Source organism: Antedon mediterranea, chromosome 2, assembly GCF_964355755.1.
Source record: "Antedon mediterranea chromosome 2, ecAntMedi1.1, whole genome shotgun sequence".
NCBI classification, from domain to species: Eukaryota; Metazoa; Echinodermata; class Crinoidea; order Comatulida; family Antedonidae; genus Antedon; species Antedon mediterranea.
In genome coordinates this window covers 18,967,255-19,518,531 of record NC_092671.1, presented here as the reverse complement: position 1 = coordinate 19,518,531, position 551,277 = coordinate 18,967,255, and the positions used below count along the sequence as shown (strand labels likewise).

Sequence of the window (551,277 nt, the reverse complement as noted above, 5' to 3'; positions counted from 1 at the left end):
AAGTTTTGTCGATTTTACGTGCGTAAATTTGGTTCTATTAGCAAAGACGTTCTAATAAATTTAGCGGATAGGCGTATATTTAATTTTTCTTTTTAAGGCTATGAACTCAATTTTTCAGGGTAATTTTGTTTTGAAATATCAATTGCGTAATCCTACTTTATTTTCTATATCAACAGGGAGGGTAAATATGACTAAAAATGGTTTTGTTAATCGTTTGCCTAAGTTATACCACTCACTGTTATAAAGTTGATGGATCTGTTGATATTTTTTTTTATTCACTACTATCAGTGTCCACTTCTTGCAAGCAACTACCTTCCTTCCTCTTTAAAGCGTCCATCTCGTAAGAGATAAATACTTATACAATATCTTTTAAACATTTAAACGTCAAAGATAATTATAGCGTGAAGACAAATACATAGTTAAACTTTTGACCATAACACAATAAAAGAAGAAAACATTTCTTTTTTTATTGTGTTGTAATTCAAAATTTAACTGTTTAGTTGTTATAGATTATCTTTTGTTCTAGTCTAAGAAACTATACGACGGCAAACGGTTTTATTTTCTTGCTGAGTACAAATTTATAATTATAGTAGACTAATGTTTCTGTCTTCTATGTATTTGTAATATTCCAATAGTATTCCAAAAAAATAAGTATCTAATAAAAATTCCATTTGCATTAAATCACTTGGTACCAGTTTACATGTTATTAGATGTTTATAATGTAAAATAGGTTGATAGATTTATGAGATAAGTATAAAAGTCCGATTAATATCATTTTATTATTAAAACTTTTTACAGACCTTGAAAATGGAATTCCTACAGATGCTGCCAGAACTAACTAATAACATTCGCTTAGAACGGAAAAGTGATAAAATAAGGACACATTCATTGTGTCGCTGACATTTACTGATCCAGTCACTATTGATGGCTACTGCATTTTATACATTCATTTAACTTACCTTCCTCGGCTCCATCATTCCCTGTCGGATTTATAGCCCTCCTCAAGCCTCTGCCATTCCTTTATATTTTTAGATTCTGAATCGCTACAGCATACGTTGGTCATTTTGGCTGTCTTTCTCATGCAGTTAACCAGTATATTTTTAAGAAAGTATACTTTTATGTTGTAGGTCAAAATTAAATTAGGCATTATGCATTGAGAATTTTGGCATTCTATTTTGTCAATGTAGTAAGATGAGACGTTTTAACAGACTGCGTGGTGCAATTGTTTGTGGTGCAACTCATTTTGAGAGAAAAAAACCAAGCTAGCATCAATCTTCCTTAAAGATACCATTATTACTCAATTAGTTATAATTAAATCATAATATTGTTGTTGGTATAATTGGTCCATGCTTTTAGAATTATGAAAAACATCCATGTTTTTATAAAGCCTACTAGCCTGGAGTGTAGTAGACAACTTTAATTTGTGTTGATTACTAGACAGTTTAGCTGCTCAAGTGAAGCAGCTTGACATGTCGTTATTTACTTGGTTGTCCCAACGCAAGCACATTAACCAGTTGTAACATAATAGGTATACTTCCAAAGGTTAGGGTTGATATAGGCCTATCTTCTTAAGTTGTCGTGACATTTATGTATTATATTATTATATATCTCCATATCTGGCTCCATCACATTAAAATGTCGTTTGAAGCTACTATCTACCAACAAAGTTTGTGATTGCCCTTAGAATTGACGCCCTTGATTCAGTTGGCTGTCAATGCAATTTCTGTCAATATATATATATTTCTTATTTCAAAAACAACATTTCAGAAATAATAAATCTTTACCCGTTAATTCATAATTCTGACAACAAAATTCAGTCTCTGTCGTACCATTAATTTTTGGAGGTTTGGGAAAAATCACCTGAAAGTAATGTGTCCCTGTGCAAATGTCATTAGTTGCTATAGAAACGGTAGCAAGGGACGCATTTGGGTTAGTGAATAATGTCTTTGCGCATGCTCTGTTTCAATGATGAGGCTGAGTTTTAGAGATTTCAATGTGAAAAATTACATTAATTATAAAGGCTGAGATCTATCAATCTTCTCAACATAGAATATAATTGGAAGATTTTCTATTTGTTGATGACGTGTTATTTTGAGAATATAATAATATAATAATAATAATGTGATGATATTAGCACATTTCTTGATAATTGTATTCTAAAATTGTATTCTTAAAAAATCGTTAAATATAAAGTAAGGATATAGCAATGTTAATAAAAATTAAATTTGAAACTGGTCAATATTCCTATTTTGAATTATTTCAAAAGTTAATACGGACACAAATTGTATATACAGTATACATAAAATGCAGGTCATGATCATCATGAGCAATATTATACTTATTTAAATATTATCTCATAAAATTGAATTCTTAAAAATTCATATGATATGATAATTCTACGATCCTTTTCGTCCTTCTTATATATACTGTATTTCTATCAAGTTGGTTCTTCGAAGCCAAGTATTTAGGCCTATAAATAAACGTTTATGTTTGCTTTTATCTAAAACATTAAACATATTGCTATCTATTCAACAAATAAGTACTATAACACGAATCACAATTCTTTCATTTAAATTTAATTACAAAACGATATGTTTTCTTTGTTACATACAATTAGCTATCCAATTTACTTGCTGTACACATTCATCAAAGATTTTATTTACAACTACAATATTGTTTAGAAAAATACTAGATTTACCGAAATTATTTACAAAGGTATGTAGACTCATTCTATTCACATATCCGATTAGAAACTGAATATAAAACACCAACTAATTATAAACATATTATGAACTGCTAAAATGTTCAATATTTATGATATTTGTAAAAGTTATTTATAACATCGTACAACATGTTTCCATTGAGAGTAAGCAGTATTACAACGTTAAATGGATTCATGGTGCATTTTAAACGCTAGAAAATGTATGTGAGTGAAAAAACTTGTTCCGGCTGTACATATCGCTTAGCATACTCATTCCTCCTTAATGAGAGTTTGCGGCAGGAGAAAGTCCATTATTCTTTAGCTTGATATACGCCACTATGTATACACAGGCTTAGTTTCCACGTAAAGCATAGCACATTGCTCTCGTGTGAACCTGACTTATTTAATTTAATAATGAATAAATATATTGACGTACCATCCATTGATTTCAATTTATTAAAACTGCCATTAATGGTACGTATTGTTTAATTCATAAATAAAATTCCAAAGAAATATTTATATGCTCATAATATTGAATTATTAGTTCAACGACAGCACCCGTAAAACATGCAATTAAAGTTGCCAAAAAAAGTTAATAATAGCGTAACACATTTTGAAATCCAACATTATGCTATAAAGTTGCAGAGTTCCCGCTCCACGTCAGTGCACGTGGATTCACTCCCACATAATGCACTGATATAATCTATTAATATTATATTTCTTACACAAAATTGAACTTCTGTACATATTTCACACTGTTTACGTTATAGGAAGACATTAGATGAAAGACTGACATGGAATCATAATGTTGGCATAGATTTTAGAAACGGAATTACAATTCTGAAAAAAATAATATGACAAACCATGTGACGTAGGCACAGGTGACATTGCCATTTGTTTCAATAGTAATAATTACCCTTAAACTTTCTTAAGAGTATGGTGGTCTACCACAAATACGTGTCGAGGATTCAACCACCCTTTGTTCAGATTTAGGGTACCTCTGGGTTTAAAATGTCTATCGTTTATTATAAAATATGAACCTTTGCAACAACATTGAGAGTAACTATACTTACTTTCCGAAAACGGTATAAAGCAGATCGAGCGTTGTGTAGCAAGTCATTAAAAAAGTGGTAGCCTACTATGAATATTGCCGTAATGTTGTAAAATATTAATTGTACTGATGAACTTTACAACGATTTACAACCGTTAACCGAGTAACTATTTGTAATATTATATGATTTTCCTATGTAAAATTTATTATTATTTCTATTTATTTACTTTTCCCTTCTGCAAAATGTTCATAAATAAAAGGCTTTTGGTGCATTTTTTACACTTATAATAATAATCATGTAGCACCGCTTTTTCACGATGCCCGTTCTGTTGGTTAATTGATGTTGCTGCAAAGGTTTATATTTTATAATAATCAAGACATTTTAAAGCGGAGTTACTCTTTAAGTTACTAAAGTTAACGATCGAAAATGTTTGTTGGCCAATTGTGTTGTCACCGACAGCCCCAGCTTTTTGTTAATTTATTTTCAATAATAAGGGTCTAGCGAAAAAGCAAAAGTAGTCAAACTGTCACCTTGTGATGTGCTTTATGGATAGTCGAGTAACAGTAAGTTTTTTTTCGTGATTCTCTTTGATTTCTTTAGTAACATTAGTAGCCTAAATCATACAGTATTTGGTATATTAGATTCCAATTTACGATAGGGGACTAGAGTTAAGTATAATTACACAGACTTACAATAATATGTACCGTTTACATTTAGACTATAAATCAACAATATTAATCAATATATTATTTTTAATTATTATTTAAGTGAGTACATTTAGGGCACATATGTACAGTACCTATCGTACCCTTCTTGGGGGTACTGGCGGAGGTGTTTTACGAGGAGATTTAACTTGGGTTATTTGTTGAATATTGTCATTTACAACAACGGCGGTCGGTTCATCAGGTAGCATAAATGGCGGTATATTAGTTATTTTAGGTATCGTTTCCACAAACGCATGTTCGCATATCCTATCTTCATTTTTGTCATTTTCCTCACATATAGCGCCCTCGTCCCTTGGTTTCAGCCTATCCTTTACCTCTTCAAGTCCTGTTAATTTAACAGGTTTGTACGTTTTTGTGACCACGAAATCAACTTTATCATTGTGGAAGTAAACACTATTACGATTTTCCGCATTTTGTTGCTCAACTGTAAAATAAAAAAACAAAAACATTAATTAAAAACAAGTAGTATCCATCATGCCGCATTCTTCTTCCATGCAAATCAGTATTCTCATAGCATCGACATAAACATTGTTTGCAGAGTAGAAACATGTACAATAAACCATTCGAAATTAGAGAAATAAATCCGTACCTATATTCACAATAGTCAAGAATTGGTTTACGGTTATTAATCAAATCGTCACACACCGCAATCACATCTGAATAATGTTAACATTTATATTCCAACTTTCTGATGATATTTTTTTTCATGATTATGTTCATAGTAATGTATAATCGTGTAGTTTAAAGTGATTGTCTAATTGATATACACATTCTGATGTGCCCATAGTTCTGTTTTGTTTCTTCCCCGGCAGCTCATTAATAAAAATAGAGAATAAGATGTTTTAAATTTGTCGAATCATAATGTGAATTGACGGAGCACAACGCAATTTATATTATTGTGTGTTCCTGACTGTACTTTCCTGTGCCATGCTTCATCGTGGTGTCACTCGCGACGGGAAATGAATGATTCATTTGTTAAAACTCTCCAACCAAAAAAAAAGAATATCCTCTTCTATAAGTACCATAAAAACAGTAGACATTTTCCAAAGATCGTAATCATCTCAAACAAACGCTGTTCTATCAACACACCTAATAAATTTGGATAGCAGATATAGTTTTATAAAATAACTTAATCCAAATTGTTAATAGTTCCGATACACGCCTCGTTGCATAGCAATATGGTATTGTAATTTTAAAAATTAAAGTATTTATTATCCGTCTTGTCGAATTAAATTTCCTGTTTTGGGCGAGCCGGATTAAAATCAAATACAGGCTGAATTTGTTCAATTTAGTCTTTGATTCTTTCGGTATGTGAAAATAAAGGTACGGTACTTATTGGGTTCATAAGGTATAGTTTAGAAAATCAGCTTCCTCAGTCCCGCCCTTTTTGGTTAATATATATGACGTCAAATTGAGAGTTTCACACACAAGAGAAAATTGAAGATCTCTATCAGAATATTATGTCCGGATGTTGAAGCAAGCCACATGCAATAGTACATAGTAGCACATTGTAGTAGTCAATCTCAGTATTTTGTTCACAAACATGCTGCTGGTATTCTATATACACGTACCACTCATTTCGTTGTATGTAGGCCCTTCAGAACTAGCTCCAGTAAACTGCCCATTGTATTTGTAAAACTCGGACCTGTCAACCATACCCATATTATCAGGTCTTTCCATCGTGCTGTGAAATTCAAGCAAGTGAAGAATACATAAAATATAACACTTTTTTCACTACATGCTTTGACAGAAGGTATATGCATATTAGAATTACGGATTGGCAATCACATTCCAGAAGTGGGAGGATCGACACTCAGGTAGACTAAACGTATCATAAAATACATTAAGGTAATCACATACATGAGTATTAAGTACCTAACGTAATTTTAGAAGTAACGTAACATGCAGTTCACAAACTACGTATAGAAAACACAGATGTATAAGCTATAGTATGTTTTTGTGTGCATACATTTTATTCAGTAAATAACTTTCTAATTAACCGAAAATGTCAACAAATATCGGGCACACGCTCTATACGTAAAATGATTGCAAACAACAACCCTCAGGGGATCTTCCATCCTAACAGCTTTCTAACTAGACAAAGTTAAAGTGGTATTTTTTTCAACAAATCTCTCATAGTGGCGGTGTTTGTTTTTAAACTGTTAAAAGCTTTTATGCAATTATATCTGTGACGTGAAAACACAATTGTTCGATTAGATTTCGTATGAACCTGAAACCTATCCACTGGTCGATGCATTGGACTATGAAACTATCAAATGTCTCTACATTTACCTTATATTATGCACCATGTGAGGTAATTTTCTGTACCGGTATGGTATTCTAAAATATTATATTATACCCTGACAAAAAAAACATTTTACATACTTAAAATTAACAGAATTTTAATCTCCCTGCTGAGTGAACTTGTATGCTTGTTTATTTTGTCTATTACTGTAGTGGCCGCCTGTTTTCAACGCTCTAAGTCAAAACGTATTACAAAATAAATAAGTTTTTTAAATTGCAAATGCTGCTTATTCTGAAACTCAGTTGATTCAAATCACATCACATAGCAATAATAAAATATCATAATGCAACCGGGAATGTGAAAGTAAAAACGATCAAGTGTGTATTACTACACTCTGAAATCCGTCATCTTCCGGAGTTTCACTATATTTAGTTTTGAGATTTCAAAACTTTAGTAACTTGTAAAAAGGTAAAATAAATAGTTATAAGATAACAGAGACCAGTGACCTATTTATGTTATTGCATTAGTTCCTTTAGAAAAAATATATTAAATGATATTATGCGGTACTGTTTCAAACATTCTTACATGAAATTACTTTTTAGAATACATATTATTGTATAATATAGTTTATGAACATTGTAACGTAGTAACCCTTAACCTTTGAATACGATAGCAACAATATCATGGTCTAGCAATAGTGATGGTGTTCAACAAGCGAACTACGTCCCTGTTTCCGGAGGCGGAACAATTAAACTAGACTTGGTTCAAATCCCGGTTGATTTAAATAAAACAAGATATTTTAGACTGAAAGCGCCATTATACAAACTTGCTTTTAGCTCAACGATACTGATATTATTATATCAGTATGTTTCCGAATATAATGCCTATGGCAGCACAACACTGTGGTATGTATTTCACAACATTTGACAACAGCTTTTATAATTGTAACATGATCATCATTCTGCCACACATTCATTGACATTCATCAATATCTCATCCATTTGCAATCATTCATATTGACATGTATCGCAGGCAATTACTTGTCATTTTCATTGTATATCAACATCCTCTTCATTGTCCTCCTCATACTTTTCCTTCTACACGTTTCCTTTCCTAGTATTCATCGTCTTTCAACTACTCATCATTCTCCTACTCATCCTCTTATACTCACCGCCTTCTTTTCATCTTCGTACTATTCATCCTCTTTCTCCTTCTCATCCTCATCCTACTCATTCCCCAACTCATCTTTCTACTCATTTTCTTTCTCATCCTCTTCATTCTATTCATTTTCATCCTCTCATCTTCCCCTTCTCCTCCTACTCATCCATCCATCCTCTTACTCATCCTCATCTTTCTCCTTCTCATCCTCTTACTCATCCTCTTCAATACCGGTTACACAAATATAATTAAAATGCGTTTAAAAATGCGTTTAAAAATGCTAATGATTGCAAATTGTTTATACATCCATATGACCCCTCCCAGCCGGCTAAGAGTTAACATTATCACCAATGATTATTCGAATCACCACGTATCCGATTTTCAACAAATTGTGGCAATATGAAATGGAGAAGGTGGATAAACCAAGACTCAGAGACACGGATGAGACGAAAAGGGATGTTCCTGAGATTACAAGAAGAACTCAAAGTTGAACTAGTGTCCAAGTGGGTAAGTATAAGGCTTAATTGAAAATACATGAATAAACTATGATGGAGCAGAAGCAATCAATGGTGAAGCCAAGAAGGCATATAATCCGTCAAAATTGCACGTATTAAGATAAAAAGGAAAACATAAAGCGAGTTAACAAACAACAGAAGAAAGTAGCGACAGTACAACAAGTGAAGGATGTGGAATGGATTACGCGATTGAAAAATAAAGGAAGAAAAGGTAAGGTAGCCATCTCGTTTGTATCACTACAAAATCTGGTCAGTCAGAATTTTACACGTAGAAGTCGAAAGCATGAGTTCAATATCTACCTTGATTATTTTCGTTTCAAAATTAAAAAACAAGTTTTTATTTTAAACGCTTTCTGTTGAAACCCTGACCTTTGAGACTCTCATTTATTTAAAGAGGGCATAGACATTAGTGTTGTGGATTGAAGAAATCCCTCCCGCATTTTTTAAGGGATTACCAAGCCAGATCTGAGAGACTCCAAATGGATATGGCATTAAAGTGTTGTGGATTTGACAGATCCAGACCATTATACTCGACCTAAGCCTTGTCTACACTATCAAACTATATATGACCAAAAAAATGTGATGTGCCCATATATGGACATGATGATGTCATATCACTACTATGTGTGGGCATATCACTACCATATTTGAACACATCACATATTTTTGTCAAACTAGTTTGATAGTGTAAATAGAGCTTAAGCTTCCATCGAAATTAACCGTCTTCTAGCGCGTGTCCCAAATTACATGGGTAAAAGAAGCCAGCAATTCTCCTAATACTAGTCCTATCCTCACCTGTAAGAGCCGTATGCACCGCATTTGAAGTTTTGTAAAACGAAGATTACAATAACAATGAAGATTAATGATACTACTGCAGCTCCTCCAATGATGACGTACATAAGAACAGGTGACGCTAGGACATGAGTACCCTTCCTATTAGCAGGTGACTCGGGTATTTCATTCGGAACATACCGAATCAACATTGGATCACGTGATGTACTGTCATTGTAGAAAGGAGTTGTATATAATGCCCATTCTGTAAAGAGGATAAAACATATTCAACATATAACTACATATTGCACTGAAATAACATTACATTTTAATACCAAACTATCTTATTGGCGAAACTAAATATGTAGGTGAGAATATGTACTGTATTGACATGGATTTGATATGGAGCGATATTGTTTTCACATAATTGAAGTAATGCGAAGTACTTGCTGCCGATCGATTCACACTTAAATGCTTCGATCCCCTTTTTCCGCACAGATGGCCCTCCTAGTGACAAGGTTACTTATGTGACAAATCCTGCCACAGGCCAAGATCATTTACGGTTATTTCTAGATGCGTGTAAATAAACCAGAATAATGAGATTATTTGTCATAGGAAAGCTGGTACACTCTTGTGTTTTTAAAAGCAGTATCGAATAATGACATTCCCCTGAGTTCACCCACTAATCGGATGTGTACGCGATGCGCATGCGTTGTAACTAATCAGACTTGGTCCCGATAGGAACTCAAAAGTTCATGCAACTGTATATTCCCAGACCTACGCTTAATATTATCCCTTCGTGCATAATCTACATTATTACAACATATATGTTGCAATGTTGTCATTTATCTTAATTTATTCTATACATAAATTGATTATTCGTGCTGTGATGTGAAATAAATAGTAATCTAATTAAAACATATGCGTGGATTAAAAAGCTAGGTTTGAAGATAATGTAATAACCGTTTACCGAAAGGGTCAGCCAAGTCCTACAATTTATTATCTATTTTAATCACACATAGGTTTAAATTATCTCGTAGACCCATCACAACAATTTAGTTTGCTTGTTTGATTCTAGTTGACGATACCAATATTTGACTCATACATCCATCCGGGATTAATCACGTAGGTAGTGACACGAGTTGTGAAGGAAATGGACCTAGAACTAAATTACTGAGGACTATACTCAAAACTGTTAACAAGCAAATTTCAACCCGTTCCACAAAAATGCATATACTTAATGTTTAATTATAGTGGAAATCAATACAATACTTAAACTAATAAACTTTCTTATTTCTCAGTCCCTAAAGTGTAACCCACAATTATTTAGAATTATCTTTTCAAAGATCTTTAAATTTGCAAAGATAAAATGATATACTGTCAACAGCAAACCTAGCATACTTAGATAACCCGTGTAGCTGGCTGGCAACACTAGCATACTTAGATAACCCGTGTAGCTGGCTGGCAACACTAGCATACTTAGATAACCCGTGTAGCTGGCTGGCAACACTAGCACACTTAGATAACCCATGTAGCTGGCTGGCAACACTAGCATACTTAGATAACCCGTGTAGCTGGCTGGCAGCACTAGCATACTTAGATAACCCGTGTAGCTGGCTGGCAACACTAGCATACTTAGATAACCCGTGTAGCTGGCTGGCAACACTAGCATACTTAGATAACCCGTGTAGCTGGCTGGCAGCACTAGCATACTTAGATAACCCGTGTAGCTGGCTGGCAGCACTAGCATACTTAGATAACCCGTGTAGCTGGCTGGCAACACTAGCATACTTAGATAACCCGTGTAGCTGGCTGGCAGCACTAGCATACTAAGATAACCCGTATAGTTGGCTGGCAACACTAGCATACTTAGACAAGAAGACAATTAATTGGTAATTTTTACTATTGTAGGCCTATACAATGTACTAATCCTGCCTACTCGTTGACTTCTAACTGTGACGACAAGCGTCAGTCATTGTCGTTGAATAATAATAAAATCTAATGAAGCGAAAAGACAAGAAATTGTATAAATTAAATTTCAATTCTGAATCCTAATATATTATTTTTTCATGATGAAAAGAAATACGTTAGGGATTGACTTAAATGATTATTACTTCGTAATTGCATGATAAGCAAACTAAATTAAGCTAAATGTAAAAGAAGTTTGATGAACCTATTGCTGTGTCTTGAGACGTGTTTTAGCATAATTTAGGAAAACAAATGTCTAATATAGGCATATTGGAGGACACATGCAAGTAGACCTACTGTTACAGATAAACACACGGGGCTGAGGGAACTTAATCGTAAACGTAATAAATTCCGAGGAATTTTTTGTTTGGTTTTTTAATTGAAATATATGAAACAAAAGAAATACCTGCGATTAAGTACAAGCACATTCAGATGTACAGCCTGTACATCTGAATGTACTTGTACTTAATCGCATCAAACACAAAGAATTACATTCGATGATAACCGATTTACTCGAATTAGTGAACATAATGATGATGTCTTAATCTTACAAATCAAAGATTAGCAACAGTATATAGGCCTACGTGTATCGATATAAATACATGCTTAAAAGTTGCAATATTTATTCCTCATTACTGTACTTTAAATATTATATTTAGCTAAAGCCACAAGGACGTATTTAATGCCATGTAATATTGCAACCTGCATAAACCATTCAATTTAATATAGTTTACTTCTAAAATTAAACGAGAGTTGTGATAGGACTACTCACCGATGCAAATACCAGTTACCGATTCACATACCAAATTCTCGGCACAATTACATATCATTTGACATCCAGCTCCATAAAACCCTGGCTCACATCGATGTAAACAACTATAAATTAAAATAAATTAAAGAAGATGGAATTAGATTACATCAACAGTATTGGAACCACCTCCTCATCTCATCGTTTCCATCCATTAAATTTTAATTTCAAGAACATTATTATTAAATAAATAATGGTAATATGACATGATATAATTCAATTAAAACATTATAAAACCATTATTTGTTTTCGAGGAAATACATTATAATGGTTTGTATGTACTTCCACATTTACAATCTGATTTGATGAATACACTTCTATGATAGATGTCCACAAGTATGATAAACTCACCTTGGGCCTTTATATCCTGATGGGCATTCACATATTCCACTAAAAGCATTGCATGTATATCCACTTGGACATTTGTCAGAACATTTTTGTAGACATCCGCTGCCGTAATAACCTGATGGACAAGTGACATTACAAAATCCTCCTTGCCAACCATTTGTACAAACACATCCCAATTGGGAACTACATGTTGCTCCATTGTGGCACTCACATCTATATTTACACTCCGATCCATATGTGCCACTCGAACACGGCCGCGTGCAACGACTGCCCCGCCATCCAGGGGCACAGACACATCCACGTACAGGGTCACAATCTGCGCCATTCTGACAATCACATTGTCTGCTACAATTTTCACCAAATGTGCCAAGTGGACATAATTTGGTACATTTTTCGCCAGTCCAACCAGACCGACACATACAGCCGTGAGTAGCATCACATGTCGCTCCATTCTGACATTCACAGAGCTTCGTACATCTGTCACCATACCAACCAATAGGACATGCATTTTCACAGTTATCACCAATAAATCCAGGTGCACAAACGCATCCATCAACATGATGGCAGACGCCGTTGCTGCTGCATGAACACCTCGAAGTACAATTATGTCCATAGTATCCAGATGGACATGTTCTAGAACACCGTTTGCCTCTCCACCCTGGTTCACATATACAACCAGTAATATGGTTACACACGCCTCCATTCTCGCACAAACAATTGAACTTGCAGTTATCTCCATACGTGCCATAGTCGCATGGCACTGTGCAATAGACTCCCTTCCATCCAGGCGTACACTTACACCCTACAGTGGGGTCACAAGTTGCATTATTTTGACAGTTACACTTGTCTGTGCACTGTGGACCCCATGTGCCAGAAGGACATGTTACCATACAAGCAGGTCCCTTCCAGCCTGATGCACACATACATTGGCCAGTGAATCTGTCACATGTGGCGTTATTCTGACATTTACATGACTGTTCACAATTAGTTCCGAATGTCTTAGATGGACAAGATATGTGACAACGTTCACCTGTCCAACCCTCTGTACAATCACAAGATCCATTTTCACTGTTGCATACACCGAGGTTTTCGCATCGGCAAATATGTTTGCAATTTAGGCCGTACGTAGCTGGAGGACATGTTTCAGAACACGTGTCTCCTATCCACCCCGGTGGACATATACATGTTCCATAGACTGGGTCACAGAGTGCTCCGTTCTCACAAGAACATGCGTTCCTACAATACGGTCCGTAAAATCCGGTAGGACATTTTGTTATACAAGAAGGCCCGGTCCATCCTGGAGAACACAAGCAGTTTCCATTGACATGGTCACATCTAGCTCCATGGCCACATGGTTGACATTTATAAGCACATGCCTGACCAAAATTTCCTTCTCGACAAGGCGTATCACATAGCCTACCAGTCCATCCAGGCTCGCAGATACATGACCCATCAATTGGGGAACACGTAAGACCTCGTGGGCATTGACAACGTTGATGGCATCCTGGACCATACAATCCTTGGATGCAAGTAAATCCGCAATGGTTGCCCATCCACCCAGCCTTACAAGTGCATTCACCAGTTATATGATGACACGAGGCGTTGTTTTTGCACAGGCATTTTGTTCTACATCCCTCACCAAATGTGTTATTCAAACAATGTTCATGACAATATTTTCCATCCCATCCGATAGTACACGTACAAGAGCCGTCGAATCTATTACACGTTGCTCCATTTTTACATTGGCATCTTAAAGCACAATCTGGACCATATTCTGTTCCAGTACAAGGGACACTACATGTGGTTCCTTTCCAACCAGCTGAACAGGAGCAGGCACCTGTTCCTGGATCACATTGGGCGTTATTTAGACAATTGCAAAAACGCGAACACTTGTTTCCATATCTTCCTTGAGGACACGTTCCGTTACAAGTTGGTCCGAGCCAGCCAGATTGACAAGTACAGGTTCCTGTCACATGATTACATTGACCCCCATTTTCACATTGACATGTTTCATTGCATCGTAAACCATAGAAACCTTTATCACATTCACGCGAGCAAATAGCACCTTGCCAACCGGGTTGGCACGTACAAGAACCATTAACATTATTACATTCGGCACCATTTCGACATGAACATACCTGATTGCAGCCTTGACCGTAATATCCAGTATTACATGGCCTATTACACATCGTACCTTGCCATCCCTCAGTACAAGTGCATTTCCCTGTAATGTGATGGCACCTTGCTCCATTGTTGCATCCACATTTCATTGCACAATGAAGTCCGAAAGTACCAGCGGGGCATTTTTCCTGACATCTGTCACCCGACCATCCTCGTAGACAAAGACAAGAACCTGATATGTGATCACAACTTGCACTATTTTCACATGGACACGTGCTGTTGCATCCCAGTCCATAAAAGCCTTCATCACAAGGTAATTCACAGTACTTGCCTTTCCATCCAGGTTTGCAGATACAGTTTCCCTTTATGTTGTCACATTTAGCGTTATTAGCGCAGTGACATTTCCTTCGACATCCAAGACCAAAAAATCCATCTGTGCAAGTTTCATTGCAAGCACGTCCTTGAAATCCGATTGGGCAGAAACATTTACCGGTAATATGGTCACATTGCCCGGACAATGGACAGTCACATCTTTTTCTACATCCTAACCCATACCATCCTCGATTACACATTCTTTCACAATTTTCACCGACCCATCCGGGTGTACAGAAACAAGTACCGTCCACATTGCTACAACCAGCCTCATTCTGGCATGCGCACGTTGAAGCGCAATCCTGTCCGTATTTAGACCAATCACACATCTTGTTACAACGTCTACCTTTCCAACCAGGTGCGCATGTGCAATCCCCTGTGAGCATATCGCATTTTCCACCATTTTGACACCTGCAAATTTGCAGACAATCTACACCCCATGTACCAGGTGAACAAGTCTCATGGCATGTTGTCCCTGTGTATCCAGCTGCACATTTACACGAGCCATCTACGTGGTTACACGTTGAATTAGCATGGCAACTACATTGACTTGTACATCCTACGCTGTAAAATCCGCTGGGGCAAGTACGTTCACATTTGTTACCAATGTACCCAGACGGACACGTACAGGTTCCGTCCACATGGTCGCACAATCCATTATTTTGACATCCACATCTGGAAAATGAATCATGTTTTTAAAAATTTAAAGAGTCAAGTTAAATTAAATAAACACGTGAATTAGTTTAGATGTAGAGGAAATATGAACTGCCAAACATAATAACAGTTTAAAAATTGAAGTTAGAAGGAAATTAAGTAGGCATAAAATATATACATTGTATTATGCATTACCTATTTTCGCATGAACAAATTAGATTACAGAAACAAACTTGTTATATCATTTTTATATTATATTATTATAAATAGATAATAATTTCATAGTTGGCTAAAATGGGAATCAAAGGTTACCTTTTCGTACACCCAACACCATAAAATCCAGGTGGACAAAGAAGTTCACAGTTACGTCCGTATACTCCAGGTGGACACTTACATTGTCCTGTACCCAGGTCACACGTTGCGCCGTTTTCGCACGTGCACTTTTGACTGCAATTTTCTCCATATGTGTTTGGTGCACATCTCTGATCACACGTTTCACCTGCCCAGCCAACCATACACTTACAAACACCCGTCACGTGATCACAAGTAGACCCTTGCAGGCAATGGCACTGCCCACCGCAATCTTCGCCCCATGTTCTAGGTGGACACGCTGGCAAATAAAGAAATATAATTAACATAACTTATTGAATAAATTAATTTCCCGAACGTATAATTTAAATTTCACAGTATTTTATTATTATAGAGTATTTACTAATTGAAAGTTGATGAGAGACACATAAGAAGTTATACTGGTTAGTTAAATTTATCCTTGTAAGCTATTATCATCTTTTTTTCTGCGCAATACACAAAAAGTCATGAATTCTAATGTTTTAATGAAATGTGATGAATGTTGTCATAATATACATCTATAGTTCCAACTCGCCGTCGTTCACTTGATTATAATATGTATGGCTTTATAAATATATACACAGTACTTCTGCGTGTCTTGGAAAATAGTTTTAGTTTCTCCTAACTTAAGCCCATTAAGTCATTGATTCAATGCACATACACAAGAGGACAATCAGTGTTCAATGTGATGATCGTGGTAAGGTCTTTCTTATGTAGGCCTGCTGCCTGGCGTGAGTCCGGCACCAGCGAAATCTTTGTGATGGGTAGGGCCGTACTAATTATTATCATTTTATATACAGGTAACTATGGTTCGTCAACGTTGGTCTCATCATGGACCTACTAATATTTTCGATCACAAATAGGCCTAACTGATATCTAAACAGTCTGTGTATCAATTACCGGATATGTTTCTGCAAATAAAGTGCACGTATTGTATTGTTCTATGGCGTATATCGTTTATTATACGTAATCCTAACTGGAAACAAACTTCTACTTCCACATCTACGTTAATCGACAGAAATAGTGATAGAATATTACAAAGAAATACAGTAGGCGTTTGCATACTGTATATGATATGAAAGTACTTTATTTCATTTAGATAACCTGAATGTCCTTGAAAGTGATCGATATAGCATAAACGGGTTTGGTCAAATAGATCAATTATTGTTATGTATAATATATAATTATGTATTTAATAATTGATAACGTTATATACCAAAACAAGCTCGAAACTTCCTTCGAATTCTTAAATCCAGTAAGTAAGTCCCAATAGACCGAATGACAAATAAATGACCATATGGTAAATAGAAATAGATAACTCAAAGCATTGGTAACGCACTGTTCATCATGTATTATTCTCACAATCATCTTGAGAATTTATCTGTATACGCGTTTAGAATTCTATTGATTTCTTAAAAGGATGGCATCTTTATTTGATCAATTTTTAATACATATACATAAAAGAGTGTTCAATTTTGGATACTAGTAACTATTGTGATTATACAGTGCACCAACCTTTTGCTATTCAAGGTCAATAAACACACTTCAACATCATCTTATTTTGTCTATATGTCGTTTCTTCATAGTAATATTATATTTCCATCAATACACACATTTGCATCTGATGTATCCTCGCATTATCCCTTTTTCATTATCATCATTATCAAATTATAATTAAAATTATATTATCACATCATGCATTATAATCACCTTCTCATTAATAAGTATAAGAATACTATCGAACGAATACCCGCAACAACAAACTAACAATTTACTTGAATTCCACCCGTATGAACTTAAGCTCAAAGTAAGAGTTTTATGTTCTATATATTTACATATGATTTGAAGTAAAAATAAAGTTATAAAAACTAATCTTAGTTTTACTTACGCCTTGTGCAATCGTTTCCTTGCTGTAACCAACCACCACAACAGACAAAACGTGTATGCTCAATACCACCGGCATCTACAAACCTACATTTAAAAAAAACAATATGATTAAACATATTAATGAGGCTTAGAATTTGGATAAAGAGGAGGGCCTCCCGTAGAATCCAGAAAAAAAAAGGCAATTTATAATTCTACATTTAGAATTTGTCTGTTTTTATAATAATCGATGCTATTGAGATCCCTTTTCAATATCTCTCAGACCGTATTCTTGCCTCCTATACGTTTTTGTGTTTATGAACCTCGACAATAATACATTACCATACAAGATATGATTTGAATTTGTAACTGCTATTAGATATTGCATATTTAAAACAAATGTGTTTAAATATTAGTTACACCTCTTTTTTTCTACAGTTTTTAAGCTGTTAAAAAATAAATTAAAACAGACAAATCAAGAAACGGTGAAGTGAAGACCGGACATGGGCTTAAGAAAAAAACATAATAATTTCTGTCGATGTTGATAAATTCGTTTACATTATCCAAATTCAAAAAATATATGGTAGAATATTGTAATTTTACTAATACTAAGTTACAATAGATCAAAGCAACATAGTAATCGAATTGTGTTTAAATATTTTAAATGGGTAACAATGACGACAAATTATTTACGTACAATAATTTTCTAATAGAGTAATCATTATTTTATGTTTTTCTATTTTGTAATAACAACATTCATATCGGTTAGCAAGGAAAACGGAGACAAGGTCTGGTGAACACGGTTGGGCTACAAGGTATTTCGTAGGTCCTAGGAAGACCAAGTCGGGTGAACACGGTTGGACGATAAGGTATGTTCGTAGGGTCCTAAAGAGACTAAGTCTGGTGAACACGGTTGGGCTACAAGGTATTTTGGTAGGGTCCTAAGGAGACAAAGTCTGGTGAACACGGTTGAGCTACAAGGTATTTTCGTAGATCCTAAGGAGACAAAGCCTGGTGAACATGGTTGGGCTACAAGGTATTTTCGTAGGGTCCTAAGGAGACAAAGTCTGGTGAACACGGTTGAGCTACAAGGTATTTTCGTAGATCCTAAGGAGACAAAGTCTGGTGAACAAGGTTGGGCTACAAGGTATTTTGGTTGGGTCCTAAGGAGACAAAGTCTGGTGAACACGGTTGAGCTACAAGGTATTTTCGTAGATCCTAAGGAGACAAAGTCTGGTGAACAAGGTTGGGCTACAAGGTATTTTGGTTGGGTCCTAAGGAGACAAAGTCTGGTGAACAAGGTTGGGCTACAAGGTATTTTGGTTGGGTCCTAGGGAGAGAAAGTCTGGTGAACACGGTTGGGCTAAAGGGTAATTTCGTAGGGTCCTAAAGAGACAAAGTCTGGTGAACACGGTTGGGCTGCAAGGTATTTTCGTAGGGTCCTAAGAAGACAAAGTTATTTTCAGCTACAGGTTGGACGTCATATGTTGGCAAAGACTTGAGGCGACAAGGTATGATAAGCACTGCAGTTTTGGCTGCAAAATTTATGTTGGAAAGGACAGAGTCAATTTCCGATGAACACAGCTAGTTGGACGGCCGCAGTAAGTCCTATGTTGGCAAGGCCTTAAGCCATACAGCGCCAATGCCTGGACACAGTTTGGGATGAAATGTATGTTTACACGGACTTAATGTACGTGAGAGTGTATGTGCATAGGTTAAGCAACAATATTTATGCTGGCAAAGGCCTATTTTATAAAAACAAATGAACATAGGTTGTTTGTCGGCAATGATTAGATTCATGTTGGTCTTAATTGTGACGATATCATTTTGAGGGGTCACGTTGATTATGTTGCTGAAAGGTGGTGGCAACACGTCGGATGACAACAAGTTGGTGACAACAAATGTTGGTTGGCTGTTTAAGCGGCAGAACACCGTTTAAAGGTCACTTAGTCAGCTGATAGTGTGGTCGAAAGACAACATTCGTTAGAAACAAGTCGGTTGATGACAACAAGTCTGTTGGCTGTGTCGAGTGATGGTGAAAATGCCATGATTCCAAAATGTCAAGGGTGAATTTTACTTGAATTTTTTAAGTAAAAAAAACTAAATTACGAAGGACCTGCTGTATGTTAGCGATGGTATGTTGGATGGCAATAAAGCCTACATTTATGACGAATTTTTAAAATGTTATAGGCCTAGAAGAGATAAGAGAAAACGAAATGGTATCAATTAAAATAACAAGTAAAATTAATACCAATATGTTTAATAAGATTTTAATACATAGAAGTGGGTCGACGCCTGATGGTTCGTGTTGCCCGTAAAATAATTCGTGCTACCGTCATAAAATAACCCGAATCAGAGCTTTGTCCTTTTTTGTTTTCCAGATTGTCTAGAAAAAATCCAATTTATTAGCTGTCACTCTACCTAAATGGGAACAACCTAAACTTGACTGCAATTTGATAACTACATTAGATGAAACAAATATTATTTTCTGCTGGTAAGGAAATAATGCATTGGAAATTGGTATTCTTTTAAAGAGAAGGTAAATAAAGTTGAACTTGTCTTCTGGTTACGTAGGTATTATTACAACCTACCTTTAAATTTATAGGCATAATATATTAAAAATTGGCAGTATTTCTGTGCAAATGTTATTTTAATTGTGCCAGTTACCTCAGCATGGTGTGACAATATAGGCCAAACAGTCACCTTAGTGTTTCTTTAGTATAGCCCAACATTGAACTGCACTTTAAAGTGACGTTTAAACTGATATTAAAATCAATTATAAAGAAGTTGATATGCTGTATACAGCGGTCTATCGTTAATGGCGTATTGTAATAATTCCAAAAAAACACTTTTGCTCAGGTTTATTTCTGTTGGAGTCTTCAATATTACTGTATTCTGAATAATCTTAACGCCCCCATTTCACTTTATTTTTATTTAAGTTAAGTTAAATATTGTATACACTATGATTCATTTGAAATTAAGTACGTGTGCCTTGATATAATTAGCGATTTAATTTGTACAACCCCGTAAAGAATTCATGTGGAAAGTCATTATAAATGTTAATGAACTATAAACTCTATTGATGAGTTGAATGAAGAGTGTGAATATAGTAACTGTTTCTCTCTCCTTGTTTACAGTTTATACTATCACACAAGCAACTTGCACCCAAAGGTATAATAATTAGTCGCTGACGACCACCACTTAGGAACAGGAATATTTAGGAACATAAACCAAGTAGTCATAAACTCAATAAAATCTATTGAGTCTTTTAAGTTTTACGAAAACAACTGTTCGTAAACCGAAGGTGCTGACCGGTCGTGGGCGACCCATGATGTTTTTTTGTACATCATTTGTGTTGAATGTTGTACATTTAAATGCATTTAAATAGTTAGCAAACTGACAAGCACTCGCTTCTTTTAGTATACTACTAAATATTGTAAATGTAATTGTCAATAAATGTGTACGTGATGTAAACCAATTGAATGCCACATTATGTAAGGTTTCCAACTACAATTAAACAACACAAAATAGTAAAATAAAATATCGATTACAATGATTGTCTACAGAGTGATACAATTTGCAACGGGGTTCATTGCAAAGGATATTAGAATAAATTAAATGAATGTTGATCAGTAGAAATTGTGAAAATATTAAAATCTGCCAAAAAATCTTTTTAATGTTGGAGAGTTAATAATGTTTAATTTACATATTTATTTATTTATTTGCATTTGGATTGTTTTGAACAATGGATAATTAAGCAGATATTAAGTCGTAATAAACAATCGAAAAATGTCCTTGACAATGAGTTTACTATTTAATATTAAATTAGTTATGTCTATTCTTAACTCCGGCAAATTACGTTTATATAAAGCATTGTTTTATTGTATAGGCCTATCATTATAATTAAAATGTATTAACTGATTTCACCCCCAGTTACAATATGTCTGCTTAAGTTGTTTAATATCATGAACTATTATAAAAACTGTTGGTCGTTGCTTTGTTAAATAGAGTCCTCATCGTAATCTTTCTCGCCTTCATCCTTCATCGGCGTCGTCGTTGTCACCATTTTGCCATGAGGTCTATTTTGTTGTCTCCACATCGGAGTGATTCTTCGCCATGGGTGTCGTGTCTTCGTACTTGGCGCCCGTATTTTTGTACGGGCGCCATGGTCCTTTTGTTGTCGCGATGGGAGCCGATTTTCTCGACGTTATTAAATCTCAACCTTACAGTTAGACCTACTTTCATTATAATTTTAATTTATAATAAAACCGTATTTATTCGAATAAACGACCCGGGGCGTTTATTGTTCAGGAGGAGTTTTAGAGGGACGTTTATTCGCGAGGGAGGCGTTTATCCAAACAAGGCGTTTAATTTTGTGGGTGTAATATGGTAGCATGTATAATCAAATAAATTCTCCCTAAATATGAAAAAATACAACACAATTATATCAAGAAGTGATAAAATATAGTAAAAATTTTATCAAAGTACTTGGTCAATTATAGATCATGGAAGTCAATGGATTCTACTACAAATATAAATGTGTTTTAATACAATACTGTGTGTGTGCATGTGGCGGGGCTTTAATTACGATATATAAATTAAAATATTGGAATTGGGCCGATTAACAACTTAACTACCAGTAGGGCCTAAGCGATAAATACTCGAGATTTTAGAGAAAAACCTAGACAACATTGGGTTACAGGGTCTTCCACAAAAGAATGTTAATTTATGTATTTTGAATTACTTAATAACAATTTCTTTAAAACCGTGTCATAAATTAAAAATTAAGGTTCTTTGCAGGCCCTAAGTTTTTGACAGTGGGACTAAATGAAGAAGACTGATATAAAATGTTTATGCATTATTTACAGAAAATTATGTAGGCTTATAATTTGAATGATTGAGTAATAATGTACCGCACTAATTTTTTTAGGCCAACAAACTGAACTTTCAACCAAGATGCTCCTTAGGCTCCTTAGACAGCAATATTATGGGAAGAAGATGAAGCGTTAAAACATTCACTGTCACTGAATTAAATAAATCGATAGACTTATGATGACTTCACCTGTCTAGTTTAGAATTCTGAATTTACTTATGCTAGAAAAAATGTCTCTCGGGTAATGATTCAGAACCCCGTTACGCGCTTGATCCCTAAAATGTGCATGCAATTCATAGAATATCTGATGGGTTCTCAACCGCGCCGCGCTCTTCGAATTCTCTATTTTCAACACTTTGCATTCGGAGGTAAAAATAGGGATTTTCTTCTGTAGACAATAACAGTCTTTTCGCAGTGATTGTATACTGTTACCTACGGGACAGCCGTATAATATAATTGTAAATTGCAATTCAAAGTGTCTATATCTTAGTTACTGTAGGCCTACTGATTTTAAACATTTGAACTAATACAATTAGTAAATATTAAATTAAATATCATTATGCGTTGCCTGCTGAATAAAGCTTTGTATCGTAAATAACACATCATGTGTATAGCCTACATTTTATTAGGGTCGGTTGTTGCCTTCTCAACCGACGATGCAAGTAATAGACCGACTTTGGTTCCCACCAATTCTCATTTATACATTATGCCTAGTCAATAATTAGTCTAAAATATTATCGTTGATCAACTAAAAGCACTATGTTCGATACGATAGATAATGAACCAAGCGCATTAAACCCCAGTTAAAATAGCATTTATTACTGTATTGAACTATTTACTGTTGCTGCTGAGTAGGTAATTATTGCTGATGTCGTCAACTTATAATGGTGAATGTCGTTACTGCTTATCATGGTTAAGCATTATGATTCTTTATAGCCAAGCGTTTTACCATAAAATAACTTATGATTGATCGATGTACCGTTTATATAGGCCTATGTCGCCTTTACATTATTGTCGGAACGTTGAACGTCTTTGGTATAGTTAACATAGACAAAGTAACATTCATTCCCGTTCAGTCAACAACGACTCAAATTCAAAATTAAAACAATAAATTAATTTTGACATATATGGTTATATATCAGCCAGCAACTCTACACTAAACACTCCGAATGTTCAGATATTATTATTATAGGCCTATATCAGTTTAATAAATGTAAGTGTCAATTTCTACGGTTTGTTCCTATGTTTTTACTATATTAGGTCTATGGTTCATTATTAACTAAATAAAAAATTGCATAATGCACTAATTAACTAAAAATTATTATCATTTAAGATATATTGTGCACCTGAAAAAATAAAGTTGTTTAGGCCTAAATGTTTTTGTTGAATATGCGATTTTAATTTTTTTTAAACATTTATTTACCTGAAGAAAAAAACCCCTGTAATTTAAGCAAAAGATTAACCATTTATGTTGTCTTTTTATAATTGAAAACATGTTTTTGTCTATGGAAGTGATTGACTTTTATTAAAACAGCGAAATGGCATGTTTTGTTATTAATCTTCATTGTTCATGTTTTTGGAGGACACCTAATTGTGGTTCGCACTGTCATACAATTTGAAATAGTTAACTTCCATAATAAATGGTCTTGTTCATAAGAGGCATAAACGCACCAACATTTAAAATGTAATGTAAAATGCAATGTCTACTTGAAATAATCCTACAAAGGAAAATTAAAATTATAAGACTATACAAATTCTAGCTGGAATGTCCCATATACTTTTATAGGAGTTGATACATAATATTATCAGAATAATGCTCTGTTAAAATAAGAATTACATTTCGTATTTCGTGTTACAAAATAAAGTAACGGCAACTTTAGCCTTTAGATCAAAGATGACGTAAGTTAATAATAGCTAATAATCATTGTACAAATAAACAAACTCCCTTGGGCATCATGTGCTGCAATAGAAGGTAAATTGTCTGGATTGAGTTTTATGATATTGTGAGTTATGATATTATAAGTAATATAGGAAACAGCTGTAAAATGGAACAATAAATATACAGGAAACTACAAAAGCACTTGTTCAAAATGCTCTACCAACTATAACAAGAAGAACGTGTCTAATGGGAGCGGCTGTTGCCATGGATACATTAACTCCCAATGGACCCCACGATTACCGTACATCCACAGATTGCTCCTGGGACTCAGATCCCTAATAATTTGTCTAACCATGATAAACATGGGATTTGATCTTAAAAAATGTAATATTCACCTATTTCAAATAAAATGATTCAATCAAACTACGATAACTAAAAAGAAACAAAATGTGCGCCTATATTCTTCTGAACCCTGTGAAGCGTTGCGCACATTCAACTCGTTCACTTCACATTACCGTATTCTTCGTAAACCGATCTAATTAAATTGCAATTCAATCCGGTATCATATTAATTTAAGTACACATATTACCAAACCAACTTAATAAAAAATAAGCTCTAGAATTGGGAATTTAATTCCAATCTAACAGATTGAAAATAGTTCAGTCTTTCAAACCAGGCAAAGGAGGCCAACAAATGCATTTAAATACTCATGTTTAGGCTACTTTGTTTTGTCTGACTAGGTTCTCGCGTGTAAAGCCTAACTTTGCATGGGATACCCTTTTCCACTATTATGTCGTAATATTGTATTGGAACATTTGAAAACGTGTGGAAATAAAAAATACTCGATTATCATTATATATTTATGGTGGTGAACATTTAGTCTCTCGATGAAATTCCGAAATATATGTTTGTTTTTTTGTATATGTTTTCCTATAGGTTTAGAGAAATGGACCGCTGTCACGCTCTGGAATTTTACCTCTTCCCACACAAATGCATTCGGAATTGAACCGTTTTATTTGGACGCGAGTCAAATGACCGAGCGATTAGGCAGTTAAGTTTACCATACCCAAATATAGCCAACAATTGACGTGGGTTCGAGGCTTACTAGATCTTAGTTTTGGTGGTGGAACAATTTTTCTCGAATAAGGACTAAACCGTAGGCCTAGTGTAACAGTTTACATTTTAAAGAACCAAGTTCGAGACTAATTATATAGGGTACCCCGGTAAACTGGTTCACAAAATAACCCCTGCGTTCTGATAGGACATAATTTACTATTATCCTTGGCAATGTGACGTGTCTACAGACATGAACAAAAATTAAATACAAATTTAAAAAAAAAACATTGAAAGAGCATCATTATTGTGGTACATCTTGATCAGAAACTTGAACATACTAAACAAGTTAGTTAAAATAATACACTGATTTTAAACAGCATCTAAAATATCATCCGCAAGATTTCTTCACAATTTCAAGATCATCACAAATCGTAACATTATAATAAACTCTGATTGACACCGTTACAAGTTGTTCAATTTACTGCACTAATCTTACGACTGATAGTATTTCAAGAATAATGTGTATTTGTTCTGGTGTCAACAGTTCGAAGAATTTGATTCATGTGAGGATTAACTTTTTAGATGATACAGAAAGATATCATAGTTTGCAGTTGATGGACACTTTAGAATAAAATACATTCTGCTTATGTCCATATGGATTTACGATTCTGTAAATTATATACCGTAATAAACTGTTCGTCAACTTTGCTAGATTAGGTCTTTACAAACTAGTAATGAGTTCTAATTTTATTTCTTGCATTATACTTAAAACTGTTGCATTGTTAATTATTATTTGAAAAAGAATGTCTTCTTATTGGAGATCTGCGGCGTAATACGCACATTAATACACATCATATCATTTTCTGTATGCTTTCATATTTTGTTTTTCAAAATAATCTCTTTAATTTTACTTTATCAAAAAAATATAAAAAATTAGAAAAAAATTATTTTAGATTTATTTTGTTCAAACTATTTCTTTAGTACCCTGGCTGCTGTACATGAACAAAACAATCTGTTGTCGGCAATGATGATATTAAGTAATAATTCATGGATGACAACTTTAGCTTTTAAGTCCCGTGTTGGATTAATAAAACAAACATAAATATGTCCATGATGGAAATGGAATGAGGATAAAATTGTAGATATGTTTCATAAACTTGTTGTTGATCGCTTATCATTTTAAAATTTCCTAGGGAATTAAGAAAAAGCTTGTTAGACAACATTAAATCTAGTTTTTAACAACACAAATGAAGCTCATAAATAAAACTGACAGTATCATCTCGCAGTACATCTGATACTAGATATCTGGCTACTACGCGAAGAACTAAAAATACACCTGTCTAATTATAAAAATTAAAATGAAGTAAGGCGGATCAAGTAAACTGTGATATATAAGCCGGGCTATATTCAAAATTACCATCAGATCTATTGTTTATTACACACAAAGCTAGTTTGCGAATAAACTGGTAACAGCAACAACATTTCATTAGAAACGGAAACGGTATAAACGTAACAAAGCTTCTCTTTAATAAAAACAGGTGTAAATTGATCAATGATATTAATAAATAACATAAAAAGTCTTTAATTTTATAATGTTGATGGTGAAGTTGATGACTTTTATCATAATGATTGGTGATTATTCTACGGTATAACTGTGATGATATCTTGTTGCTCTAAATGATGATGTTTATGATGATATACATGTGGATTGAGGAGGATGAAATGCTTATAATAATGTTGCTATGACGACGATTGTTTCTTTGAAGACTATTTTTAATGATGATAATTATGTAATGATATAATTATACTAATTATTCCTTATGACGATTGATGATTATTAACTGCAAATGCTGATGTTGTTGTTGATGGTAATGTTGCTTATAATGAAGGTGGTTGTGTCGTTAATGGTGATGATGATTATGATGGCAATTGTGTTGATAATTATGGTAATGATTATGATGATAATTTGTGTTGATAATGATGGAAATGATTATGATGGCACTTGTGTTGATAATGATTATTTTGTTCATACTGAATGTGTCGATGACACGATGATGACGATATGTAAAAGTGATGACGCATGTAGTTTTGTATTATTAATATGACAATTATCAGTTCATAAATAATGACTAATTTCAAACAACTTTACCTGAATTTGATTGTAAAACATTGTGATACATATCAGATAATTTTCTTGAAAAGGTCATTTTAAAAATGAAATAATTTAACATTTGATTTGTGACGTATAAAGCGTATTAGCGTCTGTAAATGTTGATACTGATAACAAAAGCTAAAGGCTCATAACTTGTCCCAAAAGTAGAACATCCAATTATTAACAATATTTATGTGGATATGTATCTAATTAGAATCTCAAACACACGTAAAATAACACTTTTCTAAGTAAGAAATAAATATACAGTTGGGAATAAAAATTTAATTGAATAAAGAAAACTTATTCTGAAATATCATGGGACATGAAGGGCCTGAAGTAATATCATTTTAACAATGCATGACTTGTTATTCTCGATACCAACCAATATTCTTCTCAGCTATGCATTGGTCTATGTTCACACCCTGAGTGCTTAAATATAATAACCTAAAATACTAACACTTATATCTTAACCTTACGCAAACGTATTGAATCAAATTGTTGATTAAACAATGTTAAAGAGTGGCTTCGAGTTCTATTCAAATAAATAAACATTTGAAACAACATTGATAATTAGCTCATCGAAAAAATAGAGTTGCTGCAAAGGTTTAGTCTAAATTTTATAATACGTAATAGAAATTGTTGCCGGAGGTACCCTTTAAATATTTAGAACTTTGACGATATTCTTGTCATTGGGTTAATAAGTCATTTAATTACAAATATTGTGCAACCTTGATATTTTGTGATTCAATTCAATTCAATTCAATTTCTTTATTGCTGCAAATGCCATCAAGGGATAATATCCGCTTAAACATACTACATCATACAAACATAATTATACATATTTACATTTAAAATTTAAACACATACAAATTATAGTCATACCTACACTATTTCACTGCTATAATAGTATACGTTCACAATCTTAGGCATAGGCCTATTATTTCTTTTTAGGCATAATTCTTTAAAATATCCCCAAATTGAACACGGTAAAAACAAATGACATTAACCAAAATCTACCTCAGATTTTAAAACGTTTCCCTAGTTTGACAGGTTGAAAAAAGTTCTTGAAATTGTAATTTAAATTACAAATCATTGACTAAACCCGAGTTAAGAGCTGGCAGGATATATTCTGCTCGTCATTCATTTCCTTGTTTTAGTCAGCCACTTATCGTCTGGGACACTAGCTGCATTTACAGGGATGAGATGGTGCATCGCGGATACATGGTCTACATGAATCATACAGCCTCCAGATATAACATTTAAACAAGAACATTTCAACTATTGTCTTCTTATCGGCAATAGTCTGCTTCGGGATAATATAGTTTTATGCAATTACATTACCCGTATAAAGCTATTAATAACGTGATCAAACGGAAACAATTGGAAAGCCGGCGCCGAAAATACAGAGTATTCAGGATTGTGACCTCTTAATAATTGTATAATTAATCTATACAACGAAGGGGAAGAAAGGGACAGTAAAAAATAATGAGCTCTTTAAATTCTTAAACTGAGGATAATCAAATGCTAAGGCTACAGCAGCGCTACAATCCCCATTTTGGGAATGTCAAAATATTCAGTAGAATTCCTTTTTGGGACACCCCTAATACAGGAGACACACATTTTGAGGGGAAATTTTCCATGGAAATGCTGGACAATATAATTATGTTTTAGGCCTAATTGGCACTAAGATACTAAGAGGACACTTTGTTTTGTTGGTCTCGAATGTATCCCCTTACTAGGTTTTCTACTGAACTATATGATACAAATACAATTTAACTTGTTTGTATTCATATTCGGTGCCAGGGTAGACTTATTTTGTTATATTGATGACTCGTTTAGTATTACGAATTCGCTACAGCTGGTTTGTGAGCAGACGTGAGGCAAGCACAGATCGCTCCATGCTTGCCTGCACACGAAGCGCCATAATCACAGCATTAATGTGACTAAACTAGTCAAATACGCCAAGTTTACTGTTAATGTCTATGTGGCTTCGTGCCTGGATTTTTCACGCGAAAACGTTTTATTATAATAGTAAATGACCATATTATTATTCAATTTGAGGTGGGTGGGGGGAGATTTGTTGGATGGAGGAACCTAAAAGGTTAATTATTAAATTCAAACCCAAAAATGTTTGTTATCAAATTCTTAATTCAAGATTTTCTTAAATTAGAGAAACGTCCACCCAAATGATATTGCTTTGATTTGTACAGTCATTGGATTATTCATTTGCATTAATCATAGGTCAACAGTCAGAACCCAGGTTAACTTCTGTGTAGGCCTGTAATAAGCTGCACAGTTGAGAATAACAAGTGAAATGTTAGTCTTTAGCAATAAGGTCACTAATTAGAATCATTGAAGATCATCCCACTGTTCACCACGTGGTCGAACTTTACTTACCTATTAAGGCCCATGGGGTCATATTTGGCCCGTCACATGACTTAGTCATGTGATTTTACTAGGCAATGCTTGCTAAGAATCAGAATAACCCTCCTAAATGATCAAGTTTCACAACAGTTATCATCTTTGACGTTAGGCCTAGAACTACAATTTTACAATAGTTAGAGTTACTGGTGTCACGTCAGAGTAGGCATACTATATATAGAACACGTACGGTATTCAGTCTACAGTTTCTAGATATACCCGCAGTGCCTGTCCCCGGCACATGGCGTTTGAGGGGAGCATCGTCATGTCAAAACTTATTTGATATGATCCTTCATATTTATCGTTCAGTCTGTTATGCTTTACATTTATTGCATACTTACATTATTGTCAGGTGACAATATTTGTGCCCCGGAACCCCAAAGTGTTCCTTAAAGGAAACTAGATCCAAGTACCTGATTTTGAATTGATAGTGTATTTCCATAGCTTATTGTAAAACATGGAAAAACAAACTGTAAACTAAGGAACGCTTAATTTAGGCTATTTCACATCGTTATGTCTAATATTAATAATATATTTAATAAGATTCTGGTTTATTTGTGGAAACTTACATTTTTCTACAGACGTTCCTTCCATTTGGGTTCAGACTCGGAAATTGAGCAAATACAGATGTATAAAATAATCCTAATAGAAGTCCAAAGTATAAGAATGTCATGTTGGCTAGAAGTCATTAAGTCCTGACATAGATAAAATACTGCAGTTGCTGAACCATTCGATCGACAGTTCCCTTACTTAGCAAAACTTGAAATTGCCAGAGCAATGCTCGTTTCTCGCGAGGCGGCGCTTTCCTGACAATCTTCTAAGCATGCGTAAAGTGTTTCTGTAGTTCAGTGATAGAGAAGAGGATATCCGCCCCATTATCGGAGTTATAGATTTATTTATAATGTATATCTATATCACTCTCGACTCTTTTAAAAATCGTCGGCTGTTTGATCAATTACACAACATAGAAGGCAAGAGTAAGATGCAAAGGTTTTGCATATCAAAGTCACCATTGACTATGTTGTAAACGTTGATATTATAATACGCCTACTTATAGTGTTTATAACATACGACGCATTTTAAAGTGTTGCATTATCGCATGCGCAGAAAGAAAAAAGAAATATATGTTGATTTGAAAATCATGGACGAGGACGACGACGATGGCGACAGCGATGTTGATATGATAACAGTGAAAATAACCTTTATCTCTCACGATACCGTCGTCCATATTTGTGGTATAACCTAGCTCCTATAATAACTAACATAAAGACCAAAAGCATTCAATAATAATAACAATACAGACATATATAAATGCACCAAATATAACCATTAAATGTGATTACTGAGAAATCTTCGTGCTACTGGCCAAATTACTGGCGCTAAAGTAAAATCAAAGTGAAAGTTTTTAATAACCGAAACCGATGTTTATGTGAACTGGATTCTACTCTGTCCGTTGGGAACTGGCCATCCAGGAAAGTTTAATCCATGGCAAACTAAAAGCTTTCAAGTTAAAAATTAGGATTATATAAACTAATACCTTCATATTTTGCGATTTATTTATGACTGATTCCGATTTAAACAATGAATTTATGTTTATGACCTGGTCGAAAATGTTATCTATATCTATAACATGATTCTTAAATTAAGTTAGTGGAACTTACTGACCTACTGACTCCGTATATTTAGGGTACGAAACATTGTTCTTTTCGTACTTAACACGTAGTATACACAGCACACATTGTTAATGTTAGCGAATAATTATATAAAAAGTTTATTTTATTCAATACAATAGAGGGCGCAGTTTAAAAAATCGGACATACGTCATATACCCGGCGGAGAGCTCGGAGTTAGTTCTTTGGTCGATCGAGAGCAGATACCTTGGTTACTTGCAAAACAACGGAAAAAAGGTGCACAGCAGACAGGTTGTTAGAACCTCCTCCTCTCTATAACCGTATAATTCAACGTGTTTCTAAAGATTAATACTATAATTATTTGCATCTATCAACCGATTCAATATGGTAAGATTGAATTTGTAAACATATTCAATAAAACAATTATTTTAAACATTACTCGATCCCGATTGTGAGGCAAACCTAGAGAGGCCAAGGTTAGCCTAGGCCTACTACTAGCTAGGCTTGGTCTACCTCTTTATTATACGTAGGCCTAGCCCTATTCTAATTAGGCTAGTTGAGCTAGACGCGCCTAGGCTAGTAGTAGTAGGGAAGGCAGGCCTTATTGATAAGTGTAATTAATAGGAATAGGCCTGATACTGATGATGATAGGCCTTTTAGGAGTAGGGCTAGGCTTAATAGGCTAGGCCCTAGAAGTTGGGCCTCTAGACTGTAGAGCTAGTGTTGTAGGCGACCACTACCACCATCCCATTCCAGTACTTTACTATAATTAGTATTATTTCTAAATAAACCTAGTCTAGTAGTACACCAAGGAGCTTTAGGCCTAGGCCTACTGTGTTTTTTTAATCCCTATTTGTATCTGTTCCCTAAATTAAGATTGTAATTTAATTGCTAACTACTCATTTCAAATTTATAGGCAATGATGCGACGAAATCTCACTCATGCACAACAGGAGAAAATGTTGGCAGATTCACGACGCAGGGAAGAGGACAGGGAAGACCACTTAAAAAGATTGACAAAAGAAAAGGTGTTGGAGGCAAATATGGAAAGTGAGGAAAGGGTGGAATCAAAGCGTTATATTCGTAGATTGCAACAAGAACACAAAGAACGTGAAATGGAAGATGCCATCATAAAAGTAAGATTAATACTTAACTGTTGATATTGAGTAGTTTTGTCATTTATTTTGTTTACTGATCAAACTTTTTTTTTTAAGACTACTAGAAAACTATTAGATAGTCTCTACTATAAGATCCTATTCCAGATGACATAATTGATAGAGAGACCAAAATATTGAGTAAAATATACTACCTTTCAACCCTTTGGTTATCAAACCTAGCTACAAACTTTGGTTTTATTCAAATTCAATATTCCAATTGTTTTTATTTTTTCTTTATTATGTATTTTAAATGTATAGTTGAATGGATGCTAAATGATTGAATAAATAAAATAAAGTATTTTCTGGTGTGAGAAAGTTTGTTGTAACAAAAAAGGTGGTACCGGTTTAAATTCTTTCAATAACTAAGCCAATTACAAATTTCTTTATCATGTTTTAGTCTCATGAAATGAAACAGTTACGAGAAAAACAGATGGAACAAGAAGAAAGACTTGCTATGGAACTTGAACGAGTGAAACTAGACCAATTACGTGATGCCAAGATGAGACAACAGATACGTGAGAATAGTAGAGAATTGAGAGAATTAGAAGCTAAACTTAGAGCAGGCTATATGAACCGTGAGAGGGCAGCACAACTGGCAGAAAAAGAAGCCATGAACTATGAAATAACTGTAAGATTTTGTTATGCATTACTATTGTTATTATTCAAAATGAAATGATGTTCATTGTTTATGGCCACCAAATGAAATTGACCACAGGATATTTATTTATTATACAACTTTAAAGAGCAACAACCATGCAGGTCTTCATGAAAAAAAATGATATTAAGGGTCCTCTTATTATTATGACTAAACGGTAATTTACCTCCGCCAAGGTTTGTTTGTTTGTTAGCAGGATTACTCAAAAAGTAATTACAAGATCTTTACCAAAATGAATATACAGATAGATATGTAGTCAAGGACCATTCCATTAAATTTTGGGACCATGGTCCCAATTCTAGACCTCTTTTTAGTATACTTTTCAGACCTGATAGTGTTAAAAGATATTTTTGCATTTTCTCTAGAACTACTTGTCCAAAAAACTTCATTTTTGTACAAGAGGCAATAGGTATAATTTGTGCTTTGTAATTTTAAAACATAATTTGATTTAATGTGCACGTTTTTTGATGCGAGTAGTTTAAAAAACCTATTTCTTTTCAAATTCACTCGTTTGATTTTCGCATGATGTTCTATTATTAGTCAACTGAAGCTAATTGAAAGGCTTGTTAACCATTACACCAAACTCGCATACACATGCTTGTAGTGAAATTAGCCTAAATCACAAACAGCATTAAGACACACACAAATATATATATATATTTTTTTTTTTCCCGGAGAAATCTTATGTAGGAGAATTTTACAGTAGGCAGATGTATGCACTCTCGGAGTGGCTTTCCAGTTGTTCCTGTACTTGGGCATAATTTTTGTTTCTAATTTTTCTTCTTTAACCCTTCACCATCTGTTTTTTTTATGCTCAGATTTGTAGTACTGTAGTATTGAAAAAATATGTAAAATAAACTCATTGCATATTTTCTTGTTCATCATTAATTTACTTACTTACTTACTTACAATGCTGTGCCTAAATCTTCAGAAATAACTTATTATATTTTTCAAGATTACATTTACTGGCTCTGCTGACAGTGACATAAGATATCATATAAAAATATAAAAAATAGAGAATATCAATATAAAATTCATAAAAAGGGGAAAAATTGCAACACACACGGGCAATACAACCATGCAAAGATTGTTACCAGTTATTGTAAAGGCCAAAGATTAAAATAGATTTCTTTGAATATTTCCTTTTGGGAGGTACTAAGATCTGGGCTCGTAACATATTTAGAATTAGTCAATTCACTTTTCTCAATTGACATTTATGATGTCATTGTCTTATAACTTGTAGTAAATTACGCAAAGGTGTTGACTGAGGTTGCATCCTGTAGTGTTACAGATACTTCAATTGTGCATTTAAGTATTTGTAAGTGACACTAATTAGCAAGGGTGTGACTAATTATTAAGATTAGGTGTTACTGTTATTAACGTCCCCTGTCAATTCAATACTCAGATGAGATTTTAGGACCGTCGAGCATATGCTAAAATAACTGAACTTATGTTAAAAAGCACATTTTATATTTTTATTTTAAAACAAATTTATACTGTAGTCTAAAATCTATTTGAATTTATAATTTTTTACAAATAACATAAATTGTCAGAAACTTTATTATTAAATATGTGTTATTTTATAATAATAATAATAAATGTGTTTTATATTAGTATTACCTGTATAAATAATATAACCTTTTAATTATAAGCAATAATAAATTGATAAATCTATTATTATTATTATTTGTTATTATACAGTGGTATGCGTTGTGAAAAAATAATGAACAATAATTATTGCACATCTAATTCAACTGAAAGCCTCCTAATTTTTAAGAAATAGAAAGATAATGATTTGGTTCTTATAGATTTATCTATTTTTACATACTTTCTGCATATATTTATATTAATATCCATTTATATCAGTTTTTTAACATCTTTTTATTTAGTAACTACCCTTGAAAGATGGGTGACTCACTGAATGATAATTAATAATTATTTTTTGACAATTTTTCTAGGCAAGGGATGCTGAAATTTCCAAGCTAATGAAAGAGGAATCGGCTCGAGCAGATGAAGAGGAACAAAAGAAGCTGAAAGAACGATGGCAGGAAAGTGTACAATACCAGCAAGAGTTGGAAAAACAACTGGAAGAGCAAGAACGTAAAAAACAAGAAAGTTATGAAGAGTTCTTGAAAGAAAAGTTAATGATTGATGAAATTGTTCGAAAGATTTATGAAGAAGATCAAAGGTAAACAAATTTGTATTAAATGATATTTCATCAAGTAAGAGTGCATCCAGGATTTTTAAAGTACACATTGTAATATGTTGAACCTCCTCTAAGGGGACATCCTTGGACTGGTAGGTGATTGCAGCTTATGAGAGGTTCAGGTGATAGAAGGCCAAGCATTTGATTACACTTTTGTTCTATAATTTGGAACGTGTTAAATACAATGGGCCTCTCACAGACTTTCTAAGGCATTTTTTAATTTTATTTATGAATTTCTCAATCTCTTTTTCTCAATGATAGAGAAAGGGAACTTTACCTTTCAAAACAACAAGCAACAAAAAGATATATCGATGAATTTAAGAAAGCTAGAGATTTGTGGATGGATAAAGAACGGGAACGCATGGAAGAGGAAAACCGTAGAATATTGGAATTTGCTAGTGCGCAGCGGAACAGAGAGGAAGAACGAATGGAGTTCAAACGAGAAAGAGAAGAAAAGAAAGCTGAAGTACAGAGTACTGTAAGTAAATCTTATGTGTTATTTGTATAAATATTAAGATCACCTAAAAAAAATTCCACCTGCCAGCCAGAGGATAGTTGTAAATGTCCTTTGTATGTGTTTGTAAATTGTTGTTGTTGAGAATATTAATAAAACTTAGCCATACAGAAATAAATAGATCTCACAAGTTTTGGTGATTTTAAAAAAACTTGAAACTTAACCTTTTATGTGTTTTATAGTAATATAAAAAATTCTGTAACACACTGTTGCCCATCTTCTTGTTTTGACAAAAAAAATGTGTTGTTAATTTTACAGCTTAGCCATAAAATTGCCAAAGAGAGGGAACAAGAAGAGGAAATGGAGAGGGTGCGAATGGAACTATATTTGGAAGAACAAGAAGAAGCGGAGAGACAAAAAGAAAAATCTGAAATGGAGAGAAGAGTACGTCAACGTCTGGAGTTGCAGACTAGTAATCGCCAACAGTTACATCTCAAGCAGCTTCATCAAGAGGCACAAAAACAAGAAGAGGAAGAGTTTAGAAAGCAGGTGAATATAATGTTGTGATTAGCACTGAGAAAGGCCTCAGTACTAATCACTACAAATTACCACTTCAGGATAAATTATTTATAGTACAGTGTACTTTTATGCATCAAGCTTGTTTTCTACATGGGGTCCAGACATTTAAGTCAACAACTACTAAATATTTAAGAAGATGGTTTAAACAAATAATTGTGACAATAACATAAAAGGAATTTGGAAACATTAATTAATTTAAAATTGAAACATTACAGTATAATATTAAAGGTGGTTCCTGCATTGAAAAAAAACCATATACAAAGCTAGGGTCAAATCAAACAGATCATCAGATCAGATTATAGGAATAAAAACAAAAATATATATTTAGAGTGTGTCCCCTCAATATGATGCATTGTTGTTGTATAGACCAATGTTGAATATTTTTTTATTATGGCCGATGTCTATCAAAGTTTAAAACACCTTGGTTGGTCCTATCATTGATAAATAGCTTCTCTCATCTAATGCCCACCTTGACTAGAAGAAAGGCAGAGGCAGATACTAGATGCAGGGCTGCTGTAAGAGTCAGCAGTGCTCACTTCAAATGCCTGATGGGATCCAGCTCAATTTATCCTGATGGCCTCCCATTGAATTTCCAACTAAGCCCTAATTGTTTAACATTGGTGATCAGACGAGAACCAGTGTTTCAACGTGGCAAGGTTAAATGATGTTGAGTTTCTTTTTGGCTTATTGTTTTTGTCTTGTTATCAGATGCTGGCTAAATTTGCAGAAGATGATCGCCTAGAACAAATGAATGCCCAGAAACGACGTATGAAACAGCTTGAACACAAACGTGCTGTTGAAAACCTTATTGAGGAGAGACGAGCACAATTTGCAGCTGACAAAGAGATGGAATTGATGGAACGAAGAGAAGAGGAAGAACGCGAGAACTTTCGTCAACAAATTATTGAGGAAGAAAGACAACGTCTACTCAAAAAACATGCTCAAAAACTGCTTGGGTATTTGCCAAAGGTTAATATACACATTTTAATATCTAGTAAATATCATATAAAGTAAGTTTGTGCTACTGGGAAATACAGTAATTTTAGGAGTAATGGATTCCTTCTACTGTACCTTGAGCTGTGCTGAATTGTACGCAGGTGTGAAGGAGCCCTCTTAAACGGTCTCTCATGTGGTACAGCTGACCGTTAACGTTCTTTCACCTGTCCAAAATAACAGGACTTGAAACTACTACTGTTCTACAGATGAATCTGCACCAATTCCATGGCTATATGTTGCGGCGCCCTTTTGTGATCATAAATAACACAAAATATAGCTTTTCGAATTACTGTACCACTATGAGTAGTCTGTAGAAGCAATATTTATACTACAGCCATTTTGGCTCCAGAATGTCTCAATTTCTTTTTTCAATGTTATTAACAATGTTTTTTTTTTTAATTTCAGGGTGTTATTCAAAACGAAAGAGATCTTGAACTTTTTGACGATGACTTTAAACGGCATTATAGTGAACGAAAGCAAGATATGTTTGATAATTATTAAAACAAATAGAAATCCTTAAGGCTTGTACAAAATTGTCTAATTTAAATAGCGAAACATAAAAAAAAGTTTAAATTAATATTATAGCTACAATTTATTTGTATATAGAAAATCAGTTGTGGCATGTAAAATCGTATGTGTGGTAAATAAAATGTTTACATTTCAAATATATGTATACCTAATGCTGTTTGTTGTAGAAACCTTTTTAAACAAAAACTTGGCCGATAGAAGCTTCTTTGCTAAATGATTTTATAAATGAAATGCGAGTATGTGTGCATTCAGATTATAGGTATATATTGTTTTCTTATATTTTTATAGAGCAGGCAGTGATAATATTTGGGTTTCAAAACATTCTATTTTCACTTATAATTTTCCCTTTTAATTCCCTTTTAAATTAATGTTTTGTTATAGATAAATGTACATTCCAGATTTACTATATTTTGTATAATTTCTTTTGTATCTTCTTGAGACATGAAATGGTCATTCATTAAAACTAATGTGGACGAATTTAGCAAACTCTGATGTTTAATACATGTTGGGGCGTTAACACCTGTGTTTTGTATGTATGCACTCTGATGTGTGGTAACTCTGAAGTTTCGCTCGTTGATGGGGGTATATATGAAGCTACAAAAAAAGTTTGACGCATCAATTGAATTTTGATATATCATTTGATGTTTCTTTATGTGAATAATAAAATAAAAACTAACACGTTTAAAAAATTTGCATTGGATTTATTATTACCAGTATAGAAATTTCACTTACTAGCTTGCCCACAAAGCAAATTGAAGAAACTACTGTCTTGGTATTGGGCACAAACAGGTGAGTTTTCATCTATATTACAATACTGTATACAATATAACAGATATATTTCAACCATTTGTGTAGGTTTGATATACTGCTCTTAAAACTCATTCAAACTTTATGTGACAAAAAAAAATGCCCATATTTGGGCATTTCACACTTTTTTTGTCAAACTAGTTTGATAGTGTAGACAGAGTTTTACAAGATCACACTTGTACATATAATTGCCAATATTGCATAGTTTGCAAAATCTTAGTGGCAAGCAATAGTGAAAAAATATTTTACAAATTTCCCTCTTGGATAACTACATCATGTTCAGTCCTAGAGGGTAGTTGTCTGGTAGTAGTTGTTCTAGGGAGGTAATCTAAAACCTGTACTGTTTGAATCCAAGAACCCTGTCTAGCATCTTTTTAAAGATGAAAAAAAAAAACAGTTAAAACAACTGTTCTTTTTTCTTAAAATGCTACAACATACAGCTTCGCCCCTTAAGTCCAACTGCCATATACCATTTAAAATTGTCTTCATTGACTTGCTTTCACTGGTTGTGGATATGACTTAATCGCTTTTCTGTAGTCCAACAAATCCTCTGTATGTTCTGGTACGTATGTTTCTCGTATTACTTTGAAGGCTTGTATTGTGGCGTAAGGAATGTTAGTAATTGGATCAAGATATTTGGCAGGTAGTCGTGTAACTGGACAAATCTGCTTGCCATGGCTTCGGCTCTTTTTCTTTGGAAAGTATTCATCAAATGTTTTTGAGTCACTAAACGTGATAAAGTTTCTCGAAAATTTCTTCTTTTCAGGTGGAACTTTTACACTGTAAACAAATATAAAATCATTATTTAAGTAATTTAGTGTTAATCAAGTGTATGTAAACATTTTTTATTCAAAATGACAAAACATAAAATAAAGCAATTAAGATACAGACAGGAGAAATGTTCGTTTCCCACAGAAATCTTTCCAAGGTCTTTCACCATCTCTTTAGAAGCTCTAGACATTTTTTTCAAACAAATAAATGAAATCAGTAGGGTGCAGAATTTATACAAAAAGTAGGATCAAAAAGCTGTGAATGCGGTCAAAGTAATAATTGTTTAAGAAGAGTGAGATGTATTTACTATTTTTTCAGAAGTATGCATGGTGTCATAGGCCAACACCCTTACATCAATTAGCTTCCTACTTCGGTAGAAACACTACTTTTTCCATAATTTACTGCAACCAAACCTTGATATAACTTCTTAGCTATTAATACATGAAGCATGCATATTGATTATTAATAAAAAAATAATAAATGTACAACTTACTTGTTATCATCCTTATCCACAACCACATCAGTAGAATTAGAATCTTTAATCTCCTCCACTAACGGCATTGACATTGAGCGGTATTTGATTGTGGGACCCTTGTAAACTTGTTTTGTAAACTTCTGTTTCTTTCTACTTGCTTCCAAAAGTTGGTATGCCTCTGAAATTGATAAATTGAAAGAATACATTACATGGAAAACAAAAGTGTTTTAGGAAAAAAACATGAATTCATTGATATAAATAAATATATGTTACTTTCAAGACGTTGAGCTTATCAGTTCAGCAGTTATTGGTTTTTATGCGCTAAACGACTTTAATTTATCATCAAGTTGACTCAAGCTTTACACAATTAAGGAGTGATAAAAGAAGATACAAGATGACTATAATATTATTCTCTAAACCTCTTAACTTTTTAACTTAATGATCTTCTATTAACCATACTGTAAACATGACATGCATTTTATATACCAATTCTCTACTAAATGTGTACTTACTGAGAGAAGCAATGTTTTCAATTTCTGTTTTCTTAGCTTCTTTAAGAAGTTCTTCCTGCGTTAATCGACGTACTTCTGGTGCATTCTTCTTTGACACTTGCTCTTTCATTTTTTTCGCTTTCTCTTCACGTTCTTTGATTCTAGATTTAAATTCTGTTACTCTTTGTATCGTAGATCTCCTTGATGATTTTCTCACTAAATATAAATGTTAAATAAAATGCTGATAATTTTAAGTATTACTTATCAATATGTAAGTCAAGAATACTCATGGCAAATTATATACAAATTTGTATTTCTACTTTCAATCTTCAAATATAACTTCTAAAATATTTTCATATTGAAATATATAATTATACTTTTTTACTCTTTTTTCTGGTGGAACTAGCTTTAAAGTCCTCTGGGCTTATTAAAGTTGTACATTTTGTAAACTCTCATTTTTTTGTTATGATGTATCTTATGAAAATTAAATTGAACTGATAAGCCAAATTACATTAAAAATCTTGAAACATCCCCAATCTCAACACCTATTCTATTTTTCTCAAACCCTGTTAGTATTCGACTATTCAGGGGTAGAAAAACCATTTTTCTACTATATGTAAAAAACTAAATACTCTATCTCGATGGATAGCAATACACGATGCTTTTTATGTTAAGTACCCAAGCTTTTCACAAACACAGGATGCACTTATCTTAAGAAAGACCATATGTTTTAAGAACTAAAATATACTTCACCCTTCTAGATTATAATCTATAGGAAGTTATTTTGGTCTCCATAGGTCGCATTCTTCCAATAAAATTTTAAGCTTTCCTTGACATAAAGTAAAGATTATCATAGCACGGAAATCCCATGTCTCTAGAGGGTGCTTTCTTAAATCAATTCACTCCCTTTTGAAGTTTCCCTCCTAATAAACAAGTACACCGCTTAAGACAGGAAGCAAACCAGTTTCTATACATCTTTATTAAAAATCTAATGTTACACATATGAATAAGCTTGGATAATGTGAACATGATTTGTTCAAAATCACAGCTTAAAAATGAAATGTCCCCAAAAAATGATGAATGAAAAGATTAATATTCAATTCAAAGTCATTCACTCCCAAAGAAAAAAAAACATTGGTCATATGTTTGCCCTACTCGGACATAATTTTGTACTTTATACTAAGTACATTGAAAACAAAAAAATAATGTAATGCAAGTTATTCTTGGGTAGAATCCGACCCCATGCCCTCCAGATCACTAGCTTTCTGTTCATGTACCTCTATAGACCATCAAGCTTGTGCTGATGGCTAGAACACTTTTCTTCCATTAGAGTATGGCAAACATCTGACTCAACTGCCTGACGCAAAGCTACTCCACAATAGTTAAAAATATTTTCCTAATAACCCATTGTTTTCCTTCCTGTTAAAATAAATTCAACATTAGGGGGGCAATATATCTGTAACTTTAGTATAAGGCAAATTTGTTAATTAACTGGTTGAACTTGTAAGTTTTTTTTATACATAAAGAAAAAAACAGAAACCACTACTAAAAACTTTTTAAAATGGTCAATTATAGAATTTGGCAAAATTCTTATATAAAAACAGTAGTTAAATCGTTACACCTGATATTATTATAGTGATTCCTTAGAAAATTTTATGTACCACACTTACAAGATGATGATAAACTTTGCTTGCTTGCATCCGTGTCTATTCTCTGGGAAGATTTCTTTTCAACAATTGTTTTCTCTTGATGAGGCTTACTACTGCTTTTTGGTTTTGATGGTTTTTTGACAGGTTCCTAAATAATGAATATTATTAATACATGTAATAAAATACAGTACGTGAAGCTTAAGTATAGTACACTTAAGTACAACAAATTCTCTTTGGCTTTTCTTAACTAATAAGCTTTTTGGTCTTTTATCTTTTACCTTATACAATTTAGTAACAACTCTTTCTTTTTAGTCATTTTTTATTACCTTGCAAACAATTCTTTTTTGGTACCTCATCTTTTATTACTCTATAAACTTTTTTTTTGTGGGTCTTTTATCTTTCCTTACCTTATAAGATTTAGTAACAACTCTTTTCTTCCTTGTTGGTCCTTCATCTTTTCTTACCTTATAAGATTTAGTAACAACTCTTTTTCTCCTTGTTGGTCCTTCATCTTTTCTTACCTTACCTTATAAGATTTAGTAACAACTCTTTTTTTCCTTGTTGGTCCTTTATCTTTCCTTACCTTATAGGATTTAGTAACAACTCTTTTTTTTTCTTGTTGGTCCTTCATCTTTTCTTACCTTATAAGATTTAGTAACAACTCTTTTTTTCCTTGTTGGTCCTTTATCTTTCCTTACCTTATAAGATTTAGTAACAACTCTTTTTTTCCTTGTTGGTCCTTCATCTTTTCTTACCTTATAAGATTTAGTAACAACTCTTTTTTTCCTTGTTGGTCCTTTATCTTTCCTTACCTTATAAGATTTAGTAACAACTCTTTTTTTTTTTTTTGGTCCTTTATCCTTTCTTACCTTATAAGATTTAGAAACAACTCTTTTCTTCCTTTTTGGTCCTTTATTTTTTCTTAGCTTATAAGTTTAGTAACAACACTTTTCTTCCTTTTTGGTCCTTTATCTTTTCTCACCTTATAAGTTTAGTAACAACACTTTTCTTCCTTTTTGGTCTTTTATCTTTTCTTACCTTATAAGCTTTAGTAACAACTCTCTTCTTTCTTTTTGGTCCTTCATCTTCATCATTTGATTCTGGTTCATCATCTTCCGATTCACTAATGTCACTATCACTTGATGATTCTTTACCACTTGCTTCACTTTCATATTCATTGTCATCAACTTCCTGTCAAGTACAAAATACCTATTGAGTAGACTTGCCACAAGTTTCAGACTAGTTATTGTCCCTTTTTATGTAGCGCCACCAGCTCATAGTTTTGACATGCCATGTTTGCCAAAATGAGAAATTTCTGTCTAGAACCTGTCTACTTATTGTGAATCTTCTCATTTTCAGGGGCGCACAATATTTTAATTTATTTAATATATATAATAATTTATTAATATTGATTTAAGAAAGACGGTAGGTGTGCCCAAGTGATAATGGTGTTCCCATGGCCCTCCTTGTACAGCGTTCACTTGTTTTTTCAAATTATGTTGCTTTGTGTGGGAAAATCTGAAATACTATAAAAATGCCTTAAATTCAATTTACATTAAATAAATCAATTATTTTACAAAAACTAAAGTGATAGAACTTTCAAATGTTAGGCATAGAAGTAAAAGCACAGTACAAGATCACCACTAATAAGCACAGTACAAGATCACAACTAATAAGCACAGTACAAGATCACCACTAATAAGCACAGTACAAGATCACCACTAATAAGCACAGTACAAGATCACCACTAATAAGCACAGTACAAGATCACCACTAATAAGCACAGTACAAGATCACCACTAATAAGCACAGTACAAGATCACCACTAATAAGCACAGTACAAGATCACCACTAATAAGCACAGTACAAGATCACCACTAATAAGCACAGTACAAGATCACCACTAATAAGCACAGTACAAGATCACCACTAATAAGCACAGTACAAGATCACCACTAATAAGCACAGTACAAGATCACCACTAATAAGCACAGTACAAGATCACCACTAATAAGCACAGTACAAGATCACCACTAATAAGCACAGTACAAGATCACCACTAATAAGCACAGTACAAGATCACCACTAATAAGCACAATACAAGATCACCACTAATAAGCACAGTACAAGATCACCACTAATAAGCACAGTACAAGATCACCACTAATAATATGAAATTCTACAAAAAGTCACTATGACTGAAAATTTGTTATATTAGTAATTTACCTCTGAAAATCCACCATATGTTGTTTTATAAAAGTCATCCTCATCCGCTTCTTCAGCTAACATACGATGAAGCCTGTTGCCAGCTGTAACACGCTTCTCTCGACCACCAACAAGGCTCATGTTGTCTACAAGAGCGTATAAAAATATAAGAGTTTAAGAATTAATTCTTAATGATCTCAATGTTTGGTGTGATTTCAATGACTCCGCTTAATACATACATTTTCGTCATTTAGATTTTAGGTGAAATTTACCTTGACCAAAAATTGAATCTAAAAAATTTATTTTGATCATGTTATTTTATAACGGAAAATGTTTGGTTTTTTTCTATGGAAGTGATTAACTTTATTAAAACTAACCAATTCAAAGTTTGATTTAAATAATTAATCTTCATTTTTCATGTTTTTGGGGGACAATACTTCTTTAATAGAGAGTGTACGTCTGACTGTCTTTTATTTATGCAACAAATTACGTAAAAGAAAAATTGATTACTAAATATTAATTTTACAGATAAAGATTCCTTTTAAATATCTAACAATATAATTAAATTACAGTGCTCACATCTTGGATTGCCTAAAATAAATATAAGGGAAAAAAAAAGAACTATCTAACAAATCTTTTGTTATAATGTCGTATCCCAGCTGGGTAGAACGAGTACTTGCAACGGTCCATCTGTGCATTCACCTCCCTTATCTTACCACTTCTAATGATTACGGAGCTGATAATGTCGCTATGGAGAGGGAGGATGATTGATGTGTTTGCTGTAGAAAGAGTCAAGCGTTTGCACAGACTAACCAATTACTTTCCCCGCTCTACCCAGCACCTTTTCAATTTGGTCTTTATCCCCTTTACTGATATTCCCTGTCCATTCCAACATAAAACAAGTTAGGGGGTAAATTTAATCATTCATTGTACAACTCGGGGATATCGACCTAAAGTCCGACATGTACAGTAGTAGTATACAATGAAATCAAAATTTGATTAGGCCCGGATCTATTTTTGTACTTATTACCTTCCCAGATTACACATACTGTACTGATATTTCATCTTTCACCAAACAGTTAAACCTAGCTAGGACGGAGTTTTTTTAGCCAAAATAGGTATAGGCCTAGCTAGGCCTAGTCAGTCAGGTCTTCATTCACATTTTCTTGACCGAATTTCCTTCTAGGCAAAAAATACTTACTGTAGTAGTAGGGCCTAGGGCAAGTTGAGCCGCCGGTAATTTCTATGAAACGCCCAGTGCGTCTTTTACGATATTTCGCGTAGTGATTAGAGCGGTGTCCTGTACATAATAATAATATAAGTTCATGGTCTTTATGTTTATTGTGTCATGAAAATAAATAATATATAATTACATACTACAATTTTGTTGGTTTGAACCGCCATAACACAGCAATAGAAGGTAGTCATATTTAATAATGTAATTGTTTTTTAATCTTTCAAGGTAAAAATGCTGTGCACTCCATAAAATGTTGTTCGCGTGGAGGCCTACCACGTAAAATCACGTTGTCTCCAGGACTAATAGAGTATTGGTATTCTTCGAATGAGGTTAAATAATTATTATTTTTATTTACTATCTTTTAACACCATATTTTATTGAATTTTACTATTTTAATACACAAAATATTTTCCTAAAAAACGCTGATTTTACGTAATTATTTTACCGAAAAATGGAGTAGGCCTTTAGGCCTAGTTCATACAACTGCCGCCTGAGGGGGGGGGGGGGCAACATGTTTACGTCATTATTGGCTAAAAACGATCATTTTCAGTGATGTTTTAGGCCTTATATTTTGGAATCTACAAGTCAGATTTTCATAAATTTCTTTAAATTGTAATATTTAATAATATATACGAAAAATCGTGATATAAACTTTTGAATTACATTGTTATCCCCACCAATAAAAATAGAACTTCTATTAAATAGAAACGAGCACCGGCGAAAGTTAGCATTTAGCATTTTATAGAAAATAATGTTTTTCTAGCGGCGGCTCAACTTGTCGGCGGCTCAACTTGGCCTAATCTGGGCCTAGGCCTACTACTAGCCTAGGCCTATATTCTAGCCCTAGAAGGCAATCCCTCTAGCTAATAATAAGGCCTACCTACCTAGGCTAGCTAGCTAGCCAAGCTAGGAAGTATACCACCGAAACAAACACTGTGAGACAACCCAGCACTGCTCTGTCTGCTGGCTACAAATTTCAACAAAACAACGGATCACCTCCTAGTCTACCTACCTAGGCCTAGCCTAGTTAAGTTAGGCCCTAGGCTAGTAGGCCTGGACTTCTAGGGCCTAGCCTATAGGCCTTGGCCTACCCTAGTAGGTAGGCTAGCTAGGCTAGGCCTAGTAGGCCTAGCTAGGCCTAGCCTATAGGCCTAGACATAAAACAACAAGCGAATCCAACAAGCCTAGCCGCAAGGCTAACATCATTTAACTATTGTAAATTTTCATTTTATTTAAATATACCTGTTTTGTTATATAAGCAACAACAAATGTTACATATGTAGCCTAGCCTTTATACAATAGCTTCCTAGGCCAAGTACACCGTGACTTTCTGAAAATACGGCGGCACACACAGCTTGCCAGCGCGCCAACCAACCAGCCAGCCATCAAACAGCTCAGAGAGAGAGAGAGGCTGGAGAGAGGAGAGGAGAGCATGCTTTACTTCTATGGCGTGCCAATTATGCATTTATTAACTTCTAAAATAAATTGTACTATGTAACTGAATTAATTTTTGTTTGTGAAAATGAATAACTTTATAATCATAGGCCCTATGCATATACTACCTACTATGAGGTATGGAAGGCAAGATACATCAGCACAGAAACAAAGATCAAAATATTCAACTCAAATGTCAAATCAGTACTGTTATATGGATCATGGAGGACTACTACAAATAATAAGGAAAATCCAAGTGTTCATCAATAAATGTCTGAGAAGGATTCTCAGAATATGGTGGCCAGAAAAAAATAAGAAATGAGGATCTCTGGGTTAGAACTGGACAAGAGCCAGTGGAAATTGAAATTAGCAGAAGGAAATGGAAATGGATTGGTCACACACTAAGGAAACCAAAACACAACATAACTAGGCATGCCCTAACATAGAATCCCCAAGGAAAACGAAAAAGAGGACGACCAAGGAACACATGGAGGAGGGAACTGGATCAGGAGGTAAAGGATGCTGGCTATAACTGGACAGAGGTGGAAGGAATTGCCCAGAACCGTGTCAGATGGAGACGTGTAGTTGATGGCCTATGCACTGCTAGGTGTAACAAGGCTTAAGTAAGTAAGTAAGTATGAGGTGGCATATTGAAGTTTTTTTTAATGAATCATGCTTAGGGGGGAATTTAATTTCAATACCTTACCTTAAACAGATGGATAGACGTTCTTTCGCATATACTCTCTCTGAATCTTGTATTTAGGCCTAAGTTTTTTAATGTCATCTTTAATCAAATCGACCAGATAACCGTATTGGTGAGGCGTCATTCAAAAAATAATTGAAGAACTCATCTTCATTGGTCGCCAAATTATGCTTTACCAACGTTTGAAACTGACCCATGAATTTCTTTCTCTCAGAACAACAGACCTCGTTAACCCATTTCTCTTTCCTTCTGGCTAAAATTACAGCGGAAAAAAATGATATCCAATCTTCCTCACTATCATCTGATGATGACCACCCAGAAACGGCTGCCATTTTAATGAAAATAACGTTTGACACCGTTGTCATGATGCGAGGTCACGGAATACGTGACGGAACGTTCGAATGTAATAATTCCGTGAACGTTTTTCACGGAACGGTAAACGGGCGCGTCATGTTGAAATGAACGGCGCCGTCCTCCATTCCGCGATACGGAACAGGTGGGAATGCCCCTTATATTGTAAAAATCTAGGTTGAGAGTGATTCCGCCAGGGCTCGAACTCGGGACCTTCTGCGTGTTAGGCAGATGGCCGGGCAGATGATAACCACTACACTATAGAATCTGATAACAACATAACAGAGATTATGCTTTACCTAATTGGAATTTTATATCGTCTTTCATTTTACTTGCCCAAAGAAGTCCTTCGCATGATTTATTGTTCACTTGTTTTACCTTTTATTTCTTACTGTAATATTGTCTGGGCAAAAAACTATGTCTCAAACCTCAACCACATTTTTATTCTCCAAAAGAAGCTATTTGCCTTATCTCTGGTGCATCACGCCTAGATCACACTAGTGAGCTTTTCTCTGACCTTAAATTATTAACTGTCCAAAACTAAACACCAATATCCTCCAACAATGCACCTTCGTCTATGAACATGTCAACTGTCTACTTCCAACTAAAACTTTCTTGAAGCTTTATAAAAAATAATAGTATTCATACCCATAAAACTAGATCCTCCTGTAACCTCCACCCGCCCCTTACCAAATTAACATTAATGCAACATAATATCCGTTATAGTCATGGCACCAAATTATTTAATGATCTTCCCGACGAAATTAAAATGGCACCTTCAAACAAAATATTTTCTTTTAAACTTAAACAAATTCTACTCCATAAATAACTTATAATAATTTATTACTATTTTATGGCTAACTCAAAAATGATATTTTGAATATTTAGGTTTACATTTATATTTGTACATAACCTAGACTCCTCCTAATGCAAAATTAAATGTGTTATTCTGAATCTTAAGGGTAATGTTAAAGAGATAATTAGGGTCAAGTTTTCTTCTCTTCTTCTATTTTTTTATTCTTCTTCATAGTTGAAGGCTACTGCTCCACTAAGGGTACCATTGTGAAATCGGCAGCCAACTACGGCTGGCACCAATACGTCTGTCCACGACAGTGTGTGTGTGTATGAATGAACTAGTACACCGGGGTAACACCCTACTCGTCTCGAAAGATGTACTAGGTTCTTTAACACCTATTTCTGTATACTACAAATAACATGAGAAAATGTAAATTTCAACCATTTATCTATAAACACTACACAGAAATTACATGATTGCCCACGATAATTTTAATGGAAACAACAAGAGCAACCATTCAACCAACCATGCCTACACCATGGTTGCTTTTGAACCGTTAACATCTGAGTTATAGCCTTTTTAAAAATATAAAAAATTGTCCATCTATGAAATTCCTGAAAACCCCCCTAAGAAAAATAAAAAATAATATCTCCTAAATTCAATAATTAATTTACGCCAATTTTTGTTTTATACATTGGTACAATAATAATGGCGTTTTTTTGCGAAAAAATAGTACACCTGTTACCATGGTAACTTTGGTGATGAAGGAAATAGGCCTACACTTGATTGGTGCCGGTCATATTTGGAAAATAGACCTCAACATGTATGTATCTTAAAGCTCTTTATTAAACTATCGGTACTACAATGATCTGTGCTTGGGCCGCAAAATTGTTTACAATTAATTATTTACATCCGATTCGTGATAATTAGTAAATATGATCTGTACTATATTTATGCTGATGATACTCAGCTTTATATTTCATTTAAGCCTACAAATGGCACACAGTAACATTTCTTTAAAATCGCTCCAAAATTGTATCTAGTATGAATTGCGTGTCTGAATGAAAAATAACTTTCTAAAATTAAACAATGAAAAAACAGAATATATACTTTTGGATCACATCAACAGTTGGAAAAACCAAATTGTATATTTACATTGGTGAAACAAAAATTGACCCGACAGATCATGTTGGAAATCTTGAGTTGAATAATGACGATGGTTTCTCATATCTCAAAAACTATTTCTGCGTCGTCTTTTAATTTGCGTAACATTTAGGCTAGAGGATTCGTAAATAATTGACTATGCAGCAGCTGAACAACTTGTTCATATCGCCTAGATATGAGTATCTCTTTGTTATACGGGCTACCACAAAAACAACTATTATTATATGCTTCAGCTGATTCAAAATACTGCGGCATGAGTTGTCATATCGATGTGTATTTTCGTTCTAGTTCTATTTGTCTCATGACCTACATTAAATCAAGGGGGCGAGCAGATGAGCTACAGTAGTACTATTCGTGATACGATACACAGGCTAGGCATAAGCAATATCTCCCAGCGATGCCCATCTCCTGTCTTTTTAGTCACATAATAATTACAATTAAATATTATTTCTTCTGAAAAATAGGTAGGTGTGTAAGTCTACTACATGTATTATATATTTCAAATACAATTAGAATGTACCGTAAGTTAGTCTAGGTGACTAGAATGAAATTATTGATATTGTTGTATCAATATTTTTTCAACAACCTTCCTTCTCCAAAGATCAATTTATTTAATATTGCTGTTCCAAATCACAATCAGAGAAAATAGACATAAATTTCAATTAACTATTCCTTTTGTGTGATTAACAAGTTCCTCTCATTTTATTCACGTTTCTGGTCCTTTATTATGAAATCATTTAGATTCTAGTATTGTCAACTCTTCATCTCTTTTTTCCTTTCGTAAACAATTTAAAACGTACCTTTTATCATTGTATATGAATTATTTTATTCTTAATGAATGATGTCATGACCAAGTTTATTATATCTATATAGTAGGCCTACTATCTCTATATATAAATCCAAAGGCAAAATACTGAAAATGCTGTGGGTATCAGTGACTGGATCTCAATGGCGATACAAAAAAAGCGAAAAGCTAAATCAAACAATAAAGTAAAACAGCCAGAAAAGTTAGCAGAGCTTTCGGGAAACACTAGCCCTTCATCCGTGCATGCAAGACTCCAAAAGGACTCAAAGTTCATGTCACATCTGGTATTCAATTCGCAGATGATGGCATGCGTCTCGTTGGAACGCTCTTCTTCACAAAAATGCCTGTCAACTCAATGAGATCCAAATTAGAAATTGCCGAAAAATCCTCAAAGAGTTTGACGTTGAAATTCACTCTAGAACCAAGAAGTTAAAAAGAGAATTTTTTGCATCCGAGTTTCAAAACAAACTCAGGATTATCGCCAATGATTGCCGTAAGCAATCAAAGGTAATGTCCCAAAGGGGACATCACACATTTGGTCTACCTGCAGACTTGGTCATTTCAACACAAATGATTCTACCTTCGGATGATTTCAGGGCTTATAGGAAACCCTACAGAAGGTTCTTTCGGACTTAGGCCTATAACGAGAATCGGAGCAACACCTCTGATTCAGTTGTTGAAATTAATTGTCGAGTTTCCGAAGGAGAGAAAAAACTTCTTTCCCGAGGACTTAAATTCTGCTCAAAACAAATGATAATGGTATCATCATTAAACATGCTTAAACCCGCTGATAAAGGTTCTACCACTGTCGCTATGGACATCACATTTTACGAAGAGGAGTCCTTAAGACAGCTAAACAACAGATCCCACCCGGAAATTGCAGATAAGGTGGAAAAACCTGTTTCTGTGATGGTAAAAAAACACTCATCGATCCTAAGATTGGACCTCATTTGACACAGGTTAATCCAGTTCCAGATAAATGTTACTTCTTACCTAAAATCCACAAAGCAGGTAATCCTTGTAGACCCATTATTTCGGGCAATGGTACTGCTTTAGAGAAAATGTATGTATATGTGGATGATTTACATAATGTGATGATCTCCCTTCATACATTCAGGACTCCACGGACTTTATCCGCAAAATTAACCAAATTCAAAATTTACCTAATAATTCTGTTCTGGCTACATTAGTTGTTTCATCGTTGTATACTAATATCCCTCACGAAGAAGGAGTCGACGCATGTATTTTAAATTACAAACAAATTATTTATGGGACAGTATGAGATCATCATCAACTTTTTTTCTGTATTATTCTTCTTTCTTTCCACCCTATTTTTGTCTGTCGCGTTTCTCTAAAACGTGTAAACATAAAATTTCGTAACTTTGTCAACATATCGAAATTTACGTGAAGTTGTGCACCTCTTATTTTTATAAGAGTTGCGCAACGTGACTTGCGCGCGAATCAATGCCAATGATCGATCATAGATTAAAAACCAAAAGTAATTTTGTATTGACACGTTAGAAATTGAATTAAACTTTCTGTAGATTAAAAATGGCAAGTTTCACACAAAGTTACACGCGCATGCGCATTTAAAATGTGCAAAAATAATTTTTAATAAATTTTCTACGCGAATCATAGCATTTTGCGCATATCAAAAATGCCCATGCTTGTGAACTTTTTTACGCGTACGGTCGTTCGGAGTATAAAAACATGTTTTTTTTACTTGAAAAGTATAGTAGGCCTAATAAAAAAAAAATTTAGACCATTTCCATCCATTTTTCATCATCATTTGCGCGCGATTTAGTTAAAAATTTACAAAATATTGTAAAAATCATGCCTATTTTTAATCTATTATAGCTCCTCGAGATCAACCGTGACCCGGATTCGATTGTAGATATGAATTCATGCAAAATTGTTACCTCTCGGATGTTATGACATCATCGTATGGCCACCCGAATATAAAATATATGATTTTGGCCTCATTATATTACTTTACAAAAACCTAATAAAGAAATTCAATTAAGTCAAGAAATAAAGTGTCAATAACTTGTTTACAAATCATCATTATTTAGATTAATAAAGAAACAAATAAAAAAAACATCAAATATAGGCTAACTATAACATTACACAAATTTACGTAAAATTCAAAACTTTGATAGGGAATATATTATGACGAGAAGAAGGTAGCAATTATATTCTATAAAAAATCGTTCAACTCTAGAAAAGAGAAATAATTAGGAGCTGATAAAAATAAGTCTGTTATTGATCATTTGACATCATCATATAAAAAAATGTCCAACTTCTTTTAAAGGCTAAACAGCCCACATTCTCATAGCTATAGTCGTCTTCTGCAGTAATACTACATCCATTGCAATAAATAGTTGAAAGTTCTTGTAATTCTGTTATGATATTTTTAATTTCTTTGCGCAGCATTTTGTAGTTCTATATTGTCATGTTTGAAGGTTTGCATGGCGAAATCAAATGTTGATATAAAGTTCTCACTCTTGAGGACGATCAAAGCATAATTGATCGAAACGTCGAGAAACTCAACAGTTCTTTTCAGAACTAATACGTGGTGTACTGCAAACTTTATTATCAACATTTTGTAGTTCATCATCAATTCCAGTTAGACCTAATTTGCTGTAAATAAAGCTGCAAGTTGTCTTCTTTCCTTACAGCAGTAGGCACATATTATTGAAATAGAATGCGTCTTTACTACACAAAACACCCAAAACAAGTCTTAATATATAGGCCTACATACATTAACACTTATTTAACTGTAGGAATTTCATTACAAAAGTTTACTTAGATTTGATAGACAAAAGTTGAAAACTAACAAGGGACACTGTTTTATAACAATTACGTTACTAACATTGTGAAAATTAGCAAACTGTTATAAATTTTCAACCAACTACATATTAGAACCTATAGCCTATGAAGAGTTTCCCGCAAAAATCGTTTTTAAATACTTTTTCAAGGTTTGGCTAAAAATGTTGTTTTAACCATAATTAGTAAGGTTATAGTAATTATGATAATAAGTATGAAAGTTTTTTTTGTGAAACTCTGACTGCTAAATTTTCAATTCTTCCAGTCAATATTTTTTTCATTTTGGTATATTTTTTGGGTTTCTTCCCCGCGAAACCTCCTATTAAGGGTCAAATTTCGTTTTTGGCTTATGTATCTCCTGAATAGTTGTAGGCCTACCCCTATGTAGGCGACATCCTAACGGGACAATTTATTGGGTTAGTGTCCCCTTATTAATTAGGGGTTCTATACTGTATTATTAAAAACCATTTTCTGCGTAGGCCTAGTAGGCCTAAGTATTAAAAGCTACAAAATTGTTAATTAAATCAATATCATTATTTTAAAAATTAAGGCTTATTTTACACACGCACATATTATTTTGTTTCATTTAAAGCTATTATTTGGACGCATCATTATCAACAAAGTTTGCCACTCTTTTAAAAGTGAAAAGAAGCTCTCAAATAAATTATATTAGATAGAGCATAAAAGACGCCGCCTATGCTACAAACTCGTCAAACTAGACTCTTCCACGCAGTCACGTTCGGATCAAATTGAAGGTATCCCAGCCATTTTGTCTCCCGTTATTCATTTCTGCATATCGACGACAACAACCAACTCGCTCTCTCTTCTCCGATCCCCCTGCGCCTCGTCGTCACACACTACGTCCACACACGGACGGGAAAGACTAAAAAAGAGAGGAACGTCTAGAAAATTAATAAGCACATTTGAACCGGACGTATAATTCATAGTATGTAATGTTGTAAAATCCCTAAAATAGCTAGTCTAGGCCTCCTAGGCCTAGAAGATGATTTGTTTGTATGGTTTTTTGAGAAAAAGAGAGACGTGGCCGGCCGCATATTGATTGTGTAGCTAGGCTACCTAGTAGGCCTACTAGCCTGGCTCTAGGAGTAGGCCTAGGCAGACCTACTCTACTTCTTGCCCGTCACTCTAGTAGTAGGCCTGCATTTTTTAACCGTACCCCTACTACTCTACCTAGGCTAGGCTAGGCTACTAACCTACAAACTAAAGACTATATAGGCCTAGCCTAGGCTAGGCCCTCTAGGCCTATAATAGGAGTCTGGTGGCTCTAGGCCTCCTAGCGGGTGTAGGTCAAGTCGGCCCTAAATCGTCTTGGCCAAAGTCAAGTCGGCCCCAAGCCAACTCGGCCCCAAGCCAACTCGGCCTCAAGTCAACTCGGCCTCACGTCAACTTGGCCAAAAACTAATTGGTCAACTCGAGGCTGACTTGACTTGGGGCCGACTTGACTTTGGCCGAGACTGTTTAGGGCCGACTTGGATCGAAATCCTCCTAGCTAGTACGTAGTACTACTACTTAGGCCTAGTACTACTACTACTACTAGCTTAGACCCTAGTATAAATAAGGCCACCCACTTTCCCTACCTTTTATGTAGGCCTGCTGTAGTCTATATAAAAGTATTATGGCATGCTGAGTTTTAATTTTTTTAAATTTACATTTCATGATTCATTGTTTTTTCAGAAACCAAAAAAGAATGAGTGGTCTGCAACCGTCAACAAAATTTGTGCTGAAAAGCACAACAAAAGTTTCACTAAATGACCGGTATGAAACTGGACATCTCGTACTTTAATACCAAAAACCTTTAAATTAAAGGTTCACTGTTAAATAGCATCAAATGTTGTAAGACCTCTGTTTGTCTGTTGTATGAAAGATGTAGACAGACTATAGATGTCTTGTGGTGGTGCCTTCAGTGATAATTCATGTAATTTATATACATGAGCAATAATTAGAACAGATTACATGGGCAAACATTGCCAAATATTGTCCCAGGAAAGTACACAAGTAAAAGCATCTTGCCTTAACCAGATTTGGCTCCTTGTATTTTATGCTAAGTGAGCTGTTGATGGTTAATGCTTTGATTTAAATTATGTAATTACTTTTTCTTTGGCCCTAATAATAAGGCTATAGTTTTGTGCAAAACACTTGTATACCTTTGCAAGGTTACACAGGTATTATTCACTTCTCATTGAAAATGTGTTTCAATTCTCTGGTTTCTTATCCATGAGATTAAATACAAAATAGAGGTTGCACAAAGTTACAGGCATGCATATTGATTATGTATAATATGCTAAAATTGTCCTGTATATAATGTTGGCACGAACACAATGTTTTCTGTTATACAAGTAAGCATGAAATTCTATAATTATTAGTACTGTATTTATTGAAATTTAAATTATATTTCAATAAATACAGTACTCTTGTTTTGGATATTGTTGAGAATTCCTTCTTATGGCTTTAAATGTTTACTTTTCATGAAATCATATATATGTATTTTAGAAATGATATTAATCAGATGAAACAACATTTTAATATGGTTTGTTTCATTTAATTGTATATGATGATTTACTGTACACTTAATGTCACTGTAAACCAGTGTTGAGCCACATTAAACAGATTTATTCATTGCTCATGTAAGTGACTGAAACTGTTTCTAAAATCAAGCTTCACAAAGATCATCAAGTCCAAGCCAAAGCAAACGCAGCAACAGAGGTTGAATACAATGCAACAGCAACGTCAATCAAGTCGAGCCAATCAGCGGCTAGCTCTTCAAATGGAAAACAGGCCAACAGTTAAAGCAGCATTAGGACTAACATCACAAGTAATTATTTCTAATTACTAGCATAGAAGGCATACTTCTGTGAAACAGCATTAAATTTGGTTATAGCGACATTTAAACAAAAGAGCATAAAAAAAGACCAAATTAGCATAAACTTCATAACTGAAACACAAGATTTCACATAATTGTATAAATTTTTCCTTCGTGAAATCAATGCCTTCTCATCTCATTGCCATCTCACCACATCACATTTTCACCTCATCTCATTTTCACCTCATCTCACTCATTTTATCTCATTGTCACTTTATATCATTGTCGTCTCATCGACATATCTCATTTTCACCTCATCTCACTCATTTGATCTCATTGTCACTTTATATCATTGTCGTCTCATCGACATATCTCATTTTCACCTCATCTCACTGTCACTTTATCTCATTGTCATCTCATCGACAGTGAGGTTTATTTTTGAATATCCCAAAATGTCTTAATTCATTCTAATTTCATGTTACCCGAAAACGATTAATGATTATTTTTATACAATTTTTATTTAGCAAAACCAGAAATCTATCCAACAGCGCCTTGGCCAACAAGGTATCCGTGGAAGGTTGGGTGTAAGGGGACGTGGTGGACGTGTGAGAGGTGGAGGTCGAGCAGCATTCCGGAACATACCTCAAGGAAATACCCCACGAGGTGGTGGTGGTCAAAGAATGGCAAGAGGTGGAATGCGTGGAGCCAGGGGTGGGCAGACCAGAGGTGGAATGGCCAGAGGTGGGCAGACCAGAGGTGGAATGGCCAGAGGTGGAATGGCCAGAGGTGGAATGGCCAGAGGTGGAATGACCAGAGGTGGAATGACCAGGGGTGGGATGACCAGAGGTGGAATGTCATGGTCACGTGGTGGGCGTGGTGCACGTAACAACAAATTATCTGGAGGAACAAGAGGTGCACGTGGAATGCGAGGACGTGGTTTTCAAAACAGACGCGGGATGCGTGGTGTTTTATCATCTCGTGCTCGGGGTAATTAGTCATTATTTATAATTGCTTCTACATTTTGACTTACCATGACCAAGTATAATCCCGCCGGAGAGCCTGCTAATGAAATTTGGCAATAATGAAGGAGTAGGATTATACGTGGATTACATTACTGTAGATTTGTTTTTTAATTCTGCCTAATTTAGTAGGTGGGATATAATCGATTATGTTGATGCCCTAAAAATTCTTAAATCATTGACCCCATTCTTTCTTTTGGGCCTCATTATTTTTTGGATATGCCTTTATTTTTTATATGATTAAATTATAATTTTAATATTTTATATTCAGGTGGTGGAATACGAGGAAAAGGCAAGAATATCAGAGGTAGAGGCAGAGGAGGAAAAATGCCTGGTAGAGGGCGCGGTCGTGGACAGAATCGTCAAGCAGTTGTGTCACGAGAAGATTTAGATAATCAACTAGATGCATACATGTCAAAAACCAAGGGAGCCTTAGATGCTGAAATAGATGCTTACATGGCAGAGGCTGGAAGTGACTAATAAAATTCTCACACTTTTTATAGTACAGTAATTTAAAACATTTTATAATTTAGTAAGCTGCAGCAGCATTTTTTAGGAAGTATGTTTGTAGTGTAAAAGATCAAAGTATTCTAATTTTTTTATTTTAATCTGTGTTCATTAGTTTCATTGTTTATTTTTAAATTATATTATCTATTTCAACACAATTGTTAGCATTGTAATTACGCCATCTTGCAATAATTCATAATAATAACAATTATATGTAATTTTTATTTATTATTTTATGTTCATATTACTTTCTATAATAGATTACAATTGTTTGTTAAACTGTTTAATTAATATTTTTCCAGTAATTATAGGCAAACAGGGATGTAACACTTTGTAATGTATAGTTTTAATTGTAAGTTACATTAAATGACATAGATTATTATTATTAAACCTGTTTTTATTGTGTATTGCATCAGGTCCATATTTAATTGAGGATTTTTTAACCATTTTTTCCTGTGCAATTACATAATCATATTTCAGTTGCATGGATATGAGGTACCCATTTCACAATACATAAACTGTGAAGAACATGTTTTATTCTTTAATACTGTATTTTGTATGTGTTTGCAGTTTTAATAAAATGGCCAACTATAAGAGTTTTGCTAGGACTTTAAAAAAAATTATCATCTGTGCCATAAACATTTTTTGCAAGTGATGAATAACATTAAATGCTGAACTTTTAAAGATACTTTTTTATTTGTATGTTGTTTTCTTAATTCAAAGAATTCCACATAATACAGTATACAAAGATTACAGAACAAGCTACATAGCACCACCTTCAGGTGTTTTGATTTTTTTTAATTTCACATATTTTTGATTTTGTACCTTTTACCATTACAGGGTATAGTCAATATTGACTATGCATTTTATGTACACCATACTTTGAATACTGTGTCCGGTGTGATGCAATTCAAATATGGGTAGAGGCAATCTCCAAATTCAGATTAGATAATACTGTAATTACTGTTTCCCCCTTTTTTGTTGAATATATTAATAGTTATTCACTTGAAAAATAGTCAAATTGATCAATCTTCATCGAATAAATACGATATTGTTACTCGTATATTCAATGATAAAATATTTTATTCATGGATAGGCCTATCTAAAAACCAATGAAGTTACCGTACCTGATAAAAAAAGACATAATAAACTGTTAAATTTAACCAAAAATCAATTGTCTGACAAAATTATTTGACTAAGGTTAAATTACATTTTTTTTTAATAATAGGGGTTTTTTTTTTATCCAATTTTTGGTCAAAGTAAATATTATGTGACCTTTAAAATGGCATATTCTGATTCATCACCAAAACAAATACAGTACAATTATTTTTAAGCGAACAATTATATAATTTATCTTTAAAATACAAAATGAGGATTCATCGTCTACGCGTTCTCAGAAATTCATTGTGTTCGATCGTATAGGCAAAGATAATGAAAATAGCTTTTGTTTTAACCAGACAATTTTAGAGCGCCTCATTAAAGAAATGGTCTGTCCTGTTAGTTGTTAATGTGCAATCAGAGCTTATTCTATCCGCCCATTGGCTAATGTGTTGTGTAAACAAAGCCTGATTGGCCGATAAACACACATGCGTTTTACATGTAGTCGCTTGGTCTAGCTGCCGTATTTTCAAGCTTGTTTTCCGCTTTGGCTTAAATTTCTGGGGTCAATTTAGTATTATTTCCTATCATTAATTTAAAACAGAAGTACAGGAAGTTGTTTATTGCTAGCATTTACACTAGTACACATTTGAAAATGTATTCCTTTCGGCAAGCGAATGACATTGAAGCGTGTTGATGGTGTTTTCCTGGTGGTGAGACAGTGTCTGGACGGTGTCTGTCCCCGTACCAAAACTCCAAAGAATTGCTTTTTTTCTGTTAGGCTAGCCTATAGTATCTAGGGCCTAGGCCTAGCGGGCGTACAACATACTAAATCTGTTGAAGTTTTGCAATACGCTATTGGTTGTGGTAAGTTTAGGAAGCTTGTTGTATCAACACCTATAATATAAATTCATAGGATAGGACCTAAGGCTAATTATTTCGGATTTTATTTTAGAGTATTTTAATTTTCGCCGTGGCTAAAGAGGATTAGTTTAGGCCAAGTTGAGCCAGCCGCCGCCAGAAAAACGTTATTTTCTATGGAACGCCAAATGTTAACTTTCGCCGGTGCTCGTTCTATTTATATTTTAGGGATATTAAACGATGTACATTCAACAGTTTATATATCATGGTTTTTACTGACTTGTAGATTCCAAAATATAAAATCACGTTTTTTAGTAAAATATTTTGTGTATTAACATTGCAAAATTCAATAAAAAAAATATGATAAGATTAGTAAATAAAAAATAATATTTATTTAACCTCATTCGAAGAATGTTAATACTCTATTAATTAATCCTGAGAGACAACGTGACTTTACGTGGTAGGCCTAGGCCTACACGCGAGAAAAATTATGAGATGAGTGCACTGAATTTTTTCCTCGAAAGATTAAAAACAATTAAATTATTAAATATTACTACTTTCCTTTGCTGTGTTGTTAATTGTAATGTGAAATTATATATTATTTATTTTCATGACACAATAAACCAAGACCATGAACTTATGTACTAGGACACCATCCTAATCACTACGCGAAATGTCGTAAAAGATGCATGCACTGGGCGTTTCATAGAAATCACCGGCGGCTCAACTTGTCGGCGGCCCAACCGGTCATATCCCACTAAAGATACGGTACCGTATCCTAACTTTCGTTTGCTAAAGGTACGGTAAAATTGCATTACGTCATAGTCAGCCAATGGGGTGCTGGTACCTGTGTGACGTCATCGTATAAGGACTTGAGATTTTTTTTCATATCGCGAAAACAGTGATCAACCGGCGGCTTAACATTTTCTTCATTCATCGCTATTATCCCCGTCGTGTGACAAAACTAAATGTAGCCTAGGCCTACGTCTGTTATTATTGATAGGCCAAAACATGCTGATTTTATTTCTAGAATACAGAAATTTACCGTTTCTATAACCATTCTATAAACTAAAGCCTCGGTATATGAGATTGTTTGCCAGGCTGGGGCCAGCTGCATGTGTACGCTGATTTCTGTGACTAAGAGTAAGACCTGGGGCTAGGCCTATTTTGTCTAAATCATAGTATTTGAGGGCCCCTTTATTGTCCGCATTTGCTTTTTGTTTATGGTCACCATCTGTAAACAAAGTTTATTAAAAAATTTAGGCCTAAATAGGCCATTTGGAATAAAAATAAAACCCTCATAGTAACTATAGGCCTATTGACGAATGAACTAATTTGGCTATCAACATATTTCTACTGTAAAATAAAAATAAGAAAACATGGTAACACTATGAACAGAGACGACGGCGATTTGGAACTCCCAAAATTGTACAACAACTTACTAAAGAGGAGACCCCAACAATCCCATTTGGGAAAACCTGAACGATCTATAGATGGCGCTATACCATATACCAGATCTAATGGTAACAAGTCCAAGTCACAGAGACTCACTCATGATTAAGCTGCGTCGTTGACCAGCGAAAGCTAGAGTAAAAAACTTAAGTTTACGAATTTTATTCGACTTTGGATCATCCAAAAGAAAATTTACTTAAAATACTATACAGTGATCCAGATGAACCTTTTTACTAATAATTTTTGACTGTTTTAATTTCCCAATGGAATGACAGTGCAGCCAAAAACAATTGATGAATTAATTTGACCAAATTAAATTCAATGCTATCGAGACACTTAGCAACTCAATAGTAACACTGACAGTAGTATAGCTAAGTAAAACAATATAATAATAAGAAAAAAAATTTTTTTTTTTTATTGTACAAGAATTATATTCATACCATGGGCATCCAGTTATCAAACTCCACTTTTTAAAATTATGATAAAATTATATTTCTGCTTGTCCTACCACAGTCATGTTTATTTACAATTATGTTCCAATTACAGGTACATTGTGAGAGAAATACTGTAGATGTCAATCCAAGGATTTAATCCAAGTTTAGAGATGTTGGCTCCTGCTCCAACAAGTGCTGATGCCTGCCTAAGTATTGTACACAGTCTAATCTGCCATAGGCAAGGAGGGGAACCAGAAAGTTTTGCTAAACGTGCTATTGAAAGTTTAGTTAAGAAATTGAAAGAAAAACGCGATGAACTTGACACTTTAATCACAGCTATAACAACTAATGGAGCTCACCCTAGTAAATGTGTAACTATTCAACGGACCTTAGATGGACGTTTACAGGTACCGTATATTTCGGTGTATAAGTCGCACTTTTGACACGCAAATTTGACCTCTAAATTAAGGGTGCGTCTTATACACCGAACATAAATGCCTCACCACACAGATTGTACATATTGGCCTATCATCACCTCGTTTGCTAGGCCTGAGTAGGCTAGGCCTAGCTACAGTATACTAACGTAACGGCAACCTGCTTCTGCCTAGTTTTCAAGGCATTTTAGCATGATGTTATACTAAATATGATAAAAAGATTTGTTCATTATGGAGCGGTTTTAGGCGCTCCGATAAATTTCATTTGTAAACGTTTACGTACGATCGATTGGAATAGTATTTATTTATAGTTATACGCACGATCGCCGACCGCCGTACCCCTAGCGCAAGCCCTTCTTGGGCGGCCACATGGTGTACGGTATTCAACTAGTATATTCTCCAGGTGATTATAGCATGGACCTAGCGTACACACTTCTCGGATACATAGATAGTAATCGAATACGATTGTCCGTGAAAACGTGCGCCCTCTCGAAATGATCGAGCGAGGCTAGCCCACACACGTACATCGTGTTACACACACGGTCATGCACTCGATGTTGTTGCGGGTGCAAAACTCATGAATAACAAGTTAGAAAGAACTTGTTGAGGCTGGGCACGGCCGAGCCTAGGTAAGAAAAAACCTAAATAAAGGACGCCGTTGTAGATATAACAAAATATATTATTACAATAATATTGATTACAATTTAAAAAAACATTGTTTTGATGGAATATAAGGTGCGTCTTATACACAGGTGCGACTTATACACCGAAATAAACGGTATTCAATTTAACTATATTTAGATAAACATTGATAATACAAATAGGAAAAAAAAAGTGTACAGATAGGGTAATGTACAGTATGCACTAGAGTGTGTATTATACGTATTTGGGACTGTGTGTTGTTGATGTTTAGTAGTTAGATTGTTTGTACTGTGAGTATGGGGGTTATTCACAGCTCTCGATGCAAACCCAAATACAGTTACACTTACAGTACTCAAATACAGTACAGTCTGTAAATAATAAGATTGCTACAGTCATATTTGTAGCACAATAACATAGGCAAGGAATAATTTCGCCAGTGTAGCATAGCAAAAAGCTATACAAAACAACCATTTTGCTACAAATTTCTAAAATTGTTTAGCAAAAAATAAAATACAAAACTATGTTTCTCGACTAAAAAAAATAAGTTTGATTAGCAATATTGCTAAACAAATTTTAAAATGAAATTTTCCCCTGATAGGCACAACACAAGTGAGTTGACCAATCAAAATTGACAGTTTGGATGGTCCATCATGCTGTGATTAGTCAGATTACTTGTGATGCGCTTATGTCCTTGTGTTGCAATTTGCATCCATGTAAACCGAAATAAACCTACGATTTAATGAAACTATTAAATTCTTTAAAATACAGTACCGTTTAAAATACAGATAATGAGACATTCTGGAAGGGTATTGCTAAACACCGCAAACCTCCAAAAAAACATAGCAAACCCCATCGAACTAACATAAAAAATGAAACGTTCGAGTAAGTACTCCGTTAACTTGTGCTTTTACAAAAACGAAATTTGTCATCTATATAAAAAATGATGTTTTACCCCAAAAATAAGTTGTTAACAGTAGAAATTTAATTTTTTTTTTACATTGATATACCCAGTGGGTTGTACACTACATGATTCAATCACTTTTATGTTGGTTCGGTGGGGTTTGCTATGTTTTTTTGGAGGTTTGCGGTGTTTAGCAATACCCATTCTGAAACACCATTCAGCATACAGGTACCATAACTGTAAATAAATTAATTGCTGATTAACATGGTCAATAAAAAATAAATTATTTTTAGGTTGCTGGAAGAAAAGGATTTCCCCATGTTATTTATGCGAGGATATGGCGCTGGCCTGATCTGCATAAGAATGAACTTAAACACCTCAAATTCTGTCAATATGCTTTTGATTTGAAGTGTGATAGTGTATGTGTTAATCCATATCATTATGAACGTATTGTTTCACCAGGAATAGGTAAGCAATTTAATGTATTGTTGGTACATTCTTTTTTAATTTCTTTGTTGAATACCTGTATGAGCAGTTATATTTTTATAAATGGGGAACTTTCGAATTTGCATGTTCGCTATGTCAACTGATACTATACCCTATGACGTCATTTTTAGGATATGCACATGGGGAATTTGACTTGCATGTGACATTTTGCCGTATGCTTTCTGGACAGAGTATGAGTGGACGTATGACATCATAGCACTGCAAAACTTTACCAAAATCATGGCGTAGAATGACCTTGTAATAATTTCCCAGGGGAAAATGTAGAAAAGAAAATCTTGTTTTGAAAGATTTTTTAGAGAGTATTGGGAGAGTCAATCATAAATGTGGCACATGCAAGGGAAAGCAGAAATAATTCGGAATTTTCAAAATTGAGATTTTTACAAATTTACTAAAACTACATAATCCAAGATTTAAAATGCTGAAAAAAATATCTTGATACCATGTCTATTTCCAGTCTAAAGTTTTGACTGTTACAATCAGTGTTTTGAGAAAAATGCTTTTAAATTTACGTACCAGGAAATGACAAATACAAAGAAATAAACAGGGCGTTTCAGTTTACGCCTTGGCAAAATGGTATTCTAATTGTTTAATTTCAATGAAACTTTGCACCTTCCTTAATTAACTATTGTTATATTATTATGCAAAATTTTCATTAAAATCAACCCACTTTCAATTTAAGCATAAAACATGATAGGTTTTATGAAAATCATACATAATTTACACCATCTTTTAACCGAACATACCACACAAAATGTTAACGTTTTAAAAAAATAGAAAAACACCAACGTAATGTAAATAAATACCGTACTGACGCGGGTATAAGCCCATACTCGGGTATAAGCCCATACTCGGGTATAAGCCCACCCCCGACTTTTGACTAATTTTCATGAAAAATGAGGCACTCGGGTATAAGCCCACCCATTAATTCGAAGATCTACAGTGTGTGTCGTAATACATTATTTTGTATTTGGCGACGTCCATACACCGAATACACCTACCTTTGATCATAACCAAGCTAGGCTAATATACGCTAGGCCATATGAGGCCTAGCGGTCCTGTTTTGTTTACACTCCATCGCGGTCGAAGATCGCTTCACACACGACGCTATAAGTCACCAAAACGGAAAACCACTATTTGGTATCGGCTGCCATAAACAAGCTTATTAAATTTCTTTGGTACATTTCTATTTAACGAACATTGTATACTTGCTTTTCTGCTTGATAAATTCTTGTTCAATTGATGTTTAAAATAAGATATTCTACGATAAATTACACGAACTAGCCTAGGCCTATAAGCTTAATTTTCCGACACTCTACACCTCGTGTATTTAGAGGCAACGTCGTACACGTGAGGGCGCTCACTCGCATGGTAGAATACAGTGTACATGTGCTGTTTTTGACGATCTGCATTTTTGGATCCTCGGGTATAACCCCCCAAACTTGACATGATTTCATGTTCAAGGGGGGTGGGCTTATACCCGCGTCAGTACGGTACTGTTTCAGCTATTATTTTCTGTAAATGTAATTTTTCAGCCTTTTATTGTTTTTGGCTGTCTCTACAAATCTACAAATGCGACTTATGTCCGATTTCCCTTGCATGTGCCACAAATGTTGTGAGAAAGACTTTTAATCACAGACCATTTACTGCATTAGTGAATGATTGTGTAAAATAAAAAAACAAATGTATATTGAAATTTGTTTAACCTGAAAAATAAATATTTTACTGTATTATTAATCCTGAAGTGTTTAGAAAATATTCACTAAATACTAATAGAAAAAATAGTGTACACCACAATTAGTTTTGTTTTTCTTTATAATATACTGTACTATATTGTAACACTCTAAACCCATGAAAGCCAACTATTATAGCTGGGAGATAATTCATAGAAACATTGGGTCATTTATTTATTTTTTTATTTGGGCTAATTTATAATATCATTGTTTACATTTTAGATTTATCAGGATTAACCCTTCAACAAACAGGTAAGCCACAAATTAATTATATTGTTATTTATATATTTTAGATTTATCAGGATTAACCCTTCATCCCCATTCCCACCATACAGGTAAGTTAAAATTATAATCATATAATACTGTGCACTTTATGATTCACTACCTTTTTTAAATATTTTTCCATACCATTATGTAATATAAAATTTGGATTGAGTTTACTTGTAGACTTCAATGTTAATTAAAAATATATGGTTGTTTGTATTGATTAATTTTTGGAAAATTGACTGACAATGACATATATGCACCTCAGTACTGTACTGTTTTGTATGTCCTTTTGATGGAGGATGGGTTTCGTGTAAGCATTGGTGTTGGTGTACTACATTTTTACAGTTCCTTTGAAGGCGTGTATTACTCTATTCATTCTTATCAATAACAAACCCTTATTGACCTTAACTCCTGTCCAGTATGTGTAGCCTTGCTGTCCAATCAATGTTCAAATGTCTTGACTTCAAACCTAAGTATGTTTTTGGAACAGTTCACTGTCAAATTCTGAATGGTATGAAAATGATTTTATTTTTTTGGTACAGCTATACAGTAAGAATATTTTTTATATACTGCAAAAATCTTAATTCTTTTAATACATCAGATGATCTGTTTCAGGAAGGTTAAAACAATTGCCACATAACAAATATTATATGGGCTTGTTTTTGGCTAGCTACTGTATACCTCTTATTGTAAGATTCTCTGGTCTTATTGATTGTTCAACTTCTTGTCTGTGTCATTAGGATGAATACATTTTTGTTATGCAAGGTCAGAGTTTCCAAATACTTTATTATTAAATAACTCTCATTCTATACTTATTTCTAAATTAGTTGAATGTTGCCCTCATTTAATATTAATACATTTACAAATGTTAAAGTTCATGGATGACCAGAGTATATTGATTTTCATTGATGATACTGTAGTATTTGTTTTATCAATCTGTGCTTCATAATACAGTAATTGTAATTTGTTTGACCTTGTTAACGTAAAAACTGTGCCACAGCAATTACTATACATTGTATTGAGCGGAAACAACATTATCATAAATGTAGGATGGTCAGTAGTGACCAGCAGATTGAATGGCTTCACATGCACTGAACCCAGCTGTTGCGATATCTAAATGATGGTAGTGGTGCAGTGTGTTGGACGTCGGACTACTTATTATGAGATCAGGAGTTCAAATCCATTGCTTGTGTCCTTTGGCAAGACATTTTGCTTACGTTTGCCTCTCTCCACCTACTGTAGGTGTACAAATGGGTACCTAGTAAGGTCAAAACACAACTGTGCTAAGGCTGCATTATGGGAGTATATTTCCATTCATATTTGATCCAAACATAACCAGGGTAATTATGTAAAGCGTTTAGAGGCTATGTGCATGAAGCGCTAAAGAATGACATCATTAGAAGCAAGTCCCCCCCCCCCCCCCCCCCATGTGGATGGATATGTGCAATAGTAACAATTCATATAAAAAACAAACAAAACATGATGAATTTAGTGAATTTAGACACAAATTTAACTATAAAATTGGATACAAGATGGTGGATTTTCAAATATATTTTAAAACCTTCTCATATACAATTCCATTCAATTTGATAACGTAATATCCCTAACCCCTGAGTTGTGATTAGGTTCAATGAAAAGTCTTTCAAAATAAACTTTAGGCTGCATGGATGACTTGAACTATATGCATTGTTTTGCTTGTATTTGTTATTATTTATTTTATTATATAAATATTATTTATCGATTCCTTTAAATAACTGATTGGTTTCCAAAACTCATGTTGTGAGACCCACAATAAAAAAAAATTTATATTATGTTAGGGATACTGTACTTAAGTATTAATACAGTAATCCTACAGTATACAGTAGTTCGTATGAATTAATTGTGAATCCCTTTTGTTTCTATCACAATGAATCAAAATGTACAAGGTCACATTGTGAAGATAACCACAAAGATTGGTTCATTTTCATTGGTTCGATTTTCTCCTCATTTAATATTAATTAACTTTAGTTGGTAGGTTTACAACATAATAAATGTATTAATTTGTTTTACTAATGTGTCAATTGAATTTAATAATTGAAGGCTAGACACCAAACTCTTTATTGTGCTGTAGTAAAAATATAGCGATATAGGTTCAAGTACGACATTAACATGTAGAACGGTCAGCAGCACATTAGCCAATCAGATCTGTAATTAAACAATGACATTGAATAATTACCGATCGTGTCTAGCGCTCTATAAAAGAATGTTGCAAAAGCCTGTTCTTCAGTCAGACCATGATAAGCCATTGATCGACAACTACAAATAGCACTAGCAAATTTATTTGACAATTTATTCAGAAGTCTTTTGAGTACAATTACAAAGAGAATAAAACAAGTAGATGAAGGAACACCAGTGTAAATAGAACTTTATCTGATCATATAATGCAAACTATAGCCACTAAAAGAAAAAATGTTATTGGTGCTGATGCTGCAAATCAGAATTTAAAATAATTCTATTATACAGTAGGGTCATTCCATACCAAATCACCCAAAAAAAATGACATTTTAAACCCTACTTTCTTCAAATTTGCTCAAATTTTGTTTTTGGGTTATTTTTAGCCAAAAAACCTGAAATTTTTAATTTGAGCGCCATACGACCAACGGTTCGCGCGCTACGCGCCGTCGTTTCTTTGCGATTTTCCGCAAAATCGACGCGGCGGGCTATACTTAAATGACCGTATCTCCGTAACGTGTGGACCGATTTTGTTGTGACAGGTATCTTTGGAAAGCTAATTGTTAAAGCTATCCAAATCTTCTATTTACTTTTGAGATATAACTATTTAAAAGATGTATAACTTATTCTATTCCATTTGACCTAGGATTTGACCTTGTGGGACAAATTCTTTTTAGATGAAATTTTGTGAAAATTATCTCCTACATGATATTTACATAATATAAAAAAATTGGAGATATATTATTTTTTGTTTGCTTTCTAGCTCATTTCAAAGTTGGCTTACTAACAATTCTGGTATTTCTATACAGTGTAGATGTATTGTCGACATTATATCACTACCAAATTTACCTCTTAATACTATGGGTGTCACTGTCAGATTATTTAAGACTATAACAATGCTTTAATTATATTTTCATGCTCCATACAAAATAATTATTACTTAGGTAAACATCTGTACACCATTTGACTACCCCATTTGGTTAGCCAAGGATGTACCATCAGTTTATGGCACTCTTTTCACACTTTCAAGCAAATTGAATCTTGAATTTTTTTTTTTTTTGATGATATAAACTTTGAAAACATTGATTGTTCTTTGCTGTTCATCATTATTTTACATTTTTGTTCATTGTATTTTGTTCACTTATTTCTTCACTCATAATTAGGCTATAATTACGTTATAAACGGCATGGACCGGGGTGACGATACGTGGGTTGGGGCAAGTAGGGTCCAGTCATTTCAAGTAAAAATACCACTTGCCCCGGTCCATGCCGTCTAGCTGCCATTTTATGCAATTTTAAAACATTACTACAATTTTAACATTAAAAAAAAAATGCAATATAACCGCATAAATTTATAGGGCTATAATTACATTATAAACGGCATGGACCGGGGTGACGATACATGGGTTGGGGCAAGTAGGGTCCAGTTATTGCATAAAAATACCACTTGCCCTGGTCCATGCCGTCTAGCTGCCATTTTATGCAATTTTAAAACGTTACTACAATTTAAATTTTTTTAATAAAAAATGCAATATAAATGCATGATATATAGGGCTATAATTACATTATAAACGGCATGGACCGGGGTGATGATACATGGGTTAGGGCAAGTAGGGTCCACTCATTTCTGAAAAATACCACCACTAATTATAGCCTTATAAATCATGTGGTTATATTGCATTTTTTACAAAAACGTAAAATTGTAGTAACGTTTTAAAATTGCATAAAATGGCAGCTAGATGACATGGACCAGGGCAAGTGGTATTTTTATGCAATAACTGGACCCTACTTGCCCCAACCCATGTATCGTCACCCCAGTCCATGCCGTTTTATAACGTAATTATAGCCCTATAAATTTATGCGGTTATATTGCATTTTTTATAAAAATGTTAAAATTGTAGTAATGTTTTAAAATTGCATAAAATGGCAGCTAGACGGCATGGACCGGGGCAAGTGGTATTTTTACTTGAAATGACTGGACCCTACTTGCCCCAACCCACGTATCGTCACCCCGGTCCATGCCGTTTATAACGTAATTATAGCCTAATTATGAGTGAAGAAATAAGTGAACAAAATACAATGAACAAAAATGTAAAATAATGATGAACAGCAAAGAACAATCAATGTTTTCAAAGTTTATATCATCAAACAAAAAAAATTCAAGATTCAATTTGCTTGAAAGTGTGAAAAGAGTGCCATAAACTGATGGTACATCCTTGGCTAACCTAATGGGGTAGTCAAATGGTGTACAGATGTTTACCTAAGTAATAATTATTTTGTATGGAGCATGAAAATATAATTAAAGCATTGTTATAGTCTTAAATAATCTGACAGTGACACCCATAGTATTAAGAGGTAAATTTGGTAGTGATATAATGTCGACAATACATCTACACTGTATAGAAATAACAGAATTGTTGAAGTAAGCCAACTTTGAAATGAGCTAGAAAGCAAACAAAAAATAATATATCTCCAATTTTTTTATATTATGTAAATATCATGTAGGAGATAATTTTCACAAAATTTCATCTAAAAAAAATTTGTCCCACAAGGTCAAATCCTAGGTCAAATGGAATAGAATAAGTTATACATCTTTTAAATAGTTCTATCTCAAAAGTAAATGGAAGATTTGGATAGCTTTAACAATTAGCTTTCCAAAGATACCCGTCACAACAAAATCGGTCCACACGTTATGGAGATAAGGTCATTTAAGTATAGCCTGCCGCGTCGATTTTGCGCAAAATCGCGAAGAAACGACGGCGCGTAGCGCGCGAACCGTTGGTCGTATGGCGCTCAAATTAAAAATTTCAGGTTTTTTAGCTAAATATAACCCAAAAACCAAATTTGAGCAAATTTGAAGAAAGTAGGGTTTAACCCATTGGGTGATTTGACATGGAATGACCCAGTAGTGTTTCTTGCAATATGACAGGACTTACAGTACTGTATGACAGCTGATAATACAATATAATGTAATGCAATATTCTATTTTATATAGTAATTAAAAATGCAATTTTACCAACTCAAATTTATACTTAATTTATATAATATATAATTCCTAACAAAACAAACAATTTATTTCTATTAAACAGTATACAGTAAATGTTACTGCTGTATTCAATTTATTGATTATATAATATTGAAAATCTTGTAAACAATAATAGAAATATTGAATGATGAATAAAATTGTGCTGAAAATGAAAGATAGTTCTTACTTTCTTATTTTGTGTGTACTGTATACGTATGATAGAGAGTTTATGAGAAGCAGTGTCTTATAGATCTATGTTTTTATCCAGAATTTCAAAACAGACAATTTGATAAAGAAATGGCCATCATATTGAAATAATGTTCTCGTACAGTAGTAGGACAGAATATTTTTCTGAAAGAAATGTTGTGAACATCTTGTATCAGAAGTATTGCTATGATGATATGGAACATCCTTCGAGGGAAGAGGAACAAACATACGTATTTTCATGAACTCTTTATCATTGTTACTGTATATGTTTCAAGACTAAGACTTAAGGTGGATGCTCCTCTCCTTTAGTTGCACCCTCTCTTTGGAACGAACTCCCTTCTTTTGAAAAACTTTCATCCACTTTTGACTTATTTAAGATTAATTTAAAAACTCATTTATTTCAGGATCTTTGATCATCGTTTTAGAATTGGCACTATGTAAATGTTTGATTAGTATTGTTAGCATCATAAACAATATATACTATATATCCACTATATTTTCTAAAATTGATCTCGTCCAAGCTTACCATCAGATACCAGTTGAACCTGCTGATGTTCATAAAACAGCAATTACTGCACCATTTGGACTTTTTGAATTTGTTAGGATGCCATTCTGCCTCTGCAATGCCGCACAAACTTTTCAACGTTTTATTGATCAGGTAACTCGTGGATTGGGTTTTTGCTATGCTTATATCGACGACCTGCTTGTTGCAAGTTCCAACGCCGAGGAACACAAAACTCATCTTCATCAACTATTCACACGTCTTAATGAGTATGGCGTTGTTCTCAACCCAGCCAAATGTCAATTTGGAGTTTTGTCACTTGAGTTTTCTGGACATCATGTTGATTCGCAAGATGTCTGACCACTTCAAGTAAAGGTCGAAGCGATACAAAACTTTCCACAACCAACTTCTTTACGCAAACTACGTGAATTTCTTGGACTTATTAACTTTTATAGGCAATTTATACCGCAGTGTGGCCAGATTTTACAACCTGTCACAGCTCTACTTTTTGGGGCAGGTAAGAAACAGGATCTGGTATGGACCGACACAGCTTTATTGGGATTCAATAATATAAAAGTCGCCCTCGCAAGTGCTACACTTCTCACCCATCCGCAGCCAGATGCACCTTTAAGTATCATGGTTGACGCTTCAGATGTGGCCATAGGGGGTATACTACAACAACGCATTGACAATTTGGCAACCTATTTCATTTTTCTCACAGAAGTTGAATCCAACGCAGACGCGATACAGCACATTTGGTCTAACTAAATTAAATAACAAAGTAATTGTCAATCTACTTGAAATTTATTTTTTTTTTTATCCTATTTTGGAATATTAGTGTGTCCGAAAAAGTAATATGTTCCCGTCGGATAAACATCCATGTTTGTCTGTGTTTATATTCATCAGGCAACTTCAACATTTACAGCTCACTATGCGCATTGAAGCTTACCATAAAATGTCCTAAAACTCATATTATTTTTTTTGAAAGAATAGGAGGAGCTTGAAATTCAGGATACTGTAGGTATACCGAATTAGTTGTGACTGAAAGTTTGTTGGGTCATTTTTCGAAAGCTAGAGTACAGTAGCTTGGTCAATGTATTCTTTTTTAAAATATTTTTTTTTAGAAGTTTAAAGTGCATAGAGATGTACAGTACACTACTTGCAGTTAATTGAATTTTTAACTCGTCAATTATAGGATAGATAAACTCTTAAATTTCTTGCCTAAAACTCTTTATATAAACTTGTCGGATATTTTAAAACATATTGCTGTTGGTTCAGTTTTCCCAATAATTTTCCTGTAATTACTAATAAATAAGATAATGTTAATTAACAGAAAATTAACTCTTAAGTTGCAATAAAAAAAATTGGAAAGTAAGAGAAAAAACTGCAGTATTATAAATAAATGTACATACAGTACTGCTTTTAAAAAGCATGTTAATATTACTACTACAAGGTTTTATTATTCACAGTAAAGTACTTGAATTGAACCTGTAAAGTAATTGCTTCATTATCATTGGTTGATATTGATCATCATTTAATATTAATGAACTGGACTTCAGTTCATGGTCTGCAACATAATTAATGTATTGATTTGTCTCAGCCTTTTCAACATTAGAACGGTCAGCGATACATTAACCAATAAGATGACCGTAATTAAACAGTGACATTGAACGCTAACCCGAACCTAGCTGCTGTGCTATAAAAGGACGTGAGAGAAACCTGTTCTTCAGTCAGTCTCTGATAAGCAATTGAGCAACAACTGCAAATAGCACTAGCAAATTTATTTGACATCATGTGCAGAGCAACTTCAGTTAGAATGCAGAAAGAACATTGTACATCAGTTTTAGATGGTAGATGTGAAAAACCTATTCCTTTGTGCAAAAAGCGCACAATGGTGGTTCCACCTTTGGTCATTTCACCTGCAGAGTCTTTGCAGACTTCTGAAAAGAAAGAAAACTTTAAAGAGATGGAAAAATTCAGCAGTCCATCTATGTGTACTCCAGTCAACAGGACTTTACCAATTTCTAAAATGATGAATGGATCAACAAACATGTTTCTGTTTGTGGAGACAGCAACTTCAAAATTTGAAGCATTTGACGAAGCAGACTTTTACGTAGATATTGATGGAGATGAACAACCAGAAAAAACTCCAGAACAAGAAGCTGCAGAAATTGCTGTTATGGAAGCTTTGAGCAGAATTGGAGATGATATCGACAGAAATTGTCATTTACAAGGAGAAAGTTTATTTGGAAGTCTTCTGAGTACAATTACAAAGAGAATAAAACAAGTAGATGAAGGAACACCAGTATAAATAGAACTTTATCTGATCAGATGCAGTGTTACGGAAAATCAGCAGCTTTAACAACTTTTTCTATTGGTGCTACAAAGAAGTCAACAACTCAAACTTTTACTGATGCTGCAAATAGTTAGGAATTTAAGATAAAAGAAAAACTTTAGAATAATAGAAGCTGAAAATGACATATGCAATTTGTATTTGCAAAGAAGCTAACTTTTACTGATGCTGCTAATAGTTGAGAAAGAACTTTAAAATCTTCAAATGTGCAATAATGAATCCAAAACTTTGAAATACTGGAAGCTGAAAAATTACATCTATGCAATATTTTATATCAAACAATTAAAATTTATATTTACCAACTCTTAATAAGAATGTTTAAATGTATGTTATTATTACTACATTATTTTTGATGAGAAATAAATAAAATTGATCTATATAAATATGAATTTGTTTTATTTATTTTAATTTACAGTATGGTTATTTTTGGTGTGCTTATAATGCATGTAGTGTTATTCTGATGACTAAAGTCTTACAATGAAGCAGTGAACAAGGATATAATAAAACATCAATTTACAAAAATATAGAATCATTTACACAAACCACATTGTGTATGGTCGATTGAGTGGAAACCCACTCAGGATAGATACTGATTGCACATGGGACAAGCTACTTGGTTTTTCTGCTTACTGTTACCAGTTCGTCTGTGTATATTTTTACTATACACTTTAATCTATGAAAACCAGTAAAAAATTCAAAACTTGCGCCTGTATTTTTAAACCGAAATTTAGTCGTAGTTCGAACTTTGACTTCAAAAGTATTTCATAAAAAAAATATTGTAGTTATATTTGATCATCATAAAAAATTAACAAGTTCTATTTTAAATTCAATAGCTCTTTCCAATTTAACTAGATGTATTGATTTTAGTGTAAATTGTATTCAACTAGACTTTGTCAACATTGAAGGCTAGACAGCAAACTACATTGTCTTCATAATTGATGTTAGGTTAAGTACGACATTAACATAGGACGGTCAGTTATTCATTAGCCAATAGGAAAGCTGTGATCAAGTGCATTAAAAGATCGGTCAGTGATAAATTAACCAATTGGATTTCTGCAATAAGTCATGGAATTTTAGCCCGTACCAAACTGTTATTCTATATAAAGAGTGTGTTAATAGTTAGTACTCATTGATTCGATCTTAGGATAGCAAAGATGTACTAATATGTAGTTTACAAAATCTACTGCATTTGATGAAACAATAATGGAATTAATACTGTTCGGTTGGATTGTTTTTAATTTTGTTTGAGTTTTCAACAAGTTTATATAGAAGTTTTCATATAGAATGTGATTTACAGAAAATTTGTGAACATTGCTCAATGAATGTTGGAATGGCGCTATATAAATCGAACGATTGATTGATTGATTGATTGATTGAACACTTTTGTTTCAATTACTAGCGTTACTTCAACATGCTGTGCCTAGACAGATTGCTTGTCTCAACATATCTATAAAATGTGACTTTCTTAAAATACAGTATGATGCCAGTGTTTAGAAATTCCAATAAGAAGAAAAGCAAACACTGCAGTAATTTTCATTTTGAGTGGGAAGCTATATTTAAAAGAATCATCAATTTATAAAATTTGTACAATGGACCAACGGTAAAATTGAGTACCTAGTTTGAAATTAAAAACAAAATGGATTTGATATAATTCAGCCAAAACATATAATGTTACTTTAAAGGTAATCACCTTTTTATTTAGTCTCAATACACATTAAAAGCATAGTAAAATCAAAAAATATTTTCAGTTTGTGTTTTTTAATTGAATTTACTTTTTGATTAAACTACTTTTATTCTTTTTTTCAAAAGTCTTTATGAACATTGAACTGCATGTAACCGGTTTTAAACAAAAACGTTTTGAGTCAAAAATTGCATTTGTTTAATGTTTTTAAATCGATTTTCAGTAGTAGTTTACAGTACCTCAAACATTTAAAAATGAAAAGAAATTTGTCTGCGGACATCAAAAGTGAAATTTGTTTTTTCTTCTTCATAATTTGAAAATGTCTGTTAAACTCCAGATAAAAGACTGCAAGTCTCAGCACAGTTGAGGAGTACAAAGTGCTCCATCCAATCTAGTATTACAATGAATGCACCATAGTCACATAAGAAATTGTTAAATTCTCATCATTTCTCTTATTAAATTGTTAACAAACTGTAAACATATTTTACTGAAGACAGTTGTTTTTTACCTCCGTCAAGGAAGTAAATGTTTAAATCGATCGTGTGTTTTTGTTTGTTAGCAGGTACAGTATACTCAAAACGTAATTACAAAATCTTTCCCAAAATGAAAATACAGATAGATATGCGGTCAAGGACCACTCCGTTACATTTTGGAGGCAATCTGGACCACGGTCCTAATTCTGGACCACATTTTAGAATTATTTTCAGACCTGCTAGTGTTAAAAGATAGGAGAATTTTTAAAAGCCGGTGAGCAAGTAAAGACTAAACTAAAATTGCATTTTCTCGAGAACTACTTGTCTAAAAAACTTTATTTTTGTTCAAGAGGCAAGAATTATAATTTGTGGTTGGTAATTTTAAAACACAATTAGATTTAATGTACACGTTTTTTGATGCGGGTAGTTTAAAAAAACTATTTCTTTTCAAATTCGTATGTTTTTCGCATTGCTGTTCTATTGTTATAGTCAGCTGAAGCTATTTTTAGTTGAAAGGCTGGTTACATAACCATCACACCAAACTTACATACACATGCTTGTAGTAAAATTAGTCGCACACAGCATTAAGACACACCATTTTTCCGGAGACTAAATCTTATGTAGAAGAATGTTACAGTAGGCGGAGGTATGCACTCTTGAAGTGGCTTAATTATATGATGTAAATTTAACACTTGGATTTTAATACACACAACATTGACTGTTTGATAAACTAGTAATCTTAGAAAGTAAACGTACAGTTTGTATGATTTCATTTCATTTTTATTTCAATATTACTACTATAATCACATACAGTGATTGCTTCATTTTCATTGGTTGATATTGATCATCATTTAATATTAATGAACTGGACTTCAGTTCATGGTCTACAACATAATTAATGTATTGATTTGTCTCGGCCTTTTCAACATTAGAACGGTCAGCGATACATTAACCAATAAGATGACCGTAATTAAACTGACATTGAACGCTAACCCGAACCTAGCTGCTGTGCTATAAAAGGACATGAGAGAAGCCTGTTCTTCAGTCAGTCTCTGATAAGCAATTGAGCAACAACTGCAAATAGGACTAGCAAATTTATTTGACATTATGTGCAGAGCAACTTCAGTTAGAATGCAGAAAGAACATTGTACATCAGTTTTAGATGGTAGATGTGAAGAACCTATTCTTTTGTGCAAGAAGCGCACAATGGTGGTTCCACCTTTGGTCATTTCACCTGCAGAGTCTTTGCAGACTTCTGAAAAGAAAGAAAGCTTTAAAGAGATGGAGAAATTCAGCAGTCCATCTATGTGTACTCCAGTCAACAGGACTTTACCAATTTCTAAAATGATGAATGGATCAACAAACATGTTTCTGTTTGTGGAGACAGCAACTTCAAAATTTGAAGCATTTGACGAAGCAGACTTTTACGTAGATATTGATGGAGATGAACAACCAGAAAAAACTCCAGAACAAGAAGCTGCAGAAATTGCTGTTATGGAAGCTTTGAGTAGAATTGGAGATGATATCGACAAAAATTGTCATTTACAAGGAGAAAGTTTATTTGGAAGTCTTCTGAGTACAATTACAAAGAGAATAAAACAAGTAGATGAAGGAACACCAGTATAAATAGAACTTTATCTGATCAGATGCAGTGTTACGGAAAATCAGCAGCTTTAACAACTTTTTCTATTGGTGCTACAAAGAAGTCAACAACTCAAACTTTTACTGATGCTGCAAATAGTTAGGAATTTAAGATAAAAGAAAAACTTTAGAAAAATAGAAGCTGAAAATGACATATGCAATTTGTATTTGCAAAGAAGCTAACTTTTACTGATGCTGCTAATAGTTGAGAAAGAACTTTAAAATCTTCAAATGTGCAATAATGAATCCAAAACTTTGAAATACTGGAAGCTGAAAAATTACATCTATGCAATATTTTATATCAAACAATTAAAATTTATATTTACCAACTCTTAATAAGAATGTTTAAATGTATGTTATTATTACTACATTATTTTTGATGAGAAATAAATACAATTGATCTATATAAATATGAATTTGTTTTATTTATTTTAATTTACACAGTATGGTTATTTTTGGTGTGCTTATAATGCATGTAGTGTTATTCTGATGACTAAAGTCTTACAATGAAGCAGTGAACAAGGATATAATAAAACATCAATTTACAAAAATATAGAATCATTTACACAAACCACATTGTGTATGGTTGATTGAGTGGAAACCCACTCAGGATAGATACTGATTGCACATGGGACAAGCTACTTGGTTTTTCTGCTTACTGTTACCAGTTCGTCTGTGTGTATTTTTACTATACACTTTAATCTATGAAAACCAGTAAAAAATTCAAAACTTGCGCCTGTATTTTTAAACCGAAATTTAGTCGTAGTTCGAACTTTGACTTCAAAAGTATTTCATAAAAAAAATATTGTAGTTATATTTGATCATCATAAAAAATTAACAAGTTCTATTTTAAATTCAATAGCTCTTTCCAATTTAACTAGATGTATTGATTTTAGTGTAAATTGTATCCAACTAGACTTTGTCAACATTGAAGGCTAGACCGCAAACTACATTGTCTTCATAATTGATGTTAGGTTAAGTACGACATTAACATAGGACGGTCAGTTATTCATTAGCCAATAGGAAAGCTGCAATCAAGTACATTAAAAGATCGGTCATTGATAGCCAATAGGATTTCTTCAATTAAATATTGCAGCCATGTCACTGATGTACATAGAGTCACTCATTCAATATACAGTAAGGATCGGGACGCTGTGTAATACTATACATTTGAATAATAGTTTAGGAATTATTTACTTACAATGTTCTGAGTGTTGTTCCTGAATGTTTAAGTTTTCAAAAGGTTCATCTAAGCTCTCGTATAAGATAGTGTTCACTAATAATTCACTTTTGCTATAGTTGATATTAGTATTTCCTTTGTGGAAACTGTCTGATTCAAATTTGAGGAATATGGAATATAGTAAATGAGCAACCAGAACATCTCCAAAATAAGAAGCTAATGATATCATATAACATGTAATTATTGAGCATTGAGTAGATTTAGAGATGATATTGACAGAAATTGATTTATTCAAAAGTCTTTTGAGTACAATTACAAAGGGACAATATCAACTGAAATTGTCACTTGAAAAAAGAATTTTTAGTCAAAGCAGATGATGGTCAACACCTGTCATTAGTGCTAACTGTACTTGAAAGTTCAATATAAAAAGACAAAAATGTAAAGTAATAATTACAAATGAAAAACAGACACTATGGTAACTGATAATTTTAGATTTTAAATGAGAGTTCAAGAACAAAAAATGTCTGTCTTTCTACAATTGCCATTGTTAACAAGAATATCTTTGTTTGTATTTACAGGTCCTCCAAGTCGTCTTGTAAAGGATGAATATCCCAATGAATGTGTTCAAGTGGAACATAACATATCACATCCACCCCATCAAGCTCCTAATGGAATGGGGATGCCAGGTTTAAGTCAAATGAGTCCTGGAATATTAGGTAACTTTCAGCGAATGATGGCACCACCTGTTAATCACCAACCTAGGGGTAAGTCTGAAGAAACACAAGTTAAAATATAATACAACTTTCACTTGGATATAATAATGTTTTCTACCATTTGTTATAAATATTCAAAGTAAGTGCCATAAATTAATTTTTATTACTTAATTATTTACCAAAACTAGCAGCCCTAGAATTTTAGCATGCCTTTTGTATAGGAAAGAATTGTTGCCTTTAAGTTTTAGAGAGATAACTGTTTAAAGTGAATATGGCACAATTGATGTGTAAATAGGTTTTATATCATAATAGGAAAAAAAGTTGTAATTTGGGGTTAAAATATTATTGGCAATCATCATGTCCTATGTTCTCATTTACGTTGTAGTGTAGGATGGTATGTCGTTTATATGAATTTCGTGTATATTTTTTGTTGAAAGCAAACTTTGACTTTATTTCATATCTTGATATTGATAATATAAGGAATGAAAAAAATATGTTGCCATTTTTTCTAAAGACATTTAATGGACCAAATTGAACAGGGCGTTTCAGTTTACGCCTTAGCAAAAGGGTATTCTAAGCCAACTAGGCTATTTGATACACCATCCACATAGCCAGTTGGCAAATTGGGAGTGGGCAAACTGGGAGTCGGCAAATTGGGAGTCGGCAAACTGGCTGGACTCTTGATTAAATGATTTGATTTACTGTATTCAATATCAGCTCATAACAATAACAACAGAATACATAAAAATACAAAGTGAAACAAAAAGCCAGGATTGTCAAAAGCAAACCCAATCACTGTTTAAAGACTTTCCTTTAACAGAAATAAAATATAATATTTAATGAATTTTAAAAAAAAAAAGAAGCAAAATTGAGCCGTCCGCACGTACAGTATGGTGTCCCGATCGTCTAAGTAGGCCTAAAATAGTTTACTCACCAAAAAAGCGGATTACTGCATCAAGAAAGTAGACCTAGTAGTAGAAAGACCTAGCCGATCCGGCCCAGTTGAGCTGCTAGTGTAGTAGACCCTATGCGAATTGATACTACCACCAGGCCTTTTACTATAGGCTACACTTGTTAAAATTAGCAATACTTATGTTTACAAATATTCCACCTCTCTCATTCGAGCTATATTATCTATACCATTCCGGTAGGTCAAGTAGACCTTCAATCAAATACTGTACATTGTTCATGTTGTGATTATAGACGGGGTATACTCGACCCGACCAGTTTGGTATTGTATACTTTATCTGCTTATCACGTGACGATGCCAGGCATGGGCAGCAGAGCGCATATGTATCGTCGTCTTTCTCCTCAGCAGGAATGTATAGTGTACGTTACGCTTCATTGATTTTGAAGGCTTTTCCTTAAGTCAGTGCGAAAATCAGCAAACGTAACTGAATCTCCAAATGATTTTACACAATTGTGATGAATTTTCTTAGAAAATTGACTTTATAAATTGGAAGACCGTTCTGCTTCACTGGACGCTTATATAAATTGAAACTTTTACCGTTCAAGAAACAAACGAATATATTTTATATCGTTTAAACTATTCATTTTAAACCTGGAACCACCCTTTAAGCTCTTAAAAAAAATGGCAACATATTTTTTTCATTATTTTACATCCTAAAGACACAAAATGAGCTGGAATTTTGCTTTTAACAAATAAATGACACGAAATTACATAGTGGCCTACATTTTATTGTCTGATGTCCCAATTGTTGGTTATCCGCACTTGGCGGATAACCCCTTGTTATTGTCAGGATCTTTTTTTTTTTTTTTATATTCTTCTTTCTTTCCACGAATTTTGTTCGCAGCGTATCTCTAATTCTAGCCAACATAAGATTCTATAACTTTGTCATAAGATTGACCTGTAGCTGTAGATGTGCAAGAAACTTTTTTTTTTCGAATTTCGAGTCACGCAGCGTAAGGTACGCGCGATTTTATGAATTTCAATGATTGATTTGGAATTAAAAACCAAAAGTAATTTTGTATTGAAACTTAATGGCTTTTGCGCTGCGGATAACCTAACTCGTCCGTAGTGACGAGTTCAAATCTAGTTTATCTTTGTTTTATTTGATAGTACCTGGACCAAGTCATATTGGTCCACAATCACTACCACCACCTTCAACACTCCATGGACATCCACCAGGTTATCATCCACCATCAACTGCCACAAGACCAGCAGAATCTCCTAGAATTGGTCAGTATTTTTAAAGTTGTTTTCTGGACCCAGGATTGGCATTTATCAGTATTTCCTTATATTTTGGCTAAAGCTGAACTATTTTAGCAAATAACTTAAGGTTATTTATCAAACCGTCTTAGCAGAAAATTGTCTTAGGTAAATTTTACTTTGCGCATGTGTAAAATTACGTGTGCGCATTAGCTTTTTTCTCTTAGCGATGGCGGGCACTATACAATTTTATATCCGCATTTTAACTCCCAACCAGAGAGGGTGCATTCTGGTTATAATGCGTTTATATTTATTTATTTTATCAATGACAGCAGCCCTTGGCAGGCGATACAGTTTTCTAAAAGTAACTGCTGGTTAGTCATATGGATCGTACAGTACCTATTCCGAAATATTAGTTTTGCTCGTCCAATTTCTAGCCCATCTTACTGAAGATCGATATCCTTATTTAGCTTCTGTGATACTGCGGAAAATGCACTAGTGTAGCCTTTGCAAATTTTGGATATTCTGGCCTAGCGCGCTCGTGTTGTCAAAAAAGAATTTGTCTGTTTCAGAAATGAGATAAGACAAAATTTTTAAACTTAAGGCAGGGTGTTGTTAGTCTTAGATTTAAGACAAAATTAAGCAAATATTTTTGCTTAGATATATTAATAAATCTGACTTAAGCAAAATCAAGGATTTAAGGCAAAGTTAAGACAATTTTTTTGTAAGTTTGATAAATCCGGTCCCTGGTCTATTGGCAAGTTTTATATTATCAATTCAATAAAAAAAAATGTTTATCCCATACAGGAAATCCATTTGGTAGACAAATATCTATAAAAAATGTTAAAATCATGTGAATCATTAAAGTATTTAAGTATTGACAATAATACATTGTTTTGCTTGAAATTTATAAATCCCATACCTCCAAAATTGGAAAAATTTAATATCAGGAGGTTTTATTTAAAAGTATGGCTAAACTATATGTAGTAGAAATTATAAATTTGTATGTCCTATCAGATATTTGTTTATCCGAAAAATCAGCAAAAATTGAATTTTAGCAGGAGAGCTGGCAATTGTATGAAATATCGGCAGACTCCTTTAGGATCTGAAATTAATATTTTTTTATTTGGCTTATTATTCAAGTATGATAAAGCATAGAAACTTTTTCAACTATTTAAAAAAAAAAAATCTTTTCAAATTTAGAATAGGATGTTCAACACAAAAAACGTGTTTTACTATATTATTTTAAAAATGTAAAGTAATATTAATTTTCTCTTTACCAGGCTCTACTGGACCGCTATCTAGGCCTCCAGGCCCTGTGTTACAGCAGACAAGCCCAAGACCCCCAGCACAAAGCCAGGCTCCAGGACAAGCATTCAGGGCCGAAGCTTCTCCATCACCACAGATCTTGCCACAGACTCCGACCCCTACCACTCAGCTGCAACAGAACTCACCACAGCATCCATCGCCTTCTACTACAGTAGTACCAACACCAGGTCCGGCTTCCCCAACTGGGAGCAATCCACAAACTCCTACTAATCGAAGTAAGCGTTTAAAAATTGTTATGTTGCTTAAATAATAATTATAATAATAATGCTATTTGAAGAATAATAATAAAGATATGGATATTGAAATTCTAATAATGTGTTTGTTATTGTCATTTCTTGTTCTAGGTAGAGGTAGTACAGCAGCCTGGAGGCCATCACCTAGTAGTACTGGTCCTTTTAATCAGAGTAACAATGGTCCAAATTCCAACACTCCTGGACCATATTGGAACCATGCCAACCAAATGCAGACAGATATGACATTAAATACACCCATCTCATCTCATCCAGGTAATTTAGTAAGCAGAGACTAAGTGATGATTTCATGGGAGGAATACATTTTATGAGATTTACCAGTTGTCGGGTTGTTCAGTTCAGTGTATGAAAGTACGGTTTAGTTATGAACAATTACTATGAAATATAGATTTAAATTTTACTGTATTAGAGTATAACTGTATATAATAATATGTTCATATCTAATTTTCAGGTCCTGAAAACTGGTGCTCAATTGCCTATTTTGAATTGGATACTCAAGTTGGAGAGATATTTAAAGTGCCATCAAATTGCTCAACCGTTACAATTGATGGTTATGTAGATCCTTCAGGACTAGAACGATTTTGTCTCGGACAGCTTTCGAATGTCCACAGAACAGAGGCCAGTGAAAGGGCTAGGTACGTACATATTATAAATCAGTTTGCATATATATTTGATTCATGAAAGGGATTTTTACTATGCGTGGTACGGTCACTGTCTGACAAATAAGATTGATTGCATGCCTAAGCTTAAAACAAAAATGACGAAACCACTAAGACTGTGTTTATACAAAAGCCTTCTCAGATGAAGATCAATCCGCTAAACTGAGACGTTTATACAGTGTAACTGCCATGTTGTGATTAGGAAGGTCAGTCACAACCAAACTTATGCCACTGTGCTCTAATTCATATATATACAGAGGGCAACTGAAGCTACCTAAAAAAGCTACTTTAAATTTAGCCGGTCCTTAAGTAGCCTTTTCAAGTAGCCTTTCCACATGGTTTTGTAATTACACGTTCTGTTTATACTACATACCAACTGATGAATGTGTTGATTTAGCATGTTGTATAAACAGGCCCTATAGTACAGCTATTAATTACTGCTTCGTTCCCACGCATAACCCTTCATAGCTTACGGTGCAACATTGTTTCTTGATTGCACGAAGTGTTGTCTCTTATGAAAGGGAATGTTTTTTATCGCCATACCACGCGATACCATGGAAAGGTATTGTTTTTTATCGCCATCCCACGCGATACCATGGGAAGGTATTGTTTTTTGGTCGTGATACTACGAGAGGCTTTGTTTTGCTGTGCCTACGATGGAAGATTATTATATACACCATTGTTACCAGCTATTAAAAGAGAACAATTCTAATATAAAAACCCACCTTGGATCGACAAATTCTACCCCTATAGTTAAGCCCGAGTAGACCCAGAGCCATTTCATCGTACAGGAGTTTCTCTAGAAAACTTGATTTTGAAAATCAGTATATTCCATGTTAAAATATCACAAAATAATACTACGATATTGCGTAAAAAGTAATTCTAAATATGGCCCTATACGAACGAATCAGCCAACACTGCTAAAAAAATAATACATTTGTTGAGTAAAATCCATTAACCCATGACCCACATTATTACAGAGTGCACCGACTGGGAGTGAAAAAAATATGTGGAACATCGGTGGTCGAGGCACTCATTCTCATGTGATAAAAACAATGCATATCAAACATGTTGATATTTGTATGGCAACGATACGAATTGGATGAAAAAAATGTTGGCCCTTTTCACTGAGGTTTACCGCCCGCAAGTTTGACGTAGGCCTAGTGGGAACATTTCTATTTTGTTAATAGTATGTTGTCATATTTAAAACATAGCGATACAATGTTTAATTTGATTAATTCACAATGTGGCTGTATAATTATTGCATTAAGGCAACATTCCAATTTCATAGGTTTCATTTACGGTAGGCTTACTACCTAGTAATATTACATAGCCTATGTAAATACGTGAACGTGATTGGTTGAAACTGCATCACATGACTACCGCAGCGAGGATCGTAAATCGTATATATCCTCGAGAACGATGATATTGACTGAGTAATTTTCGCGTAATTATCGTGTCCCCTGTCATTAAACATATAAATTCTTGAGTACGATCAGAGCTCGATTTAGTGCTAGCCCGGCGTAGAATGGCTAGTAAAAACAGCTCCGGGCTACCTAAAGTATCTTCCTTTAAGCCCGGATGGCTAATAGGTTGTGGGAACTCGAAATTGGGACGAAATGACCTCATAAAAATAACTCCAGCATAAAAGACATATGTCTTGGCAACATCAGCAAAAAAAACCACTCGCGCGCTGCTGCGGCCATAACAAGTGATGATGTAGGTGGAGCCTCTCATAATCAAGCAAATTTCCTGAATTATGATTGGCCATTTATGTTTTTGTCACCCAGGTTTTTGTGATGTAGGCGGAGCTTCATTATCAGGTCAAACATGTCACAAAAATATGACCATAAATAACGAACTGTGATTGGCCAAATGTAGTAGAATTTTGTCAATGTTAAAAATACTCGTCTTGTCAGGCCTGGTTGTCACAGATCAAAGCTAGGGATATTTTGTAGGGCCGGGTGGCTGGCTCTATCCCTGTAGGTAGGCCATGGAGGCCATATTTTATAATATGCGTAGGAGGCCTAGATAGAATCAAAAGCCATCGTTTGGCATCGTGATGGCTGCTCAGCAGCTAGGCCTAGCTAGATACTACCATTTTGGTAACAGTAGGCCAGGTGCTCCAATGCGATCTAGGCCTAGGCCCTAGGCTAGGTCTATCCTAGCTACCCTACTATAATAATAGGCTCTAGGCGGGTGTCACGAAACCTAAGACCACGAAAGCTAAGACCCCCTAAGACCTAAGATCACGAAAGCTAAGACCCAAGACCTAAGATTACAAATATTTATCTTTCGCACCTGCCTTGTATTTTAACTCCAAACATTTATTCTGAATACCACACCTTAGAATTGGCACTTTCATGAAAAAGAATCACATAAAAAGTAACAAATACATTTTTAAATTGATGATTTTACAGACGTTTTTCTCGCACACAAAATGACTAGCCTACAGTACAGTAGGCCTACCCCATGTTCAATGTTTTTGTTTCTATGGAACGTCAAAAGAGCAAACATTATATAGAGGGCTGAAAACTCTGTGGAGTCCATCTACAGTGTGGATGGAACAATGTAAAATTAAAATTGTAATGATAATAGTATAATCATGCAAGTACGAAGAAATAAATACTGGCAAATAAATTTTAATTTAAAAATCATGATAAGTTTTTTTGTTTCGTTTTCTTTCTGTTTTTATACTTGTACTATTATTGTTGCTCTTTTGGCGCTCCATAGAAACAAAAACATTGAGCATGGGGAGGTCGAGGAGTTACATTACAGTATACAAAGAAACACATCTGTAAAATCATCAATTTAAAGGATTTATTTATTTGTTGTTATGTGTTTCTCCTTCTGAAAGTACTTATAAGTCCTAATTTTAAAGCGTGGTGTTCAGGATAAAGTTAGTCAACAAATTTGGAGTCAAAATACAAGAAAGGCAGGTGCGTAAGAAAAACATCCTCTGAACCAACACAATGGAGTAAATATATACCAACAAACAACCTGTCAAGTTTGTTTGTTGTAAAGAAAAAATATACATTTACTCAACGGGCGAAAATAATGTGAGTTTATCTATGTTTTGCGGTAGTATTAAATTATATTTATGGTAATAAATTAAACCTACTGTGTTTAAAATTATGTATGGATAAACAAGTATTGTTTTTAAGCTGTAGTATATCTTAGTATTTGTAATCTTAGGTGTTGGGTCTTGGCTTTCGTGATCTTAGGTCTTAGGGGGTCTTAGCTTTCGTGGTCTTAGGTTTCGTGACACCCGGCTCTAGGCTAGGCCTAGCCTAAGGTAGACAGAATCTAATTAGTTTTCTTGGCTAAGTTGAAGCCCAACAACAAAAGACCTCAATAAATCGATTCTGTGAATATGGTGAGCATGAAATAGACTATGCGTCGCGACGCAAAGTTAATTTTTATAATGTGAACCGGGATGTGAACAATAAAGAAATACAATTTTGTGTAATTTTTCATGCAATAATAGTTTAATACAGTATGTCGAACGTTTAGATTAGTGCGCCCCCTATTGAACAAAATGGCGGCCCTGCTGCAGCTATCACGGTGCGATAATAAGAGTGGGCTAGTAAAATAATGTATGGGCTAGTGAAATCTACAGTGAACTAGCCCAGTGGGCTAGCAACATGAAAAAGATAAATCGAGCCCTGACGATGATATTGACTGTAATTTTCGTGTGGCAACACTCGTCGATAAATAAACAAAAGTCATCTACTGGATCTTGAACTCAAGATAAAATTGTCACTCCATCACAAGACAACACTTCATGCGCTGCGCCACGGAACTTACTTGAAGAAATTAATCAACTAAAACTATTTAAACTATGCATACATAGCGCCCTCATTTGTTATTAGTCCTCCCTAGATGTGATGAAAGACCGTTTGTGATTGGTTAATACTCACAGTAGTAACCGGTACGCGCGCGACGCACTGAACATCCAGTGATTCGGCTTGATCGAAGAAGACGAATTATTATTTATTCGGCCTACCTGATAATAACATTATTATTATTAATGTCGGCTTATTGATGGAATTTCTTCTGTTATTATTTAAACGACCTAGGCTAGTGAATATTTTATTCCCAAGGAATCATTAATTAGTAATTATCTGTATATTATTCTTCGAAAGGTAAGGTGTCTGGGCAGCTTGTTTACATACAATACAAAAAGGAAGCCTAGCCTAGCTACCCGACCCAGCAGATATTCTACTTCTTGTTGGCTATGTAATATAACAGATATCGCCTTTTATATCGGTAAAATATAAGATTAGACATCCCCTCGGAAATTATATTAAGTTCACAGGAATTATATATTTCCTTCAGCTGGCGCTTCGGGAAATATATATTCCCTCGAACATAATATCATTCTCTCGGGTATGTCAAATCTTATATTTACAGTAACCTCTAAGCAGTCAATATCTGTATACTACTGCATGCTAGATAGGTACTCTGGGCTAAATAACAATATCGGGCATAACTGCTGTGTTTTTCAATCATTGTTGCCCTTGATTCATAGATAACAATGTTGTTTATAACACATTACAATAGACGTGTGGCAAAACAATGCCCTCGTAGGATTGCGATAAAAAAAACAATGCAGTTGGTAGGATCGCAATCAAAAACAATACCTTGTAGCCACGAAGCTGGAATGTGGGTTTTGTTGCAGTAATTTTTAGCTGTAAGATTCCCATTTTACCACTTTCTGTTACCAGCTAGTTACAGAATATTGTAGTTGCAGCTAAATTATATTTGAATAAACTACACTTCATTGATCAGTTTTAATTATACACCATTTATTTTTGTATCTCATTAGGTTACACATTGGTAAGGGTGTTCAGCTAGATTTAAGAGGTGAGGGCGATGTTTGGGTACGCTGTTTAAGTGACCATGCAGTATTTGTTCAGAGTTACTATTTGGATCGAGAAGCTGGTCGAGCTCCTGGTGATGCTGTCCATAAAATTTACCCTAGTGCATATATTAAGGTAAAGTAACTTTAATAATATACCTTAATATATAAAAATAAAATATCTTTGTGTCATTAGTATACTTGGTAGCCAACCATACCTCATAAGTGACAGGTATGGAATGAACTAATAAAATAACATCTTGGATTTTTATTAGAAATTGATAGGGTATACATACAGTGTTTAAACTATTATAGCTTCCATCACATGATTTTGTTATTAGGTATAATACATAATGTTTAAAGGAAATCCAATCCAAATTACCATGTGCATTGTTGATCAATTAATAAAAATGTATTAAATCAACAAATTAACACACAAGTTATTAACCATGTGTTTACAGGTGTTTGATCTCCGTCAGTGTCATGCTCAAATCAGGCAGCAGGTGGCAACTGCTCAGGCAGCTGCTGCAGCCCAAGCTGCAGCTGTAGCTGGTCATGTACCAGGGCCACAGTCAGTAGGTGGAATTGCATCTGCAGTCAGTAAGTATACACAGTCAATATACACACATACACATTCTTGTGTATTTCCAAAAGTTCTTCTCTCTAATACCCTTTTCACATCTGTAAAATGTAACAAGTTGTAACCAAGTTTGCATAGTGTGAAGACAATTTTCCCTGTGAAATCTCTGAAGAAAAACACACCAACAAGAGGCCTGTGTTTTTGTTCCGAGATGTTCTGAGGTCTTACTGCTCAGACTTCACAACTATCTCAATAATTGTGTAATAATTGTAACCCGATATTTTGAGTCAATTCACACTAAATGAACAAAAATATATACTGATACGTATGTATGTATGTATAAATTTATAATGTCTACTTCTCCAGCTAGAGATAAGAGTATTAATATCAGTCATTAACATGTTGGCACTGCATTTTCCTCCTTTGGCATGGCTGACATACCCATGTTTATAGATGCCAATAAATGGTTAGATGCTTCCATAAAACCTCCCAATATTTCATTCAAGTTGTTACTGTGTTTTGCACTTCTTCAATCTACAGGGTATTCAGCTGCAGCAGGTATTGGTGTAGATGACCTTAGAAGACTTTGTATTCTTAGAATGAGCTTTGTAAAAGGCTGGGGACCAGACTATCCTAGGCAGAGTATTAAACAGACCCCGTGTTGGATTGAAATCCACCTACATCGAGCCCTTCAACTCCTGGATGAAGTATTGCATACAATGCCACTGATGGAGCCTAGGCCCATGGATTAATTATTTTATCTTTGTACATAGCTTTTTCTCTCAAACTAAATCATGGTTGAATTTGAAAAAAAGTATAATTATGATAATTGGCTTATACAACAACCCTCGGATTTGATCATATCGGAAGCTGCAATTTATCATGCAGCACCATTTTGATCTTTTTTATTATAAGTAATTAAAACTACATCAATTTTAACTTCATCAAATGTACACACACAATCAATTTTCAATTGTAAATTTTATGCTTGTCTTATGCGAGTAACAGTACTGTATGGATTCTGAAATAAACTTATTTTTGATAAGGTGATAATTTATTATTTTAAGTTTAGCTGTACTAAACCACAATAGTAGATTATTTTTTTCTACATGGAATGAAAACATTTCAATTTTTTTTATAGCACACCTGATTGTATTCTTGCAATTTTAATTTGTTAATTACGCATCTCGTGTCGTTTGGAATTAGCCCTACCTAACGTTAAATATAAAACATTGCTGTATGAAAAAGTAGATTTGTATGAAAGGCAATGTCATAATTATTATTTATATATAAGGCCATTGTTTTTAGAAGAAAGTAATGGTGTTAGTGTACATATAGGAAATTAACTAAGGTATAATGGACGTACAGAGTATATTGAGCCATAGAGATGTTATAGTCTCCATGTTTAGAGGCTTGAATAGGTCATATATGTAATCTCTATGGGTGAGCGCATAACTTGGTTCTAGTCAATTAATAGCGTTTATCAGGAAACAATGTTTCAAACAATTTTCATCAAGTAATTTAAATATTTCTGACAATATTTTGTCCACACAGCTCTGTCAACAATGCTTAGTATACAGTTTTTGGGGGTTTTTATGATTTAAACTTAAAATGTTTAAATTATGTTTGAGTTGTCAATTATTTTTAATAATTTAAAAAATGTGTACAGTAATGTAGGTCTTTTTTTAATTTGTTGAAATGTTTTTTAAAGATGTCTTGTATGTTATATATCCATTGTTATATTGAGGAATAACATGTGGCTTGCAGCCTAACTGAGCTGAATTCTGCACAGGTGTGGACGTACACGAATGTTCTTCTGCCTAAGTGTTCCTTTCATGTCGAATGCTGCCACCAAACGGCACTCATTCGTCTGCCTGGAATAATGTAGTTTTTTGCTAGCAATAGAAATTGTGATTTTTAATTTTAATAATATGTATTTGTTTTATGTATGTTTATTGTCAGTGTTGCATTATTATTTTAAAAGAGCCAAAGTTGTGCTCTGAAAAATAATTGTTGGTTGCTGGGACTGTAATTATTAAACAGTTTGAAACTTGAGCATCTCCCAAAAAAAAATATGAACCCATCATAATAACAATTATTTTGTTAATGCAGTTTTAATCAAACCTTCAATATTTTATTTTAATATTTGTTTTATTTGCTCCATTTTGTAATAAAAATGTCTGAGCATGATGATAAATCAATACCAATCAATACTTGTTAGTGTCTGGCAATTAGCTTGTTATTCATTTCACTCCTACATACATTTATTTGAAGCTTGCTGCTCCTTGTAAAATGGCATTGCTGTACCATAATTGAATGTACACTACATACACACATTCTTTCTGTACTTGTGGAAAGAGCTTATTTAGACCAGAGAAAACTACCAAGGACAATTGTATTTATTTCAAAAAATTTCATTAGAGAATGGTTAATGATGGATTTAGCATTTCTCAATTTTAATTATATTTCTAATATAGAAAACACAAAATAAAATATCTTTAAACCAGCTACTGACAGTATTTGACTAAGTTGCATAAATGACTATTTACAGTATACATTTATAATAATAATGAAGCTGGTTACATCAACATGGCAGTAATTCGACTGTGTATTGTCTATGTATGTATGCATGTCTCTGTATGCCTTTTTGTATTTTAACTATATATGCTTTTAATAAGAAAATATATGATTAAATAATAATCATGGAAATAGATCAACATTGTATTGTTTATTTCTTCTTGTATACTAAATATAATCACAGTGGAAATTCAAGACTAATATTATTACAAAATGTTGAAATTGGGAATTTTTTGGAAATCATTAGAGAGGTTTCGCAATCTTACGATAACGAAAACGGATACGTCACGCACACGTATTTGTTTTCGTAAGCCAGTAAAAATCTGTTTCGCATGGCAACGAAATATTGAGGGAGCCGTCCAAAATATGACTGCGGTAAATTTGAGCGAAGCGCAGGTACGTGTTGCTTAAGCTTGGTGCTTGGCTGCCTAGGCCTAGTGTAACATCAACGCGAGTGAGGACTTTAAAACTGCTATTTATCAAAATTGACCTGGCATTTTAGTAAATTACTTTAGTAAATTACTTTCAATAAATCTATAATTATATTATAATCATGAATCATTCATGATTCAAATGCAAAATAGATCAAAAACTATACTCGTTTTGTAGTTATGAATATGACTGGTGATATTCGTCAACACGAAAACGCATTACGAATATGAAATGGGGATCAGCTCAAAAGTTTCAGAATGTGTGACGTTTTCGTCAGGTTGCGAAACCTCCCTAATGTCAGATTAGTTTAATCAAACATCATGTGTCTGATAACATGTGAAAATAGCATATCTTTGCTATATAGACCAACCAAATAAACATGAGCGCTGTACATACAAACTGAGAAAAAAAAACCCAAATAAATAAAATACCCAAAAATATTTGATGATTCATTATTCTAACTGTCAATATTAAATAAACTGATTACACAATGAAATACAACATACAAAGGTATTGCAATTCATATGTTCATGCTTTCTTGAAGGCAGTGTTTCCGCAGTCAAAAACTAACCGATAAAGTTCCTGTGGAGGATAATTATCCGATAAATGCGGTATTTTTCAACAATTGACCTGAAGAAAAAATTGTTGCATTGTGATTGGGCACTTGGTTGTTCAGTGACTGATCATGCACAATTTATTTTACTTAAATTACCCGATTGGTTAAAAAATGAACCGGTAATTTTTGTTATGGCTGCGGAAACATGGCCAGAGTTCTAATTTTTAGTGAAATATATATCGCCAACAAAATTATCTTGTATTCAATATTGTATGTATTCCATTAATTCAGTTACCAAGTACAATTACTATAGTTATAAAGTGCGTGGTATTTTATATACTGTACGTTATCCCTATTCCATCAAAAAAATATACATACCTTAAGTACTGTAGGAACATTTCTTTATCAGATGTATTTAATGAAGACAGCTATATATTTAATATGACTATGCGAGATTGATTGATTGGAATTACTGTTACCGTACATTAAATCAAAGAGAAAGGATAATAACCAGCACATTATCGTACCTTTTATGTGTGCCTTTATACCATTGACATGCCTCTGTGTACAATCAATTCATTTCACATACAGCACTGTGCACCACATAAAATAATTAGCACTAGCTTCTGTAAGCTGAAAATTATATAATTTTGTTAATATAAGTAGCACCGTTTTTGGCCCAGAACCTAGTAAAATTTAGCTATGCAATTCTTTTATTGTTCACTGAATCATTCCTAATAATATGTAGACTAAGAGTTCTTTGTAATGTAACTTTAGTGTCATTGGCAAATATGTAACTAAAGTTTTAGTATGAAATTACAGCATATGATTTTTTTTAAACTATTTCAATAAAACATGAGCCATGAGCTGTGTAGTGTTGTTTCGTGGTAAACATATTACTACCACTTCTCAAGCATCAATGGATGCATTTATATCTTAATATGAGCACTACAAGTTGTTAACCTATCACACACTAGACAGCTACACCTAGCTGTGGGTGAAATTTAATATATAATGAGCTGTGCTGGGCCTTCCTTTGTAACATATATGTAAACATCTATGAGTTAATAAATTAAAATCTGCCTTAAAGTTAATAAAATTTAATTGCAGCATCATGTTCAATCTTGTATAGAGCACCATCAAAGGTGTCAAATGGCTGCTGTCATCCTCATATTTTCCAACAAGAACTTCATAACACATTCAATCTCTGCTTTACTGTCATCTAGTAAAATTTCTTAGCAGCAGCTTCTTGCTTGTTTCTGTTTTTAAAAAAAGGTTGATAATAGTGAAATATTAATACATGTTATACTTAATTAGTAATACATTATTAGTGTGTAGTACCAAGTGTAGCCTGATTTTGAACTGCTGCTGTAAGAATTCAACAGGACAGTCCGCTTTGTCCCCTTATTAGGAGTGAGTTCAATTGAATCAAATACAATTACAGTACATAATATTTTATTTTTAGAGTGTAGAGCTTTTTATTAATGGTAGTTTTAAATAATACAATTAAAAAAAATATCTTTACTTACTTATAAATAATAAAACCAATAAACATGGCACACTGTAGACAGATTAGTATAACAAAGTACATTGGAGTTAGACACGTAGGGAATTCTGGGATTGGCGGACAAGCAATCTGCCTTGGCTGTAAATCAAATTTATTAGAGAAAGTTACAAGAGAATATTTCCAAATGAAAGTAATTGTATATAATATATAAATATTTACCATTACAATATATTAATGATTTTTAATTTCAATAATTACTGATAAAACTAAGTGCATATTATTGTTCACAAAGGCCTATACCTAGTCTCCTAACTGGTATTCTGCTATAACAATTTAAATTTTTGGCCTCTAGGCCTCTTTTTGATGAACAGTTTTGTTTAGTTGAATTTGCATGCATGATTGAATTTTTCATAGCAACCTCTATTTTTAGTATTGAAAAATAGATATTTGTAATTGATGTCTTTTTTATTCTGTTTTTCAATTGATTGGGAAACCCATCGGTAGGCCTAACCCCATGTTATTGGAACAAAGGATAAGTCCAAATGAATTACCTACCCACCTATCTATCTATCTATCTATCATAATTCAATTCAATTTTTATTTCAGACAATTGTCCATATGGTATAATACATTACACACACAAAAAAGATGAAGGAGAGAGAACCAAAACCTTTATCTATTGGTATATAATGCCTCTCTCCATTTGTAGTACATGTTTACAGCATAAACCAATAATAATTGGATATTAATCAATTAATTATTAGAAATGAAATACAATAGCAACAAACATACCTCAGGTCTTTTAACTAAACTACTCAAATCAGCTTTAATATTACGAAGATTATCTTGTATTTCATGTGATATTAGACCGCCCTCTATACCTCCACCTGCACCTTGCTGTTGGCTTTTAGCATGGATGAAGTTTGCCTTCTGTTGTATATCTCCAACAGAAGCTCTAATGAAATAAACAACAAAGAAAATGGTTTTATCAAATGTAATATACCTTTGAAAACCAACGTCTGTTCTCATTGAACATTAAAACTAAAGAAAAAATTACAGATTGATTCATATTTAAACAAATATATCAGAAGAAATGATTCTTTAATGATTTATCTAATTGCATATGATATTAAAACTAACCTTATTTCAGTTACTGATCGTTGTAAATCTGAATGTACTTTTAACAAGTTATCTATTTCATGTCGTTTAATGCCATCTTGTGGTTGACCTACAGGCTGTCCTTGTTGGATAGAACCCATGTTAGTTATTGTTGAAATCGTCCTTTCTTGACGACCAGAAATTTCATCCAATTTCATTTGTAGAGATCTGCAGGATGTAAAATTTTATTGTAAAAAATAATTGTATCAGTCATAAACATATGGCTAAAATATAAATGATGATAATCATATACACTTTAGTAAAGGTATAGTTTTTGTTTTTCTTATAAAGGGGACACCTTCCGGACCCAACAAAGTTTCCTCTGTAGAGTATTGGTAATAGTTAACAAACTCTGTCTCTTTTTGTAAGTGTTAACAGAATTTATCAGCCCTAAAAATTCACTAAACCAGTGTTGGAGAAAAATCCTCAGCACTGTTTGAAAATTAAGGTATAAAAAAGTAACAAAAACCACAAAATAATAGTACAATAATGTTACAAAATAAACAAGGTATGTATAAAATAACTAACAAAGTATGTTATTTTTCCGGAGAGTATAAACACCTAGTTTGGGACATACCTACAGTATTCAGAGAAAACCCTATTAAAGAGATCTTTTCCTGTGACCAGTGAACCAATATACACTAAAGACACACACATAGACAGTTGTATCTGGAAGGTATACCCTTAATAGGGGTTCTACTGCCATCCATTTAAAATCAACAATATTAGATACAAAGTTAACTATTATAAAAAAATATCTATGCTAAAACAACAAGTGTGATATTCTATTTCATCATTAAATTTATGTATGCAATACTCACCCTAATACTCTAATAATATTACTTTGAGATTCATAGACTTGCCGAAGCTCACGTGAGGTCTGATCTTCATACTAAATTAATTAAAATAAAAGGTTTATTACTTCTTATGAATGTAATACAACCACACTGTTGGGTTTCTGTTAACTAAATTGCTTAAAGATGTATTGTCCCCCGAAAACATGAAAAATAAAGATTAATAAAATCAGACTTTAAACAGGCCATTTTGCAGTTTTAATTAAGTTACATATTTTGTAAAAAAAAAACAACAAAAATATTTATTTTACTTATAAAAAGACAAAAGAAACAGTTAATTTTAACCAAAAACCATTGTCTGACAGACAATTTAAGAATTTTTTTTTGCCTTGAATTACATTTTTTTACAGGTAAATATATATTTTTTTTCAATCCAGTTTTTTTTCCCATTAAAATGGCATATTCAACAAAACTTGAAATAATAAAATGTTTAGGGTGACAGTATATATTATGTAATTAACAATTTTTTAGAGTTAAATCATTATTTTTATTACTATTAATGCCTACACTCTCAAATTTTATATGACAACAAAATGTAATGTGCCCATATATGAAAATGATGACATCATGTCACTACCAGATTCGGGCACATCAAACAGACCTTTAAAGATAGAGTTATACTACAATAATACTAGTACTGATATTATTACAGAACTAGGATTTCTCCCGCCAAAGTCTTTTATTTTGTGTGTTTTATTCATTAATTTCCTGCATGTCTATGCTATATTAATTTAATTAATAGCATATTATACTTTTATCAAATTTAGACAAGAGAAAGTATTTATTTGGCCTTTTTTGAAATCATAATTTGTAACATATTATTTTTCATTTTGAAAATAAAACGATAAAGAAATGTTCTATATACATCTCTTACTTACCACCTCATCCATTTCTTGTGCTTTGTCTGGGTTCTTCTGTTTGTATCTAAAAAAATAATACATATTTGATTTAAGCTACCAGTGGTAATTGGTATTTAAGCTACCAGTGGTAATTGGTATTTAAGCTACCAGTGGTAATTGGTATTTAAGCTACCAGTGGTAATTGGTATTTAAGCTACCAGTGGTAATTGGTATTTAAGCTACCAGTGGTAATTGGTATTTAAGCTACCAGTGGTAATTGGTATTTAAGCTACCAGTGGTAATTGGTATTTAAGCTACCAGTGGTAATTGGTATTTTACATGAATAAAGCTCTCAATAAAAGGAGCTCAAAGATTATTCAAGAAGAATAGGATAGTATAGTTCTTTAAAATAAAATTATAATAAAAATAATTTTGGAAAGTAGGAATTTCAGAAAATCCAAAGCATTATTATGTTGGAGCATCTCTATGCTTGAAGCTCTTTATTTTGCGATAAACTTTCATATATTGTCATTCCTGAATCAATGAAATTAATATACATTTTATAAACTGAAAAATGATGCTTAAGTTTTTTAGCATGCTTAACTTCACAACTAAAAACAATTTTTATAGACTGCACCATTGTATACAAAAGCAAATGCTTATACTGTAGTACTTTACCAGATCAGATCCAATACAATGTTGAATTAAATCAATAACTTACTCTTCTCTTTGTTTTTCCAATTTTTTATAATACTGTTCATATTCTTCTTTAAATTTTTGTCGTTCTTCTTCAGTTATGTGGCCATCTCCTGTTTGTTCCTGATAAATTAAGTTCTCAAAAAATGAATAATCGTTTGATAGGTAAATTTTGCTTTACTCTCTCTACTGGACAATAGACACTTTGCGCATTTTTGCATTTCAACCCAAAAGCATAAATATTGATATTCTAGTGGCGGATCCAAGATTTTGACATAAGGGGTTGGGGGCCAGTATCTAACCATTTAAAAAAAATGAAGACTGGAACTTTCAAAATGCACCAGATAATGACAGATATTTTTATACTACATCAACACACATTCTTAAATTATTATTACTATCAATACATTCATGCCCATTGCCACAAGGACCAGACAGATTGTGTGTAACTTTCACAAACACCAAAATTGAATAGACATTTAAATAGATAAAACAGTAATAATACAGTTGGCATTCGGGTTGATGAAGTAAGGAATTTGACTGTTTCTTAGATGGGAGGTCCTGGATGGTAATTGTGATATTTTGTTACTATTACGAAGTAATTTCATATGGAGTTAATCTTTATTTGGAGCATTGATTGAATTTGTATTCATTTACTCACCTCTCCATCTGGGGGCACCAGGCTATGTGTTAAAAACTTCAATAAGTCATGATCATCTACAAACAAATATTAGAAAAGCATAGTAGGCCTAACCAATTATATTCACAAAAATATTATGATGATGATTATGCTATACTATAAACAGAACTGTTCATGTGTATATGTTTTTCTGTTTGTCCAATTTGAATTGGGCTTTTCAACCTTCTTTGTCATTTTTTGTGTTTTAAGTTTATACGTTTCAAATTTTATCAAGTTAAAATCTATTGCAATTCAGTTTTACTGTGAAGATAATTTTAATAAAGTATACCATTATGAATGAATGTTATAATACAATTCTATCTATCTGTAATATTGATATGTTGCTATTTCTTTGAAAACAACCGGAACTGAAAGCAGTAGAACTCAACTGAAAGCAACTAGTTACGCAAGAGCGCTTATGTCGACTTTCAGGCAACTGAACGGAGCCAGTGTGTGAGGAACTATGTCGACATGGATTGTAACTAATTGTGGTTACCTATACCAACACATGCGACTAAGATTTGTATTTTAAGTGGAAAGAATTGATCGCAATTGGTTGCAGTTGACATACTGCAGAAGTGGCTCGCTTCAAAGTTTTCATTTACATTTAATTACAGAGCAAATGTTCAATTCAACACAGTTGAGTTTTTTTGTCGAAAAACAACGATTTTAGATAATAAAATATACTGTATTAATGATGTTTCAATAAAGATAATAAGATGCAACAATAACAATGAAAACATATCAATAGTGCTTACCAGCTAGCCCACCAGTAGCAGCCGTCACTCCAAAGTATCCATTTTTTGGAAGCTCTATATTGCCAGCAGTAAAGCATGGCTCATAATCTGCATCTGAATTACTCATACCACTGTGGAAGGATACCTGTAGAAGGAATTAAGTCAATTAGGTAGACTATATTCTTTTTTTTATTATTATTATAATTAACCAAAATTATTTGAACTCTGAGATCAATATGTGCCCATTCAGGCTTAGATATTTACCCTACTGTAGGTAGGTAGGTTGGTTTTATATAGGTAAATAACTAAGTCTGAACAGGTCCTATACCAAAATAAGCAGGATTGTAGGAGTGAAGCTCCTTCTGTCTGCAAATAAACATGGATATCAATTTTATACGGAGGTCTTGTCTAGTGAAAATTGTGGGTGTGCTAGAAATTACACTCCACAACACATTCAGGGGTGCTATTTGTATCTTGGTGTTTGGAAGTTTTACCAAATTTAAGTGTGTTGTAAATTGCATTCCTCAATGTCGTTTTAGGAGTGTGTTAGGTGAGTGATCTCAACTCCCACACCTCAGAAGACAGGGTCTCCATCTGACTATATAAATTTACTAAAACTAGTCCAATGATAATTTAGTGTTTACCGTTAAAGATTTCTTATAGTATTCTATCTTCACCCGGACAGCGTATGGGCGATTCCTAAAATCACGAAGGCATCCGCCAATTTGTTGCGTTAAGCCGTCTGTGTTGTGATCATAGTTTTTTGTTCCATCATTGACAACAGCAAGGATGTATGGATTATTACGCTGGTTGTCATTATCGAATGAGTCAAAGAAAACTCCTAAGCCATTCCATTTATCAATATTTCCATAAACTGGGCCCTCGTTGCTCTTTTCTGTTGTGTACCAGATAGCCTAGAAGATTAAAACAAAATTCTTTTTAACCATTTTGAATTCATACAATCAGAAAATAAGATTAGTGACCTTCAAATAAGATTGTCAATTAGCATATTTATGTCACTGTTGAAAATCCATTCAAAGGACAAACAAACACATAAGATGTTTATTTTTTAAAGAAAACCTTATGAAAAAGTCTTTAAACCAAACAGGATTTGAATCTAGGAATGGTAGATGAGCATCTTAACCATTAAAGCCACTCTTGATAATAGTTAGTAATTGTACTTTATTCAGTTGACAACTAACAACGATGAAAACAAGCACTAACAGGTTGAATCTAAACTATAATAATTCATGTTTGACTGTTTTAACAGTGTTTTAATTAAAATTAGCAAATTGTACAACAACCTACCTTAATCTACCAGAAATCAGAAATATGCCACATAAAATTATAAATAAATATTATGAGTTTCACTTGAACATCCCTGTTACAAAATGGTATGACCTATAAACTATGGAATTAATTTCACACATCTATTTACCACCTTTGTTGTTCATCACTAATGTGGAACACTCAACACACAAGTGGGTAGTGAAATCAAAGCCCAACATACAAGATGAACGGCTTTTTACTCGGGGTACCCGAGTCTAGTACTTACTCATTTTCTCCTCCACCATCTGGACACTATTGAGTAAAAAGTGCGATTTTTAAAGTACTACTCCTCCCTTATTAGTTCTAGTATTGAGCTGGGATTTGGCATGAACATACTACAGGGACATGTCCTCAAAGCTATAGAGCCGGATTTTTAATTTTTTGTTAATTAATTTGTTTAATTAAGAATCCACAATGTGTGACACACACCACAGCGTTATGTAGTTATATGGTTATATGCGGCTTCTTGGCGTAGTGGTTATCACGTTTGCTCAATACGCAGAAGGTACCTGGTTCGAGCCCGGGCTAAACCTTTTTTTTTAAACTTTATGGTGAAAAGTACTGTATACGCAATATGATAATTATACACAGTATATCTTATTATTATTTTTTAAAATACTTATTTTGTGTAATCGGTAATTATCACTTTTACACATGTTTATTTTGCTTTGTGCTTATTACCATTTATTTGTAATTTAAATGGATTAAAAAACTTTCTGTAACCCACAATTTCAATGTAAGAGGTTTCGTAGTGTAGTGGTTGTCAAGTCTGCTTAACACGCAGAAGGTCCCGGTTCGAGCCCTGGCGAAACCTATTTTTCTTTAACTTTCTAACTGTATACGTCTGTATACAGCTTCTTTCGCTGTACCCCGAGTATTGCACATTCGTGCTTTTTCTATTAGTATTTAATCAGTAGCAGTTACAAATGAATAAGTAAATAAAATATAAGAAATTAAAATAGAGAAAATAATTTTTTTTAAAGAAATGCACAAATGATTATTTTTACTAGCATAGAGAATTATTTATTAAACATAATTTCTAAGACTTGCTTGTTATGTTAATTGATAATATTAAATTTTGGTACTTACTAGACCATCAGCACCGATCCGACCACGCCCTGTCACACGAAAAACCACTTCAACCTCCCAATGGTCATAAGGTGTCTTATATTTATTCCATATATATCCTATCGAAAAATTTACAAAACAAATATTTAACAAAAAAAAAGATACAATTCAGAAAAAAATAAAGGCATTATTAATTAAGAACGAACAACTGGAAATATCCCTTCTTTTTTTTTTTTAGTGTGTGTTAAACTGTTATAAATATAAGCATCTTGCATTAATTTAATTTATAATTTAAATCTCTAACCTTTGGACAATCAGCCTTGCTTGCATTTTATTAAATGGTTTTAATTTAAATACTCTGCTAGCAGTATCATAGATACAGATTATCTGAGATGAGATTGTAGTTTCTAGGCTACAATCATAATAAATTATAATAAATTCATTAAAATAAACATTTATTCCAAATTTGCATACAAAATTATGATGGGAATGCACAATATAGTTAAATTAAATAACTTTAAATTATAACTTTATAATTTCTTTATGAAATATACCTATAAGTGATTTCTATAGCAGATGGTTTTAATTTTAGTCAGCAATGTGGGTTTGTTTTGTTCGGACACAGATAATTTAAAACAATTGAGATAAACAACGAGATAACAAAAACATAATGGTTGAATTATTTCATTAATTATTCATATATCATTATCAATTGATTTTATCATTTATCTACTGAACAGTGTTGTTTCATTGTTTGTTCAATGGGAGAACGTTTAATCAGAAGACACCTGTTTGGTAAAACACAAAAGAACCCTGACAAATATTAAATCAAAAGAAGCAGAATATAATGAATAAAACTTTTTTTTTTTAAATACAGAATAGTCTCGCATTGACGTTATCAGGGAAACCTTCCGCAAGCAGACAGACAGTGACACCCACATCTTGAATGTACATCTTTTTTTAATACACATTTTCACATTTCACAGTAAATAATTTGTGTGATTTTAGGAACCTGTTCGATCCATACCTCTTTTACTTCTTAGTGATGGAGTAATACGCACTTGGTCTTCACTAGCTAATGCACCTATTACAAAATAAATTATCATATTATTAATATTTGGTTAGGCCTAACATAGATAGGCCTACCACATTAATCCAAAAATAGAACATTTACAATAAAACTCTGTATATCATAACAGATGTAAAAGCATCAATAACTAAACTGTGCATCACTCAATTTATTTATTGCTATTTTATTAATAGTTAAGAGGAAAATAAAAAATACAAATAGCCTAATAATAATCAAACCATCCATGGACCATATGTTGATGAAAGGAAATCAATATTATTATGAATTGAATTGAACTTACTTCCACCATACTCCCAAAACGGCACTGTACCATCTTCTTGAGAAAGATGTGGTCCTTTAAGACTGTACTTAAATTGGAATGTTTTGTGGGGTGCCTGTGCAAAACATGTGTAGATTACAGTTAATAAGGCTACAATGCCTAGGCCGGGTAATAACCTGTAGGAAGGCATCTCGTCCTTTGATTGAGAAAGACACGTCGATTATTTGATGATCCGATCGCTACACTACAGCTTGGCTGGCTGGCCTACCTACTAAACCGGCTAAAATCCTGCAATAAAATTAAATTAAATTCAAATATATAGCAAAATCGCCAAAGAAAATGAACAGGAAATTTAGGTGTACACTAATTAAATGGTTAAAACCTTTTGTTGGCAATATATTGAACAAAATTAAATTAGTCCAGCGTTTAAAATCCAGTCTCTCTGTCAGTGTGTTACTTGTTACGCTTCATTGGTTTTAAAAGGATCATTTTTCAGATTGTTTGTCGTGTGAACGAGAGAATCTTCTTAGTGCCAACTTGTCGTTAGCTTATTGGTCAGAACGCGCAGTATTGGTTTCTGTATTTTTTAAGAACATACTAAACCAACAACATATGTCGGGAAGTATTTCAGTAAAAAATAAGAGCGAACAGACGTTAATACCAACTATATTTGGCAACATATTAAGGCAACCATAAACATAGGCCTATACTAATTAATAACAGGACAATATCTTTTGTTGCAAATGCGCCATCCATAATTCAATTCACCATCGTATTTTAACTTCCAAATTGTTACCGCATTTTAAAACTTAAGTGCTTTGCAATATTGTGTGTGTACTTTGTGTGTGTTTTGTTTTAAATTGATTTATCTGTTTTTTATTGTACTACTGTAATATATTTGTCAAACTTTAAGATGAATTTATATTGCTATTATTATGATAATGGGCAAATAAAGCATTCAATCATTCAGATGACATTGCAGCAGTGCTAATAACAGATTCATAATTGATTTTTGATCAGTCATGAATCAAAAAATGGATAACTCTATGGTCAAAAAACATCATTAAAGATATTCTTCCTGATAAAAAATTTGTTTTTGTTGAATATGCATGTCATAAGCGACTCAAATTATTACCAATCTATTCAAGTACATGACTGTAGCCTTAATCAATTGCCAACATTTAGGAGAAACAAATCACTAAACTGTAATTAGCTTTAATGATAGAAGTATAATACACAAACGTCTTGACTTGGCTGCTTATATAACAATAAATCCATGCGATATTATCTGCGTAACAGAGACATGGCTGGACGAGCCTCCTTCCATCTTAAATTCTCAAATCTCAACCTAAGTGATTATAATATCTATAGAAAAGATTGTGATTTTCGTGGCGAAGGGAGTGTTCATGGCTATCAGGACAGAGTTTTCATCAAAACCTTACCATGTTGATGACAATCTGGAACTCCTTTGGATTTCTTTAAAAGTAGGACATCTAAATGTATTGATTGGTACATTATATAGGCCTCCACATGCTAAGAAAGATTGTTGGAATCGCTTCCATAATTCTATTTCTAATTTGCAACAGGAGTTCTATAAATTTGATTGCATACTGTTAACTGGAGATGTTAATGTCTACTGGTGCGATACATCTCATCCTGACTTCACTGCACTATCTGACATCACTGAACCTATGGACTTTACCCAACTGATTGATACAATTACACGACCTTCAAATGATCATCAATCTGGAACTATTATTGACTTCTTATTTACATGCTCGACGCCAGAAAAGATATCACCTAAAATTTCGGATAATCCAGTCGATAGTGATCACTATGCAATCGTTTTTCAAGTTTCTACAAGGTCTGTTCAACCAAAGTCGACGACACGAAGTTTCTTGCAACGCTCTAAAACTGATTTTGGTCATTTAAATAATTTGATCCATCTTAGAGAGATGCTAACAAGTCTCTAGAAAGATTCATGGACTTGCTCGATGCTGCTGTTAGAGACAGCATTCCTCGTATATCAAGAAAAGCACGCAAACATACAGACCCTTGGATTACACAAGATATAAAAAAAATTGATTAAAAAGAAAAGAATACTTTTCAAGAAAGCTAAGTTAACTAAATGCATTTCAGACTGGGAAATATATAAGAAATTGAGAAATCGTGTAAAAGGTCTTGTAAGAAAGAGTTATGGAACTTATTAATGGACAATTTTTTTTGCTCAGACAATAATCGTAAACGTTTTTGGGTATTTGTTAAATCCAAAAAATCGACCTGTGTAAACTCGCAAACATTTAATGTTAATAATGAGATCTTAGAAATTCCACATGATATTGCCAATGCTTTTAATTCTTACTTTTGCTCTGTTTCCTCCTAATCTCCTTCCGTTTACACCTCCTGCTTGCAATATCCAATCTCCATCCTTTCCTCCATTGGATAACATTTACTTTACTCCTAAAGATGTTGCTGATGCCCTCTCTACATTCTCGTTTACTTCACCTGGTCTTGATAACTTTTCACCTTGGATGGCTTCTTCAGGCTATTTCTCTGCCTATTTCTTATCCTCTGTATACTATTTTCTCACAATCTCTTAACTCTGGAACTCTTCCCCTCCAGTGGAAACACGCAGAAGTTGTTCCAATCTGGTGATGCATCCACTTTGTCAAACTATCGCCCAGTTCACCTTACTTCAATCATCTGCAAGTGTCTTGAGAAAATTGTAAAAAAGACCATCTCCTCACATTTATCAGAGTTTTTACTATTGTACCCAGAAACGGGATGGTTTTGTGAAAGGTAAATCTTGTGCTACTCTTTTAACTAATATTTCTCATAGCTGGTCCTCAATTCTTGACAAGCCACAACCTCCCATCATCGATGCTGTATTTTTGGACATGTCAAAGGCCTTTGATAAACTTCCTCATGAAACTCGCTTAACAATATAACATTTGCGGACCCTTATGGCATTGGATTTCATCCTTTTTAACCCACAGAACCCAAAGTGTTCGTTTTGCCGGTAATGTTTCCTTGAAAGGTTTAGTTTTAGGTCCTCTTTTATTCAACTTATTTGTCAATGATATCAACTCTACTCTGAACTCTACTTCTGTACTCTGCAGATGATCTTCTCATTTATAGACCCATTCATTCAGATACCGACTCTACAATTCTTAAATCTGATCTTCATTCCATTCACCAGTGGGCATCTGCAAATTCTATGTCATTTAACTTGTTAGGGGGTCAAGCTTAAAGTATCTTACTTAGTTGACCTCCTTTCACACTTCTATGTTTTTTTTTAAAGTACAAGTATCTCTATATATTCTTTTTAATTAGATTGATTACTTTACTGTTTATTACTATGATACCTGTTATCATTGTTTCACTTTACTTGTACTATTTTTGAAGTGTGAAAAATTGAATAAAAGAAAGAAAAGAAAGAAAAGAACTCAAAGAAGACAAAAGGGATGCATGTTACTCGGAAGAAAATTTACATTCCTCACACTTATTTCTATAATGGTCAACCTCTTCTTACTGTCTCCACACACAACAACTCTCGACAACAAATTATCCTGGAATAAACATATAAATAATGTTGTTTCTAAGGCAAACAGAATGTCTGGGCTTATTTTGAGTGTTGCTAATAATGCTTTAAAACCTGCTTTACTGTCTCTTTTTAAATCTTTAATTTTACCCATTCTTGACTATAATATGGACTTCCTGTTTGGTTGCATCAAACCAAGTCCCAGTCAATCCGCATAAAGCGCATCCAACGAAATTTTACAAGAAATGTCCCTTGAAAACCGTCGCAACAAAATCCGTTTTCACTTTATTTTTAAATGTCTTTATGGCTTTACTGACTGCTCTTCTGTCATCCAGAATCTCAGTATCAATCCTAGACATACTGAAGACCTCACTTTTAATCATCTCTTTTCTCGAACTCTGGCCCTTCGTAATTCTCCTATAAACCGCTTCCCAAGGTTTGGTTTCAGTTACCTTCTTCATTACGCCAATTAGCTGTTACTGAATCTTTTCTTCATCTTTTATCATCTATTGACTCTTTCCTTCATGATAATTATCTTTAATTCTTTTCTTTTTTATTTTTTTTGGGTATATTTAATTCAATTTTGTTGTATATCATATTTGTTCTTTTTTTTCTGTATACTCACAGCTTTATACTTTATTTGTTTATTAAATTATATATTTATTTTAGTTAAGATCATGGGACTGCTGACTCTTGTAGTTACATTAATCGTATTACTTTAGCAGTCCCTGACCAATTTCATCTTTGCACATTATATATTATGTTTTGTTGGTCAAATAAATAAATGAAATGACCCAAGCGTTCACAACAGAACCCGGAATTCACGTCCACCGAAAATTTGAAACTAATTAAGAGCAGCTCGGCCATTATTAGGCCTGCCTATATTCTTTGATTCGACAGCCAAATAAAGGTTCATATTCTCTGAAATAAATTGTTCGACTGCATCCCAAAATGGTGGTCTCAGGGAACTGCCCACAACAATCTAATCACCGTAAATTTGAGATTCAGTCGTAATTGAAATTTTCTGTAAGATATCTAGAATGACATTAAATAAAAACCAATTCTTTATGGAAACAGAATAGAAGACGTGGAAATAAATTGGGCGAAATGCCCAATACAATTTATAGAGATGTTCCATTACTAGAACTAGACAAGACTCTTTATTTAGGCCTAACATATTTTAGCATGGAACTAGGATCTGTCATTTTTTTGCACTCTAAATTAACATAATTGCTGCAAATATTTACTGGTGTTCCAAAATAATGTTTACAATGTTTCAAACCTTTATCAGAAATATATAAACTAAGAGGAAATCAAAAGAAAAATGCTAATCATGGTGAGAGAGACATTCAAATGACTGATTAATTAGGCCTATACTTTCTTCTTCAAAATGAAAGCGCATTTAAATGTGTGGCTGGTTAAAATTAATTCCAAAACAATGATGTAGATGTCTAATTTTATATGTTCTAGTATTATTGATTCAGATAGCATTCCACTCCACGTTCATGATCGACTAGAGGGTTTTTAGGGAGGCGTTTATTCGTGGAGGCGTTTATTTTAGATGGTAGTGTGTATCTGGTAACATGTATAATCAAATAAACACCCCTTAGATATGACAAAAATGCAACAAAACAAACAAGAACATAAACAAAGTTAGAGTTTACCGACCGACCGACCGACCGACCAAACGACCGACATAGTGACATGTAGAGTCGCATTGCACGCACGCGACTAAAAAGTGATAAAATACAATACAATTGTGTCAAAATGCTTGGTAAATTGTACATCATCATTGTCAATGAATTCTAAACTATAAGTTAAATTAAACAAAAATCGGTCTACAAACATTGGATTGCCAAGATACTGCGAATACTTTTAGAAAATAGGCCTATCGAACGCAATACTATCACACTACTAAAACAAACTGATTACAAATGAGTATTTTTGTTTATCAGTGGAAACGTATAAGCTCCTCCGTCTACACTATCAAACTTGTTTGACAAAAATGTGGGATGTGCCCCAATATGGTAGTGAAATGACATCATCATGTCCATATGGGCACATCACATTTTTTTTGTCACATACAGTTTGATAGTGTAGACAGAGCTATATAGGCTACAACAAATGATTACTACCAACATATGCCTACTCTCATGGTACCTCACTTCACACCACCGTTACTTCTCGCTTTCATTTACACACGACGTCCTCACGACGACGACGGCGAATACCCCACACACGTCGTGACGTCACACTTCGTCTTTCTTGTTGTGGGTGGTTTGAACCCCGGTGAGCGTGGTTGTTGTTCATGAACAGAGGATGTGCTGGAAAGTTGAGGTATTTAACACATTTTGTCGAATTCTAGGCAGCATTTTATAGTTATTAATTTACTTTAGTACCCAATTATCAATTTCTGTTAATTTCATTGTGAAGCTGTTTTTCTAGACACCAATTCTTTGTCTTGTCTTTTGTTGTTGTGTAGGCTAAACTATGATTGGTTATAAGCTATACAGACGGTACTACTGACGGCCGTACCGAGTATACAGTCAGACACCGAAAATTATATGGTCGATTCGTCCCGTTTATTTTGTATTATTATTAAAGTATCTGATATTAATTTCTAATATTAATCATTATTCTTACTTTCTTTTTCAAAGCAGCAATAATAGCAAAGCAGCCCATGAGACGTAAAACTTTTAGCCAAAAAATAATGAAAGCTCAACAGCACGCATAATATCTAAAAACATCCACTACTTTAAAGAAACTCAATATTAAATATGGCAAGTCCACTGTGGAAGGTAATGTGATGTCAATTATTTAATTAAAAATAGCCAAATTAGAAAAGTATACTATCTATGACTATTAGGTGTTATTAATGTAGAGGAAAAGACAATTGTTGTTACCTTTATTGCACAGAGTATAGAACTGTACTTACCACTGCCAACAGTGTCTTTCTACAAGATATAGTATTTCAAAGTACAGTATTTTTTTCCAATTAATAAACTTATAGCTGTTAGTGTTATGTTGTTTTTGTTTTATTTAGAAACAACCTTTATCAAATGCATATGGCAGTCGAAATCATTCTATGTCTGGACCACTTCAACGCTCAACCAGTTATCCATCACATAATGGGTTGGTAACCCTTTCTTTTAAAACATTACTGCTCTGTTATTTGTGGTTTTGAGATAATAAGATAAGATTTAAATAAGATTTATAAAGTGCACATATCCACAAAGTGCTCAAGGCGCTTTGATAGTACTTTATAAATTTCAAAAACTACTGTATGCCTCAGAAACAAGCAGTTATATTTGAATAACTGATAATTCAGTTTGATACTCATAAATTTGACACTTTAAAAAATTGTGAAACTTTCCGTATTTCAAATTACAGTACTTTTTAATAAAAAAGAAACATTGAATAATAATCCAATTCAATAAAAAGATACAATTAACATTCTGTAAATCTTCAATTGACAGGGTTCAAAGAGAGACAGGACAGGTGGAAAAGCTTCTGGTAAGTATGCATTCCTTTTGTTATTTATTTAATAATATTTGTATATTTGAGAGAAAGGTTTTTATGTACTGTATATTCATTTTTTAGACAGGTAGCCCTAATTTATTTATATAACTATTTATATTTCAATGTTTAGAGGCTGAACTTGATTAGTTTTAACTATTTTTTAGCCCTTCCCTTGATATAATAATTATTATTTGTATGTTACAATGTTTATAATTTATATTCATGGGTAAAATAAAATGAAAAAAAAAATGAATACAGTACATACGTTATATTTAAAATTAGTTCCATGTGCTACCTCTAATCCTGTAATCTGGGGCAAGACACTGTTACTGTACTCAGATTTTAATACCATGTTTGTTTGGATAAAATGATCTGACTGAAGCCACTATGTACGGTTACATAATACATTATTTTTTAATTCTATTATCTTTAGTCATCATATGGCTTCCTTCAATGTTGTGATCGAGATGGACGACTATTTTTCCATTATAGTGAATATTCGGACAATGTTGAAGAGTTAACATTAGGAGGTAGGTAGTAAATAAATTGTATGTGTCCGCAAAATGAATATATAAATGCTGGGATACCTTAAAACTTAAAAAATTGATGTAATTGACATATTTTACTATGGATCTCGTTGTATTTTGTTATTTAGATAATAACACAAACCACAATATACGAATACAACAATTGCATTATATCGATGGGAACTAGCTAAGTTGTATACATGTTTCTCTAGTACCCAACACAAACAACCCAACTAGAACAAGATATTCGCAGTAGTAATCTGATAATAAATCTGTTACAAATGATCTGGCATTATGCATTTACCAATTCACCATTCCCTCCTCGGTGGATTCCTAGCCAGGTGTCGACCAACAGGTCCTGGGATGCAAATCAATAGCTTCCTATTGGTTACAGTACTGTCAACAAATCACAACATCTGCAGTATGCTTGAAATATAATATATTCAAGATGATAATTTTGTTGCAGATGTTAAAATATTCAAAGCGATTTTTTTTTTTTTGTAGATGCTGTAGAATTTGAAACATCAGTTGACAGAAGAACAGGTAAACCTGTAGCTTGTAAAATTATTAAGCTAAAAAATGGCAGCATATCCACCGAGATACTGAGTGACGACAAAGTTACTGGATTCATTGTTAGTGAGGCTAAGATGTCAAAATCAAGAAATGTAAGTCAAACACCAATCCATCCAAATATTATACAATGAATGAATGTTTATGAGTACAAATAATTTCATGATGTGAAAATCGAATATTTCATATTTCACCAAACAAAATTATTTGTTCCATTGTACGAAAAAACACACAACTCTCTCAATTTATAGAGGAAGCACACTACAGGTTGATCAAACATGATTAGTTAACAAAAGCCTTGTGTCGCACATGTGGGATGTTGCAAACTGCGTAATCAAAATAATCGTGGAAAACGAAATTGCATTCTCGAGTTTAATATTGCACTCTTGATGACACAAGAGTTCAATAGAATATTTATATAATGTCAATCCAAACATCATCACAATCCTCCAATCAAATGACAATAATCTTATATTAAAAGCTTATAGATTATAGCTTTATAGATTATTAAAATACAAGTGAAGTACTTTCCTGTTTCCATAATTATTTAGTTAAAACTTATATTTTTTTCTATTTTTTCCTCATTAGGGTGGCCTTAACGGCGAAAGTGGTCAAGTTACCTATGAAATGAATGGAGTATGTATAATTTATTAACTTATAACTTATACCCAATTCACATGTACAGCACAATGCAACTAAATGTAACCAATTGTTACATGGATATCCTAAGATAAGGCCTACTTAGTATTTTGTGATAATTGTGATGGTTGATAACACCTTTTGTTGGCCTATAAGTAATCCAGTAAACCCCCAACAAAACAAATATTAATAGTTGTTCTACTATAGTCCATTTTGAAAATTATGGTATTTCTAGAATATATGGTGATTCGTGTAAATTGTTTGTGCTTAAAATAAACACCGGGAAATCTACTAACATTTAAGCGCATGTGTGTGAGGTTACAAACTTGTTCAGAGATTTTACATGAAAATGCTTTCACAGTTTGGTACCAATGTAACATTTTGTGTGAAACATGTGTGAATTGGGTCTATGCAATGCATTTGTGTCCAATAAGCTACTTAACTGAATAAGGGTTAAGAAACAACTGTACAAATATTTTTTCTATTTTTATCTTATATTTTTAGGAATGTTTTTTCTTGAATTATATGATTCATGATGTTCAAACTAAGGACACAAAGTTAAAGAAAGAAGATAAAGTTTTGTTTAACATTGCCACAGACAAAAGGTTTGTTTCAAGTAAAACCATATTTTTTGAAATTTAAAATGTTTAATTCACTATTGACTAGATTCAAGCTAGACTGAAGAAGTTGTTGGCAACTTACAGCTTATTAATAGTGCAATTAAGATGATCAGTGTTGATCTAGAACAGGTGGCCAGTATGCATTGTTTAGCATTTTCTACAATATTATCATTGCTATTAAGTGCTCTATGATAATATTTTTGTTGCCTTCACAATAAATTCATCTGCTTCTTAAAATTCTATTTTTTCAAACAATAATCACTAATATAATATCTGCCAAATATGTTACTTTTTCTCTTTAGAGATGGCAGTGTTCGTGCCCGTAACATGACTCTACTAGAATCCTTTGTTGCACCTCGTTACCAGGGCATTGTTTGTTCTATGAAAGAATCTTTTGGTTTTCTAGAGAGAGCAGATGTTGTTAAAGAAGTTAGTAGATACCTTATTGATTCTTATTTAAACCTTTGATTTTGTTTTTGTATATCTTATCAAGAGCCAATTGTATGAGTTTAGTTTCTATTTTGCACAGTGCAATCAATTTAACTAACATGAAAATTTCACTTTTTTCTTAGTAGCTAAAACTTTAATATTATGCAAAATAGGTTGCCTGTACATTAAAACAAAGGAAGCAAATTACTATGTAACTAATATTTTGCCCATAAAATCCTAATTTTGTTTAGGCAATGGCCACAACATTAACTAATTGATGTTGTATAGTATTGAATTTATTTAGAAAGTTTTAGGATTTTTAATATCCATAAAATGTATTCTTTATTATATTTATTGCGTTTCTCTCAGATTTTTTTCCATTATAGTGAATTTGAAGGAGATATAAATGAGCTAGTTCTAGGAGATGATGTTGATTATGATATTACAGTTCGAAATGTAAGTGGCATATATTAATTTCAGTTTTGATTGACATTTAATTGTTTGAAATATTAAACAGATATATTTGAATGCACAAAGTTGTTTATTTTTAGGATAAAGAAGTAGCCATCAATATTAAAAAGCTTCCACCTGGCACTGTAGTGTTTGAAGAAATTTCAGATGAATCTTATATTGGTAACATTTCAAAAGTTATACCACGATTCAGCAATCGACGTCAGACTGAACCATTTCCAGGAAAACTCATATTTGAAACTCCTGATGGAGGGTAAGAAGAATTTGTATTCATTAGCAAAGTTATACCTACATACTTCCTTTTTAAGGAATCGCATGTGTTGGCTTTTGAATAATGTATAGCCTTATAATCCAAAAGTAGTTTCAATAAACTTTTAATTTCTTTGTTAATGTTTCTTGGTTATTTCATTCCTCTGTCAAAGCTAAAACACTTTGTAAGTTAAATACTGTACTTATATTTACTACAGTAGTTTGTCTATAAATAAGAAGTAAGTATTTGTTAGTCTCTCCACAAAATGTATTGCAGTTAAGGTGGAATTGAGCCAATCACCAAAAGCAGGCTTTAGATTAGCCTCTTTAGTTTTGTAATGAGTGTATGAGTAAATAAAAAATGTAGACATTTTCAAGCCCACTTTCAATTTTCAATTTTTATATTATAGTTTTTTTAATTTTCAAAAGTTCAGTTAGTTATTCTGTAGATAGATGATTTTCTGAATTATCACTTTTACATTTTACTAGGAAAAGAGAGCTTTCTTATGGAGAGAAAGATGTATTTGGTAGTTACACATTGAATGAGGATGACACTGTAGAGTTTCAGATTGCCACAGATAAACGAGATCTACTACAGCGTGCAACTAGTATCAAACTGATGATTGACACTTTTGAAGCTGTCAAAGAAGAAAGAGAAATGGTTTGTTGTTTTGGGCAGTGTTGACGCAGCAAAAAATTTACCAATAAATATCTCACACATTCACACAGCCACTGTTACAACCAACCACTCATCATAACTGGGCCCTCTGGGAGACCAGTCTTTTGACTGAAGAGGTCACCCAGTATAAATAAAATAAATAAATCATTAATTTAGCATAAATTTCCCTAAAAGTTCTTCATCAATTAATTCATTCTTGATTTAGTCTTTTAAAATCACCTACTTAAAACACAAAAATTGCAAAATATGCCAGAAAAAGACAAGGAAGCAAAACTGCTGTAGCTCTCTAGCTGGATTTCCACCTTAACAGCCTGAACAAAAACTTAATTTGTATATGGTACATTTAAGATAAAGATAAACTAAAGAAAGGCTTATACTGGAAATAGAAAAGTGTTGTGCAATAAATGTAAAGTATTGTGATGTATTTTTCTTCAATTTATGATTGTTTCTCCAGGGTATAGTTGCAGCTATAAAAGAAGGCTTTGGATTCATCAAATGTGTCAACCGTGAACCAAGAATGTTCTTCCACTTCAGTGAACTACTTGAATCGGTAGTGTTTTTAGTTTGAAAATATTTTATGGTATACTATCTCTTAGATGCCCTTAGGCTGGCCTGTTGTGTTGTTTTTCTATGGGTTTCCAATTCTGAATTTGTTTTAATACTGTAGTATTTGGGATGTACTGAAAGAAATAATTTTGGAACCAATGGTGTAATACGTGGTCTGAATGCCTCTGGTTTACAGCCACTGAAAAGTCTACTGACTGAATATTTAACTTTATTGAGCAGATGTTAAATTTACGTTGTCATAACTTCGCTGAGGGTCTTTCCAAAATGAAATATGATATTATATCGAGATTCAACTTTTCTTTCTTTTTAGGGTGACCTTCATATATCTGATGAAGTAGAATTCACAGTTATTCCAGTAAGTTGAATATGCTTCACGTTTTATAGTTGGTAACTTACTATAGTATTGATATATTAAACAAATAATGTGACTGGCTCATATCACAGCATATAAGGGTCTGTTTCTAATTCAAATGAAAGCATAGTTTTAATACAATATTTTGAAAGAATTCTATTTTATTGGTTCCTCATAAACCATAATAGAGAACAGATCTTAAAAACATTTTTCAAAAACTTAAAAAATTAGCAGTCAATGTTTAAAGTATATTCATCTTGTTATATTATTTGTTAATGCTTTTAGGACCCAAATTCACCTAAGCGTCAGATTGCTGTACGTATCAAGCTTCTTCCAAAGGGATCTGTATGTTTTGAGATCATTCAACCGGAACGTGTACAAGGCACTGTAGAAAAAGTGCCAGCAAACTTGGTAAAGATATATTTTATTTCTGTTTAAATCGGTTTTAGATGTTTAACTATAGATACAGCTATAATTTGAACCATGTCCTTCAACCCTGTCAATATTTGAGAAATTATACAAGGGAAGATTCAGCCATGCAATTTAACCATTAGCATGATCCTTGCCTATTAGCCGGGGCTCACAGAAAATCCTCCTTCCCAGAGGAGGTTGGAGTCTGTGATCAAGGAACATCACTTGCCTTGCCTTTACTAGACATTGTGCTGTTCTTGATATTTAAACAAATTTATATCAACAAAGCTAGGTTTATCAATGTCATGACTTAGGCATTACAGTGCAAAAAAGGTTTGGATCAGTCTTATTGTATGGCTATTAATATTTAAAGTTATGTATTTTAAATTTACAGTGGGGTAAAAGTCCAGGTAAAAACTCAAAAGATAAAGAACTTGACCGTGGATTGATAAGTTACCAATTGAATGGCAAGAAACAAACCGTTAATTATCATGCTAAAGATACAGATATACGTACACCACCCAACATTGGTGATGAGGTATGTACAATTGTACAATTATAAATAAACACAAACACCAATTTTATTTTATGAGTTTACTGAAGAAAATATTTTATGAAGCTCAGCCTCTCCTCATTCCTGAATACAAGATGTAAACTTTAATTCACTGCTTCCATTAAAAAAAAAAATCTGTGCTCGAAACAGAGTAGAACAGGTTGTGCATTTAACCAGCCTCATATTGCACAATATTGTTTTTAAAAGGCGTCATAGGCAATAGAAGCAAAAAATAGAACTGAACAGCATTAAAAAACTAACCAACTAACTAACCAACCTGTGTTACAATACTGATTCATGTATTTTTTAATCATATGTTATTACATTTTAACTAATAAAATGTGTTTTTAGGTTGAGTTTAATCTTGCTGAGATCAAGAAAGACAACACACAAACAGCTGTAAACGTGGTTGTAATGAATCGTGCTGAGGAGACCATCAAGTATGGCTACTTGTCAGTGTTAAAAGATAGCTTTGGATTTATAGAAACAGAACAACATGATAGGGAGGTCTTCTTTAGATACAGGTAATATTTTGTTTAAAAAACAAATTTTACTCTTTAGATGTATAATAGAGTGGAGAAGTCGTATGTATAAGACCTGCAGGTAATTTTTTCTACAGTAATTTTTTTAGGGCTTCTTGCTATTTGTTTGAATGTATATGACTTCTGAAATAAACAAAGTTAATAATGCACTGTTAGGTCGATATAAGCCAAACCAAAGCACTACAATTTCTGTGATTTATTATTGAAATAATGTGATGAAAGAAAGCAAGCATACAAATATGCAATGTATTTTTCTTTCATTCACTGAAAGCAGATATAAAATTGTTATAATAAGGTCCCAATGGTACCAAAGTTGTTCCTAGTGTACCATATTTCCCACATATTATTTAAATATTAATAATATATTAATAATGATTATTTGACCCTTTATGTAATCTGGTTTTAGTTACAAAACTATTGCTATTAATGCTATCAAATTCAGGTCACTTTTTTCAAAAAGTTTCTTAATTTGTTATGGTTACTAGATTATTACAGTTGTTTATTATAATTTTCCTTGCTAGTGAGGTTTGTGGCGAAGTAAATGAATTTGAGCTAGGAGACGAAGTGTCATTTGTAGTTGTACGTCGTAGCAACCGTGTTCATGCCGAGAACATTAAGAAGCTTAACAAAGGTACTCTACCAGGAGAAATTGTGCGGACAGACGTAGAACTAGGTCAAGTAGTACGACCTCTACGCAATATTGATCCACAACAAGAAGAGTACGAAGGCCTGGTTCAGGTGATACACGAGGGTAGGTTCAGGTCTACTTTGTTTTACCATTTTTTCATTAAGGTTTATTTTGTTTTTGTAAACGGTTTTTGCAAACTGTTTTTTGGGTGAACCTTTTATAATTCTACTGTAACTTTAATTGAATGAATTTGTGAATGTCAGTTTTTGTTTAAATGTGTACCATGCATATCATTACCATATAATGTGCTAATATCTGATTTACACATACACAAATCTTAAAAAATATGTTGTAACAAATCGTTACCTTTGTACCTTTCCCTTTTCTGGGTTACATCGATGACAAATTTTGTAATATTTACAGACCTCTCAAGAGAAGATTACATAGATGTAGTTTTGTGTTTAGATTACATTGTGACAACGCTTAACTATGTAATTTAGTTTTAGTTATCCGTAATGCGCCTTAAAATTGGTTGATAAGGCGCAATATAAATTGTATGTATGTATGAGTGAAAGTATTTTAATTCTGTAAAATTATTGTAACAATTTGTTGGTGTAAGTCAATTCAGAATAATAATAATATAACACACTTCTACAAGGCCATGGTTAACTTAAATAGTACACAATTTGTTGGTGTAAGTCAATTCAGAATAATAATAATATAACACACTTCTACAAGGCCATGGTTAACTTAAATAGTACACAATTTGTTGGTGTAAGTCAATTCAGAATAATAATAATATAACACACTTCTACAAGGCCATGGTTAACTTAAATAGTACACAATTTGTTGGTGTAAGTCAATTCAGAATAATAATAATATAACACACTTCTACAAGGCCATGGTTAACTTAAATAGTACACAATTTGTTGGTGTAAGTCAATTCAGAATAATAATAATATAACACACTTCTACAAGGCCATGGTTAACTTAAATAGTACACAATTTGTTGGTGTAAGTCAATTCAGAATAATAATAATATAACACACTTCTACAAGGCCATGGTTAACTTAAAGATGTATTGTCCCCCAAAATCATGAAAAATAAAGATTTTTAAAATCGGACTTTGAATAGGCCATTTTGCAGTTTTAATGAAGTTGTTCACATCCATAAGAAAAAAAACGGGGGAAAAAAATTATTTCACCTATAAAAAGACAAAATAAACAGTTAAATTACTCAAAAACTCATTGTCTTCCAGACAATTTGACCATTTTTTGCTTTAAATTACATTTTTCTCAGGTAAATAAATTTTTTTCAGACCCAATTTTTTGTGAGAGTAAATAACTATTATGTGACATTAAAATAACATATTCAACAAAAAAATTTTAAAAAAATATTTTTTTAGGGGGACAATATATCTTTAAATAGTACACAATTTGTTGGTGTAAGTCAATTCAGAATAATAATAATATAACACACTTCTACAAGGCCATGGTTAACTTAAATAGTACACAATTTGTTTAAAAAAACAAAGAGAAAATATATATATACAGTATATATAAAACATTATGACGTTATCCAAATTCCTTCACTTGCACTGATGAGGCTAGTGTTGCCCGAAAGCTCTGCTAACTTTTCTGGCTGTTTTACTTTATCGTTTTGATTTAGCTTTTCGCTTTTTTTTTTGTATCTCCATTGAGATCCAGCCACTGATACCCACAGCATTGTCATTTTTTCAGTAATTTGCCTTTGGATTTATATATAAAACATTAATTAAAAAATAAAATTACACCAACAATTTGTGGCATAGACTAAAAATTAGGAACTCTGGTGAATGTAGACTAGGTATTACTACGTATGATTTAAACATTGAACCCTTTTTCTACTTTCTGTAGATGAGACCGAAGGAGATGTTTACCCATACTGCATCACTAGCCTGACAGACAAACATGAGTTTCTGCAAGCTGGTGATAAGATCCGATTCCAGATTGGTGTCTCAAAGACAGATGACAGAGAATGGGCTTGCAACATCACTGCGCTTAGGAAGTTTATTCGCAGTAAAGTGGACTCACTCAAAGGACAGGTGTGTATTTTGTTTTAAGTAATGACATGATTAATAGATATTGTTCTCGTTATCTATTCTCATATGCATATTCTTGCATCTTTGTATAAAAGAAATACTGACAATAAAAATCTGATATTTTTCTTCTCTATTTCACAAAACATGACTTACCCAGGTTAATGTAATAGTGCAGGACTAGATGATCTAGGACGCCTCATACTTATGTCCTGTGCCCCTTGAGTTGAAAAAATCTATTTCAATATGGTCAAGATAAATCCGAAATAAAATAAAGAAAAAACACTTTCTTGTCCTGTTAGACCTTATATTTGGTAAACATACAGATAAAACGATAACTTGACGTATAAGAATGAACACATACATAAATAGCAAATATTATTGTATAACAGAATAAAACTATAATAAATAGAATATAAAATAAATAATTTGAAATAAAGTGGACTTTTAGTGATTTGAAAAAGAAAATAAAGGAAATGACATTGTTTTTTTTTAAAGTACCATTTAGGTTGTTTCATAATTGGGGACCTGAGACCTGAGAAATAAGCAGAGCTGCATAATCAAATTTAAATTAGAAAAAATATAAATTTAAATTACAAGTATTGCTACATAAATATATTATGTGACATGTCAATATTTGAAAGGAAGCAAATGCATGCAGGATAACAAAGACAAGTTAAATGTACACAGGAACATAACAGAAAAACATTAAGATTATATAAAAAAAAACATCAGATTAATATGGAAGATAAATTTTACCCAAATCATGCAGCAAAATGATGAGACCATATAATATAATTTTCCTGTCCTAATACAAAAACTCTGTATAAACATTGATGTTACTTATATTATAACATTCAACATACTGTAACCCAGAATTTACATTGAATTAGTTTTAGTCATTTTGCTTGTCTTTTTCAGTATGGATTTATTGACTATGAGATGGAAGAAGGCAAGAAGTTGTTTTTCCACATGAGTGAGGTTCAGGATGGGATAGACCTACAAGTTGGAGATGAGGTTGAGTTTGTGATGATACGTAATCAACAGAATGGACGATATAGTGCTGTCAACGTTCGCAGACTAAGGTAAACACTTGCTTAAGTTCTGACACTGTATAAAGTTAAAATAGATTTTTTTAAATCTTAAAACCCTGTTGGAATAAACTGAGGTATATGTATATTTTTGTACTATATGTCGTAAGGTTGTTAAACAGGTTCTCCCAGTCCTTAAACTTGTACCCAACACAAGGATATAACCCTGTTGACACAATGCGATGGACCACCAAACTGTGACTTGTGATTGGTCAACTCGCTTGCATTGTACCTATGTTACATTGTGTCCGAGTGTGAACCAAGCTTAATTATCTTTGTATTATTATATTATTAGATACTTCAGGTGTACTGTGTTTAAATAATATGTATGTATTCAATACTTTATTTTTACTACATATTTTTGATTGTTCTTTTCAGTAGTCGCCAGAGACCTGAACATCTGGTGCATAAATTAAAAACAAACTTATCGCTGGAGGACAATGGCCCTCGATTTATTGTCACCAGGCAACCACGTGGCCCAGACGGTACTAAAGGTTTTGAGATGCAGCGCAATCTGTAGTTAACTGCGACCACTGCTTGTTATCCAGATAGTTAAGAACAACAACAAAAAATGATGATAATGTAACGCATGAATTAGAAGATATTCCTTTTGAAGTATATAAAAACAGCAATAAAAATTATTTGTTAAGTGTAAAGGGTGCTAGGTACTATAGAAGGGACAATGATGAATTTTAATGCAAACTTCCAATATTTTTAAAAATGTTCACTTGTCCAAAAAAAAATTATTTTAAAATATAAACAATTAGTAAGTATTTAAGTTTTCTTAAGTCTCCACTTCACATTATAGCTTCTTTCAAAGTATTTTATCCCTGTAGTCTAAACATTATCACAACACATGGTTTCCTCACATTTTAAACTTGCTTAATTCCAGATATATATTCAAATTCATGTTTTTTCCTAACAAAACATATATAATATTTCTAATTATCCATATAGCACAAACATTTGGGCACTTAATATTCAATAGTAGTTTTAAAAAATGTTTATGTTTGAATTTTGTATCTAAATATTGTAACAATCTTACTAAACTGTTTATATTTCAGTATCAATATTGTTTTGTTTTAATGTTACTGCTATCCTTATTACTGGATTGAACCCACTATAATCCCATGTTTGGTTATAACCCAATCTTTCTAATTTATGCTTGATTTTGGATGCCATGTGTTACAAACAAAGGTAGACTTTAGCTAAAGAATTTATTGTTAAACTCTGAAATGAGATTCCTTGACATCTATTAATTAGTAAAAGCCAAGTCTTTAGTACAATAGTATATAAAACAGATCAACTCAGGTACTGTAGCATACTATCATAATATGTTTTATATTATTTTTTATAACTTGTTTCATTTAATGTTACTAAAATAAGGACAACATAATTATGTCAAACGGAACACTAATATATATATATGTAATAATATATTGAGGTTGAAATTATCAGACCGTTAGGATAGAGTGCTCAATACCAAGGTAGAGCATAAATAAATAAATAAAATAACAGCAGAAAACTTGGTTACTTCATTGTTTTAATCACTACAAATTTGTTTCGTACGACCAGCATGTAGCTTGCATAATTCAGTACGAAACAAATTTGTGATTAAAACAATGAAGTAACCAAGTTTTCTGCTGTTATTTTATTTATTTATATAATAATATATATTTATTCTTATTTTGCCTAAAACTGTTTCGCAATCATAGTACATGATTTACAAGTGATCATTTTCACTGACAATAAATTTCAAAGGTGCAATTATTTTATGTTGGATTAAATTAGTCCTCTTTGTAGGCTGAATTATGCAAGCATTTCAATTGTCTAGTCCTTTAGATAAACTATTATTAAACTATATTATTTTTAACACAAATCATGTTTGTACTATAAATATGGTTAATTTGCATATGAACAAGAGTAACTTAATTAATTATTATTAATGTAAAAAAAATATATTCATGTCTACATTATGTTTTTTTATGTCTACTTGCATGTACCTAAAAGAAAGATAAGAAAAAGGAAGATAAATAAAGCAACAAGTCACATATTATATTTCGTATTTTGTTATTTTCCAACAGCTTACCGATTCTAGAAGCCACGGCCCTCTCCAAACTTCTACAGTGTTAAGAGATGGATAATTTGTCGCAATTTCTTGTACAGTGGCAGATCCAAATAAAATTCTTCCAGCTTTCTTCTTCCCTGACACTTGAGTGTAATACAAATTTGTTTAAAAAATAACTTTTTTCAGGAGAATTGAATATACAGTAATTTTTTATACAAAATGATGTAAAACTGTAGGCCTATACTGAGTACATAACAATTGACCGATCAATAATCATTACTGTTCTACGATTTATACTTGTTTAAATAAGTATATGATGTAATAAATAAATAATTTCACCATTATTGCTTCAACATATTCAATATAACATTCACTTGTATTAACTTTATTGATTAGTGCTACAAAAATATTCTTTTTATGCGATCATTATTTTGCCATAATTTTACCATTCAGTTTGGGTTTTCATTCCAACATGTCATTTTGTTACTTTTATAACAAATATTTCCTTAATGGAAGAAAGTAAACCACATATTTGTATATAGGGCCTAAGCGAAAATTATTTTATTGAATCATATACATAATAATATAATCTATCAAAATTGTTATAAAAGATGAAATGATGATAATGAAATTAAGTTCCTATACAATGTTAAATAATAAATTAAAAAACAGAAATATATACTGTAAATGTATTGATCTGAGTATATTGATCCAAATTTAAATGTGAAATACCAATTGAAATGGTGCTTAAATTACATTTATTATCTAACTCTCACCATGCTCTCCAGTAACATAAATGAAATCAACAATGGTATAGTTATTTTTCTAATTAAACTCATCGATATCTGATTTAAGTTGTAATCAGGGCGGATCCAGGGGTGCGCTTGTGGTGCACACTCCTCTTGACTGCTAACATAAAACGAATTGTTAATATCTATATTTTACAGATTATTAATATTATATGTGTTTGAAGTTCTGGATCTGCATAATGCTGCCGTTATAGATTCACAAGAGTAACTGTAGGCATATCTTTGACTAATCATCAGGTTATAGGTCAAAAATAAAAAAATTAATTGAGTATGTCCCATAGAGATAAATACAAAATAATATAAATGAAAATGTCTTTAAAAGGTTTAAAAAAAAAACCAAATTTTACAATCAAAGTTTTCAAGTCAAATTACCACATCTTTTGTTTGTGTGAAAAACTAAGATACTGAATTGCTCATCAAAGATACGTTCTTCCATTGTAGGTCATCCGTCGTCTATACTCCTAATTTTTATTTTATTCATAAAAAATCCTAGTTACCAAAACAAACATTTTGAAAAACTGACAATTGACGACAATCTCTGGTAAAACGAATCATGAATGAAGATTGCGTTGCAATAATAAACAAGAAATATTTCTTACAAAAAACGCTGCTCGCTTATTGAAAAATATTTTTTATTTCAAATGTTTTTGAATGTGTCATTTTATTGTCACATAATAGTTATTTTACCTGAAAAAAATGTAATTTAAAGCAACAAATACTTTAATTGTCTGTCAGACAATGGTTTTTGGGTTTCTTTTCTTTTTTTATACGTGAATAAATATTATTTTTTTGTTACAGAAGTGAATACTCGATTTCTGTCACTTATTATTGCTAAGGTCAAATCTGGGGGTCACTTCATCACCCTAGATATTTCTATTGTGAAGTATCCTATTACTAACACAAACTTTAATGGACTGTTTCGATAATAATTCAATGAATATCTGACAGTGAATATACCAGAAATGCTTAGGGATTTGTAATTTTAGCATGACATGTCCTAATAGACTCTTTCCCAGACGTTTTTTTGGGTCTACTGTAGCAGCTGGAATCAATAAATCATAGTGGAGTTTCCATTTTCACAAAACTGTCTGTCCTATATTATGGAACGCCGTTTACGCAACATTTCGATGATATGAATTTTATGACGCGATATGTGAATGAAATGCATCGATATGAATTGAATGGCGTGATATATGAATGAAATGTTTTGAATTGAATGCTTTGAATTGAATGTTTTGAATGAAATGTTTTGAATGAAATGTTTTGAATTGAATGTTTTGAATAAAATGTTTTGAATGAAATGTTTTGAATGAAATGTTTTGAATTAAATGTTTTGAATGAAATGTTTGAATTGAATTGAAAAGTCAAACTATTGGCGGCGTATGTCATTCCCGCTCGCGATTTTTTGTCAACCTCTTAATAGGCCTAAGCATGGGTACCCTCATCTCCTTTCAACGCTGTCATCAATATGAATCCTTTACAGAGAGACTCCCTAACAGACCTGAAACATTGGAATACATATTTCCGAACCCAGGTATGTTAGGATTCTCTGTAAAGGCAGCGTGGAAGAAAGGAGATGAGGGTACCCAGGCTTAGGCCTAAGAGGTTGAGAAAATAATCGCGAGCGAGAATGACATACGCCACCAATAGTTTGACTTTTCAATTCAATTCAAACATTTCATTCAAAACATTTCATTCAAAACATTTCATTCAAAACATTTCATTCAAAACATTTCATTCAAAACATTTCATTCAAAACATTTCATTCAAAATATTCAATTCAAAGCATTCAATTCAAAACATTTCATTCATATATCGCACCATTTAATTCATATCGATGCATTTCATTCACATATCGCGTCATAAAATTCATATCATCGAAATGTTGCGTAAACGGCGTTCCATAGTCCTTAGAACTATAACTGCTGCTTGCTTTAGCTTCTGATTGAGTAGTCCTAATGGGACGTAGCGGGCTAGAGCAGCAGCGTGAAAATGTGTTGTGATGTCAAACAATGGCTTAGGTGTCAGATATTAAAACGTCAACATTGTCGTGTAATGACATAAAATGGTAGTAATGTAATTGTACTATTTTCTTCCAATAAAAAAAAAATAATATCAGTAGGCCTACCAGTACAGAATGTAAATAAAGTACACTGTACTGCTGATAAAAATGTATTTATGCCAGTTTTGTTGCATAGCAACACACCAACAAATCGCGACATCTAAATCGTGACGTCATTATAGTAATTGATTGAGTAGGTTCTCACTTGTGTTGTGTTGGTATCCGTGGTGTGCTTACAGTCTGACGTTTTTTCATAACATAAAATGGAATGCAGTTTGCAATGTAAATTGAAGGTAGGTTATTTGATGGGATAAGGTACAGTAACTTTTAAAATTCGTGTATTTTAGTGAGACACATTGGTTTCTACCACTAAAAGTGACAAAGAACTCTACTAGGTAGGCCATATCGGATCGGTAGGCCTACAGTATTTTCCTACTCAGCAGCGTCTTGTCGTGACTAGAGAGTTCTATCGGTGAGCCTACCAGATATGAAGTATAGTAGGATTTATAGTAGTTTAGTATGTTTGATTTGGCCAAATTGTCAATTGTAAAATCATATATATACTATATTTTTACTACTAATTAATGTTATTCTTCATCAAGTAAAGCAAGTAATTGAAAAACGTGTCTTACGATTTGTTATTCATTCATGTACTTCTTTTATGCCAGGCAGGAAAATTACAGGTTCTAAGTTGTCAGCACCCCTCAAATCTTTGGTGCAGTATTGGTTAACATTCATTTTCCTCATCATATTTGGCCAATTACAAGATCAGTAATAATACTCCTTTTACACTAATGTGATTTTGATATTTTTCTTTTCTTCTACCTTACCAGAAAGCCTAAAAGTTAATATTGGTGTACCTCTACTCTGGCCGATTCTATTTAAAAAATAAAAAATCTAAACAACTATGAAAAAGTTATGCCAACCTAGCCATTTCTAAATGCATATGATATTAAATGTATGTACAAGGCAGAAATGCAGTCATTTTAATTTAAAAGAAAAAGAATTTTAATTAAAAACAATATTTGCCGCAATTTAGCAATTTTTTGTTTGTAGTAATGTAGTAGTAGTTTGCCGAAATTAATAAAATAAAATTAATAAAAAATAAATTAAATAATATTTACAGTAGGTCTAATAGCATTCAAAATTAAATAAATTGTGTGTAATTTGATTATATTATGTTTTGATAAGATATGTTCCAGTGCTTAAACCATAGTCAGTAAAGTTCCACATGGGCACTCGCAGTACTGTAGTATTAATGGTCCCAACTAGAGTTCATCTTTCAGTTTTTTGGCTAGTGTATATGGAAATTGCATCCAAGTTTAACAGTCGATAGAGTAAATAGATATTAGATGATAATTAAACTTAACCCCTACTGTAAATAATCAATCTAACAAAATAATATAATAATCATCGTCTCTGGTAGAATAGAATAGGAATATGATATATGTCAAATTAGCAATATACATCTGTATTGCAAATTCTATATTTTCACTCAAATTTCCACATTTATACTACAGGTTCAAGGACTTCTTGATCAGAGATATTAAACCAATGAATAGACCAGCATGCGTACGTAATGATAGAGCAAGAAAATTACACCGTCTCCTACCCATTCAACTCAAAAACCATAAGACCTCGTAAGCAGCTTGAGGTCACTGAGATGGCGCTTCCCAATCGAACTATAGACTCTGATGTTTCACAACAGCATAGAGACATTGTAGATAACAAATATCAAGAACTCCGACGCCCTCGGAAAATTTTCTTTTATCGTAATGGTGATCGGTATTTTAAAGGGAAACAATTATACATAACACCGCACAGGTACTTGTCGTTTGATGAACTACTAGTGGATCTCACAAAATCTGTTTCATTACCTTACGGTGTTCGTAAAGTTTATACGCAGGACGGTATGGCCATCACAGACATTGAGGACTTAAAGGACGGAGGAACGTACGTATGTGCCTCATTTGAACGCTTTAAGAAATTAAAGTATGGAAAGCACAATACTCCTGGATTTGCTGTACCAAGTAAGTTTTTTTTTCAGATTTTGTGACTATTATAATTATAATGAAGGCCTAATTTTACTCGCATTCACAACCACCATATAATTATAATACATTATGGATTAAGTTAAGTTAATTGCATTAAGCTCCAAAATATCCCAAATTGTTTGAGAGCTTTCGATTTGCGACTACCTTCTACAATTTGTATGCTTTGTTACAAAAATTACTTTAAAAAACACAATTTTCCTTTTTTTAATGAAACTATAGTACAACAAATATTTCACTGCTTCTTCTTTATTTTTTTGGTTATCTTTTTTATTTAGTGGATCATTTTTGTGTGTAAAGCGCTTAGAAACATTGTATTAGACTCTACAGTATATAAGACTAGACGCTACAGTATATAAGACTAGACTCTACAGTATATAAGACTAGACGCTACAGTATATAAGACTAGACTCTACAGTATATAAGATTAGATGCTACAGTATATAAGACTAGACTCTACAGTATATAAGACTAGACGCTACAGTATATAAGACTAGACTCTACAGTATATAAGACTAGACTCTACAGTATATAAGACTAGACGCTACAGTATATAAGACTAGACTCTACAGTATATAAGACTAGACTCTACAGTATATAAGACTAGACTCTACAGTATATAAGACTAGACTCTACAGTATATAAGACTAGACTACAGTATATAAGACTAGACGCTACAGTATATAAGACTAGACTCTACAGTATATAAGACTAGACTCTACAGTATATAAGACTAGACTCTACAGTATATAAGACTAGACTCTACAGTATATAAGACTAGACTACAGTATATAAGACTAGACGCTACAGTATATAAGACTAGACTCTACAGTATATAAGACTAGACTCTACAGTATATAAGACTAGACGCTACAGTATATAAGACTAGACTCTACAGTATATAAGACTAGACGCTACAGTATATAAGACTAGACTCTACAGTATATAAGACTAGACGCTACAGTATATAAGACTAGACTCTACAGTATATAAGACTAGACGCTACAGTATATAAGACTAGACTCTACAGTATATAAGACTAGACGCTACAGTATATAAGACTAGACTCTACAGTATATAAGACTAGACGCTACAGTATATAAGACTAGACTCTACAGTATATAAGACTAGACGCTACAGTATATAAGACTAGACTCTACAGTATATAAGACTAGACGCTACAGTATATAAGACTAGACTCTACAGTATATAAGACTAGACGCTACAGTATATAAGACTAGACTCTACAGTATATAAGACTAGACGCTACAGTATATAAGACTAGACTCTACAGTATATAAGACTAGACGCTACAGTATATAAGACTAGACTCTACAGTATATAAGACTAGACTCTACAGTATATAAGACTAGACTCTACAGTATATAAGACTAGACTCTACAGTATATAAGACTAGACGCTACAGTATATAAGACTAGACTCTACAGTATATAAGACTAGACTCTACAGTATATAAGACTAGACGCTACAGTATATAAGACTAGACTCTACAGTATATAAGACTAGACGCTACAGTATATAAGACTAGACTCTACAGTATAAGACTAGACTCTACAGTATATAAGACTAGACTCTACAGTATATAAGACTAGACTCTACAGTATATAAGACTAGACGCTACAGTATATAAGACTAGACTCTACAGTATATAAGACTAGACTCTACAGTATATAAGACTAGACTCTACAGTATATAAGACTAGACGCTACAGTATATAAGACTAGACGCTACAGTATATAAGACTAGACTCTACAGTATATAAGACTAGACTCTACAGTATATAAGACTAGACGCTACAGTATATAAGACTAGACTCTACAGTATATAAGACTAGACGCTACAGTATATAAGACTAGACTCTACAGTATATAAGACTAGACTCTACAGTATATAAGACTAGACTCTACAGTATATAAGACTAGACGCTACAGTATATAAGACTAGACGCTACAGTATATAAGACTAGACTCTACAGTATATAAGACTAGACGCTACAGTATATAAGACTACTATTATTATTATTATTATTATTATTTTAAATCACAGGACATTACCAACAAACAAATCATAATATTTGGAAATATTCTTACGGTAACTATTTTAATATTCATGGTGTCAGCTCCTGTGCTTTGTCATTGGCATTGCAGCTTAAATATTCAAATGGTGAAAATAATTTCTAGAATCATTAAAACCATGTTAAAAAGGTTTTCAAATAGACTATGTCTTAGTTATAAATTAAATTTTAAAAACCGGTAAATGCCAAAATTAATTAATTAATTATTATTAATTAATAACAATCAGGTCAGATTCCTCTTCTGCTCCCCACCCATTTCAAAATGATGGATCCACCACTGTATTAACTATTAGGTCGTGTTCGTACGGTGGTTAAAATAAGCGCTTAATTTCACCCATGCCTCGGGTTATAAATTGAGCGTTGTTCGTACTTGAAATATTTAACCGCTTAAATGCTTAATCGACGAATCACAAACCGGAAATTACGTTTTAAGGTCAGTTGTCTTTACAACCTACGACCCCATTTTCGCACGCTAGTTTCGTGTTGTATATTTTTTACTCGCGATCTTTCTTTACAATAACAATTACTTGCTACCTTTTACACTGCTTATCCTTGCGACAAACCTTATGCCTCTTAACGCCGATAATCCTGCCGAAATATGCCTTCTCCTGACGACCATTATTTTACTCATTGACGAAGAATTTGAGCCCAATGTTACACGATGGAAACACCACCGACCAGCGGCTCCCCAACCAGCTAGGCCTACTAAGCGGTCTACACCAACAAGGACAGCACCACCAGCTGACGATCGCTCTCGAAGCGTGTATGGAAGAGCTTCGTAGGAGAAATGACGGGCCTAGGCAGCGAACGTTTGTCAAAATTTGACACATTGCCTCTATCGGAGATTTATTATCCTCGAAGGCCGAGTATAATTGGATTATCGCTGAAATAACCTGCAAATTTGGTGAACATTTTACCTCGAATTTTTTGTAGCCTGAGGCAAAAGTTAATTGGATCACGCGAACGGAAATCGGGAATAAGCTGGTATTTTCAACCCCTACGAACAGGCCCTTAGAGTACAGTATCATGTTAATTTAAATGTCAAAGGGAGAGCACATAATTTCCCTTTCACTAGATCAAATCATGTTTTATAAACATTGGATTACTGTACAGTATCAAAATGCAGTTGTACTTGTTATGGTAAAATCTATTTGGCTTTCGGCTTTCTCCTTCAAGATTGGTTAAGGATTAGTTAATGACATCAATATGTCCTAATCAGATTATCAATTTGTGTTTGCTAATGGCAAATAATAAGTATGCTTTTATTTGCTTGCTGTTCCTTTATTTTATGTCCGCAAAATAATAATCTAGGCTTGTAGTCGTAATTGTTTCATAAGAAACCAGATAATTCCAGATAGAAGGCACGGAAGATATTGAGGAATCAACATTTTGATGTCACCGAAAGCATTTTTAAATGCTTTCGGTGACATCAAAATGTTGTAGTTATTATTTCCACAATGTGCTGCCTATCTCAGAATTAAGCGTATGTGTAGTCTGCCAAGAAGCAGCATTAGGTTGTATGATTCATCTGGTCATCCTTTAGAGCTTCTAATGTTTTTATTAATCATTGATGTTATAAATACTGTGTTGTACCCGTGTTGTCTCATATTTTATATTTTAACATATTCTTAGATTGGGATAGGGTTGGAAGGGTGGGGATATTGTTTACTTCTACATTACATTACAAGTCCACAACAGACAGTACAGTTTATTACTTAATTCAATGATAATTATGTCAAAGGTTGTTTGAGTTATCTTTAAACCCTTTGTGCACAAACCATGGTGGTTTGTTTTGGTTGCTTGGTGATTTTCTGGTAATGCTATAAAAAGGATATTCAAATATGAATACGACTTTAAATAATTCTCAATCAATCTCCGGCTTAAGTCATATTACAGAAAAGTTTAGTAATTTATGTCAATAAATGTTGATTACATTTTTTGTCAAGTGAAATGTATCAAAGTATTTATCCTGCCCAACATCATAGAATATTCGTTTGATTTCATTTGTCCTGACTTCAACTGTCCGTTACGCTAACCCTCTTTTTCTCTGTAAATTGGCCTCTGCTGTAGTCTATAAAGAAAATGACAAACATAGTGCAATCTTTTGTTTTACATCCTGAACAATAATATATTTGATAGTGAAAAATAAATGCATTATCAATGGTTTTAAATAAAAGCAACCAGTTTAAACTTTAAAGACACCATCGTTACGTTTTTTAGATCTATTTTAAGATCACAAACTATATTTAACCTAAAAATAATACTATATGGTCCTATTGCAATAACTTTCGTCTTTAAATGGTTAAAAATGTGAAAAATTAGTCGATTCTAATAATTATATGGGCCCGCTATAAATCCCAAAATGCATTGCTCGCGGATTGATATTTCTGTTTTTCTTCTGTATTTCGCCCACTTTTCGATTGATCGTGAGGCCAAAACAAATATAAGACTCCTAAATTTTCAGCGAAAATACCAGATTTTCCCCAATTCGTATCAACGGAGTCTGGCAAAAATAGAAAAACACAATTAATGCAGCAACTATACAATGTCAGGCTAGGTATATAGCTAGCGTACAATGTTCGTACGTTACCGATGTTTACCAGCTACGCCTACAAAACTAAGCCTAGCTAGGCTAGCCCTAAAGACCGTCCTTGAGAGGTCAGTCGCCGCGAGCTACCTACCGTATATTTCGGTGTATAAGTCGCACTTTTGACACGCAAATTTGACCTCTAAATTAAGGGTGCGTCTTATACACCGAACATAAATGCCTCACCACACAAATTGTACATAGGCCTAGGCTATCGTCACCTCGTTTGCTAGGCCTGAGTAGGCTAGGCCTAGCTACAGTAACTAACTAACGTAACGGCAACCTGCTTCTGCCTAGGCCTAGTTTTCAAGTCATTTTAGCATGATGTTATACTAAATATGATGAAAAGATTTGTTCATTATGGCGCTCCGATAAAATTTCATTTGTAAACGTTTACGTCGTACGATTGGAATAGTATTTATTTATACAGTAGTTATACGCACGATCGCCGTACCCCAAGCGCAAGCCCTTCTTTTGGTGGCACATGGTGTACGGTATTCGACTAGTATATTCTCCAGGTGATTATAATAGCATGGACCTAGCGTACACACTTCTCGGATACATAGATACTAATCGAATACGATTGTCCGTGAAAACGTGCGCCCTCTCGAAATGATCGAGCGAGGCTAGCCCACACACGTGCGTGTTACACACACGGTCATGCACTCGATGTTGCGGCGAAACTCATGAATAACAAGTTAGAAAGAACTTGTTGAGGCTGGGCGCGGCCGAGCCTAGGTAAGAAAAAACCTAAATAAAGGACGCCGTTGTAGATATAACAAAATATATAATTACAATAATATTGATTAAAATTTAAAAAAACATTGTTTTGATGAAATATAAGGTGCGTCTTATACATCGACGATATAAAAAATACCGATATTTTACTCTCAGTTGGGGGTGCGTCTTATACACAGGTGCGACTTATACACCGAAATATACGGTAGGTAGTGCATTGTTTCTCACTTTTTATCATAATTTACCATAAAACGTACATTTAAGACAAGGAATGACCTGGTTTAATGTTTTTAAAGTAATATATATGCATTATTTTTACAAAACGTCACAAATTGTAGTGAAGGTGTCTTTAATTATTTTCATACTTTTACAATATACAACAAAAATCAACCCTAATTTTTTGTTCACAATTCAGAATAAGATTTCTATATACTAACTACTGTACCTGTAGGCTATAAAGCATTTATTTTTTGAGTTTTGTAGTTAAGTTATGTTGCCGTGAAAAAGTATATCGTTTTATTTTTATATAGTATTGATTTTTCTGTACATATTTGAACATTAATATAAATTATAAACCTATTAAATTGTAATAATGATCTAAATAATGTAAATTTAAAGAAAAAGATTATCATTTCAACAAACGTTTTGCATTGTTTCTGGGCTTAAACATACAGTAGCCAGCTAGCAGCATTAGGTTAATTCATGATTAATCTGACAATCCTTATCTCAATTTATTGAGATTCCTATTTTGATTAATCAACTGTATTGACTCTTATGTTGTATACTGTATTCTAGATACAAATGAAGTTGTCCTTACTTAAATTATAATTTTAAGTTTATCTCTAATATTTGCAATTACACTAATCTTATTTTAAATACAAATACAATACAATACATTTGCAAAAATGAAACATTTATATGATTAGTTAATTGTGAAGTGGTTGAAGGCCAAATGTTGAAGGTTGTTTTCTCTCTCTTTTTCTCTCTTCCCTATTCTGGTTCATACTAGTGTATTGTAATAAATCCAGATTGGGAGAACTCTGTATAGCGCCATAATGCTCAATCCTACTCGGCCAGGTATACTGATCAACAATGCTAACATTTAGTAATTGTACATCTGTTTTTTAATAGCCAATAAACTTCTACGGTAGTATTCATTCGGTGCCAAGTTAGAATTACAGAGATACTGTAAATGATGTAATTTTGCAAATGGACTTGTGAAAAGGCAGGTGACCTTTGCAACAAATATTCCAATAATAGTTAACCGCAATGGTTAGTGGTATGTATGTGCGAACATAGCCTGTAGTGGCATGAGTTTATTCAAAGCCAGAAAAAATACTTGAGGCCAAGTTCTGCGAAGAACTTATGGTCATGGAACTCCTGCTCCGTTATTAAAATGAAGGAGGGTTGAAAAGTGTAGCATTTAAAACATCGCCACTTTCTGCATATAGGGCTATACAAATTCACCATTTTTCTGATAAAGGAAGAAGAACTATATATATATTAATACTTTGCTGTACAATAATGATTAGAATAAAGTGACATTTTATGATGTAATTGTAATTGAACTTCAATGTCTACTGTAGTAAAACTGGTAGATATTTAATCTGAGGTATACACTGTTAAATGAATGATAATAAACAACAGAATAGTGTCACCTAGTTTATTCAATTAGCAATTGAAATGCAGATAATTTGGTTTGCTATGGAAACCAAGGTTTTGCGCTAAACTGATATTGATTTTGTGATAGAGATAGTGAGTGAGTAGGCCTCTATATTTAGCATCTCATAATTCTATCAGTAAATATAATCAATTAAATTATTGATATTCATTTTGGAAGAAAGTTGAGTAAAAAAGTGAAAGTCGATCTTGGCATCATGGTTGGGAATTAATGTTACTTGAGACTATACGTAAATATATATGTAATCCCACAAGACACCTGAGAAATTTTTTTCCAATTCATGCAATTATACTTGGCATAGGCTTTTCTAGAAGTTTACTTGAAAAAGGAGGGTCTAAAAATGTTTTATGACATTTCCATCCCTTCCCCCTTTAAATAGCAAAAAGAGCTCATCAAAATATTTGACAGGTGGGTTGCCATATAGGCAGGTCCTCCCAGCATTCCCCCTGTTCAGACACGAAGTATTTGAGCCAAAGGCCCCATGCTGGGGCCTTTTCCGAAGCAAATTTTGTTAAATGATACCCTTAGATGGCCGCAAATGGTACTCTCGCACATACAATTCAAGATAAATGGCACCTCTATTTGGCATAACACTACAATGTAGCATGCTAGAAGTAAGCAAAATGATTTATATTACTTTTTCCACCGGTAAACGCATGTAACTAACTATAACATTTTTTGCCATATGTTAGATACGCATTTTCTGTGGATTGTTTGATCATTATTCACTTTTTGATTGCGTTGCGTTCGAGTTTGACGATGGGAACGTACGTCTAGGGGCCTGCTGTCCCTATATTTCGAAAATGTCAATGCAAATGTTAGGAATATGTAGTTCAGCACCTTATTGTTCACCGTTGCATGTTGATATTGGTTGCTTCACCTTGGAATCTTCATCTGGATCGGCCCCAGAAGTTATTCACCATTATTATAACTACCTACGAATTAAGAGACATTTACTATATAGCTTTAAAATAATGACAAAACTTTTCGGAACCATTCTCAAAAACAAATTAAGTAATTAACAACTAAACAAAATTCAAACCACCAAAGGGTGATACTTAAACAATTAGTAACAAAATTTGAAAAGCCTAAAAAGATAGGCTCCTCTTCTCATTAATTATTAAACAATTTTGCTTTTATTGAGTCATTTTGTTTGTTTCTCTTCTTCTTTTTTTTTTTGGTAAAACAATGATTTATGTATTGATTAAAATTGGTATATTGTCAACATAGCTTAAAAACTGTTCTGCATTAATCATGCACCCTATACAATCATAGGCTTAAAAGTATTCCTGATAATGCTATGTTTGATCAGTTAATGCTTATCTATATTTACAGTTGATTGTTGCTTGGAGACAATTAAAGAAGTTCAATAGAAAGACAGGTTTATTCTTTGATAGTGGTAGTAATGATATTATAATTGTTTATTTAATAAAACGATTTAGCTGATTTGGTATTACCTACCATTTAACATAAATTTGCTAAATAATAACTTTTTTTTCCCTGCAAATTTGAAATAGAAATAGTAGTATAATATTAAAACTATAAATAAAATTACTCATTAAGAAGTTGGTGTCATATTTTTTTTTTTTGGAGAGACACGCACTTTGGCAATAAGTGTTACCAAGAGGGCACATTGTAGGCCTACATGTTGGAGTGAATTACTTAGAATATTTTTGTTACTAGTTGTTTTGATTTTTTGTCTTAGTAACTAATTTTCAATGAGCATTAAACCTTCAATATGAATACTCAGAGATCAAACATTATGTTTTTGACATCAATTTCCTTGAAACTACTTAAAACAAAAAAGGAAAGGGATAATGATTGTTGTGTATATCTGTAGTTCTGTAAATGACATTGAGGTTGTCAGGTTGGACTTGGTGTTGGTGACCCTTGGTTATATGTCAATAGAGGTTTCTGAGGATACGGCTAGGTAAGGTGAAGAATGTACCAACATCTTTGTTCTGTTGACTCTATTGAATGTGTCTAACAAACTAAGCTGCTTACTCAGGTAGTAGAATTAAACCTTCTGGGTATCTCTCTTAATGGCATGTTCCATTGTGATAATGGTGATAAATAGGCCTAGCAATGCAACATTTAAAGAAAATGACAATCAAGTTGAAGGAAAGAATAGGAATAATGCAGCTTCATATTAAATTTTGGCTTTTAAATTTAAAAGAAAAGTGTTGAAAAATCCAGTTATTGTTGTTTTTAACATATATTATAAGCATAATTTATTTGTAAGTAATCACAAAAATCTTAAATGGAATAATCCGATTCTGATTGAACAAACAGGTAAAGTTTGGTCAATGATTGATAATATTAGTTGCGATGGTAACATTCAACGATCTAATGTAATAAGTTCATTAGTTTAGATAGCACTATAACAAATGGACACCATGTTCAATTAAAAGATACTTCAATATATTAGATTCTGCTTATTATTTTACAAGAAAAATGTCGCGAATGAGATCAGAGTACCAGCAAGCATACGGTTATCGCAAGCCAATCAAAGTTACTGGCTCTTATTTTAAGAAATATGTTTGGGGAAGGAAACGTAAGTCATTTCTTATTTAGGATTGGTTGCTATGCATTTTGTGTAATTCTCATATGTGTATGATATAGGCTAGTATTTCATTAGTTTTTGGTTGATTATTTATGAATTGTCATTTAGTCTATCATATTTTCTTTTCCTTTCAGAAGAAAACATTTTCAATAATCACCTTCACTAAAGTTTGTGCATATAAAGTGAAAATAATAGGTCAATTTAAACTTTAAACCACTGAATATTGATTTTTTTATAGGTTTTGGACAATTATTTTTTCCAAATATCTCTGTATGTTGAAGATTATATTATACTCCATAATGAGCCCTTTCATTAATTCCATCTTGTTGAAATTGAAAGAGGATGAAGATGAATGATATAAATTTATAGAGAAATGCAGACTGACTCAATAATTAGAAAGTTAAATTCTAGATGTACAGTATTTCATGAGGAAGAAAAATAGTTTAAAATGTGCACAAATATTCTCAACTTATTTTATAACTCGGTTGTTCGTGTGTTTGGCCATATACAGTGCCTTGTTATTTTTTTAAAAATGTTTTTAATCATTTTAATGAATATTTTAAAATTGGATTACAAAAGTATACTTTGACAGACTGTTGTGCATAGTTGAGCCTAATAACAAATATGAAATTAATAACAAAAATGCTATACAATCAGTGATTCTATTTCATGCCTAGCTGACTTTTCCTCTATAAGGGTAGAACAAAGTGTTATAACCAATACTGTACTGTAGTTCAAATAAATTGGCCACAGTCTTGCAAAATTGTTCCCCTTGTTTTGGTTATCCATGTAAGTGGGACTTTCATAGAATATCAACACCACCACTCTATAATTAAATAGATACAATGTATGAAGCTTTGAAAGCAAAATTAGTTGTCCAATGACATAAATGTTATTGTAATGAAAACTTTATTTATGTGTTAGATAGTTTTTCATAGTAATTTAGCATTAAAAATTGGAATATGTTTAAATTTCAGAGGTCCGGCCACAATATGAAAATCATTTGTACAACACATATCCACCAAATGGATCAAGCCAACATTTTGGAGCAGTTCGAGGAGGATTTGTTTACCCATCACATGGTAAATATGCTGCGGCATACGGAAAGAAAGGAGGAACATTTGGACAGGGACATTCTGGTCCAGGATCATTTCAGTATTCAGGAGGTCGACCAGGTGCTTCTGTAAAACCTTTTTCCAAACCGGGGGTCATACATTCCGACATGAGCCCGGTTAAACCACGGATTGTTAAAATAGTTAAAAATGGTGATCGACCACGAAAAACAGTATCACTTCTTTTAAACAAACGTAGTGTGCAATCTTTTGAGGACCTTGTTCTTGATATATCTGATGCACTTGGTCTTCCTAAGTATAAAAGCACTAAAATTAGAAAACTATATACTTTGAAAGGTCGGGAAATTCGAGGACTTGGGGATTTTTTTCGAGAAGAAGAAGTATTCATAGCTTCACCTTCTAAACAACCATTGAGTGATGAGGATATTGCTGACATTTACGAAGAATTGTATCCTAATAATCCATATGCACAAAAGCTTCCCAAAAAAGGATCGAAGGATCGAGAATCAAAAACAGACAGTGGGTTTGGAGAAGATGAAGAAAAAGCAGTGCGGGAGAAGGCATTGCGGAAAAGAGAAAATGCAAAAAAGGTTGATCAAGAGAGAGCAAAAGCAAAAAAAGAAGAACGATTAAAGGCTGCCAAATGGGAAAAACAGAGATTAGAAGAAGAGGAAGATGAGTTAAGAGATCATGCCATCCTTGGAAGAATTGATAACAATGATGAGTTGCAATGGTTATTGGAAGAAAATGAAAGGAAAAGACAACAAGAACTGGAAAGAGAAAAGGCAAACAGAGATAAAGAAGAAGAATTAGAAAGAAAAGAAAAACTTTTGAAAAAAATGGAGGAAGAATTACGAAAAAAATTAGAAGCAGATCAACAAAAGAAAGCAGCAGAATTATTAGCAGCCCTTGATGCAAGGGAAGCAGAAATAAAAGCAAAAGAAAAAGAACTCAAAGAAGCAGAAGAACGAAGAAATGTAGAACGTAAAAAACAAGAAAAAGAAGATGAAGAAAGGCGAAAAGCTGAAGAAAAAAGGAAGGAAGAAGAAAAGAAGAGAAAAGAAGAAGACAAAAAAAGAAAAGAAGAAGAAAGAAAGGAAGAAGAAAAAAAGAAAATGGAAGAAAATGAAAAACAAAGGGAAAAGAGAGAAGAAGAGGACAAACAAAAGAAAGAAGAAGAAAAGAAAAAGAGAGAGGAAGAAGAAAGGCAAAAAGAGGAAGAACAAAAAAGAGAAAAAGCAGAGATAAAGAGGAAAGAAGATGAAAAGAAGCAAGAGGAAAAAAATAAAGCAAAGCAAAAAGATCAGGATGGTAATGATAAAGACAAAAAGAAAGTTGGAAAGAATAACAAGAAAGGTAAAGACCCAAATAACAAGTATGCAACTGATCCAAGACCCATCACAAAACGTGATGACATTGAAAAGCGTTACAAGATTGGCAAGAAGATTGGTGATGGTAACTTTGCTGATGTTCATCTGGCTGAACTCATGAACACCGATCAAGAATTTGCAATGAAAATTGTTGACAAATCCAAATTAAAAGGGAAAGAACAAATGATAGAAAATGAGATTGGCATTATGAAAAATGTGAACCATCCAAATATTGTACGTTTGTTTGAGGAACATGAAACGAAGGAGAACATTTATTTAGTTATGGAGTATGTAAAAGGTGGAGATTTGTTTGATGCAATTACAGAAAGTGTAAAGTTTACTGAAGCAAATGCAGCTTTAATGATAAGTGATCTTTCTCAAGCTTTAGCCTACCTACATGATTTAAACATTGTACATCGAGATTTGAAGCCTGAAAATTTATTGGTAAGTTATTTTTGTTTATATTTCCAGTTTCTGCTTAATGATTTTTGTTTATTTTCTCTGGCAACATCAAAACAAATCATAATTTTATATACAATATTGAATTTATATATTGTTATCTTTATATCCTCATTTTAATATGAATCTAAATGCTATAGTTGCCATAATAATTTACATTATTATGAATTCGTGTCTTTACAAGGTTGGTTTTGCCTTCTTCTCTAATCTTGAATTTTCACTATTATATTCTTTTATCTAATTATCTATATCTTCTTTCAATTTTCTCTTTGGTTTCACATTGTAGATGACTAAATCTGTGGTAAGTCAAACACAAAAGCTTTTGCTTTAATACTAACCAACTACTAGTCATTGTCTAACATCTAAATTTCCCAGATCCAACATTAAATTTATAGAAATGAAAGAAATAGTTTTTTTTTTTTTTTCTCTTTTGTGGCGTTAACCACTATTTATTCATTTCATTTCATCAACAGATTAATACAATTATTTCTAATAATAATAATAATATTCATTGTTATTCTTACTTTTGTTTGGTTTGGTGTATTTATATATATATATATATATTTTTTTATTTTTATTTTATCAACGTTACTGTTCTTGGAATCAGAGCATTATTTCTTTTCTGTTATCCACCTTTTTTCATAATTTTCTAGTATTTTTTTTGTTCTATAATTCTCAACATCTAACATTGTGAACACTTAACTAATAAATGTACTGTAGGAGATACATTTACTAATGTTGTATAGTTATTTTCGGTAGTATTTTTGACATACAATTCATTTATACCCTATATACAGATTATATACATTATTTTAAAATACGAATAAAAAAACAAAAACAAAAATATTAAAAATGCTTTTCTGTGTCTAGTTTTATGTCTCATGGTTATATTTGTTTGCTTATCTTCTCGTGCGTTACTTATGTTGCGTTACGTTTCTTTTTTGTTTTCAATATTAATTTATACAATTTTTTTTTTTTTTATTTATATTTCATATAAGATAAAATGAAACTGCCTATGTGTATTATACAACATTATTATGTAATATATTTTAAATAATCAGATTCACATCAATATAAATTATAATAGGTGGTTAAGGTAAGATCTTTTGTTTTTTTCCGCCATAAAAGGACGAGACAATGATCCGGTCCATTTGTTTACATTTTTCAAAGTATGTGCCTTGTAAACGCTGAAGCATCCAATAGAGAACATGTGGTCTACATATTTGTTTCCTGTACCTAGTACAATGTTTCGATAATTTGCCTCGATCCCAAATTTGTGCATGGTGTAAACGTTAATATATTCCCATAAGGGTTTTACTTCAGTGCATTCATAAAAGAAATGGGCATCATCCTCTACTACGTTGCATTGTAGGCAAGTATCTGTGTTGCTTATTTTCCATTTTAACAGCCTTCTTTTGGTAGGTGTTATACAATGCAATAGTTTGATGTTCAACTGTTTAAGTTTATTATCTTTAATATCTTTAATTTTTCTTTTCCATGTTACAGACCAATCGTTCTCCATGTTAAAATATGTTTCCCATTTTGTTTTACTTTTGGATGGTTCTAGACATTTTTCCTTAATAAAGAAAGAACATATTTGTTTGCTACTCATATTCAAACATCGAACGTGTGTTGTTTTTGAGTGCTTTTGGTTTTTATCCCTTAAAAAGATTTTCTCTTTCCATTCTTTTGGAAATAGTTTGTTGTTATATAATACCCCTTTTACACTATCACCGTAACAGCGGTGTAACCCCGCAGTTGTTAATACACCGGGCCGTTAAACGCCGGTGTTGTGGTTTTTATTGACTGGTGTAAATGGGAAAATCCAACCACCCCGGTGTGCTCTCCCCGGGGTGAAACGAAGCTGAATGTACGGTGTCATTGACGTGAAAATGTAATATGTTGTCACAGAAATACAATATATTATGCAAACAAAATAGTTTTTTTTGCTTAAAATACACCCCTTTTTTGCTTAGAACAATAATTGTACGATATGTGCTGTTCGTTATTTTCTTTTAAAGGCACAAACACATTTGTGACTTTTCTTTTCTGCTGAAAATATTGAAATTGTTCGTGTGCATTCTACCTTACCAGAAAGCCTAAAATAATTTGATATTGGTGTAACTCTACCCTGGCCGATTCTATGTAGGCCTAATTATTGAAAAAGGTAAAATATATAATACTGAAGTCTCAATAGATGAAAATGATATCTTTTTTAGGAACTGAAAAAGTACCATATAATAATGTTCCTTCATTGATACATTGTTATGCTAATTAAAAAATACATTTTTATTTTAAATACTTACCATACCCTACCCTATTTGTACGCCAACCTAACAATTTAAGGCCTATTTAATGTACGTACAGTCTACAAGGCGGAAATGCAGTCATTTTAAAAAGAAAAATAATTGTTAGGCCCTAATTTTTAAAATAATAAATGATAATCTTAATAGCCACAAAGAAAATATAACACTGGACTACATTCAAAATTAAATAAATTGTTTGTAAATTCGGATTATTATGTTTTTATATGAGATTTTTCGATATGTTCCAGTGTTTAAACGTTTAAACCATAGTCAGTTAAGTTCCACGTGTGCGCTTGCAATAGTGATTTGATTGACAGCACCGGGGTGATAGATGTAGTGTAAATGGGCGCAACTCGAGTTCATCTCGCAGTTTTTTTGGCTAGTGTAAATGGAAATTGCCTCCCGAGTTCAACTCGTGTTCCTCTCTCCTCTCTCAGTCGGTAGTGTAAAAAGGGTATGAGATATCAGTTGATTTTAGAAAATAAGTAAATTAATGGATTGTCAAAAGCAATTTCTGTGGTTTTCGAATACTTGCTCTTGATTTCAAATAATGACAATTAAATTGATTGAATTTCATTAGTAGCCATTATTTAGCTACATAGCAGTAGGTCGTCATAGGTATTAATGAGGAAAGAAATGTAAAATCAGTCATTACAAAATGCATGTGTTAGTTATAAATAGTCTGCAAGTTAATTATCAATTCAACTTTCTCATTAGAATTTAAATATTCCTTTTCACACAACTATTGTAAAACCTCCCATTGTAAATTCCATACTAACTTTATTATTTACTGTAGTGTACCATTATACCATTATTTGTGTCTCAATCAACATGCTGTACTTTACATTGTATTAGTTAACCTTTAGTTTTTAGTTTGGCTGAACCAGTTAACTTTTTCAAACTTAGTATTTAGGTTGCCTGCTGCAGAACCCAGTTAACCTTTTAAAACATAATCCTGAGTTTTGCTGAACCAGTTAACTTTAAAGAACTTAGTCCTGGGATTGGCTGAGCCAGTTAACCTTTGTCAAACTATAGTATTGAGGTTGGCTGAATCATGAAGGAAATATATATTTCCTCCATGGCTAAACAAGTACACTTTTTAAAATTTAATCTCTTGAGTTATAGCCTTTTTTAAACTTATGTTAACTTCATTATTTTCTTTCTATTTTTCGTTAATTTATTATTAAATGTAAATTCTTTGATTGTAAAATTGTTTGGTCATTCATATATTGTCTCAAAAATAATATAAAATATGTTTTACTAATATTAACTAACAAATCTAGAAACATTTGTTTCGGTTTTAGGTTAGGGCCTAACATAGTAAAATCATTGTCTTGTTTATCTAGACCATTCTAATTGCTTATACAGTATGACAAACCTTTACCAACCTAGTTGAAAAACTAAAATGTATACTATGTGGAGGGTAAACTTACCGATAGGTCCAATATACACCATTTGCCCATTTACACTAAGTACGTCTTTAGGTACTTTGAGTTTGGGTGACCAGAGGTATATATATTAATTTGGTAAAAAGTAGTAAAAAAAATTTAAAATCTAATGCGTATATGTGCACAATCATCCTAAAAATTATAGAATGCTCTGTGTCATATTGTTTGAAATGTATGTTTATTTTGTGGTAAGTAGGATGAAAAATGTGATAATGAAAAATAAGATTTCACTAGATTCAAATTTTCATCATGAATTTCTTTATGCTTTTGTTGTCATAGGTAAGCAATGGTCCAGAAGGTGATATGGTTCTGAAGTTAGCCGACTTTGGTCTTGCGATGGAAGTTAAAGAACCAATACTTACTGTATGTGGAACACCAACATATGTTGCTCCAGAAATATTAGCAGAAACAGGTAAGAATTTGTTTTTGTTTGATAATATTTGTATTTTGTACCTTGTTTATTTTATTTATCTATCTCATAAGTCACATTTTTAACAACACACAGTTGGGTCTTTCTAATTAGCCAGCACATTTTAATGACATGAACTGTTTTCAATAAAGTGCTCTAAGTCTGGTATCATACAACTGCCCAACAAATGGAAAAAAAGTATTAAATTATACTCAATTAGTTTTTTCATAAATACTGATTGTTTCAGGCTATGGTCTTGAGGTAGATATGTGGGCAACTGGAGTAATCGCCTATATACTTCTATGTGGTTTCCCACCATTTAGAAGTCTGGATCGTGACCAGGAGGAACTGTTTGAAATCATTCAAGCTGGAGAGTTTGAGTACCTTTCTCCATATTGGGACAACATCTCAGTATGTAAGTATACCCAACAAAGCAAGATGTAGTGTCCTTGGAAAATATTGCCTAGTGGATTACTCCATATTATTATTATTAGAAAATTCACTCATGTATGCAATTTTAGTAGGTCCTACACATTGTAATACTCAATTAAAAATCACCAACCTTCCATAGATAGTCAGGCCATGGAGGGAACAAGCTTGGGCAACATGGGAATTTTATAGCTTCTCTCTTATAATTTACCTTTCTAAAATTGCATTTATGTCCAATAGAAAATGTAATATACATATAGTAGATACTACATGTCAAAGTCTGCATTAATCTTAAGACTGTTTCCATTAAACATTGAACCGTTTTATTTCTTGTACACAGCTGCCAAGGACCTTATTAACCATCTTTTAGTGGTGAACAGAAAGAAGCGGTATACAGCTAAACAAGTTCTTGAACATACATGGATTGTTAATGAAGGTCCAACAAGAAATCGACTCAATCTGCAACGTGAGATTACCATGAACCTTGAGAAGAACTTTGGTAAAGGCAAAAATCATCAGGTTGGCGTTGAGTCATAATGACTCACCCATTTATAATCAATTTTGTTGGGCACAAAAAAAAAGTTTTTGTACTTTTATAGTCACGACAAGAATTTTGTGTACGTCAAACAAGGACTGGCTTCCGGAATGTTATTGGTCATAAAACTGGGGAAAAAATATAAATTTTACATTGGCAGATTTGCTTGTTATCACATTATAAGATTTAATGCTCATTTTTAATGTTAATTTTTAATGTACAAGGGTATCTGTGCACATATATATTATCTATATGCACACAATTCTATGTTCATATAGTATCTGTATTCATGATGTATGGATATCATTACTATATGTACACATAGCACATTAAACGATCACTCTATACATATTTGTAGGGTGCTAAATTTGTTATTAATATATACTGTATAAATATATAGTTTTCACTTTGATTCAACTCAAGACTATTTTTAAGAAAGGGAATGTAAAATGGAGGGGAAAAAACATCTACATTGGATCAGTATTATTTTGCCTGTGTTTGTCTAAATTTGATGTGATATTTAATTTATTTTAAAATTCTAGCTGAATTGTATGATATTGATCATAAATTATATTAAAAGATGCAAATTCATTTTAAACTAAATAATATAAATATGAATACACTACTTTATTACAATAAATTTTATCAATTGTTGCCATGTTTCTATCACCATAGATACTTACAGTTTGGGCTTCCAGTAATTTGTTCATTTATCATTACATGTTAAAATACTTCCATCTCTACATAAACTAAGTACTATAGCAAGCATACATGATACATATTATTAATTAGTTGTAAACTGGTGAAACTAAACTTACAGCTGTCATGTACAGTAATATACTATAGATTACATAATCAATATTGGTTTAAGCATGGACCTACAAATTAGGTCTAATTTATAGGTCCATGGTTTAGTGCATAGGGACTATCAAGCTAGTTATGACAAAAAGTATGATGTGCCCAAATATGGTAGTAATATATGGACACACCACATTTTTTTGTCACATAAAGTTTGATAGTGAAGAAAGAGCTTTATTGATTCAAATAACATGGTAAATGCAGTCCTGGGTGATGGATACAAAGCAAAAAACCTTTTTAAAATAGAAATCGAAAAATGCACTATATAATTCAAGATACATATCTTGTAGTATTTGATTATTATTTGCCATTTTCATTTTGTGATAATGCAATTTGGAAGATCCATTGAGGAAACACACGAGGTTTGTTGCACATAATTATATTGTAAAAAACATTTTCCATTTTATATGACTTCTACTACTGCGACTATAATAATAACATTTTGAAGACATTATATGTTTGATATTATAAATTGAAAACACTAGCGGTTTCAACCCTTTATGGCTCTCAAAAATTGTATTGAGAAATGGATAATTTCAATTTACATTTTGTCCATTTATCTCAGAATTTAAAATTAATATACTAGATACAGTATTATGTATGTATCATTTATTGCACACAATTATATGGTAATTACTAGCGACTGAATTGTAAAGAAGCTTTGTTACAACAATCAGAAGGTTTCTGGTGATAAAGTACATGTACATTATACATCATTGCAATTTTTTTTTTATATAGTTGGGACCATGGAGGTATAAAATAGAAGGAGAGAGCTCGAATGTATTGTAGCGCGTTAACAGGATGTCGCCATGGTATTTTCAAAGCCAAAGCCTTGTGCCGACAGCGCGCTGCGCGGACTTTGTTACAACGTCAGCCGCCGCCTCTAGTCAGCCCTCTATCACAGAGGAGGTGAGATCCTAAAAAATACACAAACAAATGCATATACTTTTGGCATGCACAGTGCTATTGTTTGTGTTATAATTGTTGCGCAATCAAATGTTTGCTTCCCGCTTAAAAAATCTCTAAATATTGATACCAAACACGTTTACATATGACATTTTAAGCAAATTTGATCACGCTCCCATTATAGTTGTTATTGTAATTTACTTGCTGTTTATGCAATTATATGTATTTCGATAAAATATTAATAGACGTCGTCAGACAGCTGTAGTTTTGTGTGAAGAACACATGGTTATTACTTTACATTCTTACATTAGTCGTTGGGCTGCCGATGATTGCCGGCCAAAGATATTGATGAAATACATTAGGTATATTTTGCGGGTTTGTTGACAATGGATGGGGGAGGTATTCAATTATGAAACCGTGACTAGGTCTATAGTTTTAGGCTAGGGCCGGAGTAGTCCTTGCATAATTATTATAATCTAGACTAAAAATATAATCATTGCTGTAGCAGCCATTTTATTTCCTCTGCATGCAGAGTAAACAAGCATGTGACGTCACGTCGCCGATATCAGGAGGCATGCGCAGTGACTCGGAACGCGACCAGGAAGCGACAACGCGGAGAGTCACACTGCGCGTAACATTGTGTAACATGCTGAGGCGGCGAACTACGTAGTACAAAGGCTTGTCTTCCGAGCTCTCTCCTTCTATTTTATACCTCCATGGTTGGACAATAAATTACCAATTTTATTTGACAGGTAACCGTGTTCTAAAAATTAAATATATAAAAAATAAAAGATTTGAATACTGTAAATATTATGTATTTAATGTATATTGTATATACTGTATGTAGACATTTAGAAATTGTAGGAATCCTTTTCAATATAGAATATATGTATAGAATTATTTTTGCTCATTATTTATAATGTTTGCAATAAGTAATTGAGAGAGCTTAACAAAAACAAAACTGTTTTAATAGATATTTTATATTCTGTTTTATTTGAAAGTCAGTATACTTTGTAAAGAAACTTGAAGCTCAAAGGAAAACAATAAAATATGAACAAAATGATTGTTTTTAAGTGTATGTGAATTATTTGTTATTAGATCACTGTCATATAGTAATGAAATGGTTCCTATCTGTGGTCAAATTCCTTTTGATTAAGCTAAACACATCTACTACCTACCACATGTATTGATAAAAACGACGACAAATTAGCAAAGTTGAGGCCAACTGTTCCAGAGCCAGAGTATTCTAGAGGCGTAGTGCTAGCTGCACTTGCTTTGTATTAAATGTTTCTGATCCTCAAGCTTATATGGAAACTGATGAAATCCCGATTAAGCCCTCCATCGACCCACGGCAGCCAGTGGCTGCTAGATCAGCACACAAGGAGATAATCCCTTACTCTTCTACCCCGATGGGAGCCGGCTTGTTGTCCCCCGGGACATTTGCGCAAAAAAACGGGGGTAACCCAGCCTAATACCTAGTCCGATATATATTACTACACCATCACTCTCCATTGCTTAACTTCGGTGATCTGTTGAGGATCTGTGTTTCAACGCAGTATGGCAGTATTACTTTATATACTTTATTACATTAATGATGGAGAGATTCCGGGTGTTTATTCTTGCTTGTGGGAGGAGCGCCTTGCAAATCACAGAGTATATAATAATAATAATATTTATTGGTTACTCTCCTTTAAAACGGAGGAACACTCTCGTAACAAGAGGTTCGACCCATACAAAATGTTTACAAAATAAAATATAAATATGAAAGTTAATTAAATCAAGTGCTTCAGGTTATGTTTCACCTTTACTGTCAATATAATCGATTATCATTTAATATCAGGTATATAATACCAAGCCAATCAAACAACCAAACACAGTGCTTTCCTAGATCAAATGGAAATGTTTGGATGCTATACAATTATGCCCCGCCCCTACACGTTTGATTGATTTGCCATTGGTCAGTTGGCTTTCACAAAATGTCAGTAGAATCTACATGACTGCTAGTACCAAAACGGTACCGAACCTGTACGTTTTAGCCTTGATTTAATTAAAAGCCCTACCCACTTTCAACATAAATTGATAAATGCCAGAATTAAGGAGAATGTATGAAACATAACAATACAGTGAGTATACACATCATCATGGTTCTATGCATTTTAATGTCAACATTGTCAAAATGAACGGTACACAATAATTATTTCAATTCACACAAAAAAATGAAAAACTTATAACTCTTAAATTTGAAATATTGTGTCTATTTCGATCAAATCAATTAAATGAATTAGATGCCTATTAAAACGTCATGTTTGTTAAAAACCAATTTATAACCCGAGGCATGGGTGAAATTAAGCGCTTATTTTAACCACCGTACGAACACGATCTAATTACCAAAATACAATTAAATGGCAATAAAACCAATTCAACGTATGGTGTACATAGCCTAGATTTTGACGGCTTTGTATGAATTCGTTGAAGCCTAACCAACCACCACAGATCAAAGTCTGTGACGATAGCCTATCCTGGCAAGTGAAGCTTGCATCCTGTGTTTGATTGCCTTCATACTACCATATAAAACTAAAAGCAGCTGTTTGTTGCTGCCTTTGTGTCTCTGGTCTGTTGTATGTCAAACAGAAGATAACAATTACATTGTTTACAACCCACATTTTCAATGCTTCTTATCTGTAAAGATTGTTAAATTTTACCTTTGATTGATTTCACACCCTAGATATCAGGTCTCGTGATTATTAAACTCCATTCCTTTCACTATTTGCAACCACAGCAGCATGTATTTTACTGTATAAGGAAAGCTTCTTAGCAAAAATAATCAATAAGGTAAGTTTGAATATTTATACAATAGATATTTTGCAGTTTTCCTTACAAGTTAAAACAAATTACAGCAAACAGCACATTAACAACAAGTACTAGTCACTAAGAAATATTTCTTTACTCCATGGTTTTACCCATAGTATTACATTTGTATAAATGTTTTAGGAATTGAGATTCTGTAAATTTAGCAGTAACCTATTGTACAATAAAAGCGTTTAAATTTTGAGTGTAAAATGGGTTTAAATCCAATTCTAAGTCACAGCATATAGGTAAAAGATTCTGGCCAAGGAACATTTATTAAAACAGGTAACAAAATTAAATTAAATTTAACAATATCAAATAGACTAGCTAATCTCAACATGGAGTAATAATATTACTTAGCATGATTCTGAAGTTTATATTTGGTGGTAAAACTATTATTATTGGTAATGTATACCTAGTCCATCACATTGCACAGCTAATAAAAAAAATAACTTGTTGCAAATTACTATTTCAGGATGGCTAGCAATTATTTATTTGGAGGTATAGATGAGGAAGTACTAGAATGTTCTATCTGTAATAGAAGGCTAGAAAACCAAAAATCGCTTAGCTGCCATCATAGGTTCTGTCTAAAGTGTTTGGAGAAATGGATTGAAATCAACAATGGGAAGCTAAAATGCCATACTTGTCAAGAGTCATATTCCATTCAAGTTGAAGGGCTTCAACATCTTTCACCAAATACAATTCCTCCAATTAACCAACATGATAAGAAAGATGACGGTACTGCACCACTGTGTTCTTCTCATACTCAACCATTAGAGATGTATTGCACAAAATGTAAAGTACCAATATGCATAGAATGTACTGAAATTGAACATGCAGAAGGGGATGGGAAACATGAAATAATTGATATTTTAACAGCATTCAACAAGTTTAAGGAAGATTCAAAAGAAATAAAGAAATCTGCCAATGATTCAATAATAAGATTAGAAAATCATCTTAATGTCGCTAAGAAGAATGCTAACGAACTAGAAGAATGTAGAGAGGAAAGTCTCGCAGATATTGATAACCAAGTTCAACAAATGGTACAAGTCATCAAGAAAAAAGCTGATGAAATGAAGAAAAAAGTTGAAGAAATTTATGAAAATGAAAAGAAAGTTAATGATGAACAAATGAAAAAGTTAAAAAATATCAATTCTGAATTAAATACAAATGTTAGTATGATAAATCATTTATTCGAGAGTGAGCCAGCAATTGCTACGAAATCAAATGAGATAAACTGAAATCATACAGTAGTATGAAAATAAACTTTAAATTTATCTTTAAACATGAGAAACTAAAATGAGGATTGACAACATAGCATTCAGTGACTTGGGACAATCTTTTGGATTTTAGGCAGGTTAAACAATAAATAATATATACTGTATAGATATAAATATAAATAAAACAATGTTTTGCATTTTCATTAGCTGACAGTCTGATTGTTCTATTTTACTAATGTATGCTATTGGTAGCATAATCATTTTAATGTAACAAATATGCCTGCTTTATTGATTTTCTTGTATATATACTTGTATTTACAGATTCTCATACACTCAATCTTCAATCAACACATAGGCTATTGTATATTACTGTAATAAATTCACAACAAATATATATTGTAAAGTTTTTATTTGAAATACAAACTGTTGGTCTGATCTTAGAGCTAAAATGATTTCATATCACAATAGCAATCATTGTTAAAGTACAGTAAACTATTCTTAGTAATAAAATATCAATTATAATAAAATTAAAATTAAATATTTATTACTTTGTATATATATCTTATTTCAATATTATACATTATTATTAATTAAGATATTAAAATCCATATTATTGAGAAATAAATACAACATAATTTTCTTTTTCTCGCTACAGTATATCAGAAAAAATATCAGTGTTTCCCAAAGCAAGTTTTGGCAGCAAGATTTGCTTGATTAAATTGGTTCCAACTGGCATTAAAATGGTTTTATCAAAGAACTTATAACACCAGAATATCCTGTTTATCCAAAGCGCTTAACAAGGCATTCTGGGATAGAATGAGAGATCGGTGCGCCATTGTGAGCAATGGAGTAGTGTGCCTCAATATGTATATACTTTAAGAAATAATTAAATTTAAGAAAACAGTAGTTAGATCAGCCAGACCCCCCCCCCCCCCCACCCCCTACATTTTGCAAATTGTAATGCAAAGCAGCCCTTAATTTCACCATCTTTAGGCTCTGCCACCCCAGCCTCACCCATGTCTTGTCATTCACATGCTTACTTCGAATAAAACATTTTTCAAATATAAAAAAAGTTTAGGTAATCTGGGGCGGATTTAGACATTTTCGATCCCACACAAAAAGGACACTTCCCCCACCTGTGGCCTGTGGCGAAGCAAATTTTGTTAAAAAACACCCCTAGTTTTCCGGAAATGACACTAAATTGAGCGCGCAAAACAAAGCCGATTTTTTTTGCATTCAATTATGCAAACACCAGGGGAAGTCCCAGATGAAGATACTTCCGATATGGTCATCATTAATGCTATAATAAGGCCCAAAAAATTGTTTGCCTTCCATGCTGAAATCGTATCTTTCACTATTTTAAAATCGTTATACATGAAACAAAATAAAAAAAAGTCTACAGAACCAGTCCACCAAGTTTGGAATTTTGAAAAATAGAGTTGCTGATCTCCGGAAATTGGATTATACTTCAAATTATGAAACAAAATTCAAAGTCTCCAGGACCAGCCCTACCATGGTTGGGGCTGAGCGAAGAGATTTTTGAAAATAGAGCTGTTAATTAATAGGTCCCTGGAAAATACACAAACGGAGGACGATCTGGACCCTGTGGATCCCCCTATTGGATGCACCAGTGGCAATTGTAACTCAGAGTGGCTTTTATTATAATATCAGAAAATATTCAACTATAGAATAAATTATGAATTCAGCAAAGTGGGTCCAATACATAAGAAGAAAGGATTTGTTGAATAAATCAGCTTCTCAACTGTACAATAATTGTAAACTTTGCTAGACTCATTTCAAAGATTCCCAGATACTATGCAATTTCAACTATTTTTGATGTGCCAAATCCACCAAGGCATTTCATTGAAGCGAAAGCTTCCTACAATACATTGGACAGACCTGAAACCTCAGATAGAATGGTTGATAAGACAATAGTTATAAACTAGATGGTACGCTCGCTTCGCTCGCGTCCCATCTAGGTCGTGCCCACAGATGGTTCTCGAATACATAATAATTTCAGCGTTAAAAAACTGGCGATTTCAAATGTATACAGGACAATAATACTTGCAGGACAATAATACATGTCGTTTACGGGAACGAATAAATAGACACTGTGATTTATGTACTGAACTAAAATTAGCACCCTGGGAATTACTTCCGAAAGAGAAACTTGTCACAAAATGAGACCAATTGTTTAAGTCAAATTTAAACAAACTTAATTTGTGTTTTGTATGTAACATTAGGGTTGAGGGATGGGAAAGAGGATGGGTGCAAAGAGGAACAATTTTTAAATATATTCTTTATCCATGTAGTAACGAAATATTAATTGTTTTCATGTTTTACAAATAATATACCACTAAACACAGTAAAACATTGCGATGTAATACTTTGTTGAAACTATCACCGTCCTAGTCGATTGAAATAGTACAGTACATGTAACGATACATCACTACGACGTGTATAATATGTTTATATAATGTAAAACAATTTGTGAAAACCACCCTTATTCGTGGCAAATCATAAATTCAATTTAATCGTCAATAAATATTAAATTATCTAACTCAACTTAATTAGTAGGCCTAATGGTTTTCAATTGTTTCTTAGAGCCAATTCATACTTAAGTTGGTTCCTAACCCTACCCACCAAAGTTGTTCTGCGTTTAGGGCATGTGATGCACCGTAGGCCTATCCTCTACTGGCTTTACAACGCTACTCATGCCAGTGAGGGAAGGGTGATGATGTCACGTGGGTGGTTTAACTGCAATAATAAAGATTTGTACATAATTATACGGCGACTGAAAACGCTAGCTCATTATCCGTTAAAAAAAATCTATATCCAACCTCTGCAGCACAGATTGAAAAAAAAAATGGATCGAATTTCTGTTATGAGTATACAGTACTTGCCTTTACGACGCCTGAGGGAATAGACACTTGTGGAACAGAGATTGGAATGTTCCATTCATTTCAAATCAATACATTTGCATAAACGTATATTAAATCTATCAAAATAGTATTTTTTTAAGAAAATCGGCCTGTCTTCAACATTATGATACTGTACTCGAGCTGTTCAACCGGTTTTCAGCTATTAAAAACAATTATCGTAGGAGGAGATAGGAAAATGCGAAGCCTCCTCGCATTTTTGTGGCGGGTATTTTTCAAGATGGACATCCATTAGACAGTGTATACCACGATCGGAAAACACCCCTATTTGGGGCAAATCGTTGAACCTAAATTCGTTTTAATCGTCAATAACTAATTATCTAACTTAATTTAATTAGTACACAGGGTTACATCAGGTGGTTAAAATCAGTACCGAAAGTACGAACCAACTTTATATACCATCGAGTAAAAATTGTAAAACATGCTTATTGTTGTATAATGTCTACACAGGCCTAATAGACATTCTTATTGTCTACATTTATGGAAATGTAGGATATATTTTGTACTTGAAATATTTCCTGGCTATTCATTCAAGGCATACAAAGATTTACACGTGACGAAGTTGACATTTATAGAAAACATCAATAGAAAACGAGCGATATATAAAAACTGAAACAGAATTGCAAGGTATTACGGCTTAAAAACGTTAACATGTTTAATAACATTGACTATTTTATGCTTTTAAAGCCAAGATGTAAAAAATAAAGTCTAAAATTTCAGATGATTCAAGTGATCCAATTAACGGTATTCTACGTAAATGTAAGAATTCTATGAGGAGAAAGGCATTAGAATTATTTCTTTGCAATATGAATCGGAAAAAGGGATAAAAAAGGAAAGAAGATAAATTGTTAGCATTAGATTTACACTATCAAAGTGCGAAAGCATACGGTGTTTGTTTAGAAGAACATTCGCACTCGCTCATGAGAACACGTTGAGAAAGTGTTTAGGTCGAGTAGAAGTTCAGCCTGGATTGAATGAGATTGAGATGACATTTGAATCACTTAAAGAACGTTCAATTGCGTTTGATCAAAAGAAAAAAGTATGTGTTCTAATCCTAGATGAAATGAGACTGAAGGATGGATTAGTATACAATTCACATAAGGATGTAATGGAAGCAATGGAAGATTATGGTACCATTGGTATGGTTCAAGGAATGGCATCAAAATGGAAGCAACAACTAGGATAGTTTCTGGCATCAAGCTTCTAGTGAACGATTGCATTGTGAAGTCTTATTATAAAAGTAAGATGTTTACGTTATTTGGTGTCAATGAAGAGAAACCATATATTGTACAATTAATACTAGTACACATAAGATTTATTTCATGTTTGATTGACCTCATTTGCTAAAGATTGTTCAAAACAATTTGAAAAGGCACATATTCATTGATAATGGGCACGAGATAAAGTGGCAACACATTGCTGACTTCTATAGGCATGACTCAAAGTTGGCATTGAGAATGGCACCCAAGTTAACCGATAAACACATAGAACTACCACCGTTTACTCCAATGAGGGTATGTCTAGCTGCACAGGTATTAAGCCATAGTGTAGCATCGGGTATATTAACCTATGCGTCTTTAGGAAAATTAAATTCTGAGGCAGTTCATACTGCAGAATTTATAAATAAATTTGATAAGCTTTTTGATTCCTGTGATTCAAGGAATCTTAATGACAAGGTAATTTATAGAAGTCCATCGAATGGATAAAAAATCTTTCCGTAAAAGATGAATCTACAACAAATATTGATTGCCTAAAAGGATGGTTAACAATACAAGGGATGACCAAGTTATTTAATGACCTAAATAACCACTTTAATTTCAATTTCATACTAACAAACAGACTATCAAGATTGCCTGGATTTGTTTTCTGCTATAAGAGAAAGAGGTGAAAGTTTGTGCTTCATTAAAGCAAATTACGGTTAAAAAAATGATGGTTCCTCTTGGTAACAAAAAACAGTGTAAATGATGATGATTATTAGCAATAGAGAGGATTTGAAGTGGAAAAACTCGGTGAAATGTTAGTGATAGAATAAACAATGAGGCCAGACCACCCCCAAATGAATGTTTATATTGCTGGCTATCTAATCAAAAGGTTTTGACAAAACATGATTTTAATGCTTGTAAAAATGTGTTAATAAATGACACACAAGGCACATTTCAAGGCATTTTCTGTTGACGAGTGATATTTCTGTTCACTGTTTGTTCCATCCTATCATGGTTAGTTTGACATTAGTGTGTGGAATAGTTTTAAAAGTGTTTTAACAAATATTTACCTACCAGCAATATTGGTGAAAAGATTAAATTACACATAAATGTGACTTTTCGTAGAGTAGGTAAACAACTTCACGTGTGTGGACTGGAAATTGAAATATTAATTTTTTTGTTCGAACGAGGCTTTTTTATGCCGATAAATATTTTAATAGAGAATTAAAGTGTCAAAAGACACAATAAAAATGCAGGAAATTGGTAAAAGTTTTTTATACTTTGCAGTACTTGCTCAATTGTTTAGGTCGTTAAATATAACAGCAGGAAAATGATTTATTTATATTATTATAATATATTTATTATTATCTCTTAGTGTACATGAATTCTGTAATACGATTGGTCAATATGTATGAGATATAATTCTGTATTACGCCCATTTACTCAGTCAAGCGGATCAGAAGGGTAATATATCCCATACTACCTGGTTGATGTTTCTATGCGCGTATTTTTATCATTGAGCGCATGGGTAGTTGTGATTTCTACCATCGAATATGAACCCAAATTCGATGGTCCATAAAAAAAGCTTCGGAGCGTAATCGTTGAAAGCTCCCTATTGTTGTTGATAGCTAGAGGTCAAAATGGATGAAAATAAAGGTTGTCGATTTCAACACCATTCAAGGGAAGAAATATCGGTAATAAAAGACATCTAGCACACCGAAAAACACAATCAAAGCGAATTTGAAAGCAGCCAGGGCATTTCGGGCATATTTGGAGGAAAGTGGGGATGATGTAATATGCTTTGAGATATTTCCGCCGGAAAAACTGAATGAAACCGCTAGGTGCTCGGAAGCAAAACCGTGACTGTGAAACTTCAGGGAGCAGCGACGGTTACGGTGAGAAATCACTGTATAAAGTTTTCGCCATAGCTTAAATAGACATTTAAACCATCCACCATATGAAAGAGGATTAGATATAATCAAGGAGAGGGAGTTTAAAACATCCAACCAATATTTTAAGGCAGCATTACGTCAAGTCAAACTTGAAATTTCGCATCATCCTGAAATAGTCAAATTGGATTTACAAAAGCTATACAGCAATTTCGAATCGATGCAAGATCCTTTCGTGCTGCAAGAAAAGGATCAGTTTGACATTAGATTTTATTTTTTTCGGCGAGGAGCTGAAAATAGGCATGAAATGACAAAACGCACATTTGTCATTAGGACTGATGTAAATAGAGACATACATATGCAAAGCTATCGATGAATTTAACAAAAACCACAATGAGTTTGAAGGCAGAGCTACACAGCACTAATGCCAGAAATAAAAAGAAACACAGTTGCATCATCTGAAAGCTATCTTCAACATTTGAAAGCTATCTTCAACATTTGAACCCTAATTGCTCCAATCAAGAACAATAATATGATAGTGTATTAAGTGTGTAGAGATTGTTACACTTTGAGGTTTCATGAAGAATCTCAGTAGAAAATACAAACTTACAAAAGTGTACACCAATCATTCAATACGTGTTACTGGTGCTACAATACTTTCACGAGAACATTTTGCAGCATCACAAATTCAATACGTTACGGGTCACAAGTCAGTAAGTTCACTTTCCATCTACCAACGTGTTTCAGATGAAGAAAAATTAGATATGGGGAGGTCGCTCAGTCTAAACCTTATGACTCAAACTTCAGTTCCACCTGATACGATTCAAGAAAATTTAGCTTTGCCTGGGCTTTGGCACAATTTTGCACGATTTGGAGGATTGTGAAAATGTTGAGGTTGAACAAACTAAAATAAGTAATGCAACACAGCGGCATTTCAATCAGGTCATTAACAAGCATCAAAGTTCAAAGTTCAAAGTTCAAAAAACATTTATTTATTCAACAGCATCATGTAAATATGAAATCGCCATCTAGACCAATGCCTTCATTAAATGGATGCACAATCCACAACCTGGCTGTTATGTTATTGTTAGTTTTGAACTGTATTGACATTGATGTTGTTTGTATATAGAAGCTTAGACCAAGTTAAATTAAATTTGACACAAGATACTGTATATATTTGTTTTTTTCTTTGTCTCTTGTCCAATTGGTTATATGTGTAAGAGATACATCCCTGCTTGTTCTTACGAAATATGGGAAATATCTACGTAATATGGAACCAGAACGTAGATATTCCCAGATTCCGTGAACAAGCAGGGTGTAACTAATAATATCATGAACTATTATTACCAATAATTATTTATCTTTCCAATAAAACAGTCGAATACAGAATATTTTGCATTTACTGTATAATATAGCAGTCCTAACTCATACAAATTACATTTCTAGTTTGGAGAGAGGGTGCTGCACCATGCTGTGAAATGGTATCGCTCAATTTGACCTTTTACCCCTGTACTTCCGATAGTTTGTTTTTTAATGCGCCTCGGATGAACAGAAGATTCTTGTGTTATAAGTTCTTTGGTGTTATGTAAACAATTATACATAAAATAAACACTTATCTCATAGTGGTAGGTTAGGTCTAGCTAATATAGACTGAGAGCAATTGAACAAAGTACAATATTATTTGATGTAGTTACATCTTTTAGTAGCATAACAGTCATTCAGTACTTTGCTTAATTTGCCCGAATTGATGTCTATATTGGGAGAACACTGTATATAGATAGAATGTCATACCTCTATTTTCTGTTCAGATGTCTTGTGTTCATATAACACCTAAATAAATTCCTGTCATTTGATTGGATGATTTTGGGTCACATGGCGTGCAATATTACACACTATTTCACGATCGTTAAATAGTACTTTTGTTCACGTATGGAAAACAAATCTTTTCGCGTACGTTGGCCATCCGTTGACATAATTAACACTACAGTTGTTTGTGTTAAAACCAAATAAATGCTGAAAATTTGATATATTATAAAAAAACAAATATGTTACAAAAAACAAAAATTGTCAATGTGAATCAAATGTAGGCCTAGCTTTTATTCAATCTGATTAAATTGACAGGAATCTATTTAGATGTTGTATAAAACAAATAATGAATGTTTTATATTTGTAGAATAGTACAAATGTAATGTAGTTACAGATCTTTGTAAAATTTCCAAATGGTGTGAGGATAATAAAATGAAATTAAATGCAAAGAAGTGTAAAGTCATGCACATAACTAGGAAACGTAATTATATCCCTCATTTTATTTATACAATCGAATCCAATCCCCTTGAAGCTGTTAATTCACATAAATATCTTGGTATTAACTTCTCACGTGATTTAACATGGTCTGCTCACGTTAATGATGTATCGATGAAATCTATGAGAATGCTTGGGTTTATCAAACGGTTTGTAGGTTTCAATGACACCGAAATTTTACTACGACTTTTTAATGCACTATGTCGACCTGTTATTGAATATGGTGCTCCTGTGTGGGATCCACATCAAAAACAACATAATATAGCTATTAACAAGTCATTAAGACGAGTTACTAAATTGTGTGTTGAAGGCGATTTCACTGACAGGCTTAAGATTCTAAATTTACCAGATATGGTTCAAAGAATGAAATTTCATAGTATAATTTTTGTAGTTAAGTGTTTGCATAATTTAATTGATTTTGATATATTTGAATACCTTACAATTAATTCTCGGTATCCAGAGTCCCTCACCTTTAAACACATGTATGCTAGAACTAATGCATTTAAATACTCCCTGTTTGTTAATTTCCCTCGAATATGGGAATGTATCCCGCATGAAGTTCGTAACAAAGTCCTGTTTAACTTTGGGGGGTTTAGAAGGGATTTGAAAAAATGTATTACTGATATCGAATTCATCTAGACTATCACTGTGTTTTTATGTCTATTGCGTTTTTCGTACTATTAGTTGGGAAAGCCACTCGACAGTGCAGTTCTTTTGAACTGATCCACTTTTGGTTACCCGCAGGTGCTGATAGTACTTTTGTTCTGTTTTGTTGAATGATGCCGTACCTTGTTTATGATTTTTGTATGTTACCTGGAAATTGAATAAAATAAAATTTAAAAAAAATAAAATAATGTTATTCAGTGAATGATGAAAGGTTAATATTAAATTTAACCTTATAATCTACATTCACCTCATGCCATTATTTAGACCATTCCACTCATAAACATTCATTATTTGTATATTATTCTTGGTAAAGCCTCTTTTGGTAAAAAATAAACCTTGTGTACCATATGGTACTGTAGAAAATATAATAATATTTCAATCAAGTTTTTCTTTTCATTCAAACTTTTAAATTACATACAGTATTACTGTAAATAAACATAGTGTAAACAAATTTTTATAATTCAAACTTGTGTGGTAAAATGTATTTGTTTAAAATCACATGAACGCTTGCTTTGCACACTTGTTCATTCCTAATTATTATTCGCATAACACTTTGATTGGTTGATTTCATAACAATTTTCTTAAAATGTAACGGTTCTATTCAACAGCCAGCTTTAAAAAATGTTGAGTTTGTGCCACGAGATATGCTGATAATAATGCAACGGCAAAAACTAATATGTAAAGTGTGCCATCTATAATAGTTGTGCTTTGCTGCCAAAATCTGACCACCTTCTTTTTGCCATGGACTAAATTATGACATCGCATTTAAGATGGAAGCGATGGATATTAATTATATTAAAATTTAACAGCAGATGTGATATAAAAACAAATGATAAACGTTTTGTATCCATTGAATGGAGAATGATTTTCACTTTTTACTGTTACCATGAACTTAAATCATAAAATATTCATTATTAGATTACATTAATTGTATAATACTAGTGAATAAAAACATTATTTTGCCACTTCTATTTAACCCCTGATGAATTGGATTGGAGCTTTGTACCACTGAAGCAAAAGCATCTCAATTCAACCATAATAACTGCATGATAATGTTTGCAGTATTGTTGTAATAATACTTTAAACGTTTGATTCACCCAAGGGTGTTTTTCATGAATGCCATGATGCCACAGAATTCCTGCAGCAAACATTCATACTGTAGACCAGTTGGGGTTTAAATCGCAGGCTTTACACCAATAAAGCAACTCAAATTTGTAGAAATTGAGAAAGTTTACCTAGCATCACACAGCTGTCATGGAAACAGCGAGGCATCACCATCGTATCTTCTCTGAATCTGTTAGTTCGTCATCTGAATCTAACATCAGTATATTTTTCTCTTTCTTTCCTCCTTTTTCCTCAATATATGGCTGTTGTACACTTGATAGCAGGCTGCAAACTATACCCACAATGCACTTATGTTTTTCCACATTTTCTTCAGTCTAAATGAATAAAGAAGATGAAGAACAATTAAGTAACTATTAAAAGTATGTTTCCTTCTTTAAAAAATATTAAGCATTTGGAATTTTATTAAATTTATTATTTAATGTGGTATTTTGGTTAAGTTGCAAATTAACTGTTAATATTGTAAATAACGTTAACGAAACTAACCCATCGTATGCGTAGTCAAGATTGCTCTATTGACACGTATGTGTGAAGGATTAATTGACAAAGAAAATAGTTTAATAAACAACTAGAAAGCCACTCCGAGAGTGCACACCTCTGCCTACTGTAAAATTCTCCTACATAAGATTTCTCCGGTGTTTGTGATTTAGGCTAATTCCACTACAAACATGTGTATGCGAGTTTGGTGTAATGGTTATGTAACAAGCCTTTCAATTAACAATAGCTTCAGTTGACTAACAATAGAACAGCAACGCGAAAATCAAACGAGTGAATTTGAAAAGAAATAGGTTTTTAAAACTATTCGCATCAAAAATCGTGCACATTAAATCAAATTATGTTTTAAAATTACAAATCAAAAATTATAACTCTTGCCTCTTGTACAAAAATGAAGTTTTTTGGACAAGTAGTTCTCGAGAAAATGCAATTTTAGTTTACTTGTTACTTTAAGACTGCTCGCCGCCTTTTGAAAAATTCTGTCCTATCTTTTAACAATAGAAGGTCTGAAAAGTATACTCAAAAAGTGGTCCAGAATTGGGACCATGGTCCCAAATGGTCCCAAAACTTAATGGAATGGTCCTTGATATCTATCTGTATATTCATTTTGGTAAAGATCTTGTAATTACTTTTTGAGTAATCCTGCTAACAAACAAACAAACAAACACACGCTACCGATTACATATACCTCCTTGGCGGATTTAAATGAGTTTCCATTTTATCATATTGTCAGTCAGTAAGTATTTGAAAATACTGTATCTAATTTTTGTAATTGAAAATAGTTATATAGTTCCACAAAACTGAAAGTTATGTTAATCTATAGACTGTTAAATAATGTTTTTGTTATCTGGCTTTTTTTTTTTTATAAAAAAATAGATTTTTCTGGTGTCTGGCTAGTGGTTACATCATATATACATCACAGTCAATCACCAGGCCTAATTCCTTACCCCAGGATTCATCAATATTTGTGAGGGGGTTTTCAAGCATTGACATACCATATAATTGTCAAGAGACTCTTGTACCATCCTATGCACATGCTCCATAACATCTAATAAGATCTCAGCTACGTCTCTGTACATAAAAAAACTGATTGACTTTTGTTCATCATTTGACAGTGCTATTTTAAATTTTACAATTTGATCTAAATTGTATTCATCCAAGTTTCCTCGAAGTCGTTCATCTATTAAAATAATAATTAATGATTTTATGAAACCGGTTTAATAGATTCCACCAGAAATATGGTCAATTAAGGAAAGCCTTAAACCTATTTTATGGTCAATGCATTCACTCCTACCCCTGCCTTAACCACTTTTGGCCAATAAAATTATTGTTTCTTTATAAGCAATGCAACCCTTAAAATGCAACAAGTGTTTCACTATTCAAGATTGATATATGTGCAGTGTAAAATTGCAATATCAAAAGGTTGGCAAGAGAGTATCTGAAATAGTTTCTTTTGACAAAACTCTGTCAAACCAATTATCACACTTATAATACAGTTTCATTGCCATAACAGTTAACAAAAATCAACATTTCAATAATACAATTTAACTCTAGTCAGATCTGTCCAGTTTCCATTCAAATTCTAACAAAAAATGTTGTAAATAATGTACATAGCCAAATACCTTGTTTGATTGAATATAAATTGCATAGGTACTTACCTAGGTCAGGTGAGACCCTCTCTGTCCAGGCTGACTTGGCAGCAAGGCATATTAAACCTAATGGATGTACCATTGAAGTTTCATGGATAAATGTTGCACTTGATTGAGTCTGAAAGAAAATATATTGAAAAATAGCAATTATAACAAATAAATTAATTCCTTTCTCTTAATTTTTAACTTCATAACAGTAACTGTACATATTAAATGTTAATCCGCCAACTATACATAACATGAGTTTATCTTGATTCAAATTTAAAAAAAAGTTTGTTAAGAAGCTTCGATTCAACATGGGAAACTGTAATTTACCGATTTTCATAAATTCTTGAAATTATTATTAACAAAAAGTGCATTCGCACTACAATATCTAACAAACACAATCATAAAAGGTTTAAAAGTAGATTAACTACAGAATTTTTTCCTTCACATTCGCTTACTTTTGCAAAATATGTCAGCCATCGTGATTTGTAGGATTTTTCTTTTGAGTTAACAGATCTTCCTCTAAGTAAAACTTTACCAACATGCCTGAAACAATAATGAATGTATTTATACACAACAAATATAAAAAAGACTTTGTGATCAATTGATTTGATTTGTATGTGTGAATCTGTAATAGTTAAATTTCAGCATGTACAGGGTAATCTTAAATCAAGCCGATAGCCAGGTGGTAGGATTGGAACAACCCATAGAGAACAAATCAATCTTAAACCAAGCCGATAGCCAGGTGGTAGGATTGGAACAACCCATAGAGAACAAATCAATCTTAAACCAAGCCGATAGCCAGGTGGTAGGATTGGAACAACCCATAGTGAACAAATCAATCTTAAACCAAGCCGATAGCCAGGTGGTAGGATTGGAACAACGCATAGAGAACAAATCAGTCTTAAACCAAGCCGATAGCCAGGTGGTAGGATTGGAACAACCCATAGTGAACAAATCAGTCTTAAACCAAGCCGATAGCCAGGTGGTAGGATTGGAACAACCCATAGAGAACAAATCAATCTTAAACCAAGCCGATAGCCAGGTGGTAGGATTGGAACAACCCATAGAGAACAAATCAATCTTAAACCAAGCCGATAGCCAGGTGGTAGGATTGGAACAACCCATAGAGAACAAATCAATCTTAAATCAAGCCGATAGCCAGGTGGTAGGATTGGAACAACCCATAGAGAACAAATCAATCTTAAACCAAGCCGATAGCCAGGTGGTAGGATTGGAACAACCCATAGAGAACAAATCAATCTTAAACCAAGCCGATAGCCAGGTGGTAGGATTGGAACAACCCATAGTGAACAAATCAATCTTAAACCAAGCCGATAGCCAGGTGGTAGGATTGGAACAACGCATAGAGAACAAATCAGTCTTAAACCAAGCCGATAGCCAGGTGGTAGGATTGGAACAACCCATAGTGAACAAATCAGTCTTAAACCAAGCCGATAGCCAGGTGGTAGGATTGGAACAACCCATAGAGAACAAATCAATCTTAAACCAAGCCGATAGCCAGGTGGTAGGATTGGAACAACCCATAGAGAACAAATCAATCTTAAACCAAGCCGATAGCCAGGTGGTAGGATTGGAACAACGCATAGAGAACAAATCAATCTTAAACCAAGCCGATAGCCAGGTGTTAGGATTGGAACAACCCATAGAGAACAAATCAATCTTAAACCAAGCCGATAGCCAGGTGGTAGGATTGGAACAACCCATAGTGAACAAATCAATCTTAAACCAAGCCGATAGCCAGGTGGTAGGATTGGAACAACGCATAGAGAACAAATCAGTCTTAAACCAAGCCGATAGCCAGGTGGTAGGATTGGAACAACCCATAGTGAACAAATCAGTCTTAAACCAAGCCGATAGCCAGGTGGTAGGATTGGAACAACCCATAGAGAACAAATCAATCTTAAACCAAGCCGATAGCCAGGTGGTAGGATTGGAACAACCCATAGAGAACAAATCAATCTTAAACCAAGCCGATAGCCAGGTGGTAGGATTGGAACAACGCATAGAGAACAAATCAATCTTAAACCAAGCCGATAGCCAGGTGTTAGGATTGGAACAACCCATAGAGAACAAATCAATCTTAAACCAAGCCGATAGCCAGGTGGTAGGATTGGAACAACCCATAGTGAACAAATCAATCTTAAACCAAGCCGATAGCCAGGTGGTAGGATTGGAACAACGCATAGAGAACAAATCAATCTTAAACCAAGCCGATAGCCAGGTGGTAGCATTGGAACAACCCATAGTGAACAAATCAATCTTAAACCAAGCCGATAGCCAGGTGGTAGGATTGGAACAACCCATAGAGAACAAATCAATCTTAAACCAAGCCGATAGCCAGGTGGTAGGATTGGAACAACCCATAGAGAACAAATCAATCTTAAACCAAGCCGATAGCCAGGTGGTAGGATTGGAACAACGCATAGAGAACAAATCAATCTTAAACCAAGCCGATAGCCAGGTGTTAGGATTGGAACAACCCATAGAGAACAAATCAATCTTAAACCAAGCCGATAGCCAGGTGGTAGGATTGGAACAACCCATAGAGAACAAATCAATCTTAAACCAAGCCGATAGCCAGGTGGTAGGATTGGAACAACCCATAGAGAACAAATCAATCTTAAACCAAGCCGATAGCCAGGTGTTAGGATTGGAACAACCCATAGAGAACAAATCAATCTTAAACCAAGCCGATAGCCAGGTGGTAGGATTGGAACCACCCATAGAGAACAAATCAATCTTTTTACATATAGCTTTTAGTGAATTTTCAAATGTCCATTATCCTAAACTTATCTACATAGTATCGATCCCTAGAGAGCAATGTTTGTACAAACTCAAAATATATCATTACAGTAAAGCCCCAAAAACCTCCATGTACATTTATATAAAACATTTCGATCTTTATTTGATCATCATCATCATCTGTATATTTACAGTTGTAGATATTTTATAGTAACTCACATGTCTTTAAATGAAAGTTTATTGGGTTTTAACTTTCCTTTAATGTGTGATCCCCTTCGAACTTGCAGAATGTTTGGAACAAATGCACCACAAAGCACAGCCTAAAAAACATTGTAATTATGCATAATATTGTAATTTTGTTTTTATGTCGTTGTTGTTGTAATTACCTCCTTTTCTCCTTCATTATAATATTTTATTTGTTTCATTTTTTAAATAAACTACTGTATATTTGTTATAATATATCAGTCCGAGCATTAAATTCAAACAGCAAACTGGAAGACAATTACTCACAAAAACAAAACTAAACTTGCCTTTATTAATTCTTCATGATTCTCTTTGTAATTAGAATACCTTGATCTCATTCCTGCATCCCTTAAATTCTCAGAAAATTGTCGACGCAAACCTTTAATTTTTAAAAATAACGAACTTCATAAGTAAACAGAGAGTCCACTGAAATGTTGGATATATGATAATAAATTCAATTTATTTTTTCATCTTATGGAATAAAACATACTCAGACATAATGACATATTTATAGGTACCAAGAGTCTTGAGATGAAAAATTAATCAACCAATTAAAAATGAGTAGAAAAATAAGCAACTGACATAACAAACCTGAATCATAATGGCTTGCTTCACTTTTTTCAGATTTTTTTTTATATTGGTAAGTAAAGAATATAGTATTTCTTATTCTATATATTGAATAATAAAATATGGCTAAAGTTGTTTGTAATGCAGTATTAGAGGTGCATTGCAATACAAAGCCTTAGCCTCCAGTTTCAGTTTTTATATTATCAACAATAATAAGAAATTTATAAATAATCTAAAGTATTCCTTTAATAACTAATAATTATAATACAAGATCTAAAGACAAAATGAGACTCAGAAAACGTAATCGTACTTCTACTAACTTTACTGTGTCATGTGTGGGACCTAAATTGTAGAATGACTTGAATTACGAACTACAAAGTACCAAATCATTAAATATATTTAAATCATTGTTTAAAGAACATTTATTATCATTTTACAAATAATTAAAAAAATAATACTTGTTGCAGGATTTAGAGTTTTTTTTTATTATTTATGCATTAGTTTTTAGGCTAGTTAGGGACGTAGGGGGACACAACTAATCAAGCTCTTTTGAGTTTTTATGTATTTCCTTTTCATCTTTTTTTTTATGTTCTCATATATTGTTGTATATTTTCATGATGATGAATAAAGAATATTTGAATTTAAATTTGAACTACTGACAACCTGCTAGGAGGCAAAGACATTACTGATTGTACTGGCATGTTTTTAACTTGTGTCATAGCAGAACATAGTAGGGTACAATAAACTGTCCTCTTATAGGGGTTTGTCTTAAAGTGTTAAAACATTGTCCCTTGATAGTTTCATGGGAAAGTGTCTTTGTAATAGGGATGTCGTCTGAATAGGGGTTTTATGTATAGACTCACCTCTAATGAAAAACAGTGTTCCTTTATCTAGACAGTTATCTTGTACAAACCAATTCATTGAGCCTTCAGCTAGACTCTCTTCCCAGGCATTGTAAATGTTTAATCTGCTAATATGATCACTCCTGGATGAACCACTATATAATTGTTTTACCTAAGAAAATTTAAAAAAAATAATACAGTAAAGAAAGCAATTGCTTAGCCAGAAATTTAACAGGATGCTATATTTTGTCCACAAAAGGTGCAAAGCTCGTCATGAGCAAGTCTTAGGCCTATTTACCATCTCCGTCATAAGGACACTATAGGAACCCTTGAACCCCTCTGGCTATGGGCTTCAGAAAGCATAATATTTATATAGTAAAATTTGAATAGAATAATTGTAATTTCATTGTCATCTGATACAATTGCATTAACATTTTCACCGCCAAGCATTCAATAAAAGAAGTACCCCTCACCGCCAGCCATTTTAGATAAATTTACCTGTTTTTCAAGGCTCATAGCAAAGGTGTTTGTAATCAGAATAACATGCAATACACACTCAAATAATGAGATAGAAATAAACTTTCCAATGGTACCAAACACTTTATTGAAATAAAACTGTAATACCACATAATTGTACAAAGAACTCGGCTTACTTTTAGCACTTTAGGCTCAATCGGAGAACAAAGCAGAGATAATAAGAATTTTAGTCTGGCTGCACCGTCTGTCAGTGTCACGATTCTCAACCTATTCTACAAACTAGCCTAGGCCAGGCTAGCTAAATTATCTCCAATTATTTATTACATTTTAAAAACCAGATTTAGGTACAAATATACCTTCATCATCTGGGGATAATAAATAATCATTTTCAGAGTCAGAGTCGGCAATTATTTCTGCAATTGCTTAGTCCGCAGTAAGCATATTATGTTGTTTACAGATAGGACGCGATGTAGGCCATCTGGGGTCAATGGCACTAGGGGTTAATAAAGTATCAAAATATTTGCGGTCCAGATCGATTTGGATGTTGAAATTTCTACATGCGGTCCATATATACCTGATCTAACAAATTGTGCAATAAAAAGCCAAAGACGGAAATTTCCGTCTTTGGCGGTCTGGCGCTGGGCATCGAAAGACGGAGATTTCCGTCTTTGGCGGTGAAAGTGTATATTTCTAATTTTATTTTTACAATGTAACTTGGTTTTACAGCTGTTATCTTTTGTGCTTTCAGTACATTATAATTCATATTTATATTTGAAGGTTCTTTCCAAATGTTCATTCATTAATTTCTAACCAGGACAATTTTTCCCCAGAGAAAAATTCATTTTTACTGTAGTTTAATTACCCCTTAATTATTGAACTAAAAAAAAAATTAAGAGGGCACTCTAAACACTCTATTCAAGCTATGAAAGTATGCTGTTCTGAATATGAATATTTTGTTATAAAAATCCCTCAAATCAAAGTTACAGACTGAAATGCAATGATTTCAGTCTCTAACTAAATTTACTTTAGGCAACCAATAGCTAGCTGTATTTTGTGGCAGTCTGAGCTGGGAGGTAATTAATTGGAGGGTAAAATATACATCATAAAATCATACGAACCGACATAATCTTGTTTCGATTGGTAAGGGTTTCTTTCATTGGTTCTCTTGCACTCAGACCAGCAACAATACTTATTACTGGATTAAGACACCTACAAACAAGAAAATATATATGACGCAAGGGCATGCCATACCTCTCATTATTTATACCATATTCAATTTAAAATAAGCTACCCAGTGAATAAAAAACTTAAGAACCAAATAATATAATTAAAAATAAAAATTTCTATTTTTCATTTTAAGCATGTGTATTTATTATTGCCATTTTTCCTATTATTTAAGCATGTAAATATTGTTTTTTATTCTTATTCAATCATCAATTTTAGGATTTGCGATTTGAGAAATGTAATGATATTTCGTCCACCTGAAAATTAAATTTTTTTTGTTGAATGTGTCATTTTAATGTTACATAATAGTTATTCACTAAAATTATTTACAGAAGTGAAAACATTTATTTAAACTGCCTATTCAAAGTCTATTAGTAATCTTCATTGTCATGTTTTTTGGGGACAATACATCTTCAAAAAACAATCATAAAAAAAATTCTATATATTAAAGAAGATTACTGGATTATAAAAAATATTATCTATTATATAAGTAAAATGGCTCATTATTATTGAAAATACTATGAGACCCTAGTTTAATGATTTCATTAATGTTCTTAATGAGAATATTCATTGGCTTACATTAATGGTTTAGAAAAACAAGAATTTAACTAGATTTAATTCGTCACTATGACGAATTATAGGCTATATGCATTGATTTAAATAAAGATAATTGATTTTTAAAAGATATATTGATTGATTGATTTTCTCAGAATCTTTAATTATTTATAATATATGACAGGACCTTGCTAACGCGAACACCATAGCCGGTATCACAATCCGATCAAAGATCCATATGCGTATAATGTCATAAACCACATTTGTTGTTACATAATAATAAAGACATAAGTTAATTTTTATCTAGATTTCATTATAAATCATGTGTATAATCTATACACTAAGAAATAAATTTGAACAAACAATACGGATAATAAAAAAAAAAATCTTATTTCGTTTCCCAAGGTGAGACTCGATCTCGGTACCTTGAATGCCATAGACACGAGCACAGACAATCGAGCTGTACACAACTGACTAAAAGTTGTAGAAAAATTCCTCCGTGTATTTACTATGCAGTAACCACTTTGGTGCAGATAGATTATTACATACCGAAATGAATTATTATTATAGGCTATATGCATTGATTTAAATAAAGATAATTGATTTTTAAAAGATATATTGATTGATTGATTTTCTCAGAATCTTTAATTATTTATAATATATGACAGGACCTTGCTAACGCGAACACCATAGCCGGTATCACAATCCGATCAAAGATCCATATGCGTATAATGTCATAAACCACATTTGTTGTTACATAATAATAAAGACATAAGTTAATTTTTATCTAGATTTCATTATAAATCATGTGTATAATCTATACACTAAGAAATAAATTTGAACAAACAATACGGATAATAAAAAAAAAAATCTTATTTCGTTTCCCAAGGTGAGACTCGATCTCGGTACCTTGAATGCCATAGACACGAGCACAGACAATCGAGCTGTACACAACTGACTAAAAGTTGTAGAAAAATTCCTCCGTGTATTTACTATGCAGTAACCAGTTTGGTGCAGATAGATTATTACATACCGAAATGAATTATAATTTTTTACTATGATGACATCTTTAAAATGTAAACAAATGATGCACTGTCAAACTACATACTTTTAACTTTAATATATGAACTTTTGAAGGAAGAAAGTTAATGTTAAGTTTGTTATTTTGGCCTAAGAAAATGTCATAATTTGTTTGATTGTCGAAATTATTATTTTTTAATTTAATATGCAATTAATGATGACTTAATCAACTTTGGTTCTCTTAATTTGATAATAAATCATACATATGATACATACACTTCAAGAAAATGAAATAAAAAATAGGTGTTCCCCTGCATTCTGACGATATATATTCATTTTAAAATTTAGCATATTTTCACCATTTTGTTAACTTATACGTGCGTAGCCAATCACTTTTGACGTGCTCGTATAACGCAATTTCGAGTTGAAACCTGAATCAAATATGATGATATTATTAAAGAAAGATTGTAAAACAGAAATCGGGCAAAAAGAGTGCGCACCAACTTTTAACGCGCAGTGCGCGTGCAAAAATTTGTGCACTCATGGCAATTTTTTAAACGCTTAAAATTGCCTGAAACGTACTCTAATTTCATCGAAAATAAATTTTGACAATTTTGAACATTTTAAGCGCGCGTACGCAAGCGTTATATGCGCTAGACACGTAATTTTATTGCCATATGATGAAATATGACCTGAAATTTATGAGTACCAAATTTTGTTTAATTGTGATTCATGCTTGTGAAGATATGATTACAAACGTGATTTCGTAAAATCGCGCGTAGACCACGTAATTTTTGATTACGCATCGTGAAAATATAACCACATCGATTCCTGGCCATAAGGAATATACTCTAAAAACTTGACTTAGCTAGATGAAACTGATGCCAAGATAATGCACGGACAAAATAGTGCTAAGGAAAGAATAAATAAATAAATAAATAAATAAAGATTTTGACAGAATCAAGAGGTTATATGCATATCATGCATATAACCTAATTAGCACTAACAGTGTGCTATGGGAAGATTATATAAATATAATGTGTAATCAGTTGATTACTCGACAAGAGGCCATTGACAGGCTAGTTATGTATGTGAAGGTGATAACAAGAATCTGAGAAGGAGAAATGGAAGGTATACTGACCTGAATATTGAGCCATAAACAAGTGCTTTAGCAAGCTTAGGATCTGTGCTTATCTGGGACACTTTATTTCCTAAGGGTGTTAGACATTCATTTTGATCTAGAATATTCATCTCTGCCAATACTTCAATTGCCTTGTCAACTAAATAATAAAAATATATTCATATGTTAATGAGAATGTACTATTTTATGTTCACACATTTGATAAAAGAAGTAAATAGTTATAAATATTTAGGGGTCTATATTTCCTCAAACATGAGTGAACATTCACATTATGAACATGTTATCCAAAAGGGCAACCGGCTTATAGCTTATATCAAAGGTATCATAGCTAACCTTGATGACTTTAACCGGGTGTACTATGGAAACATACTGTGGAAAACCATTGCAATTCCTTCAATAAATTATGCTTGTAGCATTTGGTATAATAAATCCAAGAAGGATAACGAAGACCTAGAGAAAGTGCAATTGCAAATGGCCCGCTTTCTTCTCAAAGCTCCACGGTAAACTCCTTGGGTGGGTTCCATTATCCAAGTTACACAAACTGTCCAGAGTTAAATTATTTAATCGTTTTATAACTATGGATGACCACAGGTGGCCTAATATTGTACTTAATTCTATGCTACAATTGAAATGTGACTTTGATCGTTTAAAATATAAATTTCTTAGTACAGTTGTGTTGACATATTTGAAAAATGTACAGATATAGGCTTTTACAACAATGTTTTTGATAATGATAGTTTAACTCTTGTTCCTTTCTCAGTCAGCAATGTCAAGCAATGTGTGTCAGAATCATATAAATCAGAGTGGTCAAATAATATAATGCAAAAAACCTCATTAAATTTATACTCAAAATTGAAACCTTTCCCTAATTTAGAAAAATATTTACTTGATAAAACACATTTTTATGAGACAAGTCTGAAATTTAAATTAAGATCTAACACTCTACCTTTAGATTGTAAAACTTATAAATGGTCCAATGATGTGTCCGGTCATTGTACTTTATGTGGGAATTGTGAAATTGAAGACATTAAACATTTTTTATTAAACTGTAAAGCATTTGATAATATTAGAATGAAAGAATTATCCATTCTACAAAATAACCTTGTGCTCTGTAATGATTATGACACATGGAATCGTTACACAACAGCAAGTGCTGATGATAAATTACAGTATATTTTAGGTGGAGATTCTACCGCGATTTGTAAACAATCTGAGACCTTTTTTGATTTGTTTTGTATACAATACACAAGAGCTGCATGGGAGAAACGGTCAGAACTTAAATCTCCCAATATATAGATTGTTTTTCTTTTGTATTGTTGCTTTTATATATGATTTGTAAATATTATACACCTGTGATAACAACTATAGGTCTTCAGTACCTGATGTTGAAACACAATGGTTTGCAATCAATAATAATATTAATAAACTCTTTACTATATTTTATGTTTATTTTTATATACCTTTTTAAATTATCAACTCAAACCTATGATACTGTAGGACAATTTAATACAGTACCTGTATTACCATGTTCATAATGATTTTTCTTTTATATTTTTGCAAATAGTTTAAGAACCTGTATCCGTCATATAATGTATTGTTTTGATGTATTATGTTAAATTGGATGCACCACTTCTGTGTGTGCCACCGATGCAAAGGTGTCATTTCCTAATAAATTATTACATTCACTGCCTATTATCAATTTGTTAAAAGACAGATTATAATATAATACAAAAAGAGTACACTCATGGATGTTATAACAAATAAAGAATGCTTTGTATTATATTTTGTTCAAATCATATTTATATTTGATCATACTTGTGGACATAAAAATGAGTAATGTTGGTGGCAGCTGTATAACACTGTCAACACTTTATGTGACAAAAAAGTGTGATTTGCCGATATAATGGACATGATTATGTCATATCACTACATATTTAACCATATCATATGGGAACATCAAACTTTTTTTGTCAAACTAGTTTGATAGTGTAGACAGAGCTACACATGTGCGCATCTTAGCCCAGAAGGCTGTGAGTCACATTTTTATTATCCAGCATATTCTCCCAATTAAACTCGTAAATATTCATTTTAGTATACTATGGATACATAGCCAGCTAACATTTTTTTGCTTTGTACAAAGTAAATACGATGCAACGTAGAAAAGTATTTTATTTTGGGTCATTTCTACAAATGTGGTTTAAATATACATACTAAGAGTAGCTAATTAGATATCTAATTTCTAGGCTAATTAACTATAAGTTACCATACTCATCTGTATTCATTTTAGTCCAATTACATACCTGCTTCAAAAGTAGGAGCTTGAAGAGCCTGCGCTAAAAACTCTTCAGCATTCACATTAGGGTTATGAACTTTAGCATGAACTATGACCTGCTCTAAAGGAACTCGTAGAAGCTCTGGAACTTGGTATTCATCTGCAGTCAGAAAATGATATTGGAAACAATATTAAGGTCAAAATAAGAATAAAAAACTTGCTAGTTTTTTTTAAATATTCTATTTTATTTGTTACTATTGTTTTACTATCGTTGTAATTACTATTGTTATTATAAGTAGTTAATTTTCCAGACTCAAGTGATAATAAAGAGTTCAAGTTGTGCATCCACTTACAGCCAAGATGTACTAAATAATAGGTAGAATAACAAACAGGCTTTTGGAAGAAAGTCGCACACAGGGTTTAAATTACTGTACCTAATTGTTTGTAGTCTTCTTGAGTGAACAAATGATAACATTCACCAGGTTGACAGCGTCCAGCTCGTCCTTTACGCTGTATAACACTTGCCTGTGAAATCCATTGAAGATCTAAACAAGATACCTATGAGAAAGATATGAATCAGTTAATTAACATTAGAGATTGTTTGGGACATAAACACACATTGATTCTATGGTTTACAGCATACCTCTGCTAACCAGTTGCGGTAACATATTTGTTCGTTTTGATGATGATGATGATGAAAGCATATTCACACTTTTAAAATGTCATGATGAACGACCAAACCCCCGCTTCATTCTAAACATGTCTTAAAACTCACAAATGCATTTATTATAAATGAATACTAAATAACAAATATTTTACAAAAGAAGTTCTATTAAACACCTTACCCCAACATCTGAGTTATAGCGTTGCTCTTTGTGGTTTCCTACGTTAATTACATATACAACATCATTGATGGTGATAGACGTCTCTGCTATATTTGTAGCTAAAACAATCTTTCGTATCCCCTCAGGTGGGCTGAATGAAAAAAATGAATTGTTATTAGAGCCTCAAAACTTTAGAAATTGCTTGGAAATATATCCAAGATATTAATTTACATGGGCCTCGTCCGCCTAGCATTAGATCTTCCATGGACAATCTATGCCTTTCTGTTCCTGTCACTTAAAAGGTTTTTGGTGATAGTGCATTTTTTTCCCTGTGGTCACTAAACTTTGGAATAATATCTCATTGGTAATTCACCAGCCTCCTAATTCTTGTCTTTTTAAGAAACACCGTAAAATTTATTTGTTTCAATATTATATTATTTTGTATAGTCTTTTTCTGTGTTATTACTCTGTATAGCACTTTGATCTTTCTTTGTAAAGGCGCTTTATAAATAATAAATAATAAAATAAAAAAATTAATTAATTGGCTATTAAAAAACGAGAAAAAAAAGTGTGATTTTGAAAGTAGAAGGAAAGAAGAAGTCTTTTTAGTACATTGCTAAGTTGGCCATGTTAACATTTAGGCAGAATTTAAACTTTGAACTCTGGGATTGTAAAACATGCAACCGGCCACATTCATTTTAAGTTATTGTGTACATTTCATTTCAATTGCCAATAAAACAAATGCTACCACACACAATTCATTATTATGTATTTATAATTTAAATTACATTATTTTAAATTAATTGTTACTAGTAATAACTAACTATATCCTTTTGTCAAAATAAACATCTCTGATATACCAGTCTCAAGATTCCACAAGAATTATTCAGTCTCAAAGACAACTTAATTTATGTGGACATGATTTGACAATATCACATATAATATAAAAATTTTCAAACCATTACTATAACAACTTTCAATAATATTTGGAAATTACTAAAACATACTACTAACCTTTTAAAAATTTCTTGCTGTTCGTTGATAGAGAAGTTAGAATGTACTGGCAGAACTTTACGATTATTGTGTGTGTTCTGTTAAAAATAAAAATAAAAGTTTTCATTTTTATATCAATAATGTTATACCTTTATGTGCTTTACTGTGATTACCAAATACACAGTTAGTGAATACAAATATTTTTAATTTTTATTAGAATATCTTTTCCTGAATCCCTCTGTATCATTAATATATTCAGAGCAGAGCAAGAAAATATGGTATGTCGACTGTCCAGACACCCTTGGGCTGGATGAGAATCTCGTAAAAATTGGAATAAAAAAAGGAAATATAAAGTAAGTTCACCTGATTGTCTGTCAGCTGATCATATACAGTTTTAATATCTTGCCAACCAGGGAGAAAACATAAAATGGCACCCTATAGAGCAGAAAAAAACACTAAATTATTACAAAACTTCATTACTCCATCTACAGACAGAGAAGTTATAATAATACTGTATGTTGAGATTATTGGAGAAAACTGTAATTGTATGCTGAAAGGTGAACATTTTATGCCTACTGTTTATCTTATTGAATTTGATTACTAGTTGTTACTATAATGTATATCTAACACTCATACATTGTCGAGTACACAGTCAATTTGAGGAAAAATAATAACTATTCGATTTATTGAATTATGACATTTAATGTGGTAAAGAAATAACTTGTTGTAAGCAGAACATTAGTTGCAATAAATTAGTTGCAGTTTATGGAGATATATTTATTAGCAAAGCAGAACGGGAGCAGAGACGCAAGTTGTTTTTAAAACAAATTTCTTTGTAGTGCAGAACATTGTCAAGAAAATGTTAAACTTTTATCTTTCTTAATTATTCAGCGTTGGGGGACAAAAAGAAACACTATATCGAGAACTTTAATTAATTCTTTTATTTATTCATTCTGATGTAGGGGTGTATCTGGGTGGTGTTGGAAATCAAATTGTTTTAATTTAGTCTGATAGTTATAATTCTAAGGGTTGGGGAAGATTTATAGACATGTAATAAGGATACTGTTGGGGGTGATTATTGCTTGGTAATTGAGTTTTTTTTGGGGGCAATTTTTTTTTGGGATTCAGAAAGAAAATTGGTTTTTTTTTCATCACTTAAATTTAAAGTAATAGGTATCAAAATGATATGAACTTTTAAATAAAGTAACTTACAGTGATCAAATAATATTAAAAACTATAAATTATTAATTCCATATTTTTTTAAGTAAATAATTAATTAATTTGGTAAATGCTGTGTTTTCCACAAATATGTAACTAATCTAACTAAATATAATTGTATTAATCAAATTAGCCAGAGATATACATTTACTAACAATAACATATTAATTTTTTTTGTCTTTACATAGTAATAATAAATAATACTCATATACATACACACCCATACACACAAATATATCTTAATCTGTACTATAACCAAGGAACTATAATATAATTGTGCTAATTAAAATCAGAAACATACATTTAACAACATAACCATTTTTGTTTCTTTAAAATAATACATATATATATATATATTTAATTATCTGTATTGTAACTAAGGAACTAATAGTATGCCTATAATAAATAATTAAAAATATCTAACAAGTGCAAATAATAATTTCTGGTTTACATTTTAATTTAATACAATAATAAAGAGCAAGCGTAATAATAATAATACACAAAAGTAAGTCATTTCCTCGAGAAACAGTATCATTAAGTTATTAAATATAATCTTCTATTAATCTCCACTTTTGTCTGAAATTATACAATGTACTTCTTTTAGAAGCAAATGTTTTTTTCTACGTTATAATTAAATTTTAACCGATTAAAAAAACCTGGAAGACTGGCTTTTTGTGAGTTAATTTGTAACTAAATATAATTTTCTTTATCAACAAAATACATAGCATATCAGGATTTTCTGTATTGTAACCAAATAATATGGAGGTTTTATCAAGGTTAATCTTTGTTTTTGAAATGTTTTCCCACCAAGTCGTGAATTCATCCCATAGTTTGGTTGCAATGTTACATTCAACCAAAAGATGGGTCATAGTTTCAATATTTGATTCACAATAGGAACACATATTACTCAAGCAAATATTTCAAGCAAATAAACTAAATAGATCACTTAAAAAGAAAATTTGTACAGATGCTATAACAGCAAATACCACAAATTCTAAAAAATTGTGGGAAACCATTAAAAAAATTATTCCTGATAAAAAACAAGCTATCTCCTCTGTTCGGGTTGGTAGTGGACTCTCAAATAATGATAAAGAAATAGCTAATAAATTTAATGATTATTTTTCTTCTATTGGTAATAATCTTGCTAAGAAACATAATCTACCTTGTAATACTAACACTAACCCTACTAACATTATTTTAAACAATTTTGATTTTCACATTGTAACTCCTGATTGTGTATTTGATATAATCAATAGCTTTTCAAATAACAAAGCTTCAGGCTTGGATGGTTTTGATGTTAAGCTCTTAAAATTAGCTGGTCCCATTGTATGTCACTCACTTAATTACATAATAAACTTGTCGTTTATTACAGCAACATTTCCTTGTAAATGGAAAACTGCTAAAGTTACCCCAGTGTTCAAAGGAGGAGATACATCTGATGTTGGAAATTACAGACCAATTTCAGTATTGCCTATAGTTTCAAAGATAATTGAAAGAATAGTACACAATAAACTTTATTACTACTTGTCGGAAAATAATATTTTAAACCCTTGTCAATCTGGTTTTAGACGTAACCATTCAACTAATACAACACTCATTGATTTTTCTGACTACATTCTAAAAAATATAAATGAAGGTAATGTTACAGCTGCTATTTTTTTAGATTTGCAAAAGGCTTTTGACACCATAAATCATAATCTGCTTTTTAGTAAATTAAAACAATACGGTGTGCATGGTAATGCCTTAAATTGGTTTATATCATACTTATCAGGAAGATCACAAGTTGTAAATATCAAATCATCTTTGTCATTTTCTAAACCTATTACTGTTGGTATACCACAAGGGTCAATTCTTGGGCCATTGCTTTTTATAATTTATGTTAATTCTTTACCAGATGTGATAAATAATAAATGTATCATGTATGCAGATGATACAACAATATTATGTTCCTCATCTGATCCAGTTCTTCTACAGAACATGATTAATCAAAATGTTAGTAAGTTCACTACCTGGTTTGATAACAATTTACTAACCCTCAATATAAAGAAAACAAAATTTATGTTATTTGGAACTAGAATATCACTTAGTAAATTCAATAATATTTCTGTTTCTATTAATGGCAATGATGTCGAAAGAGTTGACAATTTTAAATATCTTGGACTTACATTTGATTCATTTATGTCATGGAAACAGCATGTTGAACAAGTAGCTTCTAGAGTATCACAACGTATCGGTATTATTCGTAGATTAAGATATTATATTCCAAATTTTGCTTTAAGACTACTTGCTAATGCAATAGTATTACCCTGTTTTGATTACTGTAGTAATGTTTGGTCAAATTGTAACTTAGAACTTGTTAATCGTCTTCAAGTACTTCAAAATAGAGTAGCTAGAATCATTCTTTATGCTGATATGTACACCCCTATAACAGAATTGATGTCCTCACTAAAATGGAAGAGTGTCCATGACAGATGGGAAAATGATTTATTAATTACGTTATTTAAATGCATACAGGGTTTAGCACCATCTTATTTAGCAAATCTATTCAAATTTATGGACACTTTTCACACAAAAAATACAAGAAGTCAATCAACTAAAACTCTAAATGTTCCAGCATGGAACAATATTTATGGAAAGAGAATGTTTAATTATAGAGCATCAACCTTATGGAATAATCTTCCTGTACATATCCGTAAAAATTATGAGACATTTAGTCAAGTTGAATTTAAACATCTTGTATAACTTCTATTGTACATAGTTTTAATATAGCTTTTACTTTTATTTTTCTTGTATTTTTTTCCAAATCTGGACCTCTTGGGAGACCAGTACTTGTGTATTGAAAGAGCTATTCCAGAATAAAGAAAGATTTGTATTGTATTGTATTGTACTCGGTACAATATTCATTTTATGTAGTCTACTATTAGTTGACAAGCAATTCACATTAATTTTATACTGAAATATTCTGGTTCTTACCTCCTGAGAACATTTAAATGGTAATACATAGATATTTTCCCATTTATCGCTATCTACACCTAATTCATCCTGCAATTTACTTTGAGATGTTGGTATTTTAAAGATTTTTTTAATTAAGGCTCTGTATATATTTTTTGTACTCATACTTTCCAATTCTTTTTCTTCATTCTTCACTTCCACTATAAACCCTCTCTTTTTATAATTTTTTCGTAAAAACCCTAGCTTCATGTTTGCTTTCCACTGTGGGGGTATTGCAGATATCGTCATTCTCCAGTGCATGAAATTACTTGTCAATAAGCCTCTCTTTATCCACATATTAAAGGGAATGATATTACCGTTTTCATAAAAAAGGTTGCTTACTAAACATATCCCAACATCTCTGAGGCTCTTGTAATAAAATGGCTTGTCATGTATATGCATGTGCCTATTAAACCATATATATTGGGACCCTTCGTTTACTGTATCAGGATGTATTAATTCGAAATAAGCGTTTAACATATCCTTATAAAACAAAGAAATATTTTTCCAACGATGGACACAGTCCGCGCTTACATTACAATAAAAAATAGTGTCGCCTCCTTGCTTATTTAGGAACCTATGTAGTAGAGATCTCCATGCTGCTTTGACATTTATGTTATATCGTTGTATCCATTTTATCTTTAATGCCTTAAACATACGTTTGATATCTACCATTTTTAAGCCGCCTTCTTCAATATTCCCAATTAATGTTGTTCTTTTTATCATACCTTTACCACCGTTCCATTGTTTCAATTGATTTAACTACATGGGGCGGTATATGTATGACAGATGCTAGATATATAAATTGGGGTATTGCGAATGTTTTAATTAAAATTATTTTTCCTGCTAAGGTTAGTTGTCTGGTTCTCCATATGTTTAATATTGTTTTTAGTTGTTTAATTTTCGTTTCGAAATTACATTTTTCCCGTTGTCTTTCATGATAAGAAAAGTAAACTCCTAATGCTTTTACTGGTTGTTGGGCCATTGCATATGTATTGGTTTGTTTTTACATCGCCTATTTGAACCAAGCCATATAGCCTGCGATTTGCTTATATTTAATTTCAAGCCCGATATTTTTGAAAATTTCTCTATTAAGTTAATTATATTTTTTGCTGACACTTCATCTTTCAAAAAGCATGTGGAGTCGTCTGCATATTGAGTTATTTTAATTTCTCTATTATTTACTGTAATCCCCTTAATAGTTTTATCGTCTCTTATGGCACATGCTAGTAATTCTATTGATAGGATAAATAAGTAAGGGCTGAGGGGGTCACCCTGTCGTACACCCCTTCCAACTGGAAAATAACTTGATGACTGCCCATTATTTATGACGCAACTACTTATATCAGTATATAATGCTTTTATGAATTGAATAAATTTTTCTCCGAGGTTTACTTTTTTTAAAACCTGAAACAAAAAACCCCATTCAAGCGAATCGAATGCTTTTTCATAGTCCAAAAAAAGCATAATTCCTGGAATATTGTTTATTTTAGTAAACTCCATAATATCTTCAATAGTTCGTACTGACTGGCAAATGTATTGGCCCTTTACAAAACCGGTTTGATCAATGTGGATAAGGGAAGGAATAAACTGGCTTAATCTAGTGGATAGTGCTTTCGATGCTATTTTGTAGTCCACATTTAGTAATGAAATGGTCTCCAATTCTTTAATTTGCATCGGTCTTTGCCTTCTTTTTCAATAAGAGTTATTACCATCTGTCTCTGTGAGGTACTCATTTTTCCGCTATTTAAACCAATATTAAGTGTTTTTACCATTATTGGACCTATAATATCCCAGAATTTTAAATACCATTCGTTTGATAAACCGTCATTACCAAGGCTTTTATTTTGTGGCATGCCTTTAAGGGCATTGTAACATTCTCTGATTGTCAGGTCTCCTTCACAGATTATATTACTTTCTTCAGTTAAAGTTGGGATACTTTCGCTATTGAAAAAACTGTTATCTGTAAGACTTTCATTTATTTGAGTATTCGATTTGTATACATTGTTTTGCTAAATGTTAGCATTAAATTTATCATTGTTATATAATTGTGGTTATTTCCCTTTGTTTACCGATGGTTCAAATTTATGAGAAAGCCATAATTGCAGCTGTTTGATAAAAAACCTTCTTTTTAAACTGGTGTACATGTACTCATGTATAATGGACTTACCTCTGGTTTGGTTTGATCAAGGTGATTTATAAGTTCAACAACACAATCAACATCAGTAAAAGGGTGTTGCAGCATGGTCTCATTATTGCTATTATTTTGTGACCTCCGACTCCTGTAACCAATCAACTTATGTATTTCAGGTAGAAAGAACTCTTTAACCGGGTATGTAAAGCCAGGCACTGTGATAATTGGACAGCTAAATATAAAGAGAATAATTACAAACCAGGGAAATTAAATAATTTGACATTGTATTATGAGCTTTACAGAATGTAGATTCTATATTTTTATAAATTTTTAAGAAAATCGATACATGGCCTGAATATATAGTAGGTTCTCAATGTTAGTACATAATGTATTATGCGTCTAAGAAGCTCTCCAGATAGAATATTATTCTGAGATGAGAGTGAGTCATGTTGTACTTAGTCACTTACTGTATATACTTTATTTAAATTTGTTAATTATACGAGATTTGTTTATTTTCAATGGACCAGAGATTCAAAAATAAAAGATTGATTTAGGCAAATTATATTATTTAAAAAAATTTGGTGTTGCATAAGGCTCTGCAATTTATTTCTGGCTCTTTTACTTTTATGGTTTCGATCTAGCTATTTGCTTATTTGATCTGTACAGTATCTCCATTGAGATCAATTCACCCAAATGCCCAGATCAACATATGGTTGGTCTTCCCAGGGGCCAGCTGTGCACATACAAAAACACTACAGATACCCATTGTCCATTATTTCAGTAATTTACCTAATTTATAGAGAAAAAAGAAGATACAGTATATACTTTGGGTCTAAGACTTCATAATAATAGCTTAAACATTTGCTATATTTCTGCAAATCAAAGTTACTATCAAAGAGTGTGGTTAATAATTGTGGCCTAGTTTATTTGGTTTTTGACAAATTGAAATGTATTACTTGTCATATCCGATTGGGAACTTTCGTTGTCAACGTAAAGATTCGTTGAGTACTTTTTGTATTCGAATTGTAAATTTTTGTGCTCAACAGAAAGTTATTCGAATAGAAAACTTTGACAACGAAAGCTTTTTCGTTAAAAACAATCTCAACGCTCAAAATACTCCGTAACATAAGTACTCAACGGAAAAACTACTCAACGGTCCCACTCAAATACGACAATTATTAGTGTAACTTACTTGTCAAAATATTCACTGAACATTGATGCATTTATTGAAGCACTCATTAATACTACATGTATATTTGGATTATCTTGGATAAATTTCTTGATCAATATCAATAGAAAATCTGTATCTACATCTCTTTCATGAACTTCATCAATGATTACATGACTTATTCCTATGAAAATATTAGAAAAAAGATACAAAATGTCATTTAAAATAATTAATATAACAACATTTGAAAAATCTAGAAATTTCGTGTAATCCCGTATAATTTAATTTAATAATTAGTTTAAAGAAACTTTCCCTGCAGTGTTGACATTTTGTAAAAATAATGCATAGAATACTTACTAATAAAACATTAAACCAGGTCATTCCATATCTTTAATTAATTAATTATGATAAAAGTACCGATGACGTATAATACAAATGTGATATGTTGTTGTACATTGTACTATACAAAATTCCTAACTCACGTGCTGATTACCAGACGACTTGTGACAGGATATTTATTATATTCTTATGCCGGTTGCAGGACCTGCATTTGTTATATTGTTTGATCCGTTTTGAATCGGGATCTTCCTTAGCAATAAGGAAGATTAAAAGAAGTAACACCCAAATTTCCATTTTGTCACAAATTCACTTTCTGCAATGTCGCTAGGCAAATCTAAATCTGAAGAAGCAGCAGCTGCAAGCGGCGATGGCGTTAATGATGATTGCAGCATTAACTAATGTCTTAAATGGCGTTTTGGTTCAGAAAGCTCCTCCGATTAAGTTATTAAAATTTAAGGGTGTTCCAAGATCTCCTGGGGACCTTACCTTAAAAGAATGGCTTGATGATTTTCGAATTTATTGTGATCATAATTCGTTGGGCGATGATGATTGATATGATACCCTGATTAGTCATATTGGTGGCTGTGCAAAGGATGAGGTTAAATGCAGTATGAGCATGTGTGAAAATGGGAAAAATGTGAAAGCGGCTATAAGAATTTAGAACTCGCTTTTAAATCAGAAGTTCCAGCCGTACTATCGTACATTGAAGTCTAGTACGCGTACGATGCTCCGACACGCCCGCGCCGGCATCGAAAAGATATTCCACCTTTGGAGTGCGTGCTCCACTAAAGCACACAGTCGACCGTGGCACCTGTGAGACATTAAGAACGGTCTTAATGTCGGGCAACCTCCTTTTGTTCCTCGCAGATCCGGAATACTGGCCTGGTCGCAGACCAACAAGCAACGATAGCATTGACCTCGGCCACCGCGCGGAGGTTCAATTGCCTCCAACCAGCGGGTCGTTTTGTGCCATGGACCTCTTTTAGGGAAATTTACCGGAAAAGAAGATAAGTGGGCTCGCAGTGGAAGGTTGCCTCCTACGGTTCGTCCGAGAGTGGGGGAAGCTGATGGTAGACAGCTGTATTCTTTCCACATTAAGCTACGGCTACCACATAGAATTCACGAGCCCTCCAGTGTGTGGAGGTCCTCCTCCGACACAATCCCCAAAGATCCAATAATGCAACGAATGCTTATGGACGAGATTGCCGTGCTGCTCCACAAAGGAACCGTAGTAAGGGTTGAAGAACATCATGCGGGCTCGGGCCACGAATCAATCGTATTCTTAACCGAGAAGTCCTTGGGGAACTGGTGACTAATTCTAAATTTTAAACATCTGAACAAATGCTTTTTCTGGCCCCGCAGGTTGCAGATGGAGACAGTCTCATCAATCCCATTAGGGCTAAGTCAAGGAGACTGGGCTGCATCGATAGATTTAAAAGATGTGTACTTTCACGTACCAATCGCAAAAGAAAACCAACGTTGGTTGCGGTTTCGAATCTTGTCTCTACCAGTTTGTTGCGATGCCGTTTGGCCTATCAACGGCCCCGCGCGTGTTCACGTGCATTGTTCGAGCACTTGGCTCGTTCTTTTACAAGCACGGCATTTGCATATTTATGTATCTAGACGACGTGTCAGGCAGAGTGTGCCCCTCACAGAAACGGGTAACCACAGCCCTTGCTGCTATACAAGGCCTGATATGACTGGCTGAGAATGCTATGTTTCCTAGCCAGCTTTGTAGATCTAGTTCCATACGGATGCGGCCGCTGCAACTTTATCTGTTAGCCTTCCACCGGGCAGGTTCAGATTCATTAGACAAAGTGGTCCCAATGTCGGCGTTCATTATAACGCACTTCCAATGGTGGCTAATGGATGGCCAATCAATTCAGAGATCAATTCCAGACACCCGAATAGAAACGGACGCGTCCAAAGCAGGTTGGGGTGGTTGCTCCAACCAAAGTCACAACTCCGGCGTTTGGATTGTCGAGGAGGCGTTAGCCCACATCAATCTCTTAGAAATTTGGGCAGTAGACCGAATGCTGAAGGTGCTACTTCCAAGCATAATAAATGAGCCATGCTCATTAGATTTTTAAAAATGATTAAATAGATCGAAACGTCAAATTCTTAAAATGTGTTCTGTTTCTTTATTAGGAGTTACACACCTACTATTAATTCTTTAAAAAATGTATTAACAGCTAGTATCTACCTTTAAGGGTTGGGTTTGTTTGTAGTTTCTTAAGCAGTATACCAGTTGTACAAAATAAAATTAATCCATTTGATTGTGGCAGCTTACTGTTCAGTCTTACTTGGTAGCCAATTGTTTTCCCCACATGTTCTCCTCGTTCGCTTGCAACTCGTTGAGCCACTGAAATAGCACTGATCCTACGTGGCTATGAAGTATAGTAATAAAGTTAAAATAAAAAATAACATGTTTAGGTTTTTTGTGAACATTTTGGTGACTGTTTGGCATACTTTGCGACCAGATTCCTAATGCCATATTTGTGATGGACCTAGTTAAAGAGACCACCAGTTCATCTTTCAATTTAATATTCATCGACTTTACTCATAAAATTTCATTATTTGTATAATGGCCCCATGATTACCTTTTATATATGATGTCTATTAAGTTGTCTACTATTACTATAGTTGGGAGAAATTTGAATAAATAATTGGCTGATTTTGTTATTGTACAACATAGTTAGATTTTGTAGCAATATGGGTAGGGTGAAGGAATGTTCAACCCAACAAATAACATTTGTTATTTTCTTGACAAATTAAATTATTATGAACTATTCAATTATTTCATATACTAGGCCAAGTGTTTAACAATATGAATATCCCATTACCTGTGTTACAATTATATTGCACTCTGACCCTTTCTCATTTAGGATAAAGTCTTCAAAAAGATATTGTGGAACTTGCGTTGTTTTTCCACAGCCAGTTTCTCCTGATAAAACAACCACCTGATTGCTCTTAATAATTGACAGAATCTCCTCCCTATTAGTAAATAAAAATGTAATAAAATATCAGGTGATGAAATGAAATGAAATTGCAATTCAAAATTGTGTACAAATCTTCCATTCGCATTGTTATAGGAAAATATAAATCAGTTACAGTACCTCATTTTAGCAATAGGGAGTGCAGCTGCCTCTTTCCTTTGATTGGATTCTGAATATTCTAAATCATTCTGTCCATTTAATAACCTTAAATTTTTTGCATGCTTTAGATCATCTGAAATTGAAACTAAAGGTTTTCCAGTAATTGCATCAATATATTCTGATTCAGATTTATCCAAAAATGAGTCTAGAAATCCACTGGTGTGTTCTTGATCAAACGAGCGTCTGAAATGCTAAACATAGGAATAAAAAAACTTACAATCAATTATATTGAACTCTACCTAAAAACAACATCAATTTTCCCTTTTATTAATGTAGACCAAAGATCAGTCATCATGAAAATAGCCACCTTTGTTTAATAACTACGAAATGATAAATTTATTTAGTGCCAATAAAGAATTAAGCAAGGTCAATACAAATTCTGAAAAAGGTGTGTTTTTAAGTACTGACTGAGTGGGAGGGGTGTGTTGGAGTTTTTGCAGAAGAAACGTTCAAATGGCATGTCCATCCACGAATGGTGGCAATGTACAGCATCACAAAAAACCTAAAATACCAATCCAGACATTGGTTTGAAGGTTGTACTAATGAAACATAAAGTAAATATTAATATGTTTAATTGGTTCAAGATATAGTAAAATCCCACATAATATGAAGCAAAATAATACCTTCAGATTTTCCAGCCCTTGAAGAACTTCTCCTTTAAGTTTTGAATTTAGAGATATCCAAGAAGGCTGAAGATCCATTTTCAAAAATTCTTTTACATCACTTTTTTCATGAAGTATTGATTTACCAGGAATGCGTGCACGGTTGTGCTTGTCTAAATAACCTAAATTCTGAAAAAAAATTTGTAATGATTGTTGAAGAGTTTAAGAGTTGAAAATATAAAGGCAGTGTAACCGGGCTGTTTTGAGACCTTCACAACATTACAGAATAACAATTGACCAACTTTGGCATATGATTATTGGAGAAGAGAGTTTAATCAAAGCTTGAGGATGATCTATATAAAATATTATAAAAATACTAGCTAGTTTATGTTTGATAACATTCTATTTTGCATGCTGAGGCAGGAATTCCATATTTGCAATGAACTGCCTGATTAATAGATAGTCAAGTTATTATAACTTCCAATCCTATCAAGGGTTTTCCTCATTATAAAATAACTCCACTTCCAATTTAATTGAGTCTAACAGAAACATATGAACACACAGAATGACTTTTCGACTCAACAGCTATGTAGTTGCATGGAACATCATGTAATGTCACTATTAATTTATTGGCATTTTTAGTACAAAATAAATAAAATAAAACCTTTAGTAAATAAATAAACAAACCTTTAGTTTCGAACAAGCAAGGGCTGCTGCCATTTTCTCTGCTTCAACTTTTTTCCTAGCAGTCGTTACAATTTCAAATTGTACAGGCCAATGAACAGTAAGCACACTCTGTTTCAACTGGTCACCTGTGGTTTTATATTCTACATATTTTCCTTTCAATTGGTTTTGTTGTACAAGATTGTTCAGAATTTGTTTAGGACGTTCAAATTCTTTTAGTGCCTGCCGAGCATCTTTTAACAAAAATGCTAAATATAAAATTTGAAAACAAAAATTTAATAATATAATTGCAAACTTTTTATGTAGATGGATAATGAAATACACACATTCTATGGGTCAGGTGTCACATATAGTTTGTACTATCACAAAAGAGAAAAGACAAAAAATTGATAAAATGCATTTTATAGGCAGGTGTAATTATATAATTGCACTTCAAGTTTAGATAGAATAGTTAAAATTAGTATTTAAAAAACAACCTATACAAATATTTATACTCATCACATTGGAGCGAGATTTAACATTTTTTTAAACAATCAAGTTTACAGTGTGTAGGTTAGTGCATAGAAAAATCGGAAGTGAAACATATTCTGTTGCATCAGCAATTGTCGCTTTTTTATTGTAATATTCAGTGGGAAACGTGTGAATTACTGTATATATTATTATGGGTTAATGCACAATAGATAGAGAACATTATGAATGATGTCAGGTATTTTATTGAAGAGGATAACTGGATGAAGATAATTTATTGATATTAAAAAATATAATTGTATATAGGTAGGCGTAGGATGCAGCCACATTGTTTTTAATGTTTAATGTTTTTTTAATTACATTATTTATCAATTCAGGATGTTATAAGTAAGGTTATCAAGCTTTGTTTATCAAGTACTACTCTGTGCTGAAATAAAAAAACGCTATGACTAAAGGTACGATACCGTATCCATACTTCTAAACATTATGTAACCATAGGTTATGGAAATGGTTTTCTGCAAGCCAGCTGTGTGGCATGGTGGGTTTGTGATGAGAATATGGTCTAGGGTTTGCAGGGATCGATTCTCCGCTTGACAATTTTAAAAAAAAAATTTAAGAGAGATTATTTAGAGGGTTGGGTTTTGAATATTTAGGACGAGTTTTAATATTTAGGACGAGTTTTACTATTTAGGACAAGTTTTATTATTTAGGACGAGTTTTATTATTTAAGACGAGTTTTATTAATTTTACCGTACCGTCCGATTCGGCACATATTTATCAGCTTTGGTACAGTATGCATTTTATAAGCATAAATAAGCTTTTTTCCCCAAACTTAATTTTCAGAGACTATGGGTAGTACTACTAGGGATAAAGATGCAATATAACAAACATTTTTAAAACACTGTCGAAATTGATCATTCTTTAGTCATGCGACTGACTGATGAAAACAAGTTTCGCCCTCTGTTGGCGAATGCACTAAAAATAAACAAATATTTTGAAGTAATAAATTGAATACAAAATTACATTTATTTAGTAATTTATTTTATATATTAATTATATCAACTCATTGCCAATATCAATAAAATACGGATTACCTTTTAGTCTTTAATAACTTGATAAATACCAAAACAAATGTATATGAATTTGGTCTAAAGTGAGATGTTTCGGCTGAAAAGTCCCACCAAAAGTGGACCGAAAAGTCCCGACTGAATCGTCTCGAATTCGTACCTTTAGGAAGTTAGGATATAATGGTACCATATCTTTAGCCACAGCGTCAAAAAAAAGTCTGAATTGAGTTCGATTACACGTATATAACACTAAAAAATGACTAAATGATAATTTACTCTAAAAACTAGTCAATTACGTCTATCACATCATACATGTAACTCACCGCTAATTATGTACTTACTTCCTTCATTTGTTTTTGTGTTTTCGGAATCGGAAATAACCGTGACGGGGCTTGCAATACCCGACCCAAATTTAGAACGGGTTTTAGGTTTAATTGTACTAGATACATTTCTATGGCTACTACGAATTTGAAATAACAAGCAAAAATCATAGGCAGTCACATTCATCAAACAGTAAGAAGATCTAGCAGTAAAGTTTTGAAGATAATGTGATCCACATTTCCATCCCATGCGTGCTGCCATCTTGGATTTTAATCTGGATGAAATAAAAGATCAATATTTAAACAAATTAAATAAATTTAAATACATTTTTAAACAAAATGTAACAGTAAAATAATTCCTTTTATTTTTTAAAGATTATTATTGGATTAATAACAGTATACTTTTGCTTTAAAAATTATGGTCATTTGAAGTAATTTAAAACTGTTTTAATTTGCTAAGAGCTGACGACGTCCTGCAGTAAAGGGGTGAACGTATTGTGTACCAGGAAACCTTTTGGATCGGAGGACACACACATCTTATCCTACTGTAAAAACTAATAAACGTGTGTTTAATATCCTTTTCCCCATGAAATAGCTTGTGTATACTACAGCTAGTATTAGTAAGATATGATTTACTAATAATGATAATTGTTTTTAACCAATCAAATAAGTGCAATCATAAACTGCATTAGCACCGTAGTGTACTACTAATAATAGCAATACTTTACTAGGCCTAACTAGGTATAGGGCCTAGGCCTATCTATAGCCTATCATTATGATCGATATGATAGCTCTACTAACTACCTAGCTAGGCCGGCCTAGTCTAGGCTATGTAGGTAGGTAGACAGACATGGCCTAAGCCCTAGCCAGGGCCTTAGAAACAGAGTTCATTGAGATATTAGAGCTAGCTGAGCCTTTGAAGTTGAATGTAGTGTGTTGCACCTGCCTTGTAGGGTGTCTCGAAAACAGAGACCCTTGACCCAGGGTCTCTAACGTCTCAATATTACGTAATATAGGGGGTCTCTGTTTTCGTGATTTTCTCGAAACAGAGACCCCACTAAAACGTTTTAATATAACATTATATAGGGGGTCTCTGTTTTCGAGTTTTTCTCTAAAATAGAAACCCCCAATACAACGTCTCAATATTACATTATATAGAGGGTCTCTGTTTTCGAGAAAAACTCGAAAACAGAGACCCCCACTAAAACGTCTCAATATTAAGTCAATATTACGTTATATAGGGGGTCTCTGTTTTCGAGACCCCCTATATAATGTAATATTGAGACGTTTTAGTGGGGGGAGACCCCCTATATTAGGTAATATTGAGACGTTTTAGTGGGGGTCTCTGTTTTCGAGATTTTCTCGAAAACAGAGACCCTGGGTCTCAGGTCTCTGTTTTCGAGACACCCCTGCCTTGTAGCTGATACCTGCCTAGCTATCTAGGCCTTGTATCTGTTATTTACCTCCGCCAAGGAGTTATGTAATGTATTATTTTCAGATCTGCTAGTGTTAAAAGATAGGAGACAATTTTCAAAAGCCAGTGAGCAAGTAAACTAAAATTGCATTTTCTCCAGGACTACTTTTCCAAAAATTAATTTTTGTACAAGAGGCAATTAAGAGTTATAATTTGGAATTTATAATTTTTTAACATAATTTGATTTAATGTACATGAAGTTTTTTGATACGAGTAGTTTTAAAAAACCTATTTCTTTTCACATTCACCCGTTTTTGCCGTTGCTGTTCTATTGTTAGTCAACTGAAACTTGTTGTTGAAAGGCTGGTTACATAACCCATACACTAAATTCGCATTACACATGGTTGTATTGAAATTAGCCTAATCGCACACAGCATTAAGACACGAAAATAAAAAAATTAAATTTCTTTTTTAGGTGAAATCTTATGTAGGAGAATTTTACAGTAGGTGGAGGTATTACGTTCTAGCTTAAAATGTGACTGATATAGATCATTTAAATTTTGATTTTGTCAAAAAATGTTACATTTTTGTTTTGTTAGTAGTAGCCTAATAACTTTATTTTAAATAGTTGAACAAATTGATTGAGCTCTGCTCTTTTTGGTCTACGTATTTTTAATATTAATATTTATGGGAAAATTCTTTTTTTAATAGTTCTACTGTAAATCTATAATCATGGCATGTAGTTCAGATTACACATGTAAGATTGGGCCATCTATATTGAACTCTGACCTGTCAATTCTTGCAAATGAATGTCAAAGGATGCTTGATAGTGGTGCAGACTACTTGCATTTGGACGTAATGGATGGGTAAATATTTATATTTGTCTATTGAAATAATAATAATAATGATTTCTATTGAAAAACTATCAAACAATGTTTTTGTTTATAAACACAAATCATAATGCAGCCTAAACTTATAGTATTTACGACGACTGACGACCTCACTGTTGTCATCTGGACCTAGAAACCACAAAACTGTGTCTGTGGAATATAGGGAGGAATCACATCCCGACTTTCCCACATGTGCACAATGAATTAACATGACCTAACTTGTTCTTAGGGCCTATAGTCCGCATAAAGCGCCTATCCCTCATCACAGCTTGTTCTTTAGGTATGCTTGTGATTGATGAATATGGGAGCATGAATGTTTGAAATCAAATCAACCCCCTCCAAAAAAAAAAAAAATCTTCAGATGAATCAGAATTTTACTGACTATTTTTACTCGATAGAATTATTTTTTGTTAGAAAAATAAGATGTAGTTTGTGTCACTACCATTTTTTTTTGGTGATTTCTGCCCAAATTTGAAACTAGCTTAATGGCTAACTTACAGACAGACAAGAGGAACGGTAAGCGGAAAACAAAAAATATGACTTTTTACACACAAAACTTTGATAGGTGGTTGAGCAAAAACCAGTGATAAATACATATTTTGCGCAGTTTTCTGCTACCGTTACTGATTGTAAATGGACCTTAACAATAGCCATTATTTTTAGCCATGTTAAGAGGTCTGCAACTCTCTTTCAATGATATGTAAATCATAATACTATACATACATTAATGTCCAAATTAATTGGTCTGTCTGTCCTGTTCGAGTTCTTAATTGGCCTGGCAGAGTGTATTGAAAAAAAAACAGCAAGAAATCTTCATTTTCTTCATGGTTTTATCACTACAAAATGTTTCTTATAGCTTAGCTATTTGGCTAAACCATGCATGGGAAATTCCAACAAAATTGAAAAAATGAGTCACCAGGAAGTTGTACAACATACAGTACATCTTACGATATTCATGTAATAATTTTATAGATAATTGATTGAAGGTTTAGATATTGTTGTTGACGTGCCCAAAACAAATTTTCTATTGTCAATCAAATTTGATGCTTGGTTGAACTCTTGTATTACTATGATTTTTTTTTCAGACACTTTGTTCCTAATCTTACATTTGGTCACCCAGTTGTAAAGTGTCTACGTAAGAAAATTACAACTGCATTTTTTGGTATGTACAGTTTACTTACTGTTGGAAAAATCATTTTCAAAATAATGATGATTTAAATCTTTCAACAACAACATGTGTCTCACGTTCAGAGCTTGATCATTTTGTTAACCTTATATGTGACAATCTATACATAATATACCCAAACAATGTTATACATAAGCCAAGATTTTGGGAGTCTGTATTTTGTCAAAGAAATAAACTATAGTAAATCAAACAAGATCCTGGGCCTCAAAACTCTTTAAGTTGATTCGGGAGGTAAGAGGTCAACCCGGACTCTCGAAAATTATAATGCAAAAGATAGTGGAGCTGTAGCTTGGTGGTTAACATGCTTCAGCACTTCATGACACTATTTTTAGGCCCTGTGTACCTTCTCCCTCCCCACCCCTATTTCAAATTCTTGTATCCGCTACTGAAACTACAAACTCATTATTCATCTCCTGTTTATTGATGTTTAGCTGCTGTTACTGTTAAAGCCTAAACCATTATGAACATCTTTCTTACAGACATGCATATGATGGTATCAAATCCAGAACAGGTAACTAAATTACAGTTAATTTGAATTTACTTACAATAAGTCCCATTTTAACAGTCATCAATTGTCAAAGATGACTAAAGTTATACCATAAAACCTTGAAAAGAAGCCCATGGGCTTCTTTCTTAGGACTCTTTTCGAGATGTGCTACTTTTCGAGATTGCTTTTGCAAACTGAAAAAGGGCTTTTTTCTAAATAAATGCTGTCAATTATAAGCAAAGGTTTAGAATATGGTAAATTTATTTAAATCAAAAGAGCTTCAACATTTTCAGATCTCAGCTCTTGGATTTCTTTAAAGGCAATATCACTTCTAATATAACATAGAACTCCACCGCCAGCTTAAGTATTTTGTCTGTCAAGCCTACAAATCTATTTCTAAAGAGATAAATATTTTTATAAACTGGGTTCAGCAGAAACATTTCCCCCAAAAAACACTACATAAATCCACCAGCTGATGTTTCCTTTCATTTCTATGACACCAAATCACTGAACATGTATAAAATAGATACATTGAATTGATTATAGCTCTGACATACTTTATCTAATAAACTATGGTTAATTCTGACATAAGCGAGGACAATGGAAAAACTTCGGGACAAATCTCTGCCCTGGATACCTACCTTATCTATCTCGGATGTACCGCGAAACGTAGATTTGATAACATTAGTTTCCACTATTACGATATTGTTCCATATTTCTATCTTAGGAAGATATTATAAAGGGTTTTAAAACAAAATTTCTTATTTCATCAGTAGATTTTCATCTGTGCGCGCTAGAAGTAATTTCCGGGTTCACGGCGAGTCCACAGGTTCACCTTGCAACTTCCTGGTTTCAACTAAGTTGGCCGTTAGTGGTGATAGCCATTTAGTTTTTTGTTTATTTTCAGAACCACCCGTGTGAAGGTGCAGTAGCAAAATAAAAATTATACTGCAAATTAATAAAGATTAAATTAAATATACGCCATAAAGCATCCGAGTATATTGTGAGGAATAGTATTATAAAATTACGTAAGGATTTTTGTTTGAAATCGAGTGAAACCCCGAAAGCCGAGTTATTGAGTAAGTTGGCAGGTATAACTGTGGGCTATCTGTGTCCAGTTAGGACCTTGAGATACTGCCTCTCCTAGGCTTAAACGGCCAACTCTGTCGCAGAAGTTAATTTCAAAAGATGTTCAAACTAAATAATGTATTAATATACTAATTAGGATGGTATTTATTTGAATAAACACCTTCTCAATAAAACATCACTTAGAATAATAATCGCATTTTGTATTATATTTATAACACAATGATACTATTTGTAGTAGAATTCATCACACTGTTATCTACAATTTACCAAGCATTTTTTATTCTTTTTTACCACTTTTCATATCTATTAGAGGATTTTATTTGTTTATTAATGTTACCATAGTATTAAAACTAACAAAATTAAACGTATCCCTCGAATAAACACCTCCCTACAAGGGCCCTACCAAACAATAAACACTATACTCTAAAATGTTATTTATTAACTAAGACTGCACTGTGAAACACAGTAGGTTTAGTTTTACACCACCCTACAAGGGCCCTACCAAACAATAAACACTATACTTTAAAATCATCTAAGACACTGTGAAATGGAGTAGGTTTAGTTTACGAATATCAAGCATTTTAATAATGGTAACCGACAGAAAATGTCCAATCCAGAACGTCCTTCTAAAACCTTTTAACCCGAGTCATTAGCATTCCGAGAACCATCATCTACACTTCCTAGAGCTCACCCTCTACTTATTACAATTTTGAATTTAAATAAACGTCAAAAGCTATAAAAAACTGTTAAATTAACCAATATCTTTATGAATTAACGTTTTTCTCAAATTAACGATATAGTGGATCCAAAATATGGCAGATGCTGGTGCTAATCAGTATACATTCCATATTGAGGCTACAGAGGATCCAGCAGGATGCATACGCAAAATCCGTGAAGCTAATATGAAGGTATGACCAACTTTTATTTGGAATGTATAACTGCTAACCTTATTTTACTTCATAGTGATTTGATTGATCCTCAGACTGACTTTATTTCAATATTAGTTTCTCCTCTTTTATATTAGTACCTGTATAGTGTAGTCAATTAGTAGTACTGTATATTTAAACAAGGCCATATACATGGCTGCAGTCGCGTGCTCAAGTTAATGTTTACTGACCGATCAACTGACTGACATAGTGAGCTGTAGAGTCACGTTGCACCCGACTAAAGAAAAATTACCGAATATGTGTCAAATTGACAGATAATTATATGTGTGCAGTTATAATAGCACTTTAATAAAAGGCTGGATACAGTATGTAATGACATTGTATTTAACCGTCATATTAATAAATTTCTGGCAATAACAAATATACCAAAATTCAAAATGTGAGTAGCACGCTGGAATGTGCGACTGAAATGATTTACAATATTAAAAGTATCTATCAACTTGGACTATATTTTGTATTTTCAATTCATGGCATCTGATTGGTTAATCGCTGGTCTATAGTTATTGCCATGCCCTCAAACTATAGACCGGCTAAACTGCGCATGTCTGTTTCCTTATCTTAGCTTCAATACATTGAATCCACACGTGCGACACGGCGTTTACATAGCTAGGCCTAGCCTACTATGGTAGCCAACTTATTGTAGATGGAGCTGATTTAGTAAGTTTAGAGGCCAGTTAAAATATGAAAAACAAATCAATTGTGCTTTGGGAATATTTATTGCATATGTGACGAATTATCAAATTATGCAGGAGGCCTTTTGTTGATGTTTGCTTCTTTGCAGCGAAACTGTGCCACTATATATTTCTGTTTATGAATTTCTTTTTCTGATTCACAATAGAAAATATTTTGACAACTGATTATGATATGATTATAATATGACTGTACTATTGATTTTAAATTTTATTACCCAAAAAAATGTTTGCTTGTTTGTTTGTTTATAAATCCCCATGGATATAGCTATGAAATGGAAGTTAAATTTAGCAATAATAACTTAGTTAGTCCAGGGTGGTTATGCTCTTATTGTCAATTACAAAAGAAGATTTACATTTTTTTCTGTTTGTTAATCCATGTTTGTTTGCTCACAATTGGCATCAGATCATGACAGGCTTTTTGTCGAGTCATTTTCATCTTTTTGTGTAAAGGCCAATTTACACATACAAGCGGTAACGGTATTATTTTATCATAAACTGTGTCATTAGGAGTCAAGTGTTGTTGCTGATGATGATATAGTTAACGTCAAAATATTGAATCCTATCATGATTGTGTGTATTTATACCTGGAGTATGTATTATACTAGTACACAGTTCAGCTTTAACTCATTGCAAGCTTAATGACTGATTCTCTTAATTATTGTAGTGGATTTATTTTAATAAAATTTTTAAAATATCCAATTGAATGAATTAATTGAATCATTTAAAACATTTTATTACATGTAAAGTTTACAATATTTTATCTTTACTAATGTACATCTTTTCAATTCAATTTATTAAATGAAATATTTTACACATTGCTTTTTATGTCATTTGTTTGTATAGCTATATGTTACTTATAGTTTGTAGTAAAATGTACGTAATGATGTGTTTGCCTTTTTGTGAAAGCACCATTATTGTGCGCCACTATTATAAAAGTAAAGTTTCAAAATGCTGTATCAATCTGAAAAATAAAGGATTTTATGTTTTTGATCAATTTCAATTGAAAATGTAACTTTTTGTTGAATAGAATTGATAGAATAAAAAAACTGATTTTTTTGTAATTGACATTTTTTTAAATTATTATTTGAATCCATCATGTAGTTTCAAAAAGCCTTTTGTACACATGTTAATGTAAATGTGCATTATGGTATGTTAGTCGTAAAATCCAAATCAGTTCTGTTTTTATAATATGTTTATAATGTTATTTGTCATCATTAATCAGGTTGGAATTGGTATCAAGCCAGGTACATCAGTTGATGTAGTGATGCCGTATGTTGAGGACGTAGACATGATACTGGTGATGACAGTCGAACCTGGTTTTGGAGGACAGAAATTTATGGAAGATATGATGTCAAAGGTAACACCATTACAGCTGTTTCAATCTGCTCCATTGTTGAGTCGTCATGTGCCATTTTATTGTCCAGATTGCCAATAGAAATGATCCACAACTAAAACTGGTTAAAAATATAATATAAAAGATCTGTAGTGGTAGAATGGATGGTCTGGGTCAATAAGTTGGACGCCCTTGGAAGGTTCTAGAGACATCTACCCCTCTACAAACCCCACAAACTACCCCTAAACAAAACCAGGCTCCTGGAAAAATTCTCCTGGGTGTCCGAATACATGATAAAAACTTTGGCTTTAACCATGGTTAATATTATTATGTAATAAACAATGCCTTTAGTGAATATTACAAACTTTCTGAATAAAGGGTAAATAATGCTGTAATAATGTTTAAAAAAAACAGCCACATAGTATTTACATGGAATTATATTATAATATCTCTATGCATGGAGGAAACCTTCATGGTGAGTGCATGTGTTTCAGTCCAATAAGCAATTCCATGACATTGTGAAGGTCATATGAACAATAATATATAGTACCAGCATTATGTTAAAGTGTAATGGCTGGCTTAGGAAAAAGTTTGTATGTAATTCCTTAGTACCTTAAGCAAACAAATAATTCTTTCATGTAATATACTTAATAATGGTCCTACCAAAGATCTTATATACTAAAGATGGGACACTCTCGGAATTTTACGTGCAATTTATGTAACACACATGGAGCTCATTTTATAGGGTGCCCTCTCGCTCAAACAAGTAGATTTATGGATCAGATATGTCTACTGTGTATTGTAACTTGTAATTTTTTTCATCACAATAATTGCGGTAATGTGCGATTAAATTATAATGATAGACTTATTTCCTGTACTTTGTATATCTCTATTTGTTTTAATTACTGAATATTGTTGTTATTATTGAATGTTTATCATCATCCTCAAAATCATCATCTAGGAGTAATCATCACTCACATCACAACTACTTATTTATCCGAGTCGGTCCCTCTGGTATTAACACTAAGCGCATCGTATTCCGTTTTTGTTCTTGATGTGTTCTTCTTTTTCATCCAGCAGCAAAACAGTGCAGATTAGGAAAATATATTAGTCAAATAGTGTGTTATAAACAATTAAAAAAGAACAAGAAGTCACTTTTTAAAATCACTACTTCGACTATTTTATTGCAGTAATTTTTCGGAATATATTTATAAACAATCATAGGCTTAAGCCTACAGGCATGATGAAACAGATTATGATAGTCAATTCTGAGACAATTCATACTAGGCATACATGTACCCATCATTCGCCATGACATTCATTTATTATTATAATTTATTTAAAACCTCAGATAACAATTAATTATGTTATAGTAGTCTCAGTTTAAAATTAACTCAATAACTATTGCGAAATGATGCACGGGCCACCCAGAGGAAATATAAAAAATGCAGAAACATTGAAATAAAATCATCATATTTACAATTATTCAATCATCATACCAGACCGTCGTAATGATCATCATTTCTAGCCGATAATGCACAGACCGGGGCGCGTACAGACCTCCTACAACTTTACCATACCTCATAAATGTGATACTTTATAATTAATTTTTTACTCTTCTTCTTATCACTGATTATGTCTCTGAAGAATTTAACAGCATATAATATGCGTAGGTTTACGTACATTTCAATTAGCAATGTTTCAATTGCTGTTGAACAAAGATTCAACTTCATACCAAACCTATGTAACATGGTAGCGATTTTTAACTTTATTTTTCTGCTGATGTTTGATGTATGTAAGTATTTGTTAAAGTTAGAAACAAAAATCTTTTCACAGATAGATAGGACATTGACTACATTGTCAGTAGGCATAATTAATCCTCCGAAGTCGTTTTACTGGTTGATGAGCATATAAGACTTAAAATGTGTTAGGAACTGCTTTGGGTCTTCCAGTTTTTGATTGGTTTCTCGCATCGCACTGTTACAGATATCGCAGTTGTGCTTTACACTTACTTTCTTGACGACGTAACCGGCTACATATACTAAAGTATTTAGCTGAGTCATCTCAAAGTCTTCTCTAAGCAGCAGTCGTCGTCAGTGGTGGCATCGTTGTCTTCTTGATCGACAACATGATGCGATTGTGGCGTTGATGATGATGATGATGATGATGATGATGATTGGGCCATCATTATTGCATCAATTCCATTTAGCTGTACTGTCGATCAGTGTTTTCTAGGCAATTCGAATTCCCTAACGGAACAACATCCTGTTGAACATAACTTCCTTCAGGGAGGCTCTAAATTCATTTGCCATCGGGTTATAGCGATGACCCCCTCTCCTTCTGACAATAGAAAATAAGTTCTCAATGCAATCTTGATTTAGTCTGCCTGTGACCATCATTATTTGAGATTCTTCGAAATGAATATTGCACAATTGGCAATTACGGTGTAAATTCTCAAATCCGCGCGTCGTGTGTTCTGGGCCCATTTTGCACACCTGTAAATTAATAATTGTCTAGTGAGTTTTTGCTTTATCATATAATTAACGTTTACGTAATTATAGGAAGTCTACGTGCATGCTAATTGATTTTCAAATTGGTTAGGGCCTAAAGTCAAATACTTAAGCCTAACCTAAAACCACTAACTAACTAACTAACGGTTGAATTTCATAAATATTAAGTATAAGATTCAATTAAAAATTGTTTGTTAGGGCTACTCAACGGATAAGTAATATAACCAGGGAACAATACAAATAGTGTAATTTCACTGTTATTATAACTAATGTCCTAGCCTAATAATGATAATAATAATCATTTCATGCGTTAATATACTGTAATGTATGTAACGGCTAGTTAAATTAAACGAAATAAAATAACCATGAGACAGAAAGCAAATATTAACCATGAGACGGAAAGCATGAAATAATCAAGATCACAATTTGTTTATATTAAGTATTATTATTATTATTATTATTTGTATAATGTAAAAAGAGAGACTACAGCGACATGCCAATTGGGCTTCTTGTAGTCTTTCGACCAAATTTTTACTTATATGCCAACAATTGTAATGATATATATTTGGTCAATAAATGTTTCTTGAATTGAAAGTTTTAAAAATTGTTTGTTAAGGGTACTAAATTTTAAAGGATAAGTAATATAATCAGGGAACAGTGAAATTAGTGTAATTTCACTGTTATATAACTAATGTACTAGTAGTAGCCTAATAATGATAATAATAATCATTTCATACGTTTAAATAATAATTATTAATAATAGGCCTACCTAGCCTAGTTTATTAATTATGTATAAATTGAATACAGTAAAGTAAGATTAGTCCCACATAGCATATGTTAAGATGTAGGCTACTTATTTAATTACATAAATTTACCTGTTCTTGTCTTTGGGTAAATTGTAAAACTTAAGTTCTGGGTTGGACTTTGAATTGCTTTTACAATTAATTGCAGCACAGTACATCCCTCCACTTTTTCTCTTTTCATTCATTGTTTGTTAACCATACAAACTTTGGCGCGAATACTCAATCCCTAAAGAATACTGCGATCGTCACGCAAAAGTTTGTTACTTGTTTAAGCGAGGGGGCGCACTATAATTTGACGCGTAAACGCGGGTAGTGTCACATCTTTAGTATATAAGATCTTTGGGTCCTACTAAACTCAATACACAACTACATGCTACTATATGTATACATAATACTGTAGTAGCACACGTACCTAGAGTACTGTATGACGCAATTCACTAGTACTCTCAAAGGGAGTAATCAAGAGGGTTAAGATATTTAGGAGTAAGGTGATTATTTAGGGGACGGTTGCATATCATTGTGTGGAGTGTATGTGTTTAGTAGGATCCCTTAATAATAAACATAACATTCCATATTATTGAAGATTCTTTGGTTCGATCATTTGACCATGACACAAGTTACTACAGTATTAGTATTAGATTACTTGTTTTTGTGTTTAATGAGTTTATCCGTTGCTTGCAACTAGGAGGATATCCTGTGCTACATCCCTTGTTTACTGTTAGAAATAAAGTATTTATGAATGAATTTTAGATTAGCTAACTTCCTTTCATACGAGATATTACACAACACTAGTATGTTCTCTTTTGTTCTTTTGCATATAAATAGTCCTGTCCTTTTAAATGGAATGGGTCAATGTGGGTGGTGGACTAATACCTGGATCAACAAATATACAAACACTGTTCTAATTCCATAGTATAAAAATGACTCCAAATATTGATCTTTATTTGATCATCATCAGGAATGAACAATAATTCCAAAAGTAAACAATAACTACAGTATTATGCATAAGTATGTAAATGAGATACAATTAGCCATAGAGGGTGTTACAAAAAAAATTGTCGGCAGACACACAAGTAAATTTTCAATTCTGTATGAAAAATTAATTTAAGGTTTGGGGTGGGCTTATACCTGAATTAAGAAATATCCCAGTACCGTTCTTAATTGTGTATGAAAAGTACTAGTCTTACATTTATCTATTTAGATGACACAATATCCAAGCACTCACTGTTATGGGCGAAAAGATGCTGTACAATTTTCATTCTAGTTAGCTGATAATACTATACCTAAGCCATAGTAACATTCAATTTCTCATCATTGAATTTTAACGGCTTTTTAATGATCTGATTTACTGTGTACTTGTATATTTTATATTGTTGTTAAGTCTTTTAAATTTTTACTTTGTACGTTGTTTGCAGAATTTTTCAGCCGTTGGGCTGCCTTCTGTTTGTACTATTTATGTGTTTTTTTATGAATAAATACCTATATATATATAGTACTGTCTTGATATTTTATAGGTGCGAGCATTACGGGAAAGATTTAGATCGCTAGATATAGAAGTGGATGGTGGAATTGGCCCTGCCACTATAGGCAAAGCTGCTGAGGTAATATAAGTTTGCATTCACATTCAACCAGGTTTTATGTAGGCCTAACTGAGAACTTATTTTGAATGTGTAGGTCAAGCAGGACATAAATAAATAGTGACCACCTGTCACCCGGTAAAACAAATTTAAAGCGGATATTTTCCCATCTGCATTAATAATTGCATGTAATAATAATAAATGAATAAATCGCACTATGCAAAGTCCCAATGCACTAAACAAAGAAAGCAAAAGTGGAAAACTAAGAAAAAAAAAAGTTAAAAAGACGAGTTTTCAAATCGATTTGAATGACTCTTTCCTTAGTTTACTGTTTTCTTCTTTCATGAAAATTCTTCAGTTGTCCATTTAAACAGAACACCTCATAATTAATATTTATATTTCTTGTAGGCGGGTGCAAATATGATAGTTTCCGGAAGTGCCGTCGTTGGCAGTGATGATCCAAGGCGTGTCATAAACCAAATGAGAAACTGTGTTCAGGATGTGATCCAACGATCGCAGCTTGAAAGATGAAATATTTAAAGCTGTTGATAAGCAACAGTAGGTTGATAATGAAAACCATTAATACAACAGGTAAAGCCATAGTGTTTAACTTTGATGTACTACTGTAGGTCAACAAAACACTGCACGCCTTACAAAAGCTCTACATTTCACATGAGCAGTACTAAGTATTAAGTTCTGTCTACAATATCAATCTTTATGTGACAAAAATGATATGATGTAATGGGCATAATGATGTCATATCACTACCATATTTGGGCATATTACTAATATATTTGAGCACATCATACTTTTTTGTCAAACTTGTTTGATATTGTAGACAGTGCTTTAGTTTGGGTTGAAAGATAATGTTTCAATAGAATTGCCGCTTTGGGACACCCTCTTGTTAAAACAATGAAGAATTTACAGCAATCCCTTAGTCACAATTAGTATTGACTAATCATTGATGTTATACTGTATATTAGTGACTATATAATTTCTGGCTTCAACAAATACAAAGAGTTCATTTGATGCTTTGTTCAGCAATGGCTTTATTTGTTGTAAAACAAACATGAAATCTCTTTAATATTAGTTTAATTATGTTACAAAATTCACTTTTTAATAAGTTGAGTAGTGAAATAATAATGTATACTAAGATATTGGCAACAACAATGTATTGTATTTATTTTTATTTTTTGTAACTTAACTGTTCCTTAAAAAATAAACACATTCCATGTTTTGTAATGTTTAAGTAAAAAGATGGGCCTAAATATTAAAAATACAGTATTTTTACTTAACAAAAAACCTTGTAAAACAGTATTGTCTTTAAATTAAAGACACCTTCCCTACAATTTGTGACGTTTTGTAAAAATAATACAATATTACTTTAAAAACATTAAACCAGGTCATTCCTTGTCTTAAATGTACGTTTTATGGTAAATTATGATAAAAAATGAGAAACAATGCACTAACTAAGTAGGTCGCGGCGACTGACCTCTCGTGGACGGTGTCTTTAGGCCTAGTTTTGACTTGTTTGTTTTGCCTAGCTGGTAAACATCGGTAACGTACGAACATCGTACGCTAGCTATATACCTAGTCTGACGTTGTATAGTTGCTGCATTAATTGTCTTTCTATTTTTGCCAGACTCCGTTGACACAAATTGGGGAAAACCTGGTATTTTCGCTGAAAAGTTAGGAGTCTTCCATTTGTTTTGGCCTCGCGATTGATCGAAAAGTGGGTTAATTACAGAAGAAAAGCAGAAATATCAATCCGCGTGCAAGGCATTTTGGGATTTATAGCGGGCCGCTATAATTATTAGAATCGACTTATTTTTCACATTTTTAACCATTTAAAGACGAGAAAAGTTATCGCAATAGGACCATATAGTATTATTTTTACATTAAATATAGTTTGTGATCTTAAAATAGATCTAAAAAACGTAGGGAAGGTGTCTTTAAGCGAATATATATATACAATATTACTAAGAATACTTGCCAAAAGGACAGTAGAATATTATAAAAAAAATTAATTACAAGCTAAAGCGATGCAATTAGTCCAAACACGATGTGATGGATCATCCGAACTGTCACTTGTGATTGGTAAAATCACTTGTCTTGTGCCTACGTTATTGTGTTGCGTTCATTTCGGAAACAATTTGTGTTAAACAAATTGTACACTTACAGACATTAACCATAACATTTATGTTTCAAGTCATGCTATATAATACCACCATTATTCAATGTCTCTTCTTAATGCCTGATCATACTAGAACTTCTTTGGGCAACTAAAATCTACAGTTAACTATTCATTATAGAGCAAATTCCATATATACATTTTCAAATGATGCTCTCACATTTTTACCTCAGTTATTTTGATGATGCAGTCAGTATCAGCGCAGTTGATGCTTTGACCCAACCAGGTACCCATTTGTACACCTGGGTAGAGAGAGGCAAGCGCAAGTGTCTTGCCTAAGGAAACATGCAACGTGACAAGCATGCATTGAACTCGACTAGCCCAAATAAAACACTGATTAAATAGAGCACCACTACATAGTTGGTTCCTCACAGCCTTGCGGGCAGAAACTAAGCGGTCAGCTTGGTCCTAATAAGCCTAGTATGGAGGGCAATTCGGGTCAAGTTGACTGATTTCCGCTGGTGCAATTGATCATCAATTCAAGTAAAATGACTCTCAGAACATATTGTTCACTTCAATACCAGTCTGCATTAACTTTAGTGCTGTTTCCTCAGACACCTAATATAAAGAAAACATACACATGATCAAATACTAAGTAAACAATAATCACAACATGAATTTCAGCAAAGCAACTTAGTGAATATGTTTGAGAATTTTCATTTCTTAGAATGAAATTTCACCAAAATCATTTCTCTTTTATGTCGGTTTGACATTTTCATTGCTGTTAAGCCTTTTCTTAGAGAAAAGCTTGTCCTCATATATATTGAATAAATTATTTTGTTAAATAAAAAGATTGGGCGACTTTTGGACAAGATATTTTCAGTTCGTAGATATATCATTCTTAATAATTGTTCCCAAAAAACATGAAAAATGAAGATGAAGATTTGGCATTTTTAATCAAGTTAATCACTTCCATAACAAATTTTCAAAATAATTTCTATTATGCGACATTAAAATGGCATATTCAACAAAAACATTTAGCACATTTCTTTTTGAGGGGGACAATATATTGCATGCATACCTTTGAGCATCCTTTTATACGAAGTGATTTCAAAGATCCAAATTGTTTCAACTGTGCCAGTTGTAACATACTATCATTAGTTAATGTAAAACAATAGCTAACATCCAATTCCTCTAGTGTCTTTGAATGCTTAGCTAACTCATTCACACCAATGTCTGTAACACTGTATATACTACTTAAATATAGCTCCTTTATGTTCTTGCAGTGCCTTGCTATTTCAATAAGAGCATTATCGGTAATCTGAAAAATTAAATTAAATTACACGATATAAAATACTTTACGTACAAGAAGATTATTGACAAAGCAATGTTTCAGAATTATACTGTACTACAGTTGACTCTTATCATGTCAAATAAGACTATATCTTATGGAATCTATAAGATACAAAAGATCCCAAATTCTTTTTTACTACTGTATTAGAAATGAATCATTTTGAACCACAATTCTAAGGGTGTCTGGCTTAGGATTTGACTATATTTGGCTTAGACGGATCATATTTCCTCTTAAATTTCATAGAAAATAATAAATATAATGTATTGTATGTATATAACAGGTGAATTTCTGCACTTTTAAAAGAATTTTTTTTCAAAATGTATGTACAGTATGCTCAGTTTAACGATAATGAAACACATAATAACAATACAAGACTAACTAAAGTAAGTAATTCTAGTAACCTTACATTATAACAACTACTCAAGTCTAATTCTTGTATATTATGGCATCTTGTCACCAGTTTAGTGATTGCTGAGTCCGTCAGTTTACCACATTTACTAGCTGCAAACACCTCAAGGTTTCGACATGAAGATGCAATTGAAGACAAACTACATTCTGTTACTGCTTTCCAACATACACTTAGTCTGGTAGAAAAGCAAATAAGGAAGCTAATTTAATAATTACTTCAAAGTAGCTTTGCGCCAGAGAGCCAAGTTAATTGGTCAGATGTTTGCCGTACTCTGATGTAATGTTTTCTATGTACATTTGATAATACAAAGCAAGGCAAGCATTTGACTAATCACAATCAATCGATTTGTCATTGTTAAGCTCACTTGCATGCACTTACATCATTGCATTGCAGGAGAACCAAACTTTAGTATAAAGTACAACTACATCAGAGTAGGGCAAACATCTAAACAATTAAGGAATTTATAGTGCAAGTGAATGTGGGTCTATAGAGGGACCAATCCAAATTTCTTTCCTTTATAATCCTTTACTATACATGCAATATTCAATTTTGTTGACAAGAGTTGAACTTATAAAGCTCAGGGTTGAAATGGAGTTGGGAAAATACATACATACAGAGCAATTTCCCCCAAGAAAACATTTATTTTCCTCTTCACATTTCAAAGGCAGGTAGGGAAATTATGTGAACTAATGTTCTATAAGTAATATTAGAGACTTATTACAGTAAATCATGATCTTATTATCATTTAGTAATGATTTTCAAGTGGCTCCAATTCTAAAAAGTATGAAATCACCTCCTGAGTATGTATGGTTAAATATTTATAATATTTGTTAGAGAAGAATAGGGATTTTACCGAGCATTTTGAACTTACTATATCCTGACTGATAAGAAAGTGCAATATTTTTAAAAGGTGTATTAATGACTGTTATGCACAAATTGAACGATTTGCACAATTTAAAATTGTACACACAATCCAAATAATATGGAAAAATTGTAGATCGATAATTATTGGAATATATCAATAAAAATTCTTTGGCTACACCCCAGACTTTAACGTAATTTTATACTGTTGCTTAGTGGTTTGTTGATTATAATTAACCTTAAATATCTGAGACATCGTGTATGTCGTATTATTGATATCAGATGATCCTCTTCTATTAAGTAACTCCAAGGTGTAAGATCTAATTCTTTCAACTGCGAAAAATATGCGTGTATTAAACATTTCCATCTCTTACACACCGCTTTACAGATACAAACTTCCATCAAGTCCAGTAAGGGTAGAATATTAAAAATCATTATCTCATCCGGTAAGGTTAAAAATACATTTTTTGAAGTTTCAATCATTTTGGGATCTAGAGCTATGTTTCCTTCATCATTTTCTGCATTCTTACACAATTTTTTAATATCATTACCACCAGAATTCTCCGAATTATATGAAATCAAAGGTCTGTCTTTTTCCTTCATTTTGGTTGACATTGTTATTGTTATTGTGAATTATACTATAGTAGCAGTCTAGGCCTATCTACTAATTATTCCGACCTTGTTTGTAACTTCTTATTTATTATTGGAATTGTCCATCTCACGCTGTAGGTGTAGTGGGATCGCATGTACTGCTGGATGTTGTTTAAATATTTATTACAATTCAGTAAGTAAGTACTGTAAAATATTCACCGCCTGGATTTACCACTACCACTGCTGCACTCTCATATACCCAGCATTAAATCAAACCATGGAGGTATTATACCTCCATCATGATCAAACGAATCGATCAAACTAAGGAAGGGAGAGCTATTAGTATTAGACTTTTGCTGGCAGATGCTGGGCTTTGTCTGGCTCTTCTCTGCTGCTGTATTTTGTTGGTACTACTAGGCCTAAGGCCTAGTAGTAGTAAGCCTAGTGGTGATGGGCCTAAATAAATGCAAGTTTGGTTAGGCCTAGCTAGCTAGGCCTAACTAACTAGGCCTAGAGGCCTAGCTAGATGTAATATTAATAAAACCTTTTCTACCGTCAATGTATAATTTAACCGGATCCGATTCAATAAACATTTAATTTACAATTTGATGTGTCAAAATCTACTGTATGTGTTAAATTAAAATAATAACATAGGAATATAGGAAGGCCTACTCCCCTGCACAGCGCGGCGCTCTGTTGATGTTTTGTTGAAATATATTTGTGATGATTTATATTACAAAAAACACGTTCTTATTTCGTTTATTTCGATTGCCTTGACAGGGCTCCCTCTATTGACACAAGTAGTCAATAACGTACAACAAACTGCTCTCAGCATGCAGCAGCAATTTGAAGCTCTCAGAAGCCAGAGAAGAACTAGTTCTTACATGGAATACACCAAATCAATTGTTTGCTTGCTAATCTAACATTTCCTGTAGATTTATTTATTCTCAATTTTCAAACGGATGCAAACCTATGATGTCGACCAAAGGTACCATGACACCGGGCATGACACTCATCGCATTTAATTACAGATGGATGAGGAGTGGCGATGATACCATAAAACCTAAAAAAAAACTGAAGCCCTGCCGCATAAGCATCTTTTGGGTGGGCTTTTTCATATGGGGTTCTTTTCGAGATTATTACTTTTCCAAACTAAAACTAAGAGAGGGGCATATACAATTATAATTTGAGACTTTGGCCAATGAAGCAGACAAGATAGATACAAGATGTAATCAAAGTACCATTTGGAAAACAATAAATATCTATAAAATAATGAGGTTTGGTTGTTCGTCATTATCTATTTTTTGACATTATACAGTTTATTTCGAAAAGAAGCCCATACCGCTCATCACTATTGAATTGATTTCGAGATGGGTGGTTTCTTTTTTGATCGAGCTTCGGTAAAATAAAATTGTAAATTTTATACTGTAATGTAAATACACTGTATATAGACCAGTCGGATCTGGAGGCAGGTGTCACTTTTCTGCAGAATTTTCCAAACCAACTTTTTCTAGTGCATTTTTTGACGTAGATTACGAATCTGGTTGTTGATCGGACTAACGTGGGGGCTTTTTAAAGATATAAACGTTTAAAATCTTGATTTTTGAGAGCCGAAATTAATCAAAATAAAACAAATTTAGACAATAGAGGGCGCACTTTCTACATCATTATGAGTAAATTGGATTAAAAAAGACTTCGTTGCTGTTAATTTTATTCACGTAAATGTGAAAATAATTTATAAATCTGATCGGTTTTATATGCTGAAATTGTTTTAGTAATACACTGTGTAGTATAAAGTTAGTTAGAACTTTTCATTTTCGCGTTTTCAGTGATCAAAAATGATATTGTCTAGGCCCGAATATGAATGCTTCCAGCGTACGACGTATGTAAACAAAGGACGTTTAAACCGCGATGACCGCATATAAAGTTCGCTCAAGTGAATAGTGGGTAGGCTTTTACTAGCCTAGCGTATTGTGACCGTATGCATGAAACATCTTTCTCTAGCTTATTTTGCATGCAGCGCTAGCTTTACATAAACATGTGTACTACTGTTTTTAAATTTTCCCCCGATTTTTAGGTGGTGTAAGGGCCTAGAACTTATATTATTATTACTGACAGGCTTCTAGAGTAGGCTACTACTATACTACTAGGCCTAGTACTGGTGTAGTAACTAGCTGGCATAATAATAGCGTAGGTGTAGATGTATTATGGTGTCGTGTGTGTAGTCTTACAGCTAAGGCCCTGTTCAGACCCATGGCGTTAGACCGTTTTAGCGTACAACGTTACTATCAAGGTCACGTTACAAACCGCAGAGAAAAAAACGAGGTGTTCAGACCCATAGCGTACGATTATCGTTACAACGGAAGTACGTCATCCAGGTTGTTTCTAGTTGCATATTCATGTGCTCTTACCCACATGTTTTCATCATTATTTCCACTGTATATAGGCCTAGATCTCAGCCCTACAATTATGACAAAATTTGCCGTAAATAAAACATACCTCAGCATTTATTTAAGAAAAATATAGTAAAGCCAAATTTCTGTTTCTATTGTTTTTATTTTGTAGCAAAAAACATTTTCCCCAGGCTCTTGTATTACGAAAATAAAGCAGGCCTCGTAATGATGAAGAAAAAAATGATTGTGATTAGTCTATCCAATCCAGTCAAAGATATATATTCTTTGGTCCAGTCGGTTGAAAATAACACTTAACTTGCTAATAAAAGGGACACAGCTCCCCTTGTTTGTTTACTGATTTTTTTTTTAGGAGTTAGGGGGTTTTCAGCAATAAACTTGTCCAGTCTAGTCTGCCTTGTATGAATGAGTGACTTGATGTCCCACGCTAGTTTTTAGCTTGAATGAAATGCGTGAATGGCTCCAGGCCTAGCTAGGCCTAAAAGCGGATGGGATCGTAGTCCCTATGTTTAAATACAAGGTGCATGTATTTATGTCATTTGTTAGAAAATATAATGGTAATCAGTTGATAATAGTTTGTAGCCTTTGTAACAGTTGTATTTGTAGTGTAGTTAGGCCTTATTTATTCTGGCCTTTTTGTTATTGAAATCCATCTCACACATTGACGATACAAGATGTCAGCCTAGGTCAAACCTTGTTTCGCGTCATAACAGGAAACGTTCTGATTGGGTACAACGTTGACTTACAGTAGCGTCGTACGCTAAAACGGTACTATCAACCGTTTTCCACTACAACGCTACAACCGTTGTACGACGCGTTGTACGCTAATCCCCAACTGTTCAGACACACATTCTTTTAGCGTCGTACGCTAAAACGGTCTAACGCCATGGGTCTGAACAGGGCCTAAAACATTTATTTTTGTATACATAAATCTAATAAATGCTGTGTACTACTACCCGTATATTCAGCTGATTATAACAATACATTCAGCAACCCTATCAACCAACGATTTCTCACAGGTGACATCATTGTTCAGGTGGAAACATTGTGAAAATACTACAACGATATTGAATGTATTATTTATTACGAAAGCTGCATCTAGCATGAACATATTTCCTCTCTGACTGAGATCATGTTTTAAACAATAAAAGAAAATAAGGTTGCCCTAAAGAACTAGCTGTAGAAAATCACATAAAACAATGTTTCTCTGTCCCTGAACCAACATAATTCCAATAAACATGGCTATATCATACCAAATGTATTCTACAAAATAAACAGCCAGCATCATATAATAATTATGGTTTAAAATGTCAAAGACCAACTGATAAATGTGGAATTTGCGTGTATGGTGGTTTGATTCCATAATAGTAATACTGTATTTTGATGATGAACTATTGCATTTTCTATGTATATGTACAGGCGCGTAGCCAGAGGGGTTTTTATGGTTCGGGCGAACCCCCATTCCCGACATGCCCAATACCTCACCCTCATCTCTGAAAATCCTCCAAATACGTGCCCCACACAGTACAAAAGGTTAATTTGAAAAATTCGTTCGTGAATAACTCGATACCTTCTTCACTGTATGAGCGTATGTCGAGCGATACGTGTCTGTAAATTTACGAGTTGCAAATGAATTGCCGATTTTCACCTGAAATCCCTGGATGTAACATGATATTGATGCGTGTATCGTACTCATAAAGTGAGCTGGGGCACGAACGATTCGTACAAAGGACACCGCCAGACAATAGCGTACGTACCTATATTGTTTAGATCACGGCAGTCAGCATGCATAAAGTATACCGTAAATCTTCTAATTGTAACCCTGGGTTATTATATTATTCTTTGATTGTTTTTTAGGGTGGGTTACTACTAGAAGGGGATTACTATTAGAGTAGTGGGTTACTATTACTTGAAAATAGTAACCCACCCCAACTATTCCGGTCAGCAGCTCATAGCAAAATAATAAAACAGTACGGATAAACACATTTGTTTGAACAGAACTAACTATCTAACTAACTTATAAACTCAAAAACACTCAATCCTTCCCCACACCCGAGATCAACATGCATTATCTCCTTATTACTATCAGAGTAGTGGGTTGTTATTATTATAGATTGACTATTGACTGGGTTACACTATTACTATTAAAAGGAGGGTTACTATTATTAGAGTGTGGGTTACTATTAGAAGATTGATTAATATTTAATTTCTTCAAATTGCTGTAAATAAATATAGGTAGAGCTATAATAAGCATTGAATTTGCCTTCTCACACAAAGTGCTTTTTTTGGGGATTCCCCTAGACGTACGTACGTTCACATTGAACTTGAACGCAAGTGAATGATCAAAAAAGGTACGAATACGATCGTTTTGCTCATTGGTAGCATGCTGCATGAGAGTGTCTTTTCCGACTAATTAGAGGTGCTATTTATCATGAATGTTATGTGCGAGAGTATACCATTTCCGGCCATCTAGAGGTGTCATTTAACCAAATTTGCTTCGCCCCTCCAGATTTAGGATGGCTTTTAGGTAAGGGTGGAATTAAACGACATTAAACTCATTACAAACGTATCAGATTAACATAATTCGTTTTTGCTGTAGCATACGTCGATACACAGTACATAACGTAACCGTCAGTAAACTTCGCCTGGAAAGTAATACTACGACACATTTTGGTCCCTGGATGGAATATGATATCACGCGTTTGGACACAACGTTGAACGATTCGTACAAAGGGATACCGCCAGACAAGTGCGTACCTATTGTTTAATAGTTGGATAGCTGGCAATAATGAATGCATAATAACCCTCCGACGTACTCGCGGTCAATGGAACGTCGCGGTTTTCTAGGCGCTGAGGCTACGAAGTGAACGCCAACGATTTTTACAGTATTCCCCGACTCGACAAAAAGTACCTGTGTTCCCAGATATGGGATAGGCTCCCCGACGAGGGGATAGAGCCCATGCGGATACACAGTTGATGATCTTAACCTGGATGTTTTACTATTTTCATGAGATTTAAAACATATTTTTTCTTAGAATATGCCAATTGCGCATTCTTTTGACATCATACTTTACTAACTTATGACGTCATAGGTACGTTATATGGTAATTTAAATATTAATTGGAAAGTTTAATACCACATTTATATAGCGGCTATTCTGAATTTATGCTAATTAACCTTTTTGATGTCTGACCGTATCATGTTCATTTCAACAGGAAAATGTTAGAAAATTGTTTTCCTGCGGTTTCTACATTTTTTTTAGCATAGGATAATGTCATTTAAGCAGTTATAACATAATATATGACGTCACAACTACCTTATGACGTCATAGTTACGTCATATGGTAATTTAAATATGCTAGTTTGAAAGTTTAATGTCACATTTATATTTACTCGTAATGCACTTAGGTGGTCTAAAACCAACCGTTGAGGAGATATGGGAACTTCAAATGGTAAATGGCGGCCATTTTGAATTTATGCCAATTAACCCACTTTCCGGTGTCCGATTTCGATAAATTTTGGATATGATGTTTATTTGGACTATATCAACTAGACAACACATTTCTGTTGCATTTAACATATATAAACGATTTCCTCTTCATAAAATGACTTATTTGACCTAATTTGACCTTTGACCCTTCATATCTCAAAAACGCCCCCTCCCCGTCGCGATCAACATTCATATTCGTATTCTACAGCCAAAATTACCCCAGAAAAAGTACATGAAGTAAATTCTGCAAAAAGTGACACCTACACCTCAAATACGACTGGTCTAATAATTATATCATAAATGACGTAGGCAATAGCCAACTAACATACGGGTGAATATTAAAGACACGTTTATGTGGATGACATCATCGGCGGGTATCATTATTTCATCATATCATCATGCGCAGATGATTCATCATTTTTACAGACCTGTATACGTTTCTCATCCTTGAGATGTAAAAGTCAATCGAAACTACGAAAAGAAATTTGTTCAAATGAATGAAAAATGCATAGGTCTATTTGTCTATTTATCGTCGATCGTTATCGTCCTAATGTAAATGGGCCTTTATGGAGGTACTGTATAATTAGTATCATCCATGCTTTGCTATTGTTAATTCATTTTTAAACTACAAAATTTCTTTTTGTTTTTAAATGTTTTCTTCTCCCTTTTTTGGAAGTGGAGGGAGCCTGCTCAACACATGATGGAAAAAGATATCACCGAGACCGATACGAAACCTTTACACACTATATAGGGGCCTAAGCCTAGGCTACTGCAGTGATTATATCCTAAATGTTTACATTTTTATATTTACAGCATATTATTATTGGGCCTACATTATTGTTCGTTTAGACAATATATAGGTAGTATTAGAGTATCAACATATTATTATGACCAATCTGGCGCGATTCGTAAATTTAGGCCTACTCCGTGAGACTAAACAAAAAAAAAAGTCGGTTACAGATTAATTACACTTCAACGAATTTTGCCAAACAATGGAAAACACGCTTTTTGCCCCACAAAAAGAACGTTGTAGAAGCAGTTTAGTCATTGTGTGAAATTATAAATGAAAACAATAGGGGTAGTTTACACATTACCATGGTTTTAAATTTGCGCGTGATGGCTATTTTGTGATGATTTGTGTGCGTGTTCTTTGGTCGTTTTCCTCCAATCACTATTTATTAGTGAAATATTTCTCTAAAAGTAAAATATTAAAGATAATATTGTCCCTCTAAAAAATATAAAAAATTAATGTTTTTATTGAATATGCCATAATAAATAGTTATTTATCCTACTTTGACCAAAAATTTGATCGAAAAAATGATTTTCCTGAAAAACTGTAATTAGATGTTTGAATTTGCCACTTTAATTTGCCTTTTTATAAGAAAAACATTGAAACATGAAAACATTATTTAGTTTTTTTTTGTACGGAAATGATGAACTGCGAAACGGCTTAGACAATTGTCATGTTTTTAGGAGTGATAAAACATTTTTAAGTATTTTACCAAATTGTATTGGTCTTTATTATTCGGTAAGTAACGGACGAACCGACAAAGAAATTTCGATTAAAGATTAAAATCCCATATTATTCGTGAGGTATATAGACTTGCTCCAAATCTGTATTATCACAGGGAAGAGTGAAATTACACTCTTCCTATTCGATTCCTGGTATAATATTATATTGAACGCGTTTCCGCTCATATCAACGCCCCACCCATTCGCTCCGCTTTTTGAAAGCCCGTTTTCCATAAACGAATATTCGCGCGAAAGAACATTTTTTTAGTTCTGATTGACTGTGACATCTTTCACGTCAAAAACAGAAGAAATGTTATTATAATATGCATGCTCATTAGTCTACTATTTCGATTCGCGCTAATAAAAATTCGCCTTGAGGAAAATAATTATATTTAGCGGAACCTGTGTTGTCCATTGGCGAATTTATTCGCGCCCGAATCGAAAGCGTTGACTTACTTTCTGTGACTTGAAATTTCTGAACAACCAGAACTCACGAATGTTCGATTCGCGCGAAAATATTTGATATGGAAAACAATATTTTTCTCTTACTGCCTGGCTAGCTGTGTATGAATTGACATTTAACTTGGTAAATAATGGAATGATTTTCATGAAGCTAGAAATTAAATTATACCTCCTTGATATTATTAGGAAGAAAGGGCACCGTGTCTTCCGTTCCGTTCCATGAAAACGGAACAATAATCTAGCTGCTCCGCCGAGAAATGTGTAGGCCTAACAGATGATTTATCCCGACTTAAAATATCTTTAAAAGTTAAACATTGAACAACCAAACACCTCTTTTGTCCTTAATATTTTACTTATGACATTATTTAATTTAAGTGTTCTTTAATTTGTTTGATGGAGATATAGTCTATTATGATGATGAGGCGAGTTGCGCAACTTTTTGGCTACTCAAGAGTCACCGAGGTCACACACAATCATCCTTTTGCATGTAATTCATAATTAAAGAACTATCTTTGATTTGAATGTATTTTTGCGATTAAAGGACATCTTTTTAACAATTAATCATAAATATATCTGAAGAAAGAACAATGATTAATTTTAAAATGTCGAGCGGCGTTTTTTGTAAGAAATATTTCTTGTTTATTTCGATTTGTCTGAAACTTTTAAGTAGTATACGTATGAAACGCCATATGTGCAAAAATATTTATCTTTTTACTAATAGGCCTAAAACAAAACTCCGTCTGGAACCCAGACTAACTCCCATCTCTCTAGCTCCCGCAGCAAAATTCCGTATTATCACTATTAATAATAAACGCTCGGGAAAGAGAACTGTCTATTTATTGTGCTTAGCAAAAAATTTTTATTTCGAATGAATGAATCGGCAAAAGTATGATGATCAGCCGATCGATAAACCAATTGTATCAAGGAGGTATCGACTGTTTTCCCGCCACTCAAAAGGCATGAACATACTACTAGTACTGTAGCTTGACCGGGAGCTTGACGCGATGCCATACCAGCTAAACAATGGAGCTATTTATAGCGCCACCCATGCCATACAATCACTCACTTCACCACCCTTAAATTTTAGAACAAATTATACTTTAGCGTTATATAAGACCATTTAGTTAATTTTGTGCACCTCGCGCGGACTTCGCGGTTTCATCATCCTTGTTCTTTATGCTATCGAATCATATACCCAGCGCGCGAAATGTGACAGTTACTTTATTTGATTTCACTCCCACTGCTAGTGAAGGTAGGCCCTACTTGTAAGAAATAAATGAATGAATAATATTTTTAGCATCCCAATCCCAATACCGAATGACGGATCCCAATTGTGAAATAGTGATCAGGCATAACGGATAGGCTAGTGTTTATCACATATGATATTAAAACGTTGTTACATTTTTCCTCTCATATAAAGCCAATTTTTCTTAAACAACAGCACCACAACATAATTAAGCTATCTTTGGTCTGTCTGACCATGGAGTAACTGACGTCACAGTTTTCTGCGTCTCTCTCTTCATTTTTAATTTAAGTTTTTGCAAATCTAGCATTCTAGCTTTTAAACACACAGCATTACCTTTTTCAATTGATATTCGGATATTATATGAATTAACCAGAATATAAGACTAAGAGGCCGTACAATAAAAAGCAGGAAATATAGACATAAGCTTATCTTTTATTGTGACTTTCAACAAAGCAGGCCTACCTCGCCACAAGAAGACTCAACAGCAGAGGGAGTGCGCTAATTACCGGTATTGACAAAACTGGCCAATGGAGCAATTCTCCTTAGAGGGGTAAGAGTATTGACGTAATGCTAGTATGTAAATGAGGCCAATATTTTTTTGTGTTGTGTGTGTGACGATCTCCGTGTGTTATGCTACATACACTATAAATAATATAATGAATGTAGGAAAGAAGTCCGCCATATTGAGAAGGAGCCCAATTGCATTGAGAACGAAAACAGAGAAAAAAAAGATCACAACGCGATATCAGGCTCATAATATAGGAAATTTTACACCTGTATGTATCGTTTTACTAGGATAGTAATATGTTGCGTTTGGTGAAATGAAGTTTTGAATTGCATTTTTCGTATCAAAACCAGGGCGGATCCTGTGAAAATACGTCGTAATTTTGAGGAGGGATTCGGGAACGTGGAGGTCGAGTCACGTGGTCCATTAACTTTGGCGATTCAATTTGTTATTGTCTTTGAAACATCGTAAGAACCTTTTGTTTTCAAAGCAGAGTCTGTAATTATCATTGTGATTTATTTTACATCGACAGAGGCTTCTAGGGTTCAATATTAACCTAAAATTGAGGTGCGTTTTCATAATATAAGGATAATATATTTTAAAGGGATCACACCGCGGTAAAGTTTGCAGAAATCACGTGGTGGCCGGGTTTGCAGCTACATTGAAAGGAAGATGATGACAAGATAGTGGGTGTAGGGTCATACAAAATATTGGCATCTGAAAATAGAAGACGTCAACGTTTCCAACAATTTTGTTTAGTGCAATATGCAAACATTTTTAATATGTGAAATGTATAAATAATTAATGAAACCTTAAATTTGTTATTGTTTATATTTTTTGTATGTTTACATCCAAAAAGGCAACCACATTGAGGCTATGGTGCACTGCTGCAATGGCTCCGGCCCTTACTGACGCAGCAGCCCATTCTCGCAGTTGCAAACTGCCCGCCTCGCCAATGAACCCAGAAAACAATAACAGTTTGAGGGCAAATCCAGGAAGTCCATCAGATCCAGGGATTGGGATAGGCCTTGGTGGCAGTGAAGAAATAATCTCGCGTACACTCGCATTGGAAAGCGCGCAAATTATCAAAGGAGCCACTCTTGAGACCTCTTTTCACCGAGTGGTCAATGGAAACGGAAAGCAGAAACATCTGGTTTCTGACAAAAGAATCTCATTGAATGGTAAAAATGGTGGAAGTAAGTTACTTATGACGAACGGAAACTCCCACCATCACACACTTTTGGAAAAAATATCTATTGATCTAACACCATTATCAAAAACAAACACATTTTCAACTAGTTCTATTACAGGAACCAACTTGCTTAAGAAAATTGATTTACCTACCAAAATAAATGGACATTCAAACGGAAATACAACAATGCCGCCAGAAACAACAAACTTAGATAGGCTACAATGTACTAAAAAAGAAGAGAGTATACACCATGAACTAGGAAGGGATAGAGATATTTCCCCAAATACACCAATTCTAGACATTATTAATGATATTGAAAACATGAATACTGAAATGCCCGATAGTATCCATGATGATGTAGATGTCGAAAACAACATTCCAAACCTTTCTACTGGAGAGACAGTAGCTCCAATTGATGTTAAATGCGACACCAATGAGGAAAAAGAAATGAAAATTGATGCAAAAAGAACTGATTCATTGAAAAGACAAAAGAAATTAGAACAACAAGCAATAGTGCTGATTAAACGAATTAGAAGAATACAGTCTCGCCAAATTAGTAGTCATGTGAAAAAACAGATCGGTGATGCTATCGACCATGAACATAAATTAAGGGAAATTGTTAAGGAACCAATTGAGGATGAAACATCTTCTGAAAGATTTCTGGAGAGCAATGCATTAGATACCAAAGTTCAAACAAGACTTTTGCCTGGCAGTAATGGAAGTTTAGTAGGCCTAACTAGCCATGAGGGATCTCCTCATATAACTGAGGAATTTATAAAACCAAAAGCTAGTGATATGCATGTTGTGATTGGGAACTTAAATGCAGATCTTCGGCACTTGGAAAATTCTATTGACTCTGATGCAACAGAAAGTAGTTCAGGGGGTGAAAGTGATGGTGAAAAAGAAGAGGATGATATGAACAAGTCATTACTAAAACTCCATAAAGTACCTTTGTGAGTATTGATTTTTTTAAATATTTTTTACATCATTTCAATCAAATGTACAATACTTTTTTTTTTTTATAATATAACATTTTTTTTAAAATTTACGTACAGCTTATCATGTTTTTTGATATTTTAGTTTGCATATAATTATGATTTAGGTTTTAAATCAATTTTGTTCAATTTTTGTTCTTTTTTTAAGTAAAATGTTAAACATGATATTCACTTGGTGCACATCCTTAGGTACAGCGTCAGTAGATCACCTGTTTAGAAGAGAGGGGGAGGGGTTATGAAGGTCATTAATGTACAGAAAAGATAATACTGATACAGTAGAACATAATTTTCCGCTTCTTAGGGACCATCTTGAATAGGAACATTAAAGTATTCGATAATGAATTACAGAAGAGAGTACTGTAAAGTTCATTGTTTTCAATTTCACATTTTTTTTATTGACATCTTGAAAATATTTAAAGGTCTCTGTAAATATTTGGTATTTTAGATGATCCCTGTTTGTACCTTCCCATCACAAATCTTGAGTATAATCCATTTATTTTTCAAACTCAAAGAAATTCCTTTTGTTATTTTTTTCTTGTGCTAAAATGTTCATAAAATAAAAGACATGAAATACTTATTTAATTGATGCGTTTAGGTCCCCTTTCTAGCAGCAGATTTAGATACCTTTAAATTTATAGTAAATCATTGTTTTCTAGTTTCAAACAAATTTAAATTAAACACAGTAATGAATCACTTTATCTAATGTCCGTGGCAATTTATAGTAAACTTGATGAGCCAATTTGTCCGAGTGTATATTTTTTAAAAGTTGGTTCCCAATATCAGGAGGACCCTTAGTTTAATATTATGGAAACTTATTATTTTCTAAATTGTGTGGTTTCCTGAGTGTACTGTAGGTATGATGCTGACAAAATGATATGTTGTTGAATAGTGAAAGCTAACCCAGTATTCTAGGCATAAATATACAAGCATTTTCTAAGTGGGTCCTATTGTGTCTCTCTGTCTAACTTTGATCTGAGAGGTTGACCCATTAATTACCTTTCTTTAAAAACATAATAATCAGGAATTTTTTCGATGTTATTTATGTATCGAACAACATTTGTTTCTGTTTACTTGCCAAGCCTCTCTAGTCTTACTATCTGCTCCTTCCTATAACCTTCATTTTCTTATATACAGTAAATATTATGGGGATCTTCTCATAATTTTGTGATGTTATTATTCATTGACCAAAATTTATTGATGATCAATACAAGTATCAAAATACGCAACATTATTATAATTACTTTTGATATAATTTCAACATATTTTAGTAAGTAAAGATATTTACCTAGTGTTGTATAAAGTCTGTATAAGATACCAACTTGTAGTGAGATTTATCTTCAATATTTACTTCCTAGATAGCATGCATTCATACATTCCTTGTTTACCTTTTGTTTGTTTTGTTATTTGTTTATTTCCCGCCCCTTTATCAGGATACAACACATTTAATTGTGCTGGTACTGTATATATACACTGTATAGAGACAATTTATAGTTGACTAACACTACTTTAAAAATGTTTGATTTCCTTTTTAGTGTTTTTGTAGATTATTGTAATAAATAATGTTTTGTGATCACACAATATAGTAAGACTAGTGCACAACATTTGTTTTTTTGGCGGGGGGGGGGGGGGGGGGTTAATTTCTTGGCTACAGTATGTACCTAAAATTTGCATATTATGTAAGACTATGTTTATCATTAATCATTGTAAATAGTTCCTGACAAACATAAAAATAAAGTATTCAATTTGAAAAAAAATGAATGGACAAAAAAAATACGGTACCATATGTTTACCTCAAGCAATTGTGATGTAAAAATATTATGCATCAAGTTTATTCAGTCGACTCCGCCTAAGTTGAATCTAGTAAGACTAATAAAAATTTGAGTTATGCGAACTTTGACTTACAGATTTGTAAAAAAAAATGTTAGGCCTAGACCTAGCTAGGTTCACTCACTAGCCGCGCTAAGCCTAGGCTATAGTAGACCCTGTCGCGATCGCGGCCCACACGATGAGCCTTCTTGAATTGAGTTTGATTAGCTAGCTAGGTCTAATAAATGCTTAACCTCCGTTATCGGCAATGAAAAACTGTATTTTCTTTATTGTTTAAGCCGTAAAAATAAGAAAATGTATAATAAATACATTTCGGTTCTTATTCAAAATCGTTATCCATTGTTTATTGCCATCTGTCTAGCACAAAATGGGTACCCACAAAACGCCGCTCCAGTTCTCAACGCTAAAACAAACAACTCTCAGTATACTAGCACGAGTTATAGGCTTGAAAGAACCGATATGGTCCCACATTATCAGCTCTGTTGTTTGTATCGAATTATGTACATTTTATCAGCTTTTTTGTCGCATGATTTGTGACTTTGACTTATTCGATATAAATCACTAAAGAATGTGTGTATTCGGACCGCAAAAAGACGTCGAATTTTGACTTGGACAAATTTGACTTGCAAATAAAAATTACACAGTAATGTATAGGAAAGAATTGGGACTTTCAATATCATAAAAATTTGACTTGATAGCAATTTTCCGACTTGCGTGAATTTGACTCTACCATTTATAATTACATAATAATTCATGCATGCTAGCCGTTCGCCGTAGGTGACTGAAGGTCTCATTTGGCGAAAAGAAATTGGGCATCATTTGCCAAAATGGAGAAAGCAAATTATCACAGTATTAAGGCCTACCCCTAGTCCAGCCCCCAATACACAATAAAGTACAAATATCTCTTACCTAGTAGCTAGCTAAAAATAATCCCGAAAACCTGACGTACAATGTGTGCGTTGCATGGGCTGCTGCATACAACATTAGGCTGGGGCCGGTTCTGCAGCACGTTATATAAGTGGAATGTACCATTTTATTCTGATTTATTATTGTATTATTCATTAACGATTTGAAAGAATACTTAATCATCTAAAATCACAGGTACATTAATTACCTAAGGCGCCTCTCGCCCCCTCGTCGGGGAGCCTAGCCCAACCGTTGGGGTCGGGGAATAGATTACATCTATTATAATATATAGTAAAAATCGTTCCCATTCACTTCATAGCTTTAGCGCCTAGAAAACCGCGACGTTCCATTGACCGTAATGCATTCATTAATGCCAGGGATCTAACTACTAACAATAGGTACGCACTTGTCTGGTGGTACCCCTTTGTACAAATCGTTTAACATTGGGTCCAGATGTGTGATATGTTCCATCCAGGGACCAAAATGTGTACTGTAGTTACTTTCCAGGCGAAGGTTTACGTCTTGTACTGTGTATCGACGTACACTACATTTGCGAAAAAATAGTCATTTTATTGTAGGCCCACTGGTGGCTCATTGCGTAACACCGAAAAATATCATGCAGAGCCAAAAATCATGATTTTGGCCCTCTATCGGCAAAACCTCAAGTAAGCGGTCACCTCCCGAAAGCAGCCACCACGAGGGTGGCCGCTTACGAGAGGTTCAACTGTATTTATAGATAGATCTTGTAACATGATATTTTATAATATAGTGACAACATTAATCGTTACTTATTTTTAAGTCTATAGTATAACGATCACGCACTGCATATTACAGTTTCGCCAAAGAATTGGAAAACATGCTTTACATCCTACATATTAAAAATTTTGAGCTGATCCCCATTTCATTGTCAAAATTTTGCTTAGAAACAAAAATGTACAGTACAGTAATTTATTCAACTTTGAAATATGTCATGGAGAGACATACCCCCCTTTTACATTGCCATAACAAAATGTGCATTTTATCTGGAATTGTGAAACCCTAGTGATAATTTTAACTATGTGGAATTGTCAATGTAAAATGAGTGTTATTACCAACACACTTGTAAGTAATGCAAAATGCATTTAGCATCAATTTCCTGGTTACAAATATACAACAATTTACATTTTTTCCCTGTATTTTATAGAATAACAAGTGTAATCATTTTGATTTAAATTTTGCATAAATATACGTAACCCATGTAATTATTGTGTACCATAACTGAATTAAATGCAAAAAGACAATTTGGACACAACAAGGCCAGGCCCGTAGCCAGGAGGGGTTTTTATGGTTCGGGCGAACCCCCCTTTACAGCAAACCCCCTTAACCGACTGCGAACCCCTATCCCTGACATGCCCAATACCTCACCCTCATCTCCAAAAATCCTCCAAATACGTGCCCCACAGTACAAAAAGTTGTTTGTAAATTGAAAAATTCGTAAACTTCTCTGTATGAGCGTCAACTAGCGATACGTGTCTGTAAATTTCTAAAAGCTGCAAATGAATTGCCGATTTTAACCTGAAAAATAAATGTTTGGTCCCTGCATGTAACATGATATGGACGCGTCTCATAGCGAGCTGGCACACGAACGATTCGTACAAAGGACACCGCCAGACAACTGCGTACCTATAATTGTTTAGATCACTGGCGGTCAGGCAGCATGCATAAAGTATAGCCTTCCGACGTACATCAGTATTTATGTGTGACTATGAAGTATAATGTATCATAGAGGATTATAGTGAATATTAATATTTTACACTATAATATCTATGGTATCAAGTACTGTAGTTCACATTATGGCATCCGATTATTTTTTTTCTAGACCACCAGTCGATACGTACTAGAATGTATCAATATCACCTATTTACATATTTATATTCCTCAACAAATTGCTGTAAATAAATATTATAGATAGAGCTAGCAAATAGCATTTGCCTTCACCCAGTGTGCTTTTTTCGGGGCTGCTCCTAGATGTACGTTCGCATTGAACTTGAACGCAAAACAAAATACGGAGTAAATGATCAAACAATCAGCTGTTCCGCACAGAGCACGCGCATCTAACATACGGCAACAAATAGTTATCGTCCTTTAAATTATCGACATGTTTGAGGAGGAGGAAAAAGGTACGATCTTTTTGTTTATTGGTAGCATGCACTGCTGTACGAGTGTCTTTTCCGGCCATCTAGGGGTGTCATTTAACAAAATTCGCTTCGCATCAGGCCCCACCCTGGGGGTGGGGTTGACCCAAATATTTAGTGTCCGAACCCCCCCCCCCCTTGACAGATCTTGGCTACGGCCCTGAAGGCAGTTAATATAGTTATGAAGTCAATCCTTATATATTTTATGTACATCTCGTGAAAAATACTGTAATTATTATTGTAAATAAAAGAATGGTAATTATATGTAATTTGATGAGGACCCTTTTAATGATACCACCGACTACCTAGCTTGGCAGAGTTTGACAGCCTTGTTCTTGCATTGGGCATTCACATTCATTTTGCCAATTTATCAAAGAAAATATTACCAATACCAACATTCATTAAAAGATAAGATACGGAGTGTTTATTACTTTAAATGAGTAACAACTTAAATACAACTAGTAGTATATAAAAGAACATGTTTTTAAAGATAATTTACAAATTTATTAACGACGTTTAGAAAAGGTAAATTAGGTATACAAATATCTAAATAAAGACCTTTTATTTGTTTTTTATCTAGTCTGAGTGGTTTTAATTACTGTTGTATGCTAATAGATTGTTTTATGAGCTAGTCTCAATTCATAAGTTAGGGATCACATTCAACTTGCTTTAATCTAGTGTTGAAGGCACTAGTGTCTTTGTTCTATGTTTAAACATCAAACTTCTATGTAACAACATTAAATACAGGACTTGTGATATAAAAATATCAGGTGAGCTATAAATCACACTTGTTCGGTGATTTTATTTTGGGCGAGACCTGTTCCCAATGAGAACAGTGAAAGTTCCCTAAACAATTTTCAGGAAATTGTATAAATATTTCAGGAAATTGTATAAATATGGTGTGTGGATGGGATGTAGTGGGTGTATTTTCCAAAATTATTTCTTCACCTTTTTGAATTAAATTTTAAAAATCATGTTTACTTTATTAATACATTATTTTATGTAAATGATCTGCACTGTATAAACAAAAAGAGCTTTTTCCAATATTTGAGGAAAGAAAATAAAAACTTTCTAGTATGCATATTTTTCAATTTAATCAAAATATGATTAATGCTATGTTCAATGCAGTTTCATTGAGATTTTATTTGGGATAATGATATGGGTATTTTATTCAAATTTTTCCTTTAGAATTAATTTGTCTTTATAGTAACACACTAAATTTACTTTGTTGCTACCAACTATTGACTGCTAATTTAAATATGAATGTAACTGTTCACCTGCACCACCTACTCAAAGAACCATTACAGTAAGGGACGGTCTCAACAAATCATTTCTAATTTTGTTAATATTCTAATCCCTGATGAACTTGGTGGAATTAGTACATTCATTAGTATTATTCATTACAAGATAACGGAATCAATTTTGTACTGTGTTGAAAATACTTTTAATTGCAGACATTTCAAGATGAAACCTCATTTCTCAAGTAGATCATGGAATCTTACTCAGACTGAGACTATTATATTCCTGTTATTATAATGAATGTATATATTCTACTAATATTAATAATGACAAAATTAACTTGACCATATTTCACTTCTTTATTGTAGACATAAAAGATCGTTATGGCGGTGGGCAAAAGCAAGATCAGCTATAGCAAGTCGATGGACATGGTTACAAGCACAAGTATCGGATTTAGAATATCGTATTAGACAGCAAAATGATATTCATAGACAGATTCGTTCCACAAAAGGTGCTGTAACACTCGGTGAACCGCCATCTGCCGAAGAAATTCTTCGAATTAAGACTGTAAACAGTAATTACAGATCTGGTAAAAAGCTTTCACCGATTGAAGCGAAAATTGCCAGATTAGAAGGCAAGAATGAACTGTCCCCTTCCAACATCTCAATGTTGCTATGTAATGTTGATAAACAAAGTGCAAAATTACAAAAATCTTTTCAAAACTGTGTATCGCCAATTTTAGGAACACCAACACCGCACCAACATGCAACCAATGGCGGTGGAGATAAGATTCATCCAAATCGAACTACTACCATAAATGGAACAAAAACAAACCTAGAAACGCCTAACAATCAGCATAAACGAATAAGATTAGAATCAAATACTCCTAGTCCAACATCATTTTCAGTGCAAATACAGACGACCGAGGAAAAATATTGTGCCAGGACGAGGCCGGTAAAATACTACCGAAAAAGGCGCATTGTTAGATCAGGTGGCATGCATTATTTGAGTCGGAAAGCTGCAAAACGATCAACTGTAAAATGTAAATGTTGTCAGCCGCAGATGCCATGTGTAATGTGTGGAGGCCGGTATAATAATTTAAAGCCATTAGATACAAACTTTATGCCTGAGAAAGAGAGGTTATCATTACTTGATTACTCATACCACCCTGTCCTGTCCTTCAAAAAAGGTAAGAGAAAAACTTTTGTTTGGGTTATTTTTTTAATTTTTTTAAAAAGAAATTATGAATAATTGTCGAAAATATTGTTTCTAAATTCAATGTTTTCCCCAGGATTGATCTTTTTCCCCCTCTTTTTTTTCCTATCAATCATTAGTCACAAATTGCAATCCACCATCAATTAGAATTAGATGTAATTAACAATAACATAACAATGCGACACAGGCAGGGTTTTCACTTTGGTGACTTGATATGTTGATGTTAAAACAAGTAAAATTCAATTATGTTTGCCTTGTTTCGGTCTTGTGGATTTTCATTCCCATTGGATTTTAAAGCATGATATTGTAACACAAAATGGAATACACATGAGGACATTCTCTCTAGTACCTACCTAGGTTAAATGCTAAATTTCTCCAACAATAATGTTGTATGTCGGTCTTCGGTTATTTTAATAAAAACAATAGGGAGATTTCGCAACCTTACGAATACGAAAACGGATACGTCACACATTTGTGAAACCTTTGAGCTGATCCCTATTTCATATTCGTAAAGCGTATTCGTGTTGACGAATATCACCAGTCATATTCGTAACTAAAAACGAGTATAGTTTTTGATCTATTTTGCACATTTTGCATTTGAATCAGGAATGATTCATGATTATAATATAATTATACTTTTATTGAAAGTAATTTACTAAAGTAATTTACTAAAATACCAGTTCAATTTTGATAAATAGCAGTTTTTAAAGTCCTCACTCGATTTGATGTTGATCGCCGTTACGCTAGGCCTAGGCAGCCAAGCACCAAGCAACACGTACCTGCGATTCGCTCAAATTTACCGCAGTCATATTTTGGACGTGTGCGTGACGTATCCGTTTTCGTTATCGTATTCGTAAGATTGCGAAAACTCCCTAATATTCCAATCGACCTTTATTCATTTCACAAGTTAACATTGACTTGATTTTACTATGTAATGTAAGTGATTATTTCTTATTGATAGAAGTCAAGAACTTTGTACCTTATTTGCCAAAAGCCTCTAGAGATTTTTCTAGACTACATGCTTTTTTATCTTACAACCCTTAATACTAGGCACAGACACACATTTGTTGAAACTCGTTGTGATACCAAACACAATCTCAGTCCCGTTCCATATTTGATTAGATTTTAAATGAATAGTTTGTAATTTTTGCCTTTTAATGTAGTTTTACTCTTTCTTCATATGTATTTTGATGTTCAATTATCAGTAATTTTAACCAGTTTTATACATATTTTGTAAATTGAAACGCAATTCAGCATTTTTGCTGCCATGTTTTAATCTTTTTGTTTTAGGGATAAATACCAATATGAATATAGTACCAGTGTAGTGGTCAGATATTTTTAGTTCTGGTCAAGCCTACAACTACCAATTGTGGGAAGACCCCTAAATTATATAACTTGAATGTATGAAGATTGAAATTGTTTACAACAGTTGATTGCAACAGTTTAAAAAGGACTATTTTTAAATTAGATATAAAATTAAATTCTAATTGGAAAACAAATTGCTGCCATTTTTGTGAAAGAAAAGTTCACACTAGTTTGGTGATGAGATATTAATTAATGGCAAATGACTTAAAGCATGAATGAAGATTTTTTTTATCTATTAATTAAATAATTGGCATAGGATAATTCATATATTTCGGTGTGGATCTTGCGTTACCCTGAAGACATATATGTTGTATAATATTAACTGCGATGATGGACCACTCTTTGTGCATTGTGTTATTCTCCCACCTTTCACTATATTGATTACATCCTGGCAACAAATTATCAACACAATTTGAGTTGAACTTGTCCATTTATTGACTTATCCTATTTGATGGAATGTTTGTGTTTAATGTGAAAGTAATTGGTGTGAACAACTGCTATCAAAACAATGTAACAGGTTAAATACATTAAAATGACACTTTGCATATAAACTAAATAAAAATTTAAATAATATTGCTATATTATCTTTCCCATCTAAAGAAACCTTAGAATTTGTTTTTAAAACAACCAAATATCAGTTTTATGAATTCATGTCTGAGGTTACAACTTGTTGGTCAAATTTATAACAAAATACCCGATGCCAGTAAATTTAGGGTATGCTCAGACTCACCGCGTTAAGGTAACGTTATCTATGTAAGGTGTACAGTAATCCATAAGACACAATGATCAACATTACAATGCCTTGCATCAAAACACTATGATCAGAACTATGTATACATTCATGACAATGCATAAAAGTTGACATCATGAAGTTGTTTTTTAGGTTTTTTTTATTTATATAATGTTAATTCAAATATACTGATTTGTTCTTACTACTTGCAGAATTGCATTATAATTCAAAATAATTTAGAACATAATTATTACACGGACAATTATCTGATTAATTGATTTAATTTATGAAAAGATCTTATCACTGATGCCAACTGTACTGTTCTTTAAAATTGAAAACTTGAAAATACATTTAACGTAGCTATTTCGTCGTAAACTAGGGTAGTACAGGTATGTAGTTGTATTCGTGTCTTTTCATTGGTTTAGGGTTAAAATCACTGATGCATCACTGGATTATTAAATGTGTACCCTCTCCTGCTAGGGTTATTAACTATCTAACGCTAATCCTAGTTCAGACACAAAAATATGTATTCCGCTTACATATGCTACCTTAATGCAGTGAGTCTGAACATACCCTTATATTTAGAATATATCATCTTTTTGAAATTATTTTTGAAACAATAATAGTAGCCTACCTGGAAAAACTGACAATAGGCAAGACATCCATTAAAGGAACTATTGAATACTAAATATTATTATTACACGAGTCTTACTTACAGTATTACACGATTTGTAAGGGTACAATAATTAATATGTTTTTAAATTGAATCTTAATGAAAGTGAAATTGTTTAACTATAAATAATATCTTTTGGAAGTGATTATCACCTTGAAACAATAATAATAATAATAATAATGATTTATTTTAATAGAATATATTTCTTCTGTTTTATTTGTAGATGTTCCTGCTACAGTACGATTAGAAAACTTAATCACTAATGGTGACTGGCAGCGAAGGTCCAACAACAAAACACAAAATAGGAAGTATGTAACGTTTATTAATATCACACATGCTTTTTAAAAATAACATGAAAACAAAGAATGGTTGTACTTCTTATAGTTATAGTGTATAGTACTGGGCTCGCACTGGCCGATCGCCAAGTCGCCATGGGCGAAAACGTTTGTAGATTGGCGAAAAATAAAACGGCTACTTTAGCCATTTTGGCGATGACATATGATAAAATAGATAATTAAATAATCATTTTGGCGAAAGCATAAAGTCCAACTAAAAGGTTCTTTTGTCGATCTCCAAGCATTTATTTTGTTCGTTATCACGTTGTTTACTTCAAGCTCCATTTTTCGTCAACTTGTTTCGTTGTACCAGGCGTCTCTTTGGTATTTCAAAAAGATGGAGATAGCAGAGGTAGACTGCACAGAGAGACAGACGTTACACGACACATGGATGATGAAGTCTACCCAAACTATCACGTGTTTTGCGCTGCACAAACGATCGACTACGTAGCCGACGGTCGGCTAATTACCGGGATTGTCTATTTTTCGATAGGGGTGTACTTTTCAGATTAAAAAGAAACATTATAGTATCTTGGATGAATGACGTCTTAATCTTATCGAAATCAAAAATGTATGCGTTATGCATTTTAGAGTCTTTCAATTTAATGTAGGTTCATATTTTACCCTTAATAAACTTCCCTCGTGCGTCAGTGTAAACAAATAAACATGCGGGAAATGGTAGAGTCCAACGGGGATTTAGCTAAACACACACGTGTGCATCTGAGCGGGGCCGGTCGCCGGCTTCTGCGTTGTTGTTGTGTAAATAAATAATAATCGGAATAAATTTCTCGCCCTGACAGAAACGCTTCGGCGCAGCCTTGAAGGATGGAAAGACGTGTACTCTGTGCTTTGGCCTATATTATCTTGCGTTTAACAACGATATGAGTGTTCGTTTGCTAGGAATTTTCCTCAATATTTTTAGCATACGATATACAGTACCGTTGCGTTGTTGTACATAATTTTGTAGGCCTAGGCCGGCGGTTCTGCACTTTCGCACCTCTTGAGCATACCCAATTTAAAAACATTAACCCGCTGCGCGGCGGTGATTCTAGGACACGATTTTCGCCTGGTACGCCATGGAAGCCGTCGCACGCAAACATGACCAGCCAAGCGTAAAAAACAAAAGTAACATAGTGTTCAGGGGATTTCAGAAAACTGTAAAATGTTTGTTATTAAATTGATAACTGTATGAATGCTGTGTGATTAAAAACAATTTGAACAATTGTTTTGATCATGTAAAAAAAATACAAAAAAAATATTTTTTTTTTAAATCATACAGTGATTTAGGCATGGTTCTTTATCTCAATGCCTTACAAAAATGTTCAGGGAACAGTGTATAGACCTGTTGACATAGATATATTGATTAAAATGTTTTTTCAAAAATTTTAAATGTTGGCTATAAACCGATTCATTTGGCTAAATAAAAAAATTTGACTTTAGCCATTTTGGCTATAGATAAACTGATTTGACTAAAAAAAATATTTTGACTTTCGCCAAATGGCTAAACAAAATGAAATGTTAGTGCTACTCCAGTAGTATGAAGGTGGCAAGCCAATCCACCAATCATGCTTTGTATTAACAACAAAATTGGTACCATATTCAACTATTTCTCTATTTCAAATTTAATTTGTATAGAATTATATATTGCCTAAACAAAAAGAATTCTTATCAGTAAGGAAAAACTATTCTTATAAAATAGATTGTGAATGCATAGAACTATTCAACTAAGTAACTATAGAGGGCTCACTATAGTTATTCAATCTAATCAAATCTACACTAGGCTTTTTCCATTTTTGTTTTTTTCCCTGTTCTTATTATATTTTGTTTTTTAAACATATATTTTCTCCCTGATGTTCCATAATAGTTATTCAATCTTCATTTTTCATGTTTTTGGGCCCGACAATACATCTTTATCAAGTGTATTTCCTATTAATAATTTTTAAGTTGACATTCATAAAGGTTAGTTATAGGACCAAGTCAATTACTTTTGTTAATATCTTGCATCACAATGTTGTCAGTATGGATCACCTGAGTTCAAATCTAGTGTAGCTTACTGTGTTGTAATATTATTAATGAATTTGTTTTTATTGTAGGAAATCTCGGTTGTCAAGTAGAGATAAAAAGGCAAAGCGAAAACTGTCTAAAACCTCATCTTTTCTGTTTGCATCAAGTAAGTAACAACTGTAAAAATGTGGTTAATCTACCAAAAATGTATCATAATTTATCTTTATACCAAAAATGTTGTGTATACGCTTTTTAAAATGGTAAAATTAAAATAAATTTCATTCTATCTAGTAGATCAGGTTATACCAAATTGATTAGAATGAACTTTGTCATATTACTAAAACTAAATGTTATTTACTGGTAGAATTGCGTGAACTAAAGCAACTGAAAAAAGAAAGCAAGATCTTATCCCGTTCACATTCACAACCAACAACTCCAAAGGGCTTGCTAGATATATCACGGCAATGTCGTACCGACATAAAAAACAAACGGGCAGCAGCACAGTTAGCTATTGGTAAGTATCGCCAAGACAAGACATGCTTAATATATGCTTCATATAATGACAGCCTTGTGTACAATTCAAAGAGCTAGATTTTTGTTAATATATATATGATGTATGGATTCGAAATAAACGCAAACAAACAATGCTAAAAAGTTCATTCATTTCATCATTGCAAAACAAAACCATACCCTCTGATATCTGGATGTTCCTTTGGTGGTGCTGAAATCACCCTGTGCCTACCACACTCGCATCCACACAATTATAAGAAAATACAACATTAATTAATAAAACATTTTCTCTTGTGTGTAGCTGCTTTAAAGAAACGGGCACGTAGTCTTTCACTGACGGATATAAACTGTAAAACGCCCTCTGGAACAAACACGCCAACAACTGATGGACAAGGATTGAACACATTATTTAACTCCATGCCAACAAACTCGCTTAACTCAATGAGACGCAAGTTTAATCCTAATGATGCGTACGATATTGATAACATTGTCATTCCTTACTCCATCTTGGCTTCAACACGTGTTGAAAAACTACAATACAAAGAGATTGTGACCCCAAAATGGAGACTGGTTACAGAGGATGAAGTATCAAAGAGAAATAGTCTTTTACAAACAGCAGATGATTTATCAGATGAGGTATGTAAGAACAAAACTGGTCAGCTTGGGGAAAAACAAAAAAAAACAATTTTTATAATAATGTAATTGTCATTAAATCAATAATTTATGCAAATGTATGTTCATTTGGTAGTTTGCAGAAAAGTTTTCTACATTATGCAAACATATATTATATGTCTAAACAGAGTTGTATATTATAATTATGTACATTAATGGTAAGTGCAGAATATAAATAATTCTGGAAAATTAAAGTTCTCCTCTTATTTCTCATATTTATTTAAATGCAACTCCCAATAATATTAATGTATAATGGAAATCTAAATTGTGTGTTTATCGATCAATCTATCAATCAACAAATTTGTGTTTATGTTACAGGATGAAAAGCAAACTTTTGAAGCCATCCAATTGAGACACAACAAATCAGAAGTCCTGGAGAAGTCGCTGTACATTAGAGCTTTGACAGATCTTTCACATAGTAATATGAAGAGAAATCATTCACGAAGATCGCGTACAATTAGTGCAACAACACCAGATTCATTGCCGCCAGTCTCACCAGACTTAAACAGCAGTGAAATACAGATGTCAGATGGTCTTAATACAACTTTTGCAGTTGCTTCACTCCCAACAAGTACATCTGTGACACCCTCACCATCGCCTATCACTGTTCCTGATGCATGTGCGACAATGGAGAGAAGTACACGTCGTATTTCAAACAATAGTGAAAGCACTGTAGACTTGGAAGAGGAGATATTGATGGTAGACCCGTGGCCATTACGAACTTTTCCACTTACAGAGGAAGAGACTAAAGACCTAGAAGAGATTCCTGGTGCATACCAAGAATTGGATTTTGGCAAATCTAGTGGGGTTTCTACGCCAAAGAGCACTGTTACATTGAGTCGGTCAGGCTCTCGATCAGAACTCAGCTCAGATGCTGAAGATAATCCAAATGAAGATCCTAATGATCCTGAGTGGACAGTGGTAATGAAGCAGAAAAAGGTTGAGGTTACACCTAAGGGCTCTATTGTCCTTAAGCTTGCAAGACGATGAAAGTGCAAAAGTTGACGAATGAAAAACAGAATGTGCTGGCTCTTGATGAAGATCTGCAAGAGCAAAAAGCAAACTCTCCCAGAAGGTGTAAGCTAGTATGTGCGAGTAAAAACGAAGAGAGTAGTTTCAAGAGTCAACTTCCACTAGATATGCAAGCTCAAGAAATGATAATTGCCAATTAGTGGTGAAACCCTCTCAAGTAGTTAGCATGTATACTCAGAATTCACTCTCTTGAGTCTTGAGAATGCATGTGATAAATGTAGCTCTAGGAATGGAAAACTAGCTTTTTTACATCGTGTACATACGTGTTTGTCAAATTTAAAATTGGAAACAAATCATTGAGAAGCTATTGTATTATCACACATGAAGTCCTCGCCTGTTATTGCTAAATTACATCTTGCACTCCATCACACGGCACACTTAATTAGTTAAATAGTACCAACAAAAAAATTAAAATTAAAAATTTGACTAAAACGCTTTTACATAATGTTTTGCTTACAAAGATCGTATTAGCTTGCCGTTGAGCATTAGGACTGTAATTGTTCCCTATCCCAATAAAAGATTGTATAACTATATATAATATTTTACAGGTTTTCCAGAGTAGCAGTATGAAAAAGGGATGTTATTTTTTTATTTTTATGTTCTTATGTGTTACATTAACACATTTATTAATTTGTGTTTACTGTTATCAAACATTGTTTTTGCCCAGGTACCGTTTAAGCAAAAGAATGAAAAAAAAGAAAGAAAAAATTAAATCCAAAAACATGCATGTTTAGATTTTGTTTTATATTTCAATCATTATAGACTAGGTGTCTAGCCCATATTTTGCCCTGTGTGTATATAGATTTATAAATATCTATTTGTTATCTTTACACAGCTTACCGCTGAGATTTGATTATATAATGATATATACATTTTTTTCCCTTCAAAATGATTTCATTTGAATTGTCTAAATTAGTCGTGTCAAAAACAATTTATCAATCTAACTATATTTACAAAATTCTACTTTTATACAATCTGTTCTGAAATATTTTGATGGTAAATATAGAATTAGTTGAACTGGGTGACTAAATAACAAGTCAACTTTATTTCTTGGTTTGTATACTCTTTTGTTTGTGTTGATATAAAATACTTTGACGAGATATAAATATATATATATATAAATAAGGTATATCTATATTACTTGTTTACCATTAGACATAATTAGGTTCATTCATTCTGTTTGCTAATGAAAACGTTTAGCTTTGATAAATAAAGCGTTCCTAATATGACGAGCCGTAATACTGTACTTGTAAATATTGCTTCAATGCGGCGTGTCTAGTAAGAAGTTGCAGACACAGATTGTTCTTCTACTATCAATGAAATAGCTTGTTTGCTATTTATATGTAGCATAATATTGTGGGTACAGGCAAAATTATATGTAACTAAAATAGCCATTGTTTATAATAGTCATTGCTTGTCTGATAATTCCTTTAAAAATTGAAAGAAAAAAAATAATTGATGTTAAGATAAATGAATACAGATGAGGTGAAATTAACTCTGTATGATGTTTTGCTTCGTTTTTAAAAAATATGACATTGCACGTTGAATAGAGAGATTCATTTGATCATGCATCTTTTATTTCGCTCCTCCTCGGTGACAAATTGTTGATTGTACATAGGTGACATTTTTTTGTAGGTTGTTCAGTTGGTTTGTTATCTTTGTAGTGAGTAGAAAGCTAACATACATACAAACACACAATTTATCTAATGTACTAAATGGATATTGCTTGTATTTATTTGGTACGGTTTCCATAAAACCACCATCTCTCTACAACAAGCAACTGTGAGACAGTTTCAAATAAATGTCCCACATATGTGAACAAGTTTAACTACACTTTTTGTAACATGTCTTGCGTTTATTGTTGTGTATGTAGATAGATATTGATTTCCAAGTGATCAAAGGAGAAAAAGCTTTTGCATCGAAGAGAGGCAGACAATACTAAGGATATACATTCAACGACAACCAGACTAATGCTTAGACCACTGGGGCAAAAATCAATTGCAACAACGGTCTTTCTATGCTGATTACAAACGTGCATGTGAAACACACAAAAAAAATTCAAGAATTTTAAAATGCTCAAAATGACCTGAAACATGCATAAAGTTGATTTTTAAAACTTTAAAAACTTGTGTGCGCATACTTTTGTGTGCTACAGGTCATTTTTACTCCAACCCTTTTGAGGATAACCAACAATCCCAATACCTTTATATTTTTAATAACTCCTCCATAATTATTTTGTTGTATTTTCTAATATATTATAGCGCCCTCTATAGTTTTAACAAAAACGGAAGTAAACAAAATATATTCTGTGTGGTACAGCCACAGTTTAATTAATTAATCGGTATTAATATTATCAAAAAGTTATCTTTGTATGCCAAATACTGCAAGGTAAGTGTGTGTTTGTAAGCAATATTAATAGACATCATACTATGCCTAGTTTAGTAGGCTATACATTCAGTAGACCCTATCTAGTAGGCTAGGCCTAGTCCAGTTTTAAGTTTTGATGATGCTTGGCGGGTGTGTCGAAAGCGAAGACCTCGAAAGCGAAGATCGAAGACCGAAAAGACCTCGAAAGCGAAGACCCTGCGAAATGGTAGTGTGCACAAAATCCGACCAAAATCATACACAATCGTGATAACACCTTCAATTTACAGATTCTAAAAAAAGATTTCGATTTTAATTGTTATGTTATCAACAATCATGACTTTATCTATGAACAAGCTCACGCGTTTTCGCCAATGGAGTTAATGTGATATGGTTTTACGAACAAACACATCGCGCTATTTGCAAGGCGACGGACGCACAATAAGGACACCGCACAGAGAATTGAATTGAATGCAATGCTTACAATTTAAACCCATCCATAGCCAATTGTTTATAAGTATAGAAATAAACTACATAAAAGTAAATTGTAATAAGTAAAGGATGGCGGTAGGCTTTTTTAGGCTTATTTTAGAGCCTATATAAATGTGTTTTTTCTATAATATTTGCCTATTGTTTATTATCTAAATTTGTGAATAAATACAATAAGATATTCATTTTCCTGTATTGTATTTAAACTTTTACATTTTCCCCATTGTATACTATTGCTGTTTTACTTAATCGCCAGTTTAAAAAATGTTTTCTAATGTATTCATAAATAGACAAATAATGTATCAGTATCAGAATATTCAGTGTGGTTGGTGAACGACGCGCAACATAAGAAAATACTCATCTATCTATTTTGCATCCCCTCACGATCAAGAGCATCATTGTGATGAACGTAAAGCAAAAACGGTGTTTAACACGTCGGTCCCCACTTGTGATGGCACGCAAGGTTATTTCATTACGGCGCACTTTGCGTCGATACGTTGCGTCGATCTGAAAACCAATTTCAGCTCTTAAAATATTTCCCGGGCCGATCATCAGTTCGTCCCAATAGCTTACCGTGAACTAACGGAACTTTATTTTATAAATCAAAAATAATACTGTATTCAAATTATGATTTGACAAAAGGCTAATAGGCCTATGTAAAACGAACAATAGGCATCACATTCTGAAAATTGTGCTCGATTGTTAACCAGTTATATTAATAGTATATAATTCTGTTAGATTTGTTTGTGTAATGTCAATTCTATATTTAAATGGTCATTACACAACCGGTGACCTGTTTCTTCAATTTTGTTAAATTTATACAGTATTTTCTTTTGTTAATGGAGACTCATGGCAGGGATATGCAAACATTTAGAAGCGGGACGTCGACAATCTGTTGAAAATCGGGAGACTGTTTCGTCTCATCCACAAGCCATCTGAGATAGAAGGTTGGGGGTTAGTAAAGCCCGATAACAATTCACCATCATCTATCTCTTTTTGTATTCACCACGGGCAATGCTTGAAAACAAAAGTCAGTTTCTTTTTATTTTACTTTGATGATGACGACAATTGTGGTTGGCGGAACTGGAACTTCATTAAACATGTCTTTTCTTTTTTTTAACACCCGTTTTAATATCGTCACTAATCACATTTCAACCGTAACAAAATCGGCAACTTGTAATTTTGGAGCGAATATTTTTTATTTCAATCTTTTTTTTGAATGGCTTTATTTGTCTTTGTGAACGTTGACATTAAATGTTATTACTAATTATGGAAGCCGTGAAACAGATGATATGTCGCAGGAAAAGATCGATTTATAACCAAAATTTGCAGAACGCTGATTCCTATCATTCGTTCTTTTTAGCAGTTAAACCATCACCCACACCACCACCCTCCCCTCACTGGCATGAGTAGCGTTGTAAAGCCAGTAGAGGACAGGCCTACAGTACAAAGGATCACATGCCCTAAACTCAGAACAACTTTGGTGGTTAGGAACCAACTTAAGTATGAATTGGCTCTAAGAAACAATTGAAAACCATTAGACCTACTAATTAAGTTGAGTTACTGTAGATAATTATTTATTGACGATTAAAGCGAATTTACGATTTTCCGCGAATAGAGGTGTTTACTTTATTTACTGACAGTTCTTTCTGAACGTTTATATTAATTAATAATGTAATTACTGTACAAACAAATATAAACGTTGTATTTAATAGTGATGTATCGTTACATGTACTGTACTATTTCAATCGACTATACGGTGACAGTTTCAACAAAGTATTAAATAGCAATGTGTTACTGTGTTTAGTCATGGAGGTATAAATACCTCCATGGTTTAGTGGTATATTATTATTTGTAAAACAGGAAAACAATTAATATTTCGTTACTAAATGGATAAAGAATATATTTAAAAATTGTTCGTCTTTGCACCCATCCTCTTCCCCATCCCTCAACCCTCATATTGCTGCTTGCATACAAAACACAAATTTAGTTTGTTTCAAAACAATTGGTCTTATTTTTGACAAGTTTCTCTTTCGGAAGTAATTCCCAGGGTGCTAATTTTAGTTGAGTACATAAATCACTGTGTCTATTTATTCGTTCCTGTAAACGACATGTATTATGTATTCGAGAACCATCTGTGAGCACGACCATCTAGTTTCTAAAATTGTTGTTGATTTTTAGTTTCAAGGTTTGTATTTTTCATGGTTTTCACAAGCGCCTTGAGCACTTCTGCGCTTTATAAATCTTATTATCTTGTCATATTATCTCTTATGTTGGGCCTGATGTCCTGATGGGCCTGATGTCCTGATGGGCCTGATGTCCTGATGGGCCTGATGTCCTGATGGGCCTGATGTCCTGATGGGCCTGATGTCCTGATGGGCCTGATGTCCTGATGGGCCTGATGTCCTGATGGGCCATGGGCTTTAATAAAAACACGCTGGCGGTGGAAGTTTCTAACTGGAAAAACCTCGGGCAGTCAAAGTGTTAAATGAGCACATTGTTTCTTCCTATTGTGGTTTATCGTGGTTTTTCCATAATTTTGGGGAAAAATTATACGTTTGCTTAGTTTGTATGTATTTCTTACAAAATATGTGGTAATTCCCCCCCAGATGTGAAAATCCCCAAAAATTCTCTTTTTATAATTTACAGTGTAAGTTTTCATATCTATGTAATAATATAATAATATTGAAAAAAGTAGGAAGTTGTATTCTTGTAAAAATAAAAATCCCACCGTATAATACCCTTTTTTAATAAATCTGGAGAGCAATATTGCTAAACAAAATGTTTAAATGAAATTTTTCCCTGTAGTATTACCTTAGATTCACGATTTTGATGTTTACCTGTTAGTCTGTAATTTTTGTTGGATGATTTGATTGCATCGACGAAGCTGCCTTTGAGTGGATTTTGACACACGATTAGTGTAGGATAAATGACGTATCCTGCGTGTGTGCTGACTCACCTTCGAATCAACCGCCAGTGCGCTAATGACGTCACTCGTTGTAATACCACTCCTCAAGCCTAACTCCTGAGAGGCCGTGATCTAGCATCATACGGAAAATTCGATCTTTACAACAACAGAAAATGGCCAACAACTTACTACTGTACCTGTTTGTCATCGGTGTAACATTATCAATTCAGATTTATATCGATCTAAGCTCATCGGAAATACACTTACATCGAGATGTTAACTACAATACTTTTATTACAAAATGTATACCAAACAAGTCGTTTAAACACGGTCAAAGTAAGTTATACAGCATATTTGTATCGCAATTATTTACACCTGTCAATAACCGAACACCAAAGCAAAAAATAAAAACAACTAGAACGCAAGCCGACAGCTTTATTCTGTTTTTTGGTCTTATGCTAGCTGGCGATGTCCATGTATAGTTTGTTCAAAAGGAATAATCAAAACCATTCGAGCTACATACATACATGTATATCGTGTGATAATTGTGATCGTTGGTCGCATACAAATTGTATAAACTTCCCATTAAAGAGGTATACTGATCTATGTAATTCAGGGGAACAATTTGCATGAATGCCAAGAATGTGTATTTTGAAACCTGCTGTTTAGTAACGCTGATGTTAACGATATTTCAAATGACCACCACGATATCGATACATCAACTCTTACAAACGATTCGTTTGATGACCCCGATACATTGTTATCTGAAACCTTCAGATGCAAGGGTCTTCATTGTTTACACCTGAACATCAGAAGCCTTCTTCCGAAAATCAATTAAATTCGGTCTATTGCTAAAAAGACTGATGCATCCGTAATAGCAATTAAAAAAGTCTGTAAATAACAGTGAATGAAATAAGTATTGAAAGAAAAGATAGATGTACGGACACTGTTGGAGGAAGCCTCTATACGAAATGGTCTTACCTACAACGTGAGAGATGATCTCCAAAACGATGATATTGAAACTTTATGGATAAATATACTATTACCTAAAACCAAACCTATTGCAATCAGAACCTGTTACCAACCTGAAAAGCAGTGACAGTTTTTTACCTCACTTGAGACAATCTGTGGAGATAGTTTACAAGGTCAAGAAGTTATTATTTTAGGTGACTTTAATGCCGATCCTCTTAATATCCCTTACGGTGTCAGTGATCATTTTATAACTTACTGCTGGTTTTCTTATTTATTCTGTAATATTTGTTTAGGACCACAATAGAAATAAGTTTGCCGTCTCGGTACTTTATTGTGTTTTTTTTATTATGATTTTATGTCAGAATAAAGAAAAAAATAAAACAAAATTACAACTTGTAACAAGTTGTAACAATTTATGCAGATGTGAAAATGTGGTATAAAGCCTGTTTTACACTAGATGAATTTGTTCTCAAGCGTTTTCATGTTTCCATCTTCAAAATCTCTTTCTGCAACGAATAACCAAAATTAGTATTTTAAATATTACTTTTGCGAAGCAAAGAATTAAAAACCACTCAAATACAGTAAATTTTACCAGTCCATCATCACTGATGAATGAATGGATGAATGAAAAAAAAAATCCTAGATATTGATTTTTGTGTGTGTTTAAAATTTGCTTTTTTATCCAGGGAAATAGACCAGTTTCTAGGCCATCCCAAATACAATTAGTAATGTGACATTTCAATATAATATTAGTTTGTTAATTTAGAGATGGAGTCATCACAAACAGGCAAACAGTGGCAGAACTTATTGCCACCACACCTAGCTGAGTACTCTCCTGCTACAAATCTTGCTCAAAATGAAGTCATCCGAAAACTGATTGCTGAGGGGCAGACTATTTACCATTTTGGTTTTGGTCAGTCTCCTTTTCCTGTGATGAAATCAGCTCAGAAAGCACTTGCAGAGCATACTGGAGTGAATGCATATTTACCTGTTGCAGGTATTCTAAGGATTATTTTACATAATTTAGTATAAAAATGTTTTAAGAAAGCGAAGAAGTAAAAAATGTTGGCTACACTAGAAGAACCCAGGCTAGGCCTACAGTACCTCCCACCATGAAGGAATAATAATGTCAGTCTTCTAATGGTACGTAAAATGGTTTTGCCAAATAAAAAGAGTATAAAATCAAACATATCTGTGTACATGTTATAGAGACGTTATATTATTGGCACATCACATTTTGTTGTCACATTTGATAGTGTAGACAGAGCTTAATGAATTTGGAGGCCTATCATGTTTTGCCCATCTCACCAACATGAAACATTTTGTACTCTGCTATTTTGATGGCTATGGTTGTAGTTAATAAATACGAGAAATAACATAAAACAATCTGATAAATAGTAGGCAAGTACAGTATTAAGTTTTTGTTGTTATTTTATTATTGTGTATTATACCATGTTGACATTATAAATTTAACTAAGGACTGTGATTTTTACAGTTTTTTTTATGAACTGTTGAACACTTTATAAACTTATATGCAGTGAACCAGACCAAATAAAAAACTTAGAGATTAAGCTAAATTAATTATATGAATTGAACTATATAGTAGAGCAGTTAATGACATGAGCTGTGCATTTTATTACCAAAGCATGAAACTTGGCACAAAGTTTCTTTAATGTATATAGATTCAAAATATCGGGGGGTGCCAAGTGTCCAACGTCCGGTATGGCGGCCATCTTGATTTCAAAATGGCCACCATAAAAACAAAAAATGTTCATATCTTGGCAACTACACACATTAGAGACTTAATTATGGTCTCAAATTGTTCACAAACTATATATTTCTATTTGCTCTAATGAAAATTTTCGTCCAAAAATGACCGGAAATGACGTTTCTTTCAGTTTGACCTTTGACCTCGTATTTGTATATCTCTGTAACTACTGGTCTTTTTCAATCGATTTTGGTGTCATTTTGTTCAGAATAAAAACATTTATATTTGTAGTAATGAAACATTTTCACATAAAATGACCGGAAATACAATTTATGACCTTTGACATTTATTTATTGATTTTTAATTAGGTGAATATACTGTATGTGGTTTTTGTTGGTCTTTGAACTTTGACCTGATAGGCGTAATTATATTAAATGATTAATGGACTTAAATTGTATATAGTACATAGAATTGGTAAACATTGTGCTTGGTGGTACCATTAGTTCAATGATGTTGGCACCTTCTGATTCGCTAAAAGTTTTAATAGTTTGACAGAGGAAATAACATACATGTTATGGAATACCGTAAAATCTCGAAAAGGTGATAGTATGAGCTTCTTTTCGAGATAGACTGTATTTGAATGTCAAATGAAAACTATGATGATCGTGTTTATATCAATATATTATTAATGACCTTACAAAGAACCCTTTATATTTCAACAATCAAGCCTCAGTTATTCTACAATGTATTGTTTTCCAAGTGGTATTTTGATTGTATCTTCTTTTTGTATGCTTCCTCGGTTAATATGGTCCTACCCCTCCTTCTTTGTCTGTAGATGGTCTTATACCCCATTCTTTGTATGTGGATGGTCTTATACCCCATTCTTTGTCTGTGGATGGTCTTATACCCCCTTCTTTGTCTGTGGATGGTCTTACACCCCCTTCTGTGCGTGTTGATGGTATTACACCCCTTTCTTTATGTGTGGATGGTCTTACACCCCTTTCTTTGTCTGTGAATGGTCCTACACTTCCTTCTTTGTCTGTGGATGGTCATACACCCCCTTCTTTGTCTGTGGATGGTCTTATACCCCCTTCTTTGTCTGTAAGTGGTCCTATACCCTTTCTTTGTCAGTGGATGGTCTTACACCCCCTTCTTTGTCCGTGGACGGTCCTACACCCCCTTCTTTGTCTGTGGATGGTCTTACACCCCTTTCTTTGTCTGTGGACGGTATTATACCCCCTTCTGTGCCTGTTGATGGTATTACACCCTTTGCTTTGTCTGTTGATGGTATCACACCCCTTTCTTTGTCTGTTGATGGTATTACACCCTTTTCTTTGTCTGTGGATGGTATTACACCCCTTTTTTTGTGTGTGGATGGTCTTACACCTTTTTCTTTGTGTGTGGATGGTCTTACACCCCTTCTTTGTCTGTGGATGGTCTTACACCCCTTCTTTCTCTGTCGATGGTCTTATACCCCTTCTTTGTCTGTGAATGGTCTTATACCCCATTCTTTGTCTGTGGATGGTCCTACATCCCCTTCTTTGTCTGTTGAGGGTCCTATGCCCCCTTCTTGGTCTGTGGATGGTCTTACACCCCCTTCTTTGTCTGTGGATGGTCTTATACCCCCTTCTTTGTCTGTAAGTGGTCCTATACCCCCTTCTTTATCAGTGGATGGTCTTACACCCCCTTCTTTGTCTGTGGAGGGTCCTACGCCCCCTTCTTGGTCTGTGGATGGTCTTATACCCCCTTCTTTGTGTGTGGATGGTCTTACACCCCCTTCTTTGTCTGTGGATGGTCTTACACCCCTTCTTTGTCTGTGGATGGTCTTATACCCCCTTCTTTGTCTGTAAGTGGTCCTATACCCCTTCTTTGTCATTGGATGGTCTTACACCCCCTTCTTTGTCTGTGGGGGGTCCTACGCCCCCTTCTTTGTCTGTAGATGGCCTTACACCCATTTCTTTGTCTGTGGATGGTCTTATACCCCTTCTTTGTGTGTGGATGGTCTTACACCCCCTTCTTTGTCTGTGGATGGTCTTACACCCCCTTCTTTGTCTGTGGATGGTCTTACACCCCCTTCTTTGTCTGTGGATGGTCTTACACCCCCTTCTTTGTCTGTGGTTGGTCTTATACCCCCTTCTTTGTCTGTAAGTGGTCCTATACCCCCTTCTTTGTCAGTGGATGGTCTTACATCCCCTTCTTTGTCTGTGGAGGGTCCTACGCCCCCTTATTTGTCTGTGGATGGTCTTACACCCCCTTCTTTGTCTGTGGATGGTCTTACACCCCCTTCTTTGTCTGTGGATGGTCCTACACCCCCTTCTTTGTCTGTAGATGGCCTTCCCCTTTCTTTGTCTGTGGATGGTCTTATACCCCCTTCTTTGTGTGTGGATGGTCTTACACCCCCTTCTTTGTCTGTGGATGGTCTTACACCCCCTTCTTTGTCCGTGGATGGTCTTACACCCCCTTCTTTGTCGGTGGATGGTCTTACACCCCCTTCTTTGTCTGTGGTTGGTCTTATACCCCCTTCTTTGTCTGTGGATGGTCTTACACCCCCTTCTTTGTCCGTGGATGGTCTTACACCCCCTTCTTTGTCTGTGGATGGTCTTACACCCCCTTCTTTGTCTGTGGATGGTCTTACACCCCCTTCTTTGTCTGTGGATGGTCTTACACCCCCTTCTTTGTCTGTGGTTGGTCTTATACCCCCTTCTTTGTCTGTAAGTGGTCCCATACCCCTTTCTTTGTCAGTGGATGGTCTTACATCCCCTTCTTTGTCTGTGGAGGGTCCTACGCCCCCTTATTTGTCTGTGGATGGTCTTACACCCCCTTCTTTGTCTGTGGATGGTCTTACACCCACTTCTTTGTCTGTGGATGGTCCTACACCCCCTTCTTTGTCTGTAGATGGCCTTCCCCTTTCTTTGTCTGTGGATGGTCTTATACCCCCTTCTTTGTGTGTGGATGGTCTTACACCCCCTTCTTTGTCTGTGGATGGTCTTATACCCCCTTCTTTGTCTGTGGATGGTCTTATACCCCCTTCTTTGTCTGTGGGTGGTCTTATACCCCCTTCTTTGTCTGTGGATGGTCTGGACCCACTACTTTGATTGATTAAATCAGACATTGTTTCTTGTATGATTAGGAGACCAAGACCTTCAAAGTGAAAGTCCACAGGTGGATGCCTAAAAAGGTCTTGTACAGAACAGTATATTGTAGGTCCATGTCACTAATTTGAGGATTACTTGAATAATTATATTGAGATGTCTTTTACGAATTTATTTGGTTCGGATTTTGCTAAAAAATCAATGACTAGAGAAAATCGAGGAAAAGGATTCATATGGTTTACAGCAAAGGCTCATTACCATAAAAATTTAGTACATTTAGTACACGAAAATGACCAAGAATTATCTGAGTTTCTGACTAATGAAAGTAGGTCTACTGTAGTAAGTACTTTGAAAGACGGTGTTCTCTTAACTCATGAAAATGAGAACTTTCCGAACTTGTCTCATATGCAACATCAAAGAGGCCAACGAAAGAATGCTACTTTACACCAAAATATTTCCAAATGGCATCTAACAATTCAACTTTTATTTCAGACAATTGTCCATATGGTATAATACATTACAAAAAAAAAGAAAAGATGAAGGAGAGAGGACCAAAACTTTTATATAACGATTGATACATCACAGTTTAGCAAACAAGTCGGCATAGATGAGCTCAGTGATTGCTGTTTCTCAGTGATCTGTCATTTCCAGTCATTTTATGTGAAAATGTTTCATTACTACAAATATAAATGTCTCTATTCTGAACAAAATGACACCAAAATCGATTGAAAATGATCAGTAGTTACTGAGATATACAGATAAGAGGTCAAAGGTCAAACTGGAAGAAACGTCATTTCCGGTCATTTTTTGACTAAACTTTTCATTAGAGCAAATAGAAATATGTGGTTTTTAAACATTTTAACACCAGAATCAAGTCTCTACTGTTTATAGTTGCCAAGATATGAACACTTTTTGTTTTTATGGTGGCCATTTTGAAATCAAGATGGCCGCCATACCGGACGTTGGACACTTGGCACCCCCCGATATTTTGAATCTATATACATCAAAGAAACTTTGTGGCAAGTTTCATGCTTTGGTAATAAAGTGCACAACTTGGCTATTTTTATGGCCTTAACTGCTCTACTAATATAAATAAGCTGCATTCAAGCATAAGGTACATTGTTATCGGCTAAATAATCTGATATTCATTGGTATAAACGTTATAATGTCATCGATAAGTATAAGTACATCATTGTTTGAAGGTTTGCATGGCGAAATCAAATGTTGATATAAGTTTGCAGTACACCACGTATGTTAGTTCTGAAAAGAACTGTTGAGTTTCTCGACGTTTCGATCAATATGCTTTGATCGTCCTCAGGAGTCCTCCTCAGGAGTCCTCCTCAGAAGTCCTCCTCAGGACGATCACCTGAGGACGATCAAAGCATATTGATCGAAACGTCGAGAAACTCAACAGTTCTTTTCAGAACTAACATACGTGGTGTACCGCAAACTTATATCAACAAATCAAGTACATCATTTTCCTTTACTTGAAATTCTTATGCTATAAATAAATGTTGATAAAAAGTTGAGTTTCTCAACAACAGTTCTTTTGAACAAATATGCAACCAATCAGAATACAATCACTCGCTCGAGTATATTTGCTTATTACTGTATTACTGCCACATGTCGCTTTGAATTTTGCCAATCGCTCACTTCCTGAGCGTTTATTTAATTTTTGTGTTGTTACTTTCTATCTACTACTTATAAAGTTATCTTGACATTTCCTAGGTATAGCAGAGCTGTGTGCAAGCATCTGTGAATTCCATGCCAAGGAGGACAAACTAAGTCATTTTAATGCTGATGACGTCATTGTGGGACCTGGATCTAAAGAGCTTATTTTCTTGCTAATGTTGATTTTTAATGGAGGTAGAATAGGACATTAAGAATGTACATTTTCTGTGTTCAGACAATTAATTTATCTAATGAAACACTATCGTGGTCTGGTAGTAGAGAGAATTCGGCCAACTTTCTTGTAGGTTCCTATTTTTAACAATAGTGATAATATTATCTGATGTAAATAAACCTAATATATAATATATTTTGTTTGTTTTACATAACAAAGTTTATATACAACTCATTGGTTATCCTATAAATGAATTACACACAAAGACACTTAAAATCCACAACCATTACTACTCCTGAGCGCAACTCAGAGGTTATATGTCAACAGTTTTAGCTGCAAATGAGCCCCCACCCAGTTTGTATATAGTGTTATTATTATTTTATATAATAATTATATTATATTTACAGATGTGATACTGCTATCACCAACTTGGACAACCTATAAACCTCAAATGTTATTGGCTCAGAAATCAACACATGTTATTTCTACAAGCTTTGACAGCAACTGGAAATTAACTCCAGAGGCATTTCTACAGGTAGGTTAAATAATAGTCATAAAAAGATATACACGTGACATCACATGTCATATACTTAACCTGGAATTACCACCTAAGCAAACACAGCAATGTCACATGTTTTTGCACTTCAGTTTTTAGGGCATGAAGTTATCTAGTTGACTGAGTAATAAAAGGAGACTAGTAAAAATAACCCCCAAACAAGTCAAATTAATATTCAAGATTTAAAAAATTGTATTGGTCAACTTTAAAATGGCATAATTAAGACAATAAAACAACAAAGAAAAATACATCAAATTGCAAATGGAAATGTTAAAATACTATTTGTATGTTAAAAATTCCAAAAACGCCATAGGCTCTGTAAAATACTGTTAAAACGATTACAATAAATAAAAATTACAACAAAGAATAAAGAGTTATCGTCAAACGTTAGAATTGTACATATTAATGCTATTTACAACAAAGGACTTGGTAGTTGTACATAGGTTGGCTTTTGGGGGTTGTATTATGCCAGATCTATTAAAATTGTAACAGTAGGATATTTCATAATATTTTCAACTTTCCTTAAAGATGTATTGTCCCCCTAAAAATGAAAAATAAAGATAAAAAAAATCTAATTTTGAATAGACCGTTTTGTAGTTAACATAAAGTTATTCACTTCCACCGAAAAAAAATCCGAAAAAAATATTGATTTCGCTTATAAAAAAATCAAAATAAGTTTACCATTTTTTCGAACTCATCGGCTCAGAAATTAGGCCGGTAGAGCTAACTCATACATATGCATGATATGTTAATGAGCATCCACACAGCAGAGATCTGATCTAACAATGGACAATGCACGTTGTATGTACACAACAACACCACCAGAGATCGACGCGACTCGACTGTGGGTTTCCCTGGCCTGATCGTATAAATATGTAAAGCTGAGCTGTTAATTTGTCGGTAAGTAGGCCTAGACGGTTATTTTAAATATAATAATATATGTAACGCAATAATAACAGGAAGGTAAAGTAATTAACTTAGCCTGGGATTTTTTCAGTTCAGGGCTAGGCCTAGGCTAGAATAATTAATACATGCTGCTGCATATTATTAGGCTAGTGACAATCGGGTCCCTGCAGAAGATGCCCAGCTAGGCCCTATACATTGTACTCTTCATAGACTGGCCTAGGCTATATGCCATCAATCTTAGCTACATTCCGAAAATACAGCCAGCTTGCTGTACCATATATATTTACAGTTGAAGCTTGTTTAACTAATTTTTATGATAAAAATAAAACAAACATTTTTCAGGGAAAATGGTTGCAATACAAGCCTGAAATTGAGAACCTTCCAGCAGCACTGTACAAGTAGACAGAGGGGAAAAGCCAGCTTAGCCATTTTACAACACAAACAAATGTTCTCTGTACTGTAGTAAGTCAAATATTTATTTTCTCTTTTTATAAGTTATAACATTATAAGTAATGTGTTTTAATTACCATAGAAAGGTAGTATACTTATTTGACTATGTCAAAGTAAGCAATTTCACTAGCCCAATTTTGCACTAAATATGCATGATCTATTTTTTCCAGATTTTCATACTTTGCTTTTACTTTTTTTAAAGACGTTGAGCTGATGAAGACTGGAACAGAGGTCACCCAAAGACAACAATGATAGAATCGGTATTGGAATATGATTGCATATTGCAGGAAAAATATTTCTGACTCTCCTGCTGCATTCGGCCAATATGTTCTTGTCCAGCTTGTAAAATATTGTATAATTTTTTTTGTATTATATGTACAGTATATTATTTTGTAAACATAACATTCAATAAATAAAAAAAAACTACTACAACAGTACACAGGGTAAATTCTTCAAATTTACTTACACTTCATAATTTTACTGTAAATATTACAGTGCAAAAGGAGTTAATAAAATATATATATACAGTATATCTTATTGAATTCCTGTATTGTTTTTTGTGTCAATTTGTCTACTAATTATCAATGTGTTGATTGTGGCAGTAATTACGACAGCTATAGTCTTCTAAGATCGCTCACATCCATTACAAAGTGTCATTTTAATAGTAAGAAACGTTTCAATAAATTGTGAATGTTGCCACTGTACGATACATTTTGTTTCTCACTACTTGCTCTTATTGTTCAATCAATCAACCTAAAAAATAAAGAAATTTGTGTCAAAATATCTGCATAAAATGTTTATTTGCGGAATGTTAATTTGAACCTATTGCATTTGATACAGAAAATATTTTTAAAATATTGCATCAGTAAAACATCCAAAACAATATTTAGATTTTCTTTTTTTTTTTATTTTCACTGCCGAATAGATAGTTGAAATCAACCAATAAACCAATTCATCATGATAGAAACAAAAATACATCCCTTCTGGTGGTGGTCTACTGTAGCCCTAGCTAGCAGTGTACTGCCTAGGCCTACTACACTCTACTTCTAGAGACAGAAGTAGGCAGCAGTTAGGCTACTCGAGACTGTCGTGTCAGTGCTAGTAGTAGACTAGTAGTAGTACAGTAACAGCAAATTCGGGCCTAGGCCTAGCTAGGCCTCTCCTGTTAGCGAAACAAAAACTCACCTAAATGAATAAGATTCAACATCAAAGTTACCAACTGTAATTCTAACATAGCATTCTGCTAGCTATAGTTTCCGTGTTTTCTTCAAGCAAGATTCGTCTCGCATCACCACTCGACTCTCTCGCACGCATGCATTGCTATCGTTGTTGGCGCAGCTGTTGATTTGGAAAGCATCATCATCCACACGATGTATCCATACAATATGAATATTTATGAGCTAACTCAGGTCAAGGGTTAAATTAAACCGGAACACATTTGTCTTCCAGACAAATAGCTTCCGGTTGGTTAATTTTTGCATTAAATTGCGATTTTCCCGTGTAAAAAATTATTTTTTTCAATCCAAATTGAGGTCAAAGTGAATAACTTTTATGTGCAATTAAAATGGCCTATTCAACAAAAATATTGAAAAAAATTTTTTTTTCAGGGGGACAATACATCTTTAAGATACACTTCTCGTAAATCAGTGAACTGTTAGACCTGCTTTAGTGATAGACGTTGTGCAATTTTAAGTGCTAACCATCCTATCGTTCACAGACAGGAGGAGCAGTGCTGGCTGATTCAATGTTTGCATACCATATAAAAAAGTCAGCTTGATTCAATGTTTGAGTACCCAATAAAAAGGCCTGATCGATTTAATGTTTGAATACCCAATATATAGGCATGGTCCGATTTAATGTTTGAATACCCAATATATAGGCATGGTCCGATTTAATGTTTGAATACCCAATATATAGGCATGGTCCGATTTAATGTTTGAATACCCAATATATTGGCATGGTCCGATTTAATGTTTGAATGCCCAATATATAGGCATGGTCCGATTTAATGTTTGAATACCCAATATATAGGCATGGTCCGATTTAATGTTTGAATACCCAATATATTGGAATGGTCCGATTTAATGTTTGAATACCCAATATATAGACATGGTCCGATTTAATGTTTGAATACCCAATATATAGGCCTGATCGATTTAATGTTTGAATACCCAATATATAGGCATGGTCCGATTTAATGTTTGAATGCCCAATATATAGGCATGGTCCAATTTAATGTTTGAATGCCCAATATATAGGCCTGATCGATTTAATGTTTGAATACCCAATATATAGGCATGGTCCGATTTAATGTTTGAATACCCAATATATAGGCATGGTCCGATTTAATGTTTGAATACCCAATATATAGGCATGGTCCGATTTAATGTTTGAATACCCAATATATAGGCATGGTCCGATTTAATGTTTGAATGCCCAATATATAGGCCTGATCGATTTAATGTTTGAATACCCAATATATAGGCATGGTCCGATTTAATGTTTGAATGCCCAATATATAGGCATGGTCCGATTTAATGTTTGAATACCCAATATATTTTAATTTTTATTTTATTTTTTTTAATTTTTTTATTTATTCAAATTCTCACAAAAATGTACAAACAGAGCAAGAAAAAGACAAAAGATATAAAAAGAACAGAGTACATTCAGTGAAGGATGGGACCAACAGGTGGTAAACACCTCTAGGACGGTCGAATCCCAAATTGCACAATGAGTAAAAAAGTTAAAAACATTACAATAAATATTTTAATATAATAGTAATTTATAAATTTGTATAATTTAAGATAAAACTAAGTTGGTCGACATTTAAAGCAGCGACAACAGGACACCCATGTGCACATATTGCCAGTTTCATACGTATTGGTAAATAAGTCGTTGAAATATTTCTTAGCCCCTAGCTTAAACCTGTAAGACGTAGGTGCTTTTCTAGTATCTTGGTCTAACTGATTCCACATGGGAACAATGCGTTGGAAATACATCAATTTATGTGATTCAGTATGACCATTTCTAACAGTAAGATTGAAGTCATCAACAGATGATCTTGTTGCACGACCATTATTGTCTCCGGAAAATGTAACGAAATCTTTGATATTAAGATCATTCATGTTAAGCATTGATGGAAGAAGTTAACATCCATATATTCTCTTCTATATGAAAGGGGCAGTAAATTGAGCAATGTTAAACGTTCTTTGTAATCTTGATCGGGGTAATTCAAAATGTATTTGGTAGCTTTACGCTGTACAATTTCCAAACATTGCATGTTACATTTGGATGTGCCACTCCACAATGAGCTAGCATACTCAAGGTCGGTTCTAATCAGGGAGGTGAATAGTGTCCTAGTAATACTGATAGGGGAATTGTAACCCATAGCCCATTTAATCATACCAAGTTTGCGATTACATTTAGAGACAACTTTGGTGACGTGCTCATTCCATTTCAGATGATTAGATATTTCGATCCCCAGATCATTGATACAATCAGATCTAGCGAGAGAAATACCATTCATCCTGTAGTCATATATTACAGGGTTTCGTTTTCTAGTAATAGATATAATTTGACATTTAGATGGATTAAAACATAGATCCCATGTTTTGCTCCATTTGTACAACGAATTGATATCGTCTTGTAAAAGATTACAATCGGTCACTTGATTAATAGATTTCAAGCCTTTAGCATCGTCTGCAAAGAGAGCAATTGTTGCATTCTTGGTAGACGTGGGCAAGTCATGTATGTATAATAAGAAGAGTAGGGGACCTAGGATTGAACCTTGTGGCACCCCTGAAATCACAGGTAGCCAAACGGAAAACGATCCTTCGATAACAACCCTTTGCGTTCTGTTGGAAAGATAGGCCCTAAACCAGTGATGGAGATTACCACTAATACCGTATGATTTTAATTTGTGCAGAAGTAAATGGTGGGACACACTGTCAAACGCTTTAGAAAAATCTAGATATACGAGGTCGACCTGACCAGCGTTATCCATAACTTCACTTACTGTGTGAAAAATGGTTAGTAATTGTGAAACAGTAGAACGGCCCTTAATGAATCCGTGTTGTAGGTTATACAAATAATTCTTTAAGTGCGGAAAAATAGCGTTGTAAATTAATCTTTCGAAAACTTTGTTTGAGATACATAGTAAGGATATGGGTCGGTAATTAGAGGCTTTGTGTTTGTCGCCCTTTTTAAATACGGGAACCACGTTAGCTTTAAGCCAAATATCAGGCAGTTGTCCAGTTGACATTGACATTTTGAATATGTGACACAGTGGTGGACTGAGTTGTTTAGCGCACTCTTTAAGGACCCGTGGTGAGATCTCATCAAGACCGACAGCCTTAGAAGTATCCAAGCTCGAAAGAATTTCACAAACATCAATTTCATTAAGAATAATGTTACTTAGATCAGGCATATTTTCTTTTGTGTTGCTGGCTTTGGGTAGAACATTGTAAATCTTTGGTGTACTGAACACCGAATAAAAATAGTAATTAAATAAAGTTGCCCTATCTTTAGCTTCTGTTGCCGAAGCATCGTTATGGTTAATAACTTTGGGAAGAGATTTAGATTTGGTTTTGTTCCTCATAAAGGACCAAAATCTTTTTGGATTGTTTTCAATTGTAGACCCCATGTCACTGATATAGTTATTGAATTTGTTTGTTATTAAATTCTTGAGTCGGTTACGCAATTTACGAAACCTGGCCCAATGACTTTGTTTATTAGACTTCTTGGCGCGTTTCCAGGCAAACAACTTCTTGTTTTGCCTACGCCTTACCTCACCGTCTATCCAAGCTGGTGCAGTTGTATCTTTGATAGTGATTTTACTCACATGATTGCTTAGAATGTTGTTTATAACAGAGGTAAAAACATTCCAAGCAGTGTTTACATCAGTGGCAAGGTACAAGTCTACAAATGAGGCATTATCAAATGCATTTCTAATGTTGTCAAAGTTGGCGGATTTAAAATTATACACTTGACGTTTAATGCTCTTAGGCCTGTCAATTTTGCTCTTTATTTGAAACTGCAAGAGCTTATGATCAGTGTGGTAAGACTGGGTAGATTCAGAAATACAGGATAATTGATCAGGTGTACTAGTAACAACGAGGTCAAGTATGTTTGAATGACCTTTACGTGATGGAATATCATTGACTTGAGTTAAAAAGTTGTCTTGTAAAGTCTGACAGAAACGCCCCTCGGGGGTGTCAGGTGAAACTAGTTCACCAAGACAGCCCTTAGCACGTGGAAGGTTAAAGTCACCGATTAAATGAATTTGGTTGTACAGGGGTCTAAGAGCATTAAGAGTTACAGTAAGTTTGTTTGTGAAGTCGTCTTTGTTACCATCAGGAGATCTGTAGCACAGAACAAATGCCATTCTTTTGCATGAGGTCGGTCTTAGTTCAAGTACCATGATCTCATCGTTGGGCTCAAGATCATGTTTTCTGATTGATAAGAGAGATGACTTAATGGCACACATAAGACCACCACCACTATTTTTTGGAACGAGTATCCGGTCTTTTCTATATATGACATAACCAATTTTATGTATTTCAATGTCAGATATAGAATCATTAAACCACGTTTCAGTAATAAAAATACATATATATATGTATATATATAGGCATGGTCCGATTTAATGTTTGAATGCCCAATATATAGGCATGGTCCGATTTAATGTTTGAATACCCAATATATAGGCATGGTCCGATTTAATGTTTGAATACCCAATAAAAAGGCATGGTCCGATTTAATGTTTGAATGCCCAATATATAGGCATGGTCCGATTTAATGTTTGAATACCCAATATATAGGCATGGTCCGATTTAATGTTTGAATGCCCAATATATAGGCATGGTCCGATTTAATGTTTGAATACCCAATATATAGGCATGGTCCGATTTAATGTTTGAATACCCAATATATAGGCATGGTCTGATTTAATGTTTGAATGCCCAATATATAGGCATGGTCCGATTTAATGTTTGAATACCCAATAAAAAGGCATGGTCCGATTTAATGTTTGAATGCCCAATATATAGGCATGGTCCGATTTAATGTTTGAATACCCAATATATAGGCATGGTCCGATTTAATGTTTGAATACCCAATAAAAAGGCATGGTCCGATTTAATGTTTGAATACCCAATATATAGGCATGGTCCGATTTAATGTTTGAATACCCAATATATAGGCATGGTCCGATTTAATGTTTGAATACCCAATAAAAAGGCATGGTCCGATTTAATGTTTGAATGCCCAATATATAGGCATGGTCCGATTTAATGTTTGAATACCCAATATATAGGCATGGTCCGATTTAATGTTTGAATACCCAATATATAGGCATGGTCCGATTTAATGTTTGAATACCCAATATATAGGCATGGTCCGATTTAATGTTTGAATGCCCAATATATAGGCATGGTCCGATTTAATGTTTGAATACCCAATAAAAAGGCATGGTCCGATTTAAAGCAAACAAGATTTGAGGTTGCACAGTAAATATGAATTGTACATTACTCATCGTAGAATAAATATTTATTTAACAAAACATGTAATTTATAATCAAATTTTCCTTTTTCAGACTATTAAAGAAAACCAACTGGAAAACAAGAATAAATTACTTATCCTGTGTAACCCAGATAATCCAAGTTAGTATTCTTACTGAGAACAACAATTAAAAACCATATCACACAGGTAACTTATTTCATACTCAAATTGTTACCAGTTGTACCTTATGAACTAATACAAATGTAACTACTATAGAATTATTCAGAATGAAATTTAATATAACCTACCCACCAGCATGTACTTTCAATTAGAGATGTACAGTATTGAAACTTTTATCAAAACCTTGTCTAAATTTTGGCTTTGTCTATTTTGCACTCAAGCGGTTAAATTGTTAGCATATGCATATTAGTGCCACAACCAAGCATTGAGAGTTAGTATTAACATGAAATTTAGTTCCAAATAAGATCTTCAGCTACTTCTTGAAATTCTAGTTTGTTCCAGTTTATCAGTTTAAAACTAAAACATGTTTAAATAAAATATTCAGTAATGTATTATTAAGATACTTGTTCTCTTTATGATATATACAACCAACAAGCAAATTTTGATGATTAAAAAAGTAAATTAATTACAAGACTGAGATGGCAAAAATACAATAAGAAATATTAGATTAATTTGAGTTTTATTTATTCGCAGCTGGCACAAGTTATACGGAACAAGAATTGGAGTCTCTCAGGTAATGTTTATATTGTAAATGAAAGCTTTTAGAGTTCAAAGCAAAGTACCGACACTTAATTAACTTTGGTGCTTATTCCTCAAATTTGCATACTCTGTATTACCTACATAATAAGACATGAACAAGAAATAGTAATATCTTTAAAACCACCACTGTTGGTCCTAGTTTGTATTCTCAACAACAACTTTTTTTTTATAATAAACAGCAAAGTGTTCCGAGATCACAGTATGATTGTTCTCAGTGATGAAATTTATGCTAAGCTGAGATTTGATGGTCAGCATGTCAGTATTGCCAAGTATTATCCAGAAGGTACGATACTCAGCAGTGGAATCTCAAAATGGGCCAGTGCTGGTGGATGGCGAGTAAGTGAACAAATACCATTTGCTATTGATTCTGAAACACATTCAGAGAGTGATGGTGTAATGATAAAGCAATCAGACTAGCATGTGGTAGGCATGGGTTCAAGCATGTCTGTGCCATATTGATTGTAAGATACTTTATTCTGAATGCTTTCATCCTGGAAGTTGTGGGTCATGTGTACATAAAGAAATTGGTACACTAATCGAAAAGAGCAGGGGATCGTCTCCCTATATTCTAATCTGGGTAGGTGCTGCACTGCTGGCTGTTATGGGTCTGCAGAGGGCATCATCCAATTTTATTTTACCTTTACAGTACTAGTGGTACTAATGTGAATACTTAATAATTTAATCTCAATTTGGGGACATCATAGGTGCCCAACATACACACATTTCTGAGTTGTTTTATATGAGGATTGTTTTTTAGCAGAATTAAATCAATAATGTACAGATGACATGCAAGGAAACAAATCTGCTAGTTACGTTTATGAGTTGAATGACCAATTTTTCTTCTAGCTTGGATATAATATTTACCCTAAGAAGTTATCTGCCCTGAAGATAGCTGTCAAGAGTGCTGGTAGCCACACCTATTCCTGTGCGTCTGGACCAATCCAATATGCCTCTATGATGGTAAGAATTAGTAATCCTTGTCTACCACCAACTCTTAATTTTATTGTAATTTTTTATTTACCACTTGCTGTCAGGAATTAATTTGACATGTTATGTCTTTCACATGATACACAACCTTACTTTCATTACTATAACAGTGGATTTACATTTCCTTTCCAGTTTAAATTGTGAAAGATTGGAACTTGAATGAATGCTCTCAACGTATTCATGATGTATAATAATAGGTTTGTAGTCTAAAAGACCTTATGAAATTTACTGCCATTATGCAATCAATTTGGTAGTAGTTGCTGTTTCTAAAACACAGTAGACAAACAACAATTCAACAATACGAACATCAGGTATATTCCTTCTATTTTAGCTGGCTTGTACCGGTTATAACCTTCTATCTACGTTAACACTATAACACATGTTCAATCGTCCAACTGGTAACTTACTAACATAGATTCCGCATCTCCGTTGCCTTTTATAAGCGGACACATTTGTTTATGCAAATTAACAACTGTGCATGGTGTTTAATAATACAGTACTAACTTTACTGTAGCAACAAAGTCAGTAACCCATTTTTGTATGTTCATAATATGTTCCAAATTTGATGTTACTATTACATTTACAACTATTAAGACTGTAGCAACAAAGTCAGTAACCCATTTTTGTATGTTCATAATATGTTCCAAATTTGATGTTACTATTACATTTACAACTATTAAATCGTATGTAAAGACTAATAATAATAGGTTAGATTTATATTGTGCATATATGCAATGTTTGGACAAGATACATTTTTCATCTCCCCTGTGGATCATATCCATGGAGCTATATAAAGGTGCTCATTTATATATATGACAGGGACTGTCTGAAGTGAAACTAGTACGCCGGAAATCTCCTACAAAAAATGTTCCACATTTTTCCAAAGCATACAGTTTATATATCTATCCTAGCTACCACCAGAAACATATAGAGCGAGTCAAGCTCGAATCAGTGCCGATGAAGTGGCTATGGATTATTATACCCTACCTTTAAACCACTCATTTGACTTATTCTATTGTATATACTGTATCTCGGTATATTTATTAAAAAATCCACATTTAAAAGTACATACATGGCAGCACATGGTTGAATTGAATATGTATTACACAATAAAAAAAATGTAAACAATAGACAACACAATCAACAATATATAAATACGAATAAGTTCGACTGCAGTTACCTCAAATAATACTAGCAAAAAAATAATTAAAGTTTGTTCAAATGTTCAACCATAAAAGGAACTGGACTAGTCTGGAAACGTTTTGTTTTATAACTACAATTTTTCACTTTACGATTATGCCCAAGGGTCATGCAGGATCTATACTGAGGACAGGGAACCAGGTGGAGAATTGACCAGAGGCGTGTGCTTTAGAGGCAAAAACCTTGCAAGAGTGCCATCTTTTACTGTTCAAGATTTAAAATGGCAAGAGAATCCGAGTATCTTGTATACTCTTTGCTCAACACAATCTTGCAGACTTGCTTCTGAATTATTTCCACCTGATTCACCTGTCCCTGCGTAAGAACCGCATGCCACAAAGAGGCTGCATACTCAAGTACCGGTCTCAAATAACCCTTGTAAACAGAAATAAGTTCAGTACTATTAAGACCTGCTTCTCTCAACTTACGTATCATAAACATTTTCTTGTTAGCTTTAATAAAAATGTTATCTACCTGGCTTTGCCACTTTAAATTGTTTTGAATGATTAAACCTAACAATTTAACTTCCTGTACTACAGCCAAAGAGTGATTAGATATATGCAAATCAGGATAGGGGGATATATGTTTACTAAAATTTATATGCATTGCAAGGCATTTATTTGGATTTAGTTTAAGTTTATTATTATTGCTCCATTCAACGGAGTGTCTAAACTAGTTTGAATCGATGTATCACCACTAGTCCTATTTTCACCAAATGTGAGGTCGTCTACATATTTCCACACTTTCATTTTGTTATTATTGATGTTAACTAGAGTGTCATTGTTCATGGCTAAAAATGATATTGGACCAATGATAGTACCCTGGGGCACTCCACCCATCAACTCAATCCAATCAGAGTACGAATTTTTATATCGGACTCTTTGTTTTCTTTCCGTCAGGAAGTCCACCACCCACTGTACGAGTGGAGGAGGTGCCCCAAGTTCGATTAGTTTAGTGACTGAGATTTGATGGTCTACAATCCATTTACACACACGACCTTCAGCAATTTTTGCTACTGTAGGCACGGGGTCAAGGAAATCGGGCGTAACTTGTCAATTGATGGTGGGGCCGTTTTAGGGAGTGGGATCACATTGGCTTCCTTCCATTGGGTGGGCACTTTGCTCTGCGTAAGGGATGCATTAATTATATTAGTCACTGGTTGACTTACTCATATGAGACTTGTGATGGCTTTTGTTTCATGACCTCTTGTCAGATCCTCCTATCTTGTGACATTCTAGTTGCACTCGTTGCCTTGGTGTCTTGATGTGCAGTCTGCCTTTACACAGTCTAACCATTTCTTGGCTGGTCTCCCTTGTGGTCTAGTTCCTTGGACAATTGGGCCCAAGAGTAGATTTGGATATCTTGCGGAGGGCATCCTATTGACATGTCCAAAATACCGGAGCCTCTTTATGGCTATCCTTTCAATTGTGGTATCGTTCAGCCCAAGGGTTTCTCTGATTTTGGTGTTTCTGATCTTGTCAAGTCTGGTTATGTAGTCTGTTCTCGACATCTTTTCGCAGTGTCCATGTTTCAGATCCATACATGAGAATTGATAGTATGAGGACCTTGTAGAGTTCAAGTTTTGTGGAACTGGTGATATCTTTGGCTGCCCATATTTTGTTGAGCTTTTGAACTGCGCCAGGAGCTTTCCCAATTCTGTTTTTGATATCTTCTGTACAGCAACCTGACTCGGTAATGGTTCCTCCTAAGTACACAAATTTTTCCACTTGCTTTATTTTTGCGGCTGCAATGTTGATGTTGATGTCCTGATGTGATTTACTGATAATTTGCACTTCTGTTTTGCCAATGTTTATTTTGAGACCAAAGTTTGAGCTCCACAGATGAACGTTGTCTGCCAGCTGTTGTAGGTTTTCTTCTGTTTCAGCTATAAGGACTATGTCATCAGCGAAGCGGAGATTGTTTATTTGTTGTCCTTTAATCCTGATTCCTCTATCTGTGTCATACGTAGCATAAAGCATAACCATTTCCAATAGTATGTTGAAGAAATGGGAACTTAACACTAATAATATTGTGTCTAGAGCTTCTAGACGTTAATTTTCCTTGTGCATTTTGAAGAAAGCTGGAATCTTAATTAATGATCTGTTGACTGTTTATATGGCTTTAAGACCTATATTAGAATATGCTGCCCCTGTTTGGCATGGCGCTATCACTAAGGATACGTCCAAGTCTATTGAAAAGGTACAAAAGAGAGCATTGCGAATCATGCTAGGTTACAACTATTTGTGCTATGATCATGCATTGTCTGTTACTGGTTTACCTACTCTTGTTGAGAGAAGAAACAAACTGGTGTTGTCTTTCGGGGAAGGCTTATTAAAATCCGAGCTGTTTAGAGAAATACTTCCCCCTATTCATAAGTCAGCTCGGTCTCTCAGATTCAACCGCTTTCTAGAAGTACCTCATACCTCAAAACCAGCAGACTTAGGGCGTCTCCAGTTCCCACCATGGTGGATATAATTAATAGGCACCACTAGCTCTTTTTTTAGATATGTAATAAGTATATGTTTTAAGGTTTTTTATTCATGTATGTTTTATAATTTTATGGTACGATATCTAATTTTAATAAGATGTTTCTATTTTTATAGCAATTTTAACTAATTTTTATTTATTTGTAATACAATTCATTTCAGTCCTTGACTGTCGTTTTGTAATATATTTTTTATACCAAATAAATAAATAAATAAATAAAGACAGTAAACAGCCCTGGCGTACACCTACTGTTGTTCTAAACCAATCGGTTAGCTCTCCGTTCACCCTTACTGCACTTGATGATTGTTTGTACAGTGCTTGCAAAAGGCGTATGAGTCTTCGTACTTTATTAATATTGTGTGAAGCCTTGGCTTTTTTAATTTCATTAATAATTTTGTTTCTGAGGCCAGTCCTGGTGGTTTTATCACCGATGGCAAACGCTTTTTGCCTTTGGTTAATCAGGTTCTTTATCTGAGCCGTCATCTATGGTTTGTCCCTGTTATGTAATTTCACAGTTTTGGTTGGGAAAAAACTGTCAACACCATGATTAACCGTATGATAAAAAGCATCTGCCTTGGACTGAACATCAACAGCTTCATAAACATTGGACCAGGTTTGGTTTTGGATCCAATTACCAAATTCTCTTACTTTAGAGTCCTTAATGGGCTGGGTGGTTTTCACATTTCAGATGTTTACACACTTGGGCAACCAACTGACACAGTTGTGGTCACTATGACCAATTGGAGAACTAATATGGGGAGTATGGTATAACCCCGCAAAATCTGATATAACCAGATCAAGGATAGCGTTTTCCCTTGTTGGTGACTTAACCACCTGTGTCAGTCCATTACCCAAACAGAAGGGTCTAATATTAGTCCGGTTAAAATATCCTAGTAGCACTAAACCAGCCTGTGGTTTAACAGTACGTAAATAATCGATAGTTTCTATTAAATGGGAGTTTAGTTTATTGTAAATGTTTCCACTTTCCACTTTCCATAAATTTTTCTATTTTAGATATTCAATTTTGATGAAGAAAGTCAAAATTATGTGTTTCACTGTCGTCGGATTCTTTCTGCAGTTGCTGAATATTGTTACAGGTAACATATCTCCATTTATATAAAACACAAAATACCATCACGCTCATTTTCATAACTTAGCCCAGTGTGATTGAAGGTGGTGTGCTGCAACCCCATGTAGAGCATTTGGTTAGGCGGGACCACAGGTGGAGGAGGTGGTATGCTGAAACCCCCAATGAAGGAGGTGGTGTGGTAAGATCTAAGTGGAGGAGGTGGTGTGCTGCAACCCATGTAGAGGATTTGGTTAGACGGGACCACAGGTGGAGGAGATGGTATGCTGGAACCCCCAATGAAGGAGGTGGTGTGGTAAGATCTAAGTGGAGGAGGTGGAGTGGTCACTGTATCTAACCTTATGCACAATACCTTAGATGTGACCTGTCTCCAATACCCAGGGCACCTGTAGTAGTGTTATTGTTATTAACATTAAATTTTATAACTCCGAATAATATATTATGATGTAACTCGTCTCTAATTACCAGGGCACCTGTAATTGTATTACTCTTAACAATAATTTTATTTATCCCCACAATGGGCCCACAGAGCAAGCAATAGCTTCAGTGTGGTACTTTACAAAACGTATATAATTTGTGGTGAACAATCAATTAATCGTTAATACATGCAATGCAAGACACATAAATATACTACTAATCGATTATCTCTTCTACTGTGCATCTAGTAATATCCAAGTGGAGGAGGTGGTGTGGTAAGATCCAAGTGGAGGAAGTGGTGTGGTAAGATCCAAGTGGAGGAGGTGGTGTGATAAGATCCAAGTGCTGAAGGTGGTGTGGTAATATCCAAGTGGAGGAGGTGGTGTGGTAATATCCAAGTGGTGGAGGTGGTGTGGTAATATCCAAGTGGAGGAGGTGGTGTGGTAATATTCAAGTGGAGGAGGTGGTGTGGTAATATCCAAGTGGTGGAGGTGGTGTGGTAATATCTAAGTGCAGGAGGTGGTGTGGTAATATCCAAGTGGAGGAGGTGGTGTGATAAGATCCAAGTGGTGGAGGTGGTGTGGTAATATCCAAGTGGAGGAGGTGGTGTGGTAATATCCAAGTGGTGGAGGTGGTGTGGTAATATCCAAGTGGTGGAGGTGGTGTGGTAATATCCAAGTGGAGGAGGTGGTGTGGTAATATCCAAGTGGTGGAGGTGGTGTGCATCCAAGTGGTGGAGGTGGTGTGGTAATATCCAAGTTGTGGAGGTGGTGTGGTAATATCCAAGTGGAGGATGTGGTGTGGTAATATCCAAGTGGTGAAGGTGGTGTGATAAGATCCAAGTGGTGGAGGTGGTGTGATAAGATCCAAGTGGTGGAGGTGGTGTGGTAATATCCAAGTTGTGGAGGTGGTGTGATAATATCCAAGTGGAGGAGGTGGTGTGGTAATATCCAAGTTGTGGAGGTGGTGTGGTAAGATCCAAGTGGTGGAGATGGTGTGGTAATATCCAAGTGGAGGAGGTAGGGTGGTAATATCCAAGTGGAGGAGGTGGTGTGGTAATATCCAAGTGGAGGAGGTGGTGTGGTAATATCCAAGTGGAGGAGGTGGTGTGGTAATATCCAAGTGGTGGAGGTGGTGTGGTAATATCCAAGTGGAGGAGATGGTGTGGTAATATCCAAGTGGTGGAGGTGGTGTGGTAATATCCAAGTGGAGGAGGTGGTGTGGTAATATCCAAGTGGTGGAGGTGGTGTGCGAATATGTCAATCACAAGATGTGATGTGTAAATACATTGCTGTATTAATATTTTAGAATTGATTAAATTAGTTATATCATTTGGTTAAACATCACTAAATAATCATAGTTTATATACAAAATCTAATTGATTATGCAAATTCCATGTTCATTTATCATTCAGAGAGTTAACAAGTGTCGGGATAAAGGTCAAGAGGTCAACTGGCGGTTACTACTTGATGCCAGACTTTGAAATCCTACGTCCTTATTTGGAAAAACGTGGAATATTTACCTGTTCGCAAATGTGTGAAGCTCTCTTTCAGGAAGCTAATGTCGCTGTATGATTGTTACATATTTTGTTTATAATACAGTATACCCTGTTGTATTTGAAATCTTGAAGGCTATTTTACTTTACTATTCTATATATATAGCCTATTTCTCTCTTTACACATAAATTCATAAATCAATAAAAACCATAAACAAACATGAATTAAAGTTTCAGAAGGAGGAATGAGGAAAACAAGACAAAACTTTTCTGATAATAACCAGATTTTTACTTCATTTCTATCTTTTATGATGAATTTTAATATGTTTTTGCACACTCTAACTTTACTAATACTGAATAACTACTAATTTTTAAGTTAAACAGAAAAAATTAACCAAAAATAAAACATAATAATTATGACAGTAGTTAGTGTTTGAGGAAATAAAAAGATACTAAAATGAAGGACTTATATCAACATTTAATGTACCAATTTGTATTTTTATCAATGTTGTTAAATGTTTATTCTTTTATTGCCAATCATATCTACATTTCAAATCATGAAGTAAAGGCTGGGGTGATAGACAGACACAACTTTTAACTGAATCACTATAACAAGTCTATCAAACGTATAATCTTACAATAAACTTACACTGTATGTATAATACACACACATATATGTATAATGACTGTTCTAGATACTAACATTTTTGTTAAAATCCATTTCAGGTGATAAGTGCAGGTCCAGCATTTTTGCGACCAATTGATGAACTTACTGTGCGATTCTGCTATGTGTCGTTCGACGGTAAATCCGCACTGAAAGCTAGTTCTCAAATCGATCAAAAAGATCTTCCAGAGGATTTTGTCGTCAGTAATTGTCAAAATATAGTAGATGGTGTTCAGGTCAGTATGAACTTTTGAAGTATCTTTAAGATACTTGTTTTAACGTTTAAAGCTTTATTTTCTCGTCAATCTTATATCATCCAACTTATCCATCAAATATGTTTCCAGCTTAGTTTTTCCTTCTTTTATTCAAAATTTATTTACTTTTTTTCATAAATTGATACAGTCAGTCAGTCAACAGTTTTAATTCATCAAATCTCTGCATGTTTTCGTTTTCCGCTTACCTTTACTGCCTATTGCTACCGTTTGTCTGTGTAAATTGGCCTTTAAGGATGATCCCACTCGGTCTGTGGTACAGTGTGTTGGGTGTTGGACTACTGATTGTGAATTTGAAACGCACGTCCCAATGCTTGTATCCTGAGGCAAGAAATCTGAATTAATTTTGCTTCTCTCCACCCAGGTGTGCAAATGAGTACCTGGTAAGGTCAAACACAACTGCTCTGAGGCTGTAACATTATGGGTGTGATTATATTATGTTTCCATACATGTTTGATCCAATGACCATGTTAATGACGTTTAGAGGATCTGTGCATTAAGCGCTATATAAGAATGACGTATTCTTATGAATTTCACATTTCCGGCCAATTCATTACCATTGTACCGATCGATCTTGTGAAATGTTACGGTTATTTTGTTTAAATCTTTTTACAGGCTATCAAGAAATGGGTTAATAGGCAGATGACCAACTAAGCAAATTCTGTGTTTTGTTCTACCTAAAGTATGAAACAGATAAGAACCATACGTTGTTAAATTACTTTTTTAAACATACTTTTCAAAATTATATTGGAATTAAAATAGTAATTCAGTAAAGCACATAATTCTTTGTACTACGTCCAACTTTAATTTATATAATTGTTTATAATGTTCTGTTTTTTACTACATAATAAAATTAATATCTATTTCTGTAATTTCCTAAAGGTGCCTTTAAGTCACTGTTTAGTCTAAAAGAAGTGTAACCAAAAACTAACAATATTAATAACCCTTGTTTTAGACAGTAGTTGAAACAAACATTGTTTACTCTTAAAGCATGCTGCAAAACAGCTTCTTGCCATATCTGATGAGATGATGTCCAATTCAGATTCTATGTGGGACAAGCTATGCGGTTTTCTACTTACCGTTCCCGCTCGTCTGTGTAAATTGGCCTTTCAAAGATGACTCTCATTTGTTTTGGATATACAAAAAAAAAACATATCTCTATTACTATTCCCCTTTTTGTTAACAAAAGGCAACAAATGTGTTTTCATTTTCCACAATGTACCTTTGCATATGCCACGCTTGGAAAGCATCCATGTTTTGAAACAAAATAAAGGACCCTTGTGCAAAAAGTCACATTTGTACACACATGGCACCCTTTTAATTTGTAAGTTGTGTTATTCCTTCTGAAATACCTGGGTTTCTTACTACAAAAAAAAGGAAGTTTAAGCAATATTTCCAAAACTATTCTGTTAACAGGAAAAACGTAATCTGTCACTGGTGTTTTTATGTTTGCTGTGCTTTTTAAGGCCTTAGTATATAGTACAATATTATCTAAAATGTGTGTTTTATGTATTCATTTGTTTATAAAAATGTTTAATAGATATATTTAAAGTTAATAATGTTAATAATTATTCATATTAAGTAATTAATTAAAACCTTGTAGTACATGTAATGGTATCAGTTTTCTATTGGTGTTAAATTTTAAATTAACTTCAGCTCTGTACATAAGAATTTAGGCTCGACCCTTTTTATTTTGGAAGGAGAGTAGAAAGCACTGAGTGATTTTATAATCGTTAATATTAACTATTAAACTATTGTTTGTTTGTATTGTATTCTTTATATGGATATTTACAATAAATGTTATTATGTAATGATCTGCATTTTCCTTGTATAAATTGAGTAAACTGTATCACTGTAAGTTAGAGTTTAACAATTTGAGTGAGGTCAGAGAAAGTGGAGAATTAATATGGGTGTACATTGTCATGATTTATAAGATCTCTTTATTGATCTGTGATTTTTTAATCAAACAAATAGATTTAAGGGAAGTACTGATGTATATTTATTGAACCATGATTCATGCAGCTGAAAAATAAATTAATTTTATATCTCCATGGTTCAATTCAGTCATTTTTCATTTCCATTGTAATGTAAATTGTCGAATAGTGCTTTGTTTACTTTAAAACTGAATTGATATACAGTATAACAGCAACATAATATCCATCAATGGCGATTGTTTGTGTGTTGTGAATGCTCTGGTTGTGTGTAACAGCAACATAATATCCATCAATGGCGATTGTTTGTGTGTTGTGAATGCTCTGGTTGTATATAACAGCAACATAATAAGGTATGTAACAGTGCGTTGTGCATTTTCTTAACATTTACTTTAAATGTTATTAAACTTTGTTATTATGCATACTCAACACGGCACATGTGTGATTAGCCTGGCCTTTTTTTTATCCTTTACAATATCATAACATAGTACGAACAATTTAATATGGCGCTTCACTGCATTAACCCATTATTGAAATGTAACTTGTTTCAATACCACAACCACATGAATACCAATATACTGCACACCGGTATAGGCAGAAAATACATTTTAGAATACAGGGGCTAATTGGAGATGGTACAAGAAGTTGTATGTAGAATGGTATTGGACCATGTAATGTACAAAAAGTACATTGTGTTCGCCATCAAATGTGAAAAAAAACCACATGAGCATACAAAATGTGAAAATCTGTAAACATGCATTACTCAAACATGTGAAGAAGTTTTAGGCAATTTTAGAATGTAATTGTACCTAAAATGTACAACATCATTTTCTTTAACATTCATATTCAATGCAATTTATAACTTGGAATGGATACAAATTATATTGTATAATGTTGCACACTGAACTTAACAAAATTGTCTGATTTGTGATGGATTTCCCCAGGGATACCGGGGAAAATCCAATCCTTTTGGGTTTTTCTGATTGGTCCACTGTTAGATAGGGTTTGTCTGATTGGTAAATGTATGAGGGGTTTTGGGGTAATCACTGGCAGGGGAGAGTCTTGTCTGGAACTTCATTGGAGATAGATGTGGTTTTGTTTGTTCTTTCTGTGATGTGAGTGATATACATGACCTTAGGCTATTTGTAGACATTTTGACAGGTATGGTTTCTTAAATATATAGTGGCATACGTTGAGAGTTAAATCTGGGTAGGTATAATTTTTGTTATGTATAAAATGTTGGGCCCCCACTCTTCCTGGAAATTGATTGTAGGCCCTAAATATAAAGTTGTAAATTAATATGTTATAATATATGAAGCAGGATCAAGTGCAAAGGAAATTATAGACGTTTTCATTGATTTCATTCATCATTCTACTCTAGACCTTTCTTACTTTTACTCCTTTCGTCTCTTGAAATGTACTAGTGACTCGTACCTACTATTACTATAGTCTGGGTTCCAGACGGAGTTTTGTCTTAATATTAGTAAAAAGATAAATATTTTGGCACATATGGCGTTTCATACGTATACTACTTGATTTGTATTTTCAGACAAAAATCGCGGTCGAAATAAAAACAAATAAATTTAAAAAAAAGATAATACAGACTTGGGGCAAGTCTACTATTACTACTGTACTACAGCCCTTTAAATGTGTGATTTTGAAAGGGAAATTCCCGGAACCGAGCAGCGAAAAACATGTGTAGCCGTAATTCGACAGCCAGCTAATATAGAAACACCAACCGCTAATGTAGTAACAAAAATATCATATATTGTACAAACCTATGCCTAAATCATGTGCAAATGCGTCTCTTTACTTAGCTATCTCGTAAACGACCGACTTTCAAAACGCGGCCATCTCGTAAGCATTTCTTAAGTGACCACCTCTTTTAAAGGACTATCAACTCTCGTAAGGGACCGCTTTTCATAATCAACCGCTTTTCATAATCGACCACCTATCGTATGCGACTACCTCTCTTAACGACCACACCTCTCGTAAGTTACCACCTATTTTAAGGGACCACAACCTCTCTATCTCTCTCTCTTAAAGGACCACTTCTCATAATCAACAACATCCACTAACGACCACCTCTCGTAAATGACCACCTCTATTGAAAGACCACCATCTCTATTAAGAGACCACTTCTCATAATCGACCATCTCTTTTAAGTGTTAACCTCCTCTCATAAGGGACCGCTTCTCATAATCGATCACTTCTCGGAAGTGACCACATTTCTTAACGACCACACCTCTCGTAAGGGACCGCTTTTCATAATTGACTACTTCTCTTAACGACCACACCTCTCGTAAGTGACCAGCTCTTTTAATGAACACAACCTCTCTCTCTCTCTCTCTCTGTCTCCCTGACGATAGCTGTGGTCGTTAAGAGAGGTGGTCGCTTACGAGAGGTGGTCGATTATGAGAAGCTGTCCCTTATGAGAGGAGGTGATCAAATACGAGAGGTGATCGATTATGAGAAGCGGTCCCTTAACAGAGATGGCGGTCGTTCAATAGGGGTGGTCGCTAATATAATAATATAACGAGGGTGGTTGCTTACGATATGCGGTCTGTTTTAGGGAGGTGGTCTCTTACGAGATGTCCCCTTTTTGAAAGTCGGTCGCTTATGAGAGGTGGATAGACTGATAGCTAAGTAAAGAGATGCATTTGCACATGATTTAGACATAGGTTTGTACCATATATAATAGTTTCTACATTAGCTGGTGATAGTAATGTTACAACCGCTAATGTCGAAAACGCCAGCTAATATCGAAACAACCGTTGTAGAACAATCCACCGCTAATGTAGTAAAACCTCCAGCTAATGTAGAAATACTAACAGCTTATGTAGTAAATAAAAATCAACACCAGCTAATGTAGAACGGTCAACAGCTAATGTAGTAAGGAAAATTGCCTCCCAGCTATAGAACTCTAGGAAATTATAGGCTCCTACTTTAAATTATTACGGGCATTCTGTATTTAGTGCCGCTGCCATTGTTTGGCAAAGTGCAGATTTCCTATTTTAATATATGCACATTCCATCAGTGTACAGTTTTTAAAAACGAAATGAATTCATCTACAACAATAATAATTTTATAGATAAACTTTGTTTTGAAGAAATAGACATCATCCATTGCTACCCGGCATCAATCACTTATTTATAAACTAACTGTACTCATATTATTCAATTAGGCCTATATAACATTGTTGATTTTTGCTCCGAAAAATATATATTTATTTTCGGGGTGTAGGTAATATTTGCCTTTGATGTGTTTAATTTGTGTTAATAACGTGTCAGCAAATTTAATATTGTTAATAATGAAATGATAATATAGTAGCCATTTTTATTTTTTAGATTGGTGGTTGATGTGTTTTTTATATGGCGAGAATAATTCGAGAATGTATGAAAGAAGAGGGGCTAGATAGACAAGATGTTCAGAAAAAGTACAAAATTCAATCTGTTCATGATCACGGTACCTATCAATGCAGAAGATGTGGGCACTCATGGAGCAGCTATCATTCTTGTTTAACTTTGGATCTTCAACAGCAACGAATAGCAAGAAGATGGCGACAGAAGTGTGATAGATGTAAGAAAATTGAATCACCCTGGTTTCACCAGAATGTTTTAGAAGACATGGTTGAATACGGAATTCGCAGGTAGGTTGGAGTAATTCTTCCAAAGTGAACATTTTAGTGAAGGACTAAGCAAATTTTTAGATACTTAAGATACATATAAGTTGACATTTTTATTACATTAAACAATACTTTGATCATGGAATTTGTGACAGTGTTAAGTCTTTATATATTTTATTATATTATGTTTTGATGATTTAAACAGTTTTGTAGACTGTTATTACCAATTTAACAGTTTATGTTCTGTGTTTTTAAATTGATTATACTGCTTCTCCCTCAGAAGGTATTTCTGAAGTACTAAAAAACTCAGGATTAGCTTCTTATACTATAGGCCTACAACTTCAATTGGAATAATACTGTAATTGAAAATTTAGAAATGTAATATTACCGTACGGACAATCTATATTATTAGGACCTCACATATGCCGTGATAATCATTTTTTTCTGATTGTAGATATTTTAAACTTGTAAAAGGAACGTTAAACGGATCTGTTGCTATCAAACCTAAAGGCAAACCACCACATCGAAGTGACCTCTGTGAACGCTGTGGATTTGGAAAACGTCAATGCTGGATATCTAGAAACAATAGCTCTCACTCTGATCTCTAAATAATAAAGAACTCTCCAATTCAGACCACAATTGCCTCGTTAGCTTTTAGATTGTATCCACAGACATGTAAATACTGCCATTGCAAATTAATAACATTTAGGCTACATAAAGCACCAGATATAATTGTCCCCCTGAAATTAAATTAATTAAATTTTTGTTGTTGAATATGTCATTTTGATGTTTGTAAGTGAAGTTTTTGCGGAAGTCATTAGCTTTATTATAAGTAAAAATGGCATATTCAAAATCTGATCTGGGGACATGTTTGTGCACAAGTGTGCATGAGCTGTATGTGGATTAGTCCAAGAAAATTAAGGATGGGTCGTGGAAAGGAGGCGGGATTTGTGGTAGGTACGGAGGACTCTATCGTGGTTAGTTTAGAGTTATGAGGAAGTCCATTTATTACACTCTTAAATTTTTAGATTTTTTTAATAGCGCTGATTTGACCGTAGACCAATAAAACACGTTGTTTATTTTATTTTTATTTTAACCATATTTAATGAGGGTGATCCATCCAGGATGTTGTCAAGGTGGAATGTTTAATAATAGACCCTGGAAAATGCCATCTTACTATTACTCTTTGTAATACCACTCCTCAAGCCTAACTCTCGAGCGGCCGTGACCTAGCATCATAATGGCCAACAACTTACTATTGTACCTGTTTGTCATCGGTGCAACATTATCAATTCGGATTTTTATCGATCTGAGCTCATCGGAAATACACATACATCGAGATGTTAACTACAATACATTTATTACAAAATGTATACCAAACAAGTCTTTTAAACACGGTCAAAGTAAGTTATACAGCATATTTGTATCTAAATTATTTACACCTGTCAATAACCGAACACCAAAGCAAAAAATAAAAACAACTAGAACGAAAGCCGACAGCTTTATTCTGTTTTTTGGTCTTATGCTAGCTGGCGATGTCCATCCATGCCCGGGGCCTACCGGAGCAAGAAAACCTAAGTGCCCATGTATAGTTTGTTCAAAAGGAATAATCAAAACCAGTCGAGCTATATCGTGTGATAATTGTGATCGTTGGTCGCACATAAATTGCATAAACTTCCCGTTAAAGAAGTATACTGATCTATGTCATTCAGGGGAAGAATTTGCATATGAATGCCAAGAATGTGTATTTAGAAACCTGCCGTTTAGCAACGCTGATGTTAACGATACTTCAAATGACCACCGCGATATCGATACATCAACTCTTACAAACGATTCGTGTGATGACCCCGATACATTGCTATCTGAAATCTTCAGATGCAAAGGTCTCCATTGTTTACACCTGAACATCAGAAGCCTTCTTCCAAAAATCGATGAAATTCGGTCTATTGCAAAAAAGACTGATGTATCCTTAATAGCAATTAGTGAGTCCTGGCTGGATAAATCTGTAAATAACAGTGAAATAAGTATCGAAAATTATTCAATTGAAAGAAAAGATAGATGTACGAATAGTGTTGGAGGAGGCGTATGCCTCTATATACGAAATGATCTTACCTACAACGTGAGAGATGATCTCCAAAACGATGATATTGAATCTTTATGGATAAATATACTATTACCTAAAACCAAACCTATTCTAATCGGAACCTGTTACCGACCTGAAAAGCAGCGATCGTTTTTTACCTCACTTGAGACAATCTGTGGAGATATTTTACAAGGTCAAGAAGTTATTATTTTAGGTGACTTTAATGTAGATGTATCATCTAATAATTTAAGTAAAAATAAATGGGTGTCCCAATTTTGTAATATGTTTAATCTCACCCAACTTATTAAGGACCCAACACGTATTACTTGCACTACCTCTACCATCATAGATCTTATTTTCTCATCCGAACCTCTTAACATTTTCCAATACGGAGTTATCCCTTACGGTGTCAGTGATCATTTTATAACTTACTGCACCAGAAAGATAGTTAAAATCCCGATTAAGAGGCATAAGACGATTAAAATACGATCTATGAAATCATACTCATCAGAACTACTTACTTCTAAATTAAATGAATTAGATTGGTCCGATATCACAAATTGCACAAATGTCTGCACTGCATGGGACTGGTTCAAACTAAAAATGATGAATGCCATCAACCAAGTTGCTCCTTTAAAAGAAATAAGAATTAAACAACGTTCCAAACCCTGGTTCACATCAGAAATTAGAGATCTGATCATTAAACGTGATAAATGCTTAGCTAAATTTAAGAGAACTCGTAATGAGCACATATTTACTGTCTTTAAAAAGTTAAGAAATTCTGTAAAATATAAAATAAAAAGAGCTAAGTCATCTTATTTTTCGGACAAACTAAATGAAAATAAAAATAACCCCAACAAATTATGGAATGTTTTAACAAGTTTAGGTACCGGAACAGAAAATAAATCTGAAAACATTGCTCTAAAATGTGAAGATAAAATAATTTATGACAAAAGCTCGATTGCTGACTATTTAAATTCCTTTTTCATTAATACTCCTGAAAATTTAGTCAACAAACTCCCTCCTTCATCTAATACTTACAATGAAAACCACGTTAAACATTACTATGCAGATAAAAAAGATGTATTTGCCTTTAAAGAAGTAAATGAACAAACCGTACTAACGATAATAAACAACTTAAATAGTAAGAAAGGTGCGGGTTTAGATTCCTTGCCTGCCAGATTTTTCAAAGATGGGGCTCTGGCTATCTTACATCCACTGAGCCATATTATAAATATATCCATTTCAACCGGTTATATCCCTTCTGATTGGAAATCTGCTAAGGTAGTGCCTATTTACAAAAAGAAAGATCGATTATATGCTGGAAACTATAGACCCGTTTCTATTCTATCTGCAGTGTCTAAAATTGTAGAACGTATTATGTATAATCAATTAATGAGTTACCTAAACGACCAATCACTTCTTTATACCTATCAATCAGGTTTTAGACCTTCATTTTCTACAGAAACATGTCTAATACATCTATCGGATTCGGTTAGAAATGGATGGGATAAAGGGAAAATGACTGGTATGATAATAATTGACCTTCAAAAGGCGTTCGACACAGTAGACCACGACATATTATTGTATAAATTAAAGGCCATGGGTTTTACTAGTCTATCTCTGTCATGGATGCAATCATACCTCCACGGTAGATCCCAGGTTGTTGACATAAAAGGTACTAAATCAACATTTCTTGACGTCAAATGTGGAGTACCCCAGGGATCTATTCTGGGTCCCTTACTATTTTTGCTATATGTCAACGACATGGAATCGGCCGTTGGTTGTGAGTTGTTGCTATATGCAGACGATGCAGCCCTTTTGGTCACAAATAAAGACCGAGAGTATATTGAAAACAGACTAAGTAATGAATTGCAAGCGTTGAATCTGTGGCTTTCTGACAATAGATTATCCCTTCATTTTGGTAAGACGGAGTCAATTTTATTTGGTACAAAAACCATGTGTAGAAAACAGTCAGAAATGAAAATTACCTGTAATAATAAAAACATAACTGCTAAATCTTCAATCACATACCTTGGAATTGATCTTGACCAGAACCTGACTGGTACAGCTACAGGTATGAAAGTAATCAATAAAATTCATTGTATACTTAAATTTCTTAATAGAAATAAAAAATATATTACTAAATATGCTCTTAAATTAATTGCATCTTCTCTGACACAATGTCATTATGACTATGGGTGCTGTGTATGGTACTCGTGTACAAATAAATATATTAAAAATAGGCTACAGACGTCTCAAAACAAAATTATTAGGTGCATTTCGAACCTAGGACCACGATCTCATATAGGTATACATGAGTTTGTAAACTTAAATTGGTTGCCAGTTGACCTAAGAGTACAAGAGAGGAAACTATGTATTATGTATAAAATAATTAATAAAAGTGCTCCATCTTACCTGGATACAATTACCCTGACGAGACAACGTCACAATCACAATACAAGATTTGCTAGAGACAGCATTTCGATCCAAATTCCAGTCATAGGAACTCACAACAGGTCAACTTTCTTAATAACAAGCATTCAGTTATGGAATTCACTCCCCTATTTTGTTCAAAGCTCCTCTTCATTACAATTATTTAAACAGAGATCAAAAGGTTATTTTTGTGAAATTCTTAGATTAAGAGAAATTTAATTTGCTATTTGTTTGTGTATTATGTTTAAGTAATTGTGGTTTTCCTTGTTTATTCTGTTATATTTGTTTAGGACCACAATGGAAATAAGTTTGCCGTCTCGGTACTTTTTTGTGTATTTATCCTATTTGATTTTTTATATCAGAATAAAGAAAAATAATAATATAGCGGTAACGATCCTTGCCGGTACGTACCTGTACTGTAATATTTTTGACTAGCGTTTAATGTCCGTAATCAAATACGTCAAATGAGTAAAATTCTTTTATGTCCACTAATATAATCTTCTCGGAGTAGGACTGACTGCGAAAAAAACACTTGGTGAACCTAAATGGAAGTACCTTGGAAGTTGTACAATAATGAGACTGATCAGGTGAGACCCCGTCACGTTACGTCTATGGCCTTCTTAGGGGTGTTTTTTTAAATATTTTTTCGATGCGTTTTTTGACGTATGAATTGCATTTTACACGTTACTTAAAAGTTTAATTGAATTTGTAAACATCACAAATTTTCACTGAAACATTAAACTATTTAAAGACAACTTTTTATAGATGAAATTGACAATTAATTAAATCCAGAATTCTGATTTCATTGTGTTTCTTTTCATCTAAATTCTTTGGTACACCATTTTTTTTATCGACAAGCTTAATTTAAATAGGATACTAATTTCTATATTGAATGCTAGGTTTTACGGCACAATCGACTAAATTCCTTGGAGTATAATATATTGATGAATTTCTCACATAAGAATCACATAAATGTTACTGCTTGAAAAATATCTCGATATGTAGGCATACTATATAAAGTAAGACATTTTTTACCAACCAAAGCTCTCTGGACAATATACAAATCACTCATTGAACCAGTATTAAGTTATTGCAACATAATAGGCCTATGGTGTAGTAGGCCTACATTTCAAAGTTATCTATTATTATTATTATCCGAGTTATTTAAACTCAAGAAAAGGGCATTACGAGCTATAACATGGTCTAGGTTTAATTATTCAATGACTGAATGCTTCTATAAATTTAAACTTCTTAAAATTGCGGATATCGATTAGTACCAAATTGGGCTTTTATTAGCTTACTAATCTTTTATATTTCATAAAACAGTATGCATTACTTAACTTGGTTACATTACAAAGTAATACAAAATAATAATAAAGTAACCTTTTCAAGTTACAAAACATATATATATATATATATGGCTATTTTTATACATAAGTATCAAAACAGATTTCATTTAAACAAAAAAAAAAGAATGATACGAAATAAAAGTCTAGCTATTTTTAAAAACAATGTACTTTTCAATTTCTTTATACCTCTTATATACAGATTTGAAGTGATTTATGTGAGGTTTTTGTTCGTTAACGTTGCAGTTATAAATATACAATTTTGCAATCAGTATTAAGTTATTAATTGCATGAATATTTCTATGATTTTCAATACCAAAACATATCCTCCTTTCTTTATCTAAAGTCACTCTTTTTTTAACTGTTGTTCAATAATAACTTGTATTTTCCTCCACATGATACCACTTTGCATTCCACGAACATGTGTATCAAAGTTTGTTCTTTTTCTAAACAAAATTCACAAATTGGTGATTCAACAATTGATATCTTATGTAGAAAAGAGTTAGTATAAATGATACGGTGAATAAATTTATTTTGAAAGTTTTTAAGTTTCGTATTGATTGTGCAAAGTTATGAATATCATATCCCATTTAATTGTGTATTATCAAGTTAATTTTCCCATCTGGACTCGATTCTATCGGGCACGAAATGAGAACGAAAGTGTTTACAGCTTCTTTTTGTTTTCATGAAATTATTTATTTTAGAATTTTCGATTATTAAATTTGATGGGTTTGTATCAGTATTCTCAAATATTATTAGCTTCAGTGCCTTGGAATCGAGTGTACAATTTGATTGTAAAGTAACAAATTTGGTTTAAAATTGAATCGTTCTTCGAATTCTTCTAAGTTAAGAATTCGGTTGCTATGAGTCAAAATATATTTAATGTATTTTATATTTTTGTCCCACCAAACCTTATTTATACTGAATTCCTTGATTTCAAAACAAGAATTATTCCATAAGGATTGTGATAAGATTTCTTTAACAGAGCTCGGTTCTTTGAAACTATACTCGCTCCAAGCTAATAGAAAGTCTTTATTAAAACCATTGAACTGTTTAAGCATCGCGGAGGATTTTGAGAAGTTACAATAAAAAATAAAGTCGTTTCCAAATTTATGTAGGTCGCTTTGAAAAAAAAGTTTCCATTTACCATCGTTTTTTCCTAAATATCTTTTAACCCAACATTCTTTTAGAGCTTGACAGTAACTTTGAACATGTGGCATTTTCAACCCTCTCTTTTCTAGTTCGTTGCTCATGATTTTCCTCTTTATCTTATCAGGTTTTCCATAAAAATTTAAACATCTTACTTTGTATATTATTGAAGAAGTGATTTGGTGGGTCCGGTAAGTTTGAAAAGTTATATTGGCAGAACCAGTGTTTTTATTATTTATCCAAATAAGGTTAGGGATCTTTGCCTCCACATGTTTAGTATTGTATCTTTAGATTTGGGGTTCGTTAGTTCATATTATGTTTTGTTTAGTGGGAATTTTAAAATCCGAATTTCTTAATGAGCCCAATCTTATAATATTACTTTTTTCATAATTTATCTTAAGCCATGAACTCTAGTAGCTAGATCAACTTTCGTATGCACTTTGAGGTCCAGAGAATTTGACTTCAGAAATTGGTTTAGGGTGGTCAAACAATCATTTTTGGCTTGGTTACACATTTTGAAAATGTGGCGAAAGGTCAAAAGGTCAGGGTGAAAGGTCATAAGACCAAACACCAATATGTCCTTAAATCTGAACAACCACTGGTCACAGCGAAGTAATTTTGGTCTCAAATTGATCAGAAGGTATACATTTATATTCAGTCTAATTGGACATTTTAGTTTAAAATGACCGGAAATGCCATTTCTGACCTTTGACCCACAACCCAGGGCATGTATTTATCTCCGTAACTACTGGTGGTAGACACTTGAATTTGGTTTTAAATTGTTCGAAATATATATTTTGTTATTTGAAAAACATTTTGAAAAATGTTACAAAAGGTCAAAGGGTCAGGGTCAAGGGTTATATAAACAAATAAATAAAGGAACTTGTATCTCGGCAACCACTGGTCGCAGCAAGTCAATTTTGGTCTCAAAATGTTCAGAAGGCATGCATTTATATTCCGTCTAATGGGGCATTTTAGTAAAAAATGATCAGAAATGCCATTTCTGACCTTTGACCCACATACCAGGGCATCTTCATATCTCTGTAAGTACTGGTCGTAGAAACTTAAATTTGGTATCAAATTGTTTGAAATATACATATTTACATTCACTGTAATAGAAAATGTGGTTAAAAGATGAAAAGAAAATACTATTACTAATGTTTCAAACAAAAAACATATCTCTACACAACTTATCTTTAGACAGTAATGTTATGCAATATGATACTTTAAATTGTTTCAATTTCAAGTAGGCCTACTAGTTATTGCTGTCCACGAGAACATTTTGATATAAACGTCAAGCTCAACAGTTCTTTTCAGAATGCTAGAAGTAACTTGCCATGTGTATCCGATTAAACGCCCCGGGCATTTATTGTTCAAAAGGGTTTTTAGGGGGAGGGGAGGCATCTTTATTTGGGGTATAATATGGTAACATGTATAATCAAATAAATACCACCTAGATGTAAAAAAATACAGTAAAATTAATATAAAAAAATGATAACATTATGTCAAAATGCTTGATAAATTGTAGATTATGGTAATTAATGAAATGTGTTGTGATACAATTATTTTGTAAATGCATGTGGCGGAGCGTTTATTCCACATGATGTTCTATTGGAGGGAATAGAGGCTTTTATTCAAAGCGGGTGTTAATTCGAATAAATACTCGAGCTCAACAGTTAAGAATGCTAGAAGTAACTTACTATAGTTACCCGAATAAAAGGTCCCCGGGCATTTAGTTATTCAGGGAAGGCGTTTATTTTGTTTGGGTGTAATAATGGTAACATGTATAATCAAATAAATACACCCCAGATAAAAAATAAAAAAATTAATATAATAAGAATAATAACTGGATTAAACCTCATTCTATCCTGTTGCAAGTACAATCATGTAATAAAAGGTATCAGAGACAACTATAATAGACCAATTCATTGTCATTATTCCGTAACACTGTTGCATAATATTTTTGAATGTTACCGACAAAACTTATACATAATATGTATAAGTTTTGTCGGTGTATATTATACACGTCTGTTCCCAGTGTAGATAATAAAACAATATATGTTTCTGGAGATTTATTATCAATACCACTAGAAACTTTGACATGTTTTAGGTACTGAATTCATTGACAATAAAAGCATCAGAAGTTATCATGATAAAATCATACTACAACACTGTACTACAGTACACAAGGGTGTTTTCAGGAAAGCTGGACATATTGTACAATAGTAATGAAGCTATGTATTGGCATTTAAAAATATGCAAAAGATTGTTGTCAAATTGTAGTCACAAACAAACAGATGATAGAATGAAGATCCATTATGAGTGCAATTGTGTCAAGATAATGATATGTCATTGTTTTATATCATTATACTGGCACCTGGAAGAGAAGATTCATTTAATGTTATCTATGACAGTGTCACTTTTATTCTAAAAGACAGAAACATTTCGTTAAAAAGCATAAAGAAGAAAACGAATCATGTAAAGTACCTTTTATCAGCTGAGAAACGAATTATAATTATTAAAATTAGAGTATTTATTCGAATTAACACCCGCTTTGAATAAAAGCCTCTCTCAAATAAACGCCACCATTCCCTCTAATAGAACACCATGTGGAATACGCCCGCCACATGCATTTACACAATAATTGTATCACAACACATTACATTAACTACCATAACCTACAATTTACCAAGCATTTTTTTCACTTTTTGATATTAATTGTGCTGTATTTTTTTTTACATCTAGATGGTATTTATTTGATTATACATATTACCATATTATACCACAAATAAAGATGCCTCCCCTGCCCCTAAAAACCCTTTGAACAATAAATGCCCGGGGAGTTTAATCGGATACACATGGCAAGTTACTTCTAGCATTCTGAAAAGAACTGTTGAGCTTGACGTTTCTATCAAAATGTTCTTGGGGACAGCAATAACTAGTACTTGAAATTGAAACAATTTAAAGTATCAGTTATTGCATAACATTACTGTCTAAGGATAAGTTATGTAGAGATATGTTTTTTGTTTGAAACATTAGTAATAGTATTTCTGTTCATCTTTTAACCACATTTTCTATTACATTGAATGTAAATATGTATATTTCGAACAATTTGATACCAAATTTAAGTTTCTACGACCAGTACTTACAGAGATATGAAGATGCCATGATATGTGGGTCAAAGGTCAGAAATGGCATTTCTGATAATTTTTGACTAAAATGTCCCATTAGATTGAATATGAAAGCATGCCTTCTGAACATTTTGAGACTAAAGTTGACTTGCTGCGACGAGTGGTTGCCGAGATACAAGTATCTATTTTTATTTGTTCATATAACCTTTGACCTTGACCCTTTGACCTTTTGTAACATTTTTAAAAATTTGCTACAAATAATAAATATTTATTTCAAACAATTTAAGACCAAATTTAAGTGTCTACGATCAGTAGTTACGGAGATACATACATGCCCTGAGGTGTGGGTCAAAGGTCAGAAATGGCATTTCCGGTCATTTTTGACTAAAATGTCCCATTAGACTGAATATAAATGTATACCTTCTGATCAATTTGAGACCAAAATTACTTCGCTGTGACCAGTGGTTGTTGAGATTTAAGGACATATTGGTGTTTGGTCTTATGACCTTTCACCCTGACCTTTTGACCTTTCGCCACATTTTAAAAATGTGTAACCAAGCCAAAAATGATTGTTTGACCACTCTAAACCAATTTCTGAAGTCAAATTCTCTGGACCTCAAAGTGCATACGAAAGTTGATCTAGCTACTAGAGTAATGAGGATAAAGCAAATAAGTCCAAAGTGTCCATAATGGGCTTTATTAAATTGGAATCGTTTATATAGAATATCGTGTCGTCAGCAAATTGACTTAATTTAATGTTTACGTTATTATAGGATATACCTTCTATTTTTTCTCTTTGACGGACTGCATTGCCTAGGATTTCCGAACATAGAATAAACAAGTATGGTGATAGACAGCATCCTTGTCGTAAACCACGACTAAGACTAAAAAATTCAGAAGAAAAACTAAAAATATCATTATAAAGAAGTTTTATCCAATTTATAAATTTATTTTCAAATCCAAATTGTTCTGTGCATAGTAAACAAAGTCCCATCTTATTTTATCGAATGCTTTTTTAAAATCTACGAAAAAAAGTAGATTCGGAAGATTATTTCTTTGTGCATGTTCAATAATGTCAAAGAGCAGTTTTATTCTCGCCAATGTATAGTCCCTTAAGGAATCCAGTTTGATCAGGGCTAATCACAGATGGTAATACTCCCTTTAGTCGTGTCGCATTGGTCTTGGAAATGATCTTATAATCGGAGTTCAGTAATGAGATGGGACGCCAGTTTTTTAACAACATTGGCGATTTGTCTTTTTTTGGAATCAATGATATTACCCCACGCCTTTGTGAAATAGAAAGACTTCCTTTTTGAAAGGAGTATTTGAATTAATTTCTTAGGGTTTGGCTAATTTCAGTCCAAAAACTTTTATTCATCTGGGAGACCATCGGTTCCTGGTGTTTTAATGTTATCCATTTCATTTAGGGCCTCAAAATAATCTTTTTATGGGAGTTCACATTTTGTTTTATCTTCGTCACTATTTTTTAAATTTTTAATTTGTTTAAGAAAGGCGTGTTGTAAGTCGTTATTTTCTTCAGATTTGTACAGTGTTTGGTAAAAAACTTTTTCTTCATTTAATATTAGTTTTGGATCAGTATTTCACCGTTCTCAGTAATAAGTTTTGTAGGCCTAATGTTTTTTTAATTAATTAATTATTTATTATTAATAATTAATAATTTTCACGTTCTAAATTTAGGAAGTATTTCGTATTCTTTTCACCTTCCTTCACATATTTGGCTCTTGATCTAATCATAGAACCACGTGTTTTAAATTCATAAAGTTGTTCAAGTTCATTTTTTTTATTTGAATTTGTTCGTTTAGTGTTTGATCATTTTTATTGCAAAATTGCTCTTCTAAAATTTGTTTTTGTTATGTTATTTTTTTTTTCATTTTATTTTGTTTACTAGCAAATTTGATTGTTGTTTTTCTTATGTTACATTTAGTCATTTCCCAAAGAGTGTTAGGGTTAATTTCTGCACATTCTATCTTGGTGGTTTTTATTGTTTCAATAATATCCTTTACGTAGTTGGGATCCTGTAATAAACTAGTGTTTAGCTTCCAAAAACCAGGGCCTCTTTTTTGTATCAATCCATTTATTGAAAGTGTTATTAATGAATGGTCAGTTTTAAAGCCTGATATAATTGCAGTGTCGTTTACGTGTGCCCATAAAGAATATGAGATAAGAAAATAGTCAATTCTACAAAATATTGGTGGGAGTGATTTGAGTGCCATGTAAATAATTTTTAAAGGTTCTGTACTCTCCAAATATCAATTAAATCTAATTTGTCTATAACTTTATTAATTTGCTCGGTGCATTTTGGATGCGTTTGTCCCTTGCCATGTTTTTTATCGACAGACGAATTCAAAAGTGTATTAACTAATTTTTTTTTTATTAACTAATCAGGACGTGCGTTTTTCACCACTATTTATAAAAAATGGTTCTTACCATAATCATAATACAAGATCTAAGGACAAAATGAGACTCAGAAAACGTAATCGTACTTTTACTAGTTTTACTGTGTCATGTGTGGAAATTGTAGAATGACTTGAATTACGAACTACAAAGTACCAAATCATTAAATATATTTAAATCATTGTTTAAAGAACGTTTATTATCATTTTACAAATAATTTTTAAAATAGTACTTGTTGCAGGATTTAGCTTTTATTATTATTTAAGTATTAGTTTTAGGCTAGTTAGGGACGTAAGGGGACACAACTAATCAAGCTCTTTTGAGTTTTTATGTAGGCCTATTTCCTTTTCATCTTTATATTATGTATTCATATTCATTGTATTTTTTTATGTTTGATGAATAAAGAATATTTGACGAAAAAATAAACTATGGATATAGGTCTACTTATTTTATAGATAATTAAGCCTTTAAACGATAAATTATTTAATATAGGCCTATATATTTTTTCATTCAAAACTGATTATATTATTGAAGAAAAATACAATTTTCATAAAGCATGTCTTTACGGTGTATGATGTTGTTGGTTGAAATAGGCCCAATATTTATTTTTTATGTTATTTTGTTTTTTTATCAGTCATATATCTTTTTTCTTTTTGTATTATAAATAGTTCTGCTGTATATTAAATACAACTTGATTTCTTATACGACGATTTATGTGTTCTATTCGTTGTTGGTTGTTGGTATAGCGCCCCCTATGGAATGATTCTATAAAACTTTCCAAAAGAGAGATAGACGTCGCAATCCATAATCTTGAATCCTTATCATTAGTTTCTCCGGAACGAAATAAGTTTCATACTCTTGATTTTATATGACGATATAATCTAGAAACTGAATAGTATTGACTTCGCAAGGGTAAACTATAGTAAATAATACCTAAGTTTGGAACAACGAATTAAAGTATATACCGGTAGTTTAAAGTGAAATAAAATATTATAATTCCTCAGATGGCAAATATATGGCGCGCCAAGCTGTCATTTATTCGGAAATAAAGATATCTTAGTTTTAAACTAAGATATCTTAGTTTAAAACTAAGATATCTCTATTAATAGAGATATCTCTATTAAAAACTAAGATATCTCTATTAAAAACTAAGATATCTCTATTTAAAACTAAGATATCTTAGTTTTTAATAGAGATATCTCTATTAATAGAGATATCTTTATTAATAGAGATATCTCTATTAAAAACTAAGATATCTTAGTTTTAAATAGAGATATCTTAGTTTTTAATAGAGATATCTCTATTAATAGAGATATCTCTATTAATAGAGATATCTCTATTTAAAACTAAGATATCTCTATTAAAAACTAAGATATCTTAGTTTTTTAAAGAGATATCTCTATTAACAGAGATATCTCTATTAACAGAGATATCTCTATTAATAGAGATATCTCTATTTAAAACTAAGATATCTCTATTTGAAACTAAGATATCTCTATTAATAGAGATATCTCTATTAATAGAGATATCTTAGTTTTGTTTCCGGTTCAGTGTTTTATGGGTAATACGATTTTCCATCTGTGACTGAGGTAAGGTCAAGTTCCTATATTGTTAACATCGCAGTCCCAGTTGTAATATAGAGGCTATAATGAAATAAAATGGAACAGAGGCAGAAACAGAATGTTTCAGAAAAAATGATGAGGCTTATAATGAGCACATAAAAACTTTCCATAAAGATAAAAACCATTGTATTTGATCACTCTTTAATTATGGATGATAGAAGGTTCTATGTACAATTTTGAATAAGTTTTCGTGAATTTTGAATGATAAAACAAAATTGAAATACCTCTAGTTTTCTAGTAGGCCTACTGGAATAATATGGTAATCCACATTTACTACATTAAATATAATTTATATAATATGGTGTACTAGACTAAAGTACCGTACACATTTAAAAACATAAGAAATATATATGAGGCCTCAATGAACAATGATAATAATTTAACAATATTATTACAATTCAAATATCGACAGTAGGGCCTAATTATGCTACCGTCTAACAATAGGGGCGTTGTGTTTATGCTTATTTTGTTATATCTTTAATAAAAGCAACCCTATACATAAATAGTAGATTACACAATAATAACAGTCAGGAAATTCACATGTACATTTGGGAATTCTATTTCCCATGTAACAATCAAAATGTTAGGAGCAAACCCAGGAGAAACCCCTATTAAAGGGATATTTTTTTAAAGTTAGTATAGGATTCCGTACTATATTTCACTTTAATTCTATATCATTATTAACATTATTAAACATGACTACTTGACAGTGGCGGGAATTCTGTTTTCTTCATCGAATTACCACAGTTATGTCAGCCTTTGTTCACAAACTCCTCGAATAAAACAATCACAAGATGTGTTTGCTGGTGTTCCTTTCCAAGGTGGTGAGATTTTGTATTGTTGCTTATGAAATATTAACGAATGAATTAATCTTCTCACAAGACCTATCCACCGTCAAGTCATGTGCGATCTTGCGGTCAATTTCTGTCAGCATCATTAATAGGAAATTTTAATTTTAAAATTAATTTCAAAAAGCAAATGAATAATGAAAACATGTATTAGATTTGGAAAAAAAATGTGTGAATGACACCAGGATGCTACTAACACAAATACGTGCTCTCATGACGTATGTTGCTTAATATAATAATTATTAACATAGTCAACTTAGAAAAGTAAATATGTCTTCTCTACATAATATTAGTGGTTTAGTGAAGTATAAATGCTGTGAAATATTGTACCTATATGCAAGTGCAATGTTATGAACATTAGAATGTTCAGACATATTATTGATATTCACAAAAGTCTGGTCATGTGGTTGCTAGTTATTACTGGCAAAGAACATATAAAATATCTAAGGTTCCTGAGCTGTCTGTGGAGGAGCTATTTATTATAACAATGTGTCGTGGGAATCGATCTGATTTTGAGTACAAATTCCCCAACCGCGACTAGGGGAAATTATTGGTGGGCCTATATCATCCCCTATTCTGTTGGTTCTACAAGTGTTCTTAAGGGTTTCATGTGGGCGTGGTCATTTCACGGTGGTAGTTGTAACACCAAAGAATAGGTTCATTGGTAACACATCGTTTGCTCTAGTCGTTCCAATTAAACGCTTAACGCACAGGTAAGTTTATAACATAAATAATGTCACTTTGTCAGATTGGTTATTGTATAGACCTGGGCTCAGAGCTGGTAGGCATAATTCTTTTGCTCAACCTAGTCCCATCTATTCCTTTACTACTGTTATAAAGAAATGGTTCAAATTTGTCAAAATACACACCTCCTCCCTGCAACAAATCTTGGTTGCAAACCTGTGATGACAACAAATTAAAAATTAATTATTAAGATTATATAATAGCATCAACATTTCAAAGACAGACCGTCCAGGGGGGCGCGAGGCAAACAAATGAGACGAACATTCATTAATATTTATTAAATTGTACGAATTTCAATTAAATTCTTGAATATTAGATTGATTTTTGTAAACATTTATGTCAAAAGAACAGACACAGTGGTGAAAGAAAGAGACGTGTTGAAAACAATGCAGTAAATATTAGCAAAATGACAAAACATTTATAAACAAGGTCTAATAATAATATACAAATTTGTTTTACAAAATATTAAAATAAATTAAAGAAAGCACTGGATGTCATCGATTGTTATTGACAATTTCATCAGTTTGCTTGTTTTCTGTTTAGTACCAGATTTCTCAAAACGTTATTGCCAAATCTTTATTGTCAATATAAAAATAGGATTTTTGTGAACAGTCCAGTTCAACTACAATTCTAGTACTAGGATGGCCTATTCAACAACAACATTTGTTTCCAATTATTTTTATCAGGGGACAATATAAATTGAAATTTATTTTAAAACATTGTAAAGTACAGAACTAGTTTAATATGAATCTAAAATTGAATAATTTAGCATCTAATCAAAATACAAGTGGAAGATTATTTGAATAATTTAGCATCTAATTAAGTGACTTTGATATAATTTTTTTATAACATATTTAATACTTAATAATGCAGAAAATACCAGAAAATAATCAAATTTTAATATTTATTTATATTTTCTGTTTTATTTCTTTTTCATGCATGTGATTGGTTTTTGCCACTTATTCACATGTTATTTTCAATTTGTTTTATTTTCTATTATGTTATGTTTGTCCAAAATAATACACACACAAACACTCTTGCCTTTTGTTTTATACATTAGTGTGCAAACATGTCGTGGTCACTAAAAGAACACATTCAGATTAGATTGTCAACAAAAAAAAAACAAGAAAACCATTTTTAGTGTAAGAAATAAAGGAAAAAACACTACAAGCATACAAATTAGATAAATGACAAAAAATATCGGTCAAAAACGATCAGGAAGTGTGTGGAAAGCGTTCTAGTTTTTTAAAAACCTGTCTAAACACACTAGGCATATTATTGTCTACCTACTAAAACAGTTAGTAATGACAGCCATATGCTTAGTACTGACATCAGGCCCCAACCTGTCTACCAAGCTAAATTTAGTAACCAATAACTGCTAACTTTTTTTTTCTGAATACACTGATTCTTCTGACATGATAAAAATATGTTGACTGTGCATATTAACAAAGTGAAATGGAAAATTAAATTTTTTAAAGCGTTTGCCTAATAAGTTCTTCATGATGATGAAACTAAATGTTTGCTTGTGATCTTTACTCAGCAGCAGCGTTACAGTTGTTTTAAAAGTGCAGAAATAAATAAATAACTGAATAGGATTTAGTAGAAATTCGAATGCACAATTATAGAAATAGTAAATATTTATGAGTTGAATGGTAACTATCCTTCCATTGCACACAATTCTGAACATTTTTACAAAGCTGATGTGTAATAGAATTATTGAACGTAACTTTTACCATTCAATAGTTCATAATAGAACTAATTAAACACACCTAAGTGTATCCTTGTCATTTCATTGGTTAATTTTGCATTAACTCATGAACATATTCTGTCCCTTCAACTAGTAAAAAGTTATCATTTGTTATTATATCAGCATTGTTTCAGAAATGTGCTTCTAAAATTGAAAATAGTGGAAATGTTCTCCTTCCCCGTCCTGAAACAAAAGCGCGCTATTTAGAAGTGTCTCTCAGCATCCACAGTCCTAATCTTAAACATAATGTCAAAATTGAAAAATGACTCCAAAAATAAGCAAAATTGAAAACAGATAAGTTTCTTTTCAAGTTTATTGAGTCATTAAAGACAGTTAACATCAATACAAAACAAATTAAAAACATACATTACACCAATAATTAATTATATTAATAATTTGTGTTACTTTGTCCAACAAAATATACAAGTAGGCTTCTCAAATCTTTCGGACGAATTTATATAGCACACAAAACGTAAAGAAAGTTTTGAGCTCGCTGATATCGAGTCCAATGTAGCACACAACTTTCAATCAGAGATTAATACATTAATATTCGCATTATGTTTGTTATTATATGGCATTAGTATACCAATTATTAAAGTAAAACTAAGAGTTGTATGTAATATTGACAAAACAATTTAACCAAATGTTGTTAATACAATATAAACAAATGTTATTAATACAATATAAACAAATGTTATTAATTTAAAATAACTGTATAATCGATAAGTATGTAATTTAATGGAGCTGTAATATAAACAATTGATCAAATACTTTTAACTCCACGTTAGTAATTAACTCACAAAAACATAATGAATGAATCAGTAAATTGTGTAGTATTTGATAGCTACAGTAATGCATAGTTGATCTATGTGGAAGACATTTGATAAGTTGCTTGTTGATTTAAATTTAATTAAAAGTAAAATTGAACCAACATAATTAATAATATTTGCACAAAATTATGATTATTAATTTAGTTATACATAATGAGTAAATAAATGATATATAAATTGGAAATGTATTTAAAATTCAACTCATAAATAGCCAATTGTCTGTTGCTCTTTCATTGCAAAAAGCACATAGTATAATAATACTAATTAAAATATTGTATTCTCAAAATTAATTTCATATTCTTTTACTTAACAACACTTTGGTTTGTGAGTGTCAATTTTACAAATACTCAACACTTAAATCATCTTTGAAATTAGTGACTATTTCATATTATAAAATTGATCTTATCTCACAACCTTTACTTTGCTTTCAATACTCTACAGCAAGTGTAGGTATAAACACCCAGTCAGAAAAACAAATTTTAGATATAGAAAAACAAGCCAAAACTCCTTCAACCAAAAAGGTCATGTTTTATGACCCAGTAAACAAAATTAAAGTCACTAATTACTAGTGTTCCATAAGGTCATAACATTAGTTTTTTAGCTTTGTTTGTGTACAAGTCAGGTAAAAATTGCACTCATAAATGCCCGCCAGAATTTGGAAACTCGTAGAGACAGAATGGCACCAAGTAAAGACCATTCGGAGATCACAGGAAATGAATGTTTAACTCTGAAAAGGTCACGTTCGTATAAAGGAATAGACCTCTTATTACTAACAAAATGCAATATATATATTGCTTTATATGTGAATGTGTAATAGTTTATTAAACAAGATAAATTGCCAATTACAATGGAGCTGTTTTGGTATAGAGACAGGATTTGAGCCCAGGCCTTGGGATAACCTACCAAAGACCTGTAGAATATAACAAGACCAACTAAGCTAAAGTAATAACAATGAATGTGAAATATATTCACCAGTGGTTTAAAAATACATTAGCGTCTGAGTATGTTATGGCTTTTAAACATGTTTCACCGGGTATAAGGTAAATAAAATTGATCTGATATCTCGGCCACAGTAGGTGTCTCCTGCGATTAATATAATGATCTCGCAAGATGGCAAAAATTGCAACTATATTTACAATAATATAAAAAGATTTTTAAAAAACATGGTATTCAACTTTAGCATGCTTTATCCTTTTTAAGTTAATAAAATTAGCAATATTATTACATGGAATATTTATCCTTTGAAACTCAAATATTTACAGGTTTTTGTTCAACTTTAAAACAAATTAATATAAACAAAATGCATTGCATTTAAACATTTAAAATTACTATGTACAATGAAAGGACATATTTAACTACAGTAAATAACATAACAATTTCAGCACTTTTAGTTACTAATGAAGTGAAAGAACATTGTGAATAACATAACTTAAAATGATAAATTAAAATAAATATTTGTTCATAATTTATAGAAAGCACACCAATATGTTCAGATGGATTTAGCTACCTTGGAAAAACAATATTTACATTCTACTTTAACTCAACATTATATTTGAGATTATTAATATTATTATTATTATGATTTTTACACTTAATCAGAATATCATTTTGATTTTTTACAAAATGTATTTTCAGTTGTATACATCAGGAAGACTAGTTACTGCATATAGTTTGTTCAAAATTTTACTAATACTTTGTAATTATGATACTATAATACAATTACATATTTAATTACTGTTAACCAAAATATAGCTATTTCGGGCAAAGTATAACAGAAAAACAAGATGTTTCTATATTCTCAAAAGCCACACACAACTTCTGACACCTATTTTTGATAATTTTATTTTGATAATTGCCTAATTAGGATAGGTGTGCTCGTTTTTATATTTTATACTTCAATTTCATTCGTATTTGTACTTTTAACATCAGCTGTCAGGCCTTGTACATAGTCCTCTTTTGACATGATTTGTTTAATTGTAGCACCTTTTTTGCGACCAAAACCAGCTCCTAAGTTATCCTCTCTTTTACAGTAGCTGTAACGGTGGTTCATGTGCTGACTGTAAGATCCTGAATGTGAGAACTTCTTTAAACATTTATTGCACTGGTAAGGTTTCTCACCACTATGCAGACGAGAGTGTTCCATTAAATGGTGTTTGTGTTTAAACGCTTTTCCACATTCTTTGCACATGTGAGGACGTTTTCCTACAAAATAAAAAATATATCATTATTTAAGTATGAATTGAACTTCAGGCATTGATTATTACATTTATAAATCAACATCTGTTATTATCAGAATTTTTCAATCTGTTTATTAACTCTTAATTCCCCTAGTCGTTTATGTTTAAGTAACAGCGATAAGAAAGATTAAAAAACAACTGTTGACGACAAGCGGTCTTGGTCCTGCTGTGTATCTCTGTAAATTTTATCCGTGGCAAACCTTTTACAACACTGTTAACGTGAGGAGTCAGAATACCTACGCGGGAAAGCCACCTGTTGGTTACCGTGAGCTCCCTCTCCAGTTTGTCTTGCTGTGAACATGTGCCTAAACACTTACGAGTTTCCTTTCATCACAAACTGGATCTCGAGGGAAGAGCCCAGAAGACCACCTGTTTCCTGTGGTCCAGCTGTTTTGTGGTTCTTCGGCAAAGGTCCCACGCCATTGCAATGTCATTATTGCCAGGCTATTGAAATGTCATTATTGTCATTAACTGAATGTCATTGAAGGTGAGCAACGGTCTGCTAAACAAAAGGGTAATTTACTCACCCTTTACTACTACAGTACTAATAAATGCATTTGTGGATATTTTATATTGATTTAAGTTTCGTGTACATGGAATGATCCCATATTAGGATATATTGGGTTTAATCGCTCTGATCTACCGAATCCGAGTGTGAAGAGAATAAAAAGGTTTTAAATCAGATAGGATATTTGGGTAATTTTAAGACTAAAATTGTCTAAGGAGGATTTCCTGAATTTGCTGTTAACAATGCAACATTCCCGATTGTTGACTTAAAATGCGATACTAATAGGTATTCTATATCACCCCTTAATAGTGACCTCTGACCAACATATAATGGTAAAACAATTATTACTATATTGCTAATAGTATATTTTTAGAAATTATATAGTACATTGAATATCTATATATTGTACATTTTATGTAATTAAGTTAAACCTTATAACATTTCAAAAGACAACTTCTGGTTTCATTTCAATGGACAAATTTAAGAATAGACGATTATTAAACATATTGTGGTGATGTACAAGTCAGTGGTTGACATAACTTGTGATATTGAAAGGAAAACTTGCAATTATCATACCTGAATGTTCATAAACGTGTCTCAAGAGAGAGCTATGCTTTTGAAATGTCTTCGGACATTGACTGCATGCGTACAGTCCTCCAATTACGCTGCGTACAACCCGATCTCGCCTCCTTTGCTTACCAGGAGTATCATCAATGTAAATATCATCATACATGCTATCCATTCTTGATGAGTTCATGTCTATAAAAAATATTAAAATTTAATGAATTAATCACTGATTAAAAAGTTTAAACATGTAATTTGGATTGAATGCATTAGGAATACACTTTATTTAACTAAATCATTCCATCTGTTTGTTTTTTAGAAAAAGGAAATGCCACTAAGTTTACATTAATTAGATTCGACATAGATGTAAGGTAGAGATTATGATGGTCTATCGGCAGACTTACTGGAGTCGGTTAGTAGCCTTTGTTTCACTATTAAGAAGCATCATCAGAAAGTAATTATAGTAGGATATATTGATATTAAAGATTACAGTCAAGTCATTTGCATATGTAAAAATCACTATTAAAGCTTTGAACTTTATTATTATGTTTTTGTACAGTAGCTTGTTATGCTTGTTATAAAAGCCCCTTTAAAATGCTTCCATTTGAATTCAAATACAAAAATATAAAAACCAGAAATTTAATAATTACCGTGACTGTCTTCTGTGTAACTCTTTGGTGAGTGCACAGGATAAGGTGGCGAGTGGCTCAGTTCAATTGTTCCAGGTTTTCTTAGGACCGGTTCAGATGTCATGATCTCTGGAATCTGTGGGTAGTCCATTGGTGCAACACTGATCCTTGGTCGTTTAGACTGATACCCATTTGGTAATGGTAAATAGGCAATGTATGGTGATTCAGGGTATCTTCGTTTGTTAACTTGTGGTACTGGACTGTGTGCTTTAATAGTGTTCTCAAAATACATACTTGCTTGTGGATGGAGAGGGGGTCGCATAGGTAGACCTGAATAAAGTATGCTTCCCATTGCTGGCGAAAACAGGGATGGGTACTTGTAACGAAACATTAGGTTATTTCGGTCCATATGGTATTCTGGAGGCGGTGGAGACCGTTTAGGTACACTTAGATCAAGTGGAGCATCATTGTATATATTTGATGGTGATGAAGTAACTATCGGTCTTGAATGGTAGCTTGAAGGACTTGTCTGTGGACTTGAAATCGGTGAAGTTGTTTGTATTGTCAGCGGTGTTGGACGAACTCTGGTAAGATCTACACCTCGACTTTCATCTACTTCTTGTCCAGTTGTTTGTTCTTCAGTTTGTTCTGATGGAGATGAACTGCTTTCAAACCTATCAGCTGATTCATTGATGGTAGCCTTTTCTGCATATTCAAGTCCTTTTAGTGATGGATCAGTACCATCTTTCTCCTGTTGCCAAGACTTCTCAAACCAATTAGATATGATTTTTACATTGAGGTTTAAAGCCTGAGAGATCTTGTTCAATCCATCTTCAGATGGTTGGGCTTGCAAGGCATAGAATGCCCTTAATGCTTGCTCTTGAACACTTGAGATTACCTGAACTTCATTTGGCTCTTCAGTTTCTTCCATTGATTCTTCATTCTCTTCTTTCTCACTATTTTCTTCCTTATCACTCTCCATTTCAATAGTCTGATCATCGCTTAAAGCTGCCTTTTCTTCATTTATCATGGAAACGTCTTCCACTTCTTCAATCTCTTTTTCAGTTACTTCCTTGTCATTTCTATTGTGGTGGTTAACAGGTACTAAAGCAGGGACATCATTAAGCATTTTTTGTCTACATACGTCTATGTTCATATCACAAAGGTACCGCTCATGCTGATGTTTCTCAATCGGACTGTCAAATGATGCTCCACATAACCGACAAAATTCTTTGCAATTGCTTTTAAGCGGAGGAGGTTGGTCCACACTGCTAACAGCCTCTTGAACTTCTTCGTTCTTAGTACAAATGTATCTTTCATGTTGGTGCAACTCTATGGGGTTCTCAAAGAACTTGCCACAAAATTTACAAAAAACCTTTTCCAAGCTACCAGTATTATTCTTGCGATGGGTTTCTAGGCAGCTGGCAACAGCTTTGGCTTCGTGAACTTTCTTTAAAGTGTAATCAACTATGCTGTAATTGTCATCTTGAGGTGGATTAGGGGCACTGGGTGTTTTTACCAGCTTTGCAGAAACTATGCCTTTATCTTTAACTATTTCAGGAACTTGAACTTTTTCAGTTGTATTTACTTTCGGACTTATAATTTCAATATGTTCTTGAGTTGGGTTTACTGTCTTTTTTATCTTGGAAATGTCTGTATTTTGCCCTTCCTGTTGCTGCTTTGTAACAGTGGCACCAACAATTTCTAAAACTTTCTTTACTGCTTCGTTTGGCGGAGATGATAGATGAAGTTGGTTTTGTTTATCAGCAAAGCTTTGATTCGGTGTTAGGCCATTTGGAGAAGGGATTTTAACATGCAATGGAGAAAAGAATGAGATATTATTTGATATTGACTGTCCATTGTTCTCTTTACCACTTCCTTCATTGCTATCTGGTAAAACATCTCCAGAAACTACTTTAACAGGAGCCGCCATTGCATCCTTTATGATAGGCGGTAAATGAACTGGAGAGCACTTTTTACTGCTGATATGTGAACTGTATGAACCAGAGTGAGAAAATCGCTTTCGGCAGATTGAGCATTCATAGGGCTTTTCTCCACTGTGAATTCTAAGGTGTTCCTTCAAGTGATGTTTATACTTAAATGCTTTACTGCACTCGCCACATTTAAATTTGCGATTTCCTGATGTATGTGTCAACATATGTCGTTGCAGTCTGTAAATGTTCACAAAAGCCTTGTTGCAAATTTCGCAAACTTGGTTACGACCGGGCATGTGCGTTGCCATGTGACGTTCCAATTGAGATTTGTGCGCAAAACAATAATTGCATTTTGGACAAGAGAAACTGTTCGACCCTTTCTCGTGACGGTACTTAATGTGCTCTTTAAGTGATGTTAATCTTTTGTAGGTACGATCACAATATGGGCAGTTCACTGGCTCCAAACCATTCTCGTCTTCGTCTCCTAAACACATTAAAAAGAAAATATAAAGTCAAGTTCCAAATAGTTTTAGTAGAAAAAAAATACTCTCTGATCTGACATATGCAGTCAGTAGACACATTTAACAATGAATGTATGCTAATGAAGATACATTAAGAAGTTGATCTTAACCTGAACATGTGTGTAACACCTCATTTGTTTTAACACATACCTACTTAATGACCTAAAATGTGTGTGCATAATGATTATGATCGCTGCATTTAAGAACACAGTCTACTTTTACACCAGTTTCGGAAACATTCAGTCAACATGTGTCAACATCCTCATTTAATTGCCAATATTTTTCTAAACCTTTAAATGTGTAAATTTAGACCATCTTCCTAACATCTGCAGGCCAAGGTTAATTTTCCAATGCAATTGATTGTCATTTAACACATGGAACATAATGGTGAAGCGAATACCATTTTTTAGTTCTTTATTAAACGGTATTTGGTTTGTTATACAATACAATATTATTGTATTTATGTATTACATTATAGTGTAAAACAAAAGTAAAGCTATGATTAATCCTGTTAAAAGTTATTGACTTCACGTGTTCAAGGCAGGGTATGCATGCATTATTAAGTCACATGTTTGTTGTGCTCAATAAAATGAAAATAGTGCAAATTAAAATTTACAAGTTGGCATCATAATAACTGAAAACAAATTGTTTGCTTATTGTTTAAATTTCACTAGATTTTTAATAAAGGTTGATTTGCCATAAGTATAAACACTTTTTTTGTATATAGAATAACATCATGCTGTAGTTTAATTGCGTCACAATGATTAACTAAATACTTTAAATATATTACCTTTATATTCACCACGTCTTTCCTCATCCACAGCTTCAGGATAAATAACCATAGTGTTACTTCTAGTCAAGTACTCTTCCAGATGAATTCCTGTATCTACTCCACTATCTCCGGAACCGCCACCATCTTGATTCTCATCTATATCTATTTCCTCCTCGGAACTTCCATGTTCAAAAGAGTCATCAGTACTGTTGGTATCGGATCGACTCATTGGAGAGCTGGGTGAATCTTCTAAAATGGGGTCATTGGTAAGGTCAATTCCTCGATCCGATGTGCTATTGTTTGTTTCATTCTTGTCTAAAATATCATCAACTGTAATCAAATTAAAGAAAAACAATTAGTGAATAGATTTGAAGGGGTTGCTGAAACATCAACTGTTTTTTTTTATAGCTACTGTACTACACAAAATGCCATTATGAAGTTCTTTGTTTGAACATTAAAAATGTCATTTGAGAACTTAATATTTCAAGGAAGTCAAAATGAAGGAAGTAAGGAAATTGCGAAGTATGCTACCTCAAGTAGGAAACTTCACAACTCAATAAGATACAAGGAAGACAATTGCGTACCTACTTCAACCTAAACAATTCAACCTGAATAGGTAGATATAAGATCCAGGGGGAAGGGAGATATCCTCTGCAAGCCTCCCTGCTCCCCAAGTAACAAGCTAATTGTTAAATTATAATTTATTTCAAATCCGATATTAATGCACATATAAACATTCATACTTTTTAGAAAACCAGACATAATAGGCCAGCCCAATGGTGTCCAGTTAATTGAAATAACTGATATTTATTTATTAATATCAATTTTTCCCTTAAAAGCCATATAATACTTTACAGTGTGGATAAAATGACCAAAAAACTGTTGAATTTTCAGTTGTTCACTTTATAATAAAATTATTTAAAAAAATAAACAGTACTAAACTTTTCACTTTATGCAGTCAACTAGAGTTACCCTTTTCTTCCTTGAGAAAAATTAACAAAGTTTATTTTTCTTTGACATATTATAAATTGATAAGTATTTCCTTAACAGGATTATTGGTTTTTGAATTGGCCTTTGAATACTTTATAAGGCGGCGAATATCAAAATAACACCACAAATAACTGACCAAGTAATTATACTGTTCATCAAGTGGTTCAATGAGGAACATATGTAGGAGAAAATATAACCCTAAATATAGCATCTTACAGGATAAATGAATCCACTTCAATCAAGATAAACACATATTTACTTTATGAAGTGAACAAATAGTGACAATTAATATGGTTTTAGCTGGCACAATTAAAATAAGGAAATAAGAGAAAAAAGAACAACATTTCCCCTTTTCTTTCTAATATCAGAACATCCTTATTTTATATCATATACCTAAACAGTATAAGTAACACCATTTAAAAAAATAGGATACAAAATGTTAGTGAAATCTAAGTAAACAAGGCCAACAGCCATAAGTTGCGTGCTAAAACGCATAGTGATACCGGACCGACAGATAGACCGACATAGTGAACTATAGAGTGAAATATAATAAGGACATTACAAATTTGTTTTATACTGTTGTATAAGTTGTACAATAGTAACTTTAACATTATATAATCTTATCATTATACAATAAAGTAGCAGTGTGGAGCGTTAGTATGATAAGCAAAACACATTCCCATGTCATCATCAGTAAAGCAATGTAAATTTTAAAATATGAATAACAAATAATTATTATAAATGACAAATAATTATTATCAATAACAAACAACCTTACCTTTTAAAAATATCTGGTCAGACAATAACAATTTATCTATTTTTGCATACATTTTTATATCAAATGCATGCAAGCTGTAAACTACTATGCGTTATTCCATAACTGAGGCAAGTAAGAGAATGAGATGGAGCTTGAACAGCAGAGATGACATACAAGTTACAGATTGAAAGACAAAGAATAACTAACACTCATATAGAACAAAACATGTTGTAAGAGAGCCTGAGGGATTGAGCCTGAGGAAACAAAGGAACACCTTTGATTTGGTGCCAGTCAGTCTGGCATGCTCTACCTGGGCTTTCAACACTCACAGCCTGCTTTATGATTCATTAACATAATTACCATAACACCTGATTATATTAAAACCCCAGGCAGGTGATACATTGGTTTATAATGGGGACATGTGGAATGGTTGGTTGAACATTGTAACAGGAGTGTTGCACACTTATTCAGTTGGTTTCTATAGAACGCGCACAAGGCAATCTGGCCACTCAGGTAAACTATACTTTACAATCAATTAGGATTGATTAATTCTCAATGGGGTTTTGTCAACATAAGCCCTCATCTGCTCAAAATTACAAAAGGCATTTCTACATCATGTAATTTTAAAAGGGAAAAACTAGATAACAAATCCCAATATTATAATAAAGGAAAAACATTTAATGAAAATCAATTTAATGAAAACTACAATTTATTTTTTCTACTAGAGTGATTATCATGAGCAATTTGATGAGATCCTTTGTCTGTAAATCTTGTAAGGTACCTTGCAGGTAATTATTCATTGATATTAGATCGCCAAGCCAGTCATAAATTTGTTATTTAGCAGTTCTTTGTTAAGTTGCATTAAGTGCTAGAATAAATCTTGTACTGTAGTTGCTAACTTTGTAAAAATTATTTTTTAATTTGACTAGCTTAATAAATATGAGGAAGATTAAGTTAAGATAATTACAATTATATAAACATTAATATTTACATAATATTATAGATCATTGTACTCACTACTTTCTAATTTATTGTCAATTCAATAAATGTATTATATTATTGTTGAAAATGATGTTTAAAAGTGGGCCTATTTATTTTAAAAATAATTATTAATATCAAAATAAGATGTTTGTGTAATTTACAGTAACATATTTATATCTTTTCTTTGTTATTCAAAGTGGTGGCCTGAATGCAGTACACTGTTACAGTGAATTATGTGGAGTGCATTTAGGGAAAACCTTTTGTTATTAGACTCATTGTTCAGAGGTATCACTAACACACACACTTGGCACGCTTTTATTATTTAGAATCTTAAGTAGGTGTGGTAGGTATCGCAGTGGTAACTAAAATAGATTGTTAGTTAAACATTTCAATATAAATAGTTAACATTTTTTTTCAGATGAACTAACTTAGAAGAAATGCTACATTTATTATTTTAAACAATTATAAACTCCATTCAAAGTCTTAGAAAAGTAACCAAATGTCAATGACAAGCTCTGCAAATAGTCTGTAATGTAAGAAAAGCATTAATTTTAATTTACTATTACCTGGCCAATTTTAATCTAGAAATTAAAAACAATTATATAATACTTACCTTATTTAAAAAATAAGATTATATTTCTACCTCCAGTACATTACAAAACATTACAAAAATTATTATTTAAAAATAAAAAACTGTATAACATATTTAGCTTAAATGAATCACACATACCTGTATTACCGAAGCCCATTGTGTTAAAAATGGAAACAATTTATCCAGGAACGACTAAGATGAGTCATATATACAGTACAGGAAAAATTAACAATGAATATAATTTAAAAGTCAACTTGCTATATTAGTATAACCCAGATTATACTTTACACACTATATAGAAACCTACCTTGAACCTATGAGGGACTTCCCCTTCAATGACATCATCATACACAGTAAGTATGAGGAGAGTCAGGTGATAGAGCAATGGTTGTCAGGTGTTTCTTCTTTAAATAAGGATTTAATGGATCACCCATCTCATTCACTATCATTATTAACAACATCAAGGACAATAACACATCAGGTGACATTATTTGATTGTTATCATCAATGTCATATGATACATTTTTTTTATTGTTTTCAAATACCGCATGACTTTTTCTCTAATCAAAATTGAACTTTTATTTTCAGTAAAATGGATTAGTTGATACATTTTACAATCCAAAGCAAACACTTTTGGTACCTGTGCCACCTTTTATGGAACAACTAACAACTTGAACTGATGCAACTACTGTACCAAGTCAAAAAAGAGGGTGCCTAAAAGAGAAAGCACACTAACTAAACAACTGGACAGCAACTGGAAGGTTGATTAAGTTCATGAACATAAACACAAGTTATTTTAAGTCAGAGGAAATTTTGATAAATAACCACCTATTTCTATAATATGCAGATTAAAATCTTATTCTTCCTTTTTTGTAACTTCCTTTCTTTCATTCAGGATGAGATAACATAGGTATTGTTTTCTTGACATGGGTATATCATATGTTGTTTTTATTACTCATAGGATACAACTTTGAACTTGTAATCATACACAAATTTCGATCAGGATTTATGCTTCGTTAGCTTCAATTAAAACTATTTTTTTTTAACCCTTTACCTTTCTTATTATTATTTTTTTGGTGGATTGTCTGAATTAACAAATTTCATTTGCAGACAGTTATCTTAATTAACACCGCTTGTCAATCAACATTTTTCTTGTTTAATAAAGTATTGAAATAATATAAAGAATAGTTTATTGTGAGATATAGAAGTTAATACCATACAGTATCCTGTGATGCAACTATTTTTAGAATTACTAGTATACTGCAAATAGTGTAAGGTAGCTCAGTTGTTATTATTGGAAAAGATCCTATATTAATATTGTTAGTACCAGGGTTCAATCTTCCCTGGTAGTACTGTATAGTAAATACTGTAGAGTATGGAAATTTGCATACAGGTGTTGAAGAATTTAAATGTTAATAATAGCACATGTTTTACTTTTATTCTGCTAGTGGTCATAACTGCATCCACATATGGTGGTAATATTTTTCCACAATCTACCTTAAGTCAGGAAAATGGTAGTTATGTATTTAGTAATAATGAGTTTTAAACAAGGTAGACAGATAAGTAAGGCTTACACACAGGAAAGAACAGTGGCAAAGGTATTAGGTTACAAAGATATGCCATGTCAATTGTGTAAAAACAATAAGTTCCTTATGATAAATCCCAGATGACATGAAGATGTTTAAATGTTGGCATCCGTTCAGATTAGATATGATGCAATTCTGGTTGAGAAAAGTGAAAAACAAAGGTGTTTCACTTAAAGACCCCTTCCCTGCAATTTTGGACGTTTTTTGGAAAATAATACATATATATCACTTTAAAAACATTAAACCATGTCATTCCTTGTCTTAAATGTACGTTTTATGGTAAATTATGATAAAAAGTGAGAAACAATGCACTACCTAAGTAGCTCGCGGCGATCGACCTCTCGTGGACGGTCTCAGGCCTAGCCTAGCTAGGCTTAGTTTTGTAGGCCTAGCTGGTAAACATCGGTAACGTACGAACATCGTACGCTAGCTATATACCTAGTCTGACGTTGTATAGTTGCTGCATTAATTGTCTTTCTATTTTTGCCAGACTCCGTTGATACAAATTGGGGAAAACCCAGTATTTTCGCTGAAAAGTTAGGAGTCTTCCATTTGTTTTGGCTTCACGATCGATCGAAAAGTGGGCGAATTACAGGTGAAAAACAACAATATCAATCCGCGCGCAATGCATTTTGGGATTTATAGCGGGCCGCTATAATTATTAAAATCGATTTATTTTTCACATTTTTAACCGTTTAAAGACGAAAAAAGTTATCGCAATAGGACCATATAGTATTATTTTTACATTAAATATAGTTTGTGATCTTAAATTAGATCTAAAAAACGTAGGGAATGGGGCTTTAACATAGACTAACAATGAAAACTTAATAAACTGTATTGAAGTATCATATAAACTAATTGAGTAAAATCAATTATAGAGACTACATGTTTGCTTATAACAACTTTTTAAAACTAAATATTTACTGTACATCAATACAATTGATTGCAGTTGTATTGTACCTGCTTTAAAGATTGTGACCAGCAAAAAGCTTAAAATAATCCCAGTCTTAAATCAAGTTGTCAGGTAAAATTTAATATCTTGTGAAACCAGACTGTGGAAAAATTGATGTTATCAGTTACAATAAGGAGAGGACAAAAGATTGCTAATTTCCTTTGATCTAAGTACACAAAAGATCCATAAATTAACCACAAAATGGAGGTTAATAGGGACAAGATTGTTATTTCCTGTTAATTCTCCACCTGTGTGGTTTTAATCTTTATGCTTCTGTAATAATAACAAGAGAAAATTTACAAACTTGGCGCTAAATTAAAATGCTAAATTTGATCACCTCCCCCACTCTATCATGTGACACCTGTCTAAGAAATGATGTAAATGATTTAAACAGACACACCACTGCATTGAACAAAAGAAAGATTGAAATACTAATTGACGATATAAGCTAGGCACTTAATCCACTAGTAGTCCATAGGAAACCAGGTTTAGGATTTTTGAAATATACTACTTCCCTTGTAAGATTCAGGGACAATTAAGAATAGTCATTGAAGATTGTCCCTAGAGTATTCAAATAAGTCAAGTGTCTACAGTTGTAGGGAGGAGTGAAGAACTTCCCACAAATAGCATCCTTAAATACCATCTTCTCACCTATCACATTCCACTGAGACAGCATTCTCAAAACAATTCTGATTGAACAACTAAACTGCCCTGTTTCTTTTCATGCACAAACAATGTGTAGTATCCTACTTACTTTCAACCAATGAGGATGTCCCATGTGCAATTAATAGTTCTCACGCTAACTGCACAAGTTATATCAAGTAAAAGTAATGATTTTGACTCTTGTTGCTTAAACAAACTAACAAACTATTTCCACATTTTTAGAAACTAAAAAAATAATGCAAAAATGTAATCATTTATATAATAAAATCATAATTTAAGGAAAACAATAAAGTGTAGAATCATAATGACATTTTTTACATCAAACCAGGGAAGAGTGTAATTTTACTCTTCTGTGATCAAACTTATTTAACCTTCTTGTTAAATGACAAGAAAAATTTATTATAACATAAATTAATGCTACTGTATGTGGTATATACTCAAAGGGATTAGTTACACACTTAATTACAGTCAAAACTTAAATCTTAAAAGTACTGTACCATCATTTTTTAATGGGTTGGGCTTAATAACAAAGAAACAAAATAACAATGGTTCAGTTACAAACAAAGGAAACTTGATTACAAAAAAAAAAAAAACCTTTTAAACAATACATTTTGTACTAAAGGGTTAGGCCAGGAATGTTATAAACAATCCCAAAATGTAGTACCAGTATTTAAGTGTACTCTACTATATATCACTGTATATGATGTGTACAATGGGCAATTATTTAATTAAATGATTGAATTTATTTTCTAATTCTTACTATCAAGAATTATAGCAATTGAGATTTTGAAATTTATAGTTATGCTTATAATAATTTGTTTGAGGGAGTATGAGGGTGGACAGATATAAACAGTATGTCAATTATTATCTTATCATATTAATTAATATGTTTCAATAATATTATATTTATAATACTAATAGATTCTCATATAAAACCTTAAGTAGCATTTTGTTACTTTATTGTAGGAAACTGCAGTGTAGTGAAATCTATTGATGATCAAAGAGGAATATATTCTGAGATTATGAGATCACAGATGGACATAAGTGTTCATGGAGACCATTAGACTAGACACCTAATCTAACTATCCTCCCCTATATTTTAAACAGACAAGTATCATGTATGTTGTCTATTAGAACTATATGCAAATTAGGTTTACAGTTTAAGTCACATGTATGTAAATTAACAGTATACTAAAAGTTAGAGCTTTTTTTAATTACAATATACATAAAAAGAACATGAAAGGAAATAAATAATTGTTACTTGTAGGTTTTGGTGTGACCTACATTTATTTACTATATTGTTAGTTTCAAAAACAAGGTCAAACGCTGTAACTACTAAAATGGATACATATTTGGTGTATTTCTTCATGTTGATTGATCTTTCCATGAGGCCCAAGGGTGTTTTCAGCTAATTTAATTTGTTTATATTATACTGTATCTAATTAACTATTCATCAATCAAATTTATCATCATAATAATAATAGAATCAAAATTTACAGTAGTTAACTCATACAGTGATACAGTATTTAGTAATAAATAATTTAGGACTAAATAAATGTATGTTTTTATCATAGAAACCTGCATTTGTTAAAACATTTAAACCAGGCTTCCGACAATTGGGTTGTCTATAAATAAGTATGTACGATTTAGTGTCAAAAAACAAAACTAGGAAATGTTACCCAGACAATGGTTATTGCTTTAACCTATCATATACTGTACAAAAACATTTATGATACTCCTACACCGACACATCTTTAAACCGATTGTTAGCGTACTTAGGAAGTAGTTAGACTGTACTATTGTTTCATATACCTAAGTTGAGGTAACCTAGTGAATATAGGGTCATTTCCTAGTAGAAAAAAATATTTCAAGTGTTTTTTACTAATTTTAAACAATCTTATAATTTGGTATCTGACAAACTTAGAAACGCTTGTTTGCTGGCAACACTTTTTAAAACCAGCATCTAAGCCATATTTTATCATTTTATTGGCAATGTTTATGCCTTACCTAGCAGTACCTACATTTTATAGTTCTTTGTATGAAGGTAAATTCAGCTTAGAAATATAAAGTATAAAGATAGTGCCATATGTCATAAATCAGTCATAAAGTTTACTATCTTATTTGGAAAAAAATGATGGTAGGTGAATGATCTAGGTAAAGCTATATCACCTATTGTATCCTTGGCTTTCTTTAAATTCAACTAAAATGTAATAAGGCCTAAGCATTAGTAATAGTAGAGTAACCATTTTATGTCTTTTTTTTTTTGTCATTTTCATACACATCTTGTCTTACACAACAAAATAAAAGGCTAAAAATTGTTTATATGGATTTGATGGTAACAGTAATTTAATTTAAAACCTAATTAAAGATCCATACATACTGTCATAAGGGCCAAATAAAGTTGAAGTTTACTTTTTATTAGTTTGATGGCAAATGTCTTATTTATTTCAGTATCCACTAAATCAAGTATGTTCTAGAAATAATAAAAAACATAATAATGTTACAGTACTAGTAATAAAAATTATGGCAGAAAACAAGAGAGTATTTAACTGTTTTATTGCAGGCTATGAAGCTAAAATACTATAGGAATTTTCACTCAGGGAAACTAAAATATCTGCTTCCCTCTATAGAATTTCCATCATGTGTCAAGTGGTCTAATTTATTTCTGGTTATTTTGTAAATTTTGACAATTTCCTTACAATAAACTGTATTAATGCTCAAATTCTTGTTATTATTAAATTAGTAAAAAATCGAAAGGATTACATAACAAGGGTGTCCCATAACAAGAATAATGTCAAACATTGTGGCAAGAAAAATACATTATCTTTTTATTTGGTTCTATTTTACTATTGAGTGTAATTTTATTTTAATATTAATCCCATTTATCAATACTGTTCTACATTGTAATCTAATTAACTTTTTGTTCTGTGGTTTTTGATTATGTGAAATGTTTAATATTAAAGAATTATGAATAGTGGAACCAAATATTTGTTAACTTGTAAAATGTATAGTGTAGTGTAATGTGGTCTATTTTTATACATAGGCCTAGCTGGCCCCTACTGTGATTTAATTTATAATTATATAATATTTAAATAAATGTATGTATATAGTACAGTATGTATACTAGTAATACCTACAGCACTTACTGCATATATTATTACATTTTATACTAGTGTTCATATGGTGGTAAACTTTTATGTTTACTGAAAAATAATAATTATAAACACATATATCAAGCAATGTGTTATCATTAGGCATAGTAATAGTTTAATTAACTTTCTTTAATTATTATAATTTATTTCACATTTAATTAGTTTTGCAAAAGCAGTGTACAGTAAGTAAATAAATAAAAAAAACTTTTCTACTTAGTTTAAATGAACTAAGGTGCAATTGCAATATGTTAAAATTGTACTATTATTAGTAGTAGAGTAATAAAATAATATTACAACAAAATAATATGAAATATAAATACCATTTTATAATAAGTAAATAAAATTTCATATATTTAAATTTTGATTCCTATTCTCTATAAAGTCTAAGCTTGAAGTTTAATTACTCACAATTGATAAAAACAAACAAGAAATTAATAAAATGAAACCAGCATCTAAAACATAATTAACATATGATTCATTTACATATTAATTACCAATGCTACAAAAATGTTTACCTGCAGTTGTGTATATTATGTCCATGACTTGAGCACACATCTGTACAGCACAAGCTCTACTTGTAAAATGAACCCACACCAGGTATAACTAGTTCACAAGTCACCTCCCAAATTACGCATTGTTTATCTACAGAGCCAGTGTTACTGCAGACTCTTTTGTTTATGTCATAATAGGTGCTGTTTATTTACAACACCCTCTTTTATCTGATACCATCCTGTCTTTATAAACCACTTTATTTCCCTCCTGCCCATTAACTAAATTTATAACCAATAGAACACAATTTCTTCTTCAATTGTCATTACATGTAGTGAGTCCCAGACAAGGTGGCTAGCTAAATGCAAACATGATAATTAGTAACAGTAGTGGTAGTAAATAACCCACTACAGCATTCAAGCTGAGCATTAACATCTGTTATATTCAATTTTTTGCATACACACCTGGTGAAATTAAACTAATGTTAACAGCTTATGAATAACAATCATAATTTTAAAAAATCATAATTTATATTTTTATAACATAACACAGTATATTATATTTTACTAATTTTGCAAGTTATTGATAAAACATTTTTAATTGTTGAAAAAAACTGTTTATAATTATAATAATATAACCAGGCACTATCACTTTTAGTTTCACACAAAATTGTAACAAGAGACATAATGGTTAATGTTTATTTTAAATGTAATTTCATATTAAACAAATTATTAGTGCTTAATAAATAAAGTTTAAAAAAAAATCAAATAATCGTTATATTATAAATCAATAATTTAAAATTTGAATTTTAAATCCTATAAGTATAAGGATTGTACATAAAAGTTCACCTGGATAACAAACAAGAATTGTGACAAGCAAAGTGACAAGCGAGAGGCTAGGGACAAAATGTAAAGAAAACCTTGTTTATAATTATATACAAATTAAGAATAATCTTCTTTGCCAACTTTATGTGCCAGGTTTCCCATTAACAATATCATAATTTGGTCATATGACCTTGATTATAATGTAATTATCATACAGGAAAGTGCAAGGTAGGCTGCAATTGGAAGCCCTGTTCATATTGCTAGACAGTGAAGGGACCACCCTTTGGTCCATGGCAATTGGTTAAGGGTCCAGTATTTGAATGCCTACCCAATACCCAGGTATGTAACCAGTTATATATCTGTGTGTGTGTGGTAGAGGCTATTAACTGGTGAAATGCAATCTCCCTGAGGAAATCTTGTTTCCTCTGATAAAGCACCTGACAGTGATGGAGCCTACAAACCTAGTGGTGATATTAAGTACAGATGGACGTTGGCGCCGGACTGTCTGCATGTTCAAACACCTTTTGTGCAGTAAAATGCAAGCCAGATTCCAGTACCTGTCCATAAGATGTCTAATGCTAAAGTATGTTACATGATGAGAAACAGCCTGAAACTAATGCTGACAATTGTTATTAAATCTGGAAAGGTTTTTTAAACATAATTATAGGTAATAATACAATGTAATTATAGGATGAATAAGGTAAAGCCTTTGAAGAATTACACATTTTGTTTTTATAAGAACTTTGATTTGAAAATAGTAAAAAAATGAATAGAAGGTACTGAAATGATTTACTGAACTGAAACAATAAACATTTATATTAAAGAATAAATAAACAAAGTAAGATATTTTAAAAAAGTATTTTTACATATTTATTTTTCATAAACAGTACTAAAAACATATATTTACTGTAATACTCTATTGAAATTAATCTTATTATTAATACTACAAAAAACAATTTTAATTAGCAAAAATCATTATTGTAATTGAATAATTAGTCCAATTGTTTTTTTTTGTTGCCATTCTATGTTTTAAATTCAAACCACCTCAATAATGAATTAATATATTTTACTGTGATTTTATTATTGCGTGAAACCTTAATTTGTTTTAAAATGTAAATTGTTCTTTTTTCTTAATCAAATGCATTTACCAGTTTGATAGATTTGAATATATCATATAACGTTCTTTGTTTTGGTTTTAACATAAATTTACACTTTAATATGAAGAAGCTAACTAATGAACTAATCACCTATTATCATTCATGGTCAATCAAATTGGCCCCAAGGCTGTTAATATACTGTAGTAAACAGAAAACAGCATAGCACTATGACGTAAAATTGTTTGCCATAGTGGCTTTTAAATGGAGAAATATATAGATTTATTTATTTGTTCTACCACCATGTAAACATTTGGCAATGAGCATATTTTTAAGTCTAACTTTGAAAGAATTTAAAAAGATAAGAATCGACACTGGAATAATTTAAAATCAAAATGTTCTATAATTATAGCGGTAATAAAAAACCAACAAATTGTACAGAATTTTATTACGGTATGTTAAAAAAAACCCCAAAACATATCCTTTTTCAACTTATTTTAAAAATGGTGTCAAATGCTATAAATATTGCTCATCTTAATTATGTCTAGATACAATTGCCAAACAATTACAAACAATACGTATAGAACTGCTTGTATTGTCTGTGGAAGGCTTGGGATACACCCAGCTCAGAGGGCTTTTATTATAAAATAAACAATCTATTGATTGCAATATTCTAGTTATGTAAATTGATTCTATGTAAAAAAGTAAAAAGAATCTACCTAAATCAAGAACTAAATTTGTGTTTTCTGAGACAAGTAGTATAACCAAGAGATCTTCATTTATAAGTAAATTCATTTTACAGTTTTCATTCAACTAACCATAAAGAAAACTTAATAAATAAAATAATATAAGTTGAACTATGGTTGGTAGTGAAAACAATTCCAATAAAACATTTCTATAAAGTAGATCTTGATTAAAAAAAAATCATCAAGTGATTTGTTGTTTCAATATAATAACTAGAAATTGAAAATAAATGCATATGTAGAACTACCCTAAAATACAATACTGAATTTAACATTTAACTTAACCTCATCATGCAAAATTGTTTTTATTTATTAACAAAAGGCGGCAAATTTAATCTTGATAAAAGTTTCTTTAAATTTGTGAGTACAAAGCAAATCTAATTTTGGTCAAGGATATATTGATAGTGTATGACGTAAATGCGGTTTAACTATCTACCTAAAACTAAGGTGTACTACAAAGTCAAAAAGTTCCAAACCAATTAAGATTACCATTAAAGCGTTTAGAATAGGAAGTCATTATTAAGTACGTGCTAAACAAATCATTCCATATAATCTAAATCTCTTTTATATCAACTATCATCAAGATAAATTAATCAAAATAAAAGACTGATGCGTCTGTTTATGCTTTAAAAAAATGAGATCAAACAATAATAATCAAAAGTAAGTACTGCCTAAATTTAATTTTTTTTTTATTTTAAACAATTTTAAAAAATCTATTGATTACAAAAACCCCATTATTTATCATAAAAATAATTAATGCTGTTACAGTTAAATTAGAAAACACAGATTTGAATATAATTTCGATTATTTGTTTATTTTAATGTGATTGACAAGTGTACAGTAAATGAAAAGACAAAAGGATAGGTACAGTACATGATAAAGTGAACAATAAACCTACAGTAAACTCTGAATAGCTCATGTTATTATAAAAATCAACTTCAAAATGTAAATAAAAAAAAAAAATGTTGAGCGAGAGAAAAAAGATGTTTATTTTTAATAATGAAATAGTACTTGATAACTTTAAGAAGCAGTGGTACCTAGAAACGACTTTTTAACGCTTGTATTAATCTAAGTCAAGTACGCAACACTAAAAAATTAGTAATGATAACAGATTTGCCAAATCTAGCATTTGCAGTAATTGCAGGTTCGGTATTGTCATTTGTTCTCGCCTTGCTGACTCCAGTCAGACTAACCTGAGTGGTTCGAGTCTTAAAAAAGCTAACGATCACAGCCTTGCAGATACAGATCATCCTGCAGTATAGCTGGCACCAGTTAGATGCCTTGCTGACAGAACAACTAATAATGTTAATCACTTCTCCTTTTTTTTATTACGACAATTTCAGGTACTATTGGCCTGTCAGAATTATAATCCACTGAAATATGATTATAGAATAAAACCCTTTTGGGGGGTTTTGCTTCACTATTCTTTTTACAATTTTTATATTAATTTATAGAAAATCGATTGCAACACTTATTTTCCAATATTTTTAGGATAATGGATGGAAACAATATCAAAATTGAAGTTCATTGAGGAGTATCCCACAGTACTGTATACTGGTAATTTTTTATTTTTTATTTTTTATTTTTATTTTATTCAATCGAAACCAACAGCGATAATTACCGCCACTAACAGGTTTGATACAAACAAAGCCAGGAGAGTTTAAAGCACCTTGATTGGTCCTGACATTGATCAAGGGCTTCTCTCGTCCAGTGCCCACCTTGACCAGAGGTCTGAGGCAGATACTAGATGCAGGGGCTGCCATAAGAGTCAGCAGTGCTGATTTCAAAAGCCTAACGGGACCCCAGCTCCGTATACAGCACCCGCTATTTCCAGATGGTCTCCCATCCAAGCTCTAACCAGGCCCAACGTTGCTTAACTTCGGTGATCTGACGAGAACCGGTGTTTCAACGTGGTAAAGCCGTATATATTACATTTTTTATCTAAATACAAATGAAATTTACTTTAAGTTTTCTTTAAAATATTTGCTTGCTATTGGGTTATGAAATTTAGTTAATTGCTTTAAATAGAAAAATAGAAAATATTAAATACTATAGACATACTACTAATGAGGCTTACTACAATATTTTTAGAGGGGGTAAATCTAGTAAATAGTTTATGTACACAAAAATATTAAATGATAATTAATTTTTTTGTTATAAGTTTACATTAATGCAGAAAGGTAGAACACCTTTATTTACTAACAACACCTGGTGATTTATTAAACAATACAATGACATCTGGAACGAAAGCTATTCCATCTATTAACCAATACCCCTTTGTCCAATACATTTCCTATAGTTATTGCAAAACATGTTTGAATTCACAAACTATAAATGTTTATAAAATTACAGGAATCAGAATTTCAACAAAGAAACACACTACCACAATCAATAAATTGAAATCTTAATGATCGTCAGAAAAAGGGAATATTAAAAGATGAAAAATACTTTTTTTGTGCAATAGTTTCCCTGAAGGGTTCAACATCTTCTTTGTTTGCTCACTAAACAAAGGGTTTATTGAAGCAAGTATTGCTAACTAAAAATAGCATATAGGTATTATTGAAATTTTGGAGTTGAATTTCTAACTAGGCAAATATATACCTATATTAATATTACTTCACCTGGCTTTTGCACTTAAATTGGATGATGTAATTCTAAATAACAAAATTCAGATGTTCAATATTCAATCAGAAATTAAATCATAACAATAACCTATATTTTAAGTATTTTATAAACAAATTTATCAATTTTTAACTGAGATAATTGATATCAATTTGAACTTGTGCAATTACTATATTACTGTAGTAATATTAGTAATTTAGTTTAAAAATAAAATTTTTATACTATTAATATTATTATAAGTTTCTAGAAAAATTAAGATTAAGTCAGTTATAAATAATATAAATTATAATAAAGCATATTTCATCAATCATATAATATTGATTAATAATAAAATATTTCAATATAAAAAACTGTTATGCTTTAATAATTCATCAAAAATCAAACTTTAAAAATAAATACTGATTTCTAAAATAGAAAGTTTTTATATAAAATAATAATGATAATCATTAATTAATGTTATTATTATTCAAACAATTATACTTTCTAATTAAATATATTTCTTTATTACTCATTTATTTAATATTTAACTTGTAATTAAAAATAATGATTTTATTCAATAATATATTATATATTAATTTATTTATTGTCTAAATTATTTTGTACAAATATGCAATACAGCATACAACACATTTAAAATTCAAGACATGTTTTATTGTAAAGTCTAAAATATGACATTTTAACCAAAAAAGTGACCAAAAGTGGATGTATGGTCCACTGAAGGTACTAATTGATAGCATAATAAAGGGAAGTGCAAAGGACATCAAATTGTCTGTATTTTGCATCACCTAGAACAAAAGAATACGAAAACTTGGCTACGAAAATAATATGTCTCTATTCAGCTTTTATTTAAGTTGTCATGTTATTACAAAGTTGGTTTAAAAATTATTCCTAAGACTTAATCAATGTATAAGTTAGTGAACAGACAAAGGAGTTTTTGATATGAACGTCTTTGTGTTTAACCTACGACACCTGCATCAAAGGTCTATGTAGCAGCTGCCGTTTGTACCTGGTCATTTTAAATATTAAATTATGATTTGATTAGTATGATTATTATTAAAATGATGATATTATTACTATTGCATTAATTAAGAATAATATGTCTATTTACTTTTGTATTTTAATATATACAAACATACAATATACTGTAGGCCTACATATATTTACTATAATCAGTATTTAAAATATTGAAATAAACTAAGGGCTATATAGGGCAGGCCTGTAAAAATTGATTTATAAATAATAATATGATATTGAATAAACTATTTTAAAATAATTATCTGATTCTTTAGGGTGCAGTAATTGAAAAAACCCTGATTTTAATTTTTTTAAAAACATTTAGGGCTAGGTAGAGGACAGTTTTATGACATGAGTAGGCCTACAGTACAGTACACTCTATTAATAATTATATGATTAGAGGGCATAATGAGGTTGTGGGCACCCTTCTCATCAAATACATCATCGACTAATGTAAACAGCAAGTGCGCGAAAAAACCAATATCTTAAAACTTTATCGTTATGTTAGTGCATTTTGCAGTATTTATCATAACTATAACCTTAACAAAGAACCATTGTAGACAAAATGATACCTGTTCTGAAGCTTGGCAGATGTCCTCTCCGGTTGGTAACGTCTGTCGATAAAACAAGTAATTCCTCTTTTTGTGTTCGTGTGAACACAAACGACAGAACAAGGTCCAAAGTAAATATTCGTAATTTTAATATTCGTAATTTAAAATTAAATCCAATGGCAAACCCTGCACATGCATACCAATTCCAAAGTAATAGAAATGTAATAGAAATAAAAACTCACGATTTTTTCGTTGAGGATTTGCCTGTTTTCTACGAGTATACCTAGATATCTCAGCCATAATCGATACACACGCTACGCAGCGCCAGTGAATTCCATGAATGAAGCTATCGAGTTCACTGTACACATTTTTCACACACAAAATCAAGAAGCGTGTGTGGACGGCGGAAACATACGTCATTATTCTCCCTCTACACTCTTCTTGCTAGCTCTCTCAAAACACGTGTGAGATCGACTACGCTTTTGTTTACGCACAATAAAATGAGTTCACCCTGAAATAGCAGCCGGCAAAGTTTCGAAATGAATACATTGTAAAAACTGTTTCACGCACAAATATGAAATTTGTATCTCAATTATAAATTGCCTGAGAAATCTCAGACGAATCATTTAGTGGTGTGTGATAATACTGCATTATAACCCCCCTATATTCTAAGGGGAGCTTTTTGACCAAAAACATTGGGGGTTTCGCGGGAAAAGAAATATAAAACAAATATACCGAAATGAAGAAAGATCATCTGGACTCAAGAATTTTATTTATGATATGCTTTTTTGTGTAGGCCTATTAGTATTAATAACGATGTAAATGAATATTATAAGTTAGTCTTGTTTAAAAAAAAATTATACACTAAAATGTGGTTGAACATCTGGCACACTAAAAAGTGTCCTTGTTTTAGGGGTGTCTCCCAAAAAAAAGGAGTTCTATTATATTAAACTAAATACGTCACACAAATTCGAGGTTCAACAACAACAACAACAACAAACATATGTTATTTATAATTTCAATTATGGGTTAATGAATAATATAATTGATGCAGTAGGCCTAATCGACTTCCTAATTTATAATACGGGTTTCAAATAATATTTGTGTATATAACGACTATAGAAACCATTAATTATTTGATCAACAATTGAATACCGTAGGCCTATTGTTACAATGATTAATGAACTGATCACCAGTATCATTATTATCAATCAGCATCATTATCACGCATTATCATCATCATTATCTCCATCATCATCACTATCATCATTCCTCATCATCATCACCATCATCATTCACCGTCATCATCATCACCATCATCACGCATCATCATCATCACTATCATCATTCCTCATCATCATCATCATCACCACCATCATTCGCCATCATCGTGACCATCATCATCACGCATCACCTCCTCCTCCTCATCATCATCACGCATTATCATTATCACCACGCATCATCTCATCATACAGCATTATCATCATCACCATCATCACGCATCATCATTATCACCACGCATCATCTCATCATACAGCATTATCATCATTAATAGCACAAATCATCAATCGTCAACGAGTTGGCCGTCATAACTGTTTCCGCCACTGTTGTCTCGGGTTGTATATAGTAGAGGCCTACTGTAAAGGCCTCATCCTCTCACCGTCCCTTATCCGCTTCCTCTTAATTAACGGTTATCATTTATTATCATCATTTGTACGTCGTATTTAGTAATTTAGTTTGAAATATAATTGAAAATGCAATTAAATTTGTGGACAAAATTCACGGACAAAGGAAAACAAAATTGTTTCATCTCTATCTTAATATTAAAGATAAATTATCTTATAAAATTGGTTAAAAAAAATATGTTTGACATCATGGTACTCAGCAGCCATCCAAAAACCACAATTGTAACAACAAATGATAATCTGATTCAACAACCACATGCCTGACAGGTGGCGCTCTATTGAATGCTTTCAACAATTACTGTAATTTAACAAATAATCTAAATCTAAAATATCAACATGATATTTAAAAAAACTAATAGTTTCAACAATAGTAATATCTTTTGGACTAATATAGAAAATGCGTGTATGCTTTTATTTAGAATTTTTTTTAATATTCAACACCTGGAATTGAACGCAAAGATATGCATAATAATGAGCAAGATGGCGGAGGTTGTGATATGGAACTAAATAATTGTCGGAAGTTGGAAAATGAATGCATTTACAGATATTAATAAGGGTGAGTTTTATAGGGACATGTCGCTCCATATATAGAGTATATAATTAGGTGGTTCTAAAGTTGTATTCTTGTGTAGGAAGCGAAATATATGAAAATGTTTGGTCAGTCACACTAGCCTGATCAGAGTACATTTTGATGTGAGGCGTTTCAACGTTTATGTTGTGCTGCCACCTTGGCTGCTGATTGGCAAAATCTCGGAAACTATTATTCAGTGGCCTAGCAGTCGATCGTGTCGGTCCGGTACACTACGACAAGATTTTTCGGCCTAATTTGCTTACTAAAAACAAGGATTATGTTTCTTTCGTAGTTATCGAAGATTGGTTTACTAATAATAATATTAATACTGTTTGGAATAATTAATATTTATCGCCGCAGTTTGCTTTTTTACTTTATTTATACGCCTAGGTAGGCTACATAGCTACAGTAGGCTTAGTACTACTACTACTGTACTAGGCTAGGCCTAGTAGTAGTAGTAGAGTAGAGGCCTACTACTAGGCTTGTTGTTGCTGTGTTGGCCGACGGCCACACTCTTTAAACCATTATTAAACGTAGCCTACGTATGCAGACCAAGACGTTCGGTCCTAGCTAGGTAGTTAGGATTAATATTGGCTTTATATAGTCTATCAATATTACAAACAAATTATAATTGTATTATAAAGAAAAGAGAGAAAGAAAAAACTATTATTGTTCATACAGTATTAATAATTTAATTGACCGTGAAAGGTATGTTTGCATTGATTGGAGCTGAATCGTCCCCACCTAAAATCAGATCTATCTATTGCACCATTTTTACTAATTACTATCTAAAAAAGACAAAAGGTATAGGAGTATTCAATAATTTACCAGTCAAGCTGTCTAAGATTTAATGTTTTTTTTAAACAAAATAAATTGCTGTAGTACTGTAGATATTAAGATACTGTACATCATTTTGTTCTTATGAAATTGGCACCTTATGAGAATGTCAAATGAAATTTTTCGAATGACTTGTTAAATATTTTGTTATAGGTTATACATTTTTGTGGGATGGCACAAAGCTGTAGTCTAGTAAATCATTTACAAATTTTAAAAAGAACCCTTGATCTAGTTTCAGTGTAAAAATTAACGACATGACTGGGTAGTAGGGGTAAGCCTTGCTTATGTGCTCATCTTTTCTCTACAATATCTTAAAAAGAAAATCTTAGGCGAAGATTAATAAGGCCAAAATTATGATTATAATATTATGGATAAAAAATTTGTACTTAAATTTAAGATTAAGAGCAGATTGATTTAATAAAAGTTGACTTTGAAAAAGAAGGTGTGTTTAAATGTACTTTACCGTATATTTCGGTATATAAGTCGCACTTTTGACACGCAAATTTGACCTCTAAATTAAGGGTGCGTCTTATACACCGAACATTATTTTCACACCACACAGATTGTACATATCGTCACCTCGTTGGCTAGGCCTAGGTCGTTGGCTATCCTAGCCTAGGCTAGCTAAAGTGTACTAACGTAACGGCAACCTGCTTCTGCGAGTCTTATAGTCTTATACACAGGTGCGACTTATACACCGAAATATACGGTATATCTACAACGGAGGTGACGATATGTACACTCTGTGTGGTGAGGCATTTATGTTCGGTGTATAAGACGCACCCTTAATTTAGAGGTCAAATTTGCGTGTCAAAAGTGCGACTTATACACCGAACAATATATTATTACAATAATATTGATTACAATTTAAAAAAAAACATTGTTTTGATGAAATATAAAGTGCATCTTATACATCGACGATATAGAAAATACCGATATTTTACTCTCAGTTAGGGAGTGCGTCTTAGGCCCTGTTTCGTATATATACCGTATATATATATTTTTTTGGCAGCAGAAACTGCGCTCATAAAAAAAATACCGTATTTTGGATACCGTATTTTCCCCACAAAAATTGTGGATAAAATACGGTATTTACAAATTTATACCATATTTTTTTGTACCTTTTTCTGCTGCCAATAAAAAATACCGTATTGTTTTTACCTGTGACATGAGGTCAACATCGTGTTTTTATTTTCTGTCGCTTTCAGCTGTTTTAGACACGTGTATAGATATATTCGGCGAAAATGTGGAGCGAAGACGTCACAGTATTTACTATATAAATCTGTGTGGGGAAGGAGGGGGTGGGGAAGCTAAAATGTTCGGCCAACTAAAAGGTAATAAAAGGGACAACCACATTTATGAAGACATTTCTAAAAAAATAAAGCAGCAGGAGTACGGAATAGACTTGTCTCCAAAGCAAGTAAATTCAAAGCTAAAGAGCCTGCGAAGCAGTACAACATTGCAAAAGACAATAACTCGGGGAGGGAACGAATTACTTGTCCCCATTACGATGTTTTCTGTGCTCTCACAACATCTCTACCACTAGGGCTAGGCTGTTGAAAGTGAGACGTAAAACTTCCTTTATTGCGTATTTTATACCATATTTTGAGCAGTTGCAGCAGAAACACGCACTTATACACCGAAATATACGGTATACCTTAATGTTGAGTTTCATATTAATGTATTTAACATGTTTTAACGAATTTGACGTGATTCAACAGATTTGACGTGTTTCAGCAAATTTGACATGTTTTAACAAATTTAGTACATTTTTATTCAACGGATTTGACATGTTTTAAATTCAAAAACAAATTACCTCACGCAATCAGCATTTTATTGTTTATACCAGAGGTGCCTCGCGCATTCTATCATACAACTAATCAGATGTAATGTATATATAACCTAAAAACAGAATTGAGATACTAAACATAGATTTGAAAAATGTTTTTATCCAAAACCAACATTTTGAGAACTTTCGTTAATATTTGGGAGATCAGTAGATTGGATAGAAATTCGAGAGGTTCCCGCAGAAATCTGCAGGATTTGGAACATCTTTGAATTGAGCTAAACTTTCCGAAGCAATGGCAAGGTCAAGTATCAACAATTCAAACAGAACCGAAAAAATTAAAAATTCATCCATCCATCCATCCCTACAATAATTAATATACTAAACAATAGTTCAATGAGCCAAAGCGCAAAACAGAGCAATATTGCTGTACCTTTTAATTTGTTTTTATTACATACTTGTTATTGTTAGATGTTTAAGTAAATTGTAAAGTACTTTTGCAGCCGATTCTCGGTACTGTATCTAACGAATTATCATAGGAATATTTGGTAATACAATATCACATGTGTTTCACATGTATCTAGTAGTAGTAACCTAACACTTTTACTTAACCTAAATTTACATGATACAGCCACCACATGTGATATAAATGAGATGCTGTATTACCAAATATTCTTAAGATACTTTGGAAATAGTATGTGGAGATTGAAAAAGTTTTTAGTCATGCAGCTCCTTTTGCAAGTTTTATACCTGAATAAATAAAAAAAAAAATTATATCTGGTTCAAATAAATAATGTATACAGTACAAAGGTTCATGTCTAGATTCAAAGGTAGGTAGTATCTCAAGCTCTTTTGTAACTTTATCATTAATTGTTTTCACACAGAAATAATCATTCTAACACCTTTGCAAAATTGATTGCTACAAAGCTTTGACTTTCTTAGGAACTAGGTTTGGTGTACTAGAAAGTTACAGAATGATGATAATTGATATCTGTGAAAATGTTTATTCATTGGCAAAGGAGGATGAGGGCAGCCATTAGATTAGACGATTACAATGATCTGACATGTAAAAAAACTTTACTACAGACTTTTTTTTTTATCAAAACTACTGATATTTATTATAACATATCCTGGATGAACCAATTGTCACCAGCAAATCAGATTTGATGGGGAAGGAGGAGCAATGTTAATACTAGGCTTGCCCCAAGTCTGTATTCATTGTCTTTTTTAAAATTTATTTGTTTTTATTTCGATTTTTGTCTGAGAATACAGACTTGTGAAACACGTATAGAAATTGATTTGCAGACCGCAAACATTCGATAAGAATGACGTAGGTTATCATACCATATTTGGCTATATGGGGCGGGCGGTATGTAAAATGGATTTTGAATCAACCAATGATCATTTTGTTTAAAAAGGAAAAAGATCGAGACTGACTGTTGAAATATACAATCGTGTTGCCAAGTTGTTTTGTTTATTAACTGTTTAGTCCTGGCCTAGGCCTCCTTCGTAGGGCTACTCAACTCGTATGTATGACCTGCCAAATAAAACGCCAATAAGGGGCACACAACAGAGCTACACACTACCACACAGGGACAGGGTCTGGGCTGGGTGGGAATTAAATCAAATTATCTCCGCATAATAAATGATCCATTCAATGTTTGATTTGCTGAGAAGCTAGCCTATTATATCAAGACGAGTTTTCATGTTCTTGGGAAAAATCGCATCAAATGTTTACCAGACTACTAGGCATATAAAATCATTTCTAGCCTTCAGAAACATTCATCAATGTACAACGTAACATAGCGCATGCGTTGAGTCTTTGAAATTCTGAAATATGAATATTAAAACAGCGTACGAGTGAGTAGCCAATGGCATGTGGCTGAAACTAATCAACTGGATAATCGTATGCACCCAGAATTCTTGGTGTCAAACCACGGGACTTGTACGGACGGAGTATCCAAAATCAAGTAGTATACGTATGAAACTCCATATGTGCCAAAATATTTATCTTTTTACTAATATTAAGACAAAACTCCGTCTGGAACCCAGACTATGTGAATACGTAACTAGCTAGTTGTAAGTTATAGAAAATAAAAATATGTCCTTTAAAGGACAACTTGACTGAGGACCATGTTTTAATAACGTATTAGGGAGGTACATATGATTTCAGAACCATCGCGCGATTAAGAATATCGCTGCACGTGCTCGCAGTACAGCCGTCACTGTAAATTGCTCTCTGTTGGATGCATATGAAAAAAATATAAAAAAAATTAAAAAAAAAATGCGTAAATCGGTTTTGAAAGGTGAGGGGAAAAAATAAAAGATCAATTACTTTGCTGGCGAAGCAAGCACCTTTTGGCTGCAGCAAAGTTAAATCAATTTTAGGTCGTTTCATTAGATTTACGAGCACATTTCAACTGTACTAAATTCGGCAGGATTGTCCCGCTTTTTGATGTTGTGTCCCATTGTCTCGCAACCCTGAATTGGCCCGCGTTTCAAATTTGTTTATCATAAAAAAAAGTCAGCAAACTAAAAACTAACTTTATGTGAACCTTAGTAAATTTTCAGCTTACTGCATTAACTAACTGTTAGCATGTCTCGACTTTTTGTTGTGGTACGATGATGCGTGTGTTTTAGAAGGGGAATTCCTGGGCTTCAGCAGCAAAAACACGTATCCAAAGGGAAGCTGAGGGAAATGTAGTCCAGAGAGAAAAATTTCATTCCCAAATACGCTATGTATGAATAGTTTAAATTGTTTGGTTGAAAGTTTTTTTGTACGTGGTGCGATGTGTACAATGTTTTCTTGTGATGATGTGGACTGCTCTTCGTGAGTTTGAGATGACTTTTATTTATTTGATCGCAGAGGTAAGTTCTCACTTGAAAATTACATAGTCAAAATGAAACTCCTTGAGAACTTGTTGGATTTTATATGTTTAATAACGGGATCACGGTAATTACACAGTCAATATCATCATCCACGGGGACATATAAGAATTACAATCAAAGCAAAGCTGGTCACACTCTTCAGGTGAATTACAAACATGAGTTTTATGTATTATTAGAGTGTGCATTTCAAGAATTGCAAAAAACAATTTGGTTTTACTATGCATGGTGATTATGATTTGGAGGCTATTTGCTAGGTGAACCAAATAACAGTTGACCTTAGCAATGATTACATCATAAAAGGGAAATCCCCTTTAAGCTAAGGTGAATGCACTTTCAATCTACCCTTCTGTGTATTGATGTTTGAAGATTGCACAATGTTTGCATATAAGAGTAATATTTAAAAGCCAAGTTAAATGTAAAGTACTTGTTGGATTTAAGTTGTTGTAAAACTGAACAATTACTATACTCATCATGTGTTGGTGTGTGGTGTATTAACTAGAATTATTAGTGGCGTCATCTGGTCTACCTTTCACAGCCAACCAAACTGCCTGCTGGCTATGAACACTAACCACTGGAAAATGTAACCTGTCAAACACCTAGCAAGCTAATTGTTGCTAATTGAAAAGTGTGACAGCTATCCAGTGTCTGAGATGGTGATGTTTGTAACCACAGTGAAACTGATTTTTTACCTGCTTTTTACACAGATTTCTTTCTTTATTTCTATTATATTTTTCCTTGATAATAGATAAACAGTAGATAGTGAAACCATTTTCAAAATTGATTATGTGTAATAACATTAATATAACAAAATTGATCTTTGAGGTTTTCAAAAAATGTGTAAGCACCCAAAAGATGCTGCTGGCATTAGAGAGACCGTGTAACATCTAAAATATAATAAGAAATAACTTTAAATAAACCAAACATCACCAATTTTATTTTTTTGCACAAAACTAAAATTCTTTGTATCATAAAACACACTGCACAAATAAAAATAAATCATGAATGAAAATGAAACTTGTAAAATAAACTAATTGGTTTAACAATTTTTCTGTAAAATGCGTGTTTCATAAAAATTCACTTTGAAATGCGGGACCATCTTGCACAATAGGGAGGTTTCGCAATCTTACGAATACGATAACGAAAACGGATACGTCACGCACATGTATTCGTTTTTCGTAAGCCAGTAAAAATCTGTTTCGCATGGCAACGAAATATTGAGGTGCCTTCCATAATATGATTGCGGTAAATTTGAGGGAAGCGCAGGTACGTGTTGCTTGGTGCTTGGCTGTCTAGGCCTAGCGTAACATCAAAGCGAGTGAGGACTTTAAAAATTGCTATTTATCAAAATTTACCTGGCATTTTAGTAAATTACTTTAGTAAATTACTTTCAATAAAAGTATAATTACATTATAATCATGAATCATTCCTGATTCAAATGCAAAATGTGCAAAATAGATCAATACTCATTTTGTAGTTACGAATATGACTGGTGATATTCGTTAACACGAATACGCTTTACGAATATGAAATGGGGATCAGCTCAAAAGTTTCACAATTTATGTGTGACGTATCCGTTATCGTATTCGTAAGGTTGCGAAACCTCCCTAATGTCGGCCGGTTCATCATAACATGATACATGTAGTTGTATAGTTATAGTTACAACTATAGATAGTTGTACAGTACATGTACATTTTTTTTTTGGCTGCAAACTACTAGTTTTGATGAGCCGAAGATTTTAAAGTAATAGTCATACACGAGTCACGATATTATATTTAGCTTGAAATCTAATGTGATTTTGTTATTCTTTATGATGATCAAGTATAGTATCCTGGATAGATGGCATTCCATTAGAGGTACAGTAGGTACCCTCTTATCTCCATCAAACAGTCATTTTAACCAAGGACATTTTGTACATTTTCCATGTTACCCGTTGAGACCTTTCACAGGAAGGGTAAATCATAAAGTTGCAGTGCCTATTTTTGTTAATTTTCAAAATGTCTGAATTAAAAGTATATCTCTGTTTCCTTATTAGATTAATTGAAAAGATTAAAATTGTTTTGTTTGTTTTGTAAAAAATGTGAGAAATATTAAATTAAGCTTTTTTGTATGGTCATTGAATGACTTAACAAACATTTGTTAATTAGCATGTTTACAGTAAGACTGTATATAGTATACAATATTGTGTAGCTCTGTCTTTAAAAAATGTATTTATAGACCTGGGGATAGATTTGTAGAACATTTTCATAATAACCATAATATTAATGATATACGGGTTACTGGCATAAAACAATGCAACTCATCTGAACGTGACCGTAGACGACTACTGTAGAAGAACGTATAATTTTTCAACTTGGAACTCTCAAACCCAATGGACTTATTATGTATCATTTAAATCATTTAGGAATTAAGTACTATCTTGTACATCTGATTGACATGAGTTATTATGTAATATGTTTTGTTTGTCAACGTTATTGTCAATTTGTTATTTGCTTGTTCATTGTTACGCCCATATAGCCCATAATAGACTCCTTTGTTTTCTAGTATACCCTTTCCCTATAATGTCTTCGTCTTTTTTTACCAATATTCTATCAGTACCTGATGGTGACCTATGACCTATGACCTATGGTCGAAAGTATTAGTACAATAAATATTTTATTTTGAGGCAGAAACAAGAACTTTGTTTTATTTTTATACATGATCCTGCCTATGCAGCACCTATTTTTTTCCTGATATTTATTGACCTATCTGACGGGTCTATTGTTAGGCATTGTTCCTCAGACTCTTTGCTCATTTTATACAAGGTGTGCGAGTAGATCGTTGGTGATTAGTTTGAGTGAGGTACGTAAAGTGACCAGTCGAAAATATTATTTGTTGGCTCCCATGACGAGAGGTTCGACCCATACATCAGTTTACTAAGTAATACTTTAAGTATGAATATCTTAAAATCCACATAATAATGTAATATGATGATACCACAATTCCACACTTCAATACTGTAAGTGTAATATAAAACCGCACATACAGTAAAACTAAAATACTGTAATATTATATGTAATATGATACCACAATTACAGTACAATACTGTAATATGATACCACAATTACAGTACAATACTGTAATATGATAACACAATTTCAGTACAATACTGTAATATGATAACACATTTACAGTACAATACTGTAATATGATAACACAATTACAGTGCAATACTGTAATATGATAACACATTTACAGTACAATACTGTAATATGATAACACAATTACAGTGCAATACTGTAATATGATACCACAATTACAGTATAATACTGTAATATGATACCATAATTACAGTACAATACTGTAATATGATAACACATTTATGGTACAATACTGTAATATGATACCATAATTACAGTACAATACTGTAATATAACACATTTATGGTACAATATACTAATACTGTAATATAATACCACAATTACAGTACAATACTGTAATATGATAACACATTTACAGTACAATACTGTAATATGCTAACACATTTACATACAGTACAATTACTGTAATATATGATACCGCAATCACAAGTAAGAAATACATTCATTAGTAAGTGTGTTATTCAGTATTTCTCAATAGGGAGCTTTTGAAATGAAGGGTATGGTCATTAACAGAGTGTGACTGTTATTCCAGACACAAGCGACGACTGTCGGTCCCAGCCTAGACATAGTCCGTAGATCGTGTACATGTAGGCTTGGTGTATTTGAGCAATTTCTGTGTTAGCCAGGCTAGGTCTTAGGCTTATCACTTGCATTCACTTTGTAACTGGCCATTTTTTTATTTGTTGATGAAAAATACAGTTCCGATAATGAACGAGACATACAGTAGTATAACATTACTAGGCTTGTACGCATGTGCAGATTAATATTTTGTATAAATTACCATTTCCTTTCATCTACCATCCCCTTCCATCTAATGTCCTGATGTAAAAGCTCACTAGTGTTTCATACCCTACAATAATTACTATGTTAAAAAATAAAGACAATTTAGTTAGTTCACAAGTGAATGATGAACAAACAAATATTTCTATATTATCTTTTTAAATTGGAAAATTCTTTCCTGGTGTTTGATTGATAAAAAAATAATCATTTATTTAAAAATCAAACTTGATTAATATTATTATTGAACAAAATGATTGTAACTTTATTGCTGCTTTTCATCAAACTTTACTATTTGTTTTCAATTGGAAATGTTTGTTTATATTGTTTTATTTGTTGCTACCTGGAGTGGTGGGCAAAACGTTTTGTCATCTTTTTTTATCTCTTGACTTAATGGAATGTTTGCCTAATGGGCAGTAGACTACCTGGCACCAGGTTGGTCAGCTTCTCACCTTACTATACATAGGTGTGTGTGGTTCCTATTAAAGGAACAGGTGAGTTAAGGAGGGAGGTCCCTTGTTTGATGTAAGAGCATTTGACATGAGCAATGAATATTAAATTAAGCTTGTAATGCTGAGATCATGTCTTATGAGGCAGCTGTGAAATATGTTGAGTTATTGTGTCTAGACCTGTTGGCGCCACCACTTTAAGCCAGTGGTATAGGTGCTCTTATAAATACTAGTTGGTTCATAAAGGGCCTGCCATAGCAGGGGTTGGTGCCAGGATTCTACTGTTATGTTTTTCCATTGCAGGTTAGCACAGGTATACAGACAGATCTAGTTGATTTATTAACCAATGAATAAACAGAATGTAGTCAGGTATGTCATAAGATACAACACACCTTTGAAATGACATTTGAATAATTTCAATGATCAATCATTTACACCTGAGGCACATTCCACAGTTTTGAAATAAAATTACATAGCAAGAGTATCAACAAATTGTGTAATATCTCAAGAGTAGTACTGTATATCTGTACATTTATAACAAGGTTAATATGGAACACCCATAATTATACGGAAATTTAGCCCAATAGAGAGATACGGAAATGGAGATTAATACTATGGAATACATTTTACGCAAATTATGATTTATATTAATATTGGGAAATCAAGGACCTACACGCCACAAAAAGCTTCCATATGCTTTTCTGTGGTACAAGTTTCAAAACACAGTATGGTTGCCTTTCATTAATTCATGGAGACGCAAACTACACATCTATCAAATCATTCTGTGCCCAAAATATGTGCATGCAACAACAAAAAATAACTACTGTACTGAAATTATATTTACTATGGAATTTTAGTTTGATTAACGTTGAAAGAAAAGTTGAGAACTCTTGTTGCACTAACCTACAGTCATCATCATCATCATCATCATCTGTCATCATCATCATCATCATCTGTCGTCATCATCATCATCATCATCTGTCGTCATCATCATCATTGTTGTTGTCGTCATCTGTCATCACCATCATTATTCGTCATCTTTTATTGAAGTCTTGATTTTCTCCCTCTTCCAAAGAGTTAGTGATTGTTCCATACTGGTTCTATCATCTCTTTACTTTTCCTGTTTTGTGCATCATGTTCCTGATTTTCATGCATCACTTCTTTACCATACCATGTATCTTCCCAAGTCATAGTACTATTTTGATTTTTCTTAGAAAGGATACAGCATTTAGCGGAGGATAGTTAAGAATCATTTAGTAACGTTGAGGCAGAATTCAATTCAAGATATCCTTGTTTGTTTCCACCAATTTGCTGAAAATTTGTTTGATATAATACAACTAAAAGGTCAAGGTAGAACTTTTATATTTTAGAATAAAAGTAGTTTACATTTAGAAACTTTTTAAAACTGAAATGAAGGGTGTCAACAGAAATTTGTTGAAGCACTTTGATAATCATGAACTTGTAAAGTGGTAATATCCTGATGTTCCCTCTGGGTATTCTGGGACATTGATGACATTGAGGTAAACACAAGAAAAAGATGACAAAAGGCAACATTTTTCTATTTAGTATAATTTTGTCGATATTAATGTTATTGCTTTCATAATCATTTAAATAAAGTTCTACTAATTTAAAAAATAATTTTGATAATCTGATCTAAAAATAACTTTTTCATTCTTTGCGTTAACTAACTAATGAAACGATTTAATGCAGTTTGGCGAAATAGCGAAAGACATGCTAAAATAAATCATAATGTTTTTTCAATATGTTACTTATATTATTGAGTTATCGTAATATTTAAGCTTAAATAATATCATGTTTTATTAGCTGAATTTGATATTAAATGGTGAATTTATTAATAACAAATTACAATATAACAATAATTTTAAAAGCTGAATAGGGATAATATTTTTCTATATTTTTAAATTTTAATTATTTTTAATAATATTGGAACAATTCCCAAAAAATGATAAAATGTGTATTTATACCCTGGATTTTGTTAACTTCATTCAAATGATAAGATGCAATGAAAGAAGAAGTCAGACCAACTGACTGGAAACAAGGAACATACAGTAGCAAGGATATGTCAGAGGAACGAAGGCGATTGAACAGGATTAAGGAAGTCCAATCCTTGAACTAAAAATATCATTTGTGTATTGAATGAAATGAACAGTCAGTCTTTCAACAAAATTGTAGATGGTACATTCTACAAGTTGTTTTTTTTGGGTTGATTATTCCATCTGTATCTTCGCACCAAATTCAAAATGTGTACTACTTTATTGAGTGTCACCTAGTAAACCCCATTATTGGTTTTAGATCTCATCAATTAAATGAAGTTTGAACTAGAACTATAGAATATATTGGACAAGACCTGTTCAAATCATCTACACATTTGTTCTACCTAGACCTATATTCTATTAAATTAAAAATGTTGCAATGATTTATTTCTCTTGATATCATTACTTGCTGTAATTTTCCAGTCCATTTCACCCAGTCATTTCTACAATTCCTTATTCTATCAATTTCTTCTTCTATCAATTTCTTCTGGTATCATCCTTCATAAACACTGCCCACTTGTCGAAGAGTATACAGCCTAGAATACACTATATTTTTACTGTATGCATTTTTGAATAAAATAAAACTTGAAATGCGTGTATAAACAACATTTTTTTCCATATTTTAGTTTGGAAAATGTCTTGCAGTATGATATTTTTACCCTAGTGACTGCCCATAACTGCATATTTTGTCTGTCAATGTTTTACACCTGACAGAAGGTAGGCTCTCATCTGATCTCAATTTAAAGTGAGAGTGCTGGACAGATTGGCGCCAGCCAGGTATCTGTAGTACAAGCTAGCTTACCTTCAGGTCAATGTTTTATTACAGTAATACATGACCAATAAACAAGCTTAATGGCTCATCAATCAAATTGCACATTTATCATTCTCTAGAGTGTTGATACCTACTGACAAATGCAAAATAAATACTCTACTTCAATTCAAGCACCTATTGCTATTTATTTATTTTATAATACAATACTCAATAGTTTAACAATTAAAAGTGGTTTTCATAGGGCCTGTTTATATTGCAAAAAAATCAGCCATTATATATACGATATTTGTTGCCAAATATTTTTTAATTAATTTTTGATTCTCACAATTTATGAAATAAATTATACATGATCAATCTGATGAGTTATTTTTGGCTGTTCCAGAGTATGGTCATTTTCATTCATTAATAATTAATACTGATAATTGGTCCAATTCTTATAACCTATCTTGAATAGTTATATCAAGGATTACATCATCTGTAACCTTCTCCCTGTGGATGTTAAACATTGGATTATGTATCCTGTGCGCAAAGTCATTGTAACTAGGATTTTGAAAAGTACTTGGAGACATAAAGACTGAGAATAAATTGTGTACAGACAAATTTTCTAAGGACAAAATGTCAGGGGATGCATTTATTGAAGACAAATTTCTAGGTACAGACCTTCTGAGAATGCATTTTTTGAATGGAATTAGGATATCATGGGAATCTTGTACTTTGTACTGAGGCCAAATTTGTTTTTGTTTTGTTTCATGATTTATTAATTAGACTTAAATGATTTTTAATATGGGTGTTGCTTGAATTTTTAATTTAAACAAAATATTAATCATACTGTAGTTACCAAATGCGTGACAGACTCTATCATTTGGTGTGATAGGGAGAAGAGAGGGTAATGGTTGGTCGGTGGGGGTTGGGTTTTGTTGGACAATGTGCGAGGTCTATGACCCCCTGTAGAGTTTTTAGAGTGTTTATTGACAATACCATGTCTCGCCATCATTTTAGTATGTGCACACACTGCTGTTATGTAGAGAGAGGGCCAGTCGCTTGTGTACTGTGACACCCATAGATGTGACCACTGCGAAAATGTAGGCCTACATATTTTTATGATTGATGTGTGTGTGATGATACGGTTGGCTGCAAATAACATGCAAGACACATAATGGGAAGAACATGGGCACACACATTGTGTTTATGGAATTGGATGTTTATTTTTTTCCTCCAATTTCTTCACCATGCATGGCGCAATGACGTTCCTTCGCAATCAGATATTTGCGATAAGCCTTTATAATGAACACTTGCATAACTATGTATATTTTTAGTAAGCCAATTAATTTGAATGGCCACACAAAAACTTGTGGTAAATGCGTGACCAATGTGTGAGCATGCGTGTGTTTGTGCAAAATGCGTGTTTCAATAAAAATCACTCTGATGCAAGATGATTGGTAACTATGAAATATAAACATTTAAAGATCATTAAAAAATTAAAATTGATATTTTTACTTACAAAAAGTGGCTGCTACACAAAATAATTTAACTGATTTAAATGACAAACTTGAAAAGAGGATAATGTACGGTATATTGTAAAACCCATTATCATTTGTTAAACCATGCACTATTTGATTTATTTTTGCTTACTTGAAGAGTAAAGAATAAAATAAGATTTGACCTTCACTAAATAATTTTTATATATCATCCCTCTTAAAAATGGTTTTTGTTGAATAGTTTAATGTTATAAATTATTCACTTTCAATATTATATTGGAAAACAAATTAGTTACTTAATAATTATATTTTGAAATGTTTTTTTTCTGTTTGTGTGGTAATAGTGAAAATCATATTAAAACTACAAAACCTTCATAAAGTTATAATTTTATTCCTTATTCTTCATGTTTATCATATCTTTAAATGGTTAGTAACAGAACAAAATTCAACATTAAATTGAGAAATTAATTGAAATTGTTATAATTTATATTATTATATAATTTAATGTATTTTATTCTTATTAGATTTTATAATTTAAAGACTATGTGCCTGTGAAATAAAATGGAAAAACAAGAAAATCAATCAAATTCTGATGCTGGAGTAGAAATAGACACAAGTAAGACGACTCATTATGGCTTACGACGCAAAAAAGCAAAGAAAGCATTTGAAGACAAGATGGCATCTCCGAGTAAGGACTCGTCTTCCGGAGAATACAACCAAGGTATGATAATATATTTCAATAATTGGACGATTCCCCTTGAAACCTACATGCAAAACATCATAATATAGGCCTACTTGAGAGTAAGCCATTTTCGATGATGCTATGTACATTTTCACAGAAGGAAATACATTACTAGTACTGAGTTCTAATGTTTCATCAAAACAGGTTCGTATGATACTAAACTGGGCTGTTGGGCTAATCCAAAGTAATCTTGTTTGAAATGGCATTTGGAACAGTAAAAAGAATTTGGGATACTTTCTTGTTTTTGGAAGAGTTTCCAATTTTCACAGATTCTGGTGTCAGGGTGACTTTGTAATATTATTAACAAAACTTTTAGCTTAACAGGGATTGGTTAGCACTAGTCCTGTGTACAATAGTAACAAATGATGAGGGCTAGGTCATTACTGCTTCATGTTGCCCACTGGTGTACATGGTGAATAGTAATACAGTATACAGTAATCAAAGGCCCCGTTTCTGCTGCCAAAAATATACCGTATATTTTTTGGCAGCAGAAATGGGTCTCATAAAAAATATACCGTATATACAGTATATGCGGTATATATACCGCATAAATATCCCCATCGTTTGTGGATATTATACGGTATATTCCAAAATATACTGTATATTTCGTACCCCGTTTCTGCTGCACTCAAAATATACCGTATATGTGACCCGGCCCATGACACGAGGTCAAAAACTAACAGAGCGTGACGCGTTTGTTTGGTTTTTCTGCTGCATTGACACACACGTGTATAAGCAAGCAACAGATCAAAATATCACTGTGGACTGAAGAAATAACTATTTTTGCAATTCAATTGTGGGGAGAAGCGAAGGTTGGGGGGAAACTGCATGGTAACAGAAGAGATACCGAGATTTACAAAAGTATCTCAAACAAAATAAATGCAGAATTTGTGGTAGACTTAAAACGCCAAAGTTATCGGCAAACCGTCGTCTTCTTTGCATAAATCTAGTCAATGCCCATTCTACATTTCTAGATTGTTTGTGCAGTGTAAATTCGTTGCCACTTCTGCTCATTAGATTTATAGAAAGCAATGCTACGACGTTTTGAGAAACCATCATTGTTTTGTTTTTGTCATGTAACCTCACTACACGAGACTCTAGGTCAATCCATACTTCCGTCTCACGAAATACATTTTGGGTAATGAAAGCCAACTTTTTTACAGCCCACCCACGAAGTATGTGCAGCGGAAACGGTGCATGAATTTCATATACGGTATATTTATACGGTATATTTATACGGTATATTTGGGATTGGCAGCAGAAACAGGGCCAAACACATTTTGTTACCAGCACTAATGATTATTTGTAAATAAAAGCTCACACTTTGTCACAAAAAACTGGTGTTAATGTTCAAATATTGGTAGAACATAAAATAAAAAAGTTTGCTTTATAACGGTGATATTATGTCATAAACATTTGGTTTAATATACTTTTTATTGTCGTCTTCATTTCTTGTCATCATTAAAGGGAAATTTAACTACTGTGTTCAAAGTTATAAATGTATCAAATGTATAATTCATAAAGCTGAATGTGTGTGGGTAAAAGATTATTGTCCTTAAATTTTCCCCAAATGTCTCTTCATAACTTGAGCACTTGTTCTTGCTTTAAGTGTGTTTACTTCAAACTGGAAGGCATCCATGTGCTTAAGTTTCCTGCTTAGTCCCTTTGGGAGCTTCCATTCCCATTACCTATCAGTGCATTAAGTAAGAAAGAGACAGCGTATGATGCGTGCATCCGTAGATAAGCCTAGCACTTAATATCACCCTCTTTATAGGTGATTGAGTACCTGGTGTTGGGATGTAGTAATTGTATCTATTCAGTAATAAGTAAAATGTGAATGGCAGCTGAATCGATGGCTGCTCCAGGGGGAATGATGATGTTAGCACAAGATAATACCAATTGACCATGAGTAAATGTAAAGTCATGGGGGATAGAGTATACTCCAGGGGTGTCCGGTGACGATTTACCCCCTTATTATCAAGGTTGGAAAATTATTGAAACTTAACCAAACATTTATCTGCGAATTCAAAGTATATCTAAATAATAAATCTAGCTTATTTCCTATGGTAGTACGAGGTTTCTTAAATGCTTTCTTTCATGCAATCACACGTACCATTCTGTCAGACTTTTTTTGTATCACTGATGAGAAAACTGTTTAAAATCAAAGATTTAATTATAATGTCATATTCAAGGTATTGTAAACTATTTGTCGCCCGTGTTTCCTTTTCTGTACAAATCTGTAGATTGTTGATAATGTACATATTAATTTCTAAAAAAATTCTGACAGCTTTCATGGTTTTAAGCCAGGATATTAAAAATGTTTACTTTAACTTGACTGCTTAAAAATTGCAACCGGTAATCCAATCAACCAATCATTTACTTCCAATATTTGTCAATCTGAATATTTTAGTTCACATTATACAGTATGTGTCAAATTAATTATTAATAATAATAATTGACTTTCATTATTTTGATAGAATGTTACTCTTCACAAATCACATCTTTTGTGAATTTAAAAAACTTTATTCCCAGCCCTTTTGTTCAAATCATATACTCTTTCCAAGGTTATTTGCCTTCGCCAAGGAGGTGTAATCGATCGCTCGTGTCTGTCTGTTTGTTTGTTAGCACTGTAGCAGGATTGCTCAAAAAGCTATTGCAAGATCTTTACCAAAATGAATACAGATAGATATGTGGTTAAGGACCACTCTATTAAATTTTGGAGGCAATCCGGACCAGGATCTGGACCACTTTTAGTGTTATTTTCAGACCTGCTAGTATTAAAAGATAGAGGATTTTCAAAAGCTGGCGAGAAGTCTTAAAGTAACAAGTAAACTGAAATTTCATTTTCTCAAGAACTACTTGTCCAAAAAACATTTTTGTATAAGAGGCAAGAGTTATAATTTGTAATTTGTAATTTTAAAACATAATTTGATTTAATGTACAGGTTTTTTGATACGAGTAGTTTTAAAAAACCTATTTCTTATCAAATGTACCCATTTGTTTTTGGCATTGCTGTCCTATAGTAAGTCAACTGAAACTATTGTTTGTTGAAAGGCTAATTACATAACCATTGCACATCAAACTCGCATACAGGGTTGTATTGTAGTGAAATTAAGCATTAAGACATAAAACTGTAGCCTGCCTATCTATTCATAGTTTGGTTCATACAGTTAATCACAAACTGATTATTATTACTTGTGTCAGTTAGAAGCCCTTATATGTGTGTGATTAGTTCTGTAATTGGTGATCAACACATTGTTTAATGTGTGCTGATAAAAACAGACAAAGGTCTAAATCTTCTTTTTATAATATTGACTTATTGTTGCTATTCTTGAAATAATTATATCCCACTAAATGAATTATTAAAATTGGAACAGGTGCTATAATTGCCCTTACTTTAAATCATTTACCAGTTATTAATGTAAATATTTTTAGATGCATGCCCTATAATTTTTTAAATCCAGAAAATGCAGATAAAGTGAGTGTGCCTTGTTTAACAATGGATGAGAGGTAAGGAGAATAAAGTTGTTTATTAAAGTGAAATGATTTTACCATATCACTGTTAATGAGACCCACTGTGTGTGAATATTCTGATACCAGTTGTGTTGTTGTTGCGCCACTTGAGTGAAATCTAGAACAAAGAAATTGACGTTCTTTGTTTCAATATTTATTTGACCTATTCAAAAAATGTAGAACAGAAGTTGCATATTTTATTTATGATTGTGTTTATTGAATGTTCCATATTTTATTAGTAGATAATTTACAAACAATTATGAGACTGATGTTGCAGAAAATTTATGAAGATCAAGGTACCGGTAGTCAAGCAGCAGTATCTTCGTTTTTTGTAGCACTAAAATAATTTACATTTTTTAGATTTTGTAACATATATCTACTAAAGTTGCATCGAGGAAGGGTTACGGTAGTGTTACTGGCTATTTTACTTTATTGGTTTGATTAATAACTTTTTGCTTATTTTATTCGAAAAAGAAACTTGGCAAAATAACGTCTGATAATTGGTTGATTTGAAATCCATATTTACATACCGCCCTCCCCATATAGCCAAATACGGTATGATAACCTTTGTCATTCTTATCGGATGTTTGTGGTCGGCAAATCAGATTATATACCTGTATCACAAGTCTATATTTTCAGACAAAAATCGAAAGGTCGACTGGTGGACTAACATAAAAAAGACAACAAATACAGACTTTGGGCAAGTCTAGTACAGTAGTCACAAACTGTTGGAAGTTCTGACAAAGTAATTACCAGTGCAAATCCTTACTACGAACTTTGTGCGCGTAATGATTGAAATGGACTTTTACCAGAATTCTTTTCCATTATAAAACATTACAATTACTTAATAATCAGCATTAGGGTTTTATAAACAATTTTGTAACTTGGGACTTTCTTTTTTTTATTACGTAATATATCCAAAATTAATCAATCGGAAAAGTAGAACTTATTCTTTCTTTGTAATCAAGAATTTACTATTTCCTTGTCTCATTCAATTACATCAAAATTGGTTAATTTTGTGAGGGGAACCAACTGATAGCCTATGGACTCAATGGTCCAAACAAAAAAGAACCAATCTTATAAGGTTAAACGTCAATGTTCTCAAATGGATTGCTGTCTTGATCGCAATGAACCAGTTTCTGTTGCATGGATTTGAATGAGCTGAATTTGACCTAAGCTTGACCATCAGCAGTGCGAAGAATCAAACATACAGTAATGTCAACAAGATTTAAGTATTAAGCATTTATTTAGGATTTTTAATAGAAACAGACTAGCAAATTTGTGATTGCAAAGATGTGAATGAAAAGTCAAAAAACCCATAATATCTAAACTCCATCTAACAAGTTTGTTGAGTCACGCGCCATCTCGTTCCTACCTTTCTGACTTTTCAATACTTTAGTTGGAAATGTTGTTTAATTTTAAAGTTTCTATATGACAGATGAATCCGTATTCTTTGAGGAAGTAGAAAATGTCAAAAGTGATTAGTGTTAAGAAAGATGTGAACAGTGTTGTAGAGTAATATGAGGAAGGCAATGTTTATTTAATAATTACGCAAAAGGAAATATCATTCCAACCAAAATTATGACCTGAAAATCAGTTTGACTAAACGTGTGCTGTAAATTCGAAATTTTCTTGTAGCAGTGTTTTCCTTTTTGTTGTTGGAATTGAGGCTTATTTTATTAGAACACCTATGTTCGAGCATTTTAACTATCCGGTATAATTTTCTAAATTGGGTAAAAATGTCAATTATTGATATAAATTATAAATTTATCACATAATATGTGGGGAGGTCCCTCTAGATGGTGCTGTAGCGGACTATCCCATCGATAGGTAGGGGCGTACCACTAAGAATTCTGTGCATATTTTCCCCCATTTGTTTGGAAGGTGCTAATGTCGGTTTTTCAGGTAATTATTTTCTTATTTTATGTACTATTGCGTCATATTCTACCCATAATAGGATAAAACAATTTAATATTGTACAGTAAGTTATGAGCATTGCGGTCAAATGCAGGAAACGCCTACAAAACAGAAGTATTGTTTAGATCACATATCACAGTGTATCAGACAGGTTGGGAATTTTTAGCCTGAACGGATATGAATAAGCTTTGGAATACATACCAGCCACCTGTTAACTATAACCATTGATGGTTTTTCCCAAGTTGATAACAAACAATCTGTTGTCTCAGTAAAGTATACGCAGAACGGCGATGGCACTATCGTTTGTATGTGAATTACATGCATGTCAATGAGGCTCGCGCTTTTTGGCCCATCCTATAATCATGTACCGAAAATCTCGCGCTTTTTCACTTTTTGTCATTAAAAAAAAATTACTTAAAACATTTTAACATTTTTGTTTCTCATGCCTTGAATGATATTAGACCAAAACAACATAAAAAAAATCAACTTTTTTGGAGTCTGTAAATAAATTAGAGATGATTCAGACATGGATTGCTTCGTCCCAATTTAGGGCCAAAAAATGGTTGGGGCCAGGGGTTGGCAAGGTCCTAATTGGAAAATCTGAAGCAAACAGCAACCTCAAACTTAACATGTAAGGAATTACTTTTCTGGTCTCATTTCATATCTACTTTAATATTACCAAGTCCAATTAATTAAAATTTTACATTAGGCCTATTCCTTGGTGACCATTTGCAGGGAGGTTGCTAACAAAAATGCCAAAGGTAATGCCAGGGTAGTTTTAGGTGAACCCACCCACTTGAGGGCAGCATAACTAATGTACATCTATGTGTTTGCAATACAATATAATTCACAATTAAATTGACAATACATATTTAAATGGAAATGACCAAATGAAATACCATTTTTATTTTTTATTCTATTCCTGGTATTTTTATTTCAACATCTGTATAAAAAACAAATGGAATAGGCAAATAAAAGTCCAAATCCAAAAGGCCGAATTAAGGATTTTTTTTACAAAAGGCTTTAACATCAATGCAATACACTAATTAATGGATAGAAATTAAATTTGTTATTTTATGTGTTTAGGCGGATGGCCAAGGATTATTAGTATAGTAAAACATAGGGTGGCAATCCCCCTGACACAGGACCCATGACCCCTACTCATCTCGATTGATGAACTGCGATTTTTTAAGTGCACATAGTGTATACTGGACCTATTCCCAATAAATCTGAGAAGACTGGTTCCACCATCATATACATAGCTGTTGGCTCTTTAGTTACGGTCCCTTAAAGTCCCATTCCCTACGTTTTTTAGATCTAACTTTAGGTCACAAATTACATTTAATGTAAAAATAAATACTATATGGTCCTATTGCGATAACTTTTTTTTGTCTTTGAACGGTTACATATGTGAAAAATAAGTTGATTTGAATAATTTTAGCGGCCCGCTCTAAATCCCAACATGCATTGCGTGTGGATTGATATTTTAGTTTTTCTTCTGTGATTCACCTACTTTCGATCGATCGTGAAGGCCAATATAAATGAAAGAATCGTAACTTTTCAGCGAAAATACCGGGTTTACCCCAATCTTTATTAAGGATTCTGGCAAAAACAGAAAGACAATTAGACGAAAAGCAACTAGAGAATGTCGGGCTACGCCCAATAGCTAGCGTACGATGTATGTTTGTACGTTACTGTTGTTTACCAGCCAGGTCTAAAAAACTAAGCTAGGCCTAAAGACAGTACACGAGAGGACATTCACTGCGAGCTACTAGGTAATACATTGTTTCTCTCCTTTTTTGATAAATTACCATCAATCGTACATCTAAGATAAGGAATGACCTGATTTTATTTTTTTTCAAGTAATATACGGTTATGCATTATTTTTACAAAATGTCAACAATTGTATGGAATGGGTCTTTAACTGCTCAACCATTTGACTCGCACATACTCACTTTATAAAAAAAATTGTAAAGAATGTCAAAAGTATATATTACACATCATAATATAAATGAAGCAGAAGCTATTGTTGAAGGCAACAGAAACAATTGGCAATGAGAAAAAAAAGGGGTGAAAGTTGTGTACCTATCATTGTTAAAAATGAAATTTATTAATTCTAATAGTTAAGTATTATTTAAATATACTTGAATTTGTTCACATTATAAGGTCAATGTTTGACCTAAATAACCTTACATACCTTCATTTTGATAGTTACTGATGAATTCTGTAATTGGCAATATTGTTAATCACTTTATTTATACCCATCATATTGTTAAATAATTATTCAAATGTCATTCTATGATTCAGCAATTGTAAGAATGTACAGTTTACTGTTAAACGATTTAAATGATTACACAACTCCTTGTACGCAACTTCCGTAAACGTAAAAGAAATAAGAAAAAGACATTTCTGCTTATCATCTACCTTCATGACAGAAAATTACTAAGTATAGTAATGAAATTGTAAGTGAATCAAATCAAATCTAGATGTGTGTGGAATTTAGAAACAAGCTACTAATTCAATTTGAATTTTGTAATGAAATTTGATATTGTAAAAATCGCTGCATCTGTTTAGCAGCAAATCGTACTATTTACAATAAAGATTACTCATACAAGAGCATATTTATTTATATTTTTTGTTCACTTTTACCATGGAGTAAAGACTCCATGCTTTTACTACCTGGTTCATTGGAGTCTTAAATTGTATAGATTTCAAATATTCAATATGTATTCCTAAGATTATATTTTGAACAAATCTCAAAACACACATAACCATTACTTTTTGAAATATTTGATTTCAAAACTTCCTACAATTGTGAAAGAGAAGATGATGCAAATGATTAGTGAGCCCCAAAGGTAGTAATTTCTGCAGTGACAGTTTGCTGCATTAGTTGGGTTCAGGATTTAACTTTTTAGGTTAAAGGTTTATAGCTTTTTCTTTAGACATTTCGATTTGAAATAAAACGAGGTAAATGGAGATTTGCAAACTTGTGCTTATTTCCTATACATATGTATTATTTCTTCATTCTCAACTCGGATGTACAGTATCTGCTTACGAGAGGAACTTGCCTGCTTAGAGAGATGTCTCTTTGCTTATGTACAAAGTTTATAATGTGTTTACTTACAAGTTACAAAAGGTGTCTGCTTGTATTAAAAGAGGCATCTTTCTTACTAGGAGAGGTATCTGTCTGTTTACGAGAGTTATCTGTCTGCTTATGAGAGGTGTCTGTCTGCTTATGAGAGTGTCTGTCTTTTTATGAGAGGTGTCGGTCTGCTTAGGAGAGTGTCTGTCTGCTTATGAGAGGTGTCTGTCTGCTTATGAGAGTGTCTGTCTGCTTATGAGAGTGTCTGTCTTTTTATGAGAGTGTCTGTCTGCATATGAGAGTGTCTGTCTGCTTATAAGAGATGTCTGTCTGCTTATGAGAGGTATCTGTCTTCTTATGAGAGGTATCTGTCTGCATATGAGAGGTTTTTGTCTGCTTACAAGAGGTGTCTGTGTGCTTACAAGAGGTGTGTGTGTACTTTATGAGAGATGTCGGTCTACTTAAATAAGCAGACACTTCTAATATTAGAAGTGTCTATCTGCTTTCGAGAAGTGTGCTTATGAGAGGTGTCTGTCTGCTTATGAGAGGTGTCGGTCTGCTTATGAGAGGTGTCTATCTGCTTATGAGAGGTGTTTGTCTACTTTATGAAAGGTGTCTGTCTAGTTGAGAGGTGTCTAGTCTGCTTTCAAGAGGTGTATGTCTGCTTTACAAGGGTGCCTCTACTTACGAGAGGTGTCTTGTATGCTTACGAGAAGTGTCTTGTCTGTTTACGAGATGCGTCTTGTCTACAATTATGAGATGTGTCTTGTCTGTCGGCTTACGGGAGGTGTCTTGGCTGCTTACGGGAGGTGTCTTGTCTGCTTACGGGAGATGTCATCGTCTGCTTACGTGAGGTGTCTTTGTCTGCTTACGAGAGATGTCTGTCTGCTTACGAGAGGTGTCTTTGTCTGCTTACGAGAGATGTCTGTCTTCTTACGAGAGGTGTCTGTCTGCTTACGAGAGGTGTGTGTCTGCTTACGAGAGGTGTCTGTCTGCTTACAAGAGGTGTGCGTCTAGTTTATGAGAGGTGTCTATCTGCTTATGAGAGGTGTTTGTCTACTTTATGAAAGGTGTCTGTCTAGTTGAGAGGTGTCTAGTCTGCTTTCAAGAGGTGTTTGTCTGCTTTCAAGGGTGTCTACTTACGAGAGGTGTCTTGTGTGCTAATACGAGAAGTGTCTTGTCTGTTTTCAAGAGGTGCCTTTTCCGCTTACGAAAAGTGTCTTGTCTGTTTACGGGATGTGTCTTGTCTACAATTACGAGATGTGTCTTGTCTTCAATTATGAGATGTGTCTTGTCTGTCGGCTTATGGGAGATGTCGTTTTTCTGCTTACTTGAGGTGTCTTTGTCTGCTTATGAGAGATGTCTGTCTGCTTACGAGAGGTGTCTGTCTGCTTACGAGAGGTGTATGTCTGCTTACAAGATGTGTGTGTCTACTTTATGAGAGGTGTCTGTCTGCTTTCAAAAGGTGTCTCTGTATTTAAGAGATGTCTGTCTCCTTATGAGAGTTGTCTGTCTGCTTTCGAGACATGTACAGTATCTGCTTTACAAGGTGTGTCTCTGCTTAAGAGAGATGTCGGCCTGCTTAGGAGAGGTGCCTGTCATATTTGTGATGTCTGCCTTTATTTACTTACTTAAGATTATTCCACTATCGAAGGTTAAGATTATTCCCTTTCCTCCCTCAGGTTAACATTCCCTTCCCCAGATTAAGATTATTCCCCTCCCTATTAGTTAAGATTATTCCACTAACCAAGGTTAAGATTATTCTCTTCCCCTCCATCAGGTTAAGATTATTTTTCTCCCAGGTTAAGGTTATTTTCTTCGCCAGGTTAAGATTATTCCCTTCCCCTCCCCAGGTTTTCATTCAAATCATAGAATGAATTGAGTAAAAAAATGAGTAATGTTTAGTTTAAACAATTTATTTAAAAGAAGATTCTTATTTTATTGTGTATTATACACAATAAATACTGCTTTATGACATACAAAAAAAATGTGTTTATTAGTCCCTTGAAATTGGCAATTCAATTTTTGATCGCAGAGTTCGAAGTTGAATTCATCTGAGAATCAACCAGAGCATCTCCAACATTTATAATTTCTGTCCTGAGTATTCACAATCCCTTTATCTGTCATTACTATAGGTATACACCTGTTGAATACGATAACAATTTTGATGTTTTTTTTGCATGATATCTTGATACAAAGACTGCGTGCAAAGTGAGTATTTGTAGGTTTATGACATTAGTTTAGGGTATGCATTAGTTTGCCGTCTAGGTGGCGCCAGTCTGGTAATTGCTTGGATGAAGTTGATAATATTGTACATTCACTCACCTGTTTCAATCCTTGTCCATAATTCTCATGTAATTACCCAATTGGCAGTTGCCTACAAAAGTACAGATCTACTGTATGTACGTGTGCCAAGGAACTTCTATTCTTAAACTTCTTTTATGTTCTAGATAGTGGTTCAGAATTACTTTATTCAACTTGTACCTGATAAATATTTTATTTCAATGGTTAGTATTTTTAGTTTCCTTAGCCTTAATATTTGTGTATTAAACAAATACTATATTCAATGGATTGTTTAGGAATAAAAATTTGATCCAGAACTAAATTTTCTTTTAAAAACAACTACACATTTATAAATTAGATGATTAATGAGTTTATCGATTAGAATAATTCTTAGTTGTGGGTTTGTCATTTTTGTGTCTAGACTCAAAGAAATACCTTAGATTCAATTAAATAGCAGGAAATTACTTGCGTAAACTTCACAAGTTTTTTACATGCTTTTAATTTCAAATGCGTCAACGTTTTTTTTTCTGTTCATGATAAAAAACACCATGTGTAACATGTTTAAATTAGCCAAAGAAAGAAGTTGTGAAACTAAAAAATGAAAATGGAAATCAATGAGGGCTAGATAAGCTTAATAAAAGTGCTTTTGGAGAATGTAGCAGATTTCCTATTTTTGGGTATTTTCATGTAAAATGTTGAGAAAGTTATGTTTTCTCACCATTGCCCTCATGTGTCCATCTTTGTTTGATTTGATTTTAATTTGTCATTTAAATTAGAATAAACACTATACATTTATTTCTTCAGTGAAGTTTAAAGTTGAATTGAATTTTAAATTCTGGAAAAAGAATTTGTCGTTGTTTTTATGTTTTATGACTTTTCATTCATACAAGTTATTCATTTATAAAGAATGTTTTAAAACATAATTCAATTCAATCAATTCAATTTCTTGATAACATATTAACTTGTTAATAAACTAAATCCAAGATATTCAAACCCTAACAATTATACTAATCTCTATTTGAATACATTTGATATTGAAAGTATTTTCATGCCAAATAACTGCCAACATTTTAAACATGAAAAGAAAAAAAAGTTTTGTGGAGATTACTAAAAATTGCCCACTTTCTACTAACTTTTAAACTTAGGATGTAGTCTACATAAAAATGAAATCATCAAATTTAAAGGATGTTCTTTGGAACCTAATTAGTGTACCATCTTTTGAAAAAGCCCCAAGGGCCGAAACTTGAAAGCTTACGAGAGGAAAGAGTTGGCGACTGAATGGCTAGCTTGATCTTGTCCCTCCTTTCGTACAGTACAAGTTTTTAGCATTAAGACTATTGGCCTATCGGGTCTCAAAGTGGGTTACACTAATCCAAGTGTTTGTCACACTTCTCAACGATTCAAAGATTATTACCGGAACATCCTTGTCAATTCTGTCAGACAATTAAGTTTGATGTAGGTAATTATGTTTATAAATAATGGATTATAAAAATCATTGTTTTCTATGTTGTTTGTTGTTTTTCTTATTACATCTTGAAACTCTGAACTGCTTATGTTTTGAACTGATTTAAAAAAGAAAATTGATATAGAGATTGCTTGCTAAACATTATAATTTATTATATTGGCAAAAGAAAATGTAAAAAACATTAAATTGTATTATATTAACAGAATAAAGCAATTAAGTTGTACTTATTTAAAAAAAAAAGATTAGGTTCATTAATAAAGATTATCCATTAAACCCATACTTTTCATCAATATGGATTTACTGTACACCATAAACCATTTACAACTAATGTTATAACGTAAGTATTATCATTATGTTTTATCATTGCATTAAATAAGAACATTTCTTTGATTTGGCAGTTCAACCATCAAAATATTTTCATTGAATTTTTTAATACGTCGAATGTCAAACAGCGTTTTTTGCAAGAAATATTTCTTGATTATTTAACTAACCACTGAACTAGCACCATCATTTAAACTGGGTAAATCAAATATAATTTTCTTCTGCTATACAGACGGATGTACTGTAGTTGAATGATATTCTTGGTTTAAACTAGTATTGCTAGAAAAATCTGCTTTTAAAAAAATAAAAAATCTCCGGCATTGTAAGTAATATATATATTATATCTATAATATAGTAGCACTAAGCTAAAAGTTGTTCCTCTAACTCCTCTTAAACCGCAAGTCCGATATTAATGCCATTCAAGCTGGGGCACCTTTTAATTCCCCTTTATGCATTAGTCTATATAATGTATATTATAACGGAACATTTGTACGAAAAAGGTGTTTTTTTAGACCAATTTCTGCCGAACCCTGAGATCGATTTGAGCATGCAAAACACAATAAAAATTAAAGAGTGCCACTGGCAGCAGGTCGTCGCTAGAGTGGGATGATTCGGCCCAGGTGTGACGGGACGATTTGGCCCACTTTTAGGCCGATATGATGTCAACTAAGAGAGGCTAAGAGAGGGTTTTATGCAGACGTTCCAACCTAAATGAATTAAAAATCGGGAGGGTATACCGCCACCAATGTTAACACTGTGATGTCTGTCGCCACCAACGTTCAAGAATAAAACTATACTGTACTAGTGACTACCAACACGATATACAGACAGCTCTTTGCAAATCAGAGTAATACAAACAAAAAGAAAAGAACTTGTTTGGTGATTATAAATCAAACTTTATTTACTAACTTTATATTGTTGTATACACTTAAATAAAAAACCATTCACAGTACAAATCAAATCTGTAGTTGTATTAATTCATTAACAAAAATACAAATTAAAGCAAACAACTTGGAGTGTACAGCAACATCATTGATTCCTCCCTGTGAGCATGACAAATTCACGTTTCAAATAGTGCAAAAAAACTTGTATTCACTCTCGGTAACGTGTAGATTACTCGCACTAACAAACGGAAAAATATTTTTCCATTCATTAGAAAATCTAGTTTTATATTTTTTCTTTTTACAACTTTCTTTAGTCTCTAAAACTACGCTACTACGTTTTTCCGACATACTGTAAAACCAGAAAATGTCACGAGTGATTGCAATTCGCGAAAGTATGTACGCAAAATACAGTACTACAAGTACTTTTCCGGTACATGCGCAGTGAGAATACATACAGTACTGTACGATGGTACGATCGATGCCTGGGCATTGGAATTGGGTCAAAGAACTTGTAACTAGCAATTTCAGTACACGCGCGCCTACTACTGATACTGTAGATTCATCGCGTACTGTCGGTAAACACAAAGGACGTCGCATAGTACTACTACTACTACTACTACACTGACGATGATGCCTTCCCTGGGCATGGGAATTAGGTCAAACTTGTAACCAGGAAAAAGTTTCAGTACACGTGCGCCTACTCTCTACTGATAAAGCGATACTGTAGCTTTATCGCTAAAAGTAAGAATCGCGTACTGTCGGTAAACACAAAGGACGTCGCCTTACAGTACGCTGTACTATGCTATACAATCTTTACATACATTACATGTTCGTTGTATCATACGGGGTGGTACGTACGACGTGTGAGATTAAATTAATTTGTAATATTAACTTTCGTGGGAAGATAGATTTTAATTTAATGCAATAATACTGAATTTTATAGAAATGTGTGAAATCGGGAGATATATATAAAATTCGGGATCCCGGGAGGTGATGTTAAAATTCGGGAGACTCCCGGATAAATCGGGAGGGTTGGAACGTCTGTTTATGATATGAAATATTGTAAAGTACACTATGCTAACATTGTGTTTTGATACTGCACTGCAGTAATTTAGGGATGTAGGCCTGCAAGTACAAGGACGTACAAACAAGGAGGATGAAGTTGCAATCATATTTAGTTCTTTCTAATTAGGCCTACACCAACAGAAAATATACATTGTTGTTCATCTTAAAGACAAACCACCAAACATTCTTACCACCACAAATCAAGACATTCAGGAGACTGCAAAAATATTCAACCAGATTCAACTAAGTCAATGTTATTCAGTCAGAAATGATATTAACAATAAACATACTTTGGAAGCAAAACATGACAATTTACCAGACAACTATGAAATGCAGGATTATGTCCAATACTAAACATGAGGACAGAAAAAATCTGACATAATAATATTAATCAATAAAATAATAAATATATATTATTTTAATATATTTACATAAACACTACAAGAACAAGATACAGATGTATATTACAAATTATTATGTTAACGAGATTCTGGGTTTTTTTGTGACTGCATGTTTTGCAAACATTCATTTTACAGTGAGTACTACCATTATTTGCGATGACTCTGTACATTTGTATTTGAAATTACTTGCTTTTACTCTTTAGAATTACAACAAAATAGACACTGAAATTTATCTTTATCTTCCTTCTAATATAAATACAATGTACCTCCCGGCACTATACATCCATTTACAGATTTGTGTATACTGCATTTACTATATTACTCTATTATATTTTTGATTCCCGAAAACCTTAAAATCATTATAAGAGGATACTTGTCTATTTGACGGGTACCTGCTAGTACTGTATAGTATATATATATATATCCAATCTGCTGACAGTACTTTCGATCTTATTAGATCTCGTCAGTGCAGCTCAGGTTTCGAATATATATATATAATTGGATCTGCCTATTTGGAGAGGTTATTAGGGTGCGGACATGAAATGTTGTATAATTTACCATAGTTATTCATTTAACTGGAAACTTACGAAAATTGGAATCACTTCTTCACACCCAAGGTTTACCCCAGTGTGGAGGCTAACCATGTTCAGTCTGAATTTATCCTCTACTGTTTTCCAGTACAAATATGAAAATATGCAGAAAACCATTAGCTTGAAGTCCCATCTGGAGGACAAGACATTGGCAGTAAATCATCTTGCCTAATAACAAAAACAAGTTGGGAATTCTTCAGTCCAATTCTTTTCCATTCCATAATCATAATTTGATGTGTTGACCTCAAGTTTTTCAAGAAATAGAAATATTACTTAATATATATAATATTATTTAGTATATGTGACATGTTTACCATGCTAACCTTTAATTTACAATATAATATTTGAGAAGTATTTAACAAAATTGATAAAATCTATTTATCTGAAATGAACAGTTTAACTGGCCTTGTTGCTTATTTTGTTTTTCAATTACAATTATTTAAAGGACTTTAGTAACTGTATTATTTCAAAAACGCATTAATTACAAATTAAAGATGACAGTTTCATGGACTTTAAGAGAGTATGGAAGTTGGTTTTTCACAATTCTTAAAAATAGCATTGTACCCCTCTACAAGTGATATATACCCTTGGAAGTTAGAGCATAGAGGTATATGATTACAGTTACAATTCATTAACCCATCTCATTATGACTAAAATAATTAGTAACAAAATTGGTATGTTACTACGCTACTTCTAGTACCACTTCTTAAATATAAATCGAGTCTATACCAAATTTAGGATAGAAAATTCAAGTCTTTCATACAGTACATTGACAGACGATGAAGTTTTTTAAACACATAAAATAAATTTTGATTTTCATAGTATACAAAATACTGTGAATGAAATTATCAACTTTAGTATTAATTAGGCCTAGGGATGCCTACAGCTCCAACTTTTAAAAAAGGTTTTTTTTACGACATATTTCGAGCAGGCATATTTTTGCACTTAGATTTATAAGTTAATGGTGGGTTTATACCTGAGTCAGTGACTCAATTTGGTTATACTCAAGTCAATATTGCACTGTACTTGTGTAGGCAATTCCTGTTGGTAGGACCGTACAATTATAATTATATTTCATCCCATTTGAAGGTATAGAATATGCAAGCTTGTGTTTGAATTTCAATTCATCATTCGGTTTAAAAGCATTTGGTCCGATTTTTTATACCCAAGCATTACTATACTAAAGATGATTGACTGATACAATAAGTACATTGTGTAGTAATGCACAGTTCATGTTAACATGGTTCAAATCTATAGCCAGTCATATGTTAGCTTTCTTAATTCATAATTACTATATCACCAGTATCTCCTATAACCCACATAATTACTAAAAACTGTTGATTGATCTTTTATTGCATTTGATGTTTTAAACTTTCTATTGATTGATGGTTCTGTGTATAAGCATCTCTGCATAATTTCATTAAGATGTTTAAAGCATTGTGTAGACTAACTACGCCCAGAATCTAAACCGTAATATTGATGCCTTTCGTCTTTCTTCAATACTACTGAAATTAAGCAGGATTTTCCTAGGATGTACTGGGTTCTTTTACAATTTACAGTGAAACATACATCCCAGACTTAATACAACACTGGTCAAACATTCAAAGGGAAAGTCTACAGTAGCGTTGCTGTGGTCTACCAAGAGATGATGGTTTATGATGTAGGTAACAATTTAAAGCCTCTGGACCTATGTTTTTTTGACCTATTTTAAGATCACACACTACATTTTATGTAAAAATAAATACTATAGGAGCTACGATAATTTTGTTAGTCTTTATTTAAATGGTTGAAAATGTGAAAAATAAGTTGATTTAATAACTGAAGTGGCCCGCTATAAATACCAGAATGCATCGTACATAGATTGATATTTTTATATTGTGATGTGATGCACCCGCACTTTCGACTGATCGTGAAATGGTAAACTAATAAAAGAACTATAATTTTTCAGCGAAAATACTAGGTCTTCCCTAATTTGTATTAATGGATTCTACCAAAAAAGGAAAGACAATTAATTCAGCAATGAGACAACCCCAGGCTAGGCCTATCTTCCTACGTTACCGCTTTTTACCAGCTAGGGCTACATAACTAAGCCTAGCAAGGCTAGGCCTTAACTAAGATGGTCATTAATAATAGATAGTAATAGATAGATTTATATAGCTCACATAGTCTCTATGCACTCGACAATAAAGAGAAATAGTGGAAAACAAAAGCAAGAAACAAAAAGACAAAAAAACCAAACTAGCACCCAACCGGAGTATTATAGCATACATGCTTTAATATTATATTGTTGTAAGAGGTACACTAGATATGCAGCCAAATAAGTACCGCACAGAAACCTTTAGCGATATAATTTTTATATTAACACTAGTCTACACTAGTCTCCACATATCTCCCCACCTACCATAATTCGATGGCATAACATTAGTGGCAAACAGCAACTTTTTTATTGTTGTTAATTTTTTCCTAGTGTCCTTCATCCTCTCCAACATTAAAAACCTGGATCAGCGCCCTTGCTAGTTTGTGTTTGATTTTGAGTCTCTTAGGTAAGCTTGGAGAAGGATGAATTGTGTAAGATTTTAACGTAGGACAATCTTCCTCTGGTAGGCTTAGAAAGGTTGCCCTAGTTTGATAATGATCATGTTTAATGCTGATAATACAAAGTGAATGTCGCATTTTATTGTAAACTGTGTTGCTTTTTTATATTTAGAACAATTTAAGAAGGAAACAAGTGTCCATCTCAGGAGACGTTTGAAACAGAAGTACTAAACAGAAAAAAAAAAAGTACTGTTCATGTACCCAGGCCTGTTTTTCTGCCAGAAATGCTGTGCGACATGTCATATTTTTCTTACTTTTTATACGAGTCAAAGGTCCTGTTAGTTGACAGTTTTAGTTTTATCTTCTTTTTGAATCTTGAATGTTTTTGATCACCCTTGGACTGCGTTATAGCGGCCCCAAGGAAGTTACCAAGGCCTGGTAAAAGGTAGTTGCGTGTGAGTAGGACAGGCTCCTGCAGGAAAAGCCTTCAATGGTTGTCAGAAGTATTTGAAGACAAGCTGAACCTATAGCCTTGAGTTACAGTACTATCATATCTCTCCCAGCCCTCAATATAGTTGGACACAGAATCATAACCTTACCCCATCCATTTTTAAAGTGTCCGAATTGATTAAATACAACCTACTTATATATTTATGCTTTTTTACTGTATACATTTTTCATTAAATTTATATTTAACAATTTGGGAATTATCAAGATGAAATGACTTCTTATCAAAAATGCTATATTCTATGTTTAGTATTTGTGTAAGTGTAAAGTACATATTATAGAAAAACCAATTTCATCGTTAACATTAATTATATGCAATTGTGCCATTAATTGTATGTAATTACCAATCTCATGAATTTATTGTTTTTGGAATTACAGTACCGCTAACAACCAATTTGAATTGTGTGGTTCCAACTGCGTTGTAATTTGGAATCGCAGGTTTTAATGTGCTATGTTTTGTTGGAGACAACTGACTCTGTTCTTTCTGTCAGTATGGACTAGGTAATCGCTTATGACTCCTAACACATTCATAATGATTCATAACCAGGGGAACGATAACCACGAGGGATAAACGTGCCAGTAAAACACAGCAACCTGTCTCCATTTGATTTTTTAAAGGTACTATTAAATTATCAGACATGTTGCTAGTCAGTCCTCTTCAAAGTCCAGTTATTAAAGCATGTCAACTATATAGACATATCAAACAGTTATTTCCAGCGGACATTAAATTTATCTCTGAAAATATCTGTGAAATATAAAATGATGAAGCTGTGAGATCGCCGATTCAGCGTTTGTACACATTTAAGAAAACATTCTGTCGTCATTATAATGCGTTCACATTTGTGTAATCTGTTGATAAAATTGACAAATTTCACTGATTCATTTTTCAAATACTAAATTATTTTTATGTTTTTTAGAATTTCGTTCCATTCATTTTAGTGTTTCACAATAATTTACTATATTTACATGCTCAGCTATACCAGCTCCTATGAATTTAAATTCAATTCATTCATGTAGAATTTTCACATTAGATATTGCACACGCAACATATTCTGCTCACATAAAAACAAATCATGGAATGCCTTGGGCTTAGAGACCAGGCCTACCTAGGTATGTTTAAACCTTTATAATGGGTGATAAATAGCATACAGATTGGGATGAACAATTCTTATTGTGGAGCTTAATTAAAAACATGTTTAAATTTACCATTTAAAAAAAATAAAAAAAATTCCTTTTATGTCTCAATTTAAACTATTTTCAGAAAAGGTTCTCGACGTACATAACTAAATTTTTGTGTAATACAAGCTCACATCAATTTTTTCAAAGTGGCATTAATGTTTACATGCTCGTTTGAAGGCTCCCTGACAATGTTATAACACTATGGCCAAACTCCTTATTCAAGGGACACAACTACACCAGCATTTTGTTGGGTCCTGAAGGTGTCGCCTTAGTTGGGGTTTTACTATATTTAAGTTCATGCATATGCTTAGATGTTTTTTTTCCTATATTTATCCATCACCTTGTTGCTTGCTAATTGAATAGTTTGAGAGGGGTTTAAGGTTGTGGGGTTTGAAAGTGGATAGCATTGGCTGCCTCTCTACTTTGCCCTTTTAATCATATAAAAATGATAATTGACATTTATCAGAAGAAACAAATATTAAAGCCTTAATCCTGAGAAATGACACATTTCTAAGAAATGGATGATTAAATAAATGAAGTTTGTTGGCACTAGTTGTAGCATGCTCGAATATAATCCCATGCTTGATTGTAATAACCCTACTCCTTAATAATTCAGAGCCAAGATTTTAGTAAATCCATTTTTAGTCCCACCCCCTAGTTTTCGCTTAATTTTGTATACTGTATTTCTGTAAATTAATCAGGAGAGTAAATTAAAAAGTGGACTATAAAAGCTTTTACAAGTACAAGATAGTGCGGTGCTCCCTAGTAAAGGAGTAGTGATGTCACCGATATGGTTTACTCTTAGATGTTTTTTTTCCATCACCTTGCTCCCTGCTAATTTGATCTACTTTAACAAAATGTTTGAATGATGACAAGGTGATAATTTGTGTGATTTCTAACACCTGATAAGTTTATCGATTTCGGGGATCTTCAAATTTCTGTCGGGAAATGACAAGCATATATTGTTGAATTTGTCTTCTTCCTCATCATGTGACTCATTTGAGGCAATCATGTGTCATGTTAAAGAATATAAACTTACCTCTTTAGATTTGCCATCCTCAATTGGTTAATTAATACTGATATCGACCACTTGTAAAAATTGTAAATGACTTAATCAAATCATGTAATTGATAGCGCTTGTTAACGATAATGACTACCCCTTTTCCTGTATACACAAATATATTTTATAATTTATGCACATTTTTATATAATATTAATTTACATGCATAGAGAAAAATATAAAAAAAATATTGTTTAAATGTTTATTATTATTATTATTCTTTTTCTTTGTTATTAAATCAGGTGTAAAAAGTAAGACTTCTGTATAATTTATTTAAAAGGTTTATGAAAATCTTCATAGGCTCTGATTTTTGCATGAAAATGTGACGCTACAGCTCATATGTTGGTCGGTCGGTCGGTTGGTTAGACGGTCAGTCGGTTGGTTAGACGGTCAGTCGGTTGGTTAGACGGTCAGTCGGTTGGTCGGTAAACTCAAATTTTAGCACGCGACTGGAGCCATGTATTTGGCCTTGTTATTAAAAAAATGTTATGAATATTTTGTGAATGCTTTACATTATTTATTAATGTTTATTCTTTTTCACACCAAAAATGTATCTGAATTAAAAGAAATATTCCTTGTTTATCAGACAGTTACATAAAAAAGTTAGCCTGTATGAGATTAGTACATGTGTGTATATCAGATAACTTTTGAAGGATAAAAAGAGTAAATGACAGGTTTTATAGGTTTAATAAAATCTCCCCATAGGCCCAGTAATATTGCACTCTGGGAACTTACTTAAATGTCATTTGAATTGACAACATGAAGTGAAGGAATGTCCTAAATGGAATGATTACATTGTGTCCTACTTAAAGTATATTCTCTTTTGCTTGTGGTCGTCAAACATTTAGTTTAATCATGGAGGAAAAATGAATTGGTATCATCATCATCTTCTGTAGTAATCTCAGAGATACTAATTTAATATGGTATTATTGATGATTGCTTTCTATAGCTAACTTGTTCATACTTTACTGCTGCTTATCAGCTAGACCTACAAAGCTAAGCCTGAATAGGCCTGAGCTAGCTACTTAGGTAAAATTTAAATAAAAGTTGAAAATTGATAATGAATTTATGGTTGCAAAAGATGTTACAAGATTACACAGATATTCAGTAAGGTGAAGGCTATTAATGATAGAGGTAATTGTAGTGCATAGCTTGTGTACACATTTTGTAAAGGAGTTGCAAACTTGAAAAACTACCTTGAACAGGTTTAATTGAACTACTGTACTGAAAAATCAGTCGGTAACTAAAAGAAGAGAATTTAGGAAGTGGCGTACAGTTATTATAGGATGTGTTGATGAGTGTGAGAGTGTACATTATTAGTCATCAGATTAAAAAAAAAGATGAAAATGTCCCAAATACCACCATCCAGTAAATAACTATGGGTTTGTTTCTACTGCAAAATAATAATCTAAGCTTGTGCTCCTAAAAAACCCAGTTTAATCCGGTGGTGTCATTATTTATAATGCTCAGGTGGTCAAATGGTCAAGATGCTACACATATGTTGACTCAAAATCAATGAAGGCCATTCAAATATCCAGTTTAATTTATGCACACTATTTAACCGGTTATATTGTTGACAACAGAAGCGGGTCTTGATCTACCCATTTTCTACTACAATATGAATAATGCGGGTCTTGATCTACCCATTTTCCACTACAATATGAATAATGCGGGTCTTGATTTACCCATTTTCCAATACAATATGAATAATGCGGGTCTTGATCTACCCATTTTCCAATACAGAAGCGGGTCTTGATCTACCCATTTTCCAATATAGAAGCGGGTCTTGATCTACTCATTTTCCACTACAATATGAATAACTAGAGTTTTATTTTGAATGCTATTTTGATTTGTTGTATTTGCATGAGGGCCCAATACTTTCTGAGGCTGTGATTGGTTGTGCCAAGAACAGAACGATCTGTACTTTGTGGCACACAGAATGGGAAAAGTATAGAAATAACGCTCATTGTCTAACCCATTACCATTGGCTCTGGAACCATGGATTTAAAATGACTCTGTATACCACTTTCTGTTTTTCCCTCTTATTATCCCCTAAAATATTGTGTCTTGCAACATTACGATTTCCAATATTTTCTGCATTTTTTTTCTCTTGAAGTAAGGGTAGTTTTTGAGGTAAATATTTATGTGTTTTGATCTTTCAATTGGTATTTTTGTTTTTAATGATGTATTGTCTTATCAATCATCATATTATCATACTGTACACCCTTCGTTTTTATTCTTAATTATGAATGGTATGTCAGGGAAAAGTTTATAATGTTAGTTAATAATTGTTAAACAAACTGAATTTTACCCTGAAATTTTGTCTTGTATTTGTTGTTGTAGTTTGTGGAAATTATTCCCTGTATGTATGTTTTTATCTGTTTCTGTTACCATCTATGACCATTCTTGCTTAAAGTATATACATTCTCTTCACATCAATTCTCGCTATTATTTAAAGATCTATTGCACAAACATGTTTTTACTGGTTTGGAAAGTAAGTGTCAATTTGTCCATAATCATGTACACATTTATGGAAATGTTGGAAATAGAATACTAATACATACAACAACTTTGATAATTTTTAAGGTGGAGTTCAAACAGTCCATGGCTAAGTAGGTCAATCTTTACTGAGTCAAGTTGGCAAGGGAGATGCATTATTGAAAACTACTGGGAAAGCCATTCAATCCCAATGGATACAGCATGATATTTTGCTATTGAAATTGTAGCTATTACTATCGTAAATTGCAAAGATGTCTTCAAACAATTTCATTACAGTAGTTTTCTAAATCTGCTTTGTTACTTAGTGTATGTCCAATATTTCCAAGTCTCCTGAAAATTGTGGGACTTCTCATTTGCCAAACTTACATTCTCTAAACACTGATGATTATTATGTGTCTTGACACTTGATAGAAAAGTTTTTAAATTAAAGATGGTTTTCATGAATGGTGTCATTGGAAACAGTTTATTGAAGGTTGGCTAATCATTACGTTACCTTTACACCTACGTCTAACGCCCGTATTCTTAAACCGGACTTTAGTCGTAGTTCGAGCTAAAACTAAAAAAATGACGTCATTTTAATTCATAAACCGAACTTCAACTAAATCGCCGACTAATTCAGGCCAACCTCAACTAAATCGAGACGGATTTTGATCGATTTTTTTAGTCCTGGAGGGGGCAGGCTAAATGGTCGACTAAATGGTTTTTAAACGATGTTTATGAAAAACGTAACAGTCATTGAGTTGTTATATTGGCCAGATATTGAAGAATGAAATATCTATTTTTATATTAGCTTAATTAAATATACATTGGTATATGTTATAATAATGAAAATCATCTTTATTTACAACTGTATACAAATTACATTATTTTAAAATTAATACTGATCTTGTTCTAATAATTAACGATTAAAATTATTTTTCATGTATAGTCCTGATGCGTAAAAAGTGTTGTAAGAAAATGGAAAGTGATATCAATGCGCAAAATTTTGTCTGCTCCTCAAATACTCTCTTGTCATTGGCCAATGTATAGCCTTTGTTACCCAGACGTGTGCAACTCGACTAAAAGCTCGACTTCATTAAGTCGAACTGCAAACTTCGACTACTTCGTTTTTTAATCAAATTTGAAGTAATAGCATGAACTTTTTCAAGTCGAACTTCGAGCTACGACTAAAGTCCGGTTTAAGAATACGGGCGTAAGTATAAGATAATTCAAGATACTGTAATTGTTGTCATTCACAATTGTCATTTTTAATTTCTAATCATGCACCTACAAACTAATTTATAGGTCCATGTTCTAATCATGTACTATACAAAATATAATTACAGGATATGATAAATAACCATCATTTTGCGGTTTAACATGGTCAATCATAACATTCAGTATTGACAACATCCCACCTCAGTTTTAATTACTTCCACGTCTTGTACTTTCATTACACACATAAACTTTGTGCTTTACTCCAACAATCACAGAAATAAAATATATTGCATTGCTTTAATTCGTAAGTTGAAGTAAGTTGGCGAGCCATATAAAGTTGTTCCCACGCTACCGACACGACGGGTTCACATATAGTATATCACCTCATCTGCGGTGTGAAAGATCTGACCAACGTGTTCGATGGTCATGGGAATTGTGAAAAGTCGCAATCAATAAATAAGTTGTTCTTTAATATTAATGCACTAAATCCACTGGGTCTTGAGATCCTTATAAAAAGGATATGGACTTCAGATGTGATTTAATGTTATTGAATAGTTGGGATATTACTACGGGTTATTTGGCATTTTTTGTGGAGAGAGGAAAAAGAGGGAAGGGATTATTATTTCTCTTGTTACTAACATTTTTACTGAGATTTATAGATATAAAGCAATCTAGGTTCATGAAAGCTTTCGAATTAGACTTAGTAGACTAAATATAAGAAAGTACAATGCATCATCTTTAACTGTTAAATATTGAATTTTTCCCATGACCAATGAAAAAAAAACAAAATTAAATGTTGACATTGGATGAGTGGCTTTGAGTATAAGCCACCCTGGGATTAAAACCTACCATATCATTTTTCATGTGGGTTATATGGGGACTACCTATATTTTGTTTATATATGTCGAAAGACGACGATTTTTAATCTAATAATGAGCTAATATATCATAAATTCAGTAGGAAATAATTACATTACATACCACTAAATATACTATTTACAAACAACACTTAAAGATGTAAATACATTTTGAGGTAGCTAGGTTCAATGACTCGACTCCATGCATGTTGATGATTTGCCAGTGTTGATTTAAGTTCCATTGGGATTCGACTGTGTACGTATTCCGCAGGGAAAGGAAATTAGCTTTAGACACAAGAGAGAAGGGGAAAATAATACAAGTGGATAGTTCTCATCCGCAGTATATAGAAGTAAGCCATCTGTTGACTGTTGTGTGTCCGCTTGGTTCCTTAGATAGCCAGTTACGTTTAATGACTCATATTGTAAAGTTAATTTCTGAGATCTGTGTTTGCTATAAAAACACCGTCTTCCTTTACAAGTTTGTTTTAAGTGATGCCATAGATAAAGACTAAAATATTTTCTTGAAGGTACAAGTTTTCTCATCTATGAAATCATAATTAAACATGAATGTATAGTTAATTTAATAACATTGAATCAAACTATTTTCCTGTTTATTTCATTTCAATATTTTTTCCCATGCTCTATTTAGAAATAGTTTAAATGTTATGCATTTAAACAAATTCATATTATTAATATTTGCCTTTAAAAAAAATATTAAGTTTTAAGTCCCACTTTATTGATCTATTTTTTATATGGCGATAATACAGGTATAAGAATCCATCTACAAAATGGAAAAAAGACTGAAAAAAAAAAATTAATTTTCATATGCCAGGTGTATAAAGTTTGGACAAAAGATCAAAATAGAAGTCAAAGTAGAGTCTTAACTAGGGTTATACAAAACGAATATTTATTATTATTTGAAATAAAAATGTTAACTGCCAATCATGTGACAATCAAGTGAGAATATACAGCATAAGTTTGATTGATGGATAACAGCATAATTGATTAGTGTCAGTTATCAGTTAATTAGTTTAATAATTAGTTAATTAATAGACAAATTATGTGAATTGGTATGGAGCACCTTCTGCTGAGAATTCACCAACTTGGTACAACTTTTTTCTGTTGAGTGTTTTCTACACATGGTCTTTTGGGAGAGTAGGTCTCAATTACCTTATTCCTGTAGGAAATAGAACCTTCTATACCCACTTATAGATGGCTCGGAATCAGTCTTTCTGGCTACAGAGGTTTAAGCAAACATCGGACAAATCACAATCTCGTTTTCTTTCCGTTATCTTGATTTAAAAAAATCTTTTTCGTCATGCATATTTCATTTCATTTGATACATTTCTGTGTTTCTATATATGGGTATCATTACTAAAGTAAAACTATATACTGTAATGCATTTTGAAATTTTATTTTGTTTTTAACTTTTTCCTGTTTGGTTGGTTGTTGGATTTTTAATATATTTCTATTTGATCTATTACATTAAAAAAACATCAGCACCACTAGTAGTATACAAAAGTAAAATTGGTTTATGTTTATTATATTTTCATGCGTTTACTAAAAGATTGACTGTTCTTTTCAACATGATATCAGAGTACAGCTAATCTTTCAATGGAGAAAATAACAATATCATATCAACCAAATTATATCAGTCAAATTATTCACTAAATTAACAAATCATTTCTACAAAGTGGTATTATTTTCTTGATTGACAATTATGCTCGTACCTTATCATTGTATTCATTCCATCATTTTTCCATCTGTTCCGTCATCCATTTCTGAATGTTCCTACTGGTCATTTTGCTTTTTACAATATTTGAATATTGCAATACAGTACTTTGGTACATCATACTTACAATATTACCAGTGTTTTTGGGATGTTCTTAATTACATTCAAAGATAATAATATTTATGTAAATTGACAGAGTGTCGCAGACAACTTAGTATGATTCCGTTAGTGAGGTTTGCTAGCATTGTACAGTATGCCACATTTTAAGCCTTGTAAAATGAGCTTTAAATTAATGCTGAACTTAAGTACAAGTATGGGATGGGATTATACCAGGACTATTTACAGGACTTTCTGTACCTCTACTTTAATAAAATCTCTTCATATAAATATATTTCCTGTTCTTATTGATGACTGACAGGTTCCTAGCCACAGTATTAACAAAAGCCTACAATGTACTGCCTATGTTGTCATTGTCCAATGCTATCACCCACAACTAATTTAACCACTTATGTAGTGGCTGATGTGTGACTAAATTGACACCAAAGCTACTGCAATTCAATGTACTCTAACTAGGTGCATTTTTTTACAATCCCAAAATAAGACTTTGTTTAGAGATACTGTATCGTTTGTGCACATTGTTTGTGATAAAATGTACTATAAAATAATATTTTGTTACAGAAACATGTAGTGTGTACAAAAGCTTTTTTTTTAAAACTGAATCTAAAAAGTAATAAAATGTTCTATTGGCAATAATTTAATTTAATTTATTTGTTTTGTTATATATTTACAGTCCTAGAAAAATGTAGAAAAAAAATGTTAGTGTACAAAATTATAAATTACTTGTTGACAACTTGGATCTATTTTTTAAACTGAATCTAAAATGAAAAGCACATTAAAATTGACGGAATTGGGAAACACACATTACGAGTGAAAACATAAGAATTAATTGAACAAGTATGTTCTTAAGTATTTTTCATTAGCACTCATTTTCAGTAATTCACTAATCTTCGAATAACAAGCAAAATTCATACATTTGAATTTTTCTAATTTAATCTATGGTGACATAATCAAACCGACCAGTTGGAGTATGTTGATATTTGTCTTGTAGGATTAGGCAAGATGTTACGCAGATCCTAGGTACTCGTCCGTTCACCTTGAAAAGTCATGTGATATAAAATATAAAGAGGATTGATGTCGGAAGAAGCTAAATTTTAAGACTTGTTGTAGCCCTCTGTGGGGATTCAGCTACCTGTAAGAAGGAGGGAAATGACAGTATGTTCTTTGAATTGCGGTTTGCGAGCAGAGCCCTGACACTAGGAAATGTTAACAGATATCAATACATATTTTTTAACATGTTTTTAGATGATGCATCAATTTGAGGCCAAAGGGTAAAAAAGATTGAGTTTTAGATGAAGAACTATATTTACATTTAAAGACATTCATATTTTATAATTTTAATTTTGTTTGTTAATTTTAAACCAATAAAAATAATGGATTGTCTATTTTTACCCAGAGGTATTTAACATCAAAGGTGGATTGATGGGGACTCGATTTCCAAAAATTACTATGAAAAAGATCTGACATTAAGGTTTAGTTCAGCATTTTTGCACTTCTTTAGCCACCACTAAAAAATCCAAAGATCCTACAGTAGATCCTCCATTGACACTGGAAGCAACATAATCGGGAGCTTTTCTGGACATTATCTGATGTATTTATATTTTAGTCCTTAGGACGTTTCCTCTCCCACAAACTTGTGTTCAGAGAGTGAAATTTCCGGTGAAATTTTGTATGAATTTTCAGTAATATTATTTTTCTTTTACTATATGAAAGTCATAACAAATAAATCAATTTGTGGAAAATTATCAAATAAGTGATTGGATCTTTTATGGGTTGAATATATAATTGTTGTAAAGTGCTTCATAATTAATCATTTCTATAGTATTATATGTTATGAATTATGAATATGAAAATTAAGTATTTTTAACATTGTTATTATTATAAGCTGATTCACTCGGAATGATATTGAGCGAAACATTTTCAACACATCTAATTAATCATATCCTTTCGTTCGTGCGAATGATGAGGGCGAGGGGGAAAATGCTTAATGGCAGGGGGAAAATGTCATGAATTGCAGAAAGCAAGTGAAGGTTAATATAACGTTGAGTGTGATTTAATTATGAAGATGCCGTCAACTTTACGTAATAATTCATGTGTATATCGTGAAGGTTGTTAATTAAACTGTTGAGAAACCATCACTGCTTTCTTTATAACTAGTATAATTTAAATTTATTTTTAATTATAGTTTGAAGTATCAACATTGATATGAACGTAGCTACCTGTATAATGTTATGTACATGATAATGTTTTTCGTTAAATAAATTATTATATTTTATATTAAGGGAGCTGTATGTACAGTTTGTGTAAAAATATTTTGAAAGTTATTAAATAAAAAATATATCTTATTAAATATTAAATAAATAGACTTGAGTATTAAAAAGTGGCCTTTTCTTGTGTTTACTACTAGAAATCAAAAAATGTTTTTCCATTCATTTCTGACATACTGTACAGGATACAGAATAAATGAAAAGTCATGAGGCAATAAATAGCTTTAAGGCCCATTTATCCTAAAAATATAAAGAGATAAATAGATAAATATGTAGTTTTCCTACATAAAACAAAAGAAAGTTTTCACCATAGAACTATTATGACCATGCATGCTTCCTTTGATCAAAATAACATTTTCACACGTCCAATCAATGACGACATGATTAGTAAGAGCAATAATATCGTGACGATACAACAACTTAATTGTTCATTTGATTACATTTTTTAAAATATCATTTTATCAAAGACAGCATAAATGGTTATTCTATAATTCTAGAATAAAAACTTCTTTTGTTGCATGCAAGAAAAATGTAATTTTATAAATTTATAGTCGATCGTTATCCTCGTAGTATAAACATGCCTTTACCCAATGTCATCAGAAGATTTGACCATTGTTCGCACTTCATTACATCACAAGAGTCGCACGTTCAGATTTGGACTTTTTAGCCACATTTTTAGTTTTATTGGGCAAGCAGTGGTCGGTAAAAGTAACTTTCTGACTGTTAATTTAACCCTATGGGAATTGTAGCCACTGTTCAGATGGGACTTTTCTTGGTTACTCTAGTCGCCGACTTGTTTAATTTGACTAAATAAATTCTAGTGCGATCGAGGCCAATTTGCGGTAACAGTAAGCGGAAAACAAGAATAGAATCTGTGTTATTTCTTATGACCATTTACACAAAATGCGGTTTTTCCGCTTACTGTTATAGCTCGTTTGTGTAAATTAGCCTATTGGTATGTTCCAAAATGCAACAGCATACCCTGCCCTAGCTCTCTTAAATAAATTAAACTGCACATATGTAAGTATTGGGTAAACATTTTGCTATGAGAAACTTGTTTAAAATCGAAACTTTAAAGACACCTTCCCTACGTTTTTTAGATCTAATTTAATATCACAAACTATATTTAATCTAAAAATAATACTATATGGTCCTATTGTGATAACTTGTTTCGTCTTTAAATGGTTAAAAATGTGAAGAATAAGTTGAATCTAATAATTATAGTGGCCCGCTATAAATCCCAAAATGCATTGCGCGCAGATTGATATCTTTGTTTTTCTTCTGTAATTCACCCACTTTTCGATCGATCGTGAGGCCAAAACAAATGGAAGACTCCTAACTTTTCATCGAAAATACCGGTTTTCTCCCAATTTGTATCAACGGAGTCTGGCAAAAATAGAAAGACAATTAATGCAGCAACTATACAACGTCAGGCTAGGTATATAGCTAGCGTACGATGTTCGTACGTTACCGATGTTTACCAGCTAGGCCTACAAAACTAAGCCTACCTAGGCTAGGCCTAAAGAACGTTCACGAGAGGTCAATCGCCCCGAGCTACTTACGTAGTGCATGTTGTTTCTCACTTTTTATCATAATTTACCACAAAACGTACATTTAAGACAATGAATGACCTGGTTTAATGTTTTTAAAGTAATATAATAATGTATTATTTTTACAAAACGTCACCAATTTTAGGGAAGGTATTTTTAACCAAGTATCAATAAAAGCTTAAAACTTTTCATAAACATGAACAACTTGTTTTTATGTGATGATGTGATATTTTCTTAAACTTTCATCATCCAAGCAATATGTGAACGCAACTGTTGCAAAGGTACGATGTCAAACAGTTTATAGAATGATGACATCACCCGTTAATATTAAGGTTAAGGTTTTCAACTTTTTAGGCCTACTATTTATTTTTTATTTAGTGTTTTTACTCATGACTGCCAATAGCTAATTGTTATTATATTAAGACCAATAACATTTCTGTATTCTGTATAAAAAACTTTTGCTACATTTTGTATTGGATTCTAGAACATATTTTTATGAATTAATTTTATAGGGATTTTTATTTTACAGCAAAAAATGACAAATATCTTTTAAAAACATGTTGAGCTACCGGTAGTTACATAAAAATTGATATTTTACCATCATTCTTATGTTTTAGTTCATACAGTATATCAAATGACTGTGATCATGATAATTGCACCCCCTCCCCCAATTTGTTTTGCTTTACCATCATTCCTTTAATAAAATAGCAAATAGTAAAACATGTCTTGAGGCTCCAACTTTAATGAGGAAGAGATGTAAAATTAATTGTTTTAAAAAAAATCCTAAAACTGAGAAAATCTGTCGTCTTCATCATTTTAATATCTCCATAAACAAAGGTAATTTTTTGCAGGCTATGTAATCTCTGCATCAGAAACAGGCCCTCTAATACTTTACTTTCTTGAATAGTAAAATTATCTTAAACCACTTGTATCATGTGATTTTATAGTGAAAGTTTCACATTACCTTGTGAAGTTTATATTTACATACCTCGACATTGTAGTAAAACATTTAATTTTCTATAACTCAAAGGAATTACTTAAAAGTAAACAGATTTATAGAGTATCACGGTGTGACGTCACAACGATAGAGAGCGCTGCATGGTTGCTAGCAAACCAAAAAATGCGTTCAACGCTACTATGTTGATAAACTGTAAAGATCTGTATTTCTATCAAATTATGTATCTTAGCTTGATTTTATTTAACTTAAACTGTAGTTGAAGAATAAATAGATTATTAAAAACAAATATTTACTAGTGATCTTTTGAAATTTTAGTTTGTTTTATTTGAAAATTATTAAGTTTTAAAATGACCACTTCAATAAGCCTATTCCAAACCATTGGTGACCTTGGAGTCACTCAGGCAGGTTGAACGCATTTTTGGGTGCGCTAGCAACCACGCAGCGCCACCTACTGTCGTGACATCAGCACCGTGATACTCTATAGCAAATTTTTGTGATTTTTTTTCACTTTACTATGTTTATTTCCACTATATAGTATTGTCATTTTACTTTTACATAACTCATTATAGCTGTTATATTTGTGCGTTACCTCTACAAAATCTAGGGTACTTGGACCGACATTGACATAGACCAGTTAATTGTAGTTAATATATCTGACCACACAGAGGAAAACACGTCCTATGCTCACGTGCAATGTCTTTATATGTCAGGTGAATGCAACCATATCGTAAGGTAAAGACTTCACTTATGAATTGAAAGTGGAAGACAACTTAAACGTATCTGGTGTTTGTCATTTATTCCTGGTCCATGTCACCGTAGTAAGATGACAACATTGCAATACGTTACTTTCTAACCATGTTGCTGATTCATATGAAGTGGTTTCTTCCGTTACAAAGGTAAATTCTGATTTCCTCTGGATATGATCCACGTGCCAAACCAAATCGAAACGGCTATAGCACTAACATCAGTTGAATGTTTTCAACATTTCAACTTAAATATAACTAAAGAGAAAGTGACAATAATATTCGTTCATTTTAAATGCTAATCGTTGCATCAGTAAATTGTTTATAGATATACATTACTTTCTTCATTTGGCTAAAACTAAAGTAAAAGTAGAAAGTTTAATTTTATAATAAACAGACTTATTTCAAAAAGATTGAAATAACATGCTCTTTACCTATCTGGCGTTAAAGCAGGTAAAATATAATGTTATAATTTAATGTTACTACTGTATTTGTTTTAAGTGAAATTAATAAGTATGATTTATTTAACACTTTGACTGCCAGAGGTTTTTCCAGTTAGAAACTGCCACCGCCAGCGTTTTTAGCCCAATTCGATGTTTTTATTAAAGCTGATTGAAACCATGTATGTGATCTGATTTATATGTAATTTAGACTAAAATAATCATAAAGATTTTAGCTTTACAAGGGTACCAAGAACGATTTTTAATCGCAATATGTAAATTGTAATAGTATAATGAAAGTAACACACTTTTTTAGTTTTTCGTAGTTTCGCGCAAGAAAGTCGAGATATTCGCGATTTTGTGCAAGACATCACAATATGAAAATATCGCCCGGTGAGATCAACAAACAACGAAAAAGTTACTTACACGGCACCGATAGGCCTAAAAAACAAGTTATCACTATCGAAAAATGTATTACATTTTATAAATCACAAATCTTACATCAATGTTTTGCCAAAATCCACATAGTAAAGACACCAGGCCTAGTTAACCAGGCCTAAAGTTGGTCCGGAACCGTTTTACGACTAGGCCTAGGCCTAGGCTAGCCTAGTACTACTACTAGCCTAGCCTAGATAGTAAAGTAATGATAATATCTATACCATTTCAAAACAAGTTTGTTGCGTGAAACTCGGTCACTTTCAGTAAAACACCAAAACAATTAGGGTATACATACAATAATAAAATTAAAGACTTCATATTGAAAATGACTCCATTATTTTTTATTCAGATAACAAACAAACATGTCAATTCACAAAAAACCTTTGTAATGCTTCGACGGCATAGCTAGGGCGCGACCGATACTCAATGCGCCAAGCCATCGCTCTACGTGCTACTGTGATGCGCGGTGTTTGTTATTTCGACAGGTACCATTTTGACAATCGTTCGTAACCAGATTAGTTACTTTCAAAATGTAAAATATTCACGGTCCAGACCGAATATAGTGTTCATATTTATAGTATAAACCAATAATTAACCTGTCTACCGGATTTCGTAAAAAAACGCGAAAAACGAAGATCTTCGTGTTTGGCAGTCAAGCGTTGTGTTTCCAAAAACGAAGATCTTCGTGTTTGGCAGTCAAAGTGTTAAAGGCAGTGTAACTTTAAATGTATGTTTTTCTTTATTAATTTTGGAGATCTAGAATAAGACATGAAAAAATCAGATGCTAAGCTGGACCAGATGCGATTGCACCCACCTAAATTATTTAAAAAATCTATTTTCAAAACTAAAAATTATTTTTTACCTCCTAAAAAACTATATTACTGGTACAATTTTAAAAGTAAGTGCAATTTGCAGGCTAGGCACCTCATGTCCATATGAATAGTATCAACCATATTTTCTAAGCATCATTCCCAACAAAATACTTTTTATATGAACCCAAAAGCACTACTCTTGTATTGGCATACTACTGTAGTTTTACATCTAACAAAGGTTTTGCTTTTTATGATTTTGTAGAACTTTCTCGTTGTTCATGCTTGTAAAAGTTTATTTCTGCCTTTATTTGTTCGTAAAGTTGTCGGTGAATGCATATAATAAGATGTATTGTGATGGTTTTTACTTGGTTGGGTTTGTGGTGCAACACTTGCTGGCATAGCATATGTTTTTGAAGCAATGTACAGGTACTTCAACAGGCTTGTAGGCCATCTGGAGTGTAACCTATTCAAAGGGTGCTACCTCAATTGCTTACATGCCTAAGTCTATAATGAAAGTGTATTTATTTAAATAAAATATATTTTTATTTAAAGAAAGAGGTAAAGAGGTTCACAGTGTGTCACCATTTTTTGTGGAAAATGTTCTTCCTTTCAAACTATACATTGATTGTTATAAATCTAGTGTAGTAATTTGTTGTATGAAGCAATAGAATATTGTAAATTTCTTTCAAATTTTAAAGTATTAACAAAAGAAGCATTTCACTGGTACCCATAGCTTTTACATTGTGAGCGGAAGTATAACATATTTTATGTAAAAACTAGTGGTACTATAAAAGCTGAAAAATTTTCTGTACTAAATGTTTTTATGCTAATGTTAAAAATGTAAATAAAGATAATATTCAATTATAATTAATATTTATAGATGTTATTTATACATTAGTATTCTGTGTGTTTTAAAAGCAAATCTTAGTAAATTTATTAATATTATAAAAACATGAATTTACAAAAATTTGCAGCTCATACCATGGATTTGGTATTTTTAAATTAATCTGTGCATCAGAAACAGGTCCTGTAATAATTCTTTAATTGTTATGTTTTCTTGAATAGCAAAACTATCTTAATATAATTTTCTTGCATCATGTGCCTTTATTATTATAGTGAAAGTTCCATATTACTATGTGACTTTATGTAATTTAGTTTTAATTAATACACAATCCTGATATTTCTAGCTGCTTGGCCATTCCTTTTTCTATTTCATAAGGTGAAATTCCTAAATCAAAGTTTTGTAATTATTAATTTTGATAAGATGTTAAATAAAAATAATTTTATTTCAGTACAACCCCTCCTTTGGGACATCCCTATTCAGGTCACACTTTCTAGTAAAACAAAAATACTTTGTTTTCATATCAATAGGCTTTCATTTTACAATAAAATTTAACACTATGGACACTGTTGGGTCCCAAAAGTGTCCCCCTAATAGGGGTTCAACTTATGTTATTTTTTTATGTTCTCTTTATATTGTCCTCGGTCTGCAATGTGATTCTTCTCTGTATCAAATTAAAATGGCAAGTACCGGTAACGAACATTTAAGATGGTGAAAGATAACTCCTATAAATCAGGAAGTTCTATAAATAAACACTCATAACAAATGAAGCACCAATGTCAAGTGTTAACATTTTAATTAGATGAATAAGGTTATAGAATCTTAAAAATGGTAACATTTTAATGTGCCAATATATATATTTTTTCATCATGGCAATTAACATCTCAGTCCCAGACAAATGAGCGCCGTTTAGTGATAGCTTAATAACACGAAGGGGCACTTTGTTGTCTCCATTGTTCATACCTGTGGCAACTCAGTAGGCTGTCAGTCACAGAGTTAATTCGCCTATATTTACTTAACATTTAGTTGAATTCTTTATTCATCCCACGTGGGACAATTTAAAAAAATAGGACTGAATAATATAAATATAAGTACATAGTAATAAGTAATAAAAACATCACAACATATTAAAATTGACAACATTCCCTTCATAATATAATTGGCCCATTGATCATTTTATTTTTATCTTTTATTTAACAGTCTATATACCAGTTGCAACATAAGAATTGAGTTTTCATTTTGTCTTGCACAATCGACTTGGGTATACCGATGTCTTGTCACTTCTGTTACTTAATGTCTTTTTTTTTATGTACAAGTGATTGTTGGCTGCTGTATTTGAATATGACTAACCAAATCTGAATAAAATCTAAAAAAAATGACTTGTTTTGTTCCATAATACAGAAGAAAAATCCACCCAAATGTGCTGTAATTTATAAACTAACTATTTAATTATTGACATTTAAAAGAAATGTAATTAAATTTATGGTTTTGACAATATAAACTTATTTGTCATGAATGAACTGTATATTAAAGTTAATATAAAAAATGACATAACAACTACAATAAAGAGTACAAAAGTATTAACTACCATTCGATGGTAAGTCCATTGCTATAGTAATGTGGCTCAACTTGGAACTGGTTTAATGAGAAATTGATAACTTCTTATTATCGGCATCAAACTGATTGAAAACATGACATGCTGGGTACCCACCCAGAAAATGGTTTTAGGCCAGTTTGCCGAATCCCAATTTACAAAACCAAGTTTATGAAATCCCAATTTACCAAACCTAGTTTGTGGAATCTCCATTTACCGAAACCCTGTTTGTTGAATTCCAATTTTCCTGTTTGCTAAATTCCAGCTTGCCGAATAACAATGAAAATGAGACCCCATTTACACTTCATCGACGATTTATTAGCCGGCCCGAAGTTGGACCTATGCCGGATTTCTTTTTAGCCCGCAATGTGTTTACACTTACCCAAAAAGCCGGCCTCGGACCCCTACTATTGTGTTTACAATTTCTCTCGTGGAAGAGTGCTTGATGATAGTACGATTTCGCTACATTCATATCACCTGTGTGCTACCAACCGTCTTAAAAAGTTAACATTATTAAGCGTTGTCGATCTACACACATGCCTAGCGAACTTTATATAAAAAAAACGGTATTTAATATGGATCAAAACAATTATATTATTGCTTTGCTACTAATGTTTGCGTCTTTTTTCTGAAGAATAGTAGTAGATCAATTCATTTTCACTAATTTAATTTCAACGAAGAAACTAGGCCTCATAGGCCTAGGCCTAGCCTAGTAGATGAAGCCCGTTTGTTTATATTTTACATACATGCAATTCCGGTTCAGCAGTAATTTACGTAAACTTTAAACTATAGTTGACCCAGAACGTTCATTTTATGACTGTGAGTGTCGGCCCGCCCGAAACCTACTATAGACGAGGATCAAAATTGCGCCGGCTCGAGGCTGGCTAGGTTGTTCCAAGAGTTCCTCGAGCCGGCGTCGGGCTCGCTAAAAGCTAAAGTGTAAATGGGGTCTGAGTATGACCATATCCAAGTTACCACTACTACTATACGCTAGTTGTAATGATAAGATATTAAAATCAAACAGGCTTTCTGATGATTGGTTGTTAGTTATGGGAAGTGTCCTCTTAAAAGTTGTTTTGCACAAAATGTTCAATTATATTTAAAATGTGCTTAGAAATAAAGAAAAACTTTATCATAACAAAGTTTTAACAGTTCCTTTAATAACAAACAAAACAAAACATAAAATTGTATAGGTAGCATAAAATGAGAGCAGATAGCATATCACTAATCCTGTTTGGGTTTAGTCAGGAAAAACCAGCCTAGTTGAATTTTGTACATAATTAAGTCTGTACATTTTGACGCCACTTTAACACCTGTCAGAATAAAGGCGCCAGTAAGCGCCCAGTGGAGCATGACGTCTCCAGATCATCAGGATATACTTAATTAAGGAAGGATGTTTTTAGCTATGTATTTGTTAAATAGCTCCAGTTTATACAGAATTAAATCATTAACACAACCAGACTGCTGTGGTGATCTTAGCACAAGGACAGGCCTTCTTTGTTTCTTTCACATGAATTTTTTTACCTAAAGGTATTATACTATTATATCCATTTATACTATATCTTTATTAATTTAGCATTTCCTTTTGTTAATGTTAGCCAAATTCAATATTCTTTGTAATTCATTATAAAAAATATGAAATGGGCGAGTATAAATATTGATTAAAATCTAGTTTAATTTCACCAATCAATCAATCAATCAATCAACTCTTTAATTGAAATAATGAAAGCTGTTCAGAATAAGTAATTTAAAAGTAATGAGTAAATGCTATGATTGAGAGAAAAAATGAAATTAAAAAACAAGACTAAACCACTTTAATGAATTGTTACCGCAAAATCTGAAAAAAAGGTAATTGTATTAACAAAAAATCCAAAACGATTGCATCCTCTCTTTCTTGTTCCTGCTCAGATACAGAACTTGTGAGGCGGCCGAGGCCAGCATTTTTGATAAAGAAAAGTATGATTATACGTTTTTGTATTTCTCCCCTTTTGCCCTTTGGGCAAAAAAACAAGCTATATGATAAATTTGAAAATATTAATTTAATGTGACCAATGTAAGGTTAAATTAACATAGATTAGGGAAACATTAGTTGGGTGTTAGAAAACAAAAGATGTTGAAAGTTAAAAACAACTGTGATCGCCTACAAACAAAGCTATCAAATATTATGCGTCGGAAAGAAGTTATCAAATTCAATTTTGATAACTGAATTCAATTGAAGATAGTTGATTGAATTCTGAATGTATCACACAGAGGAAAGCAGTGATTCTCCTAATACCCCAGAGGCTTTATATAATGAGGCAAGTTTATTGTTAATTAATTGGGCCTTCTGTTTGTAGAAATCAAATTAGTCGCTTGTTGAAATTATCACCTACATTATTTCTACTGTCTTTTTCAGTGTACACTGGAGTATATCTGTTTTGTAGAGATTACATACTTCTTAATTGAATTCATTTGTTCTGGGCATGAGGTTTGACATTAGTTGCCAAACTTCTTCTTCCCAATAAATGTTCCCATCTTCTTAAACATGTTTGAGATTTGATCCTTAGGATATGGCAACTTGTTTTCCCATAGGAAGGACCATGAATGCATGTTTCAATTATAAATAAAACAAATTTGAGAGAAATGAATAAGTTGATTGAAGGTTTTGAGTTAAAATGCAAGGAATATAGAGGTGATGAGATATGAATACTCCTGTGATTTATATCTAAATCAATTGTTCACATTGCATTAATATTTTGATTAGTTGAGTGCACTGTCAATTGTTATGTCTTGAAGTAATTGTGTTTTACTTCAACTCGTTGTTCCAACCATTTTATTAAACTTAATAAGTTGATTTTCTTCTTTTACATCTAAAAAATACATCAACTTTAAAAAAAAAATTAAGTTCAGGGAAACTATATTCATATTGTAGAGTATAAAATGAAGGCAACAATTAGCCTCTATAATATATCTACTTTATTTTATCCTAGTTTATCCTTTTTTTTTATTAAAAAAAAATTCTCCACATTCCTAAACATTAGGTAACCCATGTTTCTTTAAGTTTGATCTTAATATCTACAAATATTCAAACAATCTATCTGAATATATTTGTTTGAAAGAAGACAAATGTTTAATTAAATGTGAATGGGCCAGAGGAATCAAATGACGATTTCTTTAAAAGATTGTATGCATATTTTTTGAGGACTAATTAATGATTTTTAAAATTATTTTTTATTCTGCTTGAAGTTGAAGTATGTGGTTGATGACGGCAAAATGTAATAATGCACGATTAAGTTAAACTTTTAAGTATCCCACCTAATTTTAGAATAACATTATACACATTAAATATAACCTTGAGAATGTCGACATCAAATGTCATTTATGTTTCTTGTCATTTTTTGTGTCCGTTGGCAGGTAACCAGGTATCTTCATCCGTACACATTTCATGTTAGCCAAAACCTCTGATTTTATCATATGTATTTCCACAGGCTGTCTGATCTGACAATCGCATGCAGTCCTACAACTTTTTATATTGTATCAAATTATCATTAACTTAATTATAATATTGAGTTATTAACTTTGCCTTCCAAGTAAAACATCAAATTAATGGAAATATCAACATATCATTTAATCTTTTAATACTAAAGTGCATTAGATAACCTTTGATTTTTTTACTATTTGTAAACATACAAATCCAGGTCATAGAAAAATGTCAATGTCAATTAGGCCTAAAATAAATAAAGAAGTTAAAAAGTTGTTCAGACCTGGTCAACCTACATTTGAGAGGCATTTAAATGCAGTGCTCAGATTTTGGCCATAGAGCAGAACCAGTCACCAGCCTTTTATTGAAGAACATCATTCAAAAAATTTAGTTTAATGTTGAATCACATTTATTTAATATCATGTGAGACCCATGATCATCCAATAAAATGACAAGAATTTACTTAGGTGTGTTATAAAATCATTTTATAACCATTAAATAGAACATTTACCATGCAATAGAATTGATACTGAATAGCAAATAATACAAAATCAAATGTCAAAGATACATTCAGCTGTATAATGTACATAATTTTAAAGTTTTTTTAATAGGGTATATACCTTTCAAGTTTCAATTTGCACCTACGTCCAAAGTATGTTACGTTATTGGGTCTGTTTCTGCTGAAAAAATCAAAATAATCGATTTTTTCTAGTCACCGCAAACCACAAAAATAATCGCGTTGCAATTGAAAATTGCTACAACTTTAGCCTATATAGCTGGCTATATATTTCTACCAAAACAAGTCAACAGACAACAGGCCTAAAAAAGGACATGTAAAACATTGTTAGCCTGGACTGGTGGGATGTAACGGTGGTGTACTTGTAACACAGAATCCTGGAGTCTCTCGGTATAATTCTCCCCCACAAAATAATAAAAATCAAATTTGATTGTTATTCGGTCTACATCGCGATCGTTGTTTTGCTGATCGTCGTCGATATCGCGCATATAAACAGCATGCTTTGTAACGTGAATGAGTTTGCCATACTCTAGAGGTCAAAGTGGGGTCAATAATCGCTATTTGTGTTGCAGCTCAAAACTGCTCCGCAATAATCGGTTAAAACAAGAAATAATCGATTAAAACACGAAATAATCGATTAAAACACGCAATGGATTGAGTGTTTCTAATCGGTTATTTTTAATCGGTTATTTACGGTGGCCTATAAGTGTCACGGCAACTTTCAAAAAATATCACGGCAAGTTTTTCAAAAAAAGCCACGGCAATTTGAAAAAAGCCACGGCAAATTAAAAATAAAACATCACGGCAAATTAAAAATAAAACATCGCGGCAATTTAACAAAAATACCAGGGCAACTTAAAAATGATTCTTCGATTTTTTCTGAGGTAAGTAATTATTTGTGCATTGATGTAAATATTATTATATTAATTTATTTAACTGCAGCAGTTTACGTGTTTATTGCACTCTTCTTGAATTTTCTAGGCCGGGCTAGACCATAGGCCTTATTACAAGGTAGGCCTAGGCCCTATAACATTCTACAATGTTGTAATATATTTACAGTAATCTGTTTTTTATATAACCAGTTGTTTTTACAGTAGACCTAGCTACTACTGTAGGCCTAAGGCCTAGGGCTAGTAGTAGGCATAGCTAGGCCTTACCTAGTGCAATAAACACGTAAATGCTGCAGTTAAATATAATAAATTAATATAATAATATTTACTTCAATGCACAAATAATTACTTACCTCAGAAAAAATCGAAGATTCCAAAGGTTTGCTGTGGTGTTTCATTACTAATTTGCCGTGGTGTTTCAATACTAATTTGCCGTGGTGTTTCATTTTTAAGCTGCCGTGGTATTTTTGTTAAATTGCCGCGATGTTTTATTTTTAATTTGCTGTGATGTTTTATTTTTAATTTGCCGTGGCTTTTTTCAAATTGCCATGGCTTTTTTTTTAAGTTGCCGTGGCTTTTTTTGAAAGTTGCCGTGATATTTTTTGAAAGTTGCCGTGACACTTATAGGCCACCGTAGTTATTTTATTTTGCGCAGTTTCTGCTGCCCAAAAATAATTGATTAAAAAAATAATCGGTTAATAATCGATTATTTCTGCTCGGCAGAAACAGGCCCATTGTCACTGTGCGCATGCAGGAATATTGGGATGCATTTACTTGCTTCCCACCTCAACACAGTTTGGATGGTTTCTAGGTACGTGATAACAGGCGACGCATCAATTGACCTGACCAAGAAGTTGTCAGTCCCTGCAAATCTAAAGTTCTTTGAAATTACTGTCTGATTAAAACCACCAATGTACTAATTTATCTCTGATTCTAGATACTGAATCAGTTCATAATAATCTTGTAAAACATTACAGAAATTTTAACTAATAGATAATTATTTGAACCTGAGATGTGATAATAATTAATCACTAAATCAAGGTTATTTAAGGACTGATACCGAATGATGTCTTGTACCAGATATGTAAAAAAACTACTGTTCATAATCTAAATTAAATATGACAGTTGAGACATGAATTCATAGAAATTTGACTGATGGGCTGATTTATTTTGGGAAAGTTTTATGCATATGTGCAATGCCAAGGTAAAAGGTTTGGATGATCGTGTAGGTGGGTGAATAGGGTGGTACGAAGGAAGTACATGTCAAATATGATGACTATACGGATGATCAACGTACTTGATTCATATTTTGTATATTGTCAATATGGTTTATACACTTCAACATATGGTACCTTTATGCGACATTAACAAATTAATCAAAAAGCTCCCTCTATTTTTGTCCTCGCAGTTAAAAGAGCACCAGATTCACTTAAAAAAAAACTATCTGTGATTTTATAAAATTTAGATTAGATTATTTGCAACAATTAGTTATAAATGTTGTTGATGTCAGGAAATCATCTTTAATATTTTGATTTACAACAGTACAACAATTTTATCATTTAAATGGTAAAAATATGTTTTACAGATGATGCTTTGCATGTACCTTGATAAGAACAATATAACTTGATTCATAATTTACAATTTTGCATCACATTTCAAATCTATTGTTACCTTTTAAAAGGAAAATAAAAGTTTTCAGTTACCATAATTTTCACAAATTGTCTTGTATAGATAACAGCACAACACAAGTTTCGATTGCGTTAAGCCAACACATTTACGTAGAAAAGCGGTATTCTGAAACGAATTCCGATAGTACTCTAGGAAAGAAGGGATTGGACAGATATTACACCGGTCCCAACAAGTCTGATCCCAAAGAAAAAACATCATAGGAGAAAAGTATCATTTGTACATGATGTGTTATGTATTAAAATGAAATCTCGTGGGGCAATCCAATAGAATCATATTGAGGTGAATTTAACGGGTTGGCACCAAGCAGACTGTATGTACCAAGGGCAACGCACTAGCAGGGGAAGTATGACATCTATCAAGGGAATAGACAGGATAAAACGGTTACCTAGGCCTAGTTGGATGTGTCCGATGCTGGCAAGCTCTAGTGGAAACTGTTACATTCAGGTGCTAATCGTAAAGAGGAATGTGCTATTTTTTGTTAGGTGCATGGTATTATTATCTTACGCAATCTCCCTAGAGTGCCATTATGCAGATGTAGTAATGACCTGCTTAAACCAATAAAACATTACTGTGTAGCTAATGACTGACTGTTGCTGTATTATGGACAGTGTTTTTAAATATCAACTTGGATCGAGGACGCCATTTCATCAACAAATCTAGGAAGTTTGTTTTATGAATTACAATCAAAGTGACAAAATTGTAGCAAACTCAAAAGTGTAATCTATCGACCCACATGTTTGAGTTATTCTCTGAATTAAAAGTACAATTTGGATATAACATGTATTGTTTTCTTATTAAAACCTATTTTGTTACTCAAACTGGGTATTATAACCTAGTCAGGTAATTGTAATTGACAAGACTACAGCAAAATATTTGTTACAAATCTATATATAGTTTAATTTGTATAAAGAGGCGTCTAGATTGCAAAACAATAAATTAATTTTCCAATTGTATAAATTGAGTTAATTTTGATGAGACTAACATTAACAATTGCGTTTACCTTTAAAGAAAATAGTTTGAAATGATAGTGACACATCCTGGTGTCTTATAATCTAAAAAATATCACGTACACATTAATCATTTGAATGAAAATGAAACTGATCATTTACTAGTATAAATGATGACCACAGTGTTTCTTTAACTTCTTTAATCAAAGTGACAACTTGTCTGAAAATTTCCAAGAATAGATATTTATAATTAATATATTGTTGGTATATAACTAATGCACTTTATTTAAAGTTATTAAATTCCTTTAAAAAGTTGTATGTCTCCACACCATTCTATCCTTACAGTATACTTTTACATTTACAATTGACTTTTGGAAAATTATGTCTGATTGACGATATTTAAACATGACAGACGTTTCAACGTCGCATCTGTTTCATCTGAGGCGATGCAGTTACCGACTGACACACAGAATTAAGAAGAGGAAAGATCATAGTTTATGCGTTGAATGCTATGAATTCAGTTGGGTATACTCATAAGCAGCGATTAATTAGACATTAATTTCTCCTTGCCGTTCCGTATTGTTATTTAAGTTGGACATGGTGACATCAGTTTAAACTGTGGAGTATCTTCTGGATTGTGCTGAGGTTGAGATGTATTGGAAGAAGCAGTCAAATCTCAGAGGAGTAATGATTGGCAGTCACCCTGAATACAAAATACTGAAACAAATAAAAACAACTTATCAGCACGTTTTTCTCATGTAATTAAAAATAGTTGATTTGCTTATTTAGTGATTTGCTTAATGTTGTTTTTTCCAAATTTGATGATTATTTGTTAAATTAAATTTCAGTGTTTTTCCTCTAAAGGTAAATAAAAAGCAAAATATAGGATGAAATCGAGGTCACTAAGTTTAACACTGTCACTGTGTTCATACTGTTACTGTTCGAAATTCAAGATTTAATTTTTTTATATAGAAATTGTGACAATATTACAGTAGCAATTCAGTGTTCTTATCCCTTCACACAGGAGGTTGGCCTAATATCGTGCATCATTTTACATTTATGTGTGAATAAGGGGTCACAACGAAAGGTGCATTATTGGCTTATTTTTAGAATAGATGAGAATAAAAATAAGTGCAACATTGGTCCGGTTTCTGCAGCAATCGGTTAAATGGCAGGCTGAAAATAATGGTTTAAAAACAACAATCGATTCGGTGTTAGAACGCCATTTAACCGGTTATTGCTGTGCAACTTTTAGCTGCAATGCAAAATAATGGTTATGTGATTGACAGACGCTGACCTTGTGTCAACTACACTGCAGTAACGTTAGAATTCACCACCATTGCATTATATACGACCACCCACTGATTTAAACGTTTTTTAGGAGCAAACATTGAGCAGAAATGTAGTCGATGTAAAAATTATATTTTGTATAATAATAATAACAGTTTATTCGGCGCTATGCAGCAGAAGCAAACCCTAAATGATTGCTAAAAAATTTGTTCCAATGAATAAACCTTGAAACCTATACATTTTCAAGTGACATTCATGGAGATCGTTTTGTAAACCATACTTTGCAAACTGGCATTTTTTTCTTATAAAATTCTCTATTTTTTTAACATCCAATCATGTAATGATTGCCAACAGGTGTGTTAACAGTTCTGTCGATGTACACGAGAGTTTTCGCGTGACAACTTCACGCATTATTCTATCGTTGGCCATAACCTTCTAAAATGATCTATGGGGAGTGAAAGACAAGACCTAGGATTAGTAAATTTAAAACGGAAAGCCTAAAACAGCCAGAGGCATATTTGGTTCTTTTAACTAATCTGAGTGGCGACAACATGGTGGAAAAATAAACTAGACAAATTCTCTTACCCCTCCTCTAGATACAGTCCCTGACCGCTAAACTGCGACAGTTGAATCTAAAGGGGATTGCTACCTGTAAGCCATTTGACATTGATGGCTCTTTTGTTCCATCTATCACTTTACAGACCTACCCCCAGGCTATACAACTTTTTGAACCTACAATGCACTTTGATCAGTAGACGGGATGTCCTCACGAGTGCAGGCCTGTAATATTTGTTCAACTGTGTTTGTCACCTCCATTTCCTGCCCACAGGCATAATAATATGTATGATCAACATTGTAAATAAAAAAGAGCCCCATCATCCATCATAAAAACCTGGGGAACACAACATATTATGTGATAACGCCCTCATTGGCAACCACTTTAAAAGCTTCAAATTAAAGATAGTGAAGTGTATGTAGCCTTCTCATTTGATAACGAAAATTATTTCACATATTGAAAATTAAATGGACTGTGTGTTATAGTCTATATCGTGCCTAGCTTACCTGTATAAACCGACAATAGCCCGTGCTCTCCAGAGGGAGGGCTTAGATACGAAAGTGAAAAGTTCCTGGAACACCCCTGTATTATAATTTAATGCTGTATATGCACTTAAGAAATTAATTTTTTTTTTCAAAAAAAAAATCAGTAAAATTTAACTTTTTACTAATGATTTATAATTACTTTATTCTTTCCTTTCTTTCTTAATTTTTAAAATTGTTTTTCTTATTTCTTTATTAACAAACATTAAAAAACACAAAACTTGATTTCATAACAGCATAACAACAATTTATCAACCAGAATGTAATAAGTTAAACATTAAAATATTTTATAATATTTGTACTTTTGAGAAGGTGTTTAAAACACAACTGCTTTTGTCAACTTTAAATGAAAAATCCAGGAATGATCATTTATTTGACGATTTAAATATAGATTAAATTTTGCTTATATATTTGATTTTTTTTCAATGTCATGTGTCATTAGTATTTGAAAAGGTAGGAATTATTAGGAAGTGATACAGGCGCCAAATGTTTTTCACATTGTAGCTTATTAGGTCATCCTCATTTCGAATTCATAGAATAAAATATTCAATAGTAAGTGACTGTTCAACATTAAAAGGTAAAATTTGTTTTTATAACACCTGATTGTATTCTTGCAATTTGATTGGTCAATTAGGCATCACTTGTCAGTGGAAAAAGTCATATCTAATGGTGATAATGAACGGTGATAATGAACGGTACTAATGCACGTTCAGTTTTCTGCAAACATTTTGGGAATTTTTGCCACTCAAGGTTGTTGACTGATTGCGTTCAGAAAATCAACTGGCAGTGCGCGCCGTCTCACTGTTCTACTCCGCGTCTGAAGTTGGAACACTGCCTTTTTTAATGGCCTACCTTCCCGGCCTAGAATTTATCAATTGTTTACAATAGATAACTTGAATACGGCTAGTGTTAGATTGAGTCCAAGGAAGCACTTTAGGTACTGCACCAACATTAAGAAACTCTCACAGTTAACAGGAGACTTGGGTATTAGTTGTATGAAAAAATGTCATATACAACTAAAAATGCGATTATGAGATCATGTTCCGAATATGAGCACTGTTTCAATAATTTGGCAGTATGATTTATATATATAAATATATATGATTTACTGAAATTTTAATCTATTAATTTGAAAGGATAAGATGAGGTAATCTGTGAGAATGAGAAAAATTTGCGCCCCCCCCCCCAATCGAGATTCGAACCCGGATGTCCCAACCATTAGACATGTGGACAGGATTGCTGCATGGGTTTTTCATTAAAAAAAAGCAAATATGGTAATCTAGCATTCTGTCCATTGTTGGTATAAAAATATACAATATGGACAGGATTGCTGCATGAGTTCCTATTGCTATGCATAAGAAATAGTTAGTTATTTAACAAACCAGAAGTGTTAGATCATCTGTTGTTAATTGTCTTCAACATTTGTCTCATTTGACATCCCATAAGGGAGTCAGACATAGATCCTGATTCATGCCCAATGACCAAAAAAGGGCGACAATGATAACAACATTTGAACAGGGCAATGTCTAAACTAATTCCTGCACCAATGGTTTGCTACATGTACAATGCTAGGTAACAAATGTTTTTGTCAAAAGTTATAATACTTGTTAAAAGTTTGCCATTCATTCACATCAACTTAAAAGTAGATATGACTAACAATCAATCTTCTGAAGCTTGGTTCGATGTGTGCAAGCGATGCAACACGACGCATGCATATATTATGGCAGTTAGTTTGAACAATTCCAAATGATTGGCTTTTATGAACCCTCACGTTTGGTTAGACCCCATTTACACTTCATCGACGATTGCTTAGCCGGCCCGAAGTCGGCCCGACGCCGGCTTTCTTTTTAGCCCGCAATGTGTTTACACTTACCCAAAAAGCCGGCCTCGGGCCCCTACTATTGTGTTTACACTTGCTCTCGCGGAAGAGTGCTCGATGATACGATTTTGCTACATTCACGTCATATCCGCTCATGTGCGCTCACCAACCGTCTTAAAAAGTTAATATTAAACGTTGTCGATCTACACTAGGCCTAGGCCTATCAAAATTTAGCAAAAAAGAATCAAATAACGGTATTTAATATGGATCAAAACAATTGCTTTACTACTAATGTTTGCGTCTCGTTTTCTGAAGAATAGTAGTAGATCAATACGCCTTTTTCGCGAACGGAAGACATTTTCGATCGATGACAAACAATGCCCTGCAACGAAGCGTAACCAACAGAAATAACATAGCGTTTTCAGCCTATTTTCAGGACAAGTTACTCCATTAATTCGTAACTCCTCAACGGACAGTCGTATGGACAAAATTTTTACTGTAAAATGTTCTTTAAAGATTAGCCTACACAACTGTGTGTTTGAAAAAAATTATAAAATTTGTTTTCACTTCTTAAAGGCCAGCGAAAAAAACACCACAGTGTAAAGCATAGGCGCCGCATGGTGTCCTGAAATCCCCTGAAAACGCTATGTTATTTCTGTTGGTTACGCTTCGTTGCACGGCATTGTTTGTCATCGATCGAAGATGTCTTCCGTTTCGTGAAAAAGGCGTATACATCTTCACCAATTTAATTTCAATGAAGAATTCCCGTTCATCAGCAATAATTTTCGTAAACTTAAACTATAGTTGACCCAGAACGTTCATTTTATGACCGCGAGTGTTTACACTATACGAAGTGCCGGCCCGACGCCTGCAATTGCCGGCCCGAAGCCTACTCTAGACTAGGCTCAAAATTGAGCCGGCTCGAGGCCGGCTCGGTTGGTCCCAGAGTGTTTACACTTGTGCACTTTTGGCTCGGAGCCGGCCTCGGGCTCGCTAAAAGCTGAAGTGTAAATGGGGTCTTAGTAAAATTACATCATTGCGTAATACCTGGAAAGATTTGTTATATAATATACTATAGAAATCTGTGTATACACCTATAAGGGAACATTTTACTGTAAAATGAACAAGGGGATTAATTGTTTCGATACTACGGGACACCCTTATTAAAGGATTCCAAAGGTTGGTAGGTCCCAAAGATGCCCTGTTAATATTGGGTTCAGTCAAATCACATAATTATATCCAAAGCATTACATAAATCTACACCTGTAACATAAAAATTGATTTCATAAATTAAAAGCAAATTGATAATTTTATAAAAGCCATAAAAATGTATTGCCTAATATAGTGAAAATCTGATCACAATTTAAAGATTACAAGTAAAGAGAAAATGATATAAAATTTATGATATTCCATAACAATTTCAGATTTATTGCATACACACGACAAAAGAAAAACAAAATTATGATTTCACTTATAGCCAATTCAATTGAAAATCTAAAACGTTCTTTGTTCAAATAAATCATCAGTAATTATGATTGTAATAAAACTATACATATACAATCATGAAAATATATGAATGCTCTTTCGTTGATTAGATTTTGTCACTTTATTGGCCATTTCCTACACCTGTGTGGTATATGGCGTGCAAAATTCACTGTCGCTTAGCACGGTAGTCTTTACGGCTCCAGTCTTACTATACTGGCTCCAGGCGTAATCACCCTTGGGAGAGCCTACAAATTGTCCAAGTCAGCAGAAGTCGGCCGTCTAGCAGATGGCTTCACAACTTTGGAGTTGTGATAAATACCTAGGCCTAATGCATGGTGGCGTAATATAGTAGGAATAAGGTACCTTAAGATTAATGTTTCTGATTTTGGATTTGACAGCTGTTGAAATTGCTACAAATTGCTTTTCAACTTCTTTTCCCTAGCCCTATTGTCCATTTTCCCTGTAAACATGTGTACTATTAAATACTCTCATTCCTTTTTACCTACTCTACTTACTTTCTTGTAATACCTCAAATCTGATTTACACAGTTACAGTACTTTATTGACAATGAATATTTTGTGCTTTATAGCTGATTGTTCCAAGCTGTTAACACATAGTATCAATTACTTATTTTACAATTAGGAATTCATTATTTTCCTAATCAAAAGTAATTATTAGGCTTAATTATTTTTTTGTGTAGGTTTTTCAGTACAGTATTTATTCAAACAAATGCCCCACTTTGAATAAACTCCCCCGTCGAATAGACACAACCACCCCCCTCCCCATACAACATCTTTTGGAATAAGCGCCCCTCAAATACATGCCATGGGCGATTTTTTCCCCAAATATACGCCCTACTACCTGCAAAAATAAATACTATATTAAAATACTAATAGCGCATTTCTATTTGTAGTAGAATTCATGACTTCTTTCCAAGATCTACATTTTAATACAAATCTTATCACTTCTTTGTGTTGTGTTTTCATATCTGTTGGATCTCTCAACATTTAAACAACTATTCTAGATGTGTTTAATTTACTTAACCAAGAAATAATTGTATTTTCAGAGAACTTGGTATCATTTTTTTTTTATTGTAATGGGCAGGACTTGCCTGTATTTAAAATGTCTAAGAAATTCCCAGGGACTATTTATGGAAAAAGAAAGTTCTTATAGTACTGATTTGTGTAGAACACATAAGAAACATGTATTACTTATTCTTTTTAAAAGAAGAGTGTTTTTTGTTGTTGCAATTTATGTATTCTGATGAAATAACTATTCTATCAGAAGTAGAACTACATGCCCAACATGTAGCTGATTGCATAGGAATATATAGTATTATTAGTAAACAAAGTTAAACAATGATCTTAATCAGGACTGTGAAATGTTGCCTCATGGCCACCATTTTACCGTATAAAAAGAATTCATATAAATTTGTTAAATACATTTTATATTATCTTATCTTAAAAATGTTATAACTTTTTAAGATTCTCTATTTTATACCTGTTTCTGCTGCATATCCTCAAAATACGGTATAAAAAACGCTATATTTTATACCATATTTTGAATACCATGTTGCTAGAAGTACTATCTTGGGTGGTCATGTTAAAATTATCTTTTTTACCCAACCTGCCTTTCGAGTTATTTCTTCCTTGCCTGAATTAGAATTGGTTTTCTTTGGTGATGTTGTAGCGTCTGCTCTCACCGTCTATTTTGTATTGACTTGTTTCAATGACAAGTCCGCACCCTGTACTCTCCTTTAATTTTTGCAAAATTATCTTTCTAAATCTGGCTGTCATGTTTGTTCCCTTTTAATTTTCCCGAAATCTTTGTTTCCCCAAAAGATTAATTGCAAATGTTGTGATATTGTTCGTTTCGTTGACTACAGACTGACTATCCATGTGTAAAAATCTTACAGAAAATCAAAACAAACGATATTTTTAGTCGCGTGATAATCACGTGCAACGCGACTCTACAGCTCACTATGTCGGTCGGTCAGTAAACACTAACTCAAATTTGAGCACGCGACTGCAGTACAGTATATGGCCTTGTTTATTGTCAGCAGAAAAGGGTACAAAATATCGTATAAATTTATACATAACCATATTTTATTTACAAATTTATTGGGGGAAAAATAAGGTATATTTTATACGGTATATTTTTGCGAGCACCAAAATATACCGTTTATACATGATATTTATTTGGCAGCAGAAACATGCCCATAGAGTTGTGATTGTTGTACTGTATTATTGTACCCTGATTTTAATTTCCTCATGATAAAGATACTGTATATTTTTTAATGTGATGATACATGTTGCATGTTTAGGAACTTTCTATTCCTAACTACGATATAAAGACTAGAAGTTTTAAAAAGTGCATTGTGTTTATTGATTATCACTTTTTTTTTATAGTAGATAATAAGTAGGTCTATACAATCAATACTCTGTATCGGGTATATCCAATTTAATAACTTCTGAGCTGCCTGAAATCCAGACAAATATCCATATTCATACTCATTTGTTTCATCGCTTGATATCAAAACTATGATTTTCATCTCTCTTAACTGCAAAAATAGATTTTGAGAAGTGTTAAAATATGGGACTTTATGCGGTAATTGTGCAGCAACACCCTGTGCTGATTGGTCTATAATGGATTTGTAATCTTGTACCAATTGCAAGTTGTCAGTCACTAACAAGCTCCCATCTTGTGGCTGGCTGCAGCACAGTATGGGAGGGGTAGACTGACCGGCTCCTAATCTTAGTACACACTCACTGCTTGCTGACTGATAACACTACTTCCCACCTTGAATTTATTGGAAACATACCTTTTATGTTGGTTATAATTAAATACAAAATATTAGAATTATTGTATATTAATTTATGATTATGTGGAACTGGTGTTGAGAGATTAGAATATATGCAGATAGTAAATAATATATTTTAGAGAATTTATGTTGGATTAATTTAATTGCAAAAGGATTTCCATAGTCAATATAATATCGTCTATTCATTAATCAGTTTATTATCATAAATCATTATTGTCATCATCATCTCTTATATTAATCATTAAATTTTTATTTAATTGTGTACGTTAATTAAATTTAATGTGTAAGTCATTAATATATTGCTATAACCACAGAGGGGCTTCAAGATGGGCTTCTTTTCAAGCTTTTACGATAGTACTTTCTTATATACTTTCGTAATACAGTACCTCATAAAAGCTTGAAAAGAAGCCATTGAAAAGGAGCCCATCTTGAAGAGAAGCCCCCTCTGTGGGGTATAGCAATATATTAATGACCTATACAACCCTTAATTATCTCAACAACCAAGCCTCGTATATTTATTTTACAATTTTTTTTCAATAAATTGAATCAAATGAATATTTTCTTCTTGTCTATTTCCAATGGCAAATATGTAAAATTGGCAGGGAATATGCTAAAAAATCATATTATTGTAGTAGCAATTTACAAAATCCATAGCATATATTTCGAAACGAAGCCTTCCTCTTCATTTGGAAAAGAAACCCTTCTTCCAGCAGACCTTAAATTTCCTTTTTAGAATTAAAAATCTTAACTTGATTTGATATTGCCTTTATCTTAATTTGTCTTATTTCATAACTATGATGTATTTTTGCACAGTTATGTTGAAAAACATTGTAAAGTGGAATCATGCTGCCTCTGAAACAGTAAATTGCATTGTACACACGTCTATATTGGCTGAAATATTTGACACGTAGCAGTAGTGTTATCGCTTTGATCCACATTTATTTTCTACAAAATCATGTGACGTGTGAACAAATATACTAACCAATTGCCATGTCTTATGTATTAATTCCCATTTCCCCTTGGGTACACATAGATGTTGGAAATATTAACTATTTTAGAACTATTTATTCCTATATGAAGTAGGGGTGTCATCTAGAGTCGAACACTCTGTCCATCAGCCTAGTCTGTGTCTTGACTTAATCAGTAGTGACTTTGTACTAACTTAGATTACGCTTAAAAGATGTTGTTCATTTACCCTCTGGATCCTGGATTCAATATCCAGTCAAAACTCTATGCTTTATGTTATATTAAATAAAATTGTCATTTTAATTTTGTGGAACGTGATGATTGAGGATAACCCTACTAGCCCCTGTTTAGCTTTGTCTTTGTATTGCTTGTGCATATCAATGCCTAGTCATATTTTAAGACCATTTAATATTTCTCTCAAATGTTTGGACCCATACTACTATTTTAATCACTGTCACCGAGTTGTGCAATTGCCTATCATACTACTAGTTGATATTAATTAATTTTTATCACAAACGAGAGACTGTCTAAGCATCTGTAACACAGTGAAACATCATTGAACCCATATAACACATCTACAATAAACAATATACCATATACCGCAAATGGCACCTACTGTACAACTCCCATACACTGCAAATGGCAAGAGTGATACATGAAACCCATACACCTGAAATCCTTGCACCACAAGTGGCACTGGAATCTCTATACACCACAAGTGGCATCTGTAACTCCTATACATAACAAGAGGTACCTGTAACTCCTATACATCACAAGATACAGACACAGCGATCAACATTGCAATGTCTTGCCTTAAAAACACTCTGATCATGCATACATTCATGACAAATGCATTACAGTTTACATTGTAAAGTTGTTTTTTAAATTTTTATTTATATACTGTTACTTTATATACTAATTTGTTGTTACTACTTGCAGAATTTCAAACATAATTACACGAACAATTATCTGTATTTAATTTATGAAAATATCATATAGCTGATGCCAACTGTACAGTTCTTTAAAATTGAAAACCTGATAGTTTGATGTTTAGCTATCTCGTTGTACAGGTATGCTGTTGGCCTGTTAACAATGGTCATTGGTTAAGATTAAAATCACTGATGCATCACTGGATTAGCGTTTAATTGAATCTACCCTCTCCTGCTACAGTTATTAACAGCACACGGGTGCGGCATAACAGCTCCCTAACGCTGATCCGCGGACTAGTTCAGACACAAAAATATGTAGGCCACTTACATAACGCTCCCTTAACGCCGTGAGTCTGAACATACCCTAAAACAATTAAACACTGCAAGTAGGACCTGGAACACCTGGTACATTTAAATTAAGTTGACCCTCCTGTAAATTAAATCCATGTTCATGTCAAATGACGGTGGTAAAATAAAAAAATAATAATTGCGTTTTATTGGCAAAATAAAAACATCTATTGCAATTCTGATAAGCATATGATTTTAGGGTTTATTGTGGGAAGTGTAAATCATGGTTCACATGCTATTGATATGAATTGATTCTGTTTCCTATTACAACTTATTAAATGATTGTTTTTCTAATGTTAATCAGCATTGTCATAGGCAATATTCACAAGAAATACAAAATCATGAATTAAATTGATGCTGGCAAAACAAAGACGGATTCAGTTATTCCAGAAAGCCCCTGAGATCCCTTGCGCGTCCTAGAGACGACAGACTACGCAGGATATTGGTCAGCGTCAATTGAAGGTGGAGAAGGAAGAGCGTAAAGATTTCTGGAGACATATTGATCAATAAACTGATTGACTTGGAGTGAGAACGTGATAACTACACCTGAGACAATGTATCTTATTCTACATCTGTACGTTTGACGTCCGTTTGCCTAGACTAAAGCCTCCTGCAGTACAGATCACACATCGCTCATATCAACTCTACAGTTTTAAATGATTAAAATAACCGTGGCATTAAGCTCCCAAGTTTTTTTTAACCCATTTACTTTTTCACACGGGAGTTTAACAGCAACATATGACGGTGTCTTTAAATGAATTTTTTATCTAATTGACATTTAAAGCGTTAAGTTGTTCGAAATTTATTTTCAAATTCATTGGTATTAAGAATTATCTTATCTTGTCTTTGTAAAATATCATTTAAATTTATACAAAGCTTTACAATAGTTCTTTATTCAATTCATTTACAAAATAGGTTTGTTTATTAAATTCGTTACAATAACAACTGCAATTGAATCATATAGTTTTATTGATTTCATATGGTATTATACCGGTTTCCTTCTTCTGTTTTCTACTCACATCATTAAAAACAAAATATTTTTGTTTAGATGTGTGTAATGTTGATGAGAGAACGACAACTAGATTTCAGCACAGTAAACTACATGTGGCATATTGGTATGGTATACTTTGTCCATCGAGATTTGCTTATAAAAACTGCTTTGTTAAAGCAACAAGTTTCGCAGATGTTTCCTGGTTTTGCAACTTGTGTTGATGTTGTTAACTGCTTCCTGCTGTGTTTTTATGGCTTGTTGTTGGCTCTCCCATTGCACAAAATATGCTCCTAATTTACAATTTAATATACATTCTGTTTATATTTATTGATTTGAAACTTTACATGTATGTACTTTCAAACTGACATACATATTTTAATGTTTTTTTGTTTCAAGATATATATATATTTGCAAAAGATAAATATATTATTTTGCCAAATACAAGACAATGGGATTTGTTATCATGAAAGAAAATAGAGATTATGGTTTTACAAATAATTGCTTTTTTCAAAAATTGACATACTATACTAATTAGTTAAAATAAGTGTGTCTTTATATTAGTCGTTGTTGCTATTAATAATTGCGCTCCAGTAGTAATAATTTAACTTTTATATTGGCATTCATTGAATTTTGAAATTTGAACAAATTTAGTAGGATAAATAAATTACTGTATTTCTGAAAATAAATATATTATTTGACAGTACATGATGTGGTTTAGAATTCTATTTTTAGAATCACAGGATGTACCATTGCGTAGAAAGTGAAAGGATAGAGGTAAAATAAGATGAACTCTTGATGATTAAAGACATCCAATCATTCACTTTTTAGCCGAAATACTGTTCTACAATCTTACAAATGTTTTGAATGCTGCCCTCTACATTCCAAATTCCTTTAATCACAGATCTGAACATTAAAGGAGACAAACAATTTTATTTGGACTTTGTAAAGTGTACAACTTTCAAGGAAATGATCAATTAAGATTGCATAATACAAGGGTAAATTGGAAAAATATTCCTTCCTTCTTAAAAAATGTCAATATTAATTTGAAGAACCAATTTTAATGATTTATTTATTATTGAAATCAAAATGTATTTTATAGTAATACAATAGTTTGGTTTTGATTGCATAGAAGACAACATTTGTTGTCATTCTTATAAAGTAATAGAATAAACATTGCAGTCATTGTAATTAGGTTCTTATTTTCCTTCCCATTTAAATTTAATTTAGAATTTAGTACGCAAATTTTTTCTGAATGTTTTACATATATTTTTTAAGGGATAAATACATATAATTACCGTATATAGTTAATATATTTACTTAGTACTTCTTTGTATTTACTGTATTAGTTATATGGCATACTTTAAGGCAGAAACGCATATAAATATATAGTTTATGCATTTACCTATTTGAATTCAAAGAACTTTATAAAACTTGGGAACATCATTGAGTTTGTATATTAAAAACTAAGAGCTACTGAAATTCGCACTAGGTTTGTGAGGTTTCCTGTTCAACTGATTGGTGAAATTAACAGTGGCGTCTGGCTGGCACGTGACTCGATTATTGTCTCTTCTGGTAATCTGATCAGCATTTACACCAGCGACGACGATTCAACGTAGTCTGCCCACTAGGATTCCCATATCACATTAACATGTTGTTTATAATCTTAAATATTTTTAGCTGAATTGACTTTGTGAACTGGCATTTTATGTAATACGAGATTCTAATATTGTGTGTTAATTATTATTGTTCATATTTGTAGTTACCGCTGAATGCTAACAGACACATAAATGCACAATTAAGTGCATCAGAGCAGACTAAAGGACTGTTTGTGCTAATGTGTATTTTTGCTCCATATTACTTTGCAAATTATTATTGTTCTTATCAAAGCAAAACTAGATTAAAAAGTTTTACTTAAAATCTATATTGTCAAAATTAATATTGAATAGATTCTTCATGTAGATGCCTCCCAATTTGGTTAATAGCAATAAATGTTTGTTTGCTTCTGAACTACATATATGATTTAGATTTTCTTACCAATAAAAAATATTTGGTATGAAAATATACCAATAATAATAATAAGTTAACATATTGGATTTCATAGCAATCTCTTTTGATTTAACAAGAGTAAAACAATAGGTTATTAGAGATGGGATATTTTATCATGAAATTTTAATTTTAATGAAACAATATTGAACAATCATGATTTAATATTAACTTTTTAATTTAGTGGCGACTCGCGAGAATGTGGTGCCCAGTTAAATTAAATTATATATTGAATACGCTATACAAGTAACACACTGAATGCGACCATGTTGGACAATAGAGGGCTCACTTCCATTTTACTGTTATAAGAGGTTATAATTAAAATTAGAGGTTACTGTAAATCTCTAAAGAGATTTACCAACTTTAATTAATAGACGCCATAGAGCTGACATGATTCAAGTTTTTCAAATTATAAATGGTATGGAGTCTGTTTCAAGTGATTTTTTTTTTCAATAGATGTCGATTTAAGGACCCGTGGACATAGGTATTTATAAATTAAAGTTCCATTGAGCAAAGTTAAACTTGAAAAATGCTTTTTCGTTTACAGTTGTACTTTTGTGGAATGGTCTTTCTGACTAATTTGTTTCAGCTAGTTCTTTAAATTTGTTTAAAAATGAGGCTTGGGTAAACCATCCCATAAAGTTTACACTGTTTGTATAATATGACATGATAATCACGAGGGGCTTATAAGCAATATGCTTCGCCTCAATTTCCCTCTATTCATATGACTATGACTATGAGGGAACAAGTAAACAAGTAAATATATGTAATTATTGTAAAAATACCAACTAAGGTAAAAGCTAAAAACATACCCACAGCACATTCACAGATGTGCTAACTTCCAAGTGTTGAGAGGTTCACATATTGTTAACGAATTTGATGAGTTTTAATGGATTTGACAAGTTTTTAACAGATCACTAAGTACCTCACAGAATCGGCATTTCAATGTTTACCAGAGGTGTGAAAACTAATCAAATGTAATTATGTAAATAAAAACAGAATTTAAGAAATGTTTAAATCTAAAATCAAAATTACCAGGGATTTTGTTAATATTCGGGAGATCAGTGGAGAAATTGGGAGAGTTGAATAATGTATTGTTTAATTCCCAAAGACCTTTATCAATACATCTTGGCATATTATGTTCGGAATGCAAGTGTAAACATGCCGGATCTGGCCAAAAATAAAATTTGGATCCAATGCTGGAGCTGGGCTCAGGACCAAAAAATGTGAATATGGTCTTAATTAAGTTGTCTTCATATAAAATCTTCTATGTGACAGTCTCACCTAAAATAGAGAATCTTAATTGTATTTTTCTATATTACATCTTTCAGGTAATAATGAAAAACTACTAAACACGAAAGAAGATATTGGAAATACGAAATCAAAAGAGGTAAGGAATACTGTATGAGCGAACGATCCATTTTAATACCACACACCCATATACTATACATTCTCATGTTAAAAGGACTATCCCACATCCTCATGTTCAGCGGTGTACTCTATATCCTAATGTTAAGGGGTGTATCTCAGACCCTCATATTTAGTTGTGTACCCTTCATATTCTCATGTTAAAGGGTGCATCCCACACACATCCTCATGTTAAGCGGTGTACCCTACATCCTCATGTTAAAGTGTGCATCTTACATACACCTTCATGTTCAGCGGTGTGTACCCTACATATCCTCATATTGAAGGTTAAATCTCACACACACCCTCATGTTAAGCGGTGTACCCTACATATCTTCATGTAAAGGGTGCATCTCACACACATCCTCATTTTGAGTGGTGTACCCTACATATCGTCTTGTTAAAGGGTTTATCTCTCCCCTTCATGATTGTTCAGCAGTGTACCCTACATATCCTCATATTAAAGGTTGCATCTCACACATACCCTCATGTTAAGCGGTGTACCCTACATCCTCATGTTAATGAATATATCTCTCCCCTTCATGATTGTTCAGTGGTGTACCCTACATATCCTCATGTATATCTCACACCTTCATATTCAGTGGTGTACCCTACATCCTCATGTTAAAGGGTATATTTCACACCTTCATATTCAGCGGTGTACCCTACATCCTCATGTTAAAGGGTATATTTCACACCTTCATATTCAGCGGTGTACCCTACATCCTCATGTTAAAGGGTATATTTCACACCTTCATATTCAGCGGTGTACCCTACATCCTCATGTTAAAGGGTATATTTCACACCTTCATATTCAGCAGTGTACCCTACATCCTCATGTTAAAGGGTATATTTCACACCTTCATATTCAGCGGTGTACCCTACATCCTCATGTTAAAGGGTATATCTTACACCTTCATATTCAGTGGTGTACCCTACATCCTCATGTTAAAGGGTATATTTCACACCTTCATATTCAGCAGTGTACCCTACATCCTCATGTTAAAGGGTATATTTCACACCTTCATATTCAGCGGTGTACCCTACATCCTCATGTTAAAGGGTATATCTTACACCTTCATATTCAGCGGTGTACCCTACATCCTCATGTTAAAGGGTATATTTTACACCTTCATATTCAGTGGTGTACCCTACATCCTCATGTTAAAGGGTATATTTCACACCTTCATATTCAGCGGTGTACCCTACATCCTCATGTTAAAGGGTATATTTCACACCTTCATATTCAGTGGTGTACCCTACATCCTCATGTTAAAGGGTATATTTCACACCTTCATATTCAGTGGTGTACCCTACATCCTCATGTTAAAGGGTATATTTCACACCTTCATATTCAGCGGTGTACCCTACATCCTCATGTTAAAGGGTATATTTCACACCTTCATATTCAGTGGTGTACCCTACATCCTCATGTTAAAGGGTATATTTCACACCTTCATATTCAGCGGTGTACCCTACATCCTCATGTTAAAGGGTATATCTTACACCTTCATATTCAGTGGTGTACCCTACATCCTCATGTTAAAGGGTATATCTTACACCTTCATATTCAGCGGTGTACCCTACATCCTCATGTTAAAGGGTATATTTTACACCTTCATATTCAGTGGTGTACCCTACATCCTCATGTTAAAGGGTATATTTCACACCTTCATATTCAGCGGTGTACCCTACATCCTCATGTTAAAGGGTATATTTCACACCTTCATATTCAGCAGTGTACCCTACATCCTCATGTTAAAGGGTATATTTCACACCTTCATATTCAGTGGTGTACCCTACATCCTCATGTTAAAGGGTATATTTCACACCTTCATATTCAGTGGTGTACCCTACATCCTCATGTTAAAGGGTATATTTCACACCTTCATATTCAGTGGTGTACCCTACATCCTCATGTTAAAGGGTATATTTCACACCTTCATATTCAGCAGTGTACCCTACATCCTCATGTTAAAGGGTATATCTTACACCTTCATATTCAGTGGTGTACCCTACATCCTCATGTTAAAGGGTATATTTCACACCTTCATATTCAGTGGTGTACCCTACATCCTCATGTTAAAGGGTATATTTCACACCTTCATATTCAGCGGTGTACCCTACATCCTCATGTTAAAGGGTATATTTCACACCTTCATATTCAGCAGTGTACCCTACATCCTCATGTTAAAGGGTATATTTCACACCTTCATATTCAGCAGTGTACCCTACATCCTCATGTTAAAGGGTATATTTCACACCTTCATATTCAGTGGTGTACCCTACATCCTCATGTTAAAGGGTATATTTCACACCTTCATATTCAGTGGTGTACCCTACATCCTCATGTTAAAGGGTATATTTCACACCTTCATATTCAGTGGTGTACCCTACATCCTCATGTTAAAGGGTATATTTCACACCTTCATATTCAGCAGTGTACCCTACATCCTCATGTTAAAGGGTATATCTTACACCTTCATATTCAGTGGTGTACCCTACATCCTCATGTTAAAGGGTATATTTCACACCTTCATATTCAGTGGTGTACCCTACATCCTCATGTTAAAGGGTATATCTTACACCTTCATATTCAGTGGTGTACCCTACATCCTCATGTTAAAGGGTATATTTCACACCTTCATATTCAGCAGTGTACCCTACATCCTCATGTTAAAGGGTATATCTTACACCTTCATATTCAGCGGTGTACATATCTTTATGTTAAGGAGTGTATCTCACACCCTCATGTTCAGTGGTATACCTTACATCTTCGCGTTATGTCAGAAGTATGTACCGATTTGTATTGCCAGAAACCTGATTCTGAAACTTTGCCCCACTATTACTGTGGATGAGGTTTTTACATAAGAGATTTGCATGTCAAATAGTGGTAAGGTGGTCATCATTCTGTACTGGTTCCACCACCCCCTGATTCAATAATCATAATTTTCTTGCAATCTTTATTGTCATGTTCTTTTTTGTGAACAATATCTTGCTGTTAGTGTTATCCTCATGTTGGAGCTGAAATGACTCATGAAAGTGGGGTGAACCAGTTTCTGAACACTCCTGAGTATAAATCTAAATGAAATTGTTTGCCTATGATATTTCCAGTCAACAAATATACAGATGTTTCTATAAATAACATAAATGACAAGTTCTCATTTGTCTTTATTTCATCCTCAATATTCACAGGTGTTAGATGAACCACCTGGCTTTTTACAAGTGACTCATTCTTTGTATTAGATTATATTAATAGTAGAGTCATATTATACAAATTTGAATTTTGTTTGTTTTAATTTAATTTTATGATAATTTATTAGGTTTGTTTGATAGGTCGTTGAGATAATTAAAATTGTTATTGATTCATCACCAAATCTTGGAAACTCCTGACTATTTATTAATAGTAATGCGAAAATGTGGCTGGTGCTTTCATACATGTCAACACATGGGAGACAAGTTTAAAATACAGGAGTCTCCTGGCCTAACATTATTCTCCCGGTTTGTAACATTTTATCCCGGTTTTTAACATTTTATCTCAGTTTGAAAAATTTTATCCCTGATTAGAAAGATACGGTAACTGAATTTTAATGTACATATGTAGTTTTTATAATATACACAAGCAAATTTACGATATTTAGGCCTAATTCATTATACTACTATATGCGGTCATAATTTATTGATGATAAATAGAGGGCGGTGTTCAGCTTCAGGACTTCAAGACAAATATCGATTATTAAAAGTTATTTAAATGTTATACTTGTAGCTTAATTAATGAGTTTTTATAGAGGAAAAGCGAAGTTATCCCTCCCCTCTCTTTCCTCTTATAACCTCTCATGTCTCTAGCTTTGATATGATTTCACCTTTCACATACTTCCACTATGGATGAATGATTTCAATATGTTAATGAGTCAAGACATGACATCATGAGTGATACACTGCTATTATTCTATTTGGGTCCAATACAATAACAATATAATACCTTTGTACTAATTATAATAATATACTAATAAGAATAATTAATTTTTTAAAAATCAAGATTTGTGTTAATTTGTTATTTTCTTTTTACATTACTGTGCTATTTGATTTTTATAAACACATAGGTAGATGCTAAAGGTTACTAAGAATAAATAATGATATGGTAATTACCTTGTGACATCATGAGTGATACAGCCTACACTATTGTGCACACAATAAAGAACACTTGTACACAGGTTAATTCAAAGGCATTCATGCATGAATCATTCCACTCCACAAAGGCCTAGCCATGCCTTATTGTGTTGCATATGGCTGTAAAAGCAATTCTAAATTTGAAAAACATTTAGGATATTTTAGTTTCCCGAAAGAAGAGAATATAAGAAAATTATGGATACGTGGCGTGCGGAGAAAAAATTGGCAACCTACTATGCATAGCAAGTTATGTAGTGCCCATTTCTCAAAAGATTGTTACAGTAGGGATCCAGAGTTTTTACAGTCACTTGGATATTCTGAAAAACACAAACGAATGCTTAAATCGGATGCAGTGCCTACTTTATTTGAGTATGGAGAAATTGAGAAGGAGGACCAGGCACTGGTTTCCAAGCCCAAGGTGGGTTTGATTGCTAGAAAGGCCATCAAGTTAGCCTTGCCTAATCAAGCTAGCTTCATTCAGGCTAGGCCTAGTATAGTAAATAGGAATTAAGAACAAAGGGGTAGAAGTACTGTATTTTCCCACCCTCTGCTGGAAGAACCTGAAAAATATTAAATTGATTGATGTCAATTTGTAGAGATGTGTACTGTTTTAGACTACAGTATTTATAGCCTGGTTTTCACCTAAATCAGCCAAGCAAGTCATCTCAATTTGCATAATGGTGATAAAAGACTGAACAAATATGCCAGCATATTTTAGATCACTTGCATACTTGCCAAACTCTAATTTTGGCCTGGAGACTTTCGGTATTTTAGACGCTAGGCCTACTGTAATATTGTGGTCTTGGCTGATCAAACAAAACCAAATTTGCGCTTTAATTAATTAATTAGGTTTTATGTGTGTCAACATGAAAAAATCATGTCATTGTCATCATTCCAAGATATTTAAACTTTGATGCAATTTTCATGTTATCGTTTTTATATAGGTTTATGGTTCAGGAATACCCCTTTTACATTGAACCCCCTTTAATCTACTGTTTTTTTCCTACAGTGAACCCCTACCCACACAGTTACCAACTGGCACCCTAGCCGGAAATGGTACTCTCTCATGGTAAAAGTCATTTTCCATAGCGCGTTAGGAGTCAGCAAAATGATCGTATTTTGCGTTTAATGCAAACGTCAGGGGAAGTCTCCAATAACAAGGTACTTCCGGTACGGTAAATGATGAAAATATTATTGGATTGTATTTTTAATCATTTGTTTGTTAATCTTGATCAACATTATTTTCATGCATATTTTATTTAAATTTCTTTTTTTGGAGGGTCAAATTGAACTGATCCACTGATCAAATAAAAGGCAAGGAAATTCAGCGCAGCCCGGGATTTCCCCTTTACTGTATAAACATGCACGCAACATCACATGTCACTGTGTTGTGTCAGTCCACCGTATGATGTTACATTTAGTAATCATGGTTGTGACTAACAACACATGCCTGTTATTGGCCCATCCTTCGTCAAGGTGAGAGCGACCACGATTATACGTACTGCTAAATGCGTGACAAATATGTCATCACATGTGTTTGCTTAAAATGCGTTTTTCATTAAAAATAACTTTGAAATGCGGGACCGTCCCGCACAATTTCCACATTTCCACTACCCCAAAACAAAAACCACAAAGGTTCTTATTAAATTTGCCGTACAGTATTGCTTTTAATTTATCATTATTAATTTCCAATTGGTTGACTGTCTGACGCACTCAGTGCAAGGCCTATACATTTCTATTCTATGTGAATTGTATTGTTGATTTTAAAAATAAATACATTCAAACGTTACAGTTTTTTGTATAATTATAATCTGTATTAAAATATCTACAGTATAACTGGTCCGGTTACGGAATTACAGTTACAGAATTACCTCTTTGATTTAGTTATTTGAATAATTAATTTAAAATTAAGGGTTCTGAGTAATTTGGCAAAACACAACAGTCAAATAAATTTGTTATATAGGTTAAAACTATAGTAACTTTTTCTATGAAAGAAAATATGTAAAATTATGAAATTGTATGGTTATGGAATTACACATTTTCATTAATTTGTTATAGAGTATCAAAACAAAAAATAATACTATACTTGCAGTATATGGAATTTTAAATACTAGAAACCACAATGACCATACTTATTAGAAAAAAAATAACTACTTCTTCTACAAGGAAAATGTACAATTTTTACCAAATTGAATATACAAACGGAATACAATTAATATTGATTATCCACAAAAAAATATTCATCTGGAGCCCACATTTTTTTATACAGTAGTCCATTAATACTGGTGATGGAAGTATACAACTTTGCTTTATTGATTATCCCATATGTTCCAACCAGTTAGTCTCTAATAATGACAATTTTCCATTTTTATCAAATTTGTATATAATAAATAATCAATTTTCTTGATTCTTTCTTTTGTATATTTGATTTGAGCAAATCTTCTTTCTATAGAATTACCGATTCCTTTGTTAAAACAGTTAGTGTGTCATAAGCTACTGATGTTGTTGTTGGTTGGACTTGAATCAATCATTAAAGTATTAAACTCCTTTAGAAAAGTATACTATAGGGCATACAGTACTGTAGTTCACAGTGTGCAGTCTAGTGTAGGAGCTACAGTACATGGTGAGTGCTGTGTGTACAGTACTTGGGACGACTATCCATTTTGGCTTTATCTTTTTCAATCTCTCTAAAATGTAGATATATTTATGCCTTTCATAGTTTCAACTTTTTTTCTTTGAATGTACCATGCTCTTCACAAGACCACCTATGCGATCCACCACACCTTTATCATGAGATGTTGCAAAGACATTTCATGTACATGTGGTTCTATAATCATCTTTAAAATGAGTTATATTTTCAAACAATACCATCACTGTAAAATACAGATTTGGTGATCCCTAATTATTAAGTCCAAGTATTTGGAAACCCTAATTTCCCATGATTGCTTTCAATTGTATATGAATGAACTTTCTCTCCAGCATGTGTGCAGCAAGTGAAGATGGTAACCAGTTTATGATTCCAGTGGCCAATTTGTATTTCATTTTGATGCATTATTGAACATTTTTCTAAAAAATCAATTTGCACAACAGCCAGTACTTCACTTGACAATCTTCTTGTGTGCTTCAAATACTGCACTCTGTAGTCATTTCAGAAAGGTATGAACCAGAAAGGCGGGAACTTGTTGCCGTAGCAGATCAATACACTCTGAAAGTGTCCCAGAATCTTTTCCATGTGGCTTTCCACAGAAATCCACTGATGCCATACGATAGTCCATGCTTGAGAATTAGAGAATTTCATTGAATTTTGATTGAACAGGCATCACAGCCCTGTAGCATGCAAGCTAAGATTCAATAAACTGCAACTATCTTCTACAACTGTTCACACTTTGTTGTAGTTTTCACAACTTGCAAAAGAAAATTCACATTTTCATGGTACACATAACATATGGGCTTGATAGGCTTCCAAAGGCTGATCTTAAAGAACAGTAGACAGGTTTATCTAAATGAATCAGTAGATATTTGAGAGTGGCATTCTCTGAGTGACATCAGTGACATCTCACCATCTTTACAACTTGGATTCTGACAAGATATGTCGTCTTTTCAGAAATAAATTTAAACGATCTCCTCAACTTCTTTAAAATACCCTGAATTATTATTGAATAGCAGTAACCCGTGCTCCGCACAGTCTTTTTCTGCCTTAATGTGTTGTTATATACTTTGCATGGGCAAGTACTGTACAGCGCACTTTGATAAAAGTACTTTTGACAAATTATTAAAATAAAAACAAATTGTATCACAAATAAAATTTGGCCATTGGTTCGTTATACAGTATTCCTTCACTTCAATATATGTAGGCTAAAAAATTAAAACAATAGTATAGTGGATATGGAACTTTAGACTTTACTTTTGACTGGAAAACAAGAGATGCTAAATAAAAATTGTGCTGTGTAAATTAGATGATGCGCGCAAACACATAACGAAAGTATAACAATGCCAAACTATATTATTTTGTGTGTTTTTCGTGGTGTATTAATTATTTAATACGTAGAGATAAAAAAAAAAGTGGACAAAAATCGAATGAAAAACACATTGCTGCGGAAACACGAATTACGGTTATTCATTTACATTTTATTTTTATTTCACTGGTTTTGATATTTTGCAATTTTTTTCTATGGGAGATTAGTTATGTACTTGCTACTTTTGTAATTTACATGGCATGATTATTAAAGCTCAGGTACAGGCATGAATTTTAAATATAATATCTGGTTAATTGTACATAAATCAAATATTTGTAACAGAAATCGAGACGAAAAAACATGAATTTCCCTTAATATGGTCAAATACAAAATTTGGCAAAATTCTTCCATAAAAAACAGAAAGACTTTTTTTCAGTAGTTAGGTTAACCTAATGTAATAACATGTCTGGTGACTCCCTAGACGGTGAAAAAAGATGGTGGATATACAGTGAATAATTTTTGCTATAGCATGAAAATAAAAAGCTGAAGTTGAATAAAAATATCAGAAATTTATATTATATTTAGTCATCTGATAACATTTTTTACCACACTGTTTATTTTTCATAGCTTTTTAAAATGCCTCTCTATTTACAAAATTTGTGTACAAAAGAATAGAGATTTTACTGTGTAATTTGAACTATCCCCACACTGATAAGAAAGTGCTTATTTTCAACAAGCTTGTGTAACACAAATAAAATCCCAAAAATTATGAAACATAGGGGAAACTATAGATCGATAATTATTGGAATGTATGATCAATAGAAATTTTTTGCCCGCACCTGGCCTTTAAGTATAATAAAAGTTTACTTTTCCCGGCCACGATATTTCGAATATACAAATTTTCGTACATAAATTGGGGATCCCTCATGAGACGTCACAAAATATGAATGAATATTCATTAATCATGTCCATAAGCTACGTTATAAATGAGCTAACAATTCGCTAATACAAAGGTCGAGCTGTCTGTGTAGTCGAGTAGATTAGGCTATGGACTTTACATGTCGATGTATTGGGTTCGAATCCGATGAACAAGTTCTTTTTACTTTATAGTGAGAGAGATTATCTAGAGGGTTAGGTTTAGTTATATTTATGAACTTAACTATCTTTCACATAAGGGGCCCCAACTTCTGTACGAAATAAAAAATCGCTTCCCGACCCAAATTGTCGATTTGAATGATAAAATATCGAATTAAGATTTGATTACGGACTCAACACAAAAAATATATATTTTTTTTTATTGTTCATGGGTCATTCTATGCCAACTCAACAAATTTTCTGAAAATCATGGCTGGGTACCCCCTCAGATTTTCTTGAAACTTTCATATAATATGCAACTATATGTCTCACGAACACACCAACAATTTCAGTTGCCAACTCCAAGTCGTTACAAAGTTATGGCCATTTGAAAATGTGTCGTCTGTAGAATTTTTGGTCTTAATAAATTACCTTTTTGTAAAGTTACATTTTTAATTAGCCATATTTTAAAAACTATTAAAGCTAATAAGCTGAATATTGATACACTAACATAATTTTGATCATAGATTAAAAATATAGATATTAAAAAAAAATGGCTGTATCTCAATTATTTTCAGAGATTTCGGTCCCTAGAGACCCCAATTTATTTTGTTGCAAACAGTTTCGGCAATTTTTACCCCTTTAAATATGAAAATACATTTTTAAATTGATTTTTTTCTATACAATGTTAATATATGGTGCTAAATGTATCCATACAAAAAAGTTCATCATATTAAAAATTCATCCTGCGCATCAAAAAGTCACTCGGGACACAAAATATAAAAAATCATTACTTTTTCGTTTTGAACTTTGACCTTGTGGGCAATTATTCCCAAAGTTGAAACTCATCATATAAATTCATCAATGCATATACCAGTTTGGTGTCTTTATTCCTTCATGTCCAAATATGACTATGGAATGAAGGCGTTTTGTGTATATTTCTAGCAATTTCAATGTAAAACGTGCTATCGTCAATTTTCGGAAGATCATAATTTCAGTATTTTATCTCCTAGTGCTTTCAATACATTCAATTTTAGACAATTTTTGGCCCTGAATTAATTTCTGCAACATTCAAAGTAACAAAATGAATAGTTTAAAAGATATACGTGGTCAAAAATGGCTCAAGTGCATAAATAGTGTGCACATATTGCTACCATCCATTGTATGGAAGTCGGAGGAAGATTCTTTTTTGCATGCCCAACTGCTTTACCAAGACTTTACACAAAATATTTTGTTCTATATTTGTCTCAATCTTTCTTCTACAGTATGAGCTCTGTGACATCTCCTATTTTCTCGCTGGGAAAATCTCAATTTTGGCAAACTTTTAGGTGTATTAGAGAATCTCTTTTGATCGCTTTCTCTGCGATATTTTTGTTAGTAGTTTCATATTTTCCATTTTCTTTTAATAGACACTCTCTATAACACCTTACTTTTTGTGAAGTTTCTACTGTTTCCAGATAATTAATTTGATGAATGAACAAATTTATACTCAAATTGTCTAGATATACCTGTAGGTTGGAGGTCAGGTATCACCCACAAAAGTGTTCACCCAATAGAAATAATGCAGGTAAAGTAGTAGGTGTGGTCATAAATAACCAAAACTGGGTCCCATATTTGGCAGATATTTGACTTGTCCTTACCAATTTTACTTGTCCTTACCAAAGGTGGTTCTGTGTGCCAACAAAACATTCTATTATAACATTCAACTGTAGCTGTCTGTAACTGCGACTTAGCTGATCAGGCACCTCATGAATATTCATCCCAGTGTTGTTTCTTAATTGCAGTCTTATGTCTTCTCAGTTTAACTGTAATTTGCATAGTAGATAGTAGTCAGTAAAACAATGGGGAGTTTATGATTTGAGTCAACACGTCAAACGTACAGTATGTATGACCTTAATGACCTCTGAAATCCATTTAGCCGGTTAATTGAATGAAGTGGAATAAATTCAGATATATCTTTACTGTTGTGTTTTATTGTTTTCACATTTCACAATTTTTTTTACAGAAAAAGAAGAAAAAATCAAGAAAACGCAAATCAAAACACACTCACTCTAAACACCCAGAAACAAAGAAGGCAAATACAGCTTCAGGAGCGTTAGAGGAATCAGAGGACAACACTCAAGATGAATCGGTTAATGGAGGTAAGAAAGACATTTACAACAATTATTGTTGGGTTTGTTAAATGTACTGTACAGTAGGGCCTATTTCTGCCAAAAAATTTCAAAAGAACGGTTTTCTGCAAAATCAGTTCTATAAAAAAGAAAATTGCTCCACAGAAACTAGTTTTTAAAACCGGTATTTTTGGAAACAACATTTAAATTTGGTCATTTACCATTGGGTGGAACAGGTTGGACACAGACTAACATAGACTAGCTTTTAATTTAATTTCTACTTTATTTTTAGTTTAGTTTTTTATCTGTACAACCACTTTGTAATTAGGCAAAACTGTGAAAACTGTTGTTCAAAGATCCAAACATAGGTTGGCCATATACTGAAGAACTGTGAACCATCATAATAATATTATGATGCCCTACCAAATTTTAAGATATATTATATCTTAAAATTTGGTAGGGCAGCAGATATACAATACTGTATGTAATCTCTATTTTGTTTAATTTTTCAGAAATTCAAGACCATGATTTAATCAAAAGAAATCCAGGAGTTGTTTTAATTAAAGAGGAAGTGATAGATCCAGAATATGAACGTATACTGCTGTATTCAGAAGCCAATTCAGTTGAAGATGACCCATCTGAACATGTGTCATTTCAAGAGGCAGATGAAGAAGATGAATTCTTTCCACAAACCGATGAAGATGAAGGCTCAGAATCTGCAATTGAAAGTGGGATTCATTTCAGTGATATGGGTGAGGAAATGCCATTGATTATGGAAGTGAAAGAGGAAGTTGATGATCAAGGATATGCTGTCATCAATCAATGGAATGAGAATACACTCTTTCTGAAAGAGGGTCATCCAGAAGAACAAGAGGCAATCATACTTGGTCCAGATGACATTAAGAAAGAAGTCATTGAAGAAGATGAGGAATCAAGCAACATTTATGAATACGCTCTCAAAGTACCATCCAATTTAGAGAAATTTTTATTACATAAAATCAATTTTTGGGTTTTTCATTGTCCATTGTGCAATTCCCAGCAAGTTTTTCTACATAAATATTGGCTTCAGCAGCATTTTGACGAACCATTCCACAAGGAGAATGGGAAAATGATGCCAGATGCACAAGAACTTTTACAAGAATTGCTAATGTCAAATGAACAATATTGTCCTGTTGACACATGCCAAGCAGCTATCGAAGGAAGTATTGAAGATTTTTGTAAACACCTAATTAGGGAGCACACCGACACATTTTTATATGTAAGAAAATTATGCCAAATTAATGTATTTTGTCAAGAGAATGAAACTAAAAAGGAGACTAGATACAGCCTAATAGTCCAGGTGAATGACAAGTGGCATAGTTTCTTTCGAACTAGAGACTCTCCAGACATACAGACTTCAATCAAAGATAATAGATTTGTAACTATCACCAAAAATGTTGATCCACCAAAAATGAAAATGACCGTGAAGGTTAACAGAAAACCTTCAATTCCTATAACTACAATCATGGCTCAACCAGCGCTTGCAGCTCCAAGAGATTGTTCAAGTTTTTGCTTTGATGATATTACTTACTACAAATGCCCAATATGCCCATCACTTACCGTTTTCTTTGACATACTTTCCCTAAAAACACACATGATTAAAAAGAGTCATCAACTGAGTTCTGTTTGTAGAGTTCTTAAGGCGATTGGCGTTCAGCATCCGACGCATACATGTCCAGTTGTCAACTGTAATGAAGATTTTGGTAAATCACAAAAGAGACAGCTTAAACATATATTGACTGACCATCCAGAGAAGTATGAAACTCTGAAAAGATTAATGGATAATAGTTATCAGAATTTCCAAAGTATTGCTGGAATTGAAGGTTGCATCGGGGGTATACAAGGTCTTGGAATACCCAACCCACAGACCATAAATGTTACATATAAGAAAGGTGCTAAACAACTACCAACACTGAAACCCAAGCCAGTACCAAGCACTTCTGCTTTTCAGAACCCACTTATTCTGGGTCAATTACCACAGCAATCTAACATGTCTGTTTCTCAGCCACCACCAACTTCAAACACTGCTGTTTTTACCTCAGGTCAGTCTTCAATACTACCAAGATCTAGTATTCAAATTTTTCCAAGTTCACAGACGGTGCGTCAAATTTTGGATTCTAAGATGATTACAAAGCCAAGATTTACTGTTGATTCAGGTAGTGGCTCTTCACAAAATGAGTCTACGAGTGAAATGAACTGTTCAAATGATTTTCGGAGTTTTACTGGCAAGAATGATTCAACAATAGATGTTCGTAAACCACGGCCTGTTTGTTATAAATGTGGTGTCAATGCCCTAAGTAATATTGGCCTGATCAGTCATCTATTTAGTGATCATTCTAACTTAATCTGCAAAATCTGCTCTTTCACTGCTGAACCACTTAAAATTAGTAACAACATTGTGAACCACATGAAAGATATTCATAACATTGATTCTTGGGAACTTGAAGAGAATGTCTGTCAAAGTCTTCATGATATATGTAAAACCATTGATGTTTCGCAGCTGGATGGCTTAAGCTGTATTACTAATGAGAAATTCATTTTAGATGATCTTGTTGTGCATTACGCTCTTGTTGATGCATTTTCTCATAAGGACAAATTTGAAGATGATCTTATTATAAGACAAGTGACCATGAAAGGTAATGAGATATGGATAGAGATCCTTTCTGGTCAAAAACATCTGGAATCTGAAGCTCTTATGGTGATGTCTTCTCATGAAGATATATTACCCAGAGGTAAAATTGCAGATGATGCCAGTGAAGAAGAAAACAGGTAGGTATATTTATTCGGGCACTTTTGATTTCCGATGAACTAGGACCTTTGGACATTGATTATATTTTATGTGTTGTTTGACTATGGTTAAAATAAATTCAATTTTTTTAAATAAAAAATCCACAATGTGCGTCATTGCAATATTAACAATATGTGTTTCTTCAAGCTATTTAATATAATATAATAATTAAATTTTATTTTTTTAGAAATGAATTAACATCATTAAAAGCACAATTGGAGAACAAGGAGATTATATCGGTTCAGAATGATATTACCAAACCACCCACGTCAAATCTCCTGTCTACAAACACAGTTAAATCCATGTATACAATTTCTCAATCAGTATCTGGAAAAGACCAGGACACTGTCTCAAGTTCAAAACTAAGCACATGCCAAAGTACATCAGGCCTGCAAGCAGACATAGACCAAGTGAGTCCTAAGTCTGGATACAACAGTCCGATTAGAAGATGGTTGATTCAAGAATCCATTAAAGAGATTCGACTAGAACGGTTACCTTTTGCCAATTCTCTCCATTGTCTTCGCTGTCATGTAACAGCCAGTACAAATAGAGGATTTTTATTGCATATATTTTCATGCCATAGTATAGATGTATGTAAACTGTGCTTTCATGATCTTTCAAAAACCAACATCAAACGAGTAAAAGACCACCTAGCAACACATCGTGAATACGATAGAAGTCAACCTATTGAAGATTTTTTGACATTGAGTTGTCCGGAGTTTATGCAATTTTTAGGCATTCCATCTTTAGACCAACTCTGCAATATTACACGAGATAGAATAATATTTACATTCAGGGTTGTGTGGTACAGAATGGCTCAAGTTCCATTTGACACTGATGGGAATAACATTATGCAGAAGAATCTGACAGTTAACTCATCTCCAAAAGCAGGTACTCCTGATATCATTCTTTTCTTTCGGAACAAACATGGTGCAATAATACAAGTGGATAAGGATAGTGACTCTGATGCAACAGATTCATCATTTCACATAGAAAGAAATTCTCGCCAAGTAGGACTACAAAACACCAAGAAGGATTTCGCAAAACAAGCTTATGAAGAGAATGAGAATAATTCATCATCGTCATCAAGTAAGAATGAGAAAATAGTGGAACTTGAATCAACAAGACAATTTATAGAAGGTAAGGACTTTACTATTGTACTCCAAGGAAATGATCGTGTCTTTAAATGTCTGAAATGCACCAGAGCATACTGGAACAAATGCAAAATGCGAAGACATCTTAAGGTTCACTTGAATATTCGAAACTACCAGTGTCACCTTTGTCAGAAGTCTTTTCATTATAACTACCATTTAAAAGCTCATATGAACATACATAACAACTCGCGACCATACAAATGCAACAAGTGTTCTAAAAGTTACAATAATTCAGGATCCTTAAGCTGGCATGTGAGGCAGTGTCATGGATTATGCAATTTTGCAAAAAACAAAGTAGCCAAAATCCAATGTCAAGTATGTTTCATAGAAGTACGTCAAGAGCTTTATCATGAACATCTAAGAGAAAGACATGGCGTTTCTGTGGCATACCAGTACTCAAAATCTAAAGTAAATCATGAGGAACCAGAAGGAACAACTACAGAATCAGAAGTTGACAAAGCAAACGATGGACAAGACACTGAGGATGACACTAGTCAAGATGAATTTCCATGGAGAGGAGAATTGATAGTTGATGAAGGTGATGGGGATGAGGAACCTGATAATTATGATCTGGCACCTACAACTGCTCAAAGTGTCTTCACACTAGATGATCAAGAAAAAAAGACTGTTCCTCGAGAAAAGTACACAAGGGAAGAGGTTTTCCAGTGTACATTCTGTCATATAGTCTTCCCTAACCTGTCAAATCTATCAATGCATCCATGCTTAGAAAGACCTAAGAAAAACAGGCTCTCTGTATCAAAGAAAAAGAAGCTGCACTACAGTGAAACATACACCTGTTACAAATGCAAACGAACCTCACTTTCCCTGGAGACATTTCTTGATTCCTCGCATCCATGTGCACTCAACAGTGTCAATGACTTCACCTGTGAAAAAACTTACACATGTAAACTTTGTCAACTCATTTTCACAACGTTAGATGATGTTCACAAACATGGATGTGAAAATGCTGATAAACAAATTGAAGAATCTGAGGAGGAACAAGAAATGGAATCTGCAGTGCCTCAAACGGAGTCCATGTGTGATCTGTCAGCTGATTTAACATGCCCTGTATGCAATGGACTTTTTAGTATGACTGATCTACCATACCACCTTTCAAAAATACATCATTTGAATAAGAAAGTTGTCTATGAACTAATGAATCAAGACACACTGGCAAAAAAGGAAATGACGCAATAAAATAAAAAACTTTGTTGAAAACCAACTACTGTACATTAAACGATAGAAGAATAACAAGACCATGCAGAAAGAAGTAACAAAAACAGAAGAGTGTAATATCAAGTATAGGTCGTGTTTCTGCAACCTTAACAAAAATGATGAAAATGTTTTCACCAATAATTAATAAAAAATCAAGTGCCCATGATCAATCATTACCCGTAACACCAAGCGCTCAATCACAATGCAATAATTTGTCCTTCAGGTCAAATGTTATAGAATATCTGATTTGAATTAGATAATTCTCTGTTTATTTTTCTCGAGTGGAATCTGTTAAACTCTGTTTCCACAGGAGCCTTATCAGCTTAATTATCGGTTGATTTTTGACTGGGGAAACATGGCCTAAAAAGGAACCAACAAAATAAAATAAATAATGTAAATACAGTAGTATTGTGGCTATTCTTGCAGATTGCAGTATAGCAGTATAGAATTTGTGGAAAATGCTATTCCACTTTTCTTGGGTACTGTTTATATAAATGCTATATTAATTTATATTTTTATATTGTCACATTTAGCTGGGTAACAATTTAATTTGATTCATTTGGAACATTTGAAAATATTTAAAAAAATGTTTTTCTATAAAAGAAAGGTGGGTGCAAAGGATTCGAAACATTGTAATAGGTAACAACTATAGTATTTCGGTTTGTATTGATTGAATACTACAGTGGTAGAATTAGTTAATGCTAAGTGTCTCCATTTGCCGAATTGTGATGGGCGAATATGGCCACTCTTAAGGCTGCACACACTACGATAATAACGATCCGCGATAAATAGATACATTTTTCTTACAAAATCTAAAAGAGATTATAAGATTTTCATTATAGAACTATAAGGATAACCATTTATTTGATTTGACGTGTGAAAATATTATTTTCAACAAAGACAGCATAAATGGTTATCCTATAGTTCTATAATGAATCTTCTAATTTCTTTTGTTTGATGTAAGAATATTGTTATGTATGGCAAATTCAGTTCTAGTTTCTCTGAAAGCATTAAAAGATTAACTGTGAGGATTGATATTGTGTAGATTAGTGAATGTGTTAAAATAGTAGTTATGTATAAAACGTAGGCAACACAAATGAAAAAAATGTCGTCTTACTGTAGTTATGCATTTAAAGGTGTTGCATTTTACTGACATTCAGGAACAAATATCACATTAGGTAGTGGTCGCGTATCTTATTTTGCAACATTCCAACATTTGAGTATGTATTGTGTATATAATTGGTAGAATTTTACCCTTTGGTGTATTTTTGATATAAGTATGTATTTTATGTTATTAAGGGTTATTAAGAATGAATTGCATAATAGAGTTAGTTACATCAAGCCAATCTAACATGGTTATATTGCCTTGATTACATCACTGTTAAATAAATTTTAGAATAGAGTTAGTTACATAGCCGTTAAAAAACACTATTACACTATATATAATTGAATTAAATTCAATATAGTAGGGGTAGTTATTGAAGAGACAAAATAGAAAGAAGAAACAAACATATTGTAGTCTTATATCGTTTAGCTAGGGTCGGTTGACCACAGACAATATGGAGCTTTCGGAAAGTGAACGTATACAATAGTAGTACGTATACAGGTACTTCGAAAGCAGCCTTCTAAATTTAATCCGAAACTCTAGGCTTGTTATTGTATTTATTATTAGAACAACGCGATAAAATGCTAAAACCTAAATGAATTTTTTCAAACAATCGTCAGCCGCACCAGCTTGCACATGTTGCATCCACGTATTCGCGTTACGATGATATAACTTTAAAGTTTTAATGTGTAATACTTTGGCTTATAGTCATTTAAGTATTGAATTTATTAGGTAACTTTATATTAGATTATTTTAGGCCATAAACTACTAAATCATTTGTGTTTAAAACATTATTTTTCCAATTTGTATATTAAGCAAAATTAAATTTGTACATTTTGTTTCAATAAGAACTGAATAAAATATTCAACATGGTCCGACGTGTACTTTTAAGTAAAGTTAGTATGTGCCGCTCATTTGATTTTGAGACCAGTTGCAACGTTCGTGAATAAAAAATGTGTGTTCAAAGTATGTTGATCGCAATCGCAAATTTCCAAAAACCTGCAAACTTTATTTCTGTGAAAATCTCTATTATTATGCCTAACTAAGTGAAAAGATCTGGTGAAGATGCAGGGTGTGATGGTGTGATAGAGTCTGCTGCGCGATCCCACCTGCCACGTGAACATCTTCTATAGCCTATCCACCAAAACTGATGAACTGAACTTGTATTTTATCTCTTTTAATTCAGAGGCACAGTCTCAATGAGATGTGCAACAAGTTTACAGTGAATAATACACATATATATATATACAAAAAGAAATAGACAGAAATAGATATTGCAAAAATATTAAGTAAACTGAGAAAGATTAAAAATTAAGAAAATGGAAAAAATTAGTTTTAGAAGGAATTGTATTATATATATCATTTCGTAATCTTAGCTAATGTTTGAAATGGCGCTGATCAACCGACAAAGTTAAAAATACTGTGGCTGCTAAACCAAATTTGTATACTGTAATGGGAAATAACATTATAAATCACACATTTTATATTTATGATCATTAATGTTTTATTACAGGTAGGCCTACAAATCGAAAAAGCAACGTGGTATATAGAAGAGTAAATTCTAAAAAGGGATGATGCATTAAGATTTTATAGCTGATGCATTAACGCCCATCATGCCCTCCATCATGCTGCTAATTCCTGTGCTGCGCGCAATTACTTCACACAACTTCACTTAATGTCACTTCAACTGGTGGTTGCAAAAGTGGCGATAATATTCCTCTCAGATAACATCAATAGAATATTCTTCTTTTAATGATCTTGTTCATGTAGTTGACACATTTCTTGCCATTTCTGATCTAAGAGTAAGAGGACATCAGCGAAACCGCCTTAATAGATGAATGGCTTTTCATTCTTTTTGGATGATTTCAGATCTTAATTCATTTCTTTTTCTTTTCTTTTTTCTCTCCTAGCATTTCACCCTTAAACTTTTAGATAATAATATAAACCATTTAACTCGTATACATTATCTCTTCATATACTAATAAGGAAATTATTAGATATATATGCATATGGCGTCGCAAATCGTCAATAATAACTGTTTCATATACAGTTTATGAAAGTATTTCTAATTGTACGTTGGAAACTACATTATGATTTTTAATTGCACCATGTGTACTAGACGTAAGCGTTTTTAATAAGGATTTGTTTAAACTATTTCCTTTTTTATGACGTGTACCATGAACAAATTTCCATACTCGAATTTTGTCAATTGTTGCAGAACACAATGAAAGTCAAGCAATAAAAAGACAGTATAAAACGGTAATGCATGAATAAATACATTATATTTATACGGTACTACCTAATTTTATATTGACTGTACTACAGTAGTTACAAAAAAATCTCCAGATCTACCCACATTGTTTTTGTTGGGTGTTTAGAACAGTATATAGTGTATGAATTTCAAATGGACGGGTTTAGGATATACCTGCAGATTGTAATTTTGTTAAATCTACTATGTATGACTTTGGTAGAATCAGACGGTACCAACATAAACGAAGAGAACCTCAAACTTCATATGGTTAATCTGGTAAGTAATTTATAGGTCTAGGCTTTGTTTCCATACTCGCTAGAGTTAAGCCTGCATAGAACGGATTTATACCATGGCGGAACTAAATCATATGTTTCCGATCCCAGTTATCCAAAGTTCTCATGTGTGATCGGTTAACTCTATACCAACGTGTTGCACGCGACTCTACAGCTCACTATGTCGGTCGGTCGGTCGGTAAACACTAACTTGAGCACGCGACTGCAGCCATCTATATTGCCTTGTTTTTATCACCCTGTAGTATTGAAAAAGAGACATTAAAAATTGTAGGGGAAAAGAAATTGCTTTTTAATTACAGGTCTCCCTCCATTTAAAGACCGCTTTATCGACGCCACGGATGATCGCCTATCTTTTAACATTTTCTCTTTCCTCCCATTAAAGACTCCTTCTAGTTAGAGACTAAAGGCCACGATTTTGGTAGACCTACATAACCGAGAGAGCTGTCACAATGGTAGATACGAAGTTATAGAGGAATCTAGTCATATAAGTTCTGGAATGTCCCGAACTAAGGAACTAAACATTTTCTTTAAAATTAACTTTTGAACTTAATGCATTGACAATTTGAAGGAAACACTGACAACAGACAACTCAACCCGATTAAATTTATCCTCAGTCTTTGGAGAAGAACGATAATCCCATTCTGATGTTTAATTTCCCGTAAGAGAGGAATTTAAAGATCACTAGTAACCAAAGCTACTAAACACCGTACTAAAATCTGGGTCCCAAAAGTTGTCTTTAATTAGAATGAGACCTATTAATAATGGGACTCAAAACACCCTTCTTAGATATACTATGTTCATTGTGCCTTGTTAATTTTGTTGAAGGTATTCAGGCATGGTAAAAGAACACCAGTCAGACCATATCCCAGTGATGCCTACGGACCGGAAAAATGGAGTCAAGGTCTTGGACAGCTAACCTATGTAAGTATATATATTTTTAAATATAATTAAATAGATTCTCACAGATTTCCTCATCTTATCGTTTCAAATTATATATATATATATATATATATATATATATATATCTAATCTGCAGACAGTACTGTTTCGTATATATGAGGATGATTGGTATCGAATGAACTTCGGCTGCTAAGATATGTAATTATTGTAGACTTTTGGAATAAACCATCAATTTAACTAGAAAACTAATAATGCTTAATGATTATATTTAGAGAGCGCAATACCAACGTCATATTAAAGAAAAATCAGAAATTCTTGCAATTCAACGAATGCAAAACATACATTATTTGCATTTGTGTTTTTAATCTATAGCTAATAATATTACCTTGAATGTTTTAATTTGTTTCACTTGACTAATACAGTTAATACGTTTAAACAATGGTTTGTATTTTTATGCAAATAATATTACTTTTTCAGAAAGGTCAACGTGAAATGTATAAATTGGGAACTTTTCTAAGAAATAAATACGATTTCTTTCTTGACCAAAGTTTCAATGAAAATCAAATATATGTTCGATCTACTGATTTTGATCGAACTATTGATTCAGCTAACTGGACATTGAAGGGCTTGTATCCAAACGAAACCAACCGATGGCTCAATGATATCTATGTACCCGAAGGAGACGACATTGTAAGTAGGAAAGCTTTATTTATTTCTCAATATAATGGCAGTGTATGTGTATATTATTAGTTATTGTTTATATATTATTCAAACCGACACAAGTATATTTCTTTCAAAGTGTTTACTAATTAGAACAAGGCCAACAGCCATTAAGTCGCGTGCTACAATGCATAGTGATACCCGACAGACCGACAGACAGACCGACAGACAGACAGACAGACAGACCGACCGACCGACATAGTGAACTATACTGACCGAAATTACTGAACATGTTTATCTAACAATGATAATGGTGAGGAAGTTCGCATTGCGCATCTGGCAGATGACACTGTACTCTTTGTGGGAAATGAAAAAAGTATAGAGATTGGTTTAAACATTGTTAATAAGTTTGGTAAAGCGTCTGGTATGACTTTAAATAAAAAAAAAACCAACGCTATATGGATTGGCAAAAATGTAAACAAAATTGAAAAACCATGCCGTCTAAATTGGGTTAATGAACCAATTAAGATTTTGGATATTTATGTGGGATATAATGAGAACAAATGCAGTGAATTAAATTGGGATAGTAAGGTGGCAAACTTAGAAATGCTACTCAATAGATGGAAAGGAAGAAACCTAACCTTTTTTGGCAAAGTTACCATTTTAAAAAGTTTAGCTTTGTCTAAACTAACATACAATTCATGTATAATTGATGTACCAGATGATGTTATTTTTAAAATAAATAAATTGATATATAACTTTTTATGGAATGGAAAAACAGAAAAAATAAAAAGAAAAACTTTAATCGGTAAAATGATTAAAGGGGGCATAGGTATGCCTGATTTCGCATTACACATAAACTCTCTGAAAATGATATGGGCAAGAAAATTACTGTGTAGAAAACACGTAAGATGGAAAATCTTACCACTATACTATTTTAACAAATTTGGAACCGAACAACTAATTTTAAGTATGTCAAATATCAATTTTCAAAATAACATGGGCTTAGATAATATACCATCTTTTTATTATAATGTTCTAAAGTGTTGTGTTGAATTTAATAATATGAATAATGAAGGTACAATTAACGAGTATGAAGAAGTGATAAAGCAAAACTTATGGGGTAATAATGATATTAAATATAGAAACAAACCACTATTCTTTAAGAACTGGATAGATGCAGGTTTTAATCAAATTGGAGATATAATTATTTTCAATCGTCTAATGAAACCTATAGAAATAATTAAACAATTACGTATTAAGAAAAACTGGATAGCTGAATATGTTTCTCTAACCAGAGCTATTCCAAAAGAGTGGTTAAGTATAATTAAACATAATATGCCAAATATGAACCAATATATGAATGTGAATCTAGAATACAATATCAACAATATAATTAAGATGACAACAAAAGATGTTTATTCTAACTTTGTTAATAATGTCTTTATTCCCCCGAAAAGCATACTTAAATGGAATAACATATTTAATGAAGATATCAAGTGGTGTGATGTCTGGAAAAGAAAAGTGAAAAACGAAAAAATTAAGAAATTTGCCCAATTGAATTACAAATTACTAAATAGAGTTGTACCTACAAATCTAAAACTGTATAACTGGAAACTGAAAAATAATAACATATGTAACAATTGTGGAGTTATAGAAGACGAAAAACATGTTTTATTATTGTAGACGTAATCAAATAATGTGGGAAAAAATTGACAATATATTTAAAAAGCTAGATAACAGCAGTAGCTCGTTCAAAGAACTCCTGTTAGGAAGTAAATGTCAATTAAAAAACCAATTGTATTCAATAGCTGTGTACGTCATATACATAATTAAAATTAAAACTGAACTTAAAAAACCTGTATGCCAGAATCCCTGGATTCAGTTTAAATATATTTTAAAAGATATGAATACACTAGGCATGTTGTAACTTATAAGTGGCATCCATTTTTGTATTTTAAGATGTACAGTTTTTGTATGCATATAATCAAACCACTATATGTATAAAGGTTAAAAGAGAAAAAATCAGAAAATAACGAAAAAAGTAGAAAACAGAAATTTAATGTATGAACGAAATTTGTATGAAAGAATTAATAAAGGTGGTGGTTAACCGCAAAAGAGAAAAAAAAACATGTTTAAAAATGTTGAAATGTTTAAAAACATTTATATATTTTTAATTTACACGTGCGTAGCCTGTCACTTTCGACGTGCTCGTATAACGTAATTTCGAGTTGAAAAGTAAGTCAGGAAAACAGAAATCGAGCAAAAAGAGTGCGCAATAACATTTAACGCGCAGTGCGCGCGCAAAAATATGCGCACTCATGGCAATTTTGTAAACGCTTAAAATTGCCTGAAATGTACTCTTATTTCATCGAAAATAAATTTTGAAAATTTTAAGCGCGCGTACGCATGCGTTACATGCGCTACGCACGTAATTGTATTGCCATATGATGATTTATGCCCTGAAATTTATGAGTACCAAATTTTATTTAATTGTGATTCATGGTTGTGAAGATATGATTACAAACGTGATTTCGTTAAATCGTGCGTAGACCGCGTAATTTTTTATTGCGCACCGTGAAAACATAACCACATTGATTCCTGGCCATAAGGAATATACTGTGAAAAATTGACCTAGCTAGATTAAACTGATATCAAGATAAGGTCAGAAAGCGATAAAACGCATAGTGATACCGGACCGACAGACAGACAGACAGACCGACAGACAGACAGACAGACCGACCAACCGACCGACATAGTGAACTATAGAGTCGCTTCCACGCGACTAAAAATAGAGAGAAATGAGAATAGTTGGACTACAGTATGCAAGTGTAAGAATCTTGTTTTTTTTAATGGCTTATGATTATATTTGGGTTGCACAACGTTCATGATAAATAGAGTTTTATAACAAAGTTTAAATTACGTCTAAGAGATACTGAAAGACATTTTTTTTTTCAAATAAAGTTGGTTCATTTGTAGATTTAATGTTTAAAAAAAATTTAACATGATATATTAAGAATTTAAAATAAAAACAAATTATAACTAAGTTTAGATTAGATGTTATTGACCTCAAAATTGAAAAGGACGATGGACAAGAAAAAAAAAATAATTGAGTAGAAAACCAGTTAAAATTTCCAAAATAATTTAAGAAACAATTACTTCCATCTGTTTGATGTTTGTAATATTTATTGCTCTGTCATATGTCATTTCTCAACAAAATCACAAAGGCACAACAAATTATAATCAAAATATGACATTTGTCAACACAAACAATTTAATAGGCCTATTATATAAAAATACTACTTATAAAACCTATATTTTGCACTAGAAAATTAAAATATATAAATGTACTATTTAAATACGAATAAATTACAAAATTATTTTTATATATGATATATTTATAACATTGTCATCATTTAAATACAAAAATATTATTTAGGCCTAATTACAAAATTTCCATACGGTTCCTTAAGTATTTCTTTATTGCCTTTTAAAACATGTTATGGTTGAAAATATTTTTATATGACGTGGTAAACGATTCTAACAGTTGAACATATTATTTTGTTAATGTCAAGCAAAAAAAAAAAACCCTAATATATATTTTAATCTTTCTACATTCATTTACGTTGCTTATAAAAAGAGAAAGCATTATTTAACACACACATAAGTTTATTTTATTGTATATAATATAATAAATGTCCAAGGCAACGTTCCTAGAAAAAAAAGAAAACAAGTATGAAGATAATTAATTAATTGATTAGGAAGAAATTACTTTTATTTTTAATTATCAAACCCTGGTATACACTACATACTTTACACACTCCGAGTTTGGCAGGCAAAGTTAGTAACTCAGTTGACAAACTATGGAATAGAATACTAGTTTGCAGACGTTAGAGGCCGAAGTTTCTCGTGAACTTGGCAAGTCAGATTTTAGTCATTTGAACCTGCATATGAATCAATGTCTTTATATAACATCAACTGAGTAGACAGACACTATATAACATGTCTTTAACAGTGGCTAACTCGAAGGTTGCAAGCAAACGTTTTGCAAGATTTGTTAGTGTACACAGTCTTTTCATAATCTACACATTACCTTATGGCTCTTAAATGTAGGCCCTATATTAAAAAATAAATGTGTGACCATTTCAAATTGCATTTCATTATTACAAGCTCTTGGGCTTCTTTTTAAAAATGTGTATTTCATTTTTATCCATTACCAGCTTCGCTTCCCCAATTTGAATTGAAGGAAAAATATACATGTTGTGTGTGAACAGATGTTTATTTTGAGGTCAGCGATTATAGCAAATTCTAAAGTGATTGCAGCTTTGCAGTATACTGCTAGTAAATGTATTATTGCGAATACTCTTCTTTCTGGATACTTTTGCCAATTTTAAGATGTATAGGCCTATCCTTTCCGAGGCCGAGAACAACAATGAAGGGCCGAATCCCGTTAACCACGTCTGTCCATACAAATTGCACGGTAGCGAAGTTGTGATTCTGTGCAATTTTGTTGACATTTTGATTTTTCGTTGCAGCTATTTCCAGTCACCTATGTGTGCAGTTATTATAAGAAACTGTTTGAAAAGGTTAGACAATCGTCTGAATATAAACAGTTTGTAAATGACAATCAAGTAAGTGTAGATTTCTTCTAAATTTATTTATTATCTGTATTTTCCGTTTATTTTTTTTTTAATTAGTAGGCCTCTAGGCTAAGTCTGGGTAGTAGTAACAAAAAATAAAATGTTCACATTTTTTCATTCCTTTTACATTGATATAGGCCTACACTGTATTCATTCAATAAAAACAAAATAAGCATTTTAAAACATGTTCTTCAAAAGTTATAGCTATATCGTCGCTCTCCCTATAAGTAAATTAAAAGATTTGTGAAAGGGAAGAAAATTAATTCAAAAACTGTTTTCTTCTGTTTTGTAGGAGTTTTTGAAATACATAAACGAAGAAGCAGAATACAACTATAGCTCTTTAAGTCGTATGGCTAGTAAATGCTATGACTTTAATGATGCAATCACAATAGAGGTAAATATATTTTATCGAATGTATGCAAATTAAAAAATAGCATCTGGTGCGCTATAGCCTACTTTTAATGATTTATTAAAGACAAACACCTCGAAAATAATGATGGATTATTGATAAATGAATAAAAAAAATAATTGATACGGTAGTGAATATTTCTCATTATTAAAAAAAGGAAATCTACATCATAAGGCTGCCTAAATAATATAAATAATATAATACTTTATATAGGGTAGAATATAAGCAAACCTGAGATGGTGAAAATGCAGATCGCCATGATTATTGAAATAGGGCCTACAATATAACAGAATATTTAGAATGTTGTTTAATTCATTTGAAACGTGATAATTTAATATGGTTTGATGCTAGCCACTATAGCATGAACAAATAGTGTCGGTACCTTTAAATACCGGTAACATTTTTATGATCAATGTACGCCTCTTTTGTAACATACAGATTTCGCATAACCTCACTCAACCTCAGTGGATAACCGATGAAATAATTGCTAAATCCTCTGAAATTGCTGTGCATTATTTACACTTTTTATTTGATGGCAATATAGACATCTGTAGGTTGAAGGGTGGTAAGTTTATTTCTGTTTTAATATTCAACTCTAACCGTTACGCGTCCAATAAGCACCAGCTTCGTCGTATCAAATATTGGCATATTATAGCTACCTTATCATATATAGATGCCTTTAATTCTACAGGATATAACCATAACATATATACGAGAATTAACGAATGTAGTCTAAAAAAACAAATTTTGCCAAAAAAAATTTGCCGTACTTCTGTCATAGCCGAATGAAGGCGGAGTTAAAAGGGTCACTGAGTAACACATTTCACGTTCTGTCATAACATAGATTCATTAGTCCCTTTGTGTCACTTTATTTAAATGGTAATGTTATGTATACATTATGACAAACACGCTACTTTAACTACAGGGCTCTGGACTGAAAACGATCCTGTATACCCAAATATTAACACATTGAAAACCACATGCATAACAGTTTAAAAAATGTTACTATACAACGCTACTTCGTTCATGGAGGCATCGTTGCATTTATGACCGGTATCTTTTTTGTTTGTTCATAAGGTCCTATTGTTCAGCTACTTTTAGGAAATATGGAGAAAAAACATTCCACTCGACAAGTTTACATGTATTCAGGAGTAAGTAAAAATTATGTTTTTCGTTAACCCCATCCTCAAATGTGTTCATTTAATTCACTCCTTCGGATATTGACTTACAAATAGTATATTTGACTGTGTTAGGCATACTAAAACAATATGATTCGTGTATGATAACAATATTGTAGTAGCATAGGCCTACAGTAATACCGTACAATACTATTTGTGCCGTGCATTTAAATAATGTTTGTAACGTGCCCTACAGTACTGTTTGTACCGTGCTATAATACTTGTACAGTAGGCCTACTGTTTATTTATTTATTTGTGCCGTCCGTACAATATTATTTGTGCCGTACGGTACCTTCAAATACTGTTTGTACCGTACCGTACAGTATCATGTTTGTACCATGCCATACAGTACAGTACTGTTTGTAGCGTGCAATACAGTAATACCGTACACTATTTGTGCATTGCTTTACAATACTGTTTTGACCATACTGTAGAGTAGGCCTACTGTTTGCCTAATAATTGCTTGGGTGTGTGTCACCCACTATATATAAATTTACGTAAGGGCAAAATTCGATAAATCGCACGTTACTTCTAGAATGTTTACTCGGTAGGCTATATAAAGTTGTTTCATACTTTCAGTACTGATTTCAACCACCGGATGTAATGCTGTTTACTAATTAAATTGAGTTAGATAATTAGTTATTGACAATTAAAACGAATTTAGGTTCAACGATTTACCCCAAATAGGGGTGTTTTCCAATCGTGGTATACACTGTCTACTGGATGTCCATCTTGAAAAATACCCGCACACAATAATACGAAGATGCTTCGCATTACCTTTATCCTCCTACGATAATTGCTTTTAATAGCTAAAAACCGGTTGAACAGCTCGAGTACAGCATCATAATGTTGAATACAGGCCGATTTTCTTTTAAAAAAAATACTATTTTAAAAATACTATTTTTATACTATATTTAATATATACGTTTAGACAAATGTATTGATTTGTGATGAATGGAACATTCAGTAGGTAACGGTAGGTAAATGTATGAGCCCTTGAAGAATAAACTTAAAACCTATTGCAATACTTTGACAATACTGACAGTTGCTTTTCAATTAATAATTATAACAAAACATAAACGTCGTAGTGGTGTATCGTTACATGTACTTTACTATTTCAAGTGACTATGACAGTGCCAGTTTTAACAAAGTAAATCGATGTATAAAACATGAAAAAATATTTCGTTGCTGAGTGGATAAAGAATATATTTTAAAACTGTTCCTCTTTGTACACATTCTCTTCCCCATCCTTCAACCCTAAAGTTATATACAAAACACAAATTGGGTTTGTTTAAATGAGTCCAAATCAAACATTTAAACTCATGTGTCGTGAAAAGTTTCTCTTTTGGAAGTAATTCCGGTGTGCTAATTTTACATAAATCATCGTGTCTATTTATTCGTTTCTGTAAACGACAATGTATTAATAGTCCTACTGTACGTTACGTACATTTTAGTTAGTAAAGCGTGGTTCCCACTAGCGACGCAACACAAGAATGTAACGCAACGTAAGTGAATTGACCAATCACAAGCGATGGCTTATTCGCTGTCTATAACTTCGCTTGTCATTGGTTAAAACGCTTGCGTTGCGTTTACGTCCTTGCGTTACGTTCTAGTGGGAACTAGGCTTTAGTTACGCTGAAATTACGGTGTATTCGAGAACCATCTGTGGGCACGACCTAGATGGTACGCGAGCGAAGCAATACTGTTTGTAAAGTGCCGGACAATACTGTTTGTACCGTACTGAGCCACTGTTTGTACCTTGCATTACAATGCCGGGCAGTACTGTTTGCAACGTGTCGGACAGTAGGCCTACTGTTTGTACTGTACATAACAGTACTTTTTGTACCGTACCGTGCAGTAGTACTGATTGTACCGTACCATGCAGTTCAGTGCTGTTCGTACTTGCCTTAAAATATTGTTTGTAGGCCTAATTGTCGTACAGTACTGACAGTGCCGTACAGTACTGTTTGTACCTTGCCTTAACAAAATAATACTGCTTATTTATTCCGTATACACTACTGTTTGTACCGTTCCGTACAGTACTTTTTGTACCTTGCCCTACAATACTAATACTGTTTATTACATATCGTACAGTATTTATGTACCATGTCGTGTCTGTTTGTATCTTATCTTACAATACTGTAATCTGCCGTAGAGTACTGTTTGTACCTTACTATATATCCAGTACTGTATACTGTTTGTAACGTACAGTGTTGTGCAGGGCCGTACAGTAAAATTTGTACCGTAAAGCACTGTTTGTACGGTGCCATACTACGTTCTTGTCACAATATCTTTTTTTAATAATATTGATACGTCTCAGAGTAATGATGAATTATTTAGTACATGAGCCGTCCATCCATCTATCCATCCATTGATTTGTATTTATGAGACGTATCATTATACTTTGTATTTGTTCTCAGCATGATACAACTTTAGTTCCTTTAAGTATGGCCTTAGGAATATACGATGGTGCACCACCTCCACCAGCGACATGTTTAGGTGTTGAACTGTGGAATGATAGTCAAAAGTAAGTAAAACAACTACGTGAAACGGCACATGCGCAAATGTGTGAGCCGTTTGTTTATTCATGGAGCAACATAATATAGTATTAACAAATGTGTGTCCTTTCCATGCTCTTGTAACCTTAAGGGAAGCAAACACATATTGTCAGTCGTATTACTCTTTAAAAAAATGAGTGATGAACTAGTAGAAAACAAATAAAGGATTAAGATGATGTTTTTGATCTAAAATATAGGCCCTATATTAGATAATTTACCCAATTTTATAGTGAGTACTACGTGAAGATATGGTACAGGAATGATAGCACGGTTGATCCTTATATCATGAGCTTACCTACTTGCACAGACTTGTGTCCATTAGATGAATTTAAACGAATATTAACCAATGTGTTACCTGGCGATATACGTGACTCTTGTAGGACACCGTTAGGTAAGATTATAAAGAAAACATTTAAAATTCAAAAAAAATTTTTAAAGATATATTGTCTCCCCGAAAAAACAATTACAAAAAATGTTTTTCGTTGAATATGCCATTTTAAATTTCACATAATAGTTATTCACTTTTACCAAAACGTGTAAGCAAAAAATAGTCAAATTGACTGGAAGTGAATGGGCTGTCCTTGTTTAATTTAAATCTATAAACACTAATTGTGTGTTCGTTCGTATGTTCCTTATATATTGGTGATTTAATGTATTGTGTACATAAACCTATTTACGATAACAATGTGTGTCTTTGGATAACCCACAAATATTTCAAAAACAGCCTCAATGATATTACTTCAACTACTGAAGTTTTCAATATCAATCGTTCGTCAGCCCCGCCCTAAAGTACAACAACAGTGTTACACAATTTATGTTCGTCATACTTTAATGTACACAATTATAATCTGGAACCTCTATGACTTTGAATGCTCGTTATATCTCCTCCCATTCAAAACATATCTCGATTCGCCAAATATGTCAAGGGGTACCGATGGCCTATTCACGCAGTTATGCACATTATATACCCTATCTTTGTTTTATATAAGAAATTGTCTTTGTTTTATATTTCAGAAAATTATACTTTATTTGTGGCTATAATGGTAGCTTGCTTATTCTTCTTTTGTCTCATCGTCATGTATTTTATAACAAGAAAACCAAACCACAAATCAAACGATGAACCAACAGAATATCAAGAGTTGGTACCGGCACAGTTTCCATAAAGGTTTTAGCAGAATATCAAGAGTTGGTACCGGCACAGGTTCCATAAAGGGTTCAACAGAATATCAAGAGTTGGTACCGGCAGAGGTTCCATAAAGGTTTTAACAGAATATCAAGAGTTGGTACCGGCACAGGTTCCATAAAGATTTTAACAGAATATCAAGAGTTGGTACCGGCACAGGTTCCATAAATGGTTTAACAGAATATCAAGAATTGGTACCGGAACAGGTTCCATAAAGGTTTTAAAAGAATATCAAGAGTTGGTACCGGCACAGGTTCCATAAAGGGTTTAACAGAATATCAAGAGTTGGTACCGGCACAGGTTCTATAAAGGTTTTAACAGAATATTAAGAGTTGGTACCGGCACAGGTTCTATAAAGGTTTTAACAGAATATTAAGAGTTGGTACCGGCACAGGTTCCATAAAGGGTTTAAGCTGAAAATTAACAAAGTATGCATTTATCGGTACCATTATACATCAGACTAACATTTTATGAAGAATGATTGATAATCAAGTTATTTTCAACTGAACATTTTTGTAAGATAACATTGGCCATCATTGAATGAAAATAATGAATCAATGTCCTGCATTATATTACACATACACACTTTTCTAGATATGCCTACTATTTTTATACTGTAGATATCTATTATTACCTCATTCTTGATGTGAGGGTAAACACTTTATACGTTACCAAGGCAATAGAAGATTGGCTTGCGACTAAGTAACTTGTGAGATCTGCCTTTAAATTATCATATTACCCTTGTAAATACAAAGGCTGAGAAAAATTCTTGATGTGAGGGTAAGCACTTTATACGTTACCAAGGCAATAGAAGATTGACTTGCAACTACTAAGTAACTTGTGAGATCTGCCTTTAAATTATCATATTACCCTTGTAAATACAAAGGCTGAGAAAAATTGAGTTTAAACTCAATGAGTGTTCCCCTGCACGGAAATCTTTAGTAAAAGGCGAAAGATTTATGCGTGATGCAGAGAAACCAGAATAACGATCTGTGAATGCTTGGTACAATAGGTATATCAAAGGAACTCGCCAAATATTGGTGTCAATTTGTAATTTCATTTTCAGCATTTTCAATATTTCTCTGTAAAACATTATTGTCTATTTGGTGATTGATGTTATATTAAAATATTTAAAAAATCAATTAACAATTTATTTTTTAAAAAGCCCAAGTTTTATAATTGTCAACTGCCTCTAATGAATGTTACTAACGTTATAATAAATTTAGAGGGCGCTATGTATTAGAAAGAATATAGGAGGTGCTTACAAAAGGTTCAAATATTTTAGTATGCTTGTTCCTATTATTATATATATCTCTGTATAATTATTGTATAGTTGGTGATTGAAGTTATAATAAAATATTTATTAACAATTTTTTTTTTTGAAAGTCCCAGTTTTATTTGATAATTATCAACTACCCTTAATGAATATTATTAACGATAGAATAAAATTAGAGGGCGCTATGTATTAGCATTTTAGTATCCTATTATTACATTATTTATATTCCATTGTTTTAAATATTTTTGTTTCACTTTCTTTTCAATATTTTTAGACGAATAGAAACTGTATTCGTCGTATGGAAGGCAAACATTTAAGCATGAACAAATATCATTTATCAGTCAGACACGAGGGTTATATTATTATTATTATAAGTGAAAGTGAATAATTATACTCTTGAGTGAACACCCACATTCCGCGTACAATGATTAGAATACGTTAAATTAGTTTCACCGACATTTTTTATTCCATCGAAAGTAATCTCACAAAAGTCACGCTAGTGCCGGTGTAAGATTGAAATGTGTCCAGCATTCAAAAGTGTCCGGGCGGACACTTTTCAGCATTGGATAGTGTCCAGTTGCATGTTTCAACGGGTTCGTGGGCGTTTTTTAATTAATTTAATGCTGTACGGCCCGTTTAATAATGTCTGACCCATGGATTTAAATGCGTCCACTATTAAATACTGTACGGGGAAATATTAGCGGTCAGGTAGGAATCCGGCCGTTTTATGATAGGTGGTTGGGATTTGAGATTCAGGTTTTGATCGCGCATGCACTTGTCTTCTTTTAACGACCAATAATACTTAATGATGCCAAACTAGTTTTTTTTCTAATTGAAGATCACTTTGTCTAAACACCTCCAATTAGGGATCATTATAATTATTATTTGGTATGGGTAAAGACAAGAAGAATAAATAATGTTTAATTATGTGACAAAAACAAGTAAATGAAGTGGTCCTCTTCCAATTAAAAATCACTTTATCTAAAACACCTCTAATTAGCGACTATTTATTAATTGGTAAGAGTAAAGACAAGAATAATAAATAGTTTTAATTATGTGACAACATTAAGTAATTGTACTGGTCCTCTTCCAATTAAAGATCACTTTACTTATAGACACCTCCAATTAGCGATCATTATATTATCTAGTATGAATAAAGACAAGAAGAATACATAGTTTTAACTATGTGACAAAATTAAGTAATTGTACTGGTCCTCTTCCAATTATAGATCACTTTACTTATAGATACCTCCAATTAGCGACCATTTATTAATTGGTCAGAGTAAAGACAAGAAGAATACATAGTTTTAATTATGTGAAAAAATTAAGTAATTGTACTGGTCCTCTTCCAATTAAAGATCACTTTACTTATAGGCACCTCCAATTAGCGACCATGTATTAATTGGTAGGAGTAAAGACAAGAATAATAAATAATTTTAATTATGTAACAAAATCCAAGTAATTGTACTGGTCCCCCTCCAATTAAAGACCACTTTACTTAAAACACCTTCGATTATCGACCATTTTATTAATTGTTAGGGGTAACTATACTGGTCCTCTTTCAATTTAAGATCATTTTACTTACATACACCTCCAATATTAGCGACCATTATATATTTTTTTCAAATTACGTCCATTTACTTTAAATTGATATGTCTGTTAAACAACAGGTCGTATAATAATATGTCTCCTGATATAACAATATGAATAATATTTATTTGGATCGACACATTTTTTTGGTTTTGTTTTGCGATTCAAGTTGGTATTTAAGGAATCATAATTATCCTAATGGGAGTTGGTAAATGTCCAGTGGCCAGTTTTGACGGGGTAAGGTGATGTGACAGTCAATGGTCCTACTTTGTTATCGATGAAAACTGTCCGGGTGGTTGCAACCATTTACAACAGCTGGTGTTACACTATTCCGGTGGACACTTTTAAACACCGGACACATTTAAATCTTACACCGGTAAATAAATCTAAATCAGGGAATATCACTGTTAAAGGGAATTATAGCTTTTGCTAGTGACCATGATATTACTTCAAATCCAAATGCTTGCTATTATTTTGCCCGAAAGTCCGCAACCTCAAAGGTGTTCCACATATCCTCTAAACGTTGATAATTTAATAACCTATCTTGGTCATGTGATCAGTAACAATCTGAGTGATGAAAGTGACATTAAACGTCAATATCGATCTATTTGCATTAGGGCCAACTTCCTAAATAGAAATGTTCTACTACCCCTAAATGTTATCTCTATTTAAGAGTTACTGTGTCAGCATGTACTGCTCTACCTTATGGTGTAGATATACTAAGAGCACTCTAAGATCATTGAAAGTATGTTATAACAATGCCTTACGTTTGCTTGTAGGGCAATCATGATGTTTGTCTTAAATGACGTTCCATTCTTTGATGGGTTCATTAGAAAATCTGTTTTTAGTTTTAAAAATCGTGTGAACGCAAGTAGTAATTCTTTGATCATGGCCATTAATCGTCACGTTCTTAATGTGTCAAGAATGCACATACAATGGAATGCCTTGTTGCATTGACTTTTTATATATATACAATTTTGTTTTTGTTCTCTTAGATTAAGATTTTTTGTTACTCTTTTGCTATGATGGATATATTATGTCACCATAGTATTCCGAAATAAAAAGATAAATCAATGAATGAAAATAAAACCTTAATGAAAACACTGAGTGAAGTACTTATAATAATAATAATAATAATAAGATTTTTATAGCGCACATACCACTCCAGAGTGCTCAAGGCGCAAATTGCAAATATATATCCACTGATTGGGAGCATGATGGAAGATACATTTTTTTGCTTTATGTATTAGCTCTACATGGTTAAAATCCTGCTGGGGTTAATAATTTGTTTAAATAATTTTTAATAAAAACAATACCGGCATTGTAACAATGACCTTTCTAAAATCAAGATTGATCAGAATAATAATCGACGAGTGTCTTGAAGCTGTGCTGATTTGCGGCGCCCCTGCCTTAACCCATGTAGTAAGCTTAACTGCTCGGCCAGTCGACTAATATTTTGGTCCATGTCAAAGAATATGTCCTTAAAAGAATACAGAGTGTGCAATTTAATATATCTATGGAAGATAAGGTTTTGTGACATGACCAATATATCAATTTTCCTGAAAATCAATAGGCATCTGAGTATGTAAGTATATACCTATACACAGAATAAAATAAAAAATGAATTAAAAACTAATAATAGTCTCAATAGAACAGCAACCCGAAAAACAAACTGGTGGATTTTAAAAGAAATATTTTTAATTTTTTAACTACTCGTATTAAAAAGCCGGTACAATAAATCGAGTTATGTTTAAAAATTACAAATGAAAACCTCATTTTTGGACAAAATACAATTTAAGTTTACTTTAAGACTGCTCACCGGCTTTTGAAAATTGTCTCCTATCTTTTAACACTAGCCGGTTTGAAAATAATATAATTTGTGTTATTTGTGAAGTTATTACCAAACCAATTTTCTTGAATTTCAATAGGCATGGTCTCAAAGTATATAGCTACTTACACCAAAGAATATATATCACAAGAATGAGTATTCCGCGATTTTCCATGTAACAGTAATATTGTCCATGTGGTAGGGCGCCGCCATAAGTGTGGATGTATCTGGGATGTATACAACTTTTTGTGACGGTTTCACTAATCAAAGGCTAGACCACCGGTAGTATTTTCATGATAAAAAATGTTATCTACTACATGCCAACATCATGTTAAATACTATTTGGATATTTAATTGTTCGTTTTATGCAATTTATTTAGTAAAAACTGCCGTATAAACAGTTTGCTTTATCAACCGGGCCCTACGATAGCGTGACCGGGCGTGTTGGTGTTTACGCGTTTTCACGAAGGATTGTTTAATAATATTCCTATATTTAACTTGTTTCTGGTAAAACAAATAAATGTTAATAACATTTTGTCCTATTAATAACATGTATTTTATACTAATTTATATCATAAAAACAATACTTAATTTACCGGGCGTAGAGTAGTACACGGCAATGGTAAAGAATAGGCCGTGCTGAGTAACGATTCATTGATTTTTGGTGTTGCTGTGTTAGGCCTTTTTTGTGAACTAACTTAGCATGTTAGTAAATAATTGTCTGTAAAAGTGAATGTACACTAGTTTGTTAATAAATATGTATTATAAAATAGTTTACAATTGCAAAAACTATTATCATAATTCTATTTAATGTGACATGTATAATATCTATTAAATCAAGTCTTATTTAGTATGTATACATCCGCCCTTATGAGGGCGGTCATCACTCACTGGAGCTCTCTGTTACAAATTTCTCATGCAAAAATCGCGGAATACTCATTGTGATATTATATTCTTTGCTTACACCTAAAAATCCAGAATAACTTGAAATTCTAGGCACACTATCGTAACAAGTATAAAATATAAAGATACACAATAATCAAAACAAGCGTCAATAAAAATGTGTTCATGAATCTATTTTTTATAATTATTACCCTTGTAAATACAAGGATTAAGAAAAATTGAGTTTAAACTCAATGAGTGTTCCCCTGCACGGAAATCTTTAGTAAAAGGCGAAAGATTTATGCGTGATGCAGAGAAACCAGAGTAACGACATAATATAGCCTGGTACAATAGGTATATCAAAGGAACTTGTCAAATATTGGTGTCATTTTGGATAACAAATTCTACAAATCAGTATATATTACTATTTATAGGTTTAAAATTATAAGGATATTCTAATACATATTTATCTACAATAGTGTAATTAAATTAAATTTACCCGTAATTAAAAGACCAATTTGGTCGTATCGCATAATCATCATCCAATGAATAATAACAATTGAAAATTACATAGTTTTATATATAGAGGGCGCTAAGTATTAAAATAGTTCATTTGAAAAGGGTTCATGATGTTCTGCCGAAAGCCATGTCAAGATCATAGTGGCCAAATCTGGCATATGGCATATATTTTGACCCATCTGGCATTTATGCTAGGCATAATTTTAGGAAATCTGGCATAATCTGGCATAATTTGAAAAACGCAACATACACATACACATACAACATATTCACCACGATTTAGCATATTATCTGGCATAATTGCGAAAAAATCTGGCATAATTTGTACACAATCTAGCATAATTTGGCTGAAAACCCGAAGAGCTTTTTTTTTTTTTTTTTTTGGCTTCCCACCTTTGTGGTACATAAAACATACACATAAACCGCCCTCTTATTCACTGTTTTGGTGCACTTTTAGCCTTAATTGTGTCTGGCATAATCTGCCATAATTTTGTGCGGCCACCTAGCATAATTTACATTTTTAGTAATCATGGAACAGGCGTATGACGGTAATTGAGTTTCTATTGTTGAGTTGAGATAAGACGTAAATTTCATGTGAACCAAGGCTGTCGATCATCAAACAACATCATATCATATTGTTTGATATCCTTGTACACATCATTTAATTGATAAAGACACCACTCGGAAAAGCTGGATAAACATCTGGCACAAACGGTGATGTCGATGGAGGAATTGTTGGTCTGTATGTGAGTACAGTAAATGCCGGTAGACCATTGGTCAATCCTGAAGTGGCTGAACGATAGCGAGTTTGCCGCTTATTATCAGTAGCAGCCGTGTAGTTTCTGACTGATGGCGGCGCTGAGCGCGCACGTCGCTTGTATGTTGTGCCACCAGATTCAATTGTCTTGGTTGTTGATGTGCGTATTATTGGCAAGCTGTAAATATCATCATAGCCTCTTAAACTAAGTGGCATTTGAAATTCTGATGTCGAAGCAGGGAATAATAAACGAGCCAGAATACGAAGTATACCTTCTTTGCCCAAATTAACAACAAATGCGACATTCAATCCGCCAATAAGTCCTCCTAAAAACACTCCTACTGGGCCACCACAAGCGGCAATCTCAGCTCCAAGTTGCCGTTCAACGCAGCGGCCAGATGCACCAAATCCAAGTGCAACTGCACGGCTAATATGATGGCACGTCGGCCGCAACGCGACACTGATATTATACATTAATATTCCAACTGTTAAAATGACAAATGTTACACCAAGTTTCCCAGACCATTTTCGAATTGATACAATAACCAAATTAGTTCGTAATGTCTGTCGAAGTATGGTAATAAAAATTCTTTCCTGCTGAGAAAAGCTCAACTCAATGTAATTTGTCCGAAACATCTTGTGCGCACACGATTGGATAAACTCTGGATATAACCCTCTAGATTTCTTTAACAATTTTGATACGGATCTACCAAACGTAGACGTCGTATCTTTCGAATACTCTAACATCTCATTTTTCAATCTCGTAGCTTCGTCAAGAGCTTCGTGCAAAATAGTAGACGACCGGCTTGGATATTTGTTACTATGTTCATCAACATAGCGTAAAAATAATCGGCATAATTCTGCTGCTAGATTCACATACTCAAGTCGAATATAATGATGATTGATATTTTTCGCAGCGAATTGAAAAGACGAAGATTTAAATTCTTCAAGAGTCTCGGTAATTCTCTGACGTAGTCGTAATCTTGTGGTACTTCGAGATGTCAAATTGGATGCTCCTGACCACTGACACTTCATTGTTTCCATGTCATGTCTTCTATACTCAGTATGCCTACGTCATCAGTTGGCTTCAAAATAATATCTTTCCTTGCGTCAAACGAACTGATTAATATAGACGTAATTCTTCATTTTAGTTTCATGCTATATTGGTAAAAGGTTTTAAAAGAATTATCATTCACAATTCACAATAGCCACCATTACATAGTGTATCAATGTTGCTTGTGTCTTTATTGTTATTATCGCAAATATTATACGATATGTCTTATCGAACTTCCAAACAAATAGAACCACAATACATGGATATTTGTATATCTCATGATATACTTGAAAACGACGCATATAGCTTCTAATTCGTTGTTTATTGTTTTTTTGTTTGACTTATGGTGGAATATTGTTCCTGTTAAATTTTATTGCCAGTATTATGTTATACACGTCAAATTAGACCTTGACATAGGTATAGTAGGTAAGTAAAGGTGTACTCAAGTTGGGGTTTTTTCACTATGGTATTCCAGTGGAAATTACTTTTCAATACCCATAAAATGATCTTCCTGTATACTGATCATTTCTCTCAGAGACATAGACAGTTCGACATTATATTTATATTCTTTTAGATTTTAATTTTTTCTTTAAATAAATAGAATACCTATGTTGTTCAAATTTCGCAAAAGAAATATGAGTGATGCTGCATGATAAACTCATCAACTTTTTTACACAGTGTTTCCCAATTCATTCACTACATATTTTTTTGTGGTAATAATGGTGCTTGCAACTATATAAAAAAGTATGAATATTATAACAGTGTTAATTATCTTACCTTGTATATAGCAAATTATTCGGGACTTCTTATCATGCCTTCCTCGTACACGACTGACAATTTACGCAAAGGCGCACTGTCACTGTTGTTTTGGATGTTGTAGAAGCACATCATTTGCAATCCTAATTAACAACTCTCAATACAACGTAATGAAACTTTTGTTAAGATAATACAAAAGTATGAAAAATCAATTGTGATGTCCTTAGAATCACAAAGTGAATCCACTAATTTGATTGGTGATCAATCTAAATCAATACTGCCATGGCTAACTCGTTATTAGTTTTTTGACAATAGACTACTTTAACAATAACTGTTTTGTAAATAAAAGTCAATCAGTCATCAATTTATTGATCATCAACATGTCACTGGTCCGGGTTGAATCATTCATGGTCCTAATTGTCTCTGGTCCGAATCGTCCCTGGTCCGAATCGTCACTGGTCTGAATAGTCTGTATAGTCCGAATCGTCCCTGGTCAGAATCGTCTCACGGTCTGAATCGTCCCTGGTCCGAATCGTCCCGCTGCTACTCTTGGCGATCAGGAAAGCGTGTTGTCATTACATAGTACCGTGGTCTTCTTTTACAGATGGATATCTGTTCGCGATTCAAACCTTTGAAAACTTAAGAGGTGGATGATGTTTCAGTTTCGAAATGGATGCTGTAAATTAGAATAGGATTTATTTAGATATCCCCGAAGCCCATACAATACTATATAATATAATAATGTATAATATTCATTTCATTATTCTAAGTTCGCGATCCAGAAATCATGAATTATTTATTCGTTGACATAGTTAATCCAGGGTTCGAACTCCGTGAACTCCGTGAACTCCGTAAAGCCATTCGACTACCCGTTTAACCGACTTCAGATAGGCCTAAGTTCACAAAGGCTTTTATTATGAACAATACAATTCTTGTATGTGCGTTTTTTATGCCCCGTTTGCACACAGTGAAAATGAATGAATTGTTAAACTTTTTTACATTTTAATGTTTTTCCTTTTATGTAAAAATATCAAATTAGCATTTGTTTAATTGTTGGCATTTGAATACAGTATATAAAATCAGTTTATGCGCAATTTCCTCATGACGTCATGCTTTAATGAATACAGGTGTTCGGATTAAATTAAATGCATATGAGAATTATGTTGGTTGGTGAACAATATAACAAACAAGCGTCGAGACTGTAGCTCATACTGTGGACCAGTTTCAAGTTTGAAAGGTATAATAAACTTCAATTCAAAACAGCATATCTTTAAGAATGGAAAAAGACATCTCGTTTAATTTACCGCATTCACCACAATCTCTTAAAGAAAATATTCCGTTAGAGAATGACTATTTAGGCATGCAAGGACTACACAACGAATCACAAGGTAGGCCCCAAGACAGCTATGCACAAATGATTGCAAAAGCTATAAAAACAAGCGGCAGTAACAGTGCCACATTGCAAGAAATCTATGACTTTATAACGAGTAGATATCCGTATTATTGCGAAAATAGAATGCATTGGAAGAACTCTGTGCGTCACAATCTAACCGTTCAAAAGGACTTGTTCAGACGCATACCAACAATCGGTAACGAACCTGAAGCTCGTGGTTGTTCCAGGTGGACTTTTGTCGATGGATTTGAGGAACTACTGATAAAACGACAAAAAAGGCGAAACCCATCTTTGCGTACTCCTGGACAGAAACACACTGTTCGTTCGAGAGTGAAAAAGGTCGATTCTCAGCCTGTTGAGAAACAACTTATTATGCCACCAACTGTCATTAAGGTACTCAGTCCAATACAGCCGATCTCTCCCCCTGATTCGCCTGCATCTTTATCTCCTTCGGTCTCACAAGAGAACCACGTTATGTTTAATGACCCATATTTTACAAATCTTACTCCAGCTTCATCAGTTTCACCCACGGATAGTGATTCATCAGTATTTTACCAAGATTTTCACACAAAAACTCATTTTGTATCAACGGACATAAATGGCTGTAGCTTATTGGATAGTTTAATATCAGGAGAGGTTTTACCCGGGGAATTGTCTCCTTATAAGGAAGATTTTTACCCCTCACCACCAAAAGCTGTGCCTGTATCGATCAATAAAAACGAACCTGCATTTCGACTAAGCGAACTAACTCCACTAAGCAATCTTGATGTTTTCTATGTTCTTGGTAACGAGCGGACATATGACAGACGTGGTATTTGTGGTAATTTAAGATATTGTTTAAACGGTACTCAAGCCAGTTGACCACGCCTGCTGTACAATCTCCACTAGACAAAATACTTGTTGATACAAAAATGTATATTGCCGTGTAGTGTAAAAACAACACATTTTATCACACAGGACGTGCACATTAAAATTAACTGTTGTGTAAAATATCTTACAACACAAAGTTGGAAACGGCGTCACACAAGTGATCAAATACGTTTTACCTTAGTTCGCGTATCTATACGGTACGTACGTTTTCAAATGAGTAATTGATTCGGATTTTAAACGTTTTGTTAATCAGTTGCATTATTACTGTCTTAAAATTAGCCAGTTTGATTATTTTAATGTTTACATTATTATTATTTTTGTGAAACTATGTATTCCATTCTTTTAATTTTGATAATAAACGTTATTTTCCGAAACTGTATTTAGTGTTTGTCTTTTTATCAAAACCCCGCAAAACTAATATGATTGTTGGTACCGTAGCTACAGTACATAATTTACCGCGCTATAGGCCTACCTCAAGTCAAACAAATCCATTGTTGAATCTATTCTACCAAGTAGGAACAGGGAGTTGTTATTAGAGTCATCTAATAACAACTCCTTGCTCCATCTAATAACAACTCCATGGTAGGAATGACCAAACCACCCTTGAATTATCCGCCTATCTCTTCATTTATAAAATTTCCTCATAATACGGCTGGGGCCTTTATTTATTTCCTCGAATGAATCCCCCGCCACATGTATACACAACATTGTATTACAAAAAAATGTATATTTGTAGTAGAATTCATTGATTGACATGATTTACCAAGCATTTTAATCAATTGTTAACTGTATCACTTCGATATTAATTGTGTTGTATGTATTCATATCTACGGTGGCCCACAACTGTCACGCACACTATAACACAGAATCACACAATTAAAGAAGGAATTACACAATTAAAGAAGAAATCGCACAATTAAAGAAGAAATCACACAATTAAAGAAGGAATCACATATAAACAAAAGAAAGCATGAAAATATAAAACGAAATGCACAAAAATAGAAGAAACGCGCAATTAAAGAAGAGCTATTAAGCACAATTAAAGAAGTCCGCAACAAATTCGAAAGCTCCTCGCACAATTAAAGAAGTCCGCAACAAATTCGAAAGTAATGGTAAATGGGCCGAATAGAAATGCGCCGAATGGTAAAAGAGCCTAACGTAATGGTAAAAGAGCCGAATAGAATTAAAGTTTGCTGCCGGAGGCAACGATGGCGTTCCATACGGATTACTGTACTTTAATTGTGCGAGGAGCTTTCGAATTTGTTGCGGACTTCTTTAATTGTGCGAGGAGCTTTCAAATTTGTTGCGGACTTCTTTAATTGTGCGAGGAGCTTTCGAATTTGTTGCGGACTTCTTTAATTGTGCTTAATAGCTCTTCTTTAATTGCGCGTTTCTTCTATTTTTGTGCATTTCGTTTTATATTTTCATGCTTTCTTTTGTTTATATGTGATTCCTTCTTTAATTGTGTGATTTCTTCTTTAATTGTGTGATTTCTTCTTTAATTGTGTGATTCCTTCTTTAATTGTGTGAATATGATTTATATAGTGTGCGTGACACTTGTGGGCCACCGTACATATCAAGTCGAGTATCTGTGATCAGCCCACGCACTACAAATGCGTCGCATGCAGTAACAAGCCAGATACGAATGAATTTAGTTGATTGTCGGTGTTTTTTGTGTAGGCCTACAAAACCAGACTTTGAATAAGCCATTTTGCAGTTTTAATGAAGTTATTCACTTCCAAAAATAATTATATGAAATTCAACACATTTTGTTTAATATATCTTTAATTGAAAAGTTTATATTTAATTTGTATTTTAAAATATTGAAATAAAAATATGGTTTTGTCCGCGATAGCCAAGTTTATTTAGGGGCCTAATAAATAGGATGGGGTGGTCCTGAAATTGATAATACACTTTTCAACTTCAAGCGACTTTGCTGACTTTGCGTTTGATAAATAAAGCCTTTTAACTACAGTAGTAATTAATTTCTTAAATTAAAATCTAAATTTGATTGATTATTATTGGATTATTGCATAATTTCAAAAGGTATATATTTTAATTAATAATTGTTTATAAAAAAAGTTTAAAAAATGAGGTTCTACCGAGACTTGAACTCGGATCGCTGGATTCAAAGTCCAGAGTGCTAACCATTACACCATAGAACCAGCTTGCTATAATTTGTGAATTTATAAGATATATACAATTGATAATGAGATTAATAAGAAAAATATTATCAAAATGTTGAAATTGTTAATCTGTTCACATATTTTGCCTCTTTAAATTACAATAAGTTATCCTTTGTTGCCAGTTTCATTTTAAATATTATATCATTATTAATATTACACCATTATTTATGTCGTTTCTGATGTTTGTTGTGTTGCTGCTGCTGGCTGAAATCCGTAAGGGGGCGTTTCATTAAACTCGAGCGATATATTCGTACACAGGAAAAAGAAATGAAATGACTGTGAAAATACAAAACGTTGTCGTGCGTAGGCTGGCATAAAAAGTGGTTTGACAAAACACGAATATTTTATAATTAAAAGGTTTGTTGTTGAAATTATGTCTTAATTGTTTACACCTAACGTTTGTGGATGTTGTTGATTTTCATATTTAACTGACTATTTGTATATTTTTAGTGAATAGGCTCCACAAATGTATTTCTTTTCGGATGTCTAAAAAAATCATCAATCAAAGCGGAAAGACTAGCGGCGGCGCGCAGTAGCCTACGTTTTTGGCCTAGCTAATAATAACTAGTACCTATTATTATCACACAAGGGCCATACAAGACTATAATAAAAGATATCAAAGATAGTCCAGCTAGCCTACGCTAGCTAGCTCTTCGCCGCTACTTCCAAAATGATGCTTAGCCTATGCCTAGCTATAATATAGTGAGTCATTCATATTTTAAGCTAGGCCCATTGTTTGATTCCACATCACAGCAAGAGACAGACAGAAAAAAGAGGTTTTAGCTAGCTAGCTAGAGAGGACTGGCCTCTCTCTACTACTAGGACTAGGTAGGCCATCCATGATAACTTAGACCAGCCTAGCTAGGCATACATAGGGCCAAGCCTAAAATAAGATTAATTATATAGACTAGCTTAAGCTAGCTATTCTATTATTATCAATGTTATGTCAATATGATCAATGAATGTAGTATTTTATTTTATAATAATAATTATATTGAACCTCTTGTTGCAATATTGGGTAGGCCTAGAATTCCTCTCTGTTTTAAAAGGGATAGGCCTAGAACAAAAATAAAAAACGAATCCATAACCAGCTAGACAACTATTGTATTGTACAGTAATACTACTATAGCTAGTCTATTTAATAAATGCGGATATTTTTCTTGAGCTCTGAAATTTTAAATAATTAAGTAAAAAATGTTTATTTACATGTTGTTAACACTGGTATTCACACAACAGAAGTAATGTGATCAGTGTACTGTATGAGCCTAAATTTAATTATGGTTATTATTAATTATATAGCAGCATGGTCGAACAATTGTGAATTCTTTATTAATTTATGCAAATTTTTCTTTCTTCTCTTTAGATAATTGTTTTTTCAGATGGTGCTACATATTTCTTGTCAGTGTGAATCTGATTGCATCGGTTGAAATACCAGTAGCCACTGCAGACTGTTTTTACTTGGAGAGTTGCAGCAAAATGCTATGATATTGTGAAAAAGACATTATTAAAATTATGCAATAATATTCTGTTGGAACAAAATATAGTTTTGTAACAAATTTATTCCTCAAGTAGAAATGTCTAACCGACCTGGAGGTAGAGGGCAAAACCCTCATGGCCTCAAACTTACAAATTTAGATGACATCTGGGATGATCTCCGAGCCGGAATACAACATGTTTATAAACGGCAAAGTATGGCACGAAAACGATACATGGAGCTGTATACGTATCCTTTGAATTATATTGTTTTTATGAATATTACATTACCGTACTGACGCGGGTATAAGCCCACCCCCCTTGAACATGAAATCACGTCAAGTTTGGGGGGTGGGCTTATACCCGAGGATCCAAAAATGCAGATATTCAAGAACAGCACATGTACACTGTGTATTCCACCATGCGAGCGAGCGCCCTCACGTGTACGACGTTGCCTCTAAATACACGAGGTGTAGAGTGTCGGAAAATTAAGCTTATATAGGGGCCTAGTTCATGTAATTTATTGTAGAATATCTTATTTTAAACATCAATTGAACAAGAATTTATCAAGCAGAAAAGCAAGTATATAAATAGAAATGTACCAAAGAAATTTAATAAGCTTGTTTATGGCAGCCGATACCAAATAGTGGTTTTCCGTTTTGGCGACTTATAGCGTCGTGTGTGAAGCGATCTTCGACCGCGATGGAGTGTAAACAAAACAGGACCGCTAGGCCTCATATGGCCTAGCATATATAGCTTGGTTATGATCAAAGGTAGGTGTATTCGGTGTATGGACGTTGCCAAATACAAAATAATGTATTACGACACACTGTAGATCTTCGAATTAATGGGTGGGCTTATACCCGAGTGCCTCATTTTTCATGAAAATTAGTCAAAAGTCGGGGGTGGGCTTATACCCGAATATGGGCTTATACCCGCGTCAGTACGGTACTAAATTTATATTTTATTTAGGTTTACTAGTGTGTATATAATTGAATTATAGCTCAAGTTTAAAAACGAAATGTTAATTTATTGCATAAACTTTTGCAATGACATTGATAATAATAACTCTACTGTACTTGTACTTTTCTACAGTGGTAAAGCTGAATGACAGAAATTTGAAACCAAGAGCTATTTACCTGTAAACCTAAATGGGGTTTTTTGGGGGAAAATAATACATTTAAGCCAATAAATATATTGTTCAAAAGCCTGATTACCTATTATAATAAGTATAAAATGTATAACCTTTAAAAAATGTGTATTAACTGGATAATAAAAAAGAAAAATCACCATAATTTCATTTCATTTGATGTGCATAACTATTCAACCCATTCTAGAGAGGTAATCTTTTTCATTGTAGCATTAATTATCACCTTTACAGTTAATCATTGATGCTAAAAAATCATATTCTCAATAAAACATTAGAACATGTTTGCCTTGCAAACAATAGATTAAGTGTTATCTGATTTATTGTTTTTTCTCTTAGACTTTTTTTGTTGTTGTAAAGGCTTTTGAATTAGTTTGAATCAGTTAGTGTACTATAAAATCACTAATCAACTTAAAATATGAAAACTTCTTCAGTTCTGAATCGAAGCCGTGAAATATATTACATCTTCAAAGAATTCAATCATTTTGACCTTTAATTTTGTCATCGTCGATAATGGAATATGTCTGTAACATTCAAGGTTATATAACTAATACCACACGTTTAAAACAAACAATTAATCCTGAAGTATTGACCAATCATGAATGGACATATTTTATTCCTCATGATATCATAATTTAATAGCAAAATATTGAATCCCAATACACACTTTTGGGTATTTCATTGCTTGTATTTTATAGTCACCTGCATTCTAAATGTATTCTATCATTATTTTTTCTCTTAAACATTTATTTTTCTCTTAAACGTACAGTAGTTTGATGTCAATTTGTTTATAGTACTGTGTATTTATTCCTTTATCAAAAAATCAGACATGTTTACAACTACTGTACAAACGTACACTCACTTCAGAACAGGTCATCGTCGTCTGCTAAAAGCAAGAAAGGATCTAACACGGGTGGAGCTCAATTTGTAGGCTTAGAACTGTACAAAAGATTAAAGGATTTCCTTAAAACATATTTAAGCAATTTACTTGAGGTACAGTACATACAGTGCTGATTACTACAATTGTAATATACAGGATTAACATCAATGAACATAGTTTTCTATGACTACTACCAACCTGAATTATGTCCAGAAATATCTTATTGCCAGGCAGATTTAATGTATACGGATGCATGTCCCTCTTGCCTAAAGGGGATTGGTTTTCTTTTTATCCCTTTTCAAAAATTAATACCAAATGCTACCAGCTTTTTGAGTTGAGATTTTTTTTAATGCCAGCTCTGGGTAGACATTGTTAGTGCTTGAACTACCCACTTCAGACAACAAAAGAACCTTTTAGGACAACTACCATAGGTTAATTGTGTGAGAGACTAGTTGTTTTACAGTAGGAGTAGTTGTGCGTCTTTGGACTAGTTGTCATAGCATAGATAATTATTAATATTAATGTACTTTACAGAATTCATATTTACATATTTTTAATCATTTTTATCTGAAAACTGATATTGTTATGGTTTATGAAAGAAATATAGGCATTTACTTTAATTTCTTTCGCATTGCAATTCCTAGTTTACCTTAAAGCAAATGTAGTTATCTAATATTAATTATTCATTAACTTCTGATAGGATGGGGCAGATTTAATGGATGAGTCCGTTCTTAACTTCTACACTAAGCAATGGGAAGAGTATCAATTTTCCAGTCGTGTGCTAAATGGAGTTTGTGCCTACTTAAATCGCCATTGGGTACGACGTGAATGCGATGAAGGCCGTAAAGGCATCTTTGAAATATATTCTGTAAGTATGCTAATAAATACTGGTACAACAAGTAGCCTTTAAAATAAAGAAAAAAATTGAATGACCTTTTCGTTGCCAGGATGTATACTCTATTTAACATCTACTAATCATTTGTTTTTATAGTTGGCGTTAGTAACCTGGAGAGACCAGTTATTCAAACCACTTCACAAACAGGTAAGGAATATCATTTCCTAGAAAGTTGTGGAATGAACATACAAGATGTTTAAGATTAAACAACACATTTTGCTTTACTGACTGTGACATTCTAACATTCTGTTTGGTAAAACTGTCATGGAATTTTGGCTAGAAACCTCATGGAAAATGAGAAAACATTTATTTATTTTCAACTTACATATAGGATACTCTTTTATTTTCTGCTCTCTTTTATTTTGTGCTTAGATAATTAGATTACATGTGTATAATAAACTACTATACCTATTTCACCATATTATGTGAAATGAATTAACTAATCTAATTGTGCATGGACACCCAATTAGTCTACAGTACAGTATATACCAAGAACAGGACCAAAGTTTGTGTTACAGAGATTTGTCTTCATTCTTGGAGGTTTTCACATTTGACCACTTTACATTTAAGATTTGTTTTTTTCAATATTGTTGATGTAAGAAAACCTGTTTTGTGTTGCTCTGCAGGTTACTAATGCAGTTCTAAAACTGATAGAAAGAGAAAGACAGGGTGAAACTATCAACACAAGCCTTATCAGTGGTGTAATTCAGTGCTATGGTAAAATGTTAACAAAATTATTTATCCTATAACCAACCACTCTTGGCCTGACACAAATTGTCTCGTTTTCCCCAAGAGATTTTGGTTTTCAGGTAGTACTTCATACTGTAAGGGATATCGGAATAGCCTGTGAGAGGCATGGAAAATAAAGTGAAATTGATTAATATCAGGGTTGTAGTGTAATGTCGCCCAATCTTAAAACTTCCTGTCTAGTTAAGAAGGAAATTTTAAGCCTGTTTGTCCGATATAGCCAATTACTCCATTAGGTAGTAAGATGGTGTTATTGCCTCATCATAGCCTGTTCGTCTGATATTGCCAATTACTCCATTAGGTACTGTAGTAAGATGGTGTTATTGCCTCATCATCATTCAGTTGATGTGTTTAGTACATGTGCAAAATAAAGAATATTACACTATTCGAAAAGTATAAATAATGATAATAAATTGACATCAATTATTGATAATAAATGTAAAAAAAAATAAATCAGAACTTGCTAATTATAACCTAGTCTGCATTATTTATTATTGAGTTTATTATGGGTACACATTTTTAAAAATTTGTTTGTTTAAACAGAGCTGCAAAATTAATATATTCATAACATGATTTCTTTAATTAATTATGTGTAGTTGAGCTTGGGTTAAATGAAGAAGAGCCAGCGAATCGTGGTCTTACCCTTAGTGTCTACAAGGATTCATTTGAGACACAATTTCTACAGGAAACGGAACGCTTCTACGGTTCAGAAAGTGCTGAATTTCTGCGACAAAATCCAGTGACAGAATATATGAAAAAGGTACAGTTGAAATGACTAGCTTCTGTTTCATGTCTATGTCTGTGCCATGTGCTATGTTTAGCTTGATTTCTTGTGCTAATTTCGTCTATGTCTTTAGCCAAAGATTTTTACTTTCATTGCCTTGTCCTTTTGGAAGGATGTTGAGCTGTTGGTTTAGTAGTTTTTTTAAAGATACATTGGTACAAATATCTGTACACTATAATGTGATGAACTCTCTGAATGCCTTCGGCCTGTAAAAGCCTAATTCTTCTAATTATTATCATGTTATAATAATTGTAAATAAATATTATTCATGAATTAAAATAAGTTAATATTCAGTATATCACCGGGCGGTTTATAATTTGTTATGCGCCTGTTAATTTAAATATTAATGATTTTCATTTTTAGGCTGATTCTCGTCTTATGGAAGAGAGAAGGCGTGTTCAAGTGTACCTTCATGAAAGTACACATGATGAGCTTGCCAAAAGGTGTGAACATGTACTCATAGAAAAACACCTTGAGATATTCCACTCAGAGTTTCAAAACTTATTGGATGATGACAAAAACCAAGGTGACAATGATTAACAATGAATTGTTTCCAATTTTTTTCTAACAAGGTAGCCAGTATGTTTGAGTCTTCTTGTTAGGTGATCTGCTACTCCACAGTAGAATGAGAAAAATCAACGACCATAATTAACAGTTTATTTATTTCATTTATTTATTTCCCCATCCAACTGAACTAAAAGTTCACCACTTGTAGAAGGGAAAAACAACAGTAGATATACTAAAAACAGTGTTTTTATGGCTTAAAAGTGAGAATCATAGAGTAGGTTATTATTAGGTTATTATTGGAAGTCTCTATATAACTTGGTTCCCACTTGGATGCATGCAAGTTGACTGAACACAAGTGACAGTTCGATTACATCATGATTTGTTAAATAACTTGTGTTGTGTTTACATCCTTGTGTTAGATCAGTTTGCAGCTTTCTCTCTCACTTTTTAAAAAATGATGAGTTAAATAGTGCCAAGTAAACAAATCGGCGTCAAACAGCATGTCAATTTTTTTAATTTATCAGTCATATGAACAGACTTTCACAAATTGTAGAACAAATATTAATATAAAAGAATGTCCTTTTCAGTTGAAACACAAGCGTATACAAGTGTACATGGATTGAAAAGAAAATGAATGATCATTTATTATTACTTAATTTTTTCAGATCTTGAACGTATGTATAGACTAGTATCTCGTATACATGAAGGTTTGGGAGAATTGAAGAATCTATTGGAACAACATATATACAACCAAGGCCTAACAGCTATAGAAAAATGTGGAGACACTGCTCTTAATGTAAGGACACAAATTATCTCTTCATTTTAACTAGTTTACTTTTATTAGATGTGAAACGTTTTTTGAGCCATATTCATTAAATTCACATTGATTTGTGGTAGTTATACACTACTTTGTTGTGCTGATAAAAGGCAACACTATTATTTTACTTATGATGTATGTATTGGTTAGGCCAGAGTCCTTTTAGTTTGGAATAAACTTGCTATGCAATGGGAGAAAAAAAAGATAGAACAACCTTTAAGTTAAAGACTTTAAATCATGTGCAGTACATCTTTTGAGAAAAATAGTGGTTTATCCCGATGTTCACAATCAAGAATTGGCATCTCTTTATGGCTTCCAAGTTGTTATATGTTAGTAAAGGCTGGACGTATGTACAAGTAGATTTAAAATTGATTACATTAGCCTACTACAGACATTGATTGGGACAAATTGACTACATTCTTCTTGACCTTTACCATTAAATATTTACCTTTTTAAAATGTTGACGGATGTATGGTTTTTTGGGTTTAAAAAAGGCTCTAAATATTCACAAATTTGAATTGGACGTTCTTGAAATTGTTTCGAACTTAAGATTTTGAACTGCTATTAAGTATCTCATGTAATGTTATTCTTTTTTTCTAGGAGCCAAAACAGTATGTTCAGACAATTCTAGATGTGCATCGAAAGTACAACGCTCTTGTTTTGTCATCCTTCAATAATGATGCTGGGTTTGTTGCGGCTTTAGACAAGGTAATGTGAATGTAAATAAAGAAATATGTGCAACATTACTTTCTTTGTTCACAGATAATTATTAATTATAGCGAGTATTATGTCAAGTCTTTCATTAAAGCATAAAGCTCCGTCTATACTATAAAAATAGTTTTACAAAAATTTGTGATGTGCCCAAATATGGTAGTGATATGATGTCATTGTGTCTATATATGGGCACATCTTGAAGAGAGGTGATATGCCTTGAATGGAGGCGATATGCAATATCAATTTAGTAATATGTTTTCATTAATTGTAAGTATATTTGTTTGACAGGCCTGTGGTCGATTCATCAATAGCAATGCTGTTACTAAGATGGCAAACAGTTCCAGCAAATCACCTGAGTTACTGGCCAGGTACTGTGATTCACTCTTACGCAAAAGCTCCAAGAATCCAGAGGAAGCCGAGTTAGAAGACACCCTCAATCAAGTAGTAAGTTATTAGAATAATAATCCATGTTGTCGCAATCGTAAGTCTCTACCTAGGTAACTTGTCAAAAGAGCAGGAACCACTGTTAATTTTCTGGCAAAACCAGCTACTAAAATAGCCTATCTGCTGCTGAAGTTTTAATTCAGTGTTTGCAGGCCTGTAGCCAGGGGGTTTAAGAGTTTGAATGAACCCCCTTTTTCCTGAAGTTCCCTTTTCGCACTAGATATCATCAGCAGAAGTGATTGTAGATAGGCTTAACTAACCCAGGTGATTTTTGGCCCTTTTGTGGAAAAACGCTTAATGCAAAACTAAACCATTAACTAAACACATGTAATGTTATTATATTCAATATTAGATGGTTGTTTTCAAGTACATCGATGACAAGGATGTTTTCCAGAAGTTTTACTCAAAGATGTTGGCTAAGAGGCTAGTGCAACATAATTCAGCAAGTGATGATGCTGAGGCTAGCATGATCTCAAAACTCAAGGTACTAATATTTGTTATCTTTGAGTGTGGCAATTTCTTGAGGGTGACACTAATTCAAAAGCTAGAATAATTTCTAATTAATTTAGATTAATGTATATTTATTCGTAGTGGAGCTGTATCGTGGTGTTAACATGCTTGCCTTCCAATCCCAAGATTCAATCCTGACCTAGTGCCACGACTCTTTCAACTCCACTCCCACTCAAATGAGACTTAGTTTATAAGCACGATAAATTAAAATATAGCTGCAATTGGCCAGTTTCTCGTTGTTGGATGCGTATGTTTTATTTCGTATTAAAGGTATTCAACAACCCTAACTATACATGTTATAGGACTGTTTTATTTAAGTACGCCCTAAAATTATCTATTATATATTAATTTTTTAATCATAATTTTATTTATTAGTACAGTTCGAACCACTTTCATTTATTTTAACTTATTTGACTAATACAGCATGAAAACCAATCATTATTCAATATTATCAAAATAATATCTCAAAATGTTATTGTATTTCCACTGAATATCACTATTGTATTTTTATATATTTTGCAGCAAGCATGTGGATTTGAGTATACTTCTAAGCTTCAACGTATGTTCCAAGATATAGGATTAAGTAAAGACCTAAATGAACGGTTCAAAGGTCATTTACAAACCAATCCATTGGATATAGACTTTTCCATTCAAGTGCTAAGTTCAGGTTCTTGGCCGTTCCAGCAAGGCTTTGCCTTCAATCTACCCAGCGAGGTAAGTCGGTTTGTGAATTTTTAAGTACAACATTTTTTTTTCATTATAATGATTGTATTTGCTCTTTTTTTGTATCTACCATTACAAAAAAAGCCTTTTTTGCTGGAGTACTATATAGGTCTGTAGGTAATAAGCAGTAATATGAATATAAGCATTCATTATATCTTTTTGCTGATAGGCTGATATTTTTACTATAAACGTTATTGAGTATAGTATACTTCATTCTAAAACCACACTAAGGTGATAATGCCACATTGTAACCAAATATATGTCATTTCCAATTTTGATATTTAATATTTTATTTTTAACAATTTTTTTTGTCACTCTGTGTTATTTTTTGTGACTAAAACTGCTTTAATTCTTGATAGTTGGAGAAAAGTTTTCAGCGTTTCACCACATTCTATGCAAGTCAGCATTCAGGCCGTAAGTTGATGTGGCTGTTCCATATGTCCAAGGGTGAACTGGTCACTAACTGTTTTAAGAATAGATACACTCTACAAGCATCGACATTTCAAATGGCGGTTTTACTGCAGTTCAACTCGGTTAAAGGATATACAGTGCAACAATTACAAGAAAACACACAGATCAAAATGGTAATTTGATTTGCCTTAAATTAATCACAAAATGTTTGAAACTTAAGCTTGGTTTCCACTAGGGATGCAACGCAAGGATTTAAGCTCAGCGCAAGCGATTTGGGAAACAGGGCAGTTTGGATAATCACTTGTAATTTTGTTTACGTCCTAGTGGGAACTCAACATTGTGTATAGTTTAAGCTCCTTTTATGAGCAAATGGTTACCTAACATTATCCCATATAGAGTTCATTAAAGATGCATTCCCAACATTTTTAAAATCTTACTTAGGGTCACAAACTGCATTTTATGTAAAAAAAAATATATATGGGCCTGTTGCGATAAAATTGTGAAAAATAAGTATATTTTAATAATATAAGGGGCACGCTATAAATACCAACATGCATTGTGTGCTGATTTATATTTTTGTTTTGCGATACCATGAAGGGAAAATAATGGGAAACCATAGCTTTTGAGCGAAAATATTGGGTCTTCCCCAATTTGTATTAATAGATTCTTCCAAAAAAAGAAAGACAATTAATGTAGCAACTATACATCGCCAACCTAGATCTACAGTATAGCTAGCATACGATATTGCAATTGTATGTAGGTTGCACAGCTCTCTTCTCCAAAACTCTTTCAAAGTTTTCTTTTATTATACATCAAATGAAAACTAAAATAATAATATTTTTAATTTCTTAGGACATTGTGATGCAAGTTTTGCAGATTCTAGTAAAATCCAAACTTCTGGTGAGTTGAATTGATATCAATAAAACAGTATAAACAAAATATTGGCCTGTGCAATGTATAAGTAGACTGTGCCCTCTGTGTGTTGGCACAAAAGCATATTTATAGTTCTACTATTCAGCAATACATGCATAAGGCCAAAAAATAGAATTGTGTTGGCCACGCCCGACCGACCCTAAACTGATGAAAATGAACGTTGGAATTTCATTTGTGAACCAAATGGCGAGCGTGAAATCAAATAGTGAAAAATTGTTGTCTTATTCGCCAAACTGGCGAATATATTTTACCTCCGCTGGACGTGTTAAAAACGCACGCTAGGCCTACGCCCCTCGACCGATAGGTAATTATTATTAGATTATAGAAATTGGACTAGGCCTGTGGCTTATTACGGCCTACATTCCAATTCATATATTCTTTATTCATCATCAATCATGAAAATATACAACAATATATGAGAACATAAAAAAAAAGATGAAAAGGAAACACATAAAAACTCAAAAGAGCTTGATTAGTTGTGTCCCCCTAACTAGCCTAAAAACTAAAACATAAATAATAAAAAAAGCTAAATCCTGCAACAAGTATTATTTAAAAAATTATTTGTAAAATGATAATAAATGTTCTTTAAACAATGATTTAAATATATATATTGATTTGGTACTTTGTAGTTCGTAATTCAAGTCATTCCACAATTTGGGTCCCACACATGACACAGTAAAACTAGTAGAAGTACGATTACATTTTCTGAGTCTCATTTTGTCTTTAGATCTTGTATTATAATTATGGTAAGAACCATTTTTAATAAAGAGCGATGAAAAACGCACGTCCTGATTAGTAGTAACATTATACATGAAAAGCCCAATTTGGTACTTATTGATATCCGCAATTTTAAGAAGTTTAAATTTATAGAAACATTCAGTCATTGAATCATTAAACGTAATGCCCTTTTCTGGAGTTTAAATAACTCATCTCGATAACTTGGAAATGTACTACACCATATTATGTTGCAATAATTTAATACTGGTTCAATGAGTGATTTGTATATTGTCCAGAGAGCATAGGTTGGTAAAAAATGTCTTACTTTATATAGTATGCCTACATATCGAGATATTTTCCTAGCTGTAACATTGATGTGATTCTTATATGTGAGAAATTCATCAAAATGTACTCCAAGGAATTTAGTCGATTTAACTCTATCTATTCTTTTATTGTTGACATAAATATTTACATTCTCTAATTTACTTTGATTTCGCTGATTGCGGAAAATTATTTAATTAGTTTTTTTAACGTTGATTGATAGTTTATTGCACATGAACCAATCCGAAACATTTTTTAGTTCACCATTAACTAGTTCTATGAGCGTATCCAAGTTTTCGTGAGATGCAGATATGTTTGTGTCGTCAGCAAATAAAACAAAAGATAACGAGTTTGAGAAATTAAATACATCGTTAATGTACAAAATAAAAAGTAGAGGCCCCAGAATTGAACCCTGTGGTACACCGCAATTTATATCCATCAAACACGAACTTGTGTTATCAATAGACGTAAATTGTTTCCTTCCACTAATATAGTTTCTAAACCATTTAACGGCCGTGCCTCTTATGCCATAGTGTTCCAATTTTTTTAGAAGTATATCATGGTTGATGGTGTCAAACGCTTTTGACAAATCAATAAATATTCCGATGGTATTTTTTTTCTTATCAAGCGCATCGGTTATTCGTTCAACCAGATCTATAACGGCCATAAAAGTAGAACTGTTTTTTTCTGAAACCATATTGTGCATTATTAAGGATGTTAAACATTTTAATGTTATATCTTTTGCAATATAGCTGAAATGAAAACATGAAAAGTGTCTTTTTGCATCATTTGTGTACATTGGTTTTTTTTGCCAGTAAAACAAATTTTTGGTCTGAAAAAAAAAACCTTTCCTACCGACCTACCCATTTTTGGGATTTACCCAAAACGTGAACAACAAATTTTTTTTTTGGCCTAATAATAAAGAGTGAGTTTCGTAACGGATTCCTAAACAAAATTTTATTGATAATATATTTACAGTAAAATAATATATTGATTTTTGTTGGTGTATTACCAGTTTGTTTGTTATTATTTATAATTTCTTTTTTTTTTTAATTCATCCAGGAATGTGATAATTCAGATGAAGAATTAAAACCAACTACAGAAGTGAAACTTTTCGAGGCATATAAAAAGTATGTGGGTGTACCATAAATCAGAAAAATGACTCATTTATCAAAGTCATTAGTGTTCACATTAGTGTTCACATTAAGTATATGTTAAACTTGCTGAAAAGGATGTTAGATTTATATTTACAAACATGTTTCTGTGATGAATACATTTAAGCAGTTTCTATATTTTGCAATGTGAAAAAAGCGAGAGCCAATCAGAATTCGAGGAAATGCGTTCATGGGTACAGACACATGATTGAAATAAAATTGAAGCTCTCCTTTATTGTAGTGGGAAAAAATGAAAGGGTAGTGGATCTTTCTTGCTGAAATATTCTGTTTGCATAATAAACTCACCTAGTTTTTGTTAAAGGTAACTTTGACCCAGTTGGTATTTAATAAATGCGTTTGTTTTTGTTATCAGCAAAAAACTTCGAGTGAACATCAATGTGCCAATGAAAGCTGAACAAAAACAAGAACAGGAGAGTACACACAAACATATTGAAGAAGATCGCAAACTCCTTATTCAGGTAATGTCTTGTACAAGACAAAACGAATATTCAATTGCTATAATTCAGATGAAATGAAGTTCATAGTGTGATTAGAAGCAAGGCCAGAGCATCAATATGTGGGAATACATTTACAATTTCATCCTTGATTTATTTAGTATAACCTAATTGTTGACATAAAAGCTTTTTATTTATCTTTTTATCAAAGAATTTATATTATCATATAGTGACGTGACACCTTTTCAACAATATTCTTCTCCCCTAAGAGTGACTGACTGCCAACTATAACACCATTACATCTGTCCATGACAGTGGCTATGTGAACTAGTATACCGGGGTAACCACCTACTCATCTCAAAAGACGTACAGTAGTAGGTTCTTTCAAGTGCACACAAGTATTATTGTGTACACTGGACCTACAGTTTTCTACCACCAGTATCATGGCGACTCGAGCCCTTGTCATTAGGCAATAGATTACGATTACATTGTCTTAACCGCTTAGTCACTCACTTAAGGTCACATTTTTTTACATAGATTCTTATCCCACTTTTTAATAGGCTGCCATTGTTCGAATCATGAAAATGCGTAAGGTTCTGAAGCACCAGCAGCTGTTGAGTGAAGTTCTAACCCAGTTATCGAGCCGCTTTAAACCCAGAGTACCAGTTATCAAGGTAAGTCTCCTGCTGTCTATGATGATATGTCTGCAGGGGTGAGATTTCTCTTTTGATCCCAGAATTTCTGCATTTTTGAGAAATTTTCATTAACCTCTCAATATTATTTCAATGGGAATGTGATGTACAAGAGTTAACCATCTAGGGGTGTTATTTAACAAAATGGGGCTGTGGCTCAAGTACTTTGTGTCTCGGATTATTTCACAATTTTCCTGTCTCATCCCTGCTCTGTCAAACCATATATGGAGTTCGTCAAAAGCACTTAATGATTTGGATTTGTGTGCGCATAAGTTGAGTTATAGATGATATTATTCATTAGTGCACATATCCCAAACATCAGTATGTTATATGCCGTAACAAACCTCTTTCAACACCTTCATTTTTTTTGTTGTGGATTTCACGGTTATAAATATAACTTCAATGCATCTATGAGAGATTTTTGGATTGGACTCAAACTTCTGATCTTGCTATCAGAAGTCTAACTTTCAAAACACTGCGACGCACGCTCTCACCAATATAATAATAATAATAATAAGATTTATACAGTGCACATATCCACAAAAGTGCTCAAGGCGCTTGTGAAAAACCATGAAACAAATTAACCTTAAAGTTAAACCTAAATAATAATAATTTTGACAAAAACCGAAATAACTTGTTTATTGGATTTTGCAGGTATTATAATTTTATATTAAATATTTTTTCCAACAGAAATGCATCGATATACTGATAGAAAAAGAATATTTAGAAAGAGTCGATGGTGAAAAAGATACATACAGTTACCTTGCTTAAAGCCTAAATGTTATCCCAGCTCAACATTTCATCATTAAGCTGTGAGCCAGGAAGTTTTATATATTTTATTTTTATTTAAAGTAGTTTCCGTACCAAAAAACAATTTTTTGGTGGTTTAACAGTGTGAGAAGGTAATTGTTTTCATCATAGAGTTATATATATTATATGATTGGGCCCATGTAGCATGCTTGTGCTCTCTCTGGCATGCTGGAGTCCTGCCTAATATGCACGACCCTACCTAGCTGGCTTGAACACCAACTAACATGCTTGGATCCTATCCAAGGGTTTCTTGGCACTATCTTACATGCTTGGGCTCTATCTAGTATGCACAGCGCTATCTAGTGTCCATGGTCTCCATCTAGTGTGCCTCAGCCATATCTTGTCTGCACAGACTCTACCTAGCATGCTCTGGTTCTTCTTCTATTGTGTACAGTAAGTAGTCATATAAACTTAGTTTAGGTTTTTTATGAAACTGTATAGTCAGTTTAAATGAAATTATATTGATCTTGTAATTGTGGGTGGGGGAAAGAGAAAATCATTTTACCAATAACATTAATATGAATCAAAATAGATGTGTAGATATGTGAATATGATTTAGAAAATACAAAAAAGTTAATATAAATTTGATCACATTCGATAACGTATTCCAAAATGGTAAAACGGCAAGAACACAAGTTTTACACTGTCATTTTAACATTAAGTATAGCACAGTATAGTTTTTTAATTTTGACCCCTAAATGCTGTAAATAAGTGCGCCTTTTAATTTAATAATTTTGTGATATAATGATCTCACTAGAATATGATTTCATAGCTGTTTAGGGAGTCTTATCGCCTATTCACACCTACCGACGGTACAGAGTTTTGTGTTCATAATTATACAAAATTCATGCATCTGAATTACTAGCCGAATGGAACAACAGCTAACATTCATTACTATGAGTTAGTTATTGTATTTGCTATTACTGAGTCTAAACACTGTTGGTGTAACATTGCTGATTAAAATGTTATGATATGGAATCTTAAATCTGTAGTGTGAACTAACCCTTTGATCAATGGCTCTTGCTTGTGCCCCGTTTGTACACCAATTTGTACACCATCTTGAAAACGTTATTCCATTGAATTCAATTGAATGGAATGCTCAAATTGGCATTTGCTTATAAACAACACTTCATGTCCATGTTTTGGATTAGAAAATTCTTTATAAGGTAATATAAACATAAATATGTAATTCTTTGAAAACATATGAATTTTATTAAATAAATTCATGAATATAGGTATGCTTGCATAATAAAACAAACATGTGTTTAAAAACCAAAAGATTTGTTTCTATTTAATTTGTAAAAAATTATATTAAATATTGCATTAGAATATTTTTACAACTAAAGTTGACTCTCAATACTGGAAAATCTCGTAAAACACATTTCTTGAGGTTCCAATGGTCCTGAATTCTCTTTACCATTTAAAAACACATTCAGAACATGTAACACAATTTCTGGATAAATTTGGCCAGCCCAAGGTTGTCTGGTATTAGGAGAGTTGTCTGTATATCTATAGATGTATAAAGTTACTGTAAAATGTAAAACATTTTTAATTGTAACCCAGCTGCCTTATACAGTATCGTTGAAAATCAGCACCATGACAGTTGAACTTGAAGGTTATTGAAACAATGTGCTGTGTAAGCATACAGTGCATGTTTATGTTGTATAGATTTGCCTTTCTGTACATGACAAATCTTATTTAAATTGTCAAGCACCTTTTAGTATAAAGAAGCAGCAATGTAGTTTGGCTATTTAGCATAATTTCTATTGTGAAGCAGTTTAATACTGAATGTATATCAACCTTAATTTTAACAATACTGTATATTAAATTATTAGGTTTGTAACGAATGGTGTTGCCTCTTGCAAAATGGATATGTACACCCCTCTAATTAGAAACCACTTTTCTGTTACCAGGATGGTCAACTGGTAAATTTATCTGTTTTAAGTGTAAGAAGACTTCTGTTTAGTATGCACTATTTCAAAACCTTTATTGTAAGTAATTCTATAATTGAGTTTAACAAACATAACAACAGATGCTATGGTATAAGAATGGAATCTGTATTTTTATTTTGTATTAGAAATGTGTATGAATAAACTGAAATAAAAGAAACTGTAGATGCCATGCACAAAACCAAGGAATAACTACTATTAATAAAAAATGATGTTATTAAAATCCTTCTCGACAGTATGTATTAACAAGGTATTTTACTGGTTTTGTTTTTTGACACTTCACCTTATGTTTGTCATTTGTCTGCCAGTTTCTATACTACGGGGGTAAAAGAGGTGCTCAAGTCCTTCGTAGCGAAAAGGATGTATCCCTATACAGCTTGCAGTTTGCCTAAAGTTCCACTTTCTCCCTTTTTCTTTTTTCCAGCGCTTTCATTGTTCTCCATTATGAAAGCTACCGAACATTCTTGTTCAGGTCGCTTTCAACATTTTTCTTCTTGCTCTTCACTCCCATGACCGGGAGATTGTCGCTCCATAAAATGATCAAGCCTACGTTTTTGGTACATATATATTTCAAAATTAATTACCAACAGATTGTGTGTCGATCCCAAAACTCCCTGATGAGTTCATAAGGAAGTTATCCAGAGAAAGGAAAAGATATGTTTTATCATGGTTTTATGGCCATTAATTTTTTTCACCCTTATTTCCTCATTTATTTCCTATTGTCCCCTCTTTATTCCGCATTTTTAATCCATCTTGCCTAGTATAGAAAGTAAATACTCAGCAGTACTGTACACCATTGTTTTTTGGTTTACAACTTTAGTCATCAGAGTTCTGCGCGTGCGCAATTTTACATTTCAGCAAAACTCCACCTACTTAGTTGTTAGAAATATGGCTGACGGAGGGAGTGCTCGTTCAAGATCTGGCAAAGCAGGGAGTATTTTCTCCAAAAATGTCAACAGGTTTCAGGCCAAGGTATTAATATCAATAACTACCATATCATAGGGCATATAATTATGCTTTGCTAAAGATAGTTTATGCCCACAATGTAGGCCTCGCTTGGGCTAGGCCTACCGTCGAGGCTAGGAAAGTTAAGACCAGTCGAATGCAGGCGGCCTCTACTCAGGTAATAGGTAGATCGGCACCAACCCACCTCCAGCCTAAGGTAGAGTATGTCTAGGCTTATTAGAAGCATAGGCTTTGTATGCAAGTATACACAGGCCTACACTAGGCTAGTTCAGTTTCAACCACTGACTGGTATAGTATGCATGCTATATAATAGCCTCCTTCTTGAGTCCTAAAGTAAGTTGTTGATTACCTGAAAACTGAATGAACATAGGCCTAGTATAGCCTAGTAGCTAGCTAGGTTCAGGGACGATTCGGCCCTGAGACGATTCGGCCCGGGACTGTTCGGCCCACTTTTGGTGGGACGATTCGGCCCACTTTTGGGCCGAAACATCCCACTTTGTGGGCCGAAACGTCTCACTTTAGACCAAATTAACATTCATTTTTTTGGGTATTTATCAAGTTTTTAAAGGTGTTTAACAATCCGTATTTTATTGATATTGACAATTTTGATATAATATATATAATAAATTACTAAAAAAACGTAATTTTATATTCAATTTATTACTTCGAAAACCTTGTTTATTTCGTGCATTCGCCAAGCGGCCAACAGAGGGCGTAACTTGTTTACATCGTTCGCGTGACTAAAAATTGATCATTTTCGACAATGTTTTCAAAATGTTTGCTTTATTGCATCTTTATTCCTAGTAGTACTACCCCATAGTCTCTCTGGAAATAAAGTTTGGGGAAAAAGCTTATTTTATGCTTATAAAATGCATATCAAAGCCGATAAATTTGAGTGTGCCAAATCGTCTCAGGGCCGAATCGTCCCGGGCCGAATAGTCCAGGGCCGAATCGTCCCGGGCCGAATCGTCTCAGGGCCGAATCGTCCCGTTACCGCTAGCTAGGCCCTAGTAGGCCTAAACTCTAGGCCTACCCTTAAAAATATTCACAGTGCAGTAGGCCTAGTATAGACCTAAATAAGTTTTAAAAAGAAGTGAAAAGCTATTCTAATAATAAAGTCTTCAAAGATGTTTCAATTAAAATTAGAAAATTATAATGAGTTTATGTCTGATACTAGTTAGTATATTCTTACCTTTAGTAATTCTTACCTTTAGTAAAGTTAAGAGGCAATGAGTTTTTAAACTCGTAGGGAGCCTCTTCTCTCATTTGTGTGTATGTGTGTGTATTTGTCAAGTTTGTTTTTGAATGAATTTACACTCTTGCTATTGACAACAGATTCGGGCAGCGAGTTCCACTTGTTAATTACTCTAGTATCAAAAAAATTATTCTGTTTAGTTGAGTTCCATCTAGGTTTCTTTAATTTAAAAGTTGAGCCTCGAGTGATATTTAGACCAACTTCAGATGCTAATTTAAAAAAGGAGTGGCGATCTATATTTTCGTAACCATTCAAAAATTTAAAAACTTCGATGAGGTCTCTGCGTTCCCTTCTTTCCAGTAAAGTTGGTAAACCAAGCTGTATCCTGCGCTCTTCATAAGGCAAGTTTCTGAGTTCTGGTACAAGTTTTGTTGCTCGTTGTTGGATTTTCTCAAGTTTATTGATGTCTTGTTGTAGATATGGTGACCAGGCTTGTAGTAGTAGTAGAGGAAGAGAACAATTCTTTATTATAACATTTATTAACAATTACAATAAACAACAATAAGCTAAAAGGTGTTTTGTATTTAATTATTGTAACAATAACAAGCTCCAGTAGCCTTAACCAAAGTCATCCAAATAAGGCAATCCTGTATTGTTGTATATACTTAGTAACTTCCTTTTCTATCATCTTGGGATGATATCGGATAGAAGCTTTAAAAGTTGAATCAAACCAACACATAGATCATTACTTGGTGCCATGTTAAGGTCATCCATTTCCATTGAATATATCCTGTTAGAGATAAACTTTGAAGCTTTTTAATTGAATCAATGAGTTATAGTAGTAGGATAATAATGATAATGCGTTTTATTATAATGCAATTTCTATATTGTATGTTCAAATGATGCTTTCACATTATTGCCCTAGTTATTTTGATTAAGCAAGTATGGAAACATATTTCCATTAAATGTTGTTTGCAGCTACCCTAGTAATCAGTGGAGTTAGTACTTTGACCTAACTAGGTACCCATTTGTACACACTACACCACACACTCTCAGTCTATACAGCATTGACATGTATTCCCAGACATTTTCCCATTCAGAACCCAACCAGGCCCAACGATACTTTATTTATTTCATTTTTATTTGAACAATATTTAATGAGGGTGATCCATCTAGCATAAGCTGATCATTAGGGACGAAATACAAACATTAAATACAAAATAAACTATAAAAAACAAAATTAACAAAGCTATAAAAAATAAATATATATATATATAAATAATACTTTGGTGATCTGACGAGAACCAGTGTTTCAACGCAGTATCTAAACGAACTATTTACACCCAAACTAGACACATACAATAAAAGATCAAAGGATGTAATAAAATTGGATAAACCCAAAACAGAATATAAAAAGTTTTTCATATCATGGTGCTAGATTATGGAATACTCTAGAGAAACCAATGCAAAATGCCACAAATTTAAATACTTAAAAAAATTATTGGTGTAATTCATAAATGTATATAAGGTTTCTCTTTATATATTTTTGTTCTCTAATTTGTTATTTTTAGGTGATCATTTAGAATAAAATGATCACCTATTGTTATTGTATGAAATCTTTATTCTTCTTCTTTCTGTACACTTTTTGTGTAAGCTTATTAGGACTACGTTACAGTATTTGAAAGACATTGTGAAATTTTGGTAATCATTGACATTTAACTTTTTGAGATATTTGTTTAACAAATATCTCAAAAAGTTAAATGTCAATGATTACCAAAATTTCACAATGTCTTTCAAATACTGTAACGTAGTCCTAATAAGCTTTTCAGCGTGATCACTATATATGGAATTCAGGTGCTGATTCAAATCAATTGTAACCTAACAGACTTACTGTATTTGTACAGTATCTACTCATTATTACATGCATGAAATTTCACTCTTCCCTGGTATTGGTAATGCAATGTATATTCTTTAAAGGAAAAGTAAAACTATGTACAATAGTAACTGCCATCCATAATGTTAAAAAATAAAAGTGTTTACATTTTAGGTAGATTTATAAATGTGCAAGTAATAATTCTTATCAATTGACAGATTCAAAATTCATTGTATAAATGAACAATAATAATTTGTTTTCACACTTCCCTGCTCAATATATTTCCTCGTTTAATGATTGTTTATAAAAAAAACTACAAATTAAATAATATAATTTTAAAAACAAAATGTTACAGTACATGAATTAGGTCGTTACAGTATGATTGAACCACAACAATTTTCCAATTTCTTTGCCCTTTTAATTTGTTTCAAAATGGTAATTAGTATTGTGTTGTATACTGTAAATGACAGTACTGTAGTTATACCTACATTTCATTTGTTACATCAGAAAACACAGACAGCCTTCATTTGGGTATTTGGATTACTTCCTAGGATTTAAATACAATTTCTACTACTTCCCCCTATTTCTTACTGATTTTATGGGTGTTACACCTATACTTTCCTAAGCTGTAAAATGACGCTAGAGTACTATGGTTTGCAGGTAATAGTTAACATACAATACCCATAGAACTGAAAGTATTTAAATATTTTAGTTAAACTGATATTTTTACTGTCATACCAAAAAACAGTGTTTTTGTGTCTAAAACCACTCTCTCCCTAACTAATTAACTAAAGTTCTAATTAAAGTTCAAACTTAATTGATAATGCCACAAATGACATTGTTGTAACCAAATTATTCCAATTTTGATATTAATAATTTCAATATATATACAATATTTAAAGCATTTCATTTTGTAAACATTAAAAAATAAAGTGCTTTTTATACTTCATTAACACAGTTGATATTTAACCCATATGATGCCCATAAATCAAAGAGATAGTTTACAGAAAATGCAACTTGACTTCTAAACTACTGTTACTGCCAATGCTAACTGCATTCTCGTAAATTCTGATAGCTTTGAATTTAATTATCACACATATACAAAGAGCCTACCGATAAACTTATTTACCATTAATTTTACAGTAATTGTACCATGGACCTATATTTATATGTCCATGATTGTACTTTACTACATGATAGCATAATTGTACTACTATATGAAGGCATACTCAAAGTTTGACATGACCCATTTATTGTACACATAATAATATCACCAAAGAATTTATCCTAATAACAATCTTAGTTTGAGATTTATTTTTGAATATCTGCACTTTAATAATAAAAATGAGAACATCTGTTTGCATTCATTTTGACACTAGTGTTTAAACGGTAACAATTTCATTATATTAAGTCCATTGTCTTGTTTTTATTAGCGTACAAAATTGCTTATTATTGATTACAAAATAAATAGTTTTAGTATAATTGGAACCAATATTGATATTTCAATACCACTTCTGCCTTGTTGTTTAAATTGATGAAATGGTACTTTGAATTGATTTTCTCTTCAAAATAAAAAACTGATTTTGATAATTGATAGTCAAAAGCTTCTAATACAGTGTAGTGAAATCTACTAAGTAATCAATTACTAAACTTCTTCTATTAATGAGTGTAAGCCCTTGCTATTAATAAACGTTTACTATCTACTATAGTAATACCTGATGCCATAAGTAATTTTTTTGTGTTGTTCTTCTTTATAAGTTTAATCTGTACATAATTAGTTCTTTGAATTATTTTTTACATTTTATTAACTTTTGTATATTTATTGTCATTTTTATTATAAGTTTTGATTTGTTCTTGGACGCACCGTTTGACACGTGTGTCACGATATAAAGGTGTCGTTTCCAATAAAGATTTATTTTTAATACTGTACTACTACTAGGCCTATGCTAATACAGTACTACTACTAGGCCTATGCTAATACTGTACTACTAGTACTACTAGTACTACTAGGCCTATGCTAATACTGTACTACTACTAGGCCTATGCTAATACTGTACTACTACTAGGCCTATGCTAATACTGTACTACTACTAGGCCTATGCTAATACTGTACTACTACTAGGCCTATGCTAATACTGTACTACTACTAGGCCTATGCTAATACTGTACTACTACTAGGCCTATGCTAATACTGTAGACAACCCAAAGCATTGCTAATAATCAAAATAGAATAAGAATTTTAAATTCGATGTGTTAAACATATTTTTTTTTTAAACAAGGACAAGGTACAGTTGAATTGTTATATCCATCCAGTAATTATGATGCAGATCATTGTTGCAAATTTAATTAAAAATAATATTTCTGTAGGATAGTTCATTGACCATTATTTTTTTGACCTTCCTTCGACAACGTGCAGCTACAAAACAACCAGGAACCATGAGTCAATATTTACGTACTCTTATCCTCATTGCTTCCATATTGATATTTCTGACACAGTTTTAGAAATCCAGAAAGTATTCTTTTGACAATTCAAATGAGACCTGATTTCCTTTGTCCACACTGACAGAATTCTTGTCTTCTACAGTACACTAGCAAACTTGGAGTTTGCTCAAGTTTGCAAACTAAAGTGTACACCTCTGCACATTTGTTATATATATATAAATATTATAGCTTTAAGGCGAGTCAAATGGCTGAGCGGTTAAGGCAGGGGTGCTGTATCTTGTTCTGTCTTAAGTATGTATATATTATAGTTTTAAGGCGAGTCAAATGGCCGAGCGGTTAAGGCAGGGGTGCTGTATCTAAAGAGCCAACAATATCGGCATGGGTCAGAGCCCGACTCGCTCCTAGTTCTGGTGGTAGAACAAGTCTTCTCGGATAAGGACTATAACTTGTACTGTAGATCCAGAGGACAGTTATAACCCAGTTCTTTATTTGAAAAAGTGAGTGGTTACCCTTGGTGAACTTCACAAAATAGCCCCTTTTTTATCAGGGGGATTACCACCTATCTGATAGGACAGTGATTAATTTACTATTGGTAATCCTTGGCCACATGTGCCAATAGACATTAAATATTTCTATGGGCACATAAACCTTTCTTTTTCTTTTCAAACTAAAGTTTCACTGTGGCCTTTTTTGTCCAACTGGTGTGCACTGATGTTGCAAAACATTTTTAAAAGCTTTTACAGTATATCCTGTAATAGAAACCCACACAATACATAATCATAGATTAGAACAGAAAAGTTTTATATAAATGTAGTACTCATTTAATAAGGAAATAGTTCCACTCCTTGATGTACATAGAGGAAAATAGTAGTTACTTTAATGACTGTACAACCAAATTGGTGGGATTCATAAACAAATAATTAAATTAAATAATATAACATTAGGTTAGCACTAATTTTAAACCCTTGCTTACTTCCCCCCCCCCCCCCTTATTTCAAAATCTCGAAACCGCCACGGAAATTGAATTGCCCTTTTACCAAGTAACAACCTAAAACGGTAATCTACAATATTGAATAAAACAAAATACCTACAGTATTTGATTTAGATGAATTATTAATTGGTGTTGTCTTTACAGGTGTTGCAGAAACTTGGTAAGGCCGACGAAACCAAGGATCAAATGTTTGAATTATATGTACATAACTTTAATAACCAGGTGTTGTCAGCTAACAGATTACAAAAAGAATTGAAACGATATATTGACTGTGTTAAATGTAAGTAAATTAAGGCTTTTTAGAACTACTTGAAAGATGTTGATGTGATATGCTAGGTGACCACTCACATTATCCATTAAATCATTAATTTAGGCTATGCAAATCTGGTTGACTGCTCCCTAAAAAAGTAAAACAATTAGCTATGCAGGAAACTCTTTGAATACAGTAATTGCGCCTACAGTACCTTTAAATTGAAAATATAATTAGATAATAAAAAAAGATAAAGATGAAAGATTATTTTTAGTTATTAAAACAATTTTATATCTGTTGTAATTCACTAATAAGTTACTACCTCAAATTCCATCTATACCTCAGTTGTCAACGTGACTACAGTATATAGTTTATCTTGTTTGATCTAAACCAACTCCTACTACTATGTCGGCAAAGTATCATGTCTTGATGCTATATGGAGTGAATGCAAAATACTGTACCCTTTCCATGATTCGTGCAGAAAATTGATTCCAATTGCAAAATTATCAAAGGCGCAGTCAATCAATTAACTCAATTAAAGTTATTTACAAAAATGATTAGTTTTAAGAGATAATACTTAATAGATTCCAAGTGTAATGTGCCTGAACAGAAAAAGAACCCACTTTTTAGTTGACTACCAGCTTCTGTACTACTAAACTACTAGTTTGTGTAATAGTAAATTAAATAATGTAGTTGTATAAAAAAATACTTTTTATTTTAGCTATGAGTGCAGCTACAAGATCACTGCATGAAGCTTTAGAGTCAATATATGAACCAGATTGGAACGGACATGAAAGCGTTGGCACAATGCGACAGGTGAGCCTGAGAACATTTAGAAATTGTGTCTGCGATTTAAAAATACTTCCAAGGTTACCTGGAAATGAAACCGACTTCAAACCTAAAATATTTTCGAGTTAATATTAACCTTTATAGTAATAGTACAGGTTTGAAATAATCAAAAGAAGGTATTTCTATCTGCCCCAGGCTTAGACATGATCAAACACATTGCAATACTTTATGATTTTTTTTATACCTTCTGGTATTTTGCTGGCTGGTAGTTAATTAAGCATGTTAGGTAATAGGCTTTCTAGATTGTTGTTGGACTGGCTCTGGAAAGGTCTAACAATTTTAGAAACATGGGTGAATCTACTAATTAATTATGGGGAATCCTGTAATTATAGGGAAATCTCCTAATAATGGAGGAATCTCCTAATCATGGGGGAATCTCCTAATCATGGGGGAATCCCCTAATCATGGGGGAATCCCCTAATCATGGGGGAATCCCCTAATCATGGGGGAATCCCCTAATCATGGGGGAATCCCCTAATCATGGGGGAATCCCCTAAAAATAGGGAATCCCTAGTCATGGGGGAAGTTTCCTAAAAAAAAAAAATTATTGATGTCTTAATGCAAAGGATATCTCTTACACTACCAGAAACATGTCAAGTCTTAACCCACAGCAAATTTGGTGTTCTTACCCATTTGCCCTAGTTTAATTCTTTATGAAGACCTACAGAAAATAGCGAAATAATAGTATAATATATATTCTATTTTCTTTAAAAATTTAAATTAAATTCCTTAGGATCTATAGAGATTGAGTAAAACCCATTGTTTTGTTCTAATACAATGATGTATCAGTGCCTTGATTAGATCATTGACTTTTTTTGTCCTATTAATCCATATGGTTTTTTTTCAACAGACTTCTGATTTGCTATGGGAGGATTATCAGAATCGGCTTGTGGAACAAGTTTTCAATCCACTCTTATCGTATCAATCAAAATTCCCTGAAGTCAAGGTATGCATTTATTTCTCCCCAAAACCAGATGGCCAAAAATTCAGAAACCCTGACATAAGCCCAACTACAGGTGGCCAATCACATTTTAGATCATTCTATAGTATACTTTGTGTATACTTCAGCACCTCAACATTCTGGACTTTTAAAATAATTTTTGATACACTAATGCCAATTTGATATGGCCATAAAGTATAATGTATTCCTTTTTTGGCTGACCCAATAAATTCCTTGATCATGAGGCGTTCAACACAATAGCGTAGGTGAAGTGAAAGTTGGCTGTTGGCACAGAAATGTGGCTGTCATAATGAATGAATTTTGTTGCGTTTATAGAGACGTATTGAAAAAAGAGGGCGAAAAATGATAGATTATGATAGTGCACGCCATGCTGTAGAAGCCAGCAAAAATAAGAAGGATGAAAGCAGGGTAGCAAAGGTATGTGATTTTAATTAACATGCACTGGGTTATTTTTAAGTAAGCTTACACTGAGAAGCCCCACCAGAACTGTGGTCAGGAAGTACCTTATGACTATGGTTTGCCGAGTCTTTTCCCCTTTGCCACTATTTAACCCTTATGCACTGTATGGTCATCAAGACTAAAATCTTATTTCACTAGACTTTTTTAAGTAGAGGTCGACCAAAGGTTTTTTTGCATCTTTGCCTCCAATACAAAAAATCGTCACAAATCATCATTGCATTTATAAAATATATTAATTTGAAAAAGTAGTAAATTATTATATTAGTGATATATTTAATCTATCATTTTTTCTGTATCAAATATTAATAACCCAAGATAGACATCTATGAAGTTGTTATCTCCCACGCAAAATTTTTTTAAGCTTTGTCCCTAAACAGTAATTACTAGGTTAGGTCACAAAACAGAGTCTGTATCATCTCAAGAAGGAAGAAAATATGGAAGGCAATTACTGCCAAATGATACAAATATAGACAATTAATCTATTATAAATTTATGGGCAAATTACAGTAAATCATGCTTAACTTCTAGAACATTTACTCAATAGAATAGAAAGTTGGTACATACTTTCAGTATTGATTTTTACCACCCAATGAAATCCAGTATAATGATAATAAATTGAGTAACTAATTAAATGTTACTTTTCTTTTTCAAACATTTTCAAATCATTGTTTTTATATGTATGATTCATGTGAATAAAAGTGATTGATCAAATTGGTTTATATTGGTGATTAAAACAAATTTGGGCTAAACCATTTGGCCTGAATAGGAGTGTTTTCTGAATGTGATACACTTTAATGTATTTTATCTGTTTTTGTGATATTCTTAATGTAATCCTTACAGGCTCAGGAGCAATTTGATTTGGCAAGAACAAGTTATGAAGATATTAACAATGAACTTTTAGATGAACTACCAAATCTCTATGACAGGTTTGTATTTGATTTTTAATCATTATTATATATTCTTTTTATATTGTATTTGTAGGTTTAAAAAAGAAATGATTATACCGAAAAAGAAATTATTTTTAATTAATTGAAAATTAACTGATCTCTGTTTATATTGACCAAAAAAAAATGTAGTGCAAACCACTATCGTGAGTTGAGAAGCAATGTTGCTTAGGACAAAATCAAGCTAGTTTTACAGAGCTGGAAAATCCAGTTACTGAATAACATGGGTTGCCTAAATCTTTGATTAATGTTTTTTTCTTCTCAGCCGCATTCCATTTTATGCATCAACATTTCAATTGATCAGTTCAACTGAGGGAACATTCCATTCTGAAATAGGTAAAACAAGTTTACAGCTAAACTCAGTTATGGATAAACTGTTTGAGGAAGGAAGCAAAGGCACATACAATGTTACAAGAAGGTAGAGATTTCTTTAAAATTCATTCATTCACCCCTGCCCTTCACAAATTCAGGTTTAAGTGGTAAATTCATTTAAGGACCAGAATGAAATGGCTTGACATATACTGATACTAATATCATACATGGAACATTAATATTCAACTTTTGTGTAGGGATTATGTGTGATTTAGTACAGTAATTAATGACAATGCTTTTCCGCTATTTGACATTTACTCATGCAAGGTAGCTCAGGTAAAACTTGTAAATTAAAGGGATAGGAGTAAGTATAAATTCATATTCCAACAACAAGCATACAGGAATAAATACTTACAATAAATGTTATCTTTTAAGATACATTTTCACACAGATACAAGATACATTTTTCATTCACAATATTTTGTAATGCTGTTGTCATATTTCACCTAGTAGAATCCTATGCTCATAATCTCACCCCCTACTTTAGGCTAAATTCGCGATGTAGGCTAAATTGGATTTTTAATGCATGTATAATTGTACACCCTAGTTTCCTCTTGACTCCTTAGTCAAATACTGTGCTATGTCTAAAGTGTGTATAAGAATAAATAAGAATTACAAATACAGTGTATGCTGGTACACAAACAGATACAATTTAGTACTATATTAGTTTATATAAAAACAAACAAATAACTACTTAATAATATAGATAAAATTGGTCGTAATTTTACTCGCTGTTTAAAAATGATTTTAAAAAAATCATTATTTATAAATGTATTATGTTTAAGAAGAAAATTATTGTTAATCAATTCATGAAATGGGAATTGTAAACTCTTACAAAATATTATTAACTGATTTGAATAAAGTTGATTTTACTCATGAGTTTGAATCCAACTCTCTCTGCCTTGCTTGTATCCTGAGGCAAGACACATTACTTACGTTTGTCTCTCTCCTCTCTGGTGTATAAATGGGTACCCGGTTAGATCAAGACACAATTTGCGCTGATTACAAGCTGTATTATGGGAATATGTTTCCATATGTATTATAAGAACAAATATTATTGTTGTTATTATTTATGATACTGTTCTTTTTCAGTAATTCAGAAGCAGGACTACATCCAATAAGTCCAACAAGTCCATCAAGTATAGGAGGTGGCGACAATAATAGTATGTTCTCCATCTCCTCCACAAGAACAATGGATATTCCTAAACCAGATCCACCACAGTTTACAAATGACAATGAAGATGACAGTGAAGATCACAATTATCAGGTGCCTACAGTGTGTATAATCCAAATATTTAACACAAAATTGCATGTTTATTTTGAAGTAATCAAGTTTAGTTATTAACCTTTTAATAGCTTTGTAATATTTACCTGTAAAGATTACTGAGATATTTCTTGGATGATAGCAGACAGAAATTGTGGTAGTGTTGCGATACAGCAAAATATGGAGTTTTGGGTGGAAGATGTAACTTTAACGGATCATTCTATTAATTTCATGACAGCATACTTACTCTAAAAGTTGTGTTTTGATTCAGAAGCTTTGAAATCAATCAATATATGTATAGCGCACACACAACATGCTGGTATTTAAAAAGACACGATGGAAGGTATATCTAAGTCTGGCCTTTTACTCGCATTGACATTTTGTTTCTGCATGGACAGATCAATTTGTTTACAAATTGGTTGGAGCTTGTGCATTGCATATTGGGATATAACGTTAACATTTAAGGTTTACTAATTCTGCTGAAAACTCCCTATTTTCTGCCTAGATCCTTTTAAACATAAGGTATTATAACACACCTGATTGTATTCCTGCAATTTGATTGGTTAATTACTCATAACATGTCATTTGAAATTAGCCCTACCCAGAAAAGTTTTATCTAATGGTGATAAATAATGCGCTCTAATGCATGTTAATATTTCTGTAAAAATTGTGAGAATTTTTGCCAATCAATGTTGTGCGAGCGCCATCTATAACTGATATACTCTGTGTGTAAAGTTTGAGCACTGTCTTTTTGAATGGCAGCTTCCAGTCCTAGCATCATTCCTCAATTATTCACATTGGATAAATTGAATAAAAGTATAGAACAAATAATGAATGTTTCGTATTTGAATGGAGAGAATATTTCATTCAATGAAAACAGAGCAGTCAATTTTTCAACTCATAAACCTTCATTATTTGTAAAATATGCAGTTTCCTGTGTCACAACATGTTTCACAGAATAGAAATAGAGTGCAAGAAAAATTGTGACTGGATGTTTCAAACTTTAACCCTTATTTGGTTGCTTAAGTTGCCATCTTTCACACAGATCAGACCGTAATGACCATAATGTTAAAAGATATGACTTGGTCCAGATGCAGTCATCTAATGAAAGCAACCCGGCATATTGCAATGATATTATCATTACACATCTCTGTGTGAAAAGGACTAATGAATATTGTCACATATTGTTATTCATTTTTTATGCCAGTTTTCAAATTTGTACGCATGTAATTGCATGGAAAGACAGATAATATCATGTGGTGTCCTGGTAACAGTTGTTGCATTTTATTTTACATTACATTTATATTGTAATGTTAATTTAGTATTATTGTGTTTCGATAATGATTTAATAATATTTTATTTTTAGGCCATACCAGAAGATTTGAATGACGATGATCATGAATACCAGCATCCTCCCCCTGCAAGGCCTGCTAATATTCCTTCAAGCCCCCCTGCCACTCAAAATGGAGACTTACCCTCAGGTGTTTTATACAAGGTACATCTTCAGTATTATTATCATTAACATCTGTAATATTCTGTAATCAATGAAGTAAGTTGTGAGAACTGATTTACAGTCAGCTATTTACACGCTCTTTCTCTATCGGAGTTAGTCAATCATTTTTTTAATGTTACTTTATGAAACCCATCGTAGATAGAATGTATCTCTATAATAAACTCCATTCTATGCACGCTTAACTCTGTGTGTGTGTGAACAAGTTTGTTTATTCAATTGAGTTGATTTTTTCTGTTGGTCATTAGGTTCAAGCTATTCATGATTATGAAAGGAAGGACGATGATGAGTTAACATTTAAGAAAGGAGATGTGATTTTTGTGATTAACTATGATGAACCAGATGATGAGGTATGATTTTCTTTTACTTGTGTTAAAAAATCAGCACATCCCCATTCATTTCAAGTAAAAAATTACACCACTAAATACCTACTAATAGGCCTAGGCTAGCCAGCCTGTTATTGCATCACAGTACTGATGCTTGTCCAGTATTGGAACTCGTTTTCACTTTGCTCTGTCGAGTCAGGGTGGGACCGGTCTTAATAGTGTTCACTAAGCGAGTAATGAATTGACAGCCAAACTATCTAAATGGTTTATATCTTGGTAACCACTAGTGAAGACAGTGTTTATTTTGTCGAATTGCGTAGAACGTTTCAGTCACATTTGTCATAAAATAGTTGACATTCAGACAGTGTTTTTTATTCAAGTGAGTTTCTCAAATTGTAAACAGCACCCTCTGTTTCTTCGTGGAAAAGATGCTATACTTTTAGAAATAAAGCATACAGGAGTTTGAAATGCATTTTTATGACATTTAACCATAAAAATCTGTGGACACTCAACAAATTGGAAAAGAGTACTATGTTATTGTGACAAAAGTAGCCTTTTATTCATTTTGTTTATAATAAATGACCTTTATGTGACATTTGACAAAAGTTACACAATTGTGCAACTGTTTGCCACTAGTTGATACATTGCCAGAAAGAAACAGTGAAGAATGTAAGTTCAGAACCTAATCTGTGTGCCACTGTTTGGCAATTTTTAATGATTTGTAAAAATCTTTAAAACATTAAACTAGTGTCTTGTAAAAATTAACACATTTTAAGATAAAAACTAAATGCAAATATGCTTATGTTTGCAGGAGGATGGATGGCTTATGGGTAGGATAGAGAACTCGGATGTTAAAGGCATATTTCCAGAAAACTTTACATCCAGGTTATAATCAATAATAATGTTTTTTTGAAAATGTTGTTACTATTCTACTTGAGACTGTATAGAATAATGTAGTTGTACAGTATAACAGCATTGGGGTTCCATTTCACAATGTGTTCAAGACAAATGGTGCTCCTTAATTAATATGTTTTTAGAGCTGGTCTAGTTTTTATTTTATTTTTCTCTCGTGTGTGGCTGATTAAGAATTTTTTACTAATAATATTCAAAAATGTAGTGAAAGATTAATAAACACAAAATTATAATCAAATTCATTATCAAACAACAATGTATTGGGCGAAGCCTGTTCATAAAAGAACAGAATTCCAAAATAATGTTTAATTCCTAAACAGTAATAACAATACACAATACCATTCACTGCAATATTACACATATAATAGGGCCTACTGTTAAATTATTCTATAGATTAATTCAACAGTTATTTTAATACAAAAAGTAAATGTTTTTTTGCTGCATATTATCTTTCATTTATAACTTCAATTATTTGTAATTAGTTAGTTGCTCTTGTTGCATTCTTTACATTTAGTACACTTTGGTTATGTAATCTGAAATAGATGATTGTCATATCAATTTTCAATGTGTTATTATATCATTATCAAAATCAACTGTTGCATTCTTTACATTTAGTACACTTTGGTTATGTAATCTGAAATAGATGATTGTCATATCAATTTTCAATGTGTTATTATATCATTATCAAAATCAACTGTTGCATTCTTTACATTTAGTACACTTTGGTTATGTAATCTGAAATAGATGATTGTCATATCAATTTTCAATGTGTTATTATATCATTATCAAAATCAACTGTTGCATTCTTTACATTTAGTACACTTTGGTTATGTAATCTGAAATAGATGATTGTCATATCAATTTTCAATGTGTTATTATATCATTATCAAAATCAACTGTTGCATTCTTTACATTTAGTACACTTTGGTTATGTAATCTGAAATAGATGATTGTCATATCAATTTTCAATGTGTTATTATATCATTATCAAAATCAACTGTTGCATTCTTTACATTTAGTACACTTTGGTTATGTAATCTGAAATAGATGATTGTCATATCAATTTTCAATGTGTTATTATATCATTATCAAAATCAACTGTTGCATTCTTTACATTTAGTACACTTTGGTTATGTAATCTGAAATAGATGATTGTCATATCAATTTTCAATGTGTTATTATATCATTATCAAAATCAACTGTTGCATTCTTTACATTTAGTACACTTTGGTTATGTAATCTGAAATAGATGATTGTCATATCAATTTTCAATGTGTTATTATATCATTATCAAAATCAACTGTTGCATTCTTTACATTTAGTACACTTTGGTTATGTAATCTGAAATAGATGATTGTCATATCAATTTTCAATGTGTTATTATATCATTATCAAAATCAACTGTTGCATTCTTTACATTTAGTACACTTTGGTTATGTAATCTGAAATAGATGATTGTCATATCAATTTTCAATGTGTTATTATATCATTATCAAAATCAACTGTTGCATTCTTTACATTTAGTACACTTTGGTTATGTAATCTGAAATAGATGATTGTCATATCAATTTTCAATGTGTTATTATATCATTATCAAAATCAACTGTTGCATTCTTTACATTTAGTACACTTTGGTTATGTAATCTGAAATAGATGATTGTCATATCAATTTTCAATGTGTTATTATATCATTATCAAAATCAACTGTTGCATTCTTTACATTTAGTACACTTTGGTTATGTAATCTGAAATAGATGATTGTCATATCAATTTTCAATGTGTTATTATATCATTATCAAAATCAACTGTTGCATTCTTTACATTTAGTACACTTTGGTTATGTAATCTGAAATAGATGATTGTCATATCAATTTTCAATGTGTTATTATATCATTATCAAAATCAACTGTTGCATTCTTTACATTTAGTACACTTTGGTTATGTAATCTGAAATAGATGATTGTCATATCAATTTTCAATGTGTTATTATATCATTATCAAAATCAACTGTTGCATTCTTTACATTTAGTACACTTTGGTTATGTAATCTGAAATAGATGATTGTCATATCAATTTTCAATGTGTTATTATATCATTATCAAAATCAACTGTTGCATTCTTTACATTTAGTACACTTTGGTTATGTAATCTGAAATAGATGATTGTCATATCAATTTTCAATGTGTTATTATATCATTATCAAAATCAACTGTTGCATTCTTTACATTTAGTACACTTTGGTTATGTAATCTGAAATAGATGATTGTCATATCAATTTTCAATGTGTTATTATATCATTATCAAAATCAACTGTTGCATTCTTTACATTTAGTACACTTTGGTTATGTAATCTGAAATAGATGATTGTCATATCAATTTTCAATGTGTTATTATATCATTATCAAAATCAACTGTTGCATTCTTTACATTTAGTACACTTTGGTTATGTAATCTGAAATAGATGATTGTCATATCAATTTTCAATGTGTTATTATATCATTATCAAAATCAACTGTTGCATTCTTTACATTTAGTACACTTTGGTTATGTAATCTGAAATAGATGATTGTCATATCAATTTTCAATGTGTTATTATATCATTATCAAAATCAACTGTTGCATTCTTTACATTTAGTACACTTTGGTTATGTAATCTGAAATAGATGATTGTCATATCAATTTTCAATGTGTTATTATATCATTATCAAAATCAACTGTTGCATTCTTTACATTTAGTACACTTTGGTTATGTAATCTGAAATAGATGATTGTCATATCAATTTTCAATGTGTTATTATATCATTATCAAAATCAACTGTTGCATTCTTTACATTTAGTACACTTTGGTTATGTAATCTGAAATAGATGATTGTCATATCAATTTTCAATGTGTTATTATATCATTATCAAAATCAACTGTTGCATTCTTTACATTTAGTACACTTTGGTTATGTAATCTGAAATAGATGATTGTCATATCAATTTTCAATGTGTTATTATATCATTATCAAAATCAACTGTTGCATTCTTTACATTTAGTACACTTTGGTTATGTAATCTGAAATAGATGATTGTCATATCAATTTTCAATGTGTTATTATATCATTATCAAAATCAACTGTTGCATTCTTTACATTTAGTACACTTTGGTTATGTAATCTGAAATAGATGATTGTCATATCAATTTTCAATGTGTTATTATATCATTATCAAAATCAACTGTTGCATTCTTTACATTTAGTACACTTTGGTTATGTAATCTGAAATAGATGATTGTCATATCAATTTTCAATGTGTTATTATATCATTATCAAAATCAACTGTTGCATTCTTTACATTTAGTACACTTTGGTTATGTAATCTGAAATAGATGATTGTCATATCAATTTTCAATGTGTTATTATATCATTATCAAAATCAACTGTTGCATTCTTTACATTTAGTACACTTTGGTTATGTAATCTGAAATAGATGATTGTCATATCAATTTTCAATGTGTTATTATATCATTATCAAAATCAACTGTTGCATTCTTTACATTTAGTACACTTTGGTTATGTAATCTGAAATAGATGATTGTCATATCAATTTTCAATGTGTTATTATATCATTATCAAAATCAACTGTTGCATTCTTTACATTTAGTACACTTTGGTTATGTAATCTGAAATAGATGATTGTCATATCAATTTTCAATGTGTTATTATATCATTATCAAAATCAACTGTTGCATTCTTTACATTTAGTACACTTTGGTTATGTAATCTGAAATAGATGATTGTCATATCAATTTTCAATGTGTTATTATATCATTATCAAAATCAACTGTTGCATTCTTTACATTTAGTACACTTTGGTTATGTAATCTGAAATAGATGATTGTCATATCAATTTTCAATGTGTTATTATATCATTATCAAAATCAACTGTTGCATTCTTTACATTTAGTACACTTTGGTTATGTAATCTGAAATAGATGATTGTCATATCAATTTTCAATGTGTTATTATATCATTATCAAAATCAACTGTTGCATTCTTTACATTTAGTACACTTTGGTTATGTAATCTGAAATAGATGATTGTCATATCAATTTTCAATGTGTTATTATATCATTATCAAAATCAACTGTTGCATTCTTTACATTTAGTACACTTTGGTTATGTAATCTGAAATAGATGATTGTCATATCAATTTTCAATGTGTTATTATATCATTATCAAAATCAACAGTTCTAAGATTAAGGTATATCCCACAGCTGCAGTGTAACAAGATTCTAGTCATTGGATAGTTTTAAAACAACTATTGACAGGGACACTGTTCAAATGATAGCCAAAGGGATATACAGATTACCATATACAGTATATCAATAGAGTAGTCTCTAATATACAAGGAAACTAGAAATTGAAGAATGTGTCTGTAAAGCACAGTTTGAATTTGTTTATACGGCATACCACATACTAATATTCATAAAGCATAATGTGTTAATTGTTCCTTTGTGTTTCATATATCTGGCCGCTTAAAACAGGTATTTCACCAGACATCAAATCTGATATTTAACCAGTCCCGATATTCTACATAGCTATTCACCAATTAAAATATTGCATTACTTGATTTAAGCTGGTTGAAGTTTATGGTCAGGTACAATACGAAGAAACAATTAACATGCTATGTGGTATATAAACAAATCTAGATTTACGTAATTTGGCTTCAAAAGGCATGGCTAGAACTATCTGGCTATTAACCAATCAGATGATGAAAATTTGAATATAGTATATTATGAATACGAATCTACTATTATGCACAAATCCACTCATTGCAAGCATCTCTATGACCTTTTATCTAAATTAAACAGGTCAAGAAGGCTGGGATAGAATCTTTTCTGTTCTCAATGATTGATTGATTGATTTTCTGTTGAGACTATCACTATCAGAAAATTGCCAATTGTAGATTAAAATGATTTAAAATTACTTATTTTACAATTTAGCAACAGAAATATCGGTATAAAATGCCAGAGGCTACATTTGAAATCTTTTAGCAGTTAAACAATTCAACCTTTATTTTGTTAATATATAATAATATTATATGAACAATTAGTAAATAGTACCTATAAACGGTATCTCATTACTACACTGTCACTGTTATTTGTAATATTAAACTTTCACAATTTCAGTTTATAAACGTAGAAATATTGGATCACCCATGAACCCAATCTTCTTGCACCATTACATGCAGCCATCCCTTGCCTCCATTACTTACATACAGCCATCCATTGCACCCATTTTGTCCAACCCTCTTTACTATTTAACTATGTGCATCTATTCTATACATTCATTCCATCTACACATCCCTTGCACCCATTCCATGCACCCATTCCATGCACCCATCCATCCCTTGCACCCATTCCATGCACCCATTAGATGTGCCCATCTTTTACTATTCAACTTTCTGCACCTATTCCATACATCCATCCCTTGCACCTATTTCTTGCAGCCATCTCTTACACACATTACATTCACGTTTAAAAAAATTGTATTCCATTTTATTATTTTACAAAATCACTCATTCAATTTAACTAATGAGTATGGATATTTACCATACAATTTGCACGAACTTAAAATAGTACTAAATATTTCACTGCCATATTAGTGTTAGGTGAATATTTTGTATGCATCTCTATTTAGGTCTAACCACGGATAGTTTATCATACACATTAAGGTCTACCCAGTACTATTTTATCTAACTGACAGGCAAATCATGAGCCTGGGAAAGGCAGTTCTGCAAATCTGTATAAAAAATAGATGGCAATATATTATTAATTTACTTATGTAACAGATAGTGCTTCTATTCATATATCTACCAGAAGATTGACTAGTTCAATAAGGGATGAAATGTATAGTGTCAATCGCTTTCTCAAGAATCCTCCTTCTTCTTATGGCTACCATAGTTATAAATAAATAGTATTTATATGTGAGAGTATAGTTAGTAATATTTAGTTTAGTATTCTTACACCATTTGCACAGAAAGTAATATTTGTTTCTATTGTGTAATTATTATATGTATCTACAGTATAAGAAAATGTATATAGATAGACATTCAAATAAATTAGTATTAGGGGTGGTAGATTGATGTTTCTAATGTTTATATTATTTATATTTGTTAATGTATAAAACGTTTCATTCCCAACATTGTATACCTGTAATATCAATTTTTCTTCCATATTATGCTAAGAATTTTTTAGACTTAGATTATTATTTATACTGTAATATACACATTTTTATAAGGCGTATTTTTTTTAATATTACCGTAATTATTATCGATATTGAAAAACTCTTGTTGACAAATTCCACACAATACATATTTCCTGTATTGTAGAAGAATGTTCGAAAATAATGAAACAACCCAAATAAATACCATGTCTGCTACCCCTATTAGAAGAATAAGCCCTGCGTACTTTGCAATATTCATAGGGATTTTAAATATGTAAATAGTTTTTTTGTATTAAATAAGGTCCTTAGATTATGGTGGGTTAATACTTATGATTATATATAACCTCATTTTGCTTATTGTTTTCTTTCCAACATGCACAATGCTGATTTATTTGTGATCAGTTTGTCTGGAATAAAAAAGATGTAATATTGTTACATTTAAAATAAAAGGTACATAAGGAACACTTGTGATTTTATTTATTTTGTATTTGTATAAATGGATGATTAATATGTTGATACGTAGTTTTGTTTCATTCCCACTAGGACACAACACAAGGACGTAAGCGCAATGCAAATATTTTGACCAATCACAAGCAATGGATTATCTGAACTGTAGCTTGTCATTGGTCAACTCACGCAAAAAATGGTTCATAATGCCAATGCCAGACCGAGACGAGCAAAGTGAACCGAAATTAATAATTTACCTACTGTCTGTTATTTTTATCCTTGATTAGTAAAAATTAGCTTTTTGTATTAATCGAGCAGATTGTTACCTGGTCTATAAGATTGTAAATATATGATGTTTCTATTAGACCTTTGATTAATTTCAGGGAATGGTATACGCTTTAATCCCTTTTATATAAAAACCAACCCTCATATATTAATCCTTGTCATTAATTTCGTATCACACGCGTGCATTATTTTATCATATTTAACGATTGCATGCTCTGAGGGTCAAATGTTTACTTGGCTTCTACTTCGACATTCGATTCAGTATGGAAGTGGTTGATTTTATTCAGTAACTCAACTAACATTAGGTATAAAAAAGGAGTGTTATATATCCGAATGGGAATAATATTGTCAATCGATGAAAGCCCGAGTGTCCTTTCAACATCATTGAAAAGAAAGTAAATGTTTTCTGCAATCAGCTCATAAACATTCATTTAACAATCATTACTGTTTGTGAGATTTTAAAAGATATTTGAGAGAGTTTTGTTTCTCACTCTTTACAAAACATCTTCACATTATTTTTGTACGACAGTACACAATTTACTGTTTATTAACCATTAGTTTTACATTTTCGTAGATCCAAAGTCATTTCTGATACTCTCCTTTTTGGATCATTATCCAAAAAGGCTTTTGTTACATTAATTGTCTTTAATGTAACTAAGCATTGACATAACAGTACTTAATCAGTTAAATCTATCTTAACAAAAATGTACTAATCTAAGTGACTCAAATAATTGTATGTGTACATTTTGTATTGTTATAATCACCACGAGTCGATGAGAAATTTGACAAAACTAACATCTTATAGATGTCGTTTCTCGGTACAATAACTGATTGATACCACCAAAACTGTTTGAACTGAAACGACAAACTCATCCGTTGCAAATCAATTGTTTCCAAACCATTAATTTTCTTCTCATAATTAAATAGAGATTCTTTTCTTTAAAAACGCATCATGACATCTGATTTAAATTACTCTATTCAGAGATCAAAGGCAAAGAATTCCACTTGTTTTCCAATTTTCACCAAAGATGTCCTCAGTTCTCACAGAATGGTGGTTGTCAAGATATGGACTAATAAAACGTATTATAAACATGATGTATTAAAATGCTATTTTAAATGTGTTATTTGTTACAACTTTCTGAAAAATTTGTCAATATACCAAAAACAGCTTCGGTTCACAAACAAAAGAAAGTTTAAATCCGTGCAAAGAATTGAAACAAACATATTGTTATTTAGGTGCAGTTTACACTCTAATAGGATTTATCAAACATTATGAAAATATATTTATAATAAAAGTCGGGTTGCGCTGTTTCTTATATTACATTTTAGAATACCTATTAACATATTGAAGCTTTCTATGTAAAAAGTATATAGGCCTATACGATGTTAATGTGCACAGTTTATTAAATTCTAATATTCCCGTTTAAGTCTATTAACAATCATACAGTGTCCTGGGTAGTATCTGATTCACATTATATCAATGTTTACCCCGTTGGCGAAAATAGCGAGTTCGCTTCGACGATAGACAAATGGGGAGGTAATTTTATACACACTTAACTTGCGCATGCGTATAAACCCAGAATCCATCGTTTAATTAATTATTGGCGATTAACGTTCGTTCTTCGTCAACCGTCCCGATAAAGCGGTACACTATTGCTTTATATACAACGTTACCCATTTTTTGAAGGAAAAGGCATTTCATGATCTACATAATTTCCACTGTGAAATCCTACGATTCTAAGTTAACTCAATTAACTAATGACTGTTACTTATAGTTTGGTCAGTCTAAGCACAATGCATAATATTGCACGCTTCAGTTACCATCAAATAAAATACATTCCTGCAAATGATATCAAACTTCCAAGATACATAATTTTAAACGAGTCGTATACAGTCCATAACTACATAATAAAAGCGTTCAATAGCCGATATCCAACAATAATTATATTCAACAAATTAAAATTATGAACTAGGCAACTGATATAAAGAGCAATTAGTATTTTCTTGTCTAATATTGGCATCTATGACAGCTGAAATAAAATTATGCTAAAATTCAGGTTGTTCTTTCGACATAGTTGCTGCAACACAGTAATAGGGAAGTTGTATGGTTGGCCATCCTGCTTTATCTTGTCTCCAACCGAATCGACCGGTATCCAGTCGCCAAACTTTACCGTCAACAGATTCATCATCGGTTTCTCCGCCAAATACGAAGAGGCTCCCATTGTAGGTCAAAATACTGTAGTTAAACCTTCCCTCTGGTAGTTCAGGACCAAATCTCCAGTCGTTCCGTTCTGGATTGTAGATTTCAACCGATTTTAGCATGTTCTCTGCTGTTTTGTCTCCAGCTGCAACACTGCCTCCAACAACGTAAATCTCACGTGCAAATACTGCCGCTGATGCCCCGGTCCTTGGTAGGATCATGCTGGAGACTTGATTCCAGTTGTTGTATCTTGGATTATACCGTTGCACTGCATCAGTGATAGTATCACCACTTTCACCGCCGATGCAGTACAAGGCACCACCAACCACGGCCACGCTGTGATTTTTTACTGGCACAATCAAAGGAGCAGCAATTCTCCATTGGTTATAATGTGGTTGATAAAACTCACAAATATCTCCTTGGCCTTCTGCAGTAGTACCACCAACACTGTAAATCATGCCGTCTAAGACGGCTAATCGAAAATGAGATCTTGGCTGGGTCATTGCTGTTCGCGGGAGCCATTTACGATCGAAGTGATCATACTGGAAGAGACCCCCACGTCTGTGTGAATATACGCGACGAGAACCAAATTCAGACATCTGACGACCGGCGACATATATATTATTTTCTCCTGTGACTACGCATTCTGCGTATTCCACGATGTCAGGCAAAGCTTTGATGCGATATGTGTCCGCCTCGATGAAATCAGGAATATCTTCACTGTGATGTGTCAAAAACACTACCATTTCTTTTACTGGCATGCCCTTTCTTGTGTTGGTGTTAAGCTTTGTGAGATCAAGGTCTTGTCTTCTGTCACGAAGCATATGATACTGTAGTGAGGATTCAATCAACTGCATACATGCCTTATTGCAGTACACGATTCGTTCTCTTTCTATGACATCATGAATGTAGTATGGACTGATTAATGCAAACCTGACATTGCTCAAAATATCATAAAGATCAGCTCGTCGATTTTCCAAGTCATGTTTTACCCAAGCAATAGCTGACTCATAGACTATCTCTTCTCGATCAATGTTCAGTTCATCTCTCATAATGAGGTCTATGACCTTGTCCTTTGACAAAGAAAGATACTCCTCCTCTCGGCATACGTCACCAAAATTTTCACAGATTAGTGCTTTTGCAAGTTCCTGCAACTTCTTGCAATCAAGTGAACTTGCGTAGAAATATATGCCAATGCAGTTTGATAAATCAACGTGTTTCTCCATGTAGCATGCGCATGCATCTCGTAAGTTGTACATTTGAAACATATTGGCGGCAACCAGTAATGCCTGGACGTTGTCGGCTGTGATATCTATTTTAGAGGTATAGCAGTACTTGATAATTAGTCGCATTGCTTCTGATTCCACACCTCCTATTGAGATCCTTTCTTGTCTGCTTTCAAGTAGATCATTTGTAAACATGGCAAGAAAGTATGGACTGCTGGATGCCATGACGCATCGATGGCATGGGAAGTCAGTACCTTCAATACAAATGATGACGTCGGTTAGTAACCTTTGCTCGTAGAGGGATGTAATTCCTGATACAAGCTCATGAACCCTACTCCTATCTTTGAAGTTGTATACTTCTGGTATACCATCCAATCCCTCGTCTGTTGATGTTTGTTTAACTAAAGCAGTTTCTGTGGGGATGAAGGGTGTGTTTGGAACTACTCCATGTTTTGTTTGTTGAGTCGACAGCGTCAAGGAGGAGGTGGTTGATGCTGATGAAGAAGGATTTGGTGGAATTGGTGATGCACTGCGGGCGGATGAATATCGTTCATGATGTGTTGTCATTTGACCAGAATTTCCAACTGACAAGGAATAACTACTTCCAGTCGTGTTTGAACTTAATGGTGGTGATGCAGATGGTAAATTAGCTGCAGATATACCAATCGTATTCCGACGTTCATTTCTTTCTCTACGGCGCTCTGCACGTGACTGTGCTAGCGTGAACGTGTCGTCTGCATAATGTAGAGATGATGCAGACGACGTTGGTGGTGTATGATCCATTGAGGATGCGTGGCGTAAAGGATTCCGTGGTGACTGAGGCGGCACTAGATGATCAAATGATTTTAGCCTTCTCCCAGATTCCGATTGTTCCTGGTTATTTTGACGATGGTGTCTAGATTCCTGGAAAACAAAAACACAAAATGCAATTGATTAATTCATTAATTACACACACGCCATATCCATCATCAATCAATCAATCGTGTCCTACAGTACATCGAATTCCAATTACAAACTGCAAAGATAGTCGTGTCTCTGCGTTTAAAATTCACTGGCGTTGGTCCAGATGCTTCATAGGCCAACAGAAATGTTCGCAACGTTGATCCACTTACTTCACCCAAACACGATCTACGAATTTCAGATTCCAAATTAATTTGTAGCAATTGGACATTGATTGGATTATTCGTGGTGTAAATTGTCTATAACCTCCTAACAGGTATTATCTAGTTTCAATGTGTTTACTTTCTGTCCCTAGTGGTATTCTAATTTTTAAGTTCGTCACTAAATGTCATCAGCTGTCACTTTGATCGTCATCTAACGACAAACACATCACTACAAAAAATTTCAGAAATTTCTGACACGGTAGTGAAATCGGAAAATCAATTATTACTCATCAATATCGTCACAGGAAAGTTGTTATTAGAAACAACTTCGTTGCAATTACCATTATTCCGGATTTTCGGATAATAGACCAAAATAATAAATGAATCTTGCGTTAAACTTATATTGTCCCCCTGACATAAAAAAAAAAATACTGTATGCCATTTAATGTCACGTAATAGTTCAAAAATTGGATTGAAACAAAAATGATTTACCTGAAAAGCTGTAATTAAAAAATATATATAGGCCTATAGCCTACATAGTCAAATTGGCTGCCAGTCAAATGGTTTTGGTGTTACCGTTTATTTTTTTCTTTTTAAAGTGAAATTGTGTATCGCTTTTTTCCAACTGAAATGATTAAAGTTATTAAAACTACAAAATTTTCATTCAAAATATGTATATAATATATATTTAATTTGTTTGACTAAACCTAGTAATGCCTTCGAAGTTTTTAAAACGAAACAAGATCATTTTGTTTGACTAAACTATTAGTAATTAAACGAAACAAGATTATTGTTTTAGACTAAACTAGTAATATATTGGAAACTTTTAAAATTAAACAAGGTTAATTTCGTTTCCTAAAACTAGTAATGTATTAAAAGTTGTTAACATGAACAAGGTTAATTTTGTCTAAACTCGACTCAAGTAATGTATTGAAAGTTGTTAACATGAAAGAAGATTACATTGTTTGACTAAAGCTAGTAATGTATTGAAAATTGTTAACATGAAACAAGTTTAATTTGTTTGATTAAAATTAGTAATGTATTGGAAATTATCAATGTGAAACAAGGTAAAAGCTAAACATTCTTTTTAGTCGCGTGGACGCGACTCTATAGTTCACTATGTCGGTCGGTCGGTCTGTCTGTCGGTCCGGTATCACTATGCGTTTTATCGCTTTCTGTCAGTTGGTAGGTTGGTCGGTCGGTCGGTAAACACTAATGAGCACGCGACTGCAGCCATCTATATGGCCTTGTTTCTAATCATTTTGCTTATTTTTCCTTCTTTTTATAATCTTTTAGCCGTACTTCACATCGGCGAAAATAACATCTATTGATAATTCGTTGAGCTCTCCGTATAATAGTATTGTTCTTATAAAAACTGCTTTAAAAAAAGCAAAAGATATTCCTCGATGTCAAACGTACAAACCACGTCAGCCAAAAAATTCGTCACAACCTATCACCCTAGGTTGCCTCCCGGGCTATTATTGAGAAACATATGTCCATTCTACAGTCCACAGAACGTCTCAGGACTGTTTTTCCGGAACCACCCATTATTGCATTTCGTAGACCTCCCAACCTTCGTGATATATTATTAAGATCCAAATTCAAGACTGAAATTAACTATCATGACAGCCAAAATTTGGGCAGTCACCTTTGCGGCAAATCTTGCAAAACTTGTTCATTGGTTGATTCTACTGAAAAATTTAAGAGTAACCAAACTTTTTCGGAACCACATTTTTCGGATAAGACAATCAATTAATTGTCTAACCAAAAACGTCATTTATCTCATATACTGTAATATTTGTGGCAAACAGTACGTCGGAGAAACAAAAAACACTCTCCGTATGAGAATGACACAACACAGATCAGCTATCAAAACATTAACGCTTGATCAACCTGTAGCCAAACATTTTAATTCTGCTGGTCACTCGATTGCAAATTTCAGAGTTATTGCAATAGACCACGATGTCAAATGGAGCGACAAAACTCGCACAGACAAGGAAAACCACTGGAATTACAACTTAAAACCACAAAACCTTTTGAACTTAACATTAGGAACATACTCCCAGATCGGTAAAATTATTCCATGACTACCAACATTTAAGTTTCAATATTAACCACCATTTAAGCTGTTTTTTTAGTCTCATTCCAAAATTTACCAAGCTACCTTCTTTGTTTTTTACTCTTATTCAGACTCCACCCTGTCTCCTGCCAGCTTTATACTATGACGTTATCCAAATTCCCTCACTTGCACTGATGAAGGGCTAGTGTTGCCCGAAAGCTCTGCTAACTTTTCTGGCTGTTTTACTTCTCGTTTTGATTTAGCGTTTCGCTTTTATTTTGTATCTCCATTGAGAGTCACTGATACCCACAGCATTGTCATTTTTTCAGTAATTTGCCTTTGGATTCTTATAATAATTAGATATATAAAAGTGTTGTTTCATATAACCGTAATTGCCATGTGCAAAATTGAAACTCGATTTCTTTAGGAATAAACAGTAATCACATATAATTTAATTATGTTAAAACAAATTGATGAATTGAAATTTTTATTTGTTTAATAATTAACATTTTCTTTTAACAAGAAGATTTAAAAAAAAAAAGAGTCAGTGACCTCATAGAATAACATTATTCATATATTTATCACTAATGTGGAATCTTACGAATTTGTGTGGGCTTAAGGTGAAATAATAGATAACGTGTGCACATTATAATAACTTAGTGTTCTAAGTATTTACCTCTACAAGGTCTTAAAGAGATTGGTCAACAACGTTAATTAGATTTATCGACATGTATCGTACAATAAATCGTTTTTTTTAAAGATGTTATTGTGCAAATTGTTAGCTAGGAGCAAAATAATCATATGTTGACTTGGAAGTTTGACAGGAAATGTCACATGAAGAGATACGTACCGTTCGTCCATATTAGGGTGCGTGGCATGCACGGCACGACATATTTAATCAGACTGTCTTGATCATAGGTTCATATTAAGTTCAATGGGCCTATAGCGTATCATTTGATATTAGACGTAGTTAAAAGTTCGTTCGCCCAATTATAAATTCAAATTCTATGATTATAATTAACATTAAGGCATCGAGTGTACCCTCTAGTCTATTAATAAATAAAGTTATACGGTGGGGTTATTTCTATACTTTCTACTATCTCAAAATACCTGTTTATATAATGCTTCTAACTATTGACTAGAGTCACTTCAAAACATATCTTGGCCAATTTAATTTGATTTTTCATTTTTATCCAGAACGCATAGGCCATCAAGTATTTTTGTTCGGACCTCTTACCAGTAATAATACTGACATAATGTAAATTTTCTCATGAACCATTGGGTATTGAAGAGGTTCAACGATGCCTCCTGTATTTTCTGCGTAGCCTTTTATCCTTTGAAGTTCACACCGTATTTCATTATTCTTCTCTTCCGTTACTGAAATCATTCTCACGTTTAGTACCGTATGGTTTACAGGGGCTACATGTAAGCTAAGTTGGAACTCAAATTAAGTTCAAGTTCAGTTCAAATTAATCTTTTTTTAATTAATAAAAGAAATACTCATCCCATTCCTTACGCAATGTTTTAAGGTTTGATAATACGAGATAGAAAATAATTCAGATATATTTCGTTTCCGCAGTAGTTTCTTAAACTACCGTACTGCTAAGGGGGATAATACGAGAATGATGCGACTTTTTCCACTGTTTTTGTATTTGTGTCTCAGGGCAGCACAATTTCATACTATTGTATATGCACATGATTTAAATAAATGGTTGTGGAGACACAATATTTTAAATGTGTATATAAGATCTGTAAAAAGGGGGTATGCAAAATCCAGATGAATTGACGAAAATAATACGAACATTTTGCGCACTGATGTAATGTTCACATTAGAATCTTTCTAAAATAAAAGTTAAAAAATATATCAGAGTACTTACATTTGAAGAAAATGAAGCCATGGCAAACTTTAAATCCAAATTAGCAAATTATCAAAGAAACGTTCGATGTAATTATATTCCTTTGTATGTTTAAATCGATAAAAAGAAATGACACCTTAGATACCGTTACGGAAATTTTAAAATCATCTTTAAATTCTGAAAAGTTTTATCGAATATGAAAAGTAATAATAATACCAAACGCACAACTTGTACTATAGCATCTAGAAAATAGATTTGTCACTGGTCAGAGAAAACATTGGATAGGTCGTTCTGAAAAGTAATGCGCGCGACGATAAACACACGTGACCAAACAGACATACCGAGACAAAATTAGAATGGAATTTATTTGTCGTGACTAACAGTTTATCACTGCTTATGATAATACGAGATAGAAAATAATTCAGATATATTTCGAAATTAATTCGTCAACACCAACCTACACAATGATTGATTCAAATTAGATAATTATTTAATTATCCAATGCTAATTAATGGTCGTTTTGACGTCATTGGTAACATACCAAAGGCCTCGACAAACTAGCACTGATTTCTTACTTTCTCTTTTTCTCGTTGTTTTTCCTCTTCCTTCTTCTGATTTTCCCACATCCGTTTTCTTCGATTTACAAAACTTGATTGTTTAACTAACGTATTATTTCCTCCAATCATTTCTGTCTTCTTGAAAAACCTTTTCTACAGACCTAACGTTCCTACCCTTGCCTCTTCTTGCGTACATATGTGAGTCTTCTCAAAACGTTACATATTTATAGACTATGATATCATATGCTTTGATTATGAACGCCGTACTAAGACGCAAAACAGATGGTCCCTAATTAATTTAATTGTCATCAAGTTTACCAATAAATAAATAATATACCCTTATCCAATATGTATTCGTATTTAATCTTAATTTGTTAAGCGATTGATTTTAAATATTTAGGCCGGTTGACATATTTAGATAATGTTTTATAATCGTGTAGGACGATGTCCACGAGTTGCTTTTCTCTCCCGCGGGCACATTCCATAGAGGGCATATGCAATAGGTATACTCTATCAACTCCAAACACAATTGAGTCAATAGTTTTGTGGTATCCCGGTATAAATACAAAATTAAAAGTTCCTGATAAGGTAAAGCGATATTGTTAAGATGATAATAACGTGTTTCGTTTTTATCGTGCTGAGGGCCTCATGCATATCAGCCTCGGCTGTTTTGAGTCACCCTCATTAAACAAAGTTTAATAATAAAAAAATAAAATAAAACAATGATGATGTTGATCATGATTATAATAATGGAATGATTATTCGGTTCATGATCAAGAATATTAATTTGTGTCCTGGTTAATTAATGATTTGTAAAAATGCAATTACATAACTCTGATGACAATTATGATGATGGTTATAATAAGATTATATTTTTGACAATCGCATTCTATCAATTCATTCCAATAAAGATGGAAATGTATTCCGTGTAGTTTCAATGAACAATATTTATTTGCAGTAATTGTTTTTTTTTTTTACAAACCAGAAACGAGATTGAGATGGAAACAATAGCGGTGGGCTTTAAGTTAAACACTCGAATGCTTGTCAGTATACCGTACGAGAGTGATGTGACACTTTGTAGTTGTTTTTGTATATCTCAGAGCAAACATAATTTCTATGTAAATTGATATGCAAATGACAATAAATAGAAGTAATTTTCCACTGATGAATAAATGAATGAACGATGAATGAATAATCGTATAATGTAAGAGACAGGCTATTCACCTGGCCTATTTTAATGGTTTATATATCCTGTGAACTTTTACCATAGATTTATCCAATTTATAGGTCCATTTTTTTACCATTTAAACAAAGAAACACACAATACTCTAGAAACCCGTATTTAAGTTATTCATTCATTAATGTCGTAATTAATAAAACAAAAAGCTAAGCAAAAAAAAAATGGGATGGAAAAACAATATTTAATTGACAATAAGTGACCAATCGGCCAACTGTTCAGTTAGATGAATAGTAAAGTTCAATTTAAATATAAATCTTGTTTATTATAAATATTTGTATGTTAAATTTGAAGTTAATAAATTATCACCATTATAACAAATGGCGTTCATCATTGATGCAATTAGTAGGTATATACACTATATGATGTATGAGGTTAAAATAATGACCTATTGTTTTTAATATCGTAAGTAATGATACACATCTATCATAAGTAAATCACACCTTTATTACTTAAATGAAACAAAATTAAATGCTGAACAGTTATCAGTAAAAACAGATGAAACAATCTGATTTATTTACGCGTGTACTATTGAAGTGCTTGACCTACAAGGTTTATTCTAAAGACACAGCTGAAACCTTTATTTTGCAAAATTTCCAGTTTGACTTTGACAATTTTTGTACAGTGTATTGAGAGTTTGGCATATGCGTTATATAAGAATTCACTAAAATTACATTTTGAAAATAGATGTTTTCTGGGTTTACATTTTCTTATTATGCTATTATGTTTATACAATTAACTTATTGTAGAGGCATGCTACAATTAACTTATTGTAGAGGCATGCTACAATTAACTTATTGTAGAGGCATGCTTCTAAAAACTTTAATTGACCAAAGCAGCCTGTTGTAAAGCTTGGTTGCAACTAGAACGCAACAAAAATAATGACGTAAGCGCAACGCAAGTAATTTTATTTTGTCTATATACGTCCTTCTTCACTATATGATTATTCTTTAGAATATTATACTTTAAACATTTCGACATTTGCACATGATGTGACGATAACCGTTTCCTTGACTACTGCATCATGATAATATTGTGACAGACATTGTGAATTTCAGGAATCTTCTGCTGACTTGGGTCAGGTATAAATATTAATATGAAATTATAAGTAAGTGTCAACACGAATTATGACAAATAATAGATAAAGAAACTACAGACGACACTTTATCACAGTTTATATAGCGTAAAACCCAACAACAAAAGAATGTCCAATTAATGTAACTTCTCAATCAACTTAATGAACTTACCCTTATTTATAATAATCAGCTTCCAGGAAAGAAATAAAGAAATATTCGGGATGATTACAAAGGTCATGAAAACGTCGTCTCATAAATAGTAAATATTTCATACGTGGTCTCAGTGGATTGGTATAGTCGATAATTAACTTGCGCAAGATGTCTACGTCACTATGGTACCAGTGATGTAGAGAGATGATGATGAGAAGAGTCGTTCGCTGACGGCAGCTGTTCTGGCCATATAAGGCATATAGGCCCAACTAGGTCAAGTCGTTATGGAATCTTATTATAACATTGACCTATGACATTGTGACATTGAAGAGACAAATCTGTATGTGGTGATGATGTGTGAACTAATGATTAACAGTTTAGGGGTCGTGGTAATTGAATAACAGAAATATATCGAATGGCGTAATATTATAGATCAACAAAATATAAAATAGTTATATATGACCGCATATACCATGCAGGTGGGCCTATTAAACTTTACAGATATCCTTTTTGACGATAAAAAGGAATTTCTTTATTTTTATAGAATATTTTCCTTGATTTTTTAGTGTCAAAAATATCAATAACTTTATTAAAATAAACTTTTTCAAAAGGTTACAGGAAAATTTAAAATGAATGTGAAATATCAACAGTTGAAAAGATTAGACTATTTATATTTGTACGAAAGCCTAATCCCTACGAAGCCCCATTGGGGACATATGTAATTCAGATAATTCAGATAATTCAGATAATATTTATTTAGATAATAATGAATGAATATATACAAAACAGAAAAAAGATATTAAAGTGAACATAGATAAAGCAGTAATTGGTAGTCATTATTATCATGGATCCCTTCTAGAAGTTAAAAACTTGTCTCGTAGGGACCCATAACAAAACACATTACTAAAAAAATAAAAATAACCTAGAATATATAATTATATAATTTAGGATAAAAAATTACAGTATAATAACATAACTAACATCTTCTTTATAAAAATTATTTAAATTATATTTCAATAGTTTCATGATAATTATAAATGAAATAACTACCGATATTGGTAAATGAAAAAAAAAAAATATGTATACATAAATTATAATTCCAGTATATATATAGTATATACTATATATACATTATATATAGTATAGATTAAAGATTGCAATAATAAACAACAACTAATATTTTGTGTAAGACATAAATAGTATATGAGTATAAATAATGATAATACGCATATTAACTAAGCAGTATAATATTTAGATATATAATGATTCTTTAACTTTTTTCGGAAAGTAAATAATGATATTGACGTTTTGAAAAAAAAAAGCCTCCACAATTCGTACGTACGACTTAGATATCTCGTACGTACGCGTTATTATCACGTACGTACGACTTATTATCTCGTACGTACGTGTTATTTTCTCGTACATACGACTTATTATCTCGTACGTACGTGTTATTTTCTCGTACGTACGAGTTATTATCTCGTACGTACGAGTTATTATCTCGTACGTATGAGTTATTATCTCGTACGTACGAGATAATAACTCGTACGTACGCGTTATCTTGTATACGTCACACGTGTAATTGAACCATGAACCACGTGTGCGCACATTGACATGTGGCCTGCTTGTTGACAACCTGATGAGCTAGACTGGCTCTAGTCTATAGTAGGCCTACTACTCTCTATCAAATGGGATGGCCAGTCTGTGTATTCAGGAGGAGTGTATATGTGGTTGACAAACCTGGCTTTTGCCACTGTTAAGTGTAAGCTGACATACAGCGAATGTGATGTGAGAGAAGTTATAGAGATTTTAAACCAGGCGCAAGTTTGTCTAATTAATTACAACAGTTCCTGTTAAAAACAACCTAGAATTCTCCACCCCTCTAACCATAAAGTCATCTCATCTTGATTGTGATTACAAGAGGACTATTGCTCAGGGCTCATTTGGAGAAGTATTCAAGGGAATGTACCAATATGAGCATGTTGCCGTAAAGAAAGTGAAGTTGAGAAAGGGCAAGCGTCCGAAGAAGCGGATTATAAGGGAGGCTCTAATAGACCAACAACTCGCACACAAGAATATTGAAAAGTTCATTGGAATTTGCCTCTGGAACATCATTTATGTCTATCATTACTGAATTCATCTATTGGCAAAACATGGAGGAAACGAAATAGGAAAGTGGCAGTTGCTGCAACTGGTGTTGTAGGTGTTTCGTAGTTATACACAAGCATAGTCCCCAGATAATCCACCAGGATAAAGCCCGCCAACATAACATTCTTTTAGACAAAAAGTTTGTACCAAAACTGTGTGACCACGGTTGTGCTAGGATGAAGTCATGTGGTGCTATAGTGGGATTCATGTCACTTTGTAGGCCTACCCCAGAATACATGTGCCCTGGGCACATGTATTCTGGGGTAGGCCTACCTGTTTAGTAACATTTCTGGGCCAGAAATGTTACTAAACAGTGAGAAATGTACGTCATCTTCTGACATCACAAAGAGACCTTTTGAAACACAAGAACAGGACGATGATCCTTGACATTTATCAAGAACTGCATGAGGAGAGAAAGCAAATTCCTCCAGTGTTGAGAACATTCGACTTTGAGCTGTTTGAGCTATCTTCCACAGAATCGACCACCTGCTGGACATCTTGTGAAACATCTCCAGTGTCCCCCTTGCTCCAAAAGTATGGCTCTGTAAAGAGTTTATGGAGACACACTGTTTTTAGTCGCGTGGAAGCGACTCTATAGTTCACTATGTCGGTCGGTCTGTCTGTCTGTCTGTCTGTCGGTCTGTCTGTCGGTCTGTCTGTCGGTCTGTCTGTCTGTCTGTCTGTCTGTCGGTCCGGTATCACTATGCGTTTTATCGCTTTATGACCTTATCTTGATATCAGTTTAATCTAGCTAAGTCAATTTTTCACAGAATATTCCTTATGGCCAGGAATCGATGTGGTTATGTTTTCACGATGCGCAATAAAAAATTACGCGGTCTACGCACGATTTAACGAAATCACGTTTGTAATCATATCTTAACAACCATGAATCACAATTAAATAAAATTTGGTACTCATAAATTTCAGGGCATAAATCATCATATGGCAATACAATTACGTGCGTAGCGCATGTAACGCATGCGTAAGCGCGCTTAAAATGTTCAAAATTTATTTTCGATGAAATAAGAGTACGTTTCAGGCAATTTTAAGCGTTTACAAAATTGCCATGAGTGCGCAGATTTTTGCGCGCGCACTGCGCGTTAAATGTTATTGCGCACTCTTCTTGCCCGATTTCTGTTTTCTTGACTTACTTTTCAACTCGAAATTACGTTATACGAGCACGTCAAAAGTGACAGGCTACGCACGTGTAAATTAAAAAAATATAAATGTTTTTAAACATTTCAACATTTTTAAACATGTTCAGTAATTTCGGTCAGTATAGTTCACTATGTCGGTCGGTCCGTCTGTCTGTCTGTCTGTTGGTCTGTTTGTCTGTCGGTCCGGTATCACTATGCATTGTAGCACGCGACTTAATGGCTGTTGGCCTTGTTCTTTTATGTTTGTGTTGCTTTTAAAGTTAGGTTAACCATTTACATGGCTGCAGTCGCGTGCTAAAGTTAGTGTTTACCGACCAACTGACCGACATAGTGAGATGTAGAGTCGCGTTGCACGCCACTAAAACGTATATTGACTTTCTTGCCTTTTATAATTTTGAAGACATTGAACTATCATCATTAAAGCAGGGAAGAATTGTAAATACAATTTCAATTTCACTCTTCCCTGATTAAAGCGATTTTAAAATATAGTAAAATATAACGAAAATTAAAAGGATAAGAGTGTAAGCTACAGTATATCAGTTTAAAAGTAGACACTGACTATCTACCATCGTTTGAGGCAAAAATTAGGATATTATAAATAATATTAAGAAGCACAGAGTATGTGTCAATTTAGGATTTTTCAAATAAAACAAAATCATCATAAAACTTATTTTTGATTTACTGAATGTTGACACTTACACATACTGATATCTTCAGAACTTTAGAAATCAAAACGAATAGTGATAACATCTTTGACACTTTTTCTATTAATTAAGAGCTCTTTAATCTTTAAAGGCACGACGTATTCTGCCCAACCTTTAACATCACGCTGATCACGGCACCAGTGGTTTTTTAATACCATACTTATGCCTATTACTAAGGTAGCATTATATTGCTACATGTTTAATACCATACTTATGCCTATTACTAAGGTAGCATTATATTGCTACATGTTTAATACCATACTTATGCCTATTACTAAGGTAGCATTATATTGCTACATGTTTAATACCATACTTATGCCTATTACTAAGGTAGCATTATATTGATACATGTTTAATACCATACTTATGCCTATTACTAAGGTAACATTATATTGCTACATGTTTAATACCATGCTTATGCCTATTACTAAGGTAGCATTATATTGCTACATGTTTAATACCATACTTATGCCTATTACTAAGGTAGCATTATATTGATACATGTTTAATACCATACTTATGCCTATTACTAAGGTAGAATTATATTGATACATGTTTAATACCATACTTATGCCTATTACTAAGGTAGTATTATATTGCTACATGTTTAATACCATACTTATGCCTATTACTAAGGTAGCATTATATTGATACATGTTTAATACCATACTTATGCCTATTACTAAGGTAACATTATATTGCTACATGTTTAATACCATGCTTATGCCTATTACTAAGGTAGCATTATATTGCTACATGTTTAATACCATACTTATGCCTATTACTAAGGTAGCATTATATTGATACATGTTTAATACCATACTTATGCCTATTACTAAGGTAGTATTATATTGCTACATGTTTAATACCATACTTATGCCTATTACTAAGGTAGCATTATATTGATACATGTTTAATACCATACTTATGCCTATTACTAAGGTAGCATTATATTGATACATGTTTAATACCATACTTATGCCTATTACTAAGGTAGCATTATATTGTTACATGTTTAATACCATACTTATGCCTATTACTAAGGTAGCATTATATTGATACATGTTTAATACCATACTTATGCCTATTACTAAGGTAGCATTATATTGATACATGTTTAATACCATACCTATGCCTATTACTAAGGTAGCATTATATTGATACATGTTTAATACCATACTTATGCCTATTACTAAGGTAGCATTATATTGATACATGTTTAATACCATACTTATGCCTATTACTAAGGTAACATTATATTGCTACATGTTTAATACCATACTTATGCCTATTACTAAGGTAGCATTATATTGCTACATGTTTAATACCATGCTTATGCCTATTACTAAGGTAGCATTATATTGATACATGTTTAATACCATACTTATGCCTATTACTAAGGTAGCATTATATTGATACATGTTTAATACCATACTTATGCCTATTACTAAGGTAGCATTATATTGATACATGTTTAATACCATACTTATGCCTATTACTAAGGTAGCATTATATTGCTACATGTTTAATACCATACTTATGCCTATTACTAAGGTAGCATTATATTGTTACATGTTTAATACCATACTTATGCCTATTACTAAGGTAGCATTATATTGCTACATGTTTAATACCATACTTATGCCTATTACTAAGGTAGCATTATATTGCTACATGTTTAATACCATACTTATGCCTATTACTAAGGTAGCATTATATTGATACATGTTTAATACCATACTTATGCCTATTACTAAGGTAGCATTATATTGCTACATGTTTAATACCATACTTATGCCTATTACTAAGGTAGCATTATATTGCTACATGTTTAATACCGTACTTATGCCTATTACTAAGGTAGCATTATATTGCTACATGTTTAATACCATACTTATGCCTATTACTAAGGTAACATTATATTGATACATGTTTAATACCATACTTATGCCTATTACTAAGGTAGCATTGATACATGTTTAATACCATACTTATGCCTATTACTAAGGTAACATTATATTGCTACATGTTTTAAGATTATTTTAAGTTTTTGTTCAACGTTTCTATGATTAGAATGAGAGAAAGTAATTGTCCTCTACAAAAATATCGGCATACAGATGATTTATAATAAATTCATCGGGTTTTATAATTATTGTTTTGTTATTATTTTTCTATTATATTATAAGTCATTCATCATCGTAATAATTGTTTTTCAAATTTTGATATTTGTGAACCTTATAATTTTGGACATTTTGGAATCGAGATGGCGGTTATTAGGTCACACCCTCAGATTGCAAAAGGAAGTCCCAGCCAATAAAGCAAAACTATTATTTTGAAAAATGTAAGCAACAAAAGTATAGAGGACGACCACGATCCACACTACACTGGTAACTCTATCGAACGACCTGATCACCCTTCATAAACAATCATCAACTGCACTACCCCCTCAAAAGCAGAAAATATATAGCCTAGAAACGATTCGGAGAATAGCAGAGTTGGATGGATGGTCGTTTTTTAGAAAGTTTGTCGCTTACGAGAGAGGTGGATAGACTGATACTTTACATCTACATTAGCGGTGGATTGTTCTACATTAACGGTTGTTTCGACATTTTAGCTTGCGTTTTCTACATTAAGCTTGGTTCCCACTAGAACGTAACGCAAGGGCGTAAACGCAACGCAACAAATGACAAGCGGCAGTTCGGATAATCCATCGCTTGTGATTGGTCAATTCACTCACGTTGCGTTACGTGTTGCATCTCTAGTGGGAACCAAGCATTAGCGGTTGTACACGACGTACGCACAAGAGTACAATATAATAAGTCGTACGTACGAGATAATAACTCGTACGTACGAGATAATAAGTCGTACGTACGAGATAATAAGTCGTACGTACAAGATAGTGGCGGAAATTTTTTTTAACGGATGTCCCTAATGGGGCTTCGTATAATCCTGCCACATGAATGTAAATATAATATAGCTGTCGAAATTTCGACATAGCGTGATTAAAAAAAATGATCATTGTCGACACTGTTTTCAAAATGTTTGCTTTATTGCATCTTTATCCCTAATAGTATAACCGGCATAATCTGTCTGAAAAAAAAGTTTGTGGGAAAAAGCTTATTTTATGCTTATAAAATGCATATCAAAGCCGATAAATTTAAGTTAAAATAAGTGTGTCGAATCATATCAGGGCCGAATGGTTTCTTAGCCTAGTCTATAATAATATTAATTCATTCATTCAGGCTTATCGCCTGACTTTATTTACTTTAGGCCTCTGGCCCCTAGTTATTAACAAAATAATAATTACATTGAAAAATAAATCAATTTATGGTCACGTACAAGATAAATGAATTAATTAATTTCGTTCTCTAAGCAAAACATATATCTTAACTTATAAGCATGATAAATATATTTAGATAGATTATCAATAATTATTGGATCATGTGATGACATTAAACGGCAGAATTTGAAAGTATTTGGATTTTCAAAAAATAAAGAAGGTAGGGCCTATAATTTTTTGTAATTAATAGTATGAATGCCAAAGTGGAATGACCAAACAAAAATGAGGACATTTTAGTGCATTATTTATCTTATTATCGTATTTTTAATATGAATTAAAGCGGTAAGTTTGAATTTTCCTGTCACAGATTTTGAATTGAAAACGTTAGCATAGCCTAATGATGTAGACTACCAAGATCTTTTATTTTATGCAAAGTACAGCATTGGGAGAGCAGCTCTGATATGAGAGGAAACGAAATTTGGAAGAAAAAAGAAATTTACGAGCGCCCTCTACAGTGTACTAAATCGGTCTTTAATTTCTCGTTTCTCTCGCGCCGGTTCTTTTAATTCTGAAGGAGGCAGATTTAGTCTAAAATTTCATTATGGGGGAAAAAGCTAAAGTTTGTATAATTGGATCAGGGAATTGGTAAGAATGTTATACATCCCTTGGAAATCGCATAAATGCATTTATTTAACCACTTGAGCTTATACAAAGAATTAAATACAGTCGTATGCTAGGCCTAGGCTTGCTAGGACAGTTTTGGTTAAACAAGAAATATGAAAAAAGTGCAGCAGGCAGGGGATAACCGTACCCGGCTGGCATGTTGTACTATACATAGTAGGTATAGTAGGCCCCAGGTGTACTGGGCATAACAAAGAACCAAAAATGGATATTTGTAGAGGAACCCTACAGATCTAGGCTAGACCTAATAGTCTAGCTGGCGGTAGACCTCATTTAGTAAGAAAGTAGCTAGACCTAGCTAGGCCTATCCAATTTGAAACGACTACCAGCACTTTGCAGAAATAAATTATAGGGCCTACCTAGGCTATAGTAACCATTACTTTTTTTATGACCAGTCAACAGTACATATAATTATTATTTTATAACCTAGCATAATTGTAATACTAATAAATGGCAAACAAAAATGTACAGTTAATCATCTTGACATTGTGATATTCATGTTTGCATAGGGTTGATAATGACAACTGGGTGGGTTAAAGTTCAGAAATCTAAAGATTATTTAAATATTCAATTTATTTAAGTCCTGACCTAGATATATCATTGATTGTATGTTCAATATGAATGTCTCTTTAGGTTCTTCTGATCAGATAGATAGTTTGATTGATTAAAGAAATATTTTAAAGGAAAATAAAATGTGTCTTGATTTTTACCAATATTAACCGTATCAACTTTACCATATTTTTTCGAGGGAGATGCTTATTTTTCTGGGTTTAAAGTTTCAATACTGTACTAATATAAAACTCAAACTAGATTTAATTCGTCACTATGACGAATTATAGGTTACAGTATATGCATTGATTTATTTAAATAAAGATAATTGATTGAAGATGTATTGATCGATTGATTTTCACAGAATCTTTAATTATTTATAATGTATGATAGGATCTTGCTAACGCAAATACAATAGCCGGTATCATAATCCGATCAAAGATCCTTCTGCATATATGATGTCATAAACCACATTTGTTACATAATAATAAAGACATAAGTTACTTTTTATCTAGATTTCATTATAAATCATGTGTAATCTATACACTAAGAAATAAAATTGAACAAACAATAGGCCTACGGATAATAATAAAAAAAATCCAAGGTGAGACTCGATCTCGGTACATAGACACGAGCACAGACCACCGAGCCATACACAACTGACTAAAAGTTGTAGTAAGATTCCTCCGTGTATTTACTATGCAGTAACCACTTTGGTGCAGATAGATTATTACAATTACATACCGCAATTAATTATAATTTTTTACTATGATGACATCTTTAAAAATTTAAAAAAATGATGCACTGTCAAACTATATACTTTTAACTTTAATATATGAACTTCTTAATGAAGAAAGTTAATGTTAAGTTTGTTATTTTGGCCTAAGAAAATGTTATAATTTGTTTGATTGTCGAGATTATTAATTTTAAATTTAATATGCCATTAATGATGACTTAATCAACTTTTGTTCTCTTAATTTCATAATAAATCATACATATGATACATACACTTCAAGAAAATAAAATAAAAAATAGGTGTTCCCGAGCATTCTGACAATCAATATTAATTTTAAAATTTAGCATATTTTCACCATTTTGTTAACTTACACGTGCGTAGCCTGTCAATTTTGACGTGCTCGTATAACGCAGTTTCGCGATCAAAAGTGAATAAAATATGATATTTTTAAAGAAAGGTTGTACAACAGAAATCGGACAAAAAGAGTGCGCAATAACGTATAACGCGCAAAAATCTGCGCACTCATGGCAATTTTTTAAACGCTTAAAATTGCCTAAAACGTACTCTAATTTCATCGAAAATAATGTTGACAATTTTGAAAATTTTAAGCGCGCGTACGCATGCGTTATGCGCTACGCACGTAATTGTATTGCCATATGATTAAATATGACCTGAAATTTATGAGTACCAAATTTTGTTTAAAAGTGATTCATGCTTGTGAAGATATGATTACAAACGTGATTTCGTTAAATCGCGCGTAGACCACGTAATTTTTTATTGCGCACCGTGAAAACATAACCACATCGATTCCTGGCCATAAGGAATATACTCTGAAAATTGACTTAGTTAGATGAAACTGATACCAAGATAATTCACGGACAAAATAGTGCTAAGGAAAGAATAAATAAATAAATAAATAAAGATTCTGACAGAATCAAGAGGTTATATGCATCAATGCATATAACCTAATTAGTGTCCCCTTGATATAAAAAAAAATTAATATCCATAATCAAGTGATAAAATACATTACAAATTGTATCAAAATGCTTTGTAATTTGTAGTACTGTAGATCATAGTCAGTCAATTAATGTGTATAATTGTTAATACAGTATTGTATGTATTGTGTATTTGGATGGCGTTTATTTGTTAAATCAAAGAGGGAATTTATTCCTAACAATGTTCTACTGTATGAGCGAGTTTATTCGAATAAATAAGGCACTTAGTCTTAGAATATCAATTTGTTGGCACTATTATGTCACTATTATTATTTGTTGTCTATTTATTCAGGGGCTCTGCGATTGCACGGATCGTTGGTGAAAATGCAAAGAAGTATGATGAGTTTGAGACAATTGTCAATATGTGGGTGTATGAGGAGATGATTGACGGACAAAAGCTTACAGAGATTATTAACACAACACATGAAAATGTTAAATATCTAAAAGGCTACAAACTGCCTGAAAATGTGGTAAGCCCTTTTTTCAGTTTTAGTTTAACAAATTTATATCGGCCCCAGAGTGGGTATTCTTTCTCAATCCACTCCAGTACACTCCCCAACTCACTTTCTGGTGGTGATTCAGATGTAAAACCTTTTAAGGTCAAGTTCAATATTGAATATCGAAACATTGCAGGCTGAAGGCGCTTGACCTTTGACAAGATCACCTAAATTTGTTAGTATTATAACTTTACAATACTTAGTGTTGTATATTCTGGTACAGCCGCTCCATAATCTCTTTGCTTTTCTTCCTTATATCTATATTTTTTAATTTATACTAACAAATATCTTTTTTAATATAATAATAATAATAACAATAATATATCAAAAAATTATTAAATAATATTTATCGCATAATATACAATCTACGATAATTTAATTAATTGGTATAAAAAAGTTTATTAAATAAATAACATCATTTGAATAAAAGAACAAATCACACATCTACACATAATCAAACATCATATACTCTATCTCTAACAATTTTTTCAATCTTCTGTCGACTAAAGCCGAAGTATAGTCGTTATCTCTGAACCGTTTCTATGGTTACCACCAGGTAGGCTTACTTCATCAAAGCTTCTATGAATGGATGTACTGGTTGGGAGCAGAAAAACTAGTAGACCATACCCAGTACCGTTTTGATTACGATCAATCGGGAAATTAACCTCACGAATTTATATTGGCCCCAGAGTGGGTATTCTTTCTCACTCCACTCCAGTACACTCCCCAACTCACTTTCTGGTGGTTGATTCAGATGTAAAACCTTATTTTTTTTTTCTGGTCTGTTATTTTAATATCCCATCGCCCAAGCTACTGTAAATCTTCACACGCCCACAACTAAATAGTTCCTATATTATTATCTTTTTTTTTTATCATGATAAAGTAAGGGTAGAGATTTATACTTGGAAATCTGAAGTTCAAAATCTGGAAATAATTTGAACAGAGGTTTTATAAAATTTAAAAAACAATGTTAATACTATTTATATAAACTCTTTACAAAACTGTAGCGGTTGTGGATGACCTCTTTCATATGCAGGTTTTAGTAGAGGTGACTGCTGTGTACCTTTTCAGAAAAAGAAAACATCCCATGTCATAGACCTTTATAAACAATGAAACACTGTGACATCGTTAACAATGATATATCATAAGAAAAACAAATTGTTAAAATATTGTCCAATTTATTTAACATGACCTCACCTTATTACATAAATAGAACAGTTGATCTTTTTACTTATGAAATATTCTCACCATTGAACTCATAAACATTTAATATTTGTATATATTCCTTTGTTTAGGTTGCAGTGCCAGATGTTGTTGAGGCTGCCAAAGGTGCTACAATTCTAGTATTTGTATTACCTCATCAATTTGTTCCTGGCATCTGTAAGAAACTCAAAGGCACCATTGAACGTGGTACTTATGGAATCTCGCTTATTAAGGTAATGACCACATTGAAAGGAGAGAGTCATTTACTGTATGTGTACTTATCCTAACCCCTGATGAGACATTTTGACCCAGGCTTTGATTTGACTGTAGTAAGGTTTGCAGAGCTTTTGAAAACTATTTAATTATTAGTAAACTAGTGCAGTATTATTGACGATCTATTTTGGAGAAGATATGTAGTGGCCTTCATAATTGATAAGCTTTGTCTTTCCTGAAAGATTTTGATTGAAATTATGGCAAACAGTAATTATCATAAGATTAATCATTTCCTGTTTCATTCAATCCTAAATTCAATTCTTTAATCCTACCAACATATTTACTTTCTACAGTACACTAGTATTATAATATTATATTGTAAAAATTGCAAAATTTTGGGTGTAGGATTATACTCGGATTAACAATGGATATATGTTATGTGTAATGCTAAATTGTAGCACTATTGTACTCTAGCATGAGATTATACTAGATATTGCACTACTGCAGTCGGGCAAACAACACAGGTTGACAACTATCAATATACAGTACTGTACTTGGCTCAATAATAAATCTACCAGTCATTGTCATGAAGTTGTTTATTTAATTTTTGTCTAGGGACTTATGAACTCTGAAGGGCAGGCTGGAATTGAACTTATCTCCAAGTATATAAACAGAGAGCTAGATATTCCTGTGAGTGTGCTCATGGGTGCCAACTTGGCTCCAGAGGTTGCAGCTGGAAACTTCTGTGAAACCACCATTGGTCAGTTAACTTATAAATCAGTAGAAAGGTGACCAATCAAAATTAAGTTAATAAATTCATTTGAGAACATTGTATTAATTTTGCAGGGTTTGCGTGATTTTTAAAATGTTGGACTTAAATTTAATATTCTTCATTGTTTAAAGATATTTTTCCTCAAAACGTAAAGATGAATAAAATCATACATACAAATTTCACTAAATTAAAAAGACAAGATATCAGGTGCAGAATGTTTTGGTCAAAATGAATAACTGTTGTGTGACATCAAATTGCCTATTTGAGAGATTTAAGTTTACTTGACTATAATAATGCTTGTAAACCTATTTTGAGTGGAATTTGTTATTGGCATAATTTTTAGGCTGTATTGACAAGATACAAGGACCTGCTTTAAAGAGTCTCTTCCAGTCAGATAGCTTCCGTGTTGTAGTGGTTAATGATTCTACAGCTGTTGAGCTATGTGGTGCCTTAAAGGTAAGTATATATATTAACAATGGCGACTGGAAATAAAGGTTTTTTTAATTTTTTTTTTAACCTTAAGTTTTTTGTAGGGCTTAAACTTTATAAAGTAAATAAAGTTTGAATATATTTGGGTTTAAATTGCATAAATAGTACAAATTGTGCATACCTTTTATGTTAAAGAAAGGTAACACCAAGGGCAATGGAAAATACATTATTGTAAAATTACATAAGCTAAAGGCCAATTTATATAGATGAGCGGTAACTGTAAGTGGTAACAGTAAGCAGATAATTTCTTATGACCATTTACACAGAACGTGGCTCAGGATAGAACAGATTCGATTGTAATACAGCGCGATATTTGTGGAGTCTGGCCAATCAACGACATGTAGCAACAACTTTTTTGCTTGAGTCTGTCGAGTCCAAGATGAAAATAAATATGAGTGCCGTAGTTGGTTTTGGAACTTCTTATTATTCAGAAATACACACAACTATGACGTGACTGATTGTTTGTATAAGGATAGTGTAAAAAAGATACATTTGGGACGTTGTTAGGCAACAAGTCCCCCTAAACCCAGGTCTAAGCCTGTGGTAGGCTACTGCTCTAGGCCATAATATGACAGTCAATTATAAAACATCTAGTGTAGGCCATCAGTGTCATGATTGCAGGCATTAGTCTCGAGGCCTACAAGAACCTACATTCCACCACACCACTCCCGAACTCCGAGCGGCGTGTTACTGCGCTTCTGTGTAAATTGGCCTTAATACTAATTGTGATGAATGTAATGTATTTCTCAATATTCTTTGTTGTAGAATATCGTAGCAGTAGGTGCTGGTATTGTAGATGGCTTGGGTCTTGGAGACAACACAAAAGCTGCCGTCATTCGACTAGGCCTAATGGAGATGATGTCTTTTGCAAAGAAATTCTATGATGGTATTCAAACAGAAACATTTTTAGAGAGTTGTGGCGTGGCAGATCTTGTCACAACATGTTATGGTGGACGAAACAGGCGCGTGGCTGAAGCCTTTGTAAAAACTGGCAAAGTGAGTAGGAAAGTCAATTTTTCGTTGGCGGTTTAAAAATGCATTGTTTTGTATGAATTGAAAAAATAATATTAGGCACTTTTCTTTCCAATGACGTGACCAGTCTACTTGAACTTTATCTTTTAATGTAAAGCAATAAATTTCAGTACTAGCTGCTGATTTTTAATTTTATATCGTAATTATTAAAAAAAGTATTCCCACATCACATCTTCCACGATTGTAGCCTCTTCCTGACCTGAGCTAGCATTGCATTGTTTTACGAAGCAACAACTGCTTTAATTTTCGTCCTACTGTAAGATTTTATCTGATTCATCAAAATCGGGTCCTCACAACAAAATGTGCCTTTTATCTTTTAAACATTTAAATGTATAATTTCCAACAACACTCAACCTTCCAGTCTGTGTCCATATGTTCTGTTCTGTGTGCATTTTTTGGAGAACAATATTTTTCCTCCAGAAATCTTTCTTCCAATAATAACCTTATTTGGGAAGTGAATTTTAAAAACTTATTTACCCTTTAACTTAGAGCATTGAGGAACTTGAAAAAGAACTGTTAAATGGGCAGAAGTTACAAGGACCACAGACAGCTCATGAGGTTCATGTGATGCTAAAAGATAAAGGAATTGAAAACAGGTATACATTTTTTCTATGCAATGTATATTTAAATCTGTATCGAGACAAGTTTCACCTTGACAATTGCCTGCTCAAAACTTGTCTTATATTAGTTGTTAAGAGTTCAATTGTTTGCTTAACTCTCCATCAACATGCTTTACTAGTTACCATGGCTTTTTACAATATGCATATGCCAACCATTTTAGGCCAGTTTGACCTCCTGTAATTTTTGAATGAATAATAATAATCTCTTTATTTTTTATAGTTTTCCATTACTGACAGCTGTGTATAGAATTTGTTATGAAGATAAACCAGCCAATCAGTTGATATCGTGCCTACACGACCACCCTGAGCATATGTAAGCTGTCTTTCCAATCATGTCTTTGCTGTGGGAACCGACTTTAAGATATATAATATTATAATTCATTAATAATAATAAACTATTGTACTACAGTATTCACTTTTTCATCTAAATTTTATTTTCATATCAATAGTAACTTGTATTTACATGTTGGGTAATAGTCTACCTCTCTGTCTCTGTCTAATCTTGTATGCTGTTCAAACTGCTCATGATCAAGGTTTTACACAAATGAGTAAAGCTCTGTCCACACTATTAAACTTTATGTTACAAACAATTGGATGTGCCCATATGGACAAGACGACATCATATCACTACCATATTTGGGCACATCACAACTAGTTTGATAGTGTAGACAAAACTTAACACATACAATCTGTGTTCAAGCATACAAGATTCTTAAAATGCTGCGTTTATTAGAACATGTGAACAATTATTTAATAACTCGTTATACAAGAAAATGCAAAATCTGAGAAAACCACCAATGAGATGAACACGCTTTACAAGTTGTTAACAAGAGTACATCAACTTCACGAGTTTTATTGAACGCAGCTTACCATTATTGTCACAGTCATATGAACGTCTGATAAAAAACCCAAATTTGTCATTGTACGTAGGGTTGAAATTCTGAATGAAATAATAACTACTATAATGCCTTGAGTAAGTTATAATATTTATTTTCGAATTCAGACGCACATTTTAAAATTTAATCACGTTTTCAAACCTAATACCTATGGACTATGCATTTCTTATAAAAGATAGGCATCATGGTAGAAATTAATTATTAATAATAAATCATTTCCATTACAGTTTGACATACATATATAATGTCTTTTGCAAAACACTAATAAATGAGTAATAATTATCTGGATTGTCAAAATAGAAACTGTTATTAAAATAGATATGTTTGTTGAATATGTGAATCACATGAGATGTGTTCTTAGAAATTTGGTCAATATATTATTGATAAAATTGTGTATGAGAGTAATTAGTAATTGCCATAATAATGTGGACAGTTGACTTGACTCTTACTATACTGTGTTTGTATTTGAGAAAACAATATGGAATTAAATACATTTGTAGTGGACATGAGTAAGTGTGTGTAATGAAACTACTTAAATGTTTTATTATGTGTCTAGGGATATCAAGGATTTTCGCAATCTAGTTTGTACATCAGAACCAACATCTCATCTGTAAGAGCTTTCGTTGTCTAGTGTCTCTGTTACTGTTATTCTAACATGGAGCGCCATACATTGCGGCGTTGTTATCTTGTATCCTGTACGATTCCATGGAACCAACTTTGAAATGTAAGCAGGTCAAACTATTAAATCCATTAGACCAGAACCATTTTGACTCTTATATTTCAAGAAGACAATGTTATAAGATGAATGATAATATTAAATGCATTATATAGCAATATAATTTAATTCTGGAAAACTCCATTATACTTTTTTTTGTGATTTTACACTGTTATATTTTAATCTCTTCTATATTCTAATACGCCTTTTTTACGAAACGGAAGACATCTTTGATCGATAACAAACAATGCTGTGCAGTGAAGTGTAACCAACAGAAATAACAGCGTTTTCATTTCAGGGGATTTCAGGACACCATGTTAAAAAATTGTAACTTCTTAACAGGGTCGTAGGGGGGGGGGGGGGGAACTGTAAAAATTGTATTGATTGCCTAAAATCCAATGGAAAATGTTGGAAGCATAGCCACACCGTTTTATACACTCAGGCTGTGTTTTACTTCTTTTTTCCGTTGGATTTTAAGCGATTTAAAAATCATACAGTGATGTAGGCTAATCTTTTAAGGACATTTTAAAGTAAACATTTTGTCCATATACTCTAGTAGCTAGATCAACTTTCGTATGCACTTTGAGGTCCAGAGAATCTGACTTCAGAAATTGGTTTAGGGTGGTCAAACAATCATTTTTGGCTTGGTTACACATTTTGAAAATGTGGCGAAAGGTCAAAAGGTCAGGGTGAAAGGTCATAAGACCAAACACCAATATGTCCTTAAATCTCAACAACTAGTGGTCACAGCGAAGTAATTTTGGTCTCAAATTGATCAGAAGGTATACATTTATATTCAGTCTAATGGGACATTTTAGTCAAAAATGACCGGAAATGCCATTTCTGACCTTTGACCCACACCTCAGGGCATGTATGTATCTCCGTAACTACTGATCGTAGACACTTAAATTTGGTCTTAAATTGTTTGAAATAAATATTTATTATTTGTAGCACATTTTTAAAAATGTTACAAAAGGTCAAAGGGTCAAGGTCAGAGGTTATATGAACAAATAAAAATAGATACTTGTATCTCGGCAACCACTCGTCGCAGCAAGTCAATTTTAGTCTCAAAATGTTCAGAAGGCATGCTTTCATATTCAATCTAATGGGACATTTTAGTCAAAAAGTATCAGAAATGCCATTTCTGACCTTTGACCCACATATCATGGCATCTTCATATCTCTGTAAGTACTGGTCGTAGAAATATACATATTTACATTCATTTTAATAGAAAATGTGGTTAAAAGATGAACAGAAATACTATTACTAATGTTTCAAACAAAAAACATATCTCTACATAACTTATCCTTAGACAGTAATGTTATGCAATAACTGATACTTTAAATTGTTTCAATTTCAAGTACTAGTTATTGCTGACCCCAAGAACATTGATAGAAACGTCAAGCTCAACAGTTATTTTCAGAATGCTAGAAGTAACTTGCCATGTGTATCCGATTAAACTCCCCGGGCATTTATTGTTCAAAGGGGTTTTTAGGGGCAGGGGAGGCATCTTTATTTGTGGTATAATATGGTAATATGTATAATCAAATAAATACCACCTAGATGTAAAAAAAAATACAGCACAATTAATATCAAAAAGTGAAAAAAATGCTTGGTAAATTGTAGATACAATCATTGTGTAAATGCATGTGGCGGGCGTATTCCACATGTAATGGTGTTCTATTAGAGGGAATGGTGGCGTTTATTTGAGAGAGGCTTTTATTCAAAGCGGGTGTTAATTCGAATAAATACTCTAATTTTAATAATTATAATTCGTTTCTCAACTGATAAAAGGTACTTTACATGATTCGTTGTTTTCTTTATGCTTTTTAACAAAATGTTTCTGTCTTTTAGAATAAAAGTGACACTGTCATAGATAACATTAAATGGATCTTCTCTTCCAGGTGCCAGTATAATTATATAAAACAATGACACATCATTATCCTGACACAATTGCACTCATAATGGATCTTCATTCTATCATCTGTTTGTTTGTGACTACAATTTGACAACAATCTTTTGCATATTTTTAAATGCCAATACATAGCTTCATTACTATTGTACAATATGTCCAGCTTTCCTGAAAACACCCTTGTGTACAGTGTTGTAGTATGATTTTATCATGATAACTTCTGATGCTTTTATTATCAATGAATTCAGTACCTAAAACATGTCAAAGTTTCTAGTGGTATTGATAATAAATCTCCAGAAACATATATTGTTTTATTATCTACACTGGGAACAGACGTGTATAATATACACCGACAAAACTTATACATATTATAAGTTTTGTCGGTAACATTCAAAAATATTATGCAACAGTGTTACGGAATCATAACAATGAATTGGTCTATTATAGTTGTCTGTGATACCTTTTATTACATGATTGTACTTGCAACAGGATAGAATGAGGTTTAATCCAGATATTATTCTTATTATATTAATTTTTTTTTTTTTTATCTGGGGTGTATTTATTTGATTATACATGTTACCATTATTACACCCAAACAAAATAAACGCCTTCCCTGAATAACTAAATGCCCGGACCTTTTATTCGGGTAACTATAGTAAGTTACTTCTAGCATTCTTAACTGTTGAGCTCGAGTATTTATTCGAATTAACACACCCGCTTTGAATAAAAGCCTCCATTCCATCCTATAGAACATCATGTGGAATAAACGCTCCGCCACATGCATTTACAAAATAATTGTATCACAACACATTTCATTAATTACCATAATCTACAATTTACCAAGCATTTTGACATAATGTTATCATTTTTTTATATTAATTGTGCAGTATTTTTTTACATCTAGGTGGTATTTATTTGATTATACATGTTACCATATTATACCCCAAATAAAGATGCCTCCCCTCCCCCTAAAAACCCTTTTGAACAATAAATGCCCGGGGCGTTTAATCGGATACACATGGCAAGTTACTTCTAGCATTCTGAAAAGAACTGTTGAGCTTGATGTTTATATCAAAATGTTCTCGTGGACAGCAATAACTAGTAGGCCTACTTGAAATTGAAACAATTTAAAGTATCATATTGCATAACATTACTGTCTAAGGATAAGTTGTGTAGAGATATGTTTTTTGTTTGAAACATTAGTAATAGTATTTTCTGTTCATCTTTTAACCACATTTTCTATTACAATGAATGTAAATATGTATATTTCAAACAATTTGATACCAAATTTAAGTTTCTATGACCAGTACTTACAGAGATATGAAGATGCCATGGTATGTGGGTCAAAGGTCAGGAATGGCATTTCTGATCATTTTTTACTAAAATGCCCCATTAGACGGAATATAAATGCATGCCTTCTGAACATTTTGAGACCAAAATTGACTTGCTGCGACCAGTGGTTGCCGAGATACAAGTACCTTTATTTATTTGTTTATATAACCCTTGACCCTGACCCTTTGACGTTTTGTAACATTTTTCAAAATGTTTTTCATATAACAAAATATATATTTCGAACAATTTAAAACCAAATTTAAGTGTCTACGACCAGTAGTTACGGAGATAAATACATGCCCTGGGTTGTGGGTCAAAGGTCAGAAATGGCATTTCCGGTCATTTTAAACTAAAATGTCCCATTAGACTAAATATAAATGTATACCTTCTGATCAATTTGAGACCAAAATTACTTTGCTGTGACCAGTGGTTGTTCAGATTTAAGGACATATTGGTGTTTGGTCTTATGACCTTTCACCCTGACCTTTTGACCTTTCGCCACATTTTCAAAATGTGTAACCAAGCCAAAAATGATTGTTTGACCACCCTAAACCAATTTCTGAAGTCAAATTCTCTGGACCTCAAAGTGCATACGAAAGTTGATCTAGCTACTAGAGTAATAAGGAATTACGAATTTTAAAGTATTTGTCTTCCGAAAATAGGCTCACCTTGAACATTTTTCTGTGCTTTTTTTACATTTTCCCTGTGCTGTTGTACAGTGATGTTTTTTTTAAATGACCAAAATATTGACTAATAGAATTATGTATTGAGGTAACATGCAGAACAGATTAGTATGAGATTCTGTGCAAGTAAATTAAAAAAAAAATTTCTCTGCCAAAATATTGACTGGCTTAATTACTTAATTACACATGGCAAACAGTAAAGAAATAAAAGGCTCAAAGGGATTTTTTTTCGAAATGGCCAAAATATCGGTTTAAGATTCAATTACATGTGATAATATATTGTTATAAATGCACATATTGCGTTAATATTATCTTATTAGAGCCATAGTAACCAGTTAATAATATAATTACAAATATTATTGCATAATAATTGAAAAGTTGATATTGTTGCCATTTTTCAACCTAACATGTTATATGAATCCATAGGCTTTTGTGGACGTAATACAACTCCAATAATTGAATTTTGAAAATTTCTCGACAAAATCCCTGTATCAAATTTTTTTTTTTAATATGAATATTTTTTTATAAAACATAATATAAAAAATATAAGATTCTAATCTAAAACAATGGCATATACTCTATAATCTCAGCATAAATAATTTTAGAAAATTTATATTTTGCCCATCAATCAATCGAAAAAACTGAGAAATAAAGTGTGAGGTGATCGCTAGAAAGGGAACAATGTCTGTATGGGCCAAAGTGTTGTCAAAAGCCTATTAATGAGGTTAAAACCTTACCAACTGTACTAGTAGCTACCAGCCCTGGATGGTAACACAATACACAGACACATGTGACACCATAAATGAATACTCATAAGGCTTTAATAACATAACTTCTTCTAATTTTAAAGTTATTCTTTTATCAACATTTCTATTCATAAATAAGGCACAAAATTCATACTCATTGGAAACTTTAATAAAATAAATAAATTATATAAATTGTTCAAATAATATCTACAATAATATATCTGATCTGAAATTTATAGTTTTTGAATTGTAGAATTTTGCAATCTTGCAAAGTATGAGGTTTAATGGGAAATAATTAGAGAATTGGAAAACAACTTTATTAACACCATCACAAATTACATTTGAGAGTAGAGGACATATGTTAAAAATGCTGTACTGGTTAACATCGAAACTAAAAGATGAATCTTTACCAAATGTAAATCACCTATACTAGATATTTGGTCACAAAAGACAACCAGGACCAGGATCCCAATTTTAGGCCAAATTGCGTGATCACCGACTGAAAAGTACATCATTTTAATCTAACAATAAACATAATATATTACATTAGACAACTCCTTGTTTGGCCTACAATCGGTATTTTTAACAATATAAATAAAAAAACAGGGGTTAATCATTTTCAAATTTGGAGGTCTGCACTTAGCTAAGGTATGTAATCTGGTTGCTCTTGTTTGTATGGTTTTGTAATTTGGATCTTTGGGTGCACTTGGTACAAATTTCATATCAATTTTTGTTCAGTGAAAAAGAATGCCATGGCTTGTAAACTAATGTTTTGCAATCAGTACAATAAAATGCCTTAAAACAAATAATCAAAATAAAGTAGTATACTACTTTACAAATAACTTAACATTATACTACTATTAACTTAACATTATACTACTATTAACTTAACATTATACTACTATTAACTTAACATTATACTACTATTATTAAACTTGTTTACACATATACAATCTATATATAAGATATAAATAAATCATTTACACTAATAATTGCAATAAAGAATAAACATCATTATGTTTATAACATCACTGGTTACACATTTAATTCAAATAGGATTATACTAGGCACACTAGTAACACATATTAAGGAGACGCCTTCAGGACCCAACAAAGTTTCCCTTGATAGAGGTGTATTGGATAGGGATTGGCCGAAGTGTTACTATTACAACATACTATATACCCAAGTTTCACAGAAAAGATGTAGTGTTTTCCCAAAAGAGATGTTCTATTATAGTATTCTTACACATAGTATGTAAGTCTGTTTACAATCTAACTCTTTAATCTTTTGATTCAAATCATAATAAATAACATGACTTAAATAACATAAATTAGAAGCCCTACTAAGGCTACACCTTTGGGACACAGCAAAGTGTCCCCATTAGTGTCCGCATGTGATCCAAAAGTTGAATGTCTACCCGATTGCTCCAACATTGTGCAATTCCTTACCCAATATCAATCCGACAGTGTGCTACTTTGAACTCTTTAAAGACCCACCCAAAGAATTTTCTTTTCAAATATATTCATTTATCTAACTTTATTTTAAACTTCAATACAGTGCATCAACAGCCTGCTTATAATGTGCTTTTACTATCATTATTATATTGTGCATCTTGCAATATAGCCCATTGGGTTCTACATGATGAATTGAAGAATTGTAATCACATATACAATAGATAAACATTTTTTTGGCAATTACTAAACAAATAGAAACATTCATAACTTATTAGTCTAAAAAAAATGGGCCAACAACAATTTTAATAGTTATTTTATCTATTTATGTCTGTCTTAAGCTTTTATAAGACTACTACTATGTGTATGGACGTGTGCAATAGCAACAACTCGCATAACTAAACAAATGTACAAATGCTCTCTCTTATACAGATTAAAATATTATAATCTTCCTATATGTAAAAATTAAACATGTATGTTTAATATTAAAATTAAGAAATTGTTGCACTTTAAAAATAAACGTTTTGCTCTGCCTAAGTATATAATGTAAGAAATACCAATGTCTTCATTTCTCTGTTTTACGTTACATTATAGCAGGTTTAAGATAACTATAACAATTCAGTGCCATTGTAGTTTGGCGGTTAACATGCTTGCTTACCAATCTTTAGGTTCTTGGTTCGGTTCAAATCTTGACTCACTATCACTCACAATACTAGGATATGGCAACCATGTCATAGTAGTAGGTGAGATTGTACAGTAATTGGTGAGTCTTGCACTTTGCTGTTAAATACATGTTGAAATAAAAAAAAAGAATTCCTAATATCATATTTCACCGCATACTTTTAAAGGAATTTAAAGATCACATTAGTTTCCTAAAATTAAACGACATAGTTTTTAACTATAACTGCTTTGTGGAGTTGCAAAACAGAGGGGCTGCATGCCCCAACAGCTCCGATGAAAACAAATAACAGTACAGTGTCATTGCATTATAAATGTATCAATAAATTATGTTAGCGGTACTAAAATGCAAATGTATTTATTTTTGGAATTCCTAACCCCTTCCATCTACCCTCATCTCAAATGTGGAGAAATTGTTAGCAAGCATTCTAGAGGCCCACACTACAAAAACAAATCAACAATTCCTTCCCACATGTGCACCAGAACTTGTGTGTTTGGCCTTTTATGCATCAGTGCACCTCATTAGCATACTTAAATATCACGTTATTAAATTCTATGTGAACGCTCTTCCTGCTAAGTTCTAACGTGATATTCAATATCATGATAAAACCTTATGTGAACGTGCCTATTGAGTGGAATTTTATGGTCATATAAATTATTACAGGTTTATTTCACTACAGTAAACAATGATGAATGTATTGCCTACAACCAAAGAATATATATCACAAGAATGAATATTCCGCGATTTTTGCATGAGAAATTTGTAACAGAGAGCTCCAGAGAGTGATGCCCGCCCTCATAAGGGCGGATGTATACATACTAAATAAGACTTGATTTAATAGATATTAAACATGTCACATTAAATAGAATTATGATAAAATATTTTGCAATTATAAACTATTTTATAATACATATTTATTAACAAACTAGTGTACATTCACTTTTACAGACATTATTGACTAACATGCTAAATTAGTTCACAAAAAAGGCCTAACACAGCAACACCAAAAATCAATGAATCGTTACTCAGCAAGGCCTATTCTTTACCATTGCCGTGTACTACTCTACGCCCGGTAAATTAAGTATTGTTTTTATATGATATAAATTAGTATAAAATACATGTTATTAATAGGATAAAATGTTAAATTTCATTAACATTTATTTGTTTTACCAGAAACAAGTTAAATATAGGAATATTATTAAACTATCCTTCGTGAAAACGCGTAAACACCAACACGCCCGGTCACGCTATTTGATAAAGTGAACTGTTTATACAGCAGTTTTTACTAAATAAATTGCATAAAATGAACAATTAAATATCCAAACAGCATTTGACATGTTGGCATGTAGTTGATAACATTTTTTATCATGAAAATACTACCGGTGGTCCAGCCTTTGATTACTACCACATGGACAATATTACTGTTACAGGGAAAATCGCGGATTACTCATTCTTGTGATATATATTCTTTGCTACAACCCACATGTTTTAAGAAATCAACTGTTAGGAATTCCATCATGTTCCATGTCAGATGAGCTACTACTTGTTTCAATATCTGCAGTGGCAGCTTTCTCTTCTAGTTGCTTCTTAATCGCATCCAATTGCTTTTCTAAGGACAAATATGAGAATGATCCTCTCCTTTCACCAAATGGATCCTGTGACACAAAAAATGTTTACAAGTATAAAAATAATATATATAAATATAGTATGAAATATATGTAAATACAGCATTAACTCAATCAAAGCAGTTTCCCTTAACAATTTTTGTTATAGAAAGGATGTTTATGAATTGAATAGGGAGAATATTTTTATTTGTGTTCTATATAACAAGGCAAATTCTAATTGAATAGGGCAGCTAGTCGTTTCCAATTTATAAAAATATACTCAGATCAAAAAAACATTCATTATTTGTTTACAAGATATAAAATTAGATAAATCTTTTGGCGAGCATGACATTTGGTCTCCCGATAATTTGATAACACATTTCTAAAATACAATTTTAATTAATTAATTTGCCGCTTCCATGAATGCCTGTCAATGCTTGGAATTTGGTCGCAGGGTGGAGCACATTACAGGTTGTTTTCCATCTTTCATTTTCTATAAACCATGACATTCACACAAAATTCTCACAAATGTTTTTAAAAAGGTAATTGTGCAATACTTTTGTTTGTGGGGAATAATCAACCAATCAAAGGCAAGGATGCACTGATGATGATTACTGTAAAGGTTAAAGGTCTTCACATTGTTTTGGTGCATGGTCTCAGTTGAAGACTATAACTAACAGTAATATAATTCAGTAGGCTCAGTTTGAAATAATCAATACATCCTGTAAAATATTAAAATTAGAATTTGTACCTTACCTGCATTATAATTCCCGATAGATGGGTTTTCTTCATTGCCGTTGACTTGTAATAATCATAGAAATCTGGAAAGGACGTTTCCATTACTTTTCTACATAAATAAATTGAAGTAAAAAAAATTATAAAAAAAGTATAGGTATAATGTTTATATAGTTAAATGGGGAGAATATTTTAATGAATTGAAAGATTGACAAAGTACAACAGCGTACAGCAACATTCAACAGTCATTCTTATGTTTTTGATTGTGTTGATTCTATTTTTAAAAAACAGTGTCTAAATAGCTTGCTTACACTGTACCTTAGGGGTACTGGAAGTGTACTGTGTTTAATCATATCACACACGGCAACTCTTATCGTCTCATGGCGAATACATTCGTTGTACTTCTCACAATCACCTGAATGACGTTCCTAACAAAAGAAATTTATAATGATTACATTATATAATACTAAATACAAAATTACTGGAATAATTCCATATATTGCTTAGAAACATAGTGCTCATGGTTGTATGCAAATGTATACAAAGCTGGCTTAACAAAAGTACTTTGGAATTGAATTTAAACTAATGGAAAGAATATACTTGTCAATTATTAATAATAATCATAATTAATAATATAATCTGCAGCACTGTGAATATATATGTATTTATTCATGGATTACTGATTTTGACTAAACAATAAAACTTTTCAAGTGCAAATTCGAAGAGTCACCGATGGTTGTATGCAAATGTATACAAAGCTGGCTTAACAAAAGTACTTTGGAATTGAATTTAAACTAATGGAAAGAATATACTTGTCAATTATTAATAATAATCATAATTAATAATATAATCTGCAGCACTGTGAGTATATATGTATTTATTCATGGATTACTGATTTTGACTAAACAATAAAACTTTTCAAGTGCAAATTCGAAGAGTCACCGATGGTTGTATGCAAATGTATACAAAGCTGGCTTAACAAAAGTACTTTGGAATTGAATTTAAACTAATGGAAAGAATATACTTGTCAATTATTAATAATAATCATAATTAATAATATAATCTGCAGCACTGTGAGTATATATGTATTTATTCATGGATTACTGATTTTGACTAAACAATAAAACTTTTCAAGTGCAAATTCGAAGAGTCACCGATGACCAATGAGCTTAAGTTCATTACTGAGAGAGATTACAAGGTATAGGTCCACTTAAATCTAAATGTTCATATATCTATCTATCTATACACAAGAAATAATATGATATGATGTGATATTTAATGGTCATACAGTACTTAACAAGGCCGTAGTGAGAAGTTAAAAACAGACGAGACAAAGATGCTTTAAATATTATTATTAATATAAAATATGACGATCTGTGCTGGGAAATTAGGGTGGGTGGTGAAAGTTGATCATTTCTGTCTCATGCTGGCTACGGCCCTGCACACTCTATGCATCTTCAGATTTCTGTATACATTATGAGAATTTTTGCCATGCGATGTTGTGACTGATCATTTTTAGAAATCAACTTCTTGTGTGCACCATATATAACTGTCTAATTCGCATTTAAATTTGGAGCACTGCCTTTTAATGGCCTAGCTAGCAATGATTTACGATGGATAAATTTAATAAAAAGTATGTTTGTTATAAAACAAATAATTAATGTTTTGTTAAATGGAGAGAATATTTCATTTCAAATTCTTTATTTCTATTTTCAACTTGGCTCCTTGTTAAATATAAAGCATTTTTCGAATCATGAAATATTCTCAACACCTAACACATTAATTATTTGTATACTATTTGTACCTGTTCAAATCCGGGTTCATTATGATATGGCTTGTCATTCAATAGAGACTGAATAGATATTAATACACTCATTAGGCTCTGAGCAGGGCTCCATGATGGACCAGGCCATGTTCTAAAGATTTTAACAAAAACAAGAAAATAAAAAGCTTATTACAGTCAACTCTCCCAATACCGGACACCTTTGGGCCGGTCAAATAAGTCTGGTTTTCCGAAAAGTCTGGTATTCGGAATGTGTTTTTAATGGTAAATATAAATTTGGGACCTTTTGGTCCTCAAAAAAAGTCTGGTATTGGGAGAGTTTCTGGTTTTCGGAGAGTCCGGTATTGGGAGAGTTGACTGTATTATATTTTAATTTGAAGTACTGTACAAAAGTGTGAATTTTATTAATCATACTAGTATCAAGAGGACCCAACACGGATGTCCCCTTAATATGTGTCTAAATTAGGGCGTCAGTATTATATCCAAGTTTTTATAGAGCGTAAAAAACATGCAAGATTTCTTACCCGATAGTACTCAAACATACTTTTCCACTTTTATATAAGTTAGGGTTGAACCTAACTTGACCACCACCAGTTGTAAGTAGTTTTACTCTGGGTGGATGTATCGGGTAGTTTGGTGGAAAACGAATAAAAAAGTGGAAAAACCCTCCTTCATAAGGTGTGTCAAATGGACCAGTAATAAGTGCATGGACCTGAAAATATAAAATAAATCAATAATATAATTATTACTTGATTTTGGATGATTTGATATGTACAGTAGTAAGGATCAATTGCCAATAAAAACAAATAATAAGAATGTATTTATCAGTCAATACGCAAGTTTAAATATGCCTATCTACAGTAGGCCCAAGCCTATAAATAACTATATTTTCTTACATTAGAAGAGAATAATTTTAGAATACAAGTGCTACATGGAAAATCCAGACAGAAATACTTGGTATGGTGCCGGCATAGTGTGGTACATGACCAACAGGAGGGGGATTTAAACTGGTGTAATATGGACTAATTTTTAGAAGCCTGGTACGATGGATGGAGACATTGCCATATAGGCTAGGATTAATGGATGTCAACTTTTTGATTCTATGGGAGTTTACCAATAGCCAAGCCTACATTCATTTTAGTCTTATCAATTAGTTAGCTTACCTTTGTTATATTTTCCTCAGGAACTATACACATACCTGGTGCAGGATCATTATAAATGCTAATAATATCACTGAAAAAATAGAGTAAATAAAACACATCAATCAACAATATCCCTACTCAGAGTCATAATTAATCAAGAATAATAAAGATGCTGAATTTGGGAATGGGTCGATAAGTAACTTAGTAGTCTAGGCTTTCATGTTCACACCAAGATTTGTTTAGCATTGCGAGTACAAAAGGTCTGAGGCATAGAATATGTCAAGTGGGGTTCTGGGACCATTAAACGGCCGTTCTTAAGTTACCGCCCCTGTACCAACTCTAGGGAGCGGCGCTCAAAATACCCCAAAATTTGATTTAATTAGCATAATCAAGTACATAAATGAAACTAATGTTAAAATGTTTATTTTTAGGGTCTAATTGAAGATCCGTAATTCTTAAGTGTCAACTCCTGTACCTAGTCCACTTAAGAAAGCCACTAATTAGCATTTTAATTAGCATGGTCGAGTACATCGATGAAACCTTGGGCAATACAATAAGTACATTTACCCAACTGAGAAAACGAAAACGCCAAATCCTGTACCATGACCCCTTAAGAAAGGGTCAAAGGTCAATATATGTCCCACCTAGACTTAATTAACATAATGAGTACACATGTAAAACCAATGCAAAAATGTTTATTTTTAGAGTTTAATTGAAGATCTATCATTCTTAAGTATCAACTCCCCTGTACCTAATCTGCTTAAGAAAGTAATTAATTAGTGGTCATTAAAAGTAGCATGATCAAGTACAACATCGATGAAACCTTGGAAAGTACAATAAGTAAGTTTAACCAACTGAGAAAACGTAAAGTGCCAAATCCTATACCATGACCCCTTAAGAAAGGGTAATAGGTCAATGTATGTCCCACCTGAACTTTAATTAGCATAGTGAGTAGTACATAGGTTCCGGCCGGTTGCCACCTGGCCTTTTGCCAGCCTTTCGTCAGCCTTTCGCCACCCGGTATTTCGACACCGGCCCATTTCCACCCAGTCCATTTTGCCACTCGGGCTTTTGCCACCCGGCCTTTTGCCTCCTGATCTGAGAGTGTTATTTGCCCTTAGGCCTGCAATTAAATTAAAATAAACGCAAGATTAAAATGTGTAAATCATTTTAATTAATAAATTGCTTTTCTATGGTATAGACCCAGATGTTTTAAAGTTTTCCGATAATTGTTAAAGTAGACCACCTTGTTTACCACTTAATTTGTATTTTATCCAAATAAATGTATACAATTTCGTTACTGATTTCATGAGGACAAAAGCCTATGATATACAGAATCTTCAATTGACTGTCACAAAATAATTCGTAAAAACAACTGTTTAATTAACATTGATCAGTAGCATATCCACTGCATGAGAATATAGGGCCTAGTTATCTCTAAAAGTATAGACCTATTATATATTCGCCCAGACGCTACGCGCCTTTGTAGCAAGCACGCCAGTTTGCAGCAGGCCGTTTGGCAACAGGCCAGTTGGAAACTAAGCGATGGCCAGAGACTGGGTGGAAAATGGCCGGGTGACAACAGGCCTGGTGTCAAATGGCTGGGTGGCAGGGCCCATGTGTCAAAAGGCCTAAGGTGGAAATATGCCACATGCGGCCGGGTAGCAAAGGACTGGGTGGCTAAAGGCCAAGTAGTAAAAGGCTGGGCGGCAAAGGGCCGGGTGGCAATGTGCCGGGTGGCAATTTGCCGGGTGGCAAAATGGCTAGACCGTGAGAACACAATGTGAAAATTAATTCTAAAAGTTTATATTTAGAAACAACTGAAGATCCATCACATGTATGCCTACCCATTCCGCTTATTAAGAAAACCACTAATAATAATAATAAAAATAATGTGTAAAATATTAATGGACGAAGACGGAATCCCAAAAAGGTGAAGATCTTGTTGCAGGATTGAATGGTGTTATTAGTAGCAAAAAGATACACCTTGTCCTTGCTGGTAAAAGAATTAATGTCCGTGATCATTTGAGTTTTAGAAGTAAAGGAAGGAAAAATAAATGGGAGTAATGCGACAGTGGATGGGCGCCAGATATATAATTCGAAGCATTTTTGCAGAATATGAAATTACGGATGTTTGTTGGGTTGGCCAAGACAATATTACGATAGCTCGAATAAGGAAGGATGAGTTAAGGATAATAGGTTTTAAGAATACTAGAGGGGAGGAAGGAAGATAACTTAGATAGGATTCCAAGACACACTTTTTTCTTATTTTCTTAGAGAGTTTCCATGATGAGAGGCTGTTATTATTGATAACCCAATGAAATTTAATAGATTTAACTGATGGGATTTCATGGTTTTCAATAAAGTTTTAAGTATGGACACATCATTATTATAAAATAAGATGTTATGATTGGGTTGAGGGAGAATTTGTTAGGAGCAAAGTAGTGGGACAAGAAGATAACATTATTACAGTATAATTAGTATTAAAGGTGTCAAAAGAGTTTGAATGTTTTCATACAGTGGTATGCATCCGCGTAACGAAAAATTAATTTTGAGAATCGAGCGCGGTGAACATCTCAGCGATGTAAAGAGTGAAACGAGGCATCAGGTACTGATATTGCAGTCATCCTGATGTATCAGCGTGGTTAGATGTTGGAAGAAAAACCGTAGATATGATATGATAGTTTGCTGGAAAAAGTTGAAGCAGGAGGGGGGCCAGCGGAGACGCTCTACCGTCAATACCAACCAGACGGCTGGTGGCGCTGTTCAGCGTCACTTACAAAAAACCAGACCATTCCAACCCAGGCATTAGTCTGAAGCAGCTGACAGATTGTCGGCGAAACGTCACGAAGGTAATTTTATTCCTTTTCGTTGTTTTGGTTTAACATAAAAGTAAAAATCCACAAAAATATTATTTGGAACCAGATGAATTTATTCAATGTAAATATTTTATAATTTTCTTCAGTATGCATAATCAAGTTTTTTTTAAAACAGAAACGGACCTTTGACCCTTTCTTAAGGGGTCATGGTACATGATTTAACACTTTTGAACTACGTTTTCTTGGTTGGGCAAACGTACTTATTGTATTGCCGAAGGTTCTATTGATGTACTCGATTGTGCTAATTAAAATGTTAATTAGCGCTAATTAATGGCTTTCTTAAGTGGACTAGGTACAGGAGTTGACACTTAAGAAGGACGGATCTTCAATTAGACTCTAAAAATAAACATTTTTGCATTGGATTTACAGGTGTACTCATTATGTTAATTAAGTATAGGTGAGACATATACTGACCTTTGACCTTTTCTTAAGGGGCCATGGTACAGGATTTGGCACTTAAGAACTACGTTTTCTCAGTTGGGTAAATGTACTTATTGTATTGCCCAAGGTTTCATCGATGTACTCGACCATGCTAATTAAAATGCTAATTAGCGCTAATTAGTGGCTTTCTTAAGTGGACTAGGTACAGGAGTTGACACTTAAGAATTACGGATCTTCAATTAGACGCTAAAAATAAACATTTTAACATTGGTTTCATTTATGTACTCGATTATGCTAATTAAATCAAATTTTGGGGTATTTTTAGCGCCCCTTCCTAGAGTTGGTACAGGGGCGGGAACTTAAGAACGGCCGTTTGATGGTCCCTGGACCCTACTTGACATATTCTATGCCTCACTCAGACCTTTTGTACTTGCAATGCTAAACAAATCTTCATGGGCTCCCGGACTTACTAGCTATGCCTTCCAGCCCTAGCAGCAGTGGCAAGCTAGGCCTACTAGGCTACTAGGCCTATCACTAAGGTAGTAGCCCTAGGCCTAGTAGGCCTAGTAGTAGCTAGGCTAGGCTTGGCTAGGCCTACTAGGCTAGGTAGGCTAGGCCTAGCTAGAAGAGGCGATCAAAATGAATTACACTTCTTAGGGCCTACTAACCGTTTAATCCGCATAATACATTGCGATGACACTGGCTCATCATCCCAGTCCTTACTTGCAGAAGGATCCCAAGGGCGAGAAACGTGTTTTTGAGCCGTGCTTACCGTTTCCAATGGAGCCTCAGCCATGTCTGTTTATGTTTTTATTTGCCAGATTTTATGCGGAACAACAAGCACTGTTTCCCGCAACATCAATTCATCCATGCATCACACATATCATGCTGCTGCGCATGCGTCTAATAAACTTTTTCCTTATGGAGCGCCCTCAAACATTTCAATTTGGCAACTTTTATAACCAACAATTACACAGTAAAATAATAAAAGAGCTTGCTTTTATAGACTAGACATTATGGAAGACAATAGGTGTGAGGCCACATTTATTACGTCAAAACGTATAGAGGTTAGATTTTCAACAAGATTGAAATGAATTCAACACGTTAAATTAATTGAGCGCCCTTAAACATTTTCCATTTGGCAACTTTTATAACCAACAATTTACACAGTAGTATAAAAGGAGCATGCTTTTATAGACTAGACATTATGGAAGACAATAGGAGGATAGTATGTGTATTAAATGATACCTGTAAGTATAATATGAAATAGAATTTGTGTTATTGTAATTGTGAATCTTTCGTATCTATATAAAACTATTGAATACAGAGAGTGTTCCCCCATTTTAAATTAGAGTAAACAAATAAAAAAAGTCAGGTGATTGATCATACGTACATTCCAATAATTATCGATCTATATTTTCCCTCGTCGTCGTCGTCAAAGCAAACTCTGATCAGAGCGTGGCTTCTCTAACAGCATTCTGAGACCGTCTCCTGTTCTCTGTCATCTACCTGCTTGCTCCATAGAGCCAAACACATCTGTTATAGTCTTTTCCCATTTGCATCTTGGTCTTCCTCTTCTTCTCTTCCCTGGAATATAAGCCTCCAACACTCTCTTCTCCATTCCATCTTGCCGCTTAATGTGACCAAAATAGCACAATTTCTGTTTTTTAACATACTGCAGCAACCAATCATTTGATACTCTAAGCTCCTTTCTTATGCTATCATTTGTGCGGTGTTAAGTCCATGGGACTCTCAAGATCCTTCGGTAGCATTTGTTTTCAAAGGCTGTGATGAATTTTTCATCCCTCTTGCGCAGTACCCAGGTCTTGCAGGCATATGTGGCCACTAGAAAGACACATGGTTTGAGAATGCGCAACTTGGTCACTTTGTCTTGTCCACGCCACATCTTTTTCATCCCAGTGAGAGCTTGCAATCCCATGGCCAATCTGCTTCTGATTTCTTTGGTGTTATCTCCATCTCCTTGTATCCTGGCGCCAAGGTACATGGAATTATCAACCTCCTCCAATGCGGATCCTCTTATTTCTATGCTCTGCTTGTTTTCATTTGCCACTTGCTAAGAAGCAGTCATGACTTTGGTCTTTTTCGCATTCATTTTTAGACCATGAGATACGCCTTCTTCATTCACTGAGTCAACAAATCTGCTGAGGCCAGGTCTTGACTTTGACATCAATGCAGCATCGTCTGCATATCTTAGGTCACCCAAAGTTTTCCCTCCAACGTGTAGCAGATCGTAACTTTCAGACCGTTCTTCTGTCATAGCTTCTCGCATTATGTCTTCTGTATAAATGTTGAACAGAGCTGGAGAAAGAATGCAGCCCTGTCGGACGCCCTTCTCAATGTTAAACCAATCAGTTGTTCCACACTCAAGACTGACTGCTGATTGCTGACCTTGGTAAAGTTTTCTAATTAACTCTATCACATGTGCTGGAAACCCCATCTTCATCATAATGGACCAGAGTTGGTTATATCTGGCATTGTCAAAAGCTTTTAAGTAATCTACAAAACAGATGAACAAATCTTGCTGCATTTCCAGACATTTGCGAATCAGCATTTGAAGGTTGAAGATGTGATCACAAGTGCCACGATGTTTCATATATCAGTCAGCTGTTTCAGTGAAGGTGTTTCCTTGTTTGTTCTTGATGACAGATAATTGGGGAGTGAACTTTCTAGTCAATTGCTTAATCTCTGCATACATTGCCTTGCTGTTACCTGCTCTATGGTGTGATTCTATTGTGTCACACTTCTCCAGTAAATGTTGCTTCTTGTCCCTCCTACTGGCCCTTTGGATTTCAGCTGTTGCCTCCCTGTATTCTGCACAGGCTATACTAATACCGCCTTTCTTCATCTTCCTTCTCTCTTCTATGAGTTTTAAGGTTTCTTCTGTCATCCACTTTGACTGTTTCCGCCTTCTTTTTGGAATATGTTTCTTTGCCACAGATAAGGTTGTATCTTTTGTTTCTTCCCACAACTCAGTCAGTTCATCTGCTACTGCTATTAATGCCTCATAACGGTTTGCAATATCTACTCTGTATGCATCTGGGATGCATGTCATGTCAAATCTTACAACTAGTTTGTCCCTTCTTCTAACTTTAACTTTGCATATTTTCCCTATGTTTTATAATTTTGGGGATTTTATTCAATCCATCTTTTATTGGTCTAATTTAAACAAATTAGAAATCCAAAATCTTTGTTAATACACTGCAGTTTAAAGTACATCAACAATGCTGAAAACATTAAAAAAAAAAGTACAGAACAATACTTTGTATATACAATAAAAACAAATTTGAAAGTATACATCAAATGTCTATTTCAAAATTATGATCCAAGTGTTCTCTCCATCAGAAGCAGATTATCTTGAAACATGGTTATTACAAGTAGCAATTGATTGAGGAACGAAAGACTTGTTATACCGTAGTTACGACTACGAGGCTGACGGATACGAATATTAGATGAGAGGAAAGTTAATTTCTTTTAAAAGGTAACATACAGTGTGGGAGTAACCTACCTATATCCATTGTTCTCCCTTATTCATACATTATACAATGTAACGACAGTCAAGAATACACATACAATGGAATGCTTTGTTGCATTGACTTTATATATTTACATATCTTTGTTTTTGTTCTATGAGCTGTTAGATTAAGATTTTTTTTTCTCTTTTTTGCTATGGATATAATATTATGTCACCATGATATTCCGAAATAAAAAGATAAATGAAAAAAAATGAAATACATAATTGACTCCCTTTAAACTCATATAAACTGTATAGGTCATATCAAAGAAAACCTAACTGCTTAATTAGATACTGTAAACATTAATACATTTCATTTATTCAAAATATAAACAATTTTATGTGACAAAGAAAATGTAATATGCCCATAATATGGACACGATGATGCCACGTCACTACCATATTTGGCCACATCATACTTTCTTTTGTCGTCAAACTAGTTTGAGAGTGTAGGCTTTTACATTTTTAATAATGTTTTTATTTATCACGTCTCTATCGCACGTTACCCTATTTTCACCCTAACCTTAAATTAGTTCAATGATACAGGATCACGGAGACATGGTATGATGCTGGAAAACAATGCTATATTCGTACGTACAGCAGACACTGCCGAAGATTGAGTGAAATCACTATTTTCACGTTCGGTTAATTGCGATTGTCCAAAGAAGAAACATTTATAGGAAAAATAAAACAAAATTGATATGGTTTGATAAGACAAAATTCAGAAATACATTAAGAGTTATACTTGAAGTACATAAAGAGGGAATTGAAGTACATAAGAGAGAATTGAAATACAGTAGGTCTGCATTAAAATAATTGAAAATGGAAAAAGAACGATAACAGTTGGCAATGAAAAACTACTGAAATAAGCACATTTACAATAATGGCCAGTAGGCCTACATTGTAAAGCATAACATTCTTTACAATGTAATGTACATACTACAATTTGTTTATGATCTTGTTACGATAAATGTTAATAATGACAGAAACCTTTTTGTACAATGAAAGCAATAACAAAATTATATTCTGAATCTGGCGATATAATAATACAACATTTGAAATATTGTTAAACTGTTTTTTTTTCACTGATACACTTTATTTATGGTACTAATGTACTGTATGTCTGCCTCCTTCTCTTGTAATCTGCTATTTGGTTGTTTTCTTCCTTAGTTTTCTATTTGGTGGTTATTTTTTAGTTCAGAATAATTACGGGGTTTTAATCTGTCTTTCATAGCTCCCTTTCTTTCCTCTTCTTGCTTTCACATCTTCCTCTAAAGATTCTTCTAATTCTATGTCCCATCCATTGTTTTTGTCCGCTATTGTTTTCATTATTTGCCTCTCTTAATCTCAATCAAGATGTCCTCATTCATTCTCTGTGTTGAGTATATTGTTTACATATTCCTCCCGCTCGGAGGCGTTCATCCTGTATATTTCTTATGTGTAAATGCTTTATTAACAACGACTTATCTATGATGTTCGCCTAAAGAGTACACGCTCGGTGAATGTTTAAAACAATTTAATAACTCATTTACACATACAAACATACTTTGGATACAAATAAAATGTTACTGGCACCAGTAGGATTGTAGAAGAATAGCAACAAAATGCATTCACTATAAGTACGGTACCATTCTGTGACAGAACAGTTAAAATAAAAAAACATAAAATATGTGACTTTAATTGGATGGGTTTCCCACAAGCTAAGAAAAAATAAATAAAAGTAGAGTGGAAAATGCGTTGGTACCGGAGGACGTGTCTAAAAACAAATTTATTATTTACCACAACCAGAGCATCTAAGAAGTGAAATTTAATAACGAATTTCATTTTAAAGAATTTAAACATTATTCAATATTAAACATCATAAATATAATGGAAGGAGCTAGGAATAATACTGTAGATTAAAATTATCCTGAGACACATAATATAGAGCGAAACATTGTTGAATAGATTCTATTTTGTTGATTGTACATTGTTGATGCGTTATTACCAAACGGGAGATGTCTATAAAACAAATTAAGTAAATAACACACAGGCATAATAATAAACGCATTTAACAAAATGAAAGAGAACGTCCTAGAATAAAGAGAAACTGCTACTGTCTTCAGCTAATTGATTAACATATGCACTGGAAATGTTAGAAGTCAATTATAGAACAGTAATGAATTAATCAATCAACGTATTTCTTTTAAGTAGCCCAGAAGTCAATTATGACCATGGTCTATAGCGATCGAACGTTTTGAGGATTAATTTGTTAAGTCCGTCTCTAAATGCCCTATTCATCAGACAGTATATTACTGGGTTACATGACGAGGTCGATAACGCCAACCACATTGAAATAGTTTTAAACCCATCTGGTAAACGCACCTTCCATAACCGGCAATTCACTACAACTTGGTACGGCAACCACAATACCATAAAAGTACCAATGACAATTGCAAACACAACTGCTGATTTGGGCCTAATCATATTTGTCGAATTCGATGCGACTGTTGTAACATTCTGAATACGATTTAGTTGCTGGAAAGTTAACTTACCAATGTGGTAATATGATTTGACTGTTAATGAAACAGGAATGAACATACACAAAGCAGATATAGACATTGCAAGAATAATGTTGTCTTCCAATTTGAGTGCACAAATAAATGAATAAGGATCATAACTGTTCTTCCCCAAACGTATGACAAATATAAAAGGTTGAATCCACGTCCAACATAACAAAATGATAACATTCCGTTTGCTCTTTTTTGATTCATAAAGTAAAGGGTTGATTATAGAATGGTATCTTTCAACTGATATTGCACATAAGGCAGCAATGCTTGTTAAGTAACACTGTCCAATCAAAGAAGAAGATAACTCACAGATCCAGTCTTGTAAAAATGGCCATCTATCTCACATATAGAAGCAGTAAGAACAATAGGCATAACGAATAGTCCGACTGAAAGATCTGCGATTGCTAGATTTGCGACAAAGACATACGTTTTTGTGTGAAGTGATTCGACTGTGTAGATTACAGCAAGAGTTAAAGAATTACCAATAATTGCAAAAAGCATAATGATGACAAAAATTACTGTTCTGAATATTATTGTCACTGTGGTTGATGATTCTATTTCGGTAGAATTCATTGCCAACAATATCAAACGAAAACAACTTCACTTTACTTTACTTTCTATACGTGTATACCAGAAACATGATATAGAATATGTTTAATCTGACTTCAGCATTGCTTTCGCTGATTGAATGAATGTGCACGAAATTCAACTTATGGGGGCGTGATATTGTAAGAAGATTATCATAAAACGTGAGACGGATTCAATATCGTGTACGTTATAAATAATTACTTTTGAAACAAGGTAAATATTACCAGGTTAGATATAGAGGATTCATGATAAAATAGTTTTTGTTGGTAATAAAAAAACAAAATTATAAAAGATTAAACAAGTGATGAATATCAGTCAATAGTATTTGTAATAACATAAGTGTCTTTGACACTAAATTATATAAGGATAAACTCGTTACTTAACGTTACTCGAACCGATATAAAATATAATTCAAGGACTGTTGAAAATTGTGAAGAAGAGAAAAGAAAATGATAGATGAAAGATTACAAACCGTAATACTTTATTCTGAACTAAAAGAAGAACAATAGAGAACTTAGAAAGAAGATCTACCAAATGGCAGATTACAAGGTAGACATGAATGTGGTTGCTATACATACTTTAGTATCATGTACATTACCTTTAATGACTTATACGGTGAAACAGTTTAGCAATATTTAAGTATAAGTATTCTCTCATCGTAACACGCCAATATCATAAACAAACTGTACTATGCTGTACATTGCAAATAATATTCTATATAACGCATGGCCTTTATTGTAAATATACTTATTTTAGTAGATTTTCATTGCCATCTTTTATCATTCCTCAATCTGTATTTCAATTATTTTAATGTATTTCAATTCTCTTGTATGTACTTCAATTCCCTCTTTATGTATTTCAAGTATCTCTTAATGTATTTCTGAATTCTGGCTTATTAAAAAACATATCAAGTCGTTGTTTTGTATTGTTCCTATAAACGTTTCTTTTTTGGACAATCGCAATTAACAGAACTTGAGAATAGTTATTTCACTCAATCTCCGGCACCGTGCCTTCTGTACCGTATCAGTTATTTTAAAGGTTAGGATGAAAACAGGGCAACGTGCGATAAAGACTTGATAAATAAAACATGTGACGCTTATCTCACTCAAGATTTGGAAAATATTTAGATATAGTAAAAAGGATCTAGACCTGATTTAAATGTTTGGTGTACTGCAATTTCAATCAGCTTTTACATATTTTTATGTACTTTTGTTTGTATATTTCATCAGGGAAAAGGGTAAATTCACTCTTCCCTGACTTCATGTAAGCCAAAGTTCTCTGCTATTGTCTGCTGGTTTGTACGGTATGTTATTTATACCATACATAAATACAATTATTAGACTTTAACATGATAGAAAGTTTGAGAAAGGAAGTCGGACATCATAAGGATGGACGTAGGCAATAATATAAGTAGTAGTAATTCCCACAAGTTTATAAAACAAAGTAGCTTTTCTACATACATGAATTATTAATAAACACATTTTTAGCAGTATAATTATGTCACGAACTCCTCTTACGTATGTTTCCGAGCGGTTGAAAACACTTTAGGAACTCCCTTGTGACATAAAAGTATAAATACAAAATCCACAAAGTTGTAAAAAAACTAAAAAACAGCTTTAATTTCAATCAACTTCAACTTTCCAGTAAGCACTTTAAACAACAGCTTCACAATAACCTTTACAATATAATATCCAACCTCTAATATCCAACCACCTCTAATATCCAACCTTCTTCAAAATAAATGCCTCAATCAAAAATCCTTCTCCCTCTTACAATTGTCATACTTCCCCTTATATACATTATGGTCATAACCTTCTAGATCATTCCTTATACTTCTTATTCTATTGGATTACAGTTTCTATTAATAGCACTTCTGGAATTTTTCTGATTGTTCTTATTAATTATACATGGTTTCTTAAATCTAAACAATAACATCTTATTCTAGAATGTTCATGTAGCCACTATGATACTGTGTTAGGAATGGTAATTTATTACAGATAAACGCATGAGAAAGAACCTACTAGAATAAAGAGAAACTATTACTGTACAAACTATGTGGCAACAAAATGTGATGTTCTCATATATTTCATTTCATTTCATTTATTCGTCTCAAAACAATAAAATGCACAAACAGAATACATAACAGCAGAAAATGAGATGACAGGGCCCTCCAAAAGTGAACTAAATCACTATCGGTGGGGACCCTTAATGAACACGATGATGTCATAATCACTACCATATTTGGGTATATCACTACCATATGGGCACATTACACTTTTTGGCCAAACTATTTAGAGCTTTATTGAATTAACATAATATGCAAAGCAAATTGTAACAGCCAATTATAGAACTGTAATGAAGTAGGCAATCAATTACAGTTAATTTAACCATGGTCGATCGAAGATTTTGACGAATAATTGGTGAAGTCCGTGTCTAAATGTCCTATTCATCAGAGAGTAAATTACTGGGTTACATGACGAGGTCGATAACGCTAACCACATTGAAATAGTTTTAAACCCATCTGGTAAACGCACCTTCCATAACTGACAATTCACTACAACTTGGTACGGCAACCACAATATCATAAAAGTGCCAATGACAAGTCCAAACACAAAGGCTGATTTGATCTTGGGCCTTATCATATTTGTTGAATTTGACGCCAGTGTTGTAACATTATGAATACGATTTAGTTGCTGAAAAGTTAACTTACCAATGTGGTAATATGATTTGACTGTTATTGAAACCGGAATGAACATGCATAAAGCAGATATAGTCATCGAAAACATAATGTTCTCTTCCCACTTGATCAGACAATTAAATGAATAAGGGTCATATCTGTTCTTCCCCAATCCTATGATGACAAATATAAAAGGTTGAATCCACGTCCAACATAACAAAATGATAACATTCCGTTTGCTCATTTTTAAATCGTAATGTAAAGGGTTGATTATAGAATGGTATCTTTCAATTGATATTGCACATAGAGTGGCAATGCTTGTTAAGTAGCACTGTCCAGTAATAGAAGAAGAAAACTCGCAGATCCAGTCTTGTAGAAATGGCCATCCATCACATATAGAAGCAGTAAGAACAATAGGAATTACGAATAGTCCGACTGAAAGATCTGCGATTGCTAGCTTTGCGACAAAGACATACGTTTTTGTGTGAAGTGATTCGACTGTGTAGATTACAGCAAGAGTTATAGAATTACCAATAATTGCAAACAGCATAATGATGACAAAAATGACTGTTCTGAATATTATTGTCACTGTGGTTGATGATTCTATTTCGGTAGAATTCATTGTCAACAAAAGCCAACAAAAGTTTTACTTAGGGTTTCTTATCAGCGAAAAACAACTTCCAGTTCTGTGTGTATACGGGAATTATAATTAAATATGGAATGTTATAATCCGATTTCCATCCATCATTCTTTCCGTTGATTGGATGGATGGCACAATAAAAATCAACTCATGGGGGCGTGATATCGTAAGACAATGATCATAAAACGTGATACAGAACAACCATATCGTGTACAATATAAATAATTAAATTTTGAAACAAGGTAAATATCATCAGGTTAGATAGAGGGTTCATGATAAAATGATATTTTTGTGGTACTAAAAATAGAAGAACGAAAATGTATAAGTTTAAACAATTGATTATTATCAGTAATTTATCTTTGACACTAATTTATGGGCATATATGAAGTTAAAATCGTTACTTAACTTGATTCTAATCTTTAACTAATATAATATATTTTAATTCAATTTTCAGCATGCAACATAGACGGAGATGCAACAATTTAGGCCACAGTTAAGCATGAAACAGTAAAGCAAATTAAACAGAGAACTCTGTACAGAAATTGGTTACAATAGTTTATTCAAAGCTTCAATAAATCAGGTGACCTAAAAGGGGGAAATCTAATGGTATAGAAACTAAAATCAGGTTACTATGATGAGTTATTAGAATACCAAAATGCTCTCGTTTCAAATAAAAGAACGTGTAAACAGAAAGAGGAGAGTGAGTATAGTCATCATCACATATCCTTGGAAGTTAGTGTTTACCGACCGACCGACCAACCAACCGACCAACCGACATAGTAAGCAGTAGAGTCGCCTTTGCACGCGACTAACAACCGAAGAGAGTGCAGAAGCTATCATTATAGTGACAATGTTTTAAGTCATGGAATAGGGAAACGGAAAAGATCGCTGCCCAGACAAGACTTGATCTGGAACGGTGGGGTGATTTTAATATTCAATATTTGATATGTGTGTATTAATCACAGTATTCCGGTATCTATCATAAGTACTGTGTAATACAACATATTACTCAAACCAAGTACTATGACTTATTTTACGGGTGCAGAGTGAGAGATGGCTTATACACGGCCAGACAACAACAGTAGGGACTTCTAGATGTTCACGTCGACAGCTACCCTATTACGGCATGTTTCTGATCTCAGCATGGCTAGGCTACTGGCACGTGGACTCACATTTGAGTCACGTCCACGTGGGTCATAGTTGACTGTTAGTCGTCGACAGATGTGAACATTTAGATTAAGTGGACATTTACGTTGACGTGCCAGTGAACGTATGACGTAATGACCTTGTATCTAGTACAATTGCGGTAATTTTGATACTCCATGGTGTAGATGCGCGCAGTAACAGACAAACGTACAAACTCTCTCACTTATAATATAGATACACACGTCTCAACTCAACAGAGCGACATGATAGTCTATTTAAACATTTAGCCACTGTCAAACATAATTATAACAATGTTGGACAATAACGACATAGTAGTGATGGAGACATTCCAATATTATAAGTAGTTTTATATGCAAACTATGAACCATAAGGAATAATAACAATTGCAATAAATGTATTTCGTCTGTACAGTTACGTGTTAAGCAACATTAATAAAAATATGACAGTTATAATTTGCTTTATTTTAATCAGAAATGTAAAAATTTATATTTAGCTTTCCCACCTCAATTTCAATAACTAAGTAGCTTCGCTTCAGTGAGCTAAGTCAATTGGTCAGATGTTTGCATAGTTAAAAGCACATTTGAGAATTTTAATTGTGAGTTCTTATTCAATTGGGATAAAATTATATAAATAAAAAACCCGTTTTGTAAAAATCCATGGGTTCTCTTAAATCTTATTACTATGTTTTCATTATGTACACACCTATAATTATATCATACTGTATAATGCCATTGTTGAATAAATAAATGTTTTTTGAACTTTGAACTTTAACCGATTCAATTTTTGATTTCTTTACCAATATCTAATCATAGTCTTTTTATTTACAAATATTGTAAAATTAAGTATATGTGAAAAAAGAAAACCCATAGATGTAAAATATCAAGCAGAATACAGTATATGAATGAATGAATTTTGCATAATTTTGTTATTTATTAATTTTGTGCAATGATATTGCACAAAAAAAACGAAAAAAAAACACCAATTATTCAATAACACAAAGATTCCTTTCTGCCTCTTGTAATTTAAAAACGACTAGGTAATATTGTAACTTATGAGTTGTATTATAGTTTTTATTGTGTTATGTTTTGATTTTCCTAATTTCAACTATTTATTGATATTTTAGCCTATATAATATTACACATTCATAATTAAAACAAGTTAGATTGGAAAAAAATACAATAATTATTTTACATTAAAAAGATTGTCACTAATTAATAGAAGCTGAAGTCAATTATTTATTTTTTAATATCTAGTTTTGAAAGTTGAAATATTAAATATTGTCGTTTATTATATGTATATATATATTTTTTTAAAGGAAAACAAAATCGGTTGTAAATTACAGTAAAACCTCGGTTCAAACCGGGTTCTTCCTTTTTAGTACTCTTGGGTACTTTTGAAGACCAAAAGGGGGAAGGGGAGATTCTTTTTGAGATGGGCTCTTTTCCTGGGCTTCTTTTCGAGGTTTTCGGTATTCCTGTATCACTGCTTTTTAATTGATAGGAAACTTTGTCTGCACCATCTGGAAAGAAGAATAATAACATTAAAATATTTAAGTAATACATTCGATATACATTCTTAAATTATAGCAGGTACCAATATAAATTGCGTAACATGAACCAGACACTTCTTGCGTTTGACTGACGCAAAGTAGTTGTAGGAATGACTTTGGACTTAAAGATGTACTGTATTGTCCTCCAAAAACATGAAAATTGAAGATTAATAAAATCACAATTTTGTAGTTTTAGCTTAGTTAACAGTTCCGTAGAAAAAAAGAACCCTGGAAATGAGAAACTAAATGGTTAAATTCAATCAAAATACCCACCCATTGGCTGGCAGACAATTTGACTATTTGTTTGCTTTGAATGATTAGTTTTCGATCAACTTTTTATTCAATGTGAATAACTGTAATGTGACATTAAAATGACGTAATTAAAACCTATATCTTATCTTAAAAATAATAAAATAGTGATTTGTACATTATACTCACTTGCACAAGACGTTGTCTGTAAACGTCTTCATGTTCAATTTGATGTTTCTCGGGTACTTTCATGTCATGACGTTCGATACATATTCTCAACTTTTCAACAGTTAAAATTTCAGCTGGATCAATATGATTTTTATTAATCAAACTGACAAGATACTCCTTGTAATGCACTCTGAAAAACCCCAAACAAACCAATTACAATCTCTTTGATACTAATGGTAGTATGCTTGATTAAAATAGTACATTATCGATATTTGTTTTGTAGAAAATTGAACATGCTGTACTGTTCTTGAATGAAAATTAAATATAGAACATTTAAACATACTCGCACAATCCCGCATGTTGAGCTTTCACATCCTTTCCACACATTTGATCTACTAGACCTGTACCGGTTTCCTTTTGCTCTTGAACAGTACATATATCATTTTGGTTGCCATTCCTTGGTTCTATGTCAAATTCTACTTCCCCATTCTGTAGATAACATTGAATATCAAATAAAATATAGAATTGATTACTTTACAGTATAACGGATATACACAGTACATTTTTCACTACGAACACTAATAGGCCTATAGTGAATTGAAACAAATTTCAAACTCAAAACTCGAATGTGTACCAATCTATGATCATACCTGCAGTAACTGCTGTAGTTCATGAACATTTTGATCTCTTAGATAAAACAAGCAATGTCTAGGATGATGTGTATGCATTCCTGTCTTGGCACAAGATTTGTATTTCCTACAACTCTGACATAAACCCTCATAAAATGTTAATTTTCAAATAAAAACAATGTATTTTTGATCAATTTGTAAAAAAAATAAATTAGTATGTACTAAAAAGAAAATGCTGTACATTGTTTGATATGCTGGGATGCCTTGTGTGGTAGTGAGTAAAATGATACACACAAGCTATAATATATCGAGCAATCAAACTGAACAAAAAAAGACAAAAGTAAATCAATGAGGCTGGATTACCTAAAATAAAAATCGATAGACTCCACAGGGAAATCCTTATATAAAATTAAGAAAAACATTAAAATTACAAACAGTAATTTAGCTACTGTCAAACTGTATAACATATGACATATTTAAAACGGTTAAAATTGCATAACAAAACTAAAATGGTAATTATTAATAATTAACCTAAATAATGTTTGGAATCAAAATAAGCACACATTTATATACTGTACTTACCGAAGAAAATTCCTGGTTGCAGCCACTACAGAATCCGTATTTACAATTTGTACACGTAAAGTGCAAACAGCCCCCTCTAGCAAGATCATATCTTGCGTTACATTTAGGACAATCTAAAGGTTGAATTATTAACAGTAATAATTATAAACACAATAATTCATACACAAAAACATATACCATTTATGATTATGATAACAATAGTTATTATAAGTCAGATTTTTGCCGACTTTTACTCTTAATATATCAATATAAATGCTGATATCATTGTTCAGAAAGTTTACTTTTATGTATCAGAAAGTTAAAATATGTGGTTATTTGTTATGCAAACACAACAAAAGAGTTCTACCTATTCCATGTATCGCTAGATATCTGTCAACTTGGACATCAGGGTTATTGTCTTGTTTCCATTTCTTAAATTGTTCACATGTCAGTCCGTCATGTTGTACCTCCCACTTTAGATTGATGGAAAGAAAAGAAATATTAGCTAATACGGCAACGTCCTTGCCTTCCATCTTAATTCTGCATTTACAACACATTGCGATTAGGCATAGCACAAAGCATTATAATTACATTTGAGATTAAGAGAAAACCTTCGCCTGATATCGAAAATTACAAATGATTAAGACCCGTTTTGTGTTGGCCAAGCAAGGATAGTATGTTGTGTTTATAATTGTTATATGAAAATTTTTGTTTTCAGTTGGTGGCCACAAAGAGTCTGAAGTTGACCATCATCCCACAGCCTAAAAGTGGTCCAGAATTAGGATCCTGGTCCGGAATATTTCCTCTAAAATATAATGGAGTCTTTGGCTAATAACGTTCAGGGGTTTGAATTTGGTAAAGATATCCCTATGGTCTGAAATTACTAAAAACAAAATCGTGGTGCAGAATTTGGATTCTGGTCCGGAACATTGCCTCGAATGTAATAGCGTTATTTGTATTTGTTTGAGTTTGGTAAGGATCCGCTTAAATTAGCAGAATATTTAAAATGTGTTCATCCTAATCCGGATTTCCTCCAAGATGGAATAGAGTCTTCCGTGACCATATCTCATTGTGGTTTAAATGTGGTAAAGATCCTTCTTTTAAGCTCTGTCTACACTATTAAACTTTATGTGACAAAAATATGAGATATATACAGACATGATGATGTCATTTCCCTGCCATATTTGGAAACATCACACTTTTTTACTAGTTTGATAGAGTAGGTAGAGCCTGCTAACAGACAAATATAAAAACAAACAGGAATACATATTGCAGACAGAAATATAAATTCTCTAAGTTCTTAAGTTTACCTTCTCTTTACATTCAAAGCATGTGTACTCTTTACATTCTGGGCACTGCATTTTACATCCAATTCTTTCATTAATAAAACCATTATGACACTAGAAGAAAGCAGCAACGCTTTAATTTTATTGTGAATTAAGATGACTGACTTTTTAGGTCATATATTATATGACCTGAAAATCGAAACCTACTTATCATTAAATTAAAACATTCTATCTGTCTAGACCACCAGTCAAAATGTTCTAATAGGTTCAAACCATTATTTTCTGTAATTTACTTACATGTGAACACCATCTGAATCTTTCTTCATCTATTTCTAATATTCTATCTCTTAATTTTCGATGGAGTAGATCAAAAACATCTTTTTCGAGCAAATTTTTTAACTTTAAAAAGAAAAGGAACCATGTCAATTTAAGGCAATCTATGTTGGTTTTGCAGAGAGGGAATGCTGGAAATAGGATATTGTATAATTATAATTAAATAAAACAAATCATTTGATTGAATACAGGTTACGTGTTTTAGGGAAATGAGGTTACTAATAGAATAGATGCTATAACGAAACTCAAACTGGGATGGAGAATGGCAAACATGGGGGGCCGACATTAAAGAAATAGTAATGATATGGTTTAATAATTCCTATATACTTAGTTTCTTAAAATCACCGAGTGACAGCATTCACACTGTTTGACTGTGAGTTTTACAAGGTAGCAAGACTCAGGGAAAGTTAATTATTACTGGGAGTTATAGGCCAATTGTAAAATACCATCCGGTTGGATCGTCCAGGTACGATTTCTACTTTACTTACCATAGGGTCAATTTCTGCAAAATAATCAGAAAGTTCAGCTTTGTCCATGTCTTTAAGATGTGGGAGACGACAAGAAGGACATGAAACATCAACAACATTCTTGTCTTTGATGCAAGTTGTATAGTGTTTAGAAAGGCATTCTTCACAAAACCAACACTGCTTGTCTTTGGAACAATATGGAGACTGCCGAATCTGAAAAAAATGTCAATTTGATTGTAAGTGCAGTAGTGTGTGCAAAAGCGGATATAGGACGATTTTGAGGGTGACTTTGTGAGTGACGGAAGTAAACCAGGCTAGGGCCAAGGAACTTGTAAGAAGCCGGTGGGTGCTTTCAATCGGTTTACGGGCACATCAATATTGTCAATTTCCGATACACATGTATTTAAGAATTTTAAACTAATTGTGTGTTGTTTTGCTTTTGTATTATAATAAATGAATTTAACAGGCAACATGGTGGGTGTCATTCTCAACTATTGTGCACATAATGAGCTATGTTATAAATAAATACCTGAGTCATTGGAAAATCAGTGAAACATATAGAGCAATCTTTTCTATTGTCATTGTCTAGTTTCCATTGCTGAAATAGTTCACATGTCAGTCCATCATAATGTGCTTCCCACTTTAGAAAGAATAATAAAACAAAATTATAGTAATAATAAATAATAATTATTATTATGACAATCACATTAAAACAAGTTTGACTTCTTTGAAAAGCAAATTATCATAGTAATATAACTATAACTTCGTAATAGTATGTTTAGAATATATAACACAAAATAGCATTAGCTTTACAATCAGAATAAAATGATCACTATAAAAACAGATGTTATGTCATTTGTCACTGGATTATCCTGTGTTTAGTCTGTGTTCTTAAGTTTACCTTCTCTTTACATTCAAAGCATGTGTACTTTTTACATTCTGAACACTGCATTTTACATCCAATTCTCTCATTAATAAAACCATAACCACACTAGAAGAAAGCAAAACGATATTTCTGTTGGGGGGAATTAAGACAATTTTCGGAAACAAGACCTATAAAATATAGCAGAATAGCACTGACAAAGTGAAATTAAATTAAAGCATTAAGATTTTCGGCTGCCTAATACCGTACCACTACCAATTCGTCTAATGAGGCTTGCTTAGATAGTGGCAATGTGTAGCCATTGTGAAGCGCGCTGGAGCACCATATTTCAATATCAACTGCTTACGTGTGAACACCATCTGAATCTTTCATCATCCATTAATGATATGTCTCTTAATTTTCGATGAAGAAGGTCAAAAATATCTCTCTCGAGCAAACTTTGCAACTTTAAAAAAGAAAGTGGAAAGTATGAAAAGTACAGTGATAAAATAAAAAAAAAGAATATAAGCCATTAGTGTAGCTATAGTTTCGAGGAAATGCTGAAAATAGGTAAGTGTGTACGTTTTGAGTTTACTAGGCAAATAGACATTTAGTGAAACTCACTGTTTTTCCTGCCAGATAAAAATTATTGTGAGTATTGCCACCGATTGTCCAGATACAATTTCTACTGTAAGGTACTGTAACTTACCATAGGGTCAATTTTTGCAAAATAATCGGAAAGTTCAGCTTTTTCCATGTCTTTAAGTTTTGGGAGACTACAAGAAGGACATGAGACATCAACAATATTCTTGTCTTTGATGCAATTTGTATAGTGTTTAGTAAGGCATTCTTCACAAAACCAACACTGCTTGTCTTGGGAACAATATGGAGACTGTCGAATCTAAAAAAAATTGTAAATTTGGTTGTAATAATTGTAAGTGCAATTTGTAAGTGACGATGAAATTTTGGTTGTAAAGCTGTCTATACATCATCATGTCCATATTTGGGCACATCACATTTTTTATTCACATAAAGTTAGATAATGTAGACAGAGCAGTTAATAAATATGGAGGTGATTAGGGTTTTATGTGTAGTTCTAAGTTCATTATTTATTTGCATTATCTCTGCTTTTTACCAATTTAAATATTAAGAATTTACTCTCATTGATTTATTGAATAATATAATGATATTCAGTCATTTATTGATTCAATCTTTTATTTCGGAATCTCTGGTCCATATAAAGAAAAAATTACATATAAATAATTAAAAATAAACAAGATTGTACTAATTACTACTACTCATCTCTGGATGACATTCCACCTGGAGAGCATCTTTGACTTTTTGACTCTTTGATATAAGATGTTGCCTAATAATCGTTGTGACTAAAACAATAATAAATAGCTCTATACGGCATACCCATTAGAGGCGCCACTTCCACAGGTATATGTATGTACAAAAACACCGGATATTTACGTATTTATAAATAATTTGAAATAAAATCACCAACTGTACCTGCGTCATTGAATAATCCTTATTACACATACCGCATCTTTTTCTACCACCTTGAGAAGGCGCTTGAGTAGTCCTGTACGATGTTTTTGAACACGCACCACAGATGGAAGAACCTGTGTCCACATTACAGAAGGTACAATGTGGACATTCCCATCCAATGCTTTGAGTGTTGTCAGAAGGAATAACCACTGATGCCTGTGTAGTTTCATTTACAACAGAAGCCAATTTTAGGTGTTCCATATTAGGCCTACTATTACTCTCTGGAACTGTTATGGCAGTTGGTTCCGGATCTTCAAATCTATGATCCGTATGTACTGAGGTAATGTAACTGTAGCCGTGAATAATAGTGTGAAGTTCTTTAGGGTTAGGATGCTTATTGTCCAGGTATGTTTTAATTTCAACTTGAGCTATCATAAGGTCTGTAACTATATTTAGGACACGATCTTCGTCAGGGTGGTTGACATCAAGGGGGAAAGATAACCCATCATAATTTGATACGGTATATCCAAGCTGAAAAAGTACTGCTTTTGATCCCTAAACAGTCAAAATACAAATAATAACACAATATTGCACGATTCCTCATTGTGGTTATGTCAAGTAATATAAATATGGCTTTAATTTGGAATCTTTTACCTGCATTACATAACCAGATTTTTACTCATGGTTCTTTCACATAAGATCACGTACTAACTTGTATGTGTACGATGAAAAAGGAGACTTTAACGTTAAACGCACGGTCATTCGCATGCCAATCTGGCTAATTTCAAATAATTTCTAGATGTTGGAAACTTAGAAAATGGGAACATAGTGTTGAAGTTGAAACTCAACAATTATGCTTATTATTCAAATTAGCATTCATGTTATATGCTCTATTTTATCATTACAGTATTAGTATCCAGTTACTGTTTATTTCAAATATGGCTAGCGTAAGTAGAGGAAATATAATTTCTGAAACATTGTATTAAACAGTGTTTAATTTTAAATATTTTATCTAAGTTTATATAATATCCACAGAGAACAACAAAGTGAAAAACACGTTAAAGTAATATTCTAAACAAAGTCTTAAAATAAAATTACTAAAACAAGCTTACGTTACCTCAACAACTTCAATTTCGTTTTTATATATTTCATCTGAAAATGAAATTATCTTCCATGTTGGTGGTCGTCTTGCTACAGGGTTTAATAGCATGCGTCCGTAGTTTTCCAATTTTTCAAAAGCAGTTTTAATCAATTGAAGAGCTTCACTTTTTTTCTAAGACATAATTACACAAGATTATCCGTTGTTTTTTCACTTCCATAAGGCCTAGTTGATATATATGTATCAATACTGTGAATATTTTTATACCATTTTACAGCCATTTCATGATAATAATTGGTAATAATGGTTGTTATTATTATACATGATGATGATTGGTATGTATTTAGCATTACCTTAAATATAATAAGTTATTTTATATGAAGCCAGTGGAATGTATGTCGTATTGCCAGTGACAGGACGGATTGGATATATATATATATATATATATATATAAACTTTATTTAGACACGAGACTGATATACAGTACAACTCGTTCAATCAATATTGATTGTTTTTACACAAGTTCGTGATATTACAAAAAAACCAACACCATATAAATACGACAGAAACGAAAAAAATTGAAATTGAAAAGAAACAAAATTACAGCAGAATCCCCTTCATCTGACACCTCTATTTAGGGTACACCATACCGGTACTTCCCGTGTAAACGGGAACCCTTATCGAAGTGTATAATTTATGGGGATTCTACTGTAATACATAATAAATCTTTTTGATTTCATTTACCTTAAAATAATAGTGATAGAACATCTTATCATCATCATCATTTTTCATGGTATTTAGCCATTTTAAAAGTTGGATGTACACCATCGTAGATTACCATACCATTATGTTTTACAATGCATTTTTTAGATACGTTTTAAACAACTTAACTGAATTTGGAAGGGTATCAACATTGAGACTATTCCATATAATTGCTCCACGATAAGACAGACTTCGTTTTTAAAAATCGGTTTTTGGCTTCAGGATGACTAGATGTGTATCACTGTGCCTTAGATTATAATTTATATCATTGTATGTAAATACATTAATTAGGTAAGGTGGGGCATTATCTGTCAAAACCTTATATATAACCATACAACATTCATATCTATCTTGATAAAATAAAGGTGACCAATTAATTTGTCTTAGTGCCTCACTACTAGGTGTGTCCCATGTTAGACCACACACGATTCGAGCTGTTCTGTTTTGGATAGTTTGAACTCTTTTCATTAGAGTTTGACTACTATTTCCCCAAATTATGTTACAATAGCTCAAGTAAGGTATTACAATAGTTTGCAATATGTTTTAATATGTTTTGTGGAAAATAATAGCTACATCGTCTGAGCATACCCAATCCATTTAGAGCTTTACCTCGAATGTATTCAATCTGATTTTTCCATGATAAATGTTCGTCTATTATGATACCGAGATGTTTGCAATATCGAACGCGTGGTACAACATCGTTATCTATATTTACTGATCTATTTTTTTCTTTGGTGGTTGCCAATCGGTTTGTCGATCCGATCAACATGAACTCGGATTTAGAGACATTTATACTTTGGTATATTTCATTTTCATTTTTTGAAGAACAATAAATTATAGTATCGTCAGCATACATACTTATTTTACATTTGTTTGCAACTTTCGATAGGTCATTGATATATAAGAGGAAAGCAAGTGGGCCAACGATTGACCCCTGAGGCACTCCACATTGGATGTGTGTATAGTCAGACAATGTATTATTTACATTTGTGAATTGCTTTCGCTCAGAAAGATAGCTCTCGAACCATTTTAAAACATATTTACTTAAACCATAAAGTCTCAATTTGCTTAATAGTATGTTATGGTTTACCGTATCAAAGGCCTTTTTAAAATCTAGTAAACAGATTCCGACCAGCTTACCCTCTTCTATTGCACTATACCAGTCTTCCGTCACTTTTGTAAGTGCAGTAGATGTTGAGTATGATGGTCGAAAACCTGATTGATTTATACATAACAGATAAGCCTAATGCTCATAATGATGATGTTGACACACAAAATCACGAGGAACATATTTCCAAACTAAAAGAGGTGCTCAAAAGGTTGAAAATAGCAAAAATCTAAATGTTACATTGGTTTTTGGAAAATGAATTCTTAGAACATGTAATTGGGCAAAGAGTTTAGGTGACTGATAAGTTGCCGAGTGTAGATATATTTTATTGATTAGTATAATATTTACTGCAGAAGAATTAGCGATTGAGTTAATAATGTAGTACATGCAAAGGTATACAAATATATCTACTAGAATTCATAATCATCCAAAAACTAAATATTAAACACAATGCTGACAGATGTTATCAGAACTGAGACAATACCGAATTCTTTTATATAGTATCTAATCAGTTGCATTATCGAATTTGTATTTACTTATATAAAGCGTCTACATCATCAAACTGAAAACAATGTAGTTCCATTATCTAAAGAGTACAACGTTCTAAATGTTTATAGAACCACTAGTTTACCATTTTTGTTAACGTTAACAATAAAAGAAAATGTTCAGTCAACTAAACATTGTTAATGGCAATGGAATTGTTTACATTAGGTAATTCTGATTTTTGTTAAAGGGAAAAATAAAGGATATTACATAATAATGAATAAAGAGCAGTGACGTGACGTTCCAACTAAAAACATATGTAAACACCTTCAAATGATATGATTGCTTTAGTTACAAGGAGTCAATTTGAGTGTGATTGTACAGATTAAAATTTAAATTATATTGATTGTTTTAAAATTGAGTTGTCGATGTTGTTAAATAAACATAATATTCATACCTTTCCACCAAGGTTATTCCCCAGCAATCGGCCAATATCGATGACAGCATAATGTCCCAGAAATGAACTGTCGTTTCTTAAAATGTCAACAGCAATTGACATCGCCTGCCTTCTTCTCGGATATTTAAAAAATATCTTAATCAACGAAATACCATTCTGCTCTTCTCGCAGAATGTTCATAATTCCCAATCGTGCAGTTTTGGTTTCCTCCTCCATTCTGAATAACTGATTCTCTCTTTGCGGAAGTGATTCCGTATTAATTATAACCCATGAAACGGGTTTACCATTTACATTTGATTGGTTAATGTTGTATATCACGTGCCATTAATAATTTTGTAAGTAAGTTCAGTAAAGTTCTAACCATGTTGAATGCCCTAGTCTTCGACATTCAATTAAAGTTGGAAGCGTTAGATTAATTGAATAAACATTTATTTTCGAATGGTAAGGTTGTTAGAAAAAAAATGTTTTGTTCCTCTTCAAAAACACATAAGAAAAACCACACACACACAAAACAAGAGCTTGCTGAGTAAAAAAAAAATACTGTACATCATATAAACTAATTTAAAACAAATATTAGTTAACAAATTAATTTTAATTGTTTGCGAAATTGAATAGGGAGGCTCTATTTCATTGAATAGAACTGTCGACATTTATACTCATAACATTTTATTCCCAATTAAATTTATGCAATTTCTTAAAATATTTAGCAATCGCAGTTGTGTATATTATTTCATGGTTATACCAGGGACGAGTACTCTTCCCTGGTTATACGAGTCTAAAAGGCACATATCAACGATTATCATAATTATGTACCGTAAAGTACAGCCACACGGTGACACATAAACTATACCCTGGAAAAGATACTAGCCGAAATCAAGCAGAAAATAATTCATTGATTTTGCACAGAAGATCTTGTGATTCCTTTTAAAATTGTGTTGAAAATTGAGGTGAATATTTGTTTTGCTTACCAGAAGTGAAATTCTTTTGCCTCAGCGTCCATTTGGTTCAGTAATGACAAACATAATAGACCATAGCACCACATAGGGGTGGCGCCAGGATCTTTCCGACGCGGGGGCTAAATTCCCCGACGGGGGGTGCTATGCGAGTGAACCGAGCATCACTTGGCTGGGGGCCAGGGGCCGCCAAGGGCCCCTGGTGGGGGTCTGGTGGGGGTCCAGAAGGGGGGGGGGGAAGCCCCCGGAAGCAACGCGTTATAGCGTAATTTGAGGCCGTTTTAATCAGATTTAGGGTAGCCAATTTTTTCAATTTTGTATGGTACAGAAATAAAATACTGTGTGAAAAACAAGAGGTCCGGTACGATGACTGTGTAAATCCATTCTTTCAAATTTAAAAATGAAGTTTTTAAAGTTCAATATGCCTATCATAGAAAATATACGCGAACGTAAAACCTACCCACGGGCCAAGAGGTATATCGTTATAATCGCAGAGACGTAGGCAGGTTGCTGTCTGGGGGTGCGAAAATTGTAAATGCGCAAGATATTCATGGTCTGATCTGTAAGAAAATTTTGAAAAATAGAGCTGCTAGGTCCCCGGAAATTGCAATTATACATTGATATATAAAACGAAATTACAAGTCTATCAGAGAACAAGCCCACCGAGGTTGAGATGGAGCTAAGGACATTTAAACAACTAGAGTTGTTAGGTCCCCGGATATTGGATTATAGTATTTCGGAAAAAAGAAACAAAATATATAAGGCTCCAGGACCAGCCCTACCATTAGGGTTGAGCTGCTAAGAAAATTGTGAAAAATAGACCTGCAGGTACCTGGAAATTGCACTTATAGGCCTATAGGCCCATATTGATAAATGAAACGAAATTATAAGTCTACAGAACCAGAGCTAAGGAAATTGTCAAAAATAGAGCTGCTAGGTCCCTGCAAAACATTGAAATATGAAACGAAATTATAGGTCTAGCCCACCATGGTTGGGGTGGAGCTAAGAACATTCTGAAAAATAGAGTTACTAGGTGCCCGGAAATTTAACTTACTTCGAAGCATAAAACAAGATATATACCGGTACGTCTCCAGAACCAGCCCTACCATGGATATAAAAAAAATTGAAAAAATAGAGCTCTAGGTTCAATGCACTGACTGTATATTGTACATCGAAATATGAAACAAAATGTACGGTAAGTATACATGACCAGCTCTATAATTGGGGACGGTTGAGCTAAGACAATTTTGAAAACTAGAGATGCAGGTCTTCAAAAATTACACCTATACTTAAAAAAAATTCAGACATAGAGGCCTAAACAAGTTACCCTTTTTACCTTTTATTTGGAGGGGAATGTGTCCACAAGCGTAGACCATTTTCCGTCGGGGAAATCAGTTTATTTCCCAGATGTTAATCTGGAATTTCGATGTACGAGCAGTTCATGACATACAGGACATCGGAAATGTAATAACTTAGCTATAATAAGATGGCATGTTTTTTGTTTAGTAATGTAGGCCGAGCCTACAGTGAAAAACGTCTATTTCAGGTTCAGGTACCCCACGGTAATCGTAAATTAAAAAATTGAACATACGAACAATAAAATAGATCGCGAAGATAATTCGTACCCTTTTGCTGTACTGTCAATACACAGTAGTACACGACGTAACGCGTCAGTAAACTTCGCCTGGAAAGTAACTACAGTACACATTCTGGTCGTCCCTGGGTGGAACATGATATCACGCGTAAACCGCAATGGGCCGGGCCCAATGTTAAACGATTCGTACAAAGGGACACCGCCAGACAAGTGCATACCTATTGTTTATTAGATCGCTGGTAATAATGCATGCATAATAAAGTGTAATAGCCCCCCGACGTACTTAACAACAATGGAACTTCGTGGGTTTCTAGTCGCTGAAGCTACGAAGTGAACGCGAATGATTTTTACTTTATATTATATTCCCCGAAGAAAAGTACTCGCGTTCCCCGACATGGGGGCTAGGCTCCCCGACGAGGGGGCTACAGCCCCCGTAGCCCCCCCCCCCGTTGGCGCTACCACTGGCACCACATCTTGATCTAACACCAGAACCATCTGATCTAGAAATAGTTGATCCTATGTCATTTAATTAGAATGTTAGGGGGATGGTTAAACACAGAAGCACTCACTTGAGTCCGGCCTCCTTTGAAATTGATTGCCGAAGAATTTAAATTGACCAAGATGATAGCACCCTACATGTTACCCATTCATAAACCAGATGTTTACTCGGGAGACCAACTAATGCTCTTACCATGGAGGAGAACCCTTCATTATGTGAAAGTATTAGAACACTATATGTAATAATATATAATAAAAAATGTTATACAATGTAAAAGTCCTATTTATGATTACTAAATTTGTAATTTATATATATATAATAATATTATAATTTGAGTAAGGGTAAACAGGTTTGTTATTGTAAAACTCGTCTAAAAATCACTGTAAGTAAAGATGTTTGATTTAATTTTTAAAGCGTTTTAATGTTTCAATCAAATACATTTTATTCACAAGGTAAACGAGCCCACGCCATTTCACATGCTATTACATTCGTTTGTATTTTTGCCGTCTCTCGCCGGTATGGTGAGACACGTTCGACGTTCAGTATTCAACGTTCAGTCAGGTAAGTATCAAACTACCAACCATTGTGCAATGCTGTTCCTTTTCTGATTAACAATTAACAATACCGCTCCCACCTTCTGTTTATTAACGTTTAACACTTTGTAATACGATTCATCCACTATTAGATTAAAATTTATGCAAGTAATCGAATTACAAATAATGCATTAATATATATTTACAGTATAACAATAACAGAAAAAAAATAAAAATTAAATTAATCCAAATTGTATTAATTTAAACTTAGATAGGCCCTAATCAACTCAATTATTATCTATATATAAATTTACGTAAGGGCAAAATTCGGTAAATCGCGCGTTATTTATAGAATGTTTACTCGATGGTATATGAAGTTGGTTCGTACTTTCGGTACTGATTTTAACCGCCTGATGTAACCCTGTTTACTAATTAAGTTGAGTTCGATAATTAGTTATTGACGATTAAAACGAATTTAGGTTCAACGATTTGCCCCAAATAGGGGTGTTTTCCGATCGTGGTATACACTGTCTAATGGATGTCCATCTTGAAAAATACCCGCCACAAAAATGCGAGGAGGCTTCGCATTTTCCTATCTCCTCCTACGATAATTGTTTTTAATAGCTGAAAACCGGTTGAAAAGCTCGAGTACAGTATCATAATGTTGAAGATAGGCCGATTTTCTTAAAAAAATACTATTTTGATAGATTTAATATACGTTTATGCAAATGTATTGATTTGAAATGAATGGAACATTCCAATCTCTGTTCCACAAGTGTCTATTCCCTCAGGCGTCGTAAAGGCAAGTACTGTATACTCATAACAGAAATTCGATCCATTTTTTTTTCAATCTGTGCTGCAGAGGTTGGATATAGATTTTTTTTTTAACGGATAATGAGCTAGCGTTTTCAGTCGCCGTATATTATGTACAAATCTTTATTATTGCAGTTAAACCACCCACGTGACATAATCACCCTTCCTTCACTGGCATGAGTAGCGTTGTAAAGCCAGTAGAGGATAGGCCTACGGTGCATCACATGCCCTAAACGCAGAACAACTTTGGCGGGTAGGGTTAGGAACCAACTTAAGTATGAATTGGCTCTAAGAAACAATTGAAAACCATTAGGCCTACTAATTAAGTTGAGTTAGATAATTTAATATTTATTGACGATTAAATCGAATTTATGATTTGCCACGAATAGGGGTGGTTTTCACAAATTGTTTTACATTATATAAACATATTATACACGTCGTAGTGATGTATCGTTACATGTACTATACTATTTCAATCGACTAGGACGGTGATAGTTTCAACAAAGTATTACATCGCAATGTTTTACTGTGTTTAGTGGTATATTATTTGTAAAACATGAAAACAATTAATATTTCGTTACTACATGGATAAAGAATATATTTAAAAATTGTTCCTCTTTGCACCCATCCTCTTTCCCATCCCTCAACCCTAATGTTACATACAAAACACAAATTAAGTTGGTTTAAATTTGACTTAAACAATTGGTCTCATTTTGTGACAAGTTTCTCTTTCGGAAGTAATTCCCAGGGTGCTAATTTTAGTTCAGTACATAAATCACAGTGTCTATTTATTCGTTCCTGTAAACGACATGTATTATTGTCCTGCGGTACGTACATTTGAAATCGCCAGTTTTTTAACGCCGAAATTATTATGTATTCGAGAACCATCTGTGGGCACGACCTAGATGGTACGCGAGCGAAGCGAGCGTACCATCTAGTTGATACAATTTTACCCAACAGCACCATACTGCTGTATAACCTATTCCATGTGATATAATGTGTATATATGTATATATAAGAGAAAAGTTGCTATTCTCAAATGTTGTTTTTCAAAGTTACTCACTTCTTAATGTTGATAGTTAATAGACTTGTGAGTTATGTTGTGTACTGTAATTCAAGCTCTAAGCTTTTAGTTTTTTATTATTCAAATCTAACTATTTTTATTTGTTTGTTAATAATATGGAAGCACAAAACCAAAATAATAACCATGACCGACTCTCTAATTTAGTTTTTAACCCCTCTACACACAGTAGACAATTCGACGATATAGACCCAGATAATTTTTTTAATGACATAAATATCTCAAATTATTACCTGCCAAATGAATTTAACACTCAGTTTATTGACAAAACCCAATTTAACTTTTCTTGTGTCCATTTTAATGCCAGAAGCCTGCAAAACAATTTCTATCTAAATAGATTCTATCTATGATTGCATTCAATCTTTAAACTTTAATTTCAATATTATTTCAATTACAGAAACATGGATGGATCACCCAAGCCCACTTATTCAGATACCCAACTATACATTTCTTTGCAATCCTCGTTCATATAAATGTGGAGGAACTGGAATTTTTGTAAATGATAATACACGCTATTATTCAACCAGAGATGATTTAACTTCTACTCAATAGTGAATCACAATTTATTGAAGTGCATACAGACAAAGAATCTATTCTAATAGGTACTATATATAGACCTCAAGAAATTAATATGCCTTTTTTTACACCTTTTAGGTGATTTTAATGTCGATATTTTAAAATTTGATTCAAATAATAATGTAAATGATTTTGTCCATTGTCTATTTAACAATTCCTTTTATCCTCTTATCCACAGACCCACAAGAATAACTCCCAGTTCTGCCACTCTTCTTGATAACATTTTCTCAAACAGTCTAGACTCTTCAACGAGCGGCATTGTCATTAGTGACGCAACTGATCACCTTCCCGTTTTCACTGTGAACATTACTAATTCAAGTAAGTCTACAGACAAAGTGAAGCGTAAATTTAGAAAATTTAATGAAAACAATATTCATCACTTTCGAAATGATCTGTCAATAACATCGTGGAATGATGTCTTAGATAAATTAGACCCTGACGAAGCGTATGATACTTTTTCGTAAAGTACAAAGCCCTATATGATAGGAACTTCCCTTTGTTAGATCCACCTAAAACTAAAAAGAAATTAAAACCTTGGATGACCAACGGGCTTTTAACCTCCATCTCATACAAACAAAAACTTTATCTCAAGAGCATTCGGCACCCTTCCAACGCTAATATATTGAAATACAAAAAGTATCGTAATGAGTTAAAAATTAATAATCTTCTAAAAAGTGTTAAAGTGGATTATTATAAAAACTTTTTTAATGAAAACAAATCCAATATTAAAGCTACTTGGCGTACTATAAACTCTATACTTAAACCATCAAACAACACAATTCCTAACATTGAGATAATGAGTAATGGAAATCTAACAAAAGACCTGAAAATGGTGTCCAACTTATTAAATAACCATTTTACCAATATAGGGCCTGAATTAGCAAAAGAAATCGACACTAGTTCTATCAATAGTTTCCGTCACTATCTTAGTCCTCCTACTCCAAATTCCCTTTTTTTATCTCCAGTTTCGGAACATGAGGTTCTTTTTTTTAAAAAAATTGTCAACTCTTTCAAAAACAACAAGGCTGCTTGAATTGATGATATATGTGGCAATGTTGTTAAAAAATCAATAGACCTTATTCTTTCTCCACTTACTAATATTTGCAACTTATCTTTATCCACAGGATCCTTCCCTAAAAGCATGAAAACAGCAAAGGTCACTCCTATATACAAAAAAGGTAACAAATCTGATCCCAACAATTATCGACCAATTTCTGTTCTTACTTTCTTTTCAAAGATTCTTGAAAAACTTATCTATGATCACACAATGATTTACATATTATACACGATATTATTTTTAAAACCGTTGCGAATTAAAGTTGGAATTTATTCTGACTTGTTAAGCCTCCCCTGATGGTGAGGGAGTTTGTTGTATGAGAGAATGTATCTGGTGGGTAAAAATCTGTGAAAATACCATATGGCTCTGTATGGCAAGCCAAATCCGCCAAAACTCCTCAATCCATACCATTCAACAACAATACATTCATGTAAACAATCAACGTGAACCTACATCATTCACCGTCCAGCCACACCATTTGTTATCATTTCATTCAATTCATTGTCAAGTAAAACCAGTCATTGTCAAGCCATGCATAGTCATGTGAAATCATTCATTGTCAAACCAACCCATTCATCGTGAAGTCACATCGGTCGCCGTCAAGTCAAACGATTCATCGAAAAATCATTCATCGTGAAGCCAGATCGTTCATCGCGAAACCAAACCCTTCACCACAAAGTCAAATTGTTCATCGCCAGACCAATCACCGTGAAGCCAAACCAATCACCATGAATCTATTTGTTTCATGACCAAGCCAACTCGTTCGTCTTCAAGTCATTCGTCGTTACGTCATTCATCATTAAGTCGTTTGTCCTCGAGTCGTTCGTCTCAAAGTCGTTCGACTTCTAGTCGTTCGTCCTCAAGTCATTCGTCTTCAAGTCGTTCGTCCTTAAGTCGTTCGTCTTCAAGTCGTTCGTCCTCAAGTCGTTCGTCCTCAAGTCGTTCATCATTAAGTCAGTCATCATTAAGTCATTCATCATTAAGTCGTTCGTACTCAAGTCATTTATCGTTACGTCATTCATCATTAAGTCGTTCGTCCTAAAGTCATTCATCATTAAGTCGTTCATCATTAAATCATTCATCATGAAGTCGTTCGTCCTCAAGTCATTCATCATTAAGTCGTTCGTCCTAAAGTTGTTCATCATCAAGTCGTTGGTCGTCAAGTGGTTCATCATAAAGTCGTTTGTCTTCAAGTTGTTCACCATCAAGTCGTTCGTCCCCAAGTCGTTCGTCTTCAAGTCGTTCGTCCTAAAGTTGTTCATCGTCAAGTCATTTGTCCTCAAGTTGTTCATCATCAAGTCGTTCGTCTTCAAGTCGTTCGCCCTCAAGTCATTCATCATAAGGTCGTTTGTCCTCAAGTCATTTGTCCTAAAGTTGTTCATCGTCAAGTCGTTTGTCCCCAAGTCGTTCATCGTCATAATGATTGCAATACAGACTTAATTCGTTCGTCTTGAAGTTGTTTATCTCCAAGTCGTTCATCATCAAGTCGTTCGCCCTCAAGTCGATCGCCTTCAAGTCGATCGCCCTCAAGTCATTCATCATAAGGTCGTTTATCATTCAGTCATTCGTCCTAAAGTTGTTCATCATCAAGTCGGTTGTCCCCAAGTCATTTGTCCCCAAGTC

The 551,277-nt window shown here is 33.0% G+C and overlaps 25 protein-coding genes, 5 long non-coding RNA genes, 3 other non-coding genes and 1 pseudogene across 52 annotated transcripts; 18 read left to right on the top strand and 16 right to left on the bottom strand.

Annotated features, from left to right (window-relative positions):
* Positions 1-2,212: 2,212 nt before the first annotated feature.
* On the bottom strand, positions 2,213-30,815 carry LOC140040689 (uncharacterized). 3 transcript variants are annotated; one of them, XM_072086802.1, is made up of 8 exons: positions 30,600-30,815; positions 17,675-17,757; positions 15,751-16,048; positions 12,295-15,459; positions 11,908-12,011; positions 9,192-9,432; positions 6,050-6,162; positions 2,213-4,902 (listed from the first exon to the last, which is right to left on the bottom strand). In XM_072086802.1, the coding sequence occupies exons 1-8, from the start codon at positions 30,701-30,703 to the stop codon at positions 4,553-4,555; spliced, it is 4,458 nt and encodes a 1,485-aa protein (XP_071942903.1). In that variant the 5' UTR covers positions 30,704-30,815; the 3' UTR covers positions 2,213-4,552. The 3 variants fall into 3 exon arrangements, with proteins under 3 accessions (XP_071942903.1, XP_071942905.1, XP_071942904.1); XM_072086803.1 differs by lacking the exon at positions 2,213-4,902 and adding an exon at positions 6,864-6,956 and having other exon boundaries at positions 6,116-6,162; XM_072086804.1 differs by lacking the exon at positions 6,050-6,162 and having other exon boundaries at positions 4,766-4,902.
* Positions 30,816-31,883: 1,068 nt separating this feature from the next.
* Positions 31,884-38,876, top strand: LOC140040692 (meiosis-specific nuclear structural protein 1-like). The gene is made up of 8 exons (XM_072086817.1): positions 31,884-32,048; positions 32,578-32,796; positions 33,215-33,445; positions 35,431-35,660; positions 35,940-36,156; positions 36,451-36,681; positions 37,420-37,680; positions 38,113-38,876. Exons 1-8 carry the CDS (start codon positions 32,046-32,048, stop codon positions 38,206-38,208), a joined length of 1,488 nt encoding a protein of 495 aa, XP_071942918.1. The 5' UTR covers positions 31,884-32,045; the 3' UTR covers positions 38,209-38,876.
* Positions 38,877-38,915: 39 nt separating this feature from the next.
* LOC140040693 (vacuolar protein sorting-associated protein 72 homolog) lies at positions 38,916-47,260 on the bottom strand. Its single transcript, XM_072086818.1, has 7 exons — positions 47,113-47,260; positions 44,655-44,779; positions 43,467-43,619; positions 42,450-42,576; positions 40,801-40,995; positions 40,307-40,466; positions 38,916-39,822 (listed from the first exon to the last, which is right to left on the bottom strand). Exons 2-7 carry the CDS (start codon positions 44,772-44,774, stop codon positions 39,528-39,530), a joined length of 1,050 nt encoding a protein of 349 aa, XP_071942919.1. The 5' UTR covers positions 44,775-44,779; positions 47,113-47,260; the 3' UTR covers positions 38,916-39,527.
* Positions 47,261-54,751: 7,491 nt separating this feature from the next.
* LOC140040694 (uncharacterized) lies at positions 54,752-58,990 on the top strand. The gene is made up of 5 exons (XM_072086819.1): positions 54,752-54,895; positions 55,645-55,725; positions 56,626-56,782; positions 57,295-57,757; positions 58,061-58,990. Exons 2-5 carry the CDS (start codon positions 55,658-55,660, stop codon positions 58,267-58,269), a joined length of 897 nt encoding a protein of 298 aa, XP_071942920.1. The 5' UTR covers positions 54,752-54,895; positions 55,645-55,657; the 3' UTR covers positions 58,270-58,990.
* A 927-nt stretch (positions 58,991-59,917) lies between these two features.
* Positions 59,918-92,645, top strand: LOC140040687 (mothers against decapentaplegic homolog 4-like). 2 transcript variants are annotated; one of them, XM_072086797.1, is made up of 12 exons: positions 59,918-60,261; positions 62,254-62,548; positions 64,412-64,586; positions 66,649-66,690; positions 80,473-80,658; positions 82,688-82,807; positions 84,061-84,321; positions 84,451-84,612; positions 84,809-84,992; positions 89,845-90,013; positions 90,339-90,477; positions 90,998-92,645. In XM_072086797.1, exons 2-12 carry the CDS (start codon positions 62,279-62,281, stop codon positions 91,207-91,209), a joined length of 1,920 nt encoding a protein of 639 aa, XP_071942898.1. In that variant the 5' UTR covers positions 59,918-60,261; positions 62,254-62,278; the 3' UTR covers positions 91,210-92,645. The 2 variants fall into 2 exon arrangements, with proteins under 2 accessions (XP_071942898.1, XP_071942899.1); XM_072086798.1 differs by lacking the exon at positions 66,649-66,690 and adding an exon at positions 66,578-66,607.
* Positions 92,646-93,109: 464 nt separating this feature from the next.
* Positions 93,110-104,695, bottom strand: LOC140040688 (protein ERGIC-53-like). 2 transcript variants are annotated; one of them, XM_072086800.1, is made up of 14 exons: positions 104,621-104,695; positions 104,260-104,526; positions 103,917-103,973; positions 102,911-103,008; positions 101,137-101,406; positions 100,514-100,637; positions 99,738-99,793; positions 99,102-99,199; positions 98,420-98,465; positions 97,509-97,579; positions 96,670-96,855; positions 96,322-96,484; positions 95,552-95,667; positions 93,110-95,281 (listed from the first exon to the last, which is right to left on the bottom strand). In XM_072086800.1, exons 2-14 carry the CDS (start codon positions 104,426-104,428, stop codon positions 95,245-95,247), a joined length of 1,491 nt encoding a protein of 496 aa, XP_071942901.1. In that variant the 5' UTR covers positions 104,429-104,526; positions 104,621-104,695; the 3' UTR covers positions 93,110-95,244. The 2 variants fall into 2 exon arrangements, with proteins under 2 accessions (XP_071942901.1, XP_071942902.1); XM_072086801.1 differs by having other exon boundaries at positions 104,260-104,669.
* Positions 104,696-110,053: 5,358 nt separating this feature from the next.
* Positions 110,054-124,038, top strand: LOC140040684 (cold shock domain-containing protein E1-like). Of its 3 annotated transcripts, none has more exons than XM_072086790.1 (21): positions 110,054-110,116; positions 110,437-110,577; positions 110,823-110,911; positions 111,256-111,292; positions 111,732-111,828; positions 112,330-112,490; positions 112,984-113,031; positions 113,539-113,639; positions 113,957-114,083; positions 114,453-114,539; positions 114,635-114,807; positions 115,293-115,464; positions 115,937-116,032; positions 116,360-116,404; positions 116,687-116,812; positions 117,207-117,350; positions 117,717-117,889; positions 118,429-118,658; positions 120,431-120,618; positions 121,534-121,697; positions 122,082-124,037. In XM_072086790.1, exons 2-21 carry the CDS (start codon positions 110,557-110,559, stop codon positions 122,221-122,223), a joined length of 2,421 nt encoding a protein of 806 aa, XP_071942891.1. In that variant the 5' UTR covers positions 110,054-110,116; positions 110,437-110,556; the 3' UTR covers positions 122,224-124,037. The 3 variants fall into 3 exon arrangements, with proteins under 3 accessions (XP_071942891.1, XP_071942892.1, XP_071942890.1); XM_072086791.1 differs by having other exon boundaries at positions 110,057-110,116; positions 110,440-110,577; positions 122,085-124,038; XM_072086789.1 differs by having other exon boundaries at positions 110,057-110,116; positions 110,440-110,577.
* Positions 124,039-126,839: 2,801 nt separating this feature from the next.
* Positions 126,840-149,202, top strand: LOC140040685 (serine/threonine-protein kinase DCLK3-like). 4 transcript variants are annotated; one of them, XM_072086792.1, is made up of 8 exons: positions 126,840-126,935; positions 128,163-128,672; positions 130,761-130,805; positions 139,335-141,244; positions 141,546-141,560; positions 145,293-145,425; positions 145,670-145,837; positions 146,192-149,202. In XM_072086792.1, exons 2-8 carry the CDS (start codon positions 128,222-128,224, stop codon positions 146,386-146,388), a joined length of 2,919 nt encoding a protein of 972 aa, XP_071942893.1. In that variant the 5' UTR covers positions 126,840-126,935; positions 128,163-128,221; the 3' UTR covers positions 146,389-149,202. The 4 variants fall into 4 exon arrangements, with proteins under 4 accessions (XP_071942893.1, XP_071942896.1, XP_071942894.1 ...); XM_072086795.1 differs by lacking the exon at positions 130,761-130,805; XM_072086793.1 differs by lacking the exon at positions 141,546-141,560.
* A 1,476-nt stretch (positions 149,203-150,678) lies between these two features.
* LOC140039755 (tripartite motif-containing protein 59-like) lies at positions 150,679-152,593 on the top strand. The gene is made up of 2 exons (XM_072085365.1): positions 150,679-150,982; positions 151,473-152,593. Exon 2 carries the CDS (start codon positions 151,474-151,476, stop codon positions 152,236-152,238), a length of 765 nt encoding a protein of 254 aa, XP_071941466.1. The 5' UTR covers positions 150,679-150,982; position 151,473; the 3' UTR covers positions 152,239-152,593.
* A 9,180-nt stretch (positions 152,594-161,773) lies between these two features.
* Positions 161,774-191,797, bottom strand: LOC140039339 (ATP-dependent RNA helicase DHX30-like). The gene is made up of 22 exons (XM_072084944.1): positions 191,557-191,797; positions 189,684-189,928; positions 189,018-189,185; positions 188,356-188,585; positions 188,083-188,233; positions 187,443-187,626; positions 184,925-185,084; positions 183,769-183,964; positions 177,753-177,824; positions 177,411-177,487; positions 176,418-176,547; positions 176,007-176,130; positions 175,601-175,732; positions 173,301-173,439; positions 170,479-170,569; positions 168,905-169,055; positions 167,762-167,853; positions 167,451-167,551; positions 164,924-165,011; positions 164,490-164,598; positions 163,827-164,011; positions 161,774-162,653 (listed from the first exon to the last, which is right to left on the bottom strand). The coding sequence occupies exons 1-22, from the start codon at positions 191,795-191,797 to the stop codon at positions 162,486-162,488; spliced, it is 3,234 nt and encodes a 1,077-aa protein (XP_071941045.1). The 3' UTR covers positions 161,774-162,485.
* Positions 191,798-192,020: 223 nt separating this feature from the next.
* On the top strand, positions 192,021-205,625 carry LOC140040683 (ribulose-phosphate 3-epimerase-like). 2 transcript variants are annotated; one of them, XM_072086788.1, is made up of 8 exons: positions 192,021-192,098; positions 193,661-193,815; positions 194,925-195,001; positions 195,505-195,536; positions 197,402-197,509; positions 199,463-199,597; positions 204,401-204,487; positions 204,872-205,625. In XM_072086788.1, exons 2-8 carry the CDS (start codon positions 193,682-193,684, stop codon positions 204,992-204,994), a joined length of 696 nt encoding a protein of 231 aa, XP_071942889.1. In that variant the 5' UTR covers positions 192,021-192,098; positions 193,661-193,681; the 3' UTR covers positions 204,995-205,625. The 2 variants fall into 2 exon arrangements, with proteins under 2 accessions (XP_071942889.1, XP_071942888.1); XM_072086787.1 differs by having other exon boundaries at positions 192,026-192,155.
* Positions 205,626-205,694: 69 nt separating this feature from the next.
* Positions 205,695-210,499, bottom strand: LOC140040682 (uncharacterized). The gene is made up of 4 exons (XM_072086786.1): positions 209,457-210,499; positions 208,355-208,532; positions 207,676-207,915; positions 205,695-207,212 (listed from the first exon to the last, which is right to left on the bottom strand). The coding sequence occupies exons 1-4, from the start codon at positions 209,831-209,833 to the stop codon at positions 207,150-207,152; spliced, it is 858 nt and encodes a 285-aa protein (XP_071942887.1). The 5' UTR covers positions 209,834-210,499; the 3' UTR covers positions 205,695-207,149.
* A 9,094-nt stretch (positions 210,500-219,593) lies between these two features.
* Positions 219,594-237,036, top strand: LOC140040677 (KAT8 regulatory NSL complex subunit 1-like). Of its 2 annotated transcripts, XM_072086782.1 has the most exons (8): positions 219,594-219,901; positions 220,294-221,579; positions 228,136-228,956; positions 231,974-232,058; positions 234,179-234,255; positions 234,454-234,603; positions 234,901-235,235; positions 235,590-237,036. In XM_072086782.1, the coding sequence occupies exons 2-8, from the start codon at positions 220,327-220,329 to the stop codon at positions 236,259-236,261; spliced, it is 3,393 nt and encodes a 1,130-aa protein (XP_071942883.1). In that variant the 5' UTR covers positions 219,594-219,901; positions 220,294-220,326; the 3' UTR covers positions 236,262-237,036. The 2 variants fall into 2 exon arrangements, with proteins under 2 accessions (XP_071942883.1, XP_071942882.1); XM_072086781.1 differs by having other exon boundaries at positions 219,594-221,579.
* Positions 237,037-238,377: 1,341 nt separating this feature from the next.
* Positions 238,378-269,462, top strand: LOC140040679 (aspartate aminotransferase-like). Of its 2 annotated transcripts, none has more exons than XM_072086783.1 (12): positions 238,378-238,691; positions 243,803-244,033; positions 249,565-249,702; positions 250,087-250,214; positions 258,184-258,250; positions 258,804-258,843; positions 259,049-259,205; positions 259,716-259,829; positions 264,555-264,637; positions 266,459-266,612; positions 267,266-267,439; positions 268,091-269,462. In XM_072086783.1, exons 2-12 carry the CDS (start codon positions 243,805-243,807, stop codon positions 268,127-268,129), a joined length of 1,323 nt encoding a protein of 440 aa, XP_071942884.1. In that variant the 5' UTR covers positions 238,378-238,691; positions 243,803-243,804; the 3' UTR covers positions 268,130-269,462. The 2 variants fall into 2 exon arrangements, with proteins under 2 accessions (XP_071942884.1, XP_071942885.1); XM_072086784.1 differs by lacking the exon at positions 238,378-238,691 and adding an exon at positions 241,143-241,344.
* On the top strand, positions 251,037-252,005 carry LOC140040680 (uncharacterized). The gene is made up of 3 exons (XR_011842752.1): positions 251,037-251,135; positions 251,484-251,603; positions 251,794-252,005. It is a non-coding gene; the product is annotated as an uncharacterized lncRNA (long non-coding RNA).
* On the bottom strand, positions 251,600-252,946 carry LOC140040681 (uncharacterized). The gene is made up of 2 exons (XR_011842753.1): positions 252,777-252,946; positions 251,600-252,344 (listed from the first exon to the last, which is right to left on the bottom strand). It is a non-coding gene; the product is annotated as an uncharacterized lncRNA (long non-coding RNA).
* A 156-nt stretch (positions 269,463-269,618) lies between the features above and the next one.
* On the top strand, positions 269,619-274,457 carry LOC140040675 (uncharacterized). 2 transcript variants are annotated; one of them, XM_072086779.1, is made up of 3 exons: positions 269,619-269,759; positions 272,754-273,055; positions 273,486-274,454. In XM_072086779.1, the coding sequence occupies exons 2-3, from the start codon at positions 272,778-272,780 to the stop codon at positions 273,637-273,639; spliced, it is 432 nt and encodes a 143-aa protein (XP_071942880.1). In that variant the 5' UTR covers positions 269,619-269,759; positions 272,754-272,777; the 3' UTR covers positions 273,640-274,454. The 2 variants fall into 2 exon arrangements, with proteins under 2 accessions (XP_071942880.1, XP_071942881.1); XM_072086780.1 differs by lacking the exon at positions 269,619-269,759 and adding an exon at positions 270,254-270,615 and having other exon boundaries at positions 273,486-274,457.
* Positions 274,458-274,716: 259 nt separating this feature from the next.
* LOC140040676 (uncharacterized) lies at positions 274,717-276,379 on the bottom strand. Its single transcript, XR_011842751.1, has 3 exons — positions 276,365-276,379; positions 275,636-275,745; positions 274,717-275,034 (listed from the first exon to the last, which is right to left on the bottom strand). It is a non-coding gene; the product is annotated as an uncharacterized lncRNA (long non-coding RNA).
* A 14,468-nt stretch (positions 276,380-290,847) lies between these two features.
* LOC140040666 (zinc finger E-box-binding homeobox 1-like) lies at positions 290,848-315,911 on the bottom strand. 2 transcript variants are annotated; one of them, XM_072086767.1, is made up of 5 exons: positions 315,800-315,911; positions 298,566-298,877; positions 295,342-297,738; positions 294,704-294,886; positions 290,848-293,584 (listed from the first exon to the last, which is right to left on the bottom strand). In XM_072086767.1, the coding sequence occupies exons 1-5, from the start codon at positions 315,855-315,857 to the stop codon at positions 293,271-293,273; spliced, it is 3,264 nt and encodes a 1,087-aa protein (XP_071942868.1). In that variant the 5' UTR covers positions 315,858-315,911; the 3' UTR covers positions 290,848-293,270. The 2 variants fall into 2 exon arrangements, with proteins under 2 accessions (XP_071942868.1, XP_071942869.1); XM_072086768.1 differs by lacking the exon at positions 315,800-315,911 and adding an exon at positions 308,736-308,941.
* LOC140040673 (uncharacterized) lies at positions 293,696-299,505 on the top strand. 2 transcript variants are annotated; one of them, XR_011842748.1, is made up of 4 exons: positions 293,696-294,106; positions 295,011-295,103; positions 298,599-298,813; positions 298,956-299,505. It is a non-coding gene; the product is annotated as an uncharacterized lncRNA (long non-coding RNA). The 2 variants fall into 2 exon arrangements; XR_011842749.1 differs by having other exon boundaries at positions 293,696-294,133.
* Positions 313,180-313,297, bottom strand: LOC140041259 (5S ribosomal RNA; annotated as a pseudogene).
* Positions 315,912-317,715: 1,804 nt separating the features above from the next.
* On the top strand, positions 317,716-410,920 carry LOC140040665 (uncharacterized). The gene is made up of 6 exons (XM_072086766.1): positions 317,716-317,798; positions 332,517-332,713; positions 392,205-392,263; positions 403,486-403,621; positions 404,104-406,399; positions 406,606-410,920. Exons 2-6 carry the CDS (start codon positions 332,554-332,556, stop codon positions 408,767-408,769), a joined length of 4,815 nt encoding a protein of 1,604 aa, XP_071942867.1. The 5' UTR covers positions 317,716-317,798; positions 332,517-332,553; the 3' UTR covers positions 408,770-410,920.
* Positions 410,921-412,207: 1,287 nt separating this feature from the next.
* Positions 412,208-425,574, top strand: LOC140040671 (prostatic acid phosphatase-like). Of its 2 annotated transcripts, none has more exons than XM_072086776.1 (10): positions 412,208-412,419; positions 413,270-413,357; positions 413,814-414,026; positions 418,532-418,627; positions 418,929-419,030; positions 419,484-419,610; positions 420,123-420,196; positions 422,644-422,750; positions 423,012-423,172; positions 423,796-425,574. In XM_072086776.1, exons 3-10 carry the CDS (start codon positions 413,829-413,831, stop codon positions 423,942-423,944), a joined length of 1,014 nt encoding a protein of 337 aa, XP_071942877.1. In that variant the 5' UTR covers positions 412,208-412,419; positions 413,270-413,357; positions 413,814-413,828; the 3' UTR covers positions 423,945-425,574. The 2 variants fall into 2 exon arrangements, with proteins under 2 accessions (XP_071942877.1, XP_071942876.1); XM_072086775.1 differs by having other exon boundaries at positions 413,262-413,357.
* LOC140041306 (U5 spliceosomal RNA) lies at positions 424,833-424,950 on the bottom strand. The gene has a single exon (XR_011842912.1). It is a non-coding gene; the product is annotated as a U5 spliceosomal RNA (small nuclear RNA).
* Positions 425,575-429,749: 4,175 nt separating the features above from the next.
* LOC140041278 (U5 spliceosomal RNA) lies at positions 429,750-429,868 on the bottom strand. Its single transcript, XR_011842885.1, has one exon. It is a non-coding gene; the product is annotated as a U5 spliceosomal RNA (small nuclear RNA).
* Positions 429,869-433,816: 3,948 nt separating this feature from the next.
* On the top strand, positions 433,817-435,049 carry LOC140040672 (uncharacterized). The gene has a single exon (XM_072086778.1). The coding sequence runs from the start codon at positions 433,903-433,905 to the stop codon at positions 434,878-434,880; it is 978 nt and encodes a 325-aa protein (XP_071942879.1). The 5' UTR covers positions 433,817-433,902; the 3' UTR covers positions 434,881-435,049.
* Positions 435,050-436,982: 1,933 nt separating this feature from the next.
* Positions 436,983-437,054, bottom strand: Trnaq-uug (transfer RNA glutamine (anticodon UUG)). Its single transcript has one exon. It is a non-coding gene; the product is annotated as a tRNA-Gln (tRNA).
* A 299-nt stretch (positions 437,055-437,353) lies between these two features.
* LOC140040668 (cullin-1-like) lies at positions 437,354-454,411 on the top strand. Its single transcript, XM_072086772.1, has 19 exons — positions 437,354-437,432; positions 438,439-438,798; positions 440,523-440,688; positions 441,276-441,443; positions 441,567-441,617; positions 442,097-442,187; positions 442,814-442,977; positions 443,365-443,527; positions 444,174-444,304; positions 444,926-445,033; positions 445,328-445,483; positions 445,836-445,967; positions 446,516-446,707; positions 447,076-447,300; positions 447,980-448,027; positions 450,161-450,228; positions 450,626-450,731; positions 451,268-451,381; positions 452,090-454,411. The coding sequence occupies exons 2-19, from the start codon at positions 438,650-438,652 to the stop codon at positions 452,168-452,170; spliced, it is 2,313 nt and encodes a 770-aa protein (XP_071942873.1). The 5' UTR covers positions 437,354-437,432; positions 438,439-438,649; the 3' UTR covers positions 452,171-454,411.
* Positions 454,412-454,940: 529 nt separating this feature from the next.
* On the top strand, positions 454,941-469,839 carry LOC140040670 (myc box-dependent-interacting protein 1-like). Of its 2 annotated transcripts, none has more exons than XM_072086773.1 (11): positions 454,941-455,130; positions 461,770-461,905; positions 462,597-462,691; positions 463,575-463,670; positions 464,001-464,102; positions 464,985-465,070; positions 465,354-465,506; positions 466,553-466,736; positions 468,091-468,219; positions 468,483-468,584; positions 469,372-469,839. In XM_072086773.1, exons 1-11 carry the CDS (start codon positions 455,047-455,049, stop codon positions 469,450-469,452), a joined length of 1,248 nt encoding a protein of 415 aa, XP_071942874.1. In that variant the 5' UTR covers positions 454,941-455,046; the 3' UTR covers positions 469,453-469,839. The 2 variants fall into 2 exon arrangements, with proteins under 2 accessions (XP_071942874.1, XP_071942875.1); XM_072086774.1 differs by having other exon boundaries at positions 454,942-455,130; positions 466,553-466,727.
* Positions 469,840-476,998: 7,159 nt separating this feature from the next.
* Positions 476,999-487,918, bottom strand: LOC140040667 (kelch repeat and BTB domain-containing protein 8-like). 3 transcript variants are annotated; one of them, XM_072086771.1, is made up of 2 exons: positions 487,899-487,918; positions 476,999-480,742 (listed from the first exon to the last, which is right to left on the bottom strand). In XM_072086771.1, the coding sequence occupies exon 2, from the start codon at positions 480,620-480,622 to the stop codon at positions 478,460-478,462; it is 2,163 nt and encodes a 720-aa protein (XP_071942872.1). In that variant the 5' UTR covers positions 480,623-480,742; positions 487,899-487,918; the 3' UTR covers positions 476,999-478,459. The 3 variants fall into 3 exon arrangements, with proteins under 3 accessions (XP_071942872.1, XP_071942870.1, XP_071942871.1); XM_072086769.1 differs by lacking the exon at positions 487,899-487,918 and adding an exon at positions 485,433-485,635; XM_072086770.1 differs by lacking the exon at positions 487,899-487,918 and adding an exon at positions 484,879-485,105.
* Positions 487,919-495,681: 7,763 nt separating this feature from the next.
* LOC140040664 (glycerol-3-phosphate dehydrogenase [NAD(+)], cytoplasmic-like) lies at positions 495,682-504,650 on the top strand. Its single transcript, XM_072086765.1, has 9 exons — positions 495,682-495,811; positions 498,420-498,597; positions 499,920-500,060; positions 500,656-500,800; positions 501,156-501,268; positions 502,067-502,297; positions 502,823-502,929; positions 503,174-503,266; positions 504,406-504,650. Exons 1-9 carry the CDS (start codon positions 495,768-495,770, stop codon positions 504,461-504,463), a joined length of 1,110 nt encoding a protein of 369 aa, XP_071942866.1. The 5' UTR covers positions 495,682-495,767; the 3' UTR covers positions 504,464-504,650.
* A 4,678-nt stretch (positions 504,651-509,328) lies between these two features.
* Positions 509,329-520,736, bottom strand: LOC140040663 (ubiquitin-conjugating enzyme E2 Z-like). The gene is made up of 8 exons (XM_072086763.1): positions 520,560-520,736; positions 516,653-516,722; positions 516,014-516,201; positions 515,511-515,622; positions 514,025-514,134; positions 513,728-513,818; positions 512,851-513,022; positions 509,329-511,468 (listed from the first exon to the last, which is right to left on the bottom strand). The coding sequence occupies exons 1-7, from the start codon at positions 520,685-520,687 to the stop codon at positions 512,864-512,866; spliced, it is 858 nt and encodes a 285-aa protein (XP_071942864.1). The 5' UTR covers positions 520,688-520,736; the 3' UTR covers positions 509,329-511,468; positions 512,851-512,863.
* Positions 520,737-530,968: 10,232 nt separating this feature from the next.
* On the bottom strand, positions 530,969-534,757 carry LOC140039338 (E3 ubiquitin-protein ligase RNF31-like). The gene is made up of 6 exons (XM_072084943.1): positions 534,568-534,757; positions 534,222-534,334; positions 533,661-533,774; positions 533,354-533,499; positions 533,032-533,200; positions 530,969-531,169 (listed from the first exon to the last, which is right to left on the bottom strand). The coding sequence occupies exons 1-6, from the start codon at positions 534,755-534,757 to the stop codon at positions 530,969-530,971; spliced, it is 933 nt and encodes a 310-aa protein (XP_071941044.1).
* A 766-nt stretch (positions 534,758-535,523) lies between these two features.
* Positions 535,524-536,366, bottom strand: LOC140040674 (uncharacterized). The gene is made up of 3 exons (XR_011842750.1): positions 536,308-536,366; positions 535,784-535,885; positions 535,524-535,600 (listed from the first exon to the last, which is right to left on the bottom strand). It is a non-coding gene; the product is annotated as an uncharacterized lncRNA (long non-coding RNA).
* Positions 536,367-551,277: the final 14,911 nt, after the last annotated feature.

Coding starts and splice junctions, on each gene's coding strand:
- LOC140040689 (XM_072086802.1), bottom strand. CDS start 30,703: ATGACATTCTTATACTTTGGACTTCTATTAGGATTATTTTATACATCT. Junction 15,460..15,750: donor GGTGTTGGGTGTACGAAAAG/GTAACCTTTGAT, acceptor TTCATTTTCCAG/ATGTGGATGTCAAAATAATG. Junction 12,012..12,294: donor TCAGGATATAAAGGCCCAAG/GTGAGTTTATCA, acceptor TTTAATTTATAG/TTGTTTACATCGATGTGAGC.
- LOC140040692 (XM_072086817.1), top strand. Junction 33,446..35,430: donor CCATGAACTATGAAATAACT/GTAAGATTTTGT, acceptor CAATTTTTCTAG/GCAAGGGATGCTGAAATTTC. Junction 35,661..35,939: donor ATTTATGAAGAAGATCAAAG/GTAAACAAATTT, acceptor TCTCAATGATAG/AGAAAGGGAACTTTACCTTT.
- LOC140040693 (XM_072086818.1), bottom strand. CDS start 44,774: ATGAGCCTTGTTGGTGGTCGAGAGAAGCGTGTTACAGCTGGCAACAGG. Junction 43,620..44,654: donor CATATGGTGGATTTTCAGAG/GTAAATTACTAA, acceptor TGTACTTGACAG/GAAGTTGATGACAATGAATA. Junction 40,996..42,449: donor GCAAAGTTTATCATCATCTT/GTAAGTGTGGTA, acceptor ATTTATATTTAG/TGAGAAAATCATCAAGGAGA.
- LOC140040694 (XM_072086819.1), top strand. CDS start 55,658: ATGAGTGGTCTGCAACCGTCAACAAAATTTGTGCTGAAAAGCACAACA. Junction 55,726..56,625: donor AAAGTTTCACTAAATGACCG/GTATGAAACTGG, acceptor TCTAAAATCAAG/CTTCACAAAGATCATCAAGT. Junction 56,783..57,294: donor CATTAGGACTAACATCACAA/GTAATTATTTCT, acceptor ATTTTTATTTAG/CAAAACCAGAAATCTATCCA.
- LOC140040687 (XM_072086797.1), top strand. CDS start 62,279: ATGTCAATCCAAGGATTTAATCCAAGTTTAGAGATGTTGGCTCCTGCT. Junction 64,587..66,648: donor TATTGTTTCACCAGGAATAG/GTAAGCAATTTA, acceptor TATATATTTTAG/ATTTATCAGGATTAACCCTT. Junction 82,808..84,060: donor AGCAGAATCTCCTAGAATTG/GTCAGTATTTTT, acceptor TCTCTTTACCAG/GCTCTACTGGACCGCTATCT.
- LOC140040688 (XM_072086800.1), bottom strand. CDS start 104,428: ATGCCTTCCTACAGGTTATTACCCGGCCTAGGCATTGTAGCCTTATTA. Junction 100,638..101,136: donor ACTATAAGAAATCTTTAACG/GTAAACACTAAA, acceptor TTCCTTCTACAG/GTATCCTTCCACAGTGGTAT. Junction 95,282..95,551: donor ATTGGTTTTATTATTTATAA/GTAAGTAAAGAT, acceptor TTTTAAAAACAG/AAACAAGCAAGAAGCTGCTG.
- LOC140040684 (XM_072086790.1), top strand. CDS start 110,557: ATGGCAAGTCCACTGTGGAAG. Junction 113,640..113,956: donor AACATTGCCACAGACAAAAG/GTTTGTTTCAAG, acceptor TTTTCTCTTTAG/AGATGGCAGTGTTCGTGCCC. Junction 114,084..114,452: donor GAGCAGATGTTGTTAAAGAA/GTTAGTAGATAC, acceptor CGTTTCTCTCAG/ATTTTTTTCCATTATAGTGA.
- LOC140040685 (XM_072086792.1), top strand. CDS start 128,222: ATGATAGAGCAAGAAAATTACACCGTCTCCTACCCATTCAACTCAAAA. Junction 128,673..130,760: donor TCCTGGATTTGCTGTACCAA/GTAAGTTTTTTT, acceptor TTTAAATCACAG/GACATTACCAACAAACAAAT. Junction 130,806..139,334: donor TATTTGGAAATATTCTTACG/GTAACTATTTTA, acceptor TTTAAATTTCAG/AGGTCCGGCCACAATATGAA.
- LOC140039755 (XM_072085365.1), top strand. CDS start 151,474: ATGGCTAGCAATTATTTATTTGGAGGTATAGATGAGGAAGTACTAGAA.
- LOC140039339 (XM_072084944.1), bottom strand. CDS start 191,797: ATGGCAGCACGCATGGGATGGAAATGTGGATCACATTATCTTCAAAAC. Junction 187,627..188,082: donor GCAATATAATTGTAACACAG/GTAATGGGATAT, acceptor TATACTTCATAG/CCACGTAGGATCAGTGCTAT. Junction 167,854..168,904: donor AACACTGTTTTTCATTAGAG/GTGAGTCTATAC, acceptor TAAAAATTAAAG/GTTTGCGTCGACAATTTTCT.
- LOC140040683 (XM_072086788.1), top strand. CDS start 193,682: ATGGCATGTAGTTCAGATTACACATGTAAGATTGGGCCATCTATATTG. Junction 195,002..195,504: donor AATTACAACTGCATTTTTTG/GTATGTACAGTT, acceptor TCTTTCTTACAG/ACATGCATATGATGGTATCA. Junction 204,488..204,871: donor CTATAGGCAAAGCTGCTGAG/GTAATATAAGTT, acceptor TATTTCTTGTAG/GCGGGTGCAAATATGATAGT.
- LOC140040682 (XM_072086786.1), bottom strand. CDS start 209,833: ATGTCAACCAAAATGAAGGAAAAAGACAGACCTTTGATTTCATATAAT. Junction 207,916..208,354: donor ACTTGAGTAGTTGTTATAAT/GTAAGGTTACTA, acceptor TTAATTTTTCAG/ATTACCGATAATGCTCTTAT. Junction 207,213..207,675: donor GTATAAAAGGATGCTCAAAG/GTATGCATGCAA, acceptor TCTTTATATTAG/GTGTCTGAGGAAACAGCACT.
- LOC140040677 (XM_072086781.1), top strand. CDS start 220,276: ATGTTTACATCCAAAAAGGCAACCACATTGAGGCTATGGTGCACTGCT. Junction 232,059..234,178: donor AACAAAACACAAAATAGGAA/GTATGTAACGTT, acceptor TTTTTATTGTAG/GAAATCTCGGTTGTCAAGTA. Junction 234,256..234,453: donor ATCTTTTCTGTTTGCATCAA/GTAAGTAACAAC, acceptor ATTTACTGGTAG/AATTGCGTGAACTAAAGCAA.
- LOC140040679 (XM_072086783.1), top strand. CDS start 243,805: ATGGAGTCATCACAAACAGGCAAACAGTGGCAGAACTTATTGCCACCA. Junction 258,844..259,048: donor CAAGAATTGGAGTCTCTCAG/GTAATGTTTATA, acceptor TATAATAAACAG/CAAAGTGTTCCGAGATCACA. Junction 266,613..267,265: donor TTCAGGAAGCTAATGTCGCT/GTATGATTGTTA, acceptor AATCCATTTCAG/GTGATAAGTGCAGGTCCAGC.
- LOC140040675 (XM_072086780.1), top strand. CDS start 272,778: ATGGCGAGAATAATTCGAGAATGTATGAAAGAAGAGGGGCTAGATAGA. Junction 273,056..273,485: donor GTTGAATACGGAATTCGCAG/GTAGGTTGGAGT, acceptor TTCTGATTGTAG/ATATTTTAAACTTGTAAAAG.
- LOC140040666 (XM_072086767.1), bottom strand. CDS start 315,857: ATGGCTGAGATATCTAGGTATACTCGTAGAAAACAGGCAAATCCTCAA. Junction 294,887..295,341: donor TTACACAGAAGACAGTCACG/GTAATTATTAAA, acceptor TATTTTTTATAG/ACATGAACTCATCAAGAATG. Junction 293,585..294,703: donor ACACGTTTATGAACATTCAG/GTATGATAATTG, acceptor TTTATTTTGTAG/GAAAACGTCCTCACATGTGC.
- LOC140040665 (XM_072086766.1), top strand. CDS start 332,554: ATGGAAAAACAAGAAAATCAATCAAATTCTGATGCTGGAGTAGAAATA. Junction 392,264..403,485: donor GAAATACGAAATCAAAAGAG/GTAAGGAATACT, acceptor TTTTTTTTACAG/AAAAAGAAGAAAAAATCAAG. Junction 403,622..404,103: donor AGATGAATCGGTTAATGGAG/GTAAGAAAGACA, acceptor TTAATTTTTCAG/AAATTCAAGACCATGATTTA.
- LOC140040671 (XM_072086775.1), top strand. CDS start 412,297: ATGGACGGGTTTAGGATATACCTGCAGATTGTAATTTTGTTAAATCTA. Junction 414,027..418,531: donor TACCCGAAGGAGACGACATT/GTAAGTAGGAAA, acceptor TTTTCGTTGCAG/CTATTTCCAGTCACCTATGT. Junction 420,197..422,643: donor AAGTTTACATGTATTCAGGA/GTAAGTAAAAAT, acceptor ATTTGTTCTCAG/CATGATACAACTTTAGTTCC.
- LOC140040672 (XM_072086778.1), top strand. CDS start 433,903: ATGGAAAAAGACATCTCGTTTAATTTACCGCATTCACCACAATCTCTT.
- LOC140040668 (XM_072086772.1), top strand. CDS start 438,650: ATGTCTAACCGACCTGGAGGTAGAGGGCAAAACCCTCATGGCCTCAAA. Junction 438,799..440,522: donor CGATACATGGAGCTGTATAC/GTATCCTTTGAA, acceptor TCAAAAAATCAG/ACATGTTTACAACTACTGTA. Junction 447,301..447,979: donor AAAACACACAGATCAAAATG/GTAATTTGATTT, acceptor TTAATTTCTTAG/GACATTGTGATGCAAGTTTT.
- LOC140040670 (XM_072086773.1), top strand. CDS start 455,047: ATGGCTGACGGAGGGAGTGCTCGTTCAAGATCTGGCAAAGCAGGGAGT. Junction 462,692..463,574: donor GCGTTGGCACAATGCGACAG/GTGAGCCTGAGA, acceptor TTTTTTCAACAG/ACTTCTGATTTGCTATGGGA. Junction 463,671..464,000: donor CAAAATTCCCTGAAGTCAAG/GTATGCATTTAT, acceptor TTGCGTTTATAG/AGACGTATTGAAAAAAGAGG.
- LOC140040667 (XM_072086769.1), bottom strand. CDS start 485,543: ATGATTGGAGGAAATAATACGTTAGTTAAACAATCAAGTTTTGTAAAT. Junction 480,743..485,432: donor AACAACGAGAAAAAGAGAAA/GTAAGAAATCAG, acceptor TTTGTTTTCCAG/GAATCTAGACACCATCGTCA.
- LOC140040664 (XM_072086765.1), top strand. CDS start 495,768: ATGGGGGAAAAAGCTAAAGTTTGTATAATTGGATCAGGGAATTG. Junction 500,801..501,155: donor CTTCTGTGAAACCACCATTG/GTCAGTTAACTT, acceptor CATAATTTTTAG/GCTGTATTGACAAGATACAA. Junction 501,269..502,066: donor AGCTATGTGGTGCCTTAAAG/GTAAGTATATAT, acceptor TCTTTGTTGTAG/AATATCGTAGCAGTAGGTGC.
- LOC140040663 (XM_072086763.1), bottom strand. CDS start 520,687: ATGGCTGAGGCTCCATTGGAAACGGTAAGCACGGCTCAAAAACACGTT. Junction 516,202..516,652: donor CTGAGGAAAATATAACAAAG/GTAAGCTAACTA, acceptor TTATATTTTCAG/GTCCATGCACTTATTACTGG. Junction 513,023..513,727: donor TATCGGGAATTATAATGCAG/GTAAGGTACAAA, acceptor TTTGTGTCACAG/GATCCATTTGGTGAAAGGAG.
- LOC140039338 (XM_072084943.1), bottom strand. CDS start 534,757: ATGTGTTGTAAATGCAGAATTAAGATGGAAGGCAAGGACGTTGCCGTA. Junction 533,775..534,221: donor GCAACCAGGAATTTTCTTCG/GTAAGTACAGTA, acceptor GGTTTATGTCAG/AGTTGTAGGAAATACAAATC. Junction 531,170..533,031: donor ACAGACAACGTCTTGTGCAA/GTGAGTATAATG, acceptor CAATTGTACTAG/ATACAAGGTCATTACGTCAT.